The 464,548-nt window shown below is 52.5% G+C and overlaps 4 protein-coding genes and 3 long non-coding RNA genes across 18 annotated transcripts; 3 read left to right on the forward strand and 4 right to left on the reverse strand.

The window, feature by feature from the left end:
* Window positions 1–349: 349 nt before the first annotated feature.
* PLEKHN1 (pleckstrin homology domain containing N1) lies at window positions 350–43,291 on the reverse strand. 2 transcript variants are annotated; one of them, XM_090024645.1, is made up of 16 exons: window positions 43,091–43,291; window positions 41,282–41,381; window positions 28,110–28,256; window positions 27,377–27,457; window positions 24,136–24,223; window positions 19,948–20,072; window positions 16,225–16,374; window positions 15,568–15,648; window positions 10,890–10,959; window positions 9,017–9,171; window positions 7,636–7,830; window positions 6,466–6,714; window positions 5,768–5,920; window positions 4,789–5,004; window positions 3,993–4,041; window positions 350–3,379 (listed from the first exon to the last, which is right to left on the reverse strand). In XM_090024645.1, the coding sequence occupies exons 1-16, from the start codon at window positions 43,282–43,284 to the stop codon at window positions 3,189–3,191; spliced, it is 2,244 nt and encodes a 747-aa protein (XP_089880771.1). In that variant the 5' UTR covers window positions 43,285–43,291; the 3' UTR covers window positions 350–3,188. The 2 variants fall into 2 exon arrangements, with proteins under 2 accessions (XP_089880771.1, XP_089880772.1); XM_090024646.1 differs by lacking the exon at window positions 6,466–6,714.
* Window positions 43,292–48,723: 5,432 nt separating this feature from the next.
* Window positions 48,724–83,254, reverse strand: KLHL17 (kelch like family member 17). 2 transcript variants are annotated; one of them, XM_090023502.1, is made up of 12 exons: window positions 83,121–83,254; window positions 65,227–65,490; window positions 64,454–64,575; window positions 62,603–62,824; window positions 60,405–60,521; window positions 58,363–58,576; window positions 57,837–57,981; window positions 56,998–57,165; window positions 56,149–56,237; window positions 54,999–55,072; window positions 53,260–53,441; window positions 48,724–52,571 (listed from the first exon to the last, which is right to left on the reverse strand). In XM_090023502.1, the coding sequence occupies exons 2-12, from the start codon at window positions 65,435–65,437 to the stop codon at window positions 52,343–52,345; spliced, it is 1,773 nt and encodes a 590-aa protein (XP_089879628.1). In that variant the 5' UTR covers window positions 65,438–65,490; window positions 83,121–83,254; the 3' UTR covers window positions 48,724–52,342. The 2 variants fall into 2 exon arrangements, with proteins under 2 accessions (XP_089879628.1, XP_089879626.1); XM_090023500.1 differs by lacking the exon at window positions 83,121–83,254 and adding an exon at window positions 82,627–82,764.
* On the forward strand, window positions 82,939–147,173 carry NOC2L (NOC2 like nucleolar associated transcriptional repressor). 4 transcript variants are annotated; one of them, XM_090023496.1, is made up of 20 exons: window positions 82,939–83,319; window positions 83,428–83,537; window positions 85,814–85,990; window positions 87,606–87,786; window positions 88,319–88,429; window positions 89,230–89,350; window positions 90,290–90,380; window positions 92,362–92,440; window positions 94,012–94,122; window positions 95,297–95,410; window positions 96,167–96,355; window positions 98,835–98,974; window positions 107,244–107,355; window positions 114,185–114,298; window positions 114,714–114,815; window positions 119,951–120,094; window positions 126,083–126,196; window positions 130,415–130,550; window positions 144,799–144,957; window positions 146,763–147,173. In XM_090023496.1, the coding sequence occupies exons 1-20, from the start codon at window positions 83,080–83,082 to the stop codon at window positions 146,906–146,908; spliced, it is 2,691 nt and encodes an 896-aa protein (XP_089879622.1). In that variant the 5' UTR covers window positions 82,939–83,079; the 3' UTR covers window positions 146,909–147,173. The 4 variants fall into 4 exon arrangements, with proteins under 4 accessions (XP_089879622.1, XP_089879623.1, XP_089879625.1 ...); XM_090023497.1 differs by having other exon boundaries at window positions 82,939–83,316; XM_090023498.1 differs by lacking the exons at window positions 82,939–83,319; window positions 83,428–83,537 and adding an exon at window positions 84,574–84,636.
* Window positions 147,174–151,071: 3,898 nt separating this feature from the next.
* Window positions 151,072–303,920, reverse strand: SAMD11 (sterile alpha motif domain containing 11). 6 transcript variants are annotated; one of them, XM_090023492.1, is made up of 15 exons: window positions 303,027–303,917; window positions 302,267–302,307; window positions 254,309–254,487; window positions 240,603–240,653; window positions 211,266–211,390; window positions 196,676–196,786; window positions 194,505–194,597; window positions 186,334–186,498; window positions 180,143–180,290; window positions 168,488–168,603; window positions 167,826–167,904; window positions 166,873–167,576; window positions 158,759–158,883; window positions 154,260–154,370; window positions 151,072–151,531 (listed from the first exon to the last, which is right to left on the reverse strand). In XM_090023492.1, exons 1-15 carry the CDS (start codon window positions 303,745–303,747, stop codon window positions 151,283–151,285), a joined length of 3,018 nt encoding a protein of 1,005 aa, XP_089879618.1. In that variant the 5' UTR covers window positions 303,748–303,917; the 3' UTR covers window positions 151,072–151,282. The 6 variants fall into 6 exon arrangements, with proteins under 6 accessions (XP_089879618.1, XP_089879616.1, XP_089879620.1 ...); XM_090023490.1 differs by having other exon boundaries at window positions 302,216–302,307; window positions 303,027–303,916; XM_090023494.1 differs by lacking the exon at window positions 154,260–154,370 and having other exon boundaries at window positions 302,216–302,307; window positions 303,027–303,920.
* On the forward strand, window positions 303,125–313,929 carry LOC149854573 (uncharacterized). 2 transcript variants are annotated; one of them, XR_016438643.1, is made up of 4 exons: window positions 303,125–303,264; window positions 305,185–305,355; window positions 306,132–306,311; window positions 308,112–313,929. It is a non-coding gene; the product is annotated as an uncharacterized LOC149854573 (long non-coding RNA). The 2 variants fall into 2 exon arrangements; XR_016438642.1 differs by having other exon boundaries at window positions 305,185–306,311.
* Window positions 306,305–437,576, reverse strand: LOC149854574 (uncharacterized). The gene is made up of 4 exons (XR_016438644.1): window positions 436,098–437,576; window positions 371,973–372,033; window positions 336,475–336,574; window positions 306,305–306,711 (listed from the first exon to the last, which is right to left on the reverse strand). It is a non-coding gene; the product is annotated as an uncharacterized LOC149854574 (long non-coding RNA).
* Window positions 417,173–418,511, forward strand: LOC149854575 (uncharacterized). The gene is made up of 3 exons (XR_016438803.1): window positions 417,173–417,390; window positions 417,499–417,588; window positions 418,380–418,511. It is a non-coding gene; the product is annotated as an uncharacterized LOC149854575 (long non-coding RNA).
* Window positions 437,577–464,548: the final 26,972 nt, after the last annotated feature.

The raw sequence follows: 464,548 nt of genomic DNA on the forward strand, positions 1-464,548 counted from the left end.
CTAGGGCCTGTTGTAGGCATTCACGATCATCCTGTCACTGAAATGCAGCCACTTCAGGGGTACTTGCTCCTTATCCATCAGCAATTAACTGGCTCTATCGTGCAGTTTGGTGAATCTTTTCAATACCTTAGTAACTGGAAGGATACAAATTCACCCCTTTCTTTGTCAGCTGGTTTCTATTAGGCCCTGTAGTATTGCAACCCCCTTAATATTCAGTGCTGAAATCACCCAGCACATACATCCTTTCTTTCAACACTGAGCAGTCTGTTTGGGAGGCAGCCCCCTCCCAGGCCCACACTTCTGTTCCCCACAGAAGCGCCTCCGCGCTGTAAAGAGAACAAGGTAAAAAGGTGACATTTATTTAGAGTCAAACGGCTAAAGGGCAGACAGAAAACCACAGGAAAGGAAAACTGAACCAAAGTTGAAAGTACAACAGGAGGAGGAGAAATTACCCTAAGAACCAGCACATCAGGGAGGCAGGGGGACCAAATTGATCTTGCAAAGTCTTATTCCCAAATGAATTGCAAACAAGGCTGGGTCTAAGTCACCAGCCCTGTCCTGAGGACTTGAGATGTGTCGTAGAGTCCATAGACAAACCATTTGCCTACCCAGCTTGATCGTTAGCCAAGAACCTGCCTTGCAGCCCTCTCACCAGCTGGGCCTGGGACGTTAATTTTACTCAAAGGAAAATCTCTAGTGGGACTGCTTCCATTGACGTCTTTATTTTCCCCTGCCAAAAAGCTGGCTTGGTGCAGCTTCAGGGGTATTAGAGCTGATTGAGAACGAGAGAGAGAAAGGGAACGCACATCTTGAGTGACTTTCACCGCCGCACAAAGTCCCAGATAAAGACCTCTGGACAACTCATGACCCACTCAGCCCTTTTGCTGGGCATCTGCTCAGTGATGAACATCACCCAGTGTGACTTCCCTACGGTGCTGGAGTGCAGGTAGCACAGGCCCTCCCAGCCTCATAACCGCACGCTTCCCAGGCAGGCAAAGTCACGTCCTTCAGGAAAATCTATTGAGCAATTCTTTGCCTGCTACTTGCAAAGCCCCATTCAGCCAAAAACATTGGAGTGGAAAAAACAGCCCATAAACTTTGGAGTTCCAAATTCCAGCCTCTCTCTCCCGAAGAATACACTAGAGAGTTTGCTCCTAGATAATGTGTTTGCAAATCACTGATCCAACCTGAGCCCTGCACACTGTCAGCAGTTTGAAGAGCCTCCCTTTACCCGGTGATTCACAGTCTGGGATGGAAGGAACAGCTATTTTGTCCTTGAGGTGCTGGGGTGGCATCATAAAGGGGTAAAAAAACAATTCTTCTGTTAAACCAGGCAAGGACAAATAAAGAGAGAGACTCATTTCTGAAGGAAGGCATATTATTAGAATGGTACAACCTTGTGAAAAATAACCAGAGAAGACAACAGTAAGTTATTTCAACTCATGGCAATTTCTGCTGTACAAAAAGGAAAAAAAAACAAACCCAAAATAAAACCCAACCCAGATTGGAAAAATGGTCTCTGCAAGGTGTTAACGTTTGCTGAAACCAGAGTGCAGCTGCACATAAGAAAACTATGTGCTCTGACATTCCCCAGTGCAAATCTGTTCTGAATAAATAGATCCTCTCCAGGCTGTTATTCTTAGACATAAACCTTCCCAATATGAAAGTGAACCTGAAATAAAACAAAACCGCTTAGAAGAGCCACCCATCTCACCCGGCACAGATGCATGGGCTTGTGAGCTGCAGTTCAGAGCTACAAGATTAAATAGATTGGAAACTCTCCTCCATTTACACATTAAATACAAATATTCCACTCAAACCGTATGTGTAAACTTTGTTCGATGCCTTGTAAAAGAGTTCAAGTACCACAGTCTCCTAGCTTGTTTCATGGGTACCAGTGAAAGGGGGGAAAAAAAGAGTTCCTTAATATGCTACAGGCTGCTGGGGAGCAAACAATAGACTGTGTGGCCTCAGGGAAAGTCCTTTGGTTTGCTGGTGAGCCTATCTGCACTGCAGAGGCTGGGGAGTGATCAGACTCTATATCCCCTCTGGAGCGAGGCCTGTTGGCACCTTCCCGCAAGGGCCCTGGCGGACTAGGGTGAAGGAGTTCAGCATGTGAAGTTTGCTGAAGATGTTTAAGCACCAGAAGGGTCCTGCTGAGTTCTGCTTTAAGAGGATTTCCTCTTTCCCCCTGCCTGTTCATAGGAACAGGTTGGATGCAGTTTGGTCGTGGGCAGAGGGGTGGAAGGCTGGGGTGGCATCCCCGAGCATGCTTCAGGCAACAGGTTTCCTCTTTGTCCTTCTCTCAATGTCTGCCAGGTGCTTAGATGCCCTTCTTAGATGCCCTTCGATGCCCTGGCATCCAAGCTAGTGCTGACAGGGAAGGTGGAGCAGCAGCCAGCAGGGAGGAGACGCCTTGCACTGCCTTGGCGAGCGCGAGCAGGGCTCAAGGATTCTTTGCACCTCAATGGCTAGCTGTCCCCCTTGTCCTGAGTCTGAGTGAGGAGCGTGGCCGTCAGCAGCACTGAGTGTGGAGACCACGCGTGTCCATGTCCCTTCGCACAGGCCGTGGTGCAGCCAGGCAGGTGATCTGGCTCGTTGGCTGGGCTCAATGTATGAAGGTGCCCTGTAATACTAATCACCAACCAAGACTCCACTGAAAAGGCAGATAGTCAGGGTCCTGCTCCATAGCTCTAATACTGCACAGACACTCACCACGCCAGCAACCTCTTCTATGGCCTTTGAGTCACTGACCTTTCCACGCGCACATTTGTTTTTTGATCCAATGCAACTCAGCTAGCACCTTGGCTGTTTTTCTGCTGCACAGAAGAATGGCTGTCCCTTAGCCCTGATCCTCCAGTAGCTTGGACAGCAGGTTTCCTGAGGATGCCACCGGTCCCCAGGGATCCTGCGTGCAGCACTTACGTTGGCAAGCAGGCAGGGATTTCATTCCTCATTGGGATTCAGAGTCTCTTCCACAGGCTTGTGGGCCTCGCACTAAAATGTGGTGGAACAGTTCAACGTGGCCTCCATCGGGATCGGAGAACCCGGCGCCCACAGGCCTCGGCACAAACGGACAGTCATAGCAGGGGCCCTTCCTCCCCCTTTACACACCCCAGAATCGTCCCAGCTGATCAGGGAAGAACAGGCTGTGGAGGGGCGAGGAGCACGGCCGGGGTGTGCCGCTCTCAGACATGATAGTACTGAGGGCCGGACGCTGGCAGGCCCTGCCGGACATGCAAGTCCTTCGCCTCAGCCTCCCAGAGGTTGTCATAACTGAGCTCGCTCTGGAAGCTCTGGAGTTCGGCATAGTCGTGGTAGTCTGAGTCGAGCCACGTGTGCCTGTTCCCAGGCAAGTCATAAACGCCAGCATTTTCGCCTGGGAAAGGAAAACTGACCTGATGACCTGGTTTCTTGTGGGCTTAATACCATAAGCCCGACCTCCCCGCTCCCAAGGACATTCAGAAACTGCACCGAGAAATCTGGTATCTGATATCGAGACAAGGATGCATGCCCCCCAGAGCCCTGATCCTGCCCTAGACAGACTAGCTCCCTCCCAAAGCAATGCTCTGTGCCTACAGCTTTTGACACCGGGTGACACATAGCGGAGGTGTTGCCCTGAGGGTACTTGCCCCCAGCGATCGCCCAGCCATAGCTCTGCAACTTCCTTGGGAACGGATAAGCGAGGTCTGATGGGATCATGGGTCTTGGCAACTCTGGGGGAACTATAGCTAAATGCCTTTTCTGGAAAACCAGCCTCAAACGCAAAGCCTCGCGTGAGACGGACAGATGGCAGGCAGGGAGAGCGAGCGGAAGGCAGCAGACATTATGCTCCGGGCTTGGGTTATGCAGCACGCGGCAGCTGCTCGGAGTCTGCTGAGTGACAGCAGCGGGACAGCTGGAGGAGGAGACGGCCACGCTGGGCCAGGCCAAGCTAGAGGAGAACGTGCGTGCATAGGACAGGACAGGTCCTCTGCCTCCTTGGGGCTCACCTGGGGGCTGCAGGGAAGATCCCAGGTATTCTTCCCTCCGGGGGGGAACCTGGGAAGAAAGAAATGCAGTGATGAAGGGTCTATGCCAGGATATTTCCCCGTGGGAAGCAGCAGTTCTCCCCGTCCTAGCAGATTCCCCCCTCCCGTCTGTCGGGGGCACCCAGCCATAGCCCCAGGCTCAGTCCCGCTGCACCCCTAAGGCCCTGCACTGTAGTCACCATCCTTCTGGCATGATGGGGCTCCCCTGGATCCCCCACCATCCTGTTTCGGTCACGCTCGAGCCTTCCCAACACCTGGGCTGGTGAAATGGACTTCTCTAGGAGTGTCTCAGGGGAAAAGTGCTGCACTGGCCTGGAAGTCAGACCAGGGCTCAGTTCCCAGTCCTGCCACAGCCTCTGGGGGAGCTGGACAAGTTCCTTGAGGTCTCTGGACTCTGGTGTGTCCACAGCTGCCATGGGGGAAGAGGGGAGACCCATTCTGAGGTTATTTAAGGACTGCAATGTCAATGCCCACATATGAAGGTCAGAAGCCTGTTTCTCCAGGCCCACTTTGCTATGTATAGCAAGGATGCTGCCTCTAGCAATCTGCATGCCCAGGGCTGCCACGGCCACCACAAAGCATCTCCCTCAACCCCACGTTACAGGACATGAGAGGGTGATGCCAAAAGATGCTTCTATAGCTCGTGAGCCCTGTTCCCTGGGGGCAAAGTGCTCCCCCACAGCCAGGGCCACAACCCGCTGGTCTCAGCGCCGCGCCCTGAGTTCCCAGCACTTTCGGAGCCAGCGCGGGTCCTCACCCTGCCGTCGGCACTCGCGTTTGCGAAGAAGGTGTTGTCGGGAGGCCGCCCCAGCAGTGGGCTGCAGGAGGGGCCGGGGACACTGTATCTCTGGGCTGCCGGTGATTCTGTCCAGTGGCTGCTCCGTAAAGGCTGGAGTGGCGGGTGATGGAGACCGGGGGCTGGCGGGCAGCCGTTCACCTGCTCTGAGCCGGTCTGCCCGTGACACCTGAGGAACTTGAAGAGAAGAACAAACACCGTCTTGGAAGCTGCCAACACTAAAGCTACTTCTCTGCCGCACAATTAAGCTGTGGGTCTATACCACACTCCCATCGGGCTCACGCTCTGCCCTTAGATGGGGGAGAAGAAGCAAGCCCAGGTCAGCCAGCCTTCGGCCCCTGAGGGGGATGAAAAAACACGTGCTTCCAGAGGGCCAGGCAGGGGCTGGCTGAGGACAAGAGGGACCCAAGCCCTGAGTGTGTCACAGAAGACCCTCAAGGGTCAGAGACAACTTGCTGCTTCTCAGCAAGACAGTGGCAGGCAGCTGCAGGCTCCAGCACAGCACCTGCCCACTGGAGAGGTGCAGAAGCTCAGGCTGGTTCCTCGACATGGGCTCGTGCACCAACCCTGAAGCCTGGGTTTTGGAGAAAACAGTCTCCTGAGCTGACCTACGCCTGTCTTGGGGCAGCCTGCTCTCCCCCAGCTCTCAGACCATGCCTGCTCATTTTTGGGTCAGCCCACATTGGGAGAAAGTAAACCTGCCCCAGGCTTTTTTCGACCTGGGTTTAGCAGCCAGAGAACTTGGCTGTATACAGAAAGATTTAGGCACCAGATGCCCTGGTCTCTGGGACTAGCCCAGGATTGCAGCAGAACAGAAGAGAGGGCAGGACCCCTGCCCCTGCCCCATGAGGGGTAACCGGAGCAGAAGCTGCATGCGGTGAGTCATGGACATGACCTTGTGCCTTGCCCCGCACAGGTCTACCACTGAGCATGCATTTACCTCTTCCAGGAAGCCGGAGCCTGCAGGACTCAGTACCGTGGGAGAGTTGGGGGTGTAGGGGTCTGCATACAGTGGGGACTTGGGCAGGGGCATCTTCTCCGAGGAGCTGGATGCCATGGAGTGCTGACTCTCGGCCAGGCTCCAGCGAGTGAGCTGAAAGGAAGAGCCCCCAAGTCAATGCCGTGTCCCGCTGCCCATGTTGCGACTCGCTTAGCAAAGGCGGGAGTGGAGCTCTCCCCAAAGTAGGACTCCACCTGCCACTTGAACTAACAGACCCCTGCCTCAGTCACTGCCCACCACGGGCACCTGGACCCTTCCACCACCACCCTCAGCACCAACAGGAACTGCCTGAGCTAACGGCAGCTCCTTTGGCTGTAAGTCATAGCAGGCTACTATCCTCCCTCAAGACAGAGGGAGGAAGACATGGCTTCATGCACAACCCAGAACGCACCACTGCCCTCTTCCCAAGACCAGGCCCCCATCGTACAGGCTGCCAGGAGAGGTTAAGGCACCCATGACTCTCCCCTGACTCTTCGACTACTGCTGTGGCACGAGAGACACCCAGCCCATTAACTGCAGAGCTGGCCTGGAGGGCAGGAGCTGCTGGTTTTGCTGGCCCAAAGCTGCCTGAGCCGCTTTGGTCCAGACAATCCTCCCCACCCAGACCATCCGGATTCCCGGGCAGCGCAAGCCCTTACACTGCTCAAGTCCAGACGCAGGGGGGGAGCCTGGCGCTGCTCGGAGCTCAATGAAGAGCACGGCTCATTGTACACAGGGGACCGGTGCTCGCCTTTGGGGTTCTCAGCAGCAAGGTGGCATGCATTCCCCTCTGCGTCCTGCGTGCATGGCGGGGGCTGCTGTGTGGAGGGGCCGCATTTGCCCTTGGACTTGCGGGTGCTGCCGCCCCTCTTCAGCTCTTGCTTTGACCAGCTGGGGTTCGCCAGGCACTGCAACCAGATGGCAAATGCTTGGGTCAGCTGCTGTAACATGCTCCAGACGCATGCCACCCACGTGCCCCATGAGCTCACCAAGGTCCCTCCCCATGCCCACTGCAACATCCAGTGGCCTTGGCCAGACTGCAGACCCCATGCCCATGGCAAGGAGTGATAACCCAATTGCTCGAGTCATGTAGAACGAGGTGGAGTAAGTCCCTGGTGACTGCACTGATGGGACAGTGATGCTCAGGTCATAAAGAGATGGGCATCGGGGACTAGTGCTCTGATGCTCTTTACCAACCAACTAGTGTTTGCTTAATGACATACTAGTATGCCTCCAGACCTGCACCCAGGATGGCATGCAGAGGCGGTATTAGGGGACAAGTGGAGATAGGAAACCTGCCTGAGAGCTGCACGTGGGCCCACCTAGGCATTACGGAAGGCAGAGCTAAAAAACAGCATGCTGTGTTATTAAGGGCCAACCCTCAGCTCCTATGGGTGAATGGGGGGAATCAATTTAACCCTGGCTTCTCCTGACCTTGGAACCCCTCCATTTGTGCCTTTGGCAGGCTTTGAAAGTAGTGGTACGTTGAAAATGTCACACACACGTGCCAATTCCAACTCATGCCAAGTGCTTTCTTGTGACGGTATTCACCACCGCGATCCCAAAGGAGAACCTGCTTCAGGATGGTGTATGATGGTGTATGAGGGGCCCTGATGACCCAAGTGCTCAATTCCCATTAGCTCAATGCCTCCCCTTCCACCAGGAGCCATCGAACTGGGGCTCTATTATAAATACCACCTCGGGGCCATGCATTGGTGAGTTACTGCCATTCAGCTCTTCTTGCCCATGCTCGGCAAGCACACATGCTCCTAAGCCAGGTCAAAGCCAACCCCCATGCTTAGCCCCAGCCCTCAGGAGACCCCACTTACATGCAGAGGCTGGGAATAGCCTGGAGAAAAGGAGTCCTCAATCACTCTGGTTTCGGGCATCGTGGGAAAGGGCCCTCCATCAGGGAGGGAGCCGCTGTTCTGGGAGAGGTGGGTTAAGGTGGTGACTTTCCCCCCCGACGTCCAGGAGTTTGTCCGGCCATCTGAGGTGAATGAGCCCCTGCCACTGCCTGGGAACTGAAGCATTTGTAGGGGAGAAAAACAGCGAATGGGAAGTAGTGTGACATCCACAGACTGACCTGTTCCCTACTCTCCTACCCATGACCTGAGAGAGACCGCCCATGGCCAGGGACATCCCATGCCCACAGGTGGCACAGGGTTATTGCTGTCTGCACTATTCAGGCCCCAGCAAATGGTTCTGGGGAAAGGCAATGGGTTGGATGCTCAGGGGGGCAGTGGCCATGTACACTGCACACAGCTGGGCCAGCATGGGCTCTGGTGTCAAACCTACCGGACTGGGAGTACATCTGCACCGCTGTCACTGCAAGGCAGAGCAGACCCCCTGACACTAGCTTGGGGGCTGCAATCTAGCAGCTTCCCCACAAAGCTCAGTCCACTGCTTAATACTCAGCTTCTGAGGCAGGTTTTCCATCCTGCACTGAGCTTTGTGCTGCCACCAGTAGGTCCACACAGCCGTGGCTATGGCATGTACCCTGCATGACTGAGAAGCTAGCTTCTAGAGACAGGAAAGTAATTAAATAGCTATGGCCTATTCAATCACCTTCTGCCAGGGATGCCAACAGAAGTGCCACACTTATGCCAGCAGCAATGTCTGTCTGTGTGACAGGCCATCAGGAGTTGGAGGAAGACCCACGAGCGCAGCGCATGTTAGACACTGGCCACTCATTGCTGCGAAAGACTTTTGTTCACCTACTGCTGGGCCAGGATTTTTATCCAGCAGGTAAAAGACACTCAGCAAGGGAAGAAGTCAAGTCAGACAGTTTCCAAGGCCTTGGCACATTCTCGCTACAAATGCTGAGCTGGGATTTTTTGTCTCCCTTTGCAAATCCCCATTCCCATCACAGCGCTGTTGCAGCAGGACGATTGCACAGAAGCATCCTAACCTGTGGCCAGGGTCTCCTTTGGCCGCAGGCCACAGCAGGCTCCTATCCTCCCTCAAGACAGAGGGAGGGAGACACGACTTCATACGCTGCCCTCTTTCCAAGACCACTCTGAGTACAGAGCCCTAGATTTATACAGGGATATGCATCTAATCTGCAGTGATCAAAGACTTTTCTCTCCTGCTTTTGGGTGCTGCTCCAAGCAAAGTCGTGTCCCTCAGGGTATTCTCACATAACAACCGAGGTGTGGCCGGAAGAGATATTACAAATCGATCTCCATGCAGCCTTGCAATGCCTATTACCTGCCCGAGGTGGGGGAGCTTTGATCCTGAGAAGCTTTCTGATCCCGAGAGCGATGATTCTGTATTTCGAAACTGGGCTGTTTTCAGGCAGTAGAGCCACTCCTGGTAATCTTCGTAGCTGGGGCAGATGACCCGGATGGAATTTATTAACCGGCCTAAAAGGATCAGAAATCACACTAAATGCTGCTGGTGGATGAGCCATGTTTTCTCCCCTCACAAATCAATATCTGGAAGCTGATCCTCCCTCCTGGGTGGAGGGCCAGCAGAAGACCCATGCCCCAAACAGCCAGGCTATAGAGCGCCACTGCTACTGCCCCGGCTCAAGCCTGACTTCCACCCCTTGTTCTTCTCCAGGAGAAAAGTCAGTGCTTGGATTTCAGCAGGGATGCAGCCACTAAGCTGCTGGGTTTGAATGACAATGAAACGTTTCTAAACACATCAACCCAAGCAGCAGCTTTGCTTAAATCAGCACTTAAAAGAAACAAAACAAAGCAGAGTCACTTAAATAATGATGCCACATTAATATAAGTATTCATTAAAAGGGAGGCTGTCAAGAAATTATAACAATCATTCTTCCCTGTACTGAATCAACTAAGGATACCTTAACATCCTTAAAGGTGTTGGGAGGGATGCGGAGGGGGCAATGCTGGGAGGAGGGGAGAAAAATAATTATATACGTTTTGGGGATTTTTTTTCTTCCTGTTTTTATCATCAGTATTTAGAAATGGGAAATTTCAGTTAAACCTTGAATTGCAGTTTCAATGACCGGCTGGGTGGACAACATACGCTGGTTGGTTACTCTTGTACGTCACTCAGGTGGGAATGTAAATTTTAGGCCAACAAGTTTCATTTCCCAGCTGTATGGTTTCAGCCTATTTTTCAAGTCCTTTTCCATTTCTGGTTCCCAGGCAGTAACAGGAAACTATTTCTGTACACAGATATTTCACTGCGGGTGTGGAATGACTCAAATGCATATTCAATGGATGCAAACGTGTCTGCCCATATTAAGGTTTATAATTCCACCACCCTTCTTTGCTATAAAAATAATGCTAGGAGCAAAATCTTCTTTTGGAACCTAAGTTTTAGACGAATTAACGCCATTGCTACAAGTCATACCGGCTTCGCCTAATGCAATATGGCAAATATGCTGTATGCAATATTGCTGAATATGAGCCAACAGTGTACCCTTGTTGCCAAGAAGGCTAACAGCATACTGGGTTGTATTAATAGGTTGCAACGCAATACTGGGTTGTGTTGCCAGCAGATTGAGGGAAGTGATTATTCCCCTCTATTCAGCACTGGTGAGGCCACATCTGCAGTACTGTGTCCAGTTTTGGGCCACCCAGTACTGAAAGAGTGTGGACAAATTGGAGAGAGTCCAGTGGGAGGCAACAAAAATGGTTTCGGGGCTGAGGGACATGACTTGTGAGGAGAGGCTGAGGGAACTGGGCTTATTTAGTCTGCAGAAGAGAAGACTGAGGAGGGATTTCATAGCAACCTTCAACTACCTGGAGGGTGGTTTCAAAGAGGATGGAGCTGGGCTGTTCTCGGTAGTGGCAGGTGACAGAACAAGGAGCAACGGGCTCAAGTTGCAGCAAGGGACGTTTAGGTTAGATATTAGGAAATACTGTCTCATGAGGAGGGTAGGAAAGCACTGGAACAGGTTAGCCAGAGAGGTGGTGGACTCTCCATCCTTGGAGGTTTTTAAAACCCAGCTGGACAAAGCCTTGGCTGGGATGATTGAGTTGGGGCTGGTCCTGCTTTGGGCAGGGGCTTGGACTACAAGTGACCTCCCGAGGCCCCTTCCCACCCAAATTTTCTGTGATTCTATGATCTGTGGTTCTATAATATTTGGCATGTGCGAGTTACCTACCTTCTATGAGGAATGAGGTTTTCTGGTTCTCCTCGAACTTCACTTGTATTGCATTCAGAGGCAGCTCTCCCTGTGTGCAGAAAGGAATGGGCTTGTAACTCCACCGGCTGAGAGAAAGCGCTACCACCCGCACTGTACACATGGGAACTGAGCCTCCGAGGGACAAAAAGCAAAATCTTCAAAAGCACCTAAATGACTAAGTTGCCTTTTCCAAAGTGGCTCAGTCTCATGGAAAGTCAAAGAGCTCTTGGCTCTAAGAGCTTGCAGCGTGATGTGGCCGGCATGGCCATGTTGGTTAGGAGTGAGGACCTAACATTCATGCCGCCTCACCCCCGTGGCTATGCTGGCAAACCCGCTCAATGCAGACGTGGTGACCTTGACCACAGGCATGTTGGTCAGCAGAGATGGTGTCATCTGGGGAGGTGGCACTGCTATGGCAGCCGCAGACCTCCACACTGCCAGCATCTTCTTCCTTTCCACTGGGAGCTCGGCCAGGACAGTTAAGCCAGAAACAGCTCCAGAGTGCAGACACATTTTACATCAGGCTCAAAAATGTGATTAGGCTCCTAAGTCACTTAGGCCCTTTAGAAAACCATATCCCAAAAGACATGGGCAAGGACACAAGGGAGGGTAAAGCTGGGACCCCAGACCAGCATAGTAACAACCAATCCATCCTGCCCCCTTCATCTGGGCCAAGATCGAGTCGCCTTTAAAGATCTGCCAGGAACCTAATCTGCAAGCCTGACCCGTATCAATTCTTTCTACGCTTGCTGCTGAGATCTCGCCTCTGGAAACCTTGCTTTCTCCCTTGCCACTCTTTGCAATTGTGAGTGCCCCTTTTTCCAGGCAGCTTGTAAAAATGTCCCTGACCAAGCCTTTGGTTGATAGAATAATAAGAGAGTAACACCTGATTATTACTATCCTACTTTTTTATGGCTTGTAGGAAGCACTATGCCTTGAAATGCCTTTCAGTGTCGCTGTCAAGATGTTTTCCTACATCAATCACAGCCGAGGTAAGAGACAGTGAAATAAAACACTCAGGACTCCCCAGTGACAGGACTGTAAATCCTCTCCCGGTGCGGACTGCCTGATAAGTGCTAGGATCTCTATTAGGCAGGTGGGGGAAACCAGGGGGGTTTGCTCAGCAGCTGGCCCACAGATCCCCAAAAGAAGAGTTGGAATCTGAATACTGCCGGCGTGGGCACGTCACGTGGCTTGACAGTGTTTTCACCCCATTTGCTGTTCTTTCAGGACAGCTGCTTACAAGAGTCAATACAAGTCTGGGGCTGTCGTTTAGGGGCTGTGTCCTGTCCCCAAACTCCCCCTGCCATGGGCACCCAGCAGAGGCAGAACTGGACCCGAACAGAGCAGCCACCCCCAGGCCTGTAACCAGGAAAAAGCAAAAGGTTGAGACCATGTTTTGCTTTCCTTTCCTCTCCCTTGGGAAGGGGAACTGCCAGATACTGGCTCTCTGTCCCTTCAGCCCCTGGTTATTCTCAGCCTGCTGCCGTCATGAGCTGCTTTGCGAGAGGAGCGATCCTGCAGCAGGCAACACGGGTGTCTGCGAGCGGCTCTTGACCCCAGCAGTGGGGAGAGGAGCCAGGAGCACAGGAGCTCCTAAGAGGCAAAGCCAGCTCCCCCCAGCGATGCAAGGGCTGGGGCCAGGTGGCACAGAAAGAAGAAGTACTCTGCCTCCCTTGGGCTTTGCCATGTTTCTCATAGAAACAGGGATTTTGGCTAGTTCCACTGGTGACTTCTATGGGTGCAGAATCAGGCCCTTGCACCCGAGTCCTGGCTCTGCTCCCTGCTCCCTGGGTGATGCCGAGAGGAAAGTACAGTTCATTGCCCCGTGCCACCATTTCCTCCCTCCACTGTCCCGCTTGTGAGGATGCGCATGGTGGTGGCAGGACGGGGACGGGGCTGTGAGGGTGAAGCTGTTCATACCCCAGCGGGGCCTGGCCTGACCGTAGGGGCTCTCCCACGCCCCCAAGCGCTATCTGCATTGGGAAGGAGCTGCTGAGTGGCACATTTTAACCGCAGACCCCGCGGCCGCTGTGCCGGCTCAGCCCCGGGACAAGTGTGGGGAAGCCATGCCACCCCCAGCCATGCCTGGCATTCCTGCCATGCGGAGATCACCCGTGTGGGAGGGTGGGGAAGGGTGGCCCTAGGATCCTCCATGAGAGACCGTCTGTCCCTGCGGCTAGGGCTGGCTGGACACAGTTGCCTCCACTGTGCCCTACCTTCCCAGCAGCTCCACCTGCCCCTCGTGGCATGGCACCAGCAGTGCATCCAGAAGACAGTGCCAGCTGACCGACAGGTGCTGCTTCGGGCTGGCAACTGGACAGGCCCACATGGCAAGATGAAACAGAGGCCTTTAGAGAGAGTGAGGGCCAGGGAGGCTGGAGGGGACAGGCAGTGTGCCGCGCAGAGACACGCTGGGATCCCTCTCCCAACCCCACGTGCCCATCAGGCTACTAGGAGCAGCAGGAGAAACATTAGCTCTGAGCCACTGGGGAAGTACCCATCAGAGGTCTGTACTGCACAGGGCGGCTACTCGTGAACCCCCTCGCTGTGCAGTGCCCAGGGAAGGAGGTGGCCGAGCAGAGGTCCCTGTGCCCCTGGGCTCAGCTCAAAAGGAGGTGAGCAGCAGCTCCCCGAAGGGCAGCCCAGGCAGCATCACTGTCTCCATATGAGCTGCGGAGGGAGGGCTGGTCTCTCCTTTCAGCCCTGACTTCCTCCCCTGCTCAGCCAGCTCCTCTTCTGCAAAGCCAGGCCCAGGCCTGGGGCCTTTTTCCAGCGGGGTGAGTCAGACCCTGCTGCTCTGGGACGACATCGTCCCACCGGCTCCAGCCAGAAGAACCTGAACTCCCTGGCCCCCGGCCTGAGCCTCCGCTCTCAGGGAAGGGAGGTCAAGCGGCCCAAGCCTCCGTGGGAGGATCCTGTGCACCAGCCTGCCTGGGGAAGTCACCACCTTGTGAATCACGGCCCTTCAGCCCTGTGGCTGCACGAAGCCCGGTGTGCAACTCCGACCTGCCTGGACAGCTGGGAGCGAAAGCCAGAGAGGCAGGGTGGGAGGACACAAGCAGAGGGGACATGAAGATCAATTTTGCTGGCTGAGCTTTGCAAGGGCAAGAAGCACCGGGGGACCCCAATGCGGCCCAGTTCTCAGAGGGTGCAGACCCGAGCTTTTTGGAAACCAGGCCCTTAAGGGGGGTTCGAGCCAAGTACCCCCAGATCTCTCAGCTGATCCCAAAATACACAGGCCACTGGTTTTATGGGGAGGGGAGTTATCGCCGGATTCCTTCTTGCTTCAAACCCCTCCCTCTTCTCCAGCCCCAGGGGCACGGTGCGGTAGCCCATGCTCACAGCTGATGCTGGTTGCTGCTCATTCCTTCCTTGGCTTCCAAAGTATGTCCCCACCCTCGCTCCGGGGCCCAAATGGAGACACCGTGTGCTGTCTGGGGGAGAGGGGTCTTCCCTGCCCAGAAAGAGACCTTTGCTCGGGGAGAGAGCAGAAATGCCGGCTTGCCCAGCCCAGCCCACACACCTGCTGCTACTGGTCCCTCTTCCCTGACAAGGCTTTGCAGAGAGGAGCCAACTCCTTCCACTGAAATCCCAAACCAATGCAGTGTTGCTGTGAGGCCAGGGGTCAGACTCTGATTCGAACAGCACCAACTTCTCCCTCGGCAGCGGGCAAAGCCCGCAAGGACTCTTCCCCGGAGAGGTTTCCTGCCGCTCTCTGCTCCCGCAGCTGCTCGGACAGTCAGGCATCCCCAAGAGCCAGCCCAATTCTTGAGAGCACCCATGAGTTATGCAGGTGGTCAAAATCCCTAGGTATAGAAACACGCCAGCTGACTCACTTAGGGAGTCTTGTGGGCACAGGGCAGCTGGGGGAAGTGATGAAATCCCAATGGAAAAGCAGTCTGTGAGTGTCACAAGCCCCTGTGAGGCATGAAGTGCCCCCACCCCCACCCGTTGGTTCCTCTTTTGCTGGCACACCAGGAGTGCCAGGCTCTTTCAACATAAAAGAAGTCACCAGCCTTAGCAGTGGTGGGTGCCCCAAGGGAGATGGGCCCGTGCTGGTTTCAGTACAGTTGTGGCCAGTATTTCTGCCAGCCGGGCTAGAAGGCATGGTGCTTAAGCATGCATCTGGTCTCTGCGGTGCCTTTTAGTATCCAGGAAAGTGCACGGGGTAGTTGCAAAGAAGATTTCCCCCAGAATGAAACCCAGCAGCATTCCTCCACCCGTCACTATCCGCCAAAGGAGCACATGCTCCCAACAGCAGGGCTAGTGCAAGCTGATCCTGTGGCTAAAGGGATGCCAGCCAGCTCGAGGCAGTCGGATGCCGGGTGAGTGAGCGGAGGTTGGTCTCAAGCTGGAGAGGCATGTTGGGTTGCCGCCCAGCCAGCCCTGCACCAGCCTAACCACAAAGAAGGATTGAGATGCTATCTCCTCCCAGACACTGGAATTCCCTGGCAATGGACTCGTGCAGTAGGGCAAGGCTGTTCCCATGGGAAATGGCTCACAACGGCCCTGAGCTGGCCCAGTTGCAACACAAAGGGGTTAAAGCAAAGCTCTGGGGAGGGAGAGAAAGCAAAGACCTGGGAAGAATGGCTGGTGCCTCATGGCAATGAAATACAAGGGGGTGAGGAAGGATGGGGGCATGAGATGCACTTGCCTTGAAGTAGAGGCCGTTGCGCTCTTCCGATACAATCACCAGTGTGGAAGGGTACAGGATCAGTAGCCTGTCGTGCTGCTCCTGGCAGGACAGAGAGGGGAGAATTAAGCTCGGCTTGCCATGGCTTAGGCTGCCCCCTGAGCACAACTCATACACCTCAGCACAAAGGGCCGGCAGGCTCAGAAACCTCCTCTGCACACATCCCAACCCTCCAACCTGTGCGTAGCTACATGGCCAGTGTTGAATTGTGCCTGCACTTCAGGTCAGACAAAGATCTGCTGGGAATGGCATGATCCTGCCTTGACCAGGGACCCAGACCACATCCCTCAACCCTATTTCTTCTGCACTCTTCATTGTCTCCTGCCAGTTGTGTCAGCCCACAGAGGCACAGCAGGTCCCCAGACACACACCCAGGACTTCCTGGCGGGCCGTATTAGACCAGGAGCATCAGGAATGAAGACCGGCTGTTATACATAGGGAGATGCATGAATGTGAGAAGCCTGCTGGTACAGGGAGACGGGGTGGTAAAACTGGCTGCCCTGAGATGATAGGGGTAGAGAGAGAGATCTTTCCCATTTACTTGATCCACTCACTGTGCTGGTAACAACATGCCATGTTACTGTGAAGCTACCAGATCCCTGGAGACCAGGGACCTACCTGGAAAGGCAGATGCTGCAACCTCACTTTGGAGACACAGAGAACGTCACCCAGGGATTCGCGTTGGGTCCCCCTCCATTCCTGCACGGGCATGTTCTGCACGGACCACCGCAGCTCCTCCTTCCCCAGGGGGCCGTATTTCCAGTTGTTCTGCAGAGGTGGGGAGCAATGGGCAAGCACATCAGAACCAGCGCCAGGCAGGGGGATGAGCCCTCGGGAAGGGGCAGAACCATCTAGGTCTAACAGGGCAGTGCTCGGAGGCTCGGAGCGACCACTCACAAGCCACACTAAGTCATGGTCAGGGTCCTGAACAGCTTCACCATTTGCCCTATTCACACTGCCAGGCTATGGCAGCCAGTGGAGAGTTTCACTAGGAGGCAGGCTCTGTTTCCCAGTGAATAGTCCAAGCTTGGCCAGAAGCAAAAGAGAGCAAAGCCTGGTGTGAGAGCAAGCTTCCCAGCCCAGACTGAACCCCAGCTCTTGACCCCCAGCTCACAGTGGCCATTTCCTTGTTCTCAGACAGATGTACCGTCACCCCCATTTCACAGATGGGGAACCTGAGGCCAGGAGAAAGGAAGCAGTTTGCCTGAGGTCTCCCAGGAAATCAATGCATGCACTAGCCCTCCTAGCCACCCTCTTCTTCCCACAGGCTCTGCAGACTCAGGAAGTTTGCAGAAGCATGCAGATGTTGGGAAGTTTATCCAGGACTTCTTCATCATCTCTGTTCACTCATGTGCTCTGCCTCTGAATGCAGTTATGCCAGTGTTACTCTTTCTAAAGATCGTATATACTGATCCTGATACACACACACATATTACAATATAATATGTGTGTGTGTGTATACTTATATACTGAAGAACTCAAGAGTCATCTACAGAAGGCCAGTTCCAAGAGTAAAAAAGCATTTTGTCCTTAACATCCATCAGTTCTGCACAGATTTATGGCTTGCTCTGGGAAATCTCTCATATATTCATGCTAGGCAAGATGAAGTGCAAACTTGAACTGCAGGTGAAGGGATCCCAGGTGACAACACAGTCAAATGCAAGTACTTAGCAGTGTCTGTCCACAGCTACCTAGAGATGGGAAGGAGACAGGAGACCAGAGAAGGTCTGCTTATAGCAATAAGTTTCTTATAGAAATTGATTGAGAACAAGGAAGAAAGTGCCCCTTTCTGGCATGCTATCGAAAGAACTGTTCCTCCTTTTTTGAGACCAGATCCTATTTCACTGCATTTCTATTCCATCCTCTGCAGGTCTGAAAAAATTTTAATATAACAGGTGCACTGCTTTTTGTGACTTAAGTCTTCAAGTCCAAAAAAGATGTGTCACAGAAGTGGACACATTAACCATTTTTCAGAGACTCAGGGATGATGGAACAGGAATGTACATAGACATCTTCTAAGTAGAAGAGGATCTGGCTTTAACTTTTTTATGAAGACCCCTGTATATCTGTTCTATAAATGTCAATATGTAAAGAATAAGAGCTAACACTAATCAACCAAAAGGCCATTTGCAAGGCTAAAGCTCTCTTTGTGGGATTGAGGGCATGTCTACACATTTAATCAATGTGCCTTAATAATGCACATTAAATCTAGTACCTTCAGTGTGAGATACTAGAAAAAAATGTGGATTAGCCTATTTTAATGCACATTAGCTAAAGAGCATGTTTTTATTGTAATGCTTTAATGTGCACTAAAATAAGCTAACGCACATGTGTAGACGCATCCTGAGTGGCATTAACTATACCTCCCAGCCTGTCTATTGTGAACTGGTGCTTACAGGAGGGGACTGAGAAGCAGGACTCTGGGTTTTCTTCCCAGCCCCTCCACTGCTTCGTTGTATGAGCTTAGTTAAAGTCTGCCTTATACAACTTCATACAGTTGTATGAGCTTAGTTGAAGTCCCTTCAACTCTTTGGGCATCTGTGCACAAGCGCCAAGGCTGGAAGTCCAGCATGTCAGAGTAGACGCCATTAATCAAGTCTGCTAGACCATGGCAATTGCCAGGCTCCAACAACCTCCTGCTTCATGTACCAGCATCCCCATGCTTCAAAATGGCAGTGGGAGCACTTGAACTAAAGGTCCTCGAACAAGTTTTAGTTCAAGCACCCCCACCGCCATTTTTAAGTGCAGGGGTGCTGATACAGGAGACATAGAGATGCTTTAATTAGAGCAACTCTCAGAGGCACTCTAATTAAAGCACCACCCCGGAGCAAGTGTAAAATTGCCCTTTGTTCCTTCTCCCTGTCGGCTGTGTGTTATAAAAAGGGGGTCATAACACAGAGGCAGAATTAGCACAGGGACATAAAAGGCCCTACTAGAAGCAGAGCTGATGGTGTGAACACCCACGTGTAGCCCCAGAGCCACCTCGCACAACAGGGACAGGCCCTGCCTAGTACAATCATGGCCCGCAGCAAGCCCCGACCGAGAGCACAGCCCACGGGGCTCTTGGCAGGGCCATGGCTGGCGGCTATTTCCCCGTCTGACCCAGGTAGCAGGAGCTGCCCTGCTCCTTCAGCAGAGCTGGCTGCACGTGGTTCAGGCGGGCTCAGCTGGGCAAAGGCAGACTGGAAACTGTGAGCACCTGGCCTCTCAGATCCCTCCCGCCAGACACTGCCAGCCCTTGATTCATGCTGGGAGCAGACAAAGGGCGTGCCAGGAGGAGGGGCAGGTAGTACATGGGAAGTTTATGGGCCTTTGCAGAGCCCGCTGATGGGAGGGATGGCTTCCTAGCACCTGCCAGTCTGCAGTAGGCATTTTATCTCCCGTGGGCATCTGATGTCTGGCTGTGAGTGCAGCTGTGCCCCTTGAAAGTGGAAAGGAACCAGACCGCAGTAGTGCTGCTCGCCCCCGTCTCCTATGATTCCCCATGGCTGGCTGTGCTTTCATGTTGGTTAAAGCAAGGGACTCCTGGGATCCATGCCTGGCTCTGCCACTGACTTACTATGTGACCTCAGCAAAGTTGCCTCAGCCTCCCAGTGCCTCAGTTTACCCCTGTGCAAAACACGGAGGATAATCACCTGTCTCATAAGGGAGCTGCATGGGTGAATTCAGTGCCTGCAAGGGACCATGATGTCCTCAGGGGCTGCGAGGTCTTACAGGGGGCCAGCATAGCTCCTGAATGCCCAGAAGGGGCTGCCCCAAGCAAAGTCTTTGCATCACACCATTTGCTATTTGTGCTTCATGTCAGCCAAGGAACCTGTTCACTATCAGCTGTGTTGGGGAAGGGGAGTGGGACATGCTCTTGTTCCCAGACTCATGTCTTGGCTAAAGCTGCTTTAACCCACATAGCTATCAGTATAGGGGGAATAAACCAACTGGGCTATGGTGACAGGGGATTCTAAGGCAAGGAGGAAGATGGGCTGCAAATGTGCCTGGAAGTGGGGCCAAGGCAGAGCTGGGTTTAAGGGGCAGCCATGCTCAAGGCAGTAGGTTCATGCAAGCCATCCAGCATGCAAGTGGGAGCAGAGGGGGCCCGGGCCTCAGCCTCTATCCACAGTCTCAGGATGGACACCAGCTCTGGGCTGAGCTAAGTAAGGGGGACAAGTGTCTACTGGTCACAGGTATAGAGTCAGAAGCCTCTCGATCCCTTCCCCAGCTCTCTGCTCTTTAATCACTGCAGGAGGAAAATCACCGTTACCTGGAACATTGTTTAAAACCTCCCCGCATGCAACCTCCCAAGCTCATCCTGTTTGTAGCCAGATCAACCTGGCCCAAGCCACTGACCTGGGACTGAAAGGGCAGCTGGAGGCTTCCTCCATTGAGGTGGATCTGTTTCTCCAGGTGATAAAGCCAGTGCTTCATCTCCGACTCACTGGAGCAGTACACCACAATGGGGTTCAGAAGAGGCCCTGCAGGTGCAAGACAGAGGATGAGCTGAACACATAGGGGAATGCATGACCTCCAGCACCAAAGGGTTAATCCAGGAGCTACCTGAGTTAGGCGATAGTGTTCAGCCAATAAGCGACATTGTTTGGATGATGTACTACTTCTCTCTTGTATGCCATTGGCCAAATGTTATCATCTTACTAGGAGAAAAAGTTGTACTGATAGTGATTTATAGGTGGGAATTCTCCAGGCCTGTGTGTAGCAACATCAGCATGCCACCAGGCTAAAATGTAGCTATGCAAAAAGAATTTTTTTTGCAAAAATCCAGTTGGTCTAATGACAGATATCGCCTCTACCATGAGCTCTGATTCATTATGCCCAAACTCACCCTGTTGGACACTTAACATGGCCAGAAATATATCACTTTTTTCAGTCCCCGAAGTTGTTACAAACTCCCCTACAATCCAAAGATCACAGCCTTGTCCTAGTAAGACTGATTAGAAACCACAGGGAAAGGCTATTTTTACAGTCCAAATTATAAGAAAGACAATCAATCGGGAAGTGTCCGGCGGTTAACATTCACATTTACCTGCTAGAACAGGGACGCGGGGGAAGGCAGCTGGCTAAGCTGGCTGCGTGGGGCTGCACCAGCAGGAGCACAGGCTGGCCCTGCATTAAAATCCTGTGTTTGGTTGGAGAGTCACATGACAAAGGGGGGGGGGCGGGGCTTGCAGGTATATAAACCCAGGTCCTGACCCATAGTGGCAGTCAGAGCCCACAGGCTGCAGGGAAAGGAGCTCCTGCCAGCAAAGATCGCAAACCCAAAGTTGCACTGATAGTGATTTCTAGATGGGGATTCTCCAGGCCTGTGTGTAGTAATGTTCAGGCTGGTGGAGCGTGGGAGCTGCAGGTCACGGCAGGTGCTCCCAGGATGCAGAGAGCTAGAGAGTGGGAAGGTGGCTTGGCAGCGGTGTGATGATGACCCAGAGGGGGGACTTAGAGTTAAAAGCAGGTGCTTACATTTTTGCTACCTTTGTTATAGACCACAAAGTGACTGAAGAGGGTCACACAGGGGTGCTTGAGAGGCACTCCAGATTTTCAGCCCCATCAGGCTCTAGCTAAGAGGGCCAAAACAGAATGGGAAGGGCCAAGGGCCCAAGCAGAGCAAGATGGACCAAGGGCCAGACCAGCCTGACTCAGAAGTGGGCCTAGGCTAGCAGTCAACAGCTAAAGTAACCAGTGGGCTAAAGCTAAGAGAGCTGAAGCCCGTACAAGTTGGTGCATGGATCTAGGGTAAGCTGGGGGTCAGCTGGGTACAGGAGGCATGCACTGGCCAAAGCAGGCTCGGGCTCAGCCAGGGACCCTGGGGCAGCCTCTCTTCTACAACACAAAATAATTTCATCAAGGCATAGCAGACAAGAGGAAAAAGGAGGGCACCCCAGGAAGCTGAGTGGGGCAGGAGCCACATGGCCACCAAGGGGCATCACAGCCACCCCTGGGGCACCGTCCTGTCAAAGCCACCTACAAAAACATTGCACGTTTTTAAATGACATTGCTCCTGTAGGAAAGGCCATAGCAAATTTCTCCATCAAGGCAACCATTTACTGCTCACTGTTACATTTTTTTAGCCCCCTGTCATAAATGTTGGCTTCTCAAATTCCCATTAAGGCAAACACAACTTTGCACCCACCAAATGAAGGTGTTCTTTGCCTTCTAAACGTTTGACAAATTCACCACTGTTATTTGCGGTTTTTAACCAGTTTCATTAGTGTCTCCCCTCTTGACTGCTGCCGGAAGTGCGTGGACCTTCTCATGGTTCTGCAAAGCTACTTTCTGAATCCTTCACCGGATAAAATTTGTGCCAGGCCGTTTATTACTACTTGATGGAAGACATGGCCCCACCCACTGTTGATTCTAATATTTCCAGCTCCGTTTGTTTGCTAGCGTGAACATCAAATTCTCTCACGCCCCTAACCAGTCAGCTCCATGTTATCCGTGTGACGTCAATAACCAGTTTCCAGACAGTGGCCTAGCCTATGCTATGATTAATAATTTACTAGATGCATCATTAAAAGTGTATTAGATGCACTTTAAATAAAGATCCCTGATTGTGGCTTTTGTGATCTTTAGGATTGCTGAGATAAGTGAGTGTGCAATATGCTGTCATAATAAAGAAATATTACCCCAATGATACTTTGCCCTCTGTCAGGGTCTTTCATCTAAGGATCTCAGTGTGTTTTATGGGTATCATTTACAAGCAGGATACTGTTGTTACGTCCATTGTAGAGGTGGTGAAACTGAGGCATATGGCACTCATACTATATGCTCCTTAGATCACTGCAAGGCAGTGACTGCTTCTTGTTGTATGTTTACATAGTGCCTACTGCAGTACAGCCACAATAGCTGTCTGACAGACACACCCAACAGTAGCATTAATAATGTCACGTAGTGAGACAGGGAAGGGGACAGAACTTAGCATGGGAGATGACATTTAACCGAGGAAACCTAGGTTGGGTTTCCTGCCATCGGCTCTCTGCAATGACCTGAGTTAAGTCACTTTCCTGCTCTGTGCCTCAGTTTACCCATCTTTAAAACGGGGTTAATAGCACTTGCATGCATTTCTACCTAAGCACCGAGGCTTGGGCAAGACAGCTTACCATTACAAGTGACAAGTTACAAGTGACAAGCTATGACCCCATCACATGGCTTACATGTCATGTGAGGTATTTCTCAGGCACACTAGAAGGGATAAGCCCTTCCCAGACAGCTGTGCACATGTTCCAGCCTCTCTCCAAGAGTCAGATGAGTTTAACAAGTCATATAAACGTGGCTTGCTGGTGGAAGAACCGCCATGCTCCAGATCAGGCAGAGAAGAGTCCCTTTCCAAGCTGTCTCTCTGCTGGCCTGTCTTCAAGCCAGGTCAGCCCTGAAGTATAACTGGGCATGGCCAGGACTCTACCTCTGAGCTTTGGGGCTTGTGTCTGCACATTTGGATTAAGGCTCAGTAAGAACCACAAGCACCAAAGCTTTTCTGACATGGACTCTTACTCTGGAACACACAAGTCTTACTCTGAATCATCTTAATCCACTTTCAAAGGGGCCCAGACTAATCTAGAGAAAGGCCTGACCCAGCCCTGAATGTCTCTCGTTTCTGGTGCTTTATAACCCCTCTTCCCTAACTATGACCAAAACCCAGAAATGCCTGAGTCTCATTTCCAATCCACAACTCTCACGTGCATTAGAAATCAGGCAGAACCAGTCCACCCTTCCCTGCACCCGGCTGCTAAGACGGGTGTGAGCACAGATCCCAGCCCTGCACAGATCTGGTCGGGGGTATTATGGGATCAGGCCTGGAATGTGGTCACAACCCAGCCCTCTCTCGGTGCCGCCTGTCGTTCGTCAGGCTGTGTCTTACAAGGACTTCCGTTTCACTGCATAGCTGTGAATCAACTCGTTTTCGAGCTCAGGGCATGGGAGCACATAGATACCCAGAGCAATAGGCCAGCAAGCTTTGGCAGCTCCCTATCTCCTTACAGTTGACTGACCTCTGTCTAGCTCACACTTTAACTACCGCTCTCAGTGGCTCAGGATTGCTGTAATCCAGCCATGACTAAGCCCGATGCTGCACAGACAGGTTGTTACCCCAGGAAGGGTTTAGTGTTGTGAGATGATTCAGAACAAAAATAAAGGTAGTGCGGCCAGGGGACGGGAGGAGGAGCAGCAAGGGAGCATTGATTTACTGATGTCCGGGTCAGCTCCTGCCATTCTGATGTTACCAGCTGAGGATAAAGAACATTTGTCCTTATTAGACACAAGAGCTATTTCTGCTAGAGGAGCAGTCAGGTGTCCCTTTGTGCCATGTGCTGTGCAGACACAGCAGAGGCAGGGAAGGAAGGGAATGCTCTTATCCCCATTTCACAGATGGGGAAGACTGAGGCAACGGGCCTAAACTAAAAGAACTCTGTCACAGAGCTGGGAAAAGAGTGCACATCTGAGCAGGGACCACTAGACCCCACTTCCTCCATGAGGTGCCAGAGGACAGAATCACATCTCCGATGCAGCTGGAGTGCACCGAGAGGCACCCACCTGTAATCCGGAAAGCATGTTCCTCCTGCTCTGCGCTCTTTGCATTTCCAATTTCAAGCACACTCAGCTCTTTCAGTGGCAGCAGCCCCTGCAGAAGCAAAACACCCATTAGAGCAGGTTCAGTCCCTTTCTATCACCAACATCCCCTCTCTAAAGGGAATCTGAAACAAACCTCCTAACAGGGAGCACCAGGCTGTTTGTCTCAGACGGTCTGTTTGCAAAACAAGTGTGCCTCCCTGCTGGGCCCCCCTCGGGCCCCGGGGGAGGCACACCTGGGCCACGGGTTAGCGAGGATTAGTTAGGGAGCTTCTGGAGGGGCTGGACGTATTCAAGTCAGCCGGCCTGGATGATCTCCACCCTAGAGTCCTAAAGGAACTGGCCGAGGTCATTGCAGGACCCCTGGCACGGCTTTACGAGCACTCGTGGCGCTCTGGTGAGGTACCGGAGGACTGGAAGAGGGCCAACGTGGTCCCCATCTTCAAAAAAGGGAGGAAGGAGGACCCGGGAAACTATAGGCTGGTTAGTCTCACCTCGATCCTAGGCAAGCTGTTCGAGAAAATTATGCTGGCACACATCCAGGAGAGGCCAGCAGGGGACTGCATGCTTAGGGGCAACCAACACGGGTTCATCAGTGGCAGGTCCTGTCAGACCAACCTGGTGGCCTTTTACGATCAGATCACCAGATCGTTAGACGCAGGGGTGAGCAGTGGGCATCGTCTTCCTGGACTTCCGGAAGGCTTTTGACACCGTCTCTCACCCCGTTCTCATTAAGAAACTGGGGGGCTGTGGTGTAGATACCCACACAGTCAGATGGGTCGCCAACTGGCTGGAGGGCCACACCCAGGGGGTGGTAATGGATGGGTCCTTCTCAACCTGGAAGGACGTGGGCAGTGGGGTCCCGCAGGGCTCGGTCCTCGGGCCCGCACTGTTCAACATCTTCATCAGTGATTTGGACGAGGGGGTAAAAAGCACCCTGTTCAAATTTGCTGATGACACTAAGATGTGGGGGGACGTGGGCACACTGGAAGGATGCAACAGGCTACAATCAGACCTAGACAGGTTACAAGGGTGGGCGGACGAGAATAGGATGGGTTTCAGCACAGACAAGTGCACGGTGATGCACCTCGGGAGGAAGAACCGGCACCATACCTACAGGCTGGGGAACTCCCCTCTTGTCAGCACGGAGGCGGAAAGGGATCTGGGGGTCATCATTGACTCCAAGATGAACATGGGCCGGCAGTGTGGGGAGGCAGTCAGGAAGGCCAACCGCACCTTGTCATGCATCCACAGATGCATCTCGAGCAGGTCCAAAGAAGTGATCCTCCCCCTCCATGCGGCACTGGTCAGGCCGCGGCTGGAGTACTGCGTCCAGTTCTGGGCGCCGCACTTCAGGAGGGATGTGGACAGCATGGAGAGGGTCCAGAGGAGGCCACTCGCATGATCGGGGATAGCAGGGCAGGCCCTATGAGGAGAGGCGACAGGACCTGAACCTGTTCAGCCTCCACAAGAGAAGGCTGAGGGGGGGTCTTGTGGCCTGTTACAAACTAGTCAGGGGGGATCAGCAGGCATTGGGGGAGTCCCTGTTCCCCCGAGCACTGCCAGGAGTGACCAGGAATAACAGTCATAAGCTGGCAGAGGGTAGATTTAGGTTAGATATCAGGAGGCGCAACTTCACGGTCAGGGCGGCTAGAGTCTGGAACCAACTTCTAAGAGAAGTGGTGCTGGTTCCTACCCTGGGGGTGTTTAAGAGGAGGTTAGATGAACACCTTGCTGGGGTCGTTTGACCCCAGTACTCTTTCCTGCCATGGCAGGGGGTCGGACTAGATGATCTGCTCAGGTCCCTTCCAACCCTAGAAACTATGAAACTATGAAAACACTACTGCAAACGGGCGTGGGTCTTCCTTGCATTGCACTAACAGGTCATTCCTTAGACAGGAACCTGTGGGTAATAAATACCCTGTTTATGGGCAATTCCCATTGGCTCAACTGCCCCAACATTTCCACCTTTGCCTTTAGCACCTAGCACAAGTAAGGTGATGTGTTCAATGCTTCCTGCCATGGGCGGGCACCCAGACCAAGCAGGGCAGGAACAATTTAAAAGAACCAAAAAGTGAAACTGGTTATGAACAGAAAGGGAAAGTGTAAACTAAGTGCAATGTGTAAAGAAATAGCAAAATGGTGACAAGTGTGAGCTGCCTTGCCTGGGCGTTCTGGCCCTGATGCTATGATGAAAGCCCTCTCTAAACCAAATCCTTACGGAGAACTATTTAGTCGTAGGATCTTGGTGACAGTACAGGTGCAGTCCCCTTTTTATAACTCTTTAGCACTAATAGGCTAAGGGGCTGTTAGGAAGTCGGACAAGAGCTCTTTAAACACGGTCTAAATCTTCACGGTGTGTCTTTCCGCTTAAAGCTCAGTTTGTTCAGTGACTCAGGAGGCTGCGCTGTCAAAACGCATTAACCGCGAGTCACCCAGAAGACAGTAAATCATTTCTAAAAGGAATGGCTTCTACCAATATCTTCCAACCCCGCTGGCGCAATTGTGTTTCTCCATTCATCAAAGGAAAGTGCTTTCTTTTTATGCACATGCGGATGGATAGACAGACTGATGGACAGAAGGGTAGATGCACGGACGGATGGACAGATGTATAAAACACACTTTTTTTTTTTCCATCCAGTAGCAGCTTCCTGCCAAAAGATGACGAAACAGTTTGTCATGACCATGGGGCATGGGTGTCCTCAGGAATCATCTCCTTTCCTCCTCCATGCTCTTCTCCTTCCATGAAGAGAAGCACCTTGGAGTTCACACCCAAACCAAGAGCCTCAAGTTCAGCTCCTAAACCCATATTCAGGCAACCAAATTAAGTGGCTTGAGTTTTGAAAGTGCTGAGGACAGACAGCTTCCATGGAGGCCTGCCAGCACTTGGCCTTCCTAAGACCCTGGCCTATCATCACTGATTTGTCTTATGGCTGAACACTGAGGTCCTGAAGCTCTTTCAGAGCAGTAGCTACCACAAGACAGCCCCTGCCCAAGGGACCTGCCTTCTACGTGGACAAGAAGAAGGGCCAAGTGGGGAGGCAGGACAGAGACAGAGGGCAGGGGGTGAATCCCTTGAGGTCACAGAGCAGTTTGGCAGTGGTCCCAGGTACAGAAGCCGGGCCCAGCGACCTGACCATTAGACCACGCTGCTCCTCCACCGATTCCCACTGCTTTGTGTCATGGGAACAGAAAGATCCCTCACCTGATAAGTCAGTCCATTGGAGCCGACGGACTGAAAGTACAGGTAGGACTGGAACAGCTCCAAGTAGCAATCGTTCACCTCCTGCAAAACAGAGACAGCTTGAAGTTGGTCCCAGGGAAAATTTGATCCTCTAGCTTCGCTCTGTTATGCACCCCAGGCGGGGCAGCACAGTCCATCCACCCAGGGACCCAGGGTCTGCCAGCTCAGAAGCCAGGAACACATGTAATCAGGGGCCAAAGGAAAAACTGTTCTGTCTCCAGGCACAGCTGCCACATACAAATGCAAAGCCAAATCCCCTGATCTGATGAAGACAGGTGCAAAGGCAGCCTCAGCACATGGTCTGGGACCCAAACACTCCTCCAGCTCACAGGAGAGAGAAGAAAAGACACCCTTCTTGGGGCCAGCATATCCTATGTCTGAATCAGGGGAGACCACAGAGTTGGCAGACCCGGGCCCTTGAATAGTCTCCCGAAGTGCTGTCCCATAGGGATGAGCTTTGGGGCCCCACGGTCTGGAAGAGACAGCCTCTACGCTCACCCACGGCCTCTCCAAGCTTCCCTAATGAGCCCTGCAAAACACAGACTTAATCCTGCTTCCCCCTGTTTGACCACCCCAGCAGGAGAGTAAGATAACCTGCCAGACAGACAAGTACTTGCTGCAGCAGCAGCGTGTGCAGCCAGGGGAGAAGTGGGCAGTTGCCCTCCAGACATCTGGATGATGCACCAAAGCTCACCTGGCAGTGCTGGAATTTGAATTTGACCTTGGAGTAATAAATGATCTGTCCCAGGTTCCTCACGACCGTCTTCCTCCGCCCTTTCTTGAACAGGCTGGGAAATCGTTGGTCCAAGTTTTCCTTTTGATTGTCCTGGGTCGTGATGTTCTGTAACAACAGCAGCAATAACAGATGAGGCCCTGAAAGCCTCTCTCTACCTGCCAGAGGCATCAGCCGAGCCACCTGTCTTTAAAGAGGAGCCCCGGGTCCCTTGTTTGTTTGCTAGGTCTCCATGCCAGCTGGGGAGCTGGGATTTTATTACTGCTGTTCTGGACAGGCTGGGAGGTGTCCCTCCCTGTACAGAAGGATATTTTAAACTAGACGAGGAGCGTCTGGTTGTTTGGGAGGAATAAGTGTTACATTTTAGATCCCCCAACTTCTCAGCTGCCCTTCTGCTGGCCCTATTGATTGACACAGGCATCAGCAGAAGCCACCAGAACCGAGCAGAGCCCGGTGGTTTTAATTCGGACAAGTCTGTGCAAAAGCTGCCTTCGGTTTCCTTCTGTTTGGGTCTCCCCAGTCTTAGCACTCCCAGCTGATCAATCACATTCCCCTCTCCAGCCGGAGCTGTTTACAGCTGCTATCTGGATATAGGATTTCACGTTTATTAGGCTCAAACCCTGACATACCCAGGCTGGGTCACTGCGGCTTCAGCTCCTCTAAACTCCTCAGGGTCACTTCATGGGGAAATTCCCTCCTCGTGTGCATCTCCTAGCCCTCCAGCCCACGCCCAAGACACGCATGGGGACTTGTGCAGCATGCTGAGGGGATCAGAGGCCTCTGGAAGTCACGAGCTGGGCTCTAGCTAGCCACAATCATTCCCCTACTGAGAAGCACATCCTCAAAAGCTGGACCAGAGGCAGGTCTTTGGTGCATTACCTGCACACAACTTGGTAACGACTGAGATTGCACCAAGAGCAGAAAGTGCATCTGTCATCAAGGGCCCTCCTGTTCATGCCTGGCAATGAATTTGGACAAAAAGGGCATGTGGAGGAATTTGCGTGGTCAAAGGATCTATCAGAAGTTGCCTAGTACAGAGAGCCAGGGCTGCTCTCTGCAAAGGCAGTTGTGATGCACTCCGTGGTGAGCTCCTGTCAGTGCCTTGTCCTTAAAACAAAGGGAGAAACACAGAGCTCTGGAGAGGCTGATGTCAGGGAGGGGTTTAGCAACCTCTTGCATCATCCCCTGAGAACCAGGTAAATGGAAATTCCTCTCTTGTGCAATGCCCTGGCACCTGAAGTTTGCAGGCCATCTTGTTCAGGCTCTTATGCTGCTGCGCCCATCGCTGTAGCATCTGATCATGCTCTAGCAGGGGGTAAAGCAGTCCGTATAGCATTGGCTGCTTGCAGTCTCTGAGCATGTCTAAACATGTCATTAATGTGCAGAAATAAACTCCAGAGCTGATTGCTCCAAAGTTTGTTGCTCCTAGAAAGCTCCCAGGTGCACTGTTTACATGTGTCCAGACCGCAGCACATTGAGCCGGGGCAGAGCTGCTCCAGTTGGCAGGGAGCCTGGGGGATCCACTGCTCTGATGGGGCTCTGCGTGCTGTGGAGGGGCTGGCTGGGGCATAGGGGTGCTAGCTGGCAGGCAGTCCTGGCACTGAAGTACCCTTGTGCCCCACTGCTGCACATGCACTGCTGCACACAAAAAAACTTCACAGCAAGATAGTACTATAGTATTTGTATTTACAAATACTATCCTGCTGTGGAATGAATTCATTTCCTGCACCCTAACAGAGGTGCACGTGTAGACAATGAGATGTTTACTGTGAAGCTAATTAGTCAGTCCCTCAGTAAAGGCCTCATGTAGACACATCCCCTGGGAAGCATTCTGCAAAGGAAATATTTGGGCTGTCTGGTGCCACCCCTAGAGACAGACCAGGGCTTTTATTTGGAACAGCAGCCCACCTTCCCACACTTCCCAGTCTCCCAACTGAAAGAGTGAATAATAAGCTGCCGGGGCATTCAACCAGTGGCAATCAGACAGGGATACGGGTTTGTTCCCTGGAACATCCATGCCCTGGTCCTGTAAAAGATGCATGAGGAAGGAAGGAAAATCTGCCTTATATTATACCAGAGATGGGCAAAATGCAGCCTGGGGGGCGGATGCAGCCCACCGGGCCATTCTATCCAGCTCACAGGGCCCCTAAAAAACTTTAAAAATTAATATTAATCTGCCCTGGGCTGCCTCTCATGCAGCCCTCAATGGCTTGTTGAAACTCAGTAAGCAGCCGTCTGCCCAGAATAATTGCCCACCCCTGTGTTATACCAAGATAGCATGGCTTGGCAAATTGTAACCCGCTCGCCCAGCAAGGCACTCATCTCCAGGTTTCGGAGCCGTGTTTCCAGGGAGTCCTAGTAGCAAGCACATGATGGCATTAGAGGGTGGTGGGCAGACCGCCTCCTGCCTCTCAGAAAGGGCTTCTATCCAGAACAGCATTTCCAGGAACAAGCCGAAGCACGGATGCCACGGGGGTTGAGTGACAAAGCGGCCCCCACAGTCCAGCCAGGGAGCCCAGCTGGCCTGTGCTTTCCCAGAGCTGATCCAGAACCTGCCTAATCCACATGTGCCCCTTTTCGATACTTGGTGCCAGGGAGACAGCTGCAAAAGCCCGGGGATAAATGAAGAGCTGGCAGCCACGAAGCAGACCCAGTGACCTCACCCTGCAGGAATGATGCTCCAAGCCTCCACAGCTCTCCCAGTAGAGAGGAACTGGTGAAGGAGGGAGGGGATACTAATGATTTCTGAATCCCTTTATCTGCAGGGCTGTGGGTTCCTTTCAGGGCTTAGCTTGAATGCAGATAACACCTTGAACCCCACCACTCCTACACACACACACACCCCAGGGGTCTTCATCCAAAAAGCTGTCCCCTTTCTGCACCCGACCAATGTGGCACTGAAGGTGGGAACCTGCTAACTGCCAATTAATGAGCTCACCTAAAGCCAATTAGGGAAATTACATTTGTGCTCCAAGACTTCTACCCTGGCCTGACTTATCATCACTTGCTGGCTGTGCAAGCAATTAAAAAAATAAAAGGTGCTCAGGAAACAAGCCCATTCAGTGGGCATCTAATATGTGCCATCGACAGGTCTCGCAGGGACACGGCCAGGGCCTGTTTAGCCCCCAGTGGGATTGCTGTTACAACAGCTTAAATATGACTCCATTTATTTTCACTTCCAGGGTGTTCACCTGCCTGGCTGCTTTATTTTTATTTTAATTTTGTTTGCAGTCCTAGAAATTCCCACACAGTCATGTGTATTATACAGAGAACGTGTGCTCTTTCTATTAGAGCAGAGCCCGAGAGTCCCCGAGACGGACCAGAGCCCTTCTGTGCTAGGCTCCAGGCAAATAATGCAGCACGGAGGGCCCCAGCTCCAAAGAGTTCACTGTCTCTTTTGTAAGGAGAAGGAGGCAGCAAATTGGGGACGAGACCAAGATGACTGAAGAGGGCGAGAAGCAGCGGTTCCAGCTGGGGAATCCGTATTTCCAGCTTGCACTCCAAAGCGCAGGTGTCATCAACAAGAAACAGATGCCCAAGAAGACATGAACAAGACTTAGAGCCTCTCCGTGGAGCCCTGCAGCCCTCCGCAGCTCTGCCAGCTGCAGCAAAGGGGCTGTACCTCCCAGCAGCACAAAACTCCCGGCATGATGGGCGCCCAAAGCAATTGTCACTGTCAAACCACCCCCACACCAGCACAGGGAGGGAGAGCAGGCTCCTGGATTTTGACCCTAACTGCGGTCTCACTAATTTCCGGTGTCACTGATATGACAGCAGTGCTAAGAAATTAGATTAGCAAGTCTAGCAGCTGTAACCTGGCAGCGTCCCTTTCACAGCTCGCCCTTCTGCTCGGTGTCCTCAACACGCCAAGCTGCTACACAGTACTGTATACCGCACCAGCCACCCAGCCCAAAACGCCCTTGGGACGTCCTTGCATTCCTCGGGTATCAGTGCGAGGCTGATGGCTCACAAGGAGCCGCGTAGAGTAGAGGCTGTGTTCAAGGCTGAATTGGATTTCCTACCTCATCTTCACCCCCGTTCTAGCACCCCAGTGAATAGTTTACTTGGATGAACAGTAGCAACGCGGCATGGTCAGAACCTGGGGTCTCATCTGAAGAAGTCCAATGTTAGGAAACTACATAGTGCTTCTCATGGCTGGTCAACTCGCTCCTTGGCTCTTATCTGCACAAAAAAATGCAGCCTTCTATTTATAGCGGCATGAGCAAGGAGGTACAACCCCTGCTTATGTGGATATAGTTGTATCAGTATGAAGGTCCATATTCTGGTATATCTATCATGTATGGGAAAGGGAATAAATTACATGGAAAGAAGGCTGTTTTATATGGGTGGCATTGCAGCCAGACTAGGCACTGGACCACTATGATGAATGCTGAAAACAAAATGCTGCTAAAATGAGCACATTGCTACAAATCTCTTGTCCAGACAGTCTGAGTTCAGATGGAGCTTGCTTTGAAGGCATGGTAATGATGGTGGATGCATTTATGCTTTCAGATTGCCCATGTCCTAGCCACTGTGTCACCCTGGCTAGCCCCAGGTTAGCATCCAACCGCTGTTCCCCTCCAGCTGGGGCAGGTGCAAGAGAAAAGGATCTGCCACAAGAGCCCAAGCCAAGGGGCACAAGAGAAGCTCTCCTGGGGGGCCATCAGAGACCAGCTAAAACTGCAGCCCCCATCCAATCCTCTGGATCTAAGTCAGAATCACAGCCCAGGATCCACTCCTTCAGGATCTGGGCTAGATCACCATCCAAAGGGGTCTAATTTCCTAGCTGAGGTCACTTGACCCCAGCACTCTTTCCTACCCAGAGCAGAGGGTGAGACTCGATGATCTAATAGGTCCCTTCCAACCCTAGAAAACTATGAAATCTCTGAAATTTTGGCAGCACTTCCCTGTTTGTGCAGGTTTCAGCCAAGGGTTAAGCGTGGGATTCCTGTCTGTTGGGAAGCTGCAGCCTGGGGACCTTTCAAGGGGTCTCACTCACATGACCAGTGATCAGACAGCACCTGGCTGGGAGCAGGGGAAGACAGGCTACTCCGGTCCAGTTTCACACTCTCTTCTGAATTGTTCTGTGTCCATTTGGTGAGGAGTTTGCATAAGATCAAAACTAAATAAGTAACACCTCGGAAAGGCCTGGCTTTGTGAGAAGGGCTGGTCTGGCAGGCTCTCTGCAGAGTAGGGTTAAAACCTCACAAAAGCACCAGAAAAGAATCCAGTTCCCTTAAATCCAAACAGTGCCCTGATGCTGATTGCACCCGAGCTCCAGTGCCAGTTCAGATGTGATCGAGGCCTGACTCGAGCGCACTCGTTCAGCGACAGCCAAGCCGCGCCAGTCTGAATACAGATACAACCAAATCATGCTACGGTTCTGTCTGCCCTTTAGATAGCTCCAGTCTGTGGCTCTAGGGGGAAATTTATCTCAGATCTGCTGTTTGCATCTGAGCGGTGCCAGGGAAGTTGTGGTATCACCAGTGTTATGAACAAACCAGACATTTGTGTGGGTGGGTGGTGGTTGAGTTAATGGGAACTCTCCAACGAAATACTCTGTTAAGTCACGAGTGAAGACGCGTGCAGGGTGTTTATACAGCATCTAGCATGGTTTCATAGATTTCATAGACATCAGGGCTGGAAGGGACCTTGGAAGATCATCGAGTCCAGCCCCCTGCCCAAAGGGCAGGAAGTCAGCTGGGGTTATAGGATCCCAGCAAGATAAGCATCCAATTTACTCTGGAAGGTGTTCAATGTAGGTGCTTGAACCACCTCCGATGGCAGGCTGGTTCAGACCTTGGGGGCTCGGACAGTAAAGAAATTCTTCCTTATGTCCAGCCTGAAACGGTCTTGCAGGAGTTTGTGACCGTTCGACCTCGTCATCCCTTGGGGCGCTCTGGTGAACAGACACTCCCCCAGATCCTGGTGGTCACACCTGATAAACTTATAGGTGGCCATCAGATCCCCCCTGAGCCTGCGCTTTTCCAGGCTAAAGAGTCCCGTGGCTCTCAGCTTGTCATTGTAAGATCTGTTTTCCTGACCTCTGATCATGCGCGTGGCTCTTCTCTGGACCCTCTCAAGCTTCTCCACATCCTTGTTGAATTGTGGAGCCCAAAACTGGGCGCAGTCCTCCAGCTGCGGCCTCACCAAGGCCGAGTACAAGGGGATTTGCTTGAGAAGCATCTATGGATGCAAGCCAGCATTTTGCTCGCTTTACTAGCTACAGTATCACATTGCAGGCTGATGTTCACCTTGTGGTCAATGATGACCCCCAAGTCCCTTTCTTCCGTAGTGCTAGCCAGCGTAGCGCTGCCGAGCCTATAAGGATGGTAATGATCCCTAACACTTGTACAGCACTTCTTAGCTGTGGATCTCAAAGTGCTTTATAATGAAGGTCGGTCCCCCTATCCCTGTTGTACAGGTGGGGAAACTGAGACACCGAGAAAGGAAATGACTTGCCTAAGGTTAGCCAGCATGCCTGTGGCAAAGGCAGGAGCAGACCCAAGGCCTCTCAGTGCTCCGGAGAGAGAGCTTTCTTCTCAACTGGGTGCTACGAGAGTACAAATAAGCCATCGCAGCAGCCAACTGAGACTGTACAGGTTCCCTACGGGCACCTAAGTTCAGACTGCACAAAGAACCACAAGACATCCCGTCCTGACCACAGAGTGAGGGTGGCAGACTGGCTTGAACCCAATCTCATGTGTCCATCTGCAATTTCTATGATCCCTTTGTCCCTGTCTCTAGGGAAGGAGGCTGGCTAGTCACAGCTCAGGAATCCTCCCTCTGTGTAGGGAACAAAACCTCTTTGTCACTCCGTCAGGCCTTTCTCATCAGTTCACAATCGGCTGCCCAGGTGTGAGAGAGAGAATGCCATTTCCTGAGAGAGGAAGCATCTGACCCAATGCAAACCCAGCCACAGAGGCTTGTCCTGGCTAGCAGGGAAGCTGTCTGAGAACTGGAGGTTTAGCCGCCATGCTATCCGCTCCATCTTTCCTTGGGATAATTGGTGGCTGCCTCATGCTTCCAGCCCAGTGGCACCGGGGGGGGCACCTGTGAAGCCACTGAAAAATTGGCCTGGCATAGAACAATCCTCCTTGCATAGCAAGGAGCTGGTACAACTCACTCTATGCACCCCTCTCTGCAGCCCTTGGAGTAATGGGCCTCCTGAGGTCATTCCCAGGCACAGAGGCATGGCCAAGGGTTTACCATGTTCCAGTCATTCCCGGTAGCTGAACACCCCACTGGGGCTGTGAGCATGGTTGGGAAAGTTAGAGCACCCAGAAGGGTCTAACTTCATTGAAGACCAAGGCCCAAAGCTACAGCCAACTCTGGTGTCTCAAAGCAGGTCTAGGCACCTGCTGGCATTGAGGTGACCAAGGTATGTCTACATGGCTACTAAGTGCTGAGCTAGCTACTAACAACCCAAAGCTGTTGAACATCTATCCAGAGGTCAACACTGGTTTTGGGCAGAGTGCCCAAAACACCCGCAACCTTGACTTGTAAGATGTTGATATGCTAGGGGTGGATGGCGGGGGAGCTGCAAGGGGCCTCATACTTGTTGTGGCAGCACAGCCCTGGCCCCTTCCCCACCATCTGCCCTAGGTGTGCATGCCAAGCAAAATGTCTTTGCATGCCATGCTCTGGCACCCATGCAGGGGGTTGCCGACTAGGGTTGTGCGAAACGGCACTGTTCTGTTTCGACTTGAGTTTTGAATGGGACAGTGTTTTGCTTCTAATTTTATTTTGAGGTGAAACAGCTGTTCTGTTTTGCTTTGTTGAAACAGCACGGCTGTTTCAACGCTGTTTCGATGATTGTAACGCTGGGGATGGGAACTCAGCCCAGCTGGGCTGACTGCCCGCCCCCACCCCAATCTAGCGCTGGGAAGGGGAACTGAGCAATCGGGCTCAGTTCCTTTCCCCAGCCCAATCACAGCACTGGGGAGGGGAACTGAGCCCAGGCCTCTGCTGTGATCGGCTTCCTGCAGCTGGGTGGCGCAGCCGTGGTTCTCCCCTGTCTCCTAGCACCTCGCTGCTAGCTACTTCAAAACTCAAAATGTTTTGAAAATTTCAAAACATTTTGACTAGCCTTGTTTGGTTTCGAGACTGCTTTGAAGCCCTTCGTTTCGATTCGATTTTGCTGGTTCAAGCTCAAAATGAGTCGAAACAGTGTTGAATTGAAACAGCTGGCAAAATTTGGCACAGCCTATTGCCTACCCCTGATACTGAAGCCTCTAAGTCGGACCGCCCTGGGAGCAGTCCAGCCTGACCCCAGAAGCTCTGCTGACCTTCACAGCCAAAGCCTGAGCCTCCCCATAACCCACCCCATGTGCACTGAGTTCAGAACTGCAGGTGGCAAGTCCAAGAGGTCTGCCAGCAGCAGTCCCATAATTCCCAGCTCTAGACCCCTGGCCCTTCTAGACACCACTTTCCATCTCTATTGCCCATCATTAACACCATGCCCAGAAGGGGGAACAAATAGTGGGCAGACTGCTTCCTACACAACAACCAAGAAGTACAAGGTGCAGCAGTCCCGGTGTGGATATGGCTGGGGACAACCCTCAGGACCAGCCATACAGATCACATATCAAAGGGGGCCTCAGATAGCCCCTGAGCAGCCTCTGTCCAATTGAAGAGACCCCCGCCCAGGGCCAGCACCATTTTTTGTAGCAGCTGCCATACCCAGATGTAATCAGAGGCCATCAGGACATAAGTGACAAGGACACTGCACCTCTTCCACTCCCAGGCATCACAGCTAGCAGGACCACAGCATGTGCCTCTTAGCGAAAGGGCTGCAGAGTGCAGACGGGTGCATGGGGCCATGACTGCATTTATTGTAATGGGTGTGTGAGCTTTAAATGTGGTGTAAGGTGTGTGAAGACCAGCTTTTGCTCAAAGATGTACATGTATGTAACTATATATAGAGAGAGAAATATATTTTTTCCCAAAAAAAAAGTGCATCTTCTGTCTGAGCCATGTTCTACCTTCCAATGCTTGTTATCAATGTAATTCAGCAACCTGGGGTTAAATATGGCTGGAGAAGGATAAAAGGTGTTTTTCTTTAACACACCCTAGCACCCTTTAAAACCTCCAGCATAGATCCCACACATGGTACTCTAACATATTAGGTGAGGGAGGGGAACCAGTTCATACAGTTCAAGGTATAGAGGATAATTAACACTACTTCAAATTTTCACATCCAAAGCGCTCACAAGCTGCTAATCAGCCTTCACCACTGGGCCAGTGCGAAGCAGCTAATCACCATCCTCTGGGAAGGAGGAAGGGCTTTCCCTATGTTACCAGTAAGGGAGTTGATTAGGATGGCCATCATAGAGGACATTCTGGTTTTCTGCTACTCGGTCCTCTATTGATACAAAACCCAGCGCCTTTATGTCCTCTATTTTTCTCTTCTCTTGAAGAGAAAAATAGAGGACATAAAGACGTCGGGTTTCATATCAATAGAGGACTGAGGACAATGGGACTGTCCTCCGTGATGTCCACCCTAGAACTGATGCATGGGGTTACATCTGTCATTTCCCTGCTGCTGAGGCTCTTATTTTGCTTCGGTGCCAAACACTCCCATTCTGATCTGGCAGCACATGAACTGCTTTGCACCAAGTGACAAAGGACAGTGAGTGGGCCCAAGGAGGCCTGTTTTCCGTGTGGATCCCTGCGAATCTCAGGCTCAAGGTCTTTTGGGCAAAACCTCACAGGGAGTGAGTGTGAGAGCTGGGATGAGTGAGAACCAATTCCTCACCTACTCCAGTTAGGCGCTTCCACCATCACAGGGGTAGGTGAGTATCGCACCTCCCTGTCGCGTGGGTGATGCTCTGCCTGGACCCATGGGAATATATTTTAGCCCTGGGTCTTAGGCATTGCCACCCTTCTGTCATTCTCATCAGCCAGCTGTTATTTCCCCTGAACTGATCCGGGGGTGGCAGCCTACACCCCCTCCCCGATTAACTCGGCGTTTCCATCCAGCCTGATGCATCCCAGAGAGAATGAAACCTAGTTCCTCATGCAGCTTGGCAGGTCTTGCACAGTGCAAGTGCTCTGACATGTTCAATCTCTCTATCGCCCTTGTCTCATCCAACAGGTAGGGTGAGTTACTAAGTAACCTCCCTCCGCCCCTCCACATCCTTGGTGGAACATCAGAGACTTGCCCCTGAATCACCAAGGATGTCAGCCTTGCAAGTGCTGTGCCCAGGGGGGCTGGATGCTGCTGTTTAATAATAGAAGGAGCAAGGGAAAGGATTGGCTCTTTGGTCATCCCCCCCTCCTCTTCCCCCTCCCTCTTGTTTTGACTCCAGGATGACTGGGATGGGAAGTACAGTCCCTGCGGCCCCAGGATGGAGGAAATCAACAGCAAAGCACTGAGGAGTCTGTTTTGTAAGCAAGGGGCCTGGGGGCAGGACTGTCCCATGTGCCTGGCTTGGAGAAAAGTCACTCATTCCAGCTCCTGCGCTACCTCCCGCCTGCAATGGAGCTCCTGGGCACGGAGGTGAAAGAAACCTGACTCAGCGCTTATAGCGTCCATGACACCGACGTGCCAACCGCCCCAGTGGTGCCACATCTGAGCATCACCTGGTCTTCGATGGGCCCAAATCCTCCCAGGTATGTAGGCCACTAAGGAGAAGCAAGGTGCCTACATACCAGTGAGGATCTGGGCTGAATGACTCACTCAAGTTCACACGAGAGGCCTGTAGCAGAGCACGGTATTTGATCTCCAAGCCCCAAGGCCCAGGTACTTCCCTCTCAGGAAGGAGTCCCACAGCAGGGGAGATGCCACGATGAAGGTTTTTGGCCCAGGTGGTTTTACTGACCCGACAGGGGAGATCCCCTTCTTCTGAGCCTTGAATGACCTGGTGTAGTGGAGGGTGGAGACCTGCCCGTTGCACTGCAGACAGGCTGACCCCTGCAAAATCTACAAATGCTATCCAATGGGAGGGGCTCAGCTACACAATTTATGGTGATGGGGGATTGTTCTCAAGCTCTCCGTCTACCTTGCTCCTTCGGCCTTTTGGCTAGGGGCAAGTGAGACTAGGGGGCAACTGAACTGCAAGGCCTCATGCTCTTGGGGCTTGTACTTCAGATGCCTGCCATGGATTTGGGAGTATCTGAAGTCCCAGGCTGAAGAGTCCGGGAAAGAGGATGCTTGCTGGTGGTAGTGCCACACAGACTTGAACAACTGACCTCTACTAAATAGACAGAATTTGGAATTGATTTGACCCAAGACATGGAATTTCAAAAAATATAAAGCAAGTAGTCCCATGTTGTCCTGGTCCCTCCTGGGTGAATAATGTGTGTGTGACCCTTCTTCTGGCTCTTTGTCTCTCTTTGCATCCAAGGCCTGGCATTAGCAGATGCTAAGGTGTCACCAGCTGGGAGCAGGCAGCTCAGCTGTGTGGATCAGCCACGCAGCGATGCTTGGGGCAGGACTTTGTTCTGCTGTTGTGCATCACTTTGCACTGTGGGGTCCTGGGCCAGGCCTGGGGCCTTTGGGCACTGTGGCTACACAGAGAGTACCAAGAGCGATCATTTGGCCAGTGCATTTACACACGCACTGTTGGCCTGGCATCTGGCACCATTTGCGAGCTGCATTTTTCCCATCAGCTAGCACGGCTATTATTCTTCTTGACTCCTTGGAGGAAGCACCATGGAAGTCAGAGGTATCCAAACTTCAGCCCCGATCCTGCTGTCGCTGGGAACTCTCCCAGGAACTATCTCCTTTGTTAATTCCCGCTGCCTGCTTGTTAACCTCATTTACAAACAATGGGCAGCTTAGTCACAGCACTGAGCCCTTCTCTGGGGCTGTTCATCTGTACAGCTCAGGCAACTTCCCAATGCTGACTTGACCGATATGGCACATGTGAATTGCCCAAGGCCACATGATCCAGCACTGGGAAAGTCTTCCATAGGGCCTCCCTGTCCTATGAAAGACTGTCCATTGCCCTAGCCTCCAGGACCCCACAGTGCAAGGTGATGCAACTCCCCCATGATTAAAGGGGAAAATCACACTGGATATAAAGAGCTCCGCTGGATGAGAAAGGACCGGGCCACGCAAAAGAGCTCTTCACTGGGAAGTGCCAAAGCAGCCAAGTGTTTGTGGGTGGGGAGATTCAGCTCTCCACCCCTGCCTGGGTTGCCCAGGGCTTCATGCTGCTCTGCCCAGCACCCATTGAAGGCCAGTGGAGGGCCTGGGACAGACAGGGATTTGCATCCCCTGCATAGGCGACTGGTGCCTCTTGATGCAGGGGAGGCACCCGCAGAAGCCACCGCCGGCGGGGACGGAGTTGGCGAGTACCCGCAGGCAGTGTCAGCAGTGGGGGCGGTCATGTCGGGGGAGGCACATGCCCCCCTGTGCCCCTCCTTACCTTGCACCTATGATTCCCTGCACCACCTCATTGCAATGCACCTGTCTAGCAAAGGTCTGGCCTGGAGCCTGCGAGTCCTCACTTTTGTTCCCAGCGTTTCTACTGACCTGCTGTGCGGCCTGAGGGGAGAGACCGTTTTCCCTGCAGCTCCGTTTTCCCCGCCCTGGGCCTGTCCTGCCTTTTGACACACTCAGCTCTATGGGGTCAGGGACTAGCTCTCATAGGAGCCCCCCTGCAATGGGGACACATCTTTGTGGGGCCTCAGGATGCTGTCGTAACACAAACACGCCAGGACTCGGAAGCTAAGGAAACAGGGCTGGGTGGCATGCCAAGGACAGACTTCCTTCTGCTTCTCACCTTCCCCAGGCTTATTGCTAATGGCCTGGGTGCTGCCTCTCATTCCAGCGTGGGAATGAATCATCCTCTCTTTTGTGTGTTCTCTATAATTTTCCCCCTGTTCTTACTTTGCCCAGAAACAAAAGCAGCAAAGGAAGAGCAATACATTCCCAGCCAGCCTGCCTCCCTCGCTCCCAGCCCCAGCCCCCTATTCCAGATGGGTCAGGTTGATGGCAAGGCTGCACCAGAATCCCAGAGCGGGCAACCCCCAGGAGCTGGGACTGAAGCCATCTGTGCGTTTGGTCCCCCTCACACAGAAAGCCTTATCCGCCTCACATACACAGGTTCCCACGCATAGGTAAGCCCTACAGCGGGCCAGAACGCCTTCCCGAGAACACGAGGGCTGGATGTGTCGGTACTTGCCTTGCCTGGAATATACTGCAGTATTTTGTCTGTGGTGATCTCTCTCTCCTGCCCTGATTCAATGCCAAAGAAGCTGCTCAGTTTTTTCTTGCTGTCTTGTCTACAAAGAAATAAAACACTGAGATCAAAGCTAGCAGGGAGCAAATTCCATAGAAATCAGGGGGAAAGGGAGAGTTGGCCATCCTGCATCCCTCCCCAATAAATGTCTATAATCAGCTTGCAAGAATGTTAATTGCTTCTCTGCAGCACTTGTTGGCTTTTCTTTGTGTTGTGTACTTACCTTTGCATAACTAAATGCTCAAGAGTTTATCTCCAGCACTGTGCAGATAACAGAGGGGGCAGCTTGCAGATAGATCTAGCGGGGATGGCCTTCCAACAACCTTCAGGGTGGGGAGGGATGGATCAGATCCCCCCAGGGCTCACCCAGACCCAGACCCACCCACTTTTATTTTCCTCTTTGTGCCAGCCCTATCTCATCCTTCAAAACCCGAGCAGAGCTCCATCCTACCTGCTTGGTACCTGCATCACAAGCACAGCTGTGAACATGCATGGTGGCAATGATCTAACATGCATCGCGAGCAGGGACTCGTGGGCTGTTTTAGCTCTCCTAGCCGAATGGCAGCATGAATGCTCTGAGGACCAAACTCTCACCTGCAAGGGGCTGGAGTGGAGACCCCATAGTGAAGGCAACATAACCCAGGGACGTCAGGGGAAGGGAAAGGTACTTGACACCTGACATGGTTCAACCTTTCTACTGTAAGCTTGCGGCCAGCTCTGGTGGGTCTAAATTCTCCTCTCCTTTATATCTGTGGTAGTCCTAAGCAACTCCCCTGAATGCTGTTATCTGCTCTACACTGGTATGAAGGAGAGGGAAAGCAGGCCGGAGCAGACCAACAGGGTTGGGGATAGCATCCCAGAGCGGGGGTCATTCATGCCCCTGCTCTCACAGCATTGCCATTTGCATCTTCAGACAGCGATGGGGAGAGAAATTGCAGTGCTTGACAAAGCTAACGCCCCAGCTGCAGCCCAGAGCTCGCATTTGGGGCAGAGCCCTTTGCAGATTCCACTTCTCGAGCGAGCAGCAGCACAGACAATGCCAGGGGGACTGAACGAGCTGGCATGACTGCAGAGGTGGGCAATATTTGGTAAGCGCAGGCTGCAGACTCGGATTGGCACTGCCCTCATTTGGGTTTTATGCTGTTGCCCATCACCCTCACGTCAGGACACCTTGCAGGGAAATGAGCAGCAAAAGTCCCTCAGGGGGATGCATCTGGAATGGCTTCCCTTTAGGGGTTAAACAAAAAAGCACAGCATGCATCCAGTAATTCAAGCTGCCTGGATTTGGAGCGTTCCCCTCTAACCCAGCTCTGATGCTGGTGCCTGCAGTCACTGAATTCTTATCCGCTGATGAGTCGGTGCCGGAGGTCTTAGGAAGCGACAAATAAAAAAATCTCGGGGAAAAGGAAGGGCAGCTGTTTCACTGTCCCCCACAAGTGCCATGGAGAAGTTTTCACTTCTAAAATAAAATGGTATAAATCACTGTTGCATAGGGGAGGCAACAATATGCAGCCGCTCGCCCTCCAGAGCTCCAGAATTCCCACTCTGGCCCTTGCCCTACCTTGATCTTGTTCACAGCTGTCCAGCCTCATGCAAAACCAGGCAGAATCCATATTTGCTAAGCCTGAAAGCAGCCCCTGGGTGTCCTGAGACAGGCTGGGTTACCAGCCCAGTCTCTGCTGGTGCACTGCAAAAGGGGAAGGCAGCAGCAAGGCTTTAAACCCAGTCCTAAGTAAAAGCGAGCGTACTTACTCTTTCTTCAGCGAAGGTTTCCTGCTGAACGAGTGTCTGAACGAGTGTCTGAATCTCCCAGGTGGCTGGGGAACACAAGTTATGTTCCCCATATTGAGAGCAACTGGGATAATCCAGGAGCAGCTGGGAGGGAGAGCGCTAGGCAGAAACTGAGCGAGAGAGTGTGGAGCCAGGGAAGTTTGTGAGTGTGTCATGCAGACATTCCCCACTTCCGTCTGCAGTGACTCTTGTGGGTGTGATCTGTGAGCAAACAGACTTTTGGCCAAAGGCTGTTACTTGGTTCCTGCCTCCCTCTCCCTTCTCCTCTCCACCCCCGCACAGGGCTGGTAGCGGGGAGCTTTGCTATGGAAATGGGAGGGATGTTTCAGGTGAAGCAGGGTGTTTGGAAGTACCTGTGATCTTCCCAACTCAGGCTGCGGAGGAGGGCAGAGGAATTTGGCAGGGGATCGTAATCACTCTTAGACAAGGAGGATTCCGCACAATGAAGCATTTACAACTCACAGTTGACATCTGATCCCTAGGCAGATCTCTACTGAGCACCACAAAAGCCACTGAGGCTGGCTGGAGGCAATATTTCAGGATTGGGGCCTCAAGAGCACAATGGAAAGGGTTCAGGGCCTGTGTTCAGGTCTGTATTTATTTTTCTTAATAGTGTCTCTGTTGGCAAAACCCACTGTGTTCACAGAAGTGCTTCAAACAGTCGCATCTTCAGACTCAAAATGTGGTGCCTCCAGCCTGGGGGAGTTCCAGCTTGGACCTCATCTGGAGAGCCAAAGAGGAAATGATCACAGAATTAAAAAGGTGTATGAAGCAACTATGACTTGCTGACGTGTTATATGCAAAGAGAATAAAGTCCAAGCCAGTAATCAACGGACCTCACATCTTCAAAAGGGCCGGCTTCTTCCACTGAAAACAATTTTGAGCCAAATCAGCTGGGAGAAAAGAACTTAATGGGGGGCAAGAGGGGGAATTAATGAGGAACTGTTTCACAACTTCTTACTAAATGCTCAGACAAGGACAACTGAGAAAGAAGTTTGCACTGGCTAAAAAAAAGCAGCCTGGCTTACAGGGGAAGTGAAGGTAGCTAAACCAACGAATGAATGGGGAAAATCGGTAACATTCCTTATGAAGCGGAAGCAACAAGCGGTGGCCAAAAATTGATGAGGGAAGCAAAAGGCTACAAAGGGAAATGAATGGTCTGCAGAAATGCATGACTGCACATGGGAGGTATATTAGGTATATAAGGAATCCTAATAGTGGCACTGGTCCATGACTAGATGGAAATGGTAGAAGCGTCAACAATAATTCCAAAAAGTTAGCAGTGCTGAATAAATATTTCTGATCTACCATTGGGGAAAAAGCAGAAGATGCAGTCCTATCACATGATAAAACACTTTCCATTCCCGCAGTAACTTAGGAAGATGCTAAAAGACTGTGTGTAAAGATAGACATTTTCAATTAAACAGGTCCTGATATAACTTGCATCCAAGAGTTTGAAAAGAGCTGGCTGAAGAGCTCTTGGAACCACTAAAGCTGATGTGCAGTACCACACTGGAGAAGTCCCAGAAGACGGAGACAGCTTCCCTCATGCCAATATTTAAAATTATATCTATAGATTGGCCAGCCTGACACCAGCCCCAGGCAAAATAATGGAGCATCTGATAAAGGACTCCATGAATGGAGATTTCAGAGAGGGTAATTAACACTAGTCAATATGTGTTGGAGGAAAATAGGCCTCGTCAAATAAGGCAGTATCTCTTTTTTGGTGGAGAAATGTGCAATAATCAGCTGCTGGGGTGGGACTAAAAAAAAGCAGAGAAAACAGAGCTGGGAGCATCACTGGACTGGGGCACTGGGCTGGCAGGGATCTGTCAGGTTTCTTTGGAGCCACCTGTGAGCATTTCTGCTCAGATGTGGAGGAAGATAGAGGAGCAGAATCCAGGCTCCGAGGCACCTGACTTGTATTCTGCATGGCAAGTGACTGGGAAACCAGTACGCACATATTGAAGTGGCACACCAAGAGCTTAAAAACTGCCTAACGCCTCCCACTGTCATTGGTAATGGGGGTGCTTGTAGGGCCCTACAGGGGTGAATTTGGATTCCCATATTATTCAACAGATTGGTCAATGCCCTGGAAGGAAACATAGGGCGCATCTACACATGACATTTACTGCACAGTAACCAAAATCACTGCACAGTATGGACACACGTCTACATGTGCACATCCGAATTACACAGTAACTATGGTGATTTATGCTGACTTGAGTGTAAATTTGATACCAGCATCATGCAGGTATCAAATTTATGACCAATTAGTTACTGCACAGTAAAACACATGTAGACGGCTTACTGCGCAGTAAGACTTGTATGGGTGGACTGACTTGGGACTAAATTTAGTGTTAATGCACTTTAACATCTGCATGTGTAGATGCCATCCTATTCCTGGTTACTGCACAGTAAATTTAAGCCAGTGTAAATACACATGTAGACATGCCCACCGAGTTGTTGCCAGAGCCTTTTTCAGGTGACCCTGAAATGGAGAGAACGACCAGAAATGAGGAGGGCAGGCTGCTGCTCATTTGGCAGGCTGGGTCCATGTGCATTCCCGTGTGGCCAAATTAAGTCCTATGTCTAAGAATAAAGTAAACAAAGGACCCTTTCTGGGGAGGGGGGGTAGGGGTGCTCCATCCAGGGAAGCAGCGATTCTGGGAGAGTTTTAAGTCACAGCAGATAAGGCATTAGACATGAGCTCTCATGTCAACCTGCAAGAGATCCATAGTTTCATAGTTTCTAGGGTCAGAAGGGACCTGAGCAGATCATCTAGTCCGACCCCCTGCCATGGCAGGAAAGAGTACTGGGGTCAAACGACCCCAGCAAGGTGTCCATCTAACCTCTTCTTTAACCTCCTCCCCAGGGTAGGCCAGCACCACTTCTCTTGGAAGTTGGTTCCCGATCCTAGCCGCCCTGATCCATGGAGGTGTTAACATAGGAATCACAAAGGGAGCAAGGAGCTTACATGGTTGCTTCTGGATCCACCCTCACTAGGACACTGGGCCCAGGTTTGGTATCTGCAGTTCAGGGAGGAAGCAGAGAAACTGGAGGAGGTGCAGAGAAGAGCCAGTAATGTAATGACTCCAGGGATGGAAACCTGCCTTGTAAGGGAAGATGCAAAGTGCTCAATCTATTTTGCTTGTCAGAGAGGAGACCAAGGAGTGACTGGATCACAGTCTTTAAGGACCTGCTTGGAGAACAAACACTGGATAATCATCTGGCTGACAACGGTAGAACAAGGTCCACTGGTTAGAGGTTGAATATGGACAAGTTTGGACTAGAAACAGGGCACCGCTCTTTAAACACGGAGAGCAATCCATCACTGGAACAACTGACAAGGGGCGGCAGTGGCTCCTCCATTACTGGAAATTATTATACTCAAGGCTGGTGTTTTTCTAGCGGTTAGGCTGAGGTCAAACAAGAACTGATTTAGGGAAGTCTTCTAGGCTTGAGTTGTACAGGTCACATTAGGGGATCACCATGATCCCCTGTGGCTTTGTAATCTATTCATTTCCCTATATGTAATTCAGTGCCCTTATGTTGTGGGGCCCCACTGACAGGTTCACGGACACTTGAGAAATACACTGCGTTGCAGGGCAGGCAACAAATGTGACTTGTGGGAAAAGACTGGGTTGATTGGTTTAAAGAACTGGTCCCTGGTGTGGGAGGAATCAGGATTGAAATGGGTGTCAGTGGGTTACATTAAAAAAGGCAGGGCAGGGAGGGGTTTCTGCAGGGCAAGGCAGGAATAAAAGCATTTTCCAATGCTGGGCTCCACTCTGGAACAACCTGATAATGACACACCAGGCTGAACGGCCCAACCTTCAGGAGAAACTCCCGCGAGGCTGTTCCTGGAGCTGCAGTGCAGGCTCTGTGGAGGAGCCCTCCTATAACAAACCCACAAAGAAGGGTGTCCTGCAAGGCAAAGATAATGGCAAAGAAGAGCTGCGTTCATCCAAGTGCTTATTGCAAACAGCAGCAGCTGATTTTTGCAGCTGGGGAAAGCGCCCTTCCTCTGCTACGCGATTGTGGCAGCTCAATCACATCTCTGTTCAACTGCATGCGCTTATTCTTAGTAAATCCTGACAGCCCAAGAGCATGACACAAATCCCCCGTTCTTGTAGATCCTGCAGATAGATGCAGCTGTACTCTGGGGGACCTTTGCTTAAGTGGGACAAGCCAGGGCACCCCCACATTGGAAACAGTGTGCGTGCATTGGTTTTGGACACCTCTAATTTGCTGGACTAAACAACAGCTCCCCAAAGCCCTTTTCACTCTCGTCCCAGTGACAGGAGGGCTTCACAGGGGTGGCAGCAGATGGGAGTCATGCTTTGGAAAGCTTTATGCAACCAGTGGTTATTTATAGACAATGAAGACCAGAGTGAGAGCTTGACCAGCAAAAACAGAGCAGGCAGGAAGTCCTCAGAAGGACAACGCTGCTACCATTGCAACTTGCTCCAGCACTGCAACTGCCCACGCCCGGGGGGCCTTGCTGCAGGGTGGGGAGAGTTGGTGCAAGCCCCAGAGGTGGAGAGGAGCTCTTCAGCCCTTGCTAGAGGCAGTGAGGGCTCTCATTCCCCTTCCCCCCAGCCCCTGCTTCTCCGCCTCTGAAATGAGCTCAGCATTTCCCCACAGGCCACCGTGACTGACAGCAGCTGGTGAAGGTAGATCTGATCTCCTGCGCGCTCTCCCTGCTGCCGAACCGAGCCAACCGGCCAGTCCTGCCTTCGGGCAAGATGCATGTGACACTCCTAGGCGAGAGGAGGATGCTTCGTATCTGGTTTTCATTTCCAACCGGGGGGCAAGAGCTGTCAGCTGCGCTGGGGACTAGGACTCTCGGGGGCGTCTGGCTCCTAGGCTAGAGTGCAGAAGGCAGGGAGAGCTGTAAATCAGCGGCTGGCGTCTGTTTGAAGCCCTGCTTGCTTTGCGCTTAGATTGCCCTGCAAGTTGTTTCTGCACCTCTAGCATCCTCTCCCCTGCTGGTTTCTGGTTTCCCCACCCAGCAGCTGGCAGCCGGACCGGCTTGTGCCCTGGTACCCTCTGCTGGGTCCTGGCATGGTGCCACTTTCAAACAACTGAATCACAGGCTCCAACCACCCAGCTGTGGAGACATAGCCCCCAACTGAGGAGAGATGAAAGGGGCAAGGACTGTCTTGAGTGACTCCAGCTGCTCCATGAACTCACCTGGTGCCCATCTGATGCCCAGAGCCATGTTCTTGGCTCGTGTGACCTGTGCCAACCACATTGCTGGCTGAGCTGGAGGAAAAGGGAGAAAGCATCTTCCGGCTTGGGCTGGGACCAGCTCTGTTGTTCCCTTCGCAGCCCCTTTGTAGCTTTTGTGTGGATGAGCCAGGAGCAGTCATGGTTGAGAGACCCCCATCCCTGATGACAGCTGCTGCCTCCCATCCAGGCCGGACTCCAGCCCACCAGGGTCAGGGGTGGCATGCTCTAGTCTGTACAAATGCCCAGCTCTGGCCCCAACTCCTCCAAATCCAGACAACTCATTTCCCCTTCCTGAACTGCCTAAAGCATGTGGGAAGAGGGGGGAAAAAAAAGGCGTTTCACAGGGCAGGATCCAGTATTCAAGAAAACGTCTTTATTTTACACATTGGCTTGTATTGCTTGTATCCCCCCATTCCCGAGAGTAGTGCAAAATTCAGAAAACAAACAAACACAGAGCTCCACATAAATAGGTCGAGATAACTTACATATAAATAAAAACGACGACATTTTGACGGGGGATGAACCGGGGTCTGCCCGTCCGCCCGGCCACGTGAATCGCTCTGCCAGGACGGGACAGGGCCAGCTCGCTACAGACTCTGACACGGTGACAAGCTCCCTGGGGGGGAGCATGGCAGCAGACACGGCAGCCACGCGGGACGGAGCTGGCGGTTTAGGAACGTCCCTCAGTCGCGTGCGAGTGACGCTTGGTGTGAGAGACCAATTAATACTGGTAAAGAAGTGACAAAGAGCAGACAGCTCCCCTTCCCATACACACGCACACGCGCACACACACATACCAAGGCCACCACCTCTGCCCAGGGGGCTGGCATTCGCCTGGCATCCGTGGCATCCCCACACCACCGAGACCAGCCCCTCCACTTTGTATGAACTGGATCCCCGGGGCTGACATCTCTCTTAGCTCTGTGGCCTTCAGCGGTGCTAAGGCCGTGCCCCCCCCATTCCCCTTTCGTTCCAGTATAGCAAAGCAGTTGGTGGCTGCATAGTTAATAAATCCCTCCAGTAAAATGATTTTTCCTTTCTTTTCTTTCACAAAAGAGGCTCAAATTATCCCAGGCTGGTGGGCACTCTTGCTCGGGACCTGACTGGCAGAAACCCTCCCCATCGTGTAGGCCAAAAAATGATTGTGTGACTGATAAAAGTCACTCTCCCAATGGTCGGAGAACTGCTGGCACCCCTGCCAGGGATTCGTACTGCTTGTGATGCTCCACACTGCACTTGGGGTAGAGCTACAGCACCTTCCTTGGCCGGACGGGACACCCCACGTCTTCCCTGCCAGTGTATCCCCTCACCTCCCCATTCAAATCAATGCAGTGTTTGCCAGCAGTGCCCTTCGTGCTACAGTAACACTGGCATCACCTGGAGGGGGTTGAGCTGTGGCTGTAAAACCCAAACATCCTATGTTTTAACTAAGGCCTTTGCCCACCCTCAGCAACTCCTTCCTGTACCCTCCATGATTTTTCCTCTCATGCCAGCCCACTCCTACGTTGGGAGGAGAACAGGTAGGAGAAGCTGGCCTGCAGGGCCCTCGCTTTCTCTGCCTTACCCATAGGTCACAGCTAAAATCCCAGGACTTCTCCCAAGCCACGGCAGCTGGCACCTTTAGCCTCCAAGATGCCCAGGAAGCTTTAAGGCGGATGCTTTGGGGGGTCCTCTAGGATTCTCTTGTGCCTCCTCTAAAGAGGATCCTAGAGGCAGAGGTGCAGACTGTCATGAATTGGCTTGAAACCTGGGATCCTGATGTGGCTCATGGGTACGGTGAGAAAAATAGTGGGAAAGGGAACAAGATAATCTCTCTCTAGCACTCTCTCGCATACATGCACACACACGTGCACACACATTCGTGTCCCCCCTAGAGAAAGGGGGAGAAAACAGAAGATACCACCACAATTTTGGACAAGACAGGGTGACCGACTTAACCCAAAATGTTGACTGTGTAATAAGTCAACACTATTGCCGCATTAAGAGAGAGGTAACTTCACCTTGTGATCAGCGTTTGGACATCAAAAGGGTGTCATATGCAGGAATGGGAAAGTCCATGTGAAGGCTTCAGACTTGCAAATTAAAAAAGGGACCTGAAAAACAGAGATCTTCAAAATGCAATTTAAAAGCCTAAAATCGCCTTCAGGCCAAGCAGCTTGGGCCACATTTTTGGGACAGTGGGTCTCAGTTTTACAAAGCAGCTAGTGAGTTGAAGTGCCAAACTTCAGGCACCATCAGTGAGCTTGTATCACATACTGAACGCGCTCCCCAGGAGAAAGCGTGCCCCTTTAAAAATTGTCTCAAATTAAAACCTCCAAAAGCAAAGAAATGCCAAGTCCCTTCTGAAAATCCAGGCTAAGTATTGCCGTAAGTCAAAGCAATGTGGAGAAGAAGGGATTGAAGTGAGGAAAGAAATAGAAACGAACAGTGAAACAGTCTTTAGCTATGCCATAATCACAGAGCAGCCGTCCGGTGCTGCTGAGGTACCAGTGGTTGAGCCGTTTCTCGATACTGTGGAGAACACCTGATAAATTTGTCTCAGGGCAAATCACACATGCGCACAGATGCACATTCGAATTACAGCCCATGCAGTGAAAACAGATCTTAAGCCACCACCTGCGAGGTTCCCTGGTACAGGTGAGTCCCCGAGGACCAACCTGTGGTTTACAGTGTAGATCTGTTCAGCCTTTAGTTAACTAAAGTGGTAGCTTAAGACTCCAGGGAGTTGCTACTGGCAAGTGGTCCCGTCCATGCTGGTTTCACTGAACACGTGGCCCCACACACATGCATGCACACACACGTCCCAAGAGAGTTCCTTCCAAGCCATGATCATTGTCTCATTGACAATTAAAGAAAATGCCCTTCTGGTTTACTCCCCACATCCCCTCGTGCCTCCAATGGTGGAGACACGGCTGGGGCAGAGAACACCAGAATCGCTTTAAAAAAAAAAAATGAATGGATAATTAAAATCAAAAGATTAGCATCCAAATAAAAAGGCAAACATGAAATAAATAATGCTGTGCAGCACCCTGCTCCCCCCAGCCCTGCCCTGCTGGCCAGGGCCACAGTGTTATTGTTAAGTGACCAAGTCCTGCTGCAATTCTGGGACCTTCTTGGCAGACTGGGAGATAGCACATGGATGGGGCCGTTCCCAACCAAGAGGCTAAGGATGGTTTGTAGTAACCGTGGGGTGTACCGGATCCAATGGTGTTGAACTTGTTCCATCCATCCAGCTGGCTGAGGCATCTCAGCATGGGCACCCTGGGATCTAGGGTGTGGGGCAGGGGTCAGCAAAGGGTAGAAACGCGGAGGGGTTCAGGATGCGCTGCCCAGACCTCGCCTCCTCCCTGCCCTGTCACCCCAGCTGGAGTTTTTTAAGGCATCGATTAGACACCATTGCGAGACGTGCGGTGGTCTCCGAGTCTGTAACAGTGCGCTATGGGCTTGGTCGAGGAGTGTGTGGCTAAGGTGGCATTCAGAGGCGCGGGGGGACATCCTGCCTTTCCCGGGGGAGCGCCGTGTGCGTCAGCGGTGCCCCGCGTCCCCCCGGCCTCAAGCATTCCTGGCTCCTCCCCAGCATGGCTGTGCCAGCGTGCAGCACATCGGGTCACGTGAAGCCCTAAAAGCAGCAATGGTTTCAAGGGGCTGGGCCAGCCCATAAAGGAAACGGAAGGAGAAGGATCGGTGGAGCAGGGGTGTGGACGGAGCCGAGGGCATCCCCCTTCCCCGCCGACAAACACGGGGAGAGAGAAGCCTTGCTTGGGAAGTGCAGTTCTCACCTTCCTCTGAGCCCCCTGGGCGTGCACCAAGAGAGGGAGAGTCCCTGAGGGGCTCGGGGAATGGCTGGGGTGGGAGGCAGCAGCCGGCGCCCTGGCTCCCTTCTACAGGGACTGGCTGCTGCATGGGTCAGGCCAGGCTGGCCTGGCGTTGCACCAGGCGCTCCAGGCCCCTTGAGGTAAGGTCCGACCGGACTCTTTGTCAAAGGCTCGTCGAGGACACGGAGAGCGTCGGCGAGGAGGGAGGCGGGAAGTTGAGCAGTTCCAGCACCGCCACGCCCACGCTGCTGCGGCGCGTGAACATGCACGAAGCTGCCACCCACTTGTTGGTGCGGGGGTTGTACTTCTCGATGGAGTTGAGGCTGGAGCTGCCGTCGTTGCCCCCCACCGCGTAGAGCCACCCGTCCATGGCCACCAGGTCGTGGGTGCTTCTGTGGATGACAGCATGGAGACCGCATTAACAAGGCGGGTGTTTCCCTGCCCTGGCCTAGTCCCTGAGGGTGATGCCCAGGGCTGCTCCCCAGCTCAGGCACAAAGGCTATGTGATTTGCCCAGGGGCACGTGCTGATTCAGTGGCAGAGCCGGGACTAGAACCTGGCTGTCCTGGCTCCCGGTCCCTTGTGCCAAGCACTGTTTGATGCTCCTTTCAAATAATTAAAGTCGTGAACCTAAATACCCTACAGCTGGCATTTAGCATGTGGAGCTCTTCCTTCACCCCGGTATGTTGTTAGAAACAGCAGGGCTCCTGGAACACCCTTGCCCTGGGGGAACTCAGGAGGCACCGATGCCAGCCTAGGATTACCTGGGCTGCAGAACATCTGCACACCTCTCCCAGCGGGTAGCTGTCACCTCCCACCACCGCCACACAACCGCTCAGTGACTGCTAGCTGTAGCCCCAGCTGCCTGCCTGCTCCATTGGCAAAGCTAGGCGTGTTCCCCGCTGCACAGCACCAGCTGGAAAGTAAAGTGCTCCAGTGGGCCATGGATCTTGCAAAGCCAAGCCATAAGGACCCTTCCTGGGGGCTGTGCACCCCTGGTCCTAGCAGCCAACCAACGAACAGCCTGAGTGAACTGATACTGGCACCCCAGCCCGCACCAAATCCAACGGTGGTTTCCTACCTCCGGATGTTCATGGGTGCCACGCTCTCCCAGGTGTTGGTCTTCGGGTTGTAGCGCTCCACAGAGTTAAGGCAGCTGGTCCCGTCATTGCCGCCGGCCACATAGAGCATCCCCTCAAGCACAGCCACACCCGCGCTGCTCCGGCGACTCAACATGTTGGCAATCGGGGTCCATGTGTTGATCTAGGGGAGGGAGGGGTAGTGCCCATGAAGGCGGCATCCCAGGCACTCCTGCCAGCAAGTTATCCACCTACCCCAGCCATTCAGGGGCAGCACCACAGCCTTGTCGCAGATCGTGTCATGTCTGCTCCACAACCAGGGCACACCACACACCAGCTGACCAAGAGGGTCCCTGCGAGACCCACCATCCACCTGCAGCAGGGGTCTCGGAGGAGATAGGGTCCTGGGCAGTCAAAGCAAGTTCAGGTGCCTCCGGGGTGCTAATTAGACTGACGGGATCTCAATTCCCTTACGCAGGCCTCGCCCTGAACACACAAACTGGATTGCAATAGAGATCAAAACAGCTCACAGCCTCCCGCCTGCTCTGATCAGCCACAGGGGAAAGTGGCAGTGGCTGTGGAAAGGCTTTCTTGGGGATGCAGAGGCGCTCAGGACAAGAGAGGGAGTTGCAGGGGGTGGGGGGTTATATTGGAACTAGCTTTGTGTCCAGTTCAGTGCCATCCTGAGACCACTTGATGCAGCAATTACTTCTCCTTCGTTAACTTTCATCTGGGTGTCTCTTCATTGCCAGCACACAACCCACCAAACCTGCGCTCAGAGCCTCTCATTTGCAACAAAACTGGTTTAATTAAAAATATATACATTTAAAGTAAACAAGGTGAGAAGAGGCAGCGTTCACACCTCGGAGGCACCCTCTGCTGGCAGGTTCTGGGCGCTGCCCCCAGGAACAACAGGCCTGTCGCGGTTTCCGTGTTGAGAGCCTGTTCAAATTCAAGGCAGTCCCTGTGGGTGCGTCTACACGTGTGCTTTACTGAGCACTGGACTAACTTAATGCGCAGTAAAGTACCACCAGCTACATGTGTGCCACAATTAGTGTGCAGTACATTCATTTACTCCAGTGTAGGATAGTCCGGTCAGACACAGGTACTATCCCACACCACAGGAAATTACTGTGCTTAAATACACATGTAGACAGTGATGTCGGGATTCATTTACTTTGGCTCAAACTGAGCTGCAGTCTATTTAGTCAGATTAACTGCACGTGTAAATGTGTCCAGTTTGGCCGTGCATCTATTTCTAGATCTGCAGTATGGAGGCAGCACTGCAGCCTGCCCCTCAAAGGCTCTGGGAGGCTTTCCTTTCAGAGCCTTGTCTCTGACCCGCTTTGTACTAGCCACCAGAGCTGTTTTCTTGGGATCGCCGGCATGCAGCCATCAAAATAACTGGAGAGGGGCAGCACTTCACAGCTGCCCTTTCTAGGAGGTCTCTCTGCATATAGCAGAAACATACAGAAGTTAAACACAGAGCCAGGACACAATCTTGCCAGATATTTGTTTAAATTGCTCCTCAACAGGGCAATAGATGCCTCAGCTGGCTTGGAAATGCTCTTGAAAGGACTTTGGCCACTTAGGTTTCAGAGGGTTTTAGTCATTTTGATTATTCCTCATTGTGGTTTTTGCATTCAGCTTCCTACAAGCCTTTTTGACAAGTCCTGTCTGGAGGAGCAAGGGAGAGGAAGGGGCAAACCATGCATCCGCACAGGCACACTCTCTCGTTTACCTGAGGCTCGTACTTTTCCACCGTTGCCAAGTGGGCTGAACTGTCATAGCCCCCGACAGCGTAGAGATTGCCATCTGCAAAAAGAGTCACGCACAGAGTCACCCTGTGCCAGGCCCCCGTTCCAGACCTCCGCCCACGGCTCCCTCCGGGCCAGCAAAGCATCCAGGCAGGACGGGCAGGGCCGCGGCAGAGCAACCAATGCACAAACCCGCATCATGGGGCAAAGCCCTCCGGGGAGGATTAGCTCACGGAGCAGCTCACGACGCAGAGACCTCAGCTGGTGCGGCGCGTCATTAAACATTCATCAGGCAATGTCTCTACCGAGCCGAGAGAGCCGCCTGGGAGCTCGCGTGCCCTGCAGCCCCTGCCCTCATTGTGACAGGCACTGGGGGTGCTCCCCATGGCCTCTATTCAGCTGTAGTTTTAGCAGATGAGGCAGGAGAAGCAGGGCACTGAAGGGGAGAGAGCTAAAAGGCAGCACCAGGCTGAGAGCACAGGGTGGAGGGAGGCAAAGGAGCCTCCCAGTGAGCATGGGGCATCTGCAAGGAGGGCTAAAGCCAGAGGATAAAGGCAGGAGGGAGGGGAATTGCTGCTTGTATCCTTGAGCATCTTGCCCAGCACATGGGAGAGCTGTTAGAGCAGTCTAGGGTGGAGAGCAAGGCAAGACAGCCTGCAGGGAGAGCTGCCCAGGCAGCAATCAGTCGGGGACTCCCTGGGTGAAAACTAGATGGGCTGGGTGGGGAGAGGTCTGCTCCCAGAAGGAAAGGACAGAGTACAGGGATTAGGGCAGGTAAAGCCTGGGAGGTGAGGCTGGATGGCAGCTGCAGGGGGGCTTCTGGAGCTCCCTGGCTTGAGGGAACTGGGAACCAGCAGCCCTAGAACAAGGGTGAGCTGGAAGCCTCAAGAGGGAACGGTCTGAACTCGCAAGGCCAACGGAGATGGTGTCTTTAGAAAGACTGATAAAGTTAATGCTTTCCTGCCACAGCACAGTGAAGGTCAGGGGAGAATAAGTGACTTGGACAAGGTCATATAGGGAGTTTATGGCAGAGCTGCCACTTGGACCCCTGTCTCCCAAGACCAAGCCTAATGCTTTAACCATGCACCCAAGCTTCCCAGAGGGGAAAGAGGTTCCCTTGCAAGAGTGACCTACCTAACGTCGCCACCCGAACATATCTCCTCCTTGTGCTCATGGCAGCAATTGATGTCCAGGTGCCAGTAAGGGGATCGTACCTCTCTGCGCTGCAGCAGGCAGGGACAGAGAACAGACAGGTTTAATCTGGGGAAGCCCAAGGAAAAGCCTTTGCTGCGGTGCCTTCTCAGCAGCTATCGGAGGAGCCAGAGGGCCTGGAGCAAGGGGCAAAGAGTGGCTGTGGGGCATAAATGACTGAGGAACAGGGAACTGAGGAACATCTATTTCCTGACATCGAGGTTCAAAATCATGGTCTCCCGAGGAGAGAGGCAGGGTAAGAGTGGGGAGAGTGGGTAAGAGGTTAGGGGGCAGAACTGGCAGAGGGCACAAGGGACACGTCTACATTGCACACTCATGGTGCCAGACAGTGGTGTCCTCACACATCACACCAGCTGCTTCCCGAGCCAGAAGCAGTGTAGCTCCATCCATTCGGCTACACACATGCTGACTACTGCAGCCTCTCGGCGCTAGCCAAGAGCAGACGAGGCTGTGAGGAGCTTCAGTGTGCAGCTAGGTAAACGGTACTAGATGGCACATGGCAACGTGTAGGACCTGAAGCAAACACTGCTTCTCCATGGCAGGCTGGGAACACAGTTGGGGCAGGATTAGGATCTCCCCTGGGAATGGTGGGTTCCAGCAACCCCACCGGCCAGCCCTGTTTTGTCCCAACCCATCCTGGCTGCAAACACCATCTTGAGGAGGCTTGTACTGAGGATGCACCAGGTTTTGGGGACTGGCTGAGGGGTGTCTCTGCAGCCCAGGCACAAGGCCACAGCAAGGGAAAGAGCATATGCCACCAAACCCCGCTACCTGTTCAGACAGGAGGCCCCGTCGTAACCCCCTGCGGCGTACAGGAGCCCGTGCAGTGCTGCCACACCCAGGCAGCTCCGCCGGGTGCCCATGGACACCTCCGGCTGCCAGGAGTTAGTCACTGGGTCGTATGACTCCACGGTGGCCAAGTCCGAGGTCCCATCATAGCTGCAGGGAGACAGAGAGCATCTGGAGCCTGGGGTCCTACGAAGCACTAAACTGGCACCTAAGGGACGGGGCTGAGGGCCTTGGTTCCTGCTACAACTTTCAGACCGGGCGCTGCGTGGCCTTAGGGCAGTGCCCATGCCAGATGCAGCCTGGCTCTTGCCCTTGTTCCAGACCCAGGCAGAGCCACAGTAACAGTAGGCCCAGCTCCTGGGGCGGTCTGTGCTGCCCACATCCCCAGCGCGGGCACAGCCGGAGCCACTTTGCCAACCAACACACTTCTGATCTAGTCATGGCATAAGGTGACATGCCATGCCGGGCCACGGCAACTTCTGTTCAGCAAACTACTGGCTGCTCTACTGAGGCTGCTAAGGGCTGGCACCCATGAGAGCCCAAGCCACCGCAGGGCAGAGACCCAGCAAACTTGCTGCAGTGGGCAGCTGGTAGAATGGGGCAGCTCCGCTGGGCTGTCGCTGAACTGGCAAGGCAGTGGCAAGAAGTTCCCAGCCCCTCACAAATCTCCCACCCCACCCCTCCACAGCCAAGTTTAACCACAGATGTCCCCTCGCCCTAAGTTCCTCCAGCTCAGCCTCTCTTTTGTGACATCCCTGTGCCCGGGCTCCCACTCAGCCCCAGCTCAGGGTCCATCATGGGCAGCGTGGACAGGACCTTACCCGCCCACGGCGTACAGCTTGTTTCCGATTGCAGCGACGCCCACCCTGGCCCTCCGGGTGGACATGGAGGCCACCATGTGCCACCGGTCTGTCCGCGTGTCATAGGCCTCGCAGTCTCCGTGGATGGCGAAAAGGCTCCCCCCACCTGCACGCAGGAAGCACCAGTGGAGTGAATGGTGGGAGAGTGTGCATGGGGGCAGGTGAGAGAGCGTGAGCGGGGACAGGCCCATGCAGGGGCTCTGCCCAATGTCCCAACAATGGACATTGTTGAACATGAACATCTGTCATGTCGGTGGCCTCCAGCTGCCTGTTCTCAAGGCCGGAAGGGAGTTGGAGCAAATGACACCACTCACGTGGGCTGGAGCCGCCCAGCTGTGTATGGTACCAGGCTTTGGGCTGGTCTCCACTCATAAGGCACACTGCACCTCAGAGATGCCAGCGGTAGCCCTAGTGGCACCTTGCCCTCCCAATGCAAAAAAAACCCCCCAAGCGCCTTCTCCCCCCACCCAGTATGTCTGTCCCTTACCAACAGCAAAGAGCACCGTGCTGGCCCCCTCGCACCGCCGAGGCCTGGTCCTGCTGTTGCCGAGGACCCCCCTCTGCTCCGGCATGAGGTGGTACTTAAGGGCCTCGATCAACAGGTCCTTGCACTCCGAATGGTGCCGGACCAGGAGCTCCGTGTCCACGTTGCTCATCAGGAAGTCGCGGCTCAGCAGGGGCAGCCGGACGCACTTCATGAGCTGTGGGGAGGGAAGGGTTAAGCTGGAGCTGAAGGCAATGAGAAGGCGACGGAGGCCTGATGCCTTCCTTGCTCCACACCGGCTCTTCCCTGCCAAACCAAAGAGTCCAGGGACCCCCATCTTGCCTCTATTCCCCCTCCCACTGGAAGGGCAGGTGGGTGGGCTTCATACAAGCTTTTCCCTGCCTTTACAGAGCCTGGAGTGATGCCTTCCACTGGTCTGACAACGGCACACAACTCAGAGCTGCTCCCAAATCCCAGTCCCCATTGCCCACCTGTGCCCACACCCTGTTCCAGGTGCCAGTACGGCTCCTTCAGCAAGAAGCCGACTGCTGGCTTGACCTTAGCCATGTTCCCCTCCACTGGGACGTGGCTCAGAAGGGGAGGGCCACCTGCCTGCGATCATCTGTATGACAGCAAAGGTGGAAAGTCTCAGAGGGGGACTGCTGGGTCAGAACTGAGCCGTGGGAGTTACTGGGCACCAGTGCTCTTGCAGTTGCCAGCAATGCCCAATGTGCAAGGGTATGCTACTCCGTGGGACCTTGGAAGCGAAGCCAGGGCCTGAGTTTGGTTACAGGGGTCACAGAAGAATCTCCCACTGGCCTTCCAGCCGCCCCCCCAGCAGAGACCTTAGTGCATCTGCAAACATCCTGCCCCAGAGCCCCAAGGCGGTATGTGCATCCTGGATTAACATCCCGTCCTTCTTCCTCTGCAGTCTCACAGCTCAGTTCCTTGCAGGCCTGGTACTGAAGCCATGAGAACAAACTGACAGGTCCCAGGAGCTGGGCACTTAGGGATACCATGTCCCCTAATTAATAGATGCTCATAGCCTTGTTTGCAATGCAGCTCACATCCACGAGAGGGGGCCCAGGGCTCGCTGAGAGCCTGCAGCCCCAGTCTGGAGCCGGGCTGGGAAGAGCCCTGGCGAGGAGGGGGGTTGGTGATTGCTGTGCTGTCTTCTCCCTTAGGCAGGTGGCAGGCCTGCGGGTAAGCAGCTCCACAACACTGAAGTACTGAGATCAGAGACCAGATAAAGGGAAACCCCGCTCCAGATACATTTGCCAGAAGTTTGGCTTTTGAGAACAAACCTGAAAGCCCAGTCCTCTCGAGCAGGGAGTCCACAGGAAAGGCCAGCACTTCTGCTCACATCTCCCTCTCTGCTACCAATTCAACCTATGCCCTCGAGCAGGTCATAACCCTCCACGCCTCAGTCTCCCTATCTGTGAGATGGGAGTAGCGGCACTGACAGGGCAGGCAGGTTTCTGAGCCTCTTCTAACAGGGGGAATTTAGAGATCTCCCACCAGAGGGGATGAATGCAACATACAGTATTGCTTTCCTCCGAACATGCAAGAAGGCTGTTGAATGGGTAACACACTGGATTAGATCTCAGGACGGTGCAGTTAAGTCCTGCCTCTGCCACAGATTTCCTGCATGGACAGGGGCACATCATTTAATCTGCCCCATGTCCGGCTCCCCATGTGATAACGGCTCTCTACCTCACAGGACTGCTAGGAGGTTCAAATCCACACACAAGTGCAAGAGGCTCAAGCAGCGGGAGGTGGTCACTAACAGAACTCCAACCCTACCGGTGGGGTATGTGAGCCCTGCACTCACCTACAAGCTGGACTTCAGGCAGCAGTTCGTAAACAGAAATTTGTGAGCATGGAGTCCAAGGGGGCTCTAGCTTTGGCCAAACCCACGTCTCCAGAACAAAGCTTCTCAGAGCTGATAAAAACAGCCCAGCCAACAAGTCGGAGCCTGGCCCACCCCACCACCCCATGGTACCCCATCCTTGTGACGGCCCAGGCCCCCAGGCCAATCCACATACCCTGGGAACGTGCTGTCTCCTGCTGTCCACATCATGTTTGACCCAGCTGAGCACAGCCCGGTACACTTCTTCCTCTGAGGGCACGTTGAGGCTGTCGCTAGAAACAAGGTCCAGCACCTGCAGGGGTGAATGGAGAAGGCAGCTCAGTGTAGCTCTCACTAGTTGAGGTGATAGGGACATACCCTTACACACACACACACGCTGCTGGGCTGCACATGCTGAAAGCCCCTGCCTCAGTTTCCCCATCAGTAAAATGGGGAAAGTGGTGATAGCAACCTGCCTCCCCAGTGCCCCCAGAGGGGAATCCCTGGTTCAGGCTTGCTCTGCAGGTAGCACGTGCTGTTGCATGCTGTTGTAGGGAGTTACAGGGCCTGGCTGCACTGCTGTGGATCACACGAGACTCACTCCTGATTCACACCAGTGTGACAGGAGCACGAGACCCACAAGGTGGAAGTCACACTCCCTTCCCACTGGCTTTGTCCCAAGGCAGTGGTGAGACTCTTGTGAGGCTCAGAGCCCTGCTGCTGCAAGGAAAATCCTTGGCTTTACTTTCCTTTGCGGGGGCTGCTGCTTCAAAGCTTAGCACAGTGCGAAGTGGAAGAGGCGAAGGCAAGAGAAGGCCGCTGTGCTGTTCCAGGGACTACCCCTGCAGCCTCCAGCCTGAGAACAAGCCCCAGCGGACTTTGCCCAAACCTCTTGGCCTCCTCCCCAGCAAGAGACCTGGTTTTGTTCTTCCTAGCTGCATCCAGCTCCCATTCAAGCAAGCCTCAGGACCAGAGTCCAAGCATCTCAGCCCTTTAACCAGCCAGCACCCTCCAAGGCCAGCCTGAGCCTGCTTTCTCCAAACCACCCCTTTTCCCTGCTCTCCCCACTCAGGTTGCAATCCTTTAGCAGCCGACTCCCCTTAATATTAGTCTTAGGTGCGGGAGCCCTTTGCTGCCTCCTCCCTGGTGGGATACTCCAGTCAGCAGAGGCTGAAGAGCAGGCAGCGGGTGAGGGTGCTGCTACAAAAAGAGACACCATAGGGACATAATGAGGTTCCATCGGTAGGGAGCCGGGCCTGTGGAAACACTCATGTAAGACTCTGAAAAGCTGGCATGAAATGCTGCCAACCCCTAGGACCAACCCTACCTCCTCTGACAGCAAGACAGACAGTGCATTTCCCCGGCTTGCCTGTGCCACGTACAGGACCCACGCTTTGGGAGAGGGGTACCCCTACCGGGAGCTCTCCTTCCGCTTGGGAGCTACGTCAGCAGGGACCAGATGGCCCGCTCTTCCCTGGCAGCGCCCGTGCTCACAGCCCTGCTGTGAAAAGAGAGTCCCGCGGACGCCAACCCCCGCCGGCACCCCCTCCTTCCTGCACCCCCGCCAAAGCTGCTGCCGCGGCTGTCACTTCCGACGAGGCTCAGCAAGATCAGACAGACAGGCCCGGCTCGTGCGCCGGCCGCCCCCTTCAATATTTCATGCTCTGGAAGCAGCTACCTCAGCTGCTCTGGGCCTCGCAGCAAAGATGAGCCGACTTCACCTGCTGGGGACGATGGAGATGGAGCAGGTGGGAAGGCAGCCCCCAGCTGCCCCCAGGCCTCCTGCTGCCAGGCATAGGGGGGCATCCGGACCCTGAGATAGGGCTAGGGGGGCCGGGCTGGCTCTGTGTGCAGCAGAGAGGGTAGAAAAGACCACCCTGAACACGCCACATGCTGCTCCCCGGGGACTGTCACGCCAGGGGCCAGGCTGGCACTGTGTCAAAAGCTGCAGGAAACACAAGCTGAGCTTTGAATTAAACATCACAGCTAAGTGCACAGAGCAGTCCCGAATGCCTGAGATGGCAGCAGCCGCACGTGGGGTGAGCTCACCAGCGGCCCCCAGCCTGCACTACTGCAGAAATAGGGTAGGAGGGAGCCTTATGAGGAGTGCAACAAGCCTGGTGGGACACAGGATGGGAAGGGATTTCCTGGACCTCTGAATTCAGTCTCCTGCAGTCACGGGCAATTGCTCATCCAAAAAGGTCCACAGGAGGGTGGAGTGGAGGTGGAAACTTGCCCAGCATAAAAGGAAACCTAGCTCCCACTCAGGCAAAAGCACGGGGAACAGAGCATGATACAACCATACAGACCGCAGCTGAGACTGTGCAGCGGAGGCGTGGAAGCAGAGGCTGTGCAGGGGGGTCAGCTCAAGGTGTGGGTAAGACCTCCTCCTACCTGCTTGAGCGGCAGCAGCATGAACTCCTCTGTCTTGGACACCTCCACGAAGTGCTGGAGGACGTACTTGTGGGCTGATTTGAGCAAATCGCTGCAGGAGTGTGTGTCGGCAAAGCCCCGGATGCCCAGGCAGTTGGAGGGGTCCAGCTGGCTCAGCAGGAACTTGCAACATGCATCCCGCACCCCGTTGAGCTGCAGGAGGCTGGCTGCGGGCAGGAGCGTCTGCGAGCGGACAAGGGAGGAGGAAAAAAATGGAGGGGTACCAGACCAGAAACCCACTGCTCCTATCTCTGCTCTCCACAGAGACAACCCTATCATCCCTCCACCCAGGCAGGGGCCTAGGGTTTGCCGACATGACTCCGTTCTTGGCCAGCTGACAGGCAATGCCCTTGTGCAAGACAGCCTGAGATGCAGTGATGCAGAGCAGAGCTAAGACTTGGACAGTGTCCAGCCAAAAGCCAGGGTCCTACTGGGTCTCATTGCAAGGCTGCAGCTCACCAGATCTCCTGCGGCTTCTTAGCTGCATGTGGGCGGTTGCATTTCTCACAAATCCCTTCCCTTACAATGGCCTCGGAGTCAAACGTGGCTAAGGAAGGACTCCTGCCATGCCCAATGGGTGCTGTGCAGGCAGGAGGTGATTTCAGCCCCCCATCCTGCCTCTGCCAGGGGTTCTCCCCATGCTCCAAAATGTTCTTGGTTTCCAGGAAAAATATCTAGGCCCTTCCTCCCAGCTGCCTGCTCCGTGTAAGCCACGCTGCATCCCCACCACCATGTGCTCCTGGAGGGGGGTTTTGCTGGGTCAGACTGGGGCCACCTGAGCAGAAGCCCTTGAAAATGCGAGTGGGAGAGGAAGGGTCGTGTGAGGCCAGCCCAACCAGCAACAACCGCAGCACGTTGCCTGGCCAGCTGTCAGCAAAGGGGCTGTTCAAACCTTAGGAGACCTGGAGCAGGGGGATTCAGTTGCATGGAGCCAGACGGACAGGCTCCAGGCCAGGAGACATCCTGAGGCGAGAGGCCCCGTGGCAGGCTCCTGGAGTCTGGGCTCCCTCCCCTCCCACCCCAAACCTCCATGCCGATTCAGCCCGCAGCTGTGCTCCGGGGGGACAAGGTTTCAGAGGGCCATGTGCTTTTTGAATGGGGACGAGACAAAAATAATGGCTGTTCTGCTGGGATTCAACAACATTTCAGGGGGTGCAGGTCTGCTGCCCTCCCTTCCTCTCCCAGAAAGGACGCAAAGGCGGGAGCAGGGCTGTGTGGGAATCCAGCTTGGGTGGACGTGACCTGTGTTAGTCTCCCCACCCCTGCTGCCCTCTCCTCTGAGCTGAGACCTGGTCTGCCCTGAGTTGCACATGCAGACGCTGGCCTGCCCTGACCAGCCAGAGCCCTGGTGCTGAGGCTGATCTGGCTTCCAGCATAGCTGCTCTGTTAGTCTGGCTCTCCTGGGTTACAACAAAGTAAGAGATGCTTCTAACCCTTGCAAATAAAGTCCAAACCCAGAGGGAAAGAGGCTGGAAGACAGGCTTGGTCCCAGGCTAAGCAGCTGGAGAGGGCCCAAGTAGCCAGCCCTGACAAGGGGGAGCAGCTGCGCCTCCTGGAGAAGGGCAGGGCAGCTGCTGGCACTCCCCCCAGATTTGGCCTGCTTGCTGCAAAGCCCTATAGGAAGCCATTCCCTGCAGCTATAAGGACAGCTTTGCCTGTGGGCATGTGGGAACCAAACCCCCCTTAGCCAGAACCAGGTGCCAGGTGCTGCCGTAGTGCCAGGGTCTGAAGGTCCCAGAGAAGGAGGCACTCGTCCTCTGTGAGTGCAGCTGGATGGAGGGGTCACTTGGGAAGGGAAAGGCACTGCCTTACCTGCACGTTCCCTTCGCCCACCACGATCTCTGCTGTGTAGGCATACTGCACCAGCTGCTCCAGGGCCTGGGGGTCAATGTCGTGCAGAGTCACGTGGGTCTGGCGGCTTTCACTCATCTCATCTACAATGACATGCAAGAAGCTGATGAAGCCTGGCTGAGAGTCTCAGCGTGGAGCAAGCCAGTCGTTCCTAGCAGAGTTCATGATGGCAGCAGCTTCCCCGGCTGGTTTATAGCCCCCACTGGGTACTGAATCCTGGAGGTCTTTTTTCCCTTACCTGTACACAGGTAACCCACCACTCCCGACTTCCTTACGGCATCTCCCTCTTGCCTTTCAACAGGGCTGAGCCTGTCAAAAGTCTCCTCCAAATGCATCTACGATCAGACTTGACATTGCCCCTGCCTGTTTCTGTGCCATCAATTTAAATTTAGGTAAGCCCACGTGAGGTCTCCCAGGGTAGCTCATGAACCTCATGTCACCTCACTCTCACTCAAGCTACTGCTCAGTCTCTGTAGCATAAATGAAAGGGGACTGCAGCCCATGGGCCCTCGGAGACACCTTCTGAGGGGCTCTCAAGCCTCTTTATATACATTTTCCGATGCTGGCTGGGACGGGATGTTGTCTGTGGCCCCACCAGGGAAAGATGGGTCTGGACATGGAGAAGGCAGGAACACAAGGAGGGAAAGGGCGAAGGCTCATGGGCTGGAAAGGGAAGAAGAAATTTAAAGCGAGACCGAGGGACATGAGAGCCTGTGCACAAGGCTGATACTTGCTTGTAAACATGGCGTGGAAGTAGGGGCTGCAGGATGCCAGCACAACCTTGTGGGCCTTGATCTCCTTGGTGCCCACGTGCAGCACGATGTCGCAGAGCAGGCCCCGCTGCCGCATGCGGTTCATACACACGAAGGCGTCGTGGTAGTGCCGCTTGGAGTTGTGGGAGATGCTGTGGCCATCCCGGTTGAGAAGCTGCATGCCGCCCTCCATGGCTGTGAGTCAACGGCGTGCTCCCCGTTCTCCGCTGGGTCTCTTCTGCGTCACTGTGGAGGAAAGCCAGGGCAATTAGCCATGCAGGAATGAAGGAGGCCCCACCAACAGCCGGGACCAGGGGACCTGGGGGCATGTAGACCATCCCTGCCCAAGCCGACTGGAGAAGAGCTCCCCTCCAATAGACTCCGTGGGGGGACTCTTCTCTGTCCCCAGATGAGACAAGTGGAGTGCCCAGCACCATAATGAGCAGAGACACCACAGGGCATCTTCATCCTGGGCTCAGTGCTAGCTAACACCCCTCTCCAGTGCATTTATAAATGGATCAATGTGCTAGTCGCATCTCAATATAAGCCTTGCAGCTTGCCCTGAAAGTCACAATCCCAAAAGACCTAGCAGTGCACACCTCCAAGCAACAGTATCTTTGGCAAAGCTCAAATAAGTGGCACAGGAGAGCAAACAGCAAATCCTCTGTTCCACTAGAAAAGAGCAAATCTAAGCTGCGAATCCCACATTCACATACCCAGGGTTGGGGTTAGATGTCATGAAATAGTCACGGGACCCAAGTAACTGGGATTTTGTTCCTGACCCTGCCTGTGGCCTGCTGCAAATCACTCCATGGCTCTGTGCCTCAGTTTCCCTCCCTGCTATATATTTGTTTAGACAATTAACTATTTGGGGCAGGGACTACTTCTCTCTGGTCCATAGAGCATCTAGCTCTCCACAGAGCCCTGGAGGCAACACTGATGGAAATAAGTCATCACCAGCCAACCAAAGAATTTGCCCCTCTCTTCACCTGATACTCAAAGCCTTTTGGCTCTTCTTAAAAACATGGAACACAAGAGGAGCCAGCTGCAGGTTATAATGTCCTCCTGCCCATTTAGCGCTCTCGTCTCTTCTGCAGCAGGGTCAGAGACATCCCAACCCTCTGTCTGGGAAAGGCATCTACATGCCCTTAATGTTCTTCACTGTCTGAACAGTCCCAGACTCCAGTTTCCCCATTCAGTGCTTCGCCAGCTAGTGTTGTGTGTGTTCATCCCCTATCCCAAAGCCCCCCAGCCTGTCTTGAGACCTCCCCGGCACAGACTCAGATAGCCCAGCCTCACTGTTCCTGCAGGGCTGTGGAGAGTGGCTTGCACTATGACTGACCTCCCCAAGCCACTTCGCTATGAGAAGTAGCACAGTGCAAGGGGCAGCACAGAAGAGCAAGTACCCATATAGCCCGCTTAGATATCGGAGAAGAATTTTCCCTGTGCTGGCCCATGTGCTCTGGTGTGCCCCCAGGTACATACAGACCCTAGAGCTGACTGCGTTTTGAGCTACACCTGTCAGTCAGGGCTATATTTCCCAGACAAAAGGCAGGAGGCATTATCCATGATCTAGTCTGATCTCCCTTGCCCTGGAATAAACAAAAGATTTTAGCAAGGCAATTGATATGGTCTCCCACCACATTTTCGCAAGCAAGCTAAAGAAGTGCAGGTTGGATGAATGGACTGTATGGTGGATGGAAAACTGGCTGGATGGTCAGTCTCAGAGGATAATAATCAATGGCTCGATGTCTAGTTGGCAGCTGGCATCAAGTAGGGGTTGGTTCTGGAGCTGGGTTTGTTCAATGCCTTCATCAGTGACCCGGACGATGGAAATGGAGAGCACCCTCAGCAAGTGTGCAGGTGATATCAAGCTGGAGGGAGTAGTAGATATGCTGGAGGGTAGGGCTAGGATTCAGAGAGACTTTGACAAATTGTAGGATTGAACTGAAAGAAATCTCATGAAGTTAAATAAGGAGAAGTGCAAAGTCCTGCACTTAGGACAGAACAATCCCATGCACTGGTGCAAGGTGGGGACCACCTAGCTAAGCAGCAGCTCTGCACAAAAGCACCTGAATGTTACAGTGGGCAATAAGCTGAATATAAGCCAGCAGCGTGCCTTTGTTGCAAAGGCGGTGAACGGCATCCTGGGCTGCATTAGTAGGAGCGTTGCCAGCAGATCAAGGGAAGTGATTATTACCCTCTATCTGGGGCTGGTGAGGCCACATCTGGAGTACTGCGTCCAGTTACGGGCACCCCACTATAGAAAGGATGTGGACAAATTGAAGACAGTCCAAAGGAGGGCAATGAAAATGTTTCAGGGTCTGGGGCTCATGACTTGTGAGGAGAGGCTGAGGGAACTGGGCTTATTTAGTCTGCAGAAGAGGAGACTGAGAGGGGGTTGAATAGCAGCCTTCAGCTCCTTGAAGGGTGGTACAGAGAGGATGGAGCTGGGCTGTTCTCAGTGGTGACTGGTGACAGAACAAGGAGCAACAGGCTCAAGCTGCAGCAAGGGAGGTTTAGGTTAGAGATTAGGAAACACTTTCTCATGAGGAGGGTAGTAAAGCACTGGAACAGGTTACCCAGAGAAGTGGTGGACTCTCCATCCTTCGCAGTTTTTAAGACCCAACTAGACAAAGCCTTGGCTGGGATGATCTAGCTGGGGCTGGTCCTGCTTTGAGCAGGGGGTTGGACTAAATGTGACCTCCTGAGGTCCCTTCCCACCCTCACTGTCTATGATTCAAACTACTTGGCTCAGGCGGCAGCAGTGGCCTTGTCACCGCTGCTTACCTGGGGCACACAGCAGGGGTGCTGCTCCTGTCTTCATGGGGTGCTTTGTGCCTGTGGTGCGTGCGAGGGGCTGAAGTTAGACCATTTCTACAATTCTTTCACTCCCTGGTGCCTTTCAACACTGGGGACTGAACTTGATGGCCCAGGAGGCCCTTTCCCATCCTATGACACCTCTAAAGATCCTCCGCACCCCTCCCAAACCTTATCCAATGCCATGCGGCCTGGGGGTGAGCAGAGCTCCTCTGCCTGCCGGGGGACCAGCCTGGGCCTCAGTCAAGCTTTAGGCCACTGGAACTTTAGGCCAGTCAAGCTTTTTAGCCTTGGACCAACTCAAGGCACCCCTTGGGAAATGCCAGCTCTTCATTTTCACCCTTTTTTGTGATTACAGAAAAATAAAAGAGCAGCTTTGCTGTTGTGAAGAACTCCGGGGGAAAGCAACTATGGATTTCTACTTGAAATCTCTGTTTCTGTTGTGAATCCTGCTTGCAAACCTAACGGTGCTAATAGTGCATGGCACCCCAAGCACCCTTGAAAGGATCTCCGGGTACTCCAGGGTGCTGTGGCACCCTGATTGAGAATCCCTGCTTTCGGGTATGCCTTACAGCAAACAGCTTTGGAGTTGTTTTGCAGGGCAGGCTGAGCAGGGAGGAGCAGACAGGGCTAGAATATCATGCAAACCTCCCTTTGGGCGCACACAGAACGGGACTGATGCAATCACTCTGGAGAGCCAAATCCCATCTGGAAGGGGTCAGGGAAGCACGGCTGCACCCTGGAAACTCAATAGGAGGAATTATCTCTCCCTGAAAGAAGCGGGGGGGTGCACCTGGCCGCTTGGAGGGATGCACAGGGGAGGAAAGGCATTTGTTCCTGCAAGGATACTTCCTCCCCCTATTACCAGGCTGCTTAGCCCGCGTCGGAGCTGCCTGCTGTGTTGTGAAAGGCGTCTGACAGGCTGCTAGAGCTTTGCTGCACCCAAAGAAAAGGGAAAAGAGAGAGAGACAGACGCTACAATGAGCTGGGAAAGGAGGGGCTGTGGAGGAAGGAAAAAGGCAGCTTTTAAGAATCAGGCAGCGTGTTCCTCCAGATTCGCCAGCCCCCGCACTCCTGCCACGAGAGAATCCCCTCCGCCTCGCCGTTCTGCACGACACCTCCCCGCCGCCGACCGCGAGGCCTCTAAAAATAGCAAGCCTTCGTGCAGGGCTGCTCAGCCAGGAACACATCCATTTGTTGCTGTTTAAACAGCAGAGCAGGATGTACCGGGATGGGGGTGAGACAGGTGCCCGGAGGCGAGACCTGCTGTGCCCCGTGGGACTCGGAGCAGCTGAGGCAGGAGGGGCTGCAGGGGAAACCAGGGAAAGTTGGCAGCCAGGGGGCAAGAGCAAACCCCGGCCACGATTTCCAGGGGTGGCGGGGGGAATCCGATGTGCCCTCCAAAGGCGAACACCTCTGATGAGCTCAGTGGCCCTCTCCGGCTCTAACTCCTGGGTGCTGATTGCATCGTGCACACCAGGCCCACGACTCAATGCGTGTGCAACATGGGGCTGGTGAAGGTGAGAGATAATTATTAGCATCAAAAGGCAGCCTTATTGCCTCGCCTGGGCTTTCCCAGCATTGCTTTCTTCTCTCGTCAGGTGCGATCAGCTCAGAACGAGCCCCCGGTCTCCCGCCTGCTCCCTCTCCCCAGAGGGATGTGCCTGCTCAAGCTGCTCTACCTCCCCAGTATGCCACCAGGCATGCTCTTCCCCAGAACTGGTTTAGGTTTGCTCCAGTTGTAACTGGAAGGGCTTGCAGCCTCCCCTTCCCCATCCTCACCAGCACAGTCAGGGGAAAGAAGGGAGCACCAAGGGAGTAGACAAGGAGATGCCTGGGTTTGAAGGAAGAGCTCTGCAGCCTTAGCAAAGCCACGGGGTGTAACATGTCCGCTCAGCTCCAGCTTATGGACAGGGGAAGAGAGACTGTGGACAGACAGCCTCCCTTGTGCCAATGTATCGGCTTTGCGGATGAAGTGGGTTTGCAAATGCTGTGAAACTGAGGGGGTCAGGAGTGGGGTCGAAGTCAGTGGGAGCCAGTGGAAAGCATGGACAAAGGGTGCTAGGCAATGTCAGGTGCTCCTCGTGCTCTTTCAGGGTGGGGACTGCACACTCGGGGCGCGGATGCCCCATCTGCCCAGGCTTCAGGGGCTTCGGGAGAGGCCGAACCCTCCTGGTTCCTGGAGCAGCCCCTGCACAGGGGACCTCCTGGACTGCTAGAGAGAAGCACTTCTCAGGTTAGCGTATGCCAGAGCTGCTCCCTCTGAGACCTCATTTCTGGGGGTCCTCCACCGCCAGGCTCACTGCACCCTAGGGCATCGCTTCTTTCCTTTTAGGATGCAACCTCTGCTGCTGGACCACAGTGCTACAACGACATCCCTACTGCTTAGCGAGCACTCCAGGTATCACCAGCACCAGCCACCACACAAATGTCATAAGATTTGCTTTAAAAATATCTTCATATCCGCTTAAAAGTTAGGAGATTTATCTTTTAATAGACTTTGGCTCTTTTTTATCCAACTCCAAGTGCCTGAGGAACACACTCAAGCTGCACACATGTGCTTCCCTGACTCTCACTTAAAGGAACCTGAGACAAGGTTCTCACAACATAACATGACTCCAGGACCTGGGGCTTTAAAAAATAACTTAACAGCTATCAAAAGGCTCGTCATGAGATCACGAGAGATAACAACAAGGGGATGGATTCCCTGATTTTCTTTACACCTAGTTTGTGGGTGTCTTATGAGCATTTCCTTTGGCTGCTCTCTTACTAGCAGCATGGCAGGCCAGGCTATTTACAGGGCTGTGGCACAGGACAACGTGCACGCTCCTCTCCCGAGATATACAACCTTGTAATCCCATTTGGAAAAAAGAAAGCACAATCAGGGGGCAACCGCTTGGGTGCTTCTCCTGACGGCTCCTGCACAACTTCACCTCCCCGTTTAAGCTTCTAACCCTTCCAGTAGCCAAGACATCCGCCTGAAGACGAAGGGCTGTCTGTCCCGCTCTGCAAACAGATTGAGCACCACTTCCTCTCAGCGGGGAATGGAACAGCTGCCATAATTAAACAATAAATGATAACACTGCTAAGGGACACCCACTGTCTGGGAGGGCTGAGCGCACGCTTCCCGTGCGCCGCTGACACTCTGACCCCGGGCTGCAGCTCAGAATTAGATCATCTCCCAGGACAGCCGTGCCACCCCGTGCAGTCTGGGCACTCCATTAGCGACGGAGAACAAATCAAATCACCCACTCCCCGGTCACCCTGATGAAAGGTCACCTTCCTCAGCAGCTGCGGATCAGAGGCTGCCATAAGGAGTGCTAACCGGAGCCACTGCTAGCTGCCTTGTCAGAGAACTATAAAGGCTGAGCTCCCCTCCTTGGGCTCAATCCCAACTTCTAGAGGTGCCCCTACCGTCTGGTAACTCAGGCCCATTATCCCACAGCTCCGACCCACAGTGATGCCCATGTGCTTTCAGGGCCTGGAAATGGAGGGGCTCCCCTCCATTTGCTGCTTGTGCTGTGGGTATAGAGGGGGCTCCTAGTACTCTCAGGAAGTAAGAAATGCTGCCCTCTGCAAATGGGCATCTGTTGAGATACCACGAATGGGGAGCAGCAGTGGGACCTCGAGAGACAGGCAGTGCCCTGAGCAGCGAGGGGGAAAACTAGCCTGTTTGCTTGACACGCAGGAGCCTGGCTCCATGTGCCCCGTCAGACAGAAAGTATTCAGTGGCCAACCTGTATTAACTGCTTCGGTTATGACAAAGGAAGAAGAAAATGCTTGTTAGGCTCCCATGCGACAGAGCGTGGCCGCGCATACAGGCTCCACTAATGAATGCAAATGATCCTGGCCCAAAGGGAAGTCTGTTCTCCTGCACAAAAAGCATATTTTGGAGGGAGTGAATGGAAACATTCGGAGCAGCAACTGGGGCACAGCGTGTCCCCCAGGATGAGGCTCGGAGCCTGCCCTTCCCCCGGACGGGCCTGGGAGCACAGAGAGCTCTTGGCACTGCTGGAGATCACGTGCCTACCTCGCCCGCGAGGAGCCTGATGTACTGGAGCTCAGCCCGGAGGCACCCACAGCAGCAGGCAGAGTGCGGGGGGCGTGAGTCTCTGCCGGGGTGCAGGACACGTCCCCTTCTGGTCAGATACTCAGGACTCTCCGTCAGTGCTTGCTCACGTACCCGGGAAGCGTGACTCTCCAGCAGGGCTGCAGACGGAGGTGGACAAGTTGGCCAGTGGAGCTGTATCTTTACTGCCTGGAGTGAGGGCCTGTCTGCATTCCCACCCCATCAGTGGCATGCCTATCCGTATGCAGAGTTTTTAAAGCAGTACCATCTCCCAGCAAGGGGGTTGCTTCAAAGAGCATCCCCGTGTCTCATCCTCAGGGTGGGGAGCAGAAAACAGGTTAAGAGAAGTCACCCAGGGGCCTGATACACTGCACGCATGGACAGCATAGGCCCCACATCCTGTGTAGTTTTGCAGCTCTGCCTCATGAGGGAGAAAGTTATACAAGCCTGAAAACCATGCATCAAAATGCATGGCCTCCTCACTAGCCTCTCCAGGCTCTGAGCCAACTGCTGCAGCCATAGGTGAAACCCTGAGGCCCTTGCTGTGCCAGTGAAGAAGTAACAGGGAGCCTGAGCTGGGGAGGTGTGGGGCTGGTCACAGAGCAGAGGAGCACCTATTCCACCCTAAAGCCAGCAGGTGCCCAGGGCATTGCTATGGTGCATCTTCCCATGCTGGGAGAAGGAGCATCTTTCTGAGTCCACTGTGTGGCTACCAGCCCCTTCCAATATTGCCATGGGGTATTTGCTTCAGTATTGCTCTACCTCATTGATACCATTCCAGTATCGCCTCTTCCATCCCCTCCCGGTCCATCTCACACACACATGGCTGATGGGTTTGGCCTCCCTGGAATTGCTTGGAGACCCTGGAGCCCACAAGCCACCCAGCCAGGAGCAAGGCAAGGCTACCAGGACTAAACAGGCATTGCAGCGGGCAAGGCATTCTCACTCGCACACCGCTCAGAGCTGGGACAACAGGCGCAGCTGCAAAGCAGCTGTGTGCGCCGCCCTGCTTCTCTAGAGGCAGGCAACAAGGCACCAGCTCCCAAGGGCTGCGAGAAGAAGATGCTGCTCCCTCACCTTCCCCAGCAGGCCCCAGGTATGGGGCATGAGAAGAGGGAGTGGTAGACCCCAGAAAAAGGGATGTCAGCACATCAGGGCTGTGCCTGGGGAGGCCAGTGACCCTGCCCCTTCCATCACCAAGACCACCCCAGGACCTCCCACGGCCTCCATCACCTCAGCCTCTGAGTGCCTCAAAATCCTTATCGTATTCACCCTCACACCAGGCCTGCAATGGGGGAAGGCAGGGCTGCTATAGCCATTTAGAGAGAGGCTTTCTGGGCCTCAGTTCCCCAAGCAACTTGTCCAAGCTTACACGGGAGCTCTGTGGGGAATGACTGACAGACAGACGGCACATCAAGCAGCTTCTCGCCCTCCCGTGTGCCTCTGGAGCTGCAGGATCCTTTGAAGAGGCTTAGTTTTCCTTCTGTGCCCCTGTCTTTGGCAGCACAGGGCTCCCAAAAGGGTCTTAGTTTGGGGTTGGAACATGAATATACCTTGGTCTGGAAACTCTTTAGGGGAGAGACCGTATCTTCAAGTGCACTTGTGAACCCACTAGTGCAATGGGGGCCCTGTGCTGTACTCTAAAAGCAGAGTGATGAAGACGTGGGCTTTTCCCTGCCACGACAGGCTTTGTGTATTGAAAGCAGACAAATGCTCTTCCACTTCTTTTTTAATGCGCTGTCTCCAAGGATGATCTTTCTGCAGATTCAATAAGAGGCAACCTCGCCCGCTTACAGTACTTCATTAAGAAATGCCACATAGGTACCAATTATTAGATCTCACTCCCGGATTTGGGGAGGGGGGTGTACTGTTTCAGGGAAAACCCAATTTAAAACATCCTTGTTATTCTGGGTGTGTGTGTGTTGGAGGGGGGAGAGAAGTGCACATAGAGGCGTCTCTCTGTGGAGGGAAGGGAATACGGCTTAAAGACACAGAGGCCTCCAGCCCCGGGAGCACGCCGAGACACAAATAGCTCAGCTGACATGCTCACAATAGACTCAATGGGGCTGTGGCAGAGCAGAGCCAGGGATACAGCATGTGCACATACAGCAAGGCAGCAAGCGGGCCGCTCTGGGTTCCTCCTGATACCCCTCTTCATTTTTCAACAGCAGTGTCCTCAGGGGGCCCTACCCCACTGAACACAGGAGTCCATGCTAGGCAGCCATCTGACCAGCGCTTTAAGAGACCCCTTACTCGACACCTCCCCTCCGGCAGCCTGCATCTGAAAAAGAACTATTACGAATCCAGAGATGCAGCAAGAGGCATTTCTGACGGGTCCAGCGACGAGCATCCCTAAGATGCATCCCCAGAAGGCCCCGGTTGCAATGCAAATCAGTGAAGCCCAAAAACTTCTGCTCTCTTCTCCCCACTGACCTGACCTGCAATCCAGGGAAGGGAACAAGGACCGGGGGGACGGAGAGGCTCAGCGTCTCCCTGCCCGTCACAGAGGCAGAGCGCTTGCCTGGCAGTAACGAAGAACGATGTGCTGATATTCGGAGGGGGCTGAAGAACCTCACAAGGGCCGGGCAGGCAGGACTCTTTTGCTCTGGAGTGACAGAGCCCTGCTCTTTCCCTTCCTGCAGGCTGTGCCACCCTCTGACAGAAACCCCAGGCAGGAAAAGCCCATTGATTTCCTCCGCTCAGCACAGCCGGCAGTGAGGCGACGCAGCAAAGAGCAGTGGGGGGGGAGATCAAGCGAGCCTTGTACAGCAGTGCTTGCAGAGCCGCGCCAGCCCTGGCCAGCAGATGCCGCGAGGCCGGCGCCACTCGGCGTGGACCGCTTCGCGTGCATTAGGAAGGGGAGTATGAACATTGGCTGTTGGGTGCAACACAGCAGTCCCTTCCTCCCGCAGCCGACTCCCCCTCTCAGCTGCAGGGAGGGGTGGCGGACGCTAAATGTCAACAGCCTCTGAGACAGCCAGGGCCCAAAGATAAATGCGCATGCTGCTAAAGCTGCTTACTGCTGATCACAGAGCCCGGCCCACGCGGGTCTCCTGCAGCACAACCCAGTGAGTTGCAACCCGCTGCGAGCCACGTGCCCTGGCGGCCACTTCCACCCTGCCCGGATCCTCACTCCGAACGCCTCGTGGTACCTCTGCACGGGTTCCTGGAGCAGCCCACAAACTAGTGGGACCCCCCCCAATTCTTGCACCCCGCACCCCCAATTCTTTGGCCCCGTTCTCGTCCCAAGAGCCCAATCAGGCCTGCCAATCACGGGCATCAATCCACCCTCCAATCCTGCCCAGAGGCAGCGCGGGGCATGGCGCCTATGGCTGAGATCGTAGCAGCGAGATTCCCTGGCTTCCTGCTCTCCTCGTGGGCTTTTGTGAATTAGGCATAACTGACACACGCCGAATCCTCCTGTCTAGACAGCCTCAGAGAAGTGACAGGCTGCCAGGGAGTCTGGGGAGCCTTGGTGGGAGGGGGCAGAGGAAAGCAGAGAACTACCCGATCCAAAGGGCAGAGGGTTTCTAGCAGGGACGTGCGGGCAGCCCACTCCAAAGGCAGCTGCCTGGGAGCAGCCAGGTCTCCAGGGCAGTCTGGGAAGGACTGTGGCAATGGGAGACAGAAGTGACATACTGATGAAAGATCCCAAGTGTTCTGGGGCAGTCCCAAATTTCAGGGCTGTTTCCAGGGGTCTCAGAGAGTCCCTGCAATAGGATGTGGGCTCCAAATCGGGGACCTGCTTGCTCTTGCCCACTCCTGACCATTCCCACGGCATCAGGCAGCATCCAGCCAGGGCGACTGAGGAGCACAGCTTATTAGCCCAGGCCCCGGGTCACTGCTTCTGGAGGGAGCCATGACCTCAGACTCAGCAAATGCAGCACGAGGCTGCCAGGCACTGCGGGGACACGGCCATCCCGTTGTAGGTTCAGGAGGTAATTGAGGGAGCTACCCCGCTCACTAGAAGCCACATTCACGTGGCTGTGTTTGGAAGGCAGCTCAGTGGACGTGAAATTGTGGCGCAGACTATTTCCAGTCCTGGGATCGTGGCCTGGATTTTCCTAGGGAGATGGATGGTGCGTGGATTTTCCCTACCCACAAGCTGGTCTCTTTAAGACGGGTCTCCCAGATCTGTGCAGAGGAGTGGGACCTGTGCACCGGTCCCTAGTGAAGTACTTGCTGCAGTGGAGCAGCCAGCTTAGGAAAGTGTCCCTTTCTCCTTCAAGGTGTGAGCCCAGTGCAGCAAGCCCCTCGGCCCAGCAGCAGGGCAGACCATTACCCTTGTGAGAGATGCTCTGCCTCTGCTCAAGTCATGGTGCCAGCCCCTCTGAAGGAGATGTAGGTCACTCTGTCCCTCCCCGGGAATTCTCCCCGCGCGCAGGCAGGTAGCACATCGCCACGACTGCCATGCAGGTCTCATGTTCCTGTCCCTCATGGCCTGTGCCAGCATCCGACCACGCGCAGACAGGACCGTGTAGAGGGTCCTCATGAGACATAGTTCATCTGCTGCCTTGCTGGGTCCCTGCTGCAACACTGGGGGCTGCGCAGAGGATAAGCAGTCAAAGGTCAGCTGGGCTGGCATGGCTAAGACACCCCTCCATGAAATAAAGCTGTGTGACCTAGTGCACAGAGCACAAGGGTGGGGTGTGGGAGGCCTGGCCTGCAGGCCTGCTCTACCACCGGTGTGCTGGGTGCCTTTGGGAGAGTTCCTCCATCTTCCCTGCCTTGATTTCACCCCCTTTATCATAACTAAACAGGGTGGAATTGGGGTCCAGACCCTGCTTCCCTTTGCCAAATGCTTTGAGCTTCTAATGCTGAGCAGGGTGAGGGGGGGATGTGGGGGCATGTGGGCACGCTAGAAGGGAGGAATAGGCTGCAATCAGACCTAGGCAGGTTACAGGGGTGGGCGGATGAGAATAGGATGGGATTCAACACTGACAAGTGCAAGGTGCTGCACCTGGGGAGGAAGAGCCAGCACCATACCTACAGGCTGGGGAACTCCCTTCTCATCAGCACGGAGGCGGAAAAGGATCTTGGGGTTGTCACTGATGCCAAGATGAACATGGGCCGGCAGTGTGGGGACGCGGTCAGGAAGGCCGACCGCACCCTGTCCTGCATCCACAGATGCATCTCGAGCAGGTCCAGGGAGGTGATCCTCCCACTCTATGCGGCACTGGTCAGGCCGCAGCTGGAGGACTGCGTCCAGTTCTGGCGCCGCACTTCAGGAGGGATGTGGACAGCATGGAGAGGGTCCAGAGGAGGCCACTCGTGTGATCAGGGGGCAGCAGGGCAGGCCCTACGAGGAGAGGCGACGGGACCTGAACCTGTTCAGCCTCCACACGAGAAGGCTGAGGGGGGATCTAGTGGCCTGTTACAAACTAGTCAGGGGGGATCAGCAGGCACTGGGGGAGTCCCTGTTCCCCTGAGCACCGCCAGGAGTGACTAGAAATAACGGGCACAAGCTGGCAGAGGGTAGATTCAGACTAGACATCAGGAGGCGCGACTTCACGGTCAGGGCGGCTAGGATCTGGAACCAACTTCCAAGAGAAGTGGTGCTGGCTCCTACCCTGGGGGGCTTTAAGAGGAGGCTAGATGTCCACCTTGCTGGGGTCGTTTGACCCCAGTACTCTTTCCTGCCATGGCAGGGGGTCGGACTCGATGATCTGCTCAGGTCCCTTCCGACCCGACCAACTATGAAACTATGACACCAAACCACCAGCTTCGTGGGCTCAGAGACTCATGCAAGGTTGTGCCACCACCCACTCAGTTGTAAGCTCAGGGCCACATCCAGATCAGGAGCTTTCTCGCAGAGGTGCCAAGAGTGCTGGGAGCTGAGGTTGTTTAGCTCAAAATGTTTCCCAACCCACAAACCCCTGAAAAGCACAGAGAACGGAGCAGAGCCCTCCCAAGCTTGGAGTCCCGAGTGTCAATGCCCTCACCACACGGACAAACTACAGGACAGGCCAGGGAGTACATACATGCAAAAGACCCCTTCTAGCTATCCCAGCTCGGATGCACTGGAGGGGCAGGGTCACAGACACGGTACTGGGAATCCTCAAACCTAACCTTGCTCCCCTGCATGGAGGCCGATGTGCCATGCCCGTACTCCCGACTGGATCATCACAGGCAGCACCTCAGGGGCCAGAGGGCCAGCTCCTCTCTTCCCTGCTGCTCATGAACTGCACCGGAGGATTCCTGTAGCAAACTGCAGGCTCATACCCCCCTCAGCACGCACCACAGAGCTGAGGCTCCCACTGTCCTCAGCTGCCTCCCAGGTGCAAGAGGGAGATATCAGCAATACAGCAACCCCAAACGCCCCCGTTGCAGGGGTACTGCCCAAACTTTTTTTTTTTAATTAAAATATATTTTTATATAGAGAGAGTTATAGACATCCTCTATCATAAGCTTTCCATCACACATCTTAAAACCTCATTAAGAACCCATACTTCCCATTACAATAGGGGCAATATCCTGAACAGCTCAGGAGCTAAAGAAAACCAAACAGCGGAGCAGCATTGGATGGAGGGGAGGTCACAAAGTTAGTAGCTGAGCTAGGAACAGGCCTTGCATCTTCCAGTTCCTAGTCCAATGCCCAGGCCACTAGCCTAGAGGCGTAATCTTGCTGGCTGTGTTGACTAATGCAATAACCTCCAAGGTATTTATGTAGGGGTGCACTGAGCTGTCCACTGCCTGGATTATGGGAAAGTTCCCTTTTTCCTTAAACTGATACGTAGCAATTACACAGCTCTTCCTCATGGGCGAAGCACAGCACAGGCATTGACCAGATGCACCTCTCAGATCTTTGGGGCTAAAAACACAACCAGCTCAATTCAAACTCCAGCAAATCCCAGACCTTACAGGTGGGCAAGCCCACTGTCCCACTTTAAGCCCGTATGAATGATCTGAATGAACACTTTGCCTCAGAAGAGCGAAGGGACGCTCAAGCCTGGTATGTAAACAACTGTGCCTCATCTGTTTTGATGGGAGTCATATCCTGGATTAATCAGGATTGCATTAAACCGGTTATCTGTTTCTAGCCCTAAGCGCAGGGAAATGTGAGCTTTGCATCCCCAGAGGGGAAACTGAGGTAGGGCCCAGGGGTACTGCCTTATAATGGCTGGGTCAGACCTCAAACCCCGGTGCTCCTGGCTCTGGGCCCCATGCTTTTCAGGCTCTTACCCACAGATTTGGGAGCAAGAAGCACAAAATTCAGTGCGTTCCTCAGGAGCACCCCACAGTCCAGGATAAGAACGTGTGTTCAGGGCTTTGCTAAGGTGCAGATTATACAGGGCTCCTCACCTGGGGTGCGGTGAAATTGAAAACACAGAGATCATTTACCTGGGAAACTGTGACAGAACCATCTATCACGGCAATCTTCCACAGGTCACGGATCGTTTACCAGGCAGAATATCTCACGCTCGCCCGGGCAGGGCACGAATATCCAGGAACACTTCTCCGCCAAAAACAAAATCAGCTGCTAGGAAGCCCCGTGCCCTCTCTGCAAACCCCATCCCCTGTCCCCTACACTTAGGGATGGTTAAAAGATGCTAGACTGAGAGTCCTGGGGAACCTCAGGTCCAGTTCACTGCATAACGATTTATAACCTAGGGAAAGTGGGTGCTGGACACCCCCCGCTGCGCAACAGCGGCAAGACCCTTGGAGGCTGGGGCAGGATGGGGACAGCAAAAGAAGGGGCAATATACTTCTCTGTGATGTTGTCTTACCAGCATTTCCCAACCCCGACTATCTAAAGGGCTCTCCATGGCCCAATCATTTCTTCGCATCTCTGGGAAAGCCAAAAAGCAAGCATCTCACTAGCGCCCGTGGTGCGGCTGGGTTTTGCAGCACGTCCACTTATTCCACGCAGACAAGACCTGCCAGCAAGCTTCTCTCTCCCCCTCCTGAACAATACCAAAACACTGCACTGGGTTAAAGAGTAGCTGGGAGCCGGATTGCCGCCCTGGAGCCATCCACCACAGTCAATGTGACAGCCCCTCCTGCTGCCTGCTGGGCTGTCAGCAACCTCACCAAGAGGCAGGCACGTGGAGACAGAAGCACAAGGAACATGTGATGTTGTGCCCTCGGGTTTGATACGCTCTGAAGGACCAGCAAGGGCAGCGGGTACCAAGCACGAGGCACCTCGGCTGAGAAAGCCCCATCACCGGCCCATGGAATTGGACGGTAGGGGATGACAACCAGAGCCTCCCAGTCATGCAAATAGAGAGGCTCTGGGTCCATCAAGTGTGCAGATCAGGAGCCTTGAACTGTGTCTGAACACCAGTGAGAACCCCAGGCAGAAATTAGCAGGCAGCTGTTGTGTCCTCAAGCAGCTTAGTCTGCTGCACTCTGCACTTGAAGCCTACTCTGAAGCCCACCGAAGGCAACTGTCCTCTGGACCAGGCCTCCCTGGGAGTTTCCCAGTCAGTCAGTGGGCTGCTACGTTCAGAGAAGTCTCGACTCGAGGTCTCCAGCCAACTCCCCCTGCCAGCACTTCACCTGATTTGAGCCAGATGCCATTTGCTTCCACTTGGTGTCATGGTTCAACCCACAATTGGGAGATACATCACCAGGAGAGGGAGAACGAGGCAGCCCAAAGGGATCTCAAGACTGCCTTATGCTATTTTATATGCACGCATAGACCACGAGAGAGACACGCTGGACCCTGCCTGCGTCAACCCTCAGGGCAAGCAGGTGACACCCACTATTCCCCTTTTGGGCATCCTGCCCCCACTGCTGGGTGGTTCTGGCCGTCCCCACTAGAGCTTGGCGCACATCCACCTCCTCTGCAGGTCGACATGGAAAGCAGGCTATAGACCATGTAGGAGTGGCGTGGACATGCCAGGCATTTCCCTTGCCAGAGGACTGGAAAGCAGGCTACAGACCATGTAGGAGCAGCATGGACGTGTCAGGCATCTCCCTGGCTAGAGGGTGCAACCCTGTCCACATCATCAACAGCCTCCATCTGTATCAAGGGACCAAAGGGACCTGTGCAATCCAAGTGTGGGTGGACCACACCACAAATGTCATCTTCCCCCACAACAACAGCTCACGGCCCAAGAAGGCTCTTGGTAGAAAGGGCTGAGCCCATAAACCGTGGTTGGAACTCACCTATGGCTGGGTTGGCCTCGAGGAAATGGACCCAGGATGCTTGTCCCAGTTTTAGCCAGCCATTAAGGGGACTGGTCTGCTTTGCAAGTGGTTAAGAGCCACTGGGCACATCCGGTAAGGAGCTCTGTATAACGTCTACCTTAGAAAGGCAGCCTGCCAGCGACCAGTGCACATCCCTTTCCGCAAGAGCACCGCTGGATCGTACCTGTGGCTGACAGCTCTTCAGAGGCAGTCAAGACCAACCAGGCGGCCGCCTCCTTGCAACTGGATCCTCTGCAACTGTCATGGCCTCTTCACCTTCAACACAGCTCCAGCAAGGTGGGGACACAACCAGCCCCGCTGGTGCAGCCGATCAAACCGGGAAGATCCCTCCCAGGACCACGTCTGGCCTTGCTACACAGCAGGGTGGGTCAGTGGTGGCTTTAGTCCTGTAGTCAGATCCCATCTCGTGCATTTTAGTAGTCACACGGCACGAATTCCTAGATGCTGAAGCCCCCAAATCCCACAAAGTTTCTGCTGAGGATAATTTTCTTTTTTTAGAGAAGAGTTACATAGAGATGAAGGAGTGTGGGAGGGGAAAAAAAGCATGCTCAGCACAGAAATGCCGACAGCCGTAAGGAGAGCAGCTGAGAGGTGCCGTGTAGGGACAGGCAGCATTTAGAGGCTGGGAAAAGCGACGTGACTTAAAAAGGCAGGACTTGTTTTGAAAACCAAATTGCCCCGGCAGTTATCCTCGGGGCGGGGGGGGAGGGATAAATTAGCATCCAATGCCCCAAATGCAAGGGCTCGGATCGTGCTGGCGATGTGGCAGGATCGCAGGGACAGGTGTAATCAAAATTCATGTTGTGTGTGTCCTCAGAGCATGTCACTGGGCTAAGGGAGTCACGTTACAGTGGTGCGTTCTTGTAATCCCATCCCTCTCTCCGCCGGCGAGCAAATTCACCAGACGCAGAAATGGCATGTTTTTGCTCTCGCAGCCTGACAGCACAGAGCGGTCCCTTACGAGGGGCATCACACATGTAGCAACCCCCCCCAAACAGTCTCTCAGGCTAGCCTGGGGAAAGCGCCTGCTTCAATCGTCGCAAGCTCCCCACGGCGGCCCTGCTTTCTGCAGTGCTCCGGGAAAGCGGGCTGCCCATCTCTGTAACTCAGCAAAAAACCCACCAAACCCCCAATCCCCCCCACCAGCAAATTCCACCTGGACGAGAACTCCTTTTCCCACTGGGGATGGGCACTACGGGGCACAACTTGAAGCAGAAAGGGGGGACAGCCAAAAAACCCCATCATTGCTAATCAGAACTGAGCAGGGGGGTGCGCTGGGCGACCTGCCTCGCTGCCTCCTTCGCCCCCCGCCAGGACTCCCTTTGCACGGTCATACTCACAGCTCTGGGTGCAGAGGGGTGGCTCATAACTAAGGCTCTCCGGCAAGGATGCTGGCCCCGGCCAGGCAGGCTGCTCCGAGGGCTTCCAGCTCCCGCGTCCTTTGTCTTGAGCCCCCCAATTTTTTTTCCCCCCGAGCCGAAATTGACGCAAATGTAAACCAACCAGGTGCAGGGAAGGCTTTTAAGGGCGCGCCGGGGCTGCGGCCGGCCCGGGGGAGCGGCGCGGGGGGCGGCCGGGCCCCGCCTGCCCAGCCCGGGGCGGCGGCGGGGCACGGGGCGGCAGCCCCCCGGCTCCGGCCGGGCCCCCGCGGCGCGGAGGCTGCGGCTGCCGGGGCCCGCGACGCGCCTCCTTAACCGGCGGGGCGCAGCACTGCGGGCTTCCAGCCTGCACCTGGCCCGGGCAGGGGAGGGGGCTGCCCGGGGTCCCCCCGTGCCGCGCGGGGCTCACCCGGGATGACCCGGGCGCGCTGGGCAGGGGCAGCGGCCGCACTCACCCCGCGCCCGCCGGCGGCTTCGCGTGTCCCTGCCGCGGCTGCTGCCCCCCGGGCCCTGCCTCCAGCATCCTCCGCTCGGGGCTGCTTGCAGCCGGCCTCCTTGGAGGGCTCCCAAGCCGTGCCTGGGCCGCGAGCGCTGGGGACGGGCCCTTGCGGCCCCCGCCGGCCGAGCCTGGGAGGCCGGCGGGTAGTGGAGGTGGTGAGCTCCTCTCCTACATGTTCGCAACACCCAAAAATAAGCAAGGCTTTCTAGCAAAGGGGTCGCCTCTACTAGGAGCCCTGACTGCTTTTTCCCTCCGGACCACAGGTTCTGCAAGCGGCGGGCCGGCCTGCGGAAAGGCGACCTCGGGCTAACGCTGACAGACCTGACGCCCGGCTCCCCAAAACCCCGCCAGGCGCAGCCGTCGCGTTAGAAAGGTAAGACGACCGATATTAAAACAGGAGCCGCTTTGATGCGCAAAACAACAGAAAGCGGTTGGTTTTTTCGAAGTGGTCCGCTGAGACCCTCAGCAATTTTCAAGTGGTTGTGGGGGGGCGGGGAAAAAGTTTGAGAACCGCTGCTCTGGGCTAATACGGATACAGCCTGGATACCTGAATCGGGCTCGCGCACAGGTGGGCCGCAGGCCTCGTCAGCTGGGTGGGGAAGGAGGGGGTCTGCCTCCAAAGCGTGGCCGGTGGGCAAGACCCCGCCGCCGACGCCGACGCCGGGGGAAAGGGCGTCTGCGCGTGCATGGGCAGAAGGGGAGATGGCCGCCCTGTGGAGGCCCCCAGACGCCCGCTGGGGGACACGAGGTGGGCGGAAGGCCACGCGGGCCCTTCCTCCACAGCTCGGGGTGAAGCTGCTGAGGGCGGGCACGGGGCGCCGGGAGAGCTCGGGGGACGCCCAGCCTGGCTCCCGGCGCGGGGGCGCGACCCGGCGCTCCTGCGCCGGCAGCACAGGAACCGCTGAAGGGCGGAGCGGGGCCCTCGGTCCTCAGGCCTGTGTGTATCTGTACTTACACGTATTGGTTTACACGAAATATATGCACACCTACTCAAATACACATGCACACATCTGTACACCTCTGCGTGTGTGTATATACACACATACCCGTCTGCATACACGTGTGCATCTATGTATACATACACACATACAGAATACACAGAAACAGGCAAGGTTCTTTGGGTACTCAGCCTACACCCCTAAGACACATAAACACATGCATATATACACCCATGTGTACATATATGCACACCTGTGTAAGCACACACGCACCGATATACATGCATATGTGTGTGCATGGATGCACATTCACACGTAAGGAGCTGCAGCCAGGCCCGGCTCCCCCACTTCCCTTTCCCAACCCTCGCGCCCGCCCGCCCGCACGGTGCTTCGGCCTCTGGACCGCGCGTCAACCCCCGAGTCAACCCTGCGGCGCGTGTGCGCAGGCGCGGCGGGGGGGGGGGGGGGAGCGGAAGCGCGCAGCACATTGCGGCAGCAGCGCGCGGCGCGAGGAATGGCGGCGCGCGGCGCGCGGTGAGCAGGGCCCGCCCGTGCGGCCCGCGGGGAGAGGGGGCTGCCCGGCAGCTTGCAGCGCCCGCCTGGAGGGAGCTCCCCCTGGCGGCGGGGCGGGGGCCTCCAGCTGGGTCCAGCCCAGCCTGCAGGGGTGCAGTGAGCCCCTTTGGGGGCTGTTTTGGGCTGAGCACCCCCTCCAGTGCCAGGGGCCTGGGCACAGTCCTTGTGCATCAGCTCTCCCCCATGTGTGGGGAAGCCCTGGAGTGCCCTTGTGCGCGGGCCCCTGGCAGGGGATAAGGGGCCACAGGCGAAGCGTGGAGCCGGCTGGGCTGGCGGGTGCAGAGACCCCGATCCCTCCCTGCTGGGCTGGGGCGGCGGTGGGGGCAAAGCCACTGCGTGCTGGGGTTGCTTGCTGAGAGCACCCAGCACGGTACGGCCCACGGGCAGGTATCGGAGCCCCCTGCTGTGCCATGACCCCCACGGGCACGGGGACCAAGCTGTCGACTCCAGCCAGCGTCTTCCAGTGCGATTTCCCACCCTGTGTGGCTGGCAATTACAAGGGAGAATCTCATGGGCAACTAACCTGGTCATTTTTTTTTTAGGGGTTGGTTTTAGTATTTGAATTGCAGGCACTTATTGAAACAGGAGGCCTGGGCTTGCAGTTCTCCTTTCTGCCTGGAAGAAAGCCCGTGAGAGGTTGTAAGCAAGCCACCCGGTCTGGCCTATGGTGGTATAAGACCGTCCTGCCCTCTGATAGCACTGCAGCATGCCAGGCACCATGCTTTGTGTGTAACCCCATTGGCACAGGGTCAGGGAAGGTCAGATGTTATTACCCTGCCATGGTTTCATCCAAAGCTGGCTTTTTGGGAGTGTCTGTTGTGTTACAATTCAAACCCCAGTATCTCCCCAACCCAAGGGGCAGTACTTTTACAGGTTAAGAACTGATTTCTTTATCTGGTGTGAAGATCCCTGGTGAAAACTGGCAGGAGCAGGATTTTATCAGGCCCTAAAGTTAGCTGTTCAGATGGTTGTTGACATCCAGATTAAACTTGCTGCTTTTTCTTTGGTAAAAACTGATCATGTTATGGTTTAGTTGGGATGGGCGGGATGTGATATGACATGAAACTGAATTCGGGTGCATTTCAAATCCTGCATGCGTTCTTACCCTGTCTCTTTTCTCTCCTCTCTCTGGAACTAGGAAACTCGCGGATCTGAGCGTAGATGAATTTTTAACCTCTGGGTTTGAGTCGGAATTTGAAGGTGACTTAGAAGAGACTTTGGAGCTGGCAGAAGAAGGCATTAAAGGGAAGCAAAGCCAGAATGAGGAGGAAGGTGGCAGGAAAAAGAAACCCGTCAAAATGAAAATGGCAGAAAAGTAAGAGAGGTTTTTTGTATTTCACGTTTCCCCAAAGAGTCATTTAACACGTGGATTCTTGTGTTATCCTGAGATGCCCCTCAAAACATTTTCATTTCTAAGCAGGCCAGCATAAATAAGCTCAAAATAGACCTGGTTTGTTTTAGTCAGAAGGTGGGACAGAAACGAGCCAGGATCCCCTTAGCCAGATTGTGGGTCCAGACCTTTAGCCTGTATTAGGTCCTGTCTCTGAAACAACTTACAACTTACTAGGGGACAGCTGTGTTGTTACTAGCTGCGCAGACTTGGTCCTGTCCGTAATATGAGTGTGGCATTAAATTAAAGTTGGTTGGAAAAACTCAGGTAGACTTTTGACTCCGTTGCTGCCCTTGACCTTGCAGCACATTGCGTGTGCAATAAGCAGAAGGGCGACTCTTCTATCTGATGGAGTTAAGGGTAGATTTTTATTTTGCTTGTTTTACAGTGAAAAGTTCCTGGGATTTTCTTTTTGTGCAGTTCATAGTGATGCACGTTGCACCATTTTTCCCCCCTGACAGCGTTTAATATTTTTCACTGGTATTGCTTTGTTTTAAGAGTGATGTCATATTTTGGCTTGTCTCTACCAAGTTTCCGGAGTACTGCATTTCCCTGTGAATGTCGAGGAGAACAATCTCTACCTCCCTTTGAAATTTGACTTGATAGCAAAGCCTTCCTGAGCAAAGGGTTTTGGCAAGCCATAGAAATGGAAACTGCTTTTAACCCAACACTGGTAGGGTTTTTCCAAAACAAACAATGGAAGACTCTCAATATCCAAGGTACTGTAGCTCCAGTTCAGGAGAGCCAGTAACTCCAAAACACGCTTTCTAGCACCTGTATGCACAACTTGGCATGGTTTGCTTGGGAAAGATCAAGTGCAGTCTTAGGGTGTGTGTAGACAAAACGGGGGCCCTAAATTGAAGAGGTGGGTTTTAAAAAACACCGCTTCAGTTTAGGGCTGATTAAATCCCCGTGTCGTGCACACACCCCGCAGACTTGCCTGCCTCTCTGGCAGGGAGGGGAGGGTGAGCTGCTGGCTGGCAGAACGGTCCCTGTGCTGTGGTGGGGCTGGGGCTTCCCTCAAGAGCAGCAGCAGCCCCGCACAGGCAGCACCTGCCCGCAGGCACCCAGCTCAGGCAGTCCCAGTAGGCACCGCAGCCGCGGAGGAAAGCACCAGGCCCCTATGCATCTCAGGCAGGTAGGCTCCAGGGGGGTGGGAAAAAAAACCCATCAGTCTCGCCTCTTTTCTTGGGTGGAGCCTGCTTTCCTGGGCTGCTGCCAGGCTGCCTGCAGGGTTTCCTGCAGAGCTGCACAGAGCCCGGTGCTTCGCTCCGCAGCTGTAGGGGCAGCAGGCTAAAACTCCGTGAAGGAGTTTTAGTTTGCTGCGCCCCAAGTCATTTAAGGCACATTTTGCCGCTGAATTTCCTACAGCGCCTGGAATTAATGCGCAATACACTGCCAAGGCATGCAAACAGCGACACTGTGAAAGTGATACAAGAGCACTTAGCCTGCTTGAAGTGTCATGTGCACACACCGCTCGTTTCATCTACACACAGCCTCAGAGCTGGATCAATAACTGGGTGTTACTGCACTTCATCAGGAAAGTGAGGAAGGGGAAGGCGTCTGAACACAAGGACCAGCTGTCCCGGCTGAAGGAGAGAGATCCGGAGTTTTACAAGTTCTTGGAAGAAAATGACCGATCCCTGCTGAACTTTGATGACTCGGACAGCTCCGAGGAGGAGGAGGAGAAAGGGCTGCACATGCTCCCTGACACTCTGGAGGTACTGGGCCTGTATGAGAGAGGAAGGGGGCACGTGCAAAAGGCATAAACATTTGTATGAGTTACTGTACAAGGGTTGCATTCAGTTTTGGCTTGTGTGGGTGCAGAGGGCCTAACAGCGGTGGGGAAGTGCCTTCTTGGACGCCTGTGTGCAGGTCTGCAGGTGGTTAGACTTGTAATGCTGAAATTGGTCATGCATGTAAGGATTCAGTTAGCATTTCTGCAGCCATGCCAGGCCCTCCCTGATCTCGCAGCCCTTTCCTGTCAGTGAAAGGGCTGAGTCCCTGGGATGCAGAAGAGTTGTGTGCACTTTGTGTTTTTTAATATGGAAATGGAGACCTGGAAGGAGTTCCCCAGTGTGAGGCACCCTTACTTTCTACTACCCCACCCTGTAAAGTTCCCTTTAGCCAATATTGAAGCCGTGAACAATTTATCAGGCTTCCTTCGCGGGGTGGGCGGTAAGAGGGTGAAGCAGTGAGGAGAGGAGAGCTCTGTGCAAATGGCATCAGACCTGCTGTGTCCAACTGCCATAGGAAGCGAGCGATGATGACGATGACAACGAAGAAGAAACCATGAGACGGAAAAAAGTCGACTTCATCACTGTGAGCTTGAAGATGGTGGAACAGTGGAAGCAGGCTGCAAAGGTGAGGGTCAGGGGATAGGGTGCTGGGAGGGGGTAGGGTAGAGAGCGCTGAGGGTGCAAGCCCAAGTTAAAATCCCCTCCCAAGTGCAGTGTTGAGACTCTGACTTGAGGTGCATTGTATTTGGCTGTGTCTCATGCTGCATTTAGTAGCCAAGAGTATGGGCAGGCCTGCTCCCATCACTGGTTTTGTACTGATACACAGCAGTAGGTTATGTACCAAAAGAGCTGCAGTGGCATAGCCCCTGTATACAGCTGCATCTATAACGGCATGAATGCTCCTTCATGCCAGCACAGCTTCTCCCCTGCCTCCTGGGGAAGTAAATTGAGTATGAGAAATTTTTATACCAAACCATACAGGGTTGTACCATTGTGAGGGCACCAGAAGCACTAATGCAGTACCAGCTGCACGTGCAGCCAGGCTGTAAATCATGCCCTGACTTTTATTCTCTCCAGTCTGCCTCTGCCCAGGGCGTCACCTCTTGCTCTTCGTCCTCTCCATAGCTAAGGGCCCGATCCTTTGTGGATGTCAGTGACTGGACTTACAGTCCCCGTGAATGCGCGTTCTGGGCAGGGAATCACGCTGGCACTGTACAACTCCTGGGCTGTATAGACACCTCCTTAGGTTTAGAATACTGTGGGATGTTGCAGGCCACTCTTCCCTCTGTAAAGAGGATTTTGATGTGTCCCTTCCTGGGCCCAGTGCTTTTGAGATGTCCTCACTCAAAGCAATAAGAAATGACTAGTAATGAACAAATACGGTTCCGGCTAGGACTCTCACTTCTCCCTGTTCTTCCTTTCCAGAAGGGGCTGACACCCAAAATCTTCCACGAGATCACTCAGGCCTTTAAAGCTTCCGTGGCAACTACCAAAGGAGACGAGGGTGGAGCTGACCCCAGCAAATTCAAAGTCACGGACAGCGCTGGTGAGAGCTTTGGTTCTGACTAAGGCTGCCCTGACTGGGCTGTGGGAGGGTTGGAACAGGGGCTTGGGGTTTGGGAGGGTGATGATGAAGCCTTTGAGGACAAAGTTGGGGAAATGGGTGAAAATTAAGTGGGCCAAGTTTATGCATATCCATCCCCTGGAAACTCAGCAGCAGCCTACGGTTCTTTAGGAAAGACTTGGCTGCTTGACAAAGCTGTGTAATGCCCCTGTCTAGAGCCTGCCCCTGAAGCAGTGCTGAGTTTGAGACAGTGCTAGGCCCCTCTCTCCACTCCAGCAGCCCTCATCCAACACTGCAGCATGTCTCTACAATTCCTTGTCAGTGCCCCTCCACTCCAGCATGGCAGCACAGCCAGTCCACCCCAAGGAGGGCCAGTACACTGTTCCCAAGACACGTAACCAGCACAGAGAGAGGGCCGTCAGTCCCTGTCAGTGGCTAGACTTGGCTGCTTTTGATTCAGTGTCTGTCTACTCTTGGCAGTCTGTCCTCAGGCCTGCTTGGCCACAGGAAGCCCAGAGGGCAGTGCTAGGCTGGTGACCTCTCGAAGGAACCTTCTGCCACCCTCACTCAGTCACTAGCTGAGCTGCCTTTTCCACTCTTGTCATTGCCTTCCAGACCTGATGCCATCCCCAGGTGTGGCAAGGCAGGGTTTGTTGAGCCTCTGCAGCCCTGCTATCACCCCTTTTTTTTGCTCAGTGTGGGGTGTGTACACCTCGCATTCTCCTCTCGGGAGGAAAAACCCAGCAACCCTCTTTTCTAATTCAGTACAGCTCCTAGGACGAACATACTGTCTGCAGCCATTGCTCTGGAAAAGCTGGGTGAACTTGGGGGTGGCATCCTGCTTATTTATACTGCAGTAGCACTGGGGAGCCTGAGTCCCAGACTTGCAAATACTTTACCATCCCATTCTCTTCTGTCCAGTGTTCAACGCTCTGGTGTCTTTTTGCATTCGGGACCTCTTTGGCCACCTGCAGAAGCTGCTTCAGGTGAAGGTGCTGAAAGACAAATCCAAGTAAGTTGAGTGCTTCTTCCCTATACCAAAGGGCATTGCCTGGACTTATTTTGTCTTGTAACCTGCCTATCTGGAAGTCTGTTGCCTATCCCAATGTTCATGGGCTTCTTATCCCCAATCCTCAACCCTCTGGAAAGGGAATAGCCCCTGAAGACCAGATTCCAGAGTCCTGTACCAGGTGGGCATCCACCATCCTCATGTACCAGCATGGGGACTTTCCTCCTGTCCAGGCATGCTTTGAGGCGTCTGAGGTCCTATTGTGAGGAAGGGGAAGGTGGTTTGCAGCTGTCCTGCTTGCCCTTGAGGCATGTGACTTTACAGCAAGTCAACCCAGTGCTTTAGCTGTTTATTGCTGCTAACGCCTTAGGCCCCTGAGCCTGAAGCATGGCAGGCTGGAGCTTCCTTGTGTGACCCGGTCAGCGTTAGCTCATGGGTGAAATGGAGAATAACAATGAGCAACTGGGCAAACAAGGGTACAATTAATCCCTTTCTCCTAAAAGCTGGCCTGGGTCCAAGATCTCCGCATTGCATTCCTGCCCCCGGTCATCTGACTCGCCTGGAGAAGGGAGAGCATCTGACTTGCGTGCACAGTTTAGTGCTCTCAGATTCTGGCTGGCTGCTAAACAGCCATGGCCTGAGGTTGTGTCTGGTGCCCCTAGATGCTCAGGGTCTGCACTGGGAGGGGAGAACTGTGTGAGTCACTGGGGCAGCAGGAAGCAGTGCTGGAGGATGGGTCAAGAGCAGACTTGGCTGTGAGTCTGTGCTGACCTAGTGCCACAGTGTGGTGGTCGGGATGGGGCAGCTGGAACTAAAGGCCAGGGCCTTCTAGGGAGTGGTGAGATCCCCTACCACACTGTGCAAGCTGCAGGGGGTTATAGTGGTTTCCCCCTCAGCCAGGCTCCCTGTGAGAAGGCTATAATCTAGTCTCCTGGTCCTGTTCCAGCTGGAGACTGTTCTCATTGTCTTACCTTCAACTCTTGCCATTTTCATTGTAGTCCACCCCAGAGGTGGCTGCATTTAAGCTGGGGGTAGAGCCAAGCCAGGCGCTCTCCTTAGGTTTGGAAAGTGCATTGTGGTCCAAGGGAGTCCCTGCCAAATACTATGGGAGGTGAGATGGGTGAAGCACCTTGCTGGCCTATGTGATGTGTAGATCCCAGTTCCTGTGCTCAGGCTATGAGGTGGTCACAGTGGGGAACAGCTCCTCCTCCTGCCTAGTAGGCCTGAGCAACACAGATCATGTGTCAAATCACACATCTCTACTGTTAACGAAAACCAAACGCTGCTTTCAAGTAACAGCCTCAGCAGTGTCTGCACATAAGGTAAATGGGGCCTGTACCAGAGCTATCAGACACCTTTACCTTCCACTTTATTTCAGCAGCTCTTCTGTCAGGCAGGCTACACCACAGTACTTTGCTCTTACAGCTGTTCCTGGCATCCCCTCTTGCAGCACCATGTTGAGGGTGAGGCCTTCTTCCTTCATTTTAATGGGAATCTGATGCCTCCATGGCCCCCTCGCCTGGCTGAACAGAGCATTATGGTTGCCTAGGAGTTTCCAGCTGATGGATGTCAGAACAAATCATCCCCCCTCTCATTCTGAAAGAACTTTTTTTTTCTTGTTCAGCCCCAAAGTGGAGACTCGGTGATACCAAAACATTTTGCAGATTAGCCTTGGTTTTGCCAAATAGGAGCAGGAGGCAATGGTGGGGGGGTGGATTTGAACAAGTAGTGGGGGAATCTGAACATTTGTTTTAACGCTTTGAGAATAAGAGGTTGAGTTTTCAGTTGGCAGCAGCTTTCCCCGTTGAAGCTTCCCTCACACTGATTTAATGGAAGCCCTTTAAAACAAACCTAGCCAAAAAGAAATGTGTTCTTTGACCCCAAATGAACCCTTTTCCCTGACTTCTTGGTTGTTACTGATTGCTTTTTTGCTTCAAGCCATGCTGCTTTCCTTGCTCTTAACCCAGCTCTTGCCTATTTCCAGGCTGGTGCTGCCCTCAACCAGCCCGTTCTGGGCCAAGCTGCGACTGGATATCAAGATGTACCTGAGCTGCACTGTCCAGGTAAAGGCCCCGGCTGTGGCTGTGCTGTTGGGAGGTCCTGGGATTCCTTTTACAAACAGCCTCATGTTTGGGGCATCATGGATTGAGGAACAAGGCAGACAAACGTCTGACTTGCCACTGATGGCCCCTTTAAAATGAGCCGGTTAACGGAGCAGATGTTTGCGGCGTCATTTGCTCTAATTGCCCAAACCCAGTTTCTCTGTGTAAGGAGATTCCCGGAGAGACAAGGATTTGCATCTTTAGCTGCTGTCTTCCAATCAGCTCCAAAGGAGGGACGTAGATAGTTTTTTGCTGTCCTCTTCTGCTGCCCAGAGTGGTGCCCATTTGCTGGGGGGCATCTGGGCATGTCTCCCTGCTGACTCCCTGCCCAAACAGAAACCTTGGGTGTTGGCAGTGCCTTGGACTCCTCTTTTCTCTGACTGTGGTATGAGAGAGAGCTTTTTTTAAATAATTGACCTAACTGAAGTCCCTGGCCTTGATGAAAGGGTGACAGGGATCCATCCCAGCTGACCACCTCTCCCTCCTGGCTCATCTCTTGGACCTTTCTGGCTTTCATTTCTCACCTGTGGAACCCGATTAGGCAGAAGCAGTTTAAGGCACTGTCCCTGTTCCTGAGTCTCCCCCACTAGTGTTTTTGGGGTTTAATGACTGTCCCTTCCTTCCCCTGAAACTTGCAAAGAGGTTCCAGTTGGCAGACAACTTCACATCTGCCCTGCCTCATTAAAAGCTCCCACCTATGCTGGGTTATTCACATTTAGATTTCCAAGTGTGGCAACTTTGTACTTTCAGTGCTGCATTTCCACCCTCCTCCCCCAAAGGCTGGGAGAAGCCAACATGCCATTTCATCCTGCACCCCTGCAGCATGCGGGGGGGGGGGTGTCATTTGTGATGGGTAGAGTGCTCACCCTTCAGTGGAAATGTCAGGAAAGGAAAGCCAGGGAGATGGGATGAGGGTGCCAGCGTCCTTCCAGGCTGGAGGCGGGTGGGTTGACTTGCCACAAAATCCCCATCTTGTTTGCAGAGCCATTCCCTCCAGGGTCTGGGCCTCCTGTGAGCAGCTGATATGAGGATTGCAGCCAGCGTGTGGGAGCGCTGGTGCAGGGCAGGTGACAGGTGTCTTGAGCACCTGCTCTGTCCCCACGTATGCACCCGCCTGCCACTGGTTTTTCAGGCTGTGGATGATTTCCCTGTCCCATGGCTGTTTGAAGGCCTCAGAGGCTCAGCAGGGCAGAGGCTCAGCAGGGCAGCGGCTCTGCTCAGTCCTGTCTAGCCGCCAAGTAGATGAGAGAAGTATTAAGGGGAAGAAGTGTTTCCTGTAGTGGCTATTTGGGGCTCTGAGCTATGCTGGTAGCAGGTTAAATAGTTTCCCAAACTTCTGTGGCTTTAAGCTCTTGAAACAGAAGCAAACTCCTCACATGGGAGTGGTTTCCACTGGGAGAGAGCAGAGAAACTGGGAGTCGGGTATCATGCCAGTCATGCCTCTGTGGCAATGGTGGGATGCATGGGAAGGAGTGGGTGGGGGTGACAACCACCAGGCCTGACTGGGCTGGCGCTGGATCTGCCTCTTGCAGCTCCTGTCCTGCTTGACAGAAGCCTCCGTGGGAGCCGCGGTCCTGCAGCATGTGAACACCATCGTGCCTTATTACCTGTCCTTCCCCAAGCAGTGCCGCATGCTGCTCAAGGTAAGTCTGTGCATAGTCATTACTGAAGTCAGGCCCTGGGGGATCCCCTTCGTCCATCCCTTCCCCTGCCTTGGACCTCTCATGGCCTTCAGGATTTGGGCTGTATCCCAGGATGGAGCAATCTCATGGCTACCCCTGCTCCATGTCTGGCTGCTCTGCCTGCCTGTTCTTTTGGTCCCACGAGGCCAGTAACTCTCAGTCCATGGTTCAGGGTTGTGACATCGGCAAAGAGCCACAGGTGATATCAGTGTTGTTTTGAACTGGATGTATCGGATGCACTTTTGCTTCAATCATGGATAATACAGCAGTATCCTGTTGGGCTGTGCATGTATTAACTAATGCCCTGGAGTTTTTTCTTTTGAATGGGAGTGTGTTTGCCCCTGTTTCCCTAGTGGCATACAGAGTGCTGGGGCTCTTTGGTTAACACTGACGCTTGTTTGGCTCCTAGACATCCCTGTTTTAAGCTTATGGTTATCACTAAGTAATGATGCCAGCCATGGCACTGAGAGAGTGGGCACTATGCCTTTGTGCCCCCAGTTAATTTTTATGATGCATGGCACTGCCCCCATGCTCACCCCAGAGGGTCCCAGCAATAGTACAGAAGAGCTGCGTGCCTCTGAAGCACGGGTACAGGAATGGCAGCATTCAGTCTGTGTGTGTGCTAGCGCTCGACTCGGGGGAGCTGGGGGTGGAATATTTTTACAGCAACTTAGTCACAACTGCTGATCACTTTGCAGCAACAAAGCATGGGTGGAGGCGTGGATCATGAGAGGGGGGCAACTAGTGATGTGAAACATCTTCCAAGACTGTAGTGCGGTGTGCGAGTGGGGTGGGAATGCTGTCTGGGTGGCGATGTGTTTGCCCAAGATCACTTAGATCTTGTGTTTCAAGGCCTCTGTTGAGTGCTGCAGCCAGGAAGGAGCTGCTTCCTTGGCAGCGGGAACGAGAACCTTGATGGAGATGCCAGCCTCCCCCACGTCCCTGTTTGAGGCAGGATGCTGAGCTTGCACTGGGGGTGTTGCCTGGGATTGGAGCCCCATCGTGCCAGATGCTGTCCAAGTGTGGCCCCTTTTCCCTCTCCAAACCCCAGAGCGAGAAGGCCCTCTGGCCTCTTTACCAAGATGGGAACTTGTGCATCGCTTATGTGTCCCCCTTTTGTTTCCCTCCTCCCCAGCAAACCATCCATCTGTGGAGCACAGGGGAGGAGACTGTGAGAGTCCTGGCCTTCCTGGTGCTGAACAAAGTCTGCCGGCACAAAAAGGAGCTCTACCTGAACCCGGTGCTCAAGGTAGTGGTGGGGCTTGCTCTGCAGGCCGATGTCATGTGATTTCTGTGCCTCCCAGGGCATGACGGGCGAGCCATCATAGATTTCATATTTCATAGACATCAGGGCTGGAAGGGACCTCGGGAGATCATCGAGTCCAGCCCCCCACCCAAAGGGCAGGAAGTCAGCTGGGGTCATAGGATCCCAGCAAGATAAGCATCAAATTTACTCTTGAAGGTGTTCAGTGTAGGTGCTTGAACCACCTCTGATTGGCAGACTGTTCCAGACCTTGGGGGCTCGGACAGTAAAGAAATTCTTCCTTATATCCAGCCTGAAATCAGAGTTGTGTGCTGCTGGGATGTGCCAGAGGAGAGGCTGGATGGCGTGCTCACTGCTGTTTATGGTCAGAAATCCTCTGTGCCCATGGTGGCAGGGACAGATTGCAGCCAGGCCACTGAGCACCTGAGGAAAAGGAGTTTTGTTTCTAGGGAGATGGACTTGTGCATTGCACAGACCAATCCCAAGGCTGGCACAATGCATTCATGGCTGGGAGGCCCTAAGAGGGCACTCTTGCTCACTTCCGTGGACCCAGCTGTAGTCTTGTTGGCAGAGCTGTGGCAGGAAACGCTGGTTTTGCCTGCTTAGCAGTCTCCAAGGCTGTCTTGATCCGATTTTCCTGAGCAGTGCCATGCCAGAAACCCTGCTGTGCCTATGGCCTCACTGAGAAATGCCCCTCCTCCACGCAGCTCTGTTCTGACCCTGGGTGCCTTTTCCCTGCAGCAAATGTACATCGCATTTGTGAAGAACTCCCGCTTCACCTCCCCCAACGCCCTCCCCACGATCAGCTTCATGCAGCGGACCCTGGCAGTGATGTATGCCCTGGACACCCAGGTGTCCTACCAGCATGCCTTCATCTACATCCGCCAGCTAGCCATTCACCTCCGCAGCGCCATGACCATGAAGAAGAAGGTGGGTAGCAGGTTCTGTAACCGCACTTGTACCTCAGGGTGTGGGGACGGGGAGGGGTATTTCATGAGCTGCCCTAACACACCTATGATTGGGTGGGTGAGCTTGAGTGGCCTGTGCCATGTCTTGTATCCTGGGCAGCCTAAGATGCAGTGGGCTGAGGAGAGAGGTAAACTCGTGGCCTTTCCTTCAGTGCTTCTGCTTGCTCTTGGAGAGGTTGCTCTGGCTGAGAGCTGCCGTCAAAATGCCTCTTCTCTCTACAGCCAGAAGCTGCCCCCCAGCAAACTGAGCTCGGCTCTTTCAACAGCTCTGCTACAGGCAGGCTGCTGTGCTTCCCTGGTTGTAGCGCAGCTGTATAGGGGAATGGTATCCTGCCCCTCATCCAGTGACTCTCTCACCCCAAACTCAGTAGATCCTGGTGGATCTTCTCCCACACCAGACACTTCCTCCTGTGTGTAGTGGGAGTGTTTTAAATGCCTAGCAAGACCCCTGAGGAGAGAAGATCGTGAGCCTGTGGCCCTCCAGCAGTGTCAGCCTGGCAGATCAGCCTGTATCTGCTCAGCACCGGCAGTGAACTCCCCTGAGCAGAGCAACTACATCCCTCTGGGGCAGCCTTGATTTGGGCTATTTCCCATCTGGCCTGTCTGTCTAGAGTCAGATTGCCAATCCAGCCCTCACAGTGGACAGGAAAACGAACCTGTTGACTAATGAATCGGTAACACTTGTGTCCCATGGGACTGGTTACTGCATAAATCTCTTGGGCATTCAGGCTGGGGGCAAAACCAGGCAGAGAGAAACAGCATCTGAGCTTAATGGGATTGTGTTAGCTTCCCACACCTCTGCCCTGAACAGATAGGACCCAAAGCCACTTGGTTGCCCAGAGGGCTTGAGGGAAGCTGAAACCACACCAATGCGGCCAGCGCATACAAATCCCCACAATGAGCTGATTGGTTTAAAATGAGCAGGGCAATGCTGGAGGGTAGATTAGGGGCCGTTGACAGGTCTGCATGGCCTGAATGGGAGGTTGGAGCACACGATCCTGACATGTTCAGTGAGGAGTGACCTTTGGAAAGTGCCCAGGAAAGCAGAGTGAGCCTGGAGCGCTAAACCTTTTACCTCAGCTTCAGCATAGGTTTCTGGGCCATGATAGTCAGCACTTCACCCCCTCGCCCCTCTCAAGGGACCGGTCCCAGTGCCCCTGGGGGAGAAGTGTGGAGCCCAGTGCCTGTGCTGGGGCCAGCATTGGGAGGCCTTAGCACTGGGGGTTCTTGCTGAGCTCTCCCGGCTTGGTGAGTCTGTGCCTACAGGTGAACAAGTCCCTCATGGGACTTCAGGGGTTTTCACTTGGGTGGAAAATGCTAGTGAAAGGGCTGTTCTCTTATGGGGCTTTGATTCCCCTGAGACTGCCCACAAATAGAGTGCGGACGGAGGCAGGGGAAGCCATCCCTTACTTGCTTTGAAATGTTAGTAGAAGTCTTTGTCCCACGCTGCCTGGTCATATCGCTGATGATGGACAATGCAGCCTGCCATGCTGCCCATGTTAAACCCAAGCACGACCCCTTTTCTAAGTATCCTGAAAGCATTGGGCTGAGGTAGAGAGGGGAAGCTGAACGCTTGCTCTCAGCCTTGCTTTGTCTTGCTCTTGATTTTTCTGAGAGGAGGCTGTCACTGTGGGATCCATGCCAAAGCACGGGAGTCAGGGCTGAGACAGCTCTCCCCCCCAGGAGGAGCCTGTGCTGGACTGGCCAGCTGTAGCAGCGTGACGTGGTGGTGGTGGAGGCACCGTGGAGCATACTAGCAAGGGATGATCCTTATACACCATTTCAGGGGAGTAAAGCCCCCTGGTGGCAGAAGCTGGCCACCACACTCCGCTTTTCCAGCCGATGTCCCTATTTCAGCCGATTTCAGGGTAAAGGGGTTTTGTGCACAGTTTGGGAGCAGACACGGATTCGGTGGATAGCTGAAAGGAGGGGCAGATCCTGGCAGGTTCTGCTGTCTAGCTATCAAGGTTTATTTCTGTGCCTTGCTGTGTCCAGACACTTGGAAGGAAGTCTACTAGGTTGTGAAAGAGGCACCTCTCAGCCTGGCTGTTGAAGAAGGACTGGGGCCATCCCCATTTGCAGGTAGAAGGAAGGTTCCCCAAGGCTCCTACACAGTCTGGCTCTGTGAGGGGCCGGGTGTTCAATAGAGGTGCTGCATGCCTGAAGGAGAGCTGCCAAAAAGCACATTGCACGTGGTGTTATCTTCCCTCCAAATAACAGCTAGCACCACACAACCACCAGACTTCATTTCTTGCAGTCTCTTGAACTCTGAGCCAGCGCCTTCCCCGAGCCTGCCATCAGTAACCCACTGCTGTCCCAGCCCGGGTCAGAACTGCAAGCTTCCTGGCCTGGTCTGCATGGCAGTCTGGCCGTCTGCTGTGGAATCCAGGTGTGACCCATGCCTCTTTTTCCAAGCCTGTGTTCCTGTCCGCCTTCTGCAGGAGAACTACCAATCTGTCTACAATTGGCAGTACGTCCACTGCTTGTACTTCTGGTGCCGGGTCCTGAGCACGATCTACCCCAGTGAGGTCCTGCAGCCCCTCATCTACCCTCTGACCCAGGTCATCATTGGTTGCATTAAGTAAGTAGGCCTGGCTTACAGGGATGCTGTTGCTATTCTGCCTTCTGTGGAAACCCGGTCGCCTGGGGCACAGACAGGAGTGAGGGATATGTATGGTCTATATGGATTTAATCCTATGTTGTCAGGGCTGCCTGGGGGAGGTATCATGTATGCAAGTGCATCAAATAGAAATGAGGGACTGATGTGTTGCCTGCCCTTACTGGGGGTTACGTCTGAAAAAAAAAAAAGCAGCTCCCCTGGTAGCCATAATCACTGAGCAGTCAATATCTGTGGCTGAGCAGGATGGAGGGCAGGGAATAGTGATGTGTAACAGTCAGATAAAGGCATGAGCCAAGCTACCTGTCCAGCCAGACTTCCTTGGGGTGGGAGCTGCATTGGCTGCTGCTGCTGCAAAGCTTCCAGTGCCATCCAGCCCCTCTGCAGTAAGGTACATGAGTGAGCTGGGCTGGAGTCAGCAACCAGCAGAGCTGCACTCCTGAAAAGCCAAGCACAGGAAAGGGAAGCCATGATTCGATTGCCTCGGCTGGGCTGCAGCTGTTGCTCACCAAATTGCGAGCATAGGTCATTCCTGATACTCAGAGGTGCTTTCTGGGATGACTACAGCAGTACCAGCCCAGCTGTACTCCTAGTCAAGTGGCTTCTTTCATGAGCCTTCAAGAGAAGCCAAAGGAGACAGTGCTTATTATGGCACCCCCGTCCATGAAGCAATCCTGCCTGATCTTTGCTACTGCAGTGCAGGGGGATGGAAGTAATTCTGCATCTGTGTCTTGCTGTTGTGAGGGGCTGGCATGGGAATCTGAGCAATGGGAACCTATTTTCCCCTTGTGGGGGGGCTCTTGCACTGTGTTGTCACCTTCTGCTTTTTTCTCTGCACCCTGCACCGCAGCAACTGTCTCAGCCAGCTCAGAGCCCAGGCAACATCCTGAACGCCTCTTGGAAGGTGCTGGACACTTTGTCCTGCCCCTGGATTGAGGCCTAATCCTTCCAAGTAGCCGTGCCTGGCAGTATGGCTTACTAGGCCGAGTTCCCTCTTGCAGGTTCCCCTCCCCGCTGGCTCTGCAGCTGCTAGCAACTGCTAACCCCAGCGTCTCTGCCTGTTCTTGCTGGCATCAGCAAAGATGCTTGTGGACAGGAAATGGAAGTAATCACCGTAGAGCCGGAGGGTTTCTCCTGCATTAGAGGCTCGAGGGGAAGGTGGAAGTATTGCTAGCAAATGGTAACTGGTAAAATCAATGGGGAAGAGTTATTTGCTCACCCAGTGTCGTGCAGAGGCTTGCAAATGACGGAGGGCGACAGGAACTGTGTCCTGCCTTGTAAAAGCAGGACTGAGTTGCATCAGTGGTAATAGTTCCATATCAGTGTCGTTTTGCACATGACTGTCTGTGCAAAAGGTAAAAGTTACGGGGGTGTAATGCAGCAGCATAGGATGAGGTGATGGGAACTGTTTCTAGGAGAAGAGGGGTTTCTATGTTGGCTGGAACTCTTGGTATTTTCCATCCTGATAGAAGAGCCTGACAATAGCGCTGCAGCTGATGGGGTCTTCTCTGCACAGTGATACTGTCAGTGCTGGGCATGTGCTGAGTCCTTTGACTCAGGACATGAACAAGAGATGCTGCTGCCTTTCTGGGAAACGGAGAGCTGGAGTAGGTGGTTTCTCTCTCTTTACTGTCTAAACTCTGTTCTCCCAGGGCCAGGGGTATGGCTCAAAGCCTGCTGAAATTTGGGAAGAATCTTTCCAGTGATTTCAGTGGCCGTTGGGTAAAGACCCAGACGTTCTCTTCAAGCAGGTCACTGAACTGTCCCCTACAATGCAGCCACTTCTGGGGTTGAACACCAAAGCAGCGCAGCAATGTGAAACAGTTAGAGCAGGAAGCGACATACATGGCTAGCCCCTTCGTTGTCTGAGCTCTGTGCCTCTTCTCTGTGAATCTGAAATTCCTGCCCCCCAGGTCTGATTAGCTCCTGGGTTTTGGTGCCCTCAGGGGTTTGAGGCAGCCCTTGTGCTGTAAGCTGCTGAAAGTATTAGGAGGGCTGGAGAGGTCCAGTCTAATGACATGCTAGATGTACACCTTGCTGGGGTCGTTTGACCCCAGGACTCTTTCCTGCCATGGCAGGGGGTCGGACTAGATGATCTACTCAGGTCTCTTCCGACCCTAGAAACTATGACATAGGGCAGCTGTGGTGTCTCTGCCTCATTTTCAAGTACCTCTTCTTGTAAGAAACTCTCTGGGGAAGGACTGCAGCCCTGGGAGCACAGTACTCCATCGTGGGCAGAGGCCCTCTTTGACACCTCCCTTTTCATGCCCTGCTCCCATCCCAGTACCAATCCAGGGCAGCCTTGCATTGCTGCTAGACTCACTTGGGCTGTCCTACCAGGTATCATGGTGCCCTGATCACTGCCTGTCCGGCAGCCTCCTATCCTGCATTTAAGCACCCATCAGGATGAATCGGTGTCAGCAGGAGGTAGTATTGCTATGGTGCTGCTTCCCTCCCGTGAGGGGAGGGCTCACAGGGGTGGTCCAAATGGGCTGTTGACAGCAGTGTCTCAGAGCTCCCCGGTTGCTGCTGGGTATGCTGAGCCTCTGTTTGGTATTCTTGTCGGTGTGCTGGTGGAAAGCAGGCCCTGGCTAGGAGGTTGGGGGCAGCCCAGAGGCTATTCTCTCTCACTTCCCCTGACTTCCAGTACCCCAAAGGGGCACAGTGCTGCGGGAACTCCTCTGAAGCCCCAGGGCTTCTACCACTGCTGCATTTGTCCTGTGGCAGTTCAAAACCCAGTATCGACCATTAGGAATTCATGTCTATGTAGCTGGTCACCATGAGTCAAGCCTTCCAGCATTTAAGATTGAGTTGTTGTACAGTAATGTGGGAGCAGCTGTAGAGCACAACAGAAGTGAAGACCCCTTGTGCAAGGTGCTGTACGGGCACCAGGTAGAAAGCAGGGTGGGCCCCAAGTTGCTTATCATCTGCATAAATGGGATGAGACAGACTTGCCCACCCTTTTGTGCAAATGAGGTAGGGCGAGATGGAGTGACTTGCCCAGGGTCAGACAAGAAGTTAGTGGCAGAGACAGGAACTGAACCCATATCTCCAGAGTCTAGCTCCAGTGCCTTATGCACATGCAGTGAGGGGCATTCCTGACACTACTGCTTTCACTTGTCTCCCTGTGGATAGTTGAATTTGACATGTATCGGGTAGAAATGGTATGGTAGAATCGGGGTCCCCACTCCCCTCCCTCGCATCTTTATGGTTAGGGTCACTCTCCTGACCTCCCCCTTCCCTTGGTTTGGGGTTTGAAACTGCTGGCTGTAATGGGTATGTGTCAGTGACCGCCACAACCCGATCAGCTGTGTAGCCAGATTCTGGGCTTGCAGATGCAGCCTGGCCAGGCTTCGTATGCTGAGTGGGGAAGGAGATGCTCAGGGTAAAAGGGTCATAAGGGTCCCCTCCCACCACGCGCAGCATCCTGCTGCGGCTGCAGGGCCCTTGCTGTCCTGCTGACAAGTCGAGGCAGGTTTCCACCTGTCCAGGCACATCCATCAGCTGTCTGGGGCCATGGGGAGGTGAACGTGACAGGTCCCAGGGAGAGCAGCAGCGTGACGTCTGCAGTGTTCAGAGCCCCTGGCCATGACGGTTATGAGTCTGCAGCGAGACAGCAGTGGGCTCGGGTTGGAGGGCGGTGCGAGAAGAGAGCCCCTCTTTTCTTCTTTGGTGAGTCCCCAGCCATGCATCCCAAGCTGGGTGCAATGGAAGGTGGACAGTTGTCAGCAAATCCATGTTAAGGGGAGAGGCACAGCGTGCTAGAGCCTGGGGTCCCAGTATTCCCCCTTCCTTGCCCTTGCTAGAGCTGCACTAACAGATGCAGAGCCGTAGGTTTTGCTGCCCCTGTTGCAACTCTGTTTAGAGCAATGGTGGATGCTGGCAAAAGCAGCACTAAATGGTCATTGCAGGCTGCAGAAGGATAGATGGGGCTTGGGTGAGGCCAGGCCAAGGGTATACACAACTGTCAGCAAGGACCATGCCTCCACATGCCTCCATCTATTCCCCCACCCCTTCCTTTTGGGTAGCACTGGCCTGCATTGGACTTCCGTGTGTGTGTGGGTACTCACGCACGTGCTAGACACACGCACATGCATGGTGGCAGGTCCTCTAGCTCTATTGGTGGCACAACACCTCCTGAGCATCAGCTTTGGGAAGGGGGGTGGTAATGGAGTCTCCCTTTTGCACCCTGCTTTTGGTGGGTTCCTGCCCCATTGCTCCCAGGTGCAACCGGGGCAGAAGGAGCTGTAGGGCTGTGCCTCAGATTAGGCTCCTGTATGAGCAACTCCTTCATCAGCCACGTGGCTTCAGAACTCGAACCAGCCGTTCTCAGTGTGAAGAAGGAGTCCATAGTAGTGGGCCCTGCTCCTGCCTGCTGCCCAGCGCGAAGCTGCCACTTCTGGGAATTAGCCGTGAATCAGTTTGGCGTGCCAGGTTGGACACTGAACTTTGTTGAGCCACAGACATGGGATTGCAAGGAGCCTACCTGACCTAGACAGCCTTGACCAGAGCACGGTCAGGGAGAGTAACATGACGGAAGGGGCTCCGGGGTACTTGCCAGGTATCCCCAGTGGGCTTACACAGCCCACCACCACTTTGTAGGCACGCTGTATTCCCCACACTGGCTCCAGGGTGCTGCTTGCTGCACTCGCCTCCGACTTCAGCATAGACGTAGGCCTGCAAAAGTAAAGCACAGGTCCCAGGAGAGCTGGGTGAGACTGCACCTGCTGGGCTGGAGCAAAGTCTGTGGGAGGGGAGTGTGAGCTCTTCCATCTTGAAGGCCGTTCTGTGTGCCACCTACGCGGGCTGCCTTACTGGGGCAGCAAGGGCTTGGGAGTGCACTAAGATCTGGCCACCATGAGCACGTGGCCTCAGAAGAGGCTGCCTGAATGAGGTTCTTCATGGGGCTTGTGCCTAGTACTTGGGGAGCAGGGGATATAGGTATGCTGTACCTTCCTCAGAAGACTAAAAGCATCCTTTGCCTTCTGGCCTTGGGGTGCTAGGTTGCTTGTCAACATCTCTTGCAACTCCCATGGCATCGGAGTGGGTTAAGCTCAGCCTTTTCCCATGGTAAATGTCTCTTTTGTGGTTCTTTGCTTTCCATCTGCCAGAAGGTGGCACTTTGCTCTAGCAAAAGAGCCGGCAGACGGAGACGGAGCTTGGAGGGGGTGGGGGGCACCCGCCTGTGTGTGGGAGGGAGGCGATCAGCTCCTGCCGCTACACCAGCTCGTTACATGAGGGGACTGGGGAGAAATTACCATCCGTCGAAGCTTTATTGCTCCAGGCAGGGACCAAGGCAGAATTTAAAATGTGCTTAAACAAGATAACTAGTAGCAGAGGGCTGCCTGCTAACATCAAAATTAGCTCCCTCGTTTTCTCGCTCCCGCTCCCCCCTCCTCGCCCCCGTCACTTCTCCAGTGTATAAAATGCATTAAAAATGCATTTAAAAGGGTGTGATGGAGAAATGGGTCCTGCGTGGCTGGAATGGGCATGTGATTGGGAGCAGGTAGGAGGCACTTCGCGGGCAGGGAGGTGATGTGGGGTCTGGGGGGGAGAGGGGCTGGTCAGCTGCGGTTCTTGACAGAGCCGCTCGGGGAAGCTAGTTTGCTTGGCTCTCGTGGATGGGGGCGTAGCTGGATGTTTGCTGTGGGGAACAAGACACTGGCACGTGGGGAGAGAAGCTGTTCCACTCCAGTGCATCCAAATCCTTCCTCATCTCATGCGTCCCTCGCCAGCCCTGTCCCAGTCCCAGTGTGTTTGGTCTCATCCTTTTACTTGCACCTTTCTACTCGGCTCATCCCACCATCCAGGGTCTCCTTGCCATAGGGCTCTCCATCCATCAGGTCCCTCCTGCGCTGCTCCCAGCAGGAGTGATAACCCACAGGAGTCGGCCTGTGGGCTCTCAGCCTGCACGTGTGCTCTGCCCCATGGGGCGAGGGGATGCCCTGGCGACTTGGGAGCAGCCACCCTTGGCTGAGCAGTCTGGATGCTGGAAGGAGCTTCCTTCAGCCTCCCCAGCAGAGGAAAATTGGGGCCACCAGGGAACTTAACAGAAGGGAACTGCAGCTAGTAAAAATACTCCTTGCACAGCCTCAAATGGCTGTACACACACCCTGCTGCCCAGGGGAGGCTGGGCAGGGAGGAACAGCACACACCGCCGGGGCCTCCCGGCTGGGCCCCAAGTGACGAGGCAGCCAGCCCTCTTCCCGCACCGCCGGCCCTCAGGCCCCGTGGCGTTTCTCATTCCTCGTGCGTCCCAGCCATCGGGAAGTTAGGCAGATTGCTGCGCTGCGAAGCACTCTGAAATTAATGGTCTTGGTTTACAGTAAATCTATACCTCTAACAGGTTTATCCCTCGATCAATTAATTCCTGAAGAAGGCTTTCGTCATCTCCAGCGGTGCCAGATTGAGGGTGCAAAGTAGATTTATTTCCATAATGGATCCAATGATAATTATTTCACTATTTGGTGGAGGGGGGAGGAGAAGGGGCTGATTTATGTGGCCCAGCAATGCAGTTTCTCTCTCCCGGGCTGCTCAGCAGGCTCCTTTATTTTTTTTTTTGTTTTCACTTTTCAGACTCTAAGCTGGAGGCTGTGTTTAAAAAAAAAAAACAAAAAAAAAACAAACCCCTTGGTCAGCACTGAAAGCATCAGCATCTATTGGTAACGTGGCCTCTGGGCTGTGGCTGGTCCCGGGCAGGCTTCATGCTCAAAGCTGCTAGCTCACAGGAGGTGGGCTCTGTACTCTCAGCTCTGCTGCTGGCTGAAGGGACTCCAGGCAAAGTGGCTTCTCTTTGTGTCCAGCTGCTGGTTGCAGATTGTCCTGTGTGCCAGCTCAGGTTGCACCGATCCGTGTGTAGTGGGAGTTTAGGTGGGCCAGAGAGGGGTCAGCCTGTTGTTTTCTGTGTCTCGGTCCACCCCTCCTCTCCCAAGAGCACTGCAGGGAGAAGACCTAGCTGCTTGTCATGGGGCAAACACAGCTTTGAGTGGTCACAAGCTCTGGGCTCGTGTGGGTGGTGCTAAGTGCTACCCCTGTTCAGAAGGCGCTGTTTGCATCAGTCTGCTTATTCTCAGTATTGCAGGAGCCCCTCATTGTGTTGGATCCTGCATGCACACAACTGACACTTGGCCCCCAAAACCCCGTTACAGCCTAAGGCCGGTGCGGGGGAGCAACGGGGCAGTAGTGAAACAGCTCAGTGTCGTGTGATACAGCCGGCAGTCCGTCTTGCCAATGGCACCTCTCCTGGTACAGAGGTGGCTGTGAAGGAGAGTTGACACATCAGCACATGCTACGGCACCTCCTAAATGTGGGCATGGTGTGTCCCTCAGACCCTCCAAAGATTCAGCCAGACCAGAGTACTTAGCATAAATAAAGCAAACATAAAACACATGTCTGGAGGAAGTGCAAACACCGTGTGGGTGAGCTCCCCCACTCCCCGCCCTTTCCTGCTGCTCGTTCCAAGTCCTCGCTCTCGCTGGCGGCGCTCTGTGGCAGTAGGTAATGGATCGATTAGACGGCGCGAGAGACTGTCTGCGGCGCTGGTGCCCAAGCTGCCTGGAAGTGAGGCTGCTTCCGTGGGACCAGGGGGTGCGGGCGTGCGGTTTGGTGCCTGTTGGTAGAACGCATGGCTTCCTGCATCCCCTGCACCGTGCCCCAAATGCGAGATACCCCTCCTTCCAGCCTCGCTGTGTAGGCTTGCCTGGGCTTTCTGGTGCCCCTCGCCCACCTGCAAAAGAACAGAAGGCAACACAAAAACTGCAGTGTAACGTGCAGTGCAGCTAATGCTCCCTTTGTTTGTCACCCACTTTTCCTCCTCTGTCCCACATGGCTTGGTTGGTACTGTGCCCACTGCGAATGCATCCCAAGTACCTTAGCCTGCTCACAGGCTTCTCGAGGCAAAGACTACATAGTGTTTATGCTGGTCGAGTGACCTGTGCAGCTTTAAGTTCTGAATAACGTGGCAGCTGGGTGGGTTAGACCTCAGCAAGGGCTCTGGGAGCAACAAGGGGATGCTGCTCTGTAATGCACATGGTGCAGAGTCTCTGGAAGACCCCAGTTCAGGGACATGTGAGATCCTTAGCTTGGGAGGAGAGTATCTCTGGGCACTTCTGGGGGGGAAGCTAAAGGGAGCACCAGACCTGTGAAAGGCCCGAGTCTCCAGTCTGGAGGTTCTTGGGTTCACTCCCCTCCCAGCTGACCTTGCCCAATAACCTCTCCTCCTTTCCTTCTCCAGACTGGTGCCCACAGCTCGTTTCTACCCCCTGCGCATGCACTGCATCCGTGCCCTCACCCTGCTGTCGGAGAACACCCGGACTTTCATCCCGATTTTGCCCTTCATCCTGGAGGTAAAGCAATTCCTTTTCATCCCATAGCAGCCAGTGAAAGCTGCCTAAACGCATACCTGGCTGGCACCTGCAGACTGTTCTTGGGGCTGCAAACTCTCTTCACTGCTTGAATGCCAGTGAGTGGCATCAGAAAGACCAGGTTCGCACTATCAATTAGGGAGGCTTAGATGTGGTGCCTCTGTATTGTAGCCCGGGGTGCAGGCATGAATGCCAAGGTTGCCTGGGTACAAACTGCGTCCCTGGAGCTCTGGGGCAGCTTCCAAGAGAGGGGCAGGGGTCCGTTCCCAAGAAGATACAAACCACAGAAGACATCCCATTGCTGTTGTGCCTGGTAACACTACCTTCCTTCAGGAATAGTCCTCATCCCCACCTCTGTGTCCCCTGTCAGCACACTTAGACAGTGCTTTTGAAAGGAATTTGGGGAGTGGGTGCTCCAGTCTGCGAACATGCTGTAGCTAAGCTTACAATGGGCATCCCCTGGTTTCTCCAAGGTGCTGGGTCATCTTGTACCAGGGGGAAGCTATAGCTTTGTGTTTGTCTGTTTACCCTTGATGGGGGGGCTCAGGCTGGAAAACGTGGGTGGGGTTGAGGTTACCAGACTTCCTGACATTGGGGTTGAGGGTGGGGGTGGAAGTTGGACTTTGAGGTTTTGGCTTTGGCCCATCTCTAACTTCTAGCCAAGCCAGCATGGAAATGCCAAGAGTTCAGCCCAGAACTGCCATCGCACACTTTTTGTAATAAGGGTACTTTTATAAATAGTTTATACATGATTAATAGGTGTTTTAATTAATGATTAATCATTATAGACTCCAGCAAATCAATAGGTGGTTTATAACCATCTACAGCCTCATTCCCGGGATGTTGTAACACAGGTTACTTGCAGCTGCAGTCAGCTTATAACATAGCAGGCATCTCTTAACCCTGTATGAGCTGGTTATAAATGTAATTGGCTCCTTAGCTGTGCCCCAGGAAGATTTCATGTCCCAAGTCCCAGCAGTTGGTGGTGCCTGGTCTAAGACTGCAGGGCACTGGATCTAGTGAAATGATCATGACAACAAGCCTAACCTGTCCGAACGGAGGATTTTGAGCTGGGGGGAGAGGAGAGGTGTCTCAGTAACTCGTGGGAGAGTTTCACTGGATTCTCGGCTCTGACTTCTCATGCCCTGGCACCTCCAGAGGCAAGGGAGCTGGCAGTGAGCCGGGAGAAGGGGAGTCTTGTGTTATGTCTCCAGACAGCAGCATTTTCCAGCGGGAGCTACTGAGGATGGACTGCGTACGGGCTCCTGTCTTGGTCCTTGTAGCCACAGGTGGCTGAGGACTCTGTGTGCATATTAGTGCTGTGCTGTCAGCCATGGACACCGAAGGCCTCATCAGCCACAGGTTATGCCCAGCAGAGTCGGGGACGGCAGGCCCCACTTCCCTCCTCTTTCTTTCCCCTCACCCCATTGTTGCCCGACCAGTGCACCTCAAGCCTTGCAGCGGGGGAGGCACTGGTAGGTGCAGGAAGGGGGTTTAGTCTCCACGGTGCTGCCTGTCTGCTCATGTTGCTGACAAAGGAGCTACAGGGGCCGGTGCTGGTGGCGGCTTCTGTGATTGCACCCAGGACCAAGCCTGCCACATCCTGTCCCCTGGGACTCATTGCCGAGAAGCTCTGCGTTGACTTCCCAGTCCCCTGAGCCCAAGGGAAAGGTGCTTTGCCCAGGGGACTGGGGCTTTGGAGACGCCTGGGTGATTTCCCAGCTCTGCCACAAGCTGCTTCTCTTACCGGCAGCTCTTGCAGTCAGGGTCCTCCTCCTCCCGCCTCGACCTCTCCACGCTTTGCCCCCCCAGAGCTGCGAGAAAGCTAGCAAAGCCATATCACAGCTGAAGCCCAGCGCTGTCTGGGACGAGGGGGGTGCGAGAGGGCCCCAGTGGTCAGCGTGACAGGAGGAAAAGGGTGATGCTGGCTGTGGTGGCAGGGGAGGCGTCTCAGAGAGCGGAGCCAAGCCAGGAGGGCACGTCCCTCCTCGGGGTCTGTTGAAGCAAAGGCTCTTGTGGTTTCGTGTTGTTGTAAACGTCCTTTGCAAACCACATCCTGTCAGCCTGGGGAAGCCAGCGCCGTTTATACATCTCCGGCCTCCCCCGCCACCCCTCCCAGCTCTGGCCCACGCAGCACTGCCGTTTGCCTGCTTCCTTCCTCCCGCCGTTCTCTCTCTCTGAGCCCCTGCCAGCCTGCCTGAGCGACAGAGGCATCTCCTCCCTGCTCAGCAGGGTGCTTTCGGGCTCCAAGAGATAAAGTATTCCCCTTTCTTCCCATTTCACCCTCGTGTAGACCTCCCCCCTATGCCCCCCCATGGCAGGCTGGTGACAAGCTGCGTATCGGCCCCAGCCAGGCATTGCCACACCGCACGCTGAACTTCCTCCTGGCTTCCGCAGGCCTGCGACCGCATCCGACGCTGCTGCATGCGCAAGGCGCTGCCTCGGCTCAGCCTGGCCAGGCCGGGGGCTGAGGGGAGGGGTGCTGTCTTGGGTGCTCGTTCAAAATGCCGCCTTGCCTTTGAGAAGGTGGGGTGATCAGCGTGCAGGAAAACCCTTTCATCTCTCTGCATCCGCCGCATCCATTCCCCCTTGCTCCCTTCCCCCACATCATCCATTGGGTGCTTCGCAAGAGCATTTCAGGGTGGGGTTTTTTTGGTCTTTGTCCATCTCCATCCTCCTTCCTCTCAGCGTGGAAGTGCATGAGCTCCCTCCCAGCCCCCTCACAACTTTGCCTCTGCAGCCAGCCATCCTCCCTGAGGTGGCAGTGTGGGGTGGTTATCCCCAGCGGGGAAACTGAGGCACAGAGAGTTGATGGAACTTGCTTAAAGTGACCTGAAGAGCGTGTGGCTGAGCCCAAAGGTGAAGCCAGGTTTTCCTAGTCCCAGCTCACTTTCTTAATGATAAGACCCGGGCAGACCCATACACAGCCCAGTTTCCAGGGCAGGGTGACGCTGCGGGTCCTTGGTGGTACCAGGGGCTGGACTCTGGAGCTTGCGGCGCCGCCGTTGTTTGCGTTTTTTGGCTCGGCAGCAGCCGACGTCTTTGCGTGGGGAGCGCCCTGTTTGCAGTGCCAGAATTCGGGTTTTCCGAAGCGGCAAGTGTTTTATTTTATTTTATTTTTTTTGCTGGCGGCGAGAGGTGATAATGCTAATTCCACCCCCGGTGCAATCAAGGCAATCCACCGCTCACCGCCTCTCCCCCTTCCCCCGGCCCCTGTCACCGCAGAGCCTTCAGGAGATGTCAGATTGAATGTCTGTGCGATTCCTCTAGGCACAGGAATTCCCCAAGCCCCTGCCACTGGAAATGAGAGCCAGCTCCTTGATTCATCCTGACAGGGACTTCTGCTCCTCAGCAGAGGCAACCAGCCACAGCGCCGCTCGGACCAGGCCCTTCCAGGAGGGGGATCGGCTGGGAGAAGCCATCTAAAAATTGCCTTTTTGTGCTGCTGAGGCAGCGGGGAGGGGAGGGGAAGGTCTATTTCGGATTCTTCCCCTTTCAGGGCCACACGTTCCCAGCGCTTTCTCAGCGCTTCAATTATTTTGTGACAGGAGCTTGTTTCTGCAACGAGAGAATTGGCGGCTCGACCGCTGGAAGGCAAGTGTGGGTAAACAAGGTGGAAATCTCCCCATGGGGAGGCCTGGCGTGCCAATTTAAAATTAGCTGCTCCTCCGGGGGGGTGGGGAGCAGGTTAGCCCTGCCATGCGGAGAAAGGCAGGAGCTTTTCACTCCGCTGACACTCAGATGGCTGGAGTTTAGCGTGGGCTGTGCAGTGGGCTGTGCAGAGAGGCTCCCGGGGGTGTGTGGAGGGGGTGGGAGGGGAAGGAAGGAAGGAAAGGGGCTGGTTGTGTCTCTGAGGCTCGCAGCCGAAGCAGGGGCAGTCGATAACACTGGGCTTTGTAGATGGCGCTTCTCAGCCATGGGAGGGCAAAGATGCAGCCACGGTCATCTTGACTCCACAGGTGGAGAAACTGAGGCGGGGAAGAGTCTTGCCACAGGTCACACAGGCAGGATGCAGGCTCCATGCCTCACAAATCCCAGACCCTCTCTGCTGCTATGGCCCCGGGCTGTACGTGCTACGGAAGAAGCATGTCCTCTGTCCACTTCGCCGCGCTCCCTAGCCCATGTGTTGGGATAGAGCAGAGGTGGGCAAAATGCGGCCCGTGGGCTTGCCCCTGGCCGCCTGTCACGCAGCCCTCGATGGCTTGCCAAAACTCAGTAAGCGGCCCTCTGCCTGAAAATTGCCCACTCCTGGGATAGAGGCTGAGAAGACCGCCCCCACCACACTAGTCCCAGGGTCCTGAACTGCGTCTGGGCTGGCACGGGAGAGAAGAGGGGAATCCGCACTCGGGGCACCTAGCTTTGGGATGTCCAGGCATGATGCTGACAGACCTGGACAGAGCTGCAAGGCAGCAGAAGCAGGATGGGGACGGCCAGGAGTGGAGAAACTGTGTTTGCACCGTGGTGGGGTTTGGCATCATCTAGGCTGGTATGGGCCAGGGACTCTTTGGCAGCACAGGGTACAAGTGAGTGACCTGCAGGTGAGGCAAGACCACTGCACTCCCCCCAGTCTGCTGTCATGGGTTTTTCTCTGCCTCAGCCGGGTTGACCTGAGACTTTCCTGTCCTCTCCCTCCACGCGTCCTTCCCAGCATGCCTCCGCTGTCCCTGCCCCCAGCCTGGGCACAAGCCTCCATCCCTCCTGCCATGGCCGTTCCCTCAACGCACATCCAGCTCAGCTGCCTGGCCTCTCCGGCGAGTCATCTGCCCGCCCGCCCCTGCTCTGCCGCCAGCATGCACGGCCCCGCCGCCTGGCGCTGTAATGTGTCTGACCTTGGGGATCAATACTGCTGTTTTGGCCAAAGAAATAACCGTGCATAACGAGATTTATAGCATTGATTCCCCAGGCCCAGGGCTCTTTGTTTTCACAAGCCACCAAGCTCGTCCCTCCCTCCCAAATAAACCGGGGCTGACAAATCAAATGCAAAGCATCGATTGCTCGCTGCGCACGTTTCTGGCCTCGGGGCAGCCAGTGACCTGGACCCTCCTGCCCCAGCAGCCAGAGCACGACCTGCCTTGCCCCTCTGCCGGGGCTGGGCAGGGGGGTACCAGCTGCTGGTGTGATGCCTACCAGGCATCCTTGTTGTGTGGGATTGCAGCGGGGATGTGGAGCCTCCACTGCTGTTGGGCATGTGGGCTGGGCTGGACCAGGCTAGCAGGATAGAGAGCTTTTTGCCCCCGCACTGAAGGTTGCCTGTCCAGGAAGGTTGGCAGGGGTGGGCAGTTTATTGGGCCTTTGTGACAACAAACCCCTGTCTAGCTCCCCAAATCGTCCCCCATTAGGTCAGTTGTTGGTGTCTCTGCCACAGCAGCCCAGGATTGACCCGAGCACACGGTCCCTTCTGCCATGCTCCTGCGTGCTTGGGAAGGGGCACGTGCTGTGCCACCTTTCACTGCAGCTCCCTGTCCTGGAGGCCGTCATTACTGAGAGCTGACACTACCTAAATCCCAGTACATGCCTCATGTCGTGGCTTTGGCCCCCCCAGAATAGCCCAGGGTGTGCCAAGGGTCGCCCACCACTGTCAGGGCAGCAGGGAGCCAGGCTGGGTTCCCAGGAAAGCTGTTGGGTTTCCAGCGCATTTCAGCTCCCGGGGACGGCACGTCCTGCAGAGAGTGACCTTTATGGGAAGCTAAGAATAGAGACTCTTGTCAGCCCATTTCCCCACATCCCCCAAGGGAAGCTGGGAAGCTCCTCCCTGTGTGTGGGGCAGCAGGAGCAGACTGCGCATGCCTCCACCTTGAGTGCCAGGCACGAAGGTTTGAAATGAATACAGCTCTTCATGAAAACCACACTGGAGGGGTTGCCTCAGAGCGCCCCATCACCCTGTCCCCTCAGCCTGCCCTTCCAGCACTTGCTTGGGGAGGGCTGAGAGGGTCACATCATGGGCCCCAGCTGGAGAGTTGACATTGTGAGCCTGAGCACTGGGGTTTGAGTCAACCTCATGGTCTGGGAGACCTCTGTTTCCAGAGAAGGGGGTGACTCTGCCTGGTCCCTGGAAAGGGACAGGTTTCTCCCATGTGTCCCCGGGTTTCGTGCATTCATATGTGAAGGGCACCAGGATGTTGGTGAAAGACTGGCCTTGGCTGCATCAGTTGGAGACGCTTAGGAGGAGACTATGGATACAGGGGCCTTGTTACCCAGGCTGGCCAGCCTTCATGCTCCCTGTGGGGAGGTTGGTTTTAGTTGGAAACAAAAGGTTAAGAGACATGGAGGATGTTTTAATGAGACTATGCGGAAGGCTGTGCTGGGACCTTGCCAGCATGAAGCAGCTTATTACCTCAAAGGATGGCTTGAATATTTTCAGGCCTTAATAGAACAGTTGAGCTTTGGCAACTTGGGGCAAACTTGAGATTTCCTTGTGTCATTGTCTAACAGATTTTGCTGCCCTTCGTGCTGCTGCAGCAGCTATTGCACATGTGTGTCCAAGGCTCTGATGGGGCAAGGCACTTGCTCTCTGACTTGCACCACTCTCCTGTCTGGGTGCGATTAGGTCTCTCAGGAGGGACTGCAGGGTACTGGATAAAGCAGGGCAATGGGAGTCACGGTGTCTGGGCTGCGTTCCTAGTTCTGCTACTGATTCTGTGACTTGACTGAGTTGCCTCACCTCTGCTTGTCTCAGTGTCCCTGTCTATACATGCAGTATTGGCCTGTCCCTGGGAGTCATTCCCGTGGCAGCCTGGTCTTTCCATAGGAGGCCTTGTGCTCCCTCTTCCCAGTGCCATCATCTTTACATCGGCCGCTTCCTCTCTTGCAGATTTTCCAGCAGGTGGATTTCAATAAGAAGCCAGGCCGCATGAGCCTGAAGCCCATCAACTTCGCTGTGATCCTGAAGCTGTCCAATGCCAATCTGCAGGAGAAAGCCTTCAGAGTGAGTGCAGACCCCTCCTGTGGGGAGTTTCTGCCTTCCCAAGGGGGTCGCTCTGTAATGCACGGTGCAGCTAGACCAGTCACATGTTTGTCTCTTGTGCTGTGTTGAGGGGTATATCCATGTAAGGGGGCTTGTTTCCCCAGCTCACATTCATGAAAATCCCAAGCAGAGACCAGTAGCTTTGTGCCCGGTTCAGCTAGGGCAGCTGACCCGCAAGGAGCATGTGCAGTGCATCCAGGGTCCCCTTACGCAGTGTCAGAAGGGTTCAGCTCTGCTAGCCCATGACTCCTTCCACCCAGAACCTTAATCCTGGCCTGGGAGTTCAGGACCATGGCACAGTACGCCATGCGCTGGGATTTGGCTCTGATGTCATTGCTCTGAAGTCATCGCTTTCTATTTCTACCCCTCTCCCCAGGATGGACTCATTGAGCAGCTGTATGACCTGACCCTTGAATATGTCCACAGCCAAGCCTACAGCATTGGGTTTCCAGAGCTGGTCTTGCCAGCGGTCATTCAGGTAAGGCGCTCTATGGCAGGAGAGACTTGCCCCTTGTAGTTGTGCGGTACATCTGAATGGCACAGGCAGCTGCTGGTGTCCCCTCTGCCCATGATTTTTCCCTTGGCATGTCCCTGTTTAGGTGGAATAGAAACAGGGAGATTTGGGGGCAACAGGAGAGTGGGCTTTAATGAGGAAGAGGATCTGTGCTATGCCTCTTTTTTGGGAGACATGATGGGGTGTGCAATTGCTGCAGGCATGTTCATGGCTAACACATGCACATTGGCTTCTGGTACGGGTCTGTCCACACTACTGTGTTGTCCCAGGACAGGCCTGAGCTGGGATCTAGGGCCTGGGAAGAGTAATCCTCCTGTGCCCCAAAGCCCCTCCCGCCCTCCCCACAGGACAGCATGATCACCCCGAGCCTTTCCTGTAGCTCTTTGACCTGGGGCCTCCCACTCCTCACACATGCCACCATCTTTCCCTGTGTCCCTGCACATGTCATACCTTGACAGCAGGCTCTCAGCCCATTGCATATCTCCCACAACGTTGTGCCCCCGCTAACACACTAAGCTCTCTGGTCACTGCATTGCTTCCTCATTGGGACTGATGCATATTAGACAGGGGCTAATTCCTCGTTAATAGGAGGATGGTGTTTAAGAAACAGCGACTCCTTGGTTCTGAGCAGCTTCAACTCCTGCGTTTGTACTCCCCTCCCCCTCACTCATCCACCACCGAATTTTGATCGCTTGAGTGCTGGATGCTGGAAGAGACCTGGCTTAGCTGTGCTGCCCCACTCTTGCCCTGTGAGCCTGTGCATCATTGCTTTGTGTAGGTGCCATTGGCTCGTGTCTCTGTGTACTTTTGCTATGACGCCTCTGGCTGCAACGGGAGTGACTTCCTAGCTGGGGACCATTGGCTGTTTGCGGGGCTCTTTTGCTCATCTCTGCAGACAAGCCTCTACCAGTGCCTGGTTGTTGGCTGGGGTCCTGTGCCTTGACAAGGCCCTTGCCAAGCCGGCGCTGCGTTGCATTGGCTGATAGGAGGTGACGGGCTCTCCCTGCAGGAGGAGAGCTGTCCCCGTGTTCACCCGTTGATAAGCGGAGGAGGCACAAAGCCTTTTGCTTCCAGCCAGCAGCTGCGGAGAGCAGCGAAGCCGCCGGAGCCACCGCGTGACTGGAATGTCTGCCGGCCCCCGGCTGCCTGTGACTTCCAGGCATGCCCCCAGCCCTGCCCGCACTTCTGCGGATAGCAGATTCGCTGGATAGCTTTTGTGGCCATGAGTAGCTGCAGCCTCCAGAGCGTCTCTTGGGGGCTGGGGTCGGCTTCCTGAAGGCTTGGGGTGCCGAGGTGGCAGGCTGTGTCCCTGGGACGCTTCCAGAACAGCTATAAAAATCCAGCTGTCCTGCTGCCTTCCTCCCAGTTTGCTCACTGGCACCCCTCCCGCCTCGTCGCGGGGGTCGGGTTCCAGCTGGCACGGGGCGCGCTCATCGGCCTCTGGCAGGCGGCTTGGGGAGCAGCCCGGCTGTACTGACTCCAAGCTGAACTTTTACAGCCTCCTTGCCTGGAAGGCAGGAAGCGCAAGGGAAGATCAAAGGGAGGCAGTGCCAGGAGGAGGGAGATGCTTCAAAGGCTTCTGTTCTGCCTGGCGGGTTGGGAGCGATGCGGGGCTGCCACCCCGACGCCTCCTCAGGGCAGGGCTGGACTCGAGGGCATGGGCTGGGCTGGCTGCTCCCGAGCCCCACGAGCTGCCTGACGGCCGGTCGGAACGAGCAACGCAGACACGGAGCTGGCGGGGAGAGACGCCACCGTGCAGGGGGATGCCGGGGAGAGGGCGTGATCTGCAGCCAGACACGGCGGGAGCGGTGGCTGCTGCTTGCCAAATGCCTGGCCTGCTCCTCTCCCTCCGTGCTTTGGTGTGGGGAGCGGCCTTGGTTTGGGCTGCCCGGGACACGCAGGCCCTGACTGCTCCAGCTCATTTATAGCCCCTTGTGTTGTTTCCAGCAAGGAGAGCTGGGCTTTTGCTGTGGTCTCCACTGGTATAAACCATTGGTGTTTAAGGCTGGCAGGTTGACAGAATCAATCCTGCTAATCACTGGGCTGCTTAGCTGGGAACTGGTGTGAGATGTCGCTCATTGCACACGCACAGCCTTTAGTCTGGCGGATACAGCCAAGCTGTTCGGCAAAGTGGACGTGCACACACATGTGCACGCGCACACCCCTTTTCTGCTCCTGCCTTCCTGGCCCTCTCTGCCTCCAAGTACAGGAGTCAGGGCAGGAGCAAAATCTCATCCCCTCGTTACAATCCACAGCAGGTTGTGGTGGGACGGGGCAGAGGGAGAGGAGGGGAGGGGATGAGCACGTGATGCTGAGCTGCATAGATAGTGCTGGAGATTTTGCAGGATTTCTGGTGACACTTCTGCGACGAAAGAAAAATGATAATGTACGTTGTGGCGGATGAAATGGATCTGGGGCTGCAGCTGCTGGGATCCAGGGAGATAAATAGAATGACAAATGCGTCCCTCGGTGAAGATAAATATGCAGCACCTATGAAGATACATATTTTAGAGGGAATTGGGGGGAGGGGTTTGACTAGCAGAAGAATAGTTTTTCTGACCAAGTTTTTCTAAGTAAAACGTTGGGAGTTGCGCTGGGGGGGGGTATGATTTATTTTAGTCCTCTGCCTTCTGAGTTTAGTTTGGATAATGCAGGGGTGTTCATCACCTTGGGGGTGTGAGACAGGGACACAAGGGAGGACCCTGCTGTGGGACACCAGGAAATAATGTGTTTGCTCACATATATCACTCCCCCCACCCGGGTAACATATGCACCTTGTTTGTGAAAGGCATGAAGAAGAAAAGGATCTTTTCTGGAGAGACTCTTGGGGCGGAGGGCGGGGGGAAGAGAAGGTGTACACAGCCAGCAGCTGGGGAGCCTGGCATACAGCACATGCAGCTTTTTGCTTTTCTTTGGCAGAGGCTTAAGTGGCAGGAACTGCTGTTATCTTACTTCCTCAGTTATAATGTGCACCCCAAGTTCCAACTGCTGAATTGTAGTGGAAAAAATGTGTGTTTATATGAGGAAATATGGTACTGATGACAACCTTAATCCAGGGTTTGGCTCTTGCTCCCCTGCTGCAGGAGCTGTCAGTAATAGAGGCACTTCAGGTTAGCAAAGAGCAGTATCCAGGTGCAAGCATCATTTCTTGGACAGTAGTTTCCCTTCTTGCTGGCACATGCCCAACTGATCCAGTCCATGAGGTCGGTTAAGTGGAAACCAATTTACCCCCATTTCTCTTGTCCCACAGGCAGACTTCAGACTCAGTAGGGAGGGTAATGCTGAGCCTGCCACACAGCTTAGTGCTATGGCAGCCCCTGCGGGCTTCATTGCGTACGTGCACACAAACAGGGACAGCCTGTCTTCTGAGGAGCTGGCATCACTGAAGGCAAAGGAGAAGTGGGTACAGAGAGAAGTGAAGGGACTTGCCTTGTGTCACAGCCAGGAGTCAAACCCAGCTCTCCTATGTCCCCATTCAGCGCTCACCTCTCCAGCAAGCCCCTTTGCAGTCCCCAGGGCTTTGGATGCCAGGCAGCAGCCCTTGTAGCCCTTCAGCAACTGCAAAGCGAGGGTGGACAGCGAGCGGTAAGCTAGTCCTGCCTTGCAGACCCACACACCATTCGGAGCTATTGTTCCTCACCAGAGCTTCTCTGTGTACCCTGATGGATAAAGCCATTCCTGTTAGCTCTAGGCAGGGCCCCACTAACCGGGCAGAAATTGAGACGGGGGTGTACCTGGACTTGACCAAGACTGCTTGGAGCATCTGAGCCAAGTCTAGACCTCCCAGCATTGTAGCAGAGGGCTGAACACGCTGATTTGCAGATGGGGGAAGGTCTCCTGCTTGGAAGATGGGGGGTGACTTTGCCAGGGCCAGGCACTGCTGAGGGACTGCCTCACTGGCCTTGTGCCTTTTGCCCCATTTCCCCCCTCTTGGCTGGCCCTGCTGGGGTTTTCTTGTCAATGCAAGTATCCATAGGAGCCTGCCTTGGAGAGCTCTGGCATCTGGAGACGGGGAGGGGCATTTGGCAGGCAGGATGGTAAACCTGGGAGGAGGCTGCTTCTCTGCCTGCCCTCCGCTTCTCTTTTGGGGCTGGGGGACTTCCAGACCTCATTGGCCTGAGCGTGGGAGCTTGGGAAAATGGCTTGAATGGGGGGGAGGAATTTGGGGGGAGACTGAGTTCACATAAGGACAAGGTTAGTCTTGTGCTGCACCAGGGGTTGGGGGGAGAGGGGGTTTGTTTAAAAAAAAAAAAAAAAAGCCCTCAATCTGGTTGCAATAAAACAGCCTGGCTGTCTCATAAAAGTGGAGCGTATTTCCTGAGCGGAGAGCCGGCGGGGGCTGTTTCTCTGTGAGCAGGAGGGTCGGGCCCGGCACGGCAGGCAGCCGCAGACTCTGTGGTTTCGGAGCAGGGCTGGCGTCTCTCCCGAGGCTTCCACTGGAGGCCTTGGCTCCAAGAAGCGTCGGCTTGTCGGGGCCTTGCATTGTCCACAGACGGGCTTCGGTTGCAACTCAGCGTGCGGTGGGCTTGTGGGTTTGTGCTCGTGAGGGAATGAAGCGCAGGGATGGGGCAGCAGGCCCTGGGCCATTTTCACCCCAGGTGACTCCATCTTGACTTGCCATATGTTGGGCACTTGACCCCAGTTCAGTGCTCCCTCTGCTCTTCCAGACCTGGGTTTCTTCCACACAGCTTTTCTGGCGCCCCCAACCCTGCCCTGCACCCCGCCTCCTGCCCCTTGTCCCGTGGAAGCTGCAGTTCCCACCCCACAGACTGTTTCCAGCCCGATGCTTGGACTCTGCTCTGGATGCTCTCTCCAGAAACAAGCTGCGATCAAGCATTCGGAGAGCTGTCCCAGAGCAAAGCCCTCCGGCTGGACTCCACGCCAACATCTGCTCTGCTACATACGTTTGCACACGTCCGATGGTGCTGACGGGACCCAGGCAGCCAAGATGGGTAATAGCCAGGCAGTCCCTAGGAGCACATGGGGAGATGAGTCCTGTGCTGCCCGTCTCTGGGGTGGGAGCCGGGCGGCTGCTTTGTTTGGAGAATCGGCTTATGGAAAATCTTAGCATTTCTGTCCTTCTTCTCCCCCTCCCCTAGCTCAAGTCCTTCCTGAAGGGATGCAAGGTTGCCAACTACTGCAAGCCAATGCGGCAACTTCTGGAGAAGCTGCAGGAAAATGCTGCCTACATTGGCAGCCGGCGCCAGAAAGCCACCTTTGGCGTGGCCAGCACGGAGGCTGTGGTGAGTCTGCAGCTTGGGGTTTGACTTCCTGGCAAGACGGTCAGACTCCAGCTGCTGGGGTCAAGGCGGTGGCAGGGGGAGGAGGGGCGAGGTCACGCCAGCAGGAGTGAGCATGGTGTGGGGGGTGCATTCAAAAGCAACCGGACCCCTTGTTGGAGGCTGTAAGCGGGCTCTGTGGCCAAGGGTGGCACGGAGAGCAAGGTCTGTGTCTGAAGCTGCAAGTAGTGCAGATGTGGGATGAAATTCCCTCTTCGTGTGGCCCAAACAGCACATAGGCCTGTTTTGCACATATGTGTGTATGTGAAAGGGGCAGAGACTGAGACAGAGCCAGGAGGATGGAAATCCTGTGCCAATATTTCCCCTCTACCCCTCCATTCCTCCCTTGGGCCCCGCTCGCTCCCCTGTGCTGGCACCATGCTCGAATGCTTCTTGGCTGCGTGTAGTTGGAGATGCTTCTTCTTGCCTTCTCTCCCTTTGGCCTCTAGTCTGTCTGCACAAAGCCAGGCCCGCCGAGACAGTGGGAAGGGAGGGAGGATTGCCAAGGGAGGCCGATCAGCTCCCCTAATGCTGAAACTTCGCATTGTCTTGGCTTGAACCCTCTCCGAGATGGATACGCTCCCCAGGCTTGGGGCTATTTGGACTCTGCAGCCTGTGAATCTACAGCAGTGGAGGTGGGTGGGGGAATGAAGTAGGGCCACCATTCCCTTTCCAGGTGAAAATACTTGAGCCTGCAAAATAGTGTGGGGTTGGAGTGAGCCAGAGGGAGCAGCACGCAGGTGAAAGCTCCACCTGTTAGCACCAAGCCGGGCATGGAGCAGGAGTTGTACTGCAGACTAATTTATCTTCAGACGCTCAGCTGTGGGGACTGCAGGGAAATTATCCTTTTAAATCCTGGCATATCAGCGCCAGGCCGCAGCCGCGTTGTTCTGGGATTAAGGGGCTGATGGAACTGGTTTTGAAGTGACTAAGTATGCTTTGGTTCTATAAATGCCGCTCTGGATCGGACTATCTCGCCAAAGGGATTAGTCTTCCCGGCTGGAGCGAGGTTTTTTTTCCCTCGCAGGCGAAGCGGTGACCACCCACCCGCTCTGCAGAGGGGAAGATTGCAGCCTCTGGGGCTCTCGCAAAGCACGGGGCTGAGGACGATCGCATGCTAAATAAAAAGGGTTTGCAGCAATGCTGCAATTATCTGCTCGCTCCTGGCAGCGCCGGCTGTATTCCTGTTTATCGCAACGTGGTGATTATTTTTAATGTCTCGCTGCCTGCGCAGGTGCCAGGTTGTATGTGGCACCTGCTCTCCCCAGGAGAGGCAGCACCTGGCTTCGGAAATGGCAGGCGTCAGCCAGACGTCAGCTGAGCCCAGGGGTGCATCTGCGGGTGGAACTGCATTGCACAGCGTGGGTGAGCATCAGGTTCAGAGACGTACAGCAGCAGCCTGTGGGATGCCCCATGTTCCTAGGTTGCCTCGACGCTGCAGTGAGGCAAGCAGCGTCACGAAGAGGAGGGAGCATAGCTCCTGCCTGGAGCATTGCAGCAGCTGGTTGCTGAGCCCCCACCGCCCTCTGGCAGAAGGAGGGACAGCTGATCCCGCGCTCCCCGGGTGAGGAGGGGACACTGTTGACCCATTTTCTTCCCCCACGGGGCAGGTACTGTGGCCACTGCCCTGCAGACAGCCCACGTGGATGTCCAAGGAAGATGGCGTGGAGTGCCTCTCCGAGTCCAGGCTGAGCCCGCCTCCAAGCACCTGGCACGTGTGGGGCACAGGCACTCTTCCTCAACAAATCGTCACTGTTGGAAAGGGGTGGGGGGAGAAGGTGCCCTGAAGTATGCATGCATTCACAAGAGCAACTGAAAGCAAATGCTCTGGTGTTCCCAGCTAGCCTCATGTGCCAGCGCCCCGGGCAGCTGACAGCTCCGCAGACGGGAGGTTGAAGTGACATCTCAAGGCCAAGCGTTTCTGCCCCCAGGCTCTTGCCTCGGTTCCCAGGCAGCTCTGGCCAGGCAGAACCTGCTCGTGAGATCCTGAATTTGCAGAGGAGTGGGTGTAACTGGCAGCCGGGCTCACAGGCCTGGCTGAATCTGAGTGCCGCGAGAGAGGGGCTTCGGGCACTTCTCCACTTGCCCCTCCCTCCTCTGCTGCCTGGGCCTTTTCTGCTGAGAAACAAGGGCTTTTGGGATTCATATGGGGGGCTATGGTGGTGCAGAGCCAAACATGCCATTCACAGCCAAAGGAAGCCTGCGGTGGAGGAGCAGCCAGTGCTGTGACACCCCCGCAGCCTCCCCCAACTTGAGATTCAAACGGAGCTGTTTGCTTTTGCTCCCGAGGCACCGTGTGGCAGAGCCAGGGCTGCTTGGAGATGCAGGGCCGGATGCTAATCGGATTAATGCATTAATGAATATTTTCCTGGGCAGAAAACGGAGCCTGCTGCTCACGCTCACTCAAGACACGCTGCCTGCCAGCCCTGGCCACAGACTCCTTGGCACCGGTGCAGGTCGCTAGGGCAGCGGGATGAAGGGCAGGGAGGGGAAGGCGTGCAGCCAGGGCTACAGGCAGCTGCGTCTGCTGAAACCCAAGGGAACGTGTTGTCCTCTGGGCTGGTTCTGGCCTGTGCCCTGGGCGTGCCTTCTGCTGTCCTAGCCGTTCTCGCACCTTCCTGGGTCTCGTACCCATTTTGAGACGATATGCTGCTGTGGACAATAAGAAAAGTAATGCTTGATCTCACTAAAACCACAGCAGGACCTTCTCGCAACACAGGCTCCATGGAGAAATGGCTCTTTGTTTTCTTAATCTTATTCCCTCCCTTTATATTTTCCCTTCCTTTTCTGTTGTTTCCTCTCGTGGACCCCCAAGGTTCACGGCCTACCCCTCAGTCTATGTAGCCTAAGTTGTGAAACCGCAAGGCAGAGGATGCTCAGCTTGCAGGGAACAGAATCGCAGCCATGTGAGGGGGTTCGGGAGAGGATGGGGTGTAGCTGACACCTTCAGTTCAAGCTGCCTCAGAAGATGAAGTCCTCCATTTCAACGGGGAGACTTCAGAGAGAACTTCAGCCCACCGGGCACTTGTGGACACAGAAGCATTGCCCCTAAGTGATGAGGGTGGACTGGAGGTGCCTACGCGTGACTGCAGTCAGGCCAGTCTAGGCTCTCGCTCCCTGCCGTGCATCGCAGAGGGGGCTGCGTTTCATTAAAGCCCAGGTGAGGAAGTCCTTCTGACCCACGAGAGATCGCAGCCCCGCAGCGTGGCTTTCTGTGGATGCAGCACTGCCTTTCGACCTGGGCTTGCAGTGAAACAGCAGCCAGCTGTTGCACGCTGTGGGACCCCCTCCCAGAATGGAGGATGCAGCGCAGGAACAAGCAATCCCAGAAAATTCCCATGAGAGCAGAGCACCACATTGGAAGTACCCTGCCGGGTCAAGGGGTGAGCCTCTGTCCAACCATCAGGCATTTCCAACCATCAGCGAGTTGCCGTCACTGGAGAGTCCTACCAGGAGAACCGCTGCCCAGTGAAACTTCCTGCTGAGCGTGAAATGAGGGAGCATGGGGGAGATGCAAGAGCCAGGGCAGCCCACGGGAGTGGTGAGGCAGAGCACTGAATGCCGGCTGCCCCTAAAAGCAGCAATAGAGAGGCCTCTGGAGGAGGCCTTACCAGTCGAAGTCGGGCTTATCACAGCGATGGAAGTGCAGCCTCTGGATCGGTTGCAGTTGAACCCCAGTGATGTTCCAGCATGTTGGGCACACCGCGAAGAGCGCTTCTCCAGCAGAAAAGCCACTCCCAAGGACAGGCCATACTCGGATGCTTCATCCAAATGCTCGATTATGGTTAGAAGGCAAAAGAGATCTCTAGGGGAAAACATCCCCATGCTGCTCGGGGATTGCCACTGCTGCCTGACGGGTGGGAGGGAGCAAGAGCAGAGCTGGGTTGTCTGAGAGCAGGCATCTACAGGGACACGTGCCAGTAGACGCCAGCCTTCTGCTTGGTCAGCATGTTGAAGAAGGGTTGTGGGTAGCTGGACCGCAGACGCGGGCTCTGGTCATGCTGTCTGGAGCTGGGTTGCAAACAGTCCCAGGAGGGGGATGTGAATCTGGGGCCTGTCCTTCCTGGAAAGGGCCTGCTCAGCTGTGGTATCAGTGGTGCCCGTCCCGGGACACGGGGTGGGATTGTGACACGAGTCACCCAAGTGCGGCTTCTGGGGCCAGTTGCGGACACCACAGATCCTGTGTTGCCGCTCCCAGGTGTGCTGTAGCCCCTGGGCTATATGCCTTGCTGCAGCTCCGTGGATGCAGGCTGACTCTCCACCAGGGAATGGAGCTGCCCTGATTTAAGGAGCTGCCAACTCTCTGCTGCCTCTGCCTTAAAATTCTTCAGATAAACCTTTCCCCCTGCAGACACGGCCCTGAACAGGGGAGCCCACGCTCTGCAGTATCTCGCCAGGAGGAGCTGCTCCCGCGGGCTGAGCCCGCAGGCAGAAGCGGGGTTTTCAAGCAGTGCCACAGGAGAGATGGGCTGGAAGTGCCTTTTTTGTTGCTGGCGCACATGCCAGCTTGCTTAGTTCGCTCGGGTGCCAGCCTCTCTCCTGCTTTGGCCAGCACCGAATGGATCTGCATTCATCTCCATCCTGTCACCACTCTCCTCGTCCTCCTTCTCCTGCTCCTCCTGATTACTACCTACACTTGTTGTCTCTCCTTACATTAGATTGTCTCTACGACATGCTTGCCCGACGCCTCTGGGCGCTGCTGTAATCCAGATAATAAGGTACAGATCTATGTGGGATCTGAGTTAAAGCAGCGCTGCCAGGTTGAAAAGCATGCGTTTGAATTCAGCGTGTCCTCTCCCTCTCTCAGTAATCACATTCCCGATGATTAAAGCTGCAGGAATTTCTAACCATCTAATTTACTTCCCACTATTTATGGCACTTGCATCTCCCGGTTCCCTCTGCTCGGGCAGTAAAAACAGATGCGGTGGTTCTCGCTCTCCGCTTTCGCAGACAGGGAAATGTTTGCTTCGGAAATAAATGCTTTGGCCACAGACTTAAAACCCAATCAGCCCTCCCTTGGACGCGGCTTGGAAAATGCCGGCTTGAGGTTTCTAACAGCAACAAAATCCTGGGTTTTGGGACCAAGTTTGCCCTGAGCCATCGCCAGGCCAGACGCGGAGTCCAGAGATTCCAGCGGCAGAAAATCCCCCTGCGCTCTGCCCTCCAGTTGTGCTTGAAGCTGTGGCTCTTTCTTCAGTGCTGCTAACTGCTGTGTTTGTGTCTCCTTCCCAAAGCCATGTAGTGCAGGGGGGGTCTCAATTCGGGGTCAGAGCTTCACAGGGGAGACATTGAAAGAAGGGCCTGCAGAGAATCAGGCCCCTTCTCATAGGGGCCTAACTATGGGTCTAAAAACATAAGACTGCCAGGCTTAAGAGCCTTGTCACACGTCCTTCTCTGCAAAGCACCCAGTGTGCAGTGCCCCCAGCTCTGACTCCTCCGCGAATGCCAGCGGTGTCTGCATCCTGAAGCCCTTGGGAGTTAAACCGTGCAGGCTGGCGAGCTCCGTCAGGCTGCCCAGAACAAGTGATTTTTTTGGGTGATCTCATTCCTTTTTGGGGATGTCCAAATGAACCCTGAAAGGGGTGTGGATTTTGGACACTGCTGAGCCGCTGGTCCCAATACTCGTGTTCTTTAAGGTGTCCCTAGCCGCTTCTGCTCCCAGCCGTTGCTTGCATGGGGCAGCTTTGTCCGTGGCCTTAGCATACGTCCCCCAGCCCAGCTGGCACTGGCGGCGCTGTGTGGCAAGTCCCATTCGTGACAACGTTTTCACCCAAATGAGGGCTCTAAATCTTCACAGCTCCCAGCCCTGGCTCCATAGGCTCGCTCATGGTTCAAAAGAATAAGGCCTGGGTCTGCTCAAAGCAGGCCCCGAGGCTGGCTGCGGACTCCCTTGTTAGCTCTGGCACATCCCACGAAGCCTAAAGCCGGTGTCGTCCTCTTCTTTCCCCACAGGAGCGGTGGGAGAGGCAGGTCCAAGAGGAGGGAACACCGCTGACCAAGTACTATGTGCAGTGGAAGAAACTGAGGGAAAAGGAGATCCAGCTGGAAATCAGCGGCAAAGAAAGGGTAAGGGTCAATCCCGGGGCTGGCTCCAGGGACAGCCCTGCTCTAGCAGGGGCCTGGCTCCTCTGCAGTGTGAGTAAGAGATGCTCTCTCTCTGCGGGGAGCGTGGGTGGGTTGCATGCCTGGGCAACCGGTGAGGAGTCGTGAGCCCGTGGCTTCCGTCTGCAACCTCTCTTGGGTCCCCAGCCCAGCTGCAGCCTTCACGTCTGCTCCTGGGGCCATGCTTTCCCTGGCTGAGCGAGGCAGACGTGGAGGTGGGGAGAGATGGTGATGGGATAAGGAGTCCCTTCTTTCTGATGCTTTATGGGAAAGTTATGTGCTGGCACCATCCAGCTTCCTGGCTTCCCTCCTCATGATGGCAGACTTGAACTTCTCCATGTGCTTGGAGCTGTGTTTGGTTCAGGGGCTTTCACTGGACCCTTCCCCTGTTTACAGATGAAGCTTGTCAGGCACTCTCAGTTTCCATATATTGTCTGCAGATGTAGTTTATTGGGGAGGGGGCTGGAATAGTTTGGGCCACACCACAGCCCTCTGCACCGCCAGGCCTCGGCTCTGCCGATCTAGATGATGCTCTGGCTGCCTCCATTTCTCACATAGCCTCTGTTGCCTGCTGGTCCTGGCAGAGCATGGCCAGGATCTGTGAGACACCTGGGGTGCTCACCCCTCCACGTCAAGTAGCTAATGCACTGGGAATGGCTGAGCTGGGTTGCCTGGGCGGGGAGCCTGCAATAGATGGTGTCACCAGGATGGATGGGGACAGCAAACAGAGTCCATGGGGTGCGATTTTGGGCTCCCAATGGAGTCATGGTGGTGGGACAAAACCTGGGGGACCCTGGGTGTGTTCAGAGTCCCTTGCTGGGAGCTGGTCCTCCTGTAGCACATGTAGCAGCTCTCCTGGACTGCAGGTAGGGCTCAGCCCAGCACAGCTGTCCCCAGGAGCTGAAAAGGAGATAGCCCAGCTGTGCAGGCCAGGCTCAGACCTTGCATGGAGGAGCAGGAGGCAGAGGGGGTATCTGTTGCCAGCAGGGAGGGGGCGAGGTGAGAGCTCCCTCAGGCAGGTTTCCCCCCAGGGAGCTGGGGCAGCAGGTACAGGGAGCAGCCAGGGATTGTTTCAGCCCCTGCGGGAGTGGGAGGAACAGACAGCCGACCTGGAACGGCTGGGTCTGACGGGAGGCTTCAGCCAGGCCGGCTGCTGCCCGCCATCGCCATTCAGGGAGTAGGGCCGTTGTCTCTCTCGGCAGGGGGCTGCTGTCTTAATGATGCGCCATTGTGCGCTCCAGCGGGGTGCACAGCACCACGAGGCCCATTAGGGCTGTGAAAATCCATGTCCCATTAGCAGCCATTGAAATAGAAAGAGCTCCGCCTGGCTCCGAGCTGTGAGATGCAACTCGGTGTCGTCACACTGACCCCGGCTGCCAGCTCCGCTCCCTTCTCACAGCGGGACCTAATGGGATGCGGGCTAATCGGCAGTGCGAGAGGCTGAGAAGAGGAGCTCCCTTGCTGGTAGACGGAGGCCTGGCCCCCGGCTTGCCGGGTTACAGCTGCAGCACAACGTGTCTGGGCCGTGCTGTGGAGGGCTCTGCCGCTTGTTGGCTGGTTGATGCACTGGCTGAAATCGTCCTGAAGATGCCCGACTGGGATCCTTGAGAGCAGGCGAAGTGTCGGGGGCAGCCCACTTCTGAGAGTGGGGCCCCTGCTATGAAGCCACCAGCTGGGCATGATGGAAGTTAAGTCCCCCAGGAGCACAAGTTGCTTTTGAAGCATAGGCTTGAGTTAACACCCTGGCAGTGCACCTGCCGTACAGGGTGCTGGAGAGGCCCTGTGCAAAGAGCCCTCCCTACCTGGAACAGCTTGCATGCCACGGAAATGTCAGGTAGCTGCACCTGGCTGCTCCTCCCCTCCACGCAGGTGGTGCATGAGCTGTGCGTTGCTCAAACCCAGTTCCTTTTCCCCTGAAAACCTTGCTGTGCTGCCTGTTGCCTGCACACAGGCCATGTTCAGGCTCTTAATGAAACGAAAGGGAGGGGCAGAGAAAATCTCAGATGCCTCCTGCATTTTATTGGCATGACTGAGGAAGCCTGATTTTTTCCCTCCTGATTTTTCCCTGCTCATTAGAATACAAATACGTGGTCCCAGCAGTTCTTCCTTCCCTGAGGGTCTTGCACAGGAACGGGGCACCCCAGGAGCCTGAAACGTGAGACTCCGTTCTCCTTGCCTCCAGCTAAGCCATGGAGGAGTTACGTGATGGGAAACCAGGCCTCTATAAACAGCTGCTGCTCAGAGCGGATTGAAGCTGTCCGCGTATCCTAGAGGTCAGCATTGGGACCAGAGCTGTGTAATATATTCCTGAATGATTTAGCCAAGAGAGCTGATGACAGTGCTTGGCTTAGTGACAGTACAGAGCACTGCAAGGACGGCCCCAGGGAAGTTGGTAAAGGTGCAGGATTGGGCAGTGTACCTTGCAGGTGCTGCATGGTCTTGAGTTGTGTCTGGTCCTCCCAGGCACCCATCCCAGTGACAGTGGGTGAAGTGGAATTGGGAGCCATGTGAGCTGACAGGTATCAGCAAAGCCAGCTTAAACAGCACAGCTGTACGGCTGCGCTTGGGGTCTGCGGGGCTGCCAAGGAGGGATGTGGGCATTCTCCAGAGAGCTCAGTGGAGAAACCTGCCAGGTGCACTGTGAAAAGACTGAAAATACAGAGCGGCCCTGGGCTGGCATTGAGCTCCATGGCCTTGGGGGTTTGCACACTTGCTTTGCACATGTATGCTGCTGCGCTTGTGTTTAACCAGTCCTCTGCTTAGTATTCGCATGTAGCCAGCCAGTGAACCACTGCTAGTTACGCATGCACGGCCACAGCATGGCATGTGGCATATTGAGTTTCCGAGTTGAAGGCCAGCCAGATTTTTGTCTTTAGATATGAAGTAACAGCTTCATCTACTCTGGGCCCCTGCATCCGCTGCCTTGCTACAAGTAAAATCATCTGTGGCGGTGATAGCAGCACAAGTTGTACTGCTTTGTGCAATAGCCACAAAGCATGCAACAGTCAAGGCACCTGATCTTCTTGCTTACCCACGAGGTGATGGTTACAGTGAGAGTGTTTCCTTGCCCATCCCAAAGATGCTTTGTCTTAGACCAGGGTTAGGGTGCAAGGCAGAGAGACTGCAAAGCCAAAGACCGATCACATGGGCAGAGGTTGACCAGGTATGCATGGCTACTCCTGGTAATGCCTGCCTGCCTGAGATGTGGTGCCAGTCCCAAGCACTGAGTTTAGGAGCACAGCTCCTGTGATGCAGCTCGCAGGGACATTGTACTTGTGTGCAGAGCTTGTGGCTGCCTCTCCTTGAGCCAGCACTGCCAACAGCCCTCACCCTAGAAATAAATCACAAGGTGGCAAAATGGAGTTAGCTCATGCTAGTTTGGGGAGCAAACATGTCTTAGTACCAGCTTGGTACCATGCTTATCCTTGGTACCAGGAGATATGCATGGCGCTTTTACTGTCCCTGTGGGACAGTGCCAGCTGTAGCAGGGCAGCTCTAAAAATGAAAGGGGTTGAAGCAGAGGTGGGTAGCATTTGACACTGCGAATTCTTGCCATTTAACCCTGTTCAGATAAGGGTTACATGACAATGCAGCAAAAGAGAAGCCCAAGGCATTTCTTTGCTATATTTCCCTCTCCGCCTTACTGGCACTTGGCTACTCCAAAGCTGGCGGGTGCTGAGACCGTCCAGACCACCACTCTGTTCTGCTCTGCTCTCTACGATCAGCAGCACTTTTGGGGACAGGCAGGGCTTTAAATCCAGGAGCTGGGGACAGAAGAAGATGCAGCCATGCACTCACACTCATCAGAAGGTTCTTGAGTGCCCCTACGCTCAGCTGGACTCAGTGCAGAGGAGGTGGGTTTTCCCCTTCCTGAAAGACTTGCAGTGGGGTTTTACCCAGCAGATGGCCCGGAAGCAGCAGCTGTTTGTCAGCAGCACCCCGGAGTGGAGATGTTGCATGCCTTAATGGACCTTCATAACTGCCTCCACCCCAAGGCATCTGCTGCTTTCCAGGGTGATCCTTCACCTTCCGGCTCTAGGGGTTTCGCTTGCTGAGCTCCTGGCTTTGACCCCAGTGCTGCATGGTTAATTGCAGCTGCGGCTGGGCCCACCCCGTGATGGGAAAGCAGAAGCTAAACTTGTTTTCACTGATCCTTTCTTTTCTCTCTCTTCCCCCACCTAGCTTGAAGACCTGAATTTCCCAGAAATCAAGCGCAAGCGGCTGGAGGATAGGAAGGAGGAAGACCACAAGGAATTCAAGGATCTCTTTGAGTTGGACAGCGACTCTGACGAGGAGAGCGGTGGATTCTCTGTGAAAGGTACTGGGCTGGGGCTGAACCAGGGGTCTGCGCTCACTTCATCTGTGCATAAATCAGGGCCCATCACACGGGCATCGCATGGCATGGCTCTGTCTCACGTGGCTTGGGGATGCAGAGTGCGGCAGGGCGGTTACTTGTGGAGGCTTTGGAAACCAGCACGAGGAAGCTGGTTCAGTGTCGTCCATCTTACCGCTTCATTCTTAGTGCCTTTATCCAGCTCATTCTAAAATCCCCATTGCCTTTGGCCCCTGTCTGCCCCTTTTCCTCTTATCCCGCTGCCCCAGCACCAAGGGGTGCTAAGATTGGCCATTGTCTCTGAATCCAGCCCCAGAAGCGTTTACCCAGAAAGAGGGCCTGCTCTCCCCGGCTCCTGCAGTGCAGCTGTGTGTCACTACAGAGTGGCTCTAAGCTAGATCCGTGCACTGGTCATTTGTCCCTTGCGTCTGCGGCCTGCAGGGAGCTTTGGCAACAGCCCGACCTTTCGGATAATGGGATGTTTATGGACCTTTCCAGCAGCACTGTTTGGTCTCGTGTCTCTGCAGCTCTCTCCCCTCCATAAAATGGGGATTTGTGGCCCTGTTCTACCTCACAAAGGTGTTTAGGCTAAATACAGTAAAGAGAGGTCACTTGGATATCACAGTAAATGAGACCATAGGAATTGCCAGGTCCCACCACTGCCAACTTTCAGACCTGAGACCACACTGGAGAGCAGGGTTAACCACACACCCTTGAATCCTTGTAGGAAACTTTCTAGTGGCTTAAATTATGAAAAAAATAGTTTTCCACGGGGCCGGGAGGTTTAGGCCAGCGGAAAGAATGGCACAGAGTCATTCACCAGCTGACCGCTAGGGGTCTGCAGTAAATTGTGGAACCTGCGTAAGTGCTCAGGAAAACTTTTGCATTCCTCCTTTAGTGGGAATTTTGCCTCAAAGTGTTTTCTGAATAACTTGTCCCTACTTATTATAGGGGGAAGGCACTTGCAAGCAGTCAGGAGCTACCTTTTTTCTTCAGGAGTTCACCTGCTCCTGTGTCTTGTTCCACGTGTCAGGCCCTAACCTTTTGTGTGGGGCAGTGATTATGGGGTGCAAGAATAAATTCTGATGTTTGGTGGAGGATTAGGCTAGTGAAGTAGACAAAGCCGTGCCTCCATTGCAGGTGTCCCTCATACACTGCAGAGACCTCTCCCTGTGTCAGACAGGGTTTTTAAATTGATGGGTTTTGCAAGTGTCCTTAGTAATAAAGAGGAGCAAGGAAAAATAGAAAGCCGCCCCCCCCCCCCAGCCCAGAGCTCGTTCCAGTGGAGCCTTGAGGTAGCTCTGGGTCTCCGCGGCTTCGGAGACCTGCCCACCAGACTGACACTTCCCAGGCGGGGGTCACTGGTCTCCCAACGACCTGCTGTATTCACCCTTGGAAGGCACTATTCCCCACAGCCCATTCCAGGAAATGCTTCGACAAGAGGAGCAACAGCAGTGGGCTGTAGCTCTGTCTCTTGGCACCAGTCCCCGGTAAAAACCACTCCAGCTTTTCTGTCCTGGGCCTTCACGGGCTCACCAGAAATGTCCAATGAAGGTAACACTTCGTGGTGTACAGCTGGGCTTGGTAGCTTCTCCCAGTGTGTGCATGTTTGGTGTCGGTTCAGCCAGCCCCTGGGGGCCTTTGTGCAACAGGTGCACATTGCAGAGCGCACTTCATGCCGGGCAAGGCTTGCACCAGGCCCGCGTGGGAAGAGCACCTCTCGTTGAGGGGCCAGGTGTACAATTCAGCCTTGCGTTACTATATCAGTAAGGACAGTGCTCTCCGCCTTTCCTAGCTCGGCTGCTCCTGCTTTGGTTTTACCCTCCTGTTCCTTACCCTGGTTTGTAGGGGGATAAGTGGCAGGGCCTGAGCACAACCTGCAGCTTGAAGTGGGCTGCTTTTGGCAGCCAGCCGAAGCTCGGAGGCCTCGCGTGGAGGCAGCAGAGCAGCAGGATGGGGGCGGGGATGGAGGGTGGCTCGTGCCTCGGGGGACACGAATCGGGGGCACAATGAGCCCTCGTCCTCTTGCTTGTCCTCTGCGCTCAGCAGCTGTCGGTGTTGGCCGCAGATGGAGGTGAGTCAGAGTGTGGTTGTCCCTGTCACCAGCGCCAGCATTTGCAGCTATTGTTGTAATGTCTGGGGGGGAAGGGGAGGACTTGCCGAATGAAACAGAAGTGCAGCGCTTGCGCTGCTGCCTTTACCCTCCACCCCACTCCTCCCTAGCCCACATGCCCCAGTTGCAGCCCTTCTGTACTGGTTTGACCTGGGGATTCTCAGCCCTTCTCCCCGTGGCACACACGTGGAGGGGAGGGGCCAGGGTCTGGAGGGGCAAAAGACTTTTGGTTGGCCTTTAACATTAAATCAGCACTTGCTCCTTGTGTCCTCTTTATCCCTGAGCAACAGGGGATCTTGCTGGATCCTGATCTCATTATATTATTAAGCTGCACACAAGGCAGAGGTGTCCCCAAGTTCAGCTTGTAACCGGCCTGCTCGCAGAGCCAGCCACACTCAGCTGCGGGGCTGTAGCAGCCTAGCTCTGCAGGGGCGCTGTAGGAGAGGACATGTGGAGCCTCAGATGCTTGGTACTTGCCACACTTCCCTGAAGAGTGTAACTGGGTCTGGCTCACCGGGGGTAGGACAGTGCGGGGGGACAAGCTGCTGTACTGGCCCATCTCAGAGCCCTGCCGATGCCAGCGAGAGACAAGCGGCAGCACCTGCCTGCTCTGGGATTTCTGCACTGACATCCAGCTCCGTCAAACACGGACACGAGTGTCTGTCCAGTGGGTCCCTCAGCCACTTGGCCCTGCCAGCTCTGTCGTCCAGCTGTGGGCACGGGAGCAGGGAGCGGCTTAGACGCACGACACCTTCCCGCGATGCAAGGGTAATGTAAGAAGGAACAACAGCAGCATGTGGTCAAAACAGCCTAGATGATTTAGAGCCTTCTTCCCTTAGTTTTGCTCTGGATATGTCTCATGCCAGACGTGCAGTAGCTGAGAATTGATCTGAGAGGTAGTAAGCCGTGTTAGTAAGGCAGCGTTTAGATGCACCTTATAGACTAGTTAAATAAGAGATATATGTGGAGCATAAGCTTTCGTGAACTTGAGCTGTGAAAGGATAAGCATAGATCAGTGTATAAAGTGGAGTATTTCAATCAAATCAAAATCAAATCATTTACTCTACTTTACACACTGATCTATGCTTGTCCCTTCATAGCATCTGATGAAGTGTGCCTGAGTTCACAAAAGCTTATGCTTTCTCTGTATACCTTATTTAGTTAGTCTGGGGTGCATATCTACCCTGCCTTCTCTTAGATTTGATCTGCCTGGGAACAAAAACATTTAGGAGTTGCTCCAGGAAACCCTGGGTGGTGAATTAAAAACGGATGTAAATGATTAAAAACTGATGCGTCTTTGCATCAAGAATGATGTGGACAGTTTGGAAAGAGTCCAGTGCAGAGCAAGAGAAATGATTAGAGACCTGGGAGGTAAGACTTACGAGGAAAGGCTGAAAGAACTAGGGTTATTTAGTCTGGAGAAGAGGAGACTGAGGGGGGATTTGATAACAGTCTTCAGATACTGAAGGGCGATTACAGAGAGGGTAAGTTCTCTGTGGCTGAAAGGGACCGGACTAGGAGCAGGAGAGATTTAGGTTGGAGATGAGGAAGAACTTTCTGCCTTTGAGGCTGATCAAGCATTGGAGCAGGCTGTCCAGAGAGGTTGTGGAAATACCCATCCTTGCAAGTTTTCAAGAGCAGGCTGGACAGACTTTTGGCTCAGATGGTCAGGGATGATCCTGCCTTGAACTGGATCTGGACTAGATGCCCTTGTGACATCCCTTCCAGCCTTAATTTCCTATGATCCTGTATGGCCTGAGGTTAGGATGAGTAAGATCGAGCATCCAGCTGAGCAGCAACATCCAGCACTGTCCGTGAAATGGAAGAGTCTTGGGGAGACTTAAAGCGTTGGGTTTCAGGGCTCACCCCATTTCTAGCAGTTCAGACTGGGAGGAGACCTTCTCCAGGGACAAAATATTGCCCATGGGCCAACTCTGGGCTTCGTTACCCTTGAGTGTGGCTGCTGTTAGGGACAGGAGGCCGGACCGGTTGGATCCCTGTGTGCAAATCAGAGCCACGCTCATACAATGGTATAGACAGGAGGAAGAAATCTGCCCCCTTCCTTTGCCCCACCTCAGGCAGCATCTGCTGCTGGTTTATTACCATCACTGTGGCTTCCTGGGGGGATGCAGGGAAGCAGTCAAATTGTCTCCTGTTCTTAGCCAGAGACGAGACATTTGAAAGGGAGATGCCCTTTCAGGTGATGGAGAGGTTCGTGGGTGTTTTGCCCAGCCAGACACTAGCCTGCATCCAGACCAGTGGAAAATCAAATGTTAATCGCCAGGAAATTATCCATTTTCTGTTAATTAGCTGCTGTTCACAGCCCCCTCGCTCCTCTTTTTTTTTTTTAAATTAAATATTGCAGTACTTAAGTGCTCATTACAATTTACAGCGACCGTAATCTCTCTGGAGCAGGGTTAGCTGGGAGAGCAGCTGGACTGCGGGGTTAACCGTGACTAACGAAAATACCTTGCTCGTTAACTCCCATCTAACGAAAGCGAGGCTGGCAGAGCAGATTAGAGCTGGCTATTCCAGGGTTTTCTTCCTGCCTGTTTCTAGTTTTGAGAGAGGCTCAGAAAAATGCAAAATAAACAGCAAAGGGAAATCTGGTGAATAGGACGGGGCAGTGGGATGTAGCTCAGTGCCGGGCACATCCACCTCGGCGCTCTCCCTCTTTCCCTGGCCACGCCATTGGGAAGCTCGTAGCTACACGGTTTCCTTTTGCAGCTAACTTACAATGCCAGCTGCTGGCCCCCTGCATCTCGCCACAGAATCCATCTTTGCAAGTGCACGGAGTGGGGACCAGGGGTAGAAGGGGAGTCGCTCACTTTATCACCATAACTGCAGCTGCTGCCTCACAGACGACCCAGGTGGTTCAGTACGAGCCCCAGCCCCGCATACGTGCTCAACCTTGAGTAGGCTTGCTGCTCGTAGGCACCCCCAGCTCACTCGGCCTCTGGAGCAGGGCGCACGCCTAGGGGTTGGGGCCTGGGCTTGGGGACGGGGCCGTCTGTGAGCACATGCACAGGGCTTGGGCTGCAGTGACCCAGTAAGCGGCGTCCGTCTGAATTTCTCAGGGTGTTTGGGCATGTGCAAACCTCCCCCAAGCCACATCATAACCGGCTTCCCTTGTCGCCCATGCACATACATGCTCTCAATCTGTCAGTCCGTCCCAACCCCTGCCCCCTTCCCAAAGGCCTCAGGCGCAGCTGTCAGCAGCCGGGAGGGCAGATGGAAGCAACGGCTGCTCGGCTTCCTCGTTAGCAATGCGGCTTGCCCCAGGGCAGTGGCAGGGGGGCCCACCTGAGCAGGCTGAGCCGGGCCCCTGGGACGAGGGTGGTATCCCAGCGCTGAGAGCTTCTCCGCTCCTCTTGAGCTGACGCCGGGGTCTCTTCTGCTTTGGTCCTGGCACTGGGAGGGAGCACCTGACCTCTTCCCACTGCACTAACCTGCCTCCTGCCCCCCTACCTCCCTGGCCTCTCCCCAGGGTGTGACTCCCTCCCCTCCCCACAAACACACATGCCTCCCCCACTCCCCATCCACCTACGCTGCAGGGGGGAGCAGGGATTTGCCGCTTCCTGACCCAGGCCAAGCTGCAGGAAGCAGCCGCCAGTAATTTGGTGTTTGCAGCTCCGTGAACTTCCCAGCTGAGGAGCCACGTCCCGAGGAATCCCCCCCTGCACAGCACAGGGGCCGCTGCAGCACGGAGGTGCAGACCAGGATAGGAGCACGTGAAGGTCCCTGTTGGGTTGAGGGGGGCAGAAGGGGGCCTGCTGCATGGTACTGGGAGTGCAGCAAGATGGGATGAGTCTCCATGGGGAAAGCAGCCCCTGGATTCCTAGGACCACGACATGGCTTGGAGGCGAAAGGGGGCTCAAGCCCATAAGGGGCCAGGGGCAGCAGCGCCCCATTGCCAGGCTGCAGGCACATGCAGGGATCCCCGTTCAGCAGGGTGAGACGGCGGGTGCAAGCTGGGAGAAGGGAGGGTGCTAAACAGGGAGGTGGTATTCTGCTCCCAGACCTCAGAGTCTCTGCTGCTTCCTTCTCCCCTTCAGTTCCTCGTCAGTCTTATCCCCGAGCCCCCAGGCAATGCAAGTACAAGGGTGTATGTGCGCTCAGGGGAGCAATTCCAGGAAGATGCATGATGGCCTGGGCACAGGGATGAGCGTTCGCCAGGGTTTCAGCGGGCAGCCTCCCTGCTTCCCCTGCAGGGCTTTTCCACGTGGCAGCTGGGTGCTGTAGAAGTGGCCAGGGCAAGGTGTGGCAGCAGGTGCCACGGTAGAGGCTCTGCTCTGTCTGATACTTTTTTTTTTAATCTTTGGCTCCTGCCCAAGAATAAGGAAGAACTGGCTGTGTTTACAGCAAACCTGTCCACTTGCTCCACTGCTCCCACCAGCACAGCTGGTGCCAGCGCGTGTCTGTATGAATTGGGCACATACCCATGGCATGCAGTATAAATATGTGGTTGTCTCGCTACACCAGTGTGCAATACAGCAGGTGCACAGTGCGCCTGCCTGGGAACAGCATGGCTGAGCCATTGCAGCAGGTGAGATGCACACCTCGAGGGGTGCGGGAACATGGCATGTGTCTAAACAGGTATGGACGAAAACTGGTCTATAAAGAGGTGCTTGCTTGCACGTGTCGTTCTGCTGCGTGACTAGCGTACAATATGTATGGAGACAACCGAGTGAAAATATTCGGAGCGAAGCATGAGCCGTAGATAGAGGGCATCAGGGTCAGGTAGGAAATTCCCCTGACAGGCCAAGCTCTTCCTAATTGCCAGTCGTAAGGCCTTTTGTACCTTGTTCGGAAGCATCTGGCAAGAGCTGGATGCCAGGATCTCAGACAAGAGGGAGATCGCTGGCCTGACACGGTGTGGCCGTGCCAGTATCCCCACGTTCGAATGTAGAAGGTCATTCCTGCACATCAGATGTGGGCCAGGCCGCTGACAGGCTGAGACGTCTTGGGACCAGCGGGAGCACAGGCTGCTTCACTTTCTCTGCTCCAGTCGCCTTGAGCGACAGTGCCAGGAGCCTTCAGTGCTTAGCAGCATTAAGCTAGGATGGCTTGCAAATTGTTCCAGCCCCAGCTTCAGCCTTGTTTCTTAAGCCAGGAATGTGCTTCCCCTAGCACTTTGTTCTGGGCCCGTGTTGGTTGCAAGCAGTGCGCAAGGGGCACCGGGTTTAAACGTGTCAGTTTTGGGATCTCTCTGCAGCTGGGATTGTGGCAAACTTTTTTTTTTATCTGGTTCCTTGTAGGATCTGAGCAGTTTGATAACTGAGGATCTGAGCGCCTTGATAAAATTGGGGGGTGGCAGCGGCATTGCTTAGCTATGGAGGGGGAACATGAAGCCTGGTTGCAGAGCCCACTTTTGCAGGGTGTCCTCAGTTCCTACAACCTGTGCTAACCCCGGGGGATGAGGTCAGTCTCCAAGCCTGAATTACTCCCTCTCCTTTGCTCTGCACTCTTTTGTCCATCTGTTTCTTCCTTTCTGTTAGGCAAATGTGGGGAAATGTTTCCAGCCAGCCCTCTTCTCCTCCCCCCGTGCAAAGGGCAGGGAATTGGGGCGTGGGGCTTCAGAAGTGCCCTGAGCAGACGAGCACGGTTGTGTGGCACTGAGCTGGGGGCAAGCTGAAGGCAGGGGAGTCTGCCATAAAATCTGCCATAAAATACCTGACATCTTTTGCACAGAGCTTGTGTGTGTAAGCATGCCCCCTCCTTGCCTTGTCTGTCAGGGATGTGGAGTGCAGGCCAGCCTCCTCGGGTGCCACCTTCTCGCAGTAGCACCAGGAGACACCAGCCCAGACCTGGGCCCTGCTGTGCTTGTGCTGCGTGGGCATGGGCACGTAGCAGGTGATAAAGTCTGCCCCAAGAGCAGAGAGACCAAAGAGGCAAGAATCAGAGGGGAAAGAGAGGGCTAGGGATGTGGGCGAAGTCACCATGAGGCGGTGACCAGGCCAGGGAGAGCATGGGGGCTTCTTGACCCCCCAGTGCCTTGTGCCCCCTGCCTGGATGCAGATTCCTTCATTGATTCCTTCTGCATCAAAACCAAACTGGTTTCATAGGATCATAGGAAAGTAGGCCTGGAAGGTCATGTAGTCCAGCCCCCTGCTCAAGGCAGGAACATCCCTGACTAAGAAGCTATCCCAGCCAAGCGTCTGTCCAGCCTCTTGCAAACTCCCAAGAGTGATTTCCACAACCTCTAGGTAGCCTGTGCCAGTTCTGACCCACCCTCAAAGTCAGAAAGTTCCTCCTCGTTTCCAACCTAAATTTCCCGTTCTGCAGACCATTGTTTCTAGTCTTGTCCCCTTCGGCTATGAAGAAAAGCCCATTTCCATCCTCTCTGTAATCGCCCTTCAGGTATTGGAAGACTGTTATCAAATCCCTCCTCAGTCTCCTCTTCTTTAGACTAAATAACTCTAGGTCTTTCAGCCTTTCCTCATAAGTCTTATCTCCCAGGCCCCTGATCATTTTTGTTGCTCTGCGCTGGACTCTTTCCAAACTGTCTACATGGTTCTTGCAGTGCAGGGCCCTAAACTGGACACTGGACTCCTCACCGGTGCTGAATAGTGGGAGACTCGCTTCCCTTGATATGCAAGTGGGAATACGACCCAGCCTGCGGTTAGCTTTTCCTTTTTTTTCTTTTGCAATGAGAGCACACGGCTCATTCAGCTTAGGGTCCACCGTAACCCCCAGGTCCCTTCATTCGTTTCCTCCCTGCTGCAGTCACAAAGCTGCACATCTCACCCTGCATCCCAGTGGGGCTCCCGGTTTCCATCGGCTTCACACCTGGCTTGGAAGTGCTGGGGCCCCGCTGTCGGAGTAAGGCCAGTACACGCAGCAGATCCAGCTGTGCGCTGGAAAGGGGCAGAGAGGTACAGGGCAGAGGGAGCTTTTGAAAGGGGGGTTGTTCGCGGCGTAATTGCCTGAGTCGAAGGGAAGTGGGCCCCTCCGTCTGTCTGCTTCAGGCAGCGGTGTGATCGCTGCCGGCCTGCCTCTCTGGGGCTGGAGCAGAGCCAGAGGGACGGGGGAAGGAGGGTTAATCCATGGGCGAGCGCAGCGCCGCGGGTCCGTGCAAGGGCTGGCCGGGAGGAGGCAGCTGGGAACGCTCTGGAGGCCAAGGGGGGGAAGAGTGGGGGCGGGGAGCGCCATGGGTTTGATCAATCGATCTGTCTGGGGTGGGGGCTGGGGGCGAATCACATGCATTCCTCTCATTTACCAGCTGACAGAGCTCCGGGAGGGCAGACGGCTGCTCCTGGAAATTATTAATGGCTTGGCGAGAGGCGCTGGGCTGCCTCGTCATGAGGCAATTAGAGGCGAGAGAGGAGCGTGGCCACGGCGGCTCTGCGGCCAGGCTGTAATGAGCTCTGGTGGGGGGGAGCGGGGGCGGCATGCGTCTCATGAGCTGGAGCGGCCCCCGCACACGGCCGCCACCTCATCGCCTTGCAGCGGTTTCGTGCTGGGGGGCAGAGAGGACGGGCATTTTCCTATGCCGAGGGGATAACCGTGGCTCTTCTCGCGCACCAGTGCCCTGGGGTCAAGGGGGATCCATAGCCGGTGCATCTCCGGTGGGGGCCAGGGACGGCACATCCCTCACGGCAAGTCATCTGTCACCCCCAGTGCCCTCGGCTAGGCACGGAGGTGGGGACCAGCCTATACTGTAATAGCACTGGCTGACGATGACAAATCTCCTGCCGCTCCCTCAGGCCCCTCTCGCTTTCAGCCCCCTGCTCCTGGATGTTCGGCTGGGTTTTTTTCTGCGTAGGAGCCATGCTTGCTGGCTAGCAGCATGTGGGGGAGGCAGGGAGCTGCTGTCAGGCTGGGGTGGGGGCAGGGGTGCGCGGCCCCCCAGCTCGGTGTAGTGCCACGGCCTCCGGGCAGCCGGGATCGTCTAGGAGCGTGGGTGTCGAGCTCGCAGGTAGGGATGCCCTGGGAAGGAGCTGTGCAGGTGAGCATGCAGAGAATGGGGCAGAGGGAAGACGAACACTACGGTGCTTCTCCGCGCGGCGCTCCAGCCTCCTAACTCAGCGCCCAGCAGCACTGCCTGCCAGCCACGTGAGCCCAGGACACTTGGGGACCTGCAAGAGGCTCAGCCCTGCGGTGATAGGCACAGGACACACGGGACCTGCTTCTTGCCTCGGTTTCCCTGCCCCAGGAACGGGGATGGGAACACGCAGGGCCTGAGAGCTTCAGGTGCCACGTGCCCAGCGCACTGGGAGGCAGGAGGGGAGGGCAGCATTGAAAGGTCCATCACCTGGAGATGGGCACGCACAGGCTTTCTGATGAAACTGTTCTCCGTGCATCTCCGCCTCCTTGTTTCATGCACGGGGGCTGCTCATTTTAGTTGTCTGGCTGCTGTGAATGGGCTCGCCCCTTGGCCGTGGCTGGAACACTTTCCCCTTCCTCCTGGGAGGCCAGTTTCCATCGCTGCTTAATCTGGTTTAATTCTGGCGTTGCGTCTGCCTAGCTCCTGGGGCCTCTGGGTGAGATCGCCCCAGGCCCCAGCCTGGCAGGAGAGCATGTGTCCGTGCCACTGGCTCTGGGCTGTCTCAAGCAGGCATGAGGAACCGAGTCCTGGAGTGAGGCGACGCTTTGGACTAGAGCTGGTGTGAGCGTGGACATGGCCAGCGTGGCCCAGACCCTGGGCCCATTTTTGCTAGTGTCCCATCTCCAGCAGAGGCTTCCTCGAAGTGAGCTGGAGGATTATTGCCTCTTCCCTGAGTTAGCTCTGATGGTTAAAGACAGGCTTCGGCCTGAGCTGGCCGTAGGTGATGCTCGCTTTGGCGGCCCTGCTCCAGCCATCCCTCAGCCCTTTGTGGTTCCCGCTGAACTGTCGGTCCCAGGGAGGCAGGTGATGGCTTTGTGCAGCCCGCGTCCCGTGCTTTGCAGCCCGCTGATCGCATACAGCCAAACCCAGCGCGGCGGCTGCAAGCCTCCCGGGAGCGCTGGCGGGTTTCCCGTCCCGTGTCTGCCCCTCCCCCCCACGCCGGTAATAGCTTCATCATCACGGTGATTAATGCAGGCTTCCCAGCGCCCACCCTCCGCCTGCACCGTCTGGGAAGCCAGGCTCCTATCTCGGCGGCCGCCTGGCAGGGATCCCTGGAGGCAGGGCGCGGGGGAGGATCGTGCACGGGGGAGCCTGCAGCGTTCCTGGCGCTGCCACGGGCCCCCTGGCACGCAAGGGGCCAGCGAGGTGTGCGAGCGGGGGGCTGGGATGTGGGACCTGGGGGTGGCAGCCCTCCAAAAAAAGGGGAGGGGGGGCTGGTCCCCCCAGGCTTGCCCTCCATGAGCCTGTGGTCCTCAGGCCGTGCAGTTCGGCTGCAGCCCAAGGATGCTCTTCCCAAGCCCGACACGGAGCAGTGGTTAGACCTCAGCCTCCAGGGGGGCACGGCACAGGGTGGGGGCGCAGGGGCAGGGGGCTGGCACGTGCTGCGGGGCAGTTCTGCGTCTCTCCTAAGAGGGAAGCAGGGCTCAGCCGGAGGGGGTTTGGTTCTCCTTTCTCCCATGGGGGCCTGGATGTTGGCCTGCCTCCCCAGCCCACCTGAACTGGCGACGGGCTGGGTCTGTGGGGGCTGGCGGGGGGAAGAAGGGGCTCTCTCTGGTCCATGCCTCTTGAAGGCCTGCAGGCCACCAGATGAGGGGCCTGGCATCCAATTCCCGGTCGCAGCTGGGCTCAGGGGCCTCCCACAGTCCCACTCGGATGAGCTCTCGCTGCCGGTAAGTGGAGCTGACAGGCCTTTTTGCTAGCGCCACGTGATGGATGGGAGCGAGCTGGTTTTTCTGCCCCCGCCGCTGCTGGCTCCCACCTCTCCCTGCCTGTGCAGAGACAGGCTTCGCAGGTGCCCATCAATATTCTCCCGGGCGGCGGGCGGCAGCGCCATCCATCTTCCACCCAGCCTGCCCCGCAGGGGGAGCGCTCTGCATGGCTGCCGGGGCAAGCTCCATCAGCCGCGCTCCCCGGCGAGCCTAATGAATGGGGGCTGCAGGCAGCGCGCGCTCAGCTGGGGGAGAGCGCGGACGGCTGCTGCCGGGAGCACCGGCAGCCAGCTTATTAATGACTCTGTCTTCAGCCCAGCGAAGAGGAGAAGCCGGCTGGCAGGGGTGGGAACTGGGCCGTAGGAGCTGCAGCAGGGCTGCGAGGAGTGCAGCACGGCCCGGTGCCCGGATGGGGGCATGAGGAGCGTGGGTACCCGGCAGCTCCTGGGGCAGGATAAAGGCCTTTCGCCTCCCTTCAGCACTGCTTGGAGTGCAGAGCATCTCGTGCCAGCCCCGGAGGCGGAGAAACCCTCCCCGCAGCCTGCGGTGAACAAAGGGTGAAGCACTTGGAGCCTGCGGCCATGGAGATGGGAGCGTAACGTAGCCCGTGGGGCCGCAGGATCCCTTCGAGCCTGGGCCCCTCTGCTGAGCCTTGCCAAGGGGCTGAGCACAGCTGTGGGGCTTTGGCTCCCCAGTGCCCTCAGCTTCGCAGGGGGCATCCAACCTAAGCTGTGCCCCAAGCAAACGCTTGTGCCTCTGCAGCACTTGGGTTGCACTGATGCAGTTGCCATGGGGCCAGCCCACCCTAGTTCATACTGTCGGTTGCCCTCCCCTCCCCTGAAGCCGAGCGGGGACCCCCACTCTGGCATCCGGGAGCTGCATCTTGCTCTGCTCAGCACCTTGCTAGTGCCTCTGCTGCCGTGTAACCACCAAATCGGAGCCAGACACGGGAGCATCTCGAGCAGGTCCAAGGAGGTGATCCTCCCCCTCTATGCGGCACTGGTCAGGCCGCAGCTGGAGTACCGCGTCCAGTTCTGGCGCCGCACTTCAGGAGGGATGTGGACAGCATGGAGAGGGTCCAGAGGAGGCCACTCGCATGATCAGGGGACAGCAGGGCAGGACCTACGAGGAGAGGCTACAGGACCTGAACCTATTCAGCTTCCACAAGAGAAGGCTGAGGGGGGATCTGGTGGCCTGTTACAAACTAGTCAGGGGGGATCAGCAGACATTGGGGGAGTCCCTGTTTCCCCGAGCACCGTCAGGAGTGACCGTTGTTTCTAATCACCTCCCTGGACCTGCTCGAGATGCGTCTGTGGATGCAGAACAAGGTGTGGTTGGCCTTCCTGACTGCCTCCCCACACTGCCGGCCCATGTTCATCTTGGCATCAATGATGACTCCAAAATCCTTTTCTGCCTCTGCACTGCCGAGAAGGGAGTTCCCCAGCCGGTAGGGATGGTGCTGGCTCTTCCTCCCCAGGTGCATCATCTTGTACTTGTCAGTGTTGAATCCCATCCTATTCTCATCCACCCACCCCTGTAACCTGTCTAGGTCTGATTGCAGCCTATTCCTCCCGTCTAGCATGCCCACATCCCTCCACATTTTAGTGTCATTAGTAAATTTGAACAGGGTGCTTTTTACCCCCTCGTCCAAGTCGCTGATGAAGATGTTGAACAGTGCGGGCCCAAGGACTGAGCCCTGGGGGACCCCACTGCCCACATCCCTCCAGGTCGAAAATGACCCGTCCACCACCGCTCTCTGGGTGCGGCCCTCCAGCCAGTTGGCGACACATCTGATTGTGTGGGTGTCGACACCACAGCCCCCCAGTTTCTTAATGAGAACGGGGTGAGAGACAGTGTTGAAGACCTTCCAAAACTCCAGAAAGCCTACATCCACTATGTGCATCTAAGGATTTGGTGCCCTGGTTGTAAAAGGCCTCCAGGTTGGTCTGACAGGACCTGCCTCTAATGAACCCATGTTGGTTGCCCCTAAGCATAATCTCCCCCGCTGGCCCCTCGTGGACATGCGCCAGGATAACTTTCTCAAAAAGCTTCCCCAGGATCAAGGTAAGACTATAGTTTCCCAGGTCCTCCTTCTTCCCCTTTTTGAAGCTGGGAACCACGCTGGCACCACACCAGAGCACCACGAGTGCTCGTAAAGCAGCTTGGCAGACATGCCCAGGCCATGGCGAAGCTCATACTCTGTTCTAAGCATTGTGTAAGGGACAGGCTGCCTGGCCAGTGGCCAGGGGAAGGTGCTAGCTGCGCTGTCCCTGTCTCTGGGCTGTGGCCATGAGGGGTGTGCAGGGCCCTGGCTGCCATTGCAGGGATTTTGTGTCATTTATTTATTTTTTTAATGAATTGCAGGGAAGACGAAAGCCAGGAAAGCATCGAAAGAAAAGGAAAGCCCGGACAGAGACTCAGACCTGAGCAGTGCAGGGGAGGATGAGGACCTGGAGGAGGAGGATGATGATGATGAAGGAGAGTATGAAGTGGAGGAGGAAGAGGAAGGCAGCGATTCCAATGGTAAGGAGCAGAAAGAGGTGGCAGAGTCCTGGCTGCCCCTCGGGAGGTTTGTAGTGGGTCTTTAAGCACCAGGCCCCCCCCACTTCAACCTGGCTTCACCAGAAAGGCAGGCATCTCTCTCCCCTTGCCAGGCCTGGAGGTTTTCACCCTTCTGAAGCTGGGTGCTGCAGCAAAAGATGACCTGAGCAAAAGATTATGGTTTATGAGGCACTGGTGCTAACAAGCTGCCAGGGGGCTTTCATCTTTGCTCAGGGGCCTCCTGCCAGGAGGGACTGGCTTGGCCTGCCTCACTGGGCCCTGGCTACAAGGCTTTCCAGGCTCTCTACGTGTGCACCCAGATACTGAGTGTCTCTGGGGCTCAGCACCACAAAGTGTTTTTCCTTTTTGGGCTGCTGGTTCTGCCCTTTGTGAGCAGCGAGGAGGAGGTGCTCCCAGCAGCAGCGAAACAGTTAATGATCTCTGCAACTGCAGCCCCGTTGCCTTCCTACCATCTATGCTCCCAGCGATGGCCTGCCCCCTCAGCTAACAGCTGCTGCCCGAGAAGGGGATTCACGCAGGCTGCGCACGGCTGCTCTGGATGGCACTGGCACTGCTTGGTGCCTGCAGAGAGGAAGCACAGCTGGTCTCCGATGCTGCCTGAGCACCTCCAGCCATGTGCCCAAGCTGGGTCACCCTGGGCCAGCAGGACTCCACCTCGCTGGGTCACCCTAGTCCATGGCAGGTGGTGGACCCAGTGGGAGCATGTCCCTGGAAGCCGTTTTGGCTGTGCTCGGCCAGTGCTAGCAATGCCATGCTTGCAAGGGGCTTGGGGATGGAAAGGGAGTGCTGGGCTTTGCAGAGAAGCCTGTTCCTCTGCCTCCCCTTAACTATATCCCCTGGGGGCTGAGCATCAGCGGGAAGCAGCTGCGGTCTGTCCTGGAGGGGCAGGTTTCCTGTGCTGCAGGGGGGAATAGGGGACAGAGTGAAAGCGTTCCCTGACACCTGGCTACTTTAGCATGCCAGATGGCAGAGGCTTGGCATCGATGCCCTCATGGCGATGCCTAGAATAGATGCGCTTGCAACGCACAAGTTAACACGGCTGCCAAGGCCTGGAGCACTTTGCTTTCTGTCCTTCCAGCCCTTTCCCTCCAGGCCCAAGGGGGAGCCTCCCTCACTGCCTGTTACAGCGAGAGCTTCCCTGTACCTGTAGTAACCTGCCCGTCCCCAGGGGCCAAGGGAGCGTGGGCTAAAGCTGGTGGAGCCTCATGGAGCCTGACTGCACAGCTGGGGTGCACCTGGTCTGGCTGCTCCCATCCCACAGGGCTTCGCAACCATCGATCAGCAAAGGCAGGGCTCAGCCTTGAGCTCAGCATGAGAGCAGGTTATCACGCGCTGCACTGGGCCCCAGCCCAAAGCACGTGGCACAGCCTGGTCCTGCGGCAGGCGGTGGGCTCCTGGCAGCGTGTCACTACAGGCTCCAGTCCCATAGCAGCATCTCTGCCAGCCTCCCTGGAAACAGCCGAGCAGTGCTCCCTGCCTGGCTGCAGGCTGTTCCTGCCTTAGGGAGTCACAGGAAGGAGGAGCATGGCGCCCCGCACCCCCCGGGGCACTGCATTGAACTCCTCCCCCTGCCCTGCACCAGAGCAGGTGCTGCCCTGGGCACCCGGCAGTGTGCCCCCTCCCCCCCAACCCCTGCTGTGTGAGAGCTGCAGCAGCACTGATAAATTAATTAGCGCCCATGATTAATTAGTGATGAGCTGCCTCCGCTTGCCTCGCTCCCAGCCAATAAAGCAGGATTTACACCTCTCTGCTCTTTCCTTCCGCAGGGGAGTCTGAGGGGAGCTTGTGGCTTGGGGTACAGACCAGCCAGCCGAGGCGCGGCACCCATGGGCTGACCAGGGCTGACCTGGAGCAGCTGGCCCGTGGTGAGGAGGATGTCGTGGAGGATCTTGATGTCTCTGATGAGGACTGAAGGCCTCAGGACCTCATGGACAATGGCACATGGCTGCAGAGGGCAGTCGCTGGCTGGTGCCACGGCACAGCCCTCTCCCACCCACTTCCCAGGAAGCGGTAAGAGCCCCATGGGGTGGGCAGCCGCCTGCCGCAGGGTGCAGGGAGGGCTCCCTCACCAAGGCAGTGAAGACGCCACTTGGACTCTTCAGCCCTTTTCCCACCAGAGTTTTATGGTTTTTGAGAACGTAATAAATTTTGTGGTCAGGTCCGGGCCAGTAAAACAGCTCCGCAGAGGTAATAAAAACACCCTCATTAAAATCCAACTTCGGAGCCAGCCAAGGCTCACTGCAGCTCCACCAGAGCGGTGAGGAACCGAACAGCAGGGCAGAGGGAGTGTCAGCCCTACTGGAGCTCCAGTCTGCGGGGCCACCCACCCCTGGGCAATGTCCAGGGGCTACCCACTGGCTCCCCAGTCCCTGGCCAAAGTGCCTCAGCTCTGCCAAGTCCTCGAGGGCTAATTGCAGTGTCAATACTGGAGTTTCCCGCTGCCACCCAAAGCACACCAGCCCCGCGAACCACTGCAAATGGTTGAGGGTGTTGCCTCTCACTGATGTGCGGAGTGCGAGTTCTGGGGTAGGTCCCCCCAGGAACGATGCAGGCAGGCGGCTCGGCCCTGAGAAATCTCACCCACCTCCTGGTGCAGCTCCGCTCTGTCTTAAGCGGCGAACACCACCCCCCGCCAGAGCCGGCAGGAGAGCTCCTCGTATGCGTTCAGTCATGGTTGGTTATGTTTGTGATGAAAAGGCTCTTCGTGCCACCGGCCCTACAGAGCCAAAGCCCCAAGCACACGAGCTGGGGTCTCTCCCAGCTCCAGTGGCTCCAGCTGCCTTGTCCACCCTGCTCAAAGGGTGGACAGCGTGCGCTGCTTCCAGTTCGCTCAGTCTTTCTCCTTGTTGCTTCCCATGGGCTGAGCCCACAGCACAAGGACACTGTTGCAGAACTAGGTCACCTGAGGTTTTGGCCTTTGGTGCCTTTGCTGCTGTGAGAGCAAAGCTTACAGTCTTTCTTTTGGAATTACTCACGTAAGGAACTCAGCCAGCAGTGAGACAGATCCCCTGCACCCCTCATCTCTGAATTATCAGCACATGATAGCTGGTCACTGCTGGGCCACTTGCCCTTATTTGCCTTCCCCTCGGATGGTGACGTGAGGCAGAGCGTGCTGTCTCCTTACGCTCGGGAGCAGAGCAGGCTCAATATGGGAATCATTGAGATAGATGGGGAAAGCGGAGCCTTGGCAGGGCATTAATCAAATGCCTTTCTAGAGCAAGGCTGCAGCCTCACACCACTTGCTGCCCTGCTCCTCGGGGCTGGCAGTGATTGCTCTCTGCTTGGAGGGGAGGCGGGAGACATACTAGGTACCTGTCTCTCCCCTTCACTCTGCCCTGATGCTGCTCACGTCTTGTCTTCTCTGGTGACCAGAGCAGCAGGTCCCAGTTACCTGCATCCTGTGCTACAGTCCCAGCTAGTCAAGAGCAGGGCTTAGCACCATGAGGGCAGTACAGCTTCCCCTTGGGCTGTGCGTCCCCAAAGCCAAGCGGGAGCCAGAGTGTATCACGTTTTCCATCCAGTGCAAGGACAGCAGCCATCGCCCTCACTCCAAGCTCCCTGCTCCTCGGTTTGTGCAGAGCTTCTCAGCGCCTGCTCCAGGCCATCATTATTGCTCTGCTGAGTCACAGTGCAGCAGCACTGAGGGCATTTCCAGCTAAACCTTAGCTTCTTGCTGGTGTTTTGGGAAAGGGGCTCACACCTTTTTTCCCCCCCACCCTCTTAATTTCATTGGTAATGGATTAAGTGACCTATGGAATCCAGATTTGTGGTCAGACAACAGGCAAGAGCTTTCTCCTCCTTACCTCACTGCATTTTGCCAGGGCTAGGAGCTGCCTTCAAAGGCAACAGTAGAGTTGAATAATGCCCCTTCCCACCATGGGGCTTGTAGGTGCTGGGGGTGGCAGAGGAAGGGCTGTTCTCTGCAGCCCAAAGATGGCTGTTGTCCCCAAGACTTGCGCTGGGGATGGTGCAGTCCTGACAACACACAGGGCCATGACAGAGAGATGTGCCATCCAGCAGCCATGGGGAGCAGCGTTTGCAAAGCTGGGGTGTGACTCCTGCAGCCACGTGGCCAAGTTTTGTTATGTTCCACGTTCTCACCGCATCCTGTGACACCAGAGTCTGTGCTGCTGTATGCCGGCAGTGCCCTGGACTGCAGGCATGGTGCGGGGGGAGCAAGTCGTTTGCAGTAGCTGTGTTGTGATAGCAGAGGGAGTTTGGCTCCCAGGGTACCCCCGAGTTGTGCATGCGGGAAAAGGGGAGCAGGGCAGTCTGTCCATCCTGCGATCTGCTGCATTAAGTGGCATGAAGGAAAGTGGGGGGACAGACTCTAAACTTTTTTTCCTCTACTTTTTAAAAAGCTTGAAAGGGGAATTTCACTTTGAAGCAAAAGAAAACTGGTTTCATTTCGGTTTAGCTTCCCCTCTAGAGAGGGAGCAGAACCAAATTCTTCATACTAAGAGAAAGTGGCAGTTGTACTATAACCCCTCTTGTCTGTGGCTGTCAAGTTTTACCTTCAAGACAGTTCTGACTTGCTCTGCAAATGCTTCCTGCTCCACCCCTGCCTGTGCAGCCCCAGTTTGAGCCTCCCAGCCTCCCTGCAAGCCTTTCAACCCATTTCTCAGTGTTGCTCTTTCTGGTCATACACCTGGATTGGGTTCTTCCTCCCAGCCGTCTTGCAGTACAGGAGGGACCCAGGTCAAATGCAAAAGAAACATGTTCCCAACATGCAGGGCTTGCAATCCGCAACCTGAGCATGAGGGAGACATCTGCACATACCTGAGCACTGGCAGATGTTGGCCCGGGAGAAGCATGTACCCTGGGTAAATTAAGTGGTTTTTTTATTTAAATCGATCGCTGGAAAGCCGTTATCGTGACGTGATGGATAATGACAATTCTTTTTACAATATAAAGAAGCTAATGTACCACCAAGCTATTTGTTAAGGAAAAAAAAACCCCCAAACGGTAGCACGTGCAACGTTTAAACAAAAAGGAAAGAGAGAGAGAGAGAGAGAGAGCAAGACGTACCACATGTGATTGTTGCTCACAACTGTACACGTCACAGAAGGGCACCTCCGGGAATCACCGTCTCGTTCACAGTAGTAAAAACCCTTCCCACGTCCAGCCTGAGTTCCCTGCCCCCGCGGGCACGCGCAGGACCCGGCCTCCTGGTGCTTAGCAGCCCAGAATGTGCAACTACGCCCGCCTCTGTAACAAGGCTTGTAGAAAAAGAGCACCCCCTTCCCCCAGACAAACAGGCAATGAGACACGCATCTGCTGTACACGTCCCAGCAGTGCTGGGAGATGCGCAGGAGAACCCCCGCCCTGCTGGGCACATGCGCTCCTATTGCAGTTTTTTTTCTTTTTAAAACAAAATGTGTTTTATACATATATATATACACACACATATATATATATATATATATATACACACACACACACACACACACACACACATACATATATATATTGTGTGTGTGTGTGTGTGTGTGTGTGTGTGTGTGTGTACACACGTCCTGAAGGGGCTGGGGATGGGAGGGAAGCCACCAGAGTCTCTTGTCTCTGTGTGGTGGTGGCAGGGGCACGGTGCCATGGGGGGTGCAGGGGGGGTGAGAGCCGCCTGTGCCGTACCATCACACTGAAGTAAACATGGACCAGAACTTGCCTTGGTTTGCCTTTTTTTCTTGTCTCTTTTTTTTTTTTTTTTTTTTGTCTGTCTTTGGTATTGGTTCAAAAGTTGCTAGAGATGCATAGACACCTGAATGAGGAACTGAGGACAGGCTCCAGGGAGGGAGCTGCCTGCCTTTGAGGGGCGGGGGGGGTGGGGACGGGGGTTGGCGGCTCCCAGCGCAGAGCAGACTCCCTCGATGAGCAGCGCCCCACCCTGATCAGAGCCATGCCCAGGAGTCCTCCAAAGCCGCCTGCCCTTGAAGGCAAAGAAGCATCCAATTCCCTGCCTGCCATGGAGCACGGGAGTGAGCGGTTTCCGTCCCTCTCCAAACCCTTGTGTTTTCCCCGTGAGCTGCTTTCGGTAAATCTTTGGATTATTTTCCTTCCTTTTGCACTTCTTTGAGCTTTTTCTTCTTCTTTTTTTTTTTTTTTTTTAAACAAAATGAATGCACCACAAAAAATAATGGTTATTATCATCCCTCTTTCCTGGGCCCTCCGCTGCACACCACTGAGGCCGGGGGGTGGGGTGGGGGGGGCTCCTTGTCTCTCGCACTCGGTACCTTGAGTTCGTCCAACTGTGTCTCAGCTCTGGAGGGAGTCAAGAGCCACCATGCAGTTAAGATGGAGGTTTTGTGGTGTCGTTGATGCCAGCCATTAAGGGAGGGTTTCCATTCTCCTGCTTTGGTGAGATGCGGCTGGCAGGGAGCAGGCCAGTGCTGAATGGGGAGGCCACGCTTCCAGTAGAGGACGGGCGGAGGTCCGTGGGAGGCAGGTCCCGGTCTGGAGGCCGTAAGCCTGGGGGTTGCAGTGGGAACGCCATGGGGAAGCTTGCCATGTACAGAACCCTGCCAACTCTCTTGGCGACCTACGGACAGAACAAAAGCAGGATAAAGAGGGTACTATGCTGTACATGTTAGCTGGAGGCCACGTTCCCACTTAGAGCTGCAGGCTGCTTAGAGATGGGTAAAGGTATGGGAGGACCTGCAGTGTGTGGCACCCCATGCGATGAAGACAGACCCAAAGCTGGTCCTGCCCCACTCTCCACACAGCATGCATCAAATTAGGGCACCCCACAGAGAGAGACAGCAGAGCAGGAGCACCTCTCCCAGTCATACCTTACCCTGCCCAAGGTGGAGGGGGAGTATTGGGACTTGGCTTCCCACTCTCTCCCTCCACCCCAACTTGGATGGGCATGGCTCCCGTCCCTGCCCCAATACATGACATCAGCCACTGACGGCTCCTGGCCTGCACCGGAGCCCTGTGCAGAGTGCCCTCTTCCCCAAGGAAGGCTGCAGGCAGAGGTGCAGGCATACTGCCACTGTACATCTTGCTCTCAACCCTGGAGGAAGCTGCCTCAAGATTTTACCCATCAGAGGAGCTGCCTCTGCTTTCCATGGCTCACTCAGAAGCCAGCCCCTTCACTGGCATAGCATGTGCCCCCTTCCTCCAGCCAGGAGCTTTACACTGTCCCTTCCTGAGCCGCTGCACCAGGTCTGAATGGAGCCAGAGCTCAGGGGATGCAGCAAAAACACAGGGGAGGGGGCTGGGAGCTGACAGCGGGAGCCCTCAGCAGTAGGACGTGCCGTCTCCTTCCAGCTGGCTTTGGGCAGGTGGCACGGTCGTAAGAGCATGGCAGGGCATGTGCGTGCTCAGGCCTCCGCGGGGGATGGACGTGCTCTATGCCCCATCAACCAGACTAGCGCTGAAGCAGAAGCCAAGTGAGCTGGGACTTCCTGGGAAAGGCAGGGAACTCGCACCATCTGGCCTGCCTGTCCTTGAGCGCGGCGTAGTGGAGCACTTGCTTTTTTTTTTTTTTAGTTTTTTGGGGGAGGTGGGAACAGAAAGAGACAGGGAAGATTGGGGCACACAGCAGTGTGGATGGAGGGACGCGGGGGGGCAGAAGGGGCAGGAGCAGCTCCTTCTGCAATATTATCCATCCTTTTTCTACATAGCAAATGTGTCAGAAGCCGGTTCCTGGGACCTCTCCTCTGGCTGCTCAGCCATCTAGTTTGGAAACAGGAGATGCTAGGGACTGCCCTGCACTGGGCGCCCGAGTGGATGCAGTGCCGGGGGCCAAGAGGAGAGCGGCAGGGTGGCCGCTGTCAACTGTACAGGAAGCTGTGAGCCTGCATCATTTCCCCCACGCACTCCCCTTCACCCCCTCCAAAAGAGCAACAGCAACCTCTGCAATGGTTCTCACCTCCCAACCAGGGCCAAAGGCCTCATGACTTTCCAGCACCTCCACAGCTGGTTTGCATTTGAGCTCAAATAAAAACACAGGCTTGTGTCTAATCCAAACAGCCAGGGTATTATTCTGTTAGCAAACTGGGGGCCCTGGCTGCCTTCCTTATTAAAAACCCTTTAACGCTATTGATTAAACGGAGGCAGGACAACGTCTTTTTTTTCAGCCCCTATCTCGTACCTTGGCCTCCCCCCACCTACGCTCTAATCCGCGTGTGTCTGCGAGCTATTTGGCGCTCTCTGTTTTTAAGAAACATAAGAGTTTTATTTCCTCCCGAATTGATCCACAGGGAACAATTGCCCACAGAACCTTTTTATTAGACCCCTCGTAAACAGTGAGGGCTGCAGGGAAAGTAATAAAGTTGCCCTTATTGTTTTAACATAATATAACAAATGTATAGCTTGTGGGTGAGGGAAGTGGAGCCAGGCCAATAGGTACGCATGTACAATGTGTGTGTGTGTCTGTGTGTGTGTTGCTAGATCATAACTGATGACACACTAGTACACCCACATGTACAATCTGTGTATACATTGTATCTGCACACACATGTGCCAGTATGTGGGTTTTTTTATGGACAATTTTTGCACGTACACACACATATAGGTGCAAAAATTATGTGTGCAGTTGCAAAAATTGTGTGTGTGTAAAGTACATATAAAATTACACATATGGCAATGGGTGCACTTGTCTTTATAAGGCATCCAGGTCCCATCTTCATAATACCCACCCACATGCATTGCATTTTACTTCTCCTGAAGCCTGTTAGAACTGTTTCTTTCCCTCTTAAAGTTCCCATCTCTGGCAGCGGTAGGTGATTTGGGAAGCCCCATTTTGCTTCCCTTCAACCAAGTAAGTCCTGCACATTTCTCTCTTCATTACTATATGTTTCTTCTCTTTTTTTTTTTTAACTAGACAGTTTACCTAGTTGTTGAACAATTAAGACCTATTGACCAAAATGGTGATGAGCGGCTCTTAATTCCAGGGAAGAGCTAGCAGCGATTGTAAATCTGGCTTCTTTTTCACCACTGTCATTTGCATTCAGTGTGAAGGCAAGTGAGGGGCTGCCAGAGGCAGGGGAACTGGGAGGAGAAAGGAGAGAGGCGTGCTGAGCTGCTTTACAATACTGTGGCAGGGGGAGATGGCTTTGCTACACCAGCTTTCTGCATTCCCTTGGTCAGCCATGCAACAGCATCGGTGCCTGCAGGCCTCGGGGTGGGGGAGGAATGCGTGGGTCAGTCTGGGTGGTGCCTTCCCCGTGATGTATTCAGCCCGTACCCTCTGCTTCTGACCTCTCCCTGGATTGCGTGCGCCCAGAGCACAGCAGCCGCCGCTGGTTAAGAGGCTGCCTTACCTGTGACCTGATCTTCAGTGCTGGGCCCAGTTTGAGCCCCATGTTGTTCAGTAAGTGCTCTTCGGTCAGGAGAGGCAGCGTCTCACCATCGATGGCCTGTTCTCGGAATACCTGCAGGAAACCACAAAACCATGCTCACGGATGCTGCCGTGGTGTGGTGGTTGGGCAGAAGGGGACTTCCCACGTGCAGACGCCGCCTATTGCTGCCCTACTCAAGTCTTTCCAGGGTGCTCCCAGAGGAGCAATGGGCTGCCTGATACACTGCAGCTGCATCAGGGGAAACATTTACATATGCAGGCCCCCGTGCACATGCAAACCATGCAGCAGAGCAGTCTGTGCATGGCCTGGGTTGGCAGGGACATGTACCATAACAGCATTGATTTTCCATGATCCCATCTATTGACCTCGTGAGGCAGAATGCATCGCTCCCCGACGGGCATACCTAGGAGCTCTGCACTGTCGCTGCTGCCTGCACACCGGTATCAGAGAAAACCTGCTAGCAAGCACATCCCCCATGGCCCCAGCCCAGACTCTCTGCAGTGCCCTTATTGCCTTCATTTCCCTCTGCAGTTAGCACCCCAGGTGTCCAGAAACCCCTCTATTAAGGGCTGATTGTTTAAACCCAAACCAGACACTGAACAGAGCTAAAATCCCAGACAGACAGACAGGGCAGGCTGAGCGGTGTGTGCGCTGGACTGACTCGGCCCTGCTGTGATGGCATTTGTCCTCTGCCCTGCTTTTAGGTCGGAGTTAACAGGCATTTTAAATGAAATGAAATTACAATAGCGGTAGCCCCTGGTGTTGCCCTGGGTGGAGTTCTCCGCACTGAGTGTGCTCTACACCAAAGCAGGGCAGCGGTAACGATGCAAAAATTAATCAGATCCACATGCCAGCCAATGGCCAACTAACAGTGTGATGTGGCTTCTGCACACACTGGCCACCCCGCGTCAGAGCCGCTGAAGGGCCGTTGTCACGTACAGAACTGGAACGTGCACAGGAGTGACATGTACACGTGCTCAGTCTGACACCGGCCCAATCCGGAGCCCGCAGAGGACTAGACCTTCTCCCAAGAGAAAAGACCTGGCCCGTGTTTGTCTCCTGCTGTGTGACGGGACCACACCACAGCTTCCCTCTGGCCGTGCTGCGTGGGGAAGTGTTACCAGGGCACAGAGGCTGTGTTCCCAGCCCAACCACCCCCTCCATCCTCCCCAGCTCTGCTGTTTCCCATGGGTGAGGCGGGGGTACAACTCTGCCTGCCAGGGCTTATGTCCTTAATGCTGGATTGATGCTTGCGCTTCACTCGGGGTGCGTACAAGATCCCTGCGCAGTCATTGCTGTCCCTTGTGCCCAGGCAGACGACCCCGTCAGCCAGGGGACCTGCCTTCCAGCAGCCATGGGGTCTTTCCCACCCAAGTGAGCTCTGCCTTCAGCTCCACAGCAGTTCTCCTGGTGCAGGGAGAGCCACTGGCATCTCGGGTGACCTGGCTGGGGGGGGGGCTAAGCCAGACTTGCCAGCTGACACCTGCCCCCATGCCACTTACTCCCTTGTGCTGGCTCAGCACAGCACAGCAGGGCTTGCCAGGTGTTTGCATGGCTGTTTCCCCCACCCCCCCACACACCTTGCACCCCAGACCTGTCCCCTGGAAAGCAGCTGCAACTGCTGGAGCCGAGCAGCTGAACCGTTGCAAGCTTGCTTTTTATAGCAGGACTCCCCTAGTGCAGCCGCTCCTGGCAGCAGCACGTGTTTCTGCTCTCTGACCTCATGAAACTTAATAGACCCATCTCTTTCCTTCCTCCGAAGCCAACGTGGCCTGGATCCAAGCAGCTCCCCGCGCTCTGCGACCCTCCCACAAAGCATGTTAGGAGCCCCCAGGGCCCACGCAGGGGCCGCTGCTCGCCGTGGGGACAAAGCCGCACGTTGTCGGAGGCTGGAGCAGGGCAGCTGCCTGTCTGCCAGGGCGTTCCCCGCGCCGGGCTGAGGCGTGTTGCTTTGTGCGCAGCGCTCTGCCAAGCTCCCGCTGGCTTTCCTGGCGGGGGCTCTCCGCAGCCTGATGCCAGACCTCCCTGGCAGCTGTGGTTTTGGAGGCGAGCGCGCACAGACGGCGCTGCAGCTCCGAGCTGCAGCAGGGCTCCAGAGCCTCCACGCAGCGAAGCCTGCTGAGCACAGAACAAGGCAGCACAGGAAAGCCTTCTCCTCTGAGCCCACTTGAGCTGGTGCCCTCCAGCCTGCCAGGCAGGTCCTGTGACACGAGGACACTTTGTTTGCAGAGCTCCTAAGCACATCCCGCATCTCCCATCAGCTACTGATTTCCCATCTGCTGTGGGGGCACTGGGTGGGATGGGGGCAGAGATGGAAAGGGACAATACTTGTGCAAGGTGTCTGTGTTCAGGGTTTTGCTACCCTCGGTGCCACTGAGCTCCTGACCAGATGTCTGCTCTGAGGTGCAAGTCTAGACCAGCGACAGTGCTGCCAATGGCGGTAGGACAGACAGGGCTGGGGGGGACAGAGCAACAGGTGCCTAGCTCTGGCTACCTATCATCTTCCCTGAGCTCTTCAAACCACCCCTCTCCTGTCCCCCCAGAGATGATGCTCACCCCACATCACCCGCTACTCCTCTAGCCCTGTTCCCATACCAAACCGGCCCTCCTTGGGCCCCCTCTTACACACCCATTCCCCCTGACTCCCCCTTGTCCTCTCACCCCCTCGCACACTGGCTGTCACTCACCAATATCCTATCTCCGTCAGGCACACTCACTCCGGCATCCTCCCTCTCTCGCACGCACGCACACACAGCTGTTCATGCTGAGGAAGCACCAGCCTTACAGGTGGTTTTAATGAAGCGTGTCATGATGGGATTAGCACCACAGTTAGGGGGCAAGGAAGGACAGGCTTTGCATTGAAAGCACATCAGCCAGCCGCCCCAGGGAGCTGGTGGGGAGGTGGTGGCTCCGGGCCACCATAATGAGCAACAAAGCCCAGCTCCCAGCCTCCCCGGGCCCCTCGGGGACCATCGTTAAGGAGATTTTGCTCTGTGAAAAACGTGCCGCTTTCATCAGGCCCCCGCTATTGCAATCAGCACGGACTGAAAGGAGCCGCCTGCTCCAGGCCAGAAATGTGAACCCAGGAGCAACAATCAGGCTAGGCCTTGGCTTGCCCCCGCTGACTGGGGTGGCCTGTGGTTCAGGAAGGGTCACTTGCTGGGGCAGTTTCATGCTTCAAGCGGCGAGGGTTGGCCTGACCAGTGAAAGGGTTGGCCTGACCAGGTTGCTTTTGCAGGGGGACATGATGCTGACCGGAGCTGGGGAGGAGGCAGCGGGAAGTCAGTGGTTTGGAGCTGGGTTTCCCCAGACCTGCCATATCCAGCTTGCAGGGCTGAGCGCTCTCTGGCTGCTGCACTGATTTCCCTTGTTCCCAGTTGTTCTGCTCCCTTTGCACCCCCTTGCTCCCTGTGTGTGGGGAGCAGGCCCCTGAGAAGGTGGACTCTGGAGCAGCCTCCTCTCCCCTCGTGCCAAAACACTGGCCTCTCTTTGCAAGCCTGTCCCAGACAGCTCTGGAATCCACGTTCGCCGTTGGTGCGCACGTTCAATGGGGCATTTATCACGGCCCTGGGCAGCCGGCGGAGCCGGAGACAGAGCTGGGTTTTGTGTCCCACTTCGCGGCCTCACACTGAGCTGCTTTATGAGCCCCGCAGCAGTGATGGATGCGTCGCTCCTGCCGCAAAGGGATTTAGGGAAAGGGGGGGAGCGCACGGTGGAGATCGATGGAGTGCGGCGAGCTCCCTCCCCTGCCCCTGCGCCTCCTCCCTGCCCCTCCGGCTTGGGAGCCCTCCCTAGAGTCAAGCCAGCTCTGGGGAGCTGAACCCATCGCACGTGTTTTGTCTGTGACCTGGCTGGAGCCTCGCTCTTGGCAGACGGCAGGGAGCATGCCCCGCTGCCATGACCTTTTGCCTGGCATCGCCCTCTGTGTCGGGGAGATGCAGGGCAGGGTCGTTAATATGCCACCGTCTTCCAGGCCAACCCGCTGCTGCGTCCTGGCCACAGCCCCAGGGCTCCCAGCTTGGATAAAAAGCCCTTCTCAGCGGCGCCGGAGAACTGTGCACAGGCCCTCATTACAGCAGGCCACAGGCTTGGCTCCCTCGGGCAACCCTGCACAAAGCCAGCATTGTGTCCCCCTCGGCCGCAGGACACGACAGGCTTTCTCACTCACTCACACTCGCACACGCACACACACGTACGCGGCAGGCCAAGAGGCATGTCAGTGCACAGCCAGACAGGAGAGCTCCCCCCCACATTGCTCTCCCCACCCCCATCCCTCCGTGCCCGAGGATGTCTATAGGCAGCACATGGGAAAGCCCCGTCTGGGAGGAAAACCAGCAGCTGCAGCGCCTGCAAGGCCCTGAAACACTACTTCTGTCAAGTGGGGGTTGATGGCAGGGGGCACCGAATAAGTGCCCCCCAGCTCTCCTGGCCGTGTGCGTCCCCAGCGGCATGGGCCTTACCTGAGTGTACTCAGCACAGCCAGACAAGCTGCCCACAAAGCTGCAAACATCCTCCACCGTCCATTTGCTGATGTCTTCCAGCGCAGGGCTCTCCTCGCCGTCCAAAAACAGACCTCCCATGGTGCCTGGAAGGTTTCGGGCAGCAGGGAGGGAGGGGTGGGGGAGGAGAAGGAAACATAAATCATTAAAAAACCCCACACGGACAACCACCAGCCTGCGAGCGGCACAGCCGTCTCTGGCCGCACATCCATCTTTAATGACCTGTCAATTATGGCGCTGGGCAGGGTCAGTGCGCAGGCCTCTGTCTCCTGGAGGTCCCTCACTCAGGAGGAGAGGGGGTTTTGGGGTGGGGGGTTTTTTTGGTTTTCTTTTTTGAGGGGGAGGGAAAAAAAAATCCCAGCTAATGTGTTTCATGTGTTTAATGTTCTTCAGCTGCAGCAAACACAGGAAAGGGGAAGGTTTGGGAGAGAGGGGGAAATGTGGTGGGGGGGAGGAAATATCTCCCCTGAAGGAGCGTTTCTCCACACACGCCACAAAACAGAAAAACTCTGGCTGCCCTGCAAGTTTCTCTCCCCCGGCCCTTCTCCCCGCGACGTGCTATGCCTGCTAAGGAGCCTGGCAGCCCCCCCCGCCACCCGCGGCTTGGCTGGAGCATGGGGAGAAGTCCTGCTCCTGCCGAACAGTCGCTCGGTTTTTAAAGCTGTCTTGGCCACAAAGGCCCCCTCTTGACCTGTCTGCCCAGCATGGGCATACACCCCCCCCCACACTGCTGCCCCAGTCCTCTGTGGGATCAGGCATTGCTGAAGGAGATTACTCCCCCCGCAAAAAGAGCCATGGTGGCACTGGGAGAAGGTGGCTCGTGCTGCTGCGCTGAGCTGACAAGATGCTGCACCAGTTCGGGCTCCCGGCTCTGCTGGTTCCCGTCCTGCAAAGGGACAGCGGTGGCTTCCCTGTCCCCCCGCTGCAATTGCACGCTGGGGGAGGTGAGAATAGCTAGGAAGAAGGCTAGCCAGGCCAGCCCCACTCTGTGATTAACAGAGGCCTCCTGCAGTGTACCTGGGTGGGTGTTATCCCCCAGGACAGCAAATGCTGCTTTGCCCAGGCCTTGCTAACTTGCAGACTTCGCCAGCGCTTCACACCAATGCGGCCGTAGCCTCGAGAGGCTTCCAAGGGACTGGGCCTTTATGGGCCTCATCAGACCATCCGTGGCTGCAATGGGTAGGGTAAAAATTTATAAGGGACATAAACTCTTGTGCTTCAGGGCATGAACCAACCATTAACTGGAAGTAGCATCCCTCAGAGGCACATTGCTGCTTAATTATCTGTTATGAAGGCTCTGAAACGGCCGCTGCTGGCTGCTGCCGGAGAGGACGCGAGGCTACGCTGACCCCCGCGGCAGCCCCTACCCTCCTCAGCCTGTCGGGCTGGACAGCAGGCAGCGCGATACCCTTGGCATGTAAGAGGGGAAGACTACGCACACGTGGCCCAGGAGGTCAGCACCGGCCAAGCTTTGGCAGTGACAGCAGCCTCATCCCCGCAGGCGGGCGAGGGTAGCCAGAAGGGCGCAGGCCACCAGGATAAACTGCTGGCTGGTGATGTGGACAGCCCAGCACTATAGGAAGGGGGAAGGACGTGCACAGGAAGCGAGCATACCAACAGGGTACTCTTGCAGCAGCAACCGTCTGAACTAGGAGGCAGGTGCTGCGACATCCTTCCTGCTATACTTCCTTTCTGACTTCCCAACTGCCACCCCCAGCCCCTGCCCCCTGTTCCTGCAACGCTAACCTGCCTTCCTGGGGGGCAGCCGTCTCGGCTGCAGCCTCAGCCAGCTGGCGGGGAGCTCAGGACGTGCTCCTGCCCCTCCAGAAGGTCAGGCTCAAGTCCTGGCAGTCCCAGTAGATGCTCCAGAGAAGGCAGGTGTCGAACCCCCCCGCCAAGCTCTTCCCACCCTTTCCTGAGGCTTCGGCACTCCCCCCACTCCCCCACCCAGCTTGCAAGCACCTGAGCTTCCCTGCAGTTTTATTCCCCTTAATACGACTGCAGAGGAGTAGCTTCCCACTAGGGCTGGGGGGTCAGAAGAAGGCTGGGACATCAGGAGATGCCTTTGCCCGTCCCTCCCAGCTTGCAGACAGGCACAGACAGACAGTCTCGCCCCTTTGCTTACATGATGGCTTTCGTTCCCTGCCCACGAAACCAAACTCCCAGCTGTTTACACTGCAGCGGGCGAAACGCTGGGGTGGCTGATTTCCCCGCCGCACCCCTCCTCCCCGGTCTGTTTAGAAGCACGGCTGCGGCTTGGTAAATAGAGGAAGTGAAACCGAACTCAATTATTCCAGGCACAGTCGGCGCGCGGGTGAGACGCCTCCATCTGCAGCCAGAGCAAGCGTCTCTGAGGGGATCGGCCCTGTAACAGCCAACGGCTTTAAAATTAGGTACTTCCTTATTCCGAAAGCGAGCCAAAGCCTGCAGCCGTGCAGCGCTGGGGCGCGGAGCTCGGCTCCGTGGAGGTGCAGGCAGTGGCAGAGGACAGCCGGCCCCAACCTCTGGCACTGCCTGCATCTGCATCAAGCAGCTGGTTGGTACCAGCCTGGCACCCACACCTGCCAGGATGTGGGGTGGGGAGAGTGCAGGTAAGAGGGTGCTCAAGGGGCCAGGTGAATGCATGGGGAACCCCTCCGCCTCTCCCGCCTGCTGCAGGGATGCATGTGCTTCTGGGGAACAGTTGGAAGTCAATGCACTTTGCCTGTAGGCAGCACATAGGGAAGCCCCGTCGGGGAGGAAAACCAGCCTATTTTTCCTTCATCTATTCCCTGCCTATTTTTTTTTTCCGCTCCTCCGTAAAGCAGGGCGAAAGATGCACACAGCCACCCACACAGTAAGCCTGTTGTCTCCAAGCATCTGGGCAAGACAGGCCTTGCTCTATGGGAACTAGAAATATTTTCCACATATCCACACACATAGAAAAATATAATATCGCCAAAATATCTGTCTCCAGGAGTTTGCCGTCCCTCGCCACCCACACCAGGGAAACATGGACACCGACGGATTGAAACATTACAGGAAGAAAAAGTCAGTCCCAGCATGCCAGGTTCAGACACCTTCCCAAGATCTAGATCAGTGGTTTTCAACCTTTTTTGTACCAGGACCCATATGCAAACAGCAGTAGCCAGTCTGAACCCAGTGCCCCTCACTCCCAGGCCCCAGCCCTGCAGTGTGTGCAGCAGGGGGGCACCCAAGCAGCCCCTCGCAGGCTGGAGCTCTGCCAGCCTGCAACAGAAAAGCCACAGTTTCCCCCATTTTTCTCCTTTAAAGGAGAATGCATTTTTAAAGTTTGTTGATTTATTTTTAAAGTTTGTTCAGGAGCCTTTCATATATTCTTGAGACCCACTTTGGGACGTGACCCACGGGTTGAGAAATTCTGTTGCAGAGCATCGAAGCAGAGAGAGGCGGGGGGACAGACCACTGCCCCACTAAGTCCTTGGCAAACCCCATGGGAGTTGAATGAGGGCCGGACTGTCAGCGGCTCTGAGCAGCCCCGTAGAGTTGGCGGGCCAGTGTCTCTGAACTGCAGGACCTAGAAGCCATCTACTCTGCTCTCCCCCGGGCTAGATCAGCCAGGAACTAGGCTCTGCGAAAGACTGGCCGAGGAAAACTCTCATTATGTAGAAAGGCAGAAGAGATGATCATGTCTCCCAAGCATGCCACAGCCAGTCCCTGCTGTCCACCCTCCAGCCATTAGCCCTGGCTAATTATAAATGGCTACAGCACAATGAACAACTCCTACCCCACTACCAACACACACTCGCCCACTCGCCAGCCTGCTCCATCACGGTGCTTGGCTGTACAAGCCCACCGCCGCGGCGGTCAGGACGCTGGGGCGCAGAAGGGAAGCCCCCTCCCGGCTGGTGACCAGCACGTTGCTGGATCCTGCTGGACCACGAGGACAAAAAGCCAGCCAGGCTCCTCTTGTCACAGGCAATGATGAATGGAGGGGCAAGGCTCTGATAATGGATTGAGGAGCATTTCACCAGCTGGGGCCCAGCCTGGCAGGGAGTGAAAAATCACCATCCCAGGCCAGCAGCTGGCAGACAGTTGTCTGCGTAAAGCCATCACCACTGGCATCCGCTACTGGGATTCAACCAGCCTCTTCCCCCACCTCGTGCGAGGTACATTGCTGGGGCAGTGGAAGGACTAATTGCAATTGCTTTGGGCATGGTGGCATTACCGCACGTGGGCTGCGTTGGCGCTGGGATACAGAACAGACCCAGGACCTCCTCATCCCACGCGGCCTCCAGATGTCCAACCTTGCCTTGCTTTTCTGTCCAGACAGCCGAGCCGGCCAGAAGCGCCGATGGCTCAGAGCAGGCCCCGACGCCAGTAGGCAAATAGGGCTAATCAGCCTCGTGATCGCTCCCACCCACCACCCATCCTGCCCCACACAGCGCAGAGCAGAGGGCCGGGGCCCCGGTGCTGGAAGGCGCGTGCTAATTGCTCTCCAGCCCGCGATCGATAGCAGGATTTTAGCCTGCTGCACACTCCATCCTTCACCTTTTCCAGAGGACAGGGGTGGAGGGGGAGCGGGGGGGGGCAGCCGCGATGCTGCTGAAACCTTGAGGAGATGAGGTCATTGAGCAGCCTCCAGATTCCCATAAGGCAGCTCAGGGAATCGACCACGCTCTGGCAGCCTCGTCGATATTTTTGTTGTCGGGGATAGAAAACAGCTCTGCCTGCGAGGAAGGAGCGGGGCCCTCCCCTTTCTGGAAACCCGGCGGGGCTGGCCAAGGCACTGCGGTCAGTCAATCACAGTCAGTCAATCATTCGTAGCCAGCGTGGTCCTGTTTCCTCCCCCCCCCCACAACTCCACGTAGGTCTGGCACCGCGCTTGCCCGCCTGCAGCTGTTGTTAGCTCTGCGGGACAGTCCTGCCCTGGCCCACGCAAGCTGCAGAAGAGCAGAGACACGTGAGCTTCTCTCCGCCTGGCTGTGCTCAGGCACAAGCTCCCATGGGAGCCGCGGCAGGGTGTGTGCTACGAAGACTCGAGGCGGCCAAATCAACCCCGAGTTGCACTGAAGCGTACGGTTTCGCATGGATGCAAAGCAGCGTGGTCAGGATGCCAGGCTGGTGCTTGGGAGAGGTGAATTTTACCTCCTCGGCTCTCCCACAGGCCCACTGTGTGGGCTCAGGCAGGACTCTGCGCCGCAGTTTCCCCCCCGCCGCCCCGTCTCCTCTGCGAATGCCTACTGAGAGTGTTTACAGCACCTGGCACAGAAGGGCTCAGCCGGGCGCTCCGGGCACGGGGGTGATGCAGACTGCAGCACTGTTAAACGTAGAGCTGGCTCAGACTGAGCAAGATGCCTTGCAGTGAAATGCAGCTACGGGATTGGGGCTGGGAAATGAGGCCCCAGGGGATGACAGTGGCAACTAAACGTGGCTCTGATCACAGCTGGGGCCACAGGCACTACCATGTTATCAATCCAAGGCCATAATCATACAGGGCACACGAATGGCACTGAGTGTGTGACCGGGGTCGTAGGGGGAGGGTTCCTATCTGTGACCCAGGAGAGGGCAGCGGGAGAGGCCAGTTCACAGCGCTGGGTGCTCCTCTTGTTCAGCGGCTGGAGGGGAGGTGGGAGAAGCGTGGCTTCTTGCTTCCAGGCCGTAAGGTGGCTCTGGGCATGCAGTCACAGACTCCTTCACCCAAAGTAAAGACTTACAGACCGACTACCTCCCCAACCACAGGGCCTGGTGTCAACTACCTTCTCAGGTAAAGGGCTGCTGGGCACAGCACTCTTTGGTTTGGGGTTAAGCTAGCAGGGCTGCTGCACTGGCTCTGCTACCAGAATAGCCTCCTGGATGCCAGGGTGTGCCGGGATGCTGTCAGCTCTGAATGACACGCTGCCCGCTCGTGTTGGCTGTGCTCATCGGTGGTTTGTGCCTCTCCACGCGCTGTGCCAGCAAGGGAGTGCTGTTCAGACAGCAGGCAGCCCCTTCCCTACCTACTCCCTCAGGGAAGTGCCACTCACTGCCTCTTCCAACCTTGGTTTTTGCAAGGTTAGTCTGGAGAAGAGAAGATTGAGGGGGGATTTAATAGCAGCCTTCAACTACCTGCCAGAGAGGACAGAGCTGGACCGTTCTCGGTGGTGGCAGATGACAGGACAAGGAGCAATGGGCTCAAGTTGCAGCAAGGGAAGTGTAGGTTGGATATTAGGAAAAACCCTCACGAGGACGGTAGGAAAGCAATGGAACAGGCAGAGACAACCTGAGCAGGGTGCAGGGCCCAAGGCAAATCAGCCTGTACGAGGCCCTGCCCCCCGACACGAGGAAGCCGGTGGCAGATGCGGCAGGGGTGGGGGGGAGCAGCCAGATGTGAAGCGGTCGCCCCAATTCACCGCCTCCCCTCCCAGGGACAGCCCTAGGAACAGGTTACCCAGAGAGGTGGTGAAATATCCAACCTTGGAAGTTTTTAAGACCCAGCTAGACAAAGCCTTGGCTGGGATGACCTAGCTGGGGCTGGTCCTGCTTTGAGCAGGGGGTTGGACTAGATGCAACCTGCTGAGGTTCCTCCTGCTAGATCTTGGATCATACCTGGGGCTATTGGCACAGCTAGGTCATGAAGCCCAGGTCATGGAGCTCAGGCCAGGAGATATGGATTAATTCCTGACAGAGGACAGACAGCCACCTCCCCTACCTCTGCACAAGATGGATGACCTGGTATCGGTAACCCTCTTCACACACATGCTCCCCGGTTGGCCCTGACATGCTCTGCTGCTGGCCACTAGAGTCAATCAGCAGCCTCCACACATCTGAGCTCCCTGGTTGGAGCTGAAAAGTTCACACATATCAGATGTTTGGGGGGTAAGGGCTGCTATGGAAATACAAGGGCGGGTGACAGCATATGACTTTCGAGGTCAGGAGGCTTTAGCGGATGTGAAAGTCACAGTTCAAGGGACTTCCTGAAACTCAGACCCCTGCCAGTGGTCGACACGTGCTCTGGTAGGGTGACCTGCCAGCCAGAACTGGAGTGGGAAGGAGGTGGCTGCAGCTGTACTTCTCCATTCCCTTCTCATGAAGCCAAGGAGAACCAGAGGCTGGAGAGATGGGGAAGATCTTGGGGAAACCCTGGGCTGAAACCCTGCTCTGCCCCCAGTGCCTGCAAAGCATGCTCCGTCCATTCCCACAATGGGCTGTCCCCGATTCAGAGTGATGCCAGTCACACCGATGCCCTATCTGCTCCGTGTAAAACCCTTTTCCTTCCTCATCTCTATCCTGATGTATTTGGCTACTTCTTCCCAACTTCCCAAGCCAATCCCCACAGCAGTTCTCACCCCTCCATCAAATGTAAGCAGGAGGCTACCGGTTTGCAGCTCTCCCAAGGCCCAGCTGTCTTTCAGCCGAGCGATACATATTTAATTCTTCTAGCCTTTCCCTTCATAGGTCAATCCCTCCAAGCCCTTAATCATCTTTCTTGCCCTTCCCCAGAGCCCCTTACAATTTATCAATGTCTGTCTTGAACCAAGGCTGCTACACAAGATCCAATCAGCTCAGGGCAAACAACTCTCTCCCAGTCAGTGAGGACACTACGCCTCTGCCTACAGCACAGCATAGATTCCCTTTTTTCCTTCCTACCACCATATTGCACCTTTTGCCAAGATCTCTCCGGTCAACCCATAAGTTTGACCCATAAGTTTGTTTTAGCATCAGCTACTAACCACACAACTCCCACCCAATGCACGCATGTACCTAAAGGGCAGAAATTGCATGTGAAGTTACAGTCTGCTGCAGAGATCCTCAGCTTTCTAGGCCAGTGTGTATCATATTTGACTGCAGCTTCCTTATATCTCTGCAAGGAGAAAACCTGGTCCAGGACCATCTGTGGCTGTATGTAGCCATCTCACCATGGAAGACTTATGTACAGCACTGGAGGTTTTCCTCTCCAGATATTCAAATCTCTCTGGGATGGATGACCCATGAAGAAGGAGAATAGCAAAGAACAGAACAGCGCAGAAGTGATGCCCCGTTCCTAACACACAGCAGAAAAAACAATGCCCCTTACTCTGCTAAGCCCGTCGCTCCCCATTCAGGCCCTGGACAGTGCTTACAAGGCTCTCACCTACCTGCATGGAAATAGGGGCTCATGGTGTACGGGAATCCGAAGGGCAGCGGCTGGGGCGGTGGAATGGAGGCAGGTGGAAGGTATTTCACCTCATTTTTATTGATGCCGGGGCCGAGCAGGTGGCTGGGCGACTCCACGCTGGAGGAGCTGCCAGGGGCATTCTGGCCGGCGGCCACGTCACTGAGCTCCTTGGCCCCCTCGCAGACCTTGCCCGTCTCTTTGCATTCCTTGAGTTCGCTGGCCGAGCTGCTGCTCTCGGCTTTCAGGCTCTCTGGCTTTTCGTCGCTCACCTCAGCGTCACTCTCCGAGTCCTTCATCTCCTCGTCGTTACAGTCAGGGGCGCCATCCCGCACCCGGGGCTCGGCCAGCTCCTTGGCCTCACTTAGGCCCTGCGGCTCTGCCCGGTGATGGGCCGACTTGCGGCTGCCCCGGCGGGCATGCTCCTTGGGCGGGGTGGCACTGCTGGGCACACCGTGGTTGAGGGACAGCAGGGGCGTGTTGTTGTGCCGCAGCACCAGCATGGCATTGCGCCGCGACAGCTCCTCCCGCAGCGGGTGCCCCTCGGGGATGTCGTGCATGTTCCGCAGCGCCGGGTGGTCCGGGGGCAGGGCCGGGTGCAGGCTCAACGGGTCGCCCGCCAGCAGCCGCTGCCGGTGGAGGTTCTCCAGCTCCTTCTGTCGTATGATCTCCGCTGACATCTCCAGCCTGGGTTGGGGAGGGGAGAGCAGGGGGAATGAGACTGTAGCCTCAGTCAGAGACGGCTCTACTTCCTCCTCACAGCATGAGGGAGGAAGTCCCAATACCTTACAGCCCACTGCCAAGCCTGGATCCCAGCAGCAGGGGAGCTGGTAGTGGGCTGCAAAACCTTTTGTCCCAGCTGACAGACCCAGGTGCTGGGATCGCCACATATGGACAGTGCCCATACAAGAACCTGGCGGGGGCCGTGCTCCTTACCTGGCGAGGTTCTGCTTCCGCAGCATCTCCTGCTGCCGTGCAAACATCTCCGCTTGGGCCGGCTGCAGGAACCCGTAACCTGGGGAAATTGCACAGGGTTATTATTGCCCACGTCTGTTCTGGGGAACGCAAACTCAGGGAGCAGCCTGGCTGGGCCGACTTGACCCCACTGCCCAGAATGGCTTCCTCGCCTGGAGCATACCTGGCTGCAAGACACATGGCAGGAAGCAGGAGCCTGACCCTGCCCACTCCCCTCTGACTAGGCCAGCAGTGCTGGAGGTGCAGGACGTGCTTCCTATCGAGACCCAGCAGCAGAAAATTTCCTCATATGCAGCAAGGAGACATGGGGCAAGCTGCCCCCCACTGCTCCCATGCACCACCTGGGAAGGGCCAATGGCAGAAGGTGCTCCAGGCTGAGCTGCAGGAGTCCTCGCCCAAGGGCCTGCATCGTCCCTGGGGGAACAGGGCCAGTGAGGCTGGCTGGGACCCCCCGCCAGCCAGAACAACCTGCCAAGGCACCCTGCTGGGGTGCTGCTAAAACCTGGCGAAATGGAAACCGAATGAAAGCAGGAGTAAAAACCACTGAACCAGTGTCCATCTCTGAGGCCAGACCCGTCCCCCCAGCCTCTTTCCACAGCTGCGCACATCACCCAGGCACTCACCTGGTGTCTGGCACAGAGCCGAAGGCACCCCCAGAAAGGGGGGTCTCAAGTGAGGCCCCAGCGCGATGTGGGGTGCGTTCTGGGGGGACAGCAGAGGCGGCGGGTGAGACATCTCCCTAGGGAACGGGAAGAGACGTTCTCCGTTAGACTTCTCTGGCGCCGCGTGCGGTGCGAGCCTGGCTCGGGAAGGCGCTGCCTGCTCAGCAGGCGCTCCCCTCCCATAACTGCTCCCCCTCATCTGTCAGGGCCCGAGCAGGACTGAGCGCCTTGTGGGGAGACCGTGGTTTCCCTCAGTGGCCTGTGGATCCCCAAGGACTTTACTGAATGGAGCAGACCAGACCCAAGAGCCTCTGCTCAGGCCACACCTGGGCTCTCCTCCATGGCCACAGGTGCTCTGGCAGAGGTCCACCAGCCATAAATGACAAGGAGCAGGCCCAAGCTACCTGTGCCAGGGACCAAGCAGGGGTGGCCTCCTGGGTCCCCTTGGGCTGGCTCTCATGGGGGATGCACCGTGACCGCCCTCCCAATCCCCCCACCCAGAACTGCATGCCCTTGGCCCTTGCAGGACCTGACCCCCACACAATGGCCCAAGCACCTCTAGCCCCTGCCGGAGACGCTCCACCACTCCTCGGATGGGGCCGTGGCTCTGGGCAGCTTGAAAGAGCCCCATCTCACCACTCGTTATAGCAGGGCCCTGGCTCATGCATGGGGAGCCCGGAGGCTTGTTGCCTTTGTAGCTGCCTTGGTTGGATTTAGTCCTTTGTCTTGAACAAGTCTTGCCAGCAAAGACAGGGGGGCAAGATGCAGTGCAGATAGAAGGCTGTCCCCAACAGACAAGCCAGACAGAGCCCTGCTCCCCACCCCAGTACCCACTCCTGACTGGCCTTTTAGCTGGAACATGCACTGGGCCCCTGGCCGTCCAGGGTGGGGAAGAGGGGCACAAGCCAGTGGTGAGGTAGGACCTGCCTTTCCACCTCAGCAAGCCCAGGTTTAAACCTTGCCTGCGTGCAGAGTGAAAAGCCATGTCATAGCCGGGAGGGCTGGCGAGAGGGCGGCTTCTCAACGCAGACCTGGGCAATCCCATAGCAGCCAAGCCAGACCACGGCCCTGGCGGGGCTGTCTCCTGCCTGGAGACAAGAGAGCAAGGCAGGTCAGTGCTGCAGTGGGATGGCAGAGCTGGGGGTCAGCGGGGAGAGGTCTCAGTAGGGCTGTAGCAAGGGTCTGACATCTGGAAGGGCACCAGCTCTGCTCTTGACTCCAGCTAATGCTAGCTGGGGTGCAAGGAAGGCGAAAGGGGCACGAAAGCGGGGGTGCACGCTGGGGAAGCCAGTAGGTACACGCTGCCTGCAGAGGAGGGAAGAGAAGAGACAGGAAGCAGAGAGAAGCCAAGGTCTCTTCCATTAGTCAAATCGGCCCTGGGAGCCTGCAAGCAAATCTCAGCTTTCCGGCTGCACGTCTCTTAATTCCCTTTGATGGCCACTTATAACATTATTACCTTCACCGGAGCATCTAGAGGCGACGCCAAGCGCTGTGCCGTTTATTTTCATTTTACAACATCTTCCTATAAAAAGTGCTTCAGGAAGGGCTTGGGGGAGCGGAGGGCACACGAGAGAGGTGTGTGTGCATGTGCATAAGGGTGGGGGAAGGGGCTTTCTTGCCCTGGGCAGCCCCCCAAACCGCCCCCACCCAGTACACCAGGGGATGAGCTCTCACTCCAGATCACTCCAATGCAGCTGATGATAATCTTTTGGGATCTTTGTGCAACTCCCCCCCTCAAGATTTTCAACACGCTGCAAAGGAAAAGGCCCCCTCTCCTCTGCGCAGATCTTCCTTGCGTGGCTTGCTCCCCGCTCTGGGTACCAGTCAGTGCAAACACTGCTACAATGCACACGCACACAGACCCACGACACCGCATCGACTGAAATTCCCACCTAATGAGCCTCCATGCCCGTGCCCATCTGACCGTCGCTGCCTCCCCCACGCTGTCTGTCTGTCTCTGTTCTCCGGCTCTGCAGCCCCTTTCTGCCTGTCTCTCCTTGCCTCCTCCTTCCTCCCCTAGCTCTCCTCTAAACTAATTGCGCAGCTCGCTGTGTCTGGAGGAGAGCCACAGATCGATCCGTCGCTGTTGAAATGTTAATGCTAATCGTATCACCGCTCCGCCAGCGCCTCGCACTTCAGTGGCAGCTCCAATTAATCTCAGGTAACGCAGCGCGTGACCTTCGGCTCAGAGCCGGGGCAGCAGCCAAGCGATGCTTATGTAATTACACCATGAAGTGTGTAATCACCTGCCCTAATCCCCGAGGCCTCACAATTAGCTGAGGCCTCGGTCACTGGGCTGCCAAGTGCTTTGCCACCCTGGACAGCCCGCAGATGAATAACGGACAATTAAAGCAGCATGACGGGGGCTAGGAGGTGTCCGTTCGATCGTAATTAGCTGTAATCATGGGGAGACAAGCCTGGCAGACGTGCTGTTCGTTTTATAAGAAGCAATTTAGGAAATCAAGTAGCTTTTAACTCTTCCACGGCCAGGCCTCCCTGCCTCCCACGTACGCAGCCTGACCGAGAGGCGCTGGCTCGCGTGAAGCCCAGGTGCCTCCAGACTTGGGGTACAGAAATGGTTGGTGCTGGGGGAGGCTGAGCCCGACGAGGAGCAGGCAAAATAGGCAGGCTTTCCCTGCAGCCATGTACCTCATTATCAGAGCCCGTCCTTATCCTTTAATATGTTATATTATTGGAGGGGAGCTTTGATCCTTAAGGGCCTTTCCTCAGACCATCCCTTCAGCACCTCTCAGCCCAGCCTTGCCACTCCAGAAGCCATAGGGCAGATCCCTACTTCCCCGTGAGCTGACCGAGGTAAGAAAGGGGTGGAGGAGGCAGGGAGCTCTCCCTGGGGACCTGGGAGATGCTGCTGTTGGATTCTGGCAAGGCACCAAGACCAAGGTATATCATACGTCTTGTGCCACCCCTACCACTCAGTGGTACCCAGGGAGAGGCAGCCAGGCAGCATGAATGTGGCCCCTGGTGCTGTGAAGCAAGACTAGGACATGACAGCGGATGCTTGCTTCAAAGAGGAGGGTGAGCCCTTTGCAGTACAGTCAAAGTCACTTAAAATACCCTGGGCTGACACAGGCACCCCGTCACCACACAACCAGCAGCACAAGTCATTTGCTGTCTGCCACCGGTATTGAGGGGGAGCGCTGCTTAAACCGCATTAAGGGCCAGTTGGTGCAGACACAGCCTGCGCACAGCTGCTCGCACCTTGTTATGCCTCGTTACAGAGCAATTACCGTGCCATTCTCCAGGCCAGCAGACTCAATTAATCAATCGTTCAGTGGCTCATACCAGCCTTGGAATTGACAGCTGCTAATCACGCCTGCTGCTGCAGCCCGAAAGCTGGCACTGAGGCCGTTGAGAGAGACGGCAACGTTTAACTGTGCTCTGGGCACTGTGGACCAATGGTCACCTAAGCTTAAACACTGCTTGGACTGTACAGTGCTTGCAAAGATGCCCAGGCAAAGGGCTCCAAGCACTGGGTGTGCTGGATGGAAAGCAGTGGCCATCACATTTCCTGCAGAGTCCAGTCCCACAGGCGGTCTCTGAGCTGTGCCACAGCAAGGAGGCCCTCAGGCGACAGGCTGGCACATCTGTGGGGCACATAGGCTGCAGGGGTCAAATCCCCAGCTCAGTGTTAGTGTGCAATTCACTCACAAAGTCCAGAAATGCTCTTTGGAGCAGGAGCCACTCACGCAGAGAATCAGGTTCCCTCCGTCTTGGGGTCTCCCCCCCAGTGAAACACAGCCGCAGAAAATGAGCAACAGTCTCACCCATGCTCCAGCACAGCACTTGGTCAGGCTGTTCTCCTGGAAGATGAGGGGACGTGGAGGTGAAGCCTGCAGGCACATGAAGACAAGCACATGTGGCTTCCCAGGTCATCGGTGGGTGCTCTCCCACCCAGACTGCTGCACAAAGGTGTGCTCTTGTCTCTGGAGTCCAACAGCTCTTCAATGCCTGCGCAGGGTTTGAGACAGCTCTGTCCTGACAGCTCATTTGCCTCGGTGGTTGGGCACCCACTCCGCAAGCAAGCAGACTGGCAGTAGCACTGACCCTGACTCTCCCAGCCCACAGAGAAGTGCACTGACCTGGGCTGCTGGCTCATTTAGCTTATACAGGGGCGATGGCTGCAGTGCTCCTCCTCGAACGGCCACCTGTGACTTGGTGGCTTGGGTTGCTCCTCAGCTGCGAAAGCTCTGGGGCTGCAGTGTGGCGTGGGTCCCTGGTGACTGCGCCCACTCGCAGAGGGTGATTTTCTCCCTGGCCTCTTGCAGCCCAGCAGGGCAGCTTCCCAGTAATGACACTTCAAGAGGCAGGAGCTACCCCACTCCCAGAGCCTGCAAGGCATCCAACTGGCCTGACGGCAAGGGGATGCCGCCAGCCAAGGTGGGGATGGGAGCACACAGCTCCCGTTTCCCAGCCAAGCACACAAGCCACCACAATACAAAGCAACTCAACAGCAGCCCTGCTTTTCCCAGCCGCTTGGATCTTCCCTTCCCAACTGCACAGTGGCCAAAGCATGGTTTGTTTGCTTGTGGGGGACAACCCACCCACCCAGCCCCTAGCCAAGCGGCTACGAGCTGAGGTTCAACCAGCTCCGGCTGAGCAAAAGCTTCGACCGCCCTGGGGTTTGCTATTTGAGGCCCTGAGTTCAAATCACTTTTTGGAGCAGAGATGGGCCTGCCCTACCCTCCCTATTCCTCATCTTACTGAGAGGGACCCCCTGACTAGATGGGTCATCTCTTCTCCTGCAGCTAGTCAGACTCACAGCCTCTGCAATTCCAGACGTGTAACCACTCATACAGCTATCATGGGGTTTGACTGCCCTGTATCTGAAGTGGTTCAATTTTTTGCAAGGCCCAGGAAAAGTAACCCAAGTCTTTTTCTACCCTTTGGAGCTAGTAGACTGTTCTCAACCACCAGCCCACACATGCCCCACGATCAGCCTCCCCAGCCCAGTGGTTGGAGAGGTCGCCTGCCCAGGGTGCAGAAGGACAGGGGTCCGTATCTCTTCTCCGCCTGCTTTGTTTTTTGAGAGACGAACCCTCACTTCCACTGCCCTTCCATTGTCTAGAGCCGCTCCTTGTTCAAGACAAACTTTCCACTGCCCATAAAAAGGCTATGTTGTTTTTAGAGCTTCCATTTTGACTTCTGCATTCAAATTCAAAGCCTTGGGCTGAATCCTGAAGTGCCCCTCAAGTCGAAGTTGGCCATGTACTTGGGTAAAACTTCCACTGGCGGAAGGACGGGATCTACAGAAAGAGAATCCAACCCTGGCCAGCGCTATTCTAACATCTGGTCCCTGCATCTTTCTCCACTTTTCAGTGAAAAAAAAAAAAAGTATTATATATGTATTTTCTCTGTATATGTGCCAGCTGGAGGCTGGTGTGTAGGGTAGTAGGGGATTTGCACCGCACGCTGCTAAATTTGATATGTCCTTTAACAGCAGACAAATGGTTCACAAGGCTTTAAAAGTATTGACTTTTCTTTAACAATAAGCGCTAATGGCCTTCAAATAATCAATATTTAAAGTCATTATGGGGTTACACATTATACTGTTAAAAGCAAGCATTTCATTTTAACCCCCTCCTGTCCTCCTATGCCCAGGCTCGGTGCTCTCCACGTGCTGCCAGCCCGGAAAGCAGCCGGCGAGCAGCTCTGTGGAAGGTGCCTGAGCTGCGCGAACTAAGAGAGCTGGGAAATGCAGATTGAAAGCGGCGAGGCATGGAAATAAATTTAGAAAGGATGAGAGGAAGGGGGAGAAATGCCCGAGAGCTCCGCTTTATTCTGCTTTTGTTTTTGATGGGAAGAGACATGTTAAACCTGAGGTAATGGGCAATTGGCTCCCAGGTCTTGGCTGGTTTGCCAGCCACAGACACTTTCTGTGTCAGGCAGGGAAGCTAAATCAAACACCCAGGCTTTTTGAAGACTGTAGCTTGGGTCCCTGGGAACAAGGGGGCTTGTGCCTGCTAGGTGACAGCCCCACGTACTGGGATGCTAGAAGTACACCTTGGGAGAGCGGTGCTGGTCCGTGCTGGGGAAACTTCCCCCGTGTTTCACCTGGTATTGAAACAGGTTTGGTCAAACCAGGTCACAGCCCTGGCTAGAGCCACAACTCCGGCCAGCTGTGGAACTGGCATGGATTTGAGAAGACGGCTCCTCGGCATAGACCAGCCTAGAGAGAGATGAACGCTGAGCTCATGGGAGAAAGGCCGGCCCCCACAAACTGGGGAGAAGTAAGCGGGCATGCAGAAAGACCCAATGGACAGAGGGGTCTGCAATGCTAGAGAGAAAAGGAAGCTCTCAGAGATACGTAGCACAAGACAGGGTGGATGTGGGTGCAGAGAGAAGCCAAGCCCTGCCCTGAAACCCTGGCTGAGTTTTTGAGACAAAACGATCACCTGCATGGGCAATCTTCTTGGAGGAAAGATGGATTTGGGCCACAGCATATATCAGCTCTGTGCAAACCATGCTTCTACGACCCACGTAACTAATGCCCTAACCCCCCCTCTCCTCCCAAAGTGCCGGGGAGCCAAACACGAGGCTTCCAGCAGACAGGGATTGTCACTGCCCTTCATGCAGAAAGTGCCCGTGTCCGTGTTCCCCCCCCGCCCCCCCCCCCCCAATCCGAGGCTCTGTGATAAATGCAGGCTGAGAAGGAGTCGTGTCCGTAAGTCTCCTATGCCGTGAGGTGCCTGCAATTGCTAGACAAGGTGTTCCCCAGGGGCAAGGCTTGCAATGGGTTTGATGATGCTGTCATCATGGCTGGGAGAAGCCATCGCACCCCATGCAACTCCCTCCCTACCTGATCCTCCTTATGGGGAAAAAGTCCTATATCCTCTGTGCTCAGTTCTATACTATCCATGTGTGTTCACACACACGCCAGGCTCCCAAGCACTGGCTAAGCCAGCTGCTTTTGCAGAGCTCAGCAGGCGTTCTGTGGGTCAGCCAGCCTTGTGCAAACCTGTGCAATGCATTTCCTATACAGGGTATAAATGTTTTTCCGTAAGAGACCGAGAGTCACGTCCCCTTTCCACTCTGCCTCCACGATCACCACGGGCCAAGTTTCTACAGTCCACCCTCCAAATGGAAAATAATACAGGGCTGATGTGGCTAGGCGGAGCAGCGGATGGAAGCACTGTCCCCTTGGAAGCTCTCAGGCACGGAGGGGTCTGCCCAAGACAGAGTCTGGGTTGAAGAGAAGCCACTTCTGTTCAGCTGGAGGTCTTCTTTGTGAATAGTGGCAGGGGCTGCAAGACACCCCAAAGACACACACTGCTGGGAAACCAGGAGTCCCGATGTCTCCCTGATAAAAACAAGCAAGTCCCCCCCAAAACTCAGGATCTAAGAGCCCAAACGTTGCTTCAGCTCTCAGTGGAGCACAGCATTTTGGAGGTAGGTGGTGTTTGGGACTGGAGCAGCTACGTGGATACTTGGCATTCACAGACCTCCTTGCCTCTGGCAAGCCTTTTGGTAACATAAAACCAACCTGTCCTTGCAGATGGGGGCACCCCAGAATCTGGGGCTGGGCACAGATTTGCACTTCATGGATGTGAATCATGGACTAAACCGCAGCCCCAAAACCAAACACTCTGCAGCCTGGAAAAGTCTGCAGCTTGAGTCTGTTTCTACAAATATACCCAGTACAGGATCCTGCTTCATTAGCCTGCTCTGACAGATGGGGAAACTGGAGAAAAGAGGTGAAGTGTCTCATACCCAGCTACATTGAGGGTCTGGCTTTCATTTCTAAAATAGCTTGTGTGCTATGTAGGCATGTCTGTCCCTCTGCCTGGCTTTTCCTGTGGCTCCCCCGAGCAAGGGGTGAATGCTTCTGGACTCCAGGCATATTTCAGAGTTGCACATGCACTTGGTGTCAGAGCCAGACTCCAGGCTCCTGTCCTGCATTCAGATCACTAGACCCGATACTCTCTTTGTGCGCAGTGAATCTGACCCCTGAGAGCAACTGAGAGCAGGCTCTACCCATCTTCCTGAGCATTTACCTGTTTGGGATTATTCTCTCCCAGCACCCCTGGAAATTAAATATATATTTATAATTTTTCCCAACAGGATGCAAAGGACTCAGCATTGCTGCTCTCTGCAAAAAAAAAAAAAATGCAGCGCCACCTTGATAAATAAACCGGGGTTGTCCCCCCCTACCCCCGCCTGCCCAGAGCTAATGGCTGAATTGTTGAGTGGCTAATTATTCTTGCCAGCGGAGCTGCTGCACTCCTTAACTGACCTGATCCCTACAGGAAGCCGAAATGGAGTTTTAACACCATGCCAAGCAGCTTGCATCTCCTCGCATCATGCGTTATTACCTCTGCTCCCGGGAAAGGGGACACTATAAATCTACCTGCCATTTGCCCCAAGTGAGCCAGCTCCTTCCACCTCTGGCGCCTACCTGAGCCTTTGAAACCTCCCACACCCTCCGCAGGGAAGGTGCACAAAGGCAGCTTTGATTTCCCTTGTTGACAAAGGCCACAGCAGTCAAATACAAATGCAGGGCCAAGACCAACAGTGAGGGCATGGCAGAAAGGAAATGAACCCTCTGAGCTTTCTGCCGCTGTGCCGTCTTCTCCTGGCATGCCCACGGCCCTCAACGGTGCCACAATAAAGCAGTAGGAACAGCAGCTCCCAAGGGCCTTCTGAATTGGGAGCCGAGTACTGCACAGTGACCCTTAGTGACACTCAAATGGTTAAGGGCCCCTGGGGAGAAATAACGATCACGGGAACCGATGTCAAGCCGGCTTGACAAGTCCTGACTGCGGGGCATAGCTGTAGCTGCCTGTTTCCCAGCAGGACCCTCGCAGTCATCCCTCAGCAGCACTAGCAATGAATCATTGCACCTGAGAGCACTGCCAAGCAGGTAAGCCACACGCAGCGTGCCCGCGCCCTCCTCCCAAGAGCAGATGGTGACAGAAATGCACTCAGTAGGGTAGGCCATGCTTTGGCACACAGGGAAAGGGGCAAAGCCGTGCCCAGTCTGGCTAAGTCAACAGTGTGAATGTATCACAACCTGTCCAAAAGTTCCCTGGGTTGCGACTGTACCCAGACACGTACCCCAAGATCCAGGACAAAAAGCCAATGGCATTTTATGAGCCATATTCTCTGCCTGACCATGCAAACCTCCTTGCTTAAATGAGGCTGCAGGGCCTACAGCCACGGGAAGGAAACAGTCCTGCTGCTTTATTGTCATCGGCTCAGACAAATGATGGGCTTAGTACCTACCATGCCACTATGCAGGTAATTAGTCCGTTGCAGGTGGGCACAGAAATTCGCGTTCTTTGCAATAAAACCCTACACTGCTTTTCAGCCTGAGGACACCAACGCCCTTCACAGGCACTGCACTTGCAAATACAAAAATGCTAAGTGACTGGTTCCAGATCCCACAGCAGGCTAGCGATGCAGCCAGGTGTGCTACTGCCACCTTTAGCCTTCACTCCTTTCCAGGACAAAGCCTCAGTCAGAGAAACTCCACCATCTAAGGTGCGTCCCAGGTTTGCCCCTCCAGATGCTCCCCCCAGCCCCAACATCTGCCTCCCCGCACTCCCATAAGTGCTTTCTCAGCCAGGCCTCCGGCTGCCCTGGCAGCCCTCCAGGCCACACAGAGCTGGAGGAGTTTTCCTGCAGACGGACTGCACTGAAACTTGCCTATCTCTGCATTCCTGACAGGTCTGTCTACAGCGCACACCGACTGTATTGGATTTTATGGGACGGGTTAGCCAAAGTGCAGCCCGGAGGAGAAAGCCTTACCAGGTCCGCCCACCCCCTGCACGCCGCAGAGCTACCGGGCAGATGGAGGGCTGGAGTGGATCCCCGTGGCTCTGGACGGAAAGAAACACGCTTGCATGCAGGGGAATCATTATTCCAGCTTCCTTCCCCGCCACCCCCAACAAACAATAAAAAGCTAGTGCAGTCTAAGGGAGAGAAGCACTCCCGACCCATTTCAGGATCCCAAAGGATTTCAGCCCCCACATCAGCCCATCTCACGCCTCTTCAAGCTCCTTGCCAGAAACAAAAGCAGCTTTAATTTAAATTTCACTCGGAAATTTTTTGGCTTCTAAGCCAGAGCAAGACAAACGAGCTGGGATTCTTCAGGAGGGGGGAAAGCCAGGTTTCCAGCAGCCTGGCCTGAGCAAAGGGGGAAGCCTCCAACTCTCTTCCATCAAAAAAAATTCCTTCTCGCTCTCTTTCATCCTAGCGGCAGCTCCCCATGGCTGTTTTCTAGGGCAGCTCTGCAAGTCTACCCCAGACAGGCTCCACAGCCCGTGTCAGACGGACAGGTTGGACGACAGCGCCCGCGCCTGGAGTCCAAGGCAGGGTGGGAGCATTACCAACAGCCTGCAAAGCGCAAACCCGGATCTGAAATGCACACGTGTCCGAGTGCAGAGTAGCCCGTTCACACGTGGCCCGTACACCCTGACCCGTGCGAGCGCGGGAGGAGAGAACACGAATCCGTGCTTTCAGGCATGCCTGAATGCAATAGTGCAGGCACAGAAAATATTTACACGTGCGCCCTTTCCCCATGGGGCAATGCAGCCACCCTCGCACCCTGCCCCTTCCTTTGCACGCTTGCAGAGATGTGCAAGCATGATGCTTCGCATACAACCCACACTGACATGTCAACCACCTGCACGGCTAGTGACGCACAAAGAACAAACACATGTGCCATCCCATGCAGGTGCATATGCAGCAGTGCACTGCCATACACTTGAGGTCAAAAAAGCCCACTGGCACTCATGCCCTCCAGGCCTTAAATGTTGGAGGTGGCAAGAGAGAAAGGAACGGTGGGAAAAATACCCCGATCACCCTCCCCTGCAGCCTCTGCTCCCTGCCACTGTGACGGGGGGTGGGCGAGACGGGCCACGGGCCTGACCTGAGCCGTGGCAGCTCTTCTGTTCTCGGCCCACAGCCAAGGGCACAGGAGGGCGCGGTGCAGCTGGCACCAGGCACCTCCGCAGGTGCTATTCAATACCCCACCACCATTAATACCCCCCCACTGATGCCAATTTAACACTCCATAGTTAACACCCCACCATTAATACCCCATTAACACTCCGCCATTAATGCTCACAGTGAATACCCCATTAACAGTCCAGTTAACACCCCACCATTAATACCCCATTAACACTCCACTGTTAATACCCCCAGGGTTGATGCCCATTTAACACTCCATAGTTAACACCCACCATCAATGCCCCATTAACACCCCACCATCAAGGCTCACAATTAATAGCCTATTAACCAATTAATAGCCCACTGTTAACACCATTAATACCCAATAACACTCCCCCCCATTAATCCCCCCACACTGACCCCCATTTAGCACTCCATAGTTAACACCCCACTAACACCCCACCATGAATACCCACCGTTAACATCCCATTAACACTCCACTGGTGATCCCCCCCCCACCCAGCGACGCCCACAGCTAACTCCCACCACCGGGCCCCATTCACCCCCCACCATCAACGGCCACCCCACAGTGAGCCCCGCGCAGGCGCACGGCGCAGCCGGCGGGGGGAGGGGGGGCCGCGAGGCGCCCGCGGACACGCGGGAAGGGGCGGGGCGCGGGGGCGGGGCCGGGGCCGGGGCGGGTCCTACCTGTCGGGGAAGTGCGAGTCGCGGTGCTGAGGCAGCCCCTGCTTCCTGCGCTGACTGGACGAGCCGCCGGCCGCCGGCATGTGCGCCTCCATGGCGCCGGGGTTGCGCGCCGCCGCCGCCGCCGCCTCTTGCCGCGCGCGCAGCAGATCTGAGGGGAGAGCAGCGATGAGCCCGGCCGGCCCGGCCCGGCCCGCGCAGCCCCCGCCCCGCCCCGCCCCGCCCGCTCCTCCCTCCGGCGCCCGCCTCCGCCCTCCGCGGGCACGGCGGGAGCTTTGGACGCGTTTGCCCGGGGGGCTCGCTCGTGGGCCTGCTCCTCCCCCCGGGCACCCCTGCAGCCCCAGCAGACGGCCCTCACGCTTGGCTTGGCACCGGGGCCCCCCCGAGCAGGCCAGTCCCTGCTAAACGGGATGCTGAAAGGAGCCTCCGCGGGCAGGCCGGCCCCAAAATCCTCCAGGGCCGGAGTTGCAACTTGAGTTCAGCATCTCGGCTGCACTGGGGCTGCTCGCACTCAGTCTGCCCAGCCTGCAAAATGGGAACATTGCATTCCTCCCTGCCTGGAAAATGACTTGGCGGGGGGTTGCGCGGCACTCCGAGGAGGGAGGGATGCTGCGGAGGCACCGCCCTTTATTTGTTGCTCGATTTGACGCTTTTATTCTCCAGAGAAAAGAGAGCAAGCAGGGAGGACCCGCGACAAAGCTACGTGGATTAGCGACAGGAGACAGCAGCGCGGGCAAGCGAAGAGGCTCTTTGCAGAGCACTCCCGTAACCAGCAGCAGACCCGCCGGCTCCGTGCCTCACTGTCCTCTGTGCAGAGCCTGCCTCGGCCCCAAACTCCTGCCCACCCACCTCCGTGGCACCTCACACCTGCATGGTCACCCCAGCCTGACTGTGAACCATCTGCACAACACACTGGAACCACACCCTGGTGCAGGAAACCCCCCTGCACGTTCACCCCGTGCTGCTCTGTCAAAGGAAGCAGAGACCAAGAAGAAAACTCGTGCGTTTTCACAAATGCACAGGGCTTGCACACTCGTGTCAGAGCAAAGTCCATAGCTCATAGCAGTCAAGTGCATCGATGCACAAGCCCCTTCGCAGAGCCAGCTGGGGGCCATTATTAGTGCTGTGACCAAACTGCAGTGTGACAAGTCACTTCCTCGCTCCGTATCTCGGTTTCCCTGTTTGTAAAAACAGGAATTAAGACAAATTTTCCCTTTCTAAACACTTTGGGATCCAGAGCTACACAGCAAAGTAAGGCAATTGTCCCCATTTGACTGGTGGGAAAACAAAGCCTTGCCCACACGCTTGGCATGGATGAGGTAGAGCTGGGAACAGGCTCCGCAGTCTCTCCGCTCCCAGTGCTGGGTCTCAGCCAGACTAGGTAATGCACGGCACGCACCCATGCAAAGAGCTATTCCCCCAAATCCGTACCCAGATACGTGTCCGTGTGTGAATAATATTCCCCTATCTCCCTGTATGAGAGCCTGCCCAGGCTCTGGGAATATGCAGTGTTCATGAGCTACGCTAGTGAGGGGATGCTAGAAGGTCGTGTCTAGAAAGCAAAAGGGCCTGACCCCTTTGTCTGACCACAGTTCAGTTCTGCATAGCAGGGCTGAAAAAAGAGGGGGGTGTGTCTGTTGAGTCTGACTTCTCTGCTCCCCCTTGGGGGATGCTAGTTCTCCTTCCAGTTAATGAGTCTTTTAATTGTTGTTTCCCGTTCAGTATTGTCGAAAGACCATGCAGCAGCAATGGTGGCACGGGCTTGCAGAATGAGTTTCAAAGACATCCAACGCCGGGTAAGGCAAGCTGTGCATGGGCAGCTGGCACTACATTACAGCAGAGGTCCTCCATCTGCCAGGTTGATGGATCTCCTCCCAACACCAACAGCAAATGCCCACCCCTCCTCCTTTCTATGGGACGTGGCACATCTCTGCACCTCTCACGTCAACCCAGAAGCCTCTCCTATCATGGCTCACCAGGCTGGTAACTTCACAGAAAGTCTCAAAGGCAAACAGTCATCGGTGGCCCTGCAAGACAAGCTTTCAAGATCTGGGCTCGCGACTGGCACTTCTAACAAAGGGACATGACTGGGAATGTGGGAATTACCAAACTGGACCAGTGGAGCTACTCCTCTCTCCCAGTATCCTGCCTCTGGATGCCACCACCTACTGGAGAAGGTGCAAGAACCCCCCTGGCGGCGAGTGAGGGCATTTTGTCCTAGGGCAAGTGCCTCGCTAGCTCTGGGCGCTGCCTGAGCAGTCTGATCCCTGCTATTTTATTTTCCACCCTATGGAATGTCACTGGGCACGTTCCTTTCCCCCCATCCAAAATGCCTGATGCATCCTATTGAACGGACCCCGTGAGTTTGCGGGGGGATGGAGCTGAGCCCCTCGGGGGGGGAAGAGCAGGTTGGGGTGGAAAAGCCTGAACAGCCACTGCTTGTGCTGCGGATAAACAGGACTTCAGCCCCCGCGGGCTGTGCTAGCAGCATTCACGTACAAGCACACTCATTAAAAAAAGAGGGAACAAACATTAAAATGATCTATATTTTTAAACTGCAAAGGCATGTAAGAGAAAGCGGAACAACAAGCCCCATCAGATCACATAAAAAGCCTGGAGAATTCGCCGAGCCGGGGACCGTGCACCTCCGATGTTTATAAATTAATTATCTGAAAAACCCAGGTCACTCCTTATTGCCACAGCGCCTGTAATTTAGAAGTCTGGCGCACGGCCAATTCCAGCAGCAGCATTGATCCTGAATGACCGCAACAACCCCCCGCCCCCCCCAACGCACCCTCCCATCTCCCCGCACGGTCCCTCTCTCGCTCACCCACCCCCTTGCCTCCCCCCTTCCTCTCCCCTGGAGGATCTGGTATTTACAACCCTGCACTCTGACAGTTGGGAAATCAGAGTGATTGACACCGGGACACTGGCGCACGGAGGTTTCCAGGCGCTGAGCGGCTGAATTCAGAACATGGGCTGAATGCCGCTGGGAGAATGGGGGCAGGGAGGAGGGGAGGGGGAAAGAAAAGCAATTAAAAAAAAAAAGGATTTCTAAATTATTAACATTTTCTAAATTATTAACATTATTGGTGCCTCCGTGTGAGCCCACAGATAAACTGCGCTTTGTACTGGCACTAATAATTTATGGCCCAACCAGAGCCCTGTGGCGTGGAGGCAATCCAAAATACACTCAAGTTTTGTCTTGTCAACGTCATGCAAGAAAGCTTCTCTGTTCCCCCCCAGCCCACCCCAAAACCCTGGAGCGTGATCCCCCCCTCCCCGCACCAACCCCCGGAGAAATGCTGAGACAACAATTTAATAATAATAAACTCTGTCAGGGTTTTAATGCAGTGAGCGACTCTGGAGACAGACAGAAGGGTTATGGCAGTTACGGCACCAGCTGTTGTGCTGGATGTGCCGTGTCTGAGCAGGAATATTTTGCAGGTCTGCTGTCCAACGTGTGCCCAAGCTAATTGGTCCTACGTGCTGGCATGTCCTGAGTTGGTACGTGGTGCCACCAAGCCAAGCTTGCATGGGAGCTTATGTCGTGTGCCAGCATACAGGCATGCAGCACGTGTATGTCCAGGTGCACTGTACACACGTCTGTGTAGGTGCTCTGTCTGCCCAATACTTACGTGGTGAGGCAGGTTGTGTGCACGTCAAACGTGCATGCTCAGGCATGTGGCCCCTACGTGTTACCTATTTTGAGGGGTGTACTGTGCTGGTGTGTATTGCTTCCAAGTGTGGCCCTGCTTTCTTGTGGACATACAGTGCCAGAGCACATCATGCCAGCATGGAGGTGAGTGCTGTGTTTTGTGCAAAAACACACTCGCTGGATTGGTGCGAGCCAATGTGCCACTGTGCACTCATGCATATCATCACGCTGTACCTACCTGCATGCGTGGCATGCAGTGTGCTCATGTGAGCTGTGCCTTTGTGTGTGCCGGGTGTCTATGCACAGCCCAGACGTGCATGTCACGCATGTGCTGCACTCACATGCCACACACGTCTGCGCAGGTGCAGGTTTTGCCTGTGACATCCTAGCCTACAGCCAACAGAATCACCTTCCTGCTACTCAGAGAAGCAAATCAAATCAAATGGAGAGTGGGAAGGAAAGGCAGGCTCTTTATTAACCTAACAAGGAACCTTGGGGATTTACTCCAGGCTGGAGATTCTCCTGCAGGTCTGCCTTGAATGCTTTGCTGATACTGTGTGCTCTCGCTCTCACTCTCTCTACCTCTCTGGCTCACCCATGTATAACACAGGCTAGCAGTCCAAGGCCTTCGGCAAAGAGGTCCAGAGGAAGCACATGGAGCAAGGACTCCTGTGCTGTGTGACCTCTACCTTCCAATGAAACCACCACCCTCTGCTGCTGAGTTTGGGCAGGTGTCAAACCTCTTTTCCTGACCATCCCCGCATCTCAAGCAGCTTGCTAACCTCCCCTGGCAATCTGCTCTGCAACCCCATCCCTGTCCCACAAGGGCACATGCATAATTAATGGTGCCGTCTTGGCGGCAGCCAATCCTATGCCAGCATCTTTCATACAGAGGAGGAAAGAGGTGATGTGCAAATGAAGTAGGAGCTGTACAGCATGTGCAGCTGGATGGACCGTCCCCAGCTCCCACCAGCTGCTTGGCAAACAAATTAGCATCCCCTCCAGAGGTTGCTAATGACTCCACTTGGAGATTACATCTGGCTCTAGGTAGGTCACTCTTGTGGTCAATAACTACCACCACCAATAATTATTATGGCTAACAATACTATAACATTATCATCAACATTGTTATAGCCATGGGACTAGAAAGCACACTGCACCAAAGATGCAGAGCAGAAGCAGGAAGGCAAAAGCCTGCTTCAGATTTGGGACTGCTTGCAAAGGCCAGATTGGCATTTAGTTTTCATATATGCAGTAACACTAGTGCAGAGCTGTGCTGGCCTTGGCAGTGCCTGGCACCCTTGCAGGCAACCCAGTTTAAGCCACAACAGCATGCACCGCTCCCTCCAGCAGACACAGCACTGTCTTCATTAGGGGGCGTGCCTCAGCGTAGAGACAGTGCAAATGCAGCCCAACGTTGCCAAGGCTGGGACTTTAAGTACAGCCATGCAATGGCACCAGCAAAGAGGAACAATACGCACGAGCACAACACATGCACAGCACATGTTCATAGGCCCCTATCAAGGGGTGGAAGAAGGGTGGGCAGAGGCCTCCTGGGTGCATCATAATACCAACATGGCAGCAGAGAGCCCGAGTGCCTGAGTGATTTCTAAAGGCAGGGAAAGCAATGCCTGGAAGCTGTCCACGGCTTCCTCATGGCAATGCTCTGATGGCGCTCCCTCAGCATGAGCATGCTGGACACAAGAGAATTTTCCTTCCCTCCAGCTCCCAGATACACCAACCCTTACCTTTGCGCTGCAGACCTAGTTGTAACTAGTGAGGGACCACATTACTCCCTGGAGTAAAGCTGACTGCCTTCAGTGGACTTACTCCAAACATGGACCTGTCCAATTATGCTAAGAAAGCACTCTGCCAGTGCTGTCTTCCCTGGCTCAGCAGTCTCCATTGCCCCACGTTCTCTTCTGCATGGTATTTTTATTGTTCCTAAAAGCATGGTGCATTTAATCCCCATGAAGGTGAAGGGTCATTAACACCAGCTACAGCCAGGCGCAGCAAGGGCAGATACCGTCCCAACTTCCCACACATGGCAATAGCAACGTGCTTCAACTATACCCTGCCATACAGCACGCCACTCCAGATCCTGGCTCCGCTCACCAAGCTGCCCATGCGCCATGGGGCCCCCACCTTTGTCCCAGCCCTGGTGCCTCTGTTTAGCCAGACCTGCCATGCAGGCTGGAAGGTGTCAAACTGTGCAGTGGTTTTATGACACAAAGGGAAGCGTCCACTCAGCTCGCTCCACGTGTGACCAAACCAGGCTTGCACCCAGGACTCTGAACCCTGGGGTCGATGTAACCCTCCCCGCACATAGATCTCTTGCAACCCCAAGCTAACTGCCCCAGCTTTTCAACAACAGCAAAACCAGGGCTGATCCATTCCACTATGTGTTGCTACAGTTCACCTCAGTTGCCAGGGAAGGGCTCAAAGATCACAGGAAAGTGAGGAAATGATTAAATGAGAGGCTTAGATTAAATAAATTGTGAATGCAGCCCCTTCTTCCCCCCACACAGGCTGGTACCTCCATGGCTGGGAACCGCCATGCTGTTGGCCAGCTGGTAGAGACGCTGCTGCTGCTGCTCTTCAAACGTGCCGTGTTCACTCAGAGCTGACATCATCCGTCTGTAGTGCTCTTCTGGGGTCATCTGAGTCACTGAGTCCTCAAGCAGAGGCGTGTGGGAGTTTTCTGAAGAGCAGAAAGACAGTTTTTTTGAGTGAGAGACAGATGAGGGGGCGGGGGGGGTGAACCACGTCGGGGCAGGGATGAGACAAAAGAACCAGAAAGGGAAGGAAGGGTCTCAAAGGAGGCTCCTCTCCATACCCCACGTGTACAAAGATGAGACGCAACTGCCAAACTCAACTTGTATAGGCACCAACACATGCACAGACACACGCATATACCTTCAAACACACAAAACCCAAGTGCCCACCAGCCCGGACGATTACATGTAGGCCCAAAACACGTGCCCAGGGTGTGCAAGCACCCATAACACAAAACACCTCCATGTCAACCACACACACCCCCGGCAGCCAAAATCATCTCATCTGTCCCCTCCATACACATGCCCAGAGGCACCTCCTGCTTTATGGTAAGCCAAGAGGGTTTTGTTATAATCGCACAAAATTGCAGGCAATTGCCGCTGACCTAAGGAGGACAGTTGCTGTTACAAATGCAGGATGAAAGACTCATTGACTTCTCTGCTCCCCCTTGGGGGATGCTAGTTCTCCTTCCAGTTAAAGACTCAACAGACACACACCCCTCTTTTTTCAGCCCTGCTATGCAGAACCCGCTGAGAGAAGACACCGAGGGAGCAAGGGCAATGCCATCTGTCAGGACAGAGATGAACATGAACAAGTGGCTCCTTTAGGTGAGGCTGAGAACTGAGAGACGCCGGCTGGGTGAGACACAGCAGCGATGTGTATGCAGGCACTTCTATGGCTAAGCACCCCACCGCTGTCAATACCTTTTATCTTTGCAATGCTCCTTTGAAGGAAGGAAGGGGAAGAGGGGCGCAGAGCACATGAAGTAATTTGCCAATGCTCACCCGCAAGAGCCTTGCGGGAGCAGGGCAAAGAAACCTGGCGTCCTGGGTCTGCGTCTAGACCCCCAGCCCCTACCTCTTCTTTCCTCCCCACAATCCTAGCCTTGAAAGAAGATCAATGACTTTGTGGCTAAGGCACGGCCCTGGGAGATCTGGATTCTATTCCCGACTTTGACACCGTACTATATAATTTCGGCCTAGTCACTTAATCTATCGGCATCTCAGTTTCCTCATTCATAAAACACAGATGATTCTTGCCAGCCTCTCAGGGGTGATGTGAAGGTAAGCTCTTTAATGGCTGGGCGGTGGGAGGCTGCAGCACGGATGTAACACAAATTTGAACAGAGATGCACCTCCCAGACCCTCGCTGCTTGGGATATTTGCAAGAGACAGCAGCTTTTATCACATATTCTGGCTGTGAAACCCCGAGCCCAAGCCCCAAGAGGACTGGTGTTGCCACAGGACAGACGAAACCCAGTGAACAGATGTCTCACAAACCGAAACCCGAGTCAGGTGACGCTGGGTAACCAGCGGATGACTCTCGCGCACCAAAGTTCCTTTCAGCTTCTGTGTCTCCTTCAGCACAGACAGAAGAGAAAACCCTACAAACTATCCGGCTGTCCCAATGACTCCAGCAGGTCAAGTGAGGTAAGCGAGCACGTGGGACAGCTCTGCTTTTCCCTCCGAATCCGCAGTGGGTGCACGGATGTCAAAAGCAAGGTTAGGCTCAATGACTCTAACAGATGCGCTGCTAATATCCTTGTCCCTCCGCTCACCGAGTTGTGCAGGGCTGGGACCCTTGAAATACAGCCCTGCCTGCTCCCCAGGTGACGGGGACCCCAGTGGAGCAACCAGAGATACGACCACGGCAGCTTGCTGTTTACTGTACGCAGAACTCAGAGTAATTACCACTCTCTTGCCTTGGCAGTGGCTGCTTGAACACTATTTTGTCTTGGATCATCCCCGCAGGCGAAACCTTTTCATCCCTCACAGAGGAACTCCCAATAACAGTTTTAACGGGCAGAGGGAAGGGAGGCCTCCTGCCATGCCCTGGCTTTGCTCGAATGCCAGCGCGTTAACCAAATTACAGAGCAAACTATTAATGGAAGCCTTTCGTGCACGTCCTGAATTCTCTCTCCTTCAGCTGTTAGCCTGTCTCCATCGTCTGAGCCCTTCGGGCCTCCAGGCAGCGCGGCCTCTCTCTGGGCACTTTCCCAGATGCAAGAGGGCAGTTCTGGAAAGGCCAAGGGACAAGAGGGGGGTATACACCGTTTGTTTTATACTAGTACCAGCCGGGAATGCCAGGACTCAGAATTGCAGCTCCATTACAAACGTATAGGCAGGTGACACTCGAAGAGCAAACGCTGCGTTTATACCACTCACGTAACAGAAGACCCTGCCAGGTTATCTTCAGGGGAATGAATGGGGCACGGGGCCTGTGCAGAGCTAGTTTCCAAGTGCAGCTTTGCCCCTGGCCTTGCTGTGTGCACTTGGGAATTGCTCCCCTGCCTGTCCTCGGTCTGTCTTGACTATTCAGAGTATGAGCTGCATAAGGGAGCAGTCGCCGAGTTGGTACAGCACCTTCCAGAGCCAGGCCCTGATCTCGGCGAAAGCTCCTCCCGTCATATCAATAACGCTGCAAATCCTTCCACCTCCTCCAGAACCAAGGGGGGATTCACACGAGTCAGAGCTGCACAAAACTCCACCGAGAAAACAAAGCCAAGACACTTGCTGCATCCTGGACTTGCAAGCCCCACTCTGCTCCCCGAGGCCCCTGTAAGGCCCAGAGGGTGGGCAACCTGGGCCCGGGCTGCCTCCATGCAGCTGAGTTTCTCACCTGTCCCAGCACTCTGCGGTTTGCAGCCTCAGCAGCAGCTGCCAAACTCCACCCCAGTGACGCATTTCTGTATCTCGAGGCCGGCGGACTTCCTGTGAGATTCACAGGTTCACGGTGCAAGCCGAGCTACGCCGCATGGACTGCTGGACCCCGGCCCTCATCTCCAACCGAGGGCACCGGCTTCAAATGCTGACTCGAAAAGCGGGGTGAGGGGGAGAGGGGAAGGATAATTAAGAGGCAACCCCACCAGGCAGGATTGCGTTGCACTGCAAGTGGCCTGCACTTGCAGGAAGGAGAGAAAGGATTTGGAAATTCCCCTCTGAATCACACCTCCCAGCTCGCCCACACCCGCGGCGCCCTCCTCGCCTCCCCTCCCCACCGCTCAGCCATGCGCCAGCTGTCTCCTCTCCCCTCTGACGCTCCCAGGAGCAAAGTGGCAGGTCCTGAGTTAGGAAAATCTTTAGGGTTTTATCACAGCCTTGTCATTAGGAAATGAGGTGGTGTCGTTGCAGGGGGAGGATAATGCCATGTAATTACCATAACCGCTCTCTGATCAGCCTCGGAGCAGATCTCAGGGGCGAGGTGGGGATGGGGGAGTTGCGAAGGAAGGCGCAGCCTTCTCTGCTGCTCTCCTGCACAAGTCCCCTGCTCCGCCCCACACAAGAGCTCCTGGTGTGTGGGTGTGTGCGTGTGTATGTGTGTATGCAAGCACACGCACGATGCACGCACGTGCTCATGCTCAGTCTGTCCCTCTTGCTCACAGCCATAGCTCTGTAACCTTTGCTGCCTTCCTGAATGGCACGCTGCTCGAGGCATGGCTCTGACCCAACATCATGCTATGGCTGGCGCCTCCCCAGGAGCAGACACTCATTCCAGCTTCCCGACTCAAGGACAGAAAAGAAAAGGCTTTTCCTGGAGGCTCATCCCCCTCGCAAAGCTTGTCCGGACAGCGAGCAATCTCCAGCAGGGCTGGCAGGACCCCAGCCAACCTATTCCCTCCCCTCTTGCAGCCACAGCCGGAGAGATGCTTTGTAAGAGCTACCAGCTCCTGGCAAAGACAAAGCCTGTTCACCCAGCTCCTCTAATCGCCCGCCGGGACAGCCTGTCAGACTGCAAGGCTCTGCCTTCTGCTCCAGGCCGAAGATGCAAAGCGGTGTGGTTCGGTTTTGTTTGAAGCGAGTCACGGAGAGGAGCAGATGCGGTCGCCTCTGAGGCCCCGCAGCCGGCACCCCCGAGGCCAGGGCACGGCTGTCCCCTACTGCGCACTTAGTCCAGCCTAGTTTGAAGTCTTCCGACATGCTGAGGCTCCTACCAGAATTATTTTTGCGCTCGAATTTCAGGGGAAATAAAATCTCACCGATTCTCTCTCTCTCTCTGCACTAATGCTGTTCTGGGCCTTGTCCCTGGGGAACAGAGAAGCAGATCTGCTGCCGTGGGAGCGAGGGTTGTACTCCGGGAACTGTCTCCTGGGGAGAAAGCTGCCTCCGTGACCTGCCAGCGCAGCCCTCACTCCGAACCTCTGATACGCTTGCATTTCCATATGAGACGCGAGAACGTTCTGCTCTGCTTGACAGCAGCGCCGGCGCGGCCCGGCTTCCACCCAGATACGGCTCGCTTTTGATCTCTAGCGTGCGCGCCGTGTGCGGCGGGGAGGGGGAAGGGAAGGTTACTGCGTCGCTGCTGGAAGGGCTTCCAGCCCTACAGGTGTTTTTTCACTCAGTCAGAGCGAGGGAGTGATTTACTCTGTTCTCCTGGCCTTGTCAGATGCAGCCGCCGCAGCTCCAGATACACCACGGGCCCGGGGTCATTTCTCCTCTTCAAGCGCTGGGTTCAGAGACAATGCTGTCGTGCCCGGACTGACAGCCGCGTCCCGGACTGGCGCGTGACATGACGGGATAAGGGTTTTAGATAGTGCCGTGGCAAAGAAGCAGCAAGCAAAGGCCGGAGAGAACGGCAGGGGCCTCCAGGCTTTACGATGAGCCCCGGGAGGGCGTTGTTCCCAGTTCCCACCCCGCTCCTACCACCACTCGCCTCAGGCACCTTGAGGCACCAAGCGGAGGTGGGAAGGGAAAACTGAAGCCAAGTTCTGCCTCCCTCCACGTTCCCGCTGCTCTTGGCCAGGCTGCTTTCCATGCTCCTGCACTGCCGGCTGGGGAGGCTGCGGGGAGAGCCGTGGTCCCGTTGCTAGACAGGGACACTGGGGGAAGAGGCTGCAGGAGCTGCTGCCATAAGGGTAAAGGATGGCCTGGTCTGGAGCACAATGTCAACCCAGTGCTTCATCACCCATCTTTCCTCCTTGTGGGTGGAAAAGGAGTTTCCCCAGACCATGCCCACTATTAACTCCTTATCCCTGTGTTTTCAGTGAGTTCTGGGCTCCAGCACAGCTCCACCGGACAACAGGGTTAAACACCATGGGCAGTAGCAGGTGCTCCCAAATGGTGACCCAGTGACCCTCAGTGGCTCACAAGACACTCACTGATGAGTGATCATGTAGTATTGATCTTGGTTTTTATTCCCAGCTACTCCATCACATTAAAGACAGCTGGACATATACCGAACCCTCCCCTCATATTGCCTTTCCACATCAGGAACTGATCCGACAGCCCCAGGGAACATGCATGGGATAGAAAGGGTCCACAAGAAATTTTCCCCACTGAGACCTAGGCTTTTTCAACAAAGTTACAGGCAGGAGGATCCCTGCACTAGCTCCTCCTAGGTACTTAGCACCACAGAATACTGTAAGCACTTTGGGGCCAGGATCACCTGTCTGGCCTGCTTGTATAGCACTTAGCAGGCAGAGACCAAGGTCAGGACTCAGGGCTCTCTGTGCTACCATGGCGCATGAAAATATCATCACTGAGGTCAGATCTCAGCAAGATCCAAAGAGCAAAGCATTTATGTGGACAATGAGCACATCTGAATTGCATTAGGAGGAATGAAAAGCTATAGGAGGAGACAGACCTCCCATCAGTGAAGCAGAGGTTGGGGATCAATGTCCCCTGGGTAGGGCCTGGCTATTACTGGGTTTTTAAGGCTTCTGGGAAGCAGCCGGTACTAGTAATCACCAAAGAAAAGACACAGGAGTATACGGAGCCCTGATCCAATCTACTCCAATGACTCGGATGTTGTGTGTGCCCCCCATTAGTACGATTTAAGAGCACGGATTGCCAGGCCAGAGGGGGAAAGTGCCCCACAGACCTGATACACCGCTTGGCCCTGATTCTGCTCGTCTAGGGAACCAAGCTGCTCAGTTGCAACTAGCACCATCCTGACCCCAGTAGGGGAAGGCCCTTAAATAGTGACATAGGGAGGAGAGGAACCCATAAATAGCCTCACAGATTACACAAGAGAGAGAGAGCATGGGCACAGACTGCCTTAAAGGCCTGGGAGGCTTTCTGAGAAAGGAAAGTGTGGGGGTAGACAATGAAAGTGTGGCAGAGCTGCCTCTGCTCAGTGTTTCTGGGGAACCCCTGGTTGAATGATTCAGGGAGAAAACCCAACCTAATGAGTCAGGCTCAGGAAGCAGGATTTAGACAGGGGCAGCCTTGTGAGTGGGTGGGAATGGGCTGCAAAAGCCCAGGGTTGCTTCTGATCTGAGTCTCATTTCACCAAAGTTAGGAGGGGAAATGGTTCTCACCCATCTCTCAGAGATGGGAGCATCCCCCCCACTCAGGGCAAACGCATCAGTCTGCAGAACCAGGTCCTGCACTGGGCTGGTGAGTGGAAGTCAGAGATCTGAAAGCAACAGGCTGGCCTCCGATTGCCAACTAGTTTAGCTGCTTCTCAGCAAGACCTCACAGACTGCTAACACCTTGATTCGTTTTCAAAGCATGCAATGGCTAAGGACTGCCCAGGCGACGGACTTGGCGAAGGGGGCTGGTGGGTAGCGTGTGCACTGACTGCTCTAAGGGAGCCCACTACAGACTGGTGTTTCATGGATGAATGCTGAAACCCAACATCTATTGCAGCACCCAAAGAGGTATTCCTACCAGGCCTACAGATGCACATCTGATGATAACACTAGGAGGAAGACAGGAAGCAGACACATGAATAAGCAACAGAAAGCAGTTCAGGGCAGCTGTATGGTGCCAGGTAGCCATAGCACCCAGCAGGAATTGCTGCTGGAATATGCATATGCTTCTAGGCTGGGATATAGAGATAAGAGGCAAGAAAGGGCCACATAAAGGGAAATTACTTAGAACAAGTGTACGTTACTAGGTACTGTTAGCAGCTATCAGATACCATTAGCACCCATTATACAAGATATTGTTAGCATCCAACGTCCTTCTGGAATACTAATGCTCTTCTGATTGTCATTTTGGGGCTGGAAGTCAGGAAGGAGGGGGGCAGCTAAAATAATATGATTTCAAATCAGCGGGCAGTGCAAGCACCACTGTGAGGCACTGCACCAACTACTCTTATAGGAAACGGCAAATGTTCCAGGATAAACTGCTGCGTACAGGAGTCTCTATCGAGCCGCTCTGCTTCTGTCGTGGGAGTCTACCGCTTTAAGAATCTCAGCTGCTGGACTCCAAAGGCTGTGAAACTAGACCTGGCTCCCAGGCAGCCTGTCTGCTGCTGCTTTTTTTTTTTTTTTAATAGCCAGAGGAGCGCAGGTTAAGCAATAATGATCGAGGTGGGCATTACTGACAGCTAATTAGTTTGAACTTAACAACAAAGCCTCTAACTGAACGGCCTGCAAAACCTCATTTAAGCAAACTCGAGACGAACTCATTAACTGCAGGCTCCATTACCCACTCCACTCCGCTGGCCGTAAAGAAAGTTTTAAAATTACGTTTATGGGAGCGAGACATAAAAACAAATCAAGGGATTAAAAAAAAAAAAAATCCCTAAAAAGGAGAGACCTTCTTTAGATTCTTCTCTCTGTAGGAACAGCCTCAGACATGCAGCAGGAACCACCAGACAAGGGTTATTATTCTCACTATTAGGCAATTTTTTTAATTAAAAAAAGGAGCAGATGCCAACATAATAATCATGTCCATGTTTTGTCTTAAATACCCAAACCAAGACGCTCCGCCTGGAATGGAAACTCCCCAAAAATCCGCCCCAAGAGCCGCCGGCTTGGTTTTTAGACTGTGCAATAATTATTCTAATTAAGGAGGTAATTCCCCCCCTCCCACACACACTCGCATACATGCTCTGACCTTCTGTGCACTGCGATAAAGAGAGCATTGGTCCCCTGCCTCAGCCCCGCACTCTCAGCATCTTCCCTCCCTCATTAATTTCAATTAAGTTCCGTTGTTAAGAAAGGGGAAAAAAGGGAAGTGTAGGGGGAAGAAAAGCAGCACTTACCCTTCGGGGACTCGCTTCGGGCTTTCTTGCTTTCTAAAGGACACTCACTGTTGCTGTTGGGAGAACATACTCTTCTCTTGCCTAAAATCTCATCTAGAAGAGAGAGACATGAGAAGCCTGAGTGTTAGATAATGCTCCACTTCGTTCCCTTCCACACAATCAATGCAAGACTTTTGCATTTTGCTTCCCACACACACACACACACACACACACGCACGCACACGCACACTCCCGAGTCAGGTTACGGGTGGAAGGGGGGGAAGGAGTGGGAAAAACAGAGGGAAAAAAAAAAAGAAAGTAAGAAAAATCCTCATCTGGAGAGCCCAGATCTGCTTCTCTAGTCATGCAGTCCGAAGGGATGTAATGACTGTTCACACAGTGATCAATGCAATGATTTCAAGCTGTAAATTCTGAATCTAGTTTATTTCCTTACTGAGTTTCATCGTTTGTTCTGCTGCCTTTTCTCCCCCTCGTGTTTCCACTCCTTTCATGCCCTGATGCAGAGCAACTGGGGGGGGAGAAAAGAGGGGAAAAAACACCCCCCTCCCGCCCGACTCTGAATCTTCCTACCACAGTCTGTCTCTCTTTCTTTCTCTCTCTCTCTCTCTCTCTCTCTCTCTCTGTTAAAAACCTCAAGGTCCTTAGCAATCTTCTCCCTCTAGATTGTACGGAAATGCTCAAGCCTTTTGCATTAGTGCAGCCTTACGAGCCAACACAAAATATCTAATATACAATTACAGCGTCCCCTGAACAGATTTAAAATCAATATCCTCCCATAATAATGCTGGAGAAACTGAAAGCATGATGCTGCATATGGGCAGGAAGGAAGAGACTGTTTGTCACTGCAAACATCAAATTCTCATCTATCAAGGGCTTGTTAAAGATGCAGCATCTTAAAAAAAAAAAAAAAAACCTTGAAAACAAGTACCATATTTGAGTGAGTATATGTTGCACCTGTCTACGAGTCAACCTGCATGAGCAGCATCTTGTTTGCAATGGTTAAGAAATGTTACAATTCAAACCAATGCTGTTTCATCCCAACAAACAAATGATTCCCATTCTACGTGACACTTTGAACCGAGCCACTGTCCTTAACACTAACAGCCACTCTGTATTACTTGGAGTTCAGCTAGCTAAATTCAGTTGCACTGACCTGGCGCTGTGCTGACCAACAGACCCAGGGTAAAGAGCTGCAGCTGACGCAGCGGGGAGCTGGGAACAGACTGTTAACATGTGGAGGGCAGAACCTGGCAATGCCCTTTCCAAAAAGGCATTGGAAATGCCTTTGTCCAGTAAGTGACATTAGAACTGCAAAGTTGTAAGTGGCATTTCAAGGTTTCAGAGCACACGGTCTGCCTATGACCTTATCTCGCCATGACCCCCTCACCTGGGCTGTTACCATAGCTGGGCCTCGGAGAGGACTGCAAAGGTCTGCAGCCACCCACAAGTGAAAAGCAAGCAGAATGCAAAAGGGAAAAAAAAAGGGAATGATTTGAAAAATAGACGGGCCAGGCTGGAGGCAGAGTCAAATCCTCAACGCATTTCACATTCGGACAGGCTTGGGGAGGAAGGTGGGGGTAATCTGAACTTTGCAGAAGGAGAAATCAAGGCGGGACAACTCGATGTCCTACCTGAAGTCACTAAAGTGCCAGCCCCCCAGCCTGTGCTAAGGTCGCCTGTCCCTCCCCTGGGAGCTCCTCCTTCTCCAGGCTGGTTTTCCTGGAGAGGCTAGCCTGGCCCTGCAAACCCAGGGAGTGGGGCTGAGACCATACGTCCTCCTCTGATCTGGGGTTTGTGGTTTCAGAACGCCGCAGTGCCACTGCTCTGCTCGCTACGCCCAACCTGGGCAGGAAGGGTGGGTCACATCACTGCCTAATCCCATCCATTTCAGGCAGAAAATATTCACCTGAGGAACTGGTGACACAGGATTTGAGGTCCTGGCTGCTGGCAACAGCTGTAAGTGCCTGCAGTGCAATTGCAGGGCTTTGCAACTCAGCCAAAGCACCTCGCCCTTTCTACCCTGGGTAGTCCACACACACAGCTCTGCCAACGCACCGCTGTTCTGACGTGCAGCGCGCCCTTAAAGTCCGAGACGCAGCTGGACTCCCCCTGCAAAAACCAACCATGCTGAAGACCCAGCCCCAGCCCCGACCCATGCGGGCTGGCATCACCTGTTCTCCTCGACATGGGCCCCTCAGCGTGGGTGCACAAGTGTTGTGGCCGTTGGAACATACTTGTGTGTGCCAGCTCACGGTTAGGGTCATGCCACCACGTATTTTCACCTGTGAAACAATCAGGATTTGAGCCAAGCCCTCCAGAGACACCATGCTAGGGTATCACCCCCCCAGGAGGCCTGCATGCCTTGAGCTAGCATCTCACCCTTGCATCCGATCCTGAGGCTCTGGGAGACGCAAGCAACAGCTTTTTGTCGACAAGTCCCCGTTTTCCATTTGAAAATTCAAAGGATGGAAAAACACCTCCGGGAGGGAGAGGGAGGGAGATGACAAGATTCTCGTTACACCTCCAGCGTGGGAGTGCTTTCCATTATGCTAAGCTTGCACCGCTGGGTGATGTACCTGCTTTGCATGTGGTACGCTTCCTTTTTAATTTCAAGCAGTTCCTCATTGCAATGAATTAGACCCGGGAACCAAAGAGGGGGTTGTGATGAAAGCACAGGCCTGGATGTACACAGACTCCCCACCCTTCTGCCTCCTGGCTCTACTGCAGACCACTGGACTCGAGGCAAGTCACTTCCCCTCGCTGCTTCTCCACTGCCCTCCACTGCCATCATAGCCCCTTGCATTATGAAGGACAGCCCCTGTCACCAAGAGCTTACAGGGAAAACAGGATAAAGAGTGGGGAAAAGGCCTCACCACTGAAGGGAACAGAGGTAGAAAGATCAAGTGACCTGCCCAAGCTGATACGTGAAGTCTGGGGCAGACCAGGGATCCAAATGTGGTTGCAGTCACACTTCTAACGAGGTGGTCTTTCTTCCTCGCTGTCGTAGCTGTGGGATGGGGTAATGCTGCCCACCCCACCAATGGAGGAACGTGCCTTCCTTGGTTACCATTTGAGTCCACCAAGATGCTTGGCTGCTACAGAAGAGGCAAAGCCTTCATATTCTATATCCAGGAGACTGGTCCTCTCCCCTGCAGAGCCCTGCGGTGGAAGCAGGGTTGATGTACCAGCTGCAGCTGGTGAACACGTGCCTTTTTACAGCGCCTGGCACCCCAGCCAGCCCTCCCAAAATGCCACTCATCACAATGGGTGGCCTTTCAAAATCTGCTCTTTGGACTTGCCCGTGAAGAAAAGAAGCCGGGGGGGGGGGAGAAGGGAAAGAAAATTTACACTCTGTCTTTGATCGAGTTCCCTCCTGCCTTGGCGACAGCGACGGCAGCCGCAGCGGTGGCAAAATAAAGTGAGTTTTGTAGATGAGCTGGCAACAGCAGCTTCCGGGAGCCCTGCCATCCCTAACGAGACAGGTTCTGCACTGCGAGTGGGTCGCTAAGCACAAGGATGGGGGCCAGCGGCCGTGGCGCCGTCAGCCCACAGCACCTGCAGAAGCCTGTGCGCTCCAGAAAACGAATGGCAGCCTCTCTCTTATTTTTTAAATCCCTTTTTCCACCCCACCTTTTCAAGGAATCGCAGAAGAGGCCAAATCAGGGCAGCCTTTAATATTGCAGTTGGAAATGAAAGACATTATCAGTGGGACAGAAGCATTATGAAGCCAGGCCGAGGCAGTCGCGGGAACAGAGAGTGCCAGGGCGGTCAGAACGCCCGAGAATGCTGATCACCTCCCCCCGTATGCTGCCGCCAGCCTGCCAAAAGGCCCGAGACTGCTTTAAACGAGATGCCGCGCTGAACCACAAGGCCCAGACTGGAGCAGGGATGCTGAGATCCAAAAGTGCCACTTGGAAAAGCAGCTGAAAGCACCTTCGCCTGAGCATCTGCTCCCAGCAATCTCAGTGTGACCTTCTGCAGGAGCCAGGTGGAGGAGAAAGCTCAGCCACCGCGTGCGACACTTCCAGTCAGTGCACTGAGATGTCACCAGGTGCATCAGGCCAGGGAAATAGGTCAGCGGGAGAAGGATGATGCTTCTGCCTCTGTGGAGGAATGCCCCTGCCCTAACACACACAGCACAGGGAAAAAGGGAACGGGTGTGACACCACAACAGTCTCACTAAAACCCAGGGAGATTTAGGGTTTGCCTGGGCAAGGCTGCAGCTCTGTTGGGACTTGGGATGCACCAGTCACATCCCGCTTAGGGGAAGGGAGTCCTGAGTGACAGTCCCGTTGCAGGTCGGTGGTACCTCCTACCCAGGACCTCCAAGCGCTGTGCAGGCTTGAACTGGGGAAGAGCCCTTGTTTTCAGAAATGCTGGAGGAGGCCAAAACTCCTTTTCTAATGTGACTTCAGCACTTCAGAGCCCAAAGTTTTGTGGCAGGTCAGCTGGCATCGAGTCCTGTCCTCATGAGGGCTCTGCCGAAGCCCAAACTGAAGAAATGCTGTCTCCACAAACAGCGGTGGTGGTTGGACCTGGTTGTGAGGATGGACAGGGTACCCCCATCACCACTCCCCTGTGGGCCCAAACTATTTCCACCCACAATCCCCAGCATAGGTGAACGGACTCCCACAGCACCTTGCAAAGGCCTGGTGCCATGGATCCTGGACAGTGCACCTAAAACCCGCGTGGCCAGATCCAGCCCAGGGGCATGACAACAGCAAGCCACACTGACACCGGGCCTGCAATTGCTAAACTCTGCAATGGAGACTGAACCTGAGGCATGTTGCTCCCAGCTGTAAACCGCTGGCTCTGGTGCAACCGAGTTTCAGAGAGGAATGCTAGAAAGGAGGGCGGAGGGCTTATCATGCGTCTCTGCAGACGCGGGAATGTCTCCAACAGCCTTTTAACAGCAACAGCTACGAAGAGGAGTCTTTGGACTTGACAGTGACCTCAGGCTCATGGGGGGTTCTCTCAAGGTGCCCTTTTCTCAGCCGGAATCCTGTCCCCCTGCAACACACCCCAAGCTTGCTTTTACCTTAGCCGGTCAACAGTAATAGCCTGACAGCCCAGCCAAGCCCTCTGCCAGATGGGTGGGTCCATGCTTTTTGAGGGGAGCACAGAGCAGAGACCAGTGTGGAGCATCTGTTGTGCCTCTCCGGTGCCAAACGTCCCCAAGTGCAGAGGGCATGGTGCTTCTGAGCAAGACCTGAGCAGATCTTGGGCACGCCAGGGGCTGGTCCCACATGCCCTGTCATGGTTTGCTGTGGAAGAAGCCCCGCTCCAGCTGGGTTGGAGGGGAGGTGACCAAGGCTCAGATGGAGCAAGATAAAGAGTCTTTCCCACCCCCCTGCTATTTTAACCAGGCAAAATGTCCTTTTGCTCTCCTCACTCCACCACCTCCTACTGAAGCCTGGGCTACAATCAGGATTTGAGCCAAGCCCTCCAGAGACACTTCCACTGGTCAGATCATAACGCCTCAGTGGCATCCTGACCTGCCTTTTTCGCAGCCCTTCCCTTGCTCCTGGCAGGACCAACCTGCTTCGGGACCCCCACTGCTCCATCCCTGCTGCTCAGCCTGTCCCTGCAGCCAACGTGTCAGGCTGGCAGGGACCCCGAGAAGCTGGCTCCCTGGTGTGGTGGGGGAAGGGGGAGACAGGAGTAGGGTGGCAGGGGGGCCTTGTCCATTTACCCTGAATCTGAGTGGTAGCACCAGCTTGCACAGTCCCACTGGCCTGGGAGCTGCACACAACAAAGGCTGCAAGCAATAGCGCGGACTCTCGCTGCCTGGCCCCTGCCTGCCGTGGAACAAAGGGAGGGAGAAGCGAGGGGTCATGGGAATTTCAGGCCTGGATCTGACTAAAGACAGCAGGTGCAGGACAAAAAGAAACTTGTCCTCACCCTCTCTTGCCTGGGGGGGGCAGAGGACCTGTGAGTGGAGGGCAGGGTGGAGCTCCAGAACAGGGCAGAGAACTGATAGGGCTCAGTGCACTGATCCATCCTTCTAACCCAAAGGGGGTAAGGACTAAGGAGGAGCCGTGCTGCAGCATTTAGAGCTGGGAAAAAGCCCAGTCCACTGCTGTAACCTTCAGGCACTCCCCCCCGTGCCACCCTTGAGAACTGGCCGGTCGTTGATTTTACCAGCTGTCTGTGGCAATCGCTCATTGTGACTAGCAGCAAAACCCCATGACCGCAGGTGACACGGTCACCCTAGAGCTGTCCCCGAACCGGTCGATGACCGGGCAGTTTATGGGCAAAGGTGCACAGGCATCACCTGCCTGCCTATCCCTTATACGAGTCATTGTTACGGCACGGAGCTGAGCCATGACAAGGGGGTTAATATTCATTGTCTGCAAAATCCAGCTCGAGGAGGATCTGCTGGGCTTAAGAGAGAACCAGATTCCTTTTATACGCCGCACAGAGCTCTTCGGCTGTGAGCTTCTGAGTCCCCGCTCTCTTTTAAGGAAGTTATAAGGAGTGGAGCCAGGAAGTCTTGCTGCTGATGGAGGAGCCTGGACTCCTACGTTCCCTCTCAGCACTGGGAAGGAGTGTGAGCGAAAAGCGAGCGAAAGGCGGTAGTAGTCTGTCCTCCAGGTCCCTGGCCCTAGCTCTGGGGGAACGGGGTGAAGTCAGAGAAGGATCAAATAAAAAACACAGGAATCCCTGATTCTGTCCTCGGCTCTGAGAAGGAGGATGTTACACCAGAGGACAGAGAGTTAGGACTGGACTCTATGCCTACCTCTGCCTGTGATTCATTGTGTCCCCTAGGGACAGTATCTTGCCTCTCTGGAGAACTAGGCCTCAGCTTGCCTATCTGTGAAATGGGCAATGCGACATTCAATTTGCTGCTCTGAACAGTGGTCAGTGCCTCCACTGGGAACCTCAGCAGCTCCTTGCGTTCCCTGGCTGTGCACCGTCACTGGGAAGTCCCACCCTGTTACTGCATGTTTTTGCTCAGGGAGCCACTGCCTCTTTGATAGCGTGGGGCCTTTTCCAGCCTCTGATACATCCCTGCTATCGCTGCTCCCCAGCTGCCCCCCCAGCCTCCCCCTTCTCTGGGCACCCATGACATGCATGGTGCCCAACCACAATGGCTAGCCAGCAATGTGCCAACAGGCAGCAGCACAGCACTGGGGCCCTGGCCCCGTTTCCCCCTGCCTGGGAAGGGACGCTTGCAAGGGGAGCACTATGCAGGGGCAGTTGCGTGTTGCTGGCAGCAGGAATGACGAGTGCCACGTGTGTGGCCTGTACCAGCGAGCCTGGCCACTTTGCCTCTGTCTGCCCACGTCTCCCCACTCCACTCTTGGAGGTGAGCACCAAAGGCAGCAGTTTTGGGCGGCGCTGCTGGCAGGGCTGCCCCCTTCGCACCATTCAGATGTCCGATTGCGCTCATTCAGCCCCTGAAAAAAAACGGCGCGGCTCCAGCCCGTGACAGCTTTGACAGCCAGACTCCTTAATTCCTTTTTCTTATTCCCTTAATCTGTCATCTTTATCAGGCTGGGGAAGTGCCAGGCGGCATGCAGGAGCTCCGGCCCCGATCAATCTCCACATTACAGCTGACAGAATGGTGCTAATAACTTATTGATCTCATGTTTGCGAAGCCCCACTGGGGCTGAAAGGCTGCCATTGATTGGCTTGAGGGAAAAGAGCCTCTCAGCTGAGAGCAGAGAGGAAAGCCTTCAAATTGTCTTCTTCCCAAGGAGCTCAGAGCCAGAGGGAGGGTGAGGAAGGGAGGACAGGGAGAGGAACAGAGGACAGGAGAAAACTGGGGGGAGAGAGAGAAAGAGAAGGATGTGCACAAGAGGAAGGAAGGAAGGACTTGTTTGTGAGAGAGCTATAAGAAAGGAGGAATGGAAGGATAGAAAAGGAAAGACAGGGAATGGGAGAGAGAGGAGGAGAGAAGTAAATGGAGGGAGATAAACTAAGGAACAAAAAGATGCTTTAGAGATGAAAACTTAAGCAGCAGATGGGCTCCCCTCTGGGTGTGGGCAGCAAAGGGTTAACCGAGAGAGCTCTGCCTCCCTGGAGCAAAGCCCCCAACCCCATCTGCAGCCGCACATCCTTGCTGAGTGCTGCCCAGCTCCCCTGGCCGCAGTGAGTCCTGCATGACCCCAAGACCCAGCCCCCTGCGCTGGTGGCCTGGGGCTGGGGGACAGTGGGTCAGAGGGCTCTTGCAGCCAGTACAGGTAAAGAGAGCCCAGGAAACAACATCCACAGGCAACAGGGAGAGCCCTAGGGTGCTCCTGCTCCCTGCGGCTCTCAGGCAGCCTGGGTGAGACCCCAGCAGCACTGCTCTGATGGCGCGGGGGGAGCTGGGCTGGGCTCTGATCCCCGCAGAAGCAGCCCTCCCCTCTAGTTTGCCAGTCTCAGGGCTATGACCGCAGAGCTGCTGCTCAAGTCCAGGTTCATGCCAGGCTTCTCCAACCACATCCGTCGGACAGCCTGGGGCAGGTTTAAAACCTCATTCGCTGTGTCCTGGGGAGTAGCTTGTCATGTCTCTTGGCTCGCACACCCACGTACCTGCCTCCAGCCAGAGGGGCTTTGCTCCTCCATGCACCAGAGCCCTTCACAAGCTGCTGAGCCATACGGCACGGGCACAGCTGAGTGCATGGAAGAAAGCGAAGAGCAGCAGGTAACCCAAGGCTTTTTGCCAGGGCAGCTTGTCACAGTGCGGGCGCTCCATTAACATACCATGGGGGGGAAAAAACAGCCTATGCACTAGAAGTAAGAGGACTCATTCTAGGCACAGTCTGGCCAAATTCAGGGCAGCCAGTCTTGATGATCTATATCAGGGGTGCCCAGCCCCTGGCCCACAAGCCAGATCCAGGTCTGTGTGGAACCCTGTGGCCCACGGGCCTGTACATTAGATCAGGCGGACAGAGCAGATGTAGGGCCTGATCCCCACACACAGGGCCAGGCAGTGGTAGCACAGGGTACTGATTCCAGCATGCAAAGCTGAACAGAGATGGTGCAGGGCCCCAATCTTGGCGCACAGGCCCAGACAGAGGCTGCAAGGAGCTAGCTGAGGCTGTGCACAGCCTGATCCAAGCATGCGAGCCTGAGCCAGCTCATGGACCACCCCACACCACTCATCTGGTCCACAGGGCCAAAGGATTGAGCACCATGGATCTATACTGATATATACTCACTTATATGCATGCGTGCAACATCCATATGCACTTGAATCACAAGCCTACAGATACATGTGTGCATACCTACACGTAAAATACGCACCTTTTTATAAATGCACACACATGCCCATGTAAATGTGCACATTCACACGTGTATGCACGCGCACAGACACAGGCATGCTCACATTATAGAAGCATGCAGGCTTTCACGGCCATATTTATATGCACACATCCAGAGACTTGCTCCTTTGGAAAGTATGAGATCTTGGTGCTGGGTTTACAGCTCACGGGGAGGTTGGGAGCCGCAATTCATTTCCCACTCCCTTTCCCCACCTCCAGCTGGCAGCAAGCGAGAGCGGACAAGTCAGGTGCCACATTACGGCCCGTATTGGATTTCTATATATAACATCAGTGAGATGTCACCACGTCAATGATTTGTTTCTGCTCTTTACTTGCTGCCTGCGAGACACCTGGGGAAGGAGCGGTGGGGGGGGTGGGGGAGGAGGAAGGCTATTTTTGGGAGCAGGATGATTTTCCTCTCCCTAGAGCTGTAAAGAGGTAGGGAAAATGTCTGTACTATTTATTCCACTTACCAACATAGTGGGAGTGAATAAGAGGTCTCTGCCCATGCTGGGCACATGGAAGAAAGAGCTCCACTGCCCAGCTGCAGCCTTACTAGAGCCAAGTGAAAAGCATGAAGGCTTTAAGCTTCAGGGTGATATGGTACGGCCCCTTGCTCCCCCTGATTAAGGTGGGAAGTCAGAGTGACCTGTCCAGGCTACTGCTGAGGACACTCAGGCCTTGAACCTTGCTGCCAACTGGGGTTTCCCTCTGGTACCCAGAGAGCAGTGCCAAACTCCTGCAGCTCCCATCGCTCCTGCAGGAAGTCCATAAGGAGCCTATTCTCCTTTATAACACAGCCACAGAAAATTAACACACCCATTTGCTTCAGCCTGCCAGGAAACTGGGGCTCACCCAGAGCCCACAATGAAGCCAAAGGAGACACTGCGCATTCATACCTTTGGGTTCAGGAGACAGAAAGGCAAAGAAACTCCCCACAAGTCACACAGCCAGGGAATAAGAACTAAGCCTCCTGAATACCAACCCAATGCCATACACACTGACTTTGTCACTCCTACGTGGCTGTAAAGAGGACTTGCATTTCCTCCGCGTGTCTCTCTTACTCTCCTGAGCCTGGGTTCAAACCCAGCGTGTGACAGCACTGCAAGAGGATGCTGGTAACCTTCAGCTCCTGGCAGGCACCGGCCACAATGATGAAACGCACAGGAGCAGAAGACAGAGGAGGGAGGAATCCAAGATCCCAGCCCCTGATCAAAACCACCCAGAGAAGTGGCATCGACTCTCGCTCCATCCCCGGTGCTGCCTAGGTAAACAGCTGTCCTTCCCGATAACATGCATACACAAAGGTGGCTGGCTTACCACTCCCGCATGCCCATTTGGGGCTGATTTTCTGCTCAATTTAAGACAGCAATTCAATAAAGCCTTTTTTTTTTTTTCCCCTTCTGAAAAAAAGGAAAAGCCTGTCTGCATCCTGGCTCATTATGCCACGCTCAGAAAACAGCCCGTTCGTTGCAATTCTGTCTCTAATCATTAGCCGCGACATCCCCAGCTTCAGACTCTTCAGCACCCCCCAGCTTTAACTCCTTCCACGTATGCTAAGGCTTTAGGGCTGGATGCAAAGCCCACTGCCATCACTGGAGCAGAGGTTTCCACTGACAATTCATTGGGCTCCAAGTCAGACCTGGGGAGACCAGTATCAGTAACACAACATGCTTTGAGCATGTGTACACATACATGCATGCACATGCACTCACACACAGACATAAGCCTTCCTGAAAATCTCCAAAGAAGTTTTTAACATGAACCTATTCAAATTTTCACTCCTGATTTCAGCACCTCTCACAACCTGGCCCAGCCAACGGAGCATGAGACTTGGACACCGGAGACCTCATTCACAGATTTGGGCCTGAGAAAGAACAAATAAACCAGAGAGAAATCTGAAAGACAGACTTTTGCCCAGAACATCTGGACATTTTGCATCTGGTTAAAACAGATTCCTTTATCGTTACTTGGGTCCTTGTAGTAACTCGAAGCTCCAGTCATGGATGCTGCGCTAAGCACGGTTCAAGCACACTGTACCTCTATGGAGGATATTGGCTGTAGATATATTTATTACTGCAGCCCCCGCAGTTCCAACCAGCGTAACTTAATACAGTAGTGATATAATCATAGGATCATATGGAAAAAAGGGTCTGGAAGGGGCTTTGAGACATCACCCAGTCTGTCTCCCTGCCCCGTGGCAGGATCAGCCTTGCTCCTAATGCTTTACCAAAGAAAAGCATCACCCTCTCCATCTTGTACATGGGGAAATCAAGGCACACAGCAGTGAAGCAACAAGCTCTCCCAGCAGGTGGCGGAGTAGGCTACCTGAGTCCTGACCCAGAGCATTTATTCAATAGGCAGCACTGCCTTTCATTGGGGACACCATCATGGCACATGCCGCACACATGCATACGAAAAGGCAGTCAGTCCCTGCCCCAAAGAGCTTGCAATCCAAGGGGAGACAGGAATCCTTCCACGGGAATTACTCATTATCATCAGCCCTCGGTGACAGCGCACCGACCCCCGGGTGCCTGCGTGGCCTCCAGAGACCCAAGGCTCCCAGGTGCCAACCAGGCCTTCAGAGCACAGGGAAGCCAAAACCTCAGCCATGCCCTAACGTGCATGTCCCTCGGGATTCACTGCAGGCAACCAGAACGGCCTCTGGCCCTGCTGCTGTGACAGGTGCATGGGGGACACCATTCTGCCAGGCCACGAGGACCCCCACACGCACCCCCTGCCTCCTCTAGCACCCAGAGGTCTGATCCTGGTGGCCATACTTGGGCAAGCTGAAGCCAGAAGGGCTCCAGGCAGGACTTGCCCTGCTCCACAGTGTGGGGGGGTGACTAGAGAAAAAGGGGGTGGGAAAGGAAAGAGAAGGGGTTATTCTCATCCCCTTCTGCGAGTGCTCCTGGAGCACAGAGGGAGAGGGCCCCTCCACCTCCACCGGTGGCTGTCTCTGCAAGGCCCTCCCCCGGCAGACGGCATTAGCCAAACTGGATAGAGGGGATTGGCCTTGTTTACAGACACACAGCCAGCTTCTTAGAGGGGCTCTAAATCTGTTTGATGTGCAAACCACCGGCTTTGCCGCCGTGCCTTTGCCGAGCTGCCCTGACGCTGCTCATCCTTATGCACACGTGGCCCTATCAAGATTAGAGGCACCTTGTGCCATCAGCCCCTCTAGAACAATGCCCTCTGCTGCGCCTTGTCCGCTGCCCCTTCTCCCTCACCTCCCTTTGCAAACTGCTTGTATATTATTAACCCCTCCTTTAGGTGGGGTGACCCCCTCCTCTTCCCTCCTCTCCAGCCGCACTACATGTCAGATGAAGCTAAGCCTCTTACTGGCTCTCCCTAGGCAAGCTCTCAAGGAGGACAAGTCCCAACATTTTTTCCACATGCTATGTTATACCCCAGCTGTGGCCCTGAGCACAAAGATGGACCTCCGTGCTACTGAAAGTCACTCTGAAGAGGGGATGGGGCATCCTGGGGGTGGAGGACGCTGGTGAGATTAGGAAAGAGGAAAGGGGTGAAGGAGAAGGGAACACTAATGCATGCCAGGGAAAGGGCACTGGCCCCTCCTGGCTCAACGGAGGGTGTTTTGTCTGTAGGACTGTGTCTACACTGCACCCAGGGGACTGGCAACTAAGTTAGCAAGGCCTGGGTGCAAGAGTTCCCACCACAAAACCCTACGTGCCGCAGTGCCCTGCACTCACTCATGTGCATCTGGGGGCATATCCCATGGCTCTGTGCACCGAAAGGCTTTATGACCCTTCTCCAGGCAATGACAGGAGAACGTGTCTGTCTTTAGAAGGGAATTGCAAATGATGGTCAGATGTATCTTGTATCCGCACTGTGAGGCATCGGGTGGATCCCAGCCCGGGTCCAAGCAGAGCCCAGGTCCTAATCCCAACAACCCACAGCAGGCCAACTGCCCCGGGCTTCAAGTGCCTTCAGAACCAGGTCAGCACTTCTACCATACAGACAACAGAGGGGTCGAGGGCCAAAGCTGCGGAGGAGTACCATGCAGACCTGCAGGGTAGACCCGCTGCAGATTCCAGCTGGATTATAGCTACTGGTTGGACTGGAGAAGTGCCCCAGGGCAGGGCAGACAGAGAGAGAAGCCCCTTCCTTATGCCGAGTTTGCTGCTGCTCTGTGAAACCTTGACACACTTAGGCTCAGGCTCAGGCGGAACAACCATCAGCACCCATCAGGCTTGCGTCACCTGGCATGGGGAGCCCAGGGGACAGTGCTGGGAGGGGATGGGGGGACAACTCGCCCACGGATTGAGGGTCCCCACCTCTTCTACCTCTGAATCAGGCACCAGGCAAAGGGGGGTGGGGAGAGTCTTCTGTTGAAACACCTTATTTGGGGGCAGCTTGGAGTTATTGGAGATATTCGTAACTGATTCCTCCTTAACTGCAGGAACATAACCCCCATTGCGGGTGAGAGGGCACAGACACCTTGAGAAAGAAAATGCCCATCCCCATACTGCTCTGGGATTTTAACCAGCACTTCCCTCTGGGACACCTCCCCCAGTAGCAGCATCTGTTTGGTGCACACAGCTGTGCCCTGTAGCTAAAGGAGCAAAGCATCTCAATTCTGGCTGCAGAACCACTCCTGAACCGGGGTAGGGGAACACAAGTGGGGGGCTGGGACCAGAGGCGATGGAAACCGCATGAAGAGAGGAGGGAAAGCGATGCTCCTAGCCGTAGCTGCTGAAGGCAGGAAGGAATGAAGAATCGCAAGGACAGGGAGGGAGGTGGGGGACAAGCCCTGAGCCAAGCCTGGGCTGAAGTCCATCAGCCAGTTAATGATCAGGAGGTACAAATGGGACAGCTGCTTCCTGAAACCCAGGGCACCGCGCCGGCTCCTGCAGAAATCCGAGCGCAGCACTGATAATAATTATAATAAATCTTCCGTGCCGGAGAGCGTGCCCAGCACACACAGGTTTGCTCCGTGATTAAGAGATCTCCGTAATATCTTAAGGTCCCCAGTGGGCCCAGAGCAGCGAGATACAGCTACATGCATCAAACGCATAAGAATATCTCAATCATTACCACAGCCAACGGTGGCTCCGAAGCCGATCGATAGGGCAATTAGATTTTATCAGCGCGCGCCTTTCGGCCTCCTGCTTCTGCTGTCCTTGCAAAAGCTGCCATTCCCCCTGCCTGATCAGGGCCTTTATGTCCTGCTGAGAAACACTGGCTAGAGCCGGGTAGGTTTTTGCCCTTTGCAGCTGCCATTTCTTTCATGTTTCGTTGGAGTTCAGGTCCCGACCACGGGGAACACTTCTGACTGCGCTCAGCTGCAATGACGTGCAGCCAGGCCTCCAGCCCTGCAACACGTGCATGGCACCAGCGCAGGTAGAACTGCCTCAAGGGGCAAATCTTCACGACAGGCTCTGCTGTGCTCCTCTGCAGCAATGGCAGGGCAGAAGCAGTGGAGTCTGGTGCTGGACAGGGAGTAAGACATGCGACGAAACCATTGCAATCCATCTGCTCCACACTCCCCTTCACCATCGTGAGCCACCTCAGATTCACCCACCTTCATAAAGCATTTGGAGACAGGCTGGCAGGCCTCGCATGCAGGGCCCCAGCTCCTGTGCTTAAAACAGGGCTCCTCTTCTCCCACTATTTTCTCAGCCTGGGCTATTTATAATGCAGCCTCTTCAGGGCTGTGGCCATCTCTTGTGATGGGTACGTACAGCACCGAGCACACAGGGAGTCAGGCCCCAGCAGCTACCACCATACAAGCAGCAAAGCACAGGAGTCACTTTGTCTCAATTGTTTTCTCTCATCTTTCCTAATAGGTGGCCCTAGCCCCAGTTCCACCATCAGCCAAGCCCAGCATTAACTACTGCTAACGAGCTGCTTGCAACAATTTAGTGGTGGCATTTTGCACCTCTCTATTCTGGGTTTGCATCCCCTTGCCCCCTGCATGGTCGGTGTCCAGGAATCAGCTGGTGGGATGGAGGCGGGGGGACCTGATCCATGCATGCTCTCATGACCCAGCTGTCAGGCTGCCTGAGGTACAGGCAGAGAGATCCACCTCCAGACACCAGGGAGAACCAAAATCCCAACTCTCCCTGTGAAACAGTGACAGTCCCTGCCTCCCCGCACCTTCACTTCTCCACTTTCCGCCCCTGTCACTGCCTCCTCCTTTGCTGTTCAGCCCTTCTCAGACGCACCAAATCCATCACCTCCTGAAAGGCTGTCACTTGCCTGGTGGCCTCTCGCGGTCCTGCCCATCTCTCTCTCAGCTCAGATTCGCAGTACGATACAGGACAGACATTACCACCCTCCTCACTGCAAACAGTCCTGGACACCCACGTTCAGGGCCAGACACAGGCATGGGCTAACCGGATAGCCACCTGGGCCCCAGACAGAAACGGGGCTCCAAAATGGTAATTTTAAAATTATTATTAACATCATCTCCGGCGAAGGGGAGCCCGATGCTAAAAGTTCGCCTGGGGCCGCCAGGAGTCTAGGTACGGTGCTGCCCATGCTCAGCAGCAATCTCATGCCAATCAGGATGAAAAGACATCCAAGCCAATCCGCCAAGAGCCAGACCCACCCCCATCTCGTTCAATGCATGTGCTTCTGCAGGGGTTGGGGAGTTCCCATTTTCACCACTTCACCCCGATGGAAATAAACACCAGGGCACCCTTTGCCCTGTCTCTACTGCTCTGGATCCCAAAGGCCTTTCCCAAGACTAATACAGCCTCTTGGGCCCTCCGCAAAGGAAATGACTTTAAAACCCTTTTTGCAAAGACAACTGTAAAGCTGCTCAACGTCGCTGAGGGTGTAACAGCAATTGGAGCCTGTGAATTTGACTGCAGCCCCTCTGGGACCAAAGTTGCGCCCAGATCCCAGGGAGCATGCTAAAGCCCATTAGTGGCTCTCCCAAATGCAAACGGGGTGGAGGACGTTCCCAGCATCCAGCACTTGCTGCCGAATGTGCCCTCGCCACTGTAGAGGGGGACCCAGCCCACTGAGATGACCTCTGCTTCAGCACAGCAAGGATGTGGGAGCCAAGTGACCTTGTGAAAGGTCAGGCCACTGCGCACCGCCAAACAAATACCCTTGCAAAGAACCGGCAGGGCCAAGGCAGCGTGGGGAGCTGCTGATTAATGCAATTACAAATCACACCGTGCTCTCTGCATGGCCTTTCTGCTTCGCTGGCCACTAAACCCCCAGGGACTGCAACTGCCTCACCTGCCATTTAACACAGAGGGCGAGAGCCGAGAAGCGAGAGGAGCTGAGGTGATGCACGACCGCATGGCTTAATCGTTACCAAATACATCACCTCTTTGGGGAGGAATAGTAAGGGACTCACAGACCTTACTTGGAGATCTAAAGTTAAATGCTACACAATAAGGCATAGCTGCAAAAAACCAAAAAAGCTGTCCAAGTGAGGAGGGGGAAGGGGAGGGAACTCAGAAAGCCTCAGCTGTAACTTTTCTCTCCCAAGCCACAGAGGACAAGAGAGCCAGGCATCCCGGCTGCTTACCTGCTGCTCCCAAGCCGACGTCGATGCTGGTTCTCTTGAATTCACAGCGACTCTGGGTCTCTGGCATAACGAGCTGGCGGCTCTGATGCAGGTTGGAGATGATGGTAGAGAGGTCGCTATCACGGCTGCAACACAGCAGAAAAACACCAGGTTAAGGAAATCCTATTTGCCACCACATAATTGCTCTGTGTGTGCGTCTATCTGTGTGTGTCTGTGTGTGTGTGTGTGCACACGCAAGTGTGCATGCAAGGTTGAGTGTGTGTGTGCATGCTGGCACACATACACGGAAGTCTCTTATCTGCCCTGGCCATTTCTGAGTTACAGGGGAGATTCTCCCCCTCCCTCACTTGAAGTCCCCAAGCAACCTCCCTCGCTTTTGGGGAGGGCAAACTAAGCAGCAAGTCCTCCCAGAACTGCCTGCTCCCACCCTGCAAAGCGCTCTGCGGACACCAGCATCTGAGACCTCAGCCTTGCCAGGGGGAACTTGTCCCAGGTCAAAGGACCAGAAACGTGCCTGAGACATCGTCCTGCCTATTCCTACACTGACACAAAACTAGAATTCAAATGGGTGATAGCGGGGTGATAAGATAGCTGGCACACTGTTGTTTGGGAAAAAATGGATAGCTTTTTAGTTCTACCATGTGTGTCAGCCGGTTTTACTTGCTCGAATAATATTTTTATATCCAGAGCACTGCCACAGACCCACCATGGTCACAGAAAGTTAAGAAAACAACCTTGCTTGTAAGACCCATTTTCACCCCATCACTCTATAACAGATACCAAAATAACTCCCTCTTCCTTTTGGGATATGAACACACATTACAGAAGGTGTCTAAATATTATTCTTCCTGTTATCCTGGCATCAAACTACTTTAACCCCCCTTCCCTCCCATGGAACGTACGAGAGAGAGAAGGAGAAGAGCAAAGACATTCACTGCAGCAACTGCTAGATTTAAGACTGTAAAGTTCCCTGCCTTACCAATCCTTGCCTTCATACATTATATATAACAATTGCTGATAGAGACAGACATAAATACAGATAATAGACGACATTTAAGAGAGAGAAAGCTGCATGCCCCCCTGCACATCTAGAAGTAAACGCTGGAAAGTCTCCATCCGTTTTGCTTAAAGGTGTACGATAAATCACCCATCTCTAGCCCAGAGGGCTCGTCCCACGCTGAGCAGCCTGGCTATGCTCCATCCGCTCCTCTTCCCAGCCCGGAGGCAATAGGCAGAAAGAAGTTAAGATATCCCCCCCAAAAAAACATTCCCACCATGTCGAAGGGTCCCTATCAGCCGTTACTCACATGACCAGCGCGCCCGCTCTGTGCGACACACAGCACATGACCACCTGCTTGCTTGCTCGGGGGAGACGGTCCTAACCTGGGACTCCCAGGGCAATGCTGATGGTGCATGATCTGCAGAGCTACCTAGCAGTCCTCTCCCTTTAAATAGCCCCCTTCTTGTTCTCCCCACCACCACCCCCCTTGGCCCCCGGCAGAAACAGGCACAGAGCTGCTCAAATGCTCCAAAGAGCTCGTCCCCAGTGGAGAAGCGGGTGCTAATCTGTTGTCTAGCTCTCTGCTAATCAGATAAGTTTATGACAGAAAGTCTTTAGACAGAGGTGCTTTCAGCAGGCGTCTGGCTCCAGATTTTCACAGGATGCAGCAGACAGAAACAGACTTTGCTCCTGCAGCTGCTATCATCCTCTCTGCAGCTCCCTGCCCCACTCCCCCCCTTACTGCACCCCCCCCCCCCCCCCACAACTCTCAGGGCCAAAATAGGATGCTCAGATCTCAAAGCCTTTTAGCACCCTCTGCATTTCCATCCGTTAAACCACCGCAGACTCCTCTTTACGCAAGCAAAAGGCTAATTACTTAAACAGGTCCTCAGGTGAGTGGGAAGCCCATTTTCCCCCTGTGCCAAGCAGTTTTGAGTCTTATCCTCTTTCAGCTGCCACCTTTAAGATGCATTATGCAAATATTTCAGTGCCTTAAGTCGTTTATGGGATTAATTTGAAGTGATTATCAGTTCTTTTTAATCATGCAAATCAATAACTGGATGGCGGGTACAGAGGACAAATGCAGATAAACGCTGTCATCAGCACAACACCAGCAGCGGGGAGGGGAGGGAGAGAGGGCTGTAGGGTGAGGAGCAGCACAGAGGGATAAAGGAAGGGAGCAGGAGGGGAAAAAATGGGATGATACTGTCTCGTCTCCCAAAGGAATCTAGGGCACCTCGCAGATGGAAACAGGGCTACAAAACAGCACACAGGGGTTGTTTTATCGACAGCAGAAATGCAGCCATCTCTGGGGTGGAGCACGGCCACTATTCAACAGTGCGCAGCCACGGGGCTCATCACTTTAAAGGCAAAAAAAACCAAAACACCCCAAAGTAGAAAACTCTGCAGTGAACCCTGCAAAGGGAAATCTGATGGGAGTAAAATATCATTGCTCCAGTGCTAACCTTCCAGTCTTCAGATAGGCAGGAGGAGATCTTTAGTGATCAAAAATGCCCAGGACCTCTGATTTAATTCAAGGCACTAGGGGAGGAGGGAGGAGAAAAGGGAATCATTGTGGGGCATTTGAAGGACCCCCAAAGAGGTCTCCCATACAAATGCTGAGCAGACCCAGCACGTGCACAGCTTGTGAAATCTGATATGGTCCTAGCAACACGAGCCACGGCTGGAACACCAACCACCACGGATGATGAATTCAGATGCATTTGGATGAATTGTTGTGTGTGTGTTGGGGGGGGGAAGGCGACAAGAAAAGGGGAGCTGATGTAGAAGGCAAAGAGGCCAGGGCAGCTTGTAATGCGGTGAACCGCGGTTCCCTGCGGTCTTCAACTGCGAGCACTTTGGGATAGGAAGGAATAACAACTGTGGTAGTCCATGTCCCATGTCCACCCTTCCTTTGGGGTCAGGAGCTGTGTTAGGGAGGCTTTGGTTACTACAGGCCAAGTTCACCCCTGGGATCTAATGCCATTTGCTTACAAACAGGGAAGGGTTTGGGCCTGTGCATTTAACCAGCTGTCTTCTACTCAGACGAAAGAACAGTCCCCTTAACAAAAGCACCAGGGAGGGCAGGGGGAGGCTCTGCCCAGCTTCTCGGGTGTGTTGTAGGGACACTGGGAACACAACCGTTCTGCTGCTTGTGCAATGGGGTGGAGATAGCTCTGCTGTCTGTCTCCAACCAAGCTGCATCAGAGAAGGATGGAAGACCCACAGAAAACTAATGATAAAAACCAGTCCTCCTGACCCCCACTAAAAGCAGACAGCTCCTCCAACACCCCAAATCAATGGCTTCCCCCCCACCACCACTCCTGTCAAGCCCAACGAACATCTACCTCTCAGACAGGCCTTAATCTGTTAGACTTTGCACTGCCACGCAGCATGGTCCTTCTGAACGCCGGTGTCGGCTGGCGGCTCCATCCAGCTGGTACCTGCGGTCCACCAAAGGGTTCCCTTCCTTCTTACACCCAGTCTGCCCCCTCCTCACTTTTATCTCTTGCACTGAATTGGCTGTGCTCATGTCTGCATGCGATCGCATTGCCCTCTACTGGCTTATCCACACAGATGATAAGGGGCCTAACAAGTTGCAGGGGAGCTGTCTAGTTTTGCAGGAAGAGGAAGGCCATGGGTTCTAGCCCCAGCTCACTCAGTGCACGTGTGTGACATAGGTCGAAATGATGTCTGTAACACACAGATTCATTATTGTGGCCCCCTGCTGTGATCTGCCCCTATAACCTTTCCTGGCAAGTCACGTGGCCAAAGCATTAAAAAAGTCAGTGGTGCCAACCCCAGAACACAAAGCAAACAGCGTCTTGAGGCCCCATGTCGGCTCCGGCAGGTTCAATACACCCCAGACGCAGTTGATGCACACTCTGGAGAAACCAGATGCTACAAAGAAAATCCAGCCCTGTTACCTGGCTTCTTTTGAAAGCACTTTGAGTCCAAATTCAAAACGTCTCCTCACTCCGTATATGCTTGGCAGCAGCCAGGCCCAACTCTTCTTTGCAGATGTGAGAAGGCTCCCCCTTAAAAGTTTCCATCATGTGCTCTCGGAGCTGAAGCCAGGCTCCCCAGGCACTGCCTGCAGGGCTCATGCAACATCAGCTAGTGGAAGGCATAACCTAGGCAACATGCGTGGTGTGGAAACAGAGCCTCTGCCCACCTGCCAGGCTGCTGGCTGCCTCTGCCCACGTGCCAGCCCTGCTCAAAAGGCAGAGATGCAATGGAGCCCCTCAGGACACTTCAAGCGGGTTCGTGCAGGTTCAGCCAATGTGGTATTAAAGGTATTTTCCTGGGACAGCATGCGCCAGGCAAAAGCACATGGTTAAACCTAGCGACCCGGTCCAGCAGACACATCTCCGAACTGGTTCCAGCCTCCTACAGCCCGGCACGAACAAGGAGTCCAGAGAGCAGGACCCATCCTCTCCCTTCCACACCACAGCCCTGCCACGCATTCGTGAGACAGTCTCCAGTGCAAACCCTTGTGCACTTTTTAACTAGGTGAGCAAAATTCCCACTGACACTGCTGGTGGCCTCGCCTGTGTAAGGACTGAGTAAGCTCCAGGGAGTCAGGCCAGAGTAACACAGGCCATGGGGCTAATGGATAAGGTTTGCACTGGGAGCCAGTGGATGCGCACTCTACTGGGAGCTCTGCCGTGGGCAAGCTGCGTGACCTTGGACACATGAATTCCCCTCTCTGGGCCAGTGCGTCCATCTCGCCCTCCACCTGCCTTCGCTGTCTGGAACGGACGTTCCCGTCCGCTGTGCGTGCAGCGTCCCGATGGAGCCCAGATCTCAGCTGGAGTCTCTGGGCACTACCTTGCTAGACAGGTTTTGTATTGGTAAATGAAGGGTCAAACCACAAGGGTCACTCTTCTACCAGAATGAAAGCTCTGCCGAGGCTTGTCATCTGCACGTGGCATCTCCTCCGACCCTGTAAGACAACAGAGAGGATCCAAGTCCCCAATTCTTTAATGCGATGCAGTGACCCCAAAGGGAAGCGGCCTGTGCTAAGGGGATTGGAGGAAGGGAAGCTTTTTCCCTTGGAGAGGATTTTCCTGTCTGTGTGCTGAAGCTAATAATTCCCCACAGGTGCTCACTTCCAGCCTCAGCAGGGGCAGGATCACATCCTGCCTCTCTCCTGCCTCGTCTCTGAACCGCTGCTGAGCACCTGTTAATACAGACGCTTCCCCCACCCCTACAAACACACGCACACAATCAGATTAAAGGTCTGATCCCTTCCAGTAGCATAATATTATATTTTAAAAACCGGATTAGAGAAGGGGGCTAGAGCGAGATACGGATCTCCTGAAAGGTCAGAGAGGAGACAGATAGTCTTCTAAAGGGCTGCAGGTTGCCATAGCAATATTCAATTTGTGAGTTTTTTAGTAATTAACGACTTTGGAGCCTGCAGCAACACAGGTAGGATTGCGAGGAGCGGAGACGTGCATGTTGCAGGACACGACGGTGTAGGGCCTCTCCCCTTCGCCCACGCCATCTGCCCAGGCCAATTTTGTCCCCTGCAGTAAAATTCAGAGTACAAAGCAGGGCACTTGCACCTCCTGCTACCTGAGCGTGGGTGTAAAATAACGGGGCGCACACACTGTGCCCAGGATCATGGAGGCCGTATTAGCCCTTCCACCAAAAAGATCCTGAATGGGGCTAAGCCAGACTCCCCAAAATCAAAGGAGGCCTACGGGGATGGCTCCTTGGCTCCAAAGTCCAAAGCTGCCTAGGCCCTTTGCTTCCTGGATGAATGGAAACGGACAGTTCCTATTCCCTGTCTCCAAAGCTGTGGAAATCCCAAGACAACTTCCCCAGAGACTGGACCCAAGATGGTGGAGACTCTTTGGGCAATCAGCTGCTACCATGAGATTCCTGCCATTCAGAGGCCAAAGCACCCTTTCAAGAGGCTCCAAGATTTTGAGATTTTGGAAAGTCAGTTCAAAGCACGGCACCAATTGTCGCCTCTGAGCCAAGCCCTAAGCTCGCCCAGGCCTTTGTCTGAACGGCAAATCCAGACACCTGCGTACCACAAAGAGTTAACTCCTCAGTCATTTTTAATTATGACTGATCTACTTCTGTGGCTCATTCTCTCTCCGAATATATCATCCCATCTTTGGGATGTCGTACTTGGGTGCTCTGGATCTGGCGAAGGCTGAGGGTTTCATGGAGCAAACAAGCAGCGAGCGTGGATGAAGCGCTGAGATCCGGTCTGCATGGAAACTTCCCTCCTAATAAAAGTGAGGGATGGGCAACAGTCGCCTGGAGGCATTTAGCGGTGACTCCACAACACTAAGCATCCCTGAGAATGGCATAGGTCCCATCATGCCCTCGGCCTCATGAGGAAGACATTTTAACAAGGAGTGAGTCAACGGCAGGGTGGTTCTGCTTTTCCCCGGAGCCTGGGAGAGGTTTGCGTCCCTCAGACCACGCTGTACATCAATCCTCCCTCTGCTCTGTTGGTTTCTCCACTGAAAGAACATCTTACGCCTTTGCAAACCACTTTCCATCTGACGGGATTTGCACCCTGCCACTCGGCTCCCTCTCGCTGCCAAAAGCAACAATTGGAGAAGTGGCTGGATATTATTATGGCTTGGGTAACTGTCAAGTCCTAACGAAACCAAGGCATGGGAGCAGTGTATCCATTCACCGAGAGTACAGGATGACTGTGGTCAGGGTCATGGAGGGACCACAAGCTGTAGCTAGCTCACCAAAACACCACCTGCAGCTGCAAAGCCAGAAGGGTCCAGCTTGGGTTGCTCCACTAGTGGGGTCAGGTGTGAAGTGCAAAGGTGCAGGCCGTGGAAACAACCACCAGAAAAAAGGCTCTGGTTTGCTCCAGCGCAGCTCACCAGATTGCGGTTGGAGCAGAGTGGGGGCAGATCCGGGGGAAGGGGCACCGGTGCACTTGCACCCCTCTTTGATTCCTGCTCCACCCAACATTTAAAGCCAACTGCCTGGCAGCAGCAGCAGCATTGCTAGTCAAGCACCAGTGACAGCATGAGCTGAATTCAAGGCTTCGTCCAATCTACCAGATCCCTTCTAATCTCTTCATTCCACAGGTGTTAACAACCCGTCTTTTTTTTTTCAATAGTCTTGATGCTCCACCAATCAAGCTAGCCTTTGTCCTGCCATGCTGCTGTCTGTTAACTGCTTCTGGTAATGAAGCTCCTACTTCACAGCCCTGCAGATTGTTTTTAACTCATTGCAATGAAATTATATTTGTTTTAGCTTCAATCTTCAATACTGAAAAATCCAGCCCTAGGCCCCTAGCAGATGCATAAAGCTTCCAGTTCATTTATAACTGGAGACAAATTTGTGTTGTTTTACATGTGATGCTGATGCACCACGCCATCTGCACCCCACTTTTCAAAATCCTAGATCTGCCCTCAGAGCACGGTGAGCAAACCCCTCTTCTCAGAGGGCATGCATACGATGATGCAGCACTGAGTTTGGACAGAGCCAGACAGGCATGGGAGTACCAGGCAGCCGCCCAGGGCCCAAATAGAAAGGGGTCCCGAAAATGGTAATTTTTTTTCCGTTGTCCAATTACTATTATCATCATCTCTGGCGAAGGGGGGCCCAATACTAAAGGTTTGCCTGAGGCCGGTAGGAGTCTAGGTACGGTACTGGCCACGGGGTGACTTCGGCTGTGGACAGGCAGGACTTTCAACTGCTTAAACAGGAGAGGGGGAGTTCCCCTTAGGAAAGGCACATCAGCATTTCTGATGCAAACTGGTCCATCCGCATGGACATGAGAGAGCTGCACCACTGTGACTTGAACCCCGAAAGAAAGCTACAATGACTTTATTGCACGTATGCTGCTAGAGGAGCATATGGATAGAACAGGCGTGTCAGAGTATCCCACAATACCAGTACCATGCCGAAGCCCCATAATGCCATTACATCTGTCCACTCATACTAACACAAGCGCATGTCCAGCATGAATCAGACTTTCCCAGAAGCCTGAGCAAACTCACGCTGACTTGAGCACAACAGGGCAGTTCCTGAGAAGCCAGGCTGACTTTTTCTCCTGGTCAGCCTGGCTATTTAGCAAGCGTTACAGGCCTGGCTGGAGCATATAGACTAGCTGTGGGTGAGTAATATAGGGCAGATGGACAGAAAGGAAGGGGGAGCAAGAGAGAGAGAGACTGCTGGGAAGTGAGCAAAGCGATCCAACAGAGGAGTGAGTGGGTGAAGGGACAGATACGAGGTATATGCCCCTTGGGGAAAGGGAGGAGAGGACGCAGAGTATTGGAGAAAGGAGAAGAGCTCATTGGAAAGAAGAGGGGAAGTGCCTGTGAGGAGAGGAGAGAGTTCAAGCAGGAGCACTGGGAAAATCCTTCAAGAGGAAGCGAGCACACACAGGAAGGAAGGACGGATCAGGGCAGCCCTGGGGAGGAAGAAGGCAGAGAAAGAATAGTGGTAGGGAGGGAGGGAGGGAAGGAAGGAAGGAAAGCAAGAGATCTCCAAGAGGAAGGAAACAAAGAGACCAGGGGATATGCACTCAGCACTTTGCAGCTGCTGCTTTCCGATGTCAGCAAATACCCATCACTAACTGTCTGCACAATCCAGCATCGTTCAAGCCCCTGAGCAGTAACTAACCCCGACGGAGGGGGCCCCACCTCCTGGTCTGGCTCACCATGCGATGCAGCACAGCCTTGCTTGCTAATGCTTCTGCCCCTGCCTGCTCCAAGCCCCGCTGTCAACCTCTCCAAGCCCCATTCCCCATTGCCCTGCCCTCTGGGAGCCCAGTTACACTGAGGCAGAGTGTACTTTGCACACCCATACAACACACTTTGCACCAGTACAACTGATTTTGCACGCTTTTGTACCGATGCAATGGAGAGGGGAGGCTGTTCTATGGCTCTGTAGCCAGCCTGTCCCACAGGAGCCAGTCCGAACGCTTCTCAGCTCTTGGCAGCATTCACAGTCAATGAGATTTAAAAGCCATTCACGCTCATGCTTCACGCAGTCTTATCACCTCCAGGCAGCGGAGGCCAGCAGATGGCTTTGGACGTGAGGAGATTCCCGGGGAAAGGCCACGTCAGGAAACTGTTGTGGAAACAAGGAACCAAGTCAAGACTTATCGCCCTTCAACTTGCCGGGGACTACAGAGGAAACTCAATCAGGCGGTGACAAATGCACGTTTACCATGTTGCGGTGGAAGCGAAGGGAGACTCTCCTATCTAACGAGCACGCCCAAGGGGTCACACCGCCCAGATTGCACACCTGGCCTTTGGAACAGCCAAACAAGGATCACCCCCATTCCCTCTGAGAGCAACCATCCCAGATTTTAACAGGAAACCAGTGGAGGCCAGGACAGGGCTCTGGAAGTGCAGTCAGCATCCGAATGCTTGCACAGGCCAGATGCAACTGCAAGCCAGCAGCCCAATGCTTCACTGCCGTAGCTCAATGCTCGGACGTGAAGAGTCCCCAACAGACCGGGTTGGCGCACCATGATGCATGCCCATAGCTAATGGCAACAGTGATTACAGCAGGATGACAACGTTTTCCACACACACATGGACTGCTGCATGGTCTGCATTTACTGGAACCAGTATAGGGAATGATAATGAAATGAGCAACCCCCAAACACACACCTGGGGAAGGCAACAATCTCTTCCTTGCACCCGACATCACCCTGGCAGGTGCAAACCGCTGCCCGCTCTGAGCTCTCCGCCTCTGAGCAATCCCTGTCATAAGGAATTCAATGCTCAAAGATTTCAGAGCCAGAAATTAAACACCACAGCCCTCTTTCTCCCCCACCTGACTCTTAAAGAAGCAGTGCATCTATGGGGAGGAATCTGGACCCTTGAACCCCTGTGGAAATGCATGCCCGGGTGCAGTCCAGGAGTAGAAGAAAGGAGTCCAGGCTCCCGACCCATTCAGTGCTTGGTTTCTCTGCTAAGGGTAATGAGGAAGTTACTGATGCCTGGACAGCTACCAGAGTGCTTGCACCAGCCCCAAGACCTGCTAACCCCGGGCACTCACCGGGCAACAGCTCCTGGCAATCTTTAGCCCCAAGCCAGGTTTAGACCGGCAGCCATGCCTTTAAGTGCGTTTCATTTACAGACATTAGCAGCGACTGTGTCTTTAACAGGGAGAAGGATGAAGAGACTAATGGATGGAGACAATTAACCGAAAAATAAATCAGTGTCAGAGGCTCCACATCTAGCGGAGGCGGCCAGGCACCCGCGGGCTCTGGTGAGACTTTCAATGCGCTGCTCAAAGTGATTGGAGGGGGGAAGAGAAATGAGCAAAAGTTGGTTAACATCTTAATCAGCTTCAAGGAGGACTGCAGCCCCCTGCCCACTTGCAACGGGGAGGCCATGCAGCATGTCCCCACAATGGCCATGGCTCGCTTCCTTCCTTCCTCAGGGAGGGAAAGCCGGCATGGGCCTTTGAAACAGCCAACACCGGCACAGGATCCTACTGCAATGGGAGCACTCTGCCCACCACGCACCACTGATCAGCAGCACGTGGATTTGCTTCCCCTGCACCCTGCCTGGACAGGAAATCAGGGCACTAGGCAAGGACTGGGGAATCCTAGGTTTGACCCCCTGTTCTGCAGCAGTGCATCCTTAGGCGAGTCATTTCTGCTCTCTGGGCCTCATTCCCCCATGTGCAGCACATGGAAGTTTTGAGAATAAACGTAAACGCTCTAACGATAAACTACACCCCAAGAGAGCAAGAGATTGGGCCGGATCCCCAGCCGACTCAAATCAGCAGCGCTTCATTGATTTCAATACACTAAGCTGAATCTGGCACCGACCCTCAAAACCTTAATTAAATTACAGGCAGAGCTAGAAAAATTCAGATTACTTGGTCAGAAACTACAGAGCCGTTTGAAGGGGGCAAGCGGGGAGACCGAGCCAAGCTCCTGAAAAGGACCGAGGACCCAGAAAAGTAACACGGGAGGAAATAAAATGGAAAAATATTTCTTTTTAAATATGTTTCACTGACTCTCTATCCCCTTAACGATCACTCAGCAACTGCAGGGATTATATTAAATTTCACTGATCAATACAGTCACCATAAAACTGTCCCGACCCTCTGCCCCTCCCTACAATCAAAAAAGAAAAAATCCAATATGCAAAATGAGTAACAGCTAGGCTTGCAGGGGGAGAGGTGCAAGGACATTTGCTAAGCTCACAGAATCAGAAAGCGAGCCTGAGCGTGCACCCAGGGGTTTGCTCCGAAAATGCGCCCGTGTTGCTCCCACTAGCATGCTGAGCGCTGCAGTATTTCTGGCCCACTCTTGTCCACGACCTCTCCGGAGACCGGAGACCGCTCCAGCGCTCCATCTGGCTCTGGTAACAGGTTCGAGCTCTGTTTACTCTGCAGCGGCTTTGTGCTGCATATCAAACACACCAGCTCTACGCGGGCCAGGATCTCTGCCTCGCCAGGTCGATAGATCACGCAATGATACAGACTTTGCAGTCTTAATGATATTACGATACGGCCAAAACCTGCAGAGACTTGAGCAATTCTTTCATCCCCCTTCCAACCTTTATCCCTCCTGCCCCCGCCCCCGCCTCCCCCCGCATATGCGCACACCAAGGAACGCTTAGTTTTTAATGCTGGATATCTTGTCTGAGGACAGAGACAGTGCCCCAGTCTACACGCCGTCAGAGCTGTTTCGCAACATGCAGATGGGGAGAGCGCGGCGCCTGGGCTGCCTAAACTGGAGTACACGCCCAGGGATGGGCCAGGCGCATGGACGAGCCAAGGACTGCATGGAAGAAAATAATGATCTTTTTATGGGAGCCATTAAAGGGGAAACCCGGCGTGGTCTATAAACACTGTGGCATTGCTATACTGCGGAGAACATAACCTCATGTAACAGCAACCGCTACGGCACTTTGGGCCTGGCTCAAAGTCATCTCCAAGGCTCCAGCGCTGTTTACATTTGCCATAGCTTTCCTAAACCTAATAAGCGGCTTGCAAAGCAATGAGCTCTCCAAACAACGAGCTGCCCAGCCCCCCATGACCTCCAAGGGAGCCTGGTGCTGGTGAGAAAGAGCCAGACGGACGGATCTGGGCCCTGTAAATCCCTTGCATTGCCCCAGGAAAGGCAGTGCTTCTGAGTTTGCCCACAAAATGACCATAGCACCCCTGCCCCTCGACCTGGAGGGCTGGCCGCTGGGGACCACTCAGTCACTTTATCTGAGCTCCCGCCTGATACGGGCCAGACTCTCACCCAGCGATAATGCCAGTTATAATGGCAGCTCTGCATAAGTAGATTAAACATGAGGCTTACTCTTCTGCCCACTGGGAAGCAGATGGAGACTAACACATACAGGGCCAGACTAGGGGCAAAAGGTTCCTGATCCCCTCACCACCTCCCTCCTTCACTCAGTCCCTTCTCCTTATTTTAACCGTGGCAAAATTCAAACGATGCACAGACTGCAAGGTCACCGAATATATATATATGTATATTTTAACGAGTACTTGGCAGCTGATGTCTGTATAAGAAGCTGTCTGTACATGTGAGCAGCTGAGGTGGCAATGTCAGATCAGCTACCAGGGGAAAGTCCAACAGAAATTAAGCAAAAATGATACATTTTCCATAGCAGTGTTCGAGCGATGCTGTAGCCAAGAGGGTCCAGGAAAAATGCAAGAGGCAAGGATTTTTCTGGGTGATATCTTATATTGGACCACCTGTGCAGTTGGGAGGGATATAGGCAAGCTTTGGGGTACAAAGTGCCCTTCCTCAGGTCTCCGAGACAAAATAGACCCAGCTTGAGCTCAATAGCAGATTTTCAGTAGGGCTGCTTTTCACCATCCTGTCCCTACTACATAATTCTACACGAGTCTTCACAGAAGCTCTAGAAATGATCTCATTCACTATTAAATTTGATAGCTTTCAAGAAAAATTTCTTAAGAAGGTTATTCCATTTCTGTAGGATCTCATCAGTTTCTTACTTAAGGAGCAATACAGGGCAATGCTGTCTAGGGATTTAGGCCCCAACTTCAGTTTAGAAAAAGCAGGGTTTTGCTAAGTCAGACCTCCCAAGAAATGCTCCATGGTCTTTGATGCTAGTGGGAACTGTTTTTTGCATGCAGACTTCAGTAATGGCGCCTGGCATTTGCAGTACCAATTGCTCTCCCTAGTCACTAAGTGACACACAAGTGCAGTTTACACTCTACAGCAATGGTTCTCGACCTTTTTCTACTTAAAGGCGCCCTCATTACACTCAAGGCCCTCCTCAAGAAATGCCAGCTCTTAGCTTTCGCTGTTTTTGTGACTACAGAAAAAATACTAGAGCGATTCTTCCATTGCAAACCACCTCAGAAAGCCGACAACAGGTCAGAATGTTTTTGACGCTGTGGATTCCTATGTGAAATCTCTGGCTTGATTCTGTGTAGGTGTTTGCACACCTATGAGGGCTCATGTTGCACAGCACCCATGAAAGGATCTCGCAGCATCCCAGGACACCATGGCACCATGGTTGAGTACCACGGCCCAATAGTCAACAGCCCCGATCTGCATCCAGGAGGAATCCTTCCATCTAAATGGGAGTCTGTGCAAGTGCGGCACCATATCACACGGCACATGGGCGGGAGACAACCGCAGATTAACTAAGCAAGGGTTAAACACGGAAGGCGATGGAATGACGAAGCCATGTGACAACCTTGCCCCATCGCTCTGTTTATATGTTGGATCCCTTTCCATTGCCCTTCATCTGGTTTTTGTTTTGAAAAAGAAAACAAATGCTTATGTACATGCTTAATTTTGAAGTATGTGGGTGGCTCCACTGAGGTCATGTGCTCAGAATTAAGCATGTGCCTCAGGACCTCCAGGATCGGGGCTTTAGTTTACACCACTTTCCCACGCTTGCTCTGATATGTACAGCCCCCAACGCAGGTCCCGAGTGGACCCAGCCTCCGGGTGCTACCAAGACACCTATAGGCACCTTCTTACAGACAGGCCAGAGACCCATCCCTTGCATTAATGCTGAGACAGTTGTTCTAAGGCTACAAGGCACAAGCTGAACTTCCCCTCTGACATCTTGCAGAGCACAGGCAACAAAACCTCGAGCAGCCCTCTTTGCCTTGAGTCCATGCCGTTATATCCAGTGATCCCCTCCGCAAGTCACCACCAGCAAAGCTTGAACCTGGCACCTTCCACACGGCTTGCACCCTTTTGAAGGAGCCACTGCAGCCCACACTACAGTACATTTACTAGGATACATCGGGGAGCCCCAGCAGCTGCTCAGCATTTGGGCCACGTGTTTTCTTGTGGGTTCTTGCAAAAGACCCCTGCCAATGTGTTGCAAGCACAAGCAGCGAAGAGGCTCCAGTTCTGCGGGATTAACAGTCTCCCTGAGCAGTACTTGGGAGGAGAAATTCAGCCAAATCAACTTTCCCCGGGCATTTCTCCACCTGCCCTGGGGTGGCCTGTTTGTGTCACAGGCCCTCGGCCAGTCAGGCAAGGTCAGTGCCTCTGGCACTCCCCGCAGGTAAAACCAGGGCCCCTGAGCCAGCAGCAAGGGTAGAAGGGATGCGGATCAGGGAGAGCTGGCGGCTTAGACTGATCAAGAGCCCCGTCCCCCTCCTGCTTATCACCTTGCAAAACACCCGGCAAAATCTCCCTAATCGTATACTGCACAGCCAATACCTCTCTGCCCAGGTCGGACAGAACGGCCCCAGTGGGATAAGGGCCTAAAGCTGGGCGCGCGAGGATTTGGGTCAAGGATTTGAAGGCTGCGATCGGGTGATTAATAAAAGAAGTGGGGATGGGGGGGGGAGGGAAGGGGAGGAGCGGCAACCACATTCGTCTCCATGCTAAATGGTGGGCGGCGTGACCTGCTGATAGGATGTGTCACTTTTCCACCAGAGAGAAGCAGATAAGCCCCAGGCAAAGCAGCTCGATGGGAGAGGGGGCTACCCTCTTGCAAGCTTCTCCGTGCCAGCAGACTACCCCTGCGATGAGCTGGACGGCCTCATCTCGCCCTTCTTGCCCCTGCCCACCAGCAGCACATTGCGCTCTCCCAGCACAAGCACTGGGAAGGAGGGAATCTCTCTCTGCCTGGCCGGAGGTTGTAGGCTCTGGCATGGCCACACTGTCCTTGTCCTACTAGCAGATGGGGGACTTCATGCTCAAGGGCTATCAGTTTATCCCCTCCACAAGCGCCACTTTCCCCATCAATTATACACAGCAAAGACATTTGTAAGAGGGCTTGTCAATGGGATGGGAGGGAAGCCTCCCAAAGAGTCCCTGCAGTTTCATGCCGAGAGCCACTTCTACTCCCTCCTGAGGGCTACTGTCTGCAGGATGGGCAAGGGAGCCAGGCCACAAACGTCCTGCCTTTGCTCCGCACTCTTCCCCACTCCCAAACCTCGCCAGGCCAGGAAGGCAGTGATGTTGCTTACAGCGTATGCTCGCCAAAAGATCCAAGAGGCAGGTGTACCTGGCTCCTCCTTTCCAGCCACCCTTTGGCACGCGCCCCAGGTAAGTGATCCCCACAAGAACTCCTCCCCCGGCCATGCTCCTCCGTTCACTGGAAGGTCCCTTACAACCTGGGTTTGCTCACTGGAAAGGCAGTCCCTACCTTGGGCTCACAAGACGGCGTGAGAGTTGGAGCGCAGGGCTCTGAGTCAGGAGGCCCCAGTCCCAGCTCTGCCACCGCCAGTCTGGAGGGGGTTGAGTTGAATCACTTGCCTTCTCTGGGCCTCAGGTTCCACAGCTGCAAATTGGGGAGAAAAATGTTCACCCCTCCTCCAAACATCTCCTCTACCAACTCAAGAAGGCTCTGGAGATTCACAGACAGACAAGGCTGTAAAAGTCCAAAGTACTACTAAACATTACACCTCCCAAGATGCATTTTCTGGTTCTCCCTCGTGGCTTCCTGGACCTATGACTTCTGAGACACACCTCCATCCGCTGGCACTTCACCGGCTCATCCAGGGGCAGTCCAATTCATCGCACATTGAAGTCAATGGGTGAACTCCCTCTGACCTCCATAGGCACTAGACCAGCCTCAACGTCAAAGTGGGGTTGTAGGGGGATTTCCTACTTGCAATGCTTGGTGCACTGTATCTCCTCGCTCTGCAGCTTCCCCCAGTTATGCCCTGTCCTCCTGTTCTGGCCTTCAAGTTGCCTCTTTGCACTTCGTTGTTACTGAAGGACTCTGTCACTCACAGTCCTTCTCAAATGTCCGTCCTGATACACTGTGACAGCCACCTATTTATCAAATCCCACATCGGCCCACACCCGCCTCCCGCAGTCCCTCCACCTTTGGAGGAGATGCTGCCCACGTGGCAGATGCGCAATGTCAGCGCAGCGTGTCAAAGGAACCAAAGAAACAGACCTGTCAGTGCCAGTGCCAACCCCTGGGATGCGCAGCCCTAATTCTCCCCGCCAACCGGCGCAGAGAAATTTATCCGGTGACGTCCCGAGCAAAATGCCCATAAAATTTCATTAATGCTCGTGACAGTTCATAAAAATGATCAGTGGACCTGGCAACTCCAAAAATGAGGTGGAAATAAGTTTGAAGATGTTTTCATTGTAATTCTACTGTGTCGGTTGGCATTTTGCAAGCCCATAAATAAAAATAAGGTGGAACGACATCATATCCATGCTGGACAAGGGAAAGGGAAGAAAGGAAATTCTGATCCAAGCATGGAACAGGCCCATTGTTCATGGTACCTTATTCCGTCTGGATGAGCGCCCATGTTGGTAGGATGATCTAAAAGTGCTTACCCCTGGAACGGTGTCAACTGGCGGTATTTTTGCCACACATTTCTTACTATTGCCTGCAGCAGAGACAACGTTATTGTAAGTAGGGCTCTGGGCTTGTAGGAACCATCTGAGTAGGTTCTAGTGCAATGCAGTGTTTTTCACCTCGGTTTCTGACACAGTCCCGTCTCCACTACAGTGGTAAGCATTGGCTAAATGGTCTAGCATAGACACGGTCAGAGTGTGGGCATAACCTCCCCAGAAGGGAGAAAGTGAGGTGGAAAAGGCGACAGATTAGGACTAGAGTGGGAGTCTACATCTCTCCCCACCAAAATCCTGAACAAGATGGGCAGCTATTTCCACGGGTCCATCACTGCTGCCTTCCCCCCTCCATGTAGGTTGTTTCATGCCACGCAAACATCCCCACAGCTGGACACATCATCCCCTGCATATGCAGTAGCTTACTCAACCCTTCGTCACAGCCCCAGAGTCACAAAAACCTGAAATGAGGACCATGCAAGAGGGTACATAGCAAGGCAGGCTCCTTCTGGAATACATTGAGCATCGTACCCCCAACACAAGATACTTGTGCTATTGTCAGCAGGGTCAGCCCAGCCCAGCATGCAACAACCAGAAGCATCCTGCACTGCCCCTGTTTCACTGCCCCAGACTCTCAGCTCCAACAGGCTGTCCTGCAAGGCATGGACCCCCAGACTAATCTGTTCCTGCCTGGGGCCGAAAGCTAGTACACTGGGCCACAGGAGTCTCGACAGTTACAGCGTCTCTTCTTCTTCCTGCTGTGCTGTGCTCTGTGTGCGCACATGTACAGGCATGCACACACCCACACGTGCGCACACACTTGCATACAGGTTACAGTGCACTGAAACAAAAAGTGTAACCGCTCCCTACCAGGCTCCTACTTTTCACCAGCAGTCGCCCAACCAGGAGCTGCTGGTGTTCAAACGAACTCTCCTGAATGGTCCATCTTCATCGGCTCACCTGCCACAACCACTACAAGCCCCCATTTGTCTTCCCTCCAAACATCCATCAAGCCCTGCGTTATCGATCATGCCCCAACCACAGCCTGCAGCTCGTCAGGGCCGCTAATGCAAAAGCCTCGCAGGGAGAGGGCACGAGAGGAACTGAAGGCAACCGCAGCAAACAATGCAATGGGGTCGTCGGTCCCTTGGGGAGCCCCCAGACACAACCGCAACACAAATATCACCCTTGTTAATAGCCAGCCCACAAGCTCTAACCAGCCCAATGGCATCCTGTGTGGCTTCCCACTGACCTAGTGATCCCAGGAGAGAATCCACCTTAAAAATTAGGGATGGTGGCATCTGTGCCCTCCCAGTGGAAAGGCAACTTCACTAGATAGCCGTGCTCTTCATAACTTCTGCAGCCAAATAGGGCCCCCTTCACCCCACCTAGACACCTTCCCTCTAAGGTGCTCTAATTGTTCGCATCCAAGCTTCAGATGCTTTCCCCACTCAGCAAGTTAATTCTTCTACTTGGATACTTGGAGGCAGCGCTAAGCTGTCTGGGGGTCTCTGACTTCCCTCAGGATCTGGCGTTTGGTCTGTGCTGACATGCATTAAAACCAACAGGCTGGTACTCCTTGGCATTCCCTGAAAACCTGGGTAAGAACAAGATACAGCGGTCCAAAGCTCTCCCATTACAGCCCAGTGGAGACGTCACTGGGATGTGGGCAGGGCTCGGTGGAGCCAATGAAAGGAGTGCCTCCCCGACACGCAACTGGTCCATCCGAGATGCATGAGGACCTATTTAAACACCCCAAATTCTACCTGCTCCCTCAGTTCCTTAAACCATGAGCGGGAATGGATGAAACGTGGCAAAAAAACTCATGTGAGCTATTGCAAACAGGAGCCAAGGCATCGAGTGAAAAGACAGTGGGCCTGGAGTACTCCCCATGTTAAATCACCCAACTACTTGACTTATTAAGACTAAGGCAAAACCAGCAGCTCCAAGCAGATCTTTCCTAATTTCACCGTGAGGGCAGTGAAGCATGGGTTGTGTTCAGGCTGACTCCTCCGCTCCTACGCACTACCTGCCGTTCTGGTCCCAAGTCTGACGCAGAACCAGAAGTTGATTCTCTGTTTCCTGTCCTGCAAGCACTTGAAATCCCTCAATAACACGTTCCCAAAATGTCAGCCAGGACCTAGTAAACCCCAACAAATCTACTAGCTCTGAAGATGACTTCATACCCATCGTTTCCTCTTAATTCTCTCCCCCCAAAGGCCATTCTCTCCCCCTTTGCAGTATGCTGGTGATTACAGTGAAAAAGGGAGTTGAGTGCTGAAAAAAAACCCCCAAAGCGCACTATCCTTAAGCAAACAGACTGATCTGCTTTGTAAGCATTTAACCACCTTGCTCACCTCTTTGTACAGAAAGGAGCACCTTTGTGCTTCCAACCAAGGCCAGATTACAACAAGCAGTGAATTTCCCCATAATCTGCTAGCAAGTAGATAGCCTTCTTCCCCAGCCTGAGCCACTGCAGTTGCTAATTAAAGCACTCTGGGAACAGCGGGGAGAAATAAAAGCCCTTTCAGCAAACCGTGCTGCACCACTCCACCCTCTCCCTTCATGCCTTCCTAATGACAACAGAGCCTGTCCATCCAGAAACCCTTGGGAGCAAGGCCCCAGGTGACGCAAGACCGGCTGGATGGGGAGAACCAACGAGCCTGAGCTCCTTCTCCTACTCAAGTGGCTCTGCTGCATGAGACTCCTTGATACTCCCAGACCTTAAGTAAGGCACGGAAGCAGTTTTATTACCAGACAGCTAACAAGTGATCAGCAGTAGCAGCAGCTCCTAAATCAGAGCCCACCTACTGATGCAATCCTAAAGGAGCATCTTGCACATGGCCATTGTAGTGGAGGCTGCTCACTACCACAAAGAACCAGCCTTGCCCAACATCATGGCTTTAAGGAGGGCCGTGGCAAGAAGCAGTGAAATAAGAAGTGGGAAGCTCATCAAGAACCAAGGCGATATTTTCTTTGCAGTATATTTTCTAACGTTCTGCCCAGACTAGCCTTTAATGCCTTCAGGTCTTGAGATACCTGTAAGATATCTCACCATCGAGGGCTTCCCACCCCCCACAGCTTTGAATAAACTGTTCCAGACAATGTTACGGCACTCTGCTTGTTTCTTGATGTTTAGACCCAAAAAGAAAATGAATTTACACAAGGGTCACTCACGCTTCAGCAGAGAACCGGAAGCCAGTCCCATTTCCATCTGAAGTCCCCATGAAATGGTGGAAGGGAAGGCAGGACCCATGACAAATGCATAATAGCTCCTCCCAGTTTGGCTCATATTATCTACATTCTTGATCTTCACATGGTGCTCCACATTACAAACAGAGACCAGGTTGCCTAGATTTTTCTGCACGATTGTATGTGCTTGCGGTTTTGCCCTTGGCCGAACCCCACCAAACGCTCTTCTTTCCAAGACAGAATGTTCTCAGTAATGACTATCAGCTATTTGGATTTTGACGGCCTTTCTTCTTTCCCTTCCCTCCCCCCCGCCCCCTTGGTTAAACAAAAGAGAAAGGCCCATTTATTACTCGCTCAGCAACTATTGTCTGAAGTCAAACAGGTATGTCGCCAAACAAACTGTGCCCGTCTGGAAAGCCTCTTCCCTCCAATGCACAGGCTACACAAAACCAGACCGCAGCTGCCAATGAGGGCTTGTGCTAGCCAGGAGTTTCCTTGTTTGCATTGGCTTTGCCATCAGGACGAACATCCTGGTAGAGAGCTGCGGCAGTCTGCAATCGCTACGCAGGTAGGGGCTTTTGACCCATCCCACTAAGAATGCTATAGCATCTCCAGGGGCAGAAACAAATCCCCCTGGGAATGCTGGTGACCATTCAAACCACCATTTTTCTAGTGTCCTCTGATCTCTGCATTTACATGGTCGTATTCTTTCACTCCAGTTCTGGTAATAATAGCCGGCATGGGCATTGTACTGTCTGCTTCACAGCTTCTTATCAGCTTTATGAGCCAAGCTGTGGTACAGTGGTGTAAATCCGAAGCCCTTCCAAGCAACAAAGGATGGATTCGGCTTCAAGGAGCAAATCCCATCCTTTGTCGTACAAGTGCTATCCCTTCTTCCTGCTGCACAAATTGGGCAGACATGCTTAGCAGCAAGGGGTTGTTATCCACTGGACACGCTGCCAAGGGACGGGGCGGATTCTCCATCTCTAGATGTCTTTGAATCGAGACCAGATGCCTTTTTGGAAATATGCCACTAGCCAAACAGAAGTTATCAGGCTCAGTGTAGAGATAACTCTGTGCAGTTCAGTGACTTGTGTTATGCATGCAGCCTGGCCAGGTGATCTGACAGTCCCTTCAACTCTGCAGCTCTTAAGATGCTGCAACCTATCAACCCAGTTACTGCCCCCAGTGGGGCTTCCTGGGCCCAACTGGACACTATTTGTGCAGGGGCAGCTGCCCAGTCCACCAGGGTAAATGATGCTCTTGTGTTGGGGGCTGAAAGGGAGGAAAAAAAGAGAGGCTTTGATTTTAGAGATAGCAGTACGAGCCCCGCTGCAGGCCATACTCCCTCCAGAGTCACCACAGGGGTGGCTCTGAAGATCTCAGCATGGACCGCCCCGTCCCACTCCTCCCTGCCCCGAGCAGGTCAGATGGGCAGGTCAGACTGACTCTTTCCACTTATTTAAGCATCACCTTCATTCCCATGTCATTGAACTCCTATACGTGCTCTATTTTACTGAGTAAAGATCAGTGCCTTGCTCAAGACTGTGAAAGAAGTCTACATGACAGCCTTGGGTGCCAATAGACATGCTTGTTCAAGCTCCAATTAGAGCACTCCAGCGTCACCTCACTGTCATATGTATTAAGCCCCAATGTGTTTCAAAATAGCCTTAGGGGTACTTTATGTAAAACTCGTCAAATGAGCTTCAGATAAAGTGCCCACCATCCATTTTGAAACGTGCGGAGGCTTAATTGCTCGTGATGGTGAGCCATTTTAATTAGAGTGGCTGTCCAGGAACCACTTGAATTAAAATGGCCTCACCCCCAAGTATGTGTATAGGCCGCCCTTGTGTTTAGTTCAACCCATTCCAAAGCAGGGTTGATGGGATGGACTCAACTCCATTTTCCCTTTGCCTTTTTGGTTGCATTGTACAGGGCTGAGTCCAGCAGCCAAAGGATCACTTAGCACCAGGTGCTAAGACTTGGGAAGACTTTAGAAGGGCCTCACCCTCCTTCCAACGGCGGAAAGCCTCCTGAAGCTCCACCCTGCCTATCCTTACCCTGGGTTTCCTGGATTAACACAAAGCCATTTACCAGCAAAACCCCCAACCCTCCCTATAATTAATCTTTTAAAAGGCAGCATAGCAATACACTCTGGCACCTGATAGCATTACCTGCCTGATACAGCAATGCTTTCTGCTGACTCAGGATCATCCTTGAGATGAATACAGTAATCTGCTTTGTGCTTCCCACAGGCTCTTCTAGTCCTTCCTTTCCCACTGGGTATTTTTAGGGGGAATGGGCCCGGCCCTCTAGTTTCACTACGTCTTTTCCACGCTCCACTTTACATGCACTCTTCATTCTTTCTTCCACAAGCCCTGATTTGTTGCACGTTTCCTTCTTGAATTACCTTTGCCATTCCTTCTTCAGCACCATTTTCTTTTCTGGTTTTTAAAGCAAGACAAGGCTAGCCCCGTCTACACAAGGCAAACAAGCGCTTTCAATCATCCAGCGTAAGACCTGCATATCGAAACCCATGCCTGGGCCTGAAGAACCAAACTGCCTATTGACACATAAGCGTGGGCTGGGCCAAGACGGTTTTATAGTCAGATTAAAACACATGCACCACACTGCAGACCAAGTGCCTGTCTGTCTTACAGCACTTTCTGCCATGTCTTAGTCCAATCCATAAGGCTGGCTAGGCCCTCCTGTAGTCATGTTTAAACCACGGGAAGGCAGTGCCGTTCTTTACTGTCTTTTGCACAGTAAAACATTAACACGCTGCAAACCGTAGCCTGTAGCAGGAGCTCCCAGTGTGCTCACTGTGTGGTCTAATAGCTACAGCCCTCGGCTGGGCACCCAAGCTACCAACTTCCATTCTCAGGTCCCTCCACTGTGTTTAGCCTCTGCTTTGCCCCCGGTAGGCTATCTCCCACAAAGCAGCATCTGCCTTCCTTGAAAAGGGCAGAGGCTTAATTGCATCTCCAGTGCTTTGAAATTCCGGGATGAGCAGGAAGTTAGTCTGCAATTATAACCCTAAGTAGCTTCCTGCAGGGTATTAGCAAGCCAGGTCTCTTTCTTCTTTCTCACCTTCCCCCCAACTTCATTTGCAACCCAGAGAAAGAGAAAACAGCTCCAGATAGAAAGAGCTCTCCCCCTGCCCGTTCCTCCTCCTCTCTCTCACATTCAGTCTCACATTCTTTATTATGAAGCATTTCGACACCGTCCTGACAGGGTGCTGGGCACCCGCACCTCGCTCTGCAGTCAGTGGGAGAGGAGAGCCGTCTCGGAGGTGCTTATCTCCCGACAGAAAGCATGTTTGTTTCCAAACCTGGCTGGCTTTTCTTGAAATAAAAAGGAGAGCGTGTCATTTGTTGAATGATCTTGTCGCCTTTCAGCAAATCGCTGTGAGAGCTCCGCATCTGTACACGGGAATGCTACTGCACGGAGCCAAGCTGCTGGCTTTAACTAGATGCATTCACCAACTTTACTAAAACGCCAGCCCAATCATCCTGTTAAACTTCAAAGCTTAAAAGAAAATGGAGCAGCTGGCAAGAGTCGGGCAGATTTTAATCTTCCTCTTTCAGGGCAGTTCCTCAGCCCTGCCTTGTGAGTGCCTGGTGTGCAGACCCGTTTGTGCCCAATTAAACAGCATTTCATCAGGGCAAGGCAGACAGCGACTCCAAGCTGACCAGACTCTGGCACCTTCTGACGACAGGGAAAGGGAGATCAAAGGCAATCTCTAGATAGGGAAGCAAGTAAAGGCAGATTGTGATTCCTGGAGCTGGGGAACACTACCTGCCAGTGGGGTTCAGTACAAAGGTTAGCTGCATGGACTTGCGATGACCTGCAGAGCTCACGTGCAAGGGTCAGTCGAACCTCTGTGCCATCCTGCCACATCCTTTAGAAACACCACCCTCTTTAGAGACCTGTTATGGGAATTTAAGTCCCTGAATCACACACAGTCATGTTCTGCACTGACACATCCAGTGCAGAAGGCATCACATCAAAGTGCCTGAGCCAGCCAGCTCATCTTTGCACTCTCTCTCATCTGCCCCAGAAGAAGTGGAGGCCCATTAAAGCCTAGCTGAATAATTTAGGGCACCCACAGCTCCCACTGAAGTTGAGAAGAAGAGGGAGAGCCACAGTAGCAATTAAAGATAAAGAGAGACACAGCGATGTTCATTAGAGGGACAGAGAAGGCAACAGAGGTCACAACCATATATCGCCTACTTACCATGCCAGGTGATGACTTGCAGAAACATCCCGCACTACTCCACGCATGCTACTTCCCACACCAGAATCACTATCACCTTCCCCTTAGTCTGTGGACAGACTAATTAGGTCTGCTGAGAGGGGAGCTAGTTGGCTCAGGGGCTGTGCGGCACAAATAAGACAACGCCACTTCCAGCTGGAGAAGCAGTGCACACGTGGCAGTGCGGCAGGCTTCCTCCGAGCACTGCTGGGCACTGAGTCAGGGCCACAGACAGGGCCAGAAACTCCACTGGAACTGAGTGTTTCCCCTTCAACTTCCCCAAACAGCACTGGGCAAAGTCAAGTGGAGAGGGAAAGTGGGCATGTAGGCCGAGGGCAAGAGGGTCAGCAAGAGTGCAGGAGGATGTGGGGATGTGTGTGAGGGCAGGCAGGAGAAGTGATGATGTGCAAGGGGGGACCGAGAAGTGGGAAGAGGGCAGCATTAGGGTGACTGGGCCCCGGAGAAAGGGAAGCTCAGTTCTTTTCTGCCTCAGTCCCCCTGCATGCTGCTACGCTGCACAGTGAAGCCAAAACAGCAGTGCCAGGAGGGAGCTTCCAACCCCATGGAAGATCTTAGGACCTCATAGGAAAGTAGGGCTTTGAAGGGAACTCACGAGGTCACCCAGCCTCCTGCTCAGGGCCGGATCATCCCTACCTAACCCATCAAGTGCCTGTCCAACCTGCTCTTAAACACTTCCAGGGATGGAGACTCCACAACCTCTCTGGGCAGCCTGTTCCAATGCTGGACCACTCTCGTAGTCAGAAAGTTCCTCCTCATCTCCAGCCTAAATTTGCTTGGCCGCAGTTGGAGGTCATTGCTCCTAGTCCCGGCTCCCGTGACAGCTGGGGACTAGTGGTCTACCAGCAGGAACTGCTGACAGATAAAACCAGCCTCTCAGAGCATGGACTCCTTGTGCCCAAAAGAATTGGTGCAGGCAAACTGTCTACAGAGGATGTGCAAAAACTGGCTAAGCTACCTCCCATTTCACAATGGACCCAGTTGCCTTGCCAATGATGGCCAGGGCTAGGGTCCATGGTCAGTAACGGCACAACAGTTACACTTGGGTGAGTTTTACACAGAAGGCAGGGATTCAACCTCTGTTGGTGCTGCGGGCAAAGCACCTGATATATCCTCCCCAAAATGACAGCCCTTCTGTTTGAGCATGGGACAGATTTCCTGAGAGTTTACAAGTAGATATGCTAACTACATTCATTTTAAAGGGACTCCCTTCACAGATTTTGCTCTCGGGCATAGATCTCCTTTTGTCACAAATGATAATAATGGACTGTCTGTTTAGTTAAAACTCGCACCCAGGCTACATTTCAAGAAACAAGGACACAATCAAGCTACGTTACTAATGACCGCTGTATCTAATTGCCATGTCAGACCCAGGTGACAAGCTCAGGTCACTTGCCTATGACACCAGAAATACATCACTTTGTGTAGGGCCTGCATAAGTGATTAAGCATTTCTTCTTGTTGTTCAAAACCGAATGAGGTTTTAAAAGAATTCCCTATTAGACGTGAAACCAAATTTGGCCCCTTTCTACTATGCAATGTCCCTCTAAATGTTTGTTACTGGGAAACGGTTGTTAAAAATGGACAAGAAGTCTCATGTTTCATCTAATCAGCTGGTTGCCAGAGGGATTGAGGAAGGAATTTTCCTTTCTACCTATTCAGCCCTGTACAATTAGTTTGCTACATTACATGAGATTGGCTGCTTTCTTCTGATGTATTAGGGTGGCCCACTACTGCAGGTAATTGGGCTTGCTGTTTGATCTCCAGTAACAAAACCTGCATTCTCGCTGTAGACCTGCCATAGTCTGAACTGCCGAAGTCTTAGCCAGGAGAGAGCTGAAGGGAACAAAACAGTTAAACATGTGTTGTCAAAGAAACTTCCTTGCCGACAGAAAAAAAGGAGCCATTATTTTATCCTTTGCATTGCAGTTTCAAAAGCAATTTTTTTTAAGGTGGGAATTTTAATTTCCAAAGGTGTGCGCACCCTTCATTGCAGCTGTGTTAGACTGCAGAATTGTTGTTCGCATGGCTATTAGTTAAGGTTTCTGTCAGCACTTCCATGATAAACCTCTGTCTTCTTAGGATTTTATAACTGGGCCATAAAAATTTCACTTCCAGGCTAAGATTTATCAAGCAAGTCTCCCTAGAAGATTCCTTTGAATTTTTGACACCCATAAGCTTAACGAAACCAAGCAGTGGCTTCATCCTGAAAGCCATCCATGCCTGCAACTCCAGTTGGTTTCGATGGGAGTTTTGGAGGTCCGCTTGGGAGACTGGCTCTGAGAAGTTCACCAATTCTAAGTGTGGGTTGATGCTCCTATAATTCATAGAGTGGATTTTTTTTTTTTAGACACTGTGTGGACTTTAAAAAGTCCAATCAATCCTATAGCCTTTAACAGTGCTTAGTGGAATGGGAATTAACAATGAATTTCATGTATCTTGAGCCGCACTATTTCCAGCACTCTTCCTGGGGATCTGCCCAGCAAAGTACATGAACACATGATGGATCTACACACATACCTAACAGCTGTGCTGAAACAGAGCCTGAATCAACCAAACTATCACTTCATAGAGCGTCATCTAGTCTGAACCTTCAGACACAAACATCTCTAGCCCAAACACTCTGCTTTGAATCTCAGAAAGGTTTTTAAAAAAAGGGGAAAGGTTTAAAAAAAATCCGGATGCAATCATTCTCCTAAGAGCCTCCATCGCCCTGCCCGCTCCAGGCACAAGCTTTTATGGGAGGCTTACAGCAGAGGAGCGGCATTCACTCGAGCCATGTTTGTAGGGCTGGTGATCGAGTTGGAAGTCATTTCTAACACGCACTCGTGCTGTCGGGTATGTTTACATTTCGCAAAACAATCTAAAGCTTGTAGATGAAACAGAGAAACGTCCAAATCCGTTGCAATAGTGAAACTTAGATCTTTTCTAAGCTCTGTTACACTGCACCCTCTTGGGTAAACACCACGCCTGGGTGCACTGAGTCTTATTCGTACAATCCTAGTCACAAAACTGAGCAGATAAATTATTCACGTACACTTGTCTATGGACTGTGAGCTCCTCCCAGAATAGATTAGTTTTCTCCAGTGTTTGGAAAGTGCCTACCATGTAGTACACTACCACAAATATATACACAAGCACCACAAATATATACACAAGCGTACTTTCTTGTTGTTCTTCTTGCTCTAGAATCAAGGAATACTGAAGAGAGCACAGCTAGCCATTGCCTCCAAGCAGTGACCAGTGAACTGTTATTTGCAAATTGATACTCAGACAATAAAATGTTGAGATGCTACTTGCCAGATTCTGTTCTCACACACCACCAGTGTCAATCCAGAGTAACTCCACCAACTCTAATCAAGTTGGGCGCTTGTATATGTGACAGGAGTTTAGTCCTTCAGGGTTGCATTCTATGCCCCCTAAATTGAAACAGTGAGTTTTTAATGGAAACAGTGGGTTTTATTTTTCCATCGCTGTATACACAGCATTGTCCTGGTGGCCACAGGTGCCTACTGAAGACAGAATGGCTGAGGGGCCTGATCCTTTTTTTTAGCAGAGGGGAATGAGCCAACAGATGAATGGCTGCGGTGTTCCACATTGCAACATTGCAAACTCAACTACATCCTGATGTAATCTCATTTAAATCCCCCCAAACCTGCATACGAGTAACATGTTATGCCATTAAGCCACTCAAAGGGAAATTTTCATCATGTGTACCTGGTAACATTGTCACATGTACAAGTACTCATTATTCTGGATTTAAACCAGTGCCATCAGGATCAGAATCTGGCTTCACTCCAATTGGGGTCCATCAGCATTCTCCTGGAACACCCATACCTCCTTCTGGCTTGGCTTCCCATGGAGTTTCACAGGAAAACCTGATGTTTACTGGGCACATACAATGACTTATCTCTTCTTAACCAACCAAATAGCATAAAACATGCTCAAGTGTTTAGTTGGAACTGAGTTTCATGTAAAACAGAAATGAACACAAGCATTCTTCACTTCTCACTTTTGAGGCAAATACCACAGCTAGATTTTTAAAGAGACTGGGAATATGTCATAACCAGTAATAACACACATAATTCTATTGCTCATATTAAGAGAAAAGATAGTCAAATGTCATGCTTCAAGACATCAGGAGTCAAGAAGGAATCTTCCAACTTGTGCAAAGCATTGCAATGATTGGATACTTGTACTGTTTGGATTCCCAGTTCTTTAGATATTCGGTCAAGGCACACTTAAAAAAATTAAACTGTTCTGCTTTGGCCTGGCAACTTCTTCAATCTTTCTCTCAGTTCAGGCTTCTGCTGCTTTTCTCTTATTTCTACTTTGTTAAAACGCCTGTCATTTAAGGTGACAGTAGAGGGGGGTCTAGATTTTTTACTTTCATGCATTTAAGGTAATTTCCGTCTCACAGCTTTTGCTCTGCCCCTGCACATTCTTACAGACATGCCCAAAATTATGCACAGAACCAATCCCATTGATTTGGACAGGACTACTCACATGCACAACTGTTGGCAGGATTTGGGCATCAGTGATACTGCCTGAACAACCAAGCTCCCTCCCCCATCAAATGATGATTGTCATTTATAGACACGGGCCCAGGTTGTTTTAGAGGCACTTAGGCAATATTCTGCTCAGTGCTGCGGCACCAGACTGACTCAGAAGCCTAAGTCCTACTGAATTCCAATGACACCTAAGCACTCAAGTGCCAAAGTCAGTTTGCAAACAAGACGTATCCTTCCAAATCAGCAGGCTGGTGCTGTGGTAAGTGGAGCAGCACCTAGCAAGCTTCAAATATCTGGGCCATGATAATTTTCCATTCCCAGAAAACACAGAGCAGAAAAGACATATTCAGAAAACAAGCATTGGGTCCCCAGCCAGGACTGGCTGCACTCCCCAGCTTCTCCAAGAGGAGAGATTGCTTAAAGCCCTCCTCCCCCAAAACAAAAGGGAAAGGAAAAATTAAAACAGATCTCAACAGAGAGGGAGGGAGAGAAAAAGGGACAGAGCTAAAAGCTACAGAATGACAGGCAGGAATATTCTTTCATATCTAACAGCATCCAAACGCCAGTAGCATGCATCATAAACTCTTAGCCTACCATACAAAGAGGGTGCCCCAAAATGGTACCTGCAAGAGGTCTCTCGGAAGGAGATGTTTAAATCCCAGTGGGTGTGTATCCTGTTGACAAACAAACAGAGAGGTAAATGACAGGTGCCCAAAATGGCATGTCCCCCAGCTCAGAGAGCAGCTCTCACAGCAGCTGACCCAGGCTTCTCTTAGGCTCCCTCTCCCCTGAGCTCATGCCCACCCCTGCCACTTCCCTGCACCGCATGGTGCTGCAATCAAGCATGCTGCACACACGCCAGCCCTGAGAGCCCCCAGCAGGGCCTGCCGTGCGGTCAATTAGGGCCCGGCAGGTGATCTGCACAGCAACGAGAAAGCTCCTTGCACCTGGACGCAGCCACACTAATAGGCGAGGGCAGCTGCAAGATATTGTCTCAACTAATAGGACGTGCTCAGGGGAAGCAGAGCAGGCTCCGCGCTGACATTTTATTAAGAAAACCCAAATGTGTCTGTACTGCATCCCCGCCTCTGCTCCCCACCCCGGCTGCAAATACATTATTAGCGATTTCCCACCTCGGAAATTAATTTTTCATATTCTGTCACTCCGGCTGATGACAAGTGGGAGCCGTGGAACCCAGATGAACGACGGCCTAAATTTAGACAGTGACGGGCAACTGGGATTTTTTTTCCCCTGTGCTCTGCACAGACAGTGCCTATCCAGATCCAAATGGGCTAGGTCGGGCTCTTTGACCCCTTGCTGCAAGTCAGCTCTGAGTGTCACCCAGGGGTGTCAATTTTGCCTGCAAAGGGGCTGCTGCCTCCCCCGCCCAGTCAGGCCAATGTGATTGAAAAGAATCAGAAGACATCAGGGGCCAAATTTTCAAGCAAGTTACCACCAGCTTCTGTTTGCATCCACCCCTCCCCCCCCAACCCAACCCAGCCTTTTGCATCTGTCGGTGAAAACACTGGCTATTAGCAATGCGTGCAAATTAGCTTCTGCTGATGGCTGTTCTGGAGAGCAGTAAGCAGATATGCCTAAAAATACTGCAACTGGGGAAGGACTAACACAGGTCTGCTTGATAAGGAACAGTGCCTCTGGCCTCTCAGGTCACCTGGCTCTGGCCTCCATTGCACACTTTAAGCACATGCCTGAAGCCCATTCAATTTGCGCAGACCCCACTGGAGTCACCAGGAATCGTTCTATTGACTCAAGGGCTTTGAATCAGGCACGTGGACATGAGCAATGCAGTCAATGAGACTTAAGCCCTGGCTTAAGTGCTTTGCTTTAAACGTGCACTTAAGTGCTGCATTGAACTGGGGCTTCTGCTTCAGCTCCCGCCCCAGGAATCAGTGAAAACAACATTTAATAATATCACATCTGAGGCAGGGTCCTAGGAACCTAAGCACCAATGAGGCAAGCTAACCTCCATGGCTAAGGACAGACAGTCAAAAAGCCTGAGGCTGAATCAATTCCATCTCCACAGGTTACTCTAAGCTGCACAGATTGAACTGATAAGCAAGTGAACAGACATTAACTTTTCATTCCAGAAATGCAGCCACATGCCTGCAGTCGCCCAGGCCAAAAGCCAGGGGATGCTAGAGCATGCCTCCCTGGTCTGCTGGAGCAGATGGCTTGAATGTGGAGGGGATCTGGGACAGAAGTCCAATAAACCGATTTAACCTAAATTAGTTAAGTTTGATACTACATCCATCCAGGTTTATCGTACACTGGTTTCAGCCATTTTGAAAGTGGTTGATGTGCACTGAACTTCTGTTGTGTTACAGATTTGAATCAGTTTCCAATCACTTATGCTGGTTTAATGTGTAATTTCTGTCCCTAGCCCGTGTGCTTCCTGCAAGGCTCGCTCAGAAAGGAAGTCTGGTTGTTTCTTTTGGGGGTCTATCACGTCTTTGCAATACATGAAGTTTCACCAGTGAAATTGTGCTCGGGAGCATATTTATCCTATTAATAGGAGCCCAATCTTCGCATGGAATTGCTTAGGAAACCAACTTCAGAGGTCTCTACAGGATTACAGGTAAGCATGGCTCTCACCCACTGCAAGAGGGTGTGAGTAAAAGATGCCCCCTTGCTCCCTCACTGTGTTGCAGATAGCAATGGGGCAGGGTGACGGCAGTTTCTGGGAGGCTACAGCCTCCACCCCCAACCAGGTAAAAGCAGGCAGGCAGGGGTGAACAGAGCCCCAGCTGCACGGTCCCATCAGCATGCCAGGTAGCACAGTACAACCAGCAGCCAAAGAAAAGTCACCCCCACACAGGAAAGGTCTGGCACCATGAGCAAGGTGCCTAACTGCAACACCCTGCTTGCCGCCTGGCCACTGCACTGCTTTCTCGGGCACAACACCTATGCACAAACCATCACTCAGGGTGAGAGGGCATCTGTCATCTGGTCATATATGAGCTGGAGTAGGGAGTAGCCAGAGCAGAAAGGAGGTGGAGGAGCTGACTGTGCTGAACACAGCAGAGGCTCAATGGGGCTGCTGCCTGCCACAGTGAGGTCCTCCGAGAGCCCATTTTAAGCAGGGCTGGACCAGAAGAGACAGTTTTGCATCTCGAACACATGTGAAGCAATGGATAAGAAGCTGCACTGGCCAAAAGAAATGCCGTGCCCTCATCTAACTCATTACATGTTCCTGCCTGGTCTACATGGCCCTTCTAAACTTGGCAAGATCTTCTGGAAGGAAAAGAAAGGCAGAATTCCCCAGCTCTTGGTCTGAAGCCTTCCTGTCCAGCTCACAGGCTTGACTCTGCATCTATTTTAAAATACCGTATTTTCTAGCATACAACACCTTTTTTCTTAAATGCCAGTCACTGGAAATTGCAGTGTATATTATGTGTGAGAAATACGGTAAGAACCATTTCTTCCAGGAAGGACACAAGTGAAAATACAATCAACACAGGGAGCAAAACAGTATGCAGGGCCTGCTCCCTAGCTGTTGCTACTCAGATACTGACTACAAGGAAAGATCCTGTTTTCTTTCATTCTGCCGTTCAAAAACACGATGTGAATTATATTTGGGGGTGTGTGGTATACAAAGAAATACTGTAGTTGATTTCAGTGGTGTCAGCATATGGATACAGAGAAGTGACAGCAAACATCAGGCTTTCCAGCTTGGGGAGATGCTTTTATTGCTGCTTTGCAATGCACTATCAGCTCAGACCTCATCCTACACACTGACCCTGAAGCTGACCTTACTCTTTACACCTTTCACATTTGCCGTAGGCTTTCATCTCACAGACCCGACCCTCCGTTCTCTTGCTCTCCATGAAAATGCATGCAGCGCTGGCTTGGAGCGCATACCTTCCCCACCTTTTTGGTTATACAATGCCCTTGCCTTTCTGGTGGCTTTTCAGGGACATGAGCATAAATGTCGTTTCCCGATCGGATCAATAGGCGAGCAAGAAAGAGAAGTCAGGAGTAGAGGAGGAGGAGGAAAATTTGGATTAATACTGATTCCAGGACATGCCCATGCTTCAGGCCTACAATTTCAATTTTTTCAGCAAGAATAGGCCAAGATTGGACTCTGGGTGAAATGGAGAGGGCCCAGGTGATGTGCAGTTTGGGGACTTACTTAAAATCTCAAGGGAGAAATGTGCTTGTGAATCTAACAGGAAAGCGGGGTCTGTCCTACCCTGAACAAGGGGAAGTCAGTGAAGTGCAAAAAGCTCAATTTCAAGGGCTCAATTTCCCACAGCCCCTGGAAACAAAGGATCTCACACCCACTCACACTCTCAAAAGTCTGGCAGGCGCTCCAGTCCCCCCACCCAGCCGGACATGCTGGAAATATACAGTTTGATTTCCAGCCTAGAAACAGGTTGGAAATCAAATGTATATTTTAAAAAAAGTGGGGAGGAGAGGATATTTAGCTTCTCCTGTTTCTTCCTCCATAAAACAAACCTTTCCCTGCCCTCACAAGAAATGAGAAACAATAATTAGCCTGGCAGAGGGCTTGGCCCTGACCGACATTTAGTCTGAAGGAGAGAAGACTGATAGGAGATTTAATAGCAGCCTCCAACTACCTGAAGGGTGGTACAAAGTGGATGGAGCTGAGTTTTTCTCAGTGGTGACAGATGACAGAACGAGGAGCAAGGGTCTCAAGTTGCAGCAAAGGAAGTTTAGGTTAGATAAAAGGAAAAAAACTTTCTCACTAGAAAGTTAGTAAAGCACTGAAACAGGTTACCCAGAGAGGTTGTGGACTCTCTATCCTTGGAAGTTTTTAAGACCTGGCTAGACAAAGCCTTGGCTGGGATGATGTAGTTGAGAATGGTCCTACTTGGAGCAGGGGATTGGACTAGATGTGACCTCCTGAGGTCCCTTCCGACCAAAATTTTCTATGATTCTACATGCAAATTAAACACCACGTTTGTCTGGTTAAAATCTTATGATTTCTTTTCCAATGGAAAAAAAAATGCAACTCAGAATTGTTGACACTGAAATGATCTGCTCCTCAGGCTGCTGCTGGCATCATGCATGTCTCACCCAGGGGATCTACAGAACCAATCCAAGAGCCAAATTCTACCATGGACCAGGGATGCTGCTCCCAGGACAGTAAAGGGGCCTCAGGTGCACTAGAAAGGAGGATGTGTTCCAGTAAAATGGAGTTTTCCTAGAGTAAAATCTTCACACACGTGCGCACGCGCGCACACACACACACACACACACACACTCATTCGAACTGGGATGACAGCCGGCAGCTCACTGCAAAACACAGTAACAATGGGAGACACATTTCCTGTTCATGTCCCAGTGGGAGTTTTAACGTAACCAGGGTCCAAATTACACTCCGACTCTTGGGGGGGGTCTGTGACGGTGGCAGCCAGAAGACGAGAGGAGCCACTGCTGCTGCTGCCCGAGCTGCTTTGAAAGGCGCAGGGCAGACAGGGGGCTCTGACCTCTTATGCGGGGGCTCAGCCCCCCCCCCCAAGCCTCCCCTGTATTTCAAACCCTGAAAATAACTGAATCCATTGCATTGCATACCTGCCCCTCTGTACATGGCCACAACAATGGGAAAACTGCAGCTCCACCCTGCAACCCTGCAGGGAACCAATGCCTGGTCCAGGTGGGTGCAGGCAGTTTCTCCATCCTTACCCTCCAACCACCATACAGAGACTTACCTAGTCTGCCCTCTCCGCACACCTGCAAGGTAGGGAGGACAAGATCGTCCTCTCACCACAATGTGATAGATGGGGAAACCAGAGCAGAAAGGCGATGTGACACGTCCTGCTCAAGGTGATGGGTGGGGGACACACACTAGTGTTGGAGCAGAGACAAGCACCCAGCTGTCAGCCCTCTCTGCATTATTTATCAGTCCAGGCACAAGCTTCCTGTAATCCTATGCACAACTTCTCAGGGTTCACTACAGCAAGCAACAGCCCCAGAAACCAGAGTGGGACCCTACGCATGAGACCAAGGCAGCTTCCATAGCGGGGTGCAATGTGGCTGCCCATCTCAGTGCAATGCCTGCTTCGGTGTGTGATGGGCTGAGGGGTGGGAAAGCCTTCTGCTCTGGGGACAGCACAGACCTGCCTGGAGGCAGGGATCCGCACGGAGACCGGTATCAGCCGAGATGGATGATTAAACCCCCATATTTAGACAAATGAATAGGTGAGAATGAAATTAAATCCTAATTATCTTTTTCGGGGGTTTTTTCTGAGGGGGAAGCTGCTCCGCCCGGCGCCCGCATGCGTTTCTATGGAGTTATCTCCAATTAGATTTCTGAGCCTAATGCACGCTCCGCTTTAACGGGTTATTCATTCAATTGAAATCAAATTACTAATAATTTGCAAGCTATCAGCTACGCGAGCCGTCCTCGGCGTGCTCGCAGAGCGGGGAGCCTGAGCCAGTTCCTTACAAATTAACAACAACAAAAAAAAAATTGCAGGCGAGCAAGCGGCAGCACTGCCGCCGCTCCCTCCCCCACCTCCTCCTCCACCCTGATCGCAGACGAAGCGTGATCTATTCTAACGCCTTTAATAAATGCAGCCAGATGGGCCCCACGGCCACGGGAGGTGGCTGGTTTGTAAAAGGAGCGAGGAAGCAGGTGAAGCGACCGGCCTGCCAGGTTCCTCCCCGAGTGAGGAGAGAGAGACTCACTGGGTCTTGTTTTAACCTATATTATATGGATATAAAACGAGCAAAAAAAATTAACAGGAAAGGCCTTGGCAAGACGAGGCGTCTCTGGGGCCCGCTGTGGAATGAGATCCAGCCTGGAGAGCAAGCACCAGAGATGGCAAAATAACAGAGTGCAGCTGGGATACTCATCGCTGGTCCCTCCGCTCTGCTTCGGCCCCGTGGCCCCTGCCTGCTTCCAGCCCCAGGGGGGAAACGCTGCTGGGACCAGAAGAAGGAATCACACAAATCTCCGCATGGACTATTGCCCAAGAGGCAAAAACCATGGTCTGTAGCATGCTGTGTCCAGCATGCTTCCCCATGGTCCCATCACCCCGCTGCATCCTTTGCAATGACCGACCGCATGGTAGGGAAGTACTGGGAATGGAGATCAGCAGTTGTCTGGACAAACAGGTCACCGCTTCAGGAGAAATAAGGCCACTCAAGGGCTGACTCCACAGTCCCGACTGCCCAGTTTCCAGCCCCACTGCTTATCAGTTAAATATTTTCAGAGCGGGGGAAATCCCCCAAATCCTTGGGCTTAGAGGGAATTCCTACAGCAAGAGAGAAGAGAGAATTCCCAAAGGCCTGATCCAAAGCCCTCTGTGACCGCTGGGAACCTTTCCAATGACCACACTGAGTTTGGTATCAGGCCCCGCATCTACCACCCAGTTTGGGAAAAGCAAAGCACAGCCTTAGCATGGCCAGAGCAGCTGGCATTGCAACAGGAGATGCTGCAAATCTTCCACTTGGAAGAAAACACATGCAGCCGGCACTCCCAGAGCAGCTGTGCGCGTGTAAGAGCCTTCCCACATCTCAGCTCCTCCGACTTCCCTCCGACAGGAATGCTCCAAAACATCTGACTGCTCCTAATGCCCTGGTGAGCCCAGTGTCATGTTCCCGCTAGGAAGCTGAGAGACTGGGGCAGTGCAGACCTGTGAACCCGAGACCTGGAACATATTCCCTACCCTGGAACCCAGGTGCTGCGTGACGGTGATGGCAACCCACTTTGGCTCTCTCAGCCTCCCCAGCTCTGTTCATACAGCCTGCCCACCTCTGCCATATATTTTAGGATCCCCAAAGGGCAGGTTCTGCCTCCATAAAAACCATCAGCATCTATAGCAGAGGCAAGGTGTGTTGCGGCAAAACTACTGAGCCGTGAAGCCACAGTGAGCTGTGCAGAGGGGCAGGCAGGCTGGGACTGGGTCTGCCCTTGCTCCGTCTCCAGTCTCGTATCTGTGTCTGACTCAGGAAAGGATTTTTCACCCGTTGTCACATTTTATCCTCCAGTATTGCAGAGGCATAAGTAGCCATTTCCTCTCCCTCTCAAGTATTAGTCCTCATTAGGCCGTCTGTGGCTTCCTGGTGCTCTGGCCTGAATCCAGCCTTGGCTTCCCAGATGGATCTTTAATTTATTTATTGATTGGGGTGATTATTATTAAGCCACGCACAGATCAGACAAAAAGAGGGGTGGGGAGGGAGAAGCAGGGAGGGAAAGGAAGGGGAACGAGAAGCACAGCAGACAACTGCCTCAAGCTCCAAATGCTGTGATACCTCGCCAGCAAGAGGAGGGACTCCCTGACCACCCTCCAGTTGGTACCTATTGCTGAGCGGCTGCAGAGCCTGCTCCGACAGTCTGGCTCATTAGCATCGCCGCAAGTATTTCCTGCTCTGCCGTTTCTCGCTCTTTCCAGCAGCTCTGAGCTGGCAATGGAAGCAGCCCTGCCTTGCACGCGAAAGACGAGCCAGCTTGGGCCATTCCCCAGGGTGCAAACCAGGATGGCTGGCTCCATCAGCCAGATGAGGAGCAGATGATGATGGGCACCGCCGCGTCGTGCCACCAGGCTGAAATGCAGGCAGGCCCATGGACTGGCCTCTGCGGGAAGCAGAAATTTCTACGCAGCTGCCATCCAATGGTGCCACAGGGCCCCGCCGCGAGAGGGTGAGGAAGACACAGTAACGAACGTGGCACGCTGCCCCGTGGAGGCTATGCGACCTGAAAGCTCAGTGCTAGAGGCAGGTGCATGAGGCAGATACAACAGGAGGCCTTTGGTTTGAACTCCAATCAATTAGCAAGTCAAAGAGCAGCAGCCTTATGGGATGTCAGAAATAGCTTCCCACTTAGCGAGGGAGGTGCGGGGAAGGCTGACGGCAGCTCCCCATTAAGGCTGAGTGGAGGTCGCCGACTTTGCTATTAGGAGATGGAAGCCAAGGGGAATGGTGCCAGGAGCCCGTTCTCTGGGTGGGGGGGGACAACATCTCCTTCCTGGCACTCTCCGTGCAAACCCCAGCATGCAGAGATTCACGGGGCCAAGCAGTGAGAAGGGAGGTTGCAGAGGCCACAAAACGCATGATGCCTGCCCGTCACGAGACAGCGTCTCCATTCCCAACGCTGCCCCCGTTAGCTTGAAGTCAGGGAATAGGAAAGGCACAAATACCTGAAGAGGCCTCCCCCGGCCAGAGGAGAGTCCTCAGGGCGAGCGGCAGGGAGGGAAGGAGTTTGGAGCAGCAGCGGGAGGGGGGGCTCCAGGAACCTCCTCCTGACTGCACAAGCGCTGGTCTTCATTAGCATCATGGTTACAGGCCCTTCTCCCTTTTTTTTTTTTTTAAATGCTCCAATTTCTTCAGGAAAAAATTGCTTTGATTTTGGAATTTGGCAAGTGCGCCAGCCCCTCATGTGGTCTCATTATGCAATCTGCTGCTGCATTTGCTCTCGCTTGATTTTTTACAAAAAGAATTTCAAAGGCGTTTCTACCACGCACAGCAATTCGCACGTATCTTGCCCATCACTCAGGCCAAAATACATATTTGCTTGCTAGCCAGAGACGACTCCTTCAGAGCCTTTATGGCTGGTCAGGTCAAAAACTTCTATTGGTTTTAGCAGGTGCTTAAGTATTATTGCTTCTTATTATTAGCTATGCCATTATGGTCTGCCAGGGAATTATCCAAATGTGCGTTTCTAGCAGCCATTATGTCCCTTTGTGTCAAAGCTCAGATGCTTTCATTAGATGCTACATTTAAAAGAAGGAATTAAATTCACATGCATGCTACAAGCCCCAAAGTTCAACCGTCTGGTTGAAACCACATGGAGGCTGGGAAATGTACTGTTAATGCCAACTCTTTCTGCTTTAGTTGCCCCACGGTCCTGACAAAACACACTAACACCACTGCCCGGACATCCCTGTGCTATTTAGACACAGTAGCATTCCTGAAAACCACTTCCAACCCGAACTCTCCGCTCGTGTGCTCTGGCTGGTTTAGGCCAGCTGCTCAGTACCCCAGGTCTGGATTTTCCTCCAAGCTGAGATGAGGCCGACCCCTCAACTCCTACTGAAGTAGGAATCACAGCCCTGTTGTCCTAGTTTGCACCCTAGCAAACCCGCCAGAAGGGCGGCAGGGAAAAGCAGAGGTTGTGAGAGAAGGGCAGCTTAGCCAACAAGCCTTCACAAGAGGAAAAGTCTTCAGGAAGCCAAAACCCCTAACCTGGACCTGGTCTATGCAGCGTTTTGGATCGGTATCACCACTGCAATGTGATTTCTACTGCAAGAACTACCCATGTAAAGCCCCTAGCATGGACCCAATCGCCAACGTATAAGTTCCCTTCCCTATGTCAAAAAAGGTGATTTAGTGTCAATATACATACATCCAGATTTGGACCCTATATGCAACTTGTGTGTGTAGACAAGCCTGTATAAACGCATGACTTCGGGGACCAAAACCCTGGATACAAAAGGAAAAAGGTCTTTCAGTGGCACTGCCCCAATGACTTCCAGTGCTGGCTGCTGGAAAGCCTTCCCCTGACCCCCATCTCTAGGATCAAGCATTACAGCGTCAACCATTGCAGAGGCATCTGGTTATAGGAGACAGGATTTTAAGCCTTCTGTTTCCCAGACGTGAGACCTGAGCACGGAGCGCTAATTAGCACACCATGGCTAAGCAGGCCTCAATGCGTCTTACTAAAAGGTGCATAAAACCCCTCCTGGCCACCAGCATTTGTACGGAGCTGGCCCAGTCGCCTGTCAGCTGCATGGCTGGGTTTCCAACTTTGTTAGGAGTGCCTAAGTTAGCAAAGCTGCTAAGGCAATATGCTCTGTCCCACTCCCATACACTTCCATTCCCTGGAAATGAGGGAGTGAGGACACCTGGGTTTCTGCCGTATTTATGAGTGGCAGCTTGAGACACACCTAAGGGCACCCCAGCACCTCCAAGATTGACTGGCACGTAGCAGGGTGACAAGGCCTATCCCTGCTAGCACCAGCCTTGGGCACTAGCAGGGACCCATGGGTCAGATAGTAAAAGCCCTCATCATCTCCTTAACCTGTCCAACCATATCCACTGTTGGGGTGTCCTAAGTTGAAGGCTGCACTAGCTGATCCTCCCCACATGGGCACTCCAAGAGCACCTGGATCCTGGTGTCTCATTGCCCAGGAAAGGGCACTCACAGAGTGGCTCAAAGGGGTCTGTCTAAGCTCGCACAGCAAGACAATGGCAAAGGAGCACAAAAGATGCCTGCCCCAACCTCCAAGGTCCTGGTAAAGGTCCTCTGGAGTCAGTACTGTGGAGGGAACAAGCTGTGCAATGGAAAAGAAATCAGAAAATGAGGCAGAGTCCCAAGGGTTGCACTGGGAGGGAGGGAGGGAGCTGACTGGGGGGTGTAGGGACAAAAGAGCAACACGCTGAGATCTGCTTGGGTTCTGCCCTCGCTCTCTTGCAACCACAGCTTATCCTATTTCTTCTTCTCCATTGGTGGCAATAAAACCCTGGCCTAATCCATCAGCACCCCAAGAGGCGGCAGCAACAGGTGAATTAAAAATAGAAAGCAGATGGGACATCGTCTCTGCCCAGCCCCAGCTGTCACGTCTGCTCCATGTCTCGCCGGCTGTGGAACCAGCCTGGCCATACCCCTCCTTCCCACCCCCCACCCTGTCCCACACTGCTAATGACAAGAGAGAGCAGAGCCAGAGCATGTATGCTGTGGCAGAGCTGTGCCCAGCAGGGATGCAGCTAGCTGCCTCCTCTGGGCGCTAAGGAATGCTTTCTGGTGCAACGCACCCTCTTCAACATCCAAGGTGCAAGGTGGGAGGGGGCAATGGGTGTTATGTTCATTTCTGTGATACAAGGGCCAGAGCCTTAAGAGCTTCTTGAAGGAAGAGGTGGTTTGCACAACAGATGTCCCCTCACAGCGGACAGGACACTGAAGACGCTCTCAGTACTGCCTTGCTCCCATCATGGCGGTGCCTGGGTGCTGGCTGCGCATATCAACAGATCAGTGCATATCCAGTCACGCTAGCCCCTCAGTAGGCAATAAGCAAAAGCAGCTCCAACCCCGAGCAAGCAACAGGAGGTCTCTCTGCCCTTGGCCCAGCACACCCGCAACGCTGCACTCACACCGGCGTCAGGACTCCGCTTCCTCCTCTCCCAGTCGGGAGTCCATGAGGGTGCGATGGACACCACAGCTAACGTGCTTCTACTATAAACGTTGCCCTTCCTTCCCTGAAACCTTTTCTTCCCTTTGCTAAAAGACCCCAGGTCCTGACTGCCAGGGAAAACTTGAACTTGAACTTCTACAAGATCACATGGAGTCTCCATGGGACGGCAACCTTCCCGAAGATGTCCATGTGCCCCCTCGGAGGAGGCAGGGTCCGTGATTACTCCGAAGAGGAGCCGATGCAAGTGCTCAGCACCTCCCAGAATGAAGCTGTGTCTTAATCAAGAGCTGGGGGCACAGAAGTCCCCAGAACTGGTTCCTGTGGAGTTGATGGCAAAGTTTCCATCAGAGCCTCAGAACCAGGTTGGGCCTGATCTCAAAGTGAAAATGCCAGTGCCATGTGCCCATAAAGCCCTCCTATAAATGCACCAAATGAAGTAAAAAAATGGTATTTTCAAAGCAGGTGGGGTTCAAACTGATGGGAAACTATCACCCCTTCCTTTAAAAAACTCGAATCCAGGTTCAGAGACCATCAAACACACGACTGAAAAACAGAGGGAGGTGCCACAAAATGATGAGTTAAGGGACCAATGAATAATGAGTAGTAAGGCTTTGGGGTTTTTTTCCCCCTTGTATTTCCTAATAAACAAGGCAAAGCAATTACTATAATTAAAGATTATAAGATAAAAGCACTTTATATTTTGGGGGCCCTGAAATCAATTAAATATTTATTATGTTGTTCTCCCTCCTAATGAGAAAACCTAGCACTGTAGTTTTGCAGAATTAAAAGCATAATTAAAGGAGGTGGGGGAACGATGGTGGCTTTGTGGTACTGTTAGTCCTCTGCCTGTGCAATTCTGCCTGTGCATATACAGCCCAGCCACCCCACTGCTACCTGTGCTCTTCCACAGGTAATCTCTGAGCAGTATTAGGAAACAGCCATATAGTGGATGAGAAACTCCTGGCTTCACTTGGAAGGGTTGGTCTACTACTTTGACTCCCTTTTTCCCCACAAGATCTCAGCTGGGATCTCAGAAGGGAAACGGCTTATCAATTCAGGAGCAAGAACCACATAAAACACAAGAAAAGCAATTACATGCCTTCAGTTTCCAGTCCTCTGTTTTTATAGGGCTTGTCTTTGAATCTGAGCAATTTTATGCATTAGTGCGAGATGATGATCAAGATGAGTTGCAATGACATGCATGGGGGGCTGAGACAGAGCAGCTGTAGATATTTATTTTCCTCTAGTTATAGATCTTATAAACAACATATTTCTTTGGAGGGATGTGGGAAGCCAAAATCTTGCAGCCGAATACCACGGGTGCCCAGGCTGGGAGAGACTATCCTGAGTGACACCCAGAGGTGACTTCTGATGCCACCTTTTCAGCTCTGCACAAGTTCTAGAAGCGGTCACTGTACTGAGACGCATCCTGAATAAATCTAAGCAGCTAGCTATATATCTGGATGGAGAGATCCCTCCCCAGATGTTTTAGAGACTATTTGCATACCACAGACTCTTTCAAATAAAGCTGCTTGCATGCTTACCCATCAGTTCTTAGGGCCAAGCTCGGTTCCAATGAAAATGAGGGGAATTTTGCCACTGATCAAGAAAACCTGGATTTGGCCCTTAGCAATTTGTTATTTCCACTAAGGAGCGGGGGGAAAAAAATCCACCACTACTCGCCACCGGTTTGTTTAGAAATATCCAAATGCTTTTAGAGGTTCTAGGTCACCCAGGTTCTTCTAGCTGAGACCTCTGGGGTAATTAAGAACGCAGAGCCAGACCCTCAGCCAGTGGAAATCCATGAAGTCTCAAGTGCATTTCCACTGGGTTGACAGATTTCAGCTGAAAAATCCTCGCAGAGCACAAAGGTGCAGAATGCTGGACAGAGGGTCAAAGGAGATAGGGGGTCGAATGGCCCCATGCCTCTAGTACAGACAGAAATCCCACAATAAGTCTAGGAAGGGCTCCACAGCCACCCACTGTCTCCAAACAGGAAAGAGTGGGACGAAACAGGAATCCCACACTTTAGGCATGGCAGAGAAGGGATGCACCTAACATCTTAACTGCCAACCAAGGAGTTCACTCCGAGGGGCTTCCCCCCCTCCCAAGTTTGAGTCTCCCCTGGCACAGTTAGGAGAGGGCAGCAACTCGCCGTCAAGCATTCTCCATCTCGGGGCTCGCCATGCCACTACGCCCCGGCAGGGAAGTACCTTCTTTTCATGATACTGATGTGGAGATCCTCCTCCCTCTTCACTTCAGGGTGCTGACCATTGGCTTTGTCACTCTCCTCACTGTCATCACTATGTGAGAAAATTGAAGTCAGCTCTTTCTTGGGGATCCTGATGGGAGGCAGAGGGATTGTCCTCTTCTCAGCCAGACGACCCCGGTTCTTGCAGTGGAAGGAAAAAGCACAGCAGGGGAGGGGAGGAGGAAGAGAAGGTCAGCATCATTCAGTGACTTAGGACCAAAATACCCCTCCCCACCCCCACTCAAATTGTTATCCTGGGAACAAGACTCCATTCACATGCGACTACGAGGGGTGCAAAGGGGAAGATGCAGGCCACATTCATTTTTCAGGGGTATTTCATTGCAGCTGCAGCTGCGTGAACTTGCCCCAGCTCTAGCAACCAGAAGCTGCATTGTCCCATTTTCTTCCACAGCCTTAGTGCCTCCTGCACTCTGCCAGCTGGTCCAGGTCAGCAGGAGGGGAGGAAGCCAGCACAGCTGGGACCCAACCACATCTCTCTAGATTTCTAGCTAACTCTTCAGGACAGACTAATGCCTAACAGGGGAGACTCAACCCCCTGCAGAGGGGCCCAGCACAGACCTCTGGCCCATTTAAGAACCCCTTGTGCCCTATTTTGACTTAACCTTGTGCTCTCCTGCTACACTGGGATTCATTTCACCCAAGAAGAAAATCTACAAGACCTGACCAACATCCTTTTGACTTTCAATGGAAATCCCCTGCCTTAGCCAATGGCAGGATATGCCCCTCCATTTGGAGAGAAGTCTTGTACTAAGCTCACCATGAAACTATTACTGGGGTGGTTTTCAATGGCCATCTACACACCAAGATAAACTCGCTATCACAGGAGGAAGTTGACTGTGCAGACTTTCCTCAAATGCTCCTCCCAATGCATTTCACCCACATGGCCACCCCGATCAGATGCAAATAGACTGAAAGCTCTGTGCAGCTGGGCCTGTCCTTCACTTAGGTGTAGGTTCACTGTGCTTGGTGCAACTGTACCCGCAACTTAATACCAACCCTCTAGCTATTACATACTATTGGTATAGGGAAGCCCATGGTCACATGTGTCACAGGTCACCATCTCTCCATTCCTTCCACACACCATGCATAATCCACATGGGGCAGAAGCCCAGTATAACCCCAGGCTGGGAGTCTGGGCTCCCTAGTGCAAGCTGTAGCACCTGATGCTTTTATCAAGAGAGGACCCCAATTCGGTCCCTGGTGCATCAACCAAGATAGCGACCGAGCTAGCACTTATGGCATAATAAATGCTTTCAGGATACTCACTGACACAGTGATAAGGCTTTTACCCCGTAGAGCTTAAACTCTTACTGAAATAAAGCAGGAGCCTTGTTATTTGCCTATTACTTGTGCATGAGCTCCTGAAGTCCCTTCCAATCCTAATTCCAACCCTAATTTGCTATCATTTTAAGACCAAGCTTGCGTGTTCTTCCATGGGAGAGGCAAAAGCTTATAAGCCTCTTGAAAGGAGGATGCTTTCAGGAAGGACAGGAAGGAGGAGACAGCGGAGCTACACGAGGCCAGGTCAGATAAATGCAGAATGACACTCCACACTGCAGAGATGCTCGAAGGCTGTGGCTCTGACCTCTCAAATAATCCAGGAAAACCAAAATGCTCTGGCAAAGGAGGGGAGAGTCCCTGCAGAGGCTGCTGGGTAAGAGCCAGTACTATTACAGCCCAGGGTTTTTAATTAAACCCATTATGAACTTTCCATGAGGACAACATGAAAACGTCTCATCTCACCTCTGCCAACACATTTCCAGTTGTGCTCATTAAAGGGATCCCCAATCCTTGCAATAATTAGCTAAATCCACCTGGAAGGCATGACCCAAAGGAGCTGCATTAGCTATCCCATTCTAACGTATTTCAGAGCGAAGGAAGCAGCTGTTGTGATCAGCAGACACCAAGGGACAAGAGCAATGGGTCACAGTGACCTATAAAATAGGGAAAGCCCACATACGCAGGGAAGAGGGAAGTCCCCAAGCAGCATGCTTTGCTCATAAAGTTTCCTCAAACTTCTTCTTGGGTCACTGTGGAAGTAGAGACCAAGGTGGTGGAGTTGGCACCCCCAGGGAGCAGCAGTATTGTTATTCCCTCCAAGTCTTTAAAGGTCTTATGTTTTGGCATAGCCTGCAGCAGCCTTCACTTTGCTTCTCAAGTAACCACATTCAGCAGCAAGGTGCCATGTTGGCGGGCACCATGCTGCACCAGCCTTCATGCCCAGGGATGCTCTAAAGGTCACTTATGGGGGGATTCCAAAGCTTATGCACTTCTTCCAAGAAGCACTGCTATGGAGAACGTCATTTGTGCCTAACCTGGCACTCCTCGGCCAACATCAGTGGAGACCCATTCACATGGCTCTTGGGGAGTAGGCTCTTCTGCCTTTTCCAGAGCCTGCAGGAAGCATGACAGGGGCTCTCCTTGCTGGGTCCCAGCCACCTCCCACCTGTCTGAAACTTTCCCAACCCACTCTGCTCCCTCCAGCTGCTCTGCACACCGTTTTCTCGTTGCTAGCCGATTTGCACAGAGTTTGCTCTCTGCCTAAAGCCATCCTTTGTAGGCTCGTGCAGTGAGAGGAGGGAGAGGGAAGGGAGAGCAAATTTGCACCAGATTCCAGTTGTGCTGGAAAGCCGGGGCTTCATATTAGCATTGGCTTTATCATCCCTGAGCTTTATATATTTTCTGAAGTTGCAATTTATCATAACAATTAAAGGGGGAGGGGTGTGCGTGTGCAAATTTCCGCTGCAAAATAATTGCTATGCGCTCTCTGCTGTGACTTCTCGGGCTAAAGAGAACAGCGCTGATCAGATAATAAAAATCATTTTATGGCCATTATGGTACCTTAGAGCAGTTACCAGGTCTCAGTGACTGCCCGAGGACTCATCAGACCTAACAAGAGAGAGAGTGCGACAGAAAGGGGAGGCACTGAAGCCACAGAAACAGCCCACTAGGCCATGAACAGAACTAATGCCTTTTCTGCAACCCTGGTCCTTCCTTCCCCCACCCCTCAGAATTTATAACACTCTGTGCTTCGATAAATTCTGCCGTTTCGTTTAAACCTGCAGCACGGAGGGTGGCTTGGTGACCCCAGAAGTCGTAACAGCATCTACTAAAAGGGAAGGGCTCCACTTCAACTAGCCTAAGCGTGATGGATATTTGTATAGATGTGCATACATAATACACACAATGCTGCATCACTTAAAAAACAAGCAAACAGGCCATGACAGCAGCTCACAGCTGGGCCTCTTCAAGGTCCAGCTACAGAGCTTTTGCTGCAGGCAGGTGGTCCCTGCAGTCCTGATCAGAAAAAGAGGCCCAGTGCTCCACTCCGGTACCCCAGCGTGACTGCACTGAATTGGGATGGAGTTTTGAGCTAATAAGGCAAAGGGGAACCAGACCCTGGATATTTAATAAAATAGACCTGGTTTCTGCTGCCAAATGCTTGTAAGACGACAATAGTTGCAAACTTGCGGCCCCTTTGCCCTGTTTATGCCAGCAGGGTTTTCTGATTTCATTTCTCCCCTCTCAGAAAATTAAAGCAGACCGGATGAATCGATTTGGCCTTTTCTGTTTGTCTATAGTCAGCTTCTAATCGACTGCACTTTTCTTAACCTATTTAGGGATATCTACCAGTAGATACACGACCACATGTAAACCAGGCATGCAGGTGGCATCAGGCCTGATCCAGATACCTGCTTCAATTAGTGAGAGTTTCTCCATAGACTTCAAAGGTCTCTGGGACAAGCCGTGTGCAAGTCAAGGACACCACTTTGCAAGAGCTCCAATTGAGCAGGCTATTTCACTGACTTTGGATGAGGACCCTGTTAATGCTATAGACAAATGCTCTCAAGTAGGTGAAGATTATACACAGGTGCCAGCAGTTACTAAGACGCTGAGCTATTAAAGCCAGCTTGGCACACAATGGCGGTTAGTAAAGCACACACTTATTCCGGCAGAGTTAAGTGTCAGCATTTACCTAGGGATGGCCGTGGCATTTTTATATATGGGTAGGTACATGAGGATTAATAGATATTTGATGTAGCCCTGTCATCTTGCATTAGGAAGGGCTGTGTGCGCTCCCGCAGCACCGCGCAGAGGTCTTGCATGCTTGGAGGATGCTACAATTGTTACCACAGTGAGAGGACTTTGATCTTTTAAAAGGAAAGGGTTCCCACTGATTTAGGTCCATAGAAGCAACTGATGCTCACGCTGATGAAAACGGCCTTTTACAAGCCCTAGGCCAACTTAGTCATGCCCTTATAAATGGAGCAGCTGATTTCCTGCATCATAACCCTGAGCTGGAGAGCCTACAGCCCTCTCTTGAGACTCTTCTTATGTGCAGTAAAACCTCCAAGGGTGGCAGAGTCCTTAGAATTCCCTTCAGGAAAGGAACAATTTTTCCAGCGATTTAATTCAGCTAATCAAAAATATCACATTTACCCAGAGAACCTTGTCGGCCTCCAGGAATGCAACACCTGAGACCTGGAGCCATGACACGTGGGCAAAGCTGATCCACGCTCTAAAGGAACAGCTCCTTCTCTAGCAGCACTCCTCTTTTTCCCTCACTGCCCCTTTGCCCCATCAGACCTGCACCCCTCCTCAAGCTGCAGAGCTGCCCAGGCCATAAGAGCTCACGCTGCAACCTTGGAGGACCAAACTCAGGTCCTGTCCACCAGTGGGGTTATTTTGAAGCAGTGACTCTAGAACAATCTTATTCCATGTGCAGATGCACTTAATCCATTTTGAATGTGGACCGAGGCAAAGCAGTGCAAGAATGACTTCAAATGGAGTCACTTGGGAATAGCTTGCTCATTTTAAATTCGCAGCCCAAGGGTGCACAAGCTGACTCGAAGGCTGACCTCTTTCCTCATAATGTAAGAGCATCACTTGAACATCACCCGAGTCATCCCAAGTTTATGTAATGGGCTCGTGCTTGGTAGGAGTAAGAAACACCTTTGATTTTTTGTGCCTTTTAGAGCTGCATTATCTTAATCGTTGGCTACTGTGTAATGGAGCCATAATGGTCGGACCATGTTTTCCCCATGAGAGCAAGGGCTAGAAGCCAGACTGAATCCAACCTTTGAGAAAAGACTTCCTGACACTCAGCGCTGAATCTGGGACTCCTTCACATTCGCCTCTTGCCAGGGTAATCCCGTAGGCTCTGACCATCGAGCTACAAAACTAAGGGGCACCAAATTCAACTGAAAGGCATTGAAATGAAAGCTTCTGCTAGAAAATACACTTTTTCATCTGTGAGACTCACTATCACAGGAGATTATTGGAGCAAATCACTTTTGATAAACAGATACACAATCTGACCAATACACACAGCACTGACAGTTAGACTGACCAGGATAACAGCTATCAGGGCAATCAATCGCATGCTCTAGGTGTTAATCTTATCATCATCAGAGGCCAGGAAGAAATTTCCCACTTACCATGGGTAGTTATGGATTTTGTATTTAAAAAGTGATGGTTACAGCTGAAATGAAGCTTGTCTATGGTGTGGACTTATCCACATGGCACCAGTCTAAAAGTGGCAGTTTTATTCCTCCCAGCCCACCCTCCAAAGTGGTTGCCATTAAAAACAATCAACTTATTCCTTTATAAAGCAGGGAAATCCCTTTATAAATGCCCCCTGTTCCATGTTGGATGGGTTTTCTTGGGGACTACAGCACCCCTCTATCACAGCGCTATAAGGCCCTGCCTGCCCTTCTCCCTGCTTTCCCATCGCGCCGATGGGTCCTTGCATTGAGCCACCATCTTCCCAGTAAGGGAGAAGTGATCAGGACCCTTGAAACCTGCTGGAGCTGGGTAACTCACCGCTGAGTGACATTAGGCACTGGTTTCAACAGTGAATGGGAGCAGGGTCTGAAAGAACAAGGGGGAACATTGCACGGGTGAAGACTTGGACCACCCCAGCCAAGTTTTTTCTCCCTAGAAACTTTGAATCTAGCCATGTCTGAGCCACAGCTGGGGTAGGGACCCAGGTGCCTTTAGCTCCCAGTTGTGTGTTCATGCCAGCAGGCCCCACCTGCTTGCAAGGAACGATTTGATATATAAGTATTCTTCCCTCTCTGGCCTTCTCTACTCCACTTTGCTTTTGCCCATCCATCAGGGATGGCAATGATGGGACTGGTGGATGACACAGAGCTGTGACCAGCCTTTGGTATTGTCAGCAGGCTGCCGGTATCCAGCACTGGGGAATCATTTTTTTTCCACCAGCAGATTATAACACCTTCTAATAATCTCTTAATGAGCTGTCAATTACGGATGCAAATTAGAGGGCTCGGCTCATGTGAGTAGCCTGCTGTACCGAGCAGGGAAGGGCTTCTCAATATGGCACAGGAAGGCCTTTTCATCTTTCTGAGAACTTCTCTCTTCCCAGCCCATCCTCCTTCCCGTCACTGCCATCTGCAGACATGTTCCAACAAACCACCACGCGCAACGGAAAAAGCCACAAGACACCAGGGAATGGGGAGGTGCAGAGAAGGAGTGAAATCAGCAGTTAGATTCACAAAAAAACTCCAGGAACCCCGCAGACCTCCCAGGAAGCGTAAGAGTTTCAGCATTACTAGACCCCCTTTTATAGAGGATCGGGAATTATTACTCACTTCACTTAGAAATCCATCCCCATGCAACCAGTACTGTTATAGCCCACGCACTACCAACCGAAAACACCAGTCCCCCTCTTTTTATAAGCGATCTCTTACGGTCCGCTTTCAAATGTTTTGGGGGCAGAAAGGTAAGCTTTGCAGGGTGCCTTGGTCAGATTCAGTCTGTGTCGAACCGAGGGAAGGAGAGCAATGGGGAACAAATCCTGAAGCCTTATAGCCAGCAATCCCCTGTCTGATGATCTCAGGCCAGGCAGCCTATGTATCATGACCCCAAATGAGACCAGGGCCCTTTTCTGCTAGGTGCTGCGTACGTGGTTTGTGTGCCACTTGCGCCATTTCAAAACAGACACAGCTGAAGTGAAACAACCTGCTGATGTGCAAGCAGTTATTCCTTGCATTAAACTTCATAAAAAAATGGGTACAAAAATTGCTTGCAGACCAGGTCAGTCAGAGAAAGCACCTATCCCAAAGAGATTACAGTGCTAAAGATGCAAGACAGATGAAGATAGGGGAAAGGCAGGATTACTACCCTCAGTGGATAGAAGGGCGGTAGAGAATAGTAACAGAGGTTAGCAAAAGGCTTTTTTATATCAAGGATCTACCTAGACCCCAGTCACCAGTGGGTTAAAAATCAGCCAGGCTAAAAGCCACTGGGCACAGTAGGGCTGCTGCATCGTTACTGTACAGGTGTTATCCCAGGAAAAACCCTCTGGATAGGAAAAGTTAAAGCCATTTTCTTCCAGCACAAACACTGATTCAGCCCAGAGGAAATCCCTCCAGAGTTTGCACTTGTCATTTGTAACCTAAGGATTCTCTCCCCCTTGGATGCAGGGGAGGGGAAAAATAGGGAAAAAAATATTTTCTCCTTATTTCAGTTGAATTAGACAGTAGAAGATGGAGTGCAGCACTCTACAGTTTTAACAAGAGTATGTTTCGGGGGCCCGGCAAAGCCGTGTCGTGGCTTGCGAGTGGCTTTCTTTCCCTAACGTACAGGGTTTAGGATTATTTTTGTGGGTTAAGACAGGGAATAACGAAACACAGCTGGAGTCTGAGTCAATGTCCCGCTGCTCCCCACCCACACCCAGCTCCCCACCCAGCTGTGCCTGCGTCAGCCCGACTGCCAGTCACTCACCACTTCACCCTCCTGGGGTCTGTTGACACCAGTAATTGCTTTCATTCCCTTCCTCCCAGTTCGGTGAGGGGGGCTGCTTTGTTTTTAAAATCACAGGCAACCGCATTTTTTTTTTATCCTGGCTGGATCAGATCAACAGGCAGCTGAACTTTGCAGCTCACTCGCGGCCAAGAATGCAACCGCACAGACAAATTTAAATACTTCGGGAATGGCTTTACCTGAGCGTGCTAGAAGTCTGGGAACAGGTGACGGCTCTGTGAGGGAGAAAGAGGGCCATCAAAGCTGGGAAGGAGAATAGCCACGCTACCGCGGTGCCTTCCCCAGGGCAAGGGGGACACGCTGCATGGCCAGTCGAGGTCATCGGTGTCACAAAATAGAAATGGGCTACACGCACCCGTCCAAGCCCACACGGCTCTTCTCCAGAGCCGTTCTCTCCACGCCAAGAATCCCAAAATGGGGATGTGGCATAAGAGCGCTGAGAGAGCCTGCAGCTGCAATGCTGGGTGGAGAGGATGGGAGTCGGGGAAGAGCAAGGGAAGGAGGGTCGGTCAAGGTTTCCTGCCCTGGGAGCCACTGCAGCTGAGGTCAAAACAGCTGGATGCCCCGTGGTGACGTTCAAAGTCAGCCAGAAAAGGAAAGATTCCTCCCAGAGAGAGTCCCTGGTGAGCATTTAATTGATCCCAGCAAAGCAGAGGCCCCTGCTATGCAAGCTGCTAGGCAGAACCTCTTTGGGGGAAACATAACATTGAACACAAGAGGAAAGCTTTCACCGGTCCCTATTAACTGCCAGCCAAACTCGGGACATCTGATACCACGGGGAACTGACCCCAACACAGCTGAACAGGTGCCGTCCCTCTGGCCACAGCCTCTCCAGCACCAGAACCAGCAGTGCACAGAAAGACCTGTACAGGCACATACAGAAAAGCTGTATGCGTGCAGTTAGATAAATGAAATCTGCTCACAGGATGATTCATGCACCCAACAGATTTTATTTAGCAATTCACAAGCCTCACCCCCCCACCCCTCCCAAAAGCTATTTTCTGTAGAATTAAAAAAATAATAATAAATAAAAAAGCCAAAGCACCCAAGCAGCAGCATATATGTGTGAGCATTTTTTCTCCATACGTCAATCTGGGAAACAGAGCAGACAGGGGGGTGGTGTGTGTGTGGGGGGGGGGGTGCAGAGGCTGTGTGTTGCCAATGTTGGGATGCTGGAGAATGTTAAATATGTTCCATATGTGGAGGAAATCCTCAAGCCCAGACAGCATTTTCTCCCCTTTTATTGATAATAAAGATATGGAGAAGGAAGGGTGGAGGGGGGCTCTAAATTCTTGGAAATCTTATTTGAAGGAGGGGGAAATAGTCAAATGGCTTTAATTAGGGAAATTAAACAACAAAAAAAGATCCTGAGCATGCCTCCCTTGGATAATTTGACTGTCCTTTCACCCCAAGTTTGCATTTAGCCTCAGCCCTGATTAGCGTAAACACCTAAGGAAGGGTCAGTTCTGTTCCAAAATAAGCCCCAGCTCTCCCCTGGGCCTTCATTACTCGCTCTGGGCCCCTGTTCTGCCACGGTGATTGTTTCAATAGCAAATCCAGCATCGTAGCCACAGCTTTGCTGCCCTGTGCTTACCAGCCTTGCCATTAAAACTGAGGTCACAGATAGAACAAGCCGTCCAGCCTCCTGCTTTATCCCCTGCTCCGATGTTCAGTAATGAACAAATGAATAAAACAATAGTCAGCAGCTCTCCAGCACATATATTCTCTGTCTCCATGTCAGCCGCACTCCGCCTCTTAACCTGATGGCTAACACGTTTATTATTTGTTTCCAGGGGCACCTGCACAAAAGGGGATGTGACCCCTCTACTCCCCTTCTGCACAGGTCACCTGCAAAGCTCAAAGCCCAGTGCTCTGGCACGGCAGACGAGAAAAACCTGATACATCTTCAGCTAAGGGAGCAACTCCAGCCACCCATTGGAGGAGGAGGACATTATCTTCTTCTGGACCAGTCTCTCAAGGCCGACACGGTGCACCTAAGAAGAGGCGATCTGCTCTTTGCCATCACCCCTTACACTGGGCTTTTCAAGTGGCTCCTACCAGGATTCATTCTCATACTGTTTTCAGTTTTGGTTTTCAGCAGTCCACTGGCATATATTTACGCCAATAAAAATCAGAAGGAGAGGGTCCTTGGAGCAAAAAGCAGCTACAGGTTTCCTATGTGTCTCTAGCCTCTACGCCATCCTGGTTATATGGATAGAGCCTGGAAACCTGGCTAAATTACACCCATCTTAGAGCTATCTTCACTCCCAGCACTGCAATCACAAGTGTCTCACAGCCTCAACAGCCCACTAAGGAAAGCAACTGGACCCATTTCCCAGATGAGGAACTGAGACCTCTCCTGCGGCGAAGTGACTTGACGTGGGTTGCACTAGGAAATCTGTGGCATGGCAAGAAACTACGCCCAGGAGTCCCAAGTTCCAGGCTGGTGCCTTGGATGCCACACCAATCTTCCTCCAACCATGCCACCTGCTCCAGAACATCAGCTCCGCATGTCTGTGGCACCCAGGGTTTGTACCAAAGCAGTTACCTCAGTGGGACTCAGCTAGGGCCAAACCTCCCCTGCAACATAGACAAGCCCTCAGGTACGTTTCCAAACTGAGAAAGAGCAGCTATGCAGGGATTAAAGCATGCTAACCCAAGAGAGCTCCTCCAGCTCTTGGGCACACGTAGAGTTCTGTGTTTGGAGCTTGTGGGACGGAGGGGAAGGGATACCAGTGATGATCTGGAGAGGCAATCCCGCACAGGTGTACAGGGTCAACCCGTCCTAGCCCATCTTCCAGGGAGAACTTTATCTCCCGATCGCCAATATATATTAAAATGCAACACAACATTTTCCCCCAGCGTGCGGTTTCTTATTCAGACCTGCAGGTTCAGCGAACAGCCATCTCCCAACCACGCTCCCTCTATGCCTGTTCCTGGAGCTGCTACTTCAAACAGCGTCAAGCTGCTACCAAATCTTTGCTCTCAAGAAAAAAAGATACTTGCCTCTGTGTGCTGTCTTATGGTCAAAACAAAAACCAGGCACGTGACCACCCCTTCTTCTTCCTTCTGTCATATAAGGCAAGGCCTACAGCCAAATCTGCTCTGGTTTTTCCCATCCAAAAGAGCAACCCAAATGTCAAAAAGGTTAAAACTCACAGGAGGAGACAGGAGAGCTGGGTTTCTATTCGCACCTCTGTTACTGGCAAATCACTCCATCCTGCGGTGTCTCAGCCTCCCAGCTCACAAAAGAGGTGGTGACACTTATCCAACCTTTGTAAAGAGCTTTGCGATTTCTGGGTGAATAAGGCCCAAGGACAGGAAAATCCACCGTTGGCTCGCAGTTGAGCTTATCCTTCCTCCTATGTCTGCTCTCCCTCAGCCACCAGCTCAGCACACAATATTTACACTTGGGGCTGCCAAAGTGGCAAGAGATAATTAAACTGGCATTCCCAAAGAGCTCGAAAAAATCTTGCCCAGCGACTCTTTAAACAGATGAACTTTGTTCCATGGGTACTGCTCAACTTTGGGGGAAATACTCCTCATCACACCACTGTTTATAATAGCGAAAACCAAAAACCCGCTTCCTTCCTAGAAGGCATTTTCTTCCACCACGCATGCAGGCTGGCTGCTTAATACAGACCCACTCATTCAGGCAGCACTGGCCCATCTGAGGTTTTAGGTAAGCCAAATTTTGGGGCCCACATATTTTTTGCAATGACCCCTTTTCAAATGAGAAAGAATGAAGCAGCAACTGGAAGAGGGGAGCATCTTTACCCACCTGACAAGTTTTTTTTCCCAGAGGCAACCACAGGCTTCCAACTAAGCAAGACCTGATGCAACATCGGGATTCTCCAGGAGGCTTATGCCAAATTTTGAGAAAGTATCAGAGAAGAAATCTCATTTGCTGGGGTTAAAGCTCATTGCATGACATGGGTTGAAAGTGGTTTGTGCCTCATAGTCCTTTCAGGACCCCAGTACACCCCTTGGTGAAACAAGACAGTGGATTTCTTCCTGGAATGATTCCAGGATAGAAATATTTTATTGTTTTTTTGTTCATCTACGGAACAAAACTGCATTTCCTTAGGTCAAAATGCAGGAAGAGCAATACTCTGATCAAGAAGGAGGAAAAAATATATCCTCCAGAAGAAAGTTCAGAGCTGTTTCACATTGGGAAAAAAGGTCCCTTCCTAGGCAGAGACCCTATTGCTCTTACTCTGTTAGCAAATACTACTGTCCTGAGAGGAAATCACTGACGGTAATAACACAGCTGAGTATTGCAGAGGGGGATTCACAAAGAAGATGTCATGAAGTCCACAGTCAGGAGGTCGTATCAGAAAGAAACACTAAGGTGGCTTCAGAGTAGAAATGCCTGGAGACAGCAAGAAGTACAGGAGAAAACCAAACTCCTAAGGAGCTTCAGCTAAGGTTTTTAATTACAACCTGCAAACTTTAAGAGCCACGGGAGGAGCTGATAGCTGGCACCACACCACAGATAGAATATCTTCCGTATCTGGCACCGAAGACACTGGTAAAAACAGATGTGCCTTGCTCTGGTCTGAATAGGAGTCGTACTTCCTTATAGCGAGGATGAATTTGGTCTGGCACTGCTTGCACTCTGCGAGCCAGCTCCACTGGGACTGGAGGTCTGAACCAGCCGCCAGGCAGATTCAGTCTTTATAGACAATACAGTGTAAGCGCTGCTCAAGGAGCACAGGCTCCTTCAGAGTTCGCTGAATCTCATCAACATCAGTCATGCAGCTCGGGAGCCCCAGCTCCCAGGACTGACTGATCCCTGCCATTTTCCCTTCCTAATATTTTTCAGGCTACCCATGGCAGGAAAGGAGGAGTTGAAAATGCATTCATCACTACTGGCCACATGTGGCCTAAAAGCAAGAAGTCATCTATCTTGTGCGTTTCCTCCTCCTGATGCTTGGAACAGTCTTGTACTTTCCTGCCACTTCTGGGCGGTAGTAAAGTCCATCACAGGGAAATTCCACATATTTGCTATTTGGCAGAACATCTGCTGGTAAAAATCCCGTTCTCCTGAGGAGATGGCCTGTCTGTTCAACCAAGCTACCCAATGATTTACCTCCCCTTGGAAATAAGTTGTTTTTACTGTCATCTTCCTCTTCCCCAGTCATATTAGCATATTTGAATAATTTCTTGATGTAGGCTGGAGGTCTCTATGCCCCCCCTCCACTAATATAGGCCACTGTGGTACTGCTGGTGATGTTCATTAGGTGTGCTTAGGATGGAAAAATGTCTTGAAGTCATTGCCTGAACCCTCTGTTCTTGATAGTTTAGGTGGCAAAGCCTCTCTCTCTTTGACCGCTTGCCTCGTCAAAGCAAACATGCCTGTTCTGGCACCCTCTCCCAGACGGCTGGCATCCATTGAGATCAAATGAACTTGGGTCTGCTAAAGGCTGGTCTAAGCATAGGTCACTCTAATCGGTTTCCATCCAACAATTTTGAAGACTCTTACAGATTGCACTAAAATTGTCTTCTGTGGATGAAGAGATGGACTCGTGATAGTCTGAGTTAAAGAACTACCCATTACACCATTATCCAGGTAATACCCCACTATTCTCAGGATCTTCAGATGGAGTCAAGCTGTGACTCTTACAGGTCCTACATTACACAGTCCTTCAGATTAAAAAAAAAGCCTTATGTGCAGGAAGAATTCTCCAACTACTGAAAGCAAGAAATCTTCCTCCCAAGAGGATAAGACACATACCAGGGAGCATTCCTTGAGACTATTAATGAACCACTGAAGGCCAAACATCTGGGCTCCTCTGGAAGTGATACATCTTGAAAAATTACTCTTCTTTCACAACTACAGCATCAAAATAATGAAAAATATGAACACCTTCCTCACTGAGATGGGAAAGGGCTCAGGATGCCCACAGTCACTCCCGTCACATGGCTGTCTTTTAGAAGTAGTGGTTTTGCTGCGGCAAACCTGATAAACACAGGTATGACAAATTAAAATGATTCCTTGTCCCACCTGTGAAGGGGGGGAACTCAAGCATGGGAAGACGTGCTTGTCCTTTGTTATCAAAGGTTCTCTGGAAGAAGACTGAGGAGCAGGGTTTCATTTCATAGGTCTGTCCCTCATTCAATAACTTGACCAGATCTTCAGTATGATCCTGAGGTTGAAAAGGAGACAGCAAAGAGGTAAGACAAGTCCTTAGTCAGCATAAATTATGCATCGATGGAGCTAGACTGACTGAGTCCAACTGAAGATGTGGTCCAGAGATGTTGTCTTGTAAGAAAAGCAAAGCTTACACTCGTTCCCTCTTGGCTCTGGATTCTCCTCCACCAAGGCAGAGACAAGAAACAGAAGAAAACTGCCTTTCACATACATTCCCTTTTTCTCTTTTAGAAGCTTTATAGTTGGGTTTCCTGAATAAGACAAAGACCCCAAAACAACCCCTCTACAGTTCCCTCAGGATTTAGCATTTCACTCCAAAGTCTCATTATGGCAGGCCTAAGAAAACACAGACTTTCCCAAGGAAATGATTCGATTCGTAAAAGGAAAGAGACCTGCCCCGCGTCTACACTTGTATTCCACTCTGGAGAAGCATGCCTAAACAACCTGAGGGCGGGTAAGACGATGCACCCACTCCCCACACTCTGGAGTCGGTCCAGGAGCTCAGCTCTCAGGGGCCCACCCATACACGTCATGGACTCCTACTCCGCACCGCAACCCATACCAATGGCAAGAGAACCAGAGCTAGATTGGGAGCTCCTTCCTCCAAGCATCTACTCTCCCCCTCTCAGAGGTTGGGTACAAATCCAAGTTGGTCACCCAAGTGTCACTCTAGTTCTCAGCAGGAGTGGGGGCCCAAGTCCAAGGCCTACATACAGATATGAAACGACCCAGAGGCATCGGGTAACCCCACAAACACACAAGAATGGTCTGAGGGCTGAGTCCCAGCAGCAGCACCAGGGAGACTATAGAGATTGCCTGGGAACCAGGAAGGGGGCACTGGGGAAAGTCAAACTAGGCAAAAGAACTAGAGCCAAATCAGCTCCCACCACCGTGTGCCTGCCTTCCCTTCTCCTGGCTTGGACACAACATTCAGGTTTGTCCCCTAGTTCTCAGCAGATTCAGAAAACCACGTCCCTGAAAATCCGTACGTGCTTGGCGCAACGGTTTGGACAGCCCAGTCAGCAGTGAAAGTCAGGAGGCATGGTGGAGCGCTACACTGCTGCATGTTTTCAAAGACTCGCTGTGGACAAGCAGAGCCTCCCCAAACATCAGGTCAACCCATGCATTCCTATGGCAAGTTGACCTGTTGTTAACAGAGTCACGTATGAGCCTCAGGTCAACCATGCATTCCTACGGCAGGTTGACATCGAGTCTGGACTTTCCCAGCCAGGCCCCAGGTCAACCCAATGCATTCCTATGACAGGTTAACCCAGTGTTCATGGAGCTGTAGATGGACTACAGGTCAACCCATTCCTATGGCAGGTTGCCCTGATGTCAGCAGGGACACAGCCAGGTTATGGTTAAGTGATGGGGCTGAGCATGTATTTTAGTAATAGGTTAGACAGGGAATTATATGGGTTGGTTTGGATAGGGATGACCCTGCCTTAGACTAGATGACCTCCAGAGGTCCCTTCCAGCCCCCTGTTTCTCAGGGGCTCCTCAGATTCATACTCTAGGTTTACAGATGGCCTGGCAAAAGGCAGACTGGACCCAGCCTCCCCTCGACAGACTTTTCAAGGATAATGATTGGTCACTGTGACTCCGTGCAGAGAAGTGAGGCATGGTTTCCACCTCACATCCTGCTCCCACAGCTTTGGAGCAGCCTTTGCCATGCTGAAAAGCAACACTTATGGAGATGAAAAAGAAGAAAAAGTGAAAGAACTTCTTAAGAGGAGAAAATAGACACTTGTTGCTTTAACAAGAGCCATAGCAACAGGCCTCATCCAAACAGCCCAGGGCACTTTGCAAAGAAAGATAACAATGATCGTCATTTTACAGGGAGAAACTAATAAGGCATGGATGTGCTGAGGCTCAGATTTTCAGGAATGGTTAGTGATGGTGCGGCCCTCCTAACAATTTGGGTTTTTGGCTGCCCAGCCTCAGAGACGGAGTAGGGAAACCCCATGGTGGGAGGTCAAGGCCATGGGGGTGGCTCAGCCTCTTCGGGAAAAAACAGTAGGCCTGCAGGTGCATCAGAAGTCAGGCTCCCAAAAGTGAGATGCCCAAAATCAGTGTCCACTTTGGAAAATGTGGGCCACAGCAATAGCACATGGCTGCACATCCCACTGGTGGGAGGACCAAGGCAAGGACTCCAGACCTCTCGACTTCCTCTCCCCCTGCTACAGTCCCTGCAGACAGTACTCTGCTACACTGATCTCAGACAATGCTACTATCAGCTCCCACAGGTGGACCACGGTGTCACAGGTAGAAAGAAACTAAAAATAACAGGGATCGGGTTTTGTTCCCCGCCTTTTAGGAAACCTGATTTCCCAGCAGTTTCCTTCGGAACTGGAGCAGCCAAAGCAATGCGCTGACGAGAGCAGAGGAGCAACAGCTGCTTCGCACAAAGGGGGCAGAGTAACCAGAGCCGCTTTGCATTGCATCCAAAAATTCCCTGGGGAGGCCAAAGCCAAAACTCAATCGCAGCTGCCTTTGTGATGGGACCACCCAGCAGCACCCTCCCTGGTAAGTGGACATCCCACTTGGAGGACCCTGTATTCCAGCCACAAGGTGTCCATTAACACCTCCACCAAAACTGTTTGGACTTCGAGGGCCCCAACAACTAGCTCTATATGCACGTGTGATGCAAGCCCACTGTGGAGCAGATGGAGAAGGTCAAAGGGAACGCTACATGGGCTAGAGCCACACGTGCCCACGGGATTTCCTTGGAACCAGCCTCCCCTCCCAGAATGGCCGAACAAGCCCTGAAATTGCAAAGCAACCAAGAAATCTCCCAAATGCAAATTAGCAGGCCCCTTTCACATTTGCACGTTGACTGTCCTTTCATCAGATGTAGCACATGAAAACTGCTGAAGCAAAAGAAGTCCAGCCCAATCGCACGTGCGGGAACAACCGGTGTGCCTCCAGTACTCTCAGCAAAGGCTTGAAAGAAACTCTTCTTCTTTTAACAACAGAGCACTGAACCCTGCTGCTCCTGAAAGAGCAAAGCCATACGGTCCCTCCAGCTCCTTCCCAGCCACGCAGTGCAGAAAGCAAACAAAAGCTGAGCAAATAAGAAGCATGCACTGCAATCATGCGCTGCCCCCTCATACAGTGCTTTCCTCCGAGGGGACCAAAGCACCTGATTGGCATTTATTATTTCACGGTCCCCAACCCCTCTGATAGGTAGATGAGTAACCCCAGCGCCAGGAAAAGAAACTGAGGCACACAGACCTTCAGTGACAAGGTCACATGGGGATGCAATCCCACACCCTGCTCCAGTGACAAGACAGAACGTCCCCACTGAGTAGGGTAGTGCATGCATTGCTGCATTCCCTGCAGGAAAAGTGAAGGCATAGGGCACCATGTATACTCACTTATAATACTATGTGTTACAGGCAGCCACTATGCAGAGCACAGCTAAGCAACTGGGGCAGGCAATCATTTCCCTGGTTCCCTTCAAGTCTCTGTAGAGTGCTTGGCTCCTCCTCAGAGACCATGAATGTTATCTGGGACATGAGGGTGCCCATCTTCACTCCAACCTGGCTGAGCAGTGGGTGGACCACCCCCTGAAGCTGCCAAGCGCCTCAGCGCAGCTGCATCTCTGGGCTTGGGAGTCAGAGCCAGGCAAAGGGGACCCAGATGTGGATACACGGCTGAGCGGGACACCAAGGACTGGGTGTTGTAAGCACAGTCCGGTGGACAAGGACTGCCAAGACAGGGGTGATTCAGGTCAGAATTGAGGTGAATCAGCAAGACCTTGTGTCACACCCAGAACTACTGGGGACCCCTACTCCCTAAAAAAGAAAACATCATCGGTGGGTACCTCATATGCTTGACTGCATTGCATCCTCCTTTTATTTTTGTACAGCTGTACCACAGCCCTCTGCAGAAGAATGCGCTTTGGGCAGTACATAGAAGAATAGCTCGTACACGCTCCCACAAAACCGTACAGACAGCCAGGAACCTTCAGGGAAAGTTTCCTCTGGCCCCCCCAGTCACTACTCAAATTATTCCCAAGGCTGCAGCCAATGCTACTGCAGCATCCAAAAAGACAGATGGCCTTGGGTCTGGTTTGTCCTACAGCACGAAAACTATCAACTACAGCAGTGCCGGCCAAAAAGAAATGTGTCCCTGCCAAATTTTAACCACCCTTGGTTTCCCCTTTGTAACTCCTCTGGGCAGGGGGTGGGGCTCCTTCCCCACCGCACACACCAAGTTTTTGGCAAAGCGTGCAGCTGCAAGGGGGAGTCCATCCCGCCCCGGAGCACAGTTCTCAACCCCTGCAGAGCCCAAGGGGAGAGCAATCCATGATGGACTACGGGAAGGATATCACGTTCGGTTTGACCTGGAGGAAGGCGCGAGCCCCGGAGAGCTGGCAAATGCCAGCGAGGAGCAGCGTTCTCACCAGCCCAAACTTGCTGCTCCCATGAAGAAGCCCAGAGTTGAGCGTCTTGTGCCAAAGCTTGAAGGTGCAATTGTCTGTAGAAGAAAAGCAACTTCTAGTTGAACAGCGCCCTTCCCCTTCCAGATCCAAAACCCCTCTTCATGTCACTAACTGAGATGAATGGTTACAAACGCATGCATGCACACACACACACATACACGTCTTGTGAAAACCCACACTTTCCGTCTTATTCTTAATGTGGAAAGGACTCTGGCAAACATGGGAGTTGTCTTTCTGCACAATCCATGCTAAAAGACTGCACTCTCCTATTCCTGCACCTACCCCACTGGCCCACAGATGAACTAGACTGTGCTGGTCACAAAGGCAACCAAACCTGTCCCAAAAGACTACAAGGGTTGGCGAGTTTAGCGCCAAGTTAAGACCCTCCCGTGCCTGCTCTTGGTAGGATCAGATCAAGGCCTGGCACGGATGACCTGTCTTGCTGGAGGCTGCACAGGAAGACAATGGCAGTGTCCCCCATTCTCCTCTCCCTGCTCCAGCCTCAAGCTATCGCTGCCTTCTGATCCGACAGCCCCTCTTTTTTTCAGCATGCAGTTTTCTTCTGTCTGGTGACACTGTGGCCTTTTTCTCCCATTGCCTCAGCAATGTGCAGAGAAGAAATTGAGTTTGCTTTTCCTCTCAACCCCAGCCCTTGCGAGTCCCCTTCAGCTGCTTTGCACAATCCCGGTAAAAAGTCAGTTCTTGCGTGCTCCCTGCTCTCTCTCCCCTGCCCCCAAATTCCATTCAATGATTTGCCTGCCACACCGGGGGGATTTCACAGCAAATTGCATTACTTTATTTGGTCAATTGGCCTACAAATTGATTTTCCTGTACCAATAATGAACATTTATGGTTATTTTCCCCATAGACTGCTTTATTTCTCCATGTAACAAAGGGTGTTTTTGAGACCTGAGCACATCCTCAGTAGTTATTCTGACCCCTGGGTGAGCAAAGTGAGGGACCAAAAGCATGACAAGAGTCCTTGGCTTCTATATCTCCTCTAATAGCATCGCAGACCTGCCAGCAATAAAAATACAGGCAACGGCATGTTTACTACGGAAATGAGCTATGTTGTCTTAAGCAAAGCCACTTGGTTACACACCGCAAGGTCTCTGGCCCCATGAGGGCATCCCTGCAGTAAAGCAGGGGTTTCCAGGGTTTAAGATGCAGCAGAACTGGGGTCAAGTCCCAGCTCTGCCATAGCCCAGGGCCAATCTTTCTGTGCCTCACTCTCCCATCTCAGAAGGGACAGCCCCCTTCACAAAAGCCTTTTAGTAAGCCCATCAAAAGCATTACCCTACCTGCACACACCTGGCTGTGCAGGCCACCCAACCACTTCCCATTACAGCATCTCTGCCTACAAGATACGATTCTCCGAACTTCCAAAGCATTGCAAAGGCAAGAGAAATCCAAAAAACCATCCACTCGGGTGACTGGCTTGCATATTAGTAACTAAATAGGGATGGTGACACATCGGGACCTCACTCCCATGGAGGCAGGAGATAACTTGACTGGACTATGAACAGGGGCTGCTGCGCTAGTGGGCGAATCTTGGCCCAATGGAACAAAGGCTAAAATAAATCAGTGTGACCCACGAAGTGAACAGATTTGTCTCTCTGTGCAAGAATAACCAGAGACAGCAAACTGCTGATCTGTTTAGAGGTCACCCGCATGCCTAAGCATCCAAAGCATTTGAAGCAGCAGCCATTCTCATTAAAACATGTGTTGTGGACTTGTTACTGGGGTCTTTCTTTAGTTGGGGTGGGGGGAGGAGGGGAAGTTTCTTGTGGGGATGAGAAGGGTTTCTGTAAAATTGGTGGGGATTGACAAGGCCTGGAACAGTTTGCAGAGAGGTGCAAGCGGCATTGTTCTGCACACGCCTCTCTGGAGAGGCAGAGGCAGCGAGAGCTGCACAATACATTTCATTTCCACTAATGAGAAAATGACTTTGGAGACAGAGCCTCGAGCAAGTCTGGAAGGTCACTCCCGCAGGTGTGGAAATGAATTGGACCAGAGCAGGGTCTAAACCTACGTTATTCTACCCAGACCACAATGGATTATTTGTGCGCGTGGGGGGCTGATAGCCTGCAGGGCTGGTGCGTGTGTATGCTTAATTATATGCATCCTGACGAACGAGGCTGCCGGAGACAGAGGCCCCTCAGTCCTAGCACAGGAACAGAGAGGTAAGAGGTTCGGCGGGAGCACAAGCGAGGGTGGACAGAGCAAAGAAAGCTCAGGAACCTGGAGCAATTTCAGCCCTCATGTTAACACACAAACTGGCTGCAGTTATTCACACACAAGGTCCTCCAGGGCTGGAGTTGGCCCATTAAGTATGATTTCAAATCAAATAAAAAATTATCTGATTTTGGACAACTATACAAGCCTCACTGGGGTTTTAATACGTGTTTTCCAGCTGCAGCATGATGTGGAATCTCCCCTAATGGGGAGACTCGCTTCCAGCCTCAGGTGTGAGGCATAAAGCGCTCCTGACTCCACTTTATAACAAACTTAACAGCATTTATACTGAAATCTCCAAAGCAATCCCCAGCTCCCACCACTGGGAGGGACCTTGAGAGTCAGCCAGACCAGGCCCCACCTAGTTACCCTTCCCCTTCTCTCAGGGGACACCACATGCATGTATCCAGTGAAGCCAGACCAGTTATATCCCCACGCCCCATGTGGACCCCCTGAGAGGTAGTGTGAGCTGGGGGGGTGGAGAACCAGACTGAGATTCAAGTCTGGTGCTCTATTTCCAACTATGCCCATTGACTACACGACCTTATAGTTTCATAGTTTCTAGGGTCGGAAGGGACCTGAGCAGATCATCTAGTCCGACCCCCCGCCATGGCAGGAATGAGTCCTGGGGTCAAACGACCCCAGCAAGGTGTTCATCTAACCTCCTCTTAACGACCCCCAGGGTAGGAGCCTGCACCACTTCTCTTGGAAGTTGGTTCCAGATCCTAGCCGCCCTGACCGTGAAGTAGCGCCTCCTGATGTCTAGCCTTGGCCAAGTCACTTTCCCTTCTCTGCGCCCCTGTTTCCCTACCCTCCTTTCGCCTGCCTTGTCTAGTCGGAATGGGAGCTCTCTCACCGTGTGTCTACAGAGGGCCCTGATTTTTGCTGAGCCCTTCACAGACCATCACTAGGCAGCAGTCACCAGCCTAGGAGGTGTGGGAAACAAAACTCCCCTTCCCCTGCCCCGCCACGATGGCCAGAGAGCTCACTGCTGAGCCGTCAGGCAGCTTTCACTCTCAGCTCCTCAGAGAGGCCTTTCTTCCACATCCAACTCTGCCAATGCAAAAGAAACCCAAGGGGAGCAACTGTAATCCCATTTCCTAATGATGGCGCAGTAAACAGTCTGCAGGCTTCCTAGCACTTGCAAATCGGACTCAGCTATCAATGCCAGAGCTGCTCTGCAAACCGGACAGCAACGAGTGACCTCAAGGGCTCTGCATCATGCAGCCCATATAACGAACAAATACCTCTGGTTTTATAAAAGCATGATATAAAAGATGCTGAAACTCAGCTATACCACAGCAGTAAGAAAAATGCTTTGTGCTTCCCTAGCGTGGCCCACTCACAGGTCTGCTAGTATCGAGACACAGCGTAGGGAGCTTTCATTATACCTCAGCAAGTTGTTTTTACAATAACCTTACAAGTCGGTGGAAGTAAGAAGCAGAAGGATTTGGCAACCTACAGACAGTCACATGGCAAATCAGTGGCAGAACCCAGGAGTCCTGACTCCCAAATGATCCCATCGTTCTGCCCGTACAGAAGAAACCTTCCTGCTAATCTCATGCAAATTATGGAAAAACCTTCTGACATCCAGGCTTGTGACTGCCTCAGACCTACCCCCAACCCACTGATGCTTGTTGCCACCTTACCCTGCCTCAACCCACTCGTCTGTCTCATGCCCTCACTCTGTCACCTCGTTTGGACTGCAAACACATTTACTCTGTGCCACATGTAGCACAAGAGGCCCAACTTGGATGATTTGCCACGTGCAGCTAAATAATAACCACACCGTGTACACATGCTATTTACATGCTGGTCGTATTAAGAAAGATGTGCGGAGAAGCAGATGTTGCATCAATTTGCAAGATGTCATAGACAGAGCTGACATATAGGTGGGAAGCCAAATGATAACCAAATGTAAGCCACCTATGACATGGATCTCCACCACCTATGACATGGATCTCCCTGCTGAACGTGGGAATGCATGCAGGGAGTGCTGTATCTCCTGTGCTTTGAAGGCAAAAGGAGGAGAGAAATAGAAGAAGAGAGGAGGGGAAACAAAGAGGGAGTAAAGAAGCCATCAAGAGATAAAAAGAAGAAGTACCAAAGTGGGGGGAGGGAGACAGGGTGAATACAACTCTTGTGGGAACTAAAAACAGAAAGTTAAATGGAACCGAGTGGGGTTTGGGGTTTTGTTTTTCAAGCCAAAATGTTCTGCCTTCACACTGGAGCCTTCCCCCTTCAGTATTAACCACCACGCGGTGGGAAGCACACAAATCAGTGAGCGCCGCACCAACCTACTGAAGTAGAGCTGGCAGGGGTCTTCCGTGGCTTCCCGCAACACTTCTACCGCTAAGAGAGCCTCCCAAGACAGTTGCCTGAAAAAACCAACCTACCCACATGGCCAATGCTTATTCTGAACCAGACATAGGAGTTGCTGACACAGAGCCACCAGCCCAGTGAGCTGCCTGAGATGCATAAAATCCGAGTCTGCTTCACTTGTCCATAACTACTCAGATTCTCTTTTTTTTTTTAAAATAAAAGACATCGGCTACCAAAACCTCCAGTCTTAGAGATCTGCTGCTGCCCTTCTGATTTTTCTAAGTCCTGTCATCAGTTAAAAGGTAACTATTCAACTTTTAATGCACACAAGTTTGCTTCCTACTGTAAAGCTATAGCATCTTGGACTGACCACCTGCTAAGCAGACCTACAGAGCCTCCAGAGTACTTGGATAGGAGACTTCCAAAGGAAAAACAATCAGGCTGTGGAAGAAGCAGAGCTTAAGACATTTTTTCCCCAACTATTTAAGTTGGTCTAATAAAGGATATCAGATTCACCCACAGCACCTTGTCTGCCTATGTCCTTAGACCAACACAGCTACAACCTATACCCAACAGACGGCACTCTTCCTTCTTGAATCAATGTACTAGGGTGTACTCTGCTTTGGAGTTGCTGGATTTGGGATAAGAAGCGCAAAACCAAGGTCTTGACTACTTGTCATTGCAGAACACTTAGTTCTTTTCCAGGGCTGTCAGGAACAGTGTCCTGGACAGATACAAGTTGCACTAAATTGCATTCTACCACTCCAAATTCCTTCCAAGTTTCCAGAAGGCTTCTTCTCCACTTCCTGTCCTTATCTACCGCATGATGTTGCAGCACCCTGCTAAACAGCAGCTACATTTCACCCCAGAAGTGGCTGCCTTCCCACCGGCGGGTGCCAAAGGGCTGACTCGAAAAGCAGTGGTGCGCATTAACTGTTTGAGCACTTCCTTCTGCAACGCAAGGGAAGACCCGTCCACAGGAGGTTCTGCTCTCATTAGCCAAATTCAGAAAGCAGACGTGACGCTTTGTGCCCTGGAGCAACGGAGGGTTCATTTACTAAACCTCTTTAGAGGCCTTCCATGGGGAATTAGTCACGGCGGTGAGTAATATCTACGGTTTGACAAAGACAATGGCAGGGAGAGTGAACCGTCACTTGACAGGTTAACAGGAGCACGGAGCAGCTGCTATATTTAGGGGCCCTTTGTACACAAGCATTCTTCACACATCTCTACAGGCACAATTATGAGTGTCTGTGGGGAGAGGGGAGATCGTGAGGGTTTGGTTACAGGCCTGTTTCTCACTCCTACACCCCCTTTCTCCTGGAAATCAAAGTCTCTTCTCTGTTTCAGAGCGTTGGGTGAAAGCCACCACTGGCAAGAGCTAGTGAAAGCCCACTCACAGCTCAGCTCTTCTTCATGGGCCATCAGCGTGACATGCGACTCCTCGTGGTGGCTTTCTACCTGGGGCCACATTTCACCCTCAGTGATTCCCCACCCACACAGAGACCCTTCTGCTGCCAATAACCAGCCATTCCCACTTCTGTCTGGAGAAGCCACGGAGAGAAATCAAGGGCATTCACTCCGTCATCATCCTGTGGCTGGGGAAAGAAAACCCACAGAGAGAAGTGAAGGACATGAGAATCACCTTCCATGGCCAAAACTTGAGCCTGAAGCCCTGCAGGCCAGTCAGGACTGGGGAAGCAGCCATCCTCCACGTGCCTCAGATGGACAGCAGCGCTGCCCTCCCACAGCTGGATTTCAGTGTGGTACCGTCATGTAGCACCTGCTCATGCCAAAGCGGGACACAAGTGCAGCCCCTTTTCTCGCCTGAACACAGGGACAGCTCTCTGTGTGCCACCCCCGGGAGCAGGGAGAGGAAGCAGGGAGGGGAAGAAGGGAGGGGAAGAAGGCTAAGGGCAGGGGGCTGGCCTGCCTCCCTTCCCCACGCACTGGCCAGACAGAGTTGGGGGTAGGCTGTATCTCTGTAAGGCAGCTGCAAGAAGCACCGGGACCTGCAGAAGGAGCTCTGCCTGCCAAGGCGGGGATGTGCCTCGAAGGCCCATCTGAGCTCCCAGTACCCGCAGCCCAGTTCACAAGCAGGGAAACTGAGGCACTGGGGCCACAAGTGATCATACAAACCCACCAGGCCGGGAGGACACTGCCACGCGGCAGTTAAAATGCGGTCCCACCCTATGCACCGCAGACACCTTTTCAGCCACGCTCTCTGAATCTCAGGAGCATTTGGAAGGAGTCGCAGGGCGAAGCCTGAAGGCATAGCACAGCTCAGGAGGTGATGAACAAACCCAAGGCACCAGAGTCCTGGCGAGTGCTTCAGGCCAGCAGCAGCAATCATGGCAGCAGGGCAGCATTGCACGCCAACACGACCGCTCGGCTCTGCAGTGACGCCAGCATGTGGCGTGGCACAGTGGCAAGAGTCGGCCCCACAGGACTCCTGGGTAGAGGCGCAGACTTTCAAACCACTGATAAGCCGTCCCCACCCCAACGGACAGCCGCCGCCTCTGCACTGGGCTGGTTTCCTGCTCCTGGCCGCGCAAAGAGAAGTAAGCCAAGCTGCAGCCACCGCCCCCAGCTGCCTTGCCCGGGGGGGCCTTTCACCTCCCTGCGAGCGGCCCCCAGACACAGCCAGAGCTGAATGAGTCACCAGCTTCTCTGGGTCTCTCCCAGGGCAGTATGTAGGGGTGGACATTGTGGGGCTCACTGCAGGAATTTCCCACACCCCACCCTGCTCCAAGCAGCCCGGGGAGGAGAGAGTAAACAACAACGCCCGCCGAGAGGAGATAGAGACAAGGAAGGAAGGGACAGAGGGTCTACCACACTGAGATTTGCATCAGAGCCAGATACCTGATTCAGACAAGCCCTTGGGTGCAAAAGCCTAAGGTGCTAGGGGTGCCCAACACTGGTAGGGGAAGCAATGCTGTCCTGGTTGGGATGGACTGAAAGCATTTTTTTGGATTCCCTTCATCCCAAAGCAATGCCAAGCAGAAAGGCCTCCACACCAGCACCCAGAGCAAGGCTTTCTGCACTGGTACTCAGCCCTCACCCAGGCAAAAACCCTGCCAGCATAAGGATGGGTAAGTCGAGGACAACATTCTGCTCCTGTTGCCTTCAGTGGTTCAGGATCAGGCCCAACAGGACTGAAACATTTTTCAAAACTGCCTCTGGGATTTGGGCGGCCTATTAAAATGAATGGGGGCTGGGTGGACAAATCCCCCAGGCAGCTTGAAAAGCCTCAACCTAGTTCTCCTCTGTGCTGTGTGCAGCAGGGTATGCACACTGCCAGTACCTACCATTCATAGTAGGTATTAATAGGAGCTGAGCAATATCAGGTGCCATGACCTCAAACAAAAAAAAAGTCCAGGTTTGCTGGGCACTGCGTGCCAGTCTGAAATCTGCAGCGACATCTCGTGTGGTTGCATTCAGTTCTTGTTTTGCGGCGGGGGGGGGAAAATGGGAGGGGAGTGGAAAAGGGTGTAAAAATAAAAAAAAAGGATCAAGTTAAATGAATAATAATTGTGGATTCTTTGGCCAAAACTGCAAAGTTTGTTCTCAGGTGGAAAGAATTTTTGGCTCCCTGGGAGGCCACTCATTGTTCTCTCACCCCAGCAGCCTCCTGAAATGTTGCTTGCCGCACCGGAGAGGTCAACTAGAAGAGGGATAAAGGGAAGGAGATTAGCAGAGCTCCACCTTCCCTAAGGCAACCAGAGAGAGAATGATGGGTCGCGCATGTGTATAAATGGGACTGCAAGGAGACAAAGTCTGGCAGCGCTAGGGAAAGAAGCCACTAGGTTTCGGGAAGGCATCCTCCTTGGCGGAAGGATGCCGTACTTTCAGGCGGCTTTGCTATGCTGGCTGCCGTGACTGCTTTTCATTCCAATCTCTGAGTAGCTAGAGGAATATGCACAGGGCCCCCGCGAACGCTTGCTAAATCACGCTAGCTGCACGTAGCGTTGGCTCTGGGGTACTTGCCTCTAACCTGCTACCTTCTATTGACGACCCCCTCCCTGCTATTTTCAATGCCTCCGCTGCATCAGCAGCCAATTTATTGGTACAAGGGGAGAATAACTTTTCCTTGCGCTGTAGTTAGCAGTTACAACAGTTTCCAGGAGGCAGCAAATTGGAAGTCCACATTACTGATCTGTTCCCCCAGCATACAGAGGACTAGAGCAGATCTGCCTGCAATCACTTGACTTCCGGGCAAAAGGGCTAGGATCGATCTTAAGTTACGCTTTGGTGGGGCTGTCCTTTGCAGCAGGAGTCTAGGACACCCCCCTGCACTGTTTGAACAACTTAAGAGCAAAATCAAGTGACCCACCCCTCCTTCTATTATGCTGCAGTCTCTCTCATGCTTTTTCCTACTAGTCTGCAATGTAGCTATGTGCAAATGAAAGCAATGAGCTGGCAGGTTAAATACGCCTGAGCCTTTGAAAACTCAAACAGCATTGTTCCTGTCTCGGATGCCTTGTTATTGTCAAGTTCCCCAGCAGTGTCGCTACTCAGGGCTGCGTATCTCAGGACTCTCAAGGACCTGTGCTAGCTCTCCGTCCCCTGGCTCAGATCCCATCTCCATCAGGTCTTGTCCAGTCAAATGCAACAGACTGCCGATGTGATTCTGGCAGAAGCTCAAATGCCTCATTAGTTTGCAGAAGACGTCTCTCATCCCTCTATAAATTTCATCCCGGCTCTTATGGCCATTAGATGATCTAGTGGCTTCTTTCTCCAGCACTGCCGGACTTCGGCTCCTTGCTGTCCCGTTTATACACGCGCACCCCGCATCATTTTCTCTCCGGTTGCCAAAAGAATAAAATAAATAAATGTCCCATTGATCCATCCAAGAATTCCTTTCACTGCAATTTTGTAACAGGCTATTTTTATGCCAAGCCCAGCCTTGCTGAGTTCCTCTTTATTGATGCTAAAGAGGCCTATACGCAATTGGTGTCCCATTAACAGTTCTGCAGGAGACAATCCACATTCTCGTGGCGCCGCACAATAAACCAAGGCAGACAACTACCCATTCCATGCGGTTTTCGGTATGTTTTTGACAGGTGGGAGCTACCCCTATATTCTGCATGCCTCTCCCTGTGTTTAGGGACATACTCTACTCATGGTAAGTCATATGCGCTCACAATGTTTTCAATGAACCATTGGAAAAAGCGTAAGCCATGCAGTGCGACTTCTCCTGCTGAGATGCCTCCCCTGGCATCATGGATTTAAGATCTATTATTGCTGCATGGGATGTTGAGCTTAAAAGGCCAAATAATAATCAATAAATAACCAAACGGAGCCCGATCTTGCAGCTGGCATACGAAATTCTCCTTTCCCCATCCCCAGCTCAACTCCTGGCAGTTCATTCCCAGTTCAACCAGAATAGACAGAGCGTGGAGGTATTTTTAATGGTGTGTTATCTAAACTGTAGGCAGCAGGTCTGGATTTATTACCATTTTCTGTCTGTATTGTGATGGCAGGTAGGAGCCACAGTGCTAGTCTCAGAAGCCTTTCATGCAAAATGCTGCCCAAACACAGAACTAAAAGATGACCCCTGCCCCAGACAGCTTACAATTGACCTAAGGGACAAGTGACTGGTAGCAACACCGAGTGCTTGCCCAACTCCCTTTCGCCGTAGCACTTCCCACCTTTGCTAGCACGAGCGCTAATGCGAGAGAAGGGGTTTCACAAAACGAAACCATTTCTTTTGCTGTAACTCCGCCGTCACCTCGTTACTTCCTTCTGGGGTTTAGTCAGCAGCCCCCATACCAAGAAAGGGTACAGACACGCATATATTTTTTAAACCAATTACTCAGAACAGCCATGTCATCTCCAGCCCAGAAAGGGACTTTGCTTGACCTTTAGTCAACAGGAAAGCGCTCATGTTACAGCAAGCCCTTTCCTGCAGCAGCTCTCTGCGGCCTCTTAATTCAGCCGTAGCACGCAGAGGTGAATTTTTAAAAATTAAATTTAAGGAGCAGCTTTGGCCAGGAGCTCTTTATCAGTAGAGGACTAGCTCCACTTTCCTGTTTCCCCTCACCCTTCACAGCAGCCTCGGTTTTCATTAGCTTCCTTCCTCTCTGAATTTCACACAGGCAGAACTACGACTAGTACTGCAAACGGCTATTGGAGGAAGTGCAAGGGGGTCTGAAGATGGGAACCCAACCTCCACCCTCAACCCAAAGCCACACATCTATCCTCCTCTCAGGAAAGTGTGGTCCCAGCACTACCCCGCTTTTGCAAGGGAGACAAATGGAAGAAGCGCGGACTGAAATGGCCCACAAGCTGTGGGCGGAGGGGCAGCACTGGCCCTCCCCCAGCCAGGAGCCCCTGGCAGCTCCTCACCCCGGTCTCATGCTCTATGTAGCAGCAGGAGCAGACCTGGGGGACGCAGGCACATACGGCCACACATTCCCCCGCAGCCCCTCGGGGGTATCCCAGTGGGAGTTAATGCAGCATGAACTCTCACAGGCAAAGATCCCCCAGCCTCCTAACGGGGGGAGCACTCCCTTCTGGATGCCGGGATCCTCGCCCCTCTGTTTGCATCCTATTAGCCCCTCGGAGGCTTTGCTCACAGGCAGCATCTGGTTTGCAGCAAGGCTCCCGAGATGTGGGCCGTTGAGGTCTTTTTCCCCCAATTTTCCAGCTGGAACGACTCGCACAAAGGAAGGTGAAGCAATTCTCTCAGGTCATGGAGCCAATCATAGCTATGCTCCCTCCTCCAGGCCACATTAGGGCCCTTTGCTCTCCCTGCCAGACTGCACAGCTGCCCAGGGCGGTAAACCACGCTCAGTCCACTTGCAGCTCCTCTTCCCCATGGCAGGTCCCTCTGTATCAGATTATCCCTAACTCATGAAGGGCCCCATCCTTCCCCAAGCACCACTGGCTTCTAAACAGTTAGACCCAAGTGTAACTAGAGGCTCAGGCCCCAAAAATGCCCATGTGACAGATTGTCCCTGGTGAGTTGAGTTGTCTATTCCTGTTGCATCTGACCATAAAACTAGCTTGCAGGCTCTTTGGGGCTGTGACTCAGTGTGCACGTGTGTGGGCATGAACACGTGCGGGGTTGTTTTTTCAAATGCATCACAGGATGCAACACAGACACTGGTCCTTGCTTGAGATTCCTTAAGCAAAATTATAACAAATAGAGTAAGTCTCTACGTATCTTTGATCCATGCTGTAAGGCTCATCTTTCCTCACCCCCGCCCTCCAGTTTTATTCTGGGACTGGATTGAATGGGCTTATGGCACCAGAAGAGTCCTGGGAGGGGGAAGGAGGGGTAGGGAGCCGAGGGGGGAATTATCTGGATGGGCCAGGGGAGCTGCTTTGAGTTTCAGGGCTGCATTTTTAATTAACTGCGCAGAGCTTGGAGCTCACGACAGGTGTTCCTATAAATCTTTAAAAATAAATAAATAAAAGGAAAGATAAGCTAAATAATATTTTCATGTGCGCGCGTGTGTGTGCATGTGCTTTTAAATATTCAAATCATGAGTGCGATATTAACAGATATATCAAAGCTTATATTGATATAAACCAGATTTATTGTGCTATATATAGTACAGCTGGGCCTGTACAGCATTACCGAGGTGGCAATATCAATAAAAAACTAATCTGTTTGTAGGCAAGCGGCCATATTCATGTTTGATAGGTTTGTGTAGTCGGTCACACAAAAAACTGAACAGCTAGCTCCATGCCTCTGTTTTCAGAGGCCTGTGACAAGCAGCACTCGCTGGCTTTCTGAAGGTGACAGCCACAGAAACACCCCCCCCGCCCTCATCCAACTCTGACATGACTGTTATTTAACACAGATGTGCACACATGCTGCACATTTTTTATGGGGAACACAGGGATTCTTTCATGGGGAAATTCTCCCCTGCACAGAGCACCACAATCCCTGGTCCATGCAGCAGAAGTACCTTGCAAACCTTCAGCGCTGGTTGCCAATGCCGAGGCTGATTGCATGTACACTGAGAGGCAAGCAAGTCTTCCAGCCACCTCCAGGACTGGGAGAACGCAAAGAGCCTCCCTTTGGCCCCGTCTCCACTCTCCCGTGCTACACCAGTTGCAGCTCAGCTGGACCCCAGATCCCAGTCATTCACCTTTCTATGCAAACTTCCAAGAAATGGGCATGGGGGGGGAAGGGGGGGGTCTTCACCTTGGCATTGCTGTTTATAGTCAGTCAAAGCTGGCAGTGACTAAAATTACCAGCCAGTGGCTGGCTGCCCAATGGCCCGTGCGCCATGAGTTGTTGCTCTTGGCCCAGGTCCTAGCGGGCAGATTGCCAGCATCACAAAGATGCTCGCACTCATCAATGTGCCACCCCAACGGGAGCCCCTCTTTTTGTCACTTCCAGCTGCTGCACCAGGCTGGAGGGGGTTACAAAATTCACTGTGTCCACCCCCCTGCACCTCTAAAGATAGCCCCTCCAGGTAAGGGAAGCAGAGGAAGTCCTGGCAGGTGGTGAGGGGATAAACAGACTTCAGGCCTGGCTCACTGGGTGGCTAGCGGTCCTGGCTGAGAGTCAGAAGACCTGGGACTCTATTCCCACCTCTGCCATTAGCTTTCTGGACGTCCTGAAACAAGTCACTCCATCCCGCCGTGCCACAGCCTCCCCAGCTGTTAGGTGGGGATACCAGACTCCTTTCTAAATGCTTGGAAACCTTTGGATGATTTACTAAACGTTAGTCACTTTTCTAATGCTGACAATCCAGCCCCCTTCCAAGAGCTTGGAAAGCCCCGAAACCTTATAATGACCAAAAACCCAGCTGATTTCAGAGCTAGCCTGTGGTACAGAGTGGGCAACGTCATCCATCTTTTCCAGCTGTAATTGCCAAGACTTGCTGATCAAGCACATAACCCATTTTATTCTCCAGCCTGTAGGGATCAGCCTGAGTGATACAGTAGACCCCAGAGGAAATTATATCGCAACATTCCCAGGAAACTTTAAGTAGAGAGGCTGCTCATAGCACTGTCTTAGCATATGACAGGTTTCACAGCTTGCAGGATATCAAGATGTTTTGTGCTAGCCAAGGTTAACAGCACAGCATCTCAATGCACACCATTATTAGGAATGCTTCTCTGTATGGATGAATACCAGTCTTGTGAGGAGGTCAGGGTATTTCCTAATGGTTATCCTACTACACCATGGAGTTAAAGTCATTGATGCATCACACCCCAAATATTTCTCCCACTCAGCCCTTTACTGTCACCCATCCAGGATCGTTAAAGCAAACACTAAGGGAAGAGAGCTGTGTTTGTTTAAGGAGGCGCAAGCCTCGACAAAACACACTAGGATCAGCTTTTTAGATAATTCAAGTACCGCCCTGCTTCATAATCTGGCGGTCAAACAGGAAGACTTGACTGATCCAAGAAAACAAAGCAGCCAGACAAGACCTTAGGGTAGAATAGCATCCAGGTGCGGAAAGAAGGCTTGGCTCCCCTCTGCAAGCCACAGAGGTTTTTTGAAGCCCAACACTTCTATTCATTACTCTAGCCCACAAGCTGTAAACACAGAACCTGGCAAGCAGCATAAGCCACCACGAGAAGACAAAGAGAAAGCAACGTTCTCTCCGCAGAGGCCTAATGCCACCCCCAGCCGATCCACAGCCAGGTTTCCAATTAAAATCAACACCGAACAACAGGAAGTGAAAAGGTAGAAGTCCCACCAAAGCCATAAATTGAACACAAAGGAGTAATAGACACTAAAAGAATCAGATGTTTCATCAGCTTAACTCTGCGGTGGAGGGTTTCTGTAATGGCCCAGGCCCGTGCTTCCCTACCCCTATAAATATCCTGACTACATAACGACGCTTACCATGATAGCGCCTTTTGCTAAAGGATTTCAAACCGCTATGCAAAGGCTGGTTAATTAAGGACACTAAGTAATAATAATATTGGTCCATCGCTAGATGGAAATGGTAGGATTGTCAATATCAACACAGAAATAAGCAGAAGCGTTCGATAAACAGCTCTGTTCTGTATGTGGGAAAATGCCAAATGGTGCAGGCATATCATATGATGATACAGTCTCCACTCCAACAGCACCTGCCAGGGACATTGAGCAGCACATCAAACATTTGAGATCAGCAGGACTGGATAACCTGCATCCAAGAGAGTTTCAGAAGAGCTGGCCAAGGAGTTCCATAAGTGTTGATTTTCAATAAATGTCTTCAAACAGGATAGAAAAAAATTCAGGGGGGAGTCGAACATTGTGTGCCAATATTTAGAGAAAAAATGGTAAGCAGGACGACACAAGTAATTAGAGGCAAACCGACTTGCTAACAATCCCCCGCAAAATAATGAAGTGGCTAATACAGGCTGAATTAATGAAGAATTGAAGGAAAGTAATATGATTAATGCCAACTGATGTTGGTTTTTGGAAAACAGATCTTGTCAAGCTGACTTGATTTTTTGCTTTTTAATTAGATCACATGTTCAGTTGATACAGGCAATAGTGACGGTGCAATATATTTAAACTTGTTAGGCATCTGACTTGGTACCATGAACAAAATGTTGCTTAAAGGGCTAGAACAATATAAAGTCAATGCGACACATTTATTAAATGGATTAGAAGCTGGCTAACTGATCATTCGCAAAATGGAAATAGAACTGACAGTGGTGTGTTTTAGTGGAGCCTAAAGAGACTGGTTCTTGGCCTTATGTTATTTCGGATGTATCAGTGACATGGAAGGAAATATAAAATCACCACTGATAAAAGTTGGCAGATGACATGAGGTCCATGGGACTTTGCAAAAAATGAAGAGAATGGGTCACAGATACAAAATGAACTGGATTGCTTGAGAAGCTGAGTGCAAGCACATGGCACGGTTTTTAACACAATCAAATGTAATGCCATACGTGTAGGAACAGACTTCACTTAGCGTGGGAAGGAGATGGCTCTGGCCCAGGAATGAGTGACAAAATAGTGCTCTGGGAATGCAGATAATCATTTGAATAGGATGCCATTGCCAAAAGGCCATTGCAATCCTTGGAGATAAGAACAGGGGAATATCCCATAGGGAGTAATGACATTATGCTACCTGTGTGTTTAGCACAGGTGTATCCACTACTTATTCACAGGTCAAGAAGGATATTGGTAAACTGGAGGATGCTTAAACAAGAGCCACAAGAATGCCTAAAGGACTGGCAAACACTTCCCACAGCCAAAGAGCTTGATTTACTTTACTTATCAAAGAGAAGGTTAAAGGGTGACTTGATCACAGGCGATAAGAACCTGCATTGAGACTGGAAATTTAATAACAGAAGGTTTTTCCATCCACCACACAACGCTATAACTAGATCCAATGGCTACAGGATGAAACTAGACAAATTAAGAAAAGGATAATTAACTACTGGAACCATTTACCAAGGACTATAGTAGATTACCCATCACAGGACATTTTAAAATCAAGATTAGATGTTTTCTCTAAGAAAGAACCTTGACAGAGGCAAAAAAAAAAAGAGAATCCCCAATTCTCAGTCATCTGCATTAACCACTAAACTAGGGGTGTCAAACTCATCTAGCCCTGTAGGCTGCTTGAGCAGTAGGGGGCTGACCACAGGCAGATGAATGGCATGGTTCCAGCCCCATGAGCTGGACTGGGTCCATGGATCCTACCTTGCCCCCAACTTCCACATGCTGGATCCAGCTCACGTGGCACCCTCTCCAGCCAGTCCAGGACTGTGCCATGCATTGGTCCCAGACTGGCCAGAGTGGGCCAGTGTACAGCGCATGTCTGGGGCTCAGCATTCAGGACCAATCTGGTGCATGATCCATGCAAAGTGTGGGTCACCTCTGGACCCAGAGGCAGCATCACAGGCTAGATGATAGGGCTCTGTGGGCTGAATTCAGCCCACAGGTCATATTTTTGACACCCCTGCACTAGATCTGTGATTCCCAGCCAGGGTGCAGTGAGATCCTTTCAAAGATGCCGCAGCATGCCTTAGCACGGTTAGGTGTGTAAAAATGATTCCCAAAATAAACACAGATTTCAAATAAGAATCCATAGTATTAAAAACATTCTGACCTGTTGTGGGCTTTCCGAGCATTTTGCAATGGAAAAATTACTCTACTACTTTTCCACAGTCAAAAAACAAGAGAAAACTAAGAGCTTGCATTTTCCAATGCATGGCTCAAGTCTAACATGGAATATCTGAAGCCTAAAAAGGTTGAGAACCAATGCACTAGACATGTTACTATATGATGAGCGCAATGTCTGCCGCATACCTTTGCAATGGTACAAACAAAAGAATGACTCCTGAATTGCACTAAAGGTCCTTTTAATGAAATGCTGAACATGGACAACTAGGTTTTAACTTTGACTCTCAAGTCTTGCCCGTGGGAAAACACAATGGGATTTCTGCCAGTTCAGTGGCTCAGAACTTGGTATCTATTATGTCTGAATTCACTGGTGATAAACAGCTACAGACCCAAACCTGAACCTGGTCTCCTAACACAGCTTTGAACCTGGAGCACACACACGGGTGGTAGTAATCAGATGTGATCTCGCTGTTGCTCTCTGGAAGAGCCCACAAGCTCCAAGTTCATTACGCCATTCTATTTAACGGCCAGCGTTATTCACACACTGAACAAGCACTTTCACGCTACAGCACTTGGGGGGGAAATATCACGCACTGAGAGCATATGAAACAGCGAGAGAAAAAGAACAGTTACAGCAAATTAAGGACGGCTTCTCTGGGGTACAATTTAAAACATTCAAACAACTTAAAGCAGAGTGTGATCCTCACCACAAAGAATTCTATATTGTGTGCGTTTCCAATTGATTTTTCTTTGTCAGCTCTGAAAGACCTCCCCAGGTGGAGGCTGGTCTCCAAACCTGGGAAATCACTGAAGCAACTGATACCTAGACTTTATTGTGTATGGAACTTGTGTGTGGTCTTACTGCACAGCTATTAAAGTTATTAAGCCGGATTTTGTCCTGGCTTACATCCTGTGCGGCTCCAGCAACTTCACGCGGGTTGGACAAGTGCCTTTTGGGGCAGAATCTAGTCTTTCAGCCGATCGGCAGGCAACGGACCTTGTTTATCCCACCTGAACCTGCCAGGTGAAACAATTTTGAACACTTGGGCTTCTTCATTTCACAGCGTTTTTTATTCTCCTATTTCGCCAGTCCCATCAAGCTCTCTCTACTGGATGTGAAGCAGCATGCTTTGCTTGCTCAAAGGATATTTTGTGGCCCTGTTTCCCAAACGTGCCGACCTTGACACTCTTTTGTTCCTGCCACTTGCCAAGATCTGTATCTCTGACTTCTCTCTGTTGGTGAGCAGCCCTGGCTTATTTCCCACTGGGAATTTACACCTCACTTCTTTTCCCCCATCATCAGTACATTTAGATGCCATCGGAGGGCAGCAATAAGAATTTCCCAATTAAATGGCATCCTTAAGTACTATGTACTAAGTATGGAAAAATAATCTCTCCTCACTGGCACTGCACATAACTCTCCTGACTCCTACGGGATTATAAAAGGTGCAGATTAGGGAAGAGTTTGCCCTCAAAACCTGCTTTTTTTAAACAAGCACCCTTTTTTTGTTTTGTTTTAACAAAACCCTCTTTTCCTGTTTCTGTTCCTTTTGCTTTGCTGCCTGGGGTACAGTTCTGTGCAGCCTGGAAGACAAACTTAGTTTTTGTTTTGTTTTCTAGGGCCCAGGAAGAAGGACTTGCAGGATCAAATTCCTGGAAAGGAAAAGCATGCACAAAGACACGAGGGCACATGTCCCCACATGCCCTTTAGATTCACTTTGGGGGCTTCTTAACATTATAACAACAATATGTGGGAAGTCAATTTAGCTGTGTCTTTTTATAGAAGGATAAGCCCAGAGAGAAAGAAAAATAACAGTTACTATTCCTACCCCTACTTCTGAGACGCTCCTCACTGGCCTATCTGGGCTCTAATAAGGATTGCAAAGAAGAGCCTCAGTGAGCATAAATGAGAGCAGCTCCACTGACTCCAGGCCCATTCGCACCATCTCCGAAGTGTTTGAGGGAGTCACGCTGTCAACTCCAGGATAAAAAAAGGAGAGAACATTTTTTTTTTTTAACATTCAGTATGGAAAAAAACACCACCACCAGGCAGGCGTGGGTTCTCCTAGTAGAGCTGAAGGAGATTTCAAGCTGCTTTCTTACTATTTAAAGTCAACATACTGTCCCCCATCTGCACAGAAACCTCACTCTCAGAGCTGCACGCAGAGAATACCCCACGGATCAGGCCACTGGCCCGAAAGAGGAAGTTTGGCTTGGTAAGAAAGACAAGTGCAAAGAGACCAACACCGTACCAAAATGTCCATGCTCCCCTAGACAATCTCACATCTAGCCTAGGTCCTGCAGTAGGCATGTCAGTCTGAAGCTGGGGAAACTCCGCTGGAGTCAATGGAGTCAAACCAATGAAAATGCAGAGCAATGCCAGTCAAAATCCAGTCCCGTATTCAAACTGCAGAGCATATTACATCAGCAAAGCTCAGACCAGAACAAGTTATTAGAGTTGGCTTTGTGGTAGAACGTAAGATCCCTGGTGATGGATCAGGATACAACTGTACTAGGTGCTGTACAAACACTGAACAAGAAGCTGATCCCCTACACCCCTGGAAGTTTTTAAGAGCAGGTTAGACAAGCACTCGACTGGGATGGTTTAGTCAGGGATGATCCTGCCTTGAGAAGGCAGCTGGACTAGATGACTTCCTGAGGTCCCTTCCAGCCTTACTTTTCTATGCTTCTCCATTCATAGTCGAGCACTTATTTTCCATGTTTTTTTAAGTACTACTGCTGTATTTACAATAAAAAAGCCATACTACCTGACTAACGTTACTGTAATCTGCACTATTTGAGTGAGCTACTGCAGAAGAATACTGTAGTGTTTTTCTTTATAAGGGTATTTTACAGCTAAGCGGGTGAATCACAAGGGGGAAATAAAAGATAAATTGGTATCATAACCCCCTCTGGAAAAAACAAAAAAAACCCTCCCAAACTATGTTTGCATTGTTCACTCCATGCCACAAAGAAAGGGCTCTTAAGAGTCTCAGCTTGCAGTGGGTGGTGGGGGAAGGAAAGTTATTGATCTAAGAGAATTCATTTTACTATAAGGGGCTGGTACTTTTACTTATTTAATAAAGGTCTGGCGTCAAACCACTGTGAATTTCAGGATTATCTAATTCTATCTAATCTCATTCAATCATTGATGCTCCAGACTGTGGCAGAAAGGAATGCCTCCCCTTTCCTGTCTTCAGGCACTATCTCCAGTTGCCCTAGCAACACTGCGAAAGCAGCTTCAACAGAGCTGAGTACCACCTATCACATTCATCTCCGGATAAAAAAGAAGGGATGGGGTTACAAGGGAGTTTTTACAATTTGATGGGTAGAGACATGTAGACCTGTAAGCACCAGTGGAGGGGAATCTACCTATAACTTTGAATCAGCCAAGCCCAGGAGAAGCTGTGATAAACATAGGCTCAGGGTGGGGAAACTCTCCCAGGAAGACACAGTGGACTATCTTCTTGCCGTCTAGCAGAGTGCACAACTTTCCTCCAATGCAAAAAAAAAAATTCCAACTAAGGAGCTATGGCAATTAAGAGGCTTTCATTTAATTGGAGCCCTCCAAAATCCCAAAGCTGCTTTGAAAAAAGTTCGGAAACCAGGCATGCTTCCCAAAACTGAGCCCCAAAGGAACATGCACAACTCGGTCACAATGTCAGTGTTACAGGAAGGCTTGTTTTCTACCTCCAAATCTCTTAAACTCTCTCGCTCTTCTAGCCTCAGTAATTCTTTAACTTTTCTGCCACTTGATTCACTGGAAACTGTTCAAGAAACGTTCTTCCCTCCCCTTTGTTTACTGCAAATAAAACAGCATGCATTCGTCTAACATAAATTGCAGGCATTTGTCGGACATCCTCCAACCTAAAATCCAAACTCTGATTAAGCCCAGCAACAAAACTGTTGTTATTTCCCTTTTACAATGAGGTAAACTGACACCCGGGAAGGAAAAGACAAGACCCAAAGTTACAAGCGAGTGTTAGCCTGGAACACCCAATACGAGACTCCAGGAGCCTGACTCCTGCAGGAGCTTGGGGAGGGTCTGGGGAAAAATATATGCCCTAAGTGTCCCAAAATCTGCACACACAAAACTGTAGGCATCCCACGTTAATAACAGTGGTGACCAGTGTAAACAGCGGTCTAAGAGACTTGTCCTTTACTGCAAAGTGAGTCGGTGGCAGAGTTGGGAACAGAACCAGAGAGCCAGGACTCCTGGCTGCTGCCGCTAGAGTTCAGACAACCTAACTTATGTCTCTTAAATGGAAAATCATTTCTTCGCTCCGCCATACTGAAAAAAATCTCATGCCATGTGAAAAATCAGCGGCTTTAGGCAAACAAATGGGAAAGGGCTGGCGTTCTAAGACAAGCCTCCCATTAACAAAATCTGCAGTGCTACCATCTCAAGCTGCAGCAGCAGCACTAATGTAGATTAGTTCACAAAATAATGGTAGTTTTCAGCCCTCTAAGAGTGTTCATTAATTCCCTTGAACTCTTCTGGATACTCGCTCCTCTCCCAGCTGTAACTCGGGGTCAAATCCTGCTCAGCTTGCTCTGGCAGGCACCTTGCCGAAGGAAAAACGGTTCTTTGCGTGAGCCCCTAGCCCAGGGTTACAGTGCAGTGAGTACTGGGGGCCCATTCTGCCCTCACTCCCATCAAGCGCATATACAAATACAACTTCCCCCACTTCTATTGCACATGAACCATGCTACCACTTCATGACATTCCCCTACTTTCCCTAAAATCTCAGGGGAAAAGATTGATCCCTCCAGCTTATATAGCCCAGATGACAGGGAGTGTTATATGTTTACATGATGATTTGATTTTTTTTTTGCTCTTCCAAGCCTGCCCACAAGCTAAGCAGCACACATCAGAGAAATGGAAAGAGAGACTGCTTGCAACAGTCTGGCTTGTTAGCTGGTATGAGCTGGTGAGGGTCAATACTGGCAGTTGCCCTCACTGGGGACGATAAAGTTGAGAAAGAACCCTTTATCCACCCCTAAACACTCTGACATGCTTTAAAATGAGAAGTTTTCCAGCAGAAGAACATCACTATTAATGATGATGGAAGAGCAGGGCACCTTTTCCCCTGAAAAGCGTCTGATACTTTGCAGCTCTTTATGCACACAGAAATGAAAATTAAAGCAGCTAAAGTTCTGCGTCTCTTCCTCCGTGCTTGGGAATTCCCTCCCTCTTCAGACTTGTTACAACAAAATCCAGTATCAGATTATATTTACGACCCAGGGGAAAGTGTAATTTCCTCTCTGTTCTCACTGGTTTTGTTAAAATAACATAGCCAAAATAAAAGAGAGAGCGACAGACAGACAGAGAGAGAAAGGAAATGCACTGCTCCAACGGAGGAGGTGAGGTGTACAGGAGGGTTACCTTAGCAGGAGAGCAGCAGAAGGGTAAAGCAGAGAAGCAAAAAGACAACAGCCATCAATTCCACTTACAAGCCCGCCTGTGATTCATGCAATAATAAATAACTCGTAGGGAAGTGTCTCTTGGTGCCATCAACTGGAAGACACAAATTCAGTGACAGCGGGCCTGACACTGCAAGGCTCCCACTGACATCAGCGCAGACGGAGGAGACTCGGCACCTCCTGGCAGGATCAGGCCTGGAGTTGGAGAAAAGGGGGAACAGCGGTCCAGGCGCTGTCGGTTCGGTGAAGATGACGCACTTTGGTCTGGGGGAGGAGAGAGAAGGGAGGGAGAAAAACAGAAGACAATGCTGCCAACCAAGACTCAGCACTGGCATCTGTTGTGCAGCACGAAGCTTGCCAGCCCTGAGATTCAAGAAGCAGACTGTGCATAGGAAAAACAGAAGACGGTGATCCAAAAAAAAAAAAAAAAAAAGCAGAAGAAGAATTATGGGATAAGTGCAGGGAGGATGCACGTGTATCCTTTCCACTAAGTATTACTTTATTTGTGTAGATATAAAAAGCAGAGGCATCTCTTCCCAAAAGGCTGGGACGGAAAAGATGCTGCTTCCATCCTCTCCCTGCTCTACAAGCACTCTATAGCAAAGGAGCCTGAAAAGCCCATCACTACCTCACATTTTAAGTGGAGGATGGTTTAAAATCCTCAGGGCCGGACTGTAGTGGCACAACAAAGTTGGAGTAGGAGTTCATTCTAGCCGCTCTGAGGCTTGGGCCCCTTGCTCACTAAAGGTGCTCGCTACCAGGTTCCAAATTAGCATTGACCCCTTTGATTAAGGCCAGCAGGTTTGGACATAGCCCACTGCAAATTAGAAACAGGTGTCTGTGCCCTGAAGCGATGGAGACAGCCCTAAGCAGTTTAATGACATCTCTAAATAATTTTGACAGCAAAATTACTTATCCTACCTCACCTTTACACTGCCCTTGACACACTGCTAATAAGATGATGTTGCTTTCAGTACTTTTATATATTTATTTAGCCGTCCATCCATCTGCACATAACTTTTTCCTTGGGCTAGTGCCTTTTCCAGACCCGCTGGAATCGTTAAACTTGATGCACAGTTTCCCAGCTGTGCAGCCTCAACTGCAAAGCTTGGCCTGTGCCTGCTGGCTCCACTGGGCTAAACCCACACAAGCACTCATGGGTGGTTGAAGCTAGGGCCCTGGATACAGCCCTCGGGCTGTGAAAGGCGCACCGGAGGGCACACTGCAACAGTGGGATAAACTACTCTCTCTGCCTGGGGCTGGTACAAGGGGCAGCCCAGCTCAAGGAAAAAAACCCAACCAAAAACAGGTGGAGACTGCCTAGGAAGGAGTATGGACAAGGAAGCCTCCACTGTGCTAACCCTTGGGCAGTCACCTTGTTTCTTTGCTCCGTAGCATCGCAACAGTCTTGGCTGTAGTGCTCCCTTGACAGCTCCTGTTCTCATCGTCTCTTACTAAACATCCTCCATCTTGCACCCTATAACATTCCCAGGAAGTTCAAGTTTCTCCATCGGCTGTTATTGCTTGCATGCCTCTGCTATTCCCTCACCAGACCAGGATCCAATTGATATGTTGCTTTCCAAAGGGTTTTTCATAATCCTCAACCTTAAACCTTTCGGTATTGTGCCAATCCCATTGACCGTACTGCTACCTTGCTACACGAAAATAATAATTATTTTTATCCAAGCAACACCCATCACCCAAAATCTCTTGCGTGCATTTCAGAAACTGCAATGTGCTCTGTGTATGGATTGACTTTGAAAGCCATTCAGGGATACCAGGGGTACTTAGAAGGAAGCATCTCTCAGGCCTGATCTGGCTTTGCGCTCACCTCAGGATGCAAATCCAGCTGTTGGTTTTCACTGATCACTCTCTTTCTGGTCTGAATCTGCTCCCTACAACAGCTGATGTGCATGTCCCCTGGGTCTGCAGATATGTGAAAGCTTTGGGGCAGGGAGCTGAGGACTCAACTTCACAATTTATCCCAGCAAGGATCAGGCGGAGCATCCCTCACTGGCTTTGAGAACACCTTTACTGTCCTCAGGTTTTTTCCTGAAGGAGCTATCTATAGGAAGGACATTGCACCTAAACCTTTGGGCCTGCAGAATGCTTGGTTTAACCCTGGAGGTTTCGGTTCAGAAAACAGGTCCAGTGGGCACAGTTTTAAAAGCATCTAAATAAGTCAATACAAACACTAAACTAAACAAAAAATGGTGCTGGATTGAAAACAACAATCCAAATCAGCATGAAACCACAAAGAAAAAGCAACAGGCTCTGCCAAAGGTCTTCGGGAGATAAAGAGACCTGTAAGCCTGCTTCACAGAGGGGTGTTTTCCACACTCCTAAGGGACCTGTCAGGGACTGAGGCAAAGCAAGAAGCAGGCCCCTTCACCAAATCCCTGAACCCACACCAAGGCCCCACAGCTCGAAAAGAAATCCAGGACTCAACCTGTTCAGTGAAAACCAAATTCTCAAGACTCAACCCTGCCTGCACAGGCACCCAGTGAAGCAGCCACAGCAACGAGCAGGCAAAGGCCTATTCTTCCAGGGAAATCTTGTTAGAATATCCTTGCCCCATGCTCAGTGCCTGGCTTTAAACCAGTTTCTGAACTGCCACCCCCTCGAGCTGACAGCAGCTGGGACCGCAGTGGGGTTTAATTTCCGTCTGTGCTACTATCTCCTGGCCCCTTCAGGCCAGCTGTGGAACAGCATTGCTGCCCGTCGGCTGCTGTTCCTCCCGCCCCCAAGGCAGGTGGCACAACCGGGCAGGGGAGGCAGAGAACGGACAGGCCATGCAAAGACCGATGCAAAAGTGTATTCTGACCTCGCAGCCCCTGCAAGAGGAGCACGGCGCGGTTCACAAGCAGGCTTCCAGCCAAACAACAGGCACCTACCTGATCACGTACAGTCTGCTTTCAAACAAAACACTATTTTAATGTTTCCCACCACTGACACAACCTCCTGGACTAATGCAGCAAATGACGCAGCACCCACCGACAACAAAAAGCGCTCACGTAAATTAAATGAATAGCAAAACTATGCCCCAGTAGGCGAATGTATTAGCATAGTCATTCACCCAGTCATGCCCCATTATCGTGTATCTTGACACACAATGACAGAGACAGCGGGATTCAAAACTACAGGACACATTTCAGTTGGGTTTTGGTTTGTGTTACCGCAGCCATGGCACCGTGGATTTTCTTTAAAATGCCTGCCCTTTCTCTCCAGCATGAGACCTGAACGACCAAATCTGCCTAGGTTGGGCAGCCTTTCAAAGAGAAGAAACCCCCCTCCCCTCCCCCTGTGAAATGAGGGGAGAAGGGGGAAAACAAAAAAAGCTGAGTTGGTCTAATGAAAAATATCAGATTCATGCAACAAAACTTGTCTGCCTATGTTCATAGACCAACACAGCTACAACCTACACACATGGTAAATCCAACACACTGGCAGAGGCAGCCTGGCTGCTCAATTTACCCCGTGGTCAGGTTGATACGTACCATGGGGGGTTTTTGGCTTCTTCCGTAGCAGGGGCTTGGCATATATTGACACCATTGCATAGAAGCGGGACGTCGGGCACTATGGTCTCCTTGCGGCAAGCCACATTGTGACAGCGTTGAGATACCAAGTTTAGACAATGCAGCACATAGGATGGGTTGGATGGGCACAATCCTGCCTCAGCCTAGATGACCTCTGGAGGTCCCTTCCAGCCCTGCTTCCCCAGGATTCAGCTCATTATGAAAAAGCATCACCGGGAGACTCGGGCCAGACGACACAGAGGTGCACTCCACGGACCCAACTCCAGATAAAATCATTTGGGGGCTCCCCCTCGTCCAGCTAAAGAAACTGTCTCCCACCAGCACAGATCAGACCTGCTGCCTGGCACTGCCGGAAAGAAGACCCCCGCCACTGACCGTGGCAGAGAACATGCCTGGCACAGGGGAGGTCGCAACACACCCTTGAGCACGCTCGGGACCCTTCCCTCTGGCACTGGCAGGGTTTGGGGGTGCAGGCTCCCCTGCAGAGGGCTCCGAGGAGTGTTTGTGGGGGGCTGCACGGTGTCAGCCCGCAGGGGCACCCCTCTTCCCCGCCCCTGCCCTGCCCCTGGGCTCGGCGCGGACAGCCGCGGCGGGCGGAGGCGCAGAGGCAGCGGCAGGCGAGACGCGGCTGCTCCTCCTCCGCCTCGCAGGAAACCAGCGGTCGGTCACGGAGCGAGCCCCGGCGCCGGCCGCCGTCTGCAGCTGCAGCAGCCGCCGGGCTCACCGCATTCCTCGCGGCCCCGGGCAGCCTCCTCCTCCTCCTCCGTGACCTTTCCAGCTGCCCACGCGTGGGGCTGCCCGCGACAAGGGGGGTGGGGAGTACTGCAGCACGGCTCCATCAGCTGGGCTGGCCGAGGCAGGAGGCTGGTGGGTGGCTAGCGATGACCAAGAGGGGCAGGGGGCAGCTGCGTCCCAAGCCCAGGGGGTGCCGGTAGGATGGATTTGGGGAGTATCCGATGCCCCAGACCCACGGGAGGATAGTTGCCCGGCGGGAGATGGCCGATTACCTTCTGCTCAGTCAAATTTTTGCAACTTGGCTTGCAAAATCTGGAACTGATTTGGCTTTGATAAAGATTTAAAAACCCAAAGAAGTTAGGGTACAAACTACGCAGCATCTCTTAGGAGGGCAAAGTGTTGCCTCCGCTCTTCCGCCCCCCGCCCAGCACTGACACGGCAACCGCAGGCGGCAGCCAGGAAAGATAAATTGTGCCCATTCTTTAACCGTTTCCTTGGGTAATTGTTGTGAACGTACTGGACACGCCAGGCATTGCCGGAGGTTTCCAAATTCGGAACAGCTTTTCGGTCTGCTCTGTGCGCTCCCTGCGTTACCCGACACCCAGGACGCAGCAGAAATATAAAGATAAATGCTGTGGCTGGAGCTTGTTCTGATGGAGGGGAAACGTCTTGCTGTACGGGAGCATCCTCTCGGTTGGGCAGGCCAGACTGGGTGTCAGGCACCCTCAGGAGAGACACAGGAGGCCGGCCACCTGTGAGACGTGGTTGCTCTTTATTCCCGCAGGGTAGAGAGAGGGCTGATGCTTGGCTCTGTGAGGTTGGCCTTATCCTTAAGTTAAAGGGCCGCAGATGCAGACCCCCTGATACTGTCCTGCATCCACCCCACACCCCAGTACTACCGCAACCAATGCCTGTGCCTGGGCAGAGCCTGCAGGCACCCAAGAACACCTCCATCTCATTTTTCCAAGGTGCTGGGGGCCCTGAAATAAATGGGAGCCAGAGGGATTCAGCACCTCTGAAAATCAGACCCAGAAACCTCTTTGTGCCTCAGTGATCTCATCTGTAAAATAGGAATAGCAATAGCTCATGGCTGTTGTGAGGAACAAATCCTTTAGTCCCTGCCAAATACTCTGAGATCCTGGACACCAGGGAAGATGTTATGTAAGTGCAAATCATCATTTTAATAGCTTTACATTTTATTTTTTAAAAGGAGAGGAGTGTTTTACAATTAAAGGACTCCTACTAGGACACATTTATCAGCTATAATGAACTCCATCTTTCATTCTGGTTATTTCTTAACAACTTCAGGTTGTCTTCCTGGAACGGCACAATGTGCTCAGTGGGTTTAGCAAGTTCAAGAAACCAGTGGTAAGCTTCCTGATAGCAGGAGGCAGCCTCAAAGGAAGGAAAAGCATGCCAAGAACACCGGGCAAAAAGAGCAAAAAATAAAAGCCAGTCACTGAGCTAGGAGCACCAGATAATAACGGCTATTCTGACAGCGACAACCTTCCTTCTTCACCAGACTGGAGAAGGGGATGGGGAGATGAGTAGGAAAAGATTTTCTTTTTTCCTTTCCTGACTCTAAATGCACTTCTGCTTCCATCTCCATCAGGAGTTCTCAGACTTTTTCCAGTTTAGACAACATTTTAATATGGGTATTTTTTTCCTAGACAACTCCTCTCCCATTTGCAATCACAGCATCCCTGTGCCAGCAACAGCAAGTGCTGATGTAGGAAAGGAACCATTAGCAGCAAAGTATTTGAATGTCCTTTTAGCTGTCTTTCAAAGCAACGGGGAGGGCCAACATCAGGTGACCAGCCCTCTCTCAGCAGAGACCAGAAAGTGCTCTGCAGATCAGCGGCGGTTCATGGACCACAGTTCAGGAGCCGTTTGCTTAATAATTAAAGTGCACAAGGTGCCAAACCTGCAAGCGCTTACTAAGCAGCTTCAAGCTTGGTCCCGCTGAAGTCAAAGAGCCTCCCCAGGGAAACCAATGCTTCCTCCAGCAGGATCAGGGCTTCGCCCACGACAGTTTACTACTTGTCAAACAGAAACTGAAAAAAATGCAGAATCTAAGCAGTATCAGTAGGCTCTATGGTGTGAAAACTTTTTTGGACCCAGCATAAACTACTACTTCAGGAGCTCAAAGATGTACATCACAAATATAGATTATATAGATGGGTATTGACCTATGCAGGCCAGATGATGCATAATTTATTCTAAGCCACTTCCCATGTGAACGAGCATAGGCACGTGTGTGTGCCTGTACGCACACACAGACACACACGCACCCCAGGATTCATTTAAATTCCCACGTAAAATTATAAAGATTCTGCACTTTGAGAGATTGACCCTTGTGACCCCATAAAGACAAGCTAAGGAAAATGATCATCTCTTCCAGAGATACATTTAAAAATTGTAAAATAGCAGGTGTTTCCACTGTTCGCATGATAACAGATGTGTGAAGTTACAATCATGCATTCAACACATAATTCAGCTCAGCTCTACACACCAAACACGGTTTGCACGGCTGACACAGTACACCCGCCTAGTCACCCCATGCCTAATTTCTTTGCTCTACACACTTAGGACATCTTTTTTTTTTTATTTGTGACATCAACCTCTCTGCCGCGAAAATGCTGATGTCGCACACCAGGAGATTTTGATGTACCAAGACGAGAGGCTGAAAGTGCTGTGAACTCCAAGTTAAGCAAGGAGAGGATGGGGAGGGAGAGATGCGAGAATAGGGACTGCTACCAAGGGTATAAAAGTTGGGTCTGCTGCTCCTTCTCCAGCTGATCTATATGATTCCACTAACGTTTTGCAGGGGATGAGTATTTTGAGCCAAATCTTCATTTGTTTTTTACTCCCTCCCCCCCCCCCCCGTTGCAATCTATAACAAAATTAATTGGTGGAGGGAAAGAGAAGAGGTGGCTTAGCTGGGCTGTTTCTCCCGGACAAGCAGGGGTGGAAGGCACCCCCTTCATGCAGCCCAGGAAAGGTCTCGTGTCCGGCAGGGACCGAACCAGCGTCCCGCAGCGGCCCCCGCGCCGTGCCCGTGCCCGCACCCGCCGGGGCCCCGGCCCCGAGCCCGCCGCCGCGCGGAGGGAGGGAGGGAGGGTGGGGGGTCTGCACCGCAACCCCGCGCTGAGCAATCCTCTTACCACTGGAGACGAGATGCGGCACCCGGGGCAGTCGCAGATGGGGGGATGTACCTGTAAGATCCCTTTGGACATCAGAGTCTTCAAACTTTTCCCTGGATGCGGGAGCAGGAGGAGAAGAGCCGGTTAAGGAGGCGCTTCGGCCGCCCGGATAAAAGGCAGGCGGAGAAAAAAAAAAAAAAAAAAAAGCCGCTTCCCATGCACATCCCCCCCGCCCTCCCCCTTGCACCTTCAGTGAACTTTCCCCCTGCTCGCAGCGGTGCGGGGAGGACCCGGCGCGACCCCCATTCGCCTCCCGCTTGCCGGCGGCTGGAGGAGCAATGAGCATCCCCCGCGGGAGCCCCGGACCTGCCCCCGCGCCCGCCCCCGCACCGGCAGCCGCTCCCCCCACCCCACCCCACCCCGCCACCGCTCACCCCGCGCGGCAGCAGGGATGCGGGGAGTCACGGCCGGACGGTGCCAGACATATCACCGCCCCCCCCCCTTCCCCATCCCCATCCCCATCGCGCACCTGGCTGCTCCGCTCCGCAGCGGCGCGCCCCGCACCCCACCCGCGGGCTCCCACGCGCGCAGCCTGCCGCGGTGCCGCCGCTCGGGGCGCGAGTGCCGGGGCGCTGCTTCCCACGCGCCGCCGCAGCTCAGCCCTCCCACCCTGTGCACACGCACACGCCGGCCCTCCCACGCGCAACCACGGGTACCCCCCCCCCCCTTACCACCGCCACCCCGCAGCCCCCCGCAACTTTCCCCGCGCTCCGCAACTTTCCCCGCGCTCAGCCGCGGGGAGGCGGAGGGCTGCTGCGCCGCCGGCCGGTACCTTTGTGCCTGATGCTGCGCTTCCAGTCCTTGGCCGTCTCCCGGCCGCTGACGAACTGGAACTCGTTGGGAGTGAGCCACTCGCCGCGGTAGCGGATGGACGGGCCCTTGCTGCCCTGGCACAACTTGTGGATGTAGAGCAGCGCCTTGTTGTCCCCGCACTCCACCTCGATGCACGGCTCGCCGTTGTCGAAGAAGGGCTGGAAATCCGGGATGGAGGAGAAGCGCTCCAGCATCAGGTCCTCGGCCAGGGGGTGCGGGGCGTGCGTCTCGGGGAAGCCCAGGTAGGCGCGGGGGTGCGGGGCAAAGAGCTGCTCGTAAGCCGGGGGGTGCGGCGCCACCACCGGGATGGCCGCGGCCGCTAAAGGCGCGAGGTAGTCAGGTAAGGTCTCCATGGGCTGGTTGAAGGCGGCCAGGGCCAGCTCCTCCCTGTCCAGCCGCTCCTTCTTGATCGCCGGCATGGTGCTGCCGGCCGCCCGCGCCTCTCCCCGGCGCCGTGGCTCAGCTGTCTCCGGCTCAACTTGCCCCCGCTCTGGCTGGAGTTTGCCTGAAATGCGCCAGCAGCAGCAGCAGCAGCACGAGCACCTTTCGCGCTCCGGGCAGCCCCCGGCCGGCAGCGCTCCCCAGCGCGGCTGCCCGCCGGGCTCCGTCTCCCAGCCCGCGCCTAATGCCCCCTGGCCCCGGGCGCCGCAGCCCTGCCCCTCCGGGCTAATACCTGCCATCTCGGCCCGGGCTCTGCCGCCGGAGACATGATTTTGGTTTCAAACGCTTATCGATCTCCACCCCCCCACCCCCCAACATCGACCCACCTTCCTAGCCAGGGATCCCCGCCGCCCCCCTGCCTGCCAGCCCGGCCCCGCTTATTGCTTTATTGATGGCCCTGATCAGTCGGAGGACGCCCTGCCCCCCACCCACCCCCAAAAAGCAGCCCCGAGCCCCGGCTGCGAGGCGCCCGGCTCCCTCCCGGCCTCTGCTCCCAGCGCCAGGCGCGCTCGCAACTTTCCCGGGGCTTCACCTGCCCTCCCCCGGGTGCTTTATTGGGGCCGCGGCCACTGGCTGGAAATTAAAAGGCGAAAAAAACGAGCGGGCCGAGCCCCCCCGCGGCTCCTAGCAGGCTCCCGCCCGCCCCCAGCCCCGCGGGGCGCGCAGCCCGGGGGCGCCCGGGACACACATGGAGGGAGAGGCGCGCGGGAGGCGCGGGGCAGTGCAGACACTCGGACCCAGCAAGGTTTCCCCGCGCCGCCGCTTCTCTAACTTGGCCCATTTAAACAGCACCGGCGCTGGCAAAAAAAAAAAAAAAAAGACAGAAAGCAGGAAAAAAAAAAATTAATAAAAAACCCCACGGCGCTAACTGCTAACTCCGGGAGAGGGGGGGACGCGACGGACGGCAGGCTGGCTCCGGCGGCCGCAGCCCGGCGCTCGCAGCTCCGCCGGCGGGGGCGGCTCTGCGAGGGGCTGGTGCCACCGTGGGGAGTCCAGAGGCGGCCGGATGAATGAATGGGGAGGGCTGGGTGGGGGCAGCGGGGAGGGGAGAGGAGGTCCGCGGGGCGTTCACTGGGTAAGGCGCTCCAAGTCAGGGAAGAAATGTATGCACACACACAAACACGCACGCACAGGCACATGCACCCAGAGCCACAGGCACGCACACAGCACAAACATACACGCAGGCACACATATGCACACAAACATACGCACACAGACGCACGCACGGCAAACACACACACACATACACACACAGACATGCACACAAACATATACACACACAGCAAACACAGACGCACACAAACATATGCACACAGGCACACGGCAAACACACACACACAGACATGCACACAAACATACACACGCATGTCCTTTCACTCCAGACGTGCTGTGCCACCTGCTTGTTCTCTTGTGGGAGACTGTGCACGCTCACCTGTGCCCCACAAAAATGCATATCCTGCAACGGGAAGCTAGGCTTTTCCTTCCCCGTGTGCCAAGGACAGGGGGCTTCGTCTCCATTTCGGCTTTCACGGAGTCATGCCACCAGTTCTTATGCAACCCTGGAGTCTCTGGGAAAAAGCCACTGGAGAAGAGCATGACCCAGGACTAAGTTACTTGATTGTGGTGATGCCTCTTTTTAAAATTATTGTTGTTATTATTACTATTATTATTATTAGACCAGGGGGGTCCCGCTCCCTGGGTGCCTGGGGAGAGAAAGGAGCATCATAACAGGCAGTTGGACATGGAGGATGGATCTGGGGGGCTGGAAGGAGCCCATCAAAAAGAAACCAATCCAAAAGGATCCTGTTTTCCACACTTTAGTGAAACACACCACTAAGTCTCACAAGGTAGGTAGCTCCCAGTTCATTAGTCCGTGTCTCTCTCTCTCTCTCTCTCTCCATGGGCCCTGAAATAGCTTTGCAACGGGCGGAAGACGACAGGGTGGCAAACCAGACATCTTGTATAGCCGAAGAGATGTGACTTTGTTATTATGGCCATCAATCACTGGCAGAGCTAACAGGGCAACCTAAACCTGAATCCTGCCTTTGCACGGATATAGCAACTTTTGCTGGAGGGTCATGGAGCCCTTCCCCAAAGTGGGTGAATTAGGCCCCGCTGCACCCCTCGAAGCCTCTGGGCCACTTAGCCCCAACTTGTGGACTGAGAAACTGAGGCGTAAAGTGGCCAAGATTCAGAACACAAACCCTGCCCCCTGCACCTGGCAGCAAGTACTCACACGATTGCTGTCTTGCTCTCCATGCTCCATCCCACAGAGTTTCTAATACATCTCACACAGCGCACAGTCTCGCTTGTGCATGGGGCTCCATAGTCAATGGACTAATTGTGGAATAAGACACTTCTTGTAAAGGAAGGGTGGCAGAAACTGGCCCACTGTGACTCGGGGGTAGAACTGGGATTGGCACACAGGAGGCCTGAGTCCCGGCTTCTTCTGTGACTGTGACTACACGGTGGGTTAATGTTGTGGCTTGTTCCCTGGAGGTGCAGCCTCTGGGAGTGAGCCTTGCTTCTTGTTCTAATCAAGGATGCAGGCCCCCTCGGCCCTCTCTTTTAGCCTCTCATTGTTCCCCCCTTCCCTTTTCAATCTTACTTCCTCTGCTTGCAGTCAATGGATGTGGAGGAATGACTGTTCCTATTATACTTGGACAAGCTGGGCGCAGTCAGCTTGGAAGAAGCACTAGGAAAAGTTGACCTTTCCTACAGAGCAGCACAAGTGGCTCTCTGGCACATATTTGTGAGCGCAAAGACCACCTGCGTTCGCCCTCCAAGAACACCTTCATGCCAGGTATGTTTGGCACATGCCTGGAACTGCAGTTAGTACTGAAACCCTCGCAGACTTTCATTTGGACAAGGTGCTCCAGCATAATTGGTGTTTTTTTCCCCCCAGGGTAGGTGGTGATGCCACCTTGTCTCCTCTTAGAGTCCTAGGGATTCTAATTTTTATTCCCCTCCCTCCCTTGTGGCATCTTTACCTGCACGTGAAGACAGCTTCGTAGCAATTCCCTGTCCAGACACATAGCTCCATGATTCCTCCAAGGAGGGTCAGAAGAGAGCAGTGCAAGGTCTCCACCACCCTCAAGGACTGAGCACCTCGGTGGTGCTTCCAGGTTCTGCTCCAGCGTGTGACTCCAATCGCTTAAATAACAGCAGCTTCTGTTGCCATCCAGGCTGCCTCTAGCAAACAACTGCAAAAAAGCCCACTTCAAATGAGGAGTTAAGAAAAAGAAAAAGAAAATAAAAAATTGGCTTGCTTAGGGGTTTTCCCAGTGCATCTCAGTACACTTGCTGTTCATCTCTGGAGAACCTGAATTCAAATCTTCTCTTAGTCATAAGCTGTAAGTCATGTGTGAAATGAATGTGGTCGTCTTGGCTTTAGCCTCTACATCTACTTGGTATCTACTTGAGGGTGTTTGTTTCATTCTTAGAAAAGCAGACACTGATACAGATCATGATGGTCATGTGTTGGCCAAGCTGTATAGGAATCCAGGAGAGAGGGAATAAGGGCTACAATTGAGATGCTAAGGACCCAGCAAGGATAGCAGAGCAGAGCAGAGGAAGTGTGCTATGTGCACAGACTTTAGCCTATGCCATAAGCGTCTCACTCTCACAAGCACCAAAACTTACTACTCAGTGCTCCTAACCCCCTCCCTGTTCTAATAAAGCCCAAGAACGCTGTTTGGATGGCTGACTTCAACAGCAGGGAGCCTGCAGTTGCTCAGCTCTGACCTCAGCAGTACAACTACTCTCAGGGATTAGTGTTAGAGATTCACCACTCACGGTGAACAGATCAGAAAATATAAGTCAATTCAAATACGCAGGACAGCAGAAAGAACCGGATATGAACAAGGTGTGATTTGCAAATGGCAAATTAAGGACTTGGAAAATACTTGGAAGTCTGGGGTCATGATTTGCCTTGGCTGGTCTGGGGACTCAGTGCAAGGGTGCAGGGTCCAAGTGGGGATTTACTCCCAGAGGAGGACACCAGAGTTCAAATTATGAAGGTGCACAGGGGGATCAGCTCCCCCCCCATAAGAGATGAGAACCCCCATATAAGATTTGAAAATCATAACCTGATTTTATTCGGGCATCATGATGGGCAGCCTGATTTTTTTTTTGCAGACCCCTCCCAAGAGTCAAAGTGTAATTCAAACCCTGGAGGACACATAATGTTTGCACTATTGGGATCACATCAGGTACCACTGAGTGAGGTCAGCTTCCAACTGTGGCCAGGGCTTCTTAGTAACCCCAGCTGCAGGAAGCTACAGAAAAATGTGCATCCCATGTGCACATTTTACAGCAATTAGTGCCCCTTTGGGGGCTGCACAAACCTACTCCAGTTCTGTGAGAGAGCAGGGGTTGGGGGTTCCTTGCTCCACTACAATCCCCACTCTTTGGCTCCAGGACTGTAATTTTGGTTTTTGTTTGTACAACACCTAGCAAATGGGCTTCTGGTCATGACCAAGGCTCCAAAGCACTGCTGTATTAATAACATTAATAAACAATGATTTTCTGCTTCCAAGGTCCCTACACTGACAAATGTCACTAAGGGTAGAATCAAACCCTGGATCCTTTCTTTTTTTTTCAGCTCAACAGTACCAGAAAAGTGCAAAGTATCAGCTGCTCTGGAAACCAAGTTATGAGAAGGAATGGCCGCGTACTTAAAGCATGCACCTGGAAGCTAAGAGATGCGAGACCTATTCCTTACTCTGCAACCAACTCCAGCTGTGACCTTGGCTAATTACTTACATGCTTGTCAGGCTGCAGTTTTCCCCAAAATGACAAGGATTCTCTCTTTTTATTTACTATAATTTCTTGTATAACAGTGAAAGCAGGGGTAGATTTGTACCCAGTAAATGAATCGAAGTAGATATAGATATAGGTATAGCTATAGCACAAATTTTCATGAGCCAAAGCTCACTTCATCAGATGCACGTGCTATATATATATACACACACACACACACACTTGGGTTTGTCTATAAGATACAAATCTACCCTGCCTTCCACTGGACATCAGAATAACACTGCTAACTACTTATCTCTGCTCTTGTATTACAGTCATGCTGAAGAGTCTCCAGCTGAGATCAGAGCTCTGCTGTGCACAGTGCTGTACAAACACTTCCTGACCCTGTATAGGCAGGATAGTCAGAGGGTGGGAGAGGTAACAGACACACAGAAAGGTGCGAGACCTGCCTGAATATATTGATTAGGTCAGGAGGAGAGCTGGGAACAGTCCCCGGATACCTACCCATTGGAGCACACTGCTTCCCCTAGGGGAGCTGTGATCACTCACAAAGTACTCTGAAGCCCTTGGATGGGAGATGCTAGAGAAAGGCAAAGGGTTATAATTAACCTGGGGACATGACTCAGTACTCTTTCACCCTCATTCCTCTCCCTGCCTCCCCTCAAAAGAATTATATTGACAGTATCACACCAGCTACAGGAAGCAATAGGCTTGCCCCTGAAACATGCTATTGAATTGCCCTGAGTTTACTGAACGGCAGGAGCAAGACCAGTCAAACAGCCGCGACGCTACCTCCTGAGCCGGTCGAGCCTCTGCCACTGCCACCGTCCTTCTGCAGCCCCAGAGGATGTCAAGGGTGTCTAATAGCCAAGACACGCTGCGCTTTTTATCTTTTGTTCCATGCCAGGTGTAGCCCTGCCACGTGACACTATGTTCACTGCAGCGTGCCAGAGTCACGCGCAGTGGGATTGGTATTGGAGGTAATACTAGCCTCAGGCCAGACTGCTTCATTATGGGAGATATTTTGACAGCCCAGCAGCAAGAGCAACAGCAGCCAGGTACAGGTGGGACTTCTGGGGAGGGGGAGAGACACTGAGATGGGTTTTGCTGTTCAAAAACCACTCCACTGAGAAATGCTGGGTTTTGCCCTTTTTAATCCAATGGACGGACTGGCCAATCTTTTGCATCAATATATTGGAATGAGAAAAGAAACACTGGTGCATACAATAAGACTTTCTCCTTCCTTGGTGTCTGGAACAGGGTCGTGCTGATATCAAGTCCCACCGGAGCCAGCACACCACAAACACCCCTGCTTAATGCAAGCTTCACTCCCATGGGGAATCTGCTTGCTCCCTCATGAATAGCCAGGTATGGCATGTGTGGCATACTGAGTTCTCTCTTCCTATCACACTGTGCTCACACAACACTGCCTCCAAATTTACCTCCCCACAAAGTCGCTCAGAAGGCAGAGCAAGGTAGTACCTTTGAGACCAAACTAAGTAGGAGAGTCAACATTCAGCTAGGAAACTAAGCCAAAGAGTTAGGTCTTCCCGCTATTTGGACAATGAGGTGAGGGAGAATAGGACAAAGACTGACCTCAAAGCCAAGGATATTATTTCTAAACAAACTGCTTCCTCACTCTAATACTGAATAACTCCTAACACAGGGCATGTTTCCCTCTCCTCGCTCAATCTCTGGATAGCTTAGCTTGTCACTGCTAAGTATACCCTCCTTGGCCAGCAGCTTTGAGAACTGGTAAGCTGCATGTCAGGAATCCCACAAGTGCAACATGGTGAAGGTACCAATAGGGAACTTTCCTTCATGATGTGTGATGTGTGATGAGTGGGCAGACCTGCCAGAGGTGGTTTGATTAAGGATCAGGCCACCGGGGGGGAGCTGCAACCAGAGTGAGTTGGACTGGGATCAGATCCAGAACCAGACCCAAAATTACTCCAAAAAGGGATTAAAATTAAAGAGCAAGATCCTTCTTCCATTGAAATCAATGGGGAAAATCTTCACTGACTTCAACAGAAGGGAGAGAAGAGCCCCAGCTTTTGTAACAGGTAGCACGAGAAATGCTACCAAGTGACATTTATTTCCAGTTGATTCAAATGATTTGCAAAGCTTTGGTTTCTGAGAGCAAGAAATTTGGCTGCATTATAAGGGATGTAAAAAAGGCACTTCTAAGAGAGGCCAGTGAAATAAGCAGACCTTCATTGAATCGGATACTGTCAGTCATCCTCTCTGACCCTTCACTATTACTGCAAGTGCCTTCTCCATTGTAGTTCAACCATCTGCCAAACTCCCTGCAGTTCTCTCAACCTTTTCTCACATCCCATCTAAAAAGGCATCTTTTCTCCCTTGCCAGTAGCCCTCCAGTCCTTATCTGATGTTGTTTATTGCTATCTTTGCAACTGTAGTACGGGATCTGGGATATCAAAAAGGTTGTACAGAAAAGCCTGCGTGTTTTCTCCCTTTTTTTTTTTTTTTTTTTTAAGTGCTTAGTTTGTACTGCTCTAATCTACTCCATTACTGAGAAAAACACATTGTGTCAAAAGACTGTGGCAGTTACAGTCACGGTGTGTTAATCTGCAGCTCAATTGTGTCCCAGCACTTGTAGGTCACTCTGTGTTACTGCACTTTCCCTTCCTCCAGTTCTAATATCTCGGTAACAACAGGATACTCCAGAAAACTTAATGCGCAAGCACCTACATACAGCTGGAAGCTATTGCTGGGTCAAGCCAACCAAAACAGAGTGAATGTCAATGAGAAGATAACATCAGTTACCCTGTCCCAACATCAGATTAAAACTATAAAAGGCCAAGTCCTCACATCCTCCTTCACACACACACACACCAGTCCTGTATAGATATAAAAAGTATGTGTTAATTAGCACACTTATTACCAAATGCATAGCACCTTGTCCAGACTAGGGTAAAAAGCATTTTGTTGGCTAAAACACTGTAATTACTAGTGCAGACATGGCATATTGCTTTTACCAGGCCCTAAACTGCCCCAGTTGACAGGTTTGCAAATGTTAAAGGACTCACTACTTGGTCTACACTGGACTTTTCAAATGTGTTATCTGGAGCTAACATGTTGTAACAAAACAATTTTAAATCCCAGTTTTGTGCATAGTTCTTGTACTGCTCTAACGCTAGACTTCTAGGTACTGAGTTAAAGTGGAACCAAGAGCTATGGGGTAAGCTACAGTGGCATAAGACACCTTCACGCTGATACACCTTAGGGGTAGTACTGCTTTAACTGGAGCAATTGCTAAACCAATGCAGTTACGTAGCAATACAAAAACTGTGCATGTGGATCAGTCCCTAATTTAAGCTGCCTGCACCGCATTTGGTTTGCAACAGGTGTAGACATCTGTGAGCTAACTTGAACCTAATGAGCACAGATACCAAGAAGCAGCAAACCCATGGCAGCAGGGACTCCAGAGCAAGCTAAATAGGCACCTGGGTTTGCAGGCTGGCTGGTACTGCCCATGCTGAAGCCCGAGTCACCATAGCTGTGCTGCTGTTCTCTGAGCTGGCTGCATTAAGACCGGGACAGACATTTGCTCCAAATCACACCTTCCACTGCAGGATCAACATACTCCTAGGCCACAGCCATGCTTCTGAAAACACTGCCCTCCTACCTGCAGTACATGTACATCACCATCACACCTACCCGTACAGGCATGTGCGAAGATACCCATGCAGGCAGCTATACACACCTGTACTCACATACACCTGCAGAGTCACATGGATGTGCAGATGCTCACTCCTGCCCGCCAAAATGAGGCCCAAGGGCTGGACTGACCCCACAGACAAGCCAGTTTTGTGTCAGTTTGTTTTTCTTTTCTCTTAAATCTTACTTTCCCAGAAAAGGAGATCCCTTTGAGTAAACCTGTTGCCATGACCACATGGAGATGAAGAGTTTTAATCAAACAAAACTTAGGTAAGATGTGAAGAAAGAGTAATGAAAACACAGTGAAATAAAAGGCATTTTAAAAAACAGGTGAACAGACACTGAAATGTTTCCTCTCCTACTCACAACAGTCTGAGCAAAGAAAGGCGGCTCGCCTGGCCTTTCCCTTAGTTCACATTAAGTGTAATACATGCACAGGTGAGAGATGTGCTGCTGTAGCGAGCTAACGTGGAGTTTCACTCGCTTTTCAGACTGACACTGTCCTGAACACACTTCTTTAAGCACCAACATTTCTGTTGTTCTACTTGCTGAGTTCCTCTACTCCTCCCCACCCATCCCCTCCAGCCTTTTGCTTTTTTAATTTCTAATAGCTCTTAGACTGAAATGCTAAATTGATACAACAGGGGGCCAATGACTGGCTTTTGGTGGCTAGAGCTCTGAGGCAGGCAGAGGGAAAAGGCTGGAAATAAAAACATTTGTTTTAGTCTCTCTCAATGCTGATCACTGAGCAGTAGGTACCTGTGGATGGGCATATGCTGCGTGCAACTGTGCATATGTACCCCTGCACGAATGTGTAGATACACGTACTAATGTGTATGTGCCTCACTGGCCCCTTTCTTTTGAGAGGTGCCTGGCAATTGAGATGAGAGCATCAGTCTTTCAAGCTCAGTTTACCTGTGTTACTCAAGTACCTGTTCCCAGAGCCTCTTCTGTCTATGACCGGCAGCCAGCCAGCCACCCCAGCCACCCCAGGCCCTCAGCTTCCTTTTCCTGTAAATGGGGAAGGTAGTTCCCTACCTCACATGGGTTTTACAAGGCACAATTCTCCACATCTGCAAAGTGCTCTCAGATCCTAAGAGAGTAGGGGAGGCCCAGAGGTTGACTCTTCATTTTTAAGGCAAGTCTGTTCTGCTACTCCAGGTGTGACTACAGCACGCGTTGCACAGGTAGATCCAGTTAGCTTTGGCCAGGCTCGTTTGAGTACAAGTAGGTGCGCCAAGGCCTTCAGGTTGGGTTAACTGCTGCTTCTTCTCATGTTCTGTCATCGTGTTCACCTGTCACTGTGGTTTAGCTGCCACACTTCCCCAGAGTCTCCGATGGGCTTGTTCCACCTGTCCCCAAGTCTGCGTTGCCACAGCTTCACTGCTATCAATACCGGAGCTAGCTGTATTGCAGCAAGCTCAACAGGTCATCCTATGCTGCAAGCACACCTCTGACTACAAAACAGACACACCCTTGGAGGAGGAAGGGCTTAGACTGGAGCAAGCCTGGCAGGTTGGGACCACGACTTCCTGAAAAGTTAAATACCTGGGATAAGAGAAGAAGAGCAGAGCCCTACACTCAGTGCTGTGGCCCCGGGATGTTCATTGTCCCCATGATGCCCATGAGGAAGAGGAAAAGGAGGATCTCTCTGAGCCCACTTCACTACCCTTTTTTCCAAGGCTGGCTAACCCTTTTTTCCAAGGCTGGCTAGCCATTGCTGCCCTCAACGAGGACAGCGCATTCAAACAGCTGGAGCGGATGAAAGATATCCAGAAGATGAGGAAAGCTGGCGAGGGGTAGCAGAGAGGGGACTGGATACTGTAAGACCTCTCATCATATCATGCCAGGAATAGGGTGTCTTTGAAAGAAAAATCACTTCTCAAGTTGCCAGTTCCTAAGAACAATCATCCCTATGCATGTCAGTTAAAAGTGATGGAAACCTCTGGGGAAATTCAGCCCTAATGGTTTAAGAAGCTGTCAGCATCCTGGCTCCACACCAACTCAGCCACCCACCCCTTCCCCTTCCACCCAGCCCCCCTGCAAAAATAATGAGACTTTGCGTCCCAAGATTGTAAATCTCGAACGTTTTATAGAGGGATTGTATTAGGGGTTTTACTGCCAAAGAAATGCTTTGTCAGTGGCCTCCCTTGTTAGATGACTACAGTTCAAACATTGTCTGTGTCCACACGCCGACTCTGTCACAGACTGTCAAAGCTTCTCCCTGGCTTCTCACTTTTGACGAGGCCCCCCCTAAGCTACAGCTGGTTTGTTCTTGGCAGAGATATCACATTCGCAGGGAGCCGTTCGCTTTCTTTTCTCTCCCTCTGTCTCCTAGAGGTTACATAAGCCATGGCTCACATTAAAAGCTACCCTGTCACTGAACCATTCTCAAAAATACTCCTCACATCCAGTATTGCAGGGCATCTGGTGAAACCTAACTCCTAGTACATCTGCTCCCCATGACCTCTTACTTTCTTCTAACCATTCACAGGTGGACAGGTCAACATTTCCTCTTGCACACGCTGTGCCGTACACGCACCTAGGGCCTATCCTCACATGGATGCTGACTTCATGCACACTGTGTGCCCAACAAACCATAAACAATTTGCAACTACAAGACACATACTGCCACCTGCATACACATGTGTATACACACACGCACACACTTAGGGAACAACAGAGCCAGTAAACAGTGTAAAAGTTCTCAATATTTCCATGGCACTTTTGTTCGATCATGTTCGTGCCTCCTTTAAAAGCTCTCTGGGAATGCTGGGGGAAAGACTGTTTATCCTAGGAATACCGACACGCGTCTGAACTAGGGAACTGATAGGCAAACATGAGTATTTGCTATTCACTATCTGTCAGTCACAATTCCCTGGTTTTCTTGAGTTCAGTCATTCAGTCAGGGAGCAAAAATAAGTGACTGAGCAATCACACACTGCGAATGGCAAATGGTGAAATGTCGGAGTGGTTTGCGGCTAATTTTGATGCCTGATGCTTAAAATTGCTCATCCAAACTGTCTGGCAAATACTTACAAATAACTAATCTGTTCACAGCGGGAGCAAGGGACTTTGTTTGTCGCATATCTTATTTGTAACAGCCAGCTCTAATCCACACCCAGACACCACACAAACCGTATTCACTTGCTGCATGTACACACGTGCACAGGGTACTCAGGCAAGCACTAACACTATATTCACACACACGCCTGTAACACTGCACACACATTTCCCTAACTGAAACCTTACAACGGCATTGCTAACTTTGACCAAGTTGAAAAGGCAGTTTCAAGATAATACAGTTTGAAAATTGTGCTGTTCACACAGGCTATCCCCCTAGTCCATTATCTAGAGAGTTATTAACAGCTACGGATAAAATGAAAATAGTTACAATAGCATGGTGACCAACACATGGTATAGCAGCTACAGACTGGCACCATGGGTCACCAACTGTTAAAGATATCCATAACAAGGTGCACATACCCTATAAATAAGAGAGCAGGTTTCCTGTTTTTTTGTCCACTAGCAGAGACTAAATGAGCTAAAATATCAAGCTCACGCTATTTATGTATTGGCTTGTGAGATACACCCTGCTGAAATACAAGCCCAGCTTTGTGGGAGCAGTCATCAGAATTTCAGTCGCTAGCATTTCAGCCATATGGTGGCCTCTATCCCGTTCCCCAGCAGACTAACAGATGTGCCAACAGCTGACGGGGCAAAGAGCTCCTGCCCGCTTGGTTCCATCACACATTTCTTCTCTCACCACCCACGGAAAATTTAGGAATAAGTTTGAACCTACCTATGGAGAGGGGAAAAAAAGTCACCCAGAGAGACTTTTGAAGCAACAAGGGAGCACAAGAGATAAAATGAATAAATTTTTCTCAGGTGTACCTTGCATTCAGCAGCACTGCCTTGACTCATATACAGCATCATAAAGGTGAAAGCCTCACTGACCCTAAAATAGAGAGTCAACCCCAAGTTAAATGCCCAGAAGCCACTCAGACTCATCTGATCTATCTATCCATCCGACTATTTGCTTGTCTTAAGTTTTGCTACAGTGCCTGTCTCTGTACCACAGTAGCAAAGCCCATTACAACAAAATGCTGATTAGGAGGCAGATGGGAACGTTATAGGCGACAGATATAAAATTGGCTTGACAAAGTAGCCGAACACATTTATAGGTAGGGTATTGCTTTTAATTAGCCTTAATTTCCAAAGAGTTATTGCTTGCACAAAAAAAATCTTTATGCATACATAAATTACTGACTGTAGGATTCCCCCTCCCCCTCCCCCAATTATTAATGCCTGGGAGAGCTAGTGACACCCTGCTGCATTTCATTGGGAGAAATCATCTTGTTCCAATATACTCCGTATTTTCATTAGAACAGCAAAGCCCCTCCCAGTGCTCGTTGAGTGAATGTGAAAATCAAGTCCCTCATTTGGCTAATCTCTAGACCAACAAGAACCTGTTGCAGTTATCAGCAGAAGTCATTTGTACTATGTGCATATGTGTGCGACACTGTCTATATAAAGGCACATACATACATATGCAGTCCACAAAGGTACACACACACACAGCTACACTTCATTCTAAACAGATTTTACAGTTTGCGTGCTGAAATACATTAAAATAATCCGGGACATCCGTTCTACCTCTTTATAGGCTGAGGGTCACTCTGCTCACATTAACCCACCAAGTAAATCCTGGAAGCTGTGCACAGCCCAGGTCGTGAGATCAGGCTTATAGGGGTTCTGCTGGATTAGGTGGCAGGACAAAATCCTCCTTCCATGCTGCTCTACATCTCCACAGTACCTACCCTTGCATGAAGTCACAGGTTCATCATTCACTGTTCCTCCCCCCTAAGAGCTTGGGGGCAAGGAGTGTCTGTGACTCACGCCTTGGGCACAGATCCCACAGCAGAAGCACCCCTGCTCTTTTTCACGTAGGCCCTTTGACATACATGATGGTACCCAAGGCAGGAGACAGTGCTGCTCAAGTCCGCAGTGGGAGAGCTCATTCGTGCAGGGCCATGGCATTGTGTCCCTCACTGGACAGGCTGCTTCTTTCCAGGTCCATATTTTTATTTGTCAAATGATAGCCAGGGAAAGGGGGCTGCTTAATGAGTCCATCATTATCCTCATCATTGTATAGGATTCCCCCTTCCACCCCGAAAGAAATTCTGAAAAATCCTCCAGCTAACACACCAGCTTCCCAGCTTTATCCCCCTCCTGGGCGACTAAATCCGGAATGGGCTTCTATCTGTCACACAGGCGATTAGGAGAAAGTCTGTGTGGTTCCCTTCTCACTCCTGGCAGGAAACACACATATTGCCTGTAAATCCCCCCTTTGCTGGGGACTTCATTGTTACATAAAAGCAACGGCTTGAACTAGCAGTGCCTTGTATTTGTAATAACATTATCTGCAGCTCTGGGGAAAAAAGAAAAAACCCCGAAACACCAGCATCAGGGGGAAGGAAAAGAGGGTTCTGGTTTTAACCCACTCAGGTCACATTTAGACAACACGGTAGCATGCTTGTGCCAGCGCAGGTAATACACAAATAATGTTGTCCCGGGACAATGAAGTTCACCCTGCCTTCAGCACTAGGCACCTGCCTGCCAGGCAAAATGATACAGCTCAGAACAAATGGGGCTGCTGCTCTGGCTGGAATTTTTTCAGTGTTTAATCCGATAGCTGATAAGATGCTCGCTGCAGACTGACGGCTCCTGGAGTCTTTCCTCAGGCCAGACTCTCGCCAAAGGCGAGGGGGGAGGAAGGGTTGACCTGAGCTAAGGACTGAAGGATGAACAAGTAGGGCTGTCTCACTTTCACTCTTACTGCAGGGGAAGAGAATATTTGTGTCATTTTGAATTCCCCCTACCTTCCCCAACTCCCCCAAGCTCTGAGCCCTGGGGCAAGCTGCCCATGTGTTTAGATGGTGGGATGCCAGGTGGAGTCCCCATAACAGCTATCAAAGGCCCATTGCACTCTCAAGCCAAGGAGAACCCACTCAATGTAACTGAGCACAAACTGAAAACCTGAACCAGCCAGGCCAAGACTGCAAACTCAAAACCCAGGGACCAGAAAGAGAGGCTGGGCAGTGGAGCATAGCTGATGCCCTGTGCTCCAACTATAAGTCAGTGGAGGAGCTCTGCCTAGATGCAGGCATAGACATGAGACTGGGAAAAGGCCTCCCCAAGCCTCAGGGAGCCACTCCTCTCACCCAGCTTCCTCATGTTGCCATAGACCAAAATCCTTTCTTTCTCCATCAGGCAGAGAGTAGCACAGCAATCTCAAGGAGACCTCCACGCTGCTCCCAAGGCATCTAGGGCCCAGACAGTGAGAGGGATTTTTGGTGTGGAGCTTCCATCCTTGCTGCTCTGATACTGATGCTCCAAACTCAGCTGGTGCAATGAGCTGTTCTTTTGTGAGGGGAGAAAAACAAGAGGAAAAACAGTGGAGATACCAACAGCCTGTTGTCCCAGTTTGGTGCACATGCTGAGAGCAATCTGACACCCCCTAAATCATCTGCACTGTTACAGATCTCCTGAGGAGCTGGAGGGTACTGTCTTGTCCCGATCCTGCTTATTTTGTGAGGGCAAAATGACACTGCAACCCGAAGCGAACCGGCTCTCCCCACCCGTGTGCTCCCACGGACATACTCCAGAGCTCCCCATCAGCTCAGTCCACTCCAGGCTGCAGACTGCTTCTCTGCCAGGCAAAACTCACCTACTCGATAGCTACAAGTGGCTGCAGGATCCAGAAAACCTTACCAAAGCCTGGGGCAGGGAGTCCATATCCTAATGCACTGCAGGGCACTGCTCACACCTCCAGCATGCAGAGGTCAAGCACTGCTGCACTAGAGGAGAGACCGAGTTTATGAGCACTCCAGAATGCTTTTCATTTTCCCAGAAAACCCAAAAAAACAAACACATAGTTTAAAAAAACCCTATAAGCCTCCACTGCCAACACACAAAATGAATGGCCACAGCTTTGGGAGACTAGTACTGCACTGCCTTTGGCAACCCCTCCACCATCCAGAGTGGGAGTTTCCCTGGGTTTAGTTGTCATGGTCCTAGGAGAGGTGAGCTCATGCTCCAAAATAGAAAGTGCATGTGGGTTGCAAGGTCTGGCCCAGCACAAAATCCAGGTCCAGTTCCACTTTGGATATGACCCCACAGGCCCCTACATTTTGGGGTGTTCAGGTGAAGACTTGGGGGCAGAGCCCCCTCTCATCCTTGGGAATGACAGCTTTATTATTGGTTCCCCTGTACTCGGGACGCTCATGTCCCTTTTTTTGGCATTCATCACGGTGTTTCTTCAACGCCCACCACGGGAAAAGAAACAAAATCTTCTCCCGGAGGCTGAGACATTACCTCCCCTCGCTGCTCTTGTTCAGTGCAGCCTCCAGAAGATGCAGGGACTGCATATCAAGGTCTCCGCTGGATCAGTGGTCCTGAAAGGGGCACAGCTCAGTGCACTGCTCAGGGTCAGAACTAAAGCAGAACTGACAAGTGTATGCGTGCTGGGATGAATGCAGCTTTTTCTTCATTTGGGAGTCAGAGGCTCTGTGATGCAAGAGTGACTGGATGTTTTAATTGGGGGGGTGGAAGGCTCAGGGAGCAGCAGTTCTTGTACCGATTTGTGGATGCATGTACCTATCTAATCTAGGGCATCTCTATAGTGCCCATCACCATGATATCCAGGTGCTGTCCTCTCCTTCCAGACTGTGAACCATCGAGGAGAACAAGGAAACCTGGATTTCCTTAGACAACTATCCCCTCCACTCTTTGCCCTTTCATAATAATGATACCTTCTTTTATGACATCCCTTGGGGATGCCCAAGGAGTCAGGGTTTGTCCACACAGGAAAATGTACCTACATAACTTTACTGGTATAATTATGCTGCAACAGTTATACCAGCATAACTCTTGGTATGGACACTTGTATCCCAAAAGGAGAGCACCTAGCTTATTTCACTTCTGAACTGAGATAAACTGGTCAAAGGTATTGGACTAAGAATGGAAATTATACTTGTTTTATTAGGTGTATTATCTGGAAGAAGAGTGGAAATTATACTGGTCTTCTTAGGTGCAATTAATGCTAGTGAACTATCGCATACTGATAAGCCTCCACTCTTATGCCGCATCACTCTGCCCTTTCTTTCTCGACATCACAGAGGAAATTTCTTGGGGGAAGGCTTAAAAAACCCCCCAGAAAGCCAAGTGACTTCTGGTGTGCAGTCAGACATTTGGGGAGTGTGGTTTGCCTCCAGATGGAGTGGACAGGAAGTGGGACTTGCCCAACTCGTTTCTATTAATGTCTTGCTCTGTAGCTCATTGGCAAGCAGATCACTGCAAGAAGGCTGCAGTCCCACTGTGAAGGGATGCAAGGGGCTCATGATGCGTTGCTGTTTCCTTGACAGGCTTCACTTGGAGAATCAGGTTTCTGGTGCAGTACTTCCAGTTACCAGCTCCAGGTTCCTCTTCCACGAACACTTCTTGAGCTTCTTTTCTGACGTGCTGCTTCAGCAGATAATCCTACCTGTTAACTTGTTTGCTGGAACAGTCCCAGGGAACCAAGACAAGGAGGCACCAATTGGTCTAAGTGAATTCACCTCTAAATAGGAAGGTAATGCACGTCCAGCTCTGGTGTCCATGCAGCTTGGGTGGGAAAAGTACATTTAGAATTGCATTGCGAGGAACAGGAGGCGAGTGACACGAAGAAGACGCCCGTGGCTTAGGAGGGGGGAACAGTACCCCAAAGTCCCTTCTAGTCTCTGAAAGAAAGCTCCTTCAGGACTCCTGTTCCAGGATGAACTCCTGCTCCACAAGCTGTCCCAGAAACCTCTGCTACAACATCTGGCACCCCAATCCAATTACAAGATGAAATGCAGGATGATCAAAAGGAAATGTTGCCCAATTCTCTTGAGAACAAGCCAGAGCGTGGGATAATTAGCAGCTTTCTAACTGCTGTTAACCACCTCTTCCTCCTTCACATTTCTGTGGCCCTTTCACCTACATCTGCAGCCCTTCCACTTCCAAATAAAATCCCCCTGTCCCCTTTGGGTGTGGATCTCCTGTTTGGCTTGCCTGCTCTTTGCCTGCCAGCAACAGTCTAGCTTCACCCCAAAAGGCTTTGAAGGCTTCTCCCCCCACCTTGTAGTTAACCCGGAACAAAGCCTTTGGGGACACATTAGGACTGCTTCAGGCAGGCAGTAGATAAAAAATACATGGGTTCAGGAGCCCGAGGGACTTTAGTGGGTCTGCTGACAGGGAGGCAGCAACAGAAAAGAAACACAGCTAAACAACTGAGAGGCGATGCCTACTTTGTGTCTTCTATGCATTGTTTTGGGTTGGGGAGATAGTTGCTCTCTAGCTCCCAGCTGTCCAGAATGGCTAACCCACTACAGCAGTGTTGGAGTGATGTCGTTGTAGCTATGATGGTCCAGGAAATATGAGAGGGGCAAGGATATTCTGGGGTGATATCTTTTACTGGACTAGCAGTATAGCTGGGATCTGGGATCAGGGCTGGACTTGAAGTTTGAGAAGCTCCTAGCAATAGCCAGGGCTCAAGCTGTCAGAAAGCTGCCTGCTCCTGTAGTCTTAATGTCAAAAAGGCACACTGGACTGGGCCTGTGAGCTGCACATCTGTTATGCGCAGGGTCCCAAGGAGCTGTATTGCTGGTTTGGATTTAATGCTGACCCTGCCCAAACAATCAGCATTCAACAATTTTCCACTGCCTTTCAGAGGCAAGCAGACCAGCTTGGAAGGTAAGAGGCTCCTAAAAAGCAAATCTCCCTGCCCACTCCCAAGTATACCCTTTTCCCCACATGCTGTGGCAACAGTGGGAGAGATGGGGGGAGGGGGTTCCCTCTAACCAGTCAACCACAAAAATCAAGTCTTTTCCCCAGCCACAAGGGTCAGTGTCTCACCTCGCAGAGCAGACTCATGTCACGACCCTGGAGTGATGCCCATTGAGAAGGCCTCAATAACAATCCTGCCTGACATGGGAAACACGCTGCCCAGGGACAGTGGGAATCTGCAACCAAGGCCAAAAACAAGCTGAAACAAGGGAAAAATGCTAATAAGAGCCTACAAAGCACCAGGAGACCCTTGGTATATAGGCACCATAGGAACATAACTGAAGCAGGACCGGCGTAGGTAGAACAGTGGTTCTCAACCCTTTTAGACTCGAGGGTTGAGGCACCCCTTGTTAGACTCAAGGCACCCTCCATAACTGTTGCGAATTGAGCCCTATTTCAAGAGCTAATTTATTTACTGCAGGGCTTACCTCTTTGCAGAAGTGCTAGGCAGTAGGGGCCGAGGAGACGCCAAGCAGGGATAGCCTGAGTCCGCCCTAATCTGCTTATCTCCTCACACCTCCCTTATCTCCTCACATTTCCTGGGGCACCCTCCAGAAGACCTCAGGGTACCCTTGTTGAGAATCATGGACATAAAAGGTCAGCGTGGGAACTGCATTCATTATCATCACAGAAACACAACTAAACGTGTGCAGCAATTCAGTAAACAGACAGCTAAGTCACCTGCCATGGGTATTTCAAACAACCGCTGGCAACAATATACTGGGCGCATACTCCGTATTAACTGAGCTGCTGTAGGACAGGGCACCCTCCTTCTTTTGATGGCTCGGGAGACACCCAAAAGGCAGAAGAACGGAGGGACTTGGTACCGGGACAGGTATTTGGGGGGGTAGGGGGGGGATCAGGAATGTCTCCAAGGTGTAACAGTGCTGCTCAGTTCATCAACACTTGAGGTTGGGCTACTGGGCAGGGACTAAGTTTTTATACCAACATCCGTGAGACACAGACAGACCTAGACCACAGACCTTTCCCCAGCCTTACTTCAACATAGGCCCTACTTCAGTCTCACTCAAGAGGACAAGGTTCTTTGGGTAAATCCGCTATCTTTTATTAGACCAACTCAAATAGTTGAAAAAATTATTCTTTGCAAGCTTTCAGGTACAAATACCTTTTGTCGGGCTGAGAAAGCATCTGTAGATGGCCCATGCTCTTCCCGGATGGAGCAGTAAAGCCATCAGAGGCCAGTACAGATGCAAATAGCCCTGTCTGCTTATATTCTTATACCAATATGGCTACAACCTACACCTGTGATCACTCAGGAGGACTCGCTCGCCTTCCCCATCTAGCTTGTGGCCTTTCCCCCCTGAGCATTGCCATACCTAGACCCCAGGCAAACCTTTACTATCAGGCCCCACTTCGCCAGAGATCATGAAAATAATAATCAGAAAAGTCATAGATTCATAGATGCTAGGGTCAGAAGAGACCTCAACAGATCGTCGAGTCTGACCCCCTGATGAGGCAGGGAAGAGCGTTGGGGTCAGATGACCCCAGCCAAATGCCCATCCAGCCTTCTCTTACAGACCCCCAAGAACGGCAGTCTTTAGCACATCAGTGGCATCGATGTCTTTAAATACTTTGTCCTCAATTGATTACACTGCCAGTCCTGTATATGCACAATATTAGAACTTTTTTTTTTTACAATTGTAATTTTATTTTTTTCATTTTTGGGCCCCCTTTCTGTCCGGGCCCAGTTCGCCCATGCCTGTGTCCGGGTCTGCCCCTAAGCAGAGCTGTGCTTTGGGGAGCTGTGGCGGCGCTGCTGGGTGCAGAGTGCCGGAGGGGCGCACACTTGAGACACAGCCCTGGATGGCCAGACTGGTCTATGCCTGCCTCCCGCAGCCCAAAGGGCTCCAGGCAGGCATCTGACCCATCGGACCAAGCCGCCGCCTCCCCGCTGGCCTTCGGGTGGGCTCTTGGGCCTGGCACCCAGGGCCAAGGGGCAGCAGAGGCTGTCCCTGCGCTCTCCCAGCCGCACGGTCGCTGCTCTGGAAACCCCCTGCGCAGGGTCCCCGCCTCCACTGGCTGCTGGCAGCAGCCCCGGAGCCGCAGCGCTGCCACCGGGGAGAGAGGTAATAAATAACCCAGGGAGAGAGGAGCGGAGCCCGGCGGGCGGCGCAGACTCTGACCTGACAAATACCCGCTGGAAAATCATCACCTCCCACCCCCTGGAGCCAGCCCCAGCCCTGGCCCCAGACAGGGGGGGAAGGATGCGCAAACAAGGCTGCCCAGGCACTGGGGTGCACAGGAGCCAGCCAGCCCCGCCAGGCGCCTGCCGCCTCTGCCCCAGCCAGCTGCCCTGAGGAGGAGGAGGATGGGCTCTGGCTCCCCAGAGTACAGGGAGGATGGCGGGGAGGCAGGGGTAGGGGAGCCAGGCAGCTGGCAGGGAAGAGGCGAGAGGAACCAGAACTCGTGGCAGAGGTGATGTCTTTTATTGAACCAAGTAGACATTTGCAAACAAAAAATGTCTTGATTTGCAAGCTTTCGGGGACGAGGGAGAAATTTGAGAGAGACGAAGACAGGCTGCGTGAAAGCAGGGCATGCAGCGGCAAAGGAAAGCACAAGGCAGCGAGGCACAGGAAAGAGTGGAGGAAGGGGCAAGATGAGGACAAGGGAGAGATGAGAGCGGGTCCAGCATTTTTGGCCCATGGAAGCAGGTACCTGGGAGCCCGAGCTTGTTGAGGCCACGGCCCCCCAGACGCCCCTTGTGCAGGGATTTCCCCCATCTCTCACGCAGGTCTCTTTGTAGGGTGACTCCCCCCTACACACATGCTCTCCCCCACAGTGCACGCACTTTTCCTGCTGGCCTTTCTCAGCCCTGCTCTGGCTCTTCCAGGCAGGGGTAAGTTTGCTGAGTTTATCTTCTGTGTTAGCCTTGCAGCAGATGCAAGAAGTTACACAGCTTGGCCAACCTTGCCAGCCTCTCAAGCAGCTGGGGAGAACAGGGGGCCAGGTTTTTCCAAAAGCCTTTGAACCGGCCCAATTCCCAATAAGCGTAGGTCCCAACATGCTGATATCCTTTAAAACTACCTATGCTACTGGTAGCTACCCTACCCCGCCATGCCTTTCTAACCCTCCCCAGGGGAACAGCTCCCCAATCTTCCTGGGGGACACTGAGAGAAAGAAAGAGGGGTAAGAGGAGAGAGGAGAAAGGTTTTTTTTCTTTTCTGCTCTGTGCAATAAAGTGTGATTATAAAGAATATAACACAGAATAAAGCTTGTGTTCCGATTGGTGGAAAGCCTGTTGTTAACCATCAGGGAACTATTTATTCTCCAGCTCTGCCGATGCTCCGTGGTCAATAATGATAAAGGAAAAAAAAAAAGGTTGAGGCCATTATAAAGAAGCGATTGCATTATGGAGAAGTGGCGGCGGCAGCCCCTTCAGAATCTATGATTCCCTGAGGTCACGTCTGGTATGTTCAGAGCACTGGCCACTGTCGGTATTTACCCTGCATCATTAACTCACCAACCAGTTTTGGCTTGCCAGAAATGACTGATTTCTCCAGCCTGATGGCAATCATCATTCGGGAGACAGAGCAGCGCGTTCCTGCTGCTGAACCAGCGCGGGTGATATTTAATAAATAAATAAAATGGCCGGATGGTTGACTAGCTCCTCAGGAAGGGGGGGGGGGAAGCATGTCTCTATTTATTGTGATTGAATATTTGCTGCTCCCTAACTTGGCCTCTTATTCACGTGCTTAGACGCACACTTGCCCTTAACCTTTCTCTAAACTGAGGTAGCATTGTAGAGCCCCAATCCTCACGGTGCTAGGCGCTGTACCAACACATGACAACTGGACAGTCCCTGCACACAATCCACAGACCTCATTGCTTATGCAGAACAAGCTTATGCACCACTGAGTTCTGCCATTAAGCTATCATGGGATCTAGATTCGACCTACACAGATTTAGGGATGTTCGGTCTGTTCATCACAAATACAGTGAATGCAGGGATGCGGCCTGCCCCTTTCCCCATGGCAAACCACATGCTATAGCCCCCAGCCCAGACAGAAACTAGTTGTAGTTTTAAAGGTTTTAATTAATCCTGGGATCACTACTGCCATCCTCATTTCCTGAACTGCTGCAGTGGTCAGTTCTATCAGTGGGATTTCATGGGCTGTCCAGCACCCCCCTCTCTCATTTAAGCTCAAGTCTTTCATGGAGGCAACAAGAAATGATGGCTAAAGATGGGGTTTCCTACATCACCATCACTTAAATCATGTCCAATAAAGGGTGGAGGTTGGGGTTTTTTTGTTTTGCTGGGGTGTTTTTTTTTTTAAATGGTTGTCACGGGTTTCCTGGAACACATGTAAACACACACATATAGCCCTGACCCTCTTTTGCCATGAAAAACATACCACCTCTGAGAAATTCACACTCTTTACCACTTCCTGTAGGCAGAGAAAAGCCCAAGATGTGCATGCAGTGGAGGGATAAGTGAGGAAGAAGAGTGCAGGACACAGGTGGATGTGTAATTGCAGCTATGCAGGGCTGGGGGGGACTCTGGGCCTTCTCCAGCTCAGCTTGTAGACCACACCACTACGTGGACTGGATCCCAGGGAAAAGGAAACATGGGCTTACAGGAAAGAAGGCCCTGCTTTCCAAAACGTAACTGCATCATTTTCTCAGGGGAAAGCTCTCACATGTTAATAATACACCATTTCCCCCAAAATAGACAAGACCTTTGGGGCTTTGAAGAGCAAAGCTCATCATGTGTCAGGTGTGGGGGATGTTCCTAAGTCACTTGGATGCTCTAAGCGATCTCCCTCTGGGAGCCTGCCTTCCAACCCTACCCTGACAGGTAAATTCCTTCTTTTAGTTGCCAGACTAGGGGAACGAAGTCCAACAGAAATGCAACCTGAAGGATGCTGCACCCCTTTACCATGGCAGGGTCCCTAAGCAAAGCAGCACATTTAATAAAGCAAAGATCCGGCTTTATTAAAAATGACCAGACGGCACTCATTTCTTCTTTCAGGTGCATATTGAAGCTTTACCAGTGGCTTAAAATGCATAATTTGATCGACCTTGCCATGGAAATGCACATTCCCGAATGGTAACGCCACCTCCCTGATGTTTTGATCCATGAAAATATGCACAAAATGCCGAGTTGTTTGACGAGCAGAAGCCAAATGGGGCTGATGCTATTCAGCAGCCTGCAAAAGTTCTTCTCTGACCTGCTGTAAGGGCAATCTCTAATTTAATCTCTTTTAAGGAGGCTGGGTACAGAACAGGAAAGGGCAGAGACATGCCAGTCCTGTTCTACCTCGAGAGACAAGCATCTCCCATTGACATTGCTAGCAGCTACTCATCTCCTTGCAAGAGAGCCAGGCCCCAGGACCTAGTCATTCCAGGGTAAGTCAGGGCTGGTACAAGTCAATTCAGACTCCCCTCTGAAGCTAGCAGAGGGAGCTTCTTATTTCTTTGAGTAAGTTAGCCTCACTGCATGGGGAGAAAGCTGCATCTCCCTCCCTGTGCTGTCTCTCTGTCAGGTAATGCCTTGTGTAAGCTCTTTTGGGGGCTGGGGTATAAATCATCATAAACTCGTGGCATGGCATATAAATCATAATAAAGAATAATGATATGTAATAAGGATGAATAATATTAAGAGAGGAAATGTGTGCAAGAGATGGGGAAAGCATGTGAGCGAGTGCGAACGCAAGAGCACGCACACATACAAAGTGAGAGAAAGGAGGGAGAGAGAAAACACGATGGTGCTGTACATCAAAGTGGATTTTTTTCCCCAAAAAATGTTTGATTGTCAACACCTTGGCTCCTTCTCCCCCTACCCTGCTGCAGCATAGACAGAAGATAAAACATGTGCAGGTATTATGCTACTCAGGGTCGTGAACTGACACTGCAGTCAGAGTTTAAAAATACCTGGCTCCCACAGCTACTGTGACCGTCTGTACGTGAAGCCTTTCCGTAGGCTTGTGTTGCATTTTGTTGTATGAACAAATCATGGAACAGGTGTTAAGCTGGCCACGTTACAGCCAGCCCTTTCTACTGCCACCTCTAAAGCAAGCCGGCGCACTGCCCGTGCTCAGGAGAGGCTACCGGTGCCTAACAATAAAAGCTGATCTCCTCTAGGGAACATGCCAGCAGGGACCATCGGCGGCTGCACTGCTTTGCTGTCAGGGTACAGACAGACCTCTGGAAGGCCCCAGACTTAACTCAAGCTGCATGAGATTTCCAGCTACTGCACTTTGCTGGGTTTTCAGGGCTCTTGGCAAAAGGGAAACTTTGAAAGATGTTGCCTGGATATTTCTGAAGTTCCACTCCTTTGCCCATGAGACAGGAAAGTTGGAGAAGAGAGAGGCAAGAGTTGGAAAACAACCTCCCCCCCCATGGTATTTGCTGCACAGGACCACAAGGGATAAGAAAAATTTAGAGTCCAGCAGCATAACGCTCCTCTCTTGGTTACATACAATGCATTCATATATTAGGGACAGGAATGGAAGAGGGGGTGCAGGTGCGATAGATAGATAAATTCATTCTTGTTTTCCTGCAGAGACCTTCTCACCCCACATGTCTGAAGTACCTAGTACATTGTCAGTACTATATGAAAGAGTTAGAGACAGACAGAAGGGTAAACAGACAGGCAGAAGGACAGTAGTATTAGGCAGTTGATAGCATGCAGAGTTAGATGCACTCCCCAAATCCCAGGATTTATTAAACATGGCTCTGCAGCTACCACTTCTAAAGCAATAAAGCTCAAAGTGTTAAAGGAGCAGGTTCCTCTTTTTATCGCCTTTGTTCTATGGGTCCTTTTTAATCTGGAGCTGTCTAAGTGTGGGAGAGGACTGTGCTGATGATCTACTATCTGGCAAGACAAGAGTTTATGTGCTCGGGATTTTTCTGCTCTTTTATCACACCCACCACCTCAGCATGAAAAGTAACAAAGCCAGACAGCTTCTCAGAAAAGGGGAATCCTTTGCCCTCATGCCCAGCCCAGCCCCTGACATGCCCAGGAACTATGCATTACGTCTCAAGGTTTTTTTCCACTGTGCTTCCTTTAAAACAGCACTGCAAACCTGGGGTGGGTAGAACTAGTTTGGCAAAAGTCTCGAAAAGTCTGTAATTGAAGAAGCACGGACAAGCCTCGTAAAATGTAGGAGAAGTCTGACACGAGACGAGAACGCTGAAGTTTCCGTGCCACACACAGCCAAGACACCGGGCCACACCTGTTGGCGTCTGCCAACACACCCTGTGAGCAGGGGAAAACAGCACCACTGGAGCTCGCGGTGCTTGTTTCGCCTCCATGTGGAAGAGGTTCCAGTGCTGCCATGGGCTTGGAGGCAGGTATTGCAATTTTAACATGAGTTTTGTGCAGGTAAAATGTGCCAGGGTAATAGCAAAGGAGACCAGGGTCTGCATAAGCCACCAAACAAGAACAAGTCAGATGGCAGCAGGACAAGCTTTCCCCCAACACCGCTAGGGGCAGAGGGGAGCTCACACCATCAATCAACCCCACCAGACCTTGGGCCCTCTGACAAGACTGCTGGTAAAGGGGCCGAGTAGTACTAACTGCAGTGCCAGGGGTTGTGATGCAGACAGCCCCCCGCTGGAGACTGGATCCAGGCACTAACACTCCTGTGTATGGAAGTGTTTGTTGATTCACACACCCCTGAGCAGGGAAATATAAATATATGTAAGGCAGCATCCAGAAAGAGCCTCGAATCAGGGGTAGAAGCTGAGATCAGGCTTAGAAGGCAAGCTGTCATTAACAGTGTAGACAGCACCCCCCAAAACAGCTATGATATCCCACCCCTCGCCTACACCGAGGTTCTGAATTCCTAGCTCCTTAACCAGTTATCTTACCAATTTTCTGTGAACTAACCAGTTAGCTCAGCTGATTTGCCATGGGCAGCTTGGCTACCCAGTAACCCATGGGTAGCTGGATGGCCAACTTACCTGAATAACTGTGGGTAGCTGGGTGGGCTAGTGTATTCTATCTACATATATATGCCAGGGCCACTAATTAGGATACAAAATGATTCATAGGCTGAACTACACAATTATAATTCAGCAACACAGCGCCTTAGATTTCCCAGTTATAGGGAACTTGGCAAGAATGTCAGTAGCAGGGTAGAGTAGTTAGTTTATCCAGCTACCAAATGTGTATTTAAATTGCAGGTAATCTGCCCTGAAATCCAAGAGGAAATATATTTACTATTCTGTTAATAATGATAATATTAGAAATAAGACTGGTTTTAATAGCATGCCAAGTTTGATGCACTCCCCAAATCCCAGGATTTATTAGTTTCAAGGCTCTGTTTTTATTTGTTTCTCTGTCTCTCTGTTCCTCCCCCCCAACCTGTTTTGAATTTTTAATGTTCACTGTTTCTAATGTCAGCTGTTTTTCTTGTGTTGTTTTTTTTGACATAACTTCATATCGTTCTATCCTTTTGTTGTTGCCATTCCCCATCCTTGTTAGTGGCTCCACTCCCCTAATGAAGCTCGTCTCCTGCCAGGATAATAAAAAGAACATAGATCCAGGGCTGGAGAGAACAAGTGGGAGTGTGCACACATCTGATTAGGAATATGGGTGCTGGAGACATAAGTGCATTAACAGCTGGCTCCTCAGGGTCTTCCCATGTGTACGTCCCCTACAGATCTTTGCAATAGTATATATACGCCACACCCAATGTTGGAAAGGGGTAAACACGTGAGGGAGACCTGTTTTTCAGCAGCCAGGTCAGATGAGGGATCAAGACTCAAAGCAGAGCTGTGAATGCTCAACCCGCTCTAACCTTTTCGGCGGCCTTTTCATTGGTTCATTGTGGGAAGCTGCTAGTTGACTCCCTGTACCACAGTCGTCTTCATTCTTTTTCTGTTCCCCACTATAAACTCTTTGCAAAGGAGAAGACATTGGATTCCTGGTGTCCACAAAGGGTGCACAGGGGAAAGTCAAGAACAAAAGCTAAAAGATCTGTTGCCTCTAGTACAGCTCCTCCCAGGGTTGGGCTTCCAACAGTAGCAGCCTGCTAGGGACACATGCATGCTGCGGTCTACTTTTATGCAGCTACAGCAATTGGTAGCCTGTCCCAAAGCAGCAGCCCCCACTGGGCTCTAATACCTCTGGCATGAGCATCACTTCCGCATGTTCTTTCAGAGGAGTCCATAGCCCCACAGGATCGCAGCCACTTATCTGGAAAAACGTCAACAATATATCTTTATTTGTCCCCCACCTTAAAAGCAATAAACTTTGCACTTTTACCATGATTTTCCTCCAAAGCGCTCTAATTAATGCATAAGCCCTTTTTAATTAAGACTCACAATACTCCAGTGAGGGAGGATGGGGAATATGATTATGCATGTCTTCTGGATGGATAAAATGAGGAACAGAAACACTAAGTGAATTGCCTAAGGCCACAGAACAATACAGTGGCAGAAATGGGGAAAGCGTGCAGATGCCCCGATACCCCAGGCCCTGCTCTTTCACACTTGTCCTCCCCCCTGTCAATGTGCTCCGAAGACACTTAATATACAAGATCCCTGCAGCTACCGCTATTCATCGGAGAATGCTCTAAAGCTCTGCGGGAGGCTCCCCGCTGTGGGTCAATGTTAATTAGCCCAGACACTCCAAAAAATCTACCAGGTCTTGGAAAGAGGCAGCGCAAACCAGAGCCTCTGAAAAAGCAGCCACCGCTCACATTCATCCTCCATTCTGTATCCCTGGCTGGCATCGAGTGCCAGGAACATTATTCTCTTGTTTCCACTGCGGTGCTTCAAACAGATGCTTTTCAGTGTCGAAGGCGCGGTGTGTGTACACTCTGCCTGCTGCTGGTGAGATGCATGCAGCCAACTCCCCCCCACAAGTTATTGGGAATCAGGCTTGGTTGCTTCACTTGAAAGCTTCAGATTTCTAGCCTAGCCAGTCCTGGGATGTGGCCACGCTATTAGTCTCAGGCTTATTCCCAGGAAAGTTTCTATCTCTGGCCCTTGGAAGCAACATTACCCAAAATGCCTATGTGACCTCAGAGCCTAAGCCTCAGGCGCTGGGTAAGGGTTTAGACTCCTAGGCGTCTAAGTCACTTCTGAAAGTGGAACGGCAGCTCCGTTAAGTTCCCCAGCCACTACGCAGTATAAAGCTCCCAACACAGGCAGAGTTTTAGTCCCTTTCCTTATCTAGGAAAACAGATTAAAAGCAACTCAACTCAAAACGCATCTCTCACAGCCTCTGTAGGTCCTCTCTGAAAGCCTCTTTCTGACAAAACCTCTATCCCTGTAGGTATCTCCTACCAAACTTCCTGCCAAGCTGGTACAGAGAGCCCCTTATAAGTCCTACTCCTGCATCTTCTTTTCTATTTGCTTTCTCCTGTATGCCCCCAGACCAGTGCCCTATTATGGGCTCCTAAGTCACTTAGGTCCTTTTAAAAATCTCACATTGGGCACCTATTGGCTTAAGAGCCATGCTCCAGAACAAGCCAGAGACCATTTTACTGCACACAATTAGATGCCAAGGGGCCTTGGCAAACAGCGCTGCATAGAAGGACCTGGCTTGAATACCTGCACTGAGATTTTTAGCATCCAAAATGCAACAGTGTGACGCATCATTGCTCCACACCTCTGACGTTTCATGGGGTTTCGGCTCCTGTGGAATCTGTGTCAGTCTACAGCTAGACCTACTAGCTGTGCAGAGCTGGCTTAGCAGTACCAGATACTGTAACCTGCTAGGAAATCACCACCTGTTCCTTCCTGTTAGTCCCACTCCATCACCCTTGAGCTGGAGCCAAAGGTGTTGCCCTGGGTTGATGCGCTAGATTCAAAGCTGGTTATAAGTCTCTGGTGAAAACAAATCTGGCCCGTCCCTCACAGGTTTTTATCAGCTTCCCCAAAGTGTAGCACTCTCTGGCATGTGACATCTGCTCAAAAAAGACCATAACTCTGGTTTCCAAGGGGCAGTGGGTTAGCTATTGCAGGGCCCAGGGCAGAAAAAGCAGGACATCCTGCATATCAGGACTGAGGGTCATTAGCAAATCAGTATAGCTAGTACCTGAAGCAGGTGGCCCATGCCCTGCCCCAATTCTGCATAGCATTCTCTCTTCCTTGCCTTCACAACCAAAAGTTCAGAAGCAAATCATCGTTTTATATCTCCTCTCCCCCAAAGGTGGAATTCAGAGACAAATCCCAGGAGGAAGTTGCAAAATGTGGATGCAACAACTGTCTGCAAATTAGTGGACTATCCCAACCAGCAGTGCCATCCAAAATCATTAACCGTCAAAACAGAACAGAATGAAAGATAGTGAACGCACAGTGGAATTGTGCTTTTAAGCAAAAAAGTGTGTGGGTGTGTCTAAAGACACCACAGTGATCAGGACACAGATACGCAGCTAGCTTAGAGATAACCAGGCTCTGGAATGATGACTGCCATTTCCACAGAAGACAGGACATAGTTCTGTAAAGTGCGACAGGTGTTGTTAGAGCAGAGTGATCAGCTATTTCTACAGCCTGTTTCAATAAATGGGGCATCCAAGCCCGAGGATGGAGGTTAGCCTGCCGCCTTAATTTGTTCAGAACTGTCATGGGTCCTCTTCAGTGATAGTGAACACAAGCAAGTTACTTGCCTGGCTAATGGGGAACCAGGAGACTGAGAAGAAAGCTGCTTGCTGAACAGACTGCCCTTCTCACTACGGACACCCCCCACACCCACCCTGTGCCATTGTGGTGCAGTGAGTAGAGCTTTCTCAAGAGGAGGACAGGCAGGAAGGCTCTGGTAACTTAGCTGGGCAGAAGAAAAAGCAAAAGCCCTACCCCCAAGCTGAGTACTGACCCTGCCCTGAAGTCCACTAAGGACTTTGGCAACTGTTACTATTCTCATAGCTCTGCCCTGAATGGACAAGGAGACCACAGTGTTAAGATCTCAAAGAAACAATGGACACACAGACAGTGCTATGACTGCACATTTACTGAAAGACAGGGCCCTACAAATGGCGTTTCTCATTGCTTTGCACAGATCTGGAACCCATAGGAGATGCAAACCAGCCCTGCCAGGAGCACCCTCTGCTTGGACAGCCACTGAGAGATTGTCTTGCAGCTTCATAAGCTGCTGAGCAGAGCATCCCAGTCGTCTAGGCTTTTAATGCTGAGGAGGTGCAGGCTGCACAGTATTAATATGCAAAGTGTGCCTGCCTTCCCAATTAAATGGAAAATGCTATGATTAAAACCAGTCAGAAGATATTAGATGGATAGTGCTGATCTACGGGCTTTATATCCTACGTAGAGAAGCCCCACAGGAGTGCTGATGGAGTACATGCCGGGGAGATTACCAGGGACGGGAACAGCAAGCGCTTGGAGAAGCTGGAGGGGGAGCAAATGAGGAAGCAATTTACAGAATGATTCAATTAACGCATTGCCTCATCCTGATGTCTGAGCCCTCTGGGCCACACAAATCTGGGGGCTTACAGGAGCCAAAGGATGGCAAACCATGGTGAGGGGAGAAGGAACAGAAGAACATGGGAGCCGAGTCCCAAGGCAGGCTGCAGGACAGGGCAGAGTTCACAGGAGACATGTCCCATTCTCCTCTTGCAACAGAGCCTCTGCATCCACCCTTGCTCTGCTCTCCTTTCACCTCAGTGAAACAGGGTGGGCTGGGGGGAGGAAAAGCAGCAACATAAGAAGCACTGCATAATTGGCAGCGAAACCCATGAAGACAAGAGGATGGAAGAGAAAGCATTAAGAGCTGATGGGATGGCCCATCCCTCTGCCTGGCTGCAAGGGGCTCACACCGAGTTACCCATGGGGCTTTCACCCTCCCTGCACCTCTGCCCAGGGCGGCGTAGTGACTTCTCCCCCACTTTCTCTTCCTTCCCGTCTCTGAACGCAGCACCCTGTCACTGACACACTCCGTGCCCGTGTTTCATGACTTGCATTTAATTAACAGTGATGGCAGAGTCAGGTATATTTATGGGGACTTCTAATCCTCACACTTACATTTCAGTTGCTATGGCTTTCTTTCCGGAGTTCACTCCTTCTTCCCCACCCCCACCACCTAACTTGCACCAGAATAAAAATCTAATAACTTCTGCTGTATAATTGGCTGTATATTTTAGAAGCCCGTCTATCCCCAGCACCCGGAGAGAGGAGCCCTTCAAGTAACTGCCGTAGGGACAGAAACTCCTGAAGGAGTGAGCCCCAAGTGCCACTCTTTCCCTCAAACGCTTCTCGTTAAATGGCAGGAGTCAGTAAGCCTGAATCCTAAGACGCCCTCAGCCCACAGCCAGCAAGGGTGCGAGGGTCTCAGGATGGTGCCGGCTTGCTGCTCATTGCTTCTGGGTCCAAAGCTGTCGTGCACTGTCACACATCACCCGTCAGCGTGGTCCCCGTCAGAGCTAGCCACCAGCCTGTATCGACTGTCTGTCCCGGGGTACAGCACAAATGAGGGGCACATGCCTGATGCGCATTAATAATGACGTGCCAATAACAAATTCAGACTTAATTGAATCCTCTTGTGGTAACACCCAGAAGTGAGGATCAAAAGACCCAGAAAAATCTCACAAGAGCCAGCTTGTTTTGCTTCTATATTATCTTCTCCTATGAAGTTACGGGCGTGATCTTTAGGTCCACTCATCCCTCTCCTTTTTTCTGGCTGCCTTCATCCACATGCCTCGTAGTGCTTTTCGAGCAGCAAAGTTCACGATCACCTGGCGGGCTAGAGAAGTGCTAATGGCCCAAATGAGACCCAGAGCATTTGTGGCTTGCCTAAAATTACAGGCCGAGCTGGGAACCCTCCCGGCTGCCTTGCCCCGGGTTCTGAGCCAGGAGACTTGATGCCCTCTCGACCCGACAGCTCACCCCTCTTCTTCACAACATAGCTAAGCCAGTGGGCAGCATGGGAGAGAAGTTATTCCAAAGCTGTCTGTCGTGGGTGTCCTACCCAACCTCTCCAGAGCTCTCTCTTCCCAGCACCAATGTTACATACATAGATACAGTGAAAGGACTAAGCACTAGCAGCCTTCCACATAATACCCCTGGTGCACAGCTATGAGTCAGTAAACTAAACCAGTTCTACCCAGCAAACATTTAGGGGTGACGGGGGAGCAATGGGTGGGGGGGCAAGAGCAGTGTTTGCTTTTCATTTCAAAGGGAGGTTTACATTTCTGTCCTTCTATAATTTCAACATTTCACCTAGGGCTAGATTCTGACCCTCTTACTCACATCGAGCATCTCACGCTATCGCTAACCCAAGTGAGGCAATGGTGTTATTCCACAAAAGTGGAGGTGCCTATATTTACTGCTCGACCTGCTCTGGGTACAGAGCCCGATGTTAAGATAGGTGCAAGATTTGCCCCTATCCAATAGACCATTAGTAGCACCAGAACAGGCAGGTGCAGAGCCCCTAGTTCAGCACTATCCATCTAATAAACTTCTGACTGGTTTTAAGCATAGCATTTTCCATTTAATTGGGAAGGCAGGCACACTTTGCATAACATGTCCTCTCCTCCTATCTGTGGTAACAGGCCCCCAAGGCAATGACATGTGTAGCAAAGTATGTCTTGGTTGTCAGAGACTACCTGTTATCAACCAAAAGCCTGTGTCACAGCAGCTTACTTTCCACACCATGAAAACCATCATATTTACCAACTCAGGTTGCATTCTCAGAAGACAGCCCAAGAGTAGCATGAGCAGTGAGACTGACTTACCCCCCTGGCGTCAGTCACAGCAGGCGAGGCCTAGGGGCCTAGGGGCACAGTGGTGGGGCAGCGCGTGAGGAAGCTTGCACGGCCTGTTGCTAGACCTGTTCTGGAGGGAAAGAGAAGAGCTCAGGTCAGCATATTGCAAGAGCACCAAATTAAATACCGTATGTGGGTTTTGTGCATTAATTAGGGAGGTTGTATCCAATAGCACAGCTGCAACTGTGCTATTATTATCCGTGCAAAGCTGCAACTGGAACTATCACATCATCATAAATATCCAGTGACCACAGATAATGCTAGCAGCTACAACTCATCCAGGGGACTTTCTTCCACCATGATCCGCAAAGGAAAAAGTCCCTGCTGGGATTCGGTTCTACCAGCAGTCACCCCTCAGCCCATCCACACGGCTGTCCTAGGGAATGGCCTTCGTGAAACCAAAGTTGCAGAGTATCCTTAAGCACAGTTAAAGATGCTCAGTACTTTGCGGGAACTTCTTTGTCCAGGGGCACTTGTCTTTATGCAAGGGATTCAATGCAATGGCCCAAACCAATGTCAAAAACTAAGCTGAGAAAGCTTTCCCTCTTATCCAACACCCCAACCCAAAGAAATCCCCCATTCTTCCCCACCCAAACGCTATCTGACAGACAGAGATCTGGACATACAAATATTTTATTTCCCTGCCTAGTTGCTTTAAATCACTACTTAAAGAAGAAAAGGACTTAGAAGAATGGCAGGGAACTAGCCTCCATAAAGCTGGGGGACAAGCGGTCCACAGAAGACACGAAGTCATGGCCGATGCTCCCCACCTAAGGCCACCGCGCCCCAGTGCTCTCATTTTTCCACCATTCTCCGTGGTGGCAGGAGCTAAGACCCCTTAATACAGAATCTCCAATGTCCTGTAAGTTTATGTCCAACATTAATGTTATTTAAACGTCACCTTATTTTTTCCCTTTCCTCTTCCATGAATTTCACTGCTGCGTTTCTCTTCCCCCCCCTTTTTTTTTAATGACAGTTTATTAAGAAAAGCTGACTGTACCTCCGCTCCGTCTGCTGGAACAGCGCTGGCGAATAAAAAACCCACCTCACAGGAGACAGTTTTATTCTGTTGATCGGAAGTCTGCCAGCCCAATTTATGATTGGACATAAGATCTCCAAATCTGAATTTATGTGTTGTAGTATAACGACAGGTCAATGAGATTAAAAGTATGTTCATGAGAGAGCTGTAAGGCAATTTGAGTTTCATGGTTCTGTGGTGATTGGGCATTCAGTCTAAGAAAACCTGCCTTAATAAAACACTTGCAGTCCCTGGGAACAATCTACACATTATTCATTATTGCAGCCTTGCTGTGGTCTCCTTCACAAACACCCCCTTGCCAATAAAAAAAAAAAAAAAAAAAGAAAGCGAGACAGACAGAAAGAGTCTCTCCCCCTCCTCCCCTATTCGGATGAAGCCATCAGGGAGATGGTGACGGTGATAATAAATGGGTTGAATTAACAAGAGAAACCCTTCTTTTTATTATCAAATGGTTCAGACAGCATAAATGGAAGGGGGGGGCAAGAAAAACGGGAATACCTAAATCTTGCAGTAATCACAGTCTGGTCAGGCAGGACTCCCCCCAGCAAGCAAAACTCACGGGATTAAACACAGAACAGCCGTTTTTCCTCAAAGAGTGAAATTCCCATTAAGCAAGGGGCTCTGTGCATTGTAGAAACCTCCCATCAGCCTTTAACGTGGGGTTTCACAAAGCTTCTCTAGCACTCTGTGTCATCTGAGACAGAGGAAACCCCCTTCCCCACTCCTTTTTATAAAGAGCGGCTCCAATACTTAGATATAGATCCGTATCCAAAAAGCATCAGCGTTTACAATACAAGGCTTCGGGATCATACCGGCCCATTAGGGAGACAGGGACCCTCACAAACACCGGATCCCGATTCAAACTCCTTACAGTTAGGAGGGTCCAAATCCAGGTATTAGGTTCAGCATGTTACAGCAGTAGGTTCCAACATGGAAGTTCAGATATGGATCCAAAACTACACTGGGCCTCACAGCTGTTTGCTTCCATAACTCCAGTTCTAGCTCATCTTGGTTTCCTAACAATGATCGAGGTTCACTTACAGTAGGAATCTTTACGCCCTGAAAAACACTGAACTGCAGGAACTTAGCACTAGTACGGGGTAGGGAGGAGTCACTTACACTTACAATATGTTGGTATAGCACGTCCGTGAGATCCCCAGGCATGCCATGGTACAAAGAATGAAGAGCTGGAATAGGCCTATTGGATCTGTCTAGGCATTTATAACCCCTTCATAGATTTCACAGACATTAGGGCTGGAAGGGACCTCAGAAGACCATCAAATCCAGCCCCCTGTCCTCACTGCAGCAGACTGCATCTCTCAGCAGTCTAGCCAAGTAACTGCAGGTGACAATTACTTCCAAAATGCCTATTTACAAGGGTCCTTGTATTAGTTTTGAAAACACAAAGAAAGAACCCATCATCAATCTCCAGGTCTCCCTCACTAGACAAACTAAACAAAGAAACATGAGCATCAGTTCAGTTGCATTCAAGAGAGTGGAGGTTTCACTGGATAAAGTAGGACTTCCTCCTTTTCAGGGCAGAGATCCCACCAGAACAGTCCTGGGCTTTCAGCACCATTAAGCCCAAACATGGCCTCCTGTCTTGCTTTGGCAGCAAACCCAACTTCCTAAAGCTAATCCAGTTTCAGATCTGCACGTAGCTCGCAACAAAACCGCACACAACAGGAGGGCATTTGCAGCCGTGTGAACAAACCCTCAAAAAAGTCATTCATTTTCCTCTTCCCTTTCACTACGTCGGCTTCCTGTCCAGTTCCTCCTTGCTCCACGGTCACAATGGGAGGATAGTGGTTCAGGGAAAGTTCAAGGGATTCAGTCGTCTGCCGGTGTCAGGCCTCATTTCCATTTGGGTGGTTCTCAGATGAACCCAACAAATCAAGACTCGAGGTTTCCCAGGACCCCGTTTGTGCCTCCTCCAGCTGGGCGGTAAAACAAAATAATGACCAGGAGCTTATGTTGGGCAACGCGTACCCAAGGATGCCCACGCAGTTAGAATAACGGGGTCTGAACAAGGAATGGGGCAGAAAACAAGATGGTGGAAAAACCTCCTCCGCAATTTTGCTTCGAGGATCACAATGTTGTGGCGCAGCTACTTCAGTTGATGTAAAACAGGCTTCCGACTCCGGGTTCCTGCAGGAACCCAGCACAGGTGCACCGAGCAGCGCTCAATCAAGGGGCCAGCAAATGTTTGCTGAACAAACCCATCTCCGATAGGCCAGGAGATACCAGGATGTTCCTGCTTCATTGTTGTTTAATTTGTTCTGTTGTCAAGCAGGGCAGCAGGCCAATAAAAGTTCCCCTTGCCTAAGCTTCAGGGGCGGACTGGCTTCAGAATTTATACAAATAAAAGAAGAAACGAAAAGTGCCGGCAGCACCGATCTGATTACAGAGTCATTTATTTTCTGGTCGTTAATAATTTGTGCAATAAAAGATTGCGTGCCTTTCTGAGTTAGTAGGAGTTATTGGCACAAATTTCCCTCTACACTGGTGTGAGTCTGTGCTTGGAACATAAATTATTAGTTTCTTATCGCTCTCTTCTTCATTTTTCATGCTGCCACTGCTAGATCGCCAGGAGCCAACCCCTCCGTCTCGGTCTTATTTTATGCTGCAGGAGAGAAGCAGCGAAGGTGGTTATTCTGCCTTTAATTACACAGACCCACTTTGTACCACTTCCCCCACCCCCTCACCTCAATACTAGCAGGTGTGCGCCCTATTTTGTGTTTGTGTGCATGCAACTGCCTATTGAGATAGGCAGGTACTCTGCTATCCGCCAGCTACATTTCTAATGAAAGCGCCGTTGGTTGACAACACTTGGAGCACTGAAATGACAGGCTTCCACCACCCTGCCAGCTTCTGTCAGATATCCATCTGGAAGACTAGCAAGACAGTCGTGTGCGTGTGGCTCGACGAACTATCCTGCCGCCTGTGTACGTTTGAGGTGCGGCAGCAAGGCGAGGGGAGGAAGAGGGTACCTGCACCTTCGTCAAGGAGTAGGAGCACAGCACTGGCATGCACAATTTCTGTGCATATGCATCCCTCAGCTATATTGTGGGTCTGGCTCAAGGCATCCATGTCCTCTGATTGGGGATAAGGAGGTTTGAGACCCTGGACGCAGCTGAGGAAATGTGGGGGCTCTCTCTTCCAGACTTCCAGGAGAGGAGATAGAATAGGAGGGTGAGAGAGGCCAAAAATGCCTCGGTTGCTCCATCTGTAAAAGCACTTGGAGAGCTATAGATGGAATATGCTACGCATCATGATTTATTTAGAGATACCAAAGGTTCCGTCTGCAGGCGTCTGCTCATTTCTGCGAGAGCTGCACGGGCCAGGCAGATCGCTTTGCCGTAGTTTCATTATATGCAGCGCCTCTCACATTCCACGCCAAAACATCTCGGTATCTGCCGCCTCCCAGCCAGCCCCTCTCAGTGCCCCCCCTTTTGGCTGTGACCCAAAAACCTTTGGTTTGGCACCTATTCATGTTCAAGGGAGGTGCTGATACAGGCAGAAGGTCTCTCTGGGAAAGGTGCAGTAGGTGAAGAGGCACCTCTGGCATCTGGAGCCTTGCTTACAAGTGGCAGGGCAGCTCGTACGCTGCAGGGAGAAGAGCAGCAACAAGAAGTCTGGAGGGAGTTGGGGCTCACTCCCCACTGAAGCTAAGAACCACCATCCTTAGACTGATCTGGCCGTTTCCTTGCACACTTCATGAGCAACTTGCATTGCTCAAGCCCCAAATCCTCTCCCCCAGATGTTTTCCAGGCCACATTCTTGGAATGCCAAATACCTGCTGGACAAGGCTGCTCGTGGGAGATGAGGAATGGCTGGCTTCTAATCAGGTGCATGTTACAAAGGGCACGTGCGCGCCAGACCTCTGTGGAGCCGCAGGAAGGATATCACCAATAATTATACTCTGTTTTACAGAATGCATTCACTTACCATTATGACTACGCGTAAGCAGCCCTACGGAGGCTCAATGGCATCTATCAATAACAGAACAGTATGACGTGCTTAAGGCACCCCTGTGTACATCTATATGTTACAAGCAACACATGTTCCTCCATTCTGGGAGGATTTATAACGGGGGGGGGAGGGTCGAGCAGGAGTAGCACACATAGAAGGGCACCATATCAATTCAGGAGTGATTGATAATGAAGTGCTCGGCACGTCTCTGGTGATTATGCCACACTGGCGAGTCATTGATCATTTCAAGCTGAGGCTAATTTTGACACAGTAACGTCCACCATGTCCAGGGTAGACACTGTGCTCCAAATGCCCACTGTAACTTCTCAGGATTTTGTTGCAGGGACATTACCAGGGCTCCATTATCATTTGGCTGCCTTCTCGTGAAATGAAAGCCATCTTTTTCCAGCAGAATATTTACAAGCAACTTCTCCTACCATTGGTATAGAACAGAAGTGCAGAGACGCATGTTCCCATCCAGTTCAGCCATTTGGGAAACCAACATGCTGGAGAATGTCCCTCCGCTTGCTATCCAGCTGAAGTATTGTTTACACACCCACAAAACCCCAGGCCACCCACAGCTACATCAGGGAAAAACTCTATTAGAAACCTCCCTGCTGCTGAACCACACCCATGAAAATAGGGAGTGAAGGCTGAAAATGTTTACCCAGGAGCAGCTAAAGCAGCAGCGAGCCTGCAGCTATGAGGAACGGGGATTCTTCAAAAAAGGGAAGGTAAGCAAAATAGCTGCACACTTTATCACTTCTTGAAAAAAACCAAAAGGTTTCAAAGCAAGCCAGGACCAGGCATGGTGTGGAGGGAGCACAGGTACACATCCATGGGAAAGAAACACCGTGTGGTCCTCCATAACAACTCAACTGGTCTGTGGAAGGGCAGCACTGACCGGAGACTTAGCAGAATGGGTAGTGAAAAAACTCAAGTTACAATGTGTACATGCTTACGGCCGCTGGACACAGACATACCCGAGCCCTCGTCCTCCCAGCCTGATGTCACCACTCCAAATCTTCCCTAAATCCCAGCCTCGGCAACAGGCTTTTAGAAGGGGCTGTGGACTATACTATGAACTCCATCCAGCCTCTCAGGATGCAAAAGATGGCAACCAGAACTGGAAGCAGCTCATAACTGGGGAGGTAGAAGGCCCCAGGTGTGCAGACAGATCCAGAAAACAAAGGTGGGATAGGGCCTGAGATTCAATTTCAGTTAAACAGCGTGGGGCTTTCTGGATGCAGGGCTCTAAGTCGTCCCGTCACAGAGGCAGGTCCAGCAGTATGAGCAGGACCCGGGGTGAAACATGGCAGAAGCTCCAGGGTGCCCATTCTTCACCACGGAGAGATGGAAGAGCAGGGAGAAGAAATGAGGGGACACTTGGAAGAGCTCTCCTTGCCCTTCCACCTACTCCTCCAGTTGTCTCATGACTTGGAGCGATAAAGGCCAGTTCCCGAGCGCTCCGAGGAGGATGTGCTCACTCTGCCATTGCTCAATTTCAAGACATTTATCGCTCCTTTCCCATTCTACCCGAGACAACTCTCTCATCACAGATCCACTGAGAATTTGTTTTCCTGCCACCAACACCTGCCAAAGCTGGGCTTTCTATAAAATAAGCTGGCAGCAAGCCAGCAGGGTGGCTTGTCAAAATATTGCCTCCACGCTGCTTCTCCGAGGATCCACAGCTTTCCCCGCCATTTCCCCACTTCCAAGTCCCTAGCCACATCCCTGGCTGTGACCACTGGCTGGACACTAGCTCCCACTAGAAAAGAGGGGGAGCAGGAAACTGCAGAAGCAGTTAAAAATCACTGGTGAAGCCAAGACGGAGAGTCAGCAGAAGGCTGAAGTGGGGCCTGGTTTGTGAAATTTCTGTGAACTTAAAAACGGCAGGCAGTTCCCCCAGCAGCCTATTGCCCAGATTCAACAGCTGACACACAGGTGGACTCCAGCATGCTGAGAGGGATAGGTTAAAACCATGATTGGGTGGGTGGTCCGGTCACACACCCTTTTCCAACAAGCCCCTGGAAATGCGTCCTGCATCCTTTGCTCAAACCGCGCCAGAATAATCTGAATAACAACAGAGAAGCAGCGCCTACAAGGCTGAATGCTATCAGTGTAGCACCGGACAGGAAGATAAATGAAACAAAGCGCGTGGCTGAGACCCTTAGAAAAAACAGTGCATTTCCCATTTTCACATATCTAAAAGCACAGCATCGCTGACAGGGGCTCTGCAGCCACTCTCCTCCCAGCCTGGCAGCACCGAGTACACCCTTCTCTCCTTCTTCTCAGTGAGCTGTTGACCCATAATGACAATCCTTTGCCCTTCTGTAGCAGCCATCACCTGAAGGTCTCAATTTCTCAAAGCACGTGGCTACCCAATAACGACCCTATGAGTTTGGGGGGGTAAAGCATGCCTACGGAGCTCCATCACAGACAAGCAGTCCCTCGCATGGGGGAGCCACATAAACGCATTTTTATGTTGACTATTTAATTGAATGTTCAAATGCCTTTTCTTTGGCTATACCCACACACCTCCAGTGCCTAGCTCTTTCATCAGCATTCAGCCTATTGACTTTTACTGGCTCAAAGGCAGATATGCGCCAATACAGTTATCATCTGTATCTTGCAGACAGGGAAAGTGAGGCATGGAGCAATCACAGGTAACTCAGCAGCAAGAGCCAGGGACATGAGCTAACTCTCCTCTCTTGGAAGCACACAGCTCCGCAGCGCCAGATGGTTTTTAAATGGATGGCACACATCACTGACTTCTCAGTAAGCATAAAATAATTAAATTCTCCTTCCCTTTATATAGATATCTATATATTGATATATAAAGAGAGATAGATATATGGATATATATCCCTATATCTATATCTAACTAGATAGATAGATAGATACACATATATGATACTCCACTTCCGTGTCTTTACAACGGGAACTGTGTTTCCTCTTATCCTCCCATCTCTTCCCAGTTTGAGCCCTGGATGCATCTCTTGAAAAATCTGCCACTGCGCGCACACATGCTGCACCGCACTTAATGAGGCACTTCAGGTTCAATGAGGTCCTTCATCTTTTCAGTTCTAGCTTTGTGCTTCTCCCTCCCAGGCATCAGAGCTGGTTCTGGCACACATCTTCATAATGGCACTGTTTTTCCCTCAAGTTGGTGGTTTGCGACTACCTTCCCTCTTGCCAGCCACTAGTGTTTAGAGGGTCAGGACTCCTGGGTCCCCACCCCAAGTTGGCCACCCATTTACTGGGGCCTGAAAGACGAGTCACTTTGGCCGCCGTTTTCAAACTTGGGTACCTGACAAGGGAGCCTAACACAACGGGGTCGGCAAAAGCACTCGCCACCCGAAGGGCCCACTGGAACCTGGGGCAGCTGCTGAGAGCCCCCGAATGTCCCCACCCTGCCCTCCACTTCCACCTCTGCTGCGACTCGATGTCCCTGCAGCATCCCACACCTGCCACCCCACACACCAGCCACGCCGTCCTCCCAGACCTGCCTGGGCTTTCCCCACTCCCGAGTCCTTCATCTTGAAAACTGGCCCCTTCACCCTTACATAAGGATGAAAGGGAAAATGAATAAGCGAGTTTTCTATACATACATACACACGCTGCACATTGTAGCACACACACGGCCTGTACCAGACGTGCCGACGCAAACACGGTACAGCGTGTGTGCGTGTCGTACAGCGCACACGTGCACCGGGCTTGGCACGTCTGTGGTGATTATGCCGCACTGGTGAGTCACTGTGCGTAGACGCACTGTAGCACGCGTGCGTATGCACACACCGTGCCACAGAGACACACGCACACTGAAGGTTGTACCACAAGCAGGCACTGCACTGCACCGCACCACACACACCCTGGAGTAGTGCGTGAGCACGCACGCACACACACACACCGCACCTAACGAGGCCCTGGCGCCCCGACGAGCAGGTCCGTGGCGCCCCCGCGGGGAGGCAGGGCGCGCCGCCGGGTCCCTGGTGCCCGCGCTGCCCCGGCCGCGGCCCGCAGCCCCTTCGCCCTGAAGCCGGGGGGAGGGGGAGGGGCCGGCGCCTGCAGCGAAGCGGGCGCTGCGCGGGCCCGGCCCGGCTGGCGCCCCCCTCCCCCGCGCCGCGCCTCAGGCGGGCGGCTCGCAGCCGCCGCGGTCGGAGCCGCCTGGCAGCGCAGCCCAGACGCCGACGAGCCGCCGACACGTTTCAATTAGCGGGGCCGCCCCGGCCGCTGCCTCCCTCCCCCGGGGCCGCCGCCGCCCCGCCTCGACTGGCAACGGCGGCTGGGCCGCGCCGCTTAACCGGGCCACGGCCACACACACACGCTAGGGGAGACGCATAGACACACGTCAGGAGAGACATATATACACACACACAGTTAGGGAGACACTCCAGGAGAGCGACACACACCAGTAGAGAGCTAGCAACACCACCCACACACAGGCACAACACACAACTCCAGGAGGAGTGACACAGGAAGACCACGTGCTGAAACCGCACGCGCAACTCCAGCAACAGAAACATGAGGAGATTGCTTCGTGCTGAAACCACACACACGAGGAGAGAGCCAGCAGCACAGCCTTCACACAGCCACAACACACAACCCCAGCAAGAGCAACGCAGGGAGGCTCCTACGTGCTGAGACAAGGTGCGCGTGCACACACACACGCAAGCCAAAGCAGCCGGGCACTTGGTGGGTGAATGCATAGAATCGAGCAAGCCAAAGAGGGAAACAAAACTGAGAGGAGGCGCACCCGAAGCACCTATCTGTACCTGCCTCTGCACACCTGGTGTGACTGTACCCTGCCATAAAGCAACAATGCAGAGCATGCATGTGCTCCGTCGTACACATACAAACAGAACTAGCATCAGGGCACCAACGACACATGCAGCCACACAGCATATAACACCCCCAATGCACTGTGCTACCCCACTGTCAGAGCAGCAGCACACACCAGGAGCACTGGCATACACACACACACACACCAGGATGTAGGGTGTGTTGTTAACATCCAGGAACTGGCACATATTCAAAGTCTAGTGTAGACAAGGCAGTGTGCCTTTGGCATATGGTAAACGAATGCCTAGGCAACTATGACACTTGGTCAACACTTTTATATATGCCAGAGGAGGGGTGATGATAACATATCCGTAGATACAGGAATTAGGCATGGGAAAATCATTCTTGGACAGACTGCTTCCTGGAGCACGAGAGTAATACACCCTCCAGCACCAATGATGTTACAACAGGATGCAAAGTAACTGCAGGATATGTTCCCGAAAAGTCACAGCCAGGCAAGGCCCCATTGCCTCACCCTGTGTCTGCCAGCAGAAAACCAGGCACAACAGGCTTCGCTGTCAAGGAGGCCTCTGGAGAGACAAGGGCAGTGGCTGCTGGGTTTGACCCTAAACTCCCAGTTCCAAGTCAAATTTAAGACCATCCCAGACAGGGTTCACCCAGCTCCAAAATAACATGGTTATCCTCCCACTCTTTAGCTGTGAGTTTATTAGTTGTCACCCAAACAACTCTTACAAGCGTCACAACAGCACACCATCTCACATTTGTGTGCCCATATCTCACTTCAGTCTGTACAATGGGCTGTATTCACACTTAGTGCAACTCCGCAGGAACAAGCACAATAATGCCAGGGACGCATTCAGTCTTGGGACCCATCCTCCCTCTCTTGCACACCCTGCGTGAGTCTATAGGGAAGATGTGGGCGCTGTGGAGGGGAAGCTGTCTTTTATTCTTCCTCTGCTTTTCTCCTAGCATCTGCAAGGGGGTCTGCCTTACCCACCAAAACGCAGTGTTAAGATTACAACTTTGCTTTAATCTGTCACAGTGTCTGACCTGACAAGTCTCGAGGGAGTCATCTTCCTTCTGGATGCATTTTCAGGCAGCTTTTAAAATATCTCCTTGATATGATGAAGTGTTCTCTGCGTTTCAGCGAGGCATTTAAAAGTCTCGCTCATTTACCAGGGTGGCGCTACGTTCAATCTTATCTTCCTGGAAATCATTTTGGGACACGAAAGCCTCCTTGCATCTCAGGCAATGACATTTCAGTGACATTTCACCTCTCATCACAACACGAAAGTGTTTTAGCCTGTGTCATCAAGTCATCTATTGATGGGAAGATGATGTTTTTATACTTGTTTTTGTTCTACAGCAAAAAAACCAACACATGGCCACCTCCGTGAATTATTAAGCGAAGAAAAGCCTGCCGTTCCTCCAAAAAAAGGGGGAGGTATAAACTTTCCACAGTACCACACCCCCTCTGTATGTGGTGTTGCAGGGGTTGGAAAAAGTGTGTGATGGATGGCCCATCACATCCTGCTTTGGCATAAGGGAGTGCAACTTCCAATAAAGAGAATAGAAATTGTGCTCACTTACCAACAGGGAGGTATTTCGCTTCATGCACCATGCAAAATTTTGGAGCCATGAAACCAAAAATATTTCATCTTAGCACTAAATAGACCAAGCTTCAACAAAATGTTTTAGGTCAGACCACTCTGCATTACTTTAAAACCGTTTCTCATTAGAAGGCAGTCACACTTCCTAAAGCAGCCTCTTACTTGGAGAACCCAGCTGAAATATGGAGATGCCAAGAACCTGGAGGCTCCCAGGGACCTTCAGAGATTTTGAGCACCCTGAGCTCCCCTTCTTTGGCAATCCCTTGCAGGCAAGGAGGACTGTCTCCCAAGACTGTCTTATCTGTTGTCCAAAGATGGCTGATGAGGCTGATCCAGGATCGACAGACTCTGTTGCAACTTGGGCACATGTCTCCATGTAGGGTAGGTGGTTCTGGGTTCTTCATTTGGTCTACAACACACCTTTAGCTCCACACCCCCTTTCATTGATGGCTTGGGTTCTCAGCACCAACAAAAAAGCCGCGGCATGCAAAATCAGTGGTCATTTCTGAAGAGTTTTGTCTTAAACTTATTGTTTTACTCTACACTCAAAAAAGGGAAATGGATAAAAATGCAGAGGGGCGAGGGGGGAAAACACCCTCCGAGAAGAGCAAGAGGGACAGAGGTCATCAGAGTTGCATGGATACAGCAAGATCTGCAAAGACAAATGCCCAACTAAAGTCAGCTGGTTTTCTACAAAATGTACTAAGAGGATAACAACATGCCTTTCAATAAAGGATCACATCTTTCCACAGTGCCGCTTCTGTGCGACTTTGGTCATCATGGCTGATTTTTTGTCCTGACCCAAGAGATTGTACCCGGTAGCACCATGTCTCCGCGGGAAGGGAACTGTTAACACTTTGCAAACGTCTGTATTACAATATTGTGCACAGTGTGCTAGGCACAGTGCAGATCTGTCAGGAGACGAATGCCCTGATTCTCCTTACATCCCTGACTTTCAGGTAGCTATTTACACCCTTGGAAAAGTAGTTGAAAAACACAACTTTGAAGGGTAGCACTCAACACTTTTTCTTTTTTTTTTTTTTTTTGCAATGTTGTCAAAGGCTACACACAAAGAACAAAGCTGGAGTTGAAGGGATGTAGTGAGACTCCAGTAGAGACACAGCAGATGCCTATGCAACTCCATTCCAGATCCCAATTCCACCACCCAAAAGGATCTGGCTTGGGCCCGTTTCTAGCTCTGGTCCAATGACCATAAAACAAGCTGTTTCAGGGGCACCGTAGCCAATTTGCAAATGATAAAATTATTCAGCCATTTGCATTTTATTCAGTTCGTTCTTAAATGGCTAAAGGGGCCTAATCCATATTGTGGACTAATTGCCTGCAGCATTTTATTACTAAAACTTAAGCTGTTTGGGAATTATTGAAGCACGGAAGGCTGCTAAGTGCCTGATCTGCAGTCCTAACGCAGTGGCAGTGGGATCTCGGGGAGTTTGCCTGAGTGGTCCCCCGGGGCAGGGAGAGCCCTCATGGCTGGGGGGGAAGGAGGGGGGAGTGCCGCCCCTGCCAATGCAGGCGATTAAAGCAGGAATGAGATAAATGGGGAATTCTGGTCGCACTGCAGTGCAGGCAGAAGGCTGAGGGAACAGGAGGCCTGACTCTGCAGTTCTTGTGCAGTCAAAGCACTTACTGGCTTTAGTGGAAATTTTGCCGAAGTAAGGGCTGCAAAGTGAAAAATGTAACCCCCAGAGCAAAGTTCACTTCCTCAGTGCAGAGGTATATACATCCAGGGCCACATGCACCACTAGAGGGCAAATATCCAGCTTCGCACCCTATTAACGTGGCTTCAGCAGGGGATGAGGACCAGAGGATGCTCTTACTATTCCATAGGTATACAAGTGTTGAAGGCATTTAATACCAGTATAGCTAAGCTTATACCCCTAGTGTGTCCACACTATTAGAGTTGGACTGCCTCAGCCCAAACAGCATAGTTAAAGTGGTAAAATCTAGGTGCATAACCAGGCCCCAAACACAGACTTAAATGGAGCTGAACGGGTGCATAGGCTCTTCCCTTTGCAGTCAGAGGGATTTCCCTTCAGATGCAGCCTCTGGTTACAAAGGAAGAACAGAGATCTGGCTCAGGCCCTTGCATAACATGTTCCTTCTTTTGCTCAAACTAAGCTGCCCTTTTCTTTTAAAACCCAGGAAAATGCTGGGATGCAGGTCCTGCTGGGGGAACAAATGGCAGAGCTCAGAGCCCTTCTGAGCAATTGCTCATTCTGAAGCACTGCCAGGAACTGTAACTTAGGGGAGGGAGGGGAAAAAGGGTCCCATCCTTCTGTGCACAAGGAAAAACGGTCCAAGATGATTGTTTAGCAAATAGCTGGAAGGAAGGAAGGGCAAGAATGCCCAAAAGTCCCCCTGGTTCACCAAAGGCATCCAGGAATGCCCGATTGCCAAAAAGGCGGCATACACCCGGTGGAAGGGGGGTGCTATCTCCAAAGAGGAGTATACCTCCTCTGCTCAGGACTGTGGGGGGGCTGTCAGGAAAGCTAAGGCAGACATGGATCTAGGGCTAGCATCCAAGATCAAAGATAATAAAAAGTTACTTTTTCAAATATATAGGGAGGATGAAGAAGGCACCGGGAAACGTGGGGCCCCTGCAAGATACGCTGGGCAAGCTGGTGGCTGCTCCAGAGGAGAAAGCAGACCTCTTTAACCAATTCTTCACCTCCGTTTTCTTGGGCAGGGACTGGGACTTCCCCACCATGATGCAAGACGGACTTGAGGGGAATGCCTCCAGACCTCAGGTTGGGGAGGACCGGGTTAGAGAGCTTCTGGAGGGGCTGGATGTGGTCAAATCAGCAGGTCCAGATGCTCTTCACCCCAGGGTGCTGAGGGAGCTAGCACGGGTTATTGCAGGGCCCTTGGCACGGCTTTACAAGTGCTCGTGGTGCTCAGGCCAGGTGCCAGATGATTGGAAAATAGCCAACGTGGTCCCCATCTTTAAAACAGGGAGGAGGGAGGACCCGGGCAACTATAGGCCCATCAGCCTTACCTCAATCCTAGGGAAACTCTTTGAGAAGATCATCAAGGAGCACATCTGCGATGGGCCAGCTTCAGGGATGATGCTCAAGGGCAACCAGTGTGGTTTCATTAGGGGCAGGTCATGTCAGACCAACCTGATTGCCTTTTACAATCAGGTCACAAAAGCCTTGGATGCAGGTGTTGCTGTGGATGTAGTCCTTCTGGACTTCAGCAAAGCCTTTGACACCGTCTCCCACCCCATCCTCATTAAAAAACTAGGTGACTGTGGCATTGATGCCTACACAGTCAGATGGATTGCAGATTGGCTGAAGGGTCGCACTCAGAGGGTGGTGGTGGACGGGTCATATTCGACCTGGGGAGAAGTGGGCAGCGGAGTTCCCCAGGGCTCGGTCCTTGAGCCCGCGCTGTTAAATTTCTTTATCAGTGATTTGGATGACGAGTGAAAAGCAATCTGTTTAAATTCACTGATGATACCAAAATTTGGGGTGAGGTGAGCACACTAGTAGGGAGGGAAAGACTGCAGCAAGACCTGGATAGGTTACAGGGGTGGGCTAGCAAAAACAGGATGCGTTTCAATACTGACAAGTGCAGGGAGCTGCACTTGGGCAGTAGTAACCAGCAGCACACTTATAAGATGGGAAACTCTCTTCTCGAGAGCATGGAGGCAGAAAGGGATCTCTGAGTCATTATTGACTCCAAGATGAATATGGGCCAACAACGCGAGGTCACGGTTGGCAGGGCTAACCGGACCTTGTCATGCATCCACAGGTGCATCTCTAGCAGGGACAAGAAGGTGATCCTCCCCCTCTATGCGGCACTGGTCAGGCCGCAGCTGGAGCCCTGTGTCCAGTTCTGTGCGCCCCACTTCAGGAGGGATGTGGTCAGCATGGAGAGGGTCCAGAGGAGGGCCACCCACATGATCCGGGGACAACAGGGCAGACCCTACAATGAGAGACTGCAGGACCTGAACCTGTTCAGCCTTCACAAGAGAAGGCTGAGGGGGGACCTGGTGACCATCTATAAACTCACTAGGGCAGACCAGAAGGGTTTGGGACAGACCTTGTTTCCCCTAGCCCCCCCGGCCTAACAAGGAATAACGGCCACAAGTTGTTGGAGAGGAGGTTTAGATTAGACATCCATAAGAACTACTTCACAGTCAGGGCGGCTAGGATCTGGAGCCAACTTCCAAGAGAAGTGGTGCTGGCTCCTACCCTGGGGGGCTTTAAGAAGAGGCTTGATGCCCAGCTGGCTGGAATCATTTGAGCCCAGTTTTTCTCCTGCTCAGGCGGGGGGTCAGACTTGAAGATCTACAAGGTCCCTCTGACCCGACTTCTATGATTCTATGAAAAGAAAGAATAAAAATGGACTGCTCCTCTAACGAGCTTTGCATGCCAAGTTTCAGCAATTTTTTACTGCCACGTTATAAACCCCTGAAAAACAAGCTTTAAGGGTGTTTATCAATTACATAGATTACCCATTGTGCTCATCATTTTTACGCAACTGCAAATGCCTCCCCACCTTTCCTTCTCCTTGCACAGAGGAAAAAGCCCCGAGGGAAAAGCTGAGCTCCTTCGGGGGTCTGGCTGTGCATTCTCGAGACAGAAAGGAACTGGATGGCCTGACAAGCCCCGAGTGAAATGAGGCGGACGGCCTCTGCTCAGCTCCTAGGGGTTATTGCACCACCTGACCTGGCGCCATCCGTCATAGCAGAGCAGTCACCCATCGTGAAAAGACGCAGCATGGACACCATGTGAATTATCTCTGACCCCTAGAAGGGCTGGCTCCTCCAGAGCAGGTTGGGGTCGTCAGGAGGGCAGCGGAGAGAAGCTGGCCTACCAGACCTGCAATTAAAAAGAGCATTTCAGAGACCAGAGGAAAAGGTGACGGGTTCACGGCATGAACCTGTCCTCACGGTCTGAACAAGAGGGCTACAATCTCAGTTGCCAGCACAGAAGCATTGGTGCTTCCCGGACCCAAGGAACGGGCTGGGTCGCCTATGGACACAGCGCATGACGCCAGGCTCACAGGCCAGAGTGGCTCAGACCACCCCGGAGAAGTAACAGAAGAAATGGATGCCTCAGTGCTGTGTAATCCTCGTGCACACGGTATGCTGGCTGGTGACAAAGCCATGGAGCTAACTGCTGTCAGCACATCGGTTAGAAGCCCAAATTCTCAGGTGTTTATGGCTTGGCTGTAAAACATTTGCTTTGGGCACAACTTTGGTGTAAGGAGGCTTTGCCACATGGTCAGATCAGTAGAGTCCAGCCCCTTCTAAGAAAGAAAAGCCCCCCATAACATCTGGCTGTGGGCCCAATCCTGTAATCCCTCTGTTCCAAGACCGGGCAGAGGGTAGGCGCACAGATGGGACCTGGGTTGTGCAGTGGTGATAATCGTACGAGAGAGAAAATTCATTCTGTGCTTTTGGCCCAAGAGAATTATTTTAATCAATGAAAACAATTGGCCCAGGCCAACTTTCAAATATAAAAACAGCAAAATAAAACAAATAATTGACTTAATACATAGGTGATTGGATTCAGATGCCTCTTCCCTTTCCTCACTGATGTCCCAATCCTGCAATTTTATGCTCGTTAACAGCCCTAGTTCTGGAAACACACATGCATGGGACTGCTTACCCGCGTGAGGTCTCTTACTCACTACTGAATTCAGCTGGACTGAGATCATGGGTAATGTAACTCACTTGAAATAGCATTTGCTTAATTAATTAATCCCACAAAGATTTACATGACTCCTAATGCTGTGCGACTGACGAGTTCACTGGGGTTATTCGTGGACCCAAGTTTTCATAGCACTAGGACTTAAAATTGGGCAAGCGATTAATCCATTAGTAATTATCAATATTAAATAACAGATCCAATCTCATTTGAAATTCTGTAAAACAAAAGCAACCAACTGTGATGCTGATTGCTGGTTATTGGGCTTGCTTGGTCATTTTTGGTTTTTTTTTTTACCCCCAAAATGCTTTGCTAAGCCACCTGGTAGGCATCAAAGACACATTTTGATCCTGTAAAGGGTTACGCATATGGTACTGCTCTCTTACACAATGAAGCAATTGTATATTTCAGGGCTGAGATCCATTTAACACTCTTGAAAAGCCCCCAAATTAAAGAGAGTTAATATGACCCCCCCACCACCCTTTGGATGACAGGGGAATCCACTGGTCTCCAGACCAGCCACTGTCCTTTGCCAAGTCATTTTTTCCTTCCTGGTTTATCTACTCTCATGCTTTCAAAGAGGATAGGTGTTACGGCTCTTGTGCGGGTTATCAATAGGGACTGAGGGGTCCCACTTTCAACCCTGGTCCATAAGAGCAGATTCTCTCCAGGGAACACTGGCCTGACAACTCAGGATGTTATCGTGGGGCATGGACTTGTACAAAATCTGTGTCGGAGAAAGAAAGGATGCGTGTGAGAATTACAGCTGCTCTGCACGGAGCCTTGGGAGGGCTTTTTTTTTTTTTTCCCTGGGATTTTCACCCCCCAAAAATCATAAAGCTCCAAATGTTTCCATTACTCAGCTCCTGAGTGAGTAGGAAGAGAGGATGCGAGTATTCCCTGGAGATTTAATTGCACTCCCCCACCAAACGGGTGGAAAATCAGAATTAAGGAACCACTCTGCAGCTGTGGCAGGTGATTCCAGGAAACATGATTGCTTTTCTAGCCACAGTGTTGGCGCGCTGTCTGTGCTACTACAGCTAGAAGCCATGGGCAGAACTGTGGCCCCAAGTCACTGCCTGTGTGGGTAAATGAGGGGGATGACTAAAGAGAGACAACATGCTGGCAGCTGCTCCCAGAGCCACTGGGCATAAGGCAAGACTCAATGCTAGTCTGTGCACTCCGGTGGCGCCGTGTGCATGGGATGGGAGTTTATTGTATCTGCTCCAACAGGACCTGCAGGAAGACGAAGAGCATTCCTTAATCCTGCCACCCCCATTACACATTTGCATGCAACTCAGCACCTTTTAACAGTCCCATAAGATATTGTGCAAGTCCCTGACCCTAAACTGGGGATCCCATTATACAGTGCTGTTTCAGGGAAAAGCCACTCTTCTGCATTGTGGAATCATGGTGCCCCTATAACAAGAAAAAGGAAACTCGAGAGAAAAACCTTACAGGGAAGAGATAAGCATGAAAGGCTGCCCATGAAGGGCTGGGAAGGGAAGCCCTCCTGGCTAAACAGGGAAATCACGGTCCTCCTTAGAAAGAAGAAAGAGGCGTACAAACAATGGAAGCTGGGGACAGGCCTCAAGGAGGACTATACAACAACGGCCCGCACGTGTAGAGAACAAATTAGAAAGGCTAAGGCGGCGACCGAACTTAGATTAAAAACGGGAATCAAGGACAACAAAAAGTCCTTCTTTAGGTACATAGGGAACAAGAGGAAAGCAAATGGGAGTGTGGGGCCATTGCTCAACAACTCAGGACAGCTGGTTACCGACACTCAGGAGAAAACTGAACTCCTGAATGACTACTTTGCCTTGGTGTTTCTCCAGGCCACGAGGAAAATCATGCCAGATAGGGTACAGAATGAGCAGGGCAGAAATGAGTGCCTCCCTACTGTTGCTGTAGAACTGGTGTGTGATCAATTAAAGAAATTAGACATATATAAGTCAGCAGGACCGGATGAACTCCATCCAAGGGTGCTGAAGGAGCTGGCCAATATCATTGTGGAGCCCCTGGCGAAACTGTTCCAAAACTCATGGTGCTCCAGAGAGGTCCCCGAGGTCTGCAAGAGGGCCAGTGTTGTGCCCAAGTTCAAGAAAGGGAAGAGGGAGGACCCAGGTAACTATAGGCCAATTAACCTAACTTCAATCCCAGGGAAAAGCCTGGAAAAAATTCATTCAGAGGTCTATGTGCAATAGGCTTGCAGAAGGTAGGATTCTGAATGACAGCCAGCATGGCTTCATTGCAGGCAGGTCTTGTCTAACCAACCTCATCTCCTTTTACAATCAGATAACTCACCACCTGGATAAGGGAGAAGTGGTGGATGTTATACACCTTGACTTCCAAAAAGCCTTTGATCTGGTACCCGACGATGTTCTTGTGAGAAAATTGGAAGATAGTGGGCTTAACTACAAGACAGTAGGTGGGCACAAAGCTGGCTGCGGGGTAGGACCCAGAGAATCCTACTGAACAGACCTGTATCGTCCTGGTGAGAAGTGAGCAGCGGTGTCCCGCCGGGGTCGGTCCTTGGTGCTGTACTTTTCAACGTCTTTTTTTCAAATAATTTGGATGAGGGGGTGAAGACTAAGAGCTGACTGCCCAGGTTTGCAGAGGACACCAAGTTATGGGGAGTGTGGTCACACTTGAAAATAGGCTACAGATACAGGTGGACCTAGACAGGCTGGCAAGCTGGGCAAGTCAGAACCAGATGAAGTTCAATGTCAAGAAGTGTAAAGTGCTCCACTTGGGGACAAACAATCCCTTGCACACCTACAGGCTTGGCAATGCCAATCTGACCAGCACTAGGAATGAAAGAGACCTGGGGGTAATAATAGACCACAGCATGAATATGAGCCAGCAGTGCGACTCTATTGCCAGCAAGGCAAATAATACATCAATCGATGCATGTCCAGCAAGACCGAGGAAGTGATTCTTCCACGCTGTTCTGCACTAGTGAGACCCCCAACTGGAGTACTGTGTCCAGTTCTGGGGGCTGCACTTTAACAAGGACGTGGTACAACTTGAGAGAGTCCAGAGACCCATATGACTAGAGGCTGGTACGGCAAGCAATATGAGGAAAAGCAGAGGGACCTGGGATTCTTCAGCAGGAAAAAAAGAAGGCCGAGAGGGGACTTGGTAGCAGGTTACCGCTACGTCAGGGGAATACATCCTTCTCTTCTTTTGGAGCAGTCAGTTGCCCAATGCGATCTCCGAATGCCAGATGCAATACTGCAGGCTCACGTTAAGGTAACCCGAACAGAACCTAGGAGAGGCGAAGAGCGGATCCTGTCTCAAGGTGCTTGGCTTTGCATCCTATGAGGCTTAAACCCCACTGGTGACCATTTACTCAGCTAAGATGGCCCTGGGATGTTTGGGAGGCTGCTCCACTGGTCTCTAGTTGTCACCTTCCCTGTGTCCCACGGTTGGAAGGAGAGCTCGGGGGGAAGGTGAGTTTTGCAGCACACTCTGAAAACAGTTCAGCTCATCTCCCACGGGCCTATGTCATAGCCAGAGCTAGGAACACTATCTTCTGTGCCCACAAGCTGTCTCTGAGCACAACTAGCCACATCTTTCCAAATGAATGGGTGAATGAATGACGATGCCAATCTCCAAGGTAAACGGGCCTCAGCTTGAGGGGATTAAGGCTTGCTTTAATGTGGAGCAGCATCAGTTTAACTTATGCCCATCTAGTTCAACCACTGCTAAAGCCGTTCCCTTGAAACCCAGCATATTTCAGATGATTAGGAACAAGTTGAAGTGAAAATAAAAAGAAGTTGCCCCGAGCCAAAATCAGAGCCTCTGCACAGGGGTTGGCACCACCTCGATTCAGCTACTTAAACTGAAGCAGTGCAGTGTGATGTGCAGATGAGGCTGGAGACAATGGCTTTGACCTGGCTCCAGAAGGGAGCAGGGGAGGCAGCGAGGCATGCAAAACGCTGGCGCAAAGCACGTTTAGCAGGTTTCCTGGCTCTGGAGGCAGGCTGCTGCACAGCAGCCATCAGACAAGCCCCACTAGTATCTGTCCACGTCTTACCCTGACCTGCCCTCAGCGCTCCTGAGGCACAGGACACGAAAGACTTGTCATTGCATTTATAAAGCAAGCGCTCCTCCTTCCACTACTGCCGATGGCTTGTCCTGTCCCCTCCTGCAGGAGAGTCCCTGCAGTTCTGCTAGGCAAAACTTTCTCCCCCAGGGCAGGGGGTGCTCTGGCCATGCAGCGAGCTGCTGTGGGCACAAGCACGTGGCCAAAGGGACACATGATAACAAATACCTCATTCCTACCCTCCACCCCAGCAAAGGGAAACCAGACCCGAGAGGGAGCCTCCTACAGCTCCAACCCTTTTGGGTGAGCTCCACAGCCTGGAGGAGGACAGAGTTTGAGGTCTGGCTTCCTCGCAACACACCTGCACACGTCCAGACTGTGGCCAGCTAGTGGGATTTGAAGCTTTAGATTGCGGCACCAAGACCTCACGTAATAATTGGCTGCATTCCCCTTTTTGATCACAAGCCGAGACCTTCCAAAAGGTCTGAAGAGGTAACACCCTTGTGGGCTCGTGTACAGACTCACAAATGTAAACTCTGCTCGTGTTACCAGGCTGCCCAAGAAACATCTGGCTTCCACCTGCCATGCAACCATCCGCCAGCCCCTCTACAAGGCTGCTTTGCTGTGCCCAGATTGCATCGGAGAGGGACTCCTCAAGGCCAGGCTGCATCTGAGAGGAGCGAGCGTCTCTAAGGCAGTTCACAAAACTGAGAGCAGTCAATTGTAAAGTGCAGGTAACAAGTTCATTAATAAAAAAGAACAAAACTCCAGAGCATACTTTTAATTTTTAAGGGGAAGAAATAATGGGGGTTTGGCCCCACCTGCTTTCCCCAAGTACAGGCCAGCTTCTCAAATGATACAGTCTTAGCTTCACTGATATTAATGGAAGTAGATCAATTTACACCAGACGGGATCTGACCCCAAAAGTTACCCAAATCAGCATTCCTCCTTTATCCTCTCTCCCGCCCTAGCGGTCTCAACAATCAGCATTGCCACCTCATGGGAACTGTCATTTGGGGGGGGGGGGAGGGGGGGGGAGGTAGGGCTGTACAGCAGGCCCAAGACATGACTATCACCAACAAATCTTAGCAGGGTCTCATGCAGACACAGTAGGTATTAAGTCTAAGACGTCCAGCTACAGAGTAACCCATAGCCCATCAGCTAACAGACCTTAAAACTCAGCCTGCAGCAAGACACACTACACATTAGCACACCTGCCTTATCCCAGCAGTTGCATACACTCACAATCACCCATTCCCGCTGTTTTGGCTCGTATAATAATGGGCAATTGGAAGGGTAGCACAGAAACCATTTCTCTCCCCATCCCTGTAGCCCTCATCATCTTCATTATACCAATGATTAAGAGCAGTCAAGGACTTCACCAGCCACCATGCCTTGCATGGCAAAGAGGAGAGTTTCTGCTATGTTGTCATTATACTGGGCACATCTGGTGCTCCTTCCAGTTGTATCTATTGAAAGCCATTCATAAAAGTGCCACGAACAGTATTAGCCTCTCTCAACAGGTGACTTTCTGCTTATACTACTAGATGGCGAGCATTTGGTTCCCACTGGTTGGCTTCTCCGTCTTCTGTAGGAGAAAGAAAAGAAAGCATCCTGAAAGAGGAATCTGTAAACTGTAGAGCATTTTTCCAATAAAGACATTGAAATCATAGAAAATGAGGGTTGGAAGGGACCTCAGGAGATCATCTAGCCCAACCCCTTGCTCAAAGCAAGACCATCCAGGATGGTCACCAGGATCTGGGGGAACACTTGTTTACCAGAGCGTCCCAAGGGATGACGAGATCAAATGGTCATAAATTACTACAAGACCGTTTCTTTACTGTCCAAGCCCCCACGGTCTGGTACAGCCTGCCATCGGAGGTGGTTCAAGCACCTACTTTGAACGCCTTCAAGAACAAATTGGATGCTTATCTTGCTGGGATCCTATGACCACAGCTGGCTTCCTGCCCCTCGGGCAGGGGGCTGGACTCGAAGATCTTCTGAGGTCCCTTCCAGCCCTAATGTCTACGAGTCATCCCCGCCAAGGCTTTGTCTAGGTGGGTCTTAAAAACCTCCAAGGATGGAGCTCCCACCACTTCTCTGGGTAACTTTCTGCTTATGCTCCTGGATGCCAAGCATTTGGTTCCCCACCAGTTGGCTTCTCCATCTTCAGTAGGAGATTTAAGAAGAAAAAAAAAAGAGAGACGATCTTGAAAGAGGAATCTGTAAACTGTAGAGCATGTTTCCAATACAGACACTTCAGGCTCTGCCCATCAACATCACCATCAAGGCCTGTACTTATTTTGCAACCTGTTTGAGAGAAAAGAGAGAGACTGAAAGAGAGGCTTCCTGGAAACATCAAGCTCCTCCTGCTTTACGATATTATCATATCTTCCTCTGTTTCACTCTGCTCCCTCCCAGCCTCAAGGGCTTCCTTGTCCATGCCAAAAGGCAAGTAAGAACATCTTCTGATCAAGCTAGTGGAGGAGGAGGCAGGAGGTGTTGAACAACAGCCATCAGGCCAGAACACATATCCATCTCTACTGCTTAAAACTGTGCATAGGCCCTCAACACATCCTGGGAAACATTACTGTTTGAACCCACGATGAATTCTACAATACTACAACCCAGATTATTTTCTTCCTTTCTGCAGGAAGCATTTTGTAAAGGCTCCAGGTTATGTCCAATATTCCTCTGGAAGAGGTACGGCACATAAAACCCATCTTGCTTTTCTTGTTCCCCAATGCTTCTATCACACCTCTCTTCCAGAAAGGCTTTCATTCTGCAGAAAATAAGGCTTTCTGGCGATGCACAGAGAAAGGAGATGTTCAGAAACTCTATTAGATGAGCTTGACCATTTCATAAACTCCTTCAGAGACCAAAAAAAAGATGGCCTGTGCTGCTCTTTCTACAATAAACAGCCTAGAGATATTAATAAGTTATATCTCAGTATCTTGGCATTTCCTAAGGTGGCTGGTACTGTGGTACTGTCTTACTGTCCCTTTTTCAGCTTCTAAATTACATCGGAAAAAAAAAACCTCGATTCTTTTCATGTTCTTTAAATATTACAGCATAGCCGCAGGGATATTATGAGGAGCAGGTAGTCTGTGAGACAGTTTCTTTGTTAGCCTGTGAAGGAGTTTGAACACCACCAACTTAAGGATACACCAAAAATAGCTGGCCTTCGGTACATTATTATGGCTTCCAGGATGTGACATCCTTCCTTCCAGTTAACTTTGAGGACACATCTCATGCCGCTTTAATACTCATAGGAAACTCTGCAGCAAGGCAGAGCTAAACAAATTTGGACAGAGAAAAGGCATGACAGTTCTGACTTCTGAACTCTCTTTTTCTCCCAGTTCAACTCCTACCATATGGTAGCAGCAGGGAAGGCTGTGTCTCAGGTTTTCAGAATGGCCAACATAGACCTAGTACTGCAGCTGCATCAGAGACTAGCAACATCATGGACATACTGATCAGGCAAACGCTCATAAAGTGGTCCCTGCTAGCAGATCTATCACCAGTGGTGTCACCAAGAAAGAAAAGCCTTCAGCAGAACCTCCCCAAGCCCAATCCCCTGAGACAGGGAAAAAGTGAGGCTGGGGTGAAATGTCAGCTCCTGAAGGGCAAAGCAAGGACACTCAGTCTCTGCTGTGCGTAGACGGGAGAAGGGAAGCAGTGGGGGAGGAAAGGACTGGGATGGAGCCACAAATAAATAAGGACAATGCACAATTTATGAAGACAAGCCCGTAGTAAGTGCTATTCACCCAGAGTGTAAATTGGTATTGATGTCACAACACGGCCCAACCAAAAATAATGATGATGATAATTTAGCGCCTGCACTATATCTCACTCAAGCCACTGCCCCATCCAGCCACAGCTCCCACCCTGCCTTCCTCTTCCCCTTCTCTTTTCATTGGTATCCTCCTAAATCAAAGACACTCAATGCTGATTTGATTATAACCCCTTATTTTATTTATCACCTGCTGCTCGCTCTCCCCCCTTCTCCCTGCAAGTTCTCTGTGGGCATCTTGGTTGTTTTTCAGTGCCTGGCAATGCTCTCCGGGACGAGCCTGTCTCTGGGCTGCAGGAATTAGATTCTCTACTGGCGTGCATGCCATCCTTGGTGGCTCCCCATTTGTCATCCTTTAATCTCGCCTCTTTTATGCTCCAGATTCTGGCTACCCAGGCCTGTCTTCCCAGGTTTATAGCCCTGACTTACTTCCCTCCTGTAACATTTTACTGCTTGCTTATGGGCCCTTGGGGGCCTCATTTACACAAGTGCTGTTTTTGCTATAGTTAAGACTAATTTGCTGGGTTAGGGTTTGCTCTTGCATCCTGTGCTCTGCTCGGCTCCCAGACTCCCCTCTCCTGCAGGGAGGCACAGGATCTGCTCAGACAGAAGATTACCCCCCTGCATCCCCCTTTCAGTGTTGCCTTTCCTGAGTTGCAGTCCCCCTCGCTTTGCACATTTCTCTCTTGCTCCTTGTTGCCTACCTGCCTTGTGTGCTGGCTTTTGCGTTTGGAAGACCCAAAGTGGGAGTTTTCACCTGCCAGCCACCTCCCTGCTCTGGCTCCAGTGCCACAGGGAGACATCAGGCCAAAATCAGGGCGAAATCTTCGGAAACAGGCTTCGTGGCTCAGGGCTGGTCGACTCACCATTGCTCCTCTAACATGTTATCCTGGGTTTTCCTTTGTTTTGGGTTTTGTTCTTCTTTATTTTATCATTGAAGGAGAAAATACTTTCCTTGTCACCTAAGTTCATTTTCTCACCTGGGCTGTATATAGCTGCTGCATGACCATTAGAGGCCTACTTCTTCGTTTTATATATCTGCGTACATACTCACATGCACACAAACAGACGTACACATATGTACATGGCTCATTTCAATAAATCTTCCTACCCAGGACTCATTTTCCAGCGCTGCTTGCTTTCCTCGGCTCTCACAGCTCCCATTCCAGCTGGGCTGGAGATTTATTTTGTTTACGTACCAGTTTTCCTACGAAATCACAGCACAATGAATGCCTCTCTCTTACATTCGCTTAGCGGTACCAGTGAACCTCCTACTGGGCAGACTAACCCAGCTGAGAGCTGCATCGCCAACCCACTTGGAGCCCCAAGGGAGACACCTAGCATGCACAAAACAGGGTTGACGGCAGCTACTATTAATAATAGGCAAGCATGATCCACGTGAGCTGCAATTCCCAACATGGATCCAACTAGGTGACTGGGCTCCATCAAAAAGCAGCACTGCAAAGTTGAGAGTCAAGATCTCTGCCAACTGTATCACAGGCAAGCAGTGCAAGTACCGAGTTGTAGGCAGTCTGGAGGAGCAGGGAGGATAGACTAGACAAGTACATGAGTCAGAGGCTAATCCGGACCAGGAGCTGGGCTGCATGAGAGAGTCAGAACCAGAGAGTCCAAGCCGAAGTTGTAGTCAGCAAGTAAGATCCATGTCTGCAGCCAAAGCAATGCCAGAAAATCCAGGACACCAAAATGGGGTTAGGAGAAGCAGAGATCTAGGCAGGACCCAGCTAACAGCTGCTGTAGTTTGCCAAGCATTGAGCAGCCAAAGCCTAAATGAAGGGCCTGGGCTTTGCTCTGCAGCTGGTGAGCTTGTCTCTCACAGCCGGTGCCAATCTGAAACCAGGTGGCCCTAATGAGGTTGCAAATTGTCTTCTAACAAGCCAGTGTGCGCACCACTGTAGACGCATAAGCCCCTCATCTCGGCTGTTTTTCCCTAGTGTAATGTATCCTGGGGATTCAGTGTCCCTGTAGCATGTCCCTGCATGAAATTCTGCAATCTGATCATACTCTGCCTTGCGCCATGTATACCAACTCACCTCTACACATGCAGCCTTTGCAAAAACACAACCTCAGGTTTAAATGCGACTTATGTGGCAGTGGTGTAAGTCACTGAGGTACAGGGCTAGGAAGAATCAGGTGAACTATCCTGAATGGAGACCTTTCCCAATGTTTAAAGCAAACAAAAGAGAATTTAAACTTCTATTAGAGAGTCCCACATGCCAAGATCAGGGCGACCCATTGATCTCTGCCTCTGGGGGCCATCTTCCATCGGCATGAAGGGTAGCACTGTAACAACATCAAGCTGCTGAATACTAACGAGTGAATCTCCAGATAGGACTTACTGAGCATATCTACATGAGATGCTAAATGCACAGTAGACTAATTCTTCTGCACGTTAGCGCGTCATGCCAAAAGCCATGCTATTGCACTAATGCCCAGTAGTATTAGTCTACTGGTATCAGCGTCACTAAAAAGGCGTGCGTTGGTGCTACTGCACAGTAGCACCAGTTACTACACAGTCAGTTAGCACTTGTTATTACAAATACCAAAGTTAATGTGCAGTACCTAATGTAATGCACATTAATGCACATGTAGACATGCCCTCCACCTCCATGTTACAGAAGGATAGACTGAGATTCTAGCAGTCCTCCGCATTGGCCTCACTCTGCTCCATCTGAAATCAGCATAGTACAAAGGGAGTTGCACCTCCTTGTTGACTGTGCTGAGCACCAGGTTTGGCCAGAGCTGAGTCCTTTCAGAAACCCCACCTCACATGCCCAACTAACTAAACCCCTACCCAAACTACAATTTTATAAAGAAACAAAACCAAAAGGACCCAGCCAACTAAGTGCCTCAGAACAGCAGGAGTCTGAGATATTACAGTGGGGTCCTGATCCACAATAAAGGGTCCTCAGTGTTGCAATCAAAACTTGTGAAAGAGGTGATATCTTTTATTAGACCAACCAGATATTTGCAAACAAATTATTGTATTTATCTGCAAGCTTTCAGGCACACTCACCCTTTATCAGGCATAGGAGAGAGCAAAGATTGTAAAAGTTTTCCTAGGTAGAAATGAAAATTCGTATTTCACAGGAGAGCCGAAGGTGTGGTAAAATCTCCTGTTTGGAACAGTTCCTTTTGTCTAGGTTAGGCCCAGAGAAAAGTTGAAACAGTCTTTTTGCCTCAAAGTTGTCTGGTGGGTGGCAAGCTGGGTGTTGGCGTTGGTGTAATTTGAACGATAAATAATACCAATAGTATTCCAAGTATGTGATTTTTGCCAGCAGTATCAACCACAGGCTGCATTTCAGAAGCCCCTGGGAACCTGGACTGCAACATCTTTATCCCTCCCACTCTTCCTTTCCTCCTTTTTTTCTTTTAAAAATGGAAAACACATGCCAAAAACCAGTAATCCAACCATAAGCACATGCTCATTGTGGTCATATGATCTCCAACAAGCACATGATTATTTTCCACTTCGTTCCATCTTCTTTTTCATCCCATCGCCGTGCATCTCCTCGTCTGCCCTCTGCAATGTGCGGTCTGTAGCCTGTTTTTACCTGAATACATTGCTGATTGGGTTCCCTCAAGCAGGGGTGGGAGGAAGGGAAATAGCAACAGTCTTGCTGCCTGCCAGTTTCCTGTCCTGGTGTGAGAAACCTCCCATGGTGCCAGGAAAGTTTGCAGGGAGATAAGGATAAGTGTGCCAAGGGATGCCCTCAGACCCCGCTTCCAGCTGGTACTGGCAATAAAGACACAACACACCATAAATTCCTGCAAACCTCACTTGTTTTAAGGGGAGAGCAGTGCTGGTCTAATGTATTTAGCAGCTAAAAAATGGGGAACTTGAAACCCGACACAGCCGTTTCTGTGCGCTAGGCAAAAATACAACACCAGACTCAACAGAGCCAGTGGGGTGGTCTGGTGGCAACCACTCTACAGCCTGTAGGATTAGGAGGGCTGAGGAACAGGTCCCAGAAAGGTTTCAACTGGATTCATGTTCAGCCCTCATTGGCAGGAAGGAAGGACATCATGATTAGTGGGGAAGGGGGTAATAGGAAGAGACAGACAGACAGATGGACAAAGAGCTTGTTTCCCTCTGATAGATACAGCCCACAGATCATCTAAGCCAGTGGCCCCTGGCTCACTGCTCCATAGGCAAGTTGTGGCCCGTGAGACCCTCCGGCATTGCTCACAACTGTAGAAAATTAAAGAGTTAAATGTGAGGTTGACCAGGACAGTAAAGCATTATGTTGCCTGCAGGGTATGTACCCTTACTTACCCGACTGCGGGATTCAAGATCACTGCACATACCCCAAGGTGGGCTGGCTTTGCAGGGATTAGCCAATAAGGGATGTGCTTATGTTTTTTAAAAAGTGCGGTCAGGAGAGGGGAGGGGAGAACAGCTTTGCACTCCAGATCAGAAACTAAGGTGCCAGTGAATGGTCTCCAGGATGGGGGCTGCAGCGGTCTTCTCAGTGTCCCCAAGACCCCTGCACTGGGGACTCCATAGACATTAACAGTTTACCTCTCAGGGACTTTCAAGTCCAGTAAGCATATCTGGGGAGGGGGTTGGAAGCCTCCCTCCACCCAGAGGCATCGCATAGCCCCTTGTGCCCCTGCAACAGTCCTGAAAACAGACCTGGCATCATGTGGTAGGATTCCTGCTCCCAGAGGCTGACACTGAACCCCAACTTGTTGGGGAGGGGAAGGCCACTGCTTATCTAGCCTTCACTAGCGCTCCCAAACCCAAGAGCAGGGCGATCAGAGCTCAGCCCTGTCTGTGCCTGGCCCTCCAGGCAGGAGCCTGCCCCATCGCTTTGCTGGATGAGCCTAGAAGAACAAAGAGTAACTTAAATGAGAGAGGTCCATTTGGGAGGCAGTAGCTAAAGAGCAATTATGAAAGGGAAGATGGGCAAAGGCCCTCCCCCCTCTCCGATATAATCCCGCTTATAGCCAAAGCAGCGGGGCCTGAACTGGCGTCTCATGGCAAAATGAATGCACGGGCTTCCCCCTCCCCCTCCGCGACATGTTAGCGGAGAATGACTGGCGGCTGGAAGTCCAAAGGGAGGCGATGCACAAAAGACCTTAATTAGGAAACTGAAAGCAGCGGCGGCAAGGGGAGGAGGAGGGAGAGCTGAACCCAGGGTCAGCGCCGCTGGGGTAATTCTCCCAGGCACTGATGGCTAAGTGACCTCCCTAATCATCCACTTGAGCAATGGGGAGGGGGAGAATACCCTCAAATGTGTGTGTGTGTTTGTGTGTGCACGTGCGTGTGTGTGCACATGTGTGCATGTATGTCTTCTCTTCTTTATTTATTCAATTTTTTTTTTTTAAACCGATTTAGTCCCTAATCCTCATCTAGCTATTAACTCCTCCCTGCCTGCTCACCAAGTCTCCTATGGAGCACAGATCAACTCACCCTTGGGTCCAAGTTCAGAGCCGCCCCGCCTGGCAATACCCATGCCTCCTGCTCCCTGCTGTTCCAGGACGTACTTTTAACGAGGCTCAGATGCATCTCAGAGCCACTGCACCTCTAGAGCCATTCCTAGGGAGAGGCACACCTCAGGGGCTTCGGGCTTCAGCAGCGCACAAAGGGCCTGGCCTTTGTGCTGGGCATCACCAACATCCATTGGCTTCTTTTGGTGCTGTGGGCACACCACATCCCTGGGATCACACTGCTCGTTTCAAGTCAGACACGATGGAGGGGATGAGAGCAGCAGGGGTGCCCTGGGGAGGTGATGTCCAGAGCATCAGAAAAAGAGGAAAGGAGTAAGAAGAGAGACTCTCTCCCCACCCGTGTGCCGCATTAGCAAGTCTTGCCAATCCTCCCAAAATAAACTGGACCGTCCTGCCTGCTCTCTCTGCCTCAGTGAGACAGTGGGAGGCTGGGCTGAGCCTTGGGCCATCCCGGATCGGGGGACCTGGGGCTGAGTTGACCTGAGCTGTCCAGTCCTCCCAAGGAGAGCATTAACTAATGCTCATCAGTGATACTTGTGCAGGACCTCAGCCCAGGTCCCTGGAAGTCACTGGGATGGCTGTCATTGCCTTCAGCGACCTCTGGACCACAGCAGCATCCATGCCACATCTGAGATGCCCTCTGTTGGAGCTGGAGCCATCTCCCAGCCTCGAGAGGGGAGGACTCAGCTAATAGCTGCAGAGGTCCCAACCTCCCAAGCAAACTTTGCCATTTCCCAAGGCGCCAGCCAACACGTCTCCTGGAAGGGGTTAAAAGCCATTCTGATTTGAATTAATTCCGGGTGCGTCTGGCTGCCAACGCTTTGCATTTCAGCTTTTAAACCCATGTCGTTATTTACTTTCTGAAACCCAGCGCGGAGCCGGCTTCTCTCCTGGCTCCCTCCCTCCGTCTGTCTGTCTGTCGCTCGCTCTCTCTGGGAAGCCTCCTTTGTGGCGGTTGCATGGCTCAATGATTCCCAAGTCAGTGCAAATATGGAAAATCCATATCAAACAATGACCCAGGAGAGGGAAGGAGGAAAGCTTCATTCACTGCCAGACTTGCTTCTCTCCCCTCTTTCCCCCTCCTCCCGCCAGACGCCTCTGCCACCGCCCTGCCTGTTTTGTGTGTGGAGCAGCAGAAGCGGTCATGCTCCGCACCCTTTGGAGAGGGGAAGGCAGGGGGTAGAGGAGCCCGGCAGTGGGGCTGTGGATGGAGGGGGGTCACAGAGGAACAGAATGAACTTGTTCTCAGGGAAGCATCCAGACTGGCAGGTTTCTTTTATCCTGTTTCAGTTCAGTAAAAGCCTCAATTAACTCTACATTAATTATTAAATCAGAACAATGCGTCTCTGGGTTCCAACAGCTAGATTCTGTTACTGCCGTTGCTTTGGGGAGCGTGGCTAGTTTTACAACTTAGGACATAAATATCATTCTTCAAGGAGTTTCTGGGTGGTTGTTTTCATTTTCCTCTTGCTGGCTGCGTATAGCATTTTTAATGAATACATCTCTGTCTCCGAGCGCTCGCGCACGCACAAGGTAGTAGCAGAGAAAGCTTTTGCGGGTCTGTCTGCATTGGGTCAAGATGAATGCACCCCTTATAGCCTGCAGTACCCTGAAAAAAAGCCTTTCCATGCAGCACATGCTTCCCCCAAGCGCATGCAAGCAGGAGCACTACTAGCAAGGTGAATCCGCTTTCCCAAAATGCTTCTCACCGCACCTCCATTGGTCGAGGTGTCTGCACAACCTGGGCAGCTGGGAGCAGGCTCTTCAGGGCCATGTTCAATAGGAGTGGCTCGCTCAGTTGGAAAGAGCAGAGGATCCCAAGCATGCCCTGCCCTTCCACCTGTGGCCCGTCTCCTCTGCCCAGGCTGGCTGTGAGGATTCAGTTGACCCAGGCCACCAGCAAATATGGACCTCTTACTACCCACCGACTGGATGACAGTCTATGACCCCCAGAAAGCAGAACTCTCTCCATGCTACTCTCAGTCCCTTGCCAGTCACCCCACTAGCATCATTAATCGCACCCGTTGGTACAGATAGCCGGAACGTGGTACAACCAGCTGTGGAGCTGCTCTGTGTAGCTTTGTGTGGTGCAAGCATCCAGAAGCAGGTTGGGTGATCAGAAGTTGGGTGGCACGTCCAATTTCTTCCCTCCTGCTCCCAGCACAGTGGCGTGACATCGTGTCTTGGCACAGTACTGACTTGGTGGATCCCCCTGGGCCCATGACTTGCTTGGCCCAGCTCTACTACTCCCTATGCTCACAATCGCCTCTCCCAATCCAGCTTTGCAGGAGCTCTTCAAGCTCTTACTCCTGTGGGTTAGTGTATTCCTGCCTTCTGCCTTCCTACCAGACCAGCATCTGACGAATGCCTTCCCCAATGAGAACAGTCCCAGGGCCATTCAAGACAGCTTACCCCGGAGGCTGCCCTCCCACTTCCTACCCAAGCAGATTGGAAGCGCTAAGGTGAGCCCGGCTCTGGCTCCAGCAAAATGCTGATGTTTCTAGTGGGAATTTAGTGCCTCTGGGAAGCAGCCAGCTTGACAGCACTGGATGCCACAGCTCCGCAGCCACGGAGCAGGCGCATTACAGCCTGGCAAGTTGCCCCCTTCTGCTCTAAACCGGAGGGGAGCAGCATAAGGGGCAGGGGACTTCCACCCCAAGTGCTGCAAAACCTCCAGCCCTATAGAAAAAGGCAGAAGATTTAAGTTCTCACCTCCACCCCTATTTTCCTCCCTCCCTTTCCCTTGTTGTGAGTGGTTAGCTGCTTCCTTCATCGTGTGCAGAATAAATGAACGTGATGAGAAGCCCCTGGGGCCATATTCACAGCTGGAAAGAGCAGGAGTGACCCCAAGGGCTTGTCTGCCAGTGTCTGGGCCTCCTAATCCCTCAAGCACCTTGTGTGACAGAGAGGACTGGCAAGGAAATATGTGGTTCAGGCGTGAGACAACATGGGGTGAGGTGGGGAGCAAGAGACGTGGCAGTGGGGAAGCGAAGGAGCAGACGATGGAGGGAGGGGAAGGGATGAAACAGAGCCTACAGATTTCCTACCTAAATTGTGATTCTCAGGCATACAACCCTGTCCAGTTTCCCAGCAAGGGGGTGACACAGTGGTGCTCTTTCCCACCTCACCCCAGGCCCAAGCAGCACAGTTCCTCTGGGCCAACAGCAATGGTTTCAAGCAAAAGCTTTCTGGGAACTGAGAGCCCTACACTGTTCCTTCCTATGCCCTTGTCTTTCATTAAGGATATCTATCTAGCTATCTATTGATATCTTTGAGGGGAGAAAAAGAGCAGTAATAGGATATATATATAAATAAATATAAATGACCGGGTGAATTGCTCAGAATAGGTTGGCTTTGGAAGGAATGCCCTCAGCCCAGAGGCATCATGCCATGCTTCTGCTTCCTGGCAGCACCGGCACCATGAGTCATTCAGCCCTTGGCCATGGTTTTTGGCTGACATTACCAACTAAGGGACCTCTAGGAGACAGCGGCCTTTGGGACACGGATGCCCATCCATAATGAAAGGGACCAAGATCCAGCATGTTGTTTCACAGGGGTCATCCAACAGCTCTGCTATGATGCCCTCGGTGCCACTTCTGAGGCTTCTGGCCCCCCTCCAGACAACTCTGCCTGAGAACGTGCCCTGAACGAGATCCAAATTCTCAGCAGACCCTTTAGTGCTTCCAAAGCCAGGTAAATACTTTCGGTGTCACCTCTGGGGCATCTGCCCCGGGATCACCATCCTCTCCACTGACACACATCGGTCTAAGTCCTGTGAGTTCACCTCTTGCTGGGCACCTGCACTGCAGGCATCCCAGGATAACAGCATGACAGCGAGGGTTCAGGCTGGACAAACAGCAATCCTGCTTCTGTTTTGGCAGTCACTGAACCAGGGAACTCCAGCCCTAGCTAGAGCAGGGGACAAAGGAGGCCCTTTTTGCAACTCAACCCACATGGGAGCAGCCCACATGTATTGCAAAGATAGATAGTTTCTATGCACTTAGACAGGAACCAACTCACCTTCATCTGTGCCCCACAATCTGGAGTACCAGATTTGGCTTCAGAGGTAGTAAAAAAAAAAAAAAAAGAAATCCCTGAAATCCAATTAACCCTCTCTTCCAAACAAGAATGACTAGCTTTTACCCTTTGACTTCTCCCTTCTGCAACATCAGTGACTGGTGCCTCACAACTGAATCTGGCCTGAGATACTTGGGGAGGGGGAGCTGGAGAGTTGACCCAAAATCTCTGCATGGCTCCAAGTTCTCCCAGCTCTCTAGAAAAGGTTGGGTCCTCAACTGCTCTCTTCAGCATCGCAGCTGCCTACTGCCCTCAGGGCCTGTCTTAATGAAATTCAGTCAGTGACACAACGCAGCATCTAATGCATCGTCTCTCACAACCCTGGGAGAAATGCGCTGAGAATTTAAAAAGCCAAACCGCAGCCCTTCCCCAAAAACGGATTTATTTGGGACTGCACCCTGCCTTCAGTTACACTTGCTCCATCTCGCTGAGTTCAGCGGAGCGGCACGAATGTAAATGAGGACACGATTTGGGCCTTGGCTAGGTGTTGGATGCTCAGCAACGAAGTCTGTCCTGAGCCGATGTCCATGTAGCTCCTTAAAATGCGGCGGGTGTTAGTTCCCATGGAAAAGGGCCTTCTTGCTCAGAGCGACCAAAGGTGGAAGTGAGACAAGGGTACATGGAGACCTTTGGAGCGGGGGACAGAGCTGACAATTTTTTTTTCTAGCCTAACTTTGGAAAGGGATAAATGCGTGAGTGCAGAAGTGGGGTGAGTGGGGAGGAGAGAGAGAGAAAAACTGCTGAGAATGGACAAAAGCAATAGGAGGGCAGACTTGGACAGACCAGCAGGGTAAAGAGATTGCCCTGCCAGTGTCCAGCTGGCCAGTCTGCCCTCCTTACTGTCTCCCTCACTCTCCTCCTCAGATTGGGGGAGCTGGCACTGCTTCATGCTTGACCTGCAATGCCGCCAACAGCCTGTGATTTGTTTTGCCTCCGCTGGAAAGGGCTGCGATTTTTGCCGGAGCGAACTTACTGTCTGTCAGCCCACGCGTCCTCCAGCGATGCCATCGACCGTGGCTCTCCAGTGCTCTCAGCTGTAAGGGGAAAAAAATATATATATATATTAGAGACGCCTGTTTGCAAGTTGCCTTTTTAAAGATGCTGCAGGGCAGTAGAACGGGCTGGAAGGAAAACAGCAGTAAATATTTCATTTTATTCTCGAACAGGATTTTAAAAAATAGCCATTTAAAAAAAAATGTCTCATTGCTTGCCTGTGTGTGTGTGTGCATGCACGCGCGCGCACATGGGCGAGAGCTGTGCACTCACCATCGGCACACATCATGCTCAGAGCTTGACTGACTGATTTTATGATGCCTAGGTGCAAGGTTATCCTGGGAGGCTGTTCTCCAGGGGATCAAGAGTGCAGACTTTGCGTTCAGAAGCAGCAGCCTCTGGAGCCAGATCCAGACGTCTGGGAGCACCTGTCATGCAGATCTGCCTGAAAGACTCTGCCCAGGGCTCTGGGTCACAGGCAAGCAGAAGGCAGACAGGAAGGCGCACAGAAGGCAGAAGGGATGATGTGTAGAGCAGTGGCACAGCCAGCCAAAGAGGAGAAGAGGAAGGATAATCTTGAAGTAAAAGACAGTGGGGACCGGGACACTTAGGAGATCTGGGTCCAATTCCTGGACTTGCTGTGTGATCCTCGGCAAGTTGTGGCAGCCTGACTTTTCAGGAAAGGCAGACACTCGCAGGGTAGCAATGCCAAAAGCACACATCTCTGAAGTACCAGCCTGGTTGGCTTCCCGAGGGATTTGCACTCCTGAGAAACTTTTGCAAGTCACCTCCTTCCTGGCAGGAACTGGGCACCACTTCCAAGCAAGCACCTCAGGTCCTTCCTAGCAAACTGAGGGTAATACTTATGATGACCCCACCTCGTCCCCAGCCCTTTGCACAGTGCTTTGGGAACTTTGAAGGAAACCTGCTATAGAAGTTCACAGCCAACAAAAGAGTCATTTACTGCAGGGGCGGGCAATTATTTCGGGCAAAGGGCCACTTACTAAGTTTTGGCAAGGTGTCGAGCATTTCTCTCTCCCACTCAGAGAAGCAGGAACAGCTCCACAGTCCCAGGCCAGACACCTCTGCTAGGCAGGGGCTTCTGTTCAGGGGGGCATGGCTGTGTGGGCCTTGCTGCTGGGTCCCACTGCTGGCTTCCCCTGGGTCCTGTTGCCCCAGCTCCTGTCATCTTTGACAGGCAGCCAGGAGTACATAAATATTACATTTTCTAAATTTTTTAGGGGCCCCATGGGCCAGATAGAATAGCCTGGCAGGCCGGATCTGGCCCCCAGGCCATATTTTGCCCACCCCTGGTTTACTGGCCCTGCACCTGTTGGAGGAAGGTCTAGCCCAGGCCAGCCCAGGGCACGCACACTGTTTGACTCATATTCTCTTCTTTGTAGTTTCCTCTGGGCTGGGGCTTTGTGTTTCTGCTTGCTCTTTAGGAAGCCTGAGGTGCTTCTGAGTGCCATGAAACAACTCAGTAATAATATAATGAAATCATATTGATTATCAACAAAAACGAGGATGAAGATATACTTTCAAATGTTATCCAGGCTCTCAGCCTGGCGAGAGCTGAGGCTGAATTGCAGGGGTCAAGGGTTGCAGGAAGATTCCCAGTTGGGATTGTTTAAGTATCAAAAGACAGAAAAATTCTCCCTCATTGGCATCTAGGGGAAGGCAGACAGAACTGTGTCCCATGCTCTAATATTTTCAGAATTAAGCTGACCATGGCAAATGGCAGAGAAATTTAGGGGCAGTGGCCAAAGAGAACAAATATATTTCGAAATACATTTGCCTGCATGAGATGTTTATTTTCTCTGCAGAAGGAGGAAAAGCTTCAACCTTGAGCCCCTTCCTCCTCTCAGTTACATAAGATGTAAGCCAATGACCACAAGGGGATTATTCCTTTGCACCAACTTGACAGCAAATCAGGCCCAGATTCCATGTCGGGGAAAGAAAAAGGAAGCTAGCTAAACAGCCTAGTTAAATCTGTACCGATGGCTCACTTGGCACTCCAACAAAAGAGGCACAGCGTAGAACAAGGGTGGGCAAAATGCAGCCCGCGGTCTGGATCTGGTCCATGGTGGCCCTAAAAAATTTAGAAAATTAATATTTATCTGCTCCTGGCTGCCTGTCATGCAGCCCTCAATGGCTTGCCAAAACTCAGTAAGTGGCCCTCCGCCCAAAATAATTGCCTGCCCCTGGCATAGAAGGATTCCCCCCTTTTCTTGGCAGTAGATGCTTACTTTCAGCCACAAGACCATGATGTTCACCCCAGCATCTCAAAGAACACACCTTTCACAACCAAATCTCATACCACTCTTTGGAGCTATAATATAAATGTTGTTACCCTGCTGTGGCCACAGGAAGTCAGGAGCCAGGAACAGAACCCAGGCGCCTTGACATCCCAGACCTCGGCTTTGATGTACAGACGATGCTCTCCATTGGCTGAGTAAGTTTTGGGCTTGCAAACCAGGTGACAATGTCACAACCTTTGCTACAAGCAGCAAGAGTACAGTTTCCCCCTTCCCATGTCGCAGCATTTTGCTTTATGGTATTCACTTTGGGGCAGTAGCCAAGCAATCCGCAGCTGTTAGAAAGCCCTAACCCAATAGCAAAAGAAGGTGCAGTCCCCCGCAGCCTAGTGGCAGGGGGAGATTTTTGATAGTGGGCCTGATCCAGAACCGGACGGAGCCGATGGAAACCTTGCCATGGAGAGGAAGATTGCTTTGGACCAGGTCTCATCTGAAGTCTGTGGTTCTCACAGGGATACCGGAAGGGAACCCAGAGAAGATGCAAGTAGGAGCCCAGTGGGGGCAAGAGCAGGGGCAGGGTGATTTCTCTCCCTGCTCCACGAACCCGCTTTCATACCATTAATTATTTGTGCTATTAAGCAAACATGAGCGCCTGCAGAGCAGAGAGAGGCAGAGGGCTGCTCCTAATTGGAAACAGCCAGCTTGTTTATTTCCAGTTTTTTTCCCCATTGTCTATTTTGGTTCCTACGACAGCCAAAGTTAGAAGCCGCACTGCAGCGACCTCCTCGCAGCAGCTGGCCTGCTTGTACGCATTCACAGCGGCCCGAAAGACATACCAGATGTATGGTTCATAGAGCATTCCCAATGGGTGAAACCCACCCCTTTGCGGGGTGTGGGGGGCAGCCCAAGGTCATTATGCCATATAAGCCCCGGGGTACACAGCGGCGGGTCCCACACTGGCTCCAAACAGGCCAGCGCAGCAGGGAGTGGGCTCACAGGGCCAGTGGATACATGAGCAGGCAGATCCCATAGCTGGAAGTCTTCAGGTGGGGGCAAAGAGAGGGGGCAGTGGCTGCGATCCCAAGCCCAGTGCTGGGAAAAGTGGCTGTGGAAGGGCTTCCCCAGGCCCCTGTGGCTAGGATTGTGGAGGGCAGAGTCTGTTGCATCCATGTACCATCTCCTGCTTAATCCCCTCCACATTGCTCATCCATTGGCTGTTTTATGGTGAAGGGCAAATCTCCCCCTGAGAAAGCAGGTGCAGGGAGCCAGTGTCACTCTGTGGTACCTGTGGCCTGTGCTGGCATGCCCACCAATTGGCACCATCAGCTTAGTAGGAACACCCAGCACTGTGGAGTCGAATGAGAGGAAGAGGAAGGTGAGCTCAGGGGTCAGTATTAGTGATGGACAGCAGTGGAGTCACTTCACATGAGGACAAGCGAGCCCACAGGGGCTTTGTTGTGTAGACATCAAGCACTCCACCCTAATGACCCCTGAACCATGGTATCCAGCCACTGCATTGCATGAATGAGATCCCGGATTAATCTTCTTCAAGCGGGACCTAAACCAGTGGTTTGCAGCCTCTTTAGTCTCAAGGTCCTGCTCAGAAAATGCCAGCTCCCAGTTTTCAGTCATTTTTTAACGACAAAAAAATACTAGAGCAATTCTTCTGTTGCAAAGAACTCAGAAACGGGTCAGAGTGTTTTTAACACTGGATTCCTATTTGAAATCTCTGGGTTTATCTTGTGAATATTGGCATGCGTGACAGAGCTAACATTGCATGGTACCCCCCATGGCACCCTTGAAAGAATCTCAAGGCCCCTAGTTGAGTATCACTGACCTATTCCCTGCTCTTCCTCCCCCAGCATCAACCTGACTTGATGATAGCATTGTTGGTGATGCCATTTTCAGTCCCTACCCTTGGGCTCCTCCATTCTTAATTATCCCACGCCAGCCTGGTTCCATTGACAGCCACTGCTCTATGGAGGGATAAAGCAAGCAACGGGCCTGGCTTGGATGAAAAGAGTCCCAAGAAAAAGCCTGTGCTTGGACAAAACTTCAAGACAAGCAAGTGCTCAGAGGTAGGAGAAACTGCCAGGAGGCCCCTTATAACCAACACAATGTGGGCTGTTGGGGAGGAAGGGGGAGCGGTGCGTGCCATGGACTTCTGGCTTTGCAGGATAGGAGGGACAGACTGGATGAGGCTTTAACACACACACACACACACACACTGAAAGACTGCATCGGCTTCCACACTCCAGCCCCCTGCCACCCCCAAGAAAGGACAGCCTTCCTGCAATTAAGAACCAGTTAGTTATACCAATCACCAGCCTAATTTTCACCTTTCGCTTTGATAACTCAAGAGCCTGTCATTAAGTGGGACCAAAGAACGATGAATGCCGAAGAGGACTGGGCTGGAGAAGTTTTGCAGACTGCGGGTGGGTTCCTTTTCTTTACTAGTACAATTATGCTTTTAAAAAAAGATCCCTTTTAAGTTACAATAAGAATAACAGACTCCCCCAGCCAAAGATTGACCAAGAAACCCCATCACCTCATAACTCCTACGTACGTCAAACTGATAACTCATGAAGAAATAAACATGACCCAGGGGACGGGGGGAATAAAGAACTCTGTTCTTTAAACCTATCCATTACATAAACTGTGGGCTAAGCCCGGGAGGAGGGAGTGGACCCAAGGCGTCGTGGCAAGCTGGGGGAGGGGGCAGGTATTGTAGCTTTGGAAAGAATTGCGGTGACTTGTTATGGATAAAATCCCGGAGGGAGGGCGTAGCAGTGGGGAGCAGACCACAGGGGGCCCAGTTGCACAGACTCTGCTGAAATGCCCTTGCTGTTCAGCATCGGGAGGCCCTCAAAACACACACCAGCAAAGCACCCTGGTTCCTACCTCAGTCTTGGGGGCAGCCTCTACAGATCTGCTTCCTTGCTCACCCTCGCCACCCAACAGCCATTGCTCCTTCTCAGGTCTACCTGAGCCACTTCCCCACCACCGCAGCTTGGCCCTCTTCCTACAGGGTAGAGCAGTGTCCTTCTCCACCTTTGGCTTCCCACAGCACTTCAAGGCCATCTTAAGGAAGGAGTGGGGACAGACCTTGGTTTGATGGGAAGCTCACTGTCAGAGTGAACAACCCCCTGCCTTACAAAAGCCCCGGGTCAGGATGTGGGTGGTAGAGGACCCTGAGCCAAACGACCCCGCTCAAGCCAATGCAGATCACATCAGGGGCTGCATGCCCCAGTACAGCTCATGAGAGGACACTGTGCTCCACTGGGATTCGAGTCCCAGCTCAAATTTTGCAGTTAGAGCCCCTTTACGATCACTGTGCGGTCCTCCATTCACTGCCACCGTGGTTAGGGAGATCCAAGGTATATAGTCTTTTAATAAGACACTGACATGAGACAGGGGAGGGCACTGCCAAGGTGGGAGTGCATGACTGCCTAAATATCCCTGAAGGATGAACATGCACCCCCCACCTTTTCCCCAAAAGCAAACTCTCCTCTGGGAAGGGACCGCAGAGCTGAGCAGGTTAGAGGGGAGAACTACAAAACTATCCAAACTCCAGCAGCAGCACTGGGCAGCTTGGCCTTCCCTATCACTGCCCAGAGCCCCACACTTGTTTCTTGGCACAGCACAGATTACATACCTAAAGCTTTAAAAAAAAAAAAAAAAAAAGACTGGAAAACTGAAGGATTAGAAACACCTAATTTATAGCAGGATTAGCATGGAGTTTCACTCTGCCTGACACAGAGGGCTAAACTGAACAATTGGGAAGGACTTTCCCATTCCTACTATAAAACACCCAGGGAGTCAAAGAAATGAGGTTTGGAGCATTCACTTGAGATCCCCTTCTCTGTTACAAGAAGTCAACGCGTTTGCTGCACAACAGTTTTGCTGTTAAAAATGCAAATTAAATCCTGCCACACACACATAAAAGGCTTACCAGCGCTCTCTACTCGCTCACGGCACTTTTCCACCAAACTGATGTGAGCGGGAAAAGGAACAGGTCCTTCTACTTGTGTAAGTAGCACAAACAGAGTGTCACAGAGCATTGCACACTTCGCTGGAGTGGCCCCAGGATTGCACGGGTGCCAGTGACAGGAAAATCAGGCTCAGAGAAAATAGTCCATGGGAGGTTTGCTCAGGAGCCTGTGCCAGGCAAAGGACATAGCAGAGCAAGCACTGCATAGATATCAGCTGCTCAGCCTTGGAAGCAGGAAGGTGTGTCGGTGGGCTCTTGGAGTGATCCAGGTGCTACCTGGGTCTTGTGAGACTTGGGCCAGGACAGACGACTTGCTCACAGTGGTACAATTGACCTCTACACCGGCTTAATAAAGGAACAGATATCAGCCTGCCTGTGAAAGAGTAGTGCCTCTGCTGAGTTTTGAATGACTCGCTCCCTGCCACGCTGCCCTCCTCCACTTTTGGTGTCATCCAGGACAGAAAGTGGACAAACTCCACCAGAAACCTGCCCAGCCTCATTTCTAGCTGGGATCAGGAGCAGCCCTTCATGTAATATCCCAGCCTGCAGGCCCAAGGACCTCAGAGGAGAGCCTTCAAAACTCTGGGCACTCCTCACCGCTGGACCTGCCACCCAAAGCTCTGGGCATCCAGCTGCCTACAAACAAAGGGGGCAAGTTTTGTGTCTGAAGACGCAGGCAGAAAAGATGTGTTACCAAATGTGGCCATTACTTTGGGGTGTGCTCATTTATTTGGGATACATTTCTAGGGTCTTGGTAATTCTACTAATGCACTGCTTGTGTTACTTGCGTTTCTATACGGAGCCGTACGTCTCCCTTCTGCAAGCCCTCGCCCCCAGTGGAGCTATCTTGCAGGACTCAGTTTCAATGGGGCTGGGTTCCTCCAGTCATCAAATCAGTCATACACACAAACACACCCAGATTAACGTGACACGCCTGACCTGGCCGGGTTGATCAGCATGGACAGGCTGACACCCTCCTTTGCCAAGCATCAGGTCATCGGAGCAACAATAAACTGCAGTCAGACACAAGCACACAGGTAAACAGAATACCTCTGAATCCGGCTGGGTGTCCGGATGACACCCTCATGGGCCAGCATTCAGTTCATTAGGGCACGTCTGAGCCAAACTGGGTCAATCAGCCTGTACAAGCTGATCCCCTTACGTGTTTCAAACTCAGCACATCCCAATCTTTTAGCTTCTTGATGAGCAGACCCCACAGTACTTTTGGGCTTCACGGGGATCTTTAGCTTAGGTAAAAGAAGTGTTGCTGCAGAGCAAGTGGGGAAGGAGAAGTAGAGAAGGAAAAATAGACCCCATTACCACCAGTTTGACTATACAAGTTATTTATTGCTAAGTATATGGAATATATAATGGCACCAGCAGTAATAGACATGCAAAGGAAAACAAACACAAGCAGTTACGGTATTACCCTGGTTTCACTAAGTATTTGGGGAAACTTAGCTGAAGCTTAATTTATACAGATCAGGTTCAGAAATCTATGCTTAGAGAGAAAAGAGAGAGAGCTGGGATCTCCCCAGTCCAAGGCACTCGGGTTGCAAAGCTGACAGGTTAAAGTTCTCAGCACGATCCTTGAAGGGAGACGACCTGCCTTTTCCAGCGTCCCAAGAAGAAAGCAGGTGGTGTCAGAGAGACTTCTCCTCTTGAAGCACACACACTGCTGCTTTTTACAGATTTTTATACCCTCAGTTCAGCTTCTTTCAAGCATTCTCAATAGTGTAAATCAAATTGTCCTTTCTATTGACAAGGGGTTATCTGGTTTGGAACATCTCAGGAAACTGATTGATACTCAGGAAACACATAAGGTTAGGGAGTAACCAGATACTTAGGAGCCAGCTTGAAATTCTTACGGATAGCAGACATACTGATGGGATATCTCCTGGTTTCTTCAGAAAAAATAGATTGCTTGCAGCATCGGGGTTTGGGATTTTTACTTGTGAACAAGCCTCAGCTTAGCATGACTTTTCCAGCTCTTACTATAGTCTTTTAACAGACTTAAGGCAATTTTTGGAGCGTCCATAACCTTGGGAGGGGAGGACTTCCACCAGTCATCCCGGGAAAAGTATGACAACACTTGTGGTCAGGGCTCCAACGGGCTGGACGCTGTGAACCCTTTACTGTTGTTCAGATGCTGCCCATACCCCCTCTGACTTGGTGTCTTGCCTCAGCATTCCCTCACCCGGCAACTGAGTTTTAGCCAATTAAGTTTAAACAGGCCTCCCATAGAGGGACCGGGGAATGTACGGCCCGAGATGCCTATTAAACTTTACTTCTGCTTAGGGGTGTGCGTGGGGGGGGGAGAAAAGTCCTGTGTAAATCCAGATTAGAACTGGTTTGATAAATGCTGAGCTGGGTGTGTGGGGTGATGAGCATTTGGAGCACAGCTTCCCCATCATGCCGTGCTCCCCTGCTTCTCTGATCCCAGGATTCACTGCCGTCTCTGCTTCAGGCTTTCTGTTCTCCATCTCTCGTGTAAATGAACGGTCATCTGGTCCCATCTCGGATGCAAATGAGACCTAGGCCAGTTGTTTCACTCTGGTCACCCTTATCTGGAGGGGTCTAGGTGCGTCTCCCACTGCATCAATCAGTTTCTGTTTAGGTAGAGGAGGGCTGGGGGAATCCTTTGCGAGCCAGCCTGCGTCCTGTGTCGGGGTTCCCCAAGGACATGGAGCTGAGAGGTAACAGATGCCCCCCACGCTTTGGCGCAATAGGGAAGGACGGCAAGACGCGGGTGAACGGAGGGGCTCCGTGGACCAGGGCTGGGGAGAAGCAGGGTCTGTCCTGTAACAGCCCCATCGCAGGGAGGCCGGGGGAGAAAGCGGGCAAACAGCTTGGCCTCTGTGTGTGTCAGCATGCTTCCGCTTCTCTCCAGAGAGCCTTAATTGGCAGGCAGGATGCCGGAAAGGGGACGCTGCAAGCAGGCAGGTCATCTATTTCCCTGACCCCCAGCCGCCTGGCTCCGCTCTGACAGTTCCCAAAAGAGCCTCAGTGCTGCCGTCTGTCGCGGGCCTCCCCTTTGGAGCCTTTGCGCTCGCTCCCCCCAACGCCAGCCCCCCCCCCACTGCCTGGAGCCCCAGAGCCGCCGCTCGCCGACCGTCCGACAGCTCCAGACGGCACACACAGCGAGACTCCCCCGCTGGCAGATCGATCCTGCTCGCCTTTCATCTGACCGGCGCTGGGGGAATCAAGGCTTCCTGGAAAAACCCGATATCAAGTGAACTGTTTACTGGCCAAGTGCATTTACAGGCACAGAGAGAGCTTGTTTCTTTCTCTTACTTTCTCTGCAAGGAGAGATGGGGTGGGGCAGGGTGGGGCAGGAAGGGGTTTTTTAACCACTCCCTGGCTGGTGGAGGGGCTATTTTGCAGCAACCCCCCATTCCTCACCGCCTGCTTGAGAGCTGTCAGCGTGGGTCTGGTTGCACTCCTGCGTTTTCCATCAGCACCAAAGGCACCCTTGAAATCTGCAGCCACGTCAAAAGCAGCACCCACTGCCCAAGCCCTGCCAGGGACAGGGGAGAAGGGAGAAGATGGAAGCATTTGGCCCTGGCCCCTTTCACCCTGGGACAGTGAATGCTCTGCAGTGCAAAAGGCCCTGGCTTTCCAGGACCTGCACCAAGGTCTGTTGGACTAACTCAGCAAGAGGAAGGGCAGATCCTGAGAGCTGCTGGGATACAGCTCAGGGCTGCTATGTGCTTCCAGATCAAGGTTTTAAAGCCGCATGCAGAGAATCCCTCGGCCAGGTTCACGCTAGAATAGCTCTGCTCTGACTTCTTACAAAGTGCTCTTTGTTTTGTAACGGATGCCAGGTCAACTTGAGGGTCTGGAGAAGCAGATCTGTGCACTGCAGGGGTATAACCAGTGCCCACGGTGCTCTGCCATATGCTCTGGTTGTAACGTCAATGGCTGGGTCAACAGAAAATGGGGATGTCACCATGCACCAGGGGCACCCAGAGCATTCACCAATAATGGCAATGGGCCAGGTGCATGCGGGCCCTACCTGTTGTCAGTGCATGCTGAATCAGCACAGGTACGCTGGGTTGCCCCTCTGTGCCAGCACACGGGACAGCTTGCTTGTTGAGTCCATCATTGCTTTGCCAGCACCACAGAGGAAGCATAGTGGTGGTCCACCTTGTAAGATGTGAGGCTCTACGCAGCAGCACTTCAGGTCCCCTGTAAGGCATCACACATGGAAGAGCCTGCAGCATCAATCCTTCTTGCTCTAGGAGGGGAGCCTGAATCCTGAAGATGACCTTCCCCCAAGCTGAGAAATGTCCGGCGAGGTTTGGGTTTCATGACCCAATTCAGGGCCCTGTCTGAGATGACGAAGGGTTTCTTGGCTGATGAAGGCAGAGACCGCAAATAATGTAGCTTAGGGAATACATTTTAGTCAAAGAGAGCTGGAGTTTTGTCTGCTGCTGCCTTCCCCCTCTCCCCCTCCTTTTCTTTTTATCAAACCAATATAGTCCCGGCTTCATGATAAGAGATAAATGGCTGTGGAAAGCATTAGGGAAATTCGTTCCTCCTTGATACTTAAGAGAGATAAAGTTGATCCATGGATATCTGCGAGTTCTTATTATTCTGCAGAAATTGTCTGAGGTGTTTAGCAATCTATTGGTGAAATAAGGAGAGAGGGGAGCGGTCCCAGGCAGAACACCTGCATTATCTGAGGAGCAACATGAAGAGTAACAGAGTCACCCCAGGAGGCTGTATGTGAAAGTGGCTACCTCAATGTTTTCTTGTGGCTTCAGTGTTAGTTGACGATGGTTATTTGACCAAAGCCCAGCCATGCCAGACATGGATCAAACTCAGGTCCCACACTATAAGGCTGCACATGCACAGCATAGGACATCCTGCACCAATATAATAAAGATGGGTAGACATTCATACTGTCCGTCTCAAACTCTCCAGGCTCCCATAGCCTGTTGCATAGCCTGTCCTGGCTTGGTTCAGCTTGTAAAATTCACTCCTTAACATAGAGGACCAAACTCAGCCTTACTCGGACTCTACCAAAGAACACAGGGCTAGTGCGACATAGCAAAGCCCTCACCACGTCCACCTGCCCTGCACAATTATACTGTTCAGTAACAACTTTGAGACTTACGCAGCAAAATTCTGTAGCAACGGGCATTGTTCACCCTGTTCTGCACGTGATTTCATGCCATTTTCCTTAACGCCTCTATTACGTGATACAGTGATTTGCTTTTCGTGGTGCCTCTTTCCTATTTCCACAACTGGCTTTGGTGCAATCGGTCTGGGGACGGCTCTCTGTCACGCCGAGGTACTACGGAAAATCATTCTCACAAGCTTCAGCATTTCATTCCCATCACCTCCCAAAAATATTTGCAGAAGCTGCAACAGAAACTCTCTGCTGCCTCCTTTTCAAACTGCTGGTAATAACAGGAGTGACACCACTCAGGCCAGGCTATGACACGGAAATAACAGGTTTCATCAATAACTCCATTTCATTCCAGGATGTTACCTACTGTACCTCTATACAGACAGGCTGCTGGATCACTGCTCTGGATTTTCCTGCTTGTTTCGGGGTGATGATCATCTGTTTTAGCCAAAACCTAAAACAGTTTGGGAGGCATCACGCAGCATTCACGTACAGCAAGTGTTCCCTTGAGCAGCACCAGGGATTGAAGCAGGGAAATTTCCAGCACTAAACACGTGGGACTCTGCAGCTGGCAGGAAGGGGCCATCTCAGATAGCTGGGAGTTGTAGATTAGGCACAAACAGAGGTATATAACACACTGTTCATTAGATGAAGTATGCCTATGCACATGGGTGGTGTTAAGGGCTAGGTGATAGCAAGTCTTCCAAATTCTCTGTTCTCTAATTCCCTCTCTTCTTGTCATCCCTCATCCTTCCTTCTGTCTCTTTTTGGCAACTCTTTGCCCTCTGCCTGAACATCTCTTAATGACTCTTTTGAGTTAGGTCCCAATGCAAAGACACATGACAACAGTTCCTAAGGCAGCCCTGACTTAGTTAATAAAATAGACTGCCTTCTGCCTTCAAAAGCACAGGCACGAATCCTCCCAACTTCAGCGGAGGTGATTTGCGTGTATGTGAGGGCCAGTTTTAACCCGTATTGAACAAGAATGAAAAGTGTTACATTATAGTGCATTTTCAGAGCTGTCCTCATGTAAATGGGGGATTGTCAGTCAGTCATTATATTCTTATGGTCAGTGACAGCAACAGAGCACTTGAAAGGCTTGTCTCCATTTTTGCTCACTAAATGGGTCTGTGGCTAAAGAGGAGTAGGAGTCTGCTTCCAGGTTCAAATGCTGGTTCTGACACAGACTAACTAACTGTGGAAAAGTTACTTTAACTTCTCTCTTCCTTTCCTTTCCCATCTATAAAATAGGGGTAATAATACAAGACATTAATAAAACGTGACATATCCCACTCCAGTGACTGGTCTATGATGGGTAGTAACCCACTACTACCGCCAACGAATGGAAGCAAAATCATCACCTTTTTGAACTAAAAACTCTGGGTTTAATCCCTCCTGATAACCTGTGGCAGGGGGCATTAAAATAAATCTCAGATGCTATCCTGGAGCTTTCAAATTTGTCCTGAAGGGATTTCCTGCCTTTCAGGCTGAATTCCAAGGAACGCCACCAAGTTTCTGTTAAAAACTCAGATTCCTTCTGGAAGAGAGCAAAGACTTCAGGAGCGTACTTCAGAGAATGGTATTTGTTGGGGTTGCTAACTTGGGCTTGCATGTTATTGTTTCTAAAGCACGTCCAGGTAGATTTGGATGGTAATTTGGGCAGGGGTTGGAATTAGATGAGCTCTTGAGGTCCCATTGCAGCCCTACACTTGTAAGATAGCCTTCTATGAGACCATCAGGCATTTGAGACAGGCAAGATATGTTATTGGTATGAGAAGGTCTAGTAGCGACATAATGACATATACATTAATGTGATCTTCCCAAATCCACTACAATTCCGATGACTACCAATGAAATTTCAGTGCCGGTCTGTTGGCCATCAGTGTTGGGCATCCACCAAAAATATTCTATCAAATTTAAATAACAATGGCCCATCTAAAAAACCATGGAGAAACCTCCTCCAAATAATACAAGTGCCTTCTTGAATGCACTGGATGGATTTGTTCACTGGAAGGACTCAAGCTCAAACCAACTCAAGCTCAAACCAGTCCTGTGCATAACCCCGAGTCTGCTGATGTGGACACCCAGAACTGGAGTGAGGCAGAAGAGGGAACATCTGTCCTGCAAGAGCGTTTCACATTTCAAAATCCCGGTTTGAATGGAAATGTTGACTTTTCAACCATAAAAAATGACTGAACAGAAATTCTGAACATTTCAATTGATACACCCTGCAAAAGATTCAATGTGGAACCGTTTTGTTTGGGTAGGCTAACGTCAAACCATTCGAGTATAACATACAGATGCTTTCATATCAAAATATCAATATCAACACCATTAAACTAGAATGTAAAGCTTGAGACCGAAATAAATGCGGGAGCAAATGTCAAAGGAAAACATTTTTTATCTTATTGAAACACGGCACTTCAACATTATGGAAATACAATGAAACAATCAACATGATTTGTTTTTGACACTTTCCATGGACAAATTTGTCCAAATCACCATGTTTCTGCAAACTGTTTCCGTTTCTGATAGAAAGGTGTTCTGCCAAATATTTTTCAAACTACTCTACTCACGGCGTCCCAGGGCTAGGCCCAGATTCATGTCATTGGCACGCTAGCTGAGAAGGCCCACTTTTGAAGGAGCAGCACCCTTCTTCATAGTCCTATTTGCATGCCTGGAGGATGCAGGGAGGGTTAATTAAAATTGCAAATCGCCCCTACATCACGTGAAATTTCTTGCCTTGCGGCGGGGGAAATAAAAGCACACCTCTCAGCCCTTTGTGCATCTGTCATTTCTGGCCATCCCCGCCACATTGTAAAGGGCGGCTGATGCTTCCCACATTTGCTCTTTGGCAGTTTGGAGAACTATGCCCATGATGGAAAGCAATCCTAAATGGAAGCTGACAGAGGGGAGGGGCGGATCAGGTCTAATTGGAAAAACACACACGCACGCTTGAGAGGCAGACAAGGAGGTGATGAACCCCACCTATTTGTGGTAAGCGGAGAGAGAGAGAGAGAGAGTGAAAGTGAGAAAGCAGGATCCAATTTATCCAGAAAGTTTGGCCTGAGTTTTGCCAGTTCTCATCCTTCTCCTCCTTCAGTGATTTGTGGCACCCTCTCTGCAAATACAGGATTTCTTATTTAAAGAGAAGAAGAAGAAAATAAAGTTAATAATAACAAAAAAGTAGCTGTGGCTTTTCCAGTTGGGCTTCAAGGAATGTGATCCAGACAAACCACCGGAGGGAGGGAAGGTTTCTGGATGCTGAATTTTGTTTTATTAGGTGCAAGTGAGTTATTTTGATTATGTTGGCAAAGAAGGAGAAAAGAAGGAGTCTCTAGCAGTGCCTCCCTCCCCTGGTGACCCACTTCTCTACACGCATGTGCACTCGCTGGACTCCCTGCCACATTCTTTCACCGGTGCAGGCTGACACGGGCAGTCGCCCACGTGCATTCATACACACTCCTCAACCTTTCATCAGCCAGGTCAGGAAACAGGGGAGCATTTAAAAAAATAAAATAAAATGGATGGGATGGCAGAGAAGCAGCAAAATATGCAAAGCGTTGTGGATTTCCCAGGCTTGGAATACTCTGACGATCAACCCCCCTGAAATGTGCAGGGGATTTGCGGCAAATGAACGGCATCATTTCATCCTGACTTGGGGTTTCACGTGTGTGGCAAATGAGTCATCCTAAATTGAGCCACATTGCAATCAAGAAGACAGCATCCCCATCCCTTGGGCAACTTGAAGGTCGCTATGGAGCATTGACAATCCCTTGAGCAGGGGCCTTTCCCAAGTCTTTCACTGGCAAAGAGTATGGGTGAACTGTTTGCACCTAGGAAATTAGGGAATTGAGGTTGTATCTCCAGTTCTGTCTGTTTGGCTCCAAGAAATTTATCTCCGGGTAAGTGTGTGCAGCAAAAAGGGGGATAATGAAAGATAAAAAAGGATGTCACAGCTGTCACTATGCTTCACCCCCGTGGCCGCTCAGCACTTCATGGAATCAGCTGACTGAGACCTCCCTGCACCAAGAAAAGAGAAGGCATGGGTCGCTGCCTCGTTCAACCAAAGCAGAATCACCCTCAGGTGCTCTCCACATGGGATCTGCTGCAGACAGGTGTGCAGATCTGATGCTATCCAGAAGATGCACCTGATAACAAGGGAAAAATGAGAAACTTCCTGAATCGGTACCTTACAGCTAGTCACCTCTGAACTGGTAGCTGGAAAGGTACTATGGGACTCCAAAACTAATGGTGCCATAGCAGGGCCAAATGGCATTTAGTTGACTTTGAAGGATGAATGCACAACTAGGAAAGCATCTAAAAAAGGAGAGAATGGATCCAATCTACCCTTGGTGTCACCCCCAACAACACCAGGGGTAGAGAGAGAAGGCTGGCCCATTATGTCCCAAACAGCCTTAGAGCTAAGAGGTCACAGGGTTGGATCTATCTCTGCTAGCCCTTTCTCTGCCAGGATACTGTTTCTTAGTACAGAGCAGAACAAAGGGGATGCCTCTCATAACAATTACTCCTACTGCAGTAATCGAATCCTGGTGTGAATCCCATGGCTTGCAAATTGGGAAGACAGGCCCTGATTCTGCCATTGTGACCAGCTGAGCTTGTGGAAAGAGCAAAGAGGTGCCTGAGACCTACACGCTTGGGACCATTCGCATCTCTGTTGTGCAGTGAGTGTGTAACCCGGGCGGTACTCCAAGAGGTACCCGCTCTCCAATTAAAGGGATCAAAGCAGGTGCACAAGTGCTGTGGGAGGTGTAGGGACTCTCCTCCCCCTATAGAGCAGAGCCAGACCACCAATGGGGACTTAACCAGATGCCTTTTAATACTGGGAACATAACAGGCATAAATCAGAGGTTATAGTGGACACTACAATGCCCCAAGGAGGCAGGATTCAACAAAGGTTAGACCCTTATAATCACTGGCAAAAAAACAGGGTTAACAAAATATAAAACACAAACAGCAGAACAAACAATACAGGTTGGTGAAATATAAAAAAGGCACAAAATGCAAAAAGTCAAATGACAAGGAAATATAGGGACTTGGTACCTGGAGGAGGAGAAAACACAATGGCCCCTTTCCACTGCAAGAAGACTTATTTCTTGTTAGCTCACTCACACCAAGTCACCTCAGCTGGGAATTGAACCCAGACCGCCACACACAGTAGGCAGGCATGCTGCCACACAGCCACCACTGATAGCACTACTCAAACCTGCTTGGGGTCTAGACCTTCCCAGAGCCCTGGCCTCACAACAAGCTGCCTGGCCTCTGATTGGAGGAGCTGGGAACCCCTTGGATCACTGCTCAAATCCTTCCTGGAGTGGGGGGGGGGGGGGGGGGGGGGGGGCCTTTCCTGCCGGCTGCATGCTGCGCTGCTGAGGGTCCCACTGCTGCCTGCAGGTCCTGCTCTTTCAGGCTCTTCTGGGGCACTGCTCCTACCCTGCTGGCTCAGCTCTTGCCAGTTCTGTGAAGCTCCTTCCTTCTTGTCCCTTGCTGGTCTCTCCTGAGTCAGCCCATGCTGCCCCTTTTATCCCCCTCCAGGTGACCCAAAGGGCCAATCAGGGGACATGGGGGGGAGGAGTCTCTGAGCCCTGATTGGTGCAGAAAGGGAATCCCAAGTCCTCCAATCATCTCTTGCCCTTTCAAAACCCCTGGGCCAAGTCACTGCCAGCCAGGCCCTCACAAGTGCATTGCCTGGTAATAGTTTGCTAACAGCACAGGCAGACCCCAGTACGCTCTGAGAGGGTCCCACCCTTGTCTGGCATGCCTCCTGCACTGTGAGTTTTGTGTGGACCCTTTTGCCTGCCCTACCCCAGGTGGGGGAAATCCGCAGGGACCTTTCTGCCCCATTTACACTGCCCAGGGCCAAAGCACAAGGTGGAATCTGGGTCACAGAATGCCTCGTAGGTAAGGATCTCAATGCACTGCACAGCTGGAGTCTTCAAAACTTGCACGCGTGTGAACAAGGGTGATACGTAGCTAGGTAGATAAATAGACAAGGGTTTAAAAGGGGAGTTATTAAAATGAATGCAAAAGCTAAGATCAGAGGCAAATGTCTGGCTGTGGATTCCTCCTTGCTGGACTGAGCACCAGAAACACTAAATGAAGGAAGTTAAAAGTGACTTTTTATCTCCCCAGCCCAAAGGGGAACTGGGGGGGGGGGGGCATACAGTCTAGTGCTAAGCAGATGGGTTTTATTTTTAGCCTAATTTTCTGTGCCGTCACCTAATGCAGGTTTTAAAACGTTTGCTGCTGACGTGCTCGAGGCAGCCCCAGGTCCCTTTCTTCCCCCACTTTGTGACGCTGCTGGAGCCAGCTGCTTCCTAGCGCTCACATCTGCAGCCTCGCTTGCTCCCTTGCCTGGCGCTGGCTCAGGGAGGAGGAGGAAGAAATGGGATTTCATGCAGGTGAAGCCAATGCAAATAAAATCCCCTACAGGAATTGATCAGCAGCTGCATCCCTCCTTGGTGCCATGAGGGCTGTGGAGACAGCTCAGTTATCTTGCGGAGAGGGCAAAAACTCTACGGGTTACTGCCTCCTGTCCCCCTCGGGGAATCCCCTCTCCCCCTACCACGTAGAAGTGCCTGGAAGGGAACATAGCGCCTGCCAAAGCACTGCTTAGATGGACACATCATTCCCAGGGAGTCCTCCCAAGATTTCCAGAAACCCGCCAGCCATGAGCGAGACCCCGCTTCCAGAGCAGTCAGCCACAGAGGTGCCATTGGCTTCGGCGAGAGCAGGCTCAGGCCTGGGGAGTGACCTCAGGTCTGCACAGCAGTAAGGTGCAGGATGCACATGCACTGCCAGAACGGGCCTTGCCTTCTTGGGCTAGTAGCTGCTCAGGGAGGCACAAGCAACCCAGCTCCTGTCAGAGCCAGCTGCCCACTTCCCCCACAGTGCCGGGGTTCCCGAGTGACGAGCTGCCTGCAGAGTAGCAAGGGAAAGGGCCCTGGGCCTCTGAATGTGCCACCGCAGGACTCCAAACAGCCTCCCACGTCCTCCACAGAGGTGGCAAAACCCTCCCGTGAGGGTTGAGCTGGAGGAAACTCTGAGTCAAAACTTCTATTCTTTCACACAACCCCTACGAAATCATCCCCTGGGAGGATGAGATAGATGCCCCATAGTGAGCGAGCAGGGAAGAGCTGAAACCGAGACCGTGACCCTGTACCATTCAGTTCAACTGCTCTGTTGAAGGGGAGAAAGGGGAATATGGGGAGTCAGGAAACCAAGAAGAAAAGGCTCCCAGGAAAGGGAACCCCCTCTGCCAAGAGAAGGGGGAGCAGGAACAGGGAAGGAAAGGCCTTTCTGAGGCACAGGGGACAGCGCAAGCGGCGCTCGAGCGAAGCGTGGATGTGAAATATGGCACTGCAACAGCTGCTTAGCACATTAGCCTGTTGGTGTGTAGGCTCCTGTCCAAGGACTTTCAGTTGGAAACCTAGCCCGGCTGGAGCAGCCAGACAGATGCCGTGGGCTGGGAGTCAGCCTTTGCCGTAAACTGATGCAGAGACCCTGCCCTCTTTACTTGAGGACACGCTTCAATGGGGCTGGCGGGAGGAGGCTCTCCAGCTCTCCCTACCAGACGTTGGAGAGGACAGAGAGGAGGTGAAGAATAAGATCCCTTCAACCTTTAGCCTGATCCCAGCTTGCCTGCTTGCACAGGGAGGCTTTATGCATCGAGCTGTTCTTGGCAGGTAGTCAGCCAGCACTTTTTCTTTTTGCTCAGCCCTCTTACTGGTGACAAGGTTTCCAAAGATGATGGGAAGTGAGGATATGCAAAGGACACGTGGGAACCTGGGCAGACTGGTTCCTGTATGACACCCTGGAAGCCAACCCCACACATGGGGTTGGGAAAAGAGCTGACCATCGCACCAATGCCCATTTCCATCCCGGAAGGTAAAAATACCCACTCAGCCCTGTGAGGCGGATGCTGCCACGTCCAGCACGCTGCTGCATATGCTTCACAAGGGCAGCCAGCTAAGCAACACATTCTGCCAGATACTGGGAGGCCCTGGGACCTACCTGTTGTGAGGGGGGGACTGGGCTCAAAGGTCTGCAGATGTCATCATTTAACTGACTGAGGAAGGCCAAGCATTCCCATCTCTTATCAAGGGGGTGGGTGCTTGGGGGCCTACTCATGGTAATCCAGCAGCTCATGGATGCAAGCGTGAAACAGTATGGACTCTCTGCTGCCTCCAGTGGGTAACAGGGCAGCCAGAGCTCCTTTGCTCACCCCCAGCCACCAAGCAACACGCGTCCTGCTGCACCCAAAATCAAGTCAATGCTTCATGCTCTGGCAGACAGAGCGCCGCAGCCCGGAGCCTGCCCTGACCCCATTCTGGTGCTCATATCTCTAGACTGTCAGCTGAAGTGCCCCAAACTGATCTCATCTGTCAGGGCTAGGATCAAAGGGCTTGCCTGCTGCATGACCCAGAGGGCAAGGCACTTGACCTTCCCGTGCCTTGGCCAACTGAACTGGAAGAGCAGACAGAGAGCTGGAGCCCTCTGGAAAACCAGATGTTTGGCTGGAGCAGAGTTTTTCTTCGGAAATAAATTATTGCCAGCAGAAGAACACAGCCGCCCTCCTCCAGAGGGAAAGGGTGACGTCGGCTGCCTGTCTATCCACTCATCCAGCCCCACTCAGCGCTGGTCCAGGGTCTGGTGTACTGGAAAAACACCTTGTTGCTGATAGCGGGTTCAGTTTCAGTTCAGAGCCACGTGGTTTAAACCACATTCAACAGAAAACTGGGGTCAAAGCCTACGAGGAGCAAGTCTGAGCAAGTGCTGAACCTGTCCCTCCCACCTACTGCCAGTGATGGGTAAGACGGGGCCAAGACTGTTTCTGTCTTGAGACTTCACTGTATTATGGAAATGTGTGACCTACTCAGTAGGTATTTTACTGGAACTGTTTTAACCACCTGGCTTTTCTTTTCAACAGCAGGCTCCTGTGAAGGAGACACAGGAGATTACCTAAGGCAGCCCACACGGCAAGTGCATGCGTGGGCAGGGGAGTACCCCCCTTTACTGGGCTCTGCCCTTCAGATCCTCCTCAGGGCACAACAGATACCAAAGCAAACTATGGGGGGGCTGGAGAAGGGGGTTTTTAGAGCAGGGAAAAGGCAGCAGCCTGAAGGCTTTCTCACCACTGTGGCAGGAAACGGAAACAGCTCTCTAGGCAGGATGCAGGTACCAGGCAGAGTGCAACGGAGCCCATGGAAGTGCCCATCCTGCTGCTGTGACGCAGCGGTGGAAACCTCACCCCATGCACCTGGGCAACCTCGCTTGGGGCTTCTGTAGCAGCAGCAGCTTTGCTAGCAGCTCTGGTACCTGGCATGAACGTGCTGAGCCAGATCCATGTCTCGGTGACCTGGGGTGGGGCAACCGGTCGCAGTGAGAGATGTCTACCCAGCAGTGTTACTGAGACTTGCCCAAAATCGACTGGTAGCAATTTCCTCTGGCTGAAAGAAGTATACCCCATGCAGAGGAATGACTTCAGTGCCCCCCCAAACCCATCAGCCCCATGCTGGCCTTCTGTTCATGGGGGGGGGGGGGGGGGGGGGGGGGGGGGGGGGGCTTTACCTGAGATCTAGAGCCTCAGGGCCACAGTTTCTTGGTTTGCTCTTAGGAAGGTCCTGTTATGTGGCACACACAATAGATTTCAGCCAGGACTTTGTGCTACGGGTTTTTCAGGCCTCTCTCAGACCAGCAGGTATTTCTTTAGACAAATCTGTGGACTTCTTTAGGCAAGGACGGCTGAACACCACAATGACTGACTCCATATAAATTCCTGGGGAGACAGCAAGCTTTCTGCAGCAGAGAAAGCTGTGTGGAGGTACAGGCCTGGAGTAGCTGAGGGCTCTCGAGGCCAGCAGTAACATGCCTTTAGAGTCCGTGGGAACGCGAGGTTGGAACAAGAAAGGTGGGGGCAGACCTGTTCTTGGAGATGGGGAGTGCAGGAGAAGCGATAGCTCAAAACTGCAATCAGACCTCCAGAGCCCGAGCCCCGAGACCCTCCATCTCGCACTTCGTGCTACAAAGCCCATCTCTTCCCCTTGCTTCTCCAAGCAGGCGGACGAGGGAGTGAGCCGAGGTGGGGATATGGACATGCAGCCGTTGTTAACACTGTGATGTTTAATTGATGGCCACGGTGCACCTCCCTGGTATTTGGCAAACCAGAGGAAAAATAAATAAATAATACATGTGCACCACCACTCACCCAGGCTTTTAAAACAGAATTTAAAAGGCAGGCGCGGGAGGTAGAGCCCCCCAGCATCTCCTTGGATTCAAGCCCTTTGTTCACCCTCTCAAATGCACTCTCTCTCCTTCTGGAAACACCACGCTGCTGCAGGAAACCAGCACACACACGTGCCCACCAAGGACCTGATCCTGCCCAGTTATGCTCACCTGATCCCACACACAGGCTCTGGTCTGCACTGATTCTCCAGGTCAATAACTTAACTCCTCCTCTGCATCCCAGGAGCTACCCACGGAGTTAAATAAGATGTTCTCCTTCAGATGCTCCTCTCCACCAACAGACAGAAAGGCTTCATAAAGTCCTAGCCATCTCTCTGCAAGCAATGCATTACTCCTGTTATCGCATGTGGGCTGGCCAGGTATACCTGCACACAGCACGCAACACGCTGCCCGCGTCCATCTCCAAAGCCATCCCTGGTACAACTCCACTGGCATCAGCAGCACAAGCAGAGCTCCACTTCCTCGGTCAGGGCTGGATCCCAACCTCATTTTCAGTGGTGTCACTCCACTTGCCTGCACAGAGCTACACCTTTGTACCCCAACCACTATGCCATGGCTTTCCATCAGAGTGAGATCAGAATCATGCCTCCCATCATGCCTTCCCCATTTTCACCAAGCCAATGGCCCATCCAGATGCAGCCTGCACTCCTCTTGATATCAGCTGATGCTGAGACAGGTGAAACGTGACCAAAGAGGCTGAAATAGGGGGAAAGGGTCGTACGTTCATTTGTTTGTTTGCTTTATTTCCGTGCTTTCCTCTTATTACTCACAGCCACGCTTGGGCACATTTTAATTAGCTTATTACTTTTTATCTCAAAAGACGCAACCCAGAGAATAAAAATGCCTCTGAATGTTCACAAGCTTTCCAACATCTCTGGTGATTAAACTCCACACTGCTATGGCATTGTGAATTTGATCACAATTACATTTCCTTTAGATTCAGAGTTGCTTGCCTGACTTGATTAATTCACCACCCCCTACTAACTATTTCATGGGCCAGGGACACATCCAGAGGGGCTGGATGGTCCCAGACAGCCAGAGATGCTGATTTATTTTAGTTACAGTCAACCCGTCACTTGAGAAAAGGGGAGGAAAGGGAGAGAGAAAAGTTAGAGAAGGAAGAGGCGTGTGGGGATTGCCTGCAATTTCGCCTTGCATAGTCATGACTGAGAAACAGAAAGGTTGGATGAACCAAAGGCAAAATGAAAATAAAAAGACAAAATGAAAGATTTCTGAGCCATAACAGCTGCTAGCCAGCAACATCTTTACACCCGTCTCTCTCTCTCAGGTGTTCTCCTACATCCAACCCTTGCAGACCAGAGATGGTAGCATGCTGTGGAGAATCCCCTTAAAGCAGGTTTACCTGTTGGTTCTTGGCTCTTTGCAGCCGCCTCCCCCACGACCCCAGAACTGATCCCCCCTGCACCAGTTAATCTTGCTCATTTCCATATGACACCCCCCCCTCCCCCCCCCCAATCTCCGAGTCCCTGATGAAACCTGACCCATGAACAAACATGACAGGAATAAAAATAGTAGTCCACAATATCACCAGCCACTAAATCACTGTGCTCTAATCTCCTGGAGCCTGTAGGCTAACACTGCCCAAAAGGCCATGCCATGCCCCATCTTGTCACCCCAGGCAGGTTGCCAGACACTGCTGAGCTCAAGCACATTGGCTGAGCATGCTTGGGATGCTGAAAGCATCCTGGCTCATCTGCGCTGGGGTTTTTTTGCTTGGTCTGGGGTGGCCAGCGACCAACGAAGCACAATCTCTCTTCAGCTACCAGGGCTAGAAGACTGTACTAGGCACCACCAGGAAACAGCGACTCCCAAAATTAGAAGGTAGCGTCCGGCTGGTTCACGAGGTTGGAATCTCAGAAATTGCATCGTTCAGAGACGAATTTTGCCTACCCTCCGCACCCCATGCTTGCAGAAGGGCAGCCTTCCTTGCACCTGAGCCAGCTGGCATGGCTCCTGGACCAGACAGCCAAAGGCCATTCCCATGCCCATGGAGTGGCGCTGCAGAGTGAAAGAGCTTGCACTGACAGCATGGCTAGGGTTCATAGATTTCATAGACATTTGGGCTGGAAGGGACCCCGGAGGATCATCGAGTCCAGCCCCTTGCCGCAGGGGGTCAGCAGGGATCATAGGATCCCAGCAAGATAAGCATCCAAATGTGTCTTGAAGGTGTTCAATGTAGGTGCTTGAACTGCCTCCGCCGGCAGGCTGTTCCAAACCTTGGGGGCTTGGACAGTAAAGAAGTTCTTCCTTATGTCCAGCCTGAAGCAGTTGCAGTGGAGTTTGTGACCATTCGATCTCGTCATCCCTTGGGGCAGTTTGGTGAACAGACGTTCCCCCAGATCCTGGTGGTCGCCCCTGATAAACTTATAGGTGGCCATCAGATCACCCCTGAGCCTGCGCTTTTCCAGGCTGAAGAGTCCCATGGCTCTCAGCCTGTCGTCATAAGGTCTGCTTTCCTGACCTCTGATCATGAGCGTGGCTCTTCTCTGCACCCTCTCAAGCTTCTCCACATCCTTTTTGCATTGTGAAGCCCAAAACTGGACACAGCCCTCCAGCTGCGGCCTCACCAAGGCTGAGTACAGCGGGAGAATGACATCCCGGGATTTGCTCGAGAAGCATCTATGGATGCAAGCCAGCGTTTTGGTCACTTTACTAGCCACAGCATCACACTGCAGGCTCATGTTCCTCTTGTGGTCAATGATGACCCCCAAGTCCCTTTCATCTGTGGTGCTAGCCAGCATAGCACTGCCAAGCCTATAAGCATGCTGTGGGTTTTGCCTCCCAATGTGGAGAACCTTGCATTTTTTCGGTGTTGAACACCGTTGGGTTCTTGCCCACCCATTTCATGAGTCTGTCCAGATCCGCCTGGATTGCCCTCCTGTCCTTGGGTGTGGATGCTTTATCCCAGAGCTTGGTGTCATTGGCAAACTTGGCCAGTCCGCTTCTGACACCAATGTCCACATCAGTGATGAAGATGTTAAACAGTATAGGCCCTAGACAGAGCCTTGGGGGACCCCACTGGTGACCGCGCACCAGGAGTATTGGCTCCCGTCAACCACCACCCTCTGGGTCCTACCGCGGAGCCAGTTCCCATCCAGTGGATCGTGGTGAGGTCAAGGCCGCAGTTAGCCAGTTTTGCCAAGAGTTGATCATGGGATACCAGATCGAAGGCTTTTTTAAAGTCAAGATATACAATGTCAATCTCTTCTCCCTTGTCCAGGTGATAGGTCACCTGGTCATAAAAGGAAATGAGATTGGTCAAGCAAGACCTACCTACAACAAACCTGTGCTGGGTATCCCTCAGGATATTGCCTTCAGCTAGCCTGTTAAGGATGGCCTCTTTGATAATCTTTTCCAAGACCTTCCCCAGGACAGAGGTCAGTCTGATGGGTCTGTAGTTAGCCGGATCCACTTTCCTCCCTTTCTTGAAGATCGGCACCACATTGGCCTTCTTCCAGTCTTCGGGCACTTCACCAGAGCGCCAGGAGCTCTCGAAGATCCGTGCCAGGGGCTGGGCTATGATGCTCACCAGCTCCCTGACTGTTTGTAGCTTGATGTTGCTTGATGTTTGTAGCTAGCTGGAGTTCAGTCGCAGCCTTGGCTTTCCTGGTTTGCTCCCTGCAGCTCCGCACCAGAGCAGAGTACTCCTCCTTGGTGGCGGTTCCAGTCCTCCATCCTTTGTAGGTCTTCCTTTTAAGACGCAGGCCCACCACCCAGCTCTTCCACACTTCCACTGAAGCCCTGAGGAGCATGAACTCTTGAAGGAAGGGACCAGGGCACAGGATAGCTTAAAAGTGATGCATCAGACCACCCAGGGAACCCCACTCCAACAGGGCTCTCAGCAGGGGGTATCCCAGCCTCTGGCAAAGCCACCCACGTGGGAGGGATGGTCTCTAATCATTTTCAGCTTAGGCCTCCGAGAGAGATTGAGAAAAGCAAAATCCCCCAAGCCTTCAGCAGTGACAACAAAAGGATGAGGAGGGTAAGGGACCTCAACAGCACTGACACCAGGCATCCGGCACTGTTCGAACTTCATTAGTGGTATGGACTCACATTTCCCAGGCTCCTGACACAGGCCCCGGCTCCAGGGACGAGACCATGTGCATCTCCCTTTCGTTGGGATGGTTTCTATGCTGAAGGCCAGGAAGGGGAAAGGGTTTTTCATCAGATCTGCCTTCTAAAATTCCCACCTTCTCTATGGCACCAGCCCTTGCCATGGAGGTGCTCAGGGAAGGCGACTGCAATGTCTAACAACAGTGCTGTTTTGCTTTTTCTACTGCTAGCCAATGGATGCATCTCAGAGACATTCAGGTAGAAGCAATCCTTCTTGTAGCATGGGGCAGTGGCACTGGATTTTCTACCTTGCCTTCTGCCTGACTTCAGACTAACGCCGCTAACTACCTCTTATCGTATTCAGAAGCCAATGATCTACCCAGCCCCCAAGAAAAGGCAGGGGGCATTCAGTTAAGGCCGGAGATTTTAAAGAAGGGAAAATGTAAGTTGGGTCTCAGGATGTATCCAACTAAAGGAGCCCTTCTTTGCCCTGCATTTGAGACCTTAAAAAGTAGAGTGGGTCCAAGTCTGGAGAATAACCAGTAGCAACGGACTCTCCCTGACCGGGAAAATGTACAGAGAGACCCAATGGTCCCTTCCATCTCCAAAGAGCTTTGATGAAGTGACAGTAACACATAGCACTTGTATCACACTGGATATCATCAAAGCCCTTTGCAAAGTCACTGAAGGCTGACCCACGCCACTCCACCGGGGTCTGGCTGCAGGCAGAGATAGCTGGAGCTCAGGGATAGGGTCAGACATTCCTGCTCCAGCCAGCAAATGCCACCCTCCAGCTCAGCCGCCGCGGAGCAGGGCAGCCGGTCAGCTGCACGTCAGAGCCACGTGCGAGACGGCTGCACTAAAAGCTAGGCTGTAATCCCACAGCTGGCAACGTGCCGTCCTCTCTGTTATGCAACCACAGTTGTCCAAGTGCCATTCAATCCGTCAGTTGCCTCGTGTCTGTCACTAGGGAGTCACCTGCCCGTGACATCCACAAATAACGTGGCCACCGATGTGATGGCCTAGAGCTGCCAAAGCTCTTCTTTTGGTCAGCCACCCTATACAGATAGAAGAGGCTTGCGGTGGAAGCACTGGGAAGTAGGTGTCCAAATCCCTCAGGCTGCTTTGGAAAGCTCAGCCCAAGGCTCTGTTATCAGCTCCCCAGGTGAGCCTGAGTATCATTTTATCGCCCTGGGCTTTGCAGGACACATTCTGAGTTATAACGATCCCCCAAAACCAAACAGAAGTTCGCTGTTGGACCCAGGGAGAAGGGGAACCATCCCCCTAGCCATGGTCCCTCCTCCCTGCCAGCCAGTGCTGTTTTCAGAATAAGAGGGGGGAAAGGCAGTGGAGAGAGCTTGCTCCAGTGCTGGAGGGTGGGATGGGTGGATCGGAGCCTCCTCACCTCTGGTGGGGTCCAGTACACCTGTCCCACCCTCCAGCAGGAGCTGAAACCCCCCCAGACCCAACACCCTGCACTCCCTTTCCCTCTCCCGTTCTGAAAACAGCGACCGGCTGGGAGCCAGCTCAGACAGAAGTTACCGAAGATGCTCTGTTTTGAAACGTCTCCATCTGACCCCTCATACGAGGCATCAGATTTCACCTAATCATCATTTTTAAGCTGTCTACAGCCATGCACTTGTGTTTGTTCATGGCTATAAACTGCTTTCTGTGGCCAGATTAGGTGAAAATTGTCCTTTCTGTCTGTGTCCTAACTTCTTAGCAAAGCTACAGTCAACCCTGACACAACACAGCAGTCCCCTGCTACAGTCCCCATCTCCTGTGTGCAAGGCAGCCCCCATCACCCCTTCCAGCCTCCATCCCAAGCCAAGACCAGGACTGTCTCCACTATAAGTCTCAGTTCCTCTCCTCACACACCGACATGATCCCTCTTGCTACAGGCAGACATGCGTCAGCTCTTGGCGTGGCGGGTGCTGCAGAAACCCCCGTGGGCAGTGGGCAGAGGGGAATACTTCAGAGAGCCAGTGCGAACCTTGTCACGACCACTGCTTTCCCTGCCTGTGCAGATAACGTTGCCTCTGAAGTCTGACATTTCTAAGTACTTCTTTTCCCGTCCCGCAAAACTCCTGCCGTGCTCCCTGAGCCACTTCCTGGCACGAAGCTGAGCTGACTCACAGCAACGCTAACCCACACGAGAGGCCAGGAACTGCCCATTGATTACTGGGGTAGAAACCAGGGGATGTCAGGGGGTACATACTGGGAAAACCTGCATCTCACTTTACTGGAAAGTATCCTTGCAAGCCAGAAGCCCTGCTATACAAGATGTGCCTAAAGTCACCGAAGGGCCCCTCCTAATGCCTGCCTCTCCCCTTCGGGGGAGCAAGCAGAAGGCTTCTTATTTGTATTTTTACTCTTGCCTTTTCGATCTGGCTGGCAAAGCCTGTCTGCCTAAGCCCCGCTCTCACCAAAGGAGCTGCAGCAGCCATCTGCCGAAACGCTCGGTGGGTGCAACATGCAGAGTTTCATTCTGCCCCAGGGGCAAGAAACCCACACACGCGCACGACACGCAGTCTGGAGCTGCCTCAGCCGTGCAGACCAGGCAGGCCAGCATGCCGGGCTTTCAGCATTGCTACCGCACCATACGAGCCAACTGCTCAAAGCGCTAATGCACCTACCCTGCCCACACCCTCCCTTGGCTTCATGCTTATCTTATCCAAACCCACACAAAACCTTCCCTCCCCAGCCCGCACGTTCACTCCAATGTCCGCCCCCCATTTCCTCAGCTGGGAGCCCTACCACACTGCAAACGAGCACAGCAGCCCCCAGAAGAACCCCTCATTTCCTTACCACACCCCCAGGTATTCACCTCACCCCCCATATAGCCCATTTTGTGCTACTGTTGTATCTCCATGTACCTCACTTTCTAGTCCTACCACGAGTTTAGGTATCCCATGTCACACCCCACCCAACCCACCCTGTACCCCTGCTGTGCTCCCATCCTTATACCCTCACACTCACCCACTTTCCCCACATCCTCCAGAGCATCCCTACCCCCCTCCCACACATGCATATTGAATTCCCAGCCCACCTTTCACCCCCTTCACCTTCCTGCACAATTGTTGAAGTCATCTGTGTGCACCCACTCTACCTGCCCCACACACGCACTTCGGTCCACTCATCTTACCTGGCCATACACGCACCAGCTACCTTGTTCCTCACTATTGTGCACACCCACATTACCTCACTCAGCATACTTTACTCCTTCAGGTACCTACCGATCAACCTTACAATATTGCACCTACAAACATACCAGTATGTACATGTGCACACGCGCACACACGCACCTTACCTGCCTTGTCACACTCCACCCATCCTAACTTACCTAACTCTCGCACAATCTTCCCTGCCTCTCCCCAGTGTGATCCCCCCCACCAAACTACCCCAGCTCCCCCTCTCATTCTTGCACCCACTCTCTCACACACAGCTCAGACCTGCAGATCTATCCATTGTTGTCCTCGTCCTGATATAGTGTCAGGTATTTCACTACTTGTGAAAACCCTTGGCCCTGCAGAAACCCAAAGGAAACGTCCGAGAGATCAGCCAGGTTTGAGATACCCAGGGTGGATCAGATCTAGTCTCTTGATAGGGTTCCCCTGCCAGCAGAAGTGCCTGCTGAACAGACAGTGGAGACGAGCAGCCCCCTTTCCTCTTGCTGGCGGTCCCTGAGGCAATATAAACCAAACAGCAAGGGGCTCTGGGTGGAGGCATTTGATCCTTCTGCTTATTCGTAGGATCACTTGCCTCATCCCCAATACCCTAAAGAACAGCAGGTTCTCCACACTTTCATTGTCAACCCCCTTCTCCATGCCCCGTATTCAGACCCCAAAGCCCTCCCCATTACTTTGAACTTGAGCTAATATAGCACCAAAACCAAATGAGCCTTTTTTTTTTCCCTTTAACTTCCTCAAAGCCCATCACTCTGGGAGCACACTTCAGACCTTATGGCTGAGCATGGGGAAGGAGGAAGAAAGGGGAGGAAAATTAAGGACAGGAGGAGAGGAAAATCTGTTTCAAGGTCTTAGCACAGGTCTGGGAGGCAGTACTGTACTCTGGTCCCAGCCCCAACACCAACTCCTTGTCTGGCCGTGGGCTATTTCACTTTGCTTTTGTGGGCCTTGATTTCTCTGTCTGAAGGAGGAACGATTATGCTTCTTGCCTAAGAGGGCTTGTGGCAGGCTGGCATTTGCTCGCTGCTCTATAATACACCGCAAAGTACTTTGTATGGCAGAGTCCATCTCAAACGCATCACAGGGAAATCACAGACGAGTGACACGCGGGGACCGAATGCTCCCCAGAAACACATCTTTTAAAACCAGCCTCTTTCCTGTCGCTGATCTGGCTGTTATCTATGGGCACTGAAATTACACACATGCCCTCGTGTCCATATGCACGCTGAACTGGTCTGTTCCTGGTGCTACTGGGATGAGACGCACGCCTGCCACTGGGTGACACGGGAGACTGGGCAGGATGGACCTACGGGCTGATCCACTACATGGCAATTCGCATGTTCTTAGGATCTGATTTGATCCGAGTACCAGCTTCGATCCATTTATCTTTCTGGCAATTGATGGCTTGCCATAAGATCGTACCATTTTGGATTCTTGCCCTGCAATGCACTGAATCAAAAAAGAAGGTGTCGGGGGAAGCAGACGAGAGACATTTTCCACACATGCACGATTCACCCATGCTAGATGGTGGGTGTATTGGTGGAGTTTCCCCTTGTGGTAAAGCCCCGGCGCTATGGAGAGGAGATTCTCATCAAGGGCTGAGAAAGCAGGGGATTCTCGTGAGAGGGTGGCTTTATTACTGAAGAGAAGAAAAAAAAAAAGCCTCTTTCACATCATGTCTGTCAGGCCCTTTCTACCCACACAGACTGCCCGGTTTCCCCAAGGAAAAATGGACCTTCTCTCCCCACCTCACTAAGCGTGAAAGGGATGCTTCATGGGGAACACTCAGGTGGGAAGAAAAAGCAAGCAGAGCCTAGAAACCAAGCTCAGCTTCTGCTCCAGAGTAACTAAGCCCCGTCTCCACTGCAGCTGGTGAAGTTCAGGTCTTCCTTAAGAAACCGCTGGACTAGACGGTGTCGAGCCTGGTGCCCGGGACCGCCTCCTCTTGCCAGTTTTGAGGGCTTGGGGGGCACGCTCAGGACATTCCCTTACGCCTCCCTGCATGCGTGCAGGAGGGAAAGGGAAGCGTGCGTTTTAAATTGAGGAGAACAGACCTTCTCCCCCTTCTCGGAAATAGGGATCAATGTTTAGCATGAGGGTGGGAGGCAACCCAGACGCTTCTCAGAGTTTCCAGATGCCCAAGGAAGCTGAGACAGGGGTGCCAAAGGAAACCTATTGAGGCATTAGCCCTCACACCCGGGAAGGAGGCAGCATTTTAAGCAGCAAACTGGCAGGGCTTAAAGTGGGGGGGGGGGGGGGCACAACAGGACCCTCCCTTCGTCCCACAAGACACGTCTCCCCTCGGCGCTTCCCAGTCAGGGCTCTGCGGGTGGCGGGGGGAGAAAAGAGCACCGAGGTCTGGAGATGCATTTCCGAGGCCGAAAGCCGCGTGGGGGAGAACCGAAAGGCACCTGCCAGAGTCGGCGAGCGGGCGGCAGCGAAACAGAAAAAGAAAGAAGCTGAGCGAGAGGTTTCAGCTGCTAATTCCGGGGAGTCCTGCCCGAGCTGCCTTAGTTTTATTTTCCAGCCCCGGCCTCCAGCAGTCTCGGTTTCAGCCCGAGACACCCCCCTCCTCCCGGCCCCAGCCCCGGGGAGGACTCTCGGCCTGGGCACGGGGGCGACCCCGACCGCCGCACAAACAAGAGGGCCCTTTGATAACCGCCTCTCGCTCGAGTTTTCCTCTCGGACGGGCTTGTTCCACTCAGAGAACCCCCTCCCGCCCGCGCCCGCGCCCGCGCCATCTGGTTACGGTTTGTACCGTGACGCGCTTCCTCTGCGGTCGATTTGCTTTTTTTAGCCAAACCCCAGAGAGAGAAATACCCAGCTTGCGCCGGGGACAAACCTCCCGTCTCACCCACACACATTAGCTTTATTTATTGGGAGGCTGCTTAGTGGGTTGGGGCTTTTTTTTCCTCCCCCCCACCCCACAATGCTTGTAACTTGGCTCTCTGCAGCATCTGCTGTCCATTACGAGAGGCTTTACGAGGCTGTTGATTTTGAAAAACATTGTCAGGTGATGATAGGGCACTGCGGTCTAGTGCTTCGAGGGAGGGGGGCGGCGGGGAGTGGGAGTCGGGACCCCGGGCGTCTCCGGTGGCATGACCGCTGCCTACCTCTGTTTCCCTGTCAAACGGAGCTACCATCGCCTCTCTCACAGGAGCGTTGCGAGGGGTTGCGCGCTGGCATTTGTAAGAGGTTTTGAGCATGCAAAGGATTTTAGGAATGCTACATTCTGCTATCGCTTACCGGCTCTGACAGCCTTGGAAATATTTAGGAGACATGAGCTAACGGAGCTCCCCGTGCCCCTCCTGAAGGAGGCCGACGGGTATCATCGCTCCCCTTTTACCAGCCCATAGAGCGGAAAGCCAAAAGGGACCGTGGTGATCATCACCTAGCCTGCCCGTCCAGCCCGATACAGATGATGGAAGCGAGGGTTGGCCCAGTTCAGGGGACAGTTTTTCCCATGTTCCCACAGTGAGTCAGGGGTCCGGCAAGGAAGAGATCTGGCTGCAAGTCCCGCACTCGGCCCGCTAGCCCAGGCTGCATTTACTGTGGCTCCATAAGCGCGTTAATTGTAGGGCATTTTTCAAAACTGCATCTCTTGGGCTTTGCACACCTGCTTTTGTGATAACCCCAGCGTTCCTGTACGTTTTCCCCCTGAAACCATTACATATACGTGGAGCCTCACCTCCAGCACTACCAACCACTTGCCTGGGAAGAACAGAGTATGGGTCTTTGTTAATACACATATACAGACTCATTTACTGACAGTCTCCCCCCTTGGTAGCTCGGCTCACTGAGGCAAGGCTCGGGGCATGGGGAAAAATGATAGACCTTTCTTCCCCCTCCGCACCCCCAGCCTCCTCGCAAGGGCCAAGTTCCCACAAGGCAGGGGTGACTGCATCAGGAGGACGAAGCTGGAGCTGAGGCCTGGCACATCTCTCTAAGAATATGTGGGGGCCCCTAAGATTTCACCACAATAGCCTCCATTATTCCTAACGAGCATTTAAAACCGTGCCTGGGTCACGGCCGCCTTGCTGCGTGCGTGCATGCGCGCGCGCCCCCATTAATCCTCTTTACTCCAGACTTGATTTAATTTATCATTAGGTCTGGATGAGTAATTTTATCCTGCAACACAATTCAAGGTGATAGATGAGACCGCGCGCAGGTGATAGCCCAGGCTCGACTCCCCCCCTGCTCTCGCTCCCCCCTCCCGGGGAGAGCGCAGCCTACTGGGGTGCGCAGAGAGATTTACGGCTGCTCCAAAGTAGGGCTTGCACTGGGGAGAGCAGGCAGCACAGAGCTTAACTCTTGTGCAAGGCTGGGATGGGGTGGGGGGGTTGGATATGGAAAACATTGGCATTTCTCTCCTAGCTGAATCAAGGCCCGAGCCGAATGGCTGGAATCCAGGGATCAGTAAATCAAAACACCCCCTTTCCCTCACCCCTCCCCTCCACCCCCCATCTCCCTTCTGACAGCAATTAACTGCCTGGATCTCTCTGCTCAGGAGGGAGCCGTGAAAAAGGCAGGATTACCCGCCTTGCTGGTGTGCACACAAATCTGCTTGCAAGGCGGTGAGAGACAGCCGGGGCTGTAGTCGCACAGGCTCAGACTGCCATCCCCACCTCCCCGGTGACCATTGCTGCTCCAGAGTCCCACACCACTGTCAGCTGGATGGGTCTCAGAGAGGGCTTGCACCACAGAGTCCGACTGTTGTCAGACCGATGAGGCTACAGGAGACAGGGCCTGAGCCCGGAGTCAGTCTGAACAGGCTGGTGGGAGGGGTGTTAACAGAATCTGCACCAGGTTCAGAAAGCCTCTCTCTCTCCACGAGATCTGTGTTCATGTTGGATGAACAGGCAATGGATGGCCAACTAAAGGGACTGTGTTTTCTGGCCTGCCGGCTCCCTTGGGATAGTTTATTAGTGAACAGCGTTCCCTCGCATCGGTCACCTGTCTCTCCAAAGGTGAACTGCTGTGCCCTTTCCAAATGGCTTCTGGTAGCACCTCCCGAGAGACGCACAAGAAACAGCATCCTCCCAGCAGATGTTACCACCGACCTGCAGAGGAGAAAGCCGCTAACTGCACATAGAAACAGATCAAGCATTGTCGAACACACGTCCACAGCCAACTCTAGGCTAGGACAGATTGCCCTTCTTGAATGTGTAAGATGCACCAAGAATTTATAAGAAGCAGAGATGTAGAGCCAGGGGAAACAGCCACTGAATGGCCTGTAGAAGTTCATCCCCCAAAGCCCCTCATTTCTAACCTGCAGCATAGAAACGGAGGAGCACAGGTGGAAAAGAGTCCACCCCCCAGCTACCTTGGGCAGTCATGACACTTCACCCCAGTCATACGCGGATCAAGCCCCAACGTCAGGGGATTTGTTCCTCCCATTTCTCTAATCAAATGACTATTCCAAATCTGGTCAGATGACTAGAAAACTAAGTTCCAACCTGAATTTATTCACCGCCACTTTATATCTATTTGCTCATGTGCTAATAGTGTCCCTTATCTTAAACAGTTCTTCTTTCTCTGGGTTAAGCCCATAGCATATTTAGATCAGTGGTTCTCAACCTTTTTAGACTCAAGGTACCAGTCAGAAAATGCCATCTCTTAGCTGCCACTCATTTTTTTTGACTACAGAAAAGTAATGGAGTAATTGTTCTGCTGCAAGGAACTCAGAAAGCCCACAACAGGCCGAGATGTTTTTAACACCGTGGGCATGTCTACATGAGACATTTGCTATGGAGCTGCCTAATTAGCTCCACAGTAAAGTCTCCGCATCTACATGTGTGGCCCTATTAGGTCACAGTAAACTGATGAATGCCACCGCAGGTTAGAATTTGTAAATACAAGTACTATCCTGTAGCAGCATTTACTGTGTAGCCACACACATAGACACTGATGGGGCTGGCTGGGGCACAAGGATGCTGCCTGCCGGCTAGCCCCACACTGAAGCACCCTCATGCCCCAGCCACCCCTCCGCAGCACGTTGAGCCAAGCTGAAGCACCCCCGGACTGGTAAAGTGAGCCCCTGAGCCCCCTGCCAGCTGGGACTGCTCTGAACCAGCCTAATGAGATACAGTCCTGAGCACACGTGTAAATGCAGCACCCGGGAGCAATACATTCCAGAGCAATATGTGCTGGAGTTTATTGGTCTGTGCTAATAGCAGGTGTAGACGCACCCTACAGATTCCTATTTGAAATTTCTGGGTTTATCTTGTGAGTTGTGGCTGCACAGATAGCAGTGTTGACACTGTATGGACCTTGTGGCACCTCTGAAAGGATCCCAACACACCCAAAGGAGTCTCACACAGTTGAGAATCACTGATTTAGACATAGGTGGAGACTGCTAGGCCAAAGCCAGGCTCTTTGATAGTTTCTCTCCTGCAAGACAGGCTCTCTGTTCCCCCGAGCCATCAGATCAGCCCTTCTCTGCACCTGTTCCAGTTTGAGTTCTTCGTCCTTCAAAAATGGGTGACCAGAACAGCACCCAGTATTTCAGATGAAGTCTCACTGGTGCCTTATAGAATGGAATTAATATTTCCCATCTTCTCTGGAAATACTTTGTCCAATATATTCCAGGGCTGCATTTGCCTATTGCATGGTTAGATCACAGTAGGGACAGCCAGTATACCCAGATCCTTCTCCTCTTCCATTATTCCTAAATGGTGAGCTCCCTAGTTCCAGCACCATTTCTTGTTACTAGACCCTAAGCAGTGCACACGACTTGGCACCCTCTGCTATTACAGCCCCAGGCGGCTCTATCAGTGCTCCTCAGCTCACCTGCAGTACTCCACCGCAGCCGTGGACTTTGTGCACGATGCACCCACTGCCGGTGCTCCTCACTCCTGACCTGCTGTTCTGCGTATGGGCCCTGCCTTCAGGCAGATTGTCAGCCCTGCCAGCTAAGACAGCATCTAGGCAAGTGTCTGTCAAGGAGCAAAATTAGTTCATCCAATTCCATTCATTTGAGAGGCAAGGTTGGCCTTGAGCCGTGGTCTGTGGTTGAAGAAGGCCAATTGCCTTCACTCACCTTGCACTCAGCACAGCGGGGATGGACTGCCTTTCCAAGTTTCTTTGTCATGGACACACCTCTTCATGGCTCTCATTAGCAAAGCATTTAATTTTTTATTGGGGGGGGGGGTGGTTAGTTTCCCCCCATTGGGTGCCTCAAATACAAAGCCCCTGACTTCAAGCACTTGCCTGACTTGATTCTTTTTTCTGCCTTCCCCTTTCCCCGCCCCAACTTCGCCTTCCCAAGGGATTTCTCAGGTGGGTGGGCAAAGGTATTAAAAGCAAAAGAAAGTGGCGTGTGCCAGAGCTAAACACTTGCCTCTCCCAGCACCCCTCTCCACGCATCTCCAGCACAGATTGGTGAGGCTGCTCCATTAACCCGGCATTGATCTCTCATCACGCATGGGAGGAAATGATTAAAAAAAAAAAAAAACAGCCCTGACTTTGAATTTGTATTAAAAAGAATAGATTCTCGTGAATCAAGGAGGCAGCTGCTGGTGAGAGCAGCAGCGGTGCAGGCTCTGGGATTGAGATTCAGTAAACATCCCCCCCACCACCACCACTCCCCCCTCCCTGGAGAATTAAGAGAGTAAACGATGGTACTGACAAAATGATGAAGCGATATCCCCCAAACAATGAAGCATTGTGTTCACAAGGAGCCAGCGCGAAGCTGGACTTGGCACTGGCCCTGCCTTCTGAAAGTTATCTGGCGCTGGAAAGCAGCTGTGCTCTCCCCCTCCAGCACTCTGCATATCCTTAAGCTACCCTTAGGTCCTAACCCATCAATATCTAATCACAGCGCGCAGTGCAGGAACATCAGGCTCAGGTGGGCAAGGGTTGTGCTTTCACTCCCACCTCTCTTCTTCTTGCATTGTTTTAACCCTCCCCTGACCGGGCAGATGTGCTGCACCCATCGGCAGTGGGGGAGAGTGGCACTCGGCAAGTTTGAGAAATACTATTTGACGTGTGTGGAAAGGCATCTCCTGCCAAAGGGCAGCGTGGTGCTCTGCTAATGCTGATAAACGCAGACTTGGGAAGGAAGTAGCTGTGCCCCTTGGCCAGATGGGGAGATCGAGGCGCAGCAAGGGGATGCAGTTTGCTCCAAGTCATCCAGCAGGCTGGTGCCAAAGCCAAGAGCAGAGCCCAGGTCTCCAGGCTGCCAAAGGACCGTCTTAACCCCTAGACCAGCTGCCCTGCTCTGACCAGCTGGCTGTTTGCATCCATGCCTGTTTCCACTCAACTGGGCACTGGTATAACACTGGATGCTTGACATGGCAGCGTCATACTCCACGAAAAGGGAGAAAAAGGATGCCAAGATCCTGTGTTCAGCACTTCACTCCTGGAGAAGACGGAGGTGACGCTGTTTGGAAAGCAGGGAGAGGTTGCTCTTCCATCTAGCTGGGTTCTTCTCTGGCTGCCCTTTGAATGTTGGAGGGATGGACAGAAGGCCTCTCTCCCCGCCCCGACACAAGAGCAAAAACTACTGCAATCACGAATCAAGGCAGTCACAGCTAAAACCACATGGCAGGTCTGGTATCTACTGATTCTAGCTTAGGTCCTCACCACTACGGGTTTTAGCAGCTTTGTAGCCGTCTGTCTCTAGCCCACGCCCCTGTTCACTTCCGAGAGCTAACATGGGTCATACAAGCTTGCATGTTCTTCTTGGCTTTGCAGCCGCGGAGGCTGGTTTGCACCCCAGGGCAAATCTGTAAGAACTCTTGGTCTCCAGGATGACAGAGAAATAGGCACACCACGACAGAGGCAACGCTTGGTCCCCAACAAGAAAAGTCCTTGTGTCACTAATAGCAGCTGCGGAAGTAACTGTGTGCCCCCTCCACCCCCGCCCCCCCACACACACACCACACGCAAATACACGCCTGAATGCCGGCTCCATGGCTGGATGGAAACCCTCAGAGCCTGGCTTGTTAAGTGAAACAATGCATAAATTGTTATTAAGCTTAAAAGTAACCATTGAACTGATTGGGAAGAGTAAAGAGAGATCACTGCCTTGTAGGAATTTCTGGTGCCAGCGCTCAGCACAATAGCAGCCCACAATGAAACAAGGATGCTAGAGTCCTTTGACTGCAGGTTGGTATTTCCATAAAGACTGGAACAAGCAACAACACCCTTTGGGAAACAACCAAAGTGGGGTTTGGGGAGGAAACCAAAGTGAAGGAAAGCCAGATAGCAGCCAGGAAGTCATACAATCATAGAAAATAAGGGCTGGAAGGGACCTCAGGAGGTCACATCTAGTGCAAGCCCCTGCTCAAAGCAGGACCGTCCCCAACTATATCATCCCAGCCAAGGCTTTGACCAGATGGGTCTCAAAACCCTCCAAGAGTGGAGATTCCACCACCTCTCTGGGTAACCTGATCCAGTGCTTTACTACCCTCCTCAGGAGAAAGTTTTTCCTAATATCCAACCTAAACTTCCCCTGTTGCAACTTGAGACCGTTGCTCCTGCTCTGTCATCTGCCCTTGTTCTGTTATGGTGCCGTGGGGGAAGGAGTGGGCAAAAATCTCGGACTCCTGAGATGCTAGCAGACAGGGATGCTAATGCAAATGCATATTAAGAAAAGAAGTGTTCTTATCTTCAAAATGGAACAGGAAAGCATGGCCACCCATGGCCCAATCCTGGGATGCTTCACGCAGCATCTTCCTCTGACAGTGAGACAGACGGGGCATGTTGCGTCTGAAAGATGCTATTGCAGATCCAGGGAACCTCCAAGAACGTGGAATTGGAAGCAGAGCAGTATACTGGAATACTTTAAGACTCAGCATCCCTTAAAGACAAATTATTTTTCTGCCAGATAAATTCACAGATTTTTTTTTTTTTTTTTTAAACAACAGGCCAAATTTCAGTCCCGGTGTAGAGCAGGCTCAGAGCCTATAGAGTCTAGAGCAGCGGCTCCCAATCTGTGGTACAGGTACCACCACTGGTACACAGGCAACCTGTCAGTGATAAGCATTAACCAATTTGTTATAATTACTTTATAGGACAAAACTTTGCTGATGCTACTTAAGGTTCAACTGAAACATCTGCTGGTGGTACTGAAGGTTGTATCATCGGTGGTGTGCATGCTCAATCTGTCGGAATTTGGGAACCGCTGGTCTAGAGAGCTGGAGTTGCAGATGCTTACACCAGTTGCTGCATTTGACCCATTGCCTTTCTAGGAGTCCTGACAACTCTGGCAGGTGAGGTAGGTTAATCATAGGGGATCTTTGCGCTGCGTTTTCTGCATGATGTTGCTCAGCCAAACAGACCAGCGGTGTTTGCTACTAGATAAGTTTGTTGAACACAACAAGAAAGCCCTGTGCTCTAATGAAAGGTGCCAGTCTGAATTCACATTCGCATGCACTGCCCATCCAGTTTGTTGCCTTTCAAATAGGGTCTCAGTAAGCTACACCTTACAGGTGAGATGGAGCAGGTGCTAAGAATAGCACCTTGTCTCCGGAGAGCTCTCATTAAAATTAAATGAGCCAACGCGACTACTGCCTTCAACCTAAATTATGATGCAAAGAGAAAATTCCCTCTCCTGCCACGAGCTGCTAGACACATTTTGAAAGCAGAGTGGCTATAATTGCATGTGCAGTTCTGCATTAAGCTGGAGCACGTGTGTGAGATCACGCTGCACACTCCCTTGCACCTGCGTTTCACACAGGCTTATTCAAGAGGGCTTCTCACAACTGCAAGCACACACCTGGATAATATGAATTTGCCCACATACAACAGCCCAAGAGAATCAACACAGACATATGTCAAGAGGCAAACATGAATATGTATATGCATTGGAAAGCACAAACGCATACATAGATGCAGGTGCTGCCAACTGGATACACATGCTCTGCCCGCAAAAGCAAAGTACCGCGCACATTATACTAGTGCAAGTGAAACACATGCACACACGTTACTATGCCTATCCACCCACATACTGATACACATGCATACACAGGTATTCTTTCACTCGTTTTCCATTTCTCAGCTTTTCCAGCACAGAGCCATTGGCATGTTACCGTCACTTGCGACTCAAGCATGATTTGAGGAAATACGAACCACAATAGCGAACAAAGTGCATGGGATCAGAGTGGAGGCTCAAAACAGCTTCAATGACCAGTCCTTGGGTTCTCTATGCAGCCACCCAAGCACACACTCACCCTGGTGACAGGTACATACGACCATTAACCTAATTCACCCACAGACAGGGAGGTAGGTGAGTGCTGCCCTGTTTTAGAGATAAGAAAAGTGCTGCAAAGGAGGGCGGAGGGGCTCGTCTAAGGTAATGCACATGCAGTCCATTGCAGAGGTGGTAACGGACCTCTGCACTCTCGATTCCCAGAGCCCCTGCTCTGGCAGATAGCATGTACACGCAAAGCCATACACGCGCATGGTCAGGCCTGTGTACACAGACATCTCCCACCAGATTATAACAGGGTCATGTCTAAGCTAGAGGGAGGTTAGCCCACCCCTCCTGTGTGCCTCAGTGTCCCTCCTTGTAAGGCAGCTGCAATACCATCTGCTTTCACAGAGCTGCTGTGTTGATCCATGAATTCTGCAACGCTCTTTTTGAAGAGAAAAATGGGAGGATTTGCCCCACAGGGGCAAGAAGAGACATTACCAAGAGTCTGGAAACATTGTGCAGCATGGGAAGTGGCCGTGGGTGCAAAATCTCTAGACGCTGTAGGCTCTGAGCCTGCCTGCACACACACACACCCCCTACACATTTGTCTTCACTAGATTATTTAACCTTCTAGATCTTCCCAAATACAGGGACTTGGGTGACTACGCAAGTGTCTCAGCAGCTCCGGAACAACTACCTCCTTTAGCCTTCAGTCCCTAAGGCGTCACCCATATCACTCGCAGCACTAGCCCTGTTCCTGCTGCACAGTGCAAATATCTAGTGTAAACAGGACTTTCGGTGCTTCCAGCCATCACTGTTCATGCCCCGGGGGTGTCTTGTGAAACCGAACCCTGGCTTCTGGCATCAGACTGGTGCTGCTGCCACAATTTCTTGCCCTGCAGTGCCCCTCATGGCCACCTCAAAAAAGAGGAGTCAAGTCACAACTGCAGGAGCAAACTGGAGTGTCTTATCTGAGCTCTTCATGAAGACCAGGCAGAAGCCACAAGATGCGTACGGATGAGGGGCTGAGGGCCAGGAGTCCTGGGTGCTGTACCCAGTCTTGTCACCAACTCACTAGGCCTTCATGCACCAGGCATTTCCCTTCCCTGGGCCTCTCTTCTCCTAGTCTGCAAAATGAAGGTGACCTGATGATCTTCCTGGCTCACAGTGAGGTGGAAGGTTGTAAATGATGCTGGTTATTGTTACCAAATCACTGCCTGTTTGTCAAAAATATATGCAGGCCTCCCCATTCCCTCCACTAAGGATGAGGCTGGAAGTCCCTGGAGTCTGGCCTGTTGTACCAATAGAGCATCGTGGCAGGACCATTTCAGACACACTTGTTCCTTGCTCTCCTCTCCTCCTTCCCACCCCGCAGTGCTGAGCCACATGCTGTGCTTTATGAGTTCATACTTCCATTGTACATGTTTTGCTGTCAGTCCTCACTTGGCAGCCGGCACCAGAATCTCTCCCAGTTTAATCAGGGACAACACGGCATTTCATTTTGGCTCCAAGAGGGACTAGCATGAGTCATTAGGATGCAGGCAACTATGCTCTTCCCAGGTGATGTATACAATGGCAGCACCTAAGGGCTCGAGGGCTTTTCATAAAAAGAAAACGCACTAACATGCCATCAGACTGTATCCCAGAGTAAATGCCTCCCACCTCATGATACTCTGCACCATTGAGGCACTGCTGCCTTGATCAAGACGACGGCTTGAACACTACCTATCTTAGGTATTTATCTGGTTCTCATTCCTGTAGTACCCGAGCGCCTTACAGTCACGAACATAGTTGTCCTCTCACACACCAGTGAGGTTGAGCAGATGGATCAGGGCCCAGACCCTCAAGGTACTTTATTTCAAAAGGACTTGGACATCATAATACCTTTAAGGTTCCAGGTCTAAGAAACTTGCCCAAGGCCACACCAAAAGTCTGCTACAGCAGAGAATTGAACATCGACTCTCAACACCCTAGGCTAACCCCACAACCACTAGACCATCCTTCTCCACACACCTCCGTATTCACCTGGAGGTCAAGCAGAGGCTGCAGAGCACAGCACAACCTACATGGCCTTTTTACAGGCCATTGCTTCAGACCAGCAAGCAATACAGGCCCCAAGGCTAGTAGCCACCAACACATATCGCCTCAAACGTGAGCACAAATGTAGAAACCCTTGCTGCTAGTGCAGACCATAGCACGCTCAGACTGTAGCCAGGCCAGCATTTTATTCATGCATTAAAGTGAGCGTTTGAACCAGTTGTGACAGATAGGCGACCTCGCTTCAAGCCCCCGCTGACCAAGAGAACCGCCCTCGCTCTTTTTACCAAGTAGTGCCGGCGCTCACGGAGTCGCAGCACGAGGAGAGAGATGGCAGTGCCCCAGAGGGCAGCCCTGGTCCCACGGCACAGAGCAGCCACTTCCTGCCTTGTGGTACCCACAAGATCCGTCTAGCATAGTATAACACCCCCTTCTTCCCTTGGGCTGAAAACTCTTGCCTCAACCAGTGCCTTCTGGTTTCACTTATTCAGCAGCAATCCTTGACAGGTCCTACCCCCAGCAGGTTCAGCCGTGGCCGGAGAAAGCGGAAGAGAAACATCTAACCCCTACCTGCGCATCCTTACAGAGAACTGAACATCCTTCTGTCTCCCAGCTCGCTCACGGAGTTTCCCACTTGCCCCGGGGCTATTTGTGCACCCAGGAAGATTCGTGCTCTTCCCACAACCTGCAATGTAAGACATGTGTGAGGCGAACCACCGAGCTTATTTGCCAAGGGGGCACCAAATCAATAGCAGGCAGGCACCAGGTGACAGTTATTAACCATCTCTTTAGTGCTGACCGTACACCTGGTGCTATTCAGAACCGAGAGGAAATAGAGCCTGCATTAAGGTTAATTGGGCCTTCGGCAGCGCTGCAAACAGGTGCATTCCTCCCTGGGGGCGGAAGAGCATCCCAAGGTGTCGGGAAGCGTGAAAAGAAATGTAGAAACAAAGGCAGGGGAGGTGGGCGACTTCCAAATGGCACAAACATGGTCGGATTAGAAGAACGAGACACTGGCACCTGCTAATCCTTTTCCAGTTTGGAGCATTTCTTGCTTACAAGACACTGCTAGAAGCTCTGGAGATTCCCAGCCGATTCTGCCTTTTTCACCTTGATCTCATGTCTCCAAACTGACCAGGAGCTGTTGTGACTTTTCTTGTCTTATGCCCTGGCAGGTGCCCCAGGATTACAAATTACCAGCGGCACAGCACTATGGGAAGTATATGTTATCTGTCACTGCAGAGCCAGCAAAGAGAGCTCTGTGACAGGGAGACGGGAGGGAGCATTATAAAGTAAATGATGACTGTTAATAAAAGGTGAGCGTAAGGATGCAACACATCAGTTATGGAGAGTCCCCCTACAGTGACTTTATTTCAGAATAAAGAAGAGGCTGATTAAAAAATAAAGGAAGAGAAAATCTAGGGGACATCCCCCACCAGATTATAACAGGGTCATGTCTAAGCTAGAGGGAGGTTAGCCCACCCCTCCTGTGTGCCTCAGTGTCCCTCCTTGTAAGGCAGCTGCAATACCATTTGCTTTCACAGAGCTGCCGTGTTGATCCATGAATTCTGCAACGCTCTTTTTGAAGAGAAAAATGGGGGGATTTGCCCCACAGGGGCAAAAAGAGACATTACCAAGAGTCTGGAAACGTTGTGCAGCATGGGAAGTGGCCGTGGGTGCAAAATCTTCCTGACAAAGTTACGTTTTGAGCAAGAGCAAGACAGTAAGGTGACAATTTCAATCGTAATGGTCATCCTTTATCTTGCAATGCTTTGAGAAAGGTGAACAGGAAGGACAATCTGAGGCATAGAGGCGAAGGGACCTCTCAAACCTCATCCAGCAGATCCAGGGCAACATCAGAACTAAAACACTGTCCTGTCCACTTTCAGCCTCATCCCCATCATCTGCTAGACATCTGTTCAATCCTAGCAAGTTTTTAAGGGAGCCACGGCAGAGAGGAGTTGGCCGGGGGCAACACAGAAGCAGCCTTGGAGATGGACACGGCAAGGGACACATCAGGGACAACAAGAGGGTTAATATTCAGGGAGCAGCAGGCTAGGGAGTAGTCTGAAGGAAGCATGGCACTCAAGGAGAAGGGAGACCCAGTCAAGTGCAGGAGAGGAAGATCCTTTTAGCAACAGAAGCAAGTGCGGGTGGGGGAGAGCCGGGATTCGGTCTGCAGAGTACACGCGCAGGAAGGGGTTAATGAAAAAGGACTGTACAAAAGAGCACACGAGATCTGGGGAGACATCCTGGCCACGCGAACACCTCCCGGCCGGGGAAAAACCCAGAGAACTCGCTTCGTTCTATTTTCTCTCCAGCCCGAGGAAGGGCTCAGGGCTGAAACGTCACCTCTAATCCAGTTCTCCCGCCTGCCTAGAGCAGAGGCACGCCGCGCTGCGGGTTTGCGTGAAAGCTGCCGAGGGACGTTCTTAGGCTTCGGTCATACCGGGAGCTCAGCCTCCATCTCTCACGGCCCCGTCCGCCCAAGGGGGCAGCGCGCGAGCCATTGCTCCAGCCCGTGCTGCTTCAGAGGAGGGAGGAATTTTTGTGGTGAAGGCAGTGGGTTGAATCAGGACTGCTGATGACTTTAATCTCCCGGGTCTCCCCCGCACCTCACAGAGGCGTTGCACAGGTAGAGTAGTTATCATCACGATGAGATGTTTCAAGCCTAAAGCAATGGGGGCCGTATCAATATGAAACTAGACAGATAAGGTTCATTTAGGCCTGTGTTCTGCTATCCCCTAGTGCACTGGGGCAGAAGGTGGCTTGAACACATTTATTGACCTTCGGTATAAGGACAATTTTATTCCAAGGTAGAAAGGATCGTGGATGTACTTCCCTTGCTTATGAATCCCAGCTAGCAGAAATGGGACCATATTGCAACACTATTAAAAGCAATTAAAGAAGTTGTCAAAGCTGCGAACGCAGCAGGCTGTTTGGTCTTCTCCAGCCTTAATAGTTAACTGCTTGCATGAAGTGGTTAAAAGGAGAAGGAAGGGGAAAGAAGAAAATTTACAGCCACCAACTTGGCCTGAAGGCCATTTAGGACACCAGAGAGGCACAGATGGCTTGGGTCCGTACGGGCAAAAAAATAGAAGGAAAAGAGGTAGAGTTAAACCAGGCAGCTTCAGAGAAAGACGGGGAATTTATCAGCATCCTTGAACAGGCAAAATTGTACCCAGATGGCATGTGTTGGTTGGAACGTTATATATGCCACAAGAGGTTCAAATTAAATAGCAAGAATATATGAAAGGAAACAAACACCCAACAATAAAGTATCTTTGAAGCACGAAGGTTGCACTTGTTAAAAGTAAGTAGAACGTATGTAAAATATGCTCACGATTACAATCCTTTTAAGTACCTTAAAGTACAGTAGTGGGGAACTTAATTGAACTTCTTGCAATGCTCTTTATCATAGAGGACACTGGAGATGTTGCAATTCCAAGGGCCTTCTTCAAGAGAAATCAGAGCGTGGCCTCAGCAGACATCGAAATCTCAAAGGAGAAAGGTAAGGACCAACCTGAGAAACTAAAGTGCAGTAAATCGTGGGGGCCAGCTGGTATTCATCTGCGGGTTCAGGAGGGAACAAAGTCTCCCATAATGGCCCTGCTGACAAGGAGATTCACATTAACCATTGCCAGAGACTGGAATGTCCCTAACAGGATGCTGATCTTTAAAGGGGGGAGCGGGGGTGGAAATCAGAGCAATTACACCCAGTGAGCTTGACTTTAGTCAATTGAGTCAAAGTTTGCTCAGATGGCAGATTAGCAAGAGACTCGTATAATCCAGGACTGCCAGTTCTGCAAGGGCAAACCAAGACTCCTTATTCTGCTAGGGTGAAATTTGCCCCTGCATGGGGTGGGGTGGGCAATGCACCACTTAAGGTCTGCTCATGAATCTGTGCAGAGAGCTCCAGCTGCCCATCTCTTTAACCCCTGGATGTGCTGCCCGAACCAAAGCAAGCGTGACTCATTTCTGGGGGCGTTATAGGACCTGGGGGAAAAGGATGACAACCGACTGCAGTGGGCATTGGCTCAGGCTTGCAGCGTCTCGCCTGTCTGCTGGTTAATTCCAGCAACAACGTTAATGAGGTTTGTGGCTGTGCCAATTGCTTGAGGAGTTGGAAAGGATTTCTCCCCCTTCTTCAGCTCCTTTCAATGTGCCATTATTGTCTAACTGGCTCAGAAATTCATCTTGGGGCGAACTCCACCTTCTTCCAAAGCAATGGCCAGTGTCAGAGGCAGGATGCACCTTGGTGTCATCGCTGCTTGTAATGTTATGATGTCTTATGATTTCCAGTGGTTTCCTCAGCCTCTGGAGCCTTGTGATGATGAGAGAAGCCCAGCCTCCACTAAAGAAGAAGAAAAAAGTTCCCAGGCCTGGAGTATGAGGAAAAAGCTTGAAAAAGCAAATATTATGGGCTTAAAAACCCAAAAGGCAAATAACACCCCCCCCACCTCCCCCTTCCCTTCTCCCAGGTCTCTTATTTAAATCTTATTTTAAGCCAATCTCATTATTTTGGGAGCCTGATTTGGGATTTTGGAACGCCTGGGGCTGGCCAACCTGCAGACTGGCTGAGTCACTCAGCCCAGCCAGGACAGCAGTTGCCATGAAGGATGGTGAATAATAATATTCATGTCCCTTTTCCTTTTGTCAGGGGAGGCTGAGGAGGAAGGGGAACGAGAAATGGGTTCCTGGGGAACGGGGAATTCTGGAGAGCAAATGAGGGACATCGGATCCTCCCGGCCAAGACTTCCAGCTTGCATCTCTAGTGATTTAACGTCTTTAAAAAAAAAAAGCATACATTGAGAAGCAGCTCTTTAAAGGGATATTTTTGGGGAAGGAATTATTGACACCTCCGGTGGGCAGTTTCCCAGAGGGGTGCAGTGTCAAGGCGCATTAGCCTATTGCCGAAGAAAAAAACAGATGCAAAGTCTAAGGCTGGGAGCAGGCTGAGCTGCGGAGGCAGCCCAGGCTTTGTGCATACTGATTCGGTTTAAAGGGGCACTCTTTTTGTTGTGCTCTTTGCTTTCCAGCCGACAGCTCGGCTCAGAGGGGCTTTCACCTCGTTCTCTCGGCCTTTCAGTAAGAGCCGCTTACCAACTCAAATAGTAAATTCTCCATAAACAAGTCAGATTCACAAAGGTATTTACATGCATATAAGTGCCCCGTGGGATTTCCAAAAGCACCTGCACGTACGAGGCATCTAACTCCCTTTGGCTGAACTAGGAGGCAGACATGGAGCCTACTTATGAGCCCTTCTAGGTGCCTAAATGTGCACAGAAATGCTTTGGTCTAGCTGCCCCCTGCCCCTCAACTTGCTGGCAGTTCTTACTCCCTGCCCCAATCCCAGGCATGAGACTACCCCAGCTTCCTGGGTCCCATTCCTTGCATGGGCACCACCACCATGGCTCATCTCCACAGAGCTCCCCGAATAGGGGGCTGATCCCCTAAAGGGTTTTGCACCAACAGACCTCTGTCAGCCCTCAACGTTCCTCGTGCGCTTCCAAGCACCTTTATCACCCAGCTGTGCCTTGAACAGGAAAAGCGCAGTGCAGACTAGTTCCCGTAGCCACAAGGGTCACCAGGGATCTGCACTCCTCAGGTTGGGAATCACTGGATTAGATCATCAGATCTGCCTGCAGGCCAGCCTGCAAAGGGCAGACCGGAGAACAAAACCGTATGCCTGTGCAGGCCCTACAGAGAGACTGCATGCACGCCACAATTGCTGGGTGAACATTGATAGACTTAAAAGAGGGGAATTCAAGTTTTTCAGAAGCCTAGGACTTTTTTCTTAACAAGAGTTTTAAAGAAAATCAAGCTGTAAGGCCAAACTGTTTTTCTAATGTCATTATTGATTAAAACATAACACAATAAATAGCAATAATCGTGTCATAAATTCAGGTCAGAGGCATTATACCCTGTGAATATCTCAAAGCACTTTCTAAATGTTAATGGATTGGATGTCTATACCATCGTGAGGTAGCGAAGTGCTATTATCTGCATTTTTCTTTTTCCAATGGAGAAAATGAGGAGAGACCTGAAGGGAATTGCCCGAGGTCTGTGGTAGAGATTAAAAGAACCCAGATGTGTTTCTGTTCATAACCCTCCTAAACCTAACTGGAAATGCAAGGGCTCAATCACCGTGGTGTTAACGGGGAGCTTCACTTTGCAGTAGTAGTTACCAATCTTTTGCCATGCCCACCCTATTTGTAGGCTTGCGGCCCACTTCTGCTTTGGTCCCAACCACTATAATTGAATTGCTCTGGGGTGCATGAGCCCATTTAGACTGTGCCTCCCCTAGTTTCAGCCTCTCTGCAGACAGAGAGGAGATATATCCGGGGATCTGAGCGTATCCTGGAGGCAAGAGCCAGACTCAGAGCGATACTCCAAGTTCACCAACGGCTTCACAGAGGAGAAAGTGCCCTTTGTGAGCATGCAGAGGAGACAGGACAGAGGTCACATGTCCAGGCAATGGCTGGTTGAGGAGTACAGACTAGAAAGTCCTACCTGGGGCCATTATTGAATAGCAGAGCCCAGCAGAGAGTCTTCAGGGTCTGTGTCGGGTTAGCTACGTGCTTCTTCCAGTGCTTGGAAAAGGCTTCACAATGACATGCCGCTGCTCCTTACCTCTGAGAGCAAAGACTCTCTGCCACCATCTCCCCCTTTTTCCAGGCTAACGTTAGCTAGAAAGGTTTGCTTACTTAGCTACAGCTTGGAGACCCTCGTAGGCTCACTCTGCATCCAGACAGCTCCACTGACTCCAGTGCTAGTTTGCAGAAATGATAGATATTCTTAGAGGAGGGAGAAGAGCTCAGGGCTGAGGCCAGTCAAGCCCAGTCGCTCACTTTGGCTGGTACTGCACCGCTTGGCATCTTAAGAGGAACTCCCGTGGCAAAGGTGCTCCAGAAACTCCCTGCCAGCATTGCCCTTCAGCTTAAATTGCCCTTTGAGTGGGTGTGCCCCCAGCGGGAATTGCAGTCAGCAATTAAGCTGCACCCAGCAAGTCAAATTCTTCTAGCCCAGGGGTGGGCAATTATTTGGCCCCGAGGGCCACACAGGGAGTTTTGATCAGCTGTCACAGGCTAGCTCAGCACTGTCACCCGCCTCCAACTCACCTAAACTCCCTGTGGGGCTGTGGGCAGGCGGGAGCAGTGTTCAGAAGTGGAGTAGGAGAGGCTGGTATCACAGGCCCACGCCCTCTGGGACATGGGGGGGGTCGTGTGTGGGGGGGGGGGGGGCAGGGCTGCCTGACGGCTAGGTCCCGGGAGCCTGCTGTGGGTGGGACGTGTCCCTGGGCAGCATGGTCCATGCTGTGCCCACGGCGCTCCACATAGGGCCAAGCCCCACCGGCTTGCACTGGGGCAGCCCATGCCATGCTCCCACCGGTGCCCACAGCCCAGCCAGGTGCTGCTACGTGTGCCCAACCCCCAGCTCTGGGATTTGGAGTCGGACCCCGCGTGCCTCCCAGGAGTGGCGTGTAGGTATGGAGCCGCGGGGATGGAGGAGTGCCCAGCTGGCTGCAGCTGCGCTAGGGGCAGCCCCCTGGAAACTGCTCCTGCTCCAGCACACAGGGCTCCAGCTCCCAGGAAAGCAGTTGGGAGCTGAAGCCGGAGCCGGAGCCTCAAGCTCTGGGGTGGGAGCCACCCGGCTGAAATGGCTCACCCGGTGCAGCACGGAGCAGCAGGGGCAAAATCAAAAGCACGAGCCACTGCTGGAGGTGTGAGGCACGGAGCAGCACCTGGCTGCAGCTGTACCAGAAACTGCCCCGGCAGAAGCTGCGCACTGGCCACGGCCCAGAGCCTGACACCGCTGCCCCAGCGTGAGCGGGCATGGCAGGGCCCGTGGGGAGCGCTGCGGGGGCAGCCACAGGCTGGATGCAGTCACTTGGAGGGCCGAATCCATATTTTGCCCACCCCTGTTCCAGCCCCTCTCGTAACAGAAGTCCTCTGTTCCCCTCCTCTTGCCCTTCTCATCACCTAGTCCGCTTCCAGCCCCTCTTCCCCACTGCATTGCTACAAACGATGCTCACGTGAAATAAAGGTCTGGTTCACTAACATACCCGAGGGCTTAGCAGAGGGTGCCAACTGCAGCAAGGCTGTTTCCCTTCTGCTTGCGCTTCTCATCCAGAGGAGAGGGGGATGCCCCACATGACTCCCAGACCTTCTGCTGCCTGTCTACAGGCACCGTCCTCTCTCCCCACGAGAGGAAAGTCTCTCTCGATAATCGAGCCATCCCAGACAGCCCCTAGCCATGCCCAGCACTGACAGACACTGCCTCCCAGGCCGAGATGCTGAACTTTGCCAGGAAGCAGCTGAGAGAGGCTGGCAGCATGGCCCCCAGGGCCACGGGGAGGGGCAGCTGCCCGGCACTTTACATACGAACCATCTGTCAGGATGCTCTAAAGCGAGAAGGCCAACAGGCTCAAGGTAATGGGATTTAAATGCAAAGCAAAACAAGCCCGCCGCGGCACGGAGACGGGGGTGGGCAAGCACTGTCACAGCCTAGCTCTGGGGGCTGTGCGGCGCCTTCCTAGCAAGAGATGCGGCTGGGGGCCCCAAAGAGACGCACTTATAAAAGGACTGGTTTGCTTTTCTGCCCAATGCATCTCCCTTTCTTCTCCCCCCCTGCCTCTTCCCCTCACCAAGCACAGCTCTGCCCACGGAGGGGAGCCGGGCAGGGACAAAGGTAGAAGAGACCCTCCAGAGGGAGGGCTCAGAGGCTGCAGGGAGCAAAGCGTTTTGTTCTCCCTGGCCCCCCAGCTCCGAATAGGCAGAGGCTCGTCTTCAGCCTATCTCCCCACGAAGGCTGAGCAGAAAGGGTTAGAAAGCTGTGACAAGAGGTTTCTCCCAGCCCACAGTTAAGTGTGGCTTCCTTTGGCTGCATCTCAGCAGCGCAGCAAGGAAAAAGGGCAGAAAGAGCTTCCTGCCTCCAAGATGCCCCACGGAGGCATCCCAAGCTCTGCCTGTCCTGCTAACGCAGGGGCAGAGCCGGCTCTCCTCGCAGCCGTGCTTTGGCCCTCAGCAGCGGCCTGCACCTGCCAGCGACCATCACGTGGCAGGGACCAGCCGAAACACCAGCAGCGCAGCCCCCGCACAGCACAACGGGAAGAAGAAAGCAGCCCTAGGAGGGACAGGTCCTTTTCCCACTGCACCACCCCAAACATCGGCTGCATGCCACGTCTTCCTCTTTTCAGCCTGGGTGGGATGGAGATCACCAAGAGGAAGAGTGGGCTAGGGAGCACTTTGCCAGGGCTTTCATACTCCCCCCTGTGCCTCCCTCCCCTTCCAGTCCATCCAGAGTGATGGATGGCTATTGGTTTTGGCTTCATCCGACAGAGAAATCTGTCACCTCATGCCAGGGAGAGGTGACAGCAAATCCATCAGTGTGGAGACAGCACTTGCTTGCGGATCGCTTTCAAGGCTGCTGGGGGCTGGGGCCTTCTCCGTTTCTCCTCCTCTTCACACAAGACGCAGTAAATCATCACTCCAACAAACCCATTTGACTCCTCGGTGCATATCTGAACTCTGGGCACCCCGGCTCGGCCCTGCCTTCGTCCCAACTCCGCCATCCCCAAGCTACGATTTATGATCCAAATCTAGACTCTCACCAAGATAGCCCAGCATGACCAGGTCCTGCGCTGGCTCCATCATCACTCCTGGAGATCCGGGTGTCCATCCTGGATCTACATGGGCCGGCTGCTTTTCAGATGGGAAAGCAAAGATCCAAATGGCAACAGCTAATGGGCAGATACCCAGGCCCGAGATAGCAGTTCGTGCGACAGCGAAGAACTGAGGTGCATTGGCAAACCTCTGGGAGGACTCGGCTAGGATGCCGGACACAGGCACAAGACACGGCTCTGTTTCCCGCATGCTGCGCATGGCAAGGAGCAGCATACTATGGTTAAAGTCTACGAACAGGCTGCCAAGGCGTATCCCCAGATCTTCCCACAGCTTCCTCTCCGTTGGGCAAGTCACTTAGCTTCCCTGCCTTGAGCTCCCTATAGGACGGCAGTGCTCATCTGCCTCAGACTGCAAAGCAGGGCCCGGTGCATTGATAGTCGCAAAGCTGCCCGGGATACCACAGCACACGAATGATACGTCACGACTGCAGACAAACGCATCCCGTTGACGTCAGAACACCGTCGGCCAGACCATCGGTCTCGTCCCTACCGCCGCGGCATCCCAAGACCCAGCCAGAGCATGGAGGCCCGCTGGGTTAGGCTCTGTACAAGCTCGCAGCAAGACAGCCCCAGTCGTGCAGTTTCCCCTTCCCTCAGACAAAACTTAGGCTCAGCTCAGGACACGAGGGGACATCCAAGGCGGCTTCAAGCCACTTCTGCATTCCCCCATCCTGGGGGAAGCCAAGAGCATAATTAAGAGCAGCCTCCGGTCTGCTCTAGCCTGCTCTGGCAGCTCCGGCTCCCACGGGGCCATTGCACTGACTCAAGCTTGCTCCTGACACGCATGCTAGGAGGTGATGCCAAGGTGGGGGTGGTGAAGAGCTGGCAATGGCCTCAACCAGTTTTTCCATCAAGACAACTTTCCAGCTGTGCATCATGACTCCCGATTCGCGCCTGACGGAAGCGGGGCTGAACAAAGTGTGCCGACTGGATGGGGTCCTCACCCGTGTGCTCCACTTACAGGACAACATGCAGCTGATGCTAAATGTACCAGCAGAAATGCCCCTAGGGAATGGGTAATTTTCTATCCGCCGGAAGGCTCCAGCCACCACGGTCCCCAGTGGCAAACCCACATGGACGTCCCCAGAAGGATAACAGTTTGCTGTAGGCCAGCATGGGTTGTAGCAACAGCTGAAAACAAGAGCCAAGCACCCTCCAAAACAGCTAAAACTCCCCCCGTGCGGCAAAGAGCCAAATCAATCGCTTCCCCCAACTACAGGAATTTCAAACCAAAACAGTCCAAAACACAAACTACGTCTCTCAGGGCCTCTTATCAGCACTGCTGCCCCCCGAACCATGCCATCAGCCTTAATAACTGCTCAGGATCCAGCAAACCGGGTCTCCCCTGCCCGGCTGCAGCTGCTGAGCAATGTCTTGGACAGCCGGGGAGGCAACTGCTCTCTCTCCTCCTGACACCACTGAGACCCCCCCCTTATTACTACCCAACAAGGCTGGGCCAAATGTCGCTCCTGGCATGCCAGCGTAAATCCAGAGTATTCTGGATTTGCACTGGTCGCGAACGGCAGAGCTGGATTCCCCACACTCATCCGAGACGGGTCTTTGGAGACGAATCCGTTTCAAATCCAAGCCTTTGCCTCCAGGCTCCATCCCTCCACTTAGCTCCCAGACACCCCATGCTTGTCTACTGCTGGCCGTTCAACAGTCCCCCAAGATGAAAAAGCCGGCTCTAGCCTACTTTGCCTGCAAAAGCCTCCCCCGGGGACGTTCTGCTGACTCCAGGTTGCACATGGGGGATGGAAGGATCCATCCTGCAGTGGAAGCAAAACCCTGCTTCCAGTCCAGCCGTCTCGCCTCCATCCAGCGTGCTACCGGGCAGGGGATGCAACCATGTGAAAGGCCCCTTTTTTCCAGGGATGCTGAGCTCCCTGGCTCTACGCACCAGGGCATGGATGGAATAAGTCAGGCAAGAAGGTGAGGATCTGCAAGCCCCACCACGTGCCAAGGAGAGTTGGACGCGCAGGTCCCCGTCGACAACTCTCTCCCTCTGGGGACCGAGCTCACCGCTTCTGCCGAGGCCCCTTGCTCCACAGAAGGAAGATCTAGCACCAGGGCAAGCATCCGCGGCTGGCACAGGGCAGGGGGGACGCTCTCCTCTGCCTGGCACATGGCAGAGTGGGGTGACACACGAGCAGCCTAGAAGGAAGCCAGCGCACCCCAAAGGAAGCAGGGAAGCAATGTCCCAAAGGAGCAGCCCCTCCACCCACACCTTGAGGTCCGGCTGGCATCGGGACCTGGGGGGCGATGGCACGCACCCTCCCGGGGCTCCCCCGGGCACCCGCACAGGAGGGGCTGCCAGGCTCTCCGCAGCCCACGTTCGCGGCAGCTGTCAAGCAGCGGAGTGAGGCCTTCCACGCTGACTGCAAGTTTCCTGGCGCTGATTCCCAGTGCCTCCAGGGCTGTGGCTGGATCAGCAGGGGAGAGCAGCTGGACCCCAGCCAGGCGGCGCGCCTGGCCGGGTCCCTTCGCTGGCAGAGAACGCCCTGCAGGTTGCAGCGAAGGCCAGGACACACGGAGACCCTGCTGGACTCCAGTCTGCGAGCGCAGGATGATTTATGGCTCTCTGCAGATGGCATGTTCCAGCCAGAGGGCTTCAGACCAGAAAAACAGGAGCCTTCTGCCTCCTTAAAGGGGCAGTGGCGCTCCGGTGCAGCAAGCCCGCTGCAAAGTGAACCGCCTTGGCATTTTAATATTTTAGGCGCTGACCCCTCATCGATTGCGTACAGCCTTTTAAATCTTTAATTTACTTATTTATTTGGGCTTTAAACCTTGCCTGCAATCGCAGCTAATTAAAAAGCTCATTAGCCAGCGCCCTGAGCCGATTCTCTGAGCTTTATGTACTGTACAGCGTGCCTCCTGCGTGCTCAGACCGTGGCTGGCATTGTGTGGCCTGTTTCCTACCTCCCCGGCTTTATGAGGTGTTCCATATTGGAGAAGACGGTTCCCCTTTCCCCGACGGCGGTTTTCTTCGGCTACCACTCGCTGCAGCTTTCAGGGTGCTTCGAGGCCACGACGGCCGTGTGCAGGAAGCCTGAGGAGGGAGGTTGTTTCTACCTCGCTCTTGCTCCACTCTGTTTTGGAGCTGGGCTGCGTGGTCCCCAGAACAGCCCTGATGCCCCTTTTAAAAGGGATACGGGCAAAGAAAGGCTCTGGGGGGCACCCAGCCAGCGTCAGGCTCAGGGACATAGCAATGAGGTTGTGCTGTTAGCATGCACCACAGAGGCTCCAGCCCACCCCGTGAAGGACAGAGCCAGAGGACAGGGGCCAGATCAGGCTGGAAAGGGCAAACTTGTTACCACCATTCAGATGGCAGCTCACAGCATCAGCCTGATGCCACAAACGGGACAGCAGCTGGCTGCTTTGCTCCATTTCAATGCCATCGTCGGCACACCTCAGCTCATCCAACCCTCCAGCCCGTTCACACCTCGCCATGAGACATCTCTGGGATAGGAGGCCCCTCGCCTGCTCCTTCAGGCAATGAGATGCTTGTTTTCCAGACGGGGGGCAGCCGATTTTCAGAGGGGCTAAGGGCACCCACCGCTCCCATCCGTGTCGTTGGTTGGAGCCACGGACACTCAGCCCTTCAGAGTGAAGCCAGGAGCTAACAAATGAAACTCAGATCTTCTGCGCAATTCTGTGCACATATCAATGAGGGCCGGGGTCAGAGTCAGACTCCTGGATCAGCGCTTGGCCAGCAGTTTGAGCGCCAAGCTGGCTCCAAAGCCAGTGCGGACAATACTCCCCTGGTGCCATTCAGATGTGGCCATAGATTGTGCCAGGTTGGATGCAAATTTTGCCAAGAAAGGTTGTGAGATTTGGGAGGCTGCCAAATCCATGCCTTTTTACTTCCCGTCTACTCACCCAAGAAAGGCAGAAGCAACACTTCTGTTTATAACCCAGGTAACACCAGGATTACTCACCTCCCTACTGCCATCATCCTAAACCAAAAGACAGGGGTCCTAGCAGCGGTGCCAGCCAATGGCACCAATTACCAGAGGCAGAAATGCCAGGTGAGGGTAGGTGTGGAGGTAATGAGGCAGGGGGCATGTGCACCCCCCTGTCCTCAGGCTCCTCTGGGGGCAAAGGCTACCTAGGCACATCCATCTTGCTCAGCTCTGCTGCAGGGATGACTGGGGCCCAGAGTCATCTGGGTGAGGTGAGGACTCAGAACAGTGTCCCACCCACAGCTCCACTATTGGGAGACCTCCTCCTTGTCTTTGCATTGGGTTCAGTTCCCTCTTGCCCCCCCGTGACCCCAGCACTCCCAGGTCCCTGCCGGGCTGGTCCTTCCCCCTTCGCCGGGCTCTTCAGGAAACGCACTCTGCCACGAAGCACAAAGAACATCCCCCAAATGGGACTACTGGTTAAGTGACCAAGTGACAGAAAGCACCCTCAGACTTGGAGGGGGGTCACCAACCAGATCCAGACCATGTGTGGCCAGAGTCCCCGTCTGACCCAAGGGTCACATCAGCTCTAATTTTCCAAAGGAAAATGCAGAACATTTGCATCCACTTTCAGTCCACCCCCACCCCCTCCCTCCCGCTCCAGGACCTTTGCACCAGGAGGATTTGCCCCAGCAGCCCTTGTGCTGGGGCACCTCCACCCCTGAGCGCGGCAGCAGGGGCACACGTGGAGATGCTTCCAACCTCGGTCTGCACCAAAGGAAGCTGTAATTACAGCGAGGCAGTTGGCGCGCGTCGGAGATTGCCCACCCCGCCGGCTGCTGCTGCCCACGGCGGCAGCCGAAGCCCATCTGGGAAGGAACCGGCCTCTTGCTTCCTGCCGCCTTTGCCTGGCAGAGCTGCCGGGAGGCACAGCAGGCCGGCGAGCCAGAGCTAGACGGGAGCGTGGGTGGCTGGGACTCGGGCTTGGCAGAAGCTCAGTCGTTGCGTTTTCGCTTTACAAGGTCAGAACCCAAACCACCTCTGGTTTGGGTTTGCATTCATGCCTAGAGAAAGACGAGAGGATGTCTGACTGAACAGCCCTCCCCACAAGCAGACACATGCGCGCCGCACCCCCAGCCTACTGGCTTCTGACAGGCAAGCTCTAAAATAACCAACCGTCTCCTCTCCCAGATCCTGGCTGGCTTCTAGGACGGCTAAAGGAATAAAATGAAAACAGGCGTGCAGAGCCCATTCGCGGCCCAGCCCGGGAACTGGTGGGGGCAGCTCCGGCACGGCCTGGCTCAGAGATGTGCCAGGGCAGCCCCACCCAGTCAAGAGGCGGGTAGGAGTGCACAAGCTCCTACCCTTGCAGATAGCAACATGCACACGGAGCAACAGCAAATCGCTCCCAGCAGAGGCTAGTCCCAGGAACCAGAAATACTAGAGGCTGGTGCCGGAAGCTCAGCTTTTAGGGGAGACTCCCCTAAATCCTCACAGCCTCCAAGGGTTCCCAGCCCACCCTTGGAGACGTCTCTTCCTCAACTCCATCCCCTACAGAGCCCCCTGCCTTCCTGAAGGAGCCCCTGGATGGTCCAGGACCTCCTGCCCCAGCAACATACTCCATCTGCCCCCACCTGGCAGCATCTCCTGACGCTCCCTCCTGCTTTCTGGGAGCTTGCAGGCTACCCATCACCCACCCTCCCCAAGCCACAGCTCGTGTCGGCACCTGCCATGACGGGATGCTGACGTGGCCTAAAAGGCACCAGAATGGCAAAGCAATAGCAGGAAGTGCAGGGACCCAAAAATGGAACAACAGGGGCTGCATGGCAGAGAACGGAGAGGGATGGGATCCCACCAAAAAAAAATGCAACGCGGCCGTTCTCGGTTGGGAATGAGGATATCAGATCATACGGCTGCTAGGAGGAGGAGGGAGGAAAACTGCTGCAAAAATAGGAGTAGACCCAGCAGGAAGTGCCCTGGACAAAGCATGAGGCATGCTGGCAGAGCCAAAGACGAGGCCAGACAAGAGGAGGCAGGGAGTCGTGCAGCAGCGAGATGCGGCGGGGACCAGCCTGGGGCTGGAGCAGCAGGGGCAGCGCGCCAGGCTGGATGTGCATCAGCAGTGGGGAGCAGAGGGGCACTGCCGGGGTGGATGGAGGAGGGGCGAGGGGATGGTTCCTTGCTTTCCTGAGCCCCTTCATCCACCCAGACCTGTTTTGCACCCCCACCCCTGCATTAAAACAGGAGAAGGAAAATCCTTGCCGCCTCCCCACCTTGCCATGTCAGTACTGGGCAGCAGATTTCCAGCAGCTGTCTTTGAAGGGACAAGACCCTGTTCACATGCATCTCATCCTCGTGTGCTTTATTATTGTGTCAACTGTAGGTTACGCTTTGCTGCAGGCATTGCTAAGCCTGCTAAAGGCCACCAGGGTCCCGGGTCCCCACTCCTCCCCCACTGTGTCGCTTCTTTTCTTCCTTTCTTTGCTGGAAGAGAGAGAGCAAGCTATTATTGTCAGGCTTGCCTAGCGCCGATCCTCTTGGCGGTCGCGGGCCCTGGACCCCAGCCAAGGTCTACCCCAGGGGATGTTGGGAGCGCTTGGAAAATTAAATCTCTCCAGAGCTCACGAGGCTGCAAATGCCGTGATGTTGCTTGACCTTGGGTTAAACTCGGCGGAAGAGGAGCAGGAGTGGAGGCGGCAGCCCCGCCACCGCATCCCTGGCCTTAGATAACTCTGGGGAAGGAGACGTCTGCGGGGGCTGGGGAGGGGCAGGAGGCAGAAAAGTTGGGGGCGAGGGGAGGGATATTGAAGAAAAGAGCCTGGATCAGCACGGAGGAGGCAACGGCTCCATTTTTGCTTCAGCGCGCTCGCTGCCCCGCGAGCGGCGCGCGCAGCACGCCGAGGGCTTTCAAGGAATGACAATCACCATTTTTAAAAGCAGGACCAAAAGGGCCCAGCGGCACTCTTTGCCACAAAGCAAGCCGGGATTAGCACCGTGGCAGTGGCTCACGGGAAAGCATCTCCCCATCTCCCAGGACCCAAAGCGGGTCATCAGCTGTCCCCACGCACGCTCCAGGAATCGATCTTACCCGGGGGCAGAGACGAGAGTCCACCGAGCAGCTAATGCACCCATGTCCCCCGTGCCCCTCGCAGCTACGAGCACTTGATGCCCGCAGCCACCGCAACGGGGGCCGTGGTTCCTGGGGCCAGCGAGATGGTCGGGATGAACCTGGCTTTGACCAGCGCACGCCCGGTCTCCAGCCAAGCTCCAAATTCACCCCCGCCAAACAGAGCAGGGCACAGGCAGACTCGACGCACACAACCCCCCAGTACGCACCCCCCGCCTTGACATCCTCCCAGCATGCGCACGCGTGCACGCACACCCCAAACTTCCTCTCTGTAGATCCCAATCCTGAGACACCGCCCACAACCCTGTTTTTGCTTCCTGGGACAAAATGCCTTCCTTCGGTCCCATCCCGGTCCCTCCCTCCCCCCCAAATCATCGAGGGAAAACCTCGAGCTTCTCTACCCCAATTATTTAACCCTCTAAGTGCCGTGCCACAATCATTTAACCCTCTAAATGTCACGGGCAGGCACACTGTCTACGTGGCCCCCGGCTGAGGTCCAAACAGCACCAGCCATGCGAGGGCGAAGGGCGCAGGTTAGGGTGTCCCCCTACCAAAAGAGTGGCCAGCTGGCCGGGGGAAGATGCTAGAGAAGGGCTCGCCGCAGGTGCTTCAATGCACAGGCGATGCATTGTCATGGAAATATCTGCAGGTCTTGCAAACTCTCCACTGGCGATACTGCAGCTAATGAACCCTCGCAGCTTCCACTCCCTGCAGGAGGTCTGGGGGAGTAGTGGAAGGCGGGGAGAGCTCAAGTGGGATTGACGGATGGACCCCAGGAGGTGCATTTGGATCAAGTCCATCTGCCCTTTACAGTTCAGTGTGCGTGAGGAAGTGCTGGCTGGGCAAGGGAGGCACGTCTCATTAGGTACCGCTGAAGAGCCTCTGCGCCAGTAAGCCTCCCTGCGGCCCTGTGCCCCCCGGAGCTGGCTGATTATTTTTGTCTCGGGCTGGAGGCCTGAGCGCTTCTGAGTATCACGACTCTTGCGCAGCATTCCTCCCCCCCCGCCCGCGGCCCGGGAGAGGCGATCCAGATGGAACTGCCCCAGCCGCCCTCCGGTCCAGCCGCGGAGATTTGCAATTAGGACTCCGACGCCTATTATCCCGTGACAGCTGAGTGTGGTATCCAGGCAGCCCGGAGGCCACGGGAGGAATGCGGGGGCTCGGGGAAGGCGGGAGACGCGAGCGCTTTTCATCCATGCCATATTGAGCCGACTCCGGCGACGACGTCCCACCTGCCAGGCCCCGCTCCAGGGGCAGCGTCGGTGCAAAAGGGCACGCGGGGGCAGAGGGAGGGGGGCAGGACCGGCGGGGCGATCCAACAGCTCTGTCAAGGGAGCGGCTGGCTCCCATCTGACAGGGCAGCCAGGATGGCCCACCGGGGAGGGCTGGGGGGGCTCCGATTTCAGCGCTCATCTCCGTGGCGGGCCTGCCGTGGCGCCGTCCGGGCTTCACATGCGGCCGCCAAAATTCCTCCGTGCGACACATGGCTCCGGCGTGCGGCCCTGGGCGGGGGGGAGCAGGTGTCCCCTTGTCCCCTACAGCTCGCGGCCCGGGGCGCCACCGCCGGGCTTCTCAGAAGCAGAGGGCTCCAGTGTTACGGAGATACGGCTCTTGGCTTTTAGGAAAATGCCAGGGTTTTTTGGTTTTTTTCTCCCACTGCCATCTAGCAGAGCGTCTGCTTTGGCTTGCCCTGCCTCGGTTGTTCTCAGCCCCCAGGCCTCTGCCTCTCGCCCCTGCTCTGCTCGAGGCGAGGGCGGCAGTGCTCAGAGGGACACGCGGGGATGGGTCGGATGGGTCACCGGCCCGAACAAAATTCACCGGCCGCTGAGCAGACACGTCTTGCGGCAGCATAGCCCTGACGACCCCGCCTCCACAATGGATAGCCCAGGTATGCCCCCAAGAGCACCTGGGACACCGGCCTTGAATTTCCTGTTGCTGCATGACTTAGCCACGGACAAAACACGCACCAGATCCTTTACACCCAAAGGGGAAGCAACCCCGAACCCAACACAGGCCGTCTATCAGGCAAGCCGGGCTGCTTTCAGCATCCGAGCCATGCCTGGACAGGCCGCTGGAAGTTACCAGGGACCAGCAAGAGATGCGGACAAACAAGTTAGCAAAACCCTGAGCAGCGGGACACGGGGTCAGCAGCGGTCTCTCCTTGGACTCCAAGCGTCCGGGAACCTCCGCGCCAACGCACGTATCCTCCCCCTGCGCCGCTGTACGCTAGCCCGTGGGCTGCATTGCCATGCAACCTACCCCGCCCGGGACTCGGGGACCTGTCGGCAACTTCCCCCCCGGCCCCGCAGGTCAATCACAGGCGGGCTGTGCCTGGGGGGCGAGGGGGGGGTCCGTAGCTGAGCAGGATGGGGCCTTGCAGGCTTAGGCTCCCCGTAGCCCCGAGGCATGGATGCTGGCCCCTTTGCACGCTGCTCCTGCCAAGGCTGGAGGAAGTGAGTCAACTGCTTGGGGAGTCGGGGGGGTGTGGGGGCGCTCCGGCATTTGCAGCCACCCCCTGGAAGGGCCTGGAGCAGCGGACAGGCTCTGCTCGGGGAGCAGCCAGCGTTCGATTCCTGTTTGTGTCCCAAATGAATCATTCCCCACAGCTGTCGCCGCGCCTGGCTGTGCAGCTCATGTGCTTTCCATTAGCTGAGAAAACAAGCCGGGGCTGCTCCCGAGCGTGGGGCGCTCGCCCTGCAGCGGGGGACGGGGTTATCCGCTCGGCAGGGTGGCAAGCTCAACCCCTCTCCAGCACAGCTTTCCCTGGGCGGGAGAAGCGGAGGTGGCGGCGGGGCGGGGGGGTGTCGCGGCCACCGTGCACTTCGCTCCGCTTTTGCAGCGCAGTTTTCATCAAGGTTTTAAATAAAATCCATTCCCTTATAACCTGTACCAGCCGCAGCAGCCTTTATCCCTCAAGCCATATAACGGGGGGCCTCTGGGTGGGCCCATCCGCTGGCAAAGGAGGCAGCGAGAGTGCACAGCCCGGAGGCCCCGGCGCTAGCGGATCCAATGTTTCCCTCCCCTCTCCCATCACAATGGCCTGCGCTTTATGTCAGACCAAGGGAGGAAGGGGCAACCAAGCGGGTTACAATGAAGAGAGAGGAAGCGGAGCTGGGAGATCTCCGTTCTAGCCTGCATGACTTTGGGCCATTCCTCAGTTTCCGCCCTCTGTAAAATGGGAGCATCCACACTACACCTCCATATGGTATTTTGGGGTGGGGGCGGGAAGGGACCCACGAGGATCTAAGAGCTGTAAAAGTCTACGGACCCCGAGATGGAGAGAGCTACAGACATGCAAAGTAAGACTATTAATTAAACAAGCACAAAGAGAACAGCTTACTCTCCCCACTTCTGCCTGGGTCACTCCCTTTTGGGAAAAATGCTAGGGCTGTGCTTTCCACCTCAGCCAAAAATAATCAGTGAGCTCCAGGGGGGCAGAGGGCCTGGGGAGAGTGGGAGGCTGTCTCTTCTCAGCCTGCCAGAGCGGAGAGGCTGCAGCACGTAATGAGAAATGCATTCCCCCCCGCCACCACCTCCTCGCAGAAAGGGCAGATGGGCCTGCTCCAGAGGACACGGGAGCTTCCAGCCCCGGCCAAGGCTCCCCGCTTCCCTGCTCTTATAAACCTGTCCCCCGCTGAGCAAAGCAAAGGCCTGCAAACCAAAGCAGTTAACCCCTGAAGCTGCTCTTAGTTTGCCTCCAGCACCAGTCAGGCACAAGCCAAGACGAAGGGGAAGTGCTGCCTTACACCAGACACACCGGGTGCAGAAGAACAGACAGAGCCCCCCCCTCCCCCGCGCCTGCAATGTCACACAACTTTTTTTTTTGTGTTAATTTTGCGTCTCCGGCCAAATCAGCCAAATTAAGCAGAGCTCAATTGTTCAAGTCTGTGGGGCGCTACAACCTGCTTTCCTCCCCGGTTCCCCCGCTGTTGTGGGAGCTGCTTGGAAGAGGCATTTCAGGTTTTGAAGCCCCTCCCTGCACTTACACAGAGACCCAGGTTGACACATTTGAGAGCAACCAAGTGACTGAGGAGCTCACGTCCCACCTCCAAAGGTGTTTGGGATATTCAGGAGCTGAAAGCCCTCAACGTGCAGTGAGCAGGCTTTCAAAAAATGGGATGGAAGTGCCTGAAAATAAATAAATTGATTTTTTTTCCTTCCTTCTTCTTCTGCTTTCTCCATTTAGCAGGCATCAGCTTCCTCTTTGCTCCTTCGTAGATGTTGCCACTAGGCGTGTTAGCGCTGCTTCCTCTGCTACCCTGGGTCTCTGCCTTGCCCCGGTGCAGTTTAAGTCAGCCCCCTTGCCTGTGCCCTTCTAACATTATTTAACTTGCAGCCCCAACACGGCTGCAGCCAGCAGTGGATCATTTGGGGTGGAGGCTTTATGATAAGCACTGCGGGGAATAGAAGCCAAGCCCCATGCCCTTCATGCTACCAAGAAAACACAGGCCCACGATGGAGAAAGAGGGGCAGTTTCAGCATGATGTACAATGCCCACTGCAGTGATCCAAAGGATAAGGCCTGGGGCTGGGAGACTTCCCAGCTTTGCTGCATAACCCTAAGTAACTCCCTTCCTGCCTCTGCTGCCTTCTCTGTAAACTGGGACCAACACTGTGCATCCATTGCAAAGAACTTGGAGACTCACACATGCAAAGCTAGGGTTGGGTATTTGATTGGTTAAATAAAGTTCGGTTGCTTGACCGGTCAAACATCGGTCAAAAATTGTAAAAAAAAAAATTGCCAGTAAGTCCAAATAACACACAGAAAAAGCACAATTTTTCTATTAAGAAATGTATCAAAAACAATAAAAAAAAATTCTGTCAAGAAAATTACAAAAAATATAGTTTTGAAAAATTGCTATAATCTTTAACCAGTCAAAAAACCACACAGTCGATAGACTATTTGACTGGTTAATTGACCGACTTACCACCCCTATGCAAAGTGCTCAGTGTTTTCATTCAAGCAGACTTATACTGAAGGCATCAGCTCAGCCGCTCTTTGACCAGACAGAACAGGCAAAAACAGGAGCAAATGCTCTCCCAAAGCATTTCACTCTTCTCCAATGATGCCAGTGCATTTAGGAGGCACGTTACTTATGCCCCTTTCACAGAAGGTTGAACAGACAAGTTCATGGCCATGCCACGCGCAGGGCCTAGCCCCAGTACCTCCGATCATGCTTACTTCTTAACAAACCGCCTATTCACATGCATAACTGATCCAACATGCCTAGTCATCAGTGAGACACTTAAGAAAATGGTTACTTTGGCAAAGGGAGAGGGAAAACATGAACCAAATACCTCTAATACCTCTGGAGACAGGATGGATGCATAGCTCAAGCATTGCACCATCTTTGCCAAGCGCCTCGCTCTATACGTCTCCCTTTCCCCGGACTGCGCGTGCTGCTTGCTGCAGGCGGGGTGGGAGGCCGTGTTCCTATCACCCAGATCCCACAGCAATGGGCTTCAGCCACCAGTGTCTCGCCAGAGCCCCTTTCTCCACCGCCAGAATACCAGCTCTTACCCCTGGTGTCAGTATTTCTATTGTAGTCCCCTCTAACCCCCTTCCCTCGCCCCGCAGCCTGGCCCCGCTCAGGCAGAGGCCTCCAAGGAGAGGCAGGACATGAGGCCCCCACTACACCAGGCTGCCTGGTGCCTCTGGCTTCGCAGCTCCACTTCCCTGCTGCTAGCTGTGGGGCAGCAGGAGAGCAGCAGCGGAGGCAGCCGTCCCTGGCGTCCTGGGAGCTCTTGGCTAATTGATGTGCAGTTCAGGCAGCGGCGGTGCCAGGAATCGAACCACCGTCCCCAGGGAACGGCGGCAGTGGCGGCAGCAGCAAAAACCCTCCTCAGCGGCAGCTGAGTTTTTCCATTTCCTCGGTTTCGGATCTCGCCTCTTTTCTCCCCGGTCTCCGCTGTGGCTCCAGCAGCGAGTCCTAGAGAAGCCCAGCTGCCTCAGCAGGTATGAGCTCGTTAATGAGCAATTAGCTCCTAGCCTAATTGGGCAGCAGAATGACAAATGAGCCCAGACTTGGTTGTCGGTGCCCTCATTATCCAGCGCTCAGCCAGTGGTAATATCGAGCTCCTGTCCCACTTCCGTCATGCCACAATCAGAGCGTGGCCGGGAGCTCGGATGCCCTGGCGCCCTTGCCTCAAGTACCTCTCATGGACCCGGGACGTGAGCAGTGAAGCAGGGTGGGCTCTTCCTTTACCTGCCTCTCCCCACCCAGCTGTCATCCAGCAGGGTCCCCTCGGGGATCTGATCAAGGGTGGCTCACAGCAGCTCGGAGCAGACCCAAACGTCCACCGCGTGATCTGGAACACAGCGGTGCTCGGGATGGTCTCGGGGAGTGAAAGGGACCCTCCCAGGCACCGCGTGCACAGAGCAAGAGGTAGCCCCCTGCCCCAAAGCACTGGCCCTTGGTCCAGGCAAGACAGAAGAGGAGTGCAAGTTTCTTATAGAAGCAAAGAATCGTAGATAATGAGGGTTGGAAGGGACTTCAGGAGGTCACCTAGTCCAACCCCCTGCTCAGAGTAGGACCATCCCCAGCTAGATCATCCCAGCCAAGGCTTTGTCTAGCCGGGTCTTAAAAACCTCCAAGGATGGAGAGTCCACCACCTCTCTGGGTCACCTGTCCCAGTGCTTTACTAACCTCCTAGTGAGAAAGTTCTTCCTAATATCCAACCTGAACATCCCTTGCTGCAACTCGAGCCCATTGCTCCTTGTGCTGCCATCTGCCACCACTGAGAACAGTCCAGCTCCATCTTCTTTTGAACCCCCCCCTGCAGGGAGTTGAAGGCCTGCCAGTCATCTCAGGATCTGAGCTGGGGTAGCATTGATGATGTGGGCCCGAAAAGCAGGATCCGGGTAAGCCAACGCCACCTCTCCATCCACCGTTCCACCGGCTGATCCCTCAGCGGTCTCACTCCCAACTTCTCCACGTGTCTACTTGGTACGTATGCACCGAGGCAACCCTCTCTCATTCATCATGTTTATCATGACAGCATCTAAGGCTGACTCAAGACAGGACCCTTTCACACTGAGCACTGCTTACGCAGGCATGGCAGATAGTCTCGGCCCCAAAAAACAGGCCCAGATTCAGGCATTGGGATATAACATGGACAGCGCCTAACAGCATGTTACTTCCAGGCATCTTTTTTCAGATGCAGAGGGAGGAGTGCACAGGCAATCCCTCAGTTTGAGGATGATCTCTACCACAGCTCATTGATGGGCCTCGTGGCGACCTCGGAGTCCAATCCCTGAGCCACAGATCCATCCGCAAAAGTTGCAGGTCTTTCCATAGGGGAGGGTAGGCTGTAGGCTGGGATTCCTCTCCTCTTCTTTCCTCTGCTCTTCCTTCTCTGATTCAAGGGCAAGACGCTTTACCTCGAAACAGGCTGCTGTTTGGTTGAGGTTGCAGTGCCGCTGGAGTTAGCAGCCAGCTCCTCCCAGCTCTTGATGTCGGCATCTGGGAGGAATGCACACTCGCAAGGAGCCAGCTACACCAAGAAGAAAGCGAAGGGGAAAGGCGGACAAAGCAGGGGGCAAAAAAGGGTGAGAGGGGGTGAAGTTGCATTGAGGCAACGGAGAGCAGGTTGGAGCAAAATGCTGATCTCTCGGGGTTTGTCGACAGAAGGAAATTTGCCTTGGTATAAATGCATCAATTTGACAGTGTGAACTGTGCTTAGAACAGTTTAGCTCAATCTGGCAACGTCCTGAAGCCAAGCCAGCTGAAGAGCCAGCTAAGTGCATCTGCGAAGGCTTTGCACTGGTGCAACTACGCTTGTTTAGTTAAACCAGCACGCGACACGAGGGTCCCCGGGTCAGCTTCCCGCAAACATCGCTGCCCCTCCTTGAAGTCAACGGCAAGGGCAGACATGGAACTGCCGGCTCCTCCGTCGCTGCAAGAGTTGAGTTAAGCCAGCGGCAGCACTGGCGCGTTGGGATACGGCAGCTCTTGACATAGACCAGCACCTCTATACGGCGATTTAAGACAGGATATCACGTACATGCTCTCCAGCTTAAAATGGCGGAGGGGTGCGGTAGCAGACTGAGTCTGTCTTTTGTGCACTGGGAGTCAGGGAAGGGAAGAGAAGCCAGACCAAGGCCCATCTCTTGTAAAAACTGCTGCAGGGTTGTTAATGACCACACATGACTGGGGGGGTCTCACCCAACCGCTGGTTCTCTTGACAACCCGCGTCATGCTCCTGAGCCGTGAAATGCTTTGCAGCACCACCTGATGCAGAAACAGAACCACTTTCCCTCTAGGACTGATTACGGCCCCTTCTCCCGCTCTCCCTGATAAGGCTTCCCCGTGGCTGCTGACGGCTTTGAACACGATTGCTGCTGCCTCCAGGGTATGTCCTTGGATGAGATGGTCTCAGTGTACACACCCACTTTTTAGTTGCTTCGCTGCCTTCCTGTTGAGCACTGAAAAGATTTTTAAAACCACTCCTTTGACCTGCAAGTCCTTGCCCAGCCTCGCGGCTGCCTGCATCGAGATCAGCTGCCACAAGCTCCCATCAGCTCTGCCACTTCTTGGCATCCTACGCACCTCGTGAGACCATCAGATTTCAGTGACTGAGGTCATTGCTGAAAGAGTTGTTCAAAGTTTTTCAATTAAGTACATGGTCCTTTTACAAAAGTGGATATTTTCACTAACTCTTTCTTAACTTTCTAATTTTTGGCAAACCTCCTACCCTCCAAAGGCCCCCTGAAAAATGTTTCAAGTTTTCTTTTTTTCCCCCCATTCCATATCCCTTGTTCAGGGGCAAAAAATAAATAAATAATAGGTGGGGAAACCAGGAGAAAGGCTCCTGGAGAAATAAATTCCAGGAGAAATAAATAAATAATAGGTGGGGGAAAATCTAATGGAAGTAGAAAACAGAGGCGTGAACCCAAATCCCTGAATTTCTAAAAACCAGAAAAGCTGGTTTTGAAGAAATCCTGGTTTGCTCGTTGATGGAATGGGCAGGAAAAAAAAAAAAAAAAAAAAATCGGTGCACATCATCGCTTCCCCGTGCAACCGGCCACCTGACCTCAGCTCCAGTCGCTGCATCGCCTAGGGATGACGAGCCCAACCGTGCTCTACACCCGGCCGCCAGAAGTAGTTAAACCTCTTTCGGGCCAAACCTTTTTCAGGGTTGCTGATTACCGCTGAAGTGATGGTGAGCAGATTACAGCACCACGCTCACCTCATTGACAGTACGCCGGTGACTTCCCACCATGCTTTTCACATGGCAACCAGAACTCAGCTTTAACCTTCCCATGCTGATTTGCAGCAAAGGCCCTCAAAGTACTTTGCCAGGGTGACGCAAGGCTTGCAGGGCAAGGAAATACCGTCTACCCCCGGTTTGCAGGGAAGTAGCCTATAGGGCACACCTCGTGTCAATCTGATAGGTGCCCTGCCCCCTCACCACCCGGGAACGGGAAATCCCGCCCCATCACATGGTTTGTAACAGCAGAAGTCCCGCCCCTATTCTCCTTATATGGTATGCGACATCAGCAGCCCCGCCCCCAACCCCGGTGACCTGGTGCGTGACATCAGAAGCCCTGCCACCTGGCTGCCATCTTCCAACCCCTTGTTTATCTGGGGGTTTTACCGTGGTTGCCTGCTCTGCTGGCGTCCCAGCCCTCGGGCGAGCGGATCCCCAGGCCGTGCATTTCTGTGGTTTTGTGTTAGTGCTAGCAGAGGCCTCCGGTCCAGTTCCCAGCCCTCTGGTATTTATAGAAACTGATTTTCCAAAGCAGAGCTTTCTTCTTTGGGGGTATTGCGTGAGATCACTTAGGAAATATAAAATTTACAGCTCAGCATTAAGAATTCACTTTCCACAAATGAATGGCTAAGCTTACTGCACTAAAAAATTAAAAAAGGCTTAAGCCCCCCTATCTGTACACTCGCGGGGATAATTCACCCCCCGCCCTCCAAAATCCCCCTCCTCAAGAAGCATGCACATGCACGTGCACACAGTTTCACACACTAATGTCATAATACAGACACAAAGGTATACATCTGTTCTGTTTTTCTATTTTAGAAGAAGGGGTTTCTGTTTGAAAACAGCTACAGGCAGGATTAAAACTTAATGTACTTATATTAACACCCTCACAAATAACCCCTCCATTTTTTAAATAAATGTTTACCTTGCCATGGTAAAATTGTGTGCCGTTTTCCCACTAAATAAGGCCTCTGTAATAAACATCAAATAATACAGTAAGTAAAATAGTGGTTATAGCCATATAAAGAAAAAATAATACATATATACCGAACTCTGTTTTAAAAGTCACCATTAAAAAAGTACTTTCATCAAGTTCAAGCCTTTTTCTCCAGCTACATATATAATCCAACTCGGTTTTGAAAGAAAGTTACCATTTTTTAAAAGTGTTTTCCTAAAGTTAATCCCTTTATCTCCAAATAGGCATATAACAAACTGTTTTAAAACAAAGTTACCATTAAAATAATTGTTTTCGTAAAAATTAAAGTTAAGCACTTCTGGTTACGTAAGCTTGCTTTATCTTTAAAACACACTTATATAGCTAACTCGTGCCTGCTTCTAGTTACGTTTTATCTTCCTTACAACAGGGTCCTACCCCCCGCCCCAAGCAACTGAAGCAACCACATGACACCAGTGAGAATGCATTACAAAACAGTCTTTATTTCCATCAAATCTGTACAATATTTACTAGTGGGGAGGGGTGGCTAAACCTGACAAAGCCTCGTCTTCCTCACTAATCAACCCATAAAGGGTACCGTCAGGGTTGTCTGCAAAATGAACAGGATTTAAAAGCACTGTGCCCTGGACTAAAGGATTCTCTGTCCGGCTCAGGCAATTCACGTCATGGCCTATGGGAGTAACAGCATTTAAAACGCTTTCCACACAGAGCTCATCGCAAAGTTCCCAAATGGTCTGGTTTATATCTTTATCTAACCAGGTAAGACATTCATGACTATCTTGACTACACTCATCAAAAAAGACATCCCATGCACTTGTCAAAAAACCTCATTCTCAAACAATATTTCATTACGCCATAGAAAGAAACACATGTAAGAGCTTTCATGACACTTCTATGTTCTTGACGCAAAACAGGACGCGTTGATTCTATTCCTAACTTTCTTCTAAGAGTCACAGCACCAGCATCAGCATCGGAAACAACAGGTCTCTGTTCGTCACAAAAGCAGCTTCCTGTCTCAGGTGTCAGGCTTAATTAGGGACATGCTGGCATGCGGGATTTCTGGAAGCATTAAAAAGGCTTCATTTAACTAAAAAGGGGATTCAAATTTAAAAAAAAAAAAGTTAGTCACTGTTTAATACATCCTCCTTAGCTAATTCCTACCCCATCATGGACCCTCAAACCCCCACCCCCAAACCCTAAGTGCCACCCCCCTGCCATAGCCATGCTTCAAGCTTCTTACCAGCATCTCCACTGCCTTATCAACATCATCTTCCCACTCGGGGTCCAGCACAAGGCGCTCCTCTTCTCCCAAATCCGCAGTGTCTGCTCTGGGAATCTGGACTTCCAGCTCACAGGCCTGCCGCATGCTCGCGTGGATTTCCTGACCAGGGTCGGGCATGTCGGGCAGTCTCTGGGCTAGGTCTTTCATCTCCTCCTTCTCCGGACTAACGCTACGGTAGCATTTTCTCTGCAGGTGTCTGACAAGGCTTGGTGGTGAAGCAAGGAGGTCTTACCATTGTAGTGGAAGAATCCATATCTGCTTCTGCCTGCTTTAGCACAGTCTCAGAAAATACACAGGCTGCTTTGGAAAAAGAGAGACTGGGGGCTTGCAGCCTAGACCCCACTCCTCTACTCACCCCAATTGCTTCGGTGAGATTTTCAGGGAGGTCTGGGGTCTCAGAAACCTCCACCACTTTGGTCAAGGGTAGTAGGCCACAACCCCCAGCTACCCGATAGGTCATGCCAGTGCCGGGTAGTCTAGGGCGGGCCATGCAGCATGAAGGGTCAGCTTTGGGGCCTTACAGGTAGCCCTTCTGAGGTCACAGACCATGTGATAAGTGAGGTCATGCACCAAGTAATGGGGGCAGGAAATTCTGGGACCAACATGGGGGTCGAAATGACGGCTCGAAGGGTGGGGTTTCTAATATCATGCACCATGCAACGGGCGGGAACGTAGCGGCTGGGGGAGGCGGGGTTTCTGATGTCAAGCACCGTGCGATCAGGGACTGGCGGTGGGGTTTCTGATGTCACAAACCACGTAAGGGCAACGGGGGTGAAACTTCTGATGTCACAAACTATGCACCAGAACTTGACTTTAGGTCGTAAGATGGTCGCTGGGTCCCAGATAGTGGCAGGGGTAGGACACGGCACCCGTCAAGTTGACGAGAGGCGTACCCTATATACTACTCAGGGGAGACAGTAGAGGCGTCTAGAGGTTTGCCCAAAGTCACGGAGCGAGTCTAGGGAGAAAGCCCTTTGGTCGAAGATCTGTGGCATGCACCGGACCATTAACCACCTGCACATGTAGCAATGCCTTAAAAGGGGCCGATTTAATGAACTGAACAAATGCTGAAACACAGCCGCCATCCAGCCAGTTACAGAAGCCTCTCCAGTCTGCGCCGCTGCGTGTGCCGAAACCCCTCTTTGCTACTGGGGAAACCGAAATGTAGTCATGTACATGGGATTGATTTCCCAGAAGTCCAAGCTTGCACAGTAGTGAGCACTCCAGAGAGGTAGGCAGCGCACAGAAAAATGCCTGCATTTTTGACAGTCTCGCCTTTCACTGCAGGTTCCCCACAGCGTTTCTCTTTAAAATGCCTTTGCACAGCCCTGTTTATATCTCCTGGCTCACCACCTCCTCTTGCTAATATTTTATTTATTGCATCCTGGACCTAACAAGTGAGCTCCTTCCCCAATCGCTGCTAATTAGACTCGGTGTCTCTCCAGACCGTGTGTGCGTGCGCATCCAGACAGTACGTGGACATGCTTTGCAATTCATAGGCAGCGTTCAGCCTCCCATACAGACTGTTCAAAGGTCAGGTCACCTGGATAGATATATTTTACTTCACGAGTTCAGGTAGCAGCAAGTGGGATTAATATTGCATTCCACCGAAGAGTCAGGGAAAGATAATAAAAGACTGCCCATCCTTACGCCTCGGTACAACCAAAGCAACTCCAAGCAAGAGGGCCATGTCGGTTTTCTTCCTTTCCCCCCGCCCCCTCCCTCTCCTTGTCGGTCTCAAAGCACCGGCTACAGGCCGAGCGTTGCACCTTGTCCGTTTCAAAGTCACATCCTCGCCTTTGATATTGCCAAGAAGTTTTCTGAGCCAGAAACGTGGCCTTTGAAATTCCTTTCCACGTAAATGCATGGCTGGTCCCCTCTTTCATAACTCTAGGACCACAATGGGCAGGGAAAAGTGAAGCAGTGCGTCCGTAGCAGCTTGGTTTGGGAGCAACCTTGCCAGGGCTTGCGGGGAAGTGGGGGGTGCAGGTAGGAGCTGGGGTTGAAAAGACTGAAGGGCATTTCTGGGCGTTGGTGGATTGGTACCTTTATCCAAAAAAAATCACTCAGGGAAGCAAGCAGTAAATCCTGCCCCGGGTATATAAAAATCAGTATTGGTCTTAGACCAGGGACACCAAGGATGACAGAAGGACTTTCACACTGGAAAAATCCTTATAATGCAGCAAATCCTGCAGATGTGGAAATTCAAAAAAACGGACAGACAGACAGACAGACAATAAGCCATCTGTCTCTCTAGTAAGACGTGGGCCAAGACACTGCTAATGAGCTGGGGCTGTCCTTGCAACCAGCTGGGGTTCAAGCCCACTAGGTGGGAAGTGCAGTGTGACCCACCACAGCTCCAGCCCATTTCCTCCTCAGTCCCCCCACATAATTTCACAAGGGGAAGGAAGAGTAGGGTCTGTAACTTGCGCCTGTTTGGTTAATTCGAGTCGCAGCACATTAGTTCTCAATATGTGGATGTGTCTGACTTCCTTGCCTCTTGACAACTGAGATTGAGGTGTGTACAGCAGAAACCACTCTTTGGTTGGCCGTACCCTGAGATGGACCGAGACTGGCTGCCTGCACTTTTTATCATCAGCTATGCCCACTACCTTCACTGTGGTAGATATTCAGGTGATTAGAGCTGCGCGACATTTGGACCTTCCTTCCATCCCATGAAAAGCTTCTTCCAAAATCAGGGCAAAGAGTTAAAGTGTCAAAATTATTGGACGAATGGAATTACCAAATTATTATTAGGAAAAAGTGCGTTCTAACTTTCTTTTTTTAATAGTTAGTTTTGGGGAACATCAGTGTTTGATTTTGGTTTCGACTCAAAATACTTCAAGTCACTTCGTTATTACTGAGCCTCATATTTCCCCCTTTAGCTTGGGGCATTACCTCAGGCAGCAATAATTCAGAAAACCGCACGCCCTTTCATTCTGCCTCATGGACCACCTCAATCCCTGATGATGGCCCTAGTGTCATGGGGCTCCCAAAATGCACTACCCAGTTCAGTGACAAGAAGTCCATATGGGGTGACAGGAAGATGTAGGGTTCGGAGAAGCCTGGCCCACGGAAGAAAAAAAAGTGGGGCCTGAACCACAACTCCCATAAAGCAACAGGCAGAGAAGTGCCTTCCATTGCGAGTTATGCTGGACCAGTTCAAGACAAACAGACTGGATTAATTTGAAACATGAAATATTCTAGTTTAGGTCAAAATGAAATAGTTCATTTTTCTCAAGGGACAATTATTTTATTGGGAGGAAGGGAGAAAAAAAAAATCAGATTCCCCAACAGAAAACTGATCTAGTAGGAAGTGCCTTTTTCACTGGAAAGTCAAGAAATTCCCCTCCAGCTCTATTGTTGATCTATTAGTCATTTCTAGAGGTAGCAAATGGGGCTATTTAATGGGAACTGTATTGGCACTGAGCAGTTCCTCTTCTGTCATAAGGGTTACCTTAAGTGGAGTACCATCACAAAGACTCGTTATCACCCTACATATTCAACGTGAATGCAAGAGCATTTACCTCTGTTCACGGAGCATCACAAAGTTGAAATTAAGAAGGCAAAACACAGACCCCAGGAAAAGAATTGCTATAAGGCATTAAGCACCATTAAGTCTATACCAGGCATTTCTGATTCAACAAGCGCCTCTTCTCCATTGCACTTCCTCCTCCTTGCATCCTTTCAAGCGCGGCAGCAGCATAGTGTTCGTGAGATCATATTGACATGGTGGTGAAGGAGGAGACGCCAGAAGCTGGCAGCTGCAAGGAAGAAAAGCTCTTAGCAAAAGGGAAAAAAGAATAAAAGGCCAGCGTTAATTAGCAAGCAGCAATTCTGCAAGGCACACAGGCCATTTACTGGCAAAAAAGACTTCTTTTTATTCAAAAGAAAAATGAGCCTTCTCCCACCACAGAAAACTCTCCTTAAAACAAGAGTAGATCATCAAGCACTGGAAGGACGGATGGGGCAGTGAGTAGGGCACTAGTTTAGGGCACTAGGAGACCTGTTTTGAAACATGAGATCTCCGCCAAGTCATCGCCTCTCCCTGTGCCAGTTTTGTCCGTAGAAAGGAGAGCGCGGTACTTGCACACCGGAGCGTCTTGAGGGTAGATGGAGTCAGCAGGATGTCAAGAGACCGTTCAGTCCATTCCCCCGGACTGAGAGAAAGAGTGAACCTAGACCAGCCCCAGTAAACACTTGTCTAACCTATTCCTGGATAATCGCAGGGAAGGAGATTTCACAACCTCCCAGGTAGCCTGTTCCAGACTTTATCATTAGAGAGCTTTTCCTAATATCTAACCTAAATCTTTGCGGCAAATTAAGCCCTACAGGAAGAACACATTAAAGCTGTGAGATGCTGAGATACTGCAGTAATAAGGGCTGTAACATGCGCTTGAGAGAGAGTTGGAGGGAGTTTGCAAGCATCCTGCGCACGTGTACCTTCGTCCAGATGCTTTCATTGCCCCCTCACGTTACACCCTGGAGGAGGTGTAAAGCAGAGGTCCTGATGGCTTTACCCAGCAAGGACCGTGAAGCTAGACGTGTTAGAGACCGGGTGCTTCCAAAACACAGCACAAGCCCCTTCCCCAAACAGCTTACAACCTACATACACAACAAGGAGGACATATTCTTGCTGCTGCTTCATAAGCGAGGAAGCTTACGGCACAAAGGGACTAAGCAATTTGCCTGAGGTCACACGCTTGGGCTTTGGCAGAGCGAAACATCAAATCCAGATCGAGTTTTTGCCTGCTGCTTAAACTACAAATCTGTCCTTCCTCTCTAAGCCTCCCTGGCTCTTTCCATAAGAACAAGGGCATCGACCACCGCTGTGAAATCGCAGATGCATAATGAACTAATATGGGACCTGGGACCAGAGATGTTGCATCCATATTTGTGAACGATTTGCTCTGCATCTGAGAAAAGGGGCATGCTCCCTGCAGGCCAAAGAGAAGGAAACAGGTATCAGCTCAGCCAGCTCCTCTGCAACAAGCCTCGGTGCGTGGGAGCGGGCGAGCGGGATCATAATGGACACGAGGGAGCCAAGGTAGGACATCTCGATAACTGCTAGCAGCCAGACTCCAGACGCACTCTACTGACTTTGCCATATTCTAGGAAGCCCCAGCCAGCCTCTTTTCTGGGGGCGAGACGCACACTTTTGTGGTATTGAAAATCAGGAGCCAGACTTGAGTCTGCGGAGGGCAAAGCAAATAGCTTAATTGCCGATGGTGCGTTGCAAATGATTTTATGGAAGATTTTAGCTACAAAGTGGATTTTGCTGTGCTGTCCCCTGAACTCACAGCAGTTTCCATGGAAATAAATGGGTTTCTTTGGGTGGTTTTGTGGATTTTTTTTTCCTTTAAGATTAAATAACCTACGGAGGAAAGGGCAAGACTTCCAGGGACCTTCACAGCACTTTTTGTTACTGGAGACAGAAAAGACCGTCTGTGGAAACAAACTAATTCTTCTCAAACAGAAGTAACTTGTGTGCTGGAAGAGCATCCACGCTGGGAAGCATCACAGTGCCGCTTGTCCCAAGACAGCCGTTCTGACTACTTTCTCAGGTAGGTGTCATCTCTTTGGTGGCTGGATCATCGACTCCATCACCTGCATCCAGCTCTGCTGCTGCACATGGGATACAAAGGGCTGCAGGATAACAGCATTACAGTCATAAGGACTCTACTTGGTTAGGCAGAAATGATGCAGTATATCAGAGGACGCACGCGCGCAACGCTCTCCTCTCACAACCGATGGGTGCATCAGTTATTTCTTGGTTTCTTCCATCTCAAATCAGTCAGTCTTGGAAGTGCCGGGTCTCTCCTCCTATATGGATAAACGTGACTGCTCCTGCCTTACTGGGTCAGAGGGACATCCCTCTCCAAGACTGTCAAGCCAGCATGTTGTGCAAACACGAGGTTCACAGTAAAATATGCAGAGAGCGCGCGAGATCGAGGAGGAACCATTTCAGCTGCGGTGGGGAGGAAGCAGCAGCAGGAGACGCGCGCCAGTGAAATACAGGGGCTGCTTTAACTTCAGCCCCAAAGCCCTCCTGTTCATCTGATCAACTCTGCCCGTCGCACCAAACTTCTTCTTGCTCAGCCTGAGCCAAAGCCCTGTGCCTGTCACCGGGCAGGTAGCATTTGTGCGTCTAAAACCTTCCCGCCAGACACAGGACCAGAGGGAAGCGGGAGGGACCATCCACAGGACAACACTGCAGGCCCCCAAGCACAGGGCCAAGCTGGATGAGAAGGGGCACCTGAGTAGAGAGAGCCAATTTCTTTCCCCAGCCTCCCAGGGCACGGCAGAAAGCGTCCCGGCAATGAGGGGCGATGGCTGCACGTAACCAAGATGCCAGGCCTCTCGCCCAGAGATGCAACAGGCCCCGACGAAAGGAACTGGAGGGAATGCAAAAGGCCCGGGCCACGTGGAGCAGTGGGGAAACAAGTCCAGAGCTGCTCAAAGCAGCGTTTAAACTTCTGACCTCCTGCTCCAAGCAGGGGGGAGAAGGCGGGGGCGGTGGTGAGAGGTGGCCATAAATCTTCCAGCTCATCTATGGGCCTTCATTAGCAACGTGAATGAGCTGCTCTCCTTGCAGCCACCCCCATGCTGGACTGGGACCGACCAGGTGGGCTGCACGAGCCCCACTTGGCTCAGTGGTGCACAGCAGCGCTCGCCCCGTGGGTGTACTAATGCCACAGGCCAGCGCAGGTGAAGGGCAGAAAGCTACAGCAGCTCTGGCCCTTCTGCAGGGCTTCGGCCATCGCGTTGCGAATACAAGCTGAGGAGGCTCCAGCTGGAGGCTGCACGCATGCTGGGAAGAGGGCCAGGAGTCTCACCCCGTCTCACTTTACAGCCGCAGCCCCCTAGCAGACGAGGCACGAAATAGCAAAGGGCAGGGGCTCAAGCGATCCCAAATGCTTGGCTGGGTTGGTGCGCAGGGCTTTTCAGTTGGCGGCTGTCCAGCACAACAGCCAAGGCAGGCAGGCACTTCAAGAGGAACAGGGTTGGGCTAAATTCATTCCTGGTGCAAAGCAGGTGGATCCCCACGGGCCTCCAGAGGGGCTGCATTTGCCTGTCCCAGGCCAGGATCCAAGCAGCCGCACAGCATCGAAGCCCAACCTGGCCACTGAGGCATCAAGTTGCCCACAAAAGTGGCACTGGGCTGCACCCCTCTGGATCCACCCTGGGCAGCAAGCATTTTTGCAGCCTAAAGGCAGCCCAGGATTAGCATGTTTCAAAGGGGTTTCAGATCCACAACAGAGCCAGGCCCTCAGCTGGCCTCCACCTCACTCGCGGGCATTTGTTACGGGGGCTTTAGAAAGCACCTCTGCCCGTGCAAGCCTGGCCATGGCTTTGGAGGCCACAGCTAAAAGGGGCCCTCTCTCTTCTGGGACATGGGTGCTGCTGCCTCCACTGACCATTCGCCCACGAACCGCTGTGGTGGCGCTGGCAGGCTGCGAATGGAAGGTGCGGGCGGGGATGGAAATCAGGTGCAGGAGGCTCTGGTTTTATTCCCTTGTCACTCCGAGTGGGTCCGTGGCAGCCAGGCCACGGGGCAGAAATGCCGCTGAGGAGGTCATAACAGCACTCCTGAGCACAGCAGTGGGTGGATGAGGGGACGCCCACATCTGCAAGAGCCAGGCACCTTCCTGCTACACCCGCACGAGCAAACAGCAGTCTGTGGGCCTGACAGCTGAGGGGGCACAGCCTGCTTGCTCCAGCTGAGGCAGTTCAGAGCGAGGGCACCCAGCGCGTGGCAGCGCAGGCCAAGGGCTGAGTGTAGCATCCAGCGCATCGGCACCCAGGGGCAAGAGGAGCTGGGAGCAGGGGAGCAAGAGCCCAGTTGCGTGGAGCTGGAAAAACGTTGGGAGCATGGGGAGGGAAAAAAGATGCCTTGCTGGATTCAGCATCCAGACTAAACGTTGCATATGAAAGCTCACCCCTTTGCCCACAAATTCACTCCTACAGGGTATACAGCAGGGGCCAGCAATGTTTTTGGCCAGAAGGTCAAAACACCCCAAACTCAACCTATGACTCAATTTGGCATGCTGTGGACAATCGGTGGAGAAGGGGTGAGGGGCCCAATCCTTACTGCTGGCCGTGGGTGCACGCGCACCGCTGGGAGGGTGGTGGGAGAAGAGCCGGGGTTATGCCGCCCCGGCCCCTTCCGCACCGTGCACCCCAAGCCGTGCGTGCAGCTGCCACCCGCCGTGCAGGCTCCAGACCCCAGCGCGGCTGTTTGCAGCTTGCCTGCTGCAGGTGGCCAGAGCCCAGGGCGGCCGTGACAGGCAGCCAGGAGTCGGCAAACAGCTGCGCCGGGGTTCGGAGCCCAGCCAGGCTCCAAGGCAGTGGCGGCTGCACGCCTGCCCTGGGGTGCACAGCCGGGAAGGGGCCTGGGGCGCGCAACCTGGGCCCCTTCCATGCCGTGCGCTCCAAGGCGCACGTACAGCCACTGTCGCCGCAGAGCCTAGCTAGGGCTCTGGACCCCAATGCAGCTGTCAGCAGCCTCCCAGCTGCTTTTCATAGCAGGCCTGGGCTCTGGGCAGCTGCTGCCTGCCACGGAGCCTGAGCTGCTTGCAGGAGGGCTTGCAGTTTCCTGGCTGCCTGCTGCAAGCAGCCTGGGCTCCATACCAGTGGCAGCTGCCCAGAGCCTGGGTCGGCTATGGCATGCCGAGCAAAATGGCCTCATGTGTCATGCCCTGGCACACATGCCGGGGGTTGCTGATCTCTGGTATACAGACATCATGCTTGCATGTACTGGACATTTATACATGCCCACGCAGCACAAGGGGGAAGACAGGAGGCAGGAGCCCTCAGTTCTAGTCCCATCTCTGCCACTGACCCCCAGCGATGCTCCTTGCAACTGCTCCGTGCCCCTCCACTTCCTCTGTTGCTGTGAGCACCCCCAGCCCAGGAAAGGCACTGCATCTGCCCCAAAGAGCTCCCAGTCTAAGGCACAAACAGGAGTGGAGTAAAGGGAGCCAGGTGACAATAGCCACGGTAGGGAATGAACTGGTAACCTGAAGGCAAATGAGGGAGAGCTGATCTCCAGTTACCTGCACCCCTACCAGGACCACCTTCTGCAAGGAAAAAAGTGCAAGGAGTTCTTGCATAATTGCCACACGCACAAGATGCACACACTTAGAGGGACTGTCTAGAGCCAAGAAATTCAGTTACCCTTGACAGGCTGAGCTGACACTGCAACTTTAACCCGGCGCTGTGCACAAAGGGGAGGGTAGGATGTGATTTAGAATAACCTCAACGCCAGCTTAGCACCCCTGGGCTTTTGCGCCTGCCTCGTCTCTTCCAGCACAACCTGCTGTGGTTCCTGGGAAAACGATCCCAGTGCCGTGGGCAGCAGAGGCTGGAACGCTGCCTAAGTGCCCTATGCCCCTTCCGAAATAGCAGGGCTCATGGGGTCTGAACCCCTGACCCCAGCTGCTCCGGCTGGCTGCCTCTGGGCACAGCACTATATGCAGCCAGCATCTGGGATGCGATCAAGCTAAGCCCAATGGCTGGGTCCTGGGAAGGGCCCAAGCAAGGGCATGGGCTTCTCTCACCTGCACACAAGTGACTTTCTTTCTGGCACTCAGTGAGCCCTCCTATATGCTCCCACCATGGCCTGGGGCCCTGGGCAGCTGCCCAGCAGGCTGACCCCATAAGCCACCTCTAGTCCCATGCCAGTGTCCTCCTGGCTCTTGCAGATGTAAGCTGCATGCTAAGCCCAAGCAAAGCTCTCCTACACAGCTTTTACATGCGACGGGGTCTGGCACGTACCGCGAGCTCCCCCTACCGCTCCGCTGAACCAAGTTCATGGGCCGGCGTGGAAATCGCCAGCTGGGAGCAGGAAACTCTTAAAGGACAGAGCCCAGGAGTGACATTGTACCCAAAGAAGAGAACTCTGTGCTCAAAAGCTCGTCTAGAAATCTCCTGCAGACCTGCAGTTGGGCCACCCCCAGAAACATCACCCTTGCTTCGCTAATTGTAATTAGCTGGGGCCACGCTAAGCTCTGTCATTCATCTCAGGACAAGCACCCCTCCCAAGAGTTTGCTTCTGCCACTTATGAAAGAGGGAGGAACAGGAGGAAACGCCTCCAGTTTTGCTTAACTGCTGCAGCTAAGTCAGTAGCAGCCGGCCCCGTTTGGGCTGCGAGGCCTTGTCGAGGCAGTGAGACACGCCAGACGGGAACGGACAGGGCCCCAAGAACAGACCGGCTCCCTCCAGCCGCCGGCCACATGCCGACACAGGAGCCTGCTTCGGTTGAGCCAGGAAGCCAGGCAGCCTGGGCAAACCCCATGGGTTTGTTCAGCAGCTCGTGGGGCCGGCCTGGTTTCTTGCTATGCATGCGACTGTGCCGCTTGCGTGTTTTGAGAAGTTCGTCTGCAAGCAGGAGGACCGGCCCCGACTCTGGACATGCTCCAGGAAGCTGACGGGTCTTTTTGATTCTGCCACGGTCCCCCCGCGTCAGGTTCAGGTGTTATGACGGGGTCGACAGTTTTATGAAGAGGTTAGGTCATGGATTTGTACGGGATGGTTTGGATAGGGATGATCCTGCCTCAGGCAGAGGGCTGGACTAGATGACTTCTGGAGACCCGTTCCAGCCCTGCCTCTCTTTGAGACAAGGGCATCACCCAGAGACGGAAACTGAGGTCCAGGTGGTGCAGTCGCCGAGCCAAGAGCAGTCAGGAGCGGAGCCCCAGATAGTCTCTTGCTGCAACCACTAGCCCAAACTGCTTCCACTTTGATTTCCTGTAGGTCTTCCCATGGCAAAAACCCGCAAAGAAAAACCGCAATGCTCTGTCAGCAAGCACCTTTGCCTTGGGGTCTCTGAGATGACAAACATGGAGCTCTCCAGTGCCCTGGGTACATGCCCTTTGCAGAGCAGGGCCATGTTATTATCCCAATACAATGAAGGAGAAAACCTTTCATTGGATGGGACATATAGCAGCCAGCACAGCATTCCCAGACATGGGGGCCAAAGCAAGCTCCTGGCACTTCAGTCATTGCAGAGCATGGGAGGTCTTTAGCTGTGACTCGAGCCGAGACAACTAGAAGCAGCCCGCGCCGGACTGGGAGGACGCGAGGGATGTTTCTGAGATAGGAGATGCCTTCCACCCCTCTCTGCTTGGTGACCCTCCAGGAAACCCGCCCAGAACAAAGTCTCCTCTCTTCTACTCCATGCACACTGGGAGCTTCTCCTATGTATCTTGATGCACCTTACACAGGACACCAGAGAAATGCAGCCACCTCTGTGACGGAGTCTAAGCCAACATGTTTAAGGGATACAGGTTTTAGCCACGTTGGTCTACAGGCAAAAAATATGCAGAACTCTTGGCAGAGGTGACATCTTTTATTAGACCAACTAAACAGTTGCAAAAAAAATGTTTTTTATTTGCAAGCTTTCAGGCTCCCTTGCCTTTCCTTAGGTTTAAGGGGCTCCCTACAACAGCAAGGGCAAAGCAGCAGAGTTTGCATTTACTGAGCCCCTGCTGCCATCTCCTGGACAAACCTCAGAAGAGCACGCACCTTCCAGGGCTGCAGGGTGTCTTGTGTCAGACACTTGGTTAAAAAAAAAAAAGAGATAAAACCTCACGTTGCCAACTTTAACCTGGGCAAATGCACGCTCCACTGTACCCCGAGACCCAAAGTTAAAATAAACATGCTTACAGGACAGCAGCCAATTGCACAGAATAGGAAAACAGGTGGAGCAAAGGGCAAACCATGTTACTTAGCTGGCCAGCCCCAAGGGAGCCGTGTTCTTGGGAAGAGACAGTGCAGCGGGGTGAGTAGGGGCAACGTCCTCATTACTAGTCCAGGGCAGGGAGGGGCTGTTCGCAGGGCGAGGGAGGGGAACATCACAGGTCGTGCCATGCAAATGGCTCCAAAACTTACGTACCACCGACAAGCAAACATCTCCCCCCTTAAAACGAAGCCTGGCATCCCAGCCTAATTGAGTTGACAGCATATGTGAGCACAGGTGTGAATCTATACAGACCCAGACAGGAGAGTCAGCCTCTCCTCTGGTCCAAACCTGATTTTTCATGTGCACAGACAGAGGAATTTGTGCCTCGGCCTGTCACTTAACAGGCGACAAAGGACTAAGCCGTAAGGAAATGAATGTGGGCTCCTGGACACAGGAAACCACCTTTGGGCAACCGGTACTCAGCAGGAAGCCCCCAGTCCTGCAAGCCTGCTTCCTCCCCTGGAGTCTCCTCCCGCCCTCTTTGCCTGCGCCCCAGTTTGGTCCTCTCCAGTCTGCTCTAAACCCGGTCCTTCTCTCTACTAGCCCCTTGCTGACTGTGCCGGGGGCAAGGGAGGTCCCGAGGATGGAAGAGGAGAATGTGACCCTCACTCTCAGGGCTCATAGTCCAGCGGGCAGGGGGAGTCGTGGAAGCCTGGCCAAGTCTCCGCAGCCCACAGCCGGTGTGTCGTTGCACTACTGTAGCACCAAGAGGCTCCAGCTGTACCACGTACAGAGCCACCTGGCCCAGAGAGCTTACAGCCCGAGCAGACAGCACAGGTGGAGCCTGCTCACAACCGCCCCAGGACAAGCCCAGCCTAACTTTCTCCTCCGGGGGCTTTTGCACTGGTATGAACAGGGCACGCTTCCTCCAGAAAAGGCGGGATGCTACAGCTGTCGGGAGCACTCCCTGCAGCAGCTCTTAAGCAAGCAGGACAAGGGCGACCGCCGGAGCCGATTCTAGGAGGCACCAGGCAAGCGCTTCACGCCACGCCCAGGTAAGGGGAGTACAGATCCGAGTCAGTGGTCTGAACTCAGCACTTCTCACTGCTCGATCTAAAACTGCTTTGCGTAGGAAATGTGTCGCTACAGGAAATTGCACTGACCTGCCAGGGAAAGGAGCTGGTTCTGCTGGGGTCCGAGCGGGGGATGGATGGTCTGTGCTGCCCGAGGTGCAGAGCCGTAGGTCCGCTAAACGAAGAGGACATTGGTGTTAGCCACGTTTGATTTTTCCCTTGCTTTGGTACCGATAGAAATGGTCTGCAAAGGTCCAGTACATTGCTCAGTGGTGCTGCAGGCCTATTTCTTGTTCTGGCCAGGTGCATGCAGTGGCTGCTCAGCTGTTTGCTATTAGACCCTCACCCCTGTTATTAGGGGAGGATGGTGTGTGGCTGGTGTCAGAGGAGAGGCACAAAACTTGGTCACAGACCTGCCCAAAATACCACCCCCCGATCCAGCTGGGATAGATTGAAGCACTGGCACAGGGGCATGGGGCCTTTACCTCCTCCTTTCAGCCTCACCCTGGTTATTAAGGACTTCAGTGGTCTTTGTAAAAGAAGTCGCTGGCCCAGTGACTGTAACACGACATTGTCTTTAGTGTCCTTTCCAATGGCTATCAGCTTATAGCCTGCAACTTGGGCTATGAAGCCTGAACTCAGCTCTCACCCTGGCAGGACAGCCCCTCTTACCTCCTCCCCACCCCAGCCAGGTTTGAGGCAGTGATGGAAAAGCCCTAGATGACACCACCCTCCCTATCCTAGCTCGGGGTCAAAATATGTTTTGCAGCCAAAAGGGACTTGGCTTCCCAGAGCTTTGCCTTCAGCACTTTTAGCCAAATGCTACTCGCTCCAAAAAAGCAGTAGCAGTCCCCTGGCCTTAGGGAAAGACTTGGAGCTGGACCCTCCTTCGGCATCCCACGGCCAGAAGAGATTTCTCAGGCCGCCGCCCGGGGCGCAGGGGAGCACGGGGGGGGCAGCGCTCCACTCCCGGCGCATGTCGCATGGCTGCGGCCCCCCCCAGCAAAGCACCTCACTTCCCAGGAGCTGCTGCCTCAGCCCAGAAATTACAGCAGGCCTCAGCCAGAGGCCAACACAATTTTTCCTCCTTCCCATTTATGCTCCCTATTTCTCATTGGGTCCGAGACACCCGCTTCAGAAGTGAATGCAGCCCCATCACCCTAGAACAATACATTTCAAATAAGCATTTAAAAGACCTTTTCTTGACATGAATAAAATTGATTGGGACCGTTACCTTATAGCCACTTCCCACAGAAAAAGCCTTTTAAAGCCAGCCCGAGGCAGGGAAGCAACATTTACATTTAGATGAAGGTGTTTCTATAGCAGCTTCTCCCAGTAGTTTCTGGGCACTGGGTATTATCTCGGAAAGAAATTAGCAAGACCAGGGAACATAACATTTGATAACCGAGAGGGAAGAAAAACCCCATGGTCAGCCTCCAGGTGTGTTGTGAGCTGAAGTCCCATCAAGCACTTGGTGGTGTTAGTTATATGCAACACGGTGATGTCAACTTGTGAAAGGAAGGCCATAATAGCTATCAACTTCATGCCAGGGCAGCAAGAGACCTACCATGCTCCAAGGAGCTACCCTTCCAGCGCGTGAACAATCCCAATAGAAACCTCGCACCGTGAAGCAGATTGAGCAGTTCCTTCGGTCACTTTTACTGGGATGGTTAGGACCCAACATCTCTACATCGGCCCTGGTCCTTACGTTTGCTTCATCTATTACTTGCCGAGACCCCGGGGTGCTTGTCAACCGAGAGCTGCAGAATATCACGTCAACGCTGAAGTGCAGCTGTCTCCAGGGACAAGGCAGCCCCAGGCACGCGGCACAGCCTTCAAGTGGGGTCACGGAGGAAGGGATGGAGAATTTGAGGGAGGAACACCGGGACGCGGGTTGCCAGAGGGCTGCCTTTGCATCCCTCCGCCATTCGTGTACCAGCTGCAGGCAGGATCAGGGAGCACCATCACCTAATTCGACAAGGGGAGGAAGCAGACGATGCAGCAAGGCACGCAAGACAGGCGGCCAGAGCTCCAGGAGGTATCGGGGGCCACACAGACAGCACCCACCTAGAAAAGAAACAGCAGAAACCTACCACCCCCTTTCTGTGCAGGGTTGTGTGCAAGGCCACTTTATTTGCATGCGTCGTTGGGGAGACCATGCTGCAAACATGCTCTTCTGCAACACAGGCAATGGAGGAGCATCTTCAGAGAACCTCACTGCACCCTCCCAGCTCCAAGGTTGTATCAAAATCATGGGCTTAGGCAATGGTGATAAAGCAGAGACCGGCGTGCTCTTGCAGCTCTGTTTCAGGGCCTATCAGCACGAGGCAGGTGTGCTGTTTGAGGTAGCTGCAATATAACTTCCTTAAATCTGGATGCAGCCAGAGATATAAGCATGCTTTACTTGCACGTGGGACTACACCGAAATAAATAATCTTTATACCAGTATAATCATGTCCACAACAGGGGACTGTACTACTTGAACTGTACTGGTAAAAGAAATCATCCTCCCCCCACCCCAGGTACTATTATACAAGTAAAACTCAGATGCGCACCAGGCCTACGCTGGCGAGAAGACAAAGAAAACAGACACTCCCCAGTTGATCTCAAACCCTCCCAAGGCCTCTTACCCAGTGAGCTCTCCTGCTTGGAGAGCGCACACACGTAGGTAACACTGTACCACCCCTCTACCAAGAAAGCCAAGGAGAAGGATTGGAACAGCCTGAGAGACCAAATGAGCGTATCGATGGCTGTAAAGTGCAGAAGTGATGAATCGCTGGGACCCTGAGACAGTCTTTAGTCAACACGTTTGCTTTACTGTTCTGATTTGTCCGAATTCTGCACTTCCAGAAAGGTGCCCATTTGGCAGCCCTGCAGACTGGAGCATCTGCTCCTCTGGAAAACCCACACATCACAAGCAGCTGCAGGCACGCTTCCCACGCGTGCTGCCCTGCCAACTTGCCCTTACCTGGAGGGAGCCCTGTATTTCTAACCTGGAACATGCAGGCTGGATTACAAGGAGCAGGGAGAGATCCCTGCACGCAGAAGCCTCTTCTCTGATCACCCCTAGCACCTGTTGGAGCTCTTCTCCCCCAGCACCATCCCTCCCTGCAGGTACGTGACTGCAGAGCACCCAAACCACGGCACTGCATACTGCCACAAGACTTACTTGGCATATTTCTTCTCTCCCGAGGGCTCCTGATGCATTTCTCAAATTCTCCATATGCTCTTCCTGAAACCTCAGCTTGGACACAGGAGGGACCAGAGATGGCCCAGCACATGAGGAGAGTGCAGCGAGGGCCAAAGAACGGCTTGAGCTTGCGGGGTTCCAGATGGGGATCTCAATTTTGATTATCCCTGCTCCTTTGTGCCCTCTTTCCTTATGGGAAGCCATTCAAAAACCAGAGAAAAATCCAGGCCACAACTAACACAAGGATAGTGCCGTTGCATCTTTCTGAGGGATTCCAGAGGGGAGCTGCCCTCGAGCATCCAGGGAATTCATGCATGCCAAAACTCCTCTCTAAGCCAGCCTCTCCAGCTCAGTTTACTCTGTTACCCCTCTCTCAAGGGGGTGAGCACTCAGGGAACCCATGGAAGGGGACAGAAATCTTTGGACTTCACAAGACGAGTTTCAATGGATTCACATCTCCTGCACACTCAGCAAGACTGGGGAAAGCGCTCTGCCGCCCCTCTCCTCTATTAACCAAATGCCAATGCCCGTCCCCATTGCAAAGAGGAAGAGCCCGGCTGAGTACACGTTAAACCACAACATCTGTGGCAAAATCCCCTTGCCTAGAACATTAGATGCTTTCATTTGTAATTGCACAGAGCTCGTAATTAGGGTTTGCTCAGACGCCTGCAACGCCAAAGAAATTTCCAACACACAGATCCGATTGACAAAGCCAAGTCCCCGGGCAAAACAAGATGCAGCTCCATTGACATCACGCAGAGCCGGCTCCCAAGGCCAGTGCATCAATTTGCTCCCACGCTTCCTAACATGCACGTTCCTCGGCACAGGGGGCTCAGCCGGGGAGCCGGAGCAAGGGAGAAGGCAGCGTTTACATGCGGCGCTCCTTGCTTATGGGGCCTGGTTCTTTTCAGAGAAGCTGCCAAAGTGGGGAACGGTGGGCAGGCCTTTCAAGAAAACAGTATCAATAACGAGATGGCGTCACTCCGCAGGACTTAGAAGCGGAAAGGTCCCAGCACCAGCAGCCAAGGCTGAAAAAGGCGGTAACATTACCCACTGCTCAGACCTTTGGCAGGCCCTTTTTCTTTCCAGTGGTGCTGAAGACAAGGTATCCTGATGCATTAGGAGAACTTGGCAAGCCAAGGTGAAAGCAACTCCATCACCACTGGCTTCAGCGGAGCGCTGCCTGCTTACAGCAAAGCTGCATTTAGCTTAAGTAACTTGGGATTTACATGCTCCTTGAACTTAATCCCCATTTCATGGGTTTTCACACAATGGAATAATCAAATAAATCCTGCCCCGCGTCTAGTTTTTCTGCACGTCAAATTGTATCTTAATATTTTGCTGTCTGGGCTACTGGTGCTTTGGTTGTGAAACCTACCTCTTTGGAGCTAATTTCAGAGCTGTCACCACCCTTAGAGCACAGTAGCGAAAAGGACAGCAAATCCTGCCTGTTTCCCACCATATGGAGGAGATTGTCAGAGTGAAAGAATAGAAAGCTCAGGTGGCTAAGTACCATTCACCAGTATTCAAGGCTCACAAGGAAACTCAGGGACGTGACAGGCACCGTCGTCTCAGGAAACAAATGGGAACGACCTGCTTTGTCCTAGACATGAAGAACTTAAGTCACTGTTGACATCTGCAGTAGAGGACACATTTCCTATTGGTGTTTCTGACTACAAGAGGAAAGAGCATTTGATGGACAATTAGATGTGAATTTTATTGTGAAAACGTATGGTTTTAGGGTTTCTCTTGCTATTACGGATCTTGCCAATAACATTATAAGGCACTTAAGGGAAATCAAAGGCTCTGGAGTGACCGACTGCCTTTCAGACTGCTATCCCTCTTCCATCTCAGTCTCATCCTATTATGAACTGGATTTTAATCACACTCATTGAGGAAAGTGCTGCATCTCTCCTTATTTGCAAGATGCTTAGTAGAGAACATCCAACGAGGACTTGCCTAGGTGGATTAAGAAACCCAACCCTTAGAAATGCACCCTGTGGATTGTGCACAAGGATCCTTCGGCAGGCAAGAAAGCAAGGCCCGCTGGGGCTCATTGCAGTGCAAATAGTTTTTGCCTGCCTCTTCCCTAGTTTCTGTTTTGGGAGATGGAGCAGGGAAAAAGGGTGAGGGTCAGAACAAGGGGTATTTCTGTGTGTTCACTTGGGAGCAATGGACTTTGTAGAGTAAAAATCAATCCTTTTCACAGAGATAAGCCCTACCGAAAAAATAAGCGGCAGCCCACCTGAATTGCTCACTTGGGATTTGCAGCTTGTTTTATGTCATATTCATCTCTTGCTCATGTTTGCTTTTTGTAAAGCCAATGCCACGACCAAAATCCAACCTGATTAACTTGCATTTCAAAAAAACAAAGAGAGACAATAAAACGAACCTCACAATTTGCAAAGGATAACCTAGAAACCAGGGCAATAGAAAGACTCGTGCTTCCCAGAGAATCTTTCTGGGATATCCTGGGCAAGAGGATACCCGGGGTACAAGACAGTCAATATTACAGGGTTCACGGCAAGCTTCTCATGTTGCTGGAGCATTATCTGAGGGTGAGCGGTAGAAAAGCACCACGCGTTGTAGCAGTGACAGTAGTTCTTAGAGCGCCTCTGTGCCTCCGCAGACACCCGGTGTCGGGACCTCGAGAAAAACAGATTCCTGCTGGAGCCACACGCCCTACACCAGACACTGTGGCTCGCAAAGGGACTGGGGGAATGTAGCCCCCCTCAGTTTTGCAGTCACTTGCAGCTGCTAGAGCCACCCCCATGAAGGACTTTTTGCTTTATGAAATAGCTGAGCACAGGGTTCAAATTATGGGGGAGCTTGAAGAGCTGAGCCCCCCACCCCACCCAAGAGATGAGAGCCCCCCCGTAAAATTTGAAAATCATAATGGGGGGGGGGTCTCCAATTTTATTAGGGCAATGTGATGGCCACCCCTATTTTTATGTTTTTGCAGACGCCCCCCCTCCCCCCGAGCCAAAGTGTAATTCAAACCATGGCTGAGCAGCCTTTGGCTTCTCTTGAAGAAGTGAGGAGCACTGTACCTAGGCTCCTGGCAGCCCCGGGTGAACTTTTAGTATCGGGCCCCCCTTTGCCAGAGATAACGATAATCATAATAATAAAAATTACCATTTTCAGGCCCCCTTTTTGTCCAGGCCCTGCCCAGTTCACCATGCCTGTGTCCAGCCCTAACCAAACTTCTTGCTCTCTCCTCACCCACCATAGCAGAGCAAGGCCTACGGGGCTGACCTGCTGCTTCAGTTCCTGGGCCAGGTGCGTTGCCAGATGCAGAACCCATGAAATAAAGGCTCATTTACCTGCAGGAGCCGTGCTGACATCCGGAAGCGAGCTAACCCAGCAGGAGCATGGGTACCAGTAATGGGCTGTTGCACAAACAGCTGCTTCCAGTGACTTGGGTCACGCGCAGGGTTTGGCGCTGGCTGTGCCCTGGACTCCAGGTGAAGATCATCCGCTCTGCCTCCGGCCCGGCTGCTGCAGGGTTTGCTCTGTAGTCACCTGCTTTCCCTGCGAGGCGGGAGGGCCGGGGTGCAAAGTGGCTTCTCCCCCATAAGCACCACAGGGCTTCTGGAGCACCGACTGATTCCCCTGCCTCTTCACTGGCAGCGAGCAAAGCAGCAGCTGAAGCACAAACCCAGCTCGTGCCCACCTCGTGCTGGATAAACTAGTGCCCGACAGAGCTGACGCTTGGTTATCCGAGGTCACTCGGGGAGCAGAGAACGCAGATAGCATTCAGCACACGGGAAGTAATGCCTCAGAGGCCCACAGGCCTTGGTCCCCAAGAGGCCAGGGGACACGGCATCGTAGCCAGTGCCGCTATATCCCTTTGTCTCAGGAAACCGGCACCGTTGGCCTTGTCAGCACCCCAGCCCCAGGCAGGACCAACATGCTGTCCAGGCTGAGACTGGACCGTCGGGCTCAGTGCCCCCGCATTGAGCGCTGACCACGCTGTCCCCTTGAACACATCACATTTCCAGAGGTCTCTGGGCACACTGGGCAGATCCAGCTGGGCATAAGCATGTGGCAGTTTCAAGCAGCGTATCAGCACCCCAGCTAATCCACCCATAGATACTGGAGAGCCTGCTATTGATAAACTGTGTGGGCTAAGCACCTTGTTGAATCTCAGCCACCTTCTTAGAGCCTACGCTCATTCCTGCTTGCACAATTGAGAAGCACTTGCCTGCTGTAGCAGGAATTCAACAAGGAAAGAGCAAGGCCGTAAGATCTTTGAGGGCCAGAATAGTCTTGGTCGATGTTTGTACAGGGGCTACAGCAATGACCAGTGATTGCATTAATGAACAGGAACCATTACCTCTCCCAAAACCAATCAAGGGTAGCAGGAAGAATTGCACTTTATTAGCAAGCCGGGAAAAGACCATTTCGGGGGGGGAGCATAAGTCAAATAATTATACAGCCATCACCCTGAACTAATTAGAGGGATCTACCCTTCTCGTGTGGGCAGCTGTGCATCGTCAACAGCTCTGGGCTGTAACAGTGCAGACCTCAAAATACTGTTAAGCAGCGTGACCTTTTTCATAAGCGGAGTGTGTGGTCAGTCGTGCAGCCAAGGCTCCCGCTGTTGTGGGGGGTTTGTTATGTTCAGCTCCCAGAGATTGTTTTGCGGTTCAATTAAACAGGAGTGCTCTGGCCTAAAAGCCCCCCCGAGATAAGTCCTTACGTTCCAGGGAAACATACCCTATGCTGTTGGAGAGCTGCCTAATTCCCTTTCCGTATAATGAGAGCAAGAGAAAGGCTGGAAGCCAGACACGGACAGAACTAAATCATGCCAGGCTTGATTGATGAAGCAGGGATGTACTTGTGAAAGCTCCCTGCCATGGAGCTCCAACCACACACCCCAGTCCCGACCTTGCATCTGCTCCGCCGTTTCAACCTGGGGCTTGCTAGGGACCGTCAAGAGGACCGTAATACAAGAGGGCTTTTGGAGGCCAGCAAAAATCCACCTGGCACTCAGGCAATGAACAAGTTCAGTTTAATACCGGTGGCCTAACCCAGGTTTAATCTCTCGTCTCCGGAGGAGGCAGGCAAATAAGCCCTCCTGCTTTACAACCAAATGTCAGAAGTATGGCAGGATGGTGACGAGTGCCAGTTAAGCTTCCAAGACTCGCTGCGGTGCTGACGACTCCATGAATAAACCTTTCATGAGAATCACTATATTAATTTCCTTCGTGACCAAAATTAGCAGAAAACTGAGAACTTAATCACTTGCCTAGACTGTGGATTTCATTGCCCTTTACGGTAGACTAATTAAACAAACTAATATTTCGCAGGCCAATTTCATTTGTAAAAAGCAGCTTCCTGCAGAAGGGGGGCAGGAGGCTCCCCCCTCCTTTTCCTTTTCTCGTGACTTCATTGTCTGCATGTGCCTACAAACCTTTCCAAAGTGCAAGGAAAGCAGACAGGAGACTGGAGTCTTTATGGCCAGAGAAGTACTTCTTGCAAGAAACTCATGGTCAAACTCCAAGGTAAAAGAAGGCACAAGAAGGCTGAGGGGGGACTTGATAGCCGCCTACAAATATGTCAAGGGAGAACACCAGGATCTGGGAGAGCAACTTTTCAGAAAAGCATCCCCTGGGAGGACGAGGACCAGGGGGCACAAGGCTAGTCGGGGAAGAGTTTAGGCTAGACATATGGAAAAACTTTTCCGTGGGGGTAACCAAAATCTGGAACACTTCCAGCAGTGGTGGTGCTGTTGGCATCCCTGGCGGTGTTCAAGAGGAGGCTGGACAAGCACTGTGTTGAGCTCGTTTGAGCCCACTACCTCCTGCCCATGGCAGGGGGCCGGATTTGATCATCTTACAGGTCCCTTCTGGCCCTTCCTTCTATGATTCTGTGATAGACTCCTAGTCCACGAACCTGATACAATTAGCAGGTGGCAAGCAGAGCTTGGGGTCTAAAACCCTGGATTTACACTGCCATTAATGGCTGATACAGTGCAAGAATGGAAGCTGGCATTTCCACATGCAGCCGGACTAAATGATGAAGAGCTTTTCATCCCTAAGCCTTGTATTGCCAAGGTGCCATTTCCATGGTAGGAACAACACTTTCTAAGTCTACTTGATTTACAGGACAATAAAAGCAAAATCTTATTTTGATCCAGTCCCTATACAGAACATCCTTCTAATGCTGGAAAATCAGTAACCTGTAGCAAGTGGAAAGAGCAGCTGAGGCTTATTCAAGTGCTATGTTAAGTACAGGAAATAAAAAAAAAAGTGTCACAACAAATACCACAGCAAGTGTGTCAAGGCCAGGCTGAGAAAAACACGTTCAGGAGCTATTTTCAACAGACAGAACTGACCTTCCCCTAGAAAATACCACCGGG

The sequence above is a fragment of the Crocodylus siamensis genome, chromosome 12 (assembly GCF_052110815.1).
Source record: "Crocodylus siamensis isolate JL-2025a chromosome 12, ASM5211081v1, whole genome shotgun sequence".
NCBI classification, from domain to species: domain Eukaryota; kingdom Metazoa; phylum Chordata; order Crocodylia; family Crocodylidae; genus Crocodylus; species Crocodylus siamensis.

Excerpts from the sequence above, each read along its gene's own strand:
- KLHL17 (XM_090023502.1), bottom strand. The coding sequence starts at position 65,437 with ATGGAGGGCGGCATGCAGCTTCTCAACCGGGATGGCCACAGCATCTCC. Across the intron at positions 57,166-57,836 it reads AAGCTGTACGCCGTGGGCGG|CTATGATGGGACCTCGGACT; the intron begins GTAAGGTCCTGT and ends GTCTCCCTGCAG. Across the intron at positions 55,073-56,148 it reads TGTTCGGGTGGCGACGTTAG|ATGGCAATCTCTACGCTGTC; the intron begins GTAGGTCACTCT and ends CTCTTTTTGCAG.
- SAMD11 (XM_090023490.1), bottom strand. The coding sequence starts at position 303,747 with ATGGCAGGTATTAGCCCGGAGGGGCAGGGCTGCGGCGCCCGGGGCCAG. Across the intron at positions 302,308-303,026 it reads GCGCAGCATCAGGCACAAAG|GGAAAAGTTTGAAGACTCTG; the intron begins GTACCGGCCGGC and ends TCCCGCATCCAG. Across the intron at positions 254,488-302,215 it reads GCCGCATCTCGTCTCCAGTG|AACCGGGGTCGTCTGGCTGA; the intron begins GTAAGAGGATTG and ends TTCCACTGCAAG.
- PLEKHN1 (XM_090024645.1), bottom strand. The coding sequence starts at position 43,284 with ATGACACACTCACAAACTTCCCTGGCTCCACACTCTCTCGCTCAGTTT. Across the intron at positions 41,382-43,090 it reads AAACCTTCGCTGAAGAAAGA|ACAAGACAGCAAGAAAAAAC; the intron begins GTAAGTACGCTC and ends ATTTCTTTGTAG. Across the intron at positions 10,960-15,567 it reads GCAACGGCCTCTACTTCAAG|GGAGAGCTGCCTCTGAATGC; the intron begins GCAAGTGCATCT and ends TTCTGCACACAG.
- NOC2L (XM_090023496.1), top strand. The coding sequence starts at position 83,080 with ATGACCCGGGCGCGCTGGGCAGGGGCAGCGGCCGCACTCACCCCGCGC. Across the intron at positions 88,430-89,229 it reads AGTGGAAGCAGGCTGCAAAG|AAGGGGCTGACACCCAAAAT; the intron begins GTGAGGGTCAGG and ends CTTCCTTTCCAG. Across the intron at positions 114,816-119,950 it reads TCTTGCCAGCGGTCATTCAG|CTCAAGTCCTTCCTGAAGGG; the intron begins GTAAGGCGCTCT and ends CCCCTCCCCTAG.